We start from the raw sequence: 438237 nt of genomic DNA on the forward strand, positions 1-438237 counted from the left end.
TGTCCGCTTGGTAAATGAAGTTGTAATAAGTTTAAAGTGCTACTCATAGCTAGATTGCATACATAGCAATCATGCTTTGTGTCACATTCTCCTTGTTATTAATTTCTCTTTGTCCTCTAAAACCTTTTCTGTCTATTTGCATTTTCTTAATAAACAACCACAAAGGGAGTACTGTATTCCAAACCCTCATGTGGCTAGCTCTCGTAATTTCCTTTAAGATATTCTCTCATCCCTAGACAATAAATGTCTTATTTGGATCTTTAATCCATGTTGTTTTCATACTTGCTTCATCTGTGATCTCACTTTACAGTAATTGAGCAGCATCTAAATCCAATAGCCCCCTGTTGGCCTTACTATTCTATAATTAATGCTCATTGGCATTTTCGCTTGTACAGATGAGGCTGCCACCGGGTGCAATTCTCAGCACCGTGCGAAAGGACGCAATGAAACCTTCTGTGTATTATACTAGAAGGGAGAGAATAGACAGGTTTCTGTGATTCAATATTAGCCACTGTATGCAGTGTTTTTAAAACATATCTGCGCTAACATGGGATGTACGTAATTCAATGATGAGTGTCCAAATTGCACCGAGGTGATACTGAATTAATTGAGTTCTTAATTCCATTGACATACTTTCCTCCTAAATGGAGTTAAGGTCCACTAAAATGCAACAAGACTTTATTGAATTTGTATCAGTAAGCCAGATACACGCCGCTGATTTCCCTACTGAACTGTGTGATGTGAAGTGCTGCTTTGTTTTTGCTAATTATGCCATTGTTATGTGATGTTACACACACCCAGAGAGAGTGCAGAGAATAAATGAAAATGCATATTTCTTCCTAGGTTCTCACAGTAGTACTTAGTGTTGCCCACCAAGCAAGAGCCATTTCATAAATGCATGGATACTATTTAGAGAATGTGATTAAAAAAAAAAAAGGTTCACTGTGGTGAGATGTTGTGCCCTGAGGAGTGCAATAAATTGTACTGTTCATTAAACATAACAGGCTAATGATTATGATTTTTTGTGAATTAGTGTAAATTGCAACCTGGGGGACACAAATGAATTAGTACAGAGACTTACAATGAGCCCTCGTTTTTCGCGGTTGATGGGGACCAGACCAGAACCCGCCGCGATAAGTGAAAAACCGCGAAGTAGCACCGCCCCCCCAAAATTTTTTTTTGTGTGTGTTCAATATATTAATTCAGATTTATCATTGGAAAGAGATAAATATATAAGACATGTTTTTTCACTTATTTCCCCCAAAGTATAATAAAAAAAAAACAAAAAAAAACTTATGGTTTTTAAGCAACCATCTATCCATCCATCCATCATCACCGCTTAATTCGCGGTCAGGTCGCAGGGGCAGCAGCTAACAAATATGCTTGGCTTTATTAAATGCTTCATTGAGTGAGTCCACTCAAATCCGCTCAAGCTGCTCACTTACACACAATGAGTTGCCACAGCAACTGTTTCACAAGTTAAACGATGATTGACGCATGCGGCGCTTTGAAGTTCGATTCTCTGGCAAGATCAAACATTAACCGTCTGTCAGTCATCGTTAACTTTAAAAAGAAACTTAAGTGCACCATCAAAGAGCAGGGAGTTTGAGGGAGGCAAGGAGAGTGGGACTACACGATTGGTTCGGGACAGCTCATCTGTATTTATTCCCTATTTATCTTTTAATTGAAAAATAAATCCGCGATGGACTGAGGGTGTGAATTTTGAAGCACGAAGTAGTGAGGGATCACTATATACTGATACTGATAAATAAATATTTGGTATAGGAATCTTTTTGCAAGCAATTAAATTCCTAGAATAGTCTGTTTGACTAGCCTGACCTGATTATTCCTTTTATCGACCTGCTTGAAAAATATTTTAGTTCTGAGATTTTCCAACTTGGCCTCAATGTTTTAGTGCGATATGAAAATCTACAGTGTGATACAGCACAATATCGCTTATATTGCTATCTTAATATAAAGTTTGCTGCATTTGTGTACCTTCCAAAACGGTTGAACGTTGTACGTTGAACTTTGAGGCAAATGGGCTACAGCAGCAGAAGACCACGCCGGGTGCCACTCCTTTCAGCTAAGAACAGGAAACTGAAGCTACAATTTGCACAAGCTCATCGAAATTTGACAATAGAAGATTGGAAAACGTTGCCTGGTCTGATGAGTCTCGATTTCTGCTGCGACATTCGGATGGTAGGGTCAGAATTTGGCGTCAACAACATGAAAGCATGGATCCATCCTGCCTTGTATCAACGGTTCAGGCTAGTGGTGGTGTAATGGTGTGGGGAATATTTTCTTGGCACTCTTTGGGCCCCTTGGTACCAATTGAACATCGCTGGAACGCCACAGCCTACCTGAGTATTGTTGCTGACCATGTCCATCCCTTTATGACCACGATGTACCCAACGTCTGATGGCTACTTTCAGCAGGATAATGCGCCATGTCATAAAGCTGGAATCATCTCAGGCTGGTTTATTGAACATGACAATGAGTTCACTGTACTCAAATGGCCTCCGCAGTCATCAGATCTCAATCCAATAGAGCATCTTTGGGATGTTGTGGAACGGGAGATTCGCATCATGGATGTGCAGCCGACAAATCTGCACCAACTGTGTGATGCTATCATGTCAATATGGACCAAACTCTCTGAGGAATGCTTCCAGCACCTTGTTGAATCTATGCCACGAAGAATTGAGGCAGTTCTGAAGGCAAAAGGGGTTCCAACCCGTTACTAGCATGGTGTACCTAATAAAGTGGCCGGTGGGTGTATATATGTCAAGTGAAATTTTGATTACAGCATCATCCAGTGGTGAAAGTGTCCACTGCACCCTTTCGCTGTTTCTCGCAGTAGAATTGTGTTATGCGTACTAGGTTATCAAAAAGCATGCTTATACAAGGCAAAAAAAAACATTCTTGGATAGTTAATTTGGCACATATAAGATTTATTTTGGCTCTTCTTGAATTTTTTCCGCCAGAAACAATACCCTGCACGCGGATCCAAAAATGCCACTTCCCACCGCAGATCAAAAATGCATGCAAACCAAGCGCGTAGGTTTGGTCTCAACATTGGTTAACCTGCATGTACACTTTTAGTTGGGGACTGAACATTTATAAGACTAAACAGACTGGGTGAATGGGGGTCAGGGCTACATTTATCACCAATATGAACATAATTAATTGATCGGCTAAATGATCAATGCAAAATAAATATGTATTAACTTATACTAACTTTCATATGTATTGGTTCATGTGATACACTGTTCGATTCAAACCCTTGTTTTCAAAAACTACTAAAGAAACAGTTTGAAAACTTTTTAGATTTTATTAGCAAATTTAAATTGCAATATTTCAACACAAATTATGTTAACATGCATTACCCCCTTAGTTCACCACATTTCATACAGTTTAATTAACGTTAACAGTAGAAAACATAAACGAGGATATTTCTCTCAACGCAGCTTCCTCCTGGAGTTCGAGAAATTCACACGGACTTTCAATAGCAAAATTTGTGGTGTGTTCCCCACTTCCACAACATTGACATCTTCGTACATTACTTACTGTGGCTGCTACTGGTGGAAAAAGACTTCTAATATCCCTTGTCTTTGAAAGGAGGCGGAGGAGGTGGCATGCTGTATTTCTGTCGGGCTGTGAATATGTGTGTGTGTGTGTGGGGGGGGGGGGTCAAGTCATCAGCCAATCAAACGTGCTTTTGAGGGGAAAAAATGGACTGGCACATCAGCAAGTGAAAAGGGGTCAATTTAAGTTTGAACATAATGAAAGTACTGTAATTCACTTAATAATGGTAGGGTCAATTTAATTATATCCAGGGGCGCACATAAGTGGTCCGCATGCGCGCATGCGTACTGGACGTAGACAAATGCGCTGGCCCTCAACGGCTTCCATACGCTTTTGCGTACCGATGGCTGACCACTGTATTTGCGGCGGACACGAGAAAATAACTTCTCAAAATTTTGAAGAGGCAGGCCACGCTGAGTTACTTCCGTGTTCCTCCACCCCCGTCAAAAGACAGACAGACGACAGAGACGTCACCGGAGCTACCGAAAAAAAAGGACTTTTGCTGAAAAGTGGCTACAGGAGGTACCGTGGCTAGAAGCAAATGATGCTCGCACGGAAATGCGGTACAAAATGTGCCGTGAGAATCCCAATGTCGCTGATAAGAGCAGCGCTTTTTATGTAGGGTCAAAGAATTTCAGCCATCCAAACTTTGAAAAGCACGAAAAAAACAGAGAGCATGTGGCAATTAAGCAAACTATCGATGTCAAACAGGACCCCACTCGCCCTATGGACAAGTGGAGGAATAAAGGTAATGAACAGCGACATGACATGACAAACGTGTTTTTGCTCGCATTTTACAAAGCTAAACATGCACGTTCAATGAGGTCTTATGAGGAGGACATCCCACTTTTAAAAAGGCTTGGAGTTAATGTGGGAGCCGCATAATGCCCTTTATTTTGAATTGGTGCTTCTTATTTCTTTACATTTCACTTCAAAGTAATGGCAATTTTGTTGTGACAGTTGATGTTAATCAAGCATTAATTGTTAATATAATTAATTAAAGTTAATTGGCTCTAAGTAAAGCTTGTCATAAATTTATCGCATCAGGCGGGTCGGCTCTCAAGCTCAATGAGGACCAAGTCACATCTCCAGGTCCTCCTCTGAGAACCTGGGCAAAAAAATTATGTGCACCCCTGATTATATCCTTACAACATACTAGTATATGGGAAGACAATCTAAATGACCTATATAACTGAAGTCTTTATATAATGCAAATAACGTTGCTTTAAAGTTGGTGGGTACAATTTCAGCATCCTGAAAATTTGATAGTGTTGTGTCCCTACCGTCCCTATGCAAACCTACGCCCTTGATGCAAACATAAATAAATTTAAAAAACAATATATTTTTCGGTCCCTTCCTATTAATTTTTGGGCATTTTAGGTTCACTGCCTGGTTAATTTATAACTGCCATTGACGATGCCAGACGTCCAATTTGCAATGGGATGGGCGAATGAACGTTCGTTTATCCGCTTCTCGTCTTTGTAAATTGTAATTACCCAATCTGTCCACTAAATCGTCAAAGCGCTGTCCCAGAAAGTCTCCTGATTCCTTCCTCGTCAACCAGCTGCAGACAAAGAAATGGCGTTTCGAACAGCTTGGAGAAATAAGTATGCTTTATCGGGTAAGTCACGCGTATTGTGTCTTATTGCAGCGGATCTGTGATATCAAATGCCTGAACCTCAATCGGTTGTTGACTGACTGTAAATCAAATAGCTGCTAGTAGTGTTATCTGTTGCAGAAAAAGTGGGGCAAAGGTCACAGAGGGTTCTGTCCTGTTTTCCATTCAAACGACAGTTGCAATGTTATTGTCGGTAATTTTCTTCTAGACATTAATTCATTCATTCATTTTGGTAGTTTAAAAAATTTAGACACCCTTATTAGAGCAAGTAACTATTTTTTGTAATTTAACAAACCTCACTTCAATGTCATTACCTAAATACATGAATACATTCATAAATCTTTGAAATGCTTTGCTCCGCTGGTTGGTAAAGTTCTGCGGTTCACTTCCATTTCAATTTTGGTGCATTTACGGTCATTCCCTGTTAATTTTGGGGCATCCCCAGGTCGCGTCTTGTTGATTTTTGTACATTTCTGTGTCGTTTACTTGTTGGCATGGCATTTCTGTTAGAAATAAACTTGTTTTGGCCCCTATTAACACTAAAGTTGGTTTATAAAATATATAGTATGTGTCCTATTGACAAGTTTCCGCGAAACATGGGCGGCACCATCTTTGACAATTTCTGCTCCGAACCTCCGGTTTAGACAGAAAAACATGAAGTGCGGTGGAAGTAAGCGGTGTGTTGACAAAGTTAAAACTGCTAAATCAAACCAGACAAACACACATAATCTCCAAAAATGGATTCAGCACGACGTAGATGAGACTCCAAGACTTTCTGTCCTCTGCGTGAACTTCTGGAAGCGCATATATATATATATCAGAGGTTGCGCTAGACATTTTCGTTGTCTGTCATTTTGACTGACAGGGTCATAAAAATCCGGTCATAGTCTATTTTTACCGGTCACTTAAATTTTTAAAATGATAATGACATATTCAATAGTATTTAGTTTTCATTCATTTTTAATTAATATTGTAACGCTTGCTTGGCGGCGAAAAATTAGACACGGGAGTCGTGGTATTTTTCTCCCTTTTTACTCTGCTTACCGCCAACAACTCCGCCCCCAAAGAAAAAGAGGCAACGATATAGACCCCAATCACCAACGTCACACAATGATCTTAATTGTGGTTGTCAGCTCAAAATCTTCTAAATATATATTAAATGCATCTTACCAGATATAAAATGACTACTACATAGTCTGTGGTGATCGTTTGGTGCCCAGATTTCTTGTCGAATTACAGCAGTCCATCTCGCTCTCATCCTCCCGGGTCTCTCAGAATACGGTAGAACTTCAAGTCTCTCCGTCTATCTTTTCTGTTACAGCAACCAACCGCCACACACGCCTTCACCATTTTGATTATTAATATTAACGAGCAGAAAAACACGCCGTAATAGGAGGCATGTACGTAGCGGTAAACATGAACAGCTGACACACAATATGGCGGCTCCAGTCAGGGGGGCGGAGTTGTGGCATCATGTGATTGGGCGGCAATCTTGTCCATCAATTGGATGACGCGCTGGCACACCGGGTGCACCAATAAGAACCTCGCGTTGATGTGTCAATCACGGTGCCGCCGCCAGACCCCGGTGACGCTACAATATTCTGACAGAAGAGCCAACGACGTCATGCATTAAGAGAGACAATAGTTAATTAATATCGCCACCCTGTGGTCTGGGGTGTGAATTGCAACCTGTCAAAATGACGGACGGACGTCAGTTTTTTCCGTCACCGTTTTAAAAAACCGGTCAACGACGGAAAATATCCGGTTAACGCGACCCCTGATATATATATATATATATATATATATATGGTTGGTAGTGGAATGTTTTGATCAGCGACTAGCTAGTAGCTACAATGCGTAGGTGTATATCTCCACTGTTATTTTGGATGGACAAAGTGTAAAACGGAAGTTGCGGGCAGAAATGCGGAAGTACCTCGGAAACTTGTCTAGAAAGGGTTAAAGATGTACAGACTGGCAGTGAATGCTTTCATCTTTCAGTGCTATTGACGGTGCTGGATAGAGGCTTGCGAAATTTCCGATTCTTAGATTATTCGAGATTCGGTCGTGGAAGATTCGAGAATGGTTCACAAACATCCAAATTCCGAGTATTGAAATTTGCCAAATAAAGCGGAACTAAAACACAGTCAGCGCGGTCTTCGCGGCGCAATGAGGAACGGACCGACAACTTATGCCGCTAGATAAAAAAAACAAAAAAACAATAATACCTGACTGCGGTCGACAGCCGCTTCAAACAACGCCCACGTTGCTACAAACTACATCCACATAATGCTACGGTAGATATCGAATGTATGTAGAACTAGATGCGAAATGACGGACTCGGCGACGTGAGCACATGTATATAGAACTACATGCGAAATGATGGACTTTCCGGCGTTGGTAAACAGCCGCCATCTTAAAGCTGTAGACTTCTCTGAAAGGCTGTTGTAGCAAGCCTTATGAGCGAACCTAATTAACTTTTTATATAAAATACTCCTAAATCAGAAAAATCTTGACTTGAATCTATCTTTAAGGATGAAACAGTTTTAAAACTTTAACATGTCGAAAGTAGACATAGGGAAATTGTGGAATAACGGGAGCAATTTTAACAACCTTAACAGTTGATTCACAACATTAAATTGATTGAATGTAGTTTAAAGCTGCTGTTACAGAATGGGGACTTGAGTATTTTATTTACTGTTTTGAACAGTTAACTTCATAGTAAAATAGTAGTTTATTTAAGCCTGAGAGAATTTTTGTACAGTATCTGTAATTATTGTACCAAACATTTAAAAGCAGCTAATTGGGGGGGTGGGGTGCATAAATAATTGATTCATAATCGAATTAGAGCTGTCCCGACTAGTCGACAGCACAACATCCCGTCGACGGTTAATGAAGGGTTAAAAAAAATACATGCGTGGAAAGTTCAGAATGTCGGATGCTCTGTATGCAAGCGGGGAAAGCGGCACAAAGACAAAAAAAAAGCGCACCAGTGTCCAAAACATTGATTTATTACAAAGAAACAACGGAGGGTACACTCTTCTGTCCTGTCTCTTCAATGCCAAGCTTGGCTGCACGTCGGCCGTGAATAAACACCTCAAGCGCCGTCACCGTTTGTAATTGTTTTTTTGTTTTTTTTTGTCTCATTTTTTTGTACACCAGAGGGTGCCGTCGCCTTACTGAATAATAATGTTTCATTGACAATGGGCCTATAAATGCTATTAGAATTGTCCTTAATTCTAACTGAAAGGTTTATTTCATGTTATGGTTTATTTTATGGTATAGAAAATTATATAAGGTTAAAAGGTCATAAATATACACAATATATACAGTGATTGCACTCAAGGGAGAGATTGTCAATGATAAGGTAATAAATTAAGGTAAAGGCAATTCATTGATATATAAATAAGGTTTAAAAGGAAAAAGGTGAAAAGTTTTTGTTAATTTCTAATTGTGTTGTTTTATTTGTGTGCACCATAGCTCTTAGTGTGATTACATCAAGGATGGAATAAAAGTTGTAAACCATCAGTTTAAGAGACCACCTTTTCAATCGGGATGCTACACTAGTTAATTCTATCAGCATTTGAACTCATTGTTTATTTGTGAGTTATTATTATTTATGTGTTTATTTGTACTTTAATAAATAATTTAAGTGTTCCAATATGTTTTTTTGTGAATTGATAAGCGTCAACAAAAATTTCATTGCTAAATTGGTAAACAAAAACAAAAAATATTTTTTAAAAATGATTAGATTAGTCGACTAATCGTAAAAATAGTCGGCTGACTAATCGGGAAAAAATTAGTCGTTTGGGACAGCCCTAAATCGAATAGTAGCCTCTAAATTGTAATGGAATTGCTAGGTAACCCAAGATTCCCACCTTTAGTGCTGGATGTCCAATCCATTTTGACTGGTTGAAGTGAATGAGAGAATGTTCCGTAAAATGGATTGGACGTCTTGTGCCGTCAATGGAAGCCAATGAGTGCCTTATATAGCCTTATAATACTCAGACTTCCTGCAGCGAAACTTGTTTTTTCTTCAATTACACATTTTGGCCGAATGTATAATTAGATCGAAATGTCCTCCTATTGGTGGGTTTGACTTGTGGTGATGGCAAACTGAGGGGAAAGTGATTTAAGTGTTTCAGTGTCATGCTGCGTTGTCCCTTATGAAGTAAGAAAGGGGCGAGGGTTCCTGTTCAGTCTACATATTGATTTGAGTTTAATAGATTTTATGTTTCATGTTGTTTTTGATTGTATGTGCAGGCATTTTTTCCCAGCTGTCCTCAAGCAGCCGCCATGGTCATGGGCAAGTCAGATTGTGTGCATCGACCGTGCTTTCTTCTCAGCAGAGGAGCAACTCTACATCGTCAAGAATTACAGTAGATTTTGACCAGAAATCAGGTGATCTTTGATAGCCCTAAAGCGTGGCCATGATCAGGTTTAACTTTAATTTGTGGTCTTTGTAATGTCTTGATTCAGGGTTGGGCGACTTTTAAAATCAAGATCGTAGATCGAAAAAAAAAATTGAGTTCAGTCATTGATCAATTGAGATCAGCCGTTTCATATTTTCTGGTATTTGAACATTACATGGTGCTAATGAATATTTTTGGAACATTTTGAACAGTCCCTCAAAAGGACTCCCATGTTGATAGTTTTTAAGATGTTTTTTTTACACTCTGAGGTAAACTGTAACACTAAACGACACTAAATTACAGATACTGAGCATTAAAAGGCAAAATATATTTTGTTTTCTGAATGCGCCGGGAATCTTCATGTTATCATACAATGGAATACACTATTCAATGGCTAATGAAATTTAGCATTAAATTAATATGATTACACACAAATATCCCATGTGTCAATCTCCCCCTTATTGATGTGAATTTAAATGAGTTTGTCACTTGTGGACATCCAATTCATTTGAACTGGACGCGTGGCAGCGAATGAACATATATTCATTGGTTGCTGTCCCTCCAACTTTAAATGGATTGAACATCTGCTATTTAACGGTCTGTGCTGTCACTATATAGCCGCGGGGTCTTAAAAAGTAAAAAAAAAAAAAAAAAAAAGTCTTAAATCCAATTATATGAATTTATGTAAGATGTGCTTTAATGCTTTTGCACACTAACAGTATTTACAATAATTAATGCAATTATGTGTGTTTAAAACTAGGTGTTATGATTATGTTTTCTCATATAACAGTCTATTCACTTGTGCTTTAGTGCTTACACAATGAAAAGAGTAAGGTTTCTGTTTTCAGTAAACGTCACCATAATGTTTCATTCTGGTTTCTGTTCTCAGTAAATGATACAATAACAGCTATTTTTCGATAAAACAAAACTTACGCATGTGCAATGAATGCTCTCCCACTTTTCAATAAAAGGCTGCGTTCCTCAGGGGGAGGTTAGAGAAGCTTGTTGTGAGCCACCCGCTCCGCATCAACCTTCCTCCTGACGGCCGTCAGCGTAAAAACGTATCTCTCCGTTCTGATTCTCTCTCCGTCCTCCCTCAGGTCTTTTCTTATTTTCTTAGTTCAAGTATTAAGTTTAGACCCAACAATTTAATATCTAAAATTCTTTTAAAATAGCATAAAAGGTCTTATACACAATTTTGAAAGATCTTAAAAATCTGTGGACGTTAATTTACTACTACTACTATTACTAGTAGTACTTCGTGCTCAATTATATCACAGTGTGAAAGAGCCAGGAATAAATTCATATACAGGTAGTCCCTAGGTTACGACGCACTTGACTTATATGATTTTTGACTTTACGACACCAGAGTCTCGTCCGCCATTTTGTCTTTTTTTTTTTTTTCTTAGTCATGTAAACAGTACCGTATTTCACCTCACTGTATCTTTTTTTTTTACTTTATCAATATGACATATTCTGTCCTCACCAAATGTGAAGAAGTTCAGCTTGACAGACAGCAAAAAAGGCAATTGTGGTTTTTGAAGCTGTTTAATTCCTTCACTTTTGACAATTTGTAAAGCTGTAACACACATACAGTGCCTTGCAAAAGTTTTCGGCCCCCTTGAACCTTGCAACCTTTCGCCACATTTCAGGCTTCAAACATAAAGATATAAAATTTTAATTTTTTGTCAAGAATCAACAACAAGTGGGACACAATCGTGAAGTGGAACAAAATTTATTGGATAATTTAAACTTTTTTAACAAATAAAAAACTGAAAAGTGGGGCGTGTAATATTATTCGGCCCCCTTGCGTTAATACTTTGTAGCGCCACCTTTTGCTCCAATTACAGCTGCAAGTCGCTTGGGGTATGTTTCTATCAGTTTTGCACATCGAGAGACTGACATTCTTGCCTATTCTTCCTTGCAAAACAGCTCGAGCTCAGTGAGGTTGGATGGAGAGTGTTTGTGAACAGCAGTCTTCAGCTCTTTCCACAGATTCTCGATTGGATTCAGGTCTGGACTTTGACTTGGCCATTCTAACACCTGAATACGTTTATTTTTTAACCATTCCATTGTAGATTTGGCTTTATGTTTTGGATCATTGTCCTGTTGGAAGATAAATCTCCATCCCAGTCTCAGGTCTTGTGCAGATACCAACAGGTTTTCTTCCAGAATGTTCCTGTATTTGGCTGCATCCATCTTCCCGTCAATTTTAACCATCTTCCCTGTCCCTGCTGAAGAAAAGCAGGCCCAAACCATGATGCTGCCACCACCATGTTTGACAGTGGGGATGGTGTGTTCAGGGTGATGAGCTGTGTTGCTTTTACGCCAAACATATCGTTTTGCATTGTGGCCAAAAAGTTCAGTTTTGGTTTCATCTGACCAGAGCACCTTCTTCCACATGTTTGGTGTGTCTCCCAGGTGGCTTGTGGCAAACTTTAAACGAGACTTTTTATGGATATCTTTGAGAAATGGCTTTCTTCTTGCCACTCTTCCACAAAGGCCAGGTTTGTGCAGTGTACGACTGATTGTTGTCCTATGGACAGACTCTCCCACCTCAGCTGTAGATCTCTGCAGTTCATCCAGAGTGATCATGGGCCTCTTGGCTGCATCTCTGATCAGTTTTCTCATTGTTTGAGAAGAAAGTTTGGAAGGACGGCCGGGTCTTGGTAGATTTGCAGTGGTCTGATGCTCTTTCTATTTCAATATGATGGCTTGCACAGTGCTCCTTGAGATCTTTAAAGCTTGGGAAATCTTTATGTATCCAAATCCGGCTTTAAACTTCTCCACAACAGTATCTCGGACCTGCCTGGTGTGTTCCTTGGTTTTCATAATGCTCTCTGCACTTTAAACAGAACCCTGAGACTATCACAGAGCAGGTGCATTTATACGGAGACTTGATTACACACAGTTGGATTCTATTTATCATCATCGGTCATCTAGGACAACATTGGATCATTCAGAGATCCTCACTGAACTTCTGGAGTGAGTTGGCTGCACTGAAAGTAAAGGTGCCGAATAATATTGCATGCCCCACTTTTCAGTTTTTTATTTGTTAAAAAAGTTTAAATTATCCACTAAATGTTGTTCCACTTCACGATTGTGTCCCACTTGTTGTTGATTCTTGACAAAAAAAATTAAATTTCATATCTTTATGTTTGAAGCCTGAAATGTGAAAGATTCAAGGGGGGCCGAATACTTTTGCAAGGCACTGTATGTACACTTATGTTCAAAAAGACTTGTTTTAACAATAAAAAACTCGACACAAAACAATTGGTCTTCAAACGTCCATCTTGTCTGATCAATATGTAAATTTAGTAGATTAAATTCACCTAATTTGCCTAAAAAAAAGTCTACTAGCTTAAATGCTACGAATGCTAACATATTTACAATTCTCATAGCAAATCGCTCACACATAACTCCACAAGTTGTAGCTCTAAAATTTATTACAAATGCAAAGGATACACAAACATATATTAGCTGAAACAACATACAGCCTTATGTGGGCCAAACCAGAGCGCAGCTGTCCTTTATCCACGAGTCTGCTCCTCGGTCATACAAGGCAGACAGTCCAGCCAGACCCAACGCTACCACCATAGGACAGTGTATCCTCCATCATTAAACAAAATACAATACCTTTGGATAGTTATTTTGAGGTGTTCCGGGCATGCCCCACCGGCGGGAGGCCCCGGGGTCGACCCAGGACACGCTGGAGAGACTATGTCGCTCGGCTGGCCTGGGAACGCCTTGGAATCCCGCCGGAGGAGCTGGCTGAAGTGGCTGGGGAGAGGGAAGTCTGGGCTTCCCTGCTGAAGCTGCTGCCCCCGCGACCCGACCCCGGAATAAGCGGAAGATAATGGATGGATGGATGGATGGATAGTTATTTTAGATTTAGGGGTAGTTAAAGGGTTAATTCTGACTTGCGCGGAAATTTGGGTTACGTCGCCAGCATAGGGACGGAACTCGTCCATAACCTGAGGACTACCTGTACTTTCCGGGCCTCAAATTTTCCTTCAAATCTATTGTACGTATTTTGACGGTATCTCTGTGAAATGGGTCTTAGATTTTATTCATTATGGTCTTAAAAAAGTCTTTTAAAGTCTAAAATTCGGCTTGTTGAACCCTGCAGAGACCCTGTATAGTTTAGCTTTGCATAGTTATGTTTATCCTTTTTTTTTTTTTTGTAGGCGTAGCCGTTATGCAGCTGAAGAATCCTCCTGTCAACAGCCTCAGTTTGGACTTCCTCACTGAGATTTGCATCAACTTGGAGAAACTAGAGATGGACAAGAGTTGCAGAGGCCTCATCATCACCTCTGTACAATACACAATTCCTCTGAAAATTAAATTAATCATTCATAAAACACGCATTTTACCCAAATGTGTTTTTTTGTTATCCAGAGTCTACCTAAAGTTTTCTCAGCTGGACTGGACATTTTGGAGATGTATGGTAAAAGTCCTGAAAGCTGTGGGGCATTCTGGAAAGCTGTTCAGGAAATGTGGCTGAAATTATACAGCTCTAACATGGTCACAATAGCTGCAATCAATGTATGTGTACTATGATGCAAAACTCCCATTTTCACTCATTTCGGCCAATGCAAAGATATTGACTCTCAGTTTGCCCTCATTCTACAGGGTTCCAGTCCCGCAGGCGGCTGTCTAATGTCAATGACATGTGACCATAGGATAATGGCTGACAACCCGCGGTACAGCATCGGCCTTAATGAGACTCAGCTTGGCATAGTGGCGCCTTTTTGGTAAGGATTTAATACAATGCAACAGTATGACCAATGTCTAAGTAATTAGTGAAGCACCGATGCAATTTTTTGGTTCACTATTTCAAAACCCGTCTGTGTGTTAATGGCCGATGCATCGGCGCGTTATTTCTTAGTACTCCCAGATACTAATGTCATTTTAGTGCTCTATCTGTACCGATACTTGTATTGGTATTGGTGTCATGTTTGTACCATTGTAATGGTGATGAAAGTCACTCTTCACTATATTTGCTTTACTGCTCACAGGTTTAAGGACACCATGGTTAATACAGTAGGCCATCGGACCACTGAGATGGCCTTGGGTCTCGGGTTACTCTACAGCCCAACAGAGGCTCTGAAGATAGGACTGGTGGACCAGATAGTACCAGAAGATAAGCTCATGACCACATCGGAGCAAGTAATGGCCAAGTGGCTGGCCATTCCAGGTGTGTCATAGACATTCTAATAGCACATGCCGGTATATTTGGCTTGTGAAAGGCTTGAAATAAGTGTCTTTGTATCACCATTTCCCAGTAAAAATTCGTATTTTGTGCCTCATACAGTGCTGCTCGAAAGTTTGTGAACCCCACAGCGATGGTCAGATTTTTTGTAAAAAAAACTAAAATAACCTTATTAAATGTTAAGTTATACCCAAATCCACAATACTGACATTCCAAATAATGGACTGAAACAAAAGAAATAGTTATATTGTCATTCTTTATTTAACAAAAGTGGTTGATTTAAGAAAAACTCAGATATCATGTGTGCAAAAGTATGTGAACCCCTTCAGTTAATAGGATATTGCGCCTCCTTTTGCAGAGATTACCTCAACCAAACGGTTTCTGTAGTGACTAATCAGCCTCTCACATCTACTTTGGGGGATTTTTGCCCATTCTTCCTTGCAGAACGCAGTCAGTTGAGAGAGGTTTGATGGGCGTCTGGCATGAACTGCTCGCTTCAGGTCCCGCCACAGCATTTCAATGGGATTTAGGTCAGGACTTTGACTGGGCCAGTCCAGAACACGAATCTTCTTCTTTTTCAGCCATTCCTTGGTTGTATTGCTGGAATGCTTTGGATCATTATCATGTTGCATGATCCACCTTCTGCCAAGCTTTAACTTCAAAACAGATGGCGTCAGGTTATGTTCTAGGATTTGACAATATTCCTCAGAATTCATGATTCCCTGGACTATGTGGAGTTGTCCAGGTCCTGAGGATGAAAAGCAAGCCCAGATCTTGACATTCCCACCTCCATGCTTCACTGTTGGGAGAAGGTTCTTTTGGTGGTATGCAGTGTTGACTTTTCGCCAGACATGGCGGTTTTGGTTGTGACCAAACAGTTCAATTTTGCACCTACATCAGTTGATGAAAACTCTTTTTAATTTAGTCTCGACAACACAACTGTTAAAAAAACAAAAAAAAAAACTACTGAATTGATTGATTAGGAAATCAGGTTGAAATAATAGAAAATTCCAAAATGTTGAGGGGGTTCACAAACTTTTGAGCAGCACTGTACGAATGCTTTGACTTACAAAACTGCAAACGGGCATCAATTCATCACAACTTGCTATGTCTAACTTGAAAGCGTGTTGTGTGAATACTCCATTTGACCTTTAAAAGCCTTTCCCTGGTCAAATTACTTTCTCGTTTTACAGACCATGCCAGACAAATCACCAAGTCCATGATGAGGAAGCCAACAGTCGACAAGTTGACATCCAAAAGAGAGGCCGACATTCAAAACTTTGTGAGCTTCATCACAAAAGACGCAATCCAGAAGTCACTCCAAATGTATCTTGAGATGCTCAAAAAAAGAAAGGCATAATGAGACTTTGTAAGTAACTAAAGGCTGCATCATCTTAGATTTATCACGAGCTGAGATTATAATGTCAGTGTCTAGTCCTGCTACTTGAGTGTGGACGATCAGTATCAGCAAAAGAATGTACATATCCATATATTGAAGGTCTGCTTGTATGCTATATAATATCCCGGTCTAATTAAACTTGCTTAAGGGTATGTGCCCTGAGCACAAATCTAGCTCATCAGAGGTCAGGTAACCTAAACCTCATCATGGAAGTGCCTGACCCACCTGTATTATGGTGCATTCTGTCTTTTTACCCTGGACTCAGTTTAAACCTTTTATTGGTATCTAGTTTCTGAAAAATATTAGGCATTCATACATGCACTTGTTGTTTAGGGTGTGTGTACAATGATAAAAGTCGACTTTTTGTTCGGCCCTGCATACCTGAAGTGTATTTACTTTAATGCCACTGTTGATTAATTGACAAAAAAATCAGTGTGTAACTGTAACATACTAAAAGAAACTGGGGTTTGACATGTCAATAAATAAAACAATCGCTCTACAAACTGCTCTTTTGAGTTGTCCTGGCTTTTGCCTATAGATTTTCAACATGGAATACTGCAAAAGAGTTAAAGAACATTGTTTGACCATTATTATATTGAAAAATGTATTGTACACTTTGGCTACGTTCACAACGCTGTAACAGGCCATCACGTGTCGCGGTGTTTACAGAAGTACAGCAAAGGCTCCGCCCTCATGCTTTTGTGGCAAATTTGAGGATTTTATGCTGCCGGAGCTAGCATATTTTTTAACCTGATGGCTTCTGATAAACATTAGACTTTCATATATTTTAGATTCATTACACACAACTGAAGTACTTCAAGCCTTTTATTGTTTTAATATTGACGATTTTGGCAAAAAAGTCAAGAAAAAACAAAAATCCCTATCTCAAAAAATTAGCATATCATGAAAAGGTACCCTCAAGAAGCTACTAAACTAATCATCTGAATCAAAGAATTAACTCAAAACCCCTGCGAAAGATTCCTGAGGCTTTTGAAAACTCCCAGCCTGGTTCATTACTCAAAACCGCAATCAAGGGCAAGACTGCCGACCTGACTGCTGTCCAGAAGGCCATTATTGACACCCTCAAGCAAGAGGCTAAGACACAGAAAGACATTTCTGAGCGAATAGGCTGTTCCCAGGGTGCTGTATAAAGGCACCTCAGTGGGAAGGAAAAAGTGTGGCAGGAAACGCTGCACAACCAGAAGCGGTGACTGCACCCTGAGATAGATTTTGGAGAAGGGCCGATTCCAGACCTTGGGGGACCTGCAGAAACAGTGGACTGAGTCTGCAGTAGAAACATCCAGACCCACCGTGCACAGGCGTGTGGTGGAAATGGACTACAGGTGCCGCATTCCCCAGGTCAAGCCACTTTTGAACCTGAAACGGCAGCAGAAGCGCCTGACCTGGGCTACAGAGAAGCAGCACTGGACTGTTGCTCAGTGGTCCAGAGTAAGCAAATTTTGCATGTCATTCGGAAATTAAGATGCCAGAGTTTGGAGGAAGACTGGGGAGAAGGAAATGTCCATTGTCAAGTGCCCTCAGTCAGTGATGGTCTGGGGTGCCATGTCAGCTGCTGGTGTTGGTCTACTGTGTTTTATCAAGGGCAGGGTCAATGCAGCTAGCTATCAGGAGATTTTGGAGGACTTCATGCTTCCATCTGCTGAAAAGCTTTATGGAGGTGAAGATTTCATTTTTCAGCACGACCTGGCACCTGCTCAGAGTGCCAAAACCACTGGTAAATGGCTGACTGACCATGGCATTACTGTGCTCAATTGGCCTGCCAACTCTCCTGAACTGAACCCCATAGAGAATCTGTGGGATATTGTGAAGATTAAGTTGAGAGACACCAGACGCAACACTGTGGATGAGCTTAAGGCCGCTATCAGGCATCCTGGGCTTCCATAACACCTCAGCAGTGCCACAGGCTGATTGCCTCCATGCCACGCCACATTGAAGCAGTCATTTCTGCAAAAGGATTTCCGACCAAGTATGGAGTGCATTGCTGATAAGTGAAGGTTCACTTTTTTTTGTATTAAAAAACACTTTTTTTATTGGTCAGATGAAATATGCTAATTTTTGAGATAGGGATTTTTGTTTTTTCTTGACTTTTTTGCCAAAATCATCAATATTAAAACAATTAAAGGCTTGGACTACTTCAGTTGTGTGTTATGAATCTAAAATATATGTAAGTCTAATGTTTATCAGTACATTACAGAAAATGAACCTTATCACAATATGCTTTTTTTTTTTTTTTTTTTTTTTTTTTTTGTAAGGACTAGTATCTCACTTGTTGATGAGGAACAGGACACATTCATGCGCCTTCTGTTCACACTGCAAAGGTGTCTGATAGATATCCAATTCTTAAAGGCAAAGCAAAGGCAAATTTATTTGTATAGCACAATTCAACAGAAGGCAATTAAAAGTGCTTTACATCACATGAAGCTCCACCAGCAGAGATGAAACGATTCATAAAAATCACATTAACTCAAGAAAGACATGAAATGAAATGTACACATAAATTACATTAGATCATCAATAGAATTAAAAATAAAATAATTGATATCGGAAATGGAAATAAAACTAATAAAAAGCAAATAGCGTGAAATATTGAAAACTATTTAGACAATTATGAATATGCTGTGGTGAACAAAAGCGTTTGTAGCCCTGATTTAAAGGAGCTAACAGTTTGAGCATACTTCAGACCTTCAGTTAACTTGTTCCAAATGTGAGGAGCATAGTAACCAAATTCTGCCTCACCCTGCTTTGGTCTATTTCTTGGAACACACAGCAGACCGGCTCCAGACGATCTTAGGGGTCTAGATGCTTCACAGGGATCCAACAAATCAAGCATGTATTTTGATCCAAGCCCATAAAGTTTTGTAGACGAGCAGTAGTATTTTATAGTCTAAACATACTGTATATGAATGAGCTTAGGTCAAATTTGAAACATTGAAATTGTTCTGTTTATTTATTCTTTCAATTTCTGAGCCGCTTATCCTAACAAAGGTCATTCGATACATGTCTCATATGGACTGGGCATGTGCCGGTATCAGATTTTGACGGTATGATAACCTTAAGCAAAAATACCACAGTTTCATGGTATTACAGTATTGCAATTATAGCTTTAAAATTATTTTGAGATTTATGGGTTAAAAAAACAACTTTGTTTCCAGTGAACAGGATTTTTTTTACACAACATATTTGCAAATTGGAACATTAACATGAAAATAATGTTAAATAAAATAACAAAACATGAATAGCGGAAATATTTGAAATTAAATTGAAATAAATAGAACTTGTACACAAAACCCACAGCCACAGCTCAAGTTGCTCGACATCAGAACAAGAACTCTTGGTAATATTGAACTGGACTTAAAAAGTATTTGATCAAATTGATTTGATGTAAAACACATACTACTAATATTAATTAGTTGAATATTAATGGAGAGTTAGAGTAAGAGACAGAGTGCGTGTGTATGACTCGTATCATCATTTACACATTATACACACCCACCCACCCTCCCTTAACACAGAAAGTCGCCAGAGAGAAAAAAAACCCCACAGGCTGTATTATGAAAATGTAATTTTAACAGATGTTTACAATGGCGAAAGACTTTACAAAAGTAGGCTTATGGTAGAGAGGAAACTAGTTAGCTGTCTTGGCATGCTAACTAGCCACGTTATCTGCCTTGTTAACAAGCTTAAGTTAGAGGATTTGTTTTACCATCGCTAGACACACTAACCACACTGGAATGAACTCTCGTAACTGGTGGGAAACGTTCATGACGACGTTTACTTACTTTAAATTTTGTGTTAAATGATGGTTGATGGTCACGTAAATGTGAAAGCATGTTGGAGGGCTTGCTTCCCCTGGCAACCACCCTCCGCAAGCATGTTGGCTCTCCTTCCTCCTCTAAGCCGCGGCCGTCTGTTTCTTTTCGGTAGCCGAAGTACTCCCATACTAGCGACTTAGTCTTTTTTGAGGGGGGAAAAAGCTCAGGTGTAGTGTCAACGACAGACACAGGACAGAGCAACAACAGAAGGAGTGAGCGCTGTCGCTCCAAGCCATGGATTTCTCGCTGCAGTATTGGGAAATTAAAAAAAATAGCTAATACCGTACTACGGTATGACGAAAAACTTAAGTAGTATGAAACCGTGAGGTTTTCATACCACGGTAAACCTTGAAACCGGTAACCGGCACATGTCTAATACGGACAAAGAAATTAGAATTGACCTGGAGTGTAAACGTTCCCTTAGTTGTTAAGGGTGTAACGGTACATGTATTTGTATTGAACCGTTTCGGTATGTGGTGCTCGGTTCGGAACTGAGGTGTACCGAACGAGTTTCTGACGTAATGTAACCCTTACTTTTCGAGGCTGTGAGTTGATCGGGTTACAGTTTCTTTGTGTAGATTATATTTACTCTGTCTTCTCTACTAAAATGAGGACCAACACGGTAGGACAGTATACAACCCAGAAACGTCAAAGGCGCGACAACATGGCCGCCGCAAGAACGCAGTGAAATGCGGGCGTTAAAGTCAATCAGCCAATGCACACCAGTCGCAGTGCGGCCGCGTGTTAGACGCGTCCCAGAAGCAGCTCAACGCGACGCACTCGAAAAGTACGGCAGAGTTTATTATTTGACGCCAGACGCGGCCCTCCTGCGTCAATACTACTAGCAAGGATCGGGCAGACCGGAAGTCACTCGTGTAAAAATACGGTGGATCCGGTCGATTTTCAAACTAATATGCAATCGTAACCCACTTTTTGAGTCCATCAGATCTCTTGAGTAGTAGATCGGGGCAGAGTTGACTTGTCTTTGTTGATTTACTGCTGTCTTCTCTGCTATAGTAATAACCAACACGGCCCCGTGTTCAATACAAAACCCTCCTACCACAACAAAACAAGTAGGAACTAATATTCACATAGGAACTAAAGTTATACACCATAAAATATACAATACAAATAAATACTACATCACATTTGTAAAATATAAACACATAATAAAATAAATAATAGCCCATTTAAATAAATTGAAATGAGCTAAAACACCTGTAATTAAATAATAATAATACACAGATCCTGCTTACACAATTTATTAATTTCTGTGTGGCGCTTTAACTTGAGAAAATCCACCAATAAAGCTTTTGAAAACCGTTCATAAGAAGAAAAAAAAAACGATTCATTGAGGCATTTCGTTTGTAAAATACATGTTAAAATCTTTGTCATTGGGATTGCTTTTCTCTTTAGCACAGGACTTCTTTTTTCTTCTTTCTTTCAAAAAGAAAGCTGACCAATACGTGGGGTCTGAAAGGCAAATTGTTGTTGAATTATCTTTAAATAACCGCTAATTTTTGAGCAGAATTCTAGCTTTGTATAGGCTAATGTTCCTATTGTTGAAAGCACAAAGGTGTGTAATAAACAACTTGCACATTTATATTTTGCATTTTGTTTTCTTACTGTACCAAAAATGAACCGAACAGTGACCTCAAAACCGAGGTACGTACCGAACCGAGATTTTTGTGTACTTTTACACCCCTATTGGTAGTCATTTAAAATGTTTACAAATAGCTCGAGTAAATCCTGTTTGGATCTTCACCTAGTGTTTGTGTAAAACGTCTGAGATATGCATTAAGTTAAGAAGACAGTTACTGCTACTGTTCAATAAACAGCAGTATTGTTGTTGTTTTTTTTTTTTTAATTCTTGTGTCCCAGGAAAATCATAGATTGGGAATAAGAGAATTCCATTGTCCATTGCCTTGATGCTTTTGGTTCAGGCGGTAACAGGCTCAAACAATAAGCTTCACCTCGACAGGAAAATGGTCACTGACAGCCATTGCCTAAGGAAGAAAAATAAATGATAAATTTTCAACTATCCCAAACAGCTTTCAGGTATATTTTATTCTTGCCAACTACTTGCTTGTTCAGTGTGCCCTGCACCAAATTATTTGTTATTGTATTGCAATATATCAACAAATGTTCATCATCCAATATTTACCAAACTGAAGCTGAGATTCAGATCCACCATGAAGTCATAAACCTTAGCACTCTGGTCTGAGACCCCCTTTATCATGTCATCAGTCACCACAATCCTAAAATACATAAAGATTAATACTCTTAAGTGGCCATTTGAGACAGCTGACATCCTATAAAACTATCTGTGATAGTTCAGATGGATTGGACGTCTAGCGCCGTCAATGGAATAATCCATACATACTGTAGGATCACCCATCAAGCATGAAGTTGCACATCCAAGCTATACAATATATGTGACACTAATTTCATGTATTCTTGATATGTCTGGGTTATACTCTATAAAGTTGGGTGGCAAGATGGAACTCTATTTTACAAAACAACATCTAAGAATGGTTACATTTTGTAAACATGTAATATTGTGTGCAGTGCCTGTGCAAACACCTTATTTATGTGTATGTACCTGTCATAAGCACAGTCAGTGTGTGACACTGTGGTGTCGGCCTCATTTCGGATCAACCAATGGAAACTCTTGTCTGTAAAGAGGCGGATCTGCATCCACTCTGAGCCTGTGACATAACTGCAATCGGTATTGAAGTCCCCCAGAAGAATGATGTCCTGCAGGACAAGTGTGTGGGATTTATTCAGTTTCATACAGAATGTTGAATGTCCCTTTCTGACTTGATAAAAGAATACTGACGTTAGTGTTCCATCTTGCCCGGACATCAATCACCACGTCATACAGTTCGTCTACTTCATGCAAGGCATAGTCTGGCGAAGTGTGTTGTGGGATCAGAACAAAGTTCCTAACAACTAGTTACAAAAGAGAATAATAAAACATAACATTATTGTTTACAATTGTTTTGTGTATAATCCACATTTAATAATACAGTATATACTAGGGATGTCCCAATAGCATATATTGAGTTCTGATCCGATGCTGAGTTTGTTTGTTTTTTTTTAAACAAAATTTCCAAACATTACAGAACTTTACGGTTTACAGTACTTCCTCTTTCAATTTTTCCGGGACTGTTAAGGAGTATAAATCGTAGATATAAATATGTATTTTTTGGCAATGCCATTGTATTTCTGGATTATTTTGTTACCTTTTAGTCCTTAAAAAATAAATATATATATACGGCGGAAAACACAGACAAGACTGAAAAAGCAGTTTCTGCTTTTGCACCCCTCTTTAAAAGAAACTGCTGTATCTTAAACCAAAAGAACTGTTGTGTTTGATAGAACAATATGTCTATATGCTGCCATAGCAGATTCATGGCGCATTAAGCCCCCGAACTATTTTTAATTTGTCCGTTTTACCCTGGAAACCCCCGTTTACAGACGTCGCGCAACCGCATTTGTTTCAACCCAGCCATAAAACGAAGCTAATTCATTATATTTACAGTGGGGCAAATAAGTATTTAGTCAACTACCAATTGTGCAAGTCCTCCTACTTGAAAAGATTAGAGAGGCCTGTAATTGTCAACATGGGTAAACCTCAACCATGAGAGACAGAATGTGGAAAAAAAAAACTGAAAATCACATTGTTTGATCTTTAAAGAATTTATTTCCAAATTAGAGTGGAAAATAAGTATTTGGTCACCTACAAACAAGCAAGATTTCTGGCTGTCAAAGAGGTCTAACTTCTTCTAACGAGGCTCCACTCGTTACCTGTAATAATGGCACCTGTTTTAACTCATTATCGGTATAAAAGACACCTGTCCACAAGTCAGTCAGTCACACTCCAAACTCCACTATGGCCACAACCAAGGAGCTGTCGAAGGACACCAGAGACAAAATTGTAGACCTGCACCAGGCTGGGAAGACTGAATCTGCAATAGGTAAAACGCTTGGTCTAAAGAAATCATCTGTGGGAGCAATTATTAGAAAATGGAAGACATACAAGACGACTGATAATCTCCCTTGATCTGGGGCTTCATGCAAGATCTCACCCCGTGGCGTCAAAATGATAACAAAAACGGTGAGCAAAAATCCCAGAACCACACGGGGGGACCTAGTGAATGACCTACAGAGAGCTAGGACCACAGTAACAAAGGCTACTATCAGTAACACAATGCGCCGCCAGGGACTCAAATCCTACACTGCCAGACGTGTCCCCCTGCTGAAGAAAGTACCAGTCCAGGCCCGTCTGCGGTTCGCTGGAGAGCATTTGGATGATCCAGAAGAGGACAGGGAGAATATGTTATGGTCAGATGAAACCAAAATAGAACTTTTTGGTAGAAACACAGGTTCTCGTGTTTGGAGGAGAGAGAATACTGAATTGCATCCGAACAACACCATACCCACTGTGAAGCACGGGGGTGGAAACATCATGCTTTTTCTGCAAAGGGACCAGGATGACTGATCTGTGTAAAGGAAAGAATGAATGGGGCCATGTATCTAGAGCTTTTGAGTGAAAATCTCCTTCCATCAGCAAGGGCATTGAAGATGAGACGTGGCTGAGTCTTTCAGCATGACAGTGATCCCAAACACACAGCCAGGGCAACAAAGGAGTGGTTTTGTAAGAAGCATTCAAGGTCCTAGAGTGGCCTAGCCAGTCTCCAGATTTCAACCCCATAGAAAATCTGTGGATGAAGTTGAAAGTCCGTGTTGCCCAACGACAGCCCCAAAACATCACTGCTCTAGAGGAGATCTGCATGGAGGAATGGGCCAAAATACCAGCAACAGTGTGTGAAAAGTTTGTGAAGAGTTACAGAAAACGTTTGGCCTCCGTTATTGCCAACAAAGGGTACATAACAAAGTATTGAGATGAACTTTTGGTATTGACCAAATACTTATTTTCCACCATGATTTGCAAATAAATTCTTTAAAAATCAAACAATGTGATTTTCAGTTTTTTTTCCCCCACATTCTGTCTCTCATGGTTGAGGTTTAACCATGTTGACAATTACAGGCCTCTCTAATATTTTCAAGTGGGAGAACTTGCACAATTAGTGGTTGACTAAACACTTATTTGCCCCACTGTATCACATGTGCATATCGGACAATTTTTCAATATGGACAAATTGGGGGTCTCAGAGCAGAACTTCAAGTCACCTAAGTGTTTTCCGCCATACATATTTTTAATTAAAACCTGTTCCCGATTCCGATCTCCTCTGAAAAATTGCATGATAGGCCCAATTTCCGATCACATGATCAGACCGTGGACATCCCTTGTATATACTATAGTCCAATGTCCTTAAGGTCTTGAGGAATGGACCACTGGACAACAGTGCTTCTCTCCCATAAACTTTATTATTATTTATTATTATTTTACCATGGATCACTAATTCTTAACATGCGGGGGGGGGGGGGGGGGGGGGGGGGGACTGCAAGGCATCCACTGTCCATCCTGGAGCACTGGCTGTTCTGGGGTTTTGTAGAACCCACAGATGGCCAGTCTGCCTCTATTTTTGAAGCACAGTAATTTATATACAGTATATAGCCTACCAGTGCCATTGGAGGAGAACATGACAACAAAGGGCTCTCTCATGAAAGTATCTGTCCCACAGGGCTCACAACCGTCATCATAAGTATAGCTTTTGGCCACTGAAACTGTCTCCTCCCTGGAAAAAAATTGCAATGCTTGAATTTCTTGACGTATTTAACACATTCACTGCTATCAAATAAATTTCACCTGGGATGACTGGCATTGAGTGATGTTTCGCAGCTATTAATGGCAGACAGTGAGCTAATGTATACTGATATACTATGCTATTTAACTAATTTTGGTGTGGTGTACTATATACTTTTAATTATTTTAAATTTAATAATTGGTGAATATCATATTTTTTAAAAATCCATAATTAAATGCTTATATTCAGGTCAGTTAACATTCAAAACACATTACAGTACATACATTAAGTACATGTACTATGTAAGAATTCTGCATTACAGTATTTTTGATTGTTTGATTGAATTGAGTTTTGATTGACAAAGTCAGAAATAGGGCTGTGACAAAATATCGAAATGGTGATATATCGTGATACTTTGTATCCCAAAAGGTTATCGATATGCTCTTGCAAGAATCGAGATATCGTTTTAAAGAGGTGTCAATGTCTTTAAAAAAAAAAAAAAAAAGGGAACCAATAAGTTGCAAGCAAAATCTTCCACCATAATAGTGTCTCAGTTAACTCTAAGGCTGCCTTGACGGTGCTCGACACCCAATTCATTTAGAACGGGAACGTTCGTTCATTCGAAACCAGAGCATTCACAGTCATTCTGTCAGATTTTCAGGGCATTTATAGGCAGTGGCGCCACCAGGGGGTGGCCACGGCCCCCCCTATAAATTTGTTGGCTACCCCACTAGCCACTCCGCTTGCCAGTATATCGTTAGATTGTTGTAGCATCAATTATGCATTTCATCCCAAATGCACAGCCAGGACTATGGACTATGGATCATGGACTATGCACATTAAATCATTAGTAACATCAAATATTACACAATACACCAAAGTATATCAGTAGCTGTGTCCTTAAGTCTTTCTGATAGCTTTCCCCTGACCTTTTTATTGCAATAATATAATGAAAACCTGAAATTATGGCTTTTAGTTTTGGTGTGCCACCCCAAGATTTTAAGTGGCCCCATCTGGCCACCCCTATGCAAAATTTCTGGAGGCGCCATTGTTAATAGGTCACTTGCTGTTCATTTAAGGGCATTTCCAAGTCATTTCCTGTTGAGTTTGAGTCGCTGCCTATTCATTTGGGTGATTCCCAAGTCTGTAACACAAAATGAACAGGAAATGACCTATAAAATACCCCAAAATCAACAGGAAGTAACTGAAAATCAACAGGTAAATGACCTTAAATGGCCTAAAATTACCTCATTGCCTGGCATTGGCTGCTACTGACGGCCATAGATGTTCAATCCATTTGAAGTGGGAAGGATGGCAGCGAATGAACGAATGTTCATTCGCTGCCACCCTCCCAGTTCAAATGGATTGGACGTCTTCTAGTGATAAACTCATTCCAATTCATAGCAGAAACTTGTTTTTCTGTTTATCAGTTGTTTTTAGAATATTCTAGAATGATTTTCTGACCAATATATCGATAATCGTTATATCGCCATATCGTCAGATCATCGTTATCGTGAGCTTTGTATCGCACACCGTATCGTATCGTGAGGTACCAAGAGGTTCCCACTCCTAGTCAGAAAGTTATTATTTTCACATTGTTTTTCTTCTAGTACAGTTATAATGAATCATACAAAAGGAGAGAAGACTGAAATGCATCTATTGTCCCTGCAATAGCTTCGAATAGCTTAGTCTGTGTATGTGTGCAGGGGAATGTACCTGTATAGGAAAAGATATCGTTCCTTGTAGGAACTACGACCCAAGGGTTCACTGACGATATGCTTGTACCTAAATTGTGGAGTACCTCTGAGAAAAGAAAAAATATGAATGAGTGTATTTATAACTTTTGTTGTTATTGTTTTGTTGCCATGATTGTACTATAAACAACACACTATGTTTAAATTTATTCTGACTTGTTGACATGCTGCATGAGTTTCTTGGTGGCTGAGAGGTCCTTGTCTCGGACCTCCTGGATCAAAATGATGTCATAGCGGTGGACAATCTGCGAACAAAAAGCTTCAGTTTTTTTCTGTTGCATTGCAAATTAATTGAGAACGCAAATCCACTTATTAGTAATAAACTAATGCCAGTTTACTGTACTGATTCTTAATTATTTTCGGTTATGCCATCTATAGGTCAGAATAAAATATTTTTCACCATCGTGTGATGTGTGTGTGTCATGTGATGACTACCGTAAGATTTTTGGCAGTATTCGGAATGTTTTCTCTGGTTCATGAGCACGATTGGTGTGTGATGGCTTGATTTATTTGCCTTCATATTGTCTGCTGGCAGCATTTTTAGACACAGTAAACATACCTTCCTCACCTTCCACCGTCGTCACAGTGAAGTTAAACTGTACTTATGCTTTGTTATAACTGTATTTCTGGGTATTAGCTTTCGAGCTTTCAGGAGCCTTGTTTTTTATGTCATTAAGCTGCACACCCTTTCTTGTAATAAGAGGTGGAGAGTAACTATGTAATTACATTTCCTCTCGTTACTGTAATTATGTAGTTTTTTTTAGTCTAACTTTAATTTTTTTTTTCATTTTACTTTTACTTAAGTAGATTTAAACTACATTTTAAAACACTTTGTTTTACAAAAGAAATGAGAGAGGCAGAGAGAGAGAGAGAGAGAGAGCAAGAGAGGATGGATTGAACATTTATCATCGTCAATGGCAGCCAATGACTATAACCTCGAAACTAATGAAGGACTAGTTAATGGGTGTTTTTTCGAGATGTGTGATAAGGAGTCATTGAATCATACCTTACTGATGAGCTCCATCAAGGTTGTGTTGGAGGCTTTCTTGTCACCAAAAGACTTTATGTTGAAGGCTCCCAACAGCAAAGATGACGATAGATGTGCCAGGGTCAAAATGAGGACCAAATTGTACACCTGGTTCATTCTGGATATCGGTTAGTTATTGGTTAAAAGTGCTTTACTTTAATGACTTATGGCATGCATGCTCTGCACGTCTTGCTTCTTTTTGACTTCACTTTGATGGAAAGTGTTATGCTTGTTTGCTTTGCATGGTAAAATATTCTACTTATAGGAGAATCCATTACTCAGTTAACCAGTTTAAACAAACTAACCCAAAAAGTGGGGGCAAAGGTTTTCAACATGTCAACATCTCAACAATTAAAAGCAACACACAGAATTTAAGGACTTGTAGTACTGACAAGGCAGACATTCTTTATCACTGAGTTGTGTGTTTTCTAACCTTCTCATATTTTAGATTTTTAAAATTTTTTTAAAGCACAACACATACAGCATAAATGTCATAAAAAGTGGATACACAGTTATGTATTTTGTGCCATCATGGAGGGTGCTATGAGTAACTAGCATAGGTACATAAAATTATGAATTAATAAAATATTAAACAAAATTAAAAGGAATAGAACTGTTTGTTTTTAATTTAAAATTAAATTAAAATGAAACATTTGAAATAAAGTGTTTCCCCCTTTTTCTTTCTTTTTCTTTTTTTTTTTTTTTTTTTAAATATAACAGTTAAAAACTTTTTAAAAAATAAATGAGAAAAAATTTATAGTACTTTTAACTCATTGACTGCCATTGACAAAGATAGGCGTCCAATTTAAACTGTGAGGAGTGCCTGTGAATGCTCATGTTTCCGTGCCGTTGTCGGCACTACTCATCCAATCCATTCGTTCATTCGCCCCTCTCAATCAAAACGGCAGCCAATGAGTAATTTTGACACATAATTTGAGAGAAAGTGAGGTTAATATGCGAGCTGAGGAACCTATCAAGCAACCTAATGTATACCCCAAAGAACTAGAACAATTTTGTTCAAGTATAAATATTCTTTCAATGCAATCCTCATAAGAAACAAAAGTGATTTTCAATCACCGCTGTATCCTGTTAAGAATGATGAAATAAAATGTTTTCTTCAACCAACAAAAGTACAAAGTAGCTACCTGAGCTTCATCGCCAGTGTGAGGTGCAGAAGACTTCTTGTCAGCGTAAATCTCCAAAGGTTTGATTGGAACTTCTGGACAGAATTGCTGTGTTCCTTTTTATTTGACTGCAAGTTCATGTGACTGCCAGGTGCAAAGATAGGGAGGTGTGTTCCGGATGCAGTACAATAGGTGGCAACCATTTTGGTGTTCTTCAGAAGGGAAGTGAATGTGATTATGAAGTTGGTTTTCAATAAATGACTGTATACACAGAGAAATGTGTATTTTCGATTCATTTTATGTATTTGATATGTGTTTTTTGAACAAACACTATCTACATAATATACAGTACATTGACTTAATCAAAAGAAAATAAGTGCAGTCAAATCCCTTATTAACGCTCCAACTATGACAACTTTAAGAGTACAACTTACAGTATGTCCTGATGACTATTTTGAATCCCAGGGTTAAAATAAATAGATGCAATTTTAAATGTCTGACCTGGGACAAAGCACTGGGAAGGTAACAGATGCTATTTAAAAAAACTAGATAAGGAAGTTTATTATCTTGTTATGGGTCAAGAACCTGGCCTCTGGAATCAAAGAGCTAAGGTTCAAGTCCCTTTGTGGACATGGTGGGGTTGAAAATAGTTGTTGGAGGGATGCCAACCACTATTAAGTGCTTCATTTATATTTTTCAGTTAGCTTATTGTTTTGCACTCTCCTTGGGAGCTGTTGTATCAATTCTGTTGCACTTAAAAAATACATGCAGTCTTATTCCGAGATGCCCTTGAGTAAGGCACCAAACCCCCAACGAGGCCCGCTGGGAGATAAGATGAGAAAAATAAGATGGTTTCTCCATCCCGATTATTATTATCACAAAATCACAAAACAAATATTTTTCAACCATGTTTTCATTCATCACTGATGCAGAAAACACCTCTGTAGTATTGCTTTAAATAAAAACAAAATGTTTAACAAATAACTCTTTCAGTGACATGGACGATGCTAGATGTACAATCATGTCTCTTTTAATTCTTCAGCCGTCAATTTAATACTCGTAGACGTCAGATCCATTTGGATACAGTGAATGAACAAATGTTTATTCGCTCTCAGCCCTCCTACTTCAAATGGATCCAAATCCCTGTCTCCGCTGGCGTGCTCCAGGGTTCCGTCCTGGGGCCGCTGCTCTTCATTATTTATATTCTTCCCCTCGGTTCCATCTTCCGCAAAAATAACATTCACTTCCACTGCTACGCGGATGACATCCAGCTCTACATTTCCTCAAGACCAACCTCTTCCCTTCCACCTTCCTCCCTCCACTCAGGTTAAGGATCTGGATGTCATCCTCGACAGCACGCTCTCCTTCCGCTCCCATATTAACAACATCACCAGATCGGCCTACTTCCACCTTCGTAAGATTATTCGCCTCCTCCCTTGTCTCACCCGCTATACCGCTTCCACTCATCTGTAGTCTAGTCACTTCTCGGCTCTTCGCTGCTCTTTGATCTCCCAAATAAGTTCCTCCAGAAACTGCAGCTCCTCCAAAACTCAGCAGCATGCCTCATCACTCGGACCCCCACCACAAACCACATCACCCCCATCCTCCATCAACTTCACTGGCTCCCAGTAAAACTAAGAATCAATTACAAGATCCTTGTTATTACCTTTAAAGAAAGGGTGTCCAAACTTTTTGCAAAGGGGGCCAGATTTGGTGTCGTAAAAATTTGGGGGGCCGACCTTGGCTGACGTCCTTTACGTAGAACAATATATTTAAGCAAATTTTAGCAAGCCATTCTGTGCGTCACATTTGCTTTATTATTATTTTTTAAGTAATAATTTCAACAATCTCACAACTAGCCTTTGTGGCGTTCTCTTTCGACTCTCGGAGTCTTGCGAAATACTACTGTGAGATAAACTAGCTTCAAGTTGCTTCAATTTCTCACAACGTATCCTCCCTGTAATCTTGTCGTACATGTCAGCGTGTCTTGTTTGGCAATATCGCCTCACATTGAAGTCTTTAAAAACAGTGACTGCCTCTTTGCAAATGAGGCTGACACAGTAGTTGTGTATTTTAGTGAAGAAATAGTCCAATTTCCACCTATCCTTGAAGCGTCGGCCGTCACAGTCAACTTTCTTTTTTTTTTTTTTTTGATTGTCGTCATTTTAGAAAATTGGGAGTAAAGGGTTTACATGGGGTAATGTTGCGTAGAGTGCTGCTGCCTTTTAGTGGGTAAATGAGGAGCAGCATTTAGTGTGTAAGCTACTTCATTTGCTGGTAGCAGTACTGCTGACCAATTTATTAAGTCTGTGTGCGGGCCAGACGTTATTGATTTTAGGACAGAGGCTGGGGGCCGGATGAAATTTGACCACGGGCCGCATTTGGCCCCCGGGCCGGACTTTGGACATGTCTGCTTTAAAGCATTCCATGGCCTGGCACTTCCCAACCTACGCAATATCCTCTGTATTAACAGTCCCCCCCCGTTCACTTCGCTCTTCCTCTATCTTCCACCTTTCGGTCCCCTGTGTCCGTCTCGTCAACTTCGGTTCCAGAGCTTTTAGTCACTGTGCCCCCCAGCTCTGGAACTCCCTAAACCTCGATCTTCGCAAAATATCTATATCCAGACTAGAAACCCACCTGTTAACTCTTTCTTACCCACCATGATCCTTATCTCGGTTTTATCCTGACCTCTTAAACTTTTTATTTACTCTTATCCTGCTTTTAATCTAATTTTATGATTGTTTTTTTTATTCATGTTGAGTTGTTGTGTTCCCATCATTCTTGTATAACGTCTTTGTGTGTCTTGAAAAGCACTTTAGAAATAAAATGTGTTATTATTATTATTATAATTATTATTATTATTAACATACAACAAGCATATCTATTAAAAGTGTGTGTGTATGCTCGGAGCACAAGTCTGTAATACAGATTAAAATTCAAGAACAGTGGTTCTGTAATTTGTATAAAAATAGACATATGCCTGTGGTTTATTTCCGTTTTTTTATTTTTACACTGTTTTCAACATCAGAGAATGCACACATACACTCCTTCCAAAAATTATTTTTGGCATACAGGTGGCCTTAACTCTTTGTTGTTACATAACATCTGCCTACCTAGCTGTTCTCTAACAATAAGAGAAATGGAAAATTCTAAACAGGTTTTTTCAGTTCCCCCCAAAGATTTTTATTCCTTTTCCACTCTGTGACTTCAAGTCTCTTTGTATCACTCTGCTGATGAGAATTTGTGACGATCTGAGCTCATAGTGTGACCACCTCCCTCTGCTAACGTTCTGTTTGAAGTCTCACGAATGGTTACTGTTGGGCAATTGTTAGATGTCGTCTTGCTGTCGTGATGTCAAATTGTGAACAGCAAAATGTTTTTTTTTTCATTTTGTTTTCTAAACCAATTCTGCAATGTACATTATGTTGTATAAAAATCAGCTGTAATTATAGGGCAGTTTTATATTCCAACATTTTGTAAATTTTGTGCTTCATGGGGGAAAATTCGACAACTAGAGGAGTACTCTGAAAGAGCAGATCACCTAAGTCAAATTCATATCATCTCTATTTTTCTGACCTGTGTGACCTTTGATCCTTTCTTATTCATCTTACCACTTCCCTGCTAATTTGAGTTAAATAGGCTAAGCCATTAGCAAGTTATCATGAAATTCTTTTTCTGACCTCTGTGACTATTGACCTCATTATCCCAAATCTCAATTTATTTGCTGCCATTGACAGTGACAAATGTAGTGGAATTGCTAAAAAAAAAAAAAAAAAAAAACAACAACAACAACAACTGTTTTTACATGCACTACACAGTAACTTTGGCATTCTAATACTTACAACATTTAAACCGTCTTGAAGCAATGGCATTTTTCTTTTGTGCAAAAAGGCACAAAAATGGAAACGTTCAACATATTTAATTTAAAAATATTATTAAAACAGTCAATTAAAGCCGACATTCCGCCATATTTGCTGTTTTTAATGTTTAGTAGCAACGCTGCGCACGCCCAATGTGACGTGTACGAGTGCTGACGTTATTGGTGCGATCTCACGCCGTGGGAGCCTTTGATATGCATGCCGAGGAAGTCCCCCTCAATCCCCCGCAATCAGATTCTTCCACTTTGGAGGCAGGATTCAGAATTTTTCATCTTTGCCTTCCGTCTTCGCCGACACCATATGCACGCGAGGCCACTCCGCAACACAGTCATTGCGTCTTCATGTCGCATAGTCGCCATGTAAACTGACCCTTAGGAAACATATCAACAACCTTCCAATTGTTCTAATGACTTGAAAGTTCTCCCATAAATTTACTCAGATGGTGTCATTGCTGGTGATAGACGTCCATTTTAACTGGGAGGGCCAGAAGACTGAATGTCATAGCACGGAACCATGAGTATTCACAGCCATCGTTTGATCCCTGTCAGCCCTCCCATTCCAAATTATTTGGACATCTATCTTTGTCAGTGGCACAGAAACATGATGATTTAATGACAGGCATCCTCGCTAAAATGGATTTGTGTATTGCTGAAAAAGACATTTAATTAGTTAATCACCTCTTCCGTTTGTTATTACAAGGACATCTTGCTAGTTTGATAATCATCCCTTTATTCATTCTTGGGTTATTTTGAACACAAACACACAGACAGACATATGGGCCTGAATACATACTGTAACCTCCACCTTCCGTGCGTGATTACCGTTAAATTACTGTAAGTATGAGGATAATTGTGGGTGGAGGGGGGTATTTTCCTTTTTTCCTTTTTAAAAAACTCGTTCACTGCCATAGACAGCGATAGATGTCAAATCAATTTGAACTAGCGCAGATTTTTTTCCAATTAAAAAAAAAAAAAAATACAAATGAGCTGTCCCGAGCAGATCGCGTCGTCTCGCTCTCACTCCCTCCCTCACTCCCTCCCTGCTCTTTGATGGTCAGGCAATGCACTGGAGTTGCTTAATAAAGTTAACACTGACTGACATACGGTTAATGTTTGATCTTGCCAGAGACTCGAACTTCAAAGCACTGCATGCGTCACTCATCGTTTAACTTGTTAAACAGTTGCTGTGGCAACTCATTGTGTGTTAGTGAGCAGCTTGAGCGGATTTGAGTGGACTCACACAATGAACGATTTGATAAAGCCAAGCATTTTTATACTTTATTCTTGTTTAAAAATAATTCGTTTGGACAGTAACATGTTTAAAACTTATCAGTCATTACATTTTAAGTGCTTGAAAGCCATTTATTAAAATATATAAATGGCGGAAAATACAGACAAGACTGAAAAAGCAGCTTCTGCTCTTGCACCCCTCTTTAAAATAAACAGCTGTATTTTAAGCCAAAAGAACTGTTGTATTTGATAGAACAATATGTCTATATGCTGCAATAGCAGATTCATAGTGCATTAAACCCCAGAACTATTTTTAATTTGTCTGTTTTACCCTGGACACTCCAGTGTACAGACGTTGTGCAACCGCTTTTGTTTCAACAAACCTGTAAAAAGAAGGTAGTTAATTATATTTATAATTCAAAATGTCTGCCATTTTTAGCTTAGAATCATTAATTGATGTGTAATATTTAGTTACAAAAACGACTTTAAAAAATTATTCACTCGCATATTTTAAACTTTTAAACATATTACGTCACAATGAAAAAACTGGTATCTGTAAACAAGTCACGAATATCTACCTCATAACTATCGCATAATTGTATTTTCTTTTTGTTACTGTCACATTTTCTCCGATATGTTGGATGATAAATAATTGATCCAAACAAAGAAAAATTGAGAAGAAAATAAACGTTAAAAAGGGTAAGTATATGAAATAGAAAATCTCCACCGCTCCTTGATGTCTGCGATTTCTGCATCGCGACCCTTGTTATCCCTTACATATCTGCAACATGAAGCAATTATCAGAGAATCCCAAAATTTGAAAAATAAGGTTCTAATGAAACCTTTTTTTCAAATTTGTAAAAAGAAAAGTCAAAATGAATATGTGTAATAAGCAGTGTTGGGAGTAACGCCATTATAAATAACGCCGTTACGTAATGGCGTTATTTTTCCAGTAACGGGGTAATCTAACTAATTACTTTTTCCGCTATTAAAACGCCGTTACCGTTACTGAAGGTCAAAAGCGGTGCGTTACTTACTCTGAATAAATTGAAGAAACTACCAGCCGTGTCGAGTCGACTCTCTGCTCTGTTGATTTGTCATCCAAGACTTGGGGTGCGTTCAGGTTCGAGAATAGCGCACGTACTTCTGACTCCAAGCTGTTTGTCCCTGCTCATTCAATTACACAATGCTTTCCAAAGTTTGGTAACGTTTCTGTGTTTGCTACACCTGATGCCAGCCTCGTTCCCATCTCCCACTGTCAGCCAGCAATAATTCTGCTTCCATCTTGAGGACAGCAGGCAGACGCTTTGAAGGCGACGTGAATTGTCGGGAAACGAGCCTACCTGAATGCGGCCCCTCGAGAGATGCGATGGAAGTGATTGTGACTGGCTGAGGGTTAGAGTCATGTGTCGTGGTACGCCAATCAGAGCCGGTGATTTCACAAGCAAACCGGAACAGCACGTGCGGCAAACACACACACGCAAAACAGATGCACAGGGTCGGGATGGCAGAGCATTCAGAAGAAAAATTGCATGTAATGTGTAATTTATGTCCCGGGGCAAAGCTTTTGTCGACATCTGTGGTAAGCAATTCAAATCTGCTGAAGCACCTAACAAGTTAACCACCTGTCTGTTCTTCTCTATTCCACTGACTCGAATACTGCTCAGAAAATTTCAAATTCTTTGACATGCAACAAGTTCTTTTTAAAGTAACGGAAATAGTTACTTTCCCTGGTAACTAGTTACTTTTACTATAGAGTAATTTAGTTACCAACTCAGTTACTTTTTGGAAGAAGTAGTGAGTAATGTAACTAATTACTTTTTTAAAGTAACGTGCCCAACACTGGTAATAAGTGCTCTAATATCTATAACCCATGCTAAATCGTGTTTAATTTTCTCATGGAACCTGCAGATGCATGTGTTGAATCATTAAATTTTAGGTGTATCAAATGTGATAAATTTGGCAAAAAAGGGTTAAATTACCATGTTTCACCCATAAAATCCCTAAAAAAATCTGTCTGTGGTCATTCACAGCTGTGCCTTGACACTCAGTGATACATGCTACATGGAGTTTTTGGATCCAAACAAGGTAAGTACGCGATAATATCTCGTTAAAAACATGGCGTCATTAATTATGCTCTTTCATGCTCTCACCTCCAGTTAGGGTTTCGCTGATTATTATTATTATTTTTAAATGCCCTCCTGTTTAAAGTTTTTCTTCCCCCAGATTGCTGTTTTTTTTTTTTTTTTTTTTTTAAATGCCCTCCTATTCAAAGTTTTTCTTCCCCCAGAAAATTGAGATTTTAAGCTTTCCAATGATGTATCACAAATGCATATCAGCCAATTTAGAAATTCGGCTAAATTGGGGGTCTCAGAGTGGAACTTCAAGTCACCTAAGTGTTTTCCGCCATATACATGTTTAATTATACTTTGGGGAAAAAAGTGAAAAAGCATGTCTTATATGTATCTCTTTCCAATGATAAATCTGAATAAATACATTGGTCCCAGTAACCGCGAAAAACGAGAGAACACTGTAGTTGTACAAATCAGACGACAGGAACATGCTAGCAATATATTAAAGGGCCAGTAGGTGGAAGTACCAAAAAGGTTGCCCACACGAATAGAGCGAAATAAAGACGTTTTAGAGTGACGTCATTTGCGTAGCTTCAGAAAACCGGAAGAAAACATCCGGTCGCCAGCTTTGGTCAGATTAGCTTAGTTTAAGCGTCGTGCATTGATAACAGTAATGAGAATCAAGAGTGGACATGAGTTCTGTCATGTTGTGCTCACTGTAGGGATCCGCTCGGTTTACTACCAAGGAATATAAAGCTCATTGACGTTCCTTCGGTGCGAGGGTTGAAATAAGGTAGGAACATTGCTGCATATTAGCCTAGCCACAAGGTGAGCTTAGCTGCCTTTAGCTGACGTTTGTAGCAACGTATGTTGTAGCAACATATGATTTATCAATCGCATTATAGATAAGACTGTTTTTCTCCTTGTATAACCTAAATTGTTTTGTCGTTTTTACTGGAATCATGAGGTCTGTGTTAATACATGTATTGACATTGTGTGGTCCGTGGAAAAACAAGTTGTGGCAATGTCTGCAGTAAAGTGAAATAAGTTTGTGATTTTGCAAACCTTTATGACGAAAATTGCAATGAGAAGTTCGAGGTTCTGACATTTGACACGCTATTCTTTTTATAAAAAGTTGTGTTTGACTCTCTATTTCTAATTTCTACAACCCTCCGTGCGTGCTTCAAAAATTCCAGACTTCCTTACACTGTTCTTGCACTGAACTGCACTTGATGAACGGTCTACAGCAGGATAACTTGAGGAGCACGCTGTTTTGACTTCATCTTATGTAATTATAGTTTCCATACTCATCTTTAAAAAATCTTAATTTTCCTAGGAACAGGTAAGAACTTAAGTGCAATTGACGATGATAGACGTCCAATTTAGAAGTCTGATCCATTTATACTGAGAGGATGGCAAGAATAATAAACATTTTGTGCAGTTCAAATAGAATGGACATTTATCACTGTCACTGGCAGCCAATGAGTTACTTTTTTGTCAGGGTATCATTCATTGATATTGGCATATGTTGTATTATCATGCATCTCTCAAGATAACAAAGCAACTTTTGGCTAAAACGTGTGAACCCAGTTTGCAAAACATGACTGGTGTACCTTAAAGCAATTTATTCCCTCACTTAAATGAGAATCATCCAATTTGTGTTAAAATTTAGCTGGCCTCCCTGAGCTTAGCCTTTGTCCCCCTCCAGGTGTGAATGAGTGACGTGGTGCCTCCCACAGCTCTCAGTGAAGTCCAGCTACGATTCCTGTGCCACGATGACATAAACAGTGTCAAACTGCTCTGTGGTGATTGGTTCCCAATCGAGTAAGAGGCTTTTTATGTTTAGCGCCGTCATATTTAATGAACTCACTCAAACGGTTTGTGTTTGCATGCGTTAGATTTTTGGGTAACGGTACACAAAAATCTTGGTTCGGTACGTACCTCGGTTTTGAGGTCACGGTTCGGTTCATTGGTACAGTAAGAAAACAAAATGCAAAATATAAATGTGTTAGTTTTTTTATTACACACTTTTGTGCTTTCAACAATAGGAACATTAGCCTATACAAAGCTAGAATTCTGCCCAAAATGTAGCGGGTATTTAAAGATAGTTTTTTTATTGCACACTTTTGTGCTTTCAACAATAGGAACATTAGCCTATACAAAGCTAGAATTCTGCCCAAAATGTAGCGGGTATTTAAAGATAATTCAACAAGTATTTGCCTTTCAGACCTCGCGTATTGGTCAGCTTTCTTTCTGAAAGAAAGATGAAAAAAGAAGTCCTGTGCTAAAGAGAAAAGCAATCCCAATGACAAAGATTTTAACATATATTTTACAAATGAATTTTTTTTTGTTATGAACGGTTTTCAAAAGCTTTATTGGTGGATTTTCTCAAGTTAAGGCGCCACACAGAAATTAATAAATTTAATTGTGTAAGCAGGATTTGTGTATTATTCTTATTATTTAATTACAGGTGTTTTAGCTCATTTCAATTTATTTTATTTAAATGGGCTTTTATTTTTTTTATTATGTGTTCATATTTTACAAATGTGATGTAGCATTCATTTATATTGTATATTTTATGTTGTATAACTTTAGTTCCTATGAGAATATTAGTTCCTACTTGTTTTGTTGTGGTAGGAGGGTTTTTTATAGAGCACGGGGCCATGTTGGTTATTATTATAGCAGAGAAGACAGTCGTAAATCAACAAAGACAAGTCAACTGCCCCGATCTACCACTCAAGAGATCTGATGGACTCAAAAAGTAGGTTCCGATTGCATATTAGTTTGAAAATCGACCGAATCCACCGTATTTTTACACGAGTGACTTCAGGCCCGATCCTAGCTACCGGTAGTAGTATTGACGCAGGAGGGCCGCGTCTCGCGTCAAATAATAAAGTCTGCCGTTCTTTTCGCGTGCGTCGTGTTGAGCCGCTTCTGGGACGCATCTAACACGCGACCGCACTGCGACTGGTGTGCATTGGCTGATTGACTCTAACGCCCGAGTTTCACTGCGTTCTCGTGGCGGCCACGTTGTTGCGCCGTTGACGTTTCTGGGTTATATCCTACTGTCCTACCGTGTTGGTCCTCATTATAGTAGAGAAGACGGAGTAAATATAATCTACACAAAGAAACTGTAACCCGATCGACTCACAGCCTCAAAAAGTAAGGGTTATATAACGTCAGAAACTCGTTCGGTACGCGTCGGTTCCGAACCGAGCACCACGAACCGAAACTGTTCAATACTATTACATGTAACGTTACACCCTTACTAAATACCAACCTTTTTTGCCTTGTTGATCCCAGGTACCCAGACTCATGGTACCAGGACATCACCTCGAACAAAAAGTTCTTCTCCCTTGCTGCCACCTTCAGAGGAGGCATTGTGGGAATGATAGTGGCCGAGATCAAAAGTCGGACCAAAGTGCATAAAGAGGTAAGACAGGGATGGTGATAGTTGCCTCACTTGCTTTTGTGACATTACGCAATAACGCCCAAAAACAGTTTTGACAAAGAAAAACCCCATTCATTTCGAATTGCAAAAATATTTCAAATTTAATTTTCAAAATGCCACTTGTCCAACAGCTTTTATGTAATTCTCATAATTTACAGATTAAAAAATAAATCACAAAATCCAGGCACACAAAATATCAGTTGTCAGGAAAATTATATGATTCCACCAAAATATGACAAAAACCTCCTCAACCATTTCCAATAATACCATTCATTTCTAGAGGTGTGCGAAATTTCCGATTCTTAGATTATTTGCGATCCGGCCGTGGAAGATTCGAGAACATCCAAATTCCGATTACTGAAGTATGCCAAGTAAAGCGGAACTAAAACACAGCGCGGTCTTCCGGACGCAATGAAGAACGGACCGAGAGTAAACATGCTCAACTCGCGGCTCTGGCTCAACTCATGCCACTAGATAAAAAAAACAATAATACCTGACTGCGGCCGACAGCCGCTACAAACTACGCCCATATTATGCTACGGTAGATATCACATGCATAAAGAACTAGATACGAAATGACAGACTCGTCGGCATTAGCACGTGTATAGAAAACTAGATTTGAAATGACAGACTTGCTGGCTTTAGTAAACAGCCGGCATCTTAAAGCAGTAGACTTCTATGGAAGGCTGTTACAGCAAACTTTCTGAGCGAACCTAATTAACTTTTTATCTAAAAACTCCTAAATCAGCAAAATCTTGACTTGAATCTATCTTTAAATGGTGAAACAGTTTTAAACTTTCACTCGTCAAAAGTAAACAGAAGGGAAATTAACGAAAACTGGAGCAATTTTAACGACTTTAATGGTTGATTCACAACGTTAAATGAATTCCAAACATAGCAAAGGTTACTGATATGATATCTATTATCTACAGTAAAACGATGTTGACGTAGTTTGTAGCGGTTGTCAGCAGCAGTCAGGTATTCTTGTGTTTTTTACCTAGCGGCATGAGTTGAGCTAAAGCCGTGAGTTGAGCATTGGCATTACCCAGGTCTATGACAAGCATGATGTTTGCTCTCGGGATGCAATGCGGTCCGTTTCTCATTGCGTCCCGAAGACCGCGCTGTGTATTAGATCCGCTTTACTTGACATATTTCAATAATCGGAATTTGGATGTTTGTGAATCGTTCTCGAATCTTCCACGGCTGATTTGCTCAAGGATGTAATGACGGCTGGGCATGTTGTACCGTGGTTCTAAGTGTTGGATGGTGCGTCTTTACTCATGAGAGATAATGGCTCGTCATCCAGAATGAATTCTTCGGCAATGACTCTTGTTATTCCCTGGGCTTTGGGACTGTCGAGTGCCAGTTTGTCACGCATAGCAAAAGTTTCTGCCAGTGTTAGTTGCGAAGGACCTCTCTTTTTGTCTTCGGTTTTCTTAATATACTTATATTGTTTGTGGTAGTATTTCGCTAAATGCTTGATTAGGTTGGTTGTGTTAAAACTTCTTACAGCTTTACCACCACACTTGACTTTATTGTGGCATATGTTGCACTCTGCCTCTTTGTCTTTGTCGTCCTTTAAGGTGAAATGATCCCACACAGCTGACATTTTTACCGATAAAGTCTCTCGGTAAATTTGGAGACGGTAATGTAAATGTAGTGTGTTGAAGGTGTGCCGTACAATGCGGACCGGCGATACCGATGCGCATTTTTTTGCCCATATCGGCGTCCGATCCGATCCAAATATCGGATCAGGACATCTCTAGTTACTAGGGTTTTTTAAAAAAAAAATTAAAATAAAAAAAAAAAGAAAAGAAAGTTAACACCAGTTACTTTGTCAAATAACTAACAACAGTTGATTAACAACATGAAATTAATTGAATGTAGTTTAAAGCTGCTGATACAGAGTGGGGACTTTTATTTTATTTTATTATTCTATTATTATTAGTATTTTATTTACTGTTCTGAACTGTTAACTTGATACTGAAATAGTATTTTATTTAAGCCTTCAGTTATATTTGTAACTATTGTACAAAACATTAAAAGCCGCTAATAGCTCGGGGGGCTGCATCAATAGTGGTTTTTTAATCGAATCATAGCCTCTGAATTAGGCCTGAACGATATTGGAAAAAACTATTGCTGCGATTTTTGGGGGGGTTTGCGATATTATATTGCGATATTAAAAAAATATGTTTATATATATTTTTTAAAGAAATTTTTACTAGATGACTTGAATAGCTGTTTGGAAAGACTATGGATGATTCACCATGACCACTGTGTACAGTGATCCCTCGTTTTTCGCGGTTAATGGGGACCAGAACCCGCCGCGATAAGTGAAAAAAGTGAAAGTCGTGCACCCCGCCCCCCCAAATTTTATTTTTTTTGTGTGTGTGCTCAATGTACTTCTTCAGATTTAGCATTGGAAAGAGATACATATAAGACATGTTTTTTCTCACTTTTTCCCCAAAGTATGATTTTTTAAAATGTGTGTATATTACAGTATATATATTGATAAATGGTTTTAAGCACTTCAGATGTAATAATTATGATCAGTTTTAAACATAACTGTCTAACCAAATCATTTTTGAACAAGAATGAAGTACTGTAGTAGAAAAATGCTTGGCTTTATTAAATACTTCTGTTTATCTACCTGTTTATCTACCTTAGCTGTGACATGTAGAAATTACAAACTCATCATGATCACTTCTGGCATTTATTTTATATGTCTCGGACGTCTCCACACACATGCATTCATTCCAAAGCGGCTTCCTTGCAGAAACTGTTCAACAAGTTAAACGATGATTGACACTTGCTGCGCTGTGATGTCTGCTTCTTTGGCAAGATCAAAGACAACCAGCATCATTAACTTTAATAAACAAGTGCTTCAGTGACTGTGAGGTTCAAAGAGCTGGGAGAGGGAGGATGTGAGGCTGTGCTCAGAGTAGAAAGCAAGGTGTATGTGGATTAAAAAAAATTTTAAACTATCACACGTCATTGTGATGGGACTATCGCGCACGCGCACATCGCGATGGCGATGTTTAAATGATATATCGTTCAGGCTTACTCTAAATCGTAATCGAATCGTTAGGTGCCCCAAGATTCCCACCTCTATTCATTTCCAATGGCAGATACTACAACACCCACAAAACCTTTTTTTTTTTTTTTTAAAACAAAACTTGCTCGAATTGCCCCAAAAACAACAGAAAGTGACCCAAAATCAACAGGAAGTAACCCGGGATTCCCCCAAAAGCAACAGGAAATACCTCAAAAACAGTACAAGACCAGAAAATGCCCAAGTTCAATGCCCAAGTTATTACCCATAAATGCCTCAAAATCAACAGAAAACTAGAAACTGCAATTTCAGGAGAAATTACACCTGGTCTTTCCTGTGTGGCTATACAGATCGTAGCCCCGCCCAAGGCTATCACTAGAATGGACAAACATGCCAATCAATGGCATTAAACAAATTAAATGCCATTAGAAATGAATGGGAAATTTGGACGTCCATGGCCGTCAATGGCAGCACCCTTCATCGGCGTCAATGCAATCGGGGACATTTGGGGTACACGTCCTATTGATATCTGGTCATTTCCTGTTGATTTAGGGGAAAAAAAAATTTTCCCATTGAAAATGAATTGGAAAAATTTTGGACGTCCATGGACGTCAATTGTATCAACTTACTTAAGCGTCAATGGAATACAAGTACATTGGCATCAATAGAATGAACAATCATGAAGAAATGCCATTGGAAATGAATGGGAAGTTTGGACGTCCATGGACGTCAATCGCATCACCCTCCATAAGCGGCAATGCAATCGGGGACATTTGGGAGACACGTCCTATTGATATTTAGTCATTTTCTGTTGATTTGGGGGGAAAAAAATTCCCATAGAAAATGAATGGGAAAAATTTTGGACGTCCAAGGACGTCAATGGTATCAACTTACATAAGCGTTAATGGAATCCAAGTACATTGACATCAATAGAATGAACAAACATGAAGAAATGCCATTGGAAATGAATGGGAAGTTTGGACGTCCATGAACGTCAATGGCATCACCCTCCATAAGCGGCAATGCAATCGGGGACATTTGGGGTACACGTCCTTTTGATATCTAGTCATTTTCTGTTGATTTGGGGGGGGGAATTCCCATTGAAAATGAATGGGAAAAATTTTGGACGTCCATGGACGTCAATGGTATCAACTTACATAAGCGCCAATGGAATCCAAGTACATTGGCATCAATAGAATGAACAAACATGAAGAAATGCCATTGGAAATGAATGGGAAGTTTGGACGTCCATGGCCGTCAATGGCATCACCCTCCATAAGCTGCAATGCAATCGGGGACATTTGGGGTACACGTCCTATTGATATCTGGTCATTTTCTGTTGATTGTGGGAAAAAAAACATTTCCCATTGAAAATGAATGGGAAAAAATTTGGACGTCCATGGACATCAATGGCAGCACCCCCTATAAGCGTCAATGGAGTCAGGGATGTTTGGGGGACAGGTCCTATTGATATCTGGTCATTATCTGTTGATTTGGGGAAATTTAGTTTTTTCCCCATTGAAAATGAATGGGAAAAATTTTGGACGTCCATGGACGTCAATGGCATCGACATCCATAAAGTCAATTGAATCCAAGTACATTGGCATCAATAGATTCGACATGCATGGCCGTCAATGGCATCAATGCAATGTCAAAAATTCAATTGGAAATCCCATTGTAAGTGAAAGGGAAATGTTCTCATTAGAAATGAATGGTAAAGTTTTTGGCAAGTTTCTGGGAAACCGTAAATTTTTTACAAATGCTGTATACAACTTTTATGCCCCTCGCCGTCACAGAATTTTTGATGCCCAAATTGTGTGATTTGGTCAAAAATTGAAGGACTAGATACATTTTGAAACTTTTCTTCGTTTCCCATTAAAAATGAATGGGCCAGTTTTTGGCAATTTGCCGGGAAACCGTACATTTTATCAAAAAATTTACCGCTGTCATTTTTATGCCCCTCGCCATCCCGGAATTTTTGACGCCCATCTTGTGTGTTTTCGTCAAAAATTGACGGACTAGTAACAGTTTGAAAGTTGTCTTTTTTTCCCATTAAAAATGAATGGGCAGGTTTTTGGCAAATTTCCGGGGAACCGTATATTTTTTCCAAATTGTGTTAATAACCTTTATTCCCCTCCCCGTCCTGGAATTTTTGATGCCCAAATTGTGTGATTTGGTGAAAAATTGTAGGACTAGATACATTTTGAAACTTTTTTTTTCTCATTAAAAATGAATGGGCAAGTTTTTGTCAAATTTCTGGGGAACCGTAAATTTTTTCCAAATTCTGTATACAACTTTTATGCCCCTCACCGTCCCGGAATTTTTGATACCTAAATTATGTAATTTGGTAAAAAATTGTAGGACTAGATACATTTTGAAAATTGCTTTTTTTTTCAGAAATTTGCCGTTTACGGGCAAACGGAAAATTTTTCGGGGTCGTTTGAAAAATTCCCACCGTCGCGCAAAAATTCCGGACGTGTCGGTACTTGAATGGTGCCGATCGGTCAAGCGGTTCGGGCTGCGCAGCGCGCCGAAGGATTCCCATTAAAAAAAAAAAAACACAATAACATATAGGGGGGAGGCCGTACAATCTCACTACCTGATCTTTCCAGAGGAAAGACCAGGTAATGATCTGTAAGTGCCCCACAATCAACAGACAGTAACCCATAAATGCCTCAAAATCAACAGAAAGTGATCTGTAAATGCCCCAAAACCAACAGGAAATGACCCGTGAGAGTTTACAGACTACAATAGAAAATGTACCCAGGCAATTTCTCCAAACATAGCATTTTCTATCATACGGTAGTGCTCTTTTTTGCAATGAAAAGCTCCACAAAATATTGTGGTTTCACAGCAATGTTTCTATTTGTTGTGTTTGCTGTCCTGTTACAGGATGGAGATGTCCTTGCTTCTAGTTTTCCTGTGGACACACAGGTAGCCTACATCCTCAGCCTGGGAGTGGTCAAAGAGTTCAGGAAACATGGCATAGGTACTGTTTATGAAACTGACAGTACTTAATAATTTTCCTCCCTATCACCACAGGACCCATGATGTACATTTTGAATTGAAAGCAGAAATGTTCTTTATCTTGACGTTGATAGAACTCTCTTTGCTTCATTCAGGCTCCTTACTGCTGGACAGTCTGAAGGAGCACATTTCTACAACAGCCCAGGACCACTGCAAAGCAATCTACCTGCATGTTCTCACCACCAATAACACTGCCATCCATTTCTATGAGAACAGGGACTTCAAGCAACACCACTACCTGCCCTACTACTACTCCATACGTGGCGTCCTGAAAGATGGATTCACATACGTCCTCTATATCAACGGGGGTCATCCCCCTTGGACAATATTATATCCTTTTGTCCAAAGATGAATTTAAAATTTTATTGTTGTTGTTGTATTTTTTTTTTGGCCCAAGTTTTATTTACCGTTTTTTTTAGGGATGTCCCGATCGGCCCGATTTCTGATCACGTGATCAGATCGGGACATCCCTAGTACCCCCCGGGCCCCCCCTTTTTTTTTAATTTTTTTTTTTAAGCTAAAATAAGAATGGAAGACACAGAAAGCAGAAAAAAATATTTTTAACCCTTTATAGGGCACTCAGCTGTCGACAGTTCAAGATGTCCAATCCATTCTGACTGGGAGGGGAAGATAAACATTCATTCGCCACTTATGGTCAAAATGGATTGGTTGTCTTGCACAGTCAATGGCATTGAAATATGAGCATTCACAGACAGACAGACTGGCAGGCAATGAGTTAAATACTAACAAATTTACAACTCCCATGTGTCACATTAAAACTCAGTTTATTAAGACACTCATATTAGCATTCTCTGTGTTTATGTAGCCGAACAGGTCAGGTTTAAAGATAAATAAATATTTTAGAGTGTTTGTGGCCATAACTAGAGTATATTTCTGTTTTTATTCATTAAAGTTTCAATTAACATTTTAATATAGTTTGATTAAAAGTATTTATAAAAACTGATTAATAATTAGGAAGAAAAAAAAATGTATATATAATTAAGATCAGGCTTCCACATATACAGTACAGTATGTATTTGGATGCCAGGCCAGGTTATTTTATATATATATTTTTTTATGAATCAAAAATAGTCACTTACCCTCTAAAGGGTTTAAAATGTAATGTAAATAAAGCACAAGACATCAGTCTTAAATACAATAAATAACTCAGTAAAACAGTATTTGACAGTGGCATCATAAGACTGTCATAATTATGACATTACATAAGTGTCATCCTGCAAATTTTTTCACTCACTCCATTTATGTCCAGTCTGCTTGCCTGGCACGGTCAGACTGTTCTCCCTGTATTTTTCAAACACTGTGAGAATAGTCTGGGACCCAGCCCATTAACGGCCTCTCGAGCCAATGCGAAATAATCCGTCCTATCAGATTTGTATATTTGCGTGACGTGTTCTTAACGAGCAACGTCACTCTTCCGCGTCGGAAGTCGTCTCCACAACAACACAGATGACGAACAGGAGAAATGAGAATATGTTCCAATCCATGGTAAAATAAGTTTAAAATTAACAAAAACACATAGACACAAGTCATTGACAACAGGCTGTCTTGCGCTAGACATGTTAAATAAACTTCTCTGTTCTCCGCTCGCGCCGCGCGAGTTGTCGCTTTACCTACGTCACGTCTGCCCGTCGCTGATTGGTCCACTCCGCTGTCTGTTTGCTGTGGCTTGTTTCGCCCTGGAAATTTGATCTGCTCATTGGTCGCCAGACTATAGCTGGAACAGCGGTGAGTCTGGTGTACCAGGCTACCAGTCTGCATCTTTTACATCAATTCAAAAGTGACATAATTTGCCGGATGACACGTAATGACATCCGTCATAATCATTCATTAATGTTCATGACAGCTATGTCATACTTATGACGGTTTTATGGCAGTCTTATAATGCCACTGTCAAAAAAAGTGTTACCAAAAACGAATTATTTCCTAAAAGATTAATCACCCAGGCCTTATTTATTGATTACGTGTTGCTTGTTCGTGTTTGTTCATATACTTTTCCTTAACCTAATGTTCCACTGATTATATCCAGCACATTGGTTCAGCCCTAGCCAACCTGAGTCCCTGCTCTATCCCACAGAGATTGTATCGACAGGCCCAGTCTCTGCTGCGATCTCTGCTACCGTGGTCCAACATCGCCTCCAAGACTGGCATACAGTACAGCCGAACAATGTGACGCGTCGCAGGTTTTGATCTCCTTCCGCATCACCGCTAAACTTATTTTTTCTCAACTTCTTGTGCTTTCTCCCCAAGTGATCTGTACTCTTCAGTCTTTCCCAATACAGATATACATTCACATCCTCAGCATGTTGCGTATGACATAGATTCTGGGTTCGTTTATTTAAGCCCTCACCTGATTCAGTGCATGTTTGACACGGCACGGAATCTGTCTCTTTGCGTGCGCTGCTAAAGATGGTGGTGGTTACAGTGCAGCGATATCAAAAGTGCAATGTTGAGTTACAAAGACTGGGCAAATGCAGAGAAAACCTTTGTCGTCAGTTATTCTTTCCCGTCACTACTACCTATACCATTCCCTGCGTGCGATATTAGATTGTGTTTAGCCCAATGTATCAAAACAGAGCAGAGGCTGAGCAGAAGTCATTTTTCTTGTGTGGAAGGGATTTTAAACTCGCTGTACACTGGAGTTGACTACAGTGGTTCAAAACGTACTTATATTTCTGACTCACTTCATCCATTTCTTTCACTTGTGTGTCTACGTTTGGTATATTATATATACTAAGGTAATAGATTTATTATACTGCATAATGTACTGAGTGTATTATATTATTATACATTTTTAAATAAGTACACTTTGCCTGCGTGACTGGATATAATATGAGTCCATGACAAATTGTGACATAGGGACCCAGGAACAAATCGCATTTGACTGTGAATCTAGCAGCGCTCTTAGGGCTTGTAGTGTAGAATATAGACTTTTTGTATAATTTATTGGGAACAATGAAACAATGCAGATTGGCGAATATTTTAGTATCACTGATGTGTCAAATGCTGTTCCCTTTTTCATCATGAATGAGATTTATTTTCTTTGTGCAATAATTAAATGTACTGTATTTGTCACGTCAGCGCCGAACACAGACGAACACATTTTAGCTTGGCACTAGAGTTGGAATAGGCCGCAACACAATGTTTACAGGCGTTTTGCGTTGCACAGTGCAGTTTTAAAGTCTTATCTGGCGATTCATTCTTTCAAAACTAGCAATTTAATCCATACAAGAAGGGCACAGTTGCTCAAGTCCTATTTTAAACGTTTGGAAAATAACGATGCAGTTGGTCACTCCCTTGTCTGTTAAGTTGCTGCTAAGGTAAATGAATGACCACTTTGTTTGTCAATATTTAACCATGATTTTTGTTTGATTTAAACATATGTTTGATAAAGAGATCATGTATAAACAATGCTCCTAAAATAGAAATATGTGACCTGGCACGGCAAAATGAGTTTGGTGGTTTGTGCGAAGATAAGAACAAGCTAATGCTTTTTATTACGGAAAATCTTTATATCCTCCCTTCCTAATTTCAGCTCATCATAATGTAGAATTGTTAACTAATTGTCCGCCATTGTTGGCGCTAGACGCCTAATCCATTCTGACGTCTTGGTTAAGTACCATTAACAAAATGCAATTTTTTAACATTTTGTGACATTCATTTTATGACAATGGGACTTTTAATGAATAAAGAAGATGTTACCAATGCAAAAGAATTTCATCTATTGAAACATCATTTTGACTAATCTCCGCCAACTCATTTTGCTAAACCTGGTCAGATATTTGTTACATTTGTGTGTGTGAAAGGTTAGGAATTAGCACGTATAAGTGCCAAATGTTGGCTCTAATTCAGCCAACCCGTTGGATCCCTCCACTCTGATTGTGGCTTGTCACACATCATGGAACAGTGACTGTGAAACGTGTTGTTCAAAAGTGTGAATTTCAAAAGAACATTTCAAACAATTTGTATGCAATACAATTTTCCTTGGATTGTAACAACTTTATGACTTTTTTTTTTGTTTGTTTTGTCTTTGATAACATTGGTTCGGACATTCATTCAATTCATTTTAATCTTAAATACTGTTTTGAAAAGACTGAATCACAAACAAAAAGATTATATTCAAACACCTATTTTACATTTTGCTTGTCTTCATAATGGTAACAGGTGAGCAGGCATCTCTCCCAGCTGACTTTGGGAGAGAGGTGGGATACAACCTGGATTAGCCATCAGTAGAGCTGTGCAAAATATTAACGATTTATCGGTAAATTGCTATATGAAGTGACATGGTACACATTGCAATACAATGTTTGGTTTCCAATATATTGTGTAAATATCTTTTTGAGAAATGCATAATTGTTAGAGCTGTACAATGGTTAGAAATTTTAATCGTGATTAATCACAGATTTATGATGATAAATCGCATTCGGTACAATGAATGCAAAAGTAATAATTAGGAGACTTATTTTAAATGTACTGCCATACTAATGAAATAATCAATTTTAACTCATTGGCTGCCATTGACGGTGATAGGCAGTAAAAGAACAGATGTTCATTTGCTGACACCCCTACCAATTCAAATGGATTGGATGTCTTCTAATGACAAACCTATTTAAAAAAAAAAAAAAAAAAAAAACAATCGGATTTGTGTCACGGTCAATGGCACTTAAAGAATGTATTCTTAACCTGCCGTTTTCGTACACTGATTAAATCTAGGCTAAGTGGCTTTTCAGACCAGGTTTAGGACTAGTTTGCTCTTAATTTACAGGTGTATTCCTTTCTGCTAGCCCTCAATCTGATGGGAGGAGGAACTGGTTTGCTCAGTGGAAGGTTGACCCGCACTTGGTATGCGGGAATACAACAGACCAGTGGGCAGCGTGGTCTCAAATTTTGACCCGTTTATAAAACAGGCTGTCAAAATGCGAAGAATTTCGAACGGGAATTTGCTAAATTATTAGTTTGATAGCTTGGATTTATCAGTTTTGAATTAATTTTGAGAAAAAAAAAACAAGATTTATTATTGAATTCCTAAGGGTTCGGTGAATCCACATGAGAAACTTGTGGTGTTCGGGACCTTTAGCAAGGTTATTAACAACTGGTCTAGATGGGAACATTTTCCCTACCACTAGGGATCAGTGCTGCATTCCAAATGGCACAATACGGCCTCGTCGTGTACTACCAATGCTAACACTGTAAAATCAGCAAATAGTTGCACTTAAAATAAAAAAATGGCAGTATTTGACTTAAGAACACTATTAACCAGTGTCTCCAGACTTCACCTTTTTTGCCTTTCATACTACAGAATCAAGCAACTTCCCCCTACTAGCTCATAAAATCATAACCAAGTTCCACTTTAAATAACGTCTATTTATTAGACATAGTAAATTGTGGTGAGAACATGACTAATCCCCCCCTCCAAATGTGTGGTTGTTTCACTGGCTCAATTAAGGTTGAAAAACAATTATTTAGTGGACATATTGTACTTTTATTATTTTGTGGTTTGGACATAATGTCACAAAATACCACAAATTGCATGTACAGACAAAATCAGTATATTTTGTAGGGTTATGAATTATAATGAAATTTCCCAGCTGTAGTGGGAAAAAAATGTAAGTATATATATATATATATATATATATATATATATAAAATGTTTGAATGGGTGTGTGTATTAATTCGGCATGTACGTTGTTGAGTGTTTTTTAAGACTTTTAAAATTTCAATTATTTTGTCAAAACAGACCTCAAAACCACAAGAGGTAGTATAAATGACCTTCATGTCAAAGATGGCCGCTGAAAGAATCAAAATAGGCAAATCATGAATTTCTTAGAACAGTGATAACAGACAAAATAATATCTGCAGGCTACGTAAAGGGGGCGTCACGTGATGCAGTTGACATTTCCCTCCTTTTTCTGAAGGCCAGCTTGTAGCCATTATTACGGTAACGTATTATTGACTGACGTCAGTGTCTGGATAACCCCGCCCATTCTGTAAATCGGCGAGCGAGCCCAACCGTCAGTGGCTGATTGGAAGTTCCTGGATGAATTCAACCTCCCAACCTGAGCTACACGGGAACTATCAGAACCTTCTCGACACAACTTGACCAAAACACAGCACAATATCTACTTTACTTCGCCTTGAGAACGTTCCTCATTAACACGGAGAAGGAGACGGTGAGTGACAAAGTGGTCGGGCTGTTTACTTCTGAAACACGGGAATTTAAAAAAAAAAAACAAAACTATAGTTCTCTTCGACGTATTGCATTTCTTGCTGCGTTCATTGTGTGTGATATAGTGGGATTTTTTTTGGTGTTGTAATGGGCATTTCTGTCTCGAAAACACCACTCCCTCTGAGTACGTGAATTACTGCAAGGTGAGTCTCTGTAGATGTTGGTAATTTCCACCAGTAGTTTATCGTCTGCTTCGTGTGTGTTCACGTGTCATTTTACATTATATTGTAGTTATTCAGCTGTTCGAATTTGCCTCTGTCAAAGTTCAGGGAACCGTTTTTCCCCTACTATGATTTTAAGATATACACTAAGCAGCAACTACATTAGGTATACTTGAATTGGCTGACAGCGATAGACTTCTAACTCAGAACTCTCCCAGTTCAGATTGATTGGACGTCAACAAGTGACAAACTCATTTTAATTCGGAGCAGAAAGAGACATGATTGGACGTTTATCATCGTCAACGACTAATATTAGCGTTTACAAAGGGGGGGGGGGGCACATTCTTATTGGTTTGGCCTGCAATCACCAACAACCCTTTGTAGGGTAAATGACTTTTTTTTTTTTTTTTTTTTTAACGCCATAAAGATCTGGCGTCTACATACGTGGACATGACATTTGGGTCATGTAGATCACTGGTCCACAAACTTTTTGTCATCGGGGACCCGGTAATGCTATTTCGGACCAGGTGGATGGTGCACGACTGCCAAAGACAGACCTAGATGCGGTTTAAGTTTTTTTCTTTTTATTTCTTTATTTTTTATTTCATATCATTTAAGTTATTGCCTCCCATTAACAACGATAGGCGTCCAATTTTGAACTGGGAGGACTGGCTGTGAATGCTCATGTTACATGTTTTTTTCTTTTTAAATATCAATGTTATGAATAATTAAAATATATTTTTTAAATATCATATTTACTTTTTTCTTTTTGTTTTTACTATTACTTATTTTAATTAAACATTCCAAAAAAATAGAAGATATTTGCTGTTTTTTCCTTTTTAGTTTATTATAAATGCTTTAAAGTTTTTTTTTTTTTTTTAAGAAAATCATATTTACAGTTTTTTTCTTTTCCTATTTTTTTTTTTTTTTTGTAATTTAGAAATGTTAACAATAAAATAAACATTTAAAAAATTAAATGGGAGTATATTTACTGTTAACTTTGGATTAGAAAGACCAAACGTCCTTTTTTGCCCGGACATGTCCACTTTTTACATCCTGTCCTGGGCGTTTGGTGGGGTTTTATAAATTCATGAAAATCAGTTTTTTTGACTGACGATTTGCACAGAATACTACGGTACTGTTGGGCCTGTGACGTGTTCCCAAAGAGCTTGCCCAGTTGTTAATACTTGTGTTCAATATGTGTATAATCAAATGCTTATGTACCTAAAAGTGTAATCAAGACAAAAATACCTTTATTCTACTTTAGATAAAAATTTGTGCATGCGTGTGCAGTCACAGACCTGCTTTATCATGGCGTCCGTCAACTGTCAGTTCTCATTCACAAACAAACCTTTGTGAGTCGTGACGACAGAAGCTCACAGGCTATCGGTATGTACAATTGCTAAATTTACCTTTTGGGAACTGTTGACTTCTGTCGGCACTTTGTACAGGTGTGATCTGTGAAATCCGGTTTGGTGTCGCATCGTTACGCTGCCGATGATTGTAAACTTATATAGCAATGTTTGATTTTTGCCTCGTCTACCGGTGCTAGCTGTCACTGAGGTAAGCCGCGCTAGGCATTATGGGATATGTAGTTTTGAAATGCTGAGAGGCATTTTTTAAAAAATCACTATTTGATGCCAGTGTTTTTTTTTTAGTATTCTTTTAGGAATAACAAAGCCTCTTGGCTAACCTCTGCGAATTTGAATTTGTGTCTTTGTTTATATAGCCATTATTTTTTTATAAAACTGAATTTTTCTATCCAGATGGAGGACGCACACTTAAAATATATTAAAGTGATTAGGCATCTTTGAGTGAACTTCAAGTAACATTAAAGTATCTCAAGGCCGGGCCGAGTGTCCCCTTTTTTGTAAATTAAGATATGGTCACCGTACTTTATATACCATTCATGGTGCTAGAGTAGCTGCATCAATGGCAGCCATTAAGTTAAATGAGTGCCCTATAAAAGGGTTAATTCAACAGTAGAATTTGTACATTCAATGTGTTTTAGAGAGAGAGAAAAAAAACAGCTTAAATCTGCAAAGCAATAGGGGTTCAAACCATAACTTTTTCACTACAGAAAGGGCCTGCAAGTTTAAATGCCCTTGCTGCACAGGTTTTCTTGTGTTCAGTTTACATGGAACAGTAGGCGTGTTCAAAACAATTCACAATTGACACTTGTTTTGCTGGTGCGACCTTTATCAAGTCACTCAACTGACTCTTTTAGTTTATATGGGTTTACCAAAGACCATGCCATGCCTGTAACTGTTATTGTGCTGCTTTATCTGGATTTGGCCCAGGGTGTCGAAATTCAATCTCAAGACTATTAAGGTATACTAGAGTAAAATATGCTTTCTACTGTCAGAAACCTGAAACAGAATAATGAATGAATGACAGCCAAAATAACTTTTCGAGTGGCCTTCTATGAGCCCAGATCTAAATCCAATTGAGCCTCTGTAGAACAAACTAAATAAAGCATGCTGTCTGAAAAAGCACCCATCAAATCTTAAATTGGAGCAGACTGCTCATGGAAATGATGACGCCAAGATACATTATGAAAGGTGCAGAAGTCTCATTTAAATAAAATTAAAAAATCTGATTGTAGTATAGTGTAGTTTTATGTTATTTTTGTAAACTAATTCTGTTAAACCGATGTCAAAAAGAAATGTCTGTTGTTAGTTGGTTAGCTTTCATGAACATTTATTTTGCATATTTAAAATGTCTGTTACCACGATGAAGTGTTCTTTGATTATTAAATTGTAGCAATACTTTAGCGTTTATGTGTGCAAAATTTATCTTTTAACCCATCTTGTAGTCTTTTGGCCCGCCTGGTGTCATTTCCTGCTAAAAACATACTCATTTGTAAAATTAAATTGATTTCACCTTAAATCTGGTCAGAGTTATGGACTGAAATGCAATCGAGTGTTCACGAACGCAGACTTGAAAATGCAGTGTTTATTGTTTTTTAGTTCGGTGATCAACATGAGTGTAGATACAAAGTACATCTTGAGTAAATGCATTGCTACCAGGATTGTGGAGATTTCAAAGTGATGAGCAGAACTGCAGGGGGAACCTAGTTGAAGCCTGTTGTTGTTTGAAACATAAAACATCAGATGATAGGGTGGGCATTGACTGTGTGAGAGCTGTTGGGTTTTTTATGACAGTGGAAGTCACATGGCTATGGACAACAGGTTGAAAGAACCTTTTTTCGTTTGTTTTTTTTAACAGACCAAATAGCTGGAGGTTGTAATCAAACACCTGCATGTTGAACATGCAACGTTCCTTTGTGTTTCACTGTACACACACATACACACTGTTGTACAAAAGAGGGGTTTTGTTGCATGACAGTTCAAGCAGCGTTGTTATTCTTACATCAGCAAAATTTTGTTTAGTGTAAGTTAATACTTTTATAAAACACCATGTGGCAATGTCTCTTGCGTTTACAGGGCATCTATTACGTTGCAATGCTCAGCATTGAGCTACGAGTCAGAGACATGTTATTTACTGACCAACCTGCTATGATAGTTCTATGCTCAATTCAATAGGATGCAGAATGGCTGCCAGATAAAATACACCAACATTTGTGATCTATTGTGTATGATTCCATACATAGCGTTTGACTTGCGGCTATGCTGCAATGCTGCTCCGGCAGTTGGATCAGATGCGTAAGAGTGAAATACTGTATCAATTTGATTTTAAAATGGCATTGATGCATTGAATTGTTCTGCTTATAATAAGAGTTGGCGTGTACAGTCATAGCTGTTTGGAACAAATGATTTAAAACTTTCCTTCATATAGCTTCAATATTTGAGTTTAAAAGTGCCATCACATACTGTATCTACAGTGTTTTTGGTGTGTTTTGTAGCGGTAACACTTTGGCATGTTGCAGAAAAATGGTCTCATTAGGTCACGCAAATCTAATAAATTGTGATGAATACAGTAGGAATCTATACATCAGTTTATGAAGGTGCTAATGATCAAATCATGTGATATTAGTTATTAGATGGAATATGAAGCTAGGGATGCAGCTTTCGAATATTTTAGTAGTATTCTACCGAAAATTCCATCGATTAATTGAGTAATTGGATAAAACATATTTTCTTTTAGGTAAAGAGCAATTATAACTAGCCCTGCAAGCAGGACTGAACGGGCCCTCGCGGTATGGTGCAACTCGGAGCTCAGGCAAAGTGGGATGGCACGCAGGTCGGGGCGGTGGCAGTCGACATCAGACAGATATCCACCTGAAAACATTTCTTAAGGCTCCCCTGATTCAGGTTTGAGGTCAATTGATTTTTGTCCCCGAGAAGCAGGAGCCTTTCTCGTTAATTAAAAGGGTGTTTCCTGGTCCCACTAGGGGGCGCAAGGCGTAATGCGTAATATTTCAATAAGGTCATGTGCAGGCTGAAATACCTCACATTCATGCCAGATATGAAAAGGACTGCACCTTCAATCAGGAAGTTATTAGTCATTTACTGAATTGGCGTGTTGTCAAAAATACGCCACATTTGCTCCCCTGCCCAGGTCAGGCCCGTGAATGAAATGTCACCATTTTGATAACCTAACATCTCATATGTGTCATGAACAGTCTGACCAATTTTGAGGAGCATTCGACTTACTGCTTCGGCGTAATGGTCTCAAACGTGCATGCTGGTTTTTGACTTAAATACCATGTTCTTCAAGATTCAATCAGCAATACCCGATTTCCTGTTGGGTTTGGAATATGGGTGCAAGAGACTTTTTGGAGCAGTTTTGCACAACGTATCCACTCCCCAAATTTCATCACTCTATGTCGAGAAAACTAATAGGAAAGGCCTTTTTTAAAAATTGAAGGGGGCGCCACTGAGCCATTTTATTACATCTTTTCGCAATGTTGCTAAATTAATGAAATTTACGTGAAGCCGCATGTATGTGCAAATTTTGGTGAGTTTTCGAGCATGTTCAGACCTTGAAATTGGCCATTTTGAGACAAAATGCCGAGGGTCTTTTCACTTTCCTGTTTGGGTACTGCTACATCAACGAAAACACAATATTTTTCATCAGATACCTAAAGATATGTCTTAAGGCTCCCCAGATGCAGGTTTGAGGTCAATTAATTTTTTTCCCAAGGAGGAGGAGCCTTTCTCCTAAAAAAGGCAGTTTCCTCGTCCCACAAGTGGGCGCCAGGCCTAATGGAAAATATTTCAATGCAGTCGTGTTCAGGTTAAGAAACCTTACACGCATGCCAAATATGAAAATGATTACACCTTGTATCAGGAAGTTATTAGTCATTTACTGAAATTGGCACGTTGCCAAAAAAACACCCGACTTTGGTACCCCGCCCAGGTCAGGCCCGTGGATGAAAACTCACCATTTTCACAACTTAGTATCTCATATGTCTCATGAAGACTTACACCAATTTTGAGGAAGATCCAACGTACTGGCTCGGCGCAATGGTCTGAAACGTGCATGCTGGTTTTCCACGAAAATGCCATGTTTTTCAACATTCAATCCAAAATATCCGATTTCCTGTTGGGTTTGGAATATGGGTGCTGCAGACTTTTTGAAGCGTTTCTGGACAACGTATCCACTCCCCAAATTTTATTGCTCTACGTTGAAAAACATCAAAGCAAAGGGCATTTTTAAAATTGCAAGGGTGATTTTTTTTTGTTTGTTTGAAACGTTGCTAAATTAGCAAAATTTTCGCGAAGCCGCATTTATGTGCAAATTTTGGTGAGTTTTTGAGCATGTTCAGGCCTTCAAATTGGCCATTTTCATTTGCCATGAAAAAAATAATAATAATCCTTCGAAGAACAATAGGGCCTTCGCATGCGAAGTGCTCGGGCCCTAAATATACTTTAGAAAACAAGACATTTTACCTAATATTGAAACATTTTTAGACAATCAATGTCTTTATTTTAGATGTACATTGTTGAAAGCAGCTAAGCATTGCATCTCAGATGTGACAAATTCACTACTTTCGCTCAAAAAACTTATTTCTTACTCATTACGCTTAATAACACACATCACTTTTAAAGTTAAGTGTTTTCCCCACGTGTTTCAACTGAATTTCCATTTGTGTCAAGGTATTTTTAAGTTAAGTTTTAAGTTAGCCTAAATTGTAAGTCCTCAAAGGATTTTGAGTTTTTGCAGTGTTCAAATAAATGTATGATACTTGCTGTGATGCACATAAGGCACCAGTGCTACTTGTTTTTTTATCAGTCAATGACTACTGAGCTAAAATTGACAGTTAGCTTTATTATGTTTTTATTTTACACCCTCAGCACTGCACAGCGCTGTTTTTACAGATTAAATAAAGCCTGTAATAAAGACACGTTAGCCACGCATTGACAGTTGTCATAATTATTGGAAACCTAGCCCTCCGCAGGGATAATGTTACATTATCAAGGTACAGTAACGTTAATCCTTAGGCTTCATAATATATTGACATGACATGGGGTGCAGGGTAGATCCGTAGGGGGCCTATTTCAAAAAACAACAACTTATAATTCAAATTTTTTCAAAACTAAAGCTGCTGCCGACCTAAAACTAAAACAGGCATCTACCTTAGGCATATATGAGTCTCCATGAGCAGCAGTATCAAAAAATTCAAAGATTTTTCCTAATAAAATCCCGATTATTTTTTTTATAAGTATAACAAAACTTAAAATGGCTATAAAATTCTCAGATTTTACACTAGATGCACAAAAATCACCAAATGCAGAGACAATCACCTATATTTTCAGGATCAATAGCAATATTTAACATAGCATTAAGTTTTTGCCCAAAAAAGCAACTTTTTTTTTTTTTTATCTAGCGCAAATTTGTCATGTTTTCAAGAGCTAATAAATTACTCAATTTTCACATCAGAAATGTAATACTTGAGGAAAGCATGCAGAATCAATTATAAATATTATTCAAATAGATTATAAAATCTATATACAATCACAACTTATTATTTATTGAATTCCGATGTCATTATGGGTCATGGGGAGAGATGGCCGCTTGAGGACAGCCCAGCTCTCCCCTGTCCACCAGCCCGACCAGGACGACATCACAGAGGGCGGGTCACTCATTTCGAGCTCCACGGCAATCTCCATGTTCTCCTGTTGGGCAAGCTCCAGCTTGGCCAGGACCTTCCTGGCCAGGTAGCCGTTCTTCATCATCCTCTCTCTCCTCTAACTTGGCGCGGTCCAAGTCGGCCTGCACGTCCCCGGGGAAGAACCCGACGGGCTTTAGCAAGTGCAGGCGCTGGGCCGGCCTATTGCTGACCATGAAGTTCCTTACGCTGGTCCAGTATTTGGTGCCGCACATGTGGCGGCGCTTGCCAAAAGAATGCTCTGTCGGCTCAGCGTTGGCCTTCCCCATGCACGAGGATGATGTCCCTACAGGAGGCGGGCAGGGCATTGCCACTTCCAGGATTTATTTTTGGTTTACTTAAGAGAGTGATGAGGATGGGTGTGTGTGTGGTTTTCTGCAATACAGTATAACCATATGCAACATGTCAGTTGTATAATACACATGGGCATATGCTGTATAAACCAAAGGCATAGGTTTGGTCTCAACATTGGTAGGGATGATATAACAGCCTAACCTGCATATACATTTTTTGCTGGGGACGGGACATTAGTAAGACCAAACAGATTGGGTGAACGGGGCAGAGGGCCACATTTCTCATGAATATGAACCTAATTAATTGATAGGCTAAATGATCAATGCTAAATAAATCCGTATCGACTGTCTGATACTTTTACGTGCATTGGTTCAGGTGATACACTGTTCAATTCAAACCTTTGTTTTCAAAAACTACTAAAGAAACATTTTGAAAACTTCCAGAATAAATGTCTGTTTTTTATTAGCAAACATAAACATAATGAAAATAATTCACTTAATAATGGTAGGGTCACTTCTATCCTTACAACATATGGGAAGACAATCTAAATTTCCAGTGTAACTGAACTCATTATATAACACAAATAAGGTTGCTTAAAAGTTGGTGGGGGCAATTTTAGCATCCTGAAAAGTTGATGGTGTTATTTCCCTACCGTACCGATGCAAACCTACGCCCTTGGTATAAACATATCTTCCTAAATGAGCATGATCAACATGAATATAAATGAAATATACCGCTCATATAATGCATGTAATTGGTCATCATGAACAATAATCAGCAAACACATCAGGAAATTAGAATAACAACCTAGATTGACAAGTGAATTAGAAACATAACAAACTTTTAGCCTAAACATTCTAGTCAAAGGGGCCAACAATTAGCATTAGCAATTGACTTTGGGCGGCTAGTGGTTAGCTCGCGGCGGCTAGCAAATGCAAGGGATTGTTAGCTGAGGAACAGTCATTAACCAAACGTGTTTATACATTGTTAAGGCACACTTCAACACTATACTTCAGGGGTCAGCAACCCTGGTCCTCGAGTGCCACTATCCAGCTTGTTTTACATGTCTCCCTCCTTTGACACACCTGAATCAAATGATCAGCTCATTAGCAAGCTCTGCAGGAGCCTGATAACGATCCTGATTATTTGATTCAGGTGTGTTAAAGGAGGGAGACATGGAAAACAAGCTGGATAGTGGCACTCGAGGACCAGGGTTGCCGACCCCTGCTATTCTTACTTCTCCCAAACTACACTTCGCACTTCTTAAAGGGCCAGCATCGCAATAATTAAACCAAAGCACACACACACAATTCTTGGTTAGATGTTAAAAAAAAAAAAAAGGCAGTTACCATTCATGTTACTTAAATATATCAAAGTATAACGCTAGTGAGCAATCCAATATGGCGGCCGTGACAGCTAGTTTCTCCCATTCATGTTTCTAAATGCATTTATGGTGCGAAAAATATAATAATTACCTTGAATCCTCGACCAAATCACTCTTGAGACACTCGTGCTTGCTTGTAGGCCTAAGTTTCGTCCTGTTTCAACCTAAGTCCGGCGTTAAAGGGCAGAGCATGTTTGAGAATTGCTCTCCCTGCCAGGGGCCCGGGCTGGTGTGGGATGAGCCAGCCCCCTACCTGAAGGCGTTGCACAGGGTATTGGGGATGTGACATGTCAATATAATAATGAAGTCTATGGGTAATCGTATTTATTAGCTCCATGTTAACTTAATTTTACCTTGTCCCGAGTGTCGCTCCTTCGTTCTCGGAGTAAATGGGGTGCCTTTGTTGAAGCTGCAGCAATGAACACGTGCTGTAGTGTTATGCAAGCGCTGTCTTACAGTGAATAGATGAAATGCCTTGGTGTGTTTGCAGTCTTGATGTCCAGCTTGAAATGATCACACACTTTTGACATTTTCTGCTTTTTTTTTTTTTTTTGGTGCTTTTTCTTTGCTTTTGTCGGCATCTTCGTCGTTACCTCTATATTCATTTATGGTTGAAATCAAATATATCCGCCGCCTCTGTCTTCTTCCTGTACGCACGTGGCGTCAGCGCGTTGTGCCGCATTAAAAGTAGTCCGGGCAAAATGTCATGCTTAGAGCTGACGAAATTAAACGATTCCTCAAGGTGGAGAAAATTCGTCGATCAATTTTTAAAATTGAGTTACTCGAATTATTCGAGTTTCAGCTCTATATGAATCTTTTACTTAGTATATGTTGATCAATACACAGCTCTGCTAACGTATGGTACATGTACTGTATCCTTAGATGTTTGCAAGAGACACACTCCACTCTTCAAAATATGACAGGAATGTGTCCTGGAGGCATCGTATATCTTTATTGAACTTAGGGAAGTCTGACATTTTATCACCCAAATCATACTTCAGCAGTGAGAGAATTTATGTTCTCCTATAATTTTAACAAAAAATTGCAGCCTCCTTCTTGATACTGAAAAAGCTTTTAAAGGTTTTCAACATATTAGTAAATCACTTCTTTTCGAACATATATACTGTCTACATTTCTTACATTGTTCTGGGCAATTGACTCAACAATTTCCTCCCACTGAAGGGATATGATGAGAATTTTTACTGTTTCTTCACAGTTTTCAAAGTGACCAGTCACATTTTGTACTCTAAATGAAAGAAGGTTGTATAACCAGAGCTAAGGCAATTTAACCTTTAAAAGCCGTGGTAAAATCAAGTTAAAAAATGAAAACAAATTTATTATCATCAAAAAAAAACAAAAAAAGATTTTTCGCCACTTTATATAGTAGAGGTGTGCGAAATTTCTGATTCTTAGATTATTCACGATTCGGCCTTGGAAGATTCGAGAACGATTCAAAAACATCCAAATTCCGATTACTGAAATATGCCAAATAAAGCGGTACTAAAACACAGTCAGCGCGGTGTTACTGGGGGCCGCTGTCCTTTTCAACATGATCTGCATTGCCAATTTAGCGTAGCGGAAGAAGTGGAGGAACGAGGGCCGAGGGGGAGAGCGAGGCACGCATTGAGAGAGTTGTGCGCCACGGGAGCCCTGTGTTAAGTGGCTGTGTCCCCCGCTGGTTTGTTGTGTTTGTTAATTAAGTCTCCACTGCAAAAGCCATCCGAAGCGTTCGGGGGTTTTTATACACTACGCCACCTCCCTAAAGTAAGAGCGACAAACGAGCCACGGAAATCGCCGTTCCACTCCCTGCCACGGTTCGTAATTGAGAGCACCGCAATTGCCAAAAAGTTCAGATTGGTAACAGCGGTCTTCGAGATGCAATAAGGAACGGACCGGGAGTAAACATCATGCTCAACTTATGCCGCTGGATAAAAAAAACAATAAACCCTGACTACCGCCGACAGCCGCTACAAACTACGCCCACATAATGCTACGATAGATATACATGTATATAATAGTTGCGAATTTACAGACTCGGCGGCGTTAGCACATGTGTAGAAAACTAGATGCGAAATGACAGACTCGGCGGCGTTAGTACACAGCCGCCATCTTACAGCAGTAGAATTCTCTGCAAGGCTGTTGTAGCAAACCTTCCCAGCAATTCATTAACTTTTTATCGCAAATACTCCTAAATCGGCAAAATGTTGACTTGAATCTATCTTTAAATGATGAAACAGTTTTAAAAATTTCATATGTTGAAAGTGGACAGAAGGGAAATTATGGAATAACGGGAGCAATTTTAACAACTTTACCGGTTGATTCACAACATTAAATTAATTGAATGTAGTTTAAAGCTGCTGATACAGAATGGGGACTTCGGTATTTTATTTACTGTTTTGAACTGTTAACTTGATACTGAAATAGTAGTTTACTTAAGCCTGAGAGGATTTTTGTCCAATTTTTAACTAATGTACGAACTATTAAAAGCAGCTAATAGCTGCGGGGGGCATCAGTAATCAATTTATAATTGAATCGTAGCCTCTGAATCGTAATCGAATCGTTAGGTGCCCCAAGATTCCAACCTCTGATATATAGTTTGTCATCTTCTTTAGCTGCTGCTGATTGTAGTCAAGTGTTACACTAAAATGTCACCCGACTGGTTCAAAATGTATTATTAGTAGCCTCTTGCCATTTAACCCGAAAGATACATGCAAACAAAAAGACATCAGAATCTCTTGAATGAAACTGGAACTGTCTTTTCTGCATTAGCCGTGTCATGATTGGGTTTGTGCCAAATGATTGGACGTCTGTCCTCATTAATGGCCATAAAATTTTGTGATACGGTATTTTATTTTTAAATCGAAGTACGTGGCAAGGTATTTGGCTATTTGTAGAAAAGTAGATCACAACACACAGCCTCTTTGCGACACTACATTCGTTCATTCTCCCTTCCCAGTCAATATTAATTGGATGTCTAGCGACGTCTGTACTCGGTAGCACTTAAAAAGGACTATTCTCAACCATTCCTCCCTGTTTAAATTAATTGGCTGTCTAGCGTTATCAATTGCAGGTAATGAGTTACTTTACTCTCTCAGGTAACGTGATGATATACGTAACTTTGGTTATGTGGATATCCAAAAGACACATAAAGGTATGAATTGGTTAGACTGATTGAGGGGCTGTGGTGCTGACGCATGTTGAGGATGAATCATCCTGTTGCAGGATCAAGACCCTCTTCTCCAGTTGCGTCAACACATCCCATTTGGCCTTCTACATGCATATGCACACCCACACATGCTTTCAAGCCCACAAAAGAGCACAACATAATAGGCTGCTTGTGTTTGAGGTTCATGCTTTCTGCTTTGACGGGTCAGTGCTGGCTGTATAGTGGATGTGAATTACATTAACTTCTGTCAAATGCCACTGCATTCATGTTATCAAATACCTGCCTGAAGCTCATATTTGTCCAATTCTTATGTAACAAGAGCTGGCAGTGAGTGTTTTCTTTTCACCCAAAATGACACCCCAAGTAAGTGGTGTTTTACGTGCGAGTTCCTTTGTGATCAAGCAGATCAACAAATATAGCAGTATTGTTCTGGGGGGAAAAAAGTTTCATTTTTAAAATAGATTGTCACGGTCATGGTCTCATCTCTGTCGTCTGGATTCACAAAGGTCCTGGGCAAGTCTTGGTCAGTTTCAGGTGTCTTAACTCTTTCAGTGCCATTGATGATGATAGACGTCCAAACATGTGGCTCTTTTCGTCCTGCTCTGAATTTAAATTAGTATGTCAGTGCACTGAATGAACATTCATTTTTTTTCTCTACGACCCCTCCTAGTTCAATGGATTGGATGTGTATCGCCGTCAATGGCAGCCAATGAGCTATGTGCATTGCTTTTAATGTCTCAGGCTGAAGGCCTGTCAAGGCTCCACTCAAGTGGTTGTTCTTCTTGTTTTATTTGTAGAATCCAATTTCGAAGTCATACTCCCCATCATTCATGAGGTGATCGTTTTGAAACTTGTCAGCTATGTAGCATGGGCCAGAATCTATCGGTTCTCAGAGCCTGATTTTTTTGTATCAGGGCTGATTAATTAATTGCCGAATTATAGTTAGAAGGTAGCCAGTAGAGGACACCCTTCCCTATGTTAGGAATTTACCTGTAGAGAGCAGCCTTTAGCCCAGGGGTGTCCAAATCGGTGTTCGGCCATTCCTTACTACGCCGCGAAACATCCTATACAATGCTCAGCGCGCTTGCGCAAGCATCCGCCCACATGCGCACATCGGTTAGAAGCGGCGAGTATTCACTATTTTTGTTTTTATTTAGTTTTTAGAACCTTTTCATTGCCTCAAAGATACTTTTTGCATATATTTCCCTCTAATAATTTTAACGGTTGTGTAAATTTTTTATGTTAGCTTTGAATCAGTTGACCACATTAGTCACGTAGCGTATTTAACCTGTCCTTATTTGATATAACTACATTTAAGTATTTTCTTAAGGCATTTTTTTAGTAGGTTCTGCCTGTATGCATCTAAACAAAACAAGTTTAGAGCGCACGGTAGTACTTTGGGTGTCAAAACTGACTCATGTAGGACGTTTCGCCGATGTTGGAGATTTTGACAGAACACCGGCCGGCAAGGGCCGCAATGAGTCATGGTTTTTGTTCCTACCAATTTAGCACAGAGTTTAGCCATTTAAGTTTATTCTAAAATAAGCAGCACCTGACTGCAATCAACTGATTACATTTATAAGACACCTGATTGGTGAAAAGGTGTCGTTTTGTTTTGTTGGAATGAAATCCAGCACCCACTGCAGCCCTATGTGGAAAAGTTTGGACACCCCTGCATTAGCCTGTATAGAACATTGGTGCGCTTTTTTTGGTAGTGTGTTAAATAGGTGGCAGTGTTTGTAAGATTAGGTAGATTAGTTTGAACGTGATTTCATGTGAGTCTGCAAAAACAAAGAGAGCCAATTTTGTCACATACTGTCATTTAGGCTTGAAAATAAATGCAGAATCGTATATCAACCTGAAGAATTTGAATGAAATTGTATTGCAACCTCACGAATCGTGATTAAATTTCCCCAGTTAATTGGATGTGCACACTTGTGCAATTACATCGGTTGTTCTGCAATGACATCATCAGCTGTTTTTTTTTCTTCAGTTAATTTGTAATAATGGGAAGAGTTTTATTATTTATCTGAATTTCATGTTTCACTCAAACCTGGCATTAGAAAAGGGGCGTGTACTTTTTTTTTTTTTTTAATGTATCTCACTAGAGTTGTTGAAAGTGATAAGAAATTGCCTTAGTTATTTGTGTGTTACTATTTCTATGGCTTGTATTTGGGGAGTACTTGGACTGTATTTACATTTGTTTTTTCAGAAACATTTACTGTATTTTTTGGACGAATGAATTACATGGGCGAATGAATTACATGTGCTTCCCACAACACCTGATACAATTAATCAGAAATGTGTACATAGACAGAGAGGTGGTCATCAGATGGAACAACAGCCATACAAAACCATTCAAAATTGGGAAAGGGGTGAGACAAGGCTGCATTCTATCACCAAACCTTTTCTCTCTATACACAGAGCAAATAGTGAGAGACGCTGAAATGGACAGGAAAAATTGGAGGAAGACAAATATCAAACTTGAGATATGCTGATGAAACCACACTATTTGCAACAAACCACTAAGATGCAACAGACATTATTGACACTCTAAACAAAAAAGGACAAGACAAACACCTGCAGCTAAATGCTAAGAAAACAAAACACATGCACATTGGACAACAACAGACCCAACATCTGACGGTCAACGGAGAACAACTAGAGACAGTCGTAGACTTTAAATACTTGGGTTCAATTAAAAGTAACACAGCAGACTGCACGAAAGACATCAACAGACGAATTGGAATAGCAAAAAGGAAAATGATCGAACTAAACAACATTTGGAAAGACAGAACATTACGCTATGCCCTGAAACTCAAGATACTGAGGAGCCTCATTTTTACAGTGATAACATACGGAGCAGAAGGATGGACCATCAAACAGAAAGAGGAAAAGAAAATACAGGCAGCAGGAATGTGGTTTTACCGAAGATTACTCAGAATCAGCTGGAAAGAAAGAAAAACAAATTTAAGACTTCTCAAGGAACTAAACATCAAGCAGCAACTTCTACCAGCAAGAACTGAAAAGAAAATGTCTTACTTTGGACATATAAGTAGGAACAGAAAGTGCAGCATGACAAGAGACATAATTCAAGGAAAGGTGGAAGGTTGACATAAAAGGGGAAGACCAAGAACGGCATACATGGACAACATCAAGAAATGGAGTAACAGCACAATACAGGAAGCCTTTAGAAAGGCAGAGGACAGAAAAACCTGGAGACAGTTAACAAAGGAGGCAGCACGGTCAGCAAGCGACAACGTCGACGCTGGATAGTGAGTGAGTGAGTGAGTGAGTGAGTGAGTGAGTTTGGACTTATAAGTCAAAAGTCGCACCTGCCCAAAAATGTACAATGAAGTCGAAAATATAAGTCACATATTTTTGAGGTAATTGGTAATTTGGGGGTAAAACAACATACTATATATTAATAAAAATTAAACTGAGAGCAACAAGCTAGATAAGCGTCTGTTATCTTAGCATATAAATGTGTAATTTTTTTTTTTTTTTTAACAATTTAATTGCACCTTAGTAGATGTGGCAGACCTTGCCAAGCTATGAAGAGAGAGAGAAAAAAAGTAGAATTTACAGATGATTTAAGTGTGATAATTTTACAGCACAAACATAAAATCAGGGAGGAGTGAAATCATTTTTTTCTTGACACTGTGTATATTTCATTGCTATTAGCATTAGAGTGCTCTCAAAGTTGTGTGCATGATAGGCTCCTACAACAATCTAACCATATTGGATTAATATTATGTGCTTTTGGTGATACCCCCATTTGCAGTTTTATTGCTTATCCTGATGAGATGCAACCACACTGCTTTTGTGGTCGGCTAGTGAGGCCCAGGCAGGATGGAAGGCAACAGGACTTCCTGCCGCACAAAGATGGTCGCATTCAAACAATTCAAGGATCTCACCTTGGACTTGCAAAGTGGCAAAACAAGGATTCCTGTTGTCTCTGTGGACTAAGAAATTTCATAGAAGTTTAGTTTTAGAAGCGCAACTTCTTTTTTTAAGATATGAACAAAGAAACATTGAGGTCATTTAAAGTAGTCAGATCCAGTTAATGCGTGTCTACTTGTAACGTGATGCAGGTATTAAGGAATCCTAATTTAAAGTAGCACGAAAGATTGTTTTTTAATATATTTTTTATATTAACTTGGATGCCATTTTACTAGCTTTCGGTGGGAAGCTCATGGGCATTGGAAATGCGTGTGGTGACTTTGACACATCGCGGACTACAGTACAATCGTCCTTCAATGACACCAAGCGTTGCTATTTCACAATTATACATGAATAAAAGATTCACTTATTTGTTTATTTACTTATTTTCGGTTGTGCAGAGAGAAGTTTTTCAGTCAGGAGGCAAGGTATCGCTAGAACTTTCTGGTTCCATAATGCTTAGATATTTCTATTTCTACTCAAATAAAGCATTCACTATATGTCGACAACACACTCACACGTTGCATAAATAGTAGGGGTCATCATCATCTTGCAGGCATCCGAAGGAGACAAACAGGAGAGAAATTAAACAAAAGTCAATCGAGGACCAGGTGAGGAGGCAAACATTTGCACACGACCGTAACTCATTCAATGCAAACTGCAGACATTGTTTAACATAACTGTTTAACATTTGAACACATAATGTTCAATTTTTTTATACATTTGCACAGCTATGTCTAGCAAATATCTTCATTTAACCGCTAATCAATGAATGCAGTCTTGCTGGCAGCCTGTGTTAGGGTGCTCATATTTGCTACAAATAGTCAAATGCTATATAAACTATAAACTCCAGAAGGGGTTACTTGAAAGTTGAAATCGTTGTACTTTGTAGTTTGGATTTGAAATACATTCTATATCTTTAGTCACACCAGTACACCAGCTTTACTGATGCATCACACCTATGTATTTACTGTACTTTCACAGTGATGGTGTTATCTGTCTATTTTCCATTGAACCTTTGCATACAGTTCACACTTTAAAATAGTTAAAGAAAAAAGGTTTCCTGTGAACACAATTTCTGGTCAATTCAATCATTTTTCTTTTCAGAAGTCATGCAGGAGATGAGAAGATTGTTGCAATTTTTCATTGTTTCAGTGTGCGTGTGTCTATTTCATTAGACTCAGGGGGGGGGGGGGGGGGGGTTATTTGCTGCATCAGCATGGTCTCTGGTTAGTATTATCAGTGAATTGTTATGGAAAATTCCACAAGACTGTGTGTGTGCACGCCTGGACCTGCGTGCACATGCGTCTGTGGAAATTGTGTTGTAGTTTGCCATTGATTTAATTGTGTTGGGATTAGTGCTGCAACGATTAATCGATTAACTCGAGTATTCGATTAGAAAAAAATATTCGAATTAAATTTTATTGCCTCGAGTATTCGTTTAATTAAAGTGGCATTGTAATGGTTTATTTTGAAAGTGTTTGCATTTAGTTTTATTAATTAGGGTGGATACACTGCCCTCTGGTCTGCCTCTTTTCACATGGCTGAATCCAACTGCTCCCTGTTAAGACCAACGTAAGTTAAGTTTTTGTTTGAACTAAGGTTTTTTTAATGCATTCATAATTTAGTTTATAGGTATATTTAGCCCTATTTTTAGGAATATGTGTCTGAACCATTTGTTTGTTTAAAATTTAGCATTTTGTAGCATTTAAGATAGCGGACTTTTTTTATATAAGTTAGCCAATTGTTTTTATGTTTTACATAGATCCTCATTTTTAAAAATAAATTTATACCTTTTCAGGCTCAGCTCAGGTATTTTATTTTTTCATGTTCCTTATCCGATTACTCGATTATTCGAACTAACTAGTCCATCGATTAATCGACTACTAAAATATTCGATAGCTGCAGCCCTAGTTGCGATATTCATCAGCAACCTGTTTTTTCATGTTGTGTATATTGAAACTGTGTAAAAAAAAAAAAAAAAAAAAAAAATCCCCCCCCAACTTAACTAATTTACTTGATTTATTTACATGATCCAGTGTTTCCCACAGGATTTTAGGAGACTGTGGTGGGAGGGTCTCTGACCATAGGATTTTTTGAAACTGTGGTGGTGGGCTGCATCGGAGTCGGACAGCCACACCATGTCGTGCCACGGCGAATTTTTTTTTTTTTTCATTATTTTTTTCCCCCAAGAAGAACCATAACAAAGATATATTTGAAATATTTCATTAGCTAGGCTAATGTTATAGCTCTCAGCTACGGTACATGTATGTAAAATGCGTTGCTGATTACAGCTACGTTACCCTATGTAATAATGCGACTTTTTTTCTCGTAGCAATAGTACGACTTACATCTCGTAGTGACTCAGGGTTGGACACCCAAACTGTTGAAAGAGCCATATTTGACCCCCCCCCCCCCAAAAAACCTGATACAGTATGTCTGGAGCAGCAAAAAATTAAAAGCCTTCTACAAGCCTTATAATTATCAATACTAGCTATAATAGCCTACTATAAAAATGAATAAGTTGGCTAGAAATACATAATTAGCCTTCATGATTAAATGTTTATTTTCCCTGTAGTGGATCCTATAGCGCAAAAAAAAAAAAAAAAAAAAACCCGAAGCAGCACTAAAGAGCCGCATGCGGCCCAAGAGCCGCGGGTTTCAGACCGCCGTCGTAGCCCTCCTTTTTCCTTTTTATTTGACCCTCATAAGTACTACATTACCACAACAATAACAGTCCTTCTGTCAACTGACCAATTAACAGGACTGGGGGAATTCTAATGGCCGTGTAAAGTTTTTCTTGATTCGGTGAGAAGGTGAATAGTTTTTTCCCCGTTGTTCGTGAACTAAATTTCCACACAAACGCACATCGAGGTACCATTAACTTAGCAAGGAGAGGTATGAGAGTCATTTTTCGAGTGTCCCAGAGCTCGCGAAATTGGGGGGGCGGGGGGGCGCATTTATCCAACTTTCGTCAGCCGTAATTGTCTGAAGTTGGCGCGTCGGTGTTGTGCCGAAAAATAGCCACTCCACGCGAAATGTCCCCCCGACGGGAGCGCCCACACGTCACTCGTACAAACAGCCTTTTCTTACCAATCGATGGACACGGAAACGACGTTCTTGTACCGTGAATATGTATCATTTTACTCTGCTTGAACTAATAAATACTTTACTGTGACCAACGCTCTGAAAATAGAGCAAGGCTTTATTTTGGGCCCCGCCTCTCTGCGCAAGTTCAATCAAAGTTTGCTTTCCGTCCAAGACGGCCGTCCACCGCTCACTTTCGCCGAAAAGTCCGATCCAAACTATTGTAATGCCCCGGATATGGGGAAGAAGGAGAGAAGTCTGTATTTGCTTACCCACTTGATTGTGGTAACAATAATAAAGAAAAACAATAACAAAATAACAGCGGGCTGCTACGACATGCGACCGCTATCTCTCGCTATCTCGCTCGTTCTCCCATTCTTCCTACTCGTTCCCCTTGCGTCTCTTAAATGAATAAATAAATAAATAAATAAAATACTACTCTAAAATGCTGCTCTCACTCGCGCGGGTAGTAGAGTGGAGTGGGCTACAGCTGTGTAATCGGCTGACTGACGCATCTGATTAGTATCTTTTTTTTTTTTTTTCGGCGGGGGGGGGGGCGCAAACGAGACTGTGGCGGGCCCAAACGAGACTGTGGCGGGCCGCCACAGTCTCTTTCATTGGTGGGAAACACTGATGATCTATACAAATGAATAATAACATAAAATGATAAAATAATATTTCTAATATTATTTGTTGTCAGCAACAAAGTCATGGTGAGAGGGCTACAAGTTTCCATTTTCACTCCGCAAAACTCCCTGGCGAAATGTAATATGCTCAGTTGTCAGATGTATAGATACTGAAATGTCGTATCCGGATATGATATTTGATTACAATAGTACTTACAGTATACTCAGCACATCTTATTTTGTCACGTAGTTTCTACACAGAGAAAAAAAAAAGGAAATGTGTTCATTTTATGATTTTTTTTTTTTTTTTTTTTAATCCAGCTAACATGAGTCTGTAGCACAGTATTACCAATAAGTACTGTTCTAATTGGTGACAATTGTTTTATTCATATATATTATATTTTTCTCAGGTCACCAGAAATGTGTTGCCATGGGGGAAATTTGATTTCTTACAAAGATGTTTATTTTTCAAAAGCTGACGGAGAAAACATTTACACGTATTCTTTTGCCTATGTTTTAGAGTGTCTTATGCTGCAGGCATTTTTACATGCTATTGAGCTCCCACTAATGGGCTAACCTGGTGCAGAATATCAAACAAACAAACAAAGAACTTGTAAAACCCAGTCCAGATTAGCAGCGGGTACAGTATAAAATCAGAAATCGTTTTTGTTGAGGAAAGTGATCATATCTGCCTTCTCAGGCAGTAAGCGTGAGCATTCGGGACAGATAGTGTCTCCTGCAGTGGAGAACATGCGTTTACTGGGTGTAGATGAAGCTTGAATGCATAACAGCAGGTGGCTGGTGCTGACAGCAGAGTAGATAAATAAATGTCACGTATCACTAGTGAAACACGTGAAAAAACGATAACGATAATGAATAACGCATTTTGATACAACAGAGTATTAGGGCCCAATTAATAAATTTTAAAAAAGGATTACGAGATTAGTCGTACTATTGCTACGAGAAAGTCGCAATTATTACGTAGGGGTAAGGTAGCTGTGAGCCGCCATGTACTTTACATACAGTGCTGGCCAAAAGTATTGGCATCCCTACAATTCTGTCAGATAATGCTCAATTTCTCCCAGAAAATGATTGCAATTACAAATGCTTTTGTAGTAATATCTTCATTTATTTTACTTGCAATAAAAAAACACAAAAGAGAATGAAAAAAAAAATTAAATCATTATCATTTTACACAAAACTCCAAAAATGGGCCGAACAATGGTATTGGCACCTTCACTCTAATACTTAGTAGCACAACCTTTAGACACAATAACTGCGAACAACCGCTTCCGGGATCCATCAGTGAGATTCGTATGATGCTGTGCTGGAATTTTACACCATTCTTCTTTTACCAACTGCTTCAGGTCTCTGAGATTTGAAGGGTGCCTTCTCCAAACTGACATTTTCAGATCTCTCCACAGGTGTTCTATGGGATTCAGGTCTGGACTCATTGCTGGCCACTTTAGAAGTCTCCATTGCTTTCTCTCAAATCATTTTCTAGTGCTTTTTGAAGGGTTTTTGGGTCATTTTCCTGCTGGAAGAACCATGACCTCAAAGGGAGGCCCAGCTTTCTCACACTGGGCCCTACATGATGCTGCAAAATTTGTTGGTAGTCTTCAGACTTCATAATGCCGTGCACACGGTCAAGCAGTCCAGTGCTAGAGGTAGCAAAGCAACACCAAAACACCAGGGAACCTAAGCCATGTTTGACTGTGGGGACCGTGTTCTTTTCTTTGAAGGCCTCATTTTTGTTTCCCGTAAACTCTATGTTGATGCCTTTTCCTAAAAAGCTCTACTTTTGTCTCAAATGACGAGAGAACATTCTTCCAAAACGTTTTTGGCTTTCTTAGGTAAGTTTTGATAAACTCCATTCTGGATTTTTTATGTCTCTGGATCAGAAGTGGGGTCTTCCTGGGAATCCTACCATAGAGTCCCTTTTCATTCATACGCTGACGGATAGTACGGGTTGACACTGTTGTACCTTCGGACTGCAGAACAGCTTGAACTTGTTTGGCTGTTTTCGAGGTTCTTTATCCACAATCACAATTTTGCTTCTGAAGTCCTCAGACAGTTCTTTGGTCTTCTTTCTTTTCTCCATGCTCAATGTGGTACACACAAGGACACAGGACAGAGGTTGAGTTAACTTTAATCCATTTTAACTGGCTGCAAGTGTGATTTAGTTATTGCCACCACCTGTTATGTGCCACGGGTAAATAACAGGTGCTGTTACTTACACAAATTAGAGAAGCATCCCATGATTTTTCAAAGGGGGCCAATACTTTTGTCGGGCCTATTTTTGAAGTTTTGTGTAAAATGCTAATGATTTTATTTTTTCTTTCCATTCGCGTTTGTGTTTTTTCATTGGAAAAAAAAAATAAAAAATTAAGATATTACTACCAAAGCATTTGTAATTGCAATCATTTTCTGGGAGAAATTGAGCATTATCTGACAGAATTGCAGGGGTACCAATACTTTTGGCCAGCACTGCATGTCATTCTCATTGTGTCTTTAAAAAATTCCTTGCTCTGCTACTATCATGAAGCATTTGAGATCTTTCATCTTTCATCCATTTATATTAGGTGTCATCAGTCATAAATCGATAACACTGTCACTGTGTGGTCCAGAGAAGCTGTAATCTCATTAATGCTGTGTCTATTGAGTTATGAAGGCCACTGGCTTCTGTGGTAGCTCTTTTCTTTTCTTCCAAACTGTTATGTTGCCAACCTGTACTTACTGTAAATGTAAGTACAAGTCGTGGTGTGATGTTAAATGTCATAAGGCAGATGACCTGACAAGTTAGGTACTGCGTTTATCTTCATTTGTCTCTTCTTTGTAGGGATTCTCCCTACCTTTAATGCTCTCTTTTCTGGGTATTTCAAAACCACATAATGAGTCTACATCATTCATTTCGCATGTATATTTTAAAAATGTATTGACATTCTCAAAGACTTTTACTGAATTTGTATGCATTGGTAAAGTCTTCCTTCGCTACTTTTTTGCTCCATTTTTATTTCAAGTGTTCCGGTGGTCTGCTCTTGTACTGTCATTCCCAGATGGTCTGTCAGGGTTTGTTCTTTCTAATCTTCAACCTTCCTCTTGTAGCCTCATTGAGACAATATTTTGTGGGTCCAAACTGAGCAGTAGTCTGAGCAGTGACTGTTGTGACACTGAGGACATGTGAATGCAATATGAAGTCTTATAATGTCCTCTCTGAACTGCTTACACTAGTACTAGGCCGATATGAGATTCTGATGGTATGATAACCTGAAGCCAAAATATCACATTTTCACGGTATCATAATTACAGCTTTAAAATGTGTTATTTTGCGATATCCGGGTTTAAAAAACAAAACAAAACAAAAAACTTGTGTTCTAATATGCTTATATGCTTTGAAAAATAAGGAAAGTGTTAAGTTAAATTTAAAAAGAAAATAACTCAAATATTCTAAAAATTAAAATAAATGCAGTCCTTTAAGTGAGCCTAAACCCACAGCCACAGCTCAGCATTATTACCATCAGAAAATAATTATTTTCCATAAAAAGCATGTGTGTATGACTCGTATCATGTTTACATTATACACACACTCTCTCAACACAGACAGTTGCCAGAGAGGAAAAAAAAAATAATCACGTTTTCCCACCGCTAGACACACTAAACACGCTGGAGGTAACTCTCGTAGTTGGTGAGAAACATTCTTGAGTGTTTACTAACCTTTAATTTTGTATAAATGCGAAATCATATTGGAGGTATTGCCCCCTCGGCAGCCCCCTTCGCAAACATGTTTTACATGATGGTTGGCCCTCGTCCTCTAAGCTGCGGCCTACTGTAACTTTTCTGTTACAGTATTGTTTAAGTATTCCCACACCAGCGATTTTGTTTTCTTCGATGGGGTTCAGGAGTTTCACCTCCTCCAGCCATCGTGTAGCACAGCTGACTTGCTGACACTGAGCAACAACCGGTGGGGGAGTGTTTAGCCTTGCAGCTGCAAGCAAGGGATTTCTCTCCGCATTTTTGGGACATAACAAATAGTTAATACCAGAGGGACGATATGACGGAAAATTTTTGCGGTTTTGAAACCGTAACATTTTCATACTTCTGTATACCTTGAAACCAGTAATCGGCGCATGTCTAACTCGTACAAGTGTGATGTGGAACCAACGGGATGAGTTGTCACAGCTAATAGTTGCTTGTTCTAAAAATGTCTGTTTTAAAAATGTATTTGATGGTCTGCCTGATTTTGGGAACTGTTCAATGCAAATTGACTTTGGAGTATATAAATTTAAGTTGTTGTCATAAATAAACCTTTATTTTATCTACTGGCTTTTTATTATGGAAAAACATTTTCAACTGCAATTAGACGTTAAGTGCTGCATAATAAAATGAAAAAAAAACCCTCAAAAGGTAAAAGTTCAATCTCTGATGTGATGTGACATTTTTAACCGCTATTTAAGTATAAAAAGTCACCGTAATTTAATTTTTTTTTGCTCTCTGCCCAATTGTAATCATGCAGTTCTGACAAAAGGGGCGAAAATAGACCAGCATACTGGTGTATTGTTTTTATAATTACTGATGAACTTTTGCAATTTTAGCCACAGATTAAGTCAGAGGAGACATATTCAATAACTATACTACTACCTCACAAAAGGTTTTATTTCTTGTTGTCTGGTTATCACATTTAATCTCTGCCATCACGTTTTATGATGTGGAATCATAAAAGAAAATGAAGAAAAATGCCCACTTAATGAGTTAATCAGTCAATCGGAAGTCTCACAGAATTTGATAAAAAGGTTTTATGCAATATTAGGGGTGTTGAATTACAAATCTACAATTTAAGAGTCTATGACTTCAGAGGTTTTAGTTTTTACTAGGGATGCACCAAAATAAATTCTTGGCCAAAACGGAAAATCGTATTTGAGAAAACAACTAAAACCAATTATTAAGCAAATATTTGGAAATAAATCGATTAATAATTGTATGTTTTTTTTTTTTTTTAATTAAAAAAAAACACACACAAAAAAACAATTATTAATCTGGATTTTTGTTTTGTTTTGTTATTTTATTTAAACAACAAAAAAAAGCTTTGACTCCTGCTCCACTGTAAGAGCGAACAGCTGCGCTGAGCAGATTCACCCTTATTCATTGCACATGTTGCCCCGAGTAGCAAGAGAAGAGCATGCCAGTTCAAATGACCTTGCATATTTTTCATTCTTTTTTGTGGTTGATTGGATCAAATTTGAATATTAAATGTTTGAATTTAAACTCCTCACTCTGTTTGGCTGTTGATGAGTTGTTGAGTCGATGGGTTTAGATTGTTATATAAATTGTGTTTTATATTAAGATGCCTTGCCCCTAGCCAGTATGTTCGGAGGAAGCACAAAGTGGGAAGGTACTTACATAACACACTGTCAACTGTTTTAAATCTGCTCATTTGAACAGTAATTTGACTTTTAAAAAGTCGTTGCAATTAAATCACGAACCACATAGATGACAAAGTTCAACCAGGTCACAGTCTCAACTGGTGAGGAAACAGTGGGGGTAGGGATTGAATTCCATGCAAGGTCAACATTGAATTCCTGGACATGATATTAAAATTTGACCTTCAGGTGAAGTAGCATCTGGGAGGCAAAACACAAATTTGACATGCATGAAGTACTAAAGGTAAATATTGAGTGTTTGTACTCTGATATTGAAATATATTTCCGTGTTCTCCTCTACTTAGGTCATTTAGATCCTGTTAAAGTGCCGAGCCATTTTCGTCGACTGCCATGTCGTCTGAGGCACAATCAACAACCCCATCCTTGAACCCTGAAGGAACAACAACTACTGTGCCAAAAGGTATTAATGTGCAGCAATGTGAAAAAGGTGCACATGGTTTGTTTAATAATGAATGAAAAAGATAGCCTTCTTTTATTTTTTAATTGGTTTTGAATTGGAGGAATAATAGTAATTATAATGGGGTAATGAAATTTGTTTGTTTTGTTTTTTTCTCTCCAGAGTCTCTATGCCCTCCTGAATGCAGACACCGTGAGCGCTCACCTTCCCCCATACGGGGCTTAAATATCCCCAGTCCCATGCCCACACGAAGGAACAGAACCTGTTCAGCGTGAGAACACACATGCATGCACATAATGTTTGTAGCTGTATTTAACAAATTTAATAAGCGTCATACCAAATGCAAAATGTTTCCTTTAGCCAAAAGACGAAACCATGAGACATTAGAAAAAAACTAATTTATTGGACTGACGGTCCAATTTTTTCATGAGTGATAAAGTTATAGCGGAAAGCAACCAAATATGAACAGCAAATAAAATGGTTGTATAGTGCTGAGCAGGAATGTCCCAATGCAGATTTTTTTTTTTGAAGCTATGCTTTTTGCCTGGTACTCCAGACTCACCGCTGTTCCAGCTATTCTCGGTGTTTGAAAAACACAGGGAGAACAGTCTGGCCGTGCCAGGCAAATGTTTTGCTGATATTGAACTGATGCCGAGCCGATACCAGTAAAAATAATGCAAATAATATATATATTTTTTTGTATTAAACAGAGTTCTGTTGGTACCTCCTCAAGTATATTATACAATGTTCTGTTCCTATCTTTAGTTTCTAAAGAGCAGTAGTCTCACCGAGCCAACATATTTGCTTAGTGGTTTGATTTGCAGCAGCCAAAAAGCATGATGGTACTGAACACACGCGACTACTGAATCGGATCTGATCTTGCGACCAAATCTGATACTGTCCAATACAGTTTTTGTTTTTGTTGTTGTTGAGTTTTTAGTTTGAGGTCTACACAATTAGATCACTAAACGTTTTTTAAAATCATGCTTTGCTAGGGAATGATACGATGTATATACAGTGCCTTGTTAAAGTATTAAGCTCCCTTGAACTTTTAAACCTTTAGCCACATTTTAGGCTTCAAACTTCAAAGTGGAATGAAATTTATTGGATATTTTATTCTTATTTAACGAATAAAAACCTGAAAAGTTGGGCGTGCAATATTATTCAGCCCCCTTGCATTAATACTTTGTACCGCCACCTTTTGTTGCAATTACAGCTGAAAGTTGCTTGGGGTATGATTCTATCAGTTTTGCACATTGGGAGACTGATATTCTTGCCCGTTCTTCCTTACAAAACAGCTCCAGCTCAGTGAGGTCTGATGGAGAGCGTTTGTGAACAGCAGTCTTCAGCTCTGCCCAGAGATTCTCGATTGGATTCAGGTCTGGACTTTGACTTGGCCATTCCAACACCTGGACACGTTTATTTGTGTACCATTCCATTGTAGATTTGGCTTTTTGTTTTGGATCGTTGTCCTGTTGGAAGATAAATCTCAGTCCCATTCTCAGGCCTTGTGCTGACTCCAACAGGTTTTCTGCCAGAATTGTCCTGTATTTGGCTCCATTCATCTTCCCATCAATTTTAACCATCTTCCCTGTCTCTGCTGAAAAAAAGCAGGCCCAAACCATGAGGCTGCCACTAAGCCTGTCGCAATATGCAATAATTCCATTTATCGTGCGATAAATAAAAATGAAGGCGGTAATTTTTCCGCTGCAATTTATCACCTCGCATGCACGTGCGTGCACGCGTGCGGCAGACGTGCTGTTAAAAGTTCGGATTCCTCGTTACCAACTGCGCAAAATGCATCTTCGTTCCAGGTCCGGCAAAAACTAGCGCCGGAGCCAATCGCTCCCATTATATCCTATTGTTCAACGTATACCGGCCGTGTCAGTGCTCCGGAGTGACTGTGGACCATCTATGGCGCGCCGGTGTTGTTGACGTGTGGGCGCTCCCGTCAGGAGTGACATTTCACGCGGGGCGGCTATTTTTCGGCACAACGCCGGATACTTACAACGAAGTCCGCCAAAACATTGTTACCGACTTGGCTGCTATGAACAACCTTGCTTTGACAATGAACAGCTGCTTCAAACTCATCCTGTTTATGAAAGTCGATTGTCATATGCTGGTGTGTAGTAATGAGCAGACGTGACTTCAGCAGCGCTTGCTAACTTTTTGCACACACTAGATATCACGAAATGGCAAACTAGATGTGCTACGTCCCATGCCATTGGCTACGTGAGCCCAGAGTGATTATGGGACATGTAGTCCATATACTACATCGATGAATTCTAAACTGTCATGACTGAATGGAAATTAAGAAGGCCAAATTAATCCATACCAGTGACCATAGATAATGTTGCAAATATTGTTAATTCAGTACGAGACAGAGATGGATTGGCAATTTAATTTTTGCTCATTAGCAAAAAAAAAAAAACGAAACAAAAAATATAATAGTTTTTTTTTTGTTTTTTTTTTTACACAGCAATAAATGTATTGAATCGTTTTGAAAATCGTGTCCCCCTGTATCAAAATCGTACCGAACCATGACAGGAAAAGTTTTCATTTGTCTAAATGCTTAAGTTATTAAGTGCATTTTTTTTTTTTTTTTTTTTTTTAAACACATTTGATTTATTCTGTGTTTCTTTGCGGTATCAATATTTATTTTATTTTATTTTTTTTAAACACATTTTATTTATTCTGTGTTTCTGTGCAGTATTAATATTGTTGTTTTTTACTTAAGAGGCATGGTCTATTGTTTTTAGTTGTGATTTCTTAAAAAGTATTTTTGAATTTAAGAGTAAATATTTATCGCGTTTAAATGGGTGTACTTGATCTATTAATATATACTGTATTCTCACTGTGTTATTGTATATTGGTTTTTAAAAAAAAATGGGGGGGGGGGGGCGCAATAATATCGCATGTAGCAATAATTTATGAGAATAATTATCGCACACTAAAATTTGTTATCGCGACAGGCCTAGCTGCCACCACCATGTTTGACAGAGGGGATGGTGTCTTCAGGGTGATGATCTGTCTTGCTTTTACGCCAAGCATATTGTTTTGCATTGTGGCCCAAAAGTTCAAATTTTGTTTCATCTGACCAGAGCACCTTCTTCCACATATTTTGCGTGTCTCCCAGGTGGCTTGTTGCAAACTTTTTAAGGATATCTTAGAGAAATGGCTTTCTTCTAGCCACTCTTCCATAAAGGCCGATTTGTGCAGTGTACGACTGATTGTTGTCCTATGGAAAGACTCTCCCCCCTCAGCTGTAGACCTCTGCAGTTAATCCAGAGTGAGCATGGGCCTCTTGGCTGCATCTCTGATAGGGCTGGGCGATATGGCCTCAAACATGTATCACGATAAATTGAGCAGATTTATCTCGATAACGATAAATGACGATAAATTCGCCCAAGCGGACTGTTATATAATTTGAAAATCTGAATCAATGCATGAAATACAGATTAACTATTTCTTGTTGATTTATTTACCAGCATTCAATTTGATATACTGTATTTAACAATTGTACATGCAGTCTAAACATTAAGTTTATAAAAATGTATTGTAAGCAATAAGAATTCAAGTATGAACATTTATAACAGCGTGAATGACTTGAACAATGTACATTGTCAAAATCAATATGCCTGTGCAAACATGTCATTGTAACACAAATGACTTGCAGTTTGAACAGTACACTTCAAAAAGACAACTTATTGTTAATGGCTGCTGTGACATAATTATTAAATACAAGTGTTTACTTTATGGTTTAAGGGTTTTTTCCCCCCCAGTGCATTTTTTAATAAATGCACGCACAATAAAAATAGCTGGGGCCATTTCTCGGTCATTATAAGTTTCGCTGTTGGATTGTACTTTATGCTGAATGCTTTACCATCACAAAAGCTATCAGAGGAATCACACACAGACAGATACAAAATAACGCCACATAGTAATTGCTAGATGCAGTCCGTGCCCAATCCACTCATTAAGTTCAGCCGTTTCGACAAGGTTAGAGCCGCTATCCGACTCCATAACGTTCGTTTGTAGCGTTAGCCGCTAGCTAGCGTTAGCCTGGCTAACAGTAGAAAGCACTGAAAGCACCATCTCCGGAAATCGTGAAAACAAAGGAGGACAGCGAGTGAAAGCCCGTCTGGATGCCACCAAGAGTCTACTAAATGTCGGTTGAAAATTTGGTGAACCTCCCTTAAGCCACACTCCATCACGTTTTGCTTGTAGCGTTAGCTGCTAGCGTTAGCTTACCGAGCTTTTGTTTGATTGGCTTCCTGATGATCACGTGACTCCCTACGTAAGCACATTCACTGCTTTCTTAAAGGGGAATGAACATAGACGAACAACGCAGAATCAAAGCGGGATGAAAAGACTATATTTTCTTGTTTTATTCATTCACCGAATTTACCGACATGGTCAAAATTACGTCGGTCATCGTTAAGAATTTCGGTGACGGTAAATTTTCGGTTAACCGCCCTGCTCTAATCTCTGATCAGTCTTCTGCTTGTTCGAAGTGAAAGTTTAGAGGGATGACTGGGTCTTGGTAGATTTCCAGTGGTCTGATACTCCTTCCATTTCAATATGATTACTTGCTCAGCGCTCTTTGAGGTGTTTAAAGCTTGGGAAATCTTTTTGTTTCCAAATCCGGCTTTAAACATCTCCACAACAGTATCTCAGACCTTCCTGGTATGTTCCTTGGTGTTAATGATGCTCTCTGCACTTTCAACAGAACCCTGAGACTATCACAGAGCAGGTGCATTTATACGGAGACTTGATTATACACCCAGATGGATTCTATTATCATCAGTCATTTAGGAGATCATTGGTCATTCAGAGATCCTCACTGAACTTCTGGAGTGAAATTGCTGCACTGAAAGTAAAGGGGCCAAATAATATTGCTCACCTTGTGGGTTTTTATTTGTTAAAAAGGTATAAAATATCCAATAAATTTCATTCCACTTCACGATTGTGTCCTAATTGTTGTTGATTCTTGACAAAAAATCAATACATTTTATATCTTTATGTTTGAAAACTGAAATGTGGCAAAAGGTTGAAAGGTTCAAGGGGGCAGAATACTTTCGCAAGGCACTGTATATGTGTGTGTGTCACACACAGTGGGGCAAATGAGTATTTAGTCAACCACTAATTGTGCAATTTATCCCACTTGAAAATATTAGCGAGGCCTGTAATTGTCAACATGGGTAAACCTCAACCATGGGAGACGTGTTGCCCAACGACAGCCCCCAAACACCACTGCTCTAGAGGAGATCTGCATGGAGGAATGGGCCAAAATACCAGCAACAGTGTGTGAAAAGCTTGTGAAGAGTTACAGAAAACGTTTGGCCTCTGTTATTGCCAACAAAGGGTGCATAACAAAGTATAGAGATGAACTTTTGGTATTGACCAAATACTTATTTTCCACCATGATTTGCAAATAAATTCTTTAAAAATCAAACAATGTGATTTTCTTTTTTTTTTTTTTTTTTTTCCACATTCTGTCTCTCATGGTTGAGGTTTACCCATGTTGACAATTACAGGCCTCTCTAATATTTTCAAGTGGGAGAACTTGCACAATTAGCGGTTGACTAAATACTTATTTGCCCCACTGTATATATATATATATATATATATTAGGCCTGAACGATATTGGAAAAAACTATTGTTGCGATTTTTTATAGGTGTGCAATATATTGCGATATTATATTGCGATAGTAAAAAAAAAAAAATAATAATAATAATTTTAAAGAAATATTCACTAGATGACTTGAATAGCTGTTTGGAAATACTTTGCATGACACACCGTGACCACAGTGTATTCATATAATACGGTTTCATTTGTGAATGATTAAGATTGCTGTATTATTATGAAGGGATCCAGGAAGCCATGTCTGCACAAAATAGATAATTTCTTGAACACAATATTTGACACTTCAACAGCAGCAAATACATTAAATGACAAATAAAAGAGCAGGTGCATTCGTCCCCTGAGTTTTTGACAAAATATAACAATAAATAACAACTTCGGTAAAATAACAACAAAGTTGTAAACATATTTGAACAAAAATATTAAATATGACAAATAAGAGTTGTTCACAAACTATAACAATAAATAAGAACCTCAGTAAAACAATAAAGTTGTCAACATATTTGAACTTAAATATTAAATCTGTCAAATAAAAGTGCAAGTGCATTAGTCCCCTGAGTTGTTTACACAAAATATAACAATATAGAACTGCAAAACTGCAACAAAGTTGTAAAAATATTTAAAAAATATTAAGTATCAAAACTTTATGTGCAGCTGTACTATAGTTATTTGAAAAATACGATTTACAGTTAATTTAAATATAAAAGAAACAGAAACTCAATTGAACTTGTAAATAATTGAACTGAATAACAGCAAATAACTGATGAATAACAGAACCATTTTAACTCCCAAATTTATGTATTTGTCTGCATATCGTCCACCTTCCTTGCTCAGCAATTCTCAACTGGGTCTCATAGGTTTTTGGCCAAGACTACTAGTTTATCCACCATTGCAGGCTTGAGACAACAACGTTGGCACGTAACAATGTTCCCACCTGTACTAAAAAGCCTCTGATGGGAAGCTCGTAGCAGGAATGCATAGATACCTGCGTTTTAAATGGTCCCGCATGTTCGACGGATTACTTCTTGTTGAGGCAACCATGGCGAGGCACTGTCAACAGGGCTGTTTTTTGTTCCTTATATTCTTGTCGATAGCCAAAATACTTCCAAAACTCCTTTTGGAGACAGTCTTCCCTATTCAACGTGCTGCTTGATTGCTTGCTTTCACTTTGAAAACGGCCCCTCCTCCCTCCGCTCTGCTGTTCGGCCCCTCCTCCCTCCACTCCGCTCTAGCAGGGGAGGGGGAGGAGCCGATGACTGCGAGCTGGAGAGAATGAGTGACTGCACTCTCTTTCTCGCTCCTTGCTCAAAACAAACGTTTGTGGATTTAAAAAAATGAAATGAAAAAACTATCGCACGTCCTTGCGATGGGACTATTGCGCATGCGCACATCGCGATGGCGATGTTTAAACGATATATCGTTCAGGCCTAATATATATATATATATATAATTAGGGCTGCAGCTATCGAATATTTTAGTAGTCAATTAATTGATAGACTGGTTCGAATAATCGAGTAATCGGATAAGGAACATGAAAAATTAAAATACCTGAGCTGAGCCTCAAACTTTTTTTTTTTTTTTTTTTAAATGAGCATCTATGTACAACAAAAGAACAATTGACTAACTTGCATAGAAAATGTCCGCTAGCTTAAATTCTATAAAATGCTAAAAAAATTTTTTTACAATGCTATTAACAAATGGTTCAGACACATATTCCCATAAAAAACGGCTAAATATACCTATAAACTAAATTATGAATGCATTAAAAACGTTAGCTCAAACAAAAACTTGGCTTATGTTGGTCTTAACAGGGAGCAGTTGGATTCTGCCATGTGAAAAGAGGCAGACCAGAGGGCAGTGTATCCTCCCTAATCAATAAAACTAAATGCAAACACTTTCAAAATAAACCATTACAACGCCGCTTTAATTAAACGAATTCTCGAAGCAACAGAATTCGAAACTTTTTTTCTAATCGAATACTCGAGTTAATCGATTAATCGTGGCAGCTCTAATATATATTGTTAAAAATGTATTGCATATGTACTGTATATGTTTTATTGTAGTAATAATAAATCTGCCACTTCTGCTCCCTTTAACAGGTACTAGTTACATTTCAAGTCTGAATAACTCATCCAGAAATACTTCCATTATAATTTTTTCACTTCTGTATCACGACCAATAATTACTGTGAAGGAATGCAATTGATACCATGATGTTATTTCATTGACTGCCATTGGCAGCAATAGACGTCCTAGTGCAAATGGATTGGACGTCTGGTAGTAATGTGAGAAACTCATTTAAATTCACAGCAGAAGAATGAAAAGCACCCAGTGCGAGTAACTTTGCCACCTCTGGTGACCAGCCCATCTATGTATTGTGTTGACAGACATAATTGGATGTTCTTCATCGTTTCCCTCCTTTATATACAGGACAGCTAAAGCATCAGAGGGTCCGGTATTTGCTGGCGTGTGCAAATGTTTTTCCCGCGCCAAAGGCCATGGCTTCATCACACCTGCCGATGGTGGCAGCGACATCTTTGTCCATATCTCAGAGTAAGCAGACTGTACTGAATGTGTGTGCTTCCATTTCCATACACTCTGGAGAGGTCTGTCTGATCTCCTTTATGTATAGTTTTTTCAACTTGATTTTTTTAACTAAGTTTAAAAAATATATATATACATTTACTGAAAACTAAAACTATAGAGTAGTTCAGTTTGTGATTAACATATGAAGTACATTCACCCTCTGATGATTTGTTGCCAATTGTTGTGAAATACTCCAGATTAAAGCAGTATCAATGCTTTATTTTACCATGTCATACACAAAATTTTATGTACCGTATTGGCCCGAATATAAGACAGCCCTGATTATAAGACGACCCTCTCTATTTCAAGACTCGTATTTGAAAAAAGACTATTTGAACACCAAATTAATTTTCATACAGAAAATAATTACAGTACACTCGAAACAAATGATTATAACAATATATTTGAGACAAAAAGCATGTTATTTTGCCTCATTCAAATCTTAATATCTGAACATTTAAATAAGTAAACTAAAGTGCAATCACATTCATAAATGAATGGGTTCTGGTTTTTGAAATGTAAATAAAACAACAAAATTGCAATAACTGCATTAACCATCAAAGTGAAGTCTTACTGTAACTGTAGCCTTGAAACAAATCTGAATAAGGAAAAACATTGCAATAAAATAATGCAAACTGGTTAAACTAAAAAGAGTAGCTGAGATCTGTCATGACAGAACATCACTTTAATGATATCTGGCGCCCTCTAGCGTCGTGAATGGGGAGAGAAGCTGAGCCGGAGATCTGTGATGACAGAACATCGCTTCAATGATATCTGGCGCCATCTAGCGTCGTGAATGGGTGTAATGTCTAGACCGCGAATATAAGACGACACCCTCTTTTTCAGTGTTATTTCAAAGCAAAAAACACCGTCTTATATTCGGGCTAATACGGTATTTTGCTATCATTATAAATTTTTATTCATAATTATGTATTTTAATAAACTTTATGAACTTCTTTTAACATCTACCTAAAAGGAAAAACACAAATCAGATTTTTAAACCTTTAATTATTTTTATATTTTGGTGCCAAAGGGTTAAAAGTAGAGATGTCCCCGATCGGGTTCGATCACGTCATTTTCAAAGTATCGGAATCGGCAAAAAAATATCGGCCATGCATTTTTTTAAATATATATATATATATATTTTTTTTTAATTAAATCGTTTTCTAATTGTATTTAACGTTACAAACATAATATGTTACATAAAGTTAGAGTCTTTAGTTTAGGCTTAAGATAGGGTTATCAAATTTATCCCGATAACGGCGGTAATTAATTTTTTAAAAAAATGTATCACGTTAAAATATTTAACGCAATTAATGCATACACTGCACGACCCACTCACACATTGTCGCGCTCAATCTGTAATGGCACCGTTTTACCTATATAGAGAGATAAAAGGCAGCGTAAAATGAGTAGAGTGAATTTTGGCAGTCTTTGGAGCCTTTTTTTAATTGGCTAAAGCCTTACAATCCCTCTCCCTACAATTAGAAATATCAAGGGAAGCAATGTGGGGAAGCAAGGTAGCAATTGATCTTTTTCTTAACACCTTATGTTATTTACCAACGCAGAGAAGATATATCAATTGGTAGGACTACGCACAGTCATGGTTCCACTTCCCATCATGCATTTGGGCATGGCTACAGTATCATTTACTGAAAGCTCAACCAATATACTAGATGGCAATATTTAGTCACAATATACAAAGTCACAAGTCTTTCTATCCGTGGATCCCTCTCACAGAAAGAATGTTAATAATGTAAATGCCATCTTGAGGATTGATTGTCATAATAAACAAATACAGTACTTATGTACTGTATGTTGAATGTATATATTCGTCCGGGTTTTATTCATTTTTTTCTTAATGCATTGCCAAAATGTATATGATCCGGAAAAATTATCGGGAATGATTGGAATTGAATCGGGAGCCAAAAAAAAGCAATCGGATCGGGAAATATCGGGATCGGCAGATACTCAAACTAAAACGATCGGGATCGGATCAGGAGCAAAAAAACATGATCGGAACAACCCTAGTTAAAAGAAACAAATGGCATCAGTCTCTCACAAACAATGCTCATGGTCAATATTACAGCATAATAACACATCAAGTACATAAAATGAAATAGGATAAGATAACAAATTTACTGAACAATGGCTCACAAGTTCAGCCTTTCTTGGGTATACATGATTTAAAAAAACATAAAAGTCAACTGAATACACCCTGGATTACACATTTTTCATTTCCTCGTTAATTTATTGGCTGCCACTGATGGTGATAGACGTCCAATCTAGGGCTGTAGCTATCGATTATTTTAGTAGTCGATTGATCAATAAACTAGTCAGTTCGAATAATCGAGTAATCGGATAAGGAACATGAAAATTTAAAATACCTGAGCTGAGCCTCAAACGGTATAATTTTTTCTTTTTTTTAAATGAGGATCTATGTACAACAAAAGAACAATTGGCTAACTTACACAGCAAAAGTCCGCTATCTTAAATGCTATAAAATGCTACCGTTTTTATTTATTTATTTATTTTTATATATATAAATAATGCCCTTAACAAATGGTTCTGACACTTATTCCAACAAAAAAATGGCTAAATATACCTATAAACTAAATTATGAATGCATTAAAAAAAAAAAAAACTTAGCTCAAACAAAAACTTGGTTTACGTTGGTCTAACAGGGAGCAGTTGGATTCAGCCATGTAAAATGAGGCAGACCAGAGGGCAGTGTATCCACACTGACCAATAAAACTAAATGCAAACTCTTTCAAAATAAACCATTACGCCACTTAAACGAATACTCGAAGCAACAAAATTTCATTCGAATATTTTTTTCTAATCGAATACTCGAGTTAATCGATTAATCGTTGCAGCACTAGTCCAATCCATTTAAAGTGGGAGGTCTGACAGCGACCAAACTAATGATCAATAGCTGCCAGACCTCCCAACTTCATTACTTCATTTAAATCCACAGCAGAATGAGGAAGAGCCGCATAGTTGGATGTCTGTTATTGTCAATGGCACTGAAAGAGTTAATGTACTTTTACTTCATAATGTAATCTGCAAAGATTTTGAGCAAAGTGCATGACACAGACCACTTGATAACTTGTGTGTAAACTGTGGTGTTTCAGCATTGACGGCGAGTACGTGCCAGTGGAAGGTGACGAGGTGAGCTACAAGTTATGCTCCATCCCACCAAAATTCGAGAAGGTCCAGGCGGTCGAGGTGACCATCACTCACCTTAAGCCAGGAAGCAAACACGAGACCTGGACCGGAAATGTCGTCAACAGCTGAATTCATGACACCACACTGAGTTATAAAACAAGGAATAGAGGAATGGGGTTTATAGCCTAAAGCACATAACTAGAAGGGAATTGTTGCTGTCTTTTTTTTTTTTTTTTAAGGTGTTTTCCTTCTAGCAAATTTATGTCCATACTTTGAGATAAAAACAGACTGTTCATTTGCCAAGTGTAATAATAGGATTTTTGTGGACATGCTTATCACAGGAAAGGCTTTAAATATTTTGTGTCACATTTACATTTTTGACACATTTTTATTTGACCTTTATTGTGCATTATTATTTGGCAATATGTACTGATGTTCAGTTGCAGTTTACCAACCTAAGTTTTATAAAGGTCAGCTGAAATTTTATGGCTATTGTTAATTCATGTAACACTTTTGGGGCAATTACGACAGTTTTTTTGTTGTTGTTTTGAACCAGGTCAACACTGTGCCTACTTCTGTCATCAGACCCAAGACGTCTTCTTGTGCCTTTAATACATTGCCTGTATTTATCATATGTGGGTAAATATATTGTCTATTAAAGAGTTGTGAGCATCTATGTGAATTTTGCTCATTTGATACTCTAGAGGTGAGACACTGTTTTACTTGAACATGAGCAATGTAAGCAATTATATCAATTTCATTCACCAATTAAATCTCCCAAGCACATAATACACAAATAGCAAAGCTCTGAAAACGTCATGCCCAATGACTATTGACTGCAATAAACATGACACAAAAAACAGTGCCGATAAACAGCATGTTGAACAATTCAAAGCTTAAGATGCTGAAATACACCGATTTAGAATTTCAAATTGATATTTGAAGTAAAATCTCATGAGTGAGAAGTAGTTATCAAAGCACCTACAGTGTGTCATGGTATTGAAATAGTTTATTCCTCCATTTTGCGGAATTATGAGGAAATCCCAATATGATGTAATTCTATCTTTTATATTGCCTGCCAATGACACCGACAGACATTGAAACCACAAATGGTTTCAGCCCTCAAAGTTCAAATAGATTAGATGTTTACGAGTGACACACATTTAACTTCACAGCATAAGAATGGAAAGATATGGTTTGGTGTCTGTCATATCTAAAACATGTCTAAAATTCATTAAGGGTTCAAACTTACGACATGATAAAATTCTTCATTGTCAACCCAAAAGATGCGAGTACATGTCGTGTATACGCGTGAAAGCTATTTTACCTTATCTACTTTTATCCACCAGATGTCGCCAAATCACCCAACCAAGAAAATTAACTGGACATGCAGGGATTTTCTAGTTTCTAATCCTCCATTGGGTGACTACTTTTCCTAATTTAAACCATTTAACTTTTATTATTTATTGATGTATAATTACATTCTTTTTTTATTATTATTATTTATGATGGATATATTTTTAGGCATGGTGGATGAGTGGTTAGTATGTCCATGTCACAGTTCTGAGATCAAGGGTGCACTCGAGGCTCCGGCCTTCTTGTGTGGAGCATGTTGTCACCGTACCTGCGTGGGATTTTTTAAAAATTACTTCTTAAATGAAAACAGATTAATACTAATAAAATTTTGAAAAACCTAGAAAGTGACTTTTCTGAAGAAATTTTATGGGGATGCTTTCCTCTGGTTGGTAAACTCCTGTAGTTCCCTTCCCGCTGATTTTGACATATGTAAAGATCAAGTTTTGTGTTATGGAGGCCACAGCCAAAAATGTGTTGTCATGGCGCGGGAAATGGGGTGCTGCAGCACCTGGTGTTGGGGAGAAAAAGGTTTTGGTAGATTATTTTTCTAAAAAATATACACATTGAAGCAAAAGTGTATTTAACTTTATAGATTAAATATCTATGTTGAAAAAGTGTTTGTTTTTTTGTTAATAACATGGTCACCACCTGACACCTTGCTTGCTACAGGGTCACGTTGAATAAGGTGTTATTGGAACGGAAAAGTTAACTGTTGACAGAGACATAACATGGCACAAAAACGATTTTTTTCCTTTACCAAAACAGTGAAATTTTCAAAAATTCAATTCAAGGTCCAAAATGATAATCATGATGATAGTTCTATATTAGTGCACAGCGAGGAAAAGTTAGCAGATTTAGACTGTGGAGTCCAGAAAGGAAATATCTTTGGTGTCTTCAAATAGGTAAGACATGCTTGCATTGTAGTCATATTATTGTTTGCTGTTGCCATTGAGCTTCCATCGTGCAGAGCACTGTTGGTTATTCGTGTGCAATTGACCTGTGACCTCTAAGTTTTCAAATGCGTTTGTGTGTCATTGCGCCGTCTAGGTGCCGGATTTGCATTATAATACACGGGCGCTTTTATTTCCAATACAAAAACTCCAGCAGACACTGTAGGTGAAATAGAATGCTGTCTTTGTGGCAGCCTAGGAGTAGTACGTAAGCTATCCAGCATGCCTGTTTACTGCCAATGTGCATGCCTTGTATGGAGTAAACGCGCGAGCAAAGTTGGACAGAAATGGCAGTTTTTGGAAGGGGAAAAAAAAAAAAAAAAAAGATCCTCATCACGCCTTTCTGTGAATGACTTCCAGCGCCCCTGTGTGTTGTGCACGTACTGTATGTGGATGCCAGGTCTTTATAGGGTTAAGCTTTTTGCAATTACCAAAAAATAGTCACTTACCCTTTAATGGGTTTATTAATGTTATTGTTATTATTATTTAATGACCAAAAGTAACTCAAGTGCAAAACTTCTGCCTTAAAATCTTTTTCATTTACCCTATTTGTGCTGTTAGCCCTTAATTACAAAGTAATAACTTCATAAAAAGTAAACACTTTGTCATGGAATAATTAGTTGCTATTACTTTATGGCAAGAAAACAAAATAAAAAACAACAGAATATACAGTGAGGAGCAGAAGTATTTGCACCCCTTGTGATTTTGCAAGTTTACCCACTTAGAAATTAAGTAGAGGTCAGTAAATTCAATCACAGATGAATTTTCACTCAGAGACATCACCTAAAAAAAATCACATTGTATGATTAAAAAATATATATATATATTTGTAATTTACTGGGATTTATAAGTATTTGTACACTGAGAATCAGCAATAATTATGACAAAGAGTTATCAGTCTACCTTAAAAAAAGTCCACCTTTACCCCGTGAGTAACCACCCACCCAGCACCCGTTTTAGCTCAATATTGACACCCGTGCACCCCACAGTCGTTCATAATCCAACTGCTACCATGGGCAAGACCATGCAGCGAGCTTTTGAAAGACACCAGAGAAAAAATTGTTGAGCTCCACAAAGCTGGAAAAGGCTATGGGAAATGGAAATATGCTTGGTGAGAATAAATCAAAAGTTGCAGCAATTGTTAGAAAATGGAAAAGGCTAAACATGACTGATAATCTACCTCAGAATGGGGCTTCAAGTAAAATCGCTCCTCGTGGGGTATCACTCGTGATGAGAAAAGTGAGGGCTCAGCCTAGAACTACACGGCAGGAGCTGGTCGATGACCTGAAGAGAGCTGGATGCACAGTTTCAAAGGCTACTGTCAGTAGAACACTACAGTGCAATGCTTTAAAATCATGCATTGTTCATGCAGAAGGTTCCCCTGTTGAAGCCAGTACATTTGAAGGCCTGTCTGAAGTTTACCAGGGATCATCTGTATAATGCAGAGGGGTCATGAGAGAAAGTCATGTGGTCAGATGAGACCAAATTAGAACTTTTTAGTGCAATCTTTACTCCTCGTGTGTTGATGAAAGAGAAGGATGAGTACAATCCTAAGAACACCATCCCCACTGTGAAGTATGGAGGTGGAAACCTCACGCTTTGGGGCTGCTTTTCAGCAAAGGGGACAGGATGACTGTAAAGCAGTGGATGAATGGTGAAATGTATCGCCAGATTTTGATCCACAACCTCCTTCCCTCAGTCAGAGACCTGAAGATGAGTCTTCCAACATGACAATAATACGAAGCACACAGCCAAGCTGACCAAGGCGTGGCGGCGCACAAAGCATATCAAGGTTCTGGAGAGGCCTAGCCAGTCTCCAGACCTTGATCCAATAGAAAATCTTCGGATGGAGGCATGGAGCTGATACTTGGTGTTTCCCAATGACAGCCCCGAAACCTGACCTACGTCTGATCTAGAGAAGATTTGTGTGGAGGAATGGGGAAAAATCCCTGTTTCCATATGGGAAACCCTGGTGAAGAACTACAGAAATCGTCTGAACTCTGTAATTGCAAAAAGGCTGCTGCACTAAATATTAGCACTGATTTTCTCAGGATACAAATACTTATGAACCCCAGAAAATTACAAATAAATTTTTGAAAAATCATACAGTCATGAGTTCCGGATTTTATTAATATTTCTTTTTAAATTTTGTCTGATAAGTGGAAATGCATCTACAGTGCTGGCCCATAGTATTGGCACCCCTGCAATTCTGTCAGATAATGCTCAATTTCTCCCAGAAAATTATTGCAATTACAAATGTTTTGGTTTGTGTTGGTTGGTGTTATACTTATATAGCGCTTTTCCACCTTTCAAGGTGCTCAAAGCGCTTTACACTATCTCGCCATCCACCTACTGGTGACGCAGCACCAGGTAGTAATATCTTCATTTATTTTGCTTGCAATGAAAAAATACAAAAGAGAATGGGGAAAAATATTAAATCTGTATCATTTTACACAAAACTCCAAAAATGGGCCGGACAAAAGTTTTGGCACCCTTTGAAAAATCATGTGATGCTTCTCTAATTTGTGTAATTAACAGCACCTGTTACTTACCTGTGGCACATAACAGGTGTTGACAATAACGAAATCACACTTGCAGCCAGTTAAAATGGATTAAAGTTGACTCAACCTCTGTCCTTGTGTGTACCACATTGTGCATGGAGAAAAGAAAGAAGACCAAAGAACTGTCTGAGGACTTCAGAAGCAAAATTGGGAGGAAGCACGGGCAATCTCAAGGCTACAAGTCCATCTCAAAGACCTGAATGTTTCTGTGTCGACCGTGCACATTGTCAGCAATAAGTGTAAAGCCCATGGCACTGTGGCTAACCTCCCTAGATGTGGACGGAAAAGTAAAATTGATGAGAGATTTCAACGAAAGATTGTGCGGATGGTGGATAAAGAGCCCCGACTAACATCCAAACACGTTCAAGCTGTCCTGCAGTCCGAGGGTACAACAGTGTCAACCAGTACTATCCGTCGCTGTCTGAATGAAAAGGGACTCTATAGCAGGATACCTAGGAAGACCCAACTTCTGACCCAGAAACATAAAAAAGCCAGGCTGGAGTTTGCCAAAACTTACCTGAGAAAGCCAAAAACGTTTTTGGAAGAATGTTCTCTGGTCAGACAAAAGTAGAGCTTTTTGGGAAAAGGCATCACCATAGATTATACACACAAAAAAAAAACCTGAGGCCTTCAAAGAAAAGAACATGGTCCCCGTAGTGAAACATGGCGGAGGTTCCTTGATGTTTTGGGGTTGCTTTGCTGCCTCTGGCACTGGACTGCTCGACTGTGTGCATGGCATTATGAAGTCTGAAGACTTCCATCAAATTTTGCAGGATAATGTAGGGCCCAGTGTGAGAAAGCAAAGCTGGGTCTCCCTCAGAGGTCATGGGACTTCCAGCAGGACAATGACCCAAAACACACTTCAAAAAGCACTAGAAAATTGTCTTGAGAGAAAGCACTGAAGACTTCTAAAGTGGCCAGCAATGAGTCTAGACCTGAATCCCATCGAACACCTGTGGAGAGAAATGAAAATGGCAGTTTGTAGAAGGCACCCTTCAAATCTCAGAGACCTGGAGCAGTTGACCAAAGAAGAATGGTCTAAAATTCCCGCATAGCATTGTAAGAAACTCATTGATGGATACCGGAAGCGGTTGTTTGCAGTTATTTTGTCTCAAGGTTGTGAAACCAAGTATTAGGCTGAGGGTGCCAATGTGTGTAAAGCGCTTTGAGCGCCTTGAAAGGTGGAAAAGCGCTATATAAGTATAACACCATTTACCATTTACCATTTTTGTCCGGCCCATTTTTGGAGTTTTGTGTATGATTTAGGGCTGTCAAATGATTAAAAATTTGAAGCGAGTTAATCACAGCTTAAAAATTAATTAATCGTAATTAATCGCAATTCAAACCATCTATAAAATATGCCATATTTTTCTGTAAATTATTGTTGGAATGGAAAGATAAAACACAAGACGGATATATACATTCAACATACCGTACATAAGTAATATATTTGTTTATTATAACAATAAATCAACAAGATGGCATTAACATTATTAACATTTTGTTAAAGCGATCCATGGATAGAAAGACTTGTAGTTCTTAAAAGATAAATTTTAGTACAAGTTATAGAAATTTTATATTAAAACCCCTCTTAATGTTTTCGTTTTGATTAGTCAAACAATTAAAATTTTAATCGAGTTAATCACAGCTTAAAAATTAAATAATCGTAATTAATCACAATTCAAACCCTCTCTAAAATATGCCATATTTTTCTGTAAATTATTGTTGGAACGCAAAGATAAGACACAAGATGGATATATACATACAACATAATGTACATAAGTAATGTATTTGTTTATTATAACAATAAATCCACAAATGGCATTATTAACATTATTTCTGTTAAAGTGATCCACGTGAGAAAGACTTGTAGTTCTTAAAAGATAAATGTTATAGTTACAAGTTATAGTAATTTTATATTAAAACCCCTCTTCATGTTTTCGTTTTAATAAAATTTGTAAAAATTTCAATCCAAAGTAGAGTTAATATAATAATAATAAGAATAAAAATAACAATAATAAGAACAGAGTGACCAAAGTCTGAGTAAGTTGCCGGTTCAAGCCAGTTCACTTTGCATTGTTGTTTAACTGTGTGAGAATAGGGCCTCATTACTACAGACTGAAGTGCTTTTCTTTTTGGGAACATTATATATATTTTTTTGAGAGATAGGAATATTATTTTTGTTGTGCTTTCACTAAATAATACTTATGTTTGTTGTGAAGGAGTTGCCGAAGCTTTTGCCAATAAACGGCGCGGTCCAAAGAACGCCTGTGTCGACTCGCCTTTATAACATATATATCTCTGTACATATCTTACCCAAAATACAACAAGAGACACACAATTGCCACTCAAAGAAAGACAACTTACAGAAATATGCGTGGAGCACAAATAGCACAATGTAACAGCATAAACGTCTCACAACTACTAATTCTCCCACTAGTAGAAGGAATAACATTAGTATGGAACGGTGCTGCCCCCAAGCGGCCGGTGGCATTCTCTTCACTCCTAATGTCCATAAACGGCGTCATTGTAATCTGTTTGAGGCAATGCGTGAGCGGGTCATTCAGTGCATGCGTTAATTGCGTCAAATATTTCAACGTGATTAATTTAAAAAAATATTTAACGCCTGTTAACGCGATAATTTTGACAGACCTAGTTTTAATAACATTTGAAAAATTTTCAATCAAAAAATAAACTAGTAGCTGGCCATTGTTGATGTCAATAATTACACAATGCTCATGGTGCTGAAACCCATAAAATCAGTTGCACCCAAGCGCCACCAGAGGGTGACAAAACACCAAAAAACACAAGTAACAAGTGGACATGACACTGTGCTGTCATTTTAATCTGTTTGAGCGGGGCATGTGCGTTAAATGCGTCAAATATTTTAAAATGATTAACTAAAAAAATTAATTACCGCCCGTTAATGCGGTAATTTTGACAGTCCTAGTATGATTTAATTTTTTTTTTTCATTCTCATTTGTGTTTTTTCATTGCAAGCAAAATAAATGAAGATGAATATACTACTACCACAGCACTTGTAATTGCAATCATTTTCTGGGAGAAATTGAGCATTATCTGACAGAATTGCAGGGGTGCCAATACTTTTGGCCAGCACTTTATGATTGAAATTTTAGAACTCGGAACTATTTTCTCAGTGGGTGAACTTGCAAAATCACAAGGGGAGCAAATATTTCTGCTCCTCACTGTAAAACTCAAATTATTATTAGTTTTTTGATCATCTGCAACAAAAAAAAGTCGAATTAATTCATAAACATCGATTTATCGTCCAAGTCTAGATGGAGGTAAACAGATGGGAGGGGGAAGAGGAGGAGCGGCAGAAAGCAGGCACTCGGTCTGTTTAGCCACCAGGAGGACTCTGCGCCGCCGCCGCAGCCGCAGCAGCAGCAGCAGCAACGGTAACAGCAGCACAAGACAGACAATGAACTGATAACTACCGAACAGAACCGGATAATAAGGTAAGGCTGATTTAGCGGGGCATGTCAGATGTATTCCCTCATGATTTGGTTCGTAGTTGTGTTGGTTGGTCCCCTCGGCGAGGTAGGAAGGAAGGAACTGTATCTGTAGCTGCTCCGCAGACAGACAGATACCCAGCGGGGCCTGGCTCTCCTAAATCCGCCTCCGGGTCCTAAACCGGTGCCGGTGACACGTTATTACACGGCCACTGTTTATGACAGTGCGTGGATGTGTAAAACAGACTTCTCCACACCGTGCTCTTTTGTCTCTCTTTAGGTCTTATTTTAGGAAGATAAATCCGTTATTTACTCCCCTACTGTGTAAAGCGGGATTAAACAATAAATATTGCTGCAGATGCGCTATTTCTCGGACCAAAACCACAATGAAAACGTGTTTTGGCGTAATTTGAAACGCCGAATTATACGTCGTCACATCTCTCAGTAGCTCATTGGTAGCTACCATATTTTCAGCGGAAAGCAAAGCCTAGAATATTGTCTTTTTCAGAGGAAGTTCGCAGTCAGCGGCGTCCATGCCAACACGGCCAGACGTTCGCTGTGTGTACACCAGAGTGAAGCGTTTTTTTTTTTTTTTTTTTTACACAGGGCCATCGGGCCTGTGAGTTTCCTCCACTTATGCAGAGATTGTGAATAGATGGAGGCATTGTCTTGCCATAATGTGCTCTCTGTTCCATGCTGGAAGTCATGATCATGCCTGCACAGGCAGCATATTAAAATAGAGCAGAAAGGAGCGTCTGCTGCACCAGAGGCTGCCTCACATTGTTGTTGTTCAACGCGTTGGCTTTCGTCACTGTACAGTGTCTTGCGTATGCTGTGCCGCCACACCACATAAGCAAATGACGCATCGTGCGTTGGGTCCCCTATTGGTCAAAGAGCATCACAACATTTCAGGGATTCCCCTACAATGCCAAATGAAGCCTCATGAAGCAATGAAGCTTTGCAGCCAATTGGTTTGCACATGTAGCAAAGCTTCATGGTGCTTCATTTATTCTATGGCGCCATCAAGTGGTCTAGAAGCCCAAGAGGTCAACATTGTTAAGAATTCAATGGCTATTTGCTTAAGACAAAGATATGAATGTGCTTGTGTTAATAATTTAGTATGTGAACAAAATACAACAAGTGCTAAGGATAATTTGTTATTCATTTTTATTTAGAAATAATAGCTTTCACATAGTGGCTGGCTTTAAACGGTTTCTTTTTTTTGGACAATATTTCACCAGCTTTTAAAAATATTTTTTCACAAGCCACAGATGAAGCTAGGGTGCAGAGAAATGTGAGTGCCAGTTTATATAAATTTGGGTAGGTATTCTTTTGTGCCTCCCAGTACACTAATGGATTTGTTCATTCTGTTGATGTTTGGTTCAGATAGGTACACACACACTCACATTTATATTAAAGTAGTTTTTCTCCCTTACCTTATTGAAAGCAATCAAATCAAAATGTTCCCATTCAGGGGAGGATCGCTTTTTTCGCGCAGGTTCCATCGCAAGCAAAGGACAAGGCTCAAAAAAAGATTGCACTGGTTGCACTGTTGCGAACAGATGTAACAAGTACAGGAGCCCGAAATCCACAAAATGTGAGATAACAGGCGATCGCCATTGCGTTTTGCAACCAATTTATACCGTAGTCTGTACTGTTTTTGCAATGCGCGCCAAACGTCGGATCACTTTCGAAGCGCTCTAGAGATTCAGCCGGCCGGCAAGGCTTCCCACGACATCACTTCCGGGTTTTGCCGAAATGACGCTCGCCTCGCTACAAGCTTCGTGGAAACGCCCCTCCCATTACTCGACACAAGCTTCGGAACCTCGGCCCATTTTGTCCCATCACTACCCTACATACAAGAGATTGTGGCGCACCGCCACACCAAAATAAAAGCCGCCACGCCTTGCAAATGAGATTTTTAAAAAAATTATTATTATTTTAAATTTTTTTAAGGCCGTTTCAAACTAGCGGCAGCAGAGTGTGAAGAGTTCAGTGGCAACATATTCATTGTATATTGTAATGTCCGTAACTATCGCGGCCCCCTTAAGACACGATCGGACTGAGGAGCTGTGACGCAGTGAGATGCGAGTAGGAAGAATGGGAGAACAGGCGAGATCGCGAGAGATAGCGGTCGCATGTCAAGGCAGCCCGCCGTTATTTTGTTATTGTTTTTCTTTATTATTGTTACCACAATAATGTGGGTAAGCCAATACAGACTCCTCTCCTTCTTCCCCGTATCCAGTGGCGGACTTGGAAAAATACCATTGTTTAGAAAAACAAACAAAAATAAGCATTTACTCACAATGCTATTCATTACTTGAGTATTCTTGTCACTGGATAATTTTTTTACTTGTACTTGGGTACATTTTTTGGATGACTACTTTAACTTTTACTTGAGTAATATTATTTTGAAGTAACGCTACTCTGGAGTACAATTTTTGGCTACTCTACCCACCTCTGGGTGACACTTATCTACGCATGAACTTTCGGTAAAAAAAAAAAAAAAGCGACATCTTGATGAATCATTAGTGCTTATTTTTATCCTGATGAAAGCAACTTTGTTCACCAAATTTATGAACTATTGACTATGATGTTGATGCAGCTTCTCTGGTGAAAAAATGCCAGAAAAGGACCCCAAACCACCAAGAAGCATGTGTAGCTTAGCAGTGGATATACAGTAGTTGTTCTTGGACTGATGAATGACGCAGAAAATGTGGTCTTGGCTGATGTCAGCTCTTTTCTGTGCTTGTGCGCATGTGTGTACATCTGTTCACATTGGCCTACTAAAGATCACATGATATCTGTATGAGAAGCTACTGGTTTTTTAATACTGGATCACAAGATGTGCTTTGATTGCAACGTGTGACTATCTTTTGCCTTTAGGTTGTAAGTGTTGCCACTGACGACCTGTCCTGCTGCATGAGCACATTCAAAGCGAACCATTCTATTCATTTTTTAGGCGATTGAAGTAAAATTTCCATTTGATCTGGAAGGGTTGGCAGTGAATGCACAAATAATGACAGTAAAATTTTTGCAGTCAACAAGGCCAAACATTTCTTCACTTCGGCCTTTCATCATTCCCTTTAGTCACATTTTAAACAATCCCCAAGTTGAATTAGATTTATTCAAATAAAATAGGAAGTCTGGAGTTTCGCGATAAGATTTTTGATTGAACATTTTTCATGGTCCTTGATGAATAACTAATTGAGGCAATGGTGTATATCTTATCTGACTGAAGCAATTGGAGTGTGGGTGCTTTTGATTCACGTTCAGTCGGTTAATCTGAAGTACAACAACTATGGAGAGCAATTCCATATTCTACAAATATCAATAAAATTACTTTGCATTAATTTCCTCATGTTGATGACTGAAATTAAGTCAATCAATCATCCTTACTTTTAACGCTTTCGATTACCGTATTTTTCGGACTATAAGTCGCACCTGAGTATATGTCGCACCAGCCATAAAATGCCCAACGAAGAGAAAAAAAACATATATAAGTCGCACCGGAGTATAAGTCTTTATAAGCATTTTTGGGGGGGAAATTTACTTGATGAAATCCAACACATAGAACAGATATGTCAACTTGAAAGGCAATTTAATAAAAAAACTACAATAGAGAACAACATGCTGAATAAGTGTACCGTAGGATAATGTTACATGATGCATGAACAACGAAATGCGAATATACTGTCCTCACCAGGATGCTACGGTTTGGTCCTGGCTATACAGCGAGCTAAACTCCCAAATGACGATGCTGGACGTCAGAATAATTTGCTGACTTTATTTTGGCCGTCTTTATGACACCATCATTTGAAGAGTGAAACTAAAAATAGAAATAATACAAATCAATTTCGTCCTCGATACCAAACAGGTTCGCATCAACGTGAATAAATGATAATTAGCTGCTATTACAGCAATGACACAAACGGTTAGCATGCGTCCGCTAGCATTAGCACATCGTTCAAACAACCACACAACTGGCTCTAAGTGTGCGATCGCGGGTGGAAAACACACAACAACAACAGAAAAGATGATATACAAAGGCATTGCCTCTGTAAAGATATTTTAAAAGCATAAACAATGAACGTGGGTTCGCAGGCGTGTTTCTCTCACTCTCTCTCTCTCTCTCTCTCTCACTCTCTCTCTCTCTCGCCCACTCGCTCAGAGACGCTGCGTGGCTGTCCGTCTTCTTCTGGCGTGTGAGAGCTCTTCTTCGCGTAAACAAGTGCGAGTGCGCCCCCACTTGGGCGTGAAAGCGCCACAAACTAAAAGCCTGCATTTCAATATAAGAAAGTCAATAATACAATTCAACACACGTTGCCAAAGGCAGAACGTGAACGTGGCCATAGGCTATTAAGAGTTATTCAGATAACTATAGCATAAAGAACATTCTAACAAGTTTACCAAACCATCAGTATCACTCCAAAACACCAAAATAACATGTGAAATGACATCATAATGTGTTAATAATTTCACACATAAGTCGCTCCTGAGTATAAGTCGCACCCCCGGCCAAACTATGAAAAAAACTGCGACTTATAGTCTGAAAAATACAGTACTTAAAAGGGTTTTACAGTATTACCGTTTGTAAAATGAACCTTTTATTTGCTTGTTTGAAAATACTTGGGTCTTTGGAGCGCCTGCCATGCTATCAAAGTGAGAAATGAAAACGCTAAATGTTTTATTATATTAGTATTAAAAAATACAGCTTAGTTTACAGTACATAGAGCCTTTCTGATAAGAATTGGGTTAAAAGCCTAAACCGAATGAAAATGCTGCATATAAACTAGTGATGCACGATAATACATTTTTCAACCGATACCAATAACCAATAATTTCCTCCTCATTCCAACCGATAACCGATAATGTCAAGCCGATAATTCTATTAAAAGATTTATGTAAATTTTTTAAGTATACACAAAAGAAAATATTACTGTGCAAAAATATAATTTATTGCTCTTTTTTTCAACATAAAATATGAACAAGTCGTCAATTCAAACATCTAAATAATGACAGATTGTCTGACATTGTGTAATGGTAAACCTTTGGCAACAATTACTTACAGAGTAAATACCTAAATTGCACAAAAATGCCTTTAAAAGTAAGCCATTCCTAACATATATAACATTAATACACTGCAAAACACACCTCCTTAAAACTAGTCAGTTTTAAGTGTAAATCTATTGGCAATAAGTGAAATGATCTGCCATCGCTTCAAGTGTATTTCTCTCCGATTTCTTGGAAGAAAAATAGCTAGCTGAAAATAATCTTAACAGCCTTGTTTTAAGCAATACATTATTATACTTAATCCTAAAAAAAAAAAACTTGGAAGAAGGAAAGATTTTGAATAATATTTGTGGCTACAGAATATTGATTTAAGAATTTGATTATCTACTGTGACTGTAATTGAGCAGAGAAATAAGTTAAATAATTTGAAAAGTGATTGCTAATGTTATATGCTTTGTTGCATATTGTGAAAACGATTAACTCAAAAGAGCGAGATGTCATGTACCCATTCTGCAGCGCTTTGTTTACATTTGCGGCACTTACTGTTATGAACGGCAAGCCGTTAATGTGGATCCAAAACACAGACCAGGAGATCAGTAGAGTAAATGTTTGTATTTAATAAGTACAACAAAGGGAGCACGCTAACAAACGCGAGTTTAACACGTACAACAAAGGGAGCACGCTAACAAACGCGAGTTTAACAAGAACAACTAAGAGAGCACGCTATCAAACGCGAGTTTAACAAGAACAACTAAGAGAGCACGCTAACAAACGCGAGTTTAACAAGAACAACTAAGAGAGCACGCTAACAAACGCGAGTTTAACAAGTGCAACCAAGAGAGCACGCTAGAATGCATGAATATAACAGAGTACAAGAATCTAACTACAAAGCCCAAAAGAGCACTAACGTAAAGATGACCAAACCAAAATACAACCGTGGAACGTCGGGAAACTCGAAGGCTGACGATGAACACACAGGCGGTAAGCAAGGCAAGTAGCAAGTAATAATCCGACACTTGCAGATGGTGACAGGCTTCCTTAAATATTGAGCCTTCCTAATGCAGCACAGGTGTGTCACGTTACCCCGCCCAGCTGGCTCAATCAGGTGCTGAATACAGGAAAATGAACTGAGAATACAAACAATCATGACACTTACGACATTTGCTTTATAGCAGCTAAACTGCTACACGGCAGTACTATTTGGACGGAGTTGGAGCTCGCATCTGCGTGCGTGTTGTTTTGTGCGCGAGTTATGTTAAGCCGAAAATAAAGGCAGCGTTACAAAGTCATCTGACAGCTCGTCATTTAACATACTGAATGCATTATTGACTGGCTGACTTCGTTTTCTCCATGTTTAAATTATCATCTAACCACTGTGCCGTCATAATAAGCTTGCTTACTTGACATCACTTTTTCATGAAGAATGGTGGTCGTATAAACTGCATTATTTTTTTATCCAGGGCTTTGGTTCTCGGGTCATTTAGGTTAAAAAAAAAAAAAAAAGTGGCTTGTTTCGGCGGCGGCGGCAGCTACGTTCGTACCAGATAATCCGCCCGCCCCGGCCGGTCCGCCGCGGCGTATTCGAGTCCTGGCTCTGCTCGTATGCCGTGGGGGAACACTCGAGAAACCGGGGTGTTTGCCAGAGGTCCCGAAGCCGGGGAACCGGGCTCGGCCCGCCTCGCCGTAGCGGCGGCCTGCCAGACCGGCCAGAGTGGCGGGCTCCGGAAGACGGCTACTTGCCGACTATTGGTCTCCAGTCGTGCAGGTGTTTAGCGTTAGATGCGAATTTACCACCCGCCTTGGGCTGCATTCCCAAACAGCCCGACTCTGTATCGTCGCAAGCCCCGTAGTTTACCTTAGTTAGTGTTTACAATAGCTTTAGCATTCCCGCTAGCAGCAGCCTCGTATTCGTTCCAAAAATCTTTGTGATGCAGTTTTAAATGGCTGCTGGGTTAGTGGTTTTGAATGAGGACGCTTTCTTTCTGCCTCGTGGAACTTCTACGGTACATGTTTCGCAGACGTCGTTTTTTTAGTAACAGCCGCCACAATATTCAACTACATCTTGTCGTGTAACTCCGCCTCCTCAACCCCTCCTCCCTCAGGGGCTTCAGAGAGGGGAGGGGTAGAGGAGGCGGCGTGCTGAATTCTTCGGTTGCGCACATTTGGAGGCTAAATCAAGTATATAATTATCGGATTGCATTATCGGTTGAATTTTTTTATTATCTGGATTATCTGTGTGACGTCATAAATGCCATTATCGGCCGATAATTATCGGTGACCGATATTATCGTGTATCTTTAATATAAACCCTTCTGTCGGATTACACAGGCTGAATCTGAATGGAATTTCATTTAGTTTCACATGGGTAATATTTTTCTTTTGTCAATCTGATCAGATGGATTGTATACTGTTTGATCGTGCTGTCCTAACATACGGTTTTAGCATAATGCAGATGTATATTGTTATATCCGTTATGCACTTGAACATTAGGCATCTTCAAACCAGAGATCTTTTTAACTTCTTGTGTAGTGCTAATTTCAAAGCATTCCATTTCAAAGCAACTTAATGTTATTAGTTATTTGTTATATAAAAGTGTAAAAATCAACAAACCATCTTATGAATGACCAGTCTGTATAACGGGTGTTTTTATTAAAAGTAGTGACACATGTAGTCATTCACCAGGTCAGGATAGTTGACGTCACAAAACAACTAGCGAGAGATCTTTGAAGAAATGACCAGGCGATGTGTGTATGTGAGTGAGCTGTTCTGAATTTTGCAAGTGTTTGTTGTGACATTGAATCCAACTTACATAATAGCCACACCACACTGAGCTTCTCCGCCCATGGTTTGGTTGCGAATACTGCAGGTATTTTCAAGCCACGACTGGAGCTGCATTAAAGGGGAGGTTCAGAATATTTTGAATTAGGCTTAATCTTTGGGTTAGCGGGGGTTTAATGAGTCGGTGGAGTTGATTTCAACAAAATCCGTGCAGTTTTTTAGTTATTTATTAGTTTCGGGGCTCCGGAGTGGCTAAGCTAGTGGGAGTCAATGGTGTCTCCTTAGCATGCCAATAAAAAACGATATTACCAGATGTAACATAGTCAAATAGGGCTGCAGCTATAGATTATTTTAGTAGTCGATTAATCGATGAACTAGTTTGTTTGAATAATCGGGTAATTGGATAAGGCACATAAAAAATTAAAATACCTGAGCTCAGCCTCAAACGGTATAAAAAAATAAAATAAACGATGATCTAATTACAACAGAAGAACAATTGGCTAACTTACATAGCAAAAGTCTGCTAGCTTAAGTGCTATAAAATGCTAACTTTTTTTTCAATGCTCCATATTCCCACAAAAAATGGCTATATACTTATAAACTAAATTACGAATGCATTAAAAAAATATTAGCTCAAACAAAAACATAGCTTATGTTGGTCTTAACAGGAAGCAGCTGGATTGAGCCATGTGAACTGAGTTATGTCATATTCACTGTTGCCACTACAGGGCAGTGTATCCACCCAAATCGATAAAACTAAATGCAAACATTTTCAAAACAAACCACTACAATGTCGCTTTAATTAAACGAATACTCGAAGCACCAAAATTTAATTCTAATCTTTTTTTCTAATCGAATTACTCAAGTTAATCGATTAATCGTTGCAACACTATAGACCCTACCCACCGACGTCACAAAATCACGTGATCGATGTATTGTTCCGCCCCCTTGTCCGTCATTTTGTGTCTGTATTATCAATGGTCTCAATTGATCGAGCAATTTATAATGCATTTCATGGAAGACCCGGTGCTTTCGGATGCCGTAAACTCAGTTGATGCGTTGCATAAAAGGCGTTATGTGGAAAAGCTTCAGTTTATCCATTCGCCAGATCCATATTTGATGCCTAAATCGATGTTTTTCGACCCGCTGTCTCCGCCGTATTTGCCTGACATCTGCTAGCTACCCTGATATGTACAACTATCTTGTCCACACAAAATCAGCCTATTCTCACGAAAGTTTGAAAAACTTTAAGAGCTTGGAGGCTTATAAATACTTCGTTGCTGGTTGGGTGAAACAGGTCCTCGTCCACGAAAATTCGGCAGGAATCTATCTTGTGCTTGGAAAGGTGAGTTACGAAATTTTCAATTCAAAATCTTTTGTTCTTGCTAACATCCACTGTCAAGTCTAATGTATTTCATGTCATTTGTCAATGGAGCTAGGGCTTTTAATGTTTATATGGTTTAGCGATAGCACTCTCACTACATACATACGTGTATGTTGTCGGCGATTAGCCTAGCAATGATCTCAATTGTGGTTGTCAGCCCAAAACCCTCTAAATATATATTAAATGCATCTTACCAGATATAAAATGACTACTACATAATCTGTGGTAATCGTTTGGAGCCCAGTTTTCTCGTCGAATTGCAGCAGCCCATCTCGCTCTCTCCTCTCCGGGTCTCTCGGAATCCGGTAGAACTTCAAGTCTCTCCGTCTATCTTCAGTTATTGCAACCGACCGCCACACACGCCTTTACCATTTTGATTATTAATGTTAATGAGCAGAAAAACACGTCGTAAATAGGAGGAATGTACGTAGCCGTAACAGGCAAACACGATGTGTTGACGGACAATTGGGCGGCACCAGTCAGGAGGGCGGAGTTGTGACGTCACGTGGGTAGGGTCTATAGTCAAATAAATTCAAAATGCAAACCTTTGTTTGAAATACTCATGCGGCCAAAACAATGTCACACCAAACTGCTGTAATTCATTTAATTGTAAAGCAGGACTATTGTTTCTTTTAGATGCGTAACGCGACCACAATAAAGAGTGCTCCGTCTGCGGTGGATAAAAAAACGATGTGATATCTCTCAATTGTTGCCTTTCAAACTTCATTTATTGACATGCAATGGTAAATTATAATGACATTATACTGACAACAGAGCCAACACTATTGATTGCATGGATCATTGGTGACATGCGTGCATATTAGCATTGCAACGGTTTGCGGTTCAAAGCCGAACCATACGGTTCGCCCTGTATGGTTCAATACAACTTTATGAATCGCGCCTTTTCGGCTTTGCAATTAATTTATTCCGAACGCTTGTGGAATGAATTGGTCGAGCTCTGTGTGCCTGTGTTTGACATGAAGCACAGCTGTGGAGAAATTCCTGCCCCGCAAGTAAATGTCCGATCGCTGTCAAGCACCTGTGTAATAGAAGCAGAGAAATGCCCTCTCTTGCTTACGAGCGAAGTAAAAGTGAAACAAGAAAGAAAACAAAACGCTATGGCGAGCGGAGGAGTGGGGAGACCGAATTTTGAGGAAGCACCGGCTTCTTTCAAATCTGCGGTGTGGCAACATTTCGGTTTCCCTGTGGACTACAATGCGGAGGGAGAGAAAATATTGATAAAAAAAATAAAACAATTTGCAAGCATTGCTCAGCGCTTGTTTCCTATGCTAATAGCGAGACCTATAACATGACTCTGGCATCTCAGCCGGCATATAGATAGATATCACAGACAGATATCACTTTCTCAGAGCAGGACTACCCCGAAGATGACACCAGTGAAAACACACGGCGGACTTCGTTAATTTATTTGCAACGCTTGAATGACGCCAGAAAAGTCAGAGACACAGACAGGGAAAAGTGTTTGTTGTGACGCTGTAGTAAACGCGATGCTAGGCTAGGTGGCTCCAATATTTCCTGACTGTAGCCGACAGCCTACAATCTACGCATAGATATCTCATGCATATAGAACTACATGCGAAATGACAGACTCTGTAGCGTTAGTAAACAGCCGCCATTTTAGAGCGGTAAACTTCTCTGAAAGGCTCTGTTGTAGTGAACCTTCCTAGCGAACCTAAGTAACTTTTTATCTAAAATACACCTAAATCGGCAAAATCTTGACTTGAGTCTATCTTTAAAGGATGAAACAGTTTTAAAATTTTTACATGTCGAAAGCAGACAGTAGGGAACTAATGCAAAAACGGGAGCAATTTTATCAACTTTAACGGTTGATTCACAACATTAAATGACCTCCAAACATAGCAAAGGTTACTATGTTTTTTAAATTTATTTTTATTTTTTTGAAAAATTTGAAAAAAAAAAAAAAAACATGAAAGGTAACACCAGTCACTTTGCCAAGTAACTTTTTTACTACTGTGTGTGTATTTCAGTAGTTAGTCACTACACTAGCCAAAGAGCTAAGAGGCATTTTAACGGTCGAAAATGTTTACATTTTAAGTGTTTATTTCATTTTTTATAAAGCAAAATAAAGGCAGTTAAAAAAAAAAAAAAAAAAAAACGCAAACCGAAAACGAACCGAAACCGTGATCCCAAAACCGAGGTTCAAACCGAACCGTGGGCTAACTGAACTGTTGCACCCCTAGTGCATATGTTGTGCATATGTTTTTTTTTATTGGTATGCTAAGCTGGCACCATTGACACATGCTAGTTTAACCACTCCGGAGCCCTGAAACTAACAAACTGACGAACTGCACAGAATTTGTTGAAACAACTCCACCGACTAATTAAACCCCCACTAACTCAAAGATTAAGCCTCATGTAAAAATTCTGAACTTCCCCTTTAAATGTTTGGGATGTAAAGATAACTGTTAGCTTATATTAGGTGGCACATAATTGCTTCAGAAAGTAGTTAATTCGGCGGATGTTGGGGGGTATTTACATTTAGTGCTGTCCGCTGAACGCTACCTGACAAGTGTACGAAGTTTAGTGTAGTGGCCTATGATTGGCAGGAAGTTAGCCTGGATCCACTCCAGCTCACCTGTGACCCTAATGAGCACAAGCGGTACATAAAAGGACGAATGAATGAGAGAATGAAGTGCACTACTTAGATGTCCTTACTGGTGCAGTGCTCACTTTCTTCCCCTTGAGGTCATGTACCAAAAGCAGTGATTGCCATTGGATTTGGGGTTCGCACTTGTTAAAGTTCACAACATTGGATCACCCTCACAAATCATGCTAAGTCAGTGTGGCTTAACAATTGTATGTAAAGTGTACTTTTATCCAGTTATCCTTATGTTATTTTGACATAAGCCTGTAGCAGGCATTCTAAAGACACCTGGGAACTGGCGAATCACAATGTGTCCTTCAAAAGGAATGTCCTCTAGAGGTAGAAAATGACTCAGTTCGGATAAAAATAAAGATAATTTCTACCGTGGGGAGAAATTATGATGCAATGTTTTCATCTAGTTTGTGACCTAAGTATTTTTCATTTTGTGTGTTAAATCATCTGAGGCTTTTGTTATGACATTGCCTACCAGTCTTATTGCAAAGTATCCTTTCAAGGTGTTTAGAAACATTAAAGGATCATTTTAGGATGAGTTTGTCTCCATATGGATTTTGAGTTCTCAACCAGTGAAAACTCAACTCCAGAAGTGATTTTTCAATGGCAATGGAGCATAACCAGAAGGTATCAACTAGAAGAATAAGTACTTATTTGACATTTTGTGAGGGTTTTCACCAACAATTTAATTTATGAAAACTAAAACTTTAATTTTTTTAGTTAAAAAAAAATCTCCCACCTACTTTTTTAAGGAGACAGTAACAACAATAGATAGAGGGAACTCAAAAATAGTTTAACCATTTTAAAGCACTCATTGAACTCATTGGCTACCATTGACGGCAGCAGATGTCCAATACATTTGGACTGGGAGGAGGGATGAACAAATTTGTTCGATTCATATGACAAAGTGTAATTTTAAATATAAGCTTATTTTTTCCCCCACCGGAAGCAGACGGATCTGCAAAGTTAACTCAAGTTTATATAGTCATTTTACAACAGTCACAGTTTTACCAAAGCACCTTACAGACTGACGTGAAAAAAAAAAAAAAATCTAGGTGTGCACCACTTGAGACCAGTGTTGTTTTTGGAAGCGCTTTTGATTTAGTTAGTCATATTTTAGTCATTTCAAAATGTGTTCGTCTTCGTCTAGTTATAGTCAACAAAAACTCTAGTTTTAGTCCAGTTACTCAAAATGTTTTTATCTGTAAACTTAAAAAGTATTAGTCTATAAATAATATAAAATAAATGAATACATAAATACATAAATAAAAGGTTTCCAACAATTTTGAATGGACATTGACAGACGAGCACACAATTGTAGAGTCTATAATGACATCACCATCTTCGTGATGATAATGCACACATCAGGTGCGGCAAACGCGGGAACAAAGTTGGACCTCAAAACACAACAAACAACCAAGGAATGCGTTCAAGGGTTTGTTAAAGACAAAACAAAACGCGATGGTGGAAAAAACGGGAAATAACAAAATGTGTCCGTGACAGAGGGTCGACGGGAATCAATACTATAAACCTGAGGGTAAACCAAGGTGGTAGGACAAAAACGAATAAAACAACTGAAAATACGCTCAAATACCTGTACAAGGTAGAGGAATACAAAACGAAAGTGGCAGACGACTAAAACCCAAGGCAGGGGTGAAATTACACAATGCAAGGCGACTCGAATTTTCAAGGTGTCGAGCGGCGACCAGCAAGGTAATATCTCGGCACCCTTCTGTTGGATCTTTTGCGTTTTTAGACAACTGTTGATGAAGAATTCGCTGAAGGTGCAATGCCGGGAACTCCCCCACAGTCGGCTCTGTAACAAAACAAAATCTGACCAGCAGCAGAAGGTCACAACACACTCATCAGGAAAATAGTACATGATGTTCAATTAATTAAACTGACCTGGATGCCACGAATTATATGTATAATTTAGTTTTTCCAAGAGTTTAGAACAACTCACGATGCTAAATGCTAATGCTAACGGTACAAGTTACATTTAGTGTGTGATGATCACTCAGCACAGACTTTTAAAGCCTAAATCAACATGGCATATCTAGCCAAGATATGAAAACAAAACTAACCAAGCAGAACCTGACATGTGTTTCACAAAAGGCAAGCCTGGGGACTGAAGACACCAGTGAGTGAGCGTGCGTGAGGCGGGGGGGCGCAGCACATCACATGAGTGACACGACCAAACAATGCTACGATGCATGCTAACTACACATACGATTAGAAAATGTCACACATTGTCATTAATTTGCAGTGACATTAGTCTCCCAAGACACATATTTAGCTCGTCACGTCATCGTCCTGAAAAAAAACTGTTCGTCGACTAAATATTTTTGTCGTCGTTAACAAAAACAACACTGCTTGAGACATGTATCAGACAATCATATAACTCATTAAAAATGCTGTATGAAATGTAAGCGAGGCATTTCGTTAACTACAGTATACCAGGCAGTTCAATCTATTTCAGAATGAAACGCAAATACTGTATAACATTTATCATAAACATACCCTGGTCTTATCAGATTAAGAAACAAAATATGCGGTAGATGTCTACCTTCACCTAATGTTATGTTTTTTCACTTGCTCCAATTTTAAGCAGTACTTTTATTCAAAGATTTTTTTAGGTTTGATGTTTTTATGACATCATCAGGTTGTCAGTATAGAGAGAGGTATTTTTAATATGTTTTGTTGACATCATCTCTGTTTAGTCACAAAAAATTGATGGTGAATTGTAGTTTATATGCAATTATGAAGAATTGAAACTTTATTTTAAATCTTTTTGTCTAGGTTTGTTACAAAAATGTAATGGGACATTCCTTGGAAGAAATGCTTGTCATAATAACCAAGACCAATTGAATATATAACCTATCAGTGGTGGTGACAACACTTCAAATGCATTGAAATCATAAATTTTGAAATGAAGGTAACACACATTCATGGAAAAAAATAGACTTTTATTATTTCAAGGTTCTCTTCTCATCTCACAGCTCATGTTCACCAGACATGCTGCCACCCCCATCTCCATTAACCTGCTGTTCACCTGGGGACATTTGAATTATCAAACATGATGAAGCCAGAACCTGCGTCAGCCACGGCGGACAATGGGTCCTCTGCCGGTAACAGTGGGGGAAGTGGAAGCTCAAGCATACGTAGCGCCTCGCCACATCGGAACGCATATGAAGCAGGTCTGGCTGCACTAAAGAAGGCCACTGATCACCTCAACGGAGGCTATGACGCCACCTCGAAGCCAGCACCGCTACCTCGGCCAAATGGAAGAGGTCGTAGATATGGATCCAATGTTCATCGCATCAAGAATATGTTCATGCAGATGCAATCACCAGGAGATGAGGAAGATGTTGCCAAAGTAATCGGTAAATACTTGACTATTCGCCTCATGCTAACCGAACAAGCTCCTTTATTAACCATTCTCTCATTGTCAGGAAACGAGCAGGCCGTCAAACTGTCCCTGCCGAGGGCATCGAGCCTCAACGAGAACGTCGACCACAGCGCCCTACTCAAACTCGGGGGCACCGTTTCAGAGAGGGTCAATCGTTTTGACACCAAAACAGATGGAGAAGGTCCGAGTTCTTCATCAGGCTTGTCCAAACTACAGGAAACCAGGAGGATGTTTGAGCAACGGACACTACAGGTCAGAAATGGCATTTACTGTTTTTCTTTTATTTAATACCACTCGCGTGACTATAAATTGCTGGTAAAATCAGCTTTTTGGATACAATGTTTTTGTACAGTTAGGACAGACCCATAAATTGATTAAAATTCTGTTATACGTTTTTGTTGTTGTCGTTTTTTTTTTTTTTTGCCTAAAAAGAAATCTAGTAACCAGTTATTAGGTAGATTACGCTATGAAGAAGAGGTTTTTTTTCTTTGGGAAGGTGGGGGCTGTTAGCACAAATAGGAGGAGAAAATAAGATGTTTAGGACTGATGTTTTGTGCTATTTCCATTACTTTGTTGACTTTTTTTCCCCATCCCTGAAGGGGAAATTTTTGGAATGAATGATTAAAATTTTGAATAATAAAATGTTCATAAAAAATATTTAAAGTGAATACAAACCCATATACACTCTAGTTATGGCTCTTAGGCTACGTTCATAGTACAGGTCTTAATGCACGAATCCGATTTTTTGTCATAGCTGTTTTTTTGGCGTGCCCGTTCAGACTGCCTTTGTCCATTGAGACCATTCAAGTATTACGCATGCGCACTAATTCGCAGTCCGACAAGCGCTGAGCAAGACGACCCGCATGCGCAGAAGCATCAAAACAAATGACCACACATGCTGGCTGTCATCCGTCATTCCAGGGATATCATATTTTGCTTTTTAAAAAGAGGACACAAATAACAGACATAAATAATCCCAGTTTAGGTTTATATTCAAAGTATATGGATCGATAGCATGCACGCACTGTCCGTGCATGTCACACACGCGCAGTTCGCCCCGACTCTCGGACGTGTAAGCAATATTGAAATATTGCTTATATGGAGCAGACAGAAAACCGATCATTCTCAGGCTTATCCTCAACCCATTTTTATTTTTTTATGACTGTTGTCAAGTCCGACCCTTCCTAAAAAGCCGTGTTCAAGGCAAGCTAGGCGCTAATAACGCACAGCTGCACCGCTACCATGGCGTCTCTCTCGCTTTTTGATGACGTAATTGCTGCATGACCCAGATCGGATTTGAAATTGTCCAGTTCTATGCGACTTGTCACGTTCAGACCGTCAAGTTAATGCCTCACTCCAGTCGGAAAAACACGAAAAAATCGGATTCGTGCATTAAGACCTGTAGTATGAACGTAGCCTTAGTAACCTCAAAAGTTGTTTCTTTCCCCATACTATTTAACTCATTGCTTGCCTTTGACACAGATCGATGTCCAATTCTTTTAAAACACCCCTCCTATTTAAAACAATTTGGACGTCCAGCCCAGTCAATGGCAGCCAATGAGTTCAATGTTCATCTGCTTATATTCTTTGCCCTTTGGTTGACTGGTCGAAGGTGATCCCTGCCTCTACCACAGTTCAGCCTACCTGACCTTGAGCAGGATAAAATTAACATTAAATACTGCGGTTTCCTCCAGGAGAAACAAGCTGCTACCAACAGGATTTTGCTGAAGAAGGAGCGAGCTTCTGGCTTTCAGGACAGCCGCCTGGATGTTGTGGCACGCTTTAATGGTTCTACGGAGGCTTTGGACTGCTTGGATGACACTCCTATTCCTGCTCCTGCTCCTGTTCCTGTCGCTGCAGCTGATTTTGGCCCTGCTGAGGCTGTCAGCCCCACTGTGAGCCAGCTCAGCGCAGTGTTTGAGAAGGCTGATCTACAAAACAATCTCTACCTCCCCAACCGTCGGTCAAGACCTGCCCCAGGGCCAAAGCCAAAACTTCCCGCCAAAGCAGGGCCTGCTAGGAGTCAGGTAAGAAGATTTGTTTGTCTTTAAGGGATCATTTGTAAGGGGATTATTTAAGGCTAAATAAGCTAGCTTCTCGTCTTGTCTCACTGCACCGCTTTTTCCCCAAGTGGTGACTTAAAAGCCAAGTGCCAAGAGCTAAGATTATGGATTTACAGATAATTACTTTCACTTGTCTTTCTCTGACTGTTACACACTTCCTTCATATTGGGTTAGCTCCCTATTTGTCTTTAGAACCTAATTAGTTAGTTAGTAGGAGTGATGCTCAGACTAAGGCTAGGTTCTGACTGGAGGTCTTAATGCACAAATCTGATTTTTTCATTTTTTTCCGACTGAAGAGAGGCAATAACTTGACGGTCTGAACGGGAGAAGTTGCATAAGAGTGGACCATTTTGAATCTGATCTGAGTCACTTTCGTATGTGGTTTAAATCCGACCTGGGCCACATTTTTCCAGAATGTGGCGGCGGTCTGAACTGTCAAATCTCCCAAATTGGAATTCATGCAGCAATGACGTCAGCAAAGAGCGAGAGCGGCAGACAAGGCGTCAGCGATGTAGCTGTACATTAGCGTTAGCACCTAGCTTGAAGTCTGGTTTTACACAGGACGCAGGCTTGACCACAGTCATAAAAAAAAAAAGAATGAAGAAAAAGATGAGCCTGATAATGCTCAATTTTCTTTCTGTACGCCATATGAGCAATATTTCAGTATTGCTTACATGGCCGAGTCGGGGCAATCTGACGCACACACATAAGGCTTATCAATCCATATAAACTTTGAATATCATACTAAACGGGGATTATTGATGTCTGTTATTTGTATCCTATTTTTGGAAATCAAAATATGATCACCCTGGAAGAACATACAGCCAGCGTGTGTAATTATTTGTTGTGATGCATTTGCGCATACGGATCAGTTTGCTCAGCGCTTGTCAGACTGCGAATTAGTGCGCATGCGTATTACTTGAACGGGCTCAATGGACAAAGGCAGTTTGAACGGGCACGACAAAAAAAACATACGACAAAATATCGGAATTGTGCATTAAGACCGGCAATATGAACCTGGCCTTAGTTCACACAACTTAGCAGCAAGTTAAAATCTCAAGTTAGCACAACTTAACATTTCAAGTGAGCACAAGTTACATTTCAAGTTAGCACAAATTACCATTTCAAGTTAACATAACTTATCTTCAAGTTCTGATTTCTCAGAAATAGTAATCCCCCCAAATTTAATAATTCAAGTCAGCACAACTTTACACGTTAAAGGTATTAACTTGATAAGATGATTCACAAATACTCAACAAGTTACTTGAGTAAACATTCGAATTGTGCTTACTTCAAATAATAAGATGGAAGTTTTGTTTTTTACAGTGTATGTAAGAAGCCATTTGATTAGAGTGCAGAACATTCATGAAACTGGTTTAAATTTAAATAGTTTCTATAACAAAATTGTACTATGCTACCTCTGTGAGGTAGAGAAGAGTGCAATCTAGGCAAAATGGATACAGTATGCTGTACTTAGTCTGTGGGAATACTAATATGGTGTGAAAATAGGGCAATTTGGAGGCATATGTTGATGCTGTTTTAGCCAAATTCAAAACTTCTGATTGTTAAAAAAGAATTGGAGGTCCACCATCTTAACAACTGTGAATCAATCCGTTGTTGTTTTAAAGTGCGTATGACAGGATAAAAAAAGTCTTAAATACCATTATTATGTGAATTAGAATCATATTTTGAGACGATTCGACTATGTACAACAATTTGGCAAAGCGCAGATGACGAGAAATTAGTCTTTTAATCAATATTTTTACAGGATATTCTTTTTATCCAAGTATTTTCCCCAATTGCTAAATAAATGGTATGGTCATGACAAATAACAGTCTTGCGCTAAATGGAATATGAAATATTAAAAATGCATTTATTCAGTACGATATGGCAAAAATACTCCATAATGGTCAAAACTGTCGACTTCAACTTTACTGTTGCACCTCCCGAACGATATTTTATGCCACCATCGTTAGTCCGGCTTTTGTCATTTCCCTGCCCTGCCTTCGGAGAATGTAAACAAACCAATAGGCGTGACAGGTAGCCGACATGCTAACCCGAACTGAGTGAAATCCTGAAGTCTCATTTGTGCTTTTCGAAGCGAAAAATCACACAAAACTAGCCCGGATAATGTCACACGGCGGCGGGGTTGCCAATTGTCATCGCTGATCGGTAACCCGCGTGGCCGCGGGCAAGTTACAGCCAATCGTTCCCCTGCTCCAGGAGAGCACATTTGTGGGGAAGCAGTTGGACAGTGACCGCCGGACAAACCGGCCGACGTCGGAGGAACACGTAGTTGCCACATGGTCAACACGAATATGGCATAAATTAATTCTTAACTACACGGCGAAGACATAAACAGTGAGAGAGTGGCGTGCAGTTGTTGTTCGGAGCTAACAAGGCAGGATGTGTCTGTGGAGAACTTTTTTACATGTCTGTCCATGATCAAACGTAAGTAAATATTCCTTTATTTAAAGAAAGTTTGTAGTGTTTACTTTGTAATATCTGTATTCGCGGTGTGTGCGGCAAGCCGCTGATCGTCGGCCGAGTGGCATTCTTGGTGGACAAGGAGCATGAATTGTCAGCCACAAAATGCAAGCCACCTCCTTATTAAAACGTGTGCCATGATCCCAGTATTTGACATAATACAAAATACGATGTTTACTCAAGTCCTCGTAAGTCCAATGGTTCCACAGTTGTCACACACTTGTCTTGGCCGATCTCTGGGTGAACAGGTACTTTCTGAAACCCAAAAAGGCTCACACGCATCTCCCTGGTGCAGTTACAAAAGCCTGCAGCCGTTTGGCTGGCGTGATGCGAAAAATAAACGGCTGAATAAATTAGCTGAATCCGCAGTCCATCTGCATGCTATAAAGCAATGCACTATTGTCAGATGCTAACACGGGTGATGTCACATTCGCATTCGTCCTAAACCCGAGACCGGAGCCGGAAGTTACTCATTTTCATCGCGCGGGATTCAAAATTGAATATATAAAACGATCGCTTCCACACACATCCAAGCGGTCCATTTCATTCAGGAGCATAAAACCGCGTGAAATATGAAATAAACATGCTTTTTGGTGTCATACGCACTTTAAATCTAATAAACTTGTTATTCCAATTATTTTTGGGGTGAGTGACAGTGTTGCTTTGGGCAACTGTAGTCCACCTTTGCCATAAAGATTGCAGAAGTTTCCAATATGTGGTTTAACAACTATAAAATAACTATGAAGTGCGTTTATTCTTGTTGGATGTAGCCTTTCTTCTGTGACCGGGAGTCTCTCACTACATTTTTGTTTTGTCACCATTCTCTCTACAGTTAGAAAATGTAGTACAAGGCTACTGTTTGAGGTGAGCTTGGTAATGCTGGTAAATATTGATACGAGTTGTCTCATTCGCAGAAAACATCTTGTCCAACTGAGGCAGACTTAGAGGATGTGACTTCGGGGACGGTGAACAGCCTGGCGGCAGAGGCAGAGGTGACGGATCCAGTCCCACTGTGTGACATTGGTGAAGAGGGTGTAAGCGAGGAGGATAGACTTAGACATTCAGGAGATCAGCACGCCAACACAGAAGCTGCTTCAACCTCTTCCCATACAGAGGACAAACCAGTTTCAGAATCCCAGGTTGGCTTGACGGAAGACAGGGGCTCTAGTACCTCGGCTATATCTGGTCAGGAGCCACTACCTGTGGAGCAGGATTGTAGTAGGGGGGATATTGAGGCTGGAGCCAGGTTGGTTCAAGCTGATGTACACGTTTCACTTGAAAATGGGCAAAAAGAGCCACCGGCTTTTAAAGTTACTGACTCTGAAAGGCCGGGCGATGAAGTGGAAGATGATGACGATGGCTCGAGAAAGGAGGATTACTCCGAGGGTGATCTTGTGGACGTGAGTGCATACAGCGGCATTGGTGAGGACGACTCCGGAGGAAGCCAGCTGGATGATGATGACGATGAGGAAGACGAGGAAGCATATCAGCCTGAAAGCAGTTGCACAGAAATTGAGGGTCTTCCCGCAGAGGAGGAGCCTGTGCCCAGCAATAGGAAGATTCGATTTAGCACTGAGCCCATCAAGGTGAGTTTTCAACTGCTTATTCAGTCACTTTCAAGAAACTAAAACATTAAGTGTATATTGAGTTAACAGATTACTTTGTGTTTATTGTTTGGATAGAAAAAGCAGGAATAATGAACTAATTTGCTCCCCACGTTTTTACCATATCATAGGTTATAAATAGATGCAGTATTATGAATTTATTATTATTTTTTTGTTATTGTGTATTATTCAAAAAAACAATTTGATAATTTCTTTTTCTTGTTGTTATGTGTGTGCGCTTGCATGTGTAAATTCATGCACTTATGTACTTTGTCACGCATACAATGAAATGCACGCGTAGTTATGAGCGCTGCAAGTCAGCAGTCAGCTGATTCAGTATGCTTCAAGATTATACTTCCTCATTGACAGTGACTGCATAGACTTGGGGAGGTGCAATTCAGAAGAAGGATAAATTAAGCGTTGTATTTTTTTGTGTTACTGGTGGGCATGGTTTAATAAATTACTTTTGCTGCACTCATACATCTGATTCCAGGAGGTTGATGAGCACATGGAAAGAGAAATAGTGACGCATGTGTTTTTAAGTAATGTCAAGAAGGATTTTTTTTTTTTTAACTTACTGGACCTACAAACCTCTAACTTCTGACCACACACTTATCTGGTCAAAGTAGTTGTAAGGCCTTTTACACAGTCACGAAGCTGCAGGGGTGTACAGTATGTAAAAGTGACAGACAATATGGCTGGTATAGTTTAATGACAGACTGCAAGACATGTTATTAAGTGGTTGTGTTTCCAACTACTCGTTTTACTTGACTTAACCGCACATCCTTATGTACTTTTCTCACAGTCTCCTCTCTTTAGACACTGCTTTACCATAGACCGTGTGTCATTGTTTAGCTCATTGGGCCATGTGTAACTACTGTCAGATTGAACTAAATGAGAATGTGAATCCTGTTTTATTAAGGAGAGTATCTTCAAAACAGGTGAAAATCTGCAATACTCTCACTTTCAGTTCTCCAAATAAGGATCGTGCTTGCTCCAAGCTGTTGGTTTGTCACTCTCAATTGATATTAACTCTAAAATCACATATATCAAAATAGTTCAACATAGAATATTCATAAAGGAAAATGGCCATAAGTTATAAGAAAACAAAGGTCTGCTAGCTTTACGTGAAAATCCAATATGAGATGCCACAGATGGGCTAATGGAAATTAGACTTGATGTTAAATTAGTAAAAAACTTTTAAAAAATGGCTGCTATAACACATGGCGCGTATTAACACATACAAAAATAGCGTACATTACTTACAGGCTTATGCTGTAAGGCAGGCGTCCCCAAACTACGGCCCGGGCCAGCCTCCACATTTGGTCCGGCCTCCTGAACAATACCAGAGAGCATTTTGATTTTTTTTTTTTTTTTTCCTCAATAGTGTTATTTATTTCCTGGCCTTTTTCTGTGAAGAACTCAAAGAGGGTTATTTGGTTAATATCTATATAATTAATAGTGTTATTATTAATTTTTTATTACTATATCATATTATTATTTTTATTTTATTTACTTTTGTTCCCTGAAGAATCCAGAAAGGGTTATTTGATTGTGGCTTTCTGAAAAACAATACATTTTTACATTTAGACACTCCTGCAATCGTCGCACTTTTTCTGTTACAAACTGACCCCGGCCCCTCATCAGAGAAAGGAAAAGTTATGTGGCCCTCACAGGAAAAAGTTTGGGGACCCCTGTTGTAAGGGCTTAACGATATTGGAAAAAATACTTACATTGCGACTTTTTGGGGGTTTGCGATATCAATATGCAATACATATTGCATTATTAAAAATAGATAATTTTCACCCGATGACTTGAATAGCTTTGTTTGGAAAGACTTTGGTTGACTCACCATGACAACATTGTATTACATTTTACCCCCGGGACATAGACGTCATAATTTACTTTAATTTAATTTGATAATTTATTTATATTATGAAGTCTATGCCCAGGCTAAGGGGATTCATCTGTGAATTATGAAGATTGATGTATATGAAAGGGATCCAGGAGGCCATGTCTTAGCACACTTGCTGCTTTTCTGAAGCAAAACAAGTTTATATGTTCAAAAAAAAAAAACAATTGCACATCCTGCGATAGGACTATTGCGCAAGCACATATTGCGATGGCGATGTTCAAACATTATATTGTGCAGGCCTATTATCCTGTCTCTTCTGCGAAATCTTTCATTAGACTTGAGTCCTAGTTGGCTAGGTATAGGCTAGCACAGGGGTGGGCAAACTATTCCACAAAGGGCCGCATTGGGTGCGGGGTTTTGTTGCAACCCATTTAGAGGACACTTTTTCACCAATCTGCTGTTTTACAAGTGCAATCAGTCGTTTGCAGTCAGGTGCTTCTCATTTCTGCTGAAACCTCATTGGTTAAACTATCGGTGTTGGCTCAGTTGGAACAAAGACCAGGACCCACTTCGGCCCTCGAGGACTGGTTTGCCCACCCCTGGGCTAGCATAAGGTGGTATAAACCCGAAGGAACAAACAATGTTTAATTCTTTATATAGGGGAAGTGACTATTTTTGGTAATTGAAAATAAACAAAACAAATAAAACCTAAACCTCCATCATCAGTGTAGGCAACAATATAAACATAATGGCTTACATTGACTGTGCTAGATGTCCAATCTACTTAAACTGAGTTAAATGTTAAATACTTAATTAAAATGAATTAAATTAGGAATACACTCCAGTTATAGTCCCAAATAATACTCTAAAGTTGTTGTTTTAATTTAATAGTATTTCACTCATTGATTGCCAATGATAGTGATACAGATCCAAATCATTTAAATTGGGAGTAAATGTTGATGTTTCAGTGCTCAGTTCTGTTTTGACTTATTGCACCGTCACTGGCAACCAATCCGTTCTTCTGAATGTATGTACTGTTAATGTGTAATGTGTTCTGAAAACCCCTGACTAAAACGTGGTTCTAATAAGTTTTGGCCTTGAGGCATTTGTTGACTTGGCAGTGTTATTAAAGAAAGCGTTTGTGTTAACTTTGATTTACATTATATACCATATCTGCACCCTCTTTTATTTATCCATTATGTCACCTCATATATATTGTCTCCCTGCTTTAAAAAAAAAAAAATTACTTGCATTTATGTGATTAGCACAGACTCAAATTACAATAGACACAAATAGGAATTGTGCGATTCACCCTGGAGCTCTAAATGCTTTCCTCCACATCGCCTCAACTCTTTCATGCTTGTGTTTACGTGTGCTGAATAGTGAACAAGGTTACCCCTGTGAGTTTGAGAAAAGCAGTTGGAATGTGACTGGGTGTGTTATTTTTAATCAAACCACACAAACACGCAGTACACATGAGGTAGGGCTAAAAACTTAAAATAATGAGCGGCCATCTAATCAAGTCAAATAAATTGTATTGATGTGTTGTGAAAATAATATATGTATTTTAACAATTTGAAGACAATGGAAAAGTGTTGGCCAGAGCAAAGTAGTCTTTTGTTTTTTAAAGTTGCGGTCTTTTTGTGGGGCTGGAAGATATGGCCTGAAAATTTAAAAAAATGATTTATGATAGGACATCACTTTTGGGTCAAGTAGGCCACATATTTATACCAAATGTTAATATTTGTGACCTATATGACCCAAAATATGATATCCATGTATGTGGACGTCAGGTATTTATCGCATTTTTTTTTTCTTTTTTTTTTTTTTTTCCTTCAAATTACCAAAATTTTTCTTCAAATTACCAAAAATAAGTCACTTGCTATAAAAGACTTAAATATTTTGGATATTGAACAAATATATATGCAAACCAATGTTTTAAATATCATTTTTTTCGCCCTCTATTTGTGCTGTCAGCATCCAAATACAATAAGTACTATACAGTATTCGCAAAAAAAAAAAAAAAAAAAAAACCCTAACTCTTTTCTCAAGGAACAGTCTATGACAGGTACGATAGGTCTTAACAATAGGTTTGGCAAATAACAACAACATAAAAACACTCCAAATGAATTTGTTTTAATCATCCGCAATTTAAAAAAAAACAAAAAAAAACTGAATTTATTCATAAAATCAATTTATCACCCAGGCATACCTTTTTAACTGAGAGCTACTTTCTGGTTATTATTTATGTTAAAGGCTACCAGTTAGTGAATCATTTCTCAAAGTATGAAGAATGATTTTACGAGACTGCGAACAGATAAGTATCAGTATTTCAAATGATGACTTCTACATTTCTTAGAAATCACAATGTCCATTCACTGGTGTGGTGAGCTAATTTTAAATTGTGATGCCACACTTTTTTAAAACTGGTAGCAGACAGTAGTATACTGTATTTGCCACCATAATCTTTAACAAATGCAACAGTGACCTGCTGTGCTGACTAAGCTGTCAAATTCTGGATCAATTGGATGATTGTTGACGATCCATTCATTGTCATGTTCCACATTATGACACATAAATAGCGATTAGATAATTGAATGACCATACTGCGCTTGTGTGTGCATATGTTCTTGAGTTACAGTGGTATGAAAAAGTATTTGAACCTTTAGAAATTTCTCACATTTCGGCATAAAATCACCATCAAATGTGATCTGATCTTTGTCAAAATCACACAGATGTAAAAACTGTCTGCTTTAACCCAAACCACAAAACATTTATCGGTTTTCATATTTTAATGAGGATAGCATGCAAACAATGACAGAATGGCGAGAAATAAGTAAGTGAACCCTCTGCCGAAGGAGACTTAAAGAGCATTTGAAACCAATTTTTACCAAACAATTTAAGTCAAGTGTGTGCCCAATCACTGATGAGTGGTTTAAAGCTACCTCGCCCATGATAAAACACACACCTGGTAAGAATTGTCTTGATGAGAACCATTGTCTGATGTGCATTATGGCTCGGTCAAAAGAGCTGTCTGAAGACCTGTGATCAAGGATTGTTGATGATATAAAGCTGGGAAAGGATACAAAACCATCTCTAAAAGTCTGGATGCTCATCAATCGACAGTCAGAGAAGTCTACAAATGGAGAGAGTTTGGCACTGTTGCTTCTCTCCCAAGGAGTGGCCGTCCACCAAAGATGATGCCAAGAGTTCAGCGCAGATTACTCAGAGGGGTAAAAAAAGAACCCTAGAGTTTCTGCTAAAGACTTACATAAATAACTGGCACAGTCCAATATCTCTGTGCACACATCAACTATATGTCAAACTATGGCCAAGAATAGTGTTCATGGGAGGACTCTACAGAAGAAGCCACTGCTGTCTAAAATAACATTGCTGCTCGTTTAATGTTCGCAAAAGGAACTTGGACACTCCACAGAAGTCTTGGCAAAATATTTTGTGGACTGATGAAACCAAAGTTTAATCGTTTGGGATTAACACACAACATCATGTGTGCAGGAAAAATGGAACAACTCACCAACATCGACACCTCATCCCCACCATGAAGCATGATGGAGGGAGCATTATGATTTGAGGCTGTTTTGCTGCCTCAGGGCCTGGACAACTTGCAATCATTAATGGAAGAATGAATTCAAAAGTTTATCAGGATGTTTTGCAGGAAAACCTAGCTAACAGCTGAAAAGAGGATAGATGCTGCAACAAGACAATGAACCAAAACACAGAAGTAAATCAACTTCAGAATGGTTTCAGAAGAACAAAATACACTGTGGCCAAAGTCCAGATTTGAACCCAATTGAGATGCCGTCGCATGATCTAAACACAGCGAATCATGCCAGACATTTTAGGAATCTGGCTGAACTACAGCAGTTTTGTGAGAAGAATGGGCCAAGATTAGTCCTGATCGATATGCCTGACTTATCTGCAGCTACAGGATATAATAAATGTGGTTGTTCGCTTACTTATTTTTACCCCTTCTGTCATTGTTTGCATACTATCCTCATTAAAATATGAAAACTTGTATAAATGTTTGGATGATTTTAGTTAAAGCAGACATTTTTTTCATCTGTGTGATTCTGACAAACATCACATCACATTTGATGGTGATTTTATGCAGAAATGTGAGATATTCCAAAAGGTTCGGATACTTTTTCATGCCACTGTACATTCTTTTGGAGGTTTTTTTAGGGGGGTGTTGTATAGTTTAGTATAGTTTTACATTTTTCATTTACACCACCCCGCCCCGCCCCCCAAGTTGTTTTACATGTTTGTTGATGTTTCTATGTCACTATGGAAAGTTTGTGACTTCATGAGTGTATTTCTTTGGGAGGGCTTTTAAGCCTCATACGCATGCACATACACGCACCCACACATCAGCTCGCATTCACTCAGCTCTAAAGTTACTCAACAGGAAGGAAATGTGACAACAGGAAGCAGTTCAATAACCCTGCACTCAAACCTTCTTTTGTGTAAGTATGGGGGTATAGCACTGTATCGGAAGCAATGTAAATAATTATGGAGCCCACAAGCTTTGGCTGTGTCTGTCTTTCGACTCACAACCAAACCTATTAGCATATCAGATAGAAAGAGAGCGAGTCAGTGGTATTGCCAAAATCACAACAGGCAAGGCTGGGGTTGCCACAGAAACGGAGCCATGTGATCATAGAGATGGTCATCAGGGAGGGAGATGCTGCTGGCCTTTTAGAGGGAATGGGGAGGGGCATAATTAACTCAATGGTTGCCATTTATAGTAGAGATCAACCGATATGGGTTTTTCAGAACCGATATGGATTATTAGTAGTTAGAGTAGCCGATAACTGATTTTTGGAGCCGATATTCATTTACATGAATTCACATGACACATGAATTTACATGACATTCTTAGAGTAGCCGATAACTGATTTTTGGAGCCGATATTCATTTACATGAATTCACATGACACATGAATTTACACGACATTCATTACAGTAAAAGTGTAAAAATTTGCGTACAAAAATTTAATAATGCAAACACTAAACTTCATTGAAATGCCTAAAGCATGTTTATTGAATCACACATACGCCATATAAAATGATAGCTCTAGAAGTGCCTGAATTTGAGTTTCTGTCCGTAGCTTCTCACACTAGAAAACCTTTCCTCTCACACTCCAGTGTGTGTGAGGACAGCTTCTTCTTCGGAGCCTCTTCCTCTGCCGCTTGGGGAATGGCGTGATTCGTTGGTAGAGTAGTCGTTCCCCAACGTAGAGGTTGTGGGTTTGATTCTCTGCCCTGTTGACCTTGTCAAAGTATCCGTGAGCAAGATACTAAACCCCACCTTGCTCCTTGGTGCTGCGTCACCAGAAGGTACAGTGGGGAGAACAAGTATTTGATACACTGCCGATTTTGCTGGTTTTCCCATTTGCAAAGCATGTAGAGGTGTGTAATTTGTTATCATAAGTTCTTTTCAACTGTGAGGGACAGAATCTAATACAAAAAAAACAGAAAATCACGTATGATTTTTAAATAATAAATTTGCATTTAATTGCATGAAATAAGTATTTGAAACATCACAAAAATCGAACTTAATATTCGGTACAGAAACTTTTATTTGCTATTACAGATACCAAACGTTTCCTGTAGTCCTTGACAAGGTTTGCACACACTGCAGCAGGGATTTTGGCCCACTCCTCCATGCAGATCTTCTCCAGAGCCTTCAGGTTTCGGGGCTGCTGCCGGGCAACATGGACTTTCAGCTCCCTCCATAGATTTTCTATCGGGTTCAGATCTGGTGACTGGCCAGGCCACTCCAGGACCTTAAGATGCTTCTTACGGAGCCACTCTTTAGTTGCCTTGGCTGTGTGGTTTGGGTCGTGTACCCTTGGCAGAGAAGCAGCCCCAAAAAATGATGTTTCCTCCTCCATGTTTCACGGTTGGGATGGTGTTCTTGGGGTTGTACTCACCCTTCTTTTTCCTCCAAACACGACGAGCCGAGTTTAGACAAAAAGTTTTGGTCTCATCCGACCACATGACCTCCTCCCATTGCTCCTCTGGATCATTCAGATGGTCAGTGGCAAACTTCAGACGTGTCTGGACATGCACTGGCTTCAGCAGCGGGACCTTGGGTGCGCTGTAGGATTTTAATCCATGACGGTGTAATGTGTTTCCAATGGTTTTCTTCGAGACTGGTTCCAGCTCTCTTCAGGTCATTGACCAGGTCCTGCCGTGTAGTTCTGGGCTGATCCCTCACCTTCCTCATGATCAGTGATGCCCCACGAGGTGAGATCTTGCATGGAGCCCCAGAACGAGGCAGATTGACCGTCAACTTGAACTTCTTCCATTTTCTAATAATCGCTACAACAGTTGTTACCTTCTCACCAAGCTGCTTGCTTATTTTCCTGTAGCCCATCCCAGCCTTGTGCAGGTCTATTGTTTTATCCCTGATGTCCTTACACAGCTCTTTGGTTTTGGCCATTGTGGAGAGGTTGGAGTTTGTTTGTTTGAGCATGAACAGGTGTCTTTTATACAGGTAACAAGTTCAAACCGGTGCAGTTACTTCCGGTAATGAGTGGAGAACAGGAGGGGTTCTTAAAAAAGGGTATCAAATCAAATACTATATCAAATCATCATCATATCAAATACTTATTTCATGCAGTTAAATACAAATTTATCATTTAAAAATTATACAATGTGATTTTCTGGATTTTTGTATTAGATTCCTTCCCTCATAGTTGAAGAGAATTTATGATACAAATTACAGACCTCTACATGGCTTGCAAGTGGGAAAACCAGCAAAATCGGCAGTGTATCAAATACTTGTTCTCCCCAATGTAGATGAGAATATAGTGTGAAGCGCTTTGAGGGCCTTAAAAAGGTGGAAACGTGCAATACAAGTGTAACTCAATTAGAGCTGAAACGAGTACTCGAGCAACTCGAGTAACTCGAGTTTAAAAACTGATCCGAGTAATTTTATTCACCTCGAGTAATCGTTTATTTTGACAGCTCTAAGCATCACGTTTTGCTCGGACCACTTTTAATGCGGGACAACGCGCTGTCACGTGCGGAGAGGAAGAAGGGGGAAAAAAAAAAACTTACTGCAGCCGACAGCCGCCACAAACGACGCCGACGTTGCTAAATACTAGCCCGCACGATGCTACGTTGGTACAGGTAGCGTCTCATGCGTCTCATAGAGATCACATGTATGTTGAACTAGATGCTAAATGACAGACTCGGCCGCGTCTGGGCAGCTTTAGTGAACAGCCGCCATCTTAAAGCAGTACAGCGCTAAGCGCTAATAAAGAGCGCTAAGCGCTAATAAATAAGATTAACGTTACTGTTCTGAAGTAACGTTAGCCCTGCGGAGGGCTAGGTTTCTATTAATTATGACCACTGTCGATGCTTGGCTAACGTGTCTTACATACAGGCTTTAACATAACATAGCATTGTGGAGTGATGAGGGTGTAAAAAAAAACTTAATCATGCTAACTATCAATTTTAGCTCAGTAGTCATTGCTGGATAAAACACCAAGTAGCACTGGTGCTAATGTGCTCCAATACAGCCTGTATCACACATTTATTTTGAACACTGCAAAAACTCAAAATCCTATCAGGACTTGCAGTTTAGACTAACTTAAAACTTAACTAGAACTTAAAAATGGCTTGACACAAAGAGAAATTCAATTGAAAGACGTGGGAAAAAATCCAAACTTTTAAGTGATGTGTGTTATCAAGCATAACGGCATTTTTAGGTAAGATATATATAATTTTTTTTGTAATAAGATCTAAAGTTTTTTGAGTGAAAGCAGTGAATAGTCTTTTTTTCTTTTCTTTTTTTTTTAGTTCTAGTTCCATCTGAGATGCAATTGTTGGCTGTTTTCAACAATATACATCAAAAATAAAGACATTGATTGACTGAAAATGGTTCAAAATTAGATGAAATATCTTGTTTTCTCATGTATATTTATAATTGCTCTTCACCTAAAAATATATTTGTTTTATCCGATTACTCGATTAATCGATAGAATTTTCAGTCGATTACTCGATTACTAAAATATTCGATAGCTGCAGCCCTAAACTCAATTTAATATTATCATCAGAGGATGGGGTGAATACTAGTGCAGGAGACAGTAGGCAGGAGAGAGTTGCGCGTCTGTTTCTTGGCCGAAAATACCTCAGTTTTAAATTGATTTTTTCATATCAGCCGGTCGGATTAAAAAAAAAAAAAAAAAAAAAAAAAAAAGGCAGATACTAAATAACATCAAATTTGCAAAGATCAGCGCTGATAATCGGTCTATAGCTAAATGATATCGACAGACGTCCACTCCATTTAGGCTGGGAGCGAATGAATGAATGTGCCTGCTCAGTTAAAACTGATTGGATGTCTACTAGTGATAAACTAATTTAAATTCACAGCACAAGAATAAAAAGAGCTCATATGATTGGATGTCCATCATTGGTAATGGCACTGAAAGATTTAGTAATGGGATGAGTTCATGAGTAATGAATAATGAGTTTAATGAAGGAAAATGTTAGCGCATGCTAAGTAAGCATAAAAAAATCATATATTTGTTTGTTTTGACTTCCTTGCTACAATTAGCAAGTGTAATTTGTTCAACTTATTTTCAATTTCTGTCTCAAATACACAACGCATACTGTATGAAAAGAAACACTACTTTGGTCTTGAGGCTTTAAACTGGTGCCAGTACTTACACAACACTGGTGATCTTATTACAAGACAGTGAGCCAAAGTATTTTGAAAGTAGTAATTTTATTATTTATTGCTGCTTTTATTCCAAAGTTTCAAGTCATTTACCCACAAGTGTAGGTTTTTGCTAGGCTTGGGTGATAAATCGATATAATGAATAAATTGGAGGTTTTTTTGTTTAATTGCGGATGATTCAAAAAATTAATTTCGAGGTTTTTTTTATGTTGTTGTTTGTTTTCGTACAAATAAAGAAAGTCTAGCAACCAATTTATTCAATGGACTATTCGGTGAAAAAGTTTGTTTTTATGTGAAGTTATTACTTACTTACATTTGGGGGCTGACAGCACAAATAGGAGGAGAGAAATGATATTTCAGACAGAATTTTTGCACTTCATTAAAGTTTTGTTGTTTATTTGTTGTTACTTTCGCCCCCCAGTCAAAATTAATTGGATGTCTGGCGCTGTCAATGGCAGCCAGTTCAATGAGTGCCCTATAAGGGCTTAAACATTTTTAGCTTTCTCTGTCTGTTCATATTATCTCCTTTAAAAAGTAGCGGAGGGAGAAGAAAAAAAACGTAAATCTAAATTTTTTTGTGAAAAATCCTGAAATTTTATTCTCGACCCTGCACCCCAGCCCTAGTTTTTCTAGTAATAATGTACTATATTTAAATGTATATAGTGAAAGAGGCATGTACTTTCAGATTTAAGGCTGTCTACATTATTCTAATTGTAGTCAATAATATATTGGCCATACTGTATTTTAAAATGAAGGTTCTGTCGCAAGTCCCTCTTTTGCCTCTGCCCACTCTTCATCTACCCACATATCTGTTTTGTTCTTTCTGTTATTCATTGTTCAAACTGAATTCCTGTCATGTCTGGTCATGTGAACGTTCACTTGGGCTCTACGTTGTGATCTTGTGACAGTTTACGTCAAAATTCCCACAAGTGGGAGGATTTCATATCCCTCTTTTACTTGCTGCAACCTGCCATGATGATATTAAAATTCTGTTTTGAGACTTTGGCTTTCAGGACAATTTAAGTCACACGTGTACAGATAATGATCATTTTACTCATGAAACACAACAAAAAGCTACCCTTTATCAGCTTTTTAAGATTTTGCTACTTTTATTTTCCTTTCAACTTTCTTTTGGTAGAATTCAGTAATCCAGTCCAGGCATCCCCCAAAAATTTACTCAGGTTCTATTTCACACGAGCTATAATCTCACAGCACATGGCAATTTCAACTGCATCATCCACAGAGACTCCAGTTTGAAATTGTCTGTCAATTTGCCCATCACAATAGTAACCCTGTATATTGTATATGTAAATGTATATTGTGTGCCTGTTCTCATACATGTTCTGCACTAATCTAACATATTTTGTTGCTACTTGAAGCTGGGCAATATGCCCCCCGCCCCCAAAAAACTCAGATTTATTTCACAAAATTGTATATAAATGTTTTTACTTTAACATTTTTATTTATTTAGTTAGTTATTTACTTCCTTAAAGGAGACATAAGAAAGAAAGACAGAAAGCTAAAAACAAGTTTAACCCATTTCGGGCACTCATTGAACTAGGCCTACACAAATTATTGTTTGAACATCGCCATCACAATGTGCGCATACGCAATAGTCCCTGCGCAGGACGTGCTGTTTTCTGTATTTTTTTAAACTCATTTGCTCCCAAAAACGTATGAATACGTTCTAATTTTAATTGCTTCAGTGTCTCAAAAACGTATTTAAACGTCTTTTGCGTTTTTTTTTTTTTCACAAGAGACATCTCTAGGTTCTGATGCAAGTTCGCTCCAAAGCACAAGGCTCAAAATCCATTTTAAAGCAATAAAACTGGCCACTGGAGGGCAGTAGTGCATTTAGTAATAACTCATATTGGACCTTGAAAGGAAATGAATGAAAAGAAACAGTCAGGAAACGGAAGTTGGAAGAAGTAGGAAGCGTGAGAAAAATGTGGAGAATGATGTAAACACAAAGCACATGCCCCACACAAGTTCCCTAGGTGAATTCTGTTATGAGGTAGTGGTCACTACAAAAGAAAGAGTCAAAAAAATCTATCTTGATGAGACAGACAGGCAGTGATGAGGGAAAAATTTACCCCGTCTGCCGATACAGCCGCGGCCACAACTGCGTCATCTCTCAGTTAAATAGCTTAGTTATGTCTAAATAAATTGTTACTTTGCTATCAAAAGCTCTATTTGTCTTGTTGTTCATGTTATTTTATAGACGGAAAACATTATTCAGATGTTTGGGATGTCACTGAATCAAAAAATAGCTGTGTTAAAGTCAAAGTTATGTTTGAAATGTATGCTTTTAAGAAAAAGCTCGATTTCTGTTTTTTCATCAGAAATTGGAAAACTGCTCAAACTAAGCTATTTTCCAATGCTGATATGTAAAGAATGGAAAACTACTTTTTTTCCTGCTGAAAGAAGAGAGTCTAATCTTTCTTTTGGCGGGTTCCATGTTTATATAGCAATAGAACAGAATTTCTGCGGGCCTTGCAAAATCTGTCAAAATCCAGTAAAACGGCCAGGAGCGAAGGGGGTTGCTCCGGTGAAAATGGCTGGGAGTGAATGAGTTAATGTCAACTTTTGTTTTTCTTCATAAAAGCAGTAATTGTGCAGAGACGTGGCTTCCTAGATCCCTTTTTATTATACACCAATCTTCATCATTCACATATAAATCCCCTTAGCTTGGACTAAATGGTATTATATGAATACTAGGGATGTCCTGAACGCATGTTTTTGCACCCGAGTCCAATTCACCTGATTCTGAGAATCTGCCGAGACCGAGTCCCGATGCGATACTGAAAAACCTTTTTTTTTGGCTTTGACGCTCATGCTACCGAGAACAGCCTCTCACTTACACAATGAATGAGTTGCCACAGCACACTTCAGACTGAGTACCAAGCTTAACGATGATTAACACATTTGTGCTTTTGATCGTAGAGCTACCGAGGCGATCAAGGCTACAAACCTGTCAATCAACATTAACTTAAAGTACCAAACGCTAGCTGCATTGGCGACTAAGAGAAACAGTTTGGTTGCACTGCTTTTCAGGAATGAGCGTGAGAGGCTGTACGAGCATGAAGTACAAAAGCATAAATCCATTTTTTAAATTAAAAACCCGATTCTGATCCTCTGAAAAATGGCGCAATCGGCCCAATTTCCGATCATGTGATTGGATTGGGACATTTCTACTGAATACAATGTGGTCGTAGTGAGTCAAACAAAGTCTTCCCAAGCAGAGCTATTCAATTCAAGGTGAAAATTCTTTTAGTTTTACTATCGCAATATATATCACAATATACCGCAACCCCCCCCCCCCCGCCCCCCCCCCCCCCCCCCCCCCCAAAATCGCAATGTCATTTTTTTCCAATATCGTTCAGCCCTACATTGAACTCATTGACTCCCATTGACGGCGCTAGATGTCCAATTCATTTTGACGAAGAGGGGGCGAATGAACTTGAATGTATGAATGAAGAACCACATCATTCATCCCAGGCAAAGTGCAATGGAGTCTCATGCCGTTAATGGCACTGAGATAATGAGCACTCACTGCCAGTCCTCAAAGTTTAAATTAATTGGACGTCTGTCCTTGTCAATGGCAGGCAATGAGTTAGAAGCTATGAAATTTAACGACAACAAAAAAAAATTTCTGAGTGTTATTGTCGTCCATAATCAGAACATATTTTTGATTTTACTCCGTTTTTAATGTTAGTTTTGTGAAGTTTTGATTAATTCATAATTTTGTTTAGTAGAAAATGATATAAAAATGAATAACAGGAAAATATATAATAATAATTGAGATCTGGCATTACATACCGTAACGTCTAGACCGCGAATATAAGACGACCCCTACTTTTTTAGTCTTATTTTAATGCCAAAAACACCGTCTTATATTCGGGCCAATACGGTATATGGACATATGTCCACCTGTAGGCCACACTTGTATACCAAATGTTAATATTGTGACTTACATTACTCAAAATGTGATGTCCACATACTGTATGTCAACGCGTAGTTAAGTTTTGTAGGTTAGGTTAGGTTTTAGATTAAATTGTTTATTACCAAAAGCTAACAATATAAAACTGGAACAACACAATGTTTTTTTTTTAAATGATCCGTGATAAAAACTCAAATGAAATAATAAAATAGAATGAAATAATTTATAGCCCAGGCCTACTGCTACTACAAATTTCCTCTTACTGTACCTCAGCTCCTTACTTGGCACTCCTTACTTGATGTTTTTTTCTAAATCCACAAAGACACAATGCGGCTCTGCCTGACCTTCCCTGTACTGCTCCATTGCTATTCACAGGGCAAAATGGCCTTTGTGGTGTTATTTCTTGGCATGAAACAATAGTGTTGCTCAATGTTTTGTTTCAACCTGGCCTTCACTACAGTTTCTCAAGTTTTCATTAGATGGCTCAAGAACTTAATTCCTCTGTAATAGCTACACTTTGCCCATAAGCCTTGGGGCTAAATGAGTAAAAAAAAAAAAAAAAAAAAAAAAAATTAACAGATTTTTCTGGCTGATGTTGCAATTTTGATTCGATGTACCATTTTCTTCAAATCAAGCTTCAGTACAAAATTTACAATATAGTCATTTTTACAAACATGACATAAAATGACAAAATACCAATAGATTATTAGTGTGTGAGGCAGCCCATTGAATATGCAACAAGTGATCCTGAAATGCTTCAACCTACTGTATGTGCACATGACTGCGTTTATGTCACCTCTGACTATAACGAATAATAGTGTTGGCCACAGCCATTTTCTTCCACTTTGAAAAGTTCATCCGTCCTGTTAAATCTGCTCTAATCGCCACTCTGGAGTCATCCAACTCAGTCTAGTTGGATGACACAACATTTCAACTCTCATTTCGTGAACAACCACTGACAACTTCCATCATCGCTCTTTTCGCTTCAGAATCATTGTAGGCCTCACATCCCATTGAACAGGATCAACGGTGGATGTAAATTGATGGATGGGTGTATTTTCATACGTTTGACTCTGTGTAGGTATTCGCCACCTACTGTAATGAAGACTACGATCGGCGTAATGATGACGTGGACCCCATGGCAGCGTCGGCTGAGTATGAGCTGGAGAAGAGAGTTGAGAAGCTGGATCTGTTTCCTGTTGAGCTACAGAAGGGTGAATACATATACACACTTCCCTACACTTACTCACACACTACAGTGACTGAGTCACTCAGACAGGCCTCTTGTGTAACCACACACACACATACAGTGAAGAAAATACGTACAGTATTTGAACCCCGTGCTGTTTTGCAAATTCTCCCACTTAGAAATCATGGAGGAGTCTGAAATGTTCATTGTAGATGCATGTCCACTTTGAGGGAGATAATCTAAAAACAAAAATCCAGAAATCACAATGCATTTTTTTTAACAATTCATTTGTGTGATACAGCTGCAAATAAGCATTTGAACACCTGTCTATCAACTTGAATTCTGACCTTGATAGACCTGTTGGTCCGCGTAATAAAAGTCCAACTCTATCTTGAATCGGATGTGCTTGTTTGAAGTCGATAGCAGCATAAAGTGACCTGTCCACCCCATTCAATCAGTAAGACTCAAACTTGTAACATGGTCAAGACTGCCGGGCTGTCCAAAGACACCAGAGACAAAATTGTTAACCTCCAAAAGGCTGGAAAGGCCTCCGGGGCAACTGCCAAGCAGCTTGGTGAAATAAGGTCCACTGTTGGAGCAATCATTAAAAAATGGAAGATGATAATCATGACGGTCAATCTCAATTGGAGTGGAGCCCCCAATGCCCCGTGGGTTCTCAATGATCCTAAGAAAGGTAAGGAATCAGCCCAGAACTACACGACAGGAGTTGGTCAATAACCTGAAATGAGCTCGTAGCACCATTTCCAAGGTTACTGTTGGTAATACACTAAGACATCATGGTTTGAAATCATGCATGGCACGGAAGGTTCCCCTGCATAAATCAGCACATGTCAGGGCCCGTCTTAAGTTTGCCTATGACCATTTGGATGATTCAGAGGAGTCATGGGAGCAAGTTTTGCGGACAGATGAGAGTAAAATAGAACTTTTGGTCATAATTCCACTAACCGTGTTTGGAGGAAAAGAATGATGAGTACCATTTAAAAAACACCATCTCTACTGTAAAGCATGGGGGTGGTAGCATCATGCTGTGGCGGTGTTTTTCTGCGCATGGGACAGGAGGAGTGCACTCTATTAAAGAGAGGATGACTGGGGCCCTGTATTGTCAGAGCATTAAAGATAGGTCGTGCCTGGGTCTTCCAACATGACAATGACCCGAAGCACACTGCAAAGAAGTCAAGGAGTGGCTCTGTAAGAAGCATAACAAGGTTTTAGCATGGCCCAGCCGCCGATCTCCAGACCTAAACCCAATAGAAAACCTTTGGTAGCTCAAATTCCGTGTTACTCAGTGACAGCTCAGAAACGTGACTGATGGGTCGGCCGAGATCCCTCCTGCAAAGTGTGCAAACCTGGTGAAAAACTATAGGAAACGTTTGACTTCTGTAATTACAAACCAAGACTACTGTTCTAAATATTAACATTTGTTTTCTCAGATGTTCAAATACGTATTTGCAGCTGTATCACAAAAATAAATTGTGAAAAAAATCATACATTGTGATTTCTGGATTTTTCTTTTTTGATTATCTCTCACAGTGGACATGCACCTACGATGAAAATTTCAGACCCCACCATAATTTCTAAGTGGGAAAACTTATTTACTTAAACTTATTTTCTTCATTGTACAGACACAAAATTATGACCACATGCACAATAAGATGTTAGGAAAAGCTTTCATTGTGATGCGGTGCAATACTATACCAGTACAACTACAAAATACAGTATTTGTAATCATTTCTTTTCTGACAGTGTCAACAATAATGTGTTACTAAAGTAATGTATCCTTAATGTTGAATATTTCATCCATTTGGTCAATGTATGTCCACTGTATCTGACAAGGCGCTGCTGTTAGTGAACATACATGGATATATCTATTGGCTAACAACTCTGTCATCCCATTATAGGATTAAAATCAATGGGGATTAGCCTAATTAGGAGTGTAAATCTGGAGGTGATGGAATTGAACTAGCGACCATCCCTCGATGACTACACTTCACTTGAAATCAAAACAGTTTCACACCAATAGCTCAAAATGTTTTTTTATGTAACTGTCTGAGATTAAATCCACCAATTTCCCTTTGGAATCACTAAAATATCAAGCTATACAGTTACATATGATACTGACACTGTCTGTGTCTCTTTCAGATAACGACGGCCTGGGAATAAGTATCATAGGAATGGGTGCAGGAGCTGATATGGGTCTGGAGAAACTGGGCATCTTTGTCAAAACAGTTACTGAGGGTGGAGCTGCGCAGCGAGATGGCAGGTAAAGGGTTGGTTCAATTAAGCCTTCTCTAGGAGGATATAAAGCCCTTTTGGTTGTAGTTCAACTAGGTGTCATTGTGTCTCAAATAAGGATGATTTAAAAAATTATATTCGTTTTTTTTTTTTTTTTGTTCTTTGTCTTTTGCCAAAAAAGGTAATCAGCCAATCAGCTATTCAAGCGATTAATCAATGAGAAATAAAGTGTTTCTTTGTGAAGTTATTACTTTGTATTTGGAGGCTGACAGCACAAATAGGGGAAGAGAAAAAGATATTTAAGACAAGAAGATTTGCACATTTATTTTTGTTTACATTTAAAATTTTTAAACACGTGACTATTTTTGGTAATATACAAAATAAATAAATAAATAAATAAAAAAAACACTACTTAACAGCGTCTACAAATGTGGATATCACATTTTAGGTCATATAGGCTACAATATTCACATATCGCCAACATGACCCATAAAGTGATATCCACAGATTTATATTTTACTATTCATAAATACAATTTTAATAAAATGTTATTAAAATCAGTATCAAGTTAACAGTTCAAAACAGTAAATAAAATACTCAAGTACCCATTTTGTATCAGCATCTTTAAACTACATTCAATTCATTTAATGTTGTGAATCAACCTTTAAAGTTGTTAAAATTGCTCCCTTTATTCCATAATTTCCCTTCTGTCTACTTTCGACATGTGAAAGTTTGAAAACTGTTTCACCATTTAAAGATAGATTCAAGTCAAGATTTTGCCGATTTAGGAGTATTTTAGATAAAAAGTTAATTAGGTTCGTTTGGAAGGTTCGCTACAACAGCCTTCCAGGGAAGTCTACTGATTTAAGATGGCGGCTGTTTACTAACGCCAGCAAGTCTGTCATTTCGCATCTAGTTTTCTATACGTGTGCTGCTAACGCCGTTGAGTCTGACATTTCCCATCTCGTTCTTTGTACATGTGATATTTACCGTAGCATTATGTCGGCGTAGTTTGTAGCAACATGGCCGTTTGTTTGAAGCGGCTGTTGCCCACAGTCATAAGTTGTCAGTCCATTCCTCATTGCGTCCCGAAGGCGCTTACTGTGTTTTAGTTCCGCTTTACTTGGCATATTTCAATAATCGGAATTTGGATGTTTGTGAATCGTTCTCGAATCTTCCACGACCGAATCACGAATAATCTAAGATTCAGAAATTTCGCACACCTGCCTAGCACTTTAAATGGTAGCCAATGAGTTCGATGAGTTCCATAGAAAGGGTTAAATTTGTTTGGGGCTTTCCCTGTCTGTTGTTCTTACTGTCTCTTGGAAAAAGTGGTTAGGAGAGAAAAAAAAAATCTGAAAAAAATCACGAATCAAATTTTTGGTGAAAAAAAAAATTGAGGATTTTATTTTTAGGCCATATTGCCCAGCCCTAGGTTAAACATTTGAGCTAGGACTGCCAGTTTCTGCTGCTGAAAGCCAAATGGATTTAGAAGGTTAAAAGAAAGGACATGCTTTTTGGTTTTGTTTTGTTTTGCTTTGTTTTTGTTTTTTTATTTGTTTCTCCTGCCTCGCCTGAGGCTAAAAGCTTAATTGTGTTCCCTCTAGAACGTTTCTTTGATCCTTTTGAATTTATAGTTCCTCTAAATGTCATACAATATTTGCTGCAGGGCTGTTTCTACAACTGCAAAAACACTAGGTTTTGTCACTTACAGATATCTGTGCGAGTATTATGTTTAACCAATTTTTCAGGATTGCTGGTTGATGTCAACTAATTTTACTCCGAACATTCAGTTAGATTGTTCCTATTAATTTTTAAATCACTTAGAGGCTGCTTACATGGTGACGCACAGACAAAAATGATTGAACACGACCCATTTCATGTTTGCATTAAATGGTCAAGTCTTGGTTACGTCTCCGTTCGAACAATGTCGCAATTCCGCGTGAAGACGATGTAGTATTCATGACAGGCCCTACAGGGCAGTGCAGTTTTACTAGGCGACAGCCAATGATGCATTTCCTTGACAGCAACCTCCTCAGACATCATTCCTGCCCACTAGGCCTGCACAATACCGTATTGGCCCGAATATAAGACGGCCCTGATTAAAAGACGACCCCCTCTTTTTCAAGACTCAAGTTTGAAAAAACTTTTTTAACACCAAATTCATTTTTATACAGAAAATAATTACAGTACATCTGAAACAAATGATTATAACAATATATTTGAGAGAAAAAGCTTATTTTTCCTCATTCAAATCTTAATAGCTGAACATTTAAATATGTAAACTAAAGTGCAATCACATTCGTAAATGAATGGCTTCTGGTTTTTGAAATGTAAATAAACCTATCTATTGTGATAAAACAACAAAATTGCAATAACTGCATTAACCATCAAAGTGAGGTCCAACTGTTACTGTAGTCTTGAAACAAATCTGAACAAGAAAATACATTGCAATAAAATAATGCAAACTGGTTAAACTTGAGAGTAGCTAAGATCTGTCATGAAAGAACATCACTCCTCAAGTTCAGCATTCGCTTCAATGATATCCGGCGCCATCTAGCGTCGTGAATGGGTATAATGTCTAGACCCCGAATATAAGACGACTCTCACTTTTTTAGTCTTATTTCAATGCAAAAACACCGTCTTATACTCGGGCCAATACGGTATATCGTTTGAACATCGCCATTGCAATGTGCGCATGCGCAATCGTCACATCGCAGGACGTGCAATTGTTTTTTAATTTTTTTCACATGTAAAGTTGTGTTTTACTTCATAAAAGCGGCAAGTGTGCAGATCCTGGATCTCTTTTGTATACAGCAAAACTGGATTAAATGGCATTATATAAATTAGAGATGTCTCCGATGTCTCGTGCCATTTTTCAGAGGATCGGAATAAGGTGAAAAGGATCGGGTTTTTAATGATAAAAAAAAAATCATGTTTTTCTGCTTCATGCTCGTGCAGCGCTACAGCCTCTCACCCTCCCTCCTGCTAAGGGAGTGCGACCAAACTGTTTTTCTTGGTCACCAGTGCAGCTGGCGTTTGGTACTTAACCTAAACGATGATTGACAGGTTTGTAGCTTTGATCTGGCCTGAGAAGCCTCGGTAGCTCTACGATCAAAGGCACAAATGTTTTAATCATCATCAAACTTTCAGCCCTGTCTGAAGTGTGCTGTGCCAACTCATTCAAAGTGTAAGTGAGAGGCTGTTGTTGGCAGCGTGAACGTCAAAATGTGGGTGTATTTGTGTGGACTCCCTCAAATGAATATTCTAAAGTGATTAAGAGTCTGATTAAAAGTATGGCGTTAAAGGTGAGGCGATGAAAAATGTGGCTCCGCCTACATTGTGTGCTGGTGCACCTTAAGCAAATAAGTTAGGTGCAACCGCAACCAATGCAAAAAGTAAGTGTGGAGCCTTGGCAATATATATTCCAATGTTTTTTTTTCCTAATATCGTTCAGGCCTATCCCAGACAGAGCTATTCAAGTTATCTGGTCAAAATTCTTCTAGTTTTAATAGCGCAATATAATATCGCAATATATCGCAAACCCCCCAAAAATAGCAATGGTAGTTTTTCCAATCTTGTTCAGGCCCACTGCCCACTCGAAGCAATGACGTCCACGTTTTTTTCTTTGGCTTCAAAAGGCACAAAAACACAAACATAAAATATCTATGAATTAAAAATATTATTAAAACAGGTAATTAAAGCCGACGTTCCGCCATGTTAGCTGTTTTGAATGTTTAGTAGCAGCGACTGCGCATGGCAAAAGTGACTGTGCGAGCGCTGATGCCATTGCCGTGAGACCGTCCCATTCATATGGTTACGGGACACAATCGTTGCATCTTGGTGTCGCAGCGCCACCATGTAAACGGTCCTTTAACCTTTCTGTTGCGTTGCTCACCACGTGCATTTTTCTCATTATCAGACACATTTACTTCCATTTGGCAAATTCGATCTTATGCGGCCTGTATTTGAATTTTAATATTTTGAAAACGGCCATTAATTGGTATTTTATTCACTTGCAGTCTATAATTTTTCACAAATTGTTCAGTTAATATATGCACATGCATCCAAATGTTAGTTTTTAAATTTATTATACATACATTGTGTTCTATCTTGCTCTTATAGGATACAAGTGAACGATCTAATCGTTGAAGTTGATGGGACCAGCTTGGTTGGTGTGACTCAAAGCTTTGCTGCTTCCGTCCTACGTAACACTTCAGGCACTGTCAAGTATGCAAAGCAATTACTTTTATATTGCCTGTACACGTCTGTCACATTTACAGTTTCATGTACGTTCATGTCTGTTTTTGTTGTTTTATATCTTTTTTATTCAGTCATTTTAACTACCAATAGGGTAGTTTTTTTCCCCTTATTTAATGTATTTGTGTGCTCTGTACCTTGTGAGTCAACCAAAATGTTTTTTGAAAAGATCATCTTTCAGACATCGATAATCTGTGACTTCATTTCCAGGTTTGTGATTGGTCGGGAAAAGCCGGGGGAGCAGAGTGAAGTAGCTCAGCTGATTCAGCAAACTCTGGAACAGGAGAAGTGGCAGCGAGAGATGATGGAGCAACGATACAAGCAGTACATGGATGATGATGAGGAGGTAGACAGCATTCTGTTCTTCATCAACGTTGGAAATGAAGGGAAATGCGGAATCGAATCAATTGAAAAAGCTTCCAATCGTATCTCTGTGGGAGATTTCATCCATAACTTATAAAAATATTTGTGAGGTATGAAGTCACAAATGTCAAAAATTAGGCGATTCTGACAGTTTGTGGTTATGGCTTTGAGCCTTGGTTTGCAGGATTCCCATTCCATCTACCCCATCTTGTGGTCAAAGAGGGGATAATCATCTTCACGTACTCAAATGTTTATGTCAAAATTACCTCGTAGTCCCCGTTGTTTTTTTAAAAATAATTATCGGTGCATTTTATTAAATTCAAGACTTCTCAAATCTACATTTTTGAAAACAATCTTTCCAAATATTAAATATTCACACATAAACAATTACTGAAGATTAAAAAAAAAAAGCTTTTTGTTGCAATTGCTGTATCTCTACACCCACCAAAATATGATTTCCACAGCAATTTTAAATCCTTTTAGACCCCACTCACCAACGTCACACAACGACGTGTCGCTGTATTGTGCCGCCGTATTGTCCGTCATTGTGTGTCCGTATTCTCGATGGTCTCAATTTATAGTGCAATTCATGGAAGCCCCGGTGCTTTCAGACGCTGTAAACTCATTGGATATGTTGCATAAAAGGCGTTATGTGGAAATGCTTTGGTCGATCCATTCGCCAGATCCATATTTGATGCCTAAATGGATATTTTTCGACCCGCTGTCTTCGCCATCTCTGCCTGACATCTGCTACCCCGATATCTACAACTATCTTGTCCACAGAAACTCAGCCTATTCTCATGAAACTTTGAAAAACTAAGAGCAGCACTCTAAGCAACATTACCTTTACTTCCAATTTTCTAAAATGGCGACAATTAGTTAAAAAAAAAAGTTGACTGCGATGGCCGACGCTTCAAGGATAGGTGGATATTGGACTATTTCTTCAATAAAATACTTAACAACTGTGACCGCCTCATTTGTAAAGAGACAGTCGCAGTTTTCAAAGAGTTCGATGTGACGCGATATTACCAAACAAGACACGCTGACATGTTCGACAAGATTACAGGGAAAATACACAGCGAGAAATTAAAGCAACTTGAAGCTAGTTTCATTTCACAGCAGCAGTATTTCGCAAGAGCCTGAGTGTCGAAAGAGAACACCACAAAGGCGAGATTGTTGAAATTATGAATTAAAATAATAATAAAGCAAATGAGACACACAGAAGGGCTTGCTAAAATTTGTTTAAATATATTGTTCTACGTAAATCAGCCAAGGTAGCCCCCCACATTTTTACCGCACCAAATCTGGCCCCCTTTGCAAAAAGTTTGGACACCCCTGTTTAACTGATGATCCGTAGACGAGGCCAGCTTCTTTCACTTGTTACCAGCTACAGTGGGGAGAACAAGTATTTGATACACTCACAATGGGAAAACCCACTGTAAATATTATTCAAAAAATAATGATGGTGGAAGAAATAAGCATCTTGAATTTGAAACTGTATGTTGTTGGCGATTAGCCTCCCAATGATCTTAATTGTGGTTGTCAGCCCAAAACCCTCTAAATATATATTAATTGCATCTTACCAGATATAAAATGACTACTACATAATCTGTGGTGATCGTTTAGTGCCCAGTTTTCTCGTCGAATTGCAGCAGTCCATCTCGCTCTCCTCTCCGGGTCTCTCGGAATACGGTAGAACTTCAAGTCTCTCCGTCTATCTTCTCTGTTACTGCAACCAACCGCCACACACGCCTTCACCATTTTGATTATTAATGTTAACGAGCAGAAAAACATTCCATAGTAGGAGGAATTTACGTAGCGGTAATGCGTAAACACGACGAGCTGACGGACAATATGGCGCGGAGGCGTGGTTATGACGTCATGTGAGTGGGGTCTATACTGTATCAAGTGTTGCAATGACTTGTCAAGTGTTGAATGATGTAAGACTTCTCTTCTGAAATTAATTTCAATACTAAAACTGCGAAAAATAGCACCTGGGTGGTCTGGCAATTAGATGTCAACTAGTTACAAACTAATTTAATTTGGGCGTTTAGTGCAGAAAATTGCATTAAATGGAACTTCAGTGTTTAAAAAAAGCGGTGCTCCGGAGGACGCAATGCCCTTTCTGTTTCCATAACGTGCGGGGACAGTGGTGGGTGCTATTATACCGTGAAGTCTGGCGGTCCCGATGAAAACTATAGGTAAAATGTAATGGTCTGTACCTCGCATTGTATTCTGCAGAAGGTGTTGAAATCTATGGAAAATTCCTTAACCCAGGAATCGCAAATTCTTGGGAAAATAACAACATGTACGAAGTGATGTGACAAACCCAATAACGTTAGTATATAATATTTCTTGTTGATATTTTCCAGACAGGTGAATATGCGACTGATGAGGATGAGGAGGTGAGCCCCATGTTTCCGAACTCTATTGAGGTTTTTGACCTGGCTGAGCACCAGGACACGTTGTCGCCTGTGGAGCTGGACCCGGAGAAGTTGACCCACAAATTCAAAGAGGTACATTTGACTTTATTCCTTTCGATCCTTTGAGTCATTTATTACAGAATGGTATTACTGTGATACCCCATTTTCAACCATCCTCAATGGGTGAGAAAATCCGTGATATAAGTTATTTTATGTTTTTTACTTTTCCCATTTACATCACACATCATCAGCAACAACCATAGACTTCATAATATATTAACGGGTCATGGGGCGCGGGGCCGATTAATAGGGGGCCTGCATTGTTGGCGTGGCCGTCAGAGCTGACCGAGTGGAATCACAGACAAACAACTTTTTTCGTTGCTTGTGAATAAATGCTTAAATCCCCTAATTCTTTATAGATATGGACGCAAAATAAATTTTTAAATCCCTGAATTCTTTATAGATATGGATGTAAAACAGTCTCAATTCTTGGTTAAAGGCAAAAAAAAAACAACAACATGCACTTGGCAATTTTTTTACGTTAATATTGTGAACTATAATGCTAGTCAGTAAGCAAATGTAGCGGCCGCCTTATGTAAACAGAGCTTTTCCGGTGAAAATTCTTGTGAATAAATGCTTAAATCCCTGAATTCTTTATAGATATGGACGTAAAACAGTCTCGATTCTTGGTTAAAGGCAAAAAAATGTGCAGTTAGCATTTATTTTACATGAATATTGCGAACAATGATGCTAGTCAGTAAGCAAATGTAGCAGACGCTTTATGTAAACAGACCTTTTCTGGTGAAAATTCTTGTGAATAAATGCTTAAATCCCTGAATTTTTTATAGATATAGACGTAAAACAGTCTCGAGTTTTGGTTAAAGGCAAAAAAGCTGTGCAGTTAGCATTTATTATACATGAATATTGTGAACTATGATGCTAGTCAGTAAGCTGATGTAGCGGCCGCATTACAACAAAGAGCTTTTTCTGTTGAAAATTCTTGTGAATAAATGCTTAAATCCCTGAATTTGTTATAGATATAGACGTAAAACAGTCTCGATTTTTGGTTAAAGGCAAAAAAACTGCAGTTAGCATTTATTATACATGAATATTGTAAACTATGATGCTAGTCAGTAAGCTGATGTAGCGGCCGCCTTACAACAAAAAGCTTTTTCTGTTGAAAATTCTTGTGAATAAATGCTTAAATCTCCGAATTCTTTATAGATCTGAACGCAAAACAGTCTTGATTCTTTGTTAAAGGAGCAAAAAAAAAACGCGCAGTCAGCATTTGTTTTATGTAAATATGTCAGAAAATGATGTTAGTCTGTTAGAAAATGTTGCGGCAGACTTACAACAGCTTTTTACGTTGAAAATTCTTGTGAATAAATGCTTAAATCCCTGAATTCTTTATAGATCTGAAAGTAAAACAGTTTCAATTCTTTGTTAAAAGAGCAAAAAACCGAGCAGTTAGCCTTTATTTTACGTAAATATGCCAAAGAATGATGCTAGTCTATTAGACAATGTGGCGGCAGTCGTACAACAAAGAGCTTTTTATGTTGAAAATTCTGGTGAAAAAAAAATATATATACAATAATTACCTTGAATCCTCAAATAAATCACTCCTGAGACAATCCATCCTGTTTGTATGTGGTACAGCTTTTGTACTTTTTCAACCTAAACCCGGCGTTGTATTGCTGCATGTGTCGCTGCGACCGACTGCGAATAACTTCAGCGGATTATGGGATGGCCCCCTACTTCAAGGCGAGGAGCAGTGAAGGTGGAATCTGACCCGTCAATATCATTAGGAAGTCTATGCAATAAAAAAAACACATCAATTTATAATTTTTATAACTAATGCCGTCTTTGCCTCCTGTTTTGACTATTAGCAGCACAGGTCTTCAAATATGAGGCAAATCACTTTCTCTTTAAAGGGGCGCTCACCAAGAACATTAATAATGACAACGTCAATTTAATTTAAATTTTTAATGAAAAATTGAAGTAAAACACCATATGTGAGTGCCAAATTTCCTGCATTTAATTTAAACTTCTATGCGCAAGTAAACAGGTATCAACAGGGCTTCAACTATTCTTTTTCAGCTTCAGTTAGCTCACCATTGATGTCTTCTAGAACTGCCCATATAGTTGATGGTTTGAGGTTTTAATAAACTGTTCGTGATTTTTTTTTAAAGGTGATATTGTTGTCAATATCAATGTTCTTGGCGTAGTGCCAAGATGTTTATCCGTCACTCCCTGTTAAAATTCCCTCTAAAACTTGAAGCTAAGGAAAATAAATAAAATGTCATGGAAGTGCAATCGGAAATTAGCGTAGAGTTTGAGACATACAACAATAGTATTCACAAGCAGGTGTTTTTCTGCTCTTTGGGAACAAATATTACTGAAGCTTTGCTGGGGACTTTTTCTGCCTCTTTTTGCTCATGATTACACTGCATCTCTTTTAATAGACCTCAGTGCTGCCAGGCATGTCACGACAAAACCAGGGATGTGCAATCAGGAGAGGCAGAGCCTCACCTTCATCTTGAAGAGTAAATAACAAACAAACAAAAAAAGAATAAAACACTGCTCAATTTTGTTATTTGGTTTGTGATTTATATATATTTATTTTTAATTTAGTTTTTAAAACTGTTGAATGGTCAAATACTTGGACGAGGCATTGGTGTAAGCGAGCAGCAAGCCTCACCTGAGATTGCGCAATTCCTCGCAAAGCCCAAATAAAGCTGAGCAGTACCACTACCTACTGGTAAATTACAGTGCTGCAACAGCAGAAGCTATTGGCAACACACAACATACTGTATGTATGTATTGTAATGTCTGGCGTTATTTTTGTGCCACTATTCTGAGCGAACAACGATAGATTTTGAGCACAAAAAAATGTGTTGAGCATGCAATTAACTCATTCACTCCCAGTAGGGCTGGGCGATATGGCCTTAAGTACGTATCACGGTAAATTGAGCAGATTTACCCCGATAACGATAAATGACGATAAATTGTAAACTGCAAACTGTTTCTCGTTGATTTATTTACCAGCTTTCAATTTAACATATTTAACAATTGTACATGCACTCTAAACATTAAATATATATTTAAAAAAAAATATTGTAAACAATAAAAATTCAAGTATGAACATTTATAACAGCTTGTCTGACTTGAACAATGTACATTATAAAAATTAATACGACGACTGTGCAAACATGTCATTATAACAAAAATGACTTACAGTTTGAACAGTACATTTCAAACAGACAACTTATTGTTAATGGCTGCTGTGATATAATTACTCAACACAAGTGTTTACGTCAAGGTTTCAGTTTTTTTTTTTTTTTTTTCTTCCCCAAAGCATTTTTTAATACATGCACGTACATATGCACCCCCACACAGACACATACACACATTAAAGTTATATTGCTCATATTGCTCTTTTGCCAATGAATAAAGCAAGCACATACAAAAGAATAGCTGTGGCCATTAAATGTTATAGGTTTCACTGTTGGATTACTATTTATGATGAATGCTTTACCATCATAAAAGGGATATCAAAGAAATCACACACACAGATACAAAATAACGTGTAACACTAATTGCTAGATGCAGCCCGTGTCCAATCCACTCATTAAGTTCAGCCGTTTTGACAGGTTTAGAGCCGCTATCTGACTCCATCACGTTCATTTGTTGCTAGCGTTAGCCTGTGGCCTGGCTTCCAGTAGAAAGCACCCTCTCCTGAAATCATGAGACCAGGGAGGAAAGCGGGCGAAAGCCCGTTTGGAGGCCGCCAAGAGTCTACTTAATGTCGGGTGAAAGTTTGGCGAAGCTCCCTTAAGCCCGACTCCATCACGTATGCTTGTAGTTATAGCCGCTAGCGTTAGCCTGCCGGGCTTCTGTTTGTTTGAATTCCTGATAACCATGTGACTTCATACGTAAGCACACTGACTGCTTTCTTAAAGGGGAATGAACATAACCGAACAACAGAGTCAAAGCAGGATAAAAAGACTATATTTTCTTGTTTTATTAAAATTATCAAATTTATCGATATGGTCAAAATTACGTCGGTTATCATGAAGAATTTCGGTAACGGTAAATTTTCGGTATATCGCCCAGCTCTAACTCCCAGCCATTTTCACCGGAGCAAGGCCCTTTGCTCCCGGCAGTTTTATTGGATTTTGACTGATTTTGCAAGGCCCACAGAAAATTCTGTTCTATTGCTATGTAAACATTGAACCCACCAAAAGAAAGATTAGACTCTCTTCTTTCAGCAGAAAAAAAAAAATAGTTCATGTGTTTTTTCCATTCTTTAGAAATCAGCATTAGAAAATTGCTTAGTTTGAGCAATTTTGCAATTTCTGATGAAAAAACAAATTGAGCTTTTTGTAAAAGCATACATTTCAAACATAACTTTGACTTTAACACATCTATGTTTTGCTTTTGTGACATCCCAAACATCTGAATAATGTTTTCCTTTTACAAAATAACATAAACAACAAGACAAATAGAACTTTTGATCGCAAAGTAACAATTTATTTACACATAACTAAATTATTGAACTGTTGAACTATTTGCGCACATAATAACGGGGAAGGCTCTTGGCTGCTCCCGGTTGGATGAGGTGGCTTCCAGTAATCTGATGAGTCCGGATCAAGATCGGTCTCACTTTTTTCATCATCTTCATCATCTTCATTGTTGGTTTCAACCTCGGGCTCAGGAGTAATGCAATGTGAGCTCCGCAGAATGCATGTGGAACCTGACGCTGTTGTGGCAGTCACGGTCTGCCTCATCAAGATAGATTTTTTTGAATCCTTCTTTGACAATGGTTTCGTTTTCGTTTGCCTTTTTTTTTTCCGATCGTTCTCCACATTTTTCTCAAATTCCCACGCGTCTTCACAAGATCCCTCCAACTTCCATTTCCTGACTATTTTTCTTCACTTCCTTTCTTGGCCCGAGATGAGTTCTTACAAAATGCTCTACTGCCCTCCAGTGGCCAGTTTTATTGCTTTAAAATGAGTTATGAGCATAGTGCATTGCAGTTTAGGTGCAACAAAACCTAGAGATGCCTCTTGTCAAAAAAAAAGATCAAAATATATTAAAAAATGGAGCCTTCCTTCAGGTAAAATACTATTGCTTTTGTCCACAACACAGCCAAACTCAACAAAAATGACTTTTAAACTCGATTATGATTAATGTACGATTATATGAAAAAAAATATGGAAAAAAGCAGAAGTACTGTAAAAAGTACAGTACTGTAACATGTTTGGAACTTTTGTTAAAATAAAAACAACAGTTTTTTTTTTTTTCGGTATCGGATCGGGACTCTGTATTGGCAGATTCTAAAAATCAGGTACTCGGGTGCAAAAATATGCGAACGGGACATCCCTAGCAAATACTGTATGCCATTGCAATAATCCCGCCTATTTTCAGATGGAAGAGACTCCAGCACCATGTGACCCTTGTGAGGACAAGCGGTTAAATTAGAGAATAGCTCAAAACAATGAATTGATTATCAAAATAGTTGTTAATTAATTTTATGATTGTTTAGTTATTGATCAATCAATTAATTTTAGTTGTGAGGAAATCAAAGCCACCCGTGTAGGTCTAAATTAGCTTCAAATAAATGCTTAACATGGAAGATTGAGCTGAAATATGTAGAAACTGGAATACCAGTCGAAAGGGGAAAAGGAAGACAAAAGCTGGAGATAAACCTGAGCCTGCTTGGATGAGAGGCGAAACATCTTCTGAGGCAACCAGAACAGTCCAGTTGAAAAGTATGACGTGCTCTAAGATTACGTTCAGATGGACAATATTCAGAGGCTGGAGAATTTAAGAACAACTTCAAACATCTATCAGGTCAGAAAAATAGCAGCTTTTAATGTCAGTCTGCTAATTTAATTCTGTCACAACCATTGCTGATGATAAACGTCCAGTCATGTTTCTCTTTTTATCCTGCTGTCAATTTAAATGAGTTTGTCACTCGGAGACATCCAATACATTTGAATTGGGAGCGTCCAGTTTAAATGGATTGGATGTCTAGTGCCGTCAAAGGGAGCTTGTGAGTCTACCTTTATATTGGTGGAAGGGATTTTTTTTTTTTAGGAAAAATGTTTTTTTGGGGTGTATTTTTTTTCATTTGTAGTCCATCTTGCCCAGTCCTAGAACAAACTCATCCTTTAGAAATAGAATTCAAAATCAGTGACGACCCATAAAATAGTGCCGAAACACTGTATGACAATTAGATCCGGTACTATTTTTCTTCTGAATATTTTTAGGAAAATCTGAATCATTGCACTTATTGCTACCCTCTTTATCTACTTGCAGCTTCAAATCAAACACGCAGTAACTCAAGCGGAGATTCAGCTCCTGAAGAGGAAGGTGAGAGCCTATATAAAGTCTTAATTTAATGAAAAAAATGTCAATATCAAAGTTTCACTGCAGACATTGAGACCAATATAGGTGGAGCTTCATTTTCTGGTGCAACTAAAATAATCTTTCCCCCGCAGTTGGCTCACGCAGAGCAGGATAAATTACGTTGGCGAATGGAGCGTGCTCAGCTGGAACAAAGCATCCGAGACAGTAAAGAAAGGATGGAGAAACTGGAGAGTTACTGGATGGAGGCCCAGTCGCTGTGTAAGGTAATTGATAAAGCAATCCACAAGATTAAAACAACAGAATGCTCAAACTGTTACGCAGGTATTTACAGTGGGGCAAATAAGTATTTAGTCAACCACCAATTGTGGAAGTTCTCCTACTTGAAAAGATTAGAGAGGCCTATAATTGTCAACATGGGTAAACCTCAACCATGAGAGACAGAATGTGGGGAAAAAAAATAGAAAATCACATTGTTTGATTTTTAAAGAATCTAATATCCATATTAGATTGGAAAATAAGTATTTGGTCACCTACAAACAAGCAAGATTTCTGGCTGTCAAAGAGGTCAAACTTCTTCTAACAAGGTCTAACGAGGTCTAACAAGGCTCCACTAGTTACCTGTAGTAATGGCACCTGTTTTAACTCATTATTGGTATAAAAGACACCTGTCCACAACCTCAGTCAGTCACACTCCAAACTCCACTATGGCCAAGACCAAAGAGCTGTCGAAGGACACCAGAGACAAAATTGTAGACCTGCACCAGGCTGGGAAGACTGAATCTGCAATAGGTAAAAACACTAGGTGTAAAGAAATTAACTGCGGGAACAATTATTAGAAAATGGAAGACATACAAGACCACTGATAATGGCGTCAAAATGATAACAAGAACGGTGAGCAAAAGTCCCAGAACCACACGGGGGGACCTAGTGAATGACCTACAGAGAGCTGGGACCACAATAACAAAGGCTACTATCAGTAACACAATGCGCCGCGAGGGACTCAAATCCTGCACTGTTAGACGTGTCCCCCTGCTAGGATCGGTTTGAAGACACTGCTGATGAGCTGGAATTGGATACAGTTACGAAGTTGGGAACTCATCCCACATCTCTGTAACACAACAATCTGAGCAGCAGCAGAACGTGATAAAATCATGCCATTCTTAATACTAGCTTCGCTTGCTAGCTAGCACAGCTATTCTCCCAGTCCAGCCCAACTGCGTCATCACCTCCAGCGTGCATTGCGCGCGTTAAACATGGTGCCCTCCGTAGGTCAAAACATGTTCTAAATATTATAGATTTTTAAATCAATGGCAATATTATAGGTGTTGCTAATAACATATTTTAGTAAAAGAGAACAATTGTGTCTTATTAGACTTTATTAGTCTGTAATCAGAGGTTCCCATTAACATTTGGTATACATAAACCCCCCCAAAATTAAATTAATAACAAATTAATTTATCATGCAGTAATGTCTTTTAAACCTCAACTCTCCAGCGACTTCCTCGGTCAGGAGAAAGAGGCAGGAGCTGCAGATTTGATCACAAAGCAAATATTTGGTTGAATACAATGTGTGAGTGCAAAGCGGTTCTTGCAGATAAAAAAAATATTTTAGAGAAGTTTACTGTTTTCTTCTTTTTTAGTTTTATAAAAAATGTAAAAACTATAAATATATATGGTGGAAAACACAGACAAGGCTGAAAAAGCAGTTTCTGCTCTTGCACCCCTCTTTAAAATAAACTGCTGTATCTTAAGCCAAAAGAAGTGTTGTGTTTGATAGAACAATATGTCTATTTGCTGCCATAGCAGACTCATGACGCATTATAGAGCATACGACAGGAGAAGAAAAGTCTTAAATAGCATTATTATGCGAATTAGAATCATATTTTGAGACGATTTGACTATATACAACAATTTAGCAAAGCGCAGATGACGAGAAATTAGTCTTTTAATCTGCCGGCTAGCCACGCCTACCATTATAGGGTTCTAGCGTCCCCAACAGGTGGATGACGTCAGCGGGTGCCTGGGCTCATCGGTTTTACTATTCAGCCCATTGAGGGGGAATTATTCAGAACGAGGAAAACGCGACGAAGAGAGCCGCAAAATGTCATTGTTTCAGTCTCTCTACTCCAATATTTTTACAGGATATTCTTTTTATCCAAGTATTTTTTCCCAATAGCTAAATAAATGGCTTGAGAAGGACCAGTCAGCCCATCGAGGGTGAACTATTCACAACGAGGAAAACGCGACGAAGAGAGCTGCAAAATGTCATTGTTTCTGTCTCTTTACTTCAATATTTTTACAGGATATTCTTTTTATCCTAGTATTTTCCCCAATTAGGCTCGAGCGTTTACGTCACAGCAGCACGGGATCGTGCGAGATTTGCGACAACACAGCCATTGCGGAAGCACGTCTGCATCACGGGACATTTAAACTTAACGGCAAATACAATTCAACTACGAGTGCCAAAGATGGAAAAATGTAGGTGAAAACTTGCCAGTTCGAAACAGAGACAAACTTGTTACCACGGCGAAGGACAGATATGTGAGCAATTTTAAGGATGTGAACAATGTTGACCCTCACGAGCAAGCCGAACACAAATGGAATAAAGATGTCGACAAGCTTCCACCACTACGCGAAATGGACATCATGCTGTATTTAGTGGTTGGTATATGTTACAACACTCATCAGCAATTCCGAAACTACAAATCGCTACAAAGCTACGAACAGTTTTGCTGCGGATGGGTGCAGGATCTTCACTTTATGACCATAGCAAACGGCAACACCATTTTTCTAGCAAAGGTAGGCAATGTGTGTTTACATTAGTCTGTGACCACGGATGTACAAATCTTTTGCTGCATAAAATGTAGCCTGTGTACAAATTCTTTGCCCCTCTCTCACGTCAAAATATTACAGCTTTTTCATTTAGCAACGACAGGAATTATGTCTTATGAAGACAATGCACATGTATGTATGCTAGTTGTTTAGCTGTAGCAATAGCTAACAACAGGCCGACTTAGGGCGTAAAGTTACTGAAATTTGCGTAAACACCACGAAATTAACTTACCGGAGTGGAAGTGCATAGAGCAAACTCAGTGTGTAACTGGAGAATCAAACGTTATGCCCTTCCTTCTGATCGAGGCCACCCATGCCATTCTTCGACGTTTGGTAAGTTCAGATATGAGCTTTCCCTCGCCTTTTCTCCATGTAGGGATCCGGAAGAAACTCAATGGTGTTCCGTCAAGCTGTACATTCTCCTTTCTATTCGATCGGTTGTTGCAATTCTTTACCGCACAATAATTTCCAACCATTTTTAAAGAGCGACCTGTGTTGAAATGCCTCAGTATATGTTTCTCGCTTCCACAATGGCGAGAGCAGCGGAAACCTCGCGAGTGCCACGTCATACGCTCGAGCCTAATTGCTAAATAAATGGCATGGTCATGACAAATAACAGTCTTGTGCTAAATGGAATATGAAATAATAAAAATGCACTTATTCAGGACGACATGGCAAAATTACTTCATAATAGTCAAAACTGTCCACTTCACCTTTACTGTCGCACCTCCCGAACGATATTTTATGACACCTAAATGGGACATATGTCATTTCCCTTCCCCGGCGTCGGAGAATGTAAACAAACCAAGAGGCGTGACAGCTAGCCGACATGCTAACCCGAACCGAGTGATGTTACAAAGTTTTCGAAGCGGAAAATCACACATAACTAGCCCGGATTATTTGACATGACGACTGGGTTGTCGATTGTCTTTGTGGATCGGCAAACCGCCCGGCGGAGAGCAATTTACAGTTTGTTCCCCGGAGGAGGGCGGCTGCAGCTGTTGTACAGCTAACATGCAGCTAATGTGCACGAGGAGAGCTTTTCACATGCCTATCAATGATCAAACGTAAGTAATCCTTTATTTAAAGAAAGTTTGTAGTGTTTACTTTGTAATTGCTGTATTAATATTTGACATAATACAAAACAAGATGTTTACTCACTTCCTCGTAAGTCCAATGGTCCCACAGTAAATATCCACGGTGAATGGGAACCTTTTGAAACTCCAAAAAGGCGCACACGCCTCTCCCTCATAAAGTAAGATTTTTCTGCAGCCGTTTGGCTGGCGTGATGCGAAAAATAAAAGTATTAATCCGCAAAATCAGCTGAATCCTTAGTCCTCATACACAACAGTACGGCTGTTTAGTGAAGAGGACGCCTTCACCCGTACACGTCACAGCGCCCTCCTCCTCAATGCAAGACCGAAGCCGGAAGTCACTCATTTTCACTGCGCGGGATTAAAAAAACTAAATAAATATAGCAATCGCTTCCACACACATCCAAGCGGTCCATATCATTCAGGAGCATAAAATACCGCGTGTATTATGAAATAAACATGCTTTTTCGTGTCACATGTACTTTAAGCCCCGGAACTATTTTTAATTTGTCAGTTTTACCCTGGAAACCCCGGTTTACAGACGTCGCGCAACCGCTTATGTTTCAACCCAGCCATAAAACGAAGGTAAGTACCGTAATCGTATTTATTATTCGAAGTGTCTGTCATTTTTACCTTACAATCATTAATTGATGTCTAATATTTAGTTTAAAAAAAAAAAACGGCTTTAAAAATTATTCACTCGCATATTTTAAACTTTTAAACAAATTACATCACAATGAAAAAATTTGCGTCTTTAAGTAAGTCACAGATATCTACCTTATAACTATCGCTTAATTATATTTTTTTCGTTACTGTCTCATTTTCCCCAATATTTAAGATGATAAATAATTGATCCAAACAAAGAAGAATTGGAAAAAAAAAAAAAAACGTTTAAAAGGGTAAATATATGAAAATGAAAATCTCAACCACTCCTTTGATGTCTGCGATTTCTGCATCGCGACCCTTGTTATATCGCCATGTTTCACCCATAAAATTGCCCCAAAATCCAGCTGTGGCCATTCACAGCTGTGTCTTGACACTCGGGGATAAATGCTACATGGGGTTTTTGGATCGAAAAGAGGTAAGTACGCGATAATATCTCGTTAAAATCATAGGGTTTTTAATTATGCTTTCGCGTGCTCTCACCTCCAGTTAGGGTTTTGCTGTTTTAAAAAAATGTGTTTTTTTAAAAATGCCCTCTAGTTCAAAATTTTCCTTTCCCCAGAAAATTGAGATTTTAAGCTTTCCAATGATGTATCAAACGTACATATCGGACAATTTTGAAATTTGGTCAAATTGGGGGTCTCAGAGCAGAACTTTAAGTCACTTGAGTGTTTTCCGCTATCTCTCTATCTCTCTCTCTCTCTCTCTCTCTCTCTCTCTCTCTCTCTCTCTCTCTCTCTCTCTCTCTATATATATATATATATATATATATATATATATATATATATATTACATTTACTCTCAACTCATCATCCAAATCATTGAAACTGAAATGACTGACTGTGAAAGCTAATGTTCTTTCATTCGCCCCTCTCAGTCAAAAGGATTGAATGTCTAACGCGTGTGTGTGTTTCTGTGATTATTTTGCAGGCAGTGGATGAACACTTGAAGGAAACCCAGGCTCAATACCAAACCTTGGAGCGGAAGTACAGCAAAGCCAAGAGGATGATCAAGGAATATCAGCAGAAGTAAGGGTGCAAAATAAAGCAAAAACTTATTATCAAGACGTTTGTGATCATGTGTGTTTGTTTCTGCCATGTAGGGAACTTGAGTACCTGAAGAAGGAGGCAGCTCACCGTCAAGCAGGGGAGGACAGCGAGGCCTCACACAAAGAAGAGGCCGACAACTTGCAAGAAAAGGTGAATAAAGTGGATTCATTGATTATTATTTTTTAAATATATTATATATACAGTGGTACTAACTTCTACATACGAAGTTAATTCGTTCCAGGACCTTGTTTGTTAATTGAAATGGTCGTATGTCGAGCAGGACTCCCATAATAACCGTAACTTCCAAAACCCGAAAACCTACTTTAAATACTTAATAAATACTGCTGTTACTATTACAAATGGCAAGTACACATAGCAAAACAAATCATTTATAAATACAAATCGGAATAATAACATAATAATAATAGTAATTCCTTTTATAATGGAACGAATAAGGTTCTAATGTGGCGGACGTGTTTTGCGTGGTGTACCTGAACGCATTGCGTCGCTGACTTGACAGAGTGAGAAAGGTGCGGTAGAGATTTTACTTTCTCTTTTAATGTTTTGTTGTTGGCTTCAACTGCGGCGGACAGTTGGTTGTGTTGCACAAGTTCTGAAATAAATAATTGAAAAGCTGACTAAGCTGGCGATTTCTATGGCGATAATAACTGTCACCTTAACTTCTAAAGACTGGTGAACGGAGGTCCCAGGAGGACTGTCGAGATCATAGACATTCTACCGCCGTATTGTCGAGCCAGTTTACTGGCTACCACGCTCATATTTTTCTATCATTTCCATGTTCATTTCAATGGTAAGCTTCCCTTTTTTCCTTTTTACACCACCTGCACTAACCTTCTTGGAACCCATGTTGATTTCTCTCACAAGAAAATCCGCCGCGTCCGTCTGGCAGCAAAACAGAACAAAACATAGCGCTGTTATAAATTGTCGAATTTCGAGCGTGTGGTCGAGGTACCAATGTAATTGGTTCTGGAAACACACTGAAAAATTGGCTAGGACCTCTGACTCTCATTGAGCTCATTAGCCACCATTGAAGTCGCTAGACATTAAATCCATGTTGACTGGGAAGAGCGGATGAAAAAATGTTGGCTAGTAGCAGCTGAGATGTCTAACAATCCATCGTTCAACTTAAACGTTTTTCTCTGTTGTGGCCGCAAAGGTCTTCTTCTGACAACAATTCTGTATTTACATGAAAAAAGATCGCCTCATGAAGTTTTTCAAACACTAACACAAAGCTAAGGATGCCTTTGCTTTGGAGAACCCAAGAGCGTTGTCCTAATGGAACACTCGCACTAGATGTTAGAAACTATGAATGCACTCCAAGTGACAACATCATCATGAAAATTACATGAAAATAAAACGTTTGAAAAAAAATCCATGAATAAGCCGCTTTTGTGAAGAGAAAAAAGTTGCGGTTTATAGTCTGAAAATTTCGGAATATTTTAGCTATTACGGGGTAGACAATAAAAGAAATAAGCAGGCGTCAGTATTTACCCATTTTGAACTTTACGGGATTTAACAACCCCGAACAACAACAGAAGTTTCTTTCTACAGGAAGAGTGCACTTTCACAAAGATGTTTATTTTTCAAAAGCTCACGGAGAAAACATTTACACATATTCTTTTGCCATACATGTACCTTAGCTGGGAGCTACGTCGAAGCATTCGCATAAATTCTTCTACTCTTTATAATTTGATGGTCTTTTAATACTGTTGATTTTAACAGCAGCTGTTTGCTAACGTGAGCGAGTGTCATTTCGCATTTAGTCCTCTATATATGTGCTAACGCTGCCGACTCTGTCATTTTGCATCTAGTTCTATATGCATGATATTGACCATAGCCCGACGTAATAATAAGACTTATTCTCGTACTATTTTCCATCCATCCATTCGCGGCAACAGCAGAAGACAGATGTAATTTATTGTTTTACTTACCTTTCTGACTGGTTAGAGGACCGGAGTGGCACTCAGCTATGCTACTAGGCACTTGTATTCCATTAAGCCAGAGGCGTTTAATCATACTGGTCGTGCAGCCACCTTTGCATGATCTAGTTTTGTTGCAAATGTTGCACAGAGCTGACTGGTCTTTTTGTTGTATTTTTTTTTTGTAAAGTTGAGCCAAACGTTTGAGCGCCGCAGCACCGTGTCCATGGTTGTAATCAAGTTGCAGTGCACAAACACGCGCTTCTTGTGGCTTCTTCGTGGTTTGCGGCAGCAATTTTTTTGCGCTGGGAGGTCAGGGCATCGAAACATGGAACCGAAATTAGAGCTGAAACGAATACTCGAGTAACTCGAGTTTAAAAACTGATCCGAGTAATTTTATCCACCTCGAGGAATCGTTTAATTTTGCCAGCTCTAAGCATCACGTTTTGCCCAGACTACTTATAATGCGGGACAATGCACTGACGTCACGTGCGTAGAGGAAGAAGCGATAAAAAAATAAAAAATTTTTTAAAAACTTACCGCAGCCGACAGCCGCTACAAAATACGCCGACGTTGCTAAAAGCTACTCCCGCAGGATGCTAGTGTGGTAGCAAGTAGTGTCCGATGCGTCTCATAGATATCGCATGCATTTAGGACTAGATGCACAATGACAGACTCGGCCGCGTCTGGGCAGCGTTAGCAAACAGCCGCCATCTTTAAGCAGTAGACTTCTCATGGCTAATAAATATAACGGTACTGTCACTCGCTCACGTAACGTTAGCCCTTCGGAGTGCTAGGTTTCTATTGATTATGACCACTGTCGATGCGTGGCTAACGTGTCTTACATACAGGCTTTATTTAATCTGTTAAAACACTGCGCTGTAGAGTGATGAGGGTGTAAAATTAAAACATAATAAAGCTAACTGTCAGTTTTAGCTCAGTAGTCATTGCTGAATAAAACACCAAGTAGCACTGGTCCCTAATGTGCGCCGATATAGCAGGTATCATACATTTATTTTGAACACTGCAAAAACTCAAAATCCTATCAGTACTTACAGTTTAGACTAATTTAAAACTTAACTAGAGCTTAAAAATAGCTTGACATAAATGGAAATTAAATTGAAACACATGGGAAAAACACGTAGCTTTCAAGTGATGTGTGTTATCAAGCGTAATTACATTTTTAGGTAAGAAATATGTTGTTTTGTTTTTTTATAAGATCTAAAAGTTTTTTAAATGAAAGCAGTGAATTTTTTTTTTCTAGTCACATCTTAGATGCAATTGTTGGCTGTTTTCAACAATGTTCATCGAAAATAAGACATTGATTGACTGAAAATGGTTCATTGTTGGATTAAATGTCTTTTTTTCTCAAGTATATTTATAATTCCTCTTTACCTAAAAAAAAGCTTTATCCGATTAATCGATAGCATTTTCACTTGTTTACTCAATTACTAAAATATTCCATAGCTGCAGCCCTAATTGAAATATAAAAATTCGAATGGTTCCGGGACCATCGGAGTGTTAGAACCGGGTCTTATTGATGCTCGATGCCCAACCCTAGTCAAAATGGATTAGACGTCTAGCACCATCAATGGCAGCCAATTAGTAAAATATTTCCATGCGTTAGCATTTTATGATGGCACTTCGAAGGAAAATCAAGTGAATACAAGTAGGAGTGGGAACCTCAGGGCACTTCACGATATGATACTATTCGCGATACAAGGCTCACGATAACGATTATCTCACGATATCACGATACAGTGATTATCGATATATTGGTCAGGAATTTGATACGATATTCTACGATACAGCTGTTGAAATGAAAAAAAAAAAGATATTTAAAAATAGAAAAAATACTGTTTAAGTCATTTATTAAACAGTGACACCTTTTCTGTGCAACATTGCTGTAAAATATATAAATCTACTGCAAATTGTGTAGCTATACATATAGAGGAAACAAACCACAACCACTGATATCTCTTGGAGAGATCCTGATGAATGGCACCCTTAATTTCTTTAAAGTTTTACATCTTTTAGAAAAAAAAATTAACAGTGCTGTACGTGTCAGTCAGCAGTTGAGCTTCGAGTGGGGCAATGATAAAATTGGTGGGTCCTTTCTTCGTATGTGACCTTGTCAAAAGCATTGGTTTGAGCACTTGCACCATCTGCTACGGCATTTGAGATGTCGGACTCAGTCAGTCACATTCTTCCTCGCCTTAAAAACAACAAAATAAAACAATAATATTAGCTAGTTAATAGCTTTTCAGTTGAAATCCTGATTTTTTTTGGGGGGGGGGGGGGGTATTGAGTGAATTAAAAAAATTGAATTGAAAGTATAGAAATTAAAAATGCAATAATTACTTATTTTTAATATGTAGGCTACATTAATTATCATGCACATCACCTTATATATCTTGGAAGCTATTCAAACCATTTTTATAGCTTATTGTATCAAAATGGCAGTAATAACGGTTTGTGTAGCAAAGTAAATGGAAAGTGGTTCTTAAATAATATCAAATAAATCAGTAAATTCATGTAGGCTTGTTCAATATTCATTTTCATCCAGTTTAGGGTCCTGGTTTATTTTATATCATTCAACACTAAATGTCATCAAAATAATACATGTGAATTAAAAAATCAATTCCACTGCAAAACTATCTTACCTCAAGTGATGAAAGCGAAGCAGTGAAGAAATCCGGTGTCCACTTCGTCACCAGCTGCCAGTAAACCTTATTTTTGTTAGACAAACTCCTTGTTCACCTTACTTCCTTTCTTGTTGGTGTAAAATCTAAAGTGTGTCCACGTGTGATTTATAGCAATATTTTTCTCACTTTTTCCTCCACCGTTCTCACGAAGCTTGTTTTTATTTTTTTCAACCCACTTGGAGCTTCCTCTCTTCTAGACGACTTGTGCGCAGTTTAACTTCACCGCCACTCTAGTGGACCGCCAAGGAATTGCTCAACAAACATTGAGCAGTTTACAGCATCCATACTCCACTGTATGGCCAATATGTCAAATAAAAGTATCGATACTTGGCGGGAACATATTGGTAACCGATCGGGTTGCAAAATATCGCGATATATCGCTGTATCGAGATATTGTCACACTCTTAAAAACAAGTGACTTGAGAGGCATTAATATAAGGTTGTTTCTCCAGATTACGGACCTAGAGACCCAAGTGGATGCTCTGAAGCCCTCCAACCCCTCCTAGACTGCTGTCAGCTCCGCTTCCTGTGGGTTCCAAAAGTGAGGGACCACAGTTCAGTTGATGACAAACGTGGTAAAGGGGAACGTAGAAGAACAATGAGGATAACATTCGGAGGAGAGCTTTGGAATTGATGGCCTATTCAAAGACCCAGAACGCACTCCTAATTTTCCTTGGTGAGTCTTCCTGGCAATCAACAAGGAAACCGTCCTCAGCTTCCTTGTAATTGGATTTGTAGATGATTTATTTTGTTCCTGTCTCGGAACGCGTCCTTTTGGGAGGATGTTAAGAAGCAGGCTCGTCACAAAGTGCTTTCCAGAGTGACAGAGGACATCTCGTGGATGATTGTTGCCGTCTTACTTCTCAACTACATTGCTGGTTACGAAACTACCCGCACTGGAACAACGCTTCATACTGTATACACGAAGAACAAAAGAGATGAGAAGTACCCACAATGTAAACATGAAAGCATCCCAAAAGTAGTTCTAACTTCAGATTTTAATAGGGGCAACTCAAATTTTCATGTTTTCGGCAGTAACTTGTTAATATGAGTATTCGTAAATCATCCAAAAACTTGATTTCTGAGTAAGCAGAACTTGAAATGTCAAGTTATACTAACGTGAAATGTCAAGTTGTGTAAACTTAGCCCTGGTCTCCTGATGCCTTCAAAAGCGTTCGCTGGCGATAGCTCAGTAAGTCAGACTGTGTAAAAAGCTGTGTTCAGACCGAACGCGTTTTGTTGCGCGATACCGCGTCGCTCGTCTTACGCCCGTTGCCAAATGTTGTTTTGTGTTCACAGCAACCGTTGAAATCCGCGTACCCGCGTACAACTTCTGGTTCACGCAAGTTCCATATGAATTATATAACGAATAATTTGACAATTTTTTTTCCTCCTAATTTTACTTCAATCATAGACTTCACTATCAGTTGACGGGACATGGGGCTCGAGGCCGATCCGTAGGGGGGGCTATTTCCAAAAACTTAAAATTCAAATATTTTAAAATTCAAATATTTTATAAACCAATTTTACTCAACAAAAGCAAAACCTTTTCTATTTACAATCACAACTTATTTAGGTTTCATTTTTTATTTCCGATGTTACTATTGCCTCACCACGTCTTGCAGGCTATCTGGCCCTCGTCGTTTTTAGATTGAAATGTTACATAAAATAAAACACGTAAAATCCGGGGGGAAAAAAAAAAAATTGTATGGACGCAGAAATTTCTAAATTACTCATTTTTTGCTAAAAAAAAAAAAGGCAGTTGGCCGAAAATTACTTGATCATTTGAGTGTAAAGTTATGCTATTGTGTATAGGTACACCATGGCGGCCATCACAAAGAAAGAGCTTTTTAAGTTGATAATTTTTGTAAATAAATGCGTACATCCCTGAATTTCTGTAGATATTAACATAAAACAGTCTAGATTCTTGGTTAAAAGCAAAAATAAAAGGGGAATTATCATTCATTTCACATAAATATGTCAAGCTAAAGTTACGCTATTGTGTATAGATACAACATGGCGCCCATCCCAATACAAAGAGCTTTTTAAGTTGAGAGTTGGTGTAAATAAATAAATTTCTATAGATATGAATGTAAAACAGTCTAGATTCTTGGTTAAAAGCAGGGGGAAAAAAATACGGAAGTTATCATTCATTTTACGTAAATATTTCGAGCGAAAGTTACACAAATTTTTTTCCTATTCATTTTTTTTCGCGTTTTGAGGTACATGCATGGTGCTATTTTATATAATAATTACCTTTAATCCTCGGCCAAATCACTCTTGAGACACTCCTGCCTTCTTGTATGCAGTAAAACTTTCGTCCTTTTCCACCTAAATCCTGCATTTGAATGCAGCGTGTGTTTGAGTTTATAGCAGTGAAAGCTGTACGACGTTCTACCTGGCCCGGCCCCCTACGGGAAACCGTGGTGCAATGTCTGTAGGAGCTGTCTGGTCAACTGATCGTGAAGTCTATGCTTCAATTTCCTAATATTAGCCCAACGGAATTTTGTGTTGATAAAAACCTTACGTTGGTAAAGTCTCAGCCCGTGAAACCAAACAATGGTTCACATAACATTGAAATAAGCAAGAAAACGACTTTAATCCATTAATATTACGATTTTAAACATTTAAATTTCACAATATGTGACTTAATCTTTGTAATATTACGAGTTTTCTCTCATAATATTACAATGTATGACTTCATTCTCGTAGTATTGTGACTTTTATCTCCTAATAGTTGGACTATTCTCGTAATCTTATTTTTTTTTTTCTTTTCCTTCTTTCTTTGGACTTTTATTGACTGGATGTTGAGGAAGCTTCCAGACCTGCTCCGGCAACTAAGGTCACGTGAATGAGAAGTCATATTTGATAGGCTGCTTCTTCTTTGTCGCTGAAATCTGTCAAAGAAAGATCAAATCAGCCATTTTCTCTGCGGCGCCAAATTTGAAAGCGCGACAAGCGGGGCACGCTTATTTGGTTGAACTCGCAGTTGCGAGGCTGTCTGACGCGCAGCAACTCGTGATTACATTGACTTTGGGAAACCATTGTGAGACGAGGAAAAATGCATCCGGTCTGAAAGCACCTTAAGACCACTTGTCTACGCGTTGCGCTGTCATTGAGAAGACCCAGATTCCATTCATGCTTGGGTTAACTTCATATATATGTACTTGAACATAATTCCAATTGACTTAAAATTTTGACTTCTGATTACTAAACAAATTCTGCTTACTTAAAATTTTGAGTTTTTGGCACTAATTTGCATTTACAAGTTTACCATCAAAACTTGCAAATGCAAGTGAAATAGGTTGACTTGAAATTTTATGTTCTGCTATTTTTTTTTTTACAGTGAATTTATACCCAGATTTCTCATGGATGTGAATTTGGTGCAAAAGTAACTTAGTGGGGAAAAAATGGTAGTTGTAAAAAAATAAAAAATAAATAAATCTAACTAGTTGTAGAAGTAAATTTGGGGCAAAAGTAGCTTGTAGTTGTAGCAGAATCAACATGTAGTTGTTCAAAATTTCTGTTTGTTTTGTTGCAACTACATTTTCGTTCTATAACCAAAAGTTATGTTAGCACCAAATTTACATTCATAAATCACTGGCTGCCATTGATGGCGATAGCCGTCCATTCCATTAGAACTGGGAGGGTTGTCAGCGAACAAAATTGGACTGGATGTCTACAAGGGACAAACTCATTTAAATTCACAGCAGAAGAATGAAAAGAGCCACAGGATTGGACGTATATCATCGTCAATGGCGCTGAAAGAAGCTTACAAGCCCAGTGTTACTGCTAAACTAAATATTGAGTGCATTTGGAAGGAATTAGGTAAAGATTAGCATTCCGGGTATCAAAGCGTGGTGACATCCTGTTTTGTATATATGATCTATTTAAAAGTGTTAACTTAAGCAATGACCTTATGGCCAATACTAGAATCAAAATGTCAATTTTCCTCTGTTTAGTTGATTTTCAAAGTCTGTCTCTCCATTTGCCATGTATGACACATTTGGTGATTGGACTCTTTCTTTAGGTTTTCACAATCTGGAGAAGGAAATATTTATCCGAACCTAACAAAAGTCTGCCCTTAATCAGAGGTATGCGGACTTCCTATCTACTGCAGGTCAGGTTTGTGATGAGGAAAGCAGGTGCAAAGCTGACATATAGCTGTATTCCCACGTGCAGTTTGAAGTCTTCTCAATTCTCTCATTTTTCTGGGTCAATATTCGACAGGCAAACAGGGTGCGAATAGTCGAATGTGTGCTTAGATATATATTTGAACTGTGTGTATGTGTTGGTCTTTCCACGCATATCTGTAGCCTCTTGGTATTGCATATATTTTATATTTTCCATCACGCAAGTTGGACCTAGAAACGCATGCAGGGTTAAATCATTTGACACACGTAAATGTCACTTTTTTAAAAGTTTTTAATTTCATGGTTTAACTCAGTCTGCCATTGACAAGTATATACTAGAGTTCGACCGATATGGGTTTTTCAGGACCGATACCGATTATTAGCAGTTAGAGGGGCCGATTACAGATTTTTGGAGCCGATATTCATTTGCTGTAAAAGTGTAAAAATTGGTGTGAAAAAATGGAATAATGCAAACACTGAACTTCATTGGAATTCCTAAAGCATGTTTATTAAATTACACGAATAGAAAATAATAGCTAAATAGGGGGTGGCGTGGTTCAGTGGTTGTCGTTCCTCAAGCCAGAGGTTGTGGGTTCAATTTTCTGTCCTGATGACCTCGTCTAAGTATCCTTCAGCAAGTTACTAAACCCAACGTTGTTCTTGGTACTGCGTCACCAGTAGCAAGATGAGGATATAGTGTGAAGCGCTTTGAGGGCTGTGGAAAGGTGCACTAAAGGTGTGACTCCATTTACCATTACCATTTGACCAATCAGAGGACGGGGTGAATACTAGTGCAGGAGAAAAAGGCGTGGCCGCATCTGTGCTGAAATAACCCAGTTTTAAATGGATTTTTTTTCGTATCGGCCGGTCAGATTAAATAACATAGGCCGATACCAATATACCAGGAGTCGGGAACCTTTTTGGCTGAGAGAGACAGTAAAGCTACGTTCATACTACAGGTCTTAATGCACGAATACGATTTTTTCGTCTTTTTCCGACTCGAGTGAGGCATTAACTTGACGGTCTGAACGTGACAAGTTGCATAGAACTGGACCATTTCAAATCCGATCTGGGTCACTTTCGTATGTGTTTCAAATCCAATCTGGGCCACATTTTCCAGAGTCGCGGCGGTCTGTACTGTCCAGTCTCTCAATCGGAATTCATACAGAAATTAAGTCATCAAAAAGCGAGAGAGACGCTACGGTAGCGGTGCAGCTGTGCGTCATTAGCGCCTAGCTTGCCTTGAACACGGCTTTTAAGGAAGGGTCGGACTTGACAACAGTCATAAAAAAAATAAAAATGGGTTGAGGATAAGGCTGAGAATGATCAGTTTTCTGTCTGCTCCATATAAGCAATATTTCAACATTGCTTACACGGCCGAGAGTCGTGGCAAACTGCCCGTATGTGCGTGTGACATGCACGGACAGTGTGTGCATGCTATCGATCCATATACTTTGAATATAAGCCTAAACTGGGATTATTTATGTCTGTTATTTGTGTCCTATTTTTAAAAAGCAAAATATGATATCCCTGGAATGACGGATGACAGCCAGCATGTGTGGTCATTTGTTTTGATGCTCCTCCGCATGCGGGTCGTCTTGCTCAGCGCGTGTAGGACTGCGAATTAGTGCGCATGCGAAATACTTGAATGGTCTCAATGGACAAAGGCAGTCTGAACGGGCACGCCAAAAAAACAGATATGACAAAAAATCGGATTTGTGCATTAAGACCTGTAGTATGAACCTAGCCTAAGTCTCTGAATTCTTTTTAATATCATTGTTATGCTGTTGCTAATCAATGATGAGTATTTCTTACTATTAATGCGACTTCTGGTGCTGCATGGTTTTGCTGATGGCTTTGTAGTCTGGTTGATACTTGGTGGGGTTAAGCTTCATGCAGGCATTGAGAAACTTAGGATGCGTCTCTTTTCATGTTCGCGACGCACCACGAATCCTGCTTTTCCCCACCATGCACGGAGCACCATCAGTGCACACCGAAACAAGTTTATCCATCGGTAGATTTTTTTTTCTTTAGCGAATTCAGTGAAGGACTTGAATAAATCCTCCCCTCTTGTTGTCCCTTTCATAGTCAAAACCTTGCAATCACGCTAAACTGGGATAAATTGCTTACGTCTGTTGTCTCATTCAAAGCGAGAGGAAAAAAAACACATTTATGTCCTTCACTTGCGTTGCCTCAATTTGATTTGACATCATTTGTTCATCAGATAGTGAACAGTTCTTGCCGGCAGAGGCATGTCTTTTATCCGTTTAATTATATTGTCTTTATCCGAAAAGTCGTCAAAAACTCTCCACTAAAGCAAATTCCTCTGTCCGTTCCTGCTGAAAAGTACGATACTCCTCGCCTTTTTTTCTTTTAGCCATCTTCTCAAAAGGCTTTCTAAAATTAGCTGACAAACCCGGAAAACAAAACTAAAAACCAGCGAAGTTTACTTGACGTACATGTGCACATCGGCCACTATCTTCGACAGCAAAATACGGCGACCCCACTTGAACGGTGTCTCTGCCTCATCTGCATTGCCAATGCGATTGATAGATAAATAAAAATATAGATAGACACAATGATATGTATATTTGCCACTTTCCCACGAAAATTACTGCGGACCGGCTTTCAAGTTGCCGGTTGTAGTATACGGACTACGTGTCCCATGATCACCCTGGGCTCACGCAGCCAATGGCATGGGACTTGGGGGATCTAACGTTGCACATCTAGGTCGCTCTTTGATGATATCTAGTGCAAAATGCACGAGTGTTGTAAGAGCATTAAAAAAGTTAACATACACTGCAAAAGTCCCGTCTGCTATAAGAAAACTTAAAAAAAAAAAAAAAAAAAATTTTTTTTAAATTAATAATTAAAGATTTGTCTGCGAGCCAGATGCAGCCATCAAAAGAGCCAGATCTGACTCGCGAACTATCGGTTCCTGACCCCTGCTATATACAGTGGTACCTCTACTTATGAAATTAATTGGTTCTGGAAGCAGTTTCTTAACTTGAAAATTCTTTAAATTGAGATTAGTTTTTCATGTAAATGCCCTAATCTGTTCCGAACCCCTCAAAATTCAGACATACGTAAATCTTTTATAATGCATAAAATGCATCAAAACATGCAACAAATATATGTTACAATTAGGTTATTGCACAGTAAAGATAAAATTAGGCTTGTTCAAAATGTAAAAAACCAAGAATAAAGTGAGGGATAAAAGTGAATACACTCATGTAAAACTGTCGGAACACGAGGGGCGAATGAAAAGGACACTGGGATACACACATACACATACAGTAGAGGTCCCTCTTAGCCAATTGGATGCCAATAATGCTAGGCAATAGCCAATGGCAGAGCAGCTATAAGTATATTACGTTCAGTAAACTCTGCGAGCTGTGAGTACCAGCCATTCTGTATTTTTGCCTTTCGTATCCTGAAATTTGTTTCGTGACAAGAGGCAATATTTTCCTGTTGAGGCATGTCTTAACCTGAAAATTCTGTATGTAGAGACGTTCGTAAGTAATGCTACAACTGTACGTCAAATTTCCAAATATCGGCACCAATAAATGGCCCAGCCGATAATCGGTCTATCTCTAGTATATACATCCGTTATCTTTTGGTGTCATTGACAATGTTAGATGTCCAATTATGAGTATTCATAAATAATATCCATCCAGTATTCAGCTCACATCTCAATTTCAAACTGGACATTCTTTCCTGAAATTTTAAATGTAGCATTCTGACTTGATATTGACACACATAAGTAAGTCACTTAAGTATGTATTAACAGTTGTAGTAATATTACGTGAGATCGTACTTTGAGTAGTAGAATTAGGGCTGGGCAATAAACTGATTTTATGAATTTGATTTATTTATTGCGGATGATTCAAAAGACAACTATTTTTTTGTTATGTTTTTATTTTTTATTTATTTATTTTTTTGCCTAAAGGAAATCTAGCAACCCATTATTAAATTTGAATATTTTGTGAGAAAGAGTTTGTTTCTTTGTGAAGTTATTACTTTGCATTTGAGGGCTGACAGCACAAATAGTGGGAGAGAAAATGTATTAAAAAAGTTTAAGGTTGGCAATTTTAAACTTCATTTTAGTTTTTTTTTTAAGCCTTTAAATAGGACAAGTGATTTTAATTTTTTAAAATTAAACCCACAAAGACCTGGAATTTACATCAAATTTTGGATCATGTAGGCCACACTATGTCACAGTATATAACTCATTGCCTTACCATTGACAAGGATTGATATCCAATTCCAATGCCCAAAAGTTTTTGCCCGAAATAGCGACCTAATTTTTGCCTTTTTTATTTTATGCAATTTTGACATGTTTTCAACAGGTAATAAACCACTCAATTTTCACATCAGAAAATACTTGGGGAAAGCATGCAGAATCATCTTAATTCTACTAAACAAAAGCAAATATAGCATTTTTCTATATACAATCACAACTTATTTAGGTTGAATTCCGATGTTACTATTGCCTCAGCACGTCTTGCCGGCTATCTGGCCCTTGTTGTTTTTCAATTGGAATGTTACATAAAATAAAACTTTTTTTTTGTATGGACGCAGAAATGTCTAAATTACTAGTTTTATTCCCAAAAATCGGGCAGTTGGCTGAAAATTACCTGACTATTTGAATGTAAAGTTACGCTATTGTGTATGGATACAACATCCAACATGGCGACCATCACAAAACAAAGAGCTTTGTGAATAAAATTTTTTTTGTAAATAAATGTGTAAATCCCGGAATTTCTATAGATATGAATGTAAAACAGTCTAGATTCTTGGTTAAAAGCAAAAAAAAAAAAAAAAAAAAAAAAAAAAACGTTATCATTCATTTTACGTAAATATTTCAAGCTAAAGTTATTTCTATTCATTTATTTTTTTTACGTTTCAAAGTGCAGGCATGGTGCTATTTAATTGCCTTGAATCTTCAACCAAATCACTCGTGAGAAACTCCTGCCTGCTTGTATGCACTAAAACTTTAGTCCCGTTTCCACCTAAATCTGGCGTTAGAACGCAGCGTGTGTTTGAGTTTATCACAGTGAAATCTGCCACGACGTTCTGCCTGGGAAACCGTGGCGCAATGTCGGTAAGAGCTGTCTCGTCAATTGATAGTGAAGTCCATGCCACCGCAAATGGACGTATATGCATTTAAATACTACTTGTACACTGTTCGCGTGATTAAATTCTAATTCTCACACACGGCCTCAATTGCACTGTACTCGATGTGGCGCGGGACATCATTGGAAAGCAACTTCAGAACACGCGTGTACCAGCAATGAAGCAAATTTATCATATTTTTTCCTGCATTTAATAATTTAGATATTTCTTTCATCCCTCAAAATACTTCCAAACCGCGGAATGTTGTCTGTGAGCCAGTTGTTTTGCCTCTCGTTTTGAGGACGTCATCACACAAGGACAAGGTTCTTCAGAGTATTTGGTGGTAAATTTTCGGTCTTTTAACTGAAAACCGAAAATATAATTTTAGCTATTTTCGGACGAAAGTTTTCGGCGCGGAATTTTCGGTCACATCTGTACTATAAAGTCTTAAACTTTTTTTTTTGCATCCTCTCTGTTTTTTTGTTCTTGTTGTCCTCCTTTGTGTGGGGTGTATAAATCAAATTTAGTGAAAAAATCAGAGATTTTATTTTGAGGCATTATCGCCCAGCCCTAAGTAGAGTATTTAGGGAATGAGCTTCAGATTAAAGACATTATTTAAAAAAGTATTACACAAAATTTTCAAATTCATTTGTATACTGCTCACAAAAATTAAAGGAACGTATGTTAACGAATCAATAACAATTCTTAGATGCTCTTTTAGATTACCCTGATAACAAGCTTTAATTGTACATCGCTTTTGTACCTTTAAGGAATTTAACACCGTCTCCTCATTTACTTACTAGGCAACTGTGTACATTTCTTGCCCGGTGTAGTATTTTGGTCAAAACAGGTCATCGCAGTCTCGTAGTGTATTTCTGAAAGGGGCATTTTAACAAAAAATGTGAACGTTTAAACCCTCGTATGAACGTTTGTAGCACTTTTGACATTCTCCTTCATAGGTTTTGTATTATCAAGTTGTACTACGACAAAATGTGATTTTTAAGACTAAGCGTTCTGTTAGTGCTTGGACCAGCTGTGTATTTGGGAATGTTGTAGCTAAAGTGTTTGCTTCAGATGACTTCCTGTCCTTTCGTTTTGGGATTCATTTTGTATTTGTAAAGTACAGCTGTTGGGGGGTTCAAACAAAAGTATTTCCTGGAGGGATGCTCATATCCTGCACTGGTGACATTTATCTGTTCAGTGTATGTTTTGTTTCATTTAAAAAAAAAAGTTTTTAAATGTGATCTATTTCTGCACTCACATTTTAGGTTGCAATTGATTTGCCTTGCTTGCGCCTTTTGCCTTGAAAGTCTTTGCTTAGCTTTAATGCATGGAAAGCTTTAACCTCTCAATGCACGAATTTACATTTAACAAAAATTCTTAAAGCATTAGAGCAGTGTTGTTTTCGTCCACGACGACTATAATGAAAATATTTCGCCGACGAACAATTTTTTCATGACGTGACAAGACGATGACGAGTTAAAAACGTGTTTCGGGTGACTAAAACGACACAAACGCCACTTTTCGTCTGACGAACGAGACGAAAATGCGCCATAGTTTCCGTCACGTGTGACATTTATTTGTAGTTAGCCTGCATCGTAGCAGTGTCTAGTTGTGCCACTCATGTGACGTGCAGCGGGCCCCCAACTCACCTACTAGTGTTCTCGCCAGTCTACCCATTGCTTGTTTTGAGACTCATACAGGATGACTTGTCTTCTTATCTTGGCAAGAGAGAATATGCAAGGTTGCTTAAGCCTTTAAAGGTCTGTGCTGAGTGATCATCACACACTCAATGTAACTCGTAGCGTTAGCATAGCATTCACGTTTGCGTTAGAATTAGGCTATTGCTAACAGCCAGCGTCCTCTTAATACTCTTGGACGTTTATTTTTTTACTTACAGTTCTTGGCAGCCAGGTGGGAATAATTAATTGAAAATAATTGACTGTTTTCCTGCTGAATGTGTATCATCACGTGATAGATTTGTAGATGCTTGTAGATGATACATTATGTGCTCGTCTGTCAATGTTCATTCGAAATAATCGGAAATCTTTTTATTTATTTATTTATTTTTGGAGTGCAACTTTCAAATTTTATAGACAATGCGTAAACGTGGACTAAAACTAGATTAAATTAGTCTTGAGTTTTCGTCAACAAAAACTAGACGATGACAAACACAGTCATTTTGAAATGACTAAAATAGGACTAAGACTATTAAGTATTATCGTCCAAAAGACTAAGACGAAAATTGAAAGGGCTGCCAAAAACAACACTGCATTAGAGGAATACAAACATACATTAATAATAATAATAATTTATAAAAAAAAAAAAAAAAAAAATGTAGAAAATTGAATTGAAAATTTCAGCAAAATAATTGTAAATAATTCTAAAATTAAAAGAAACTTATTATTATAAATAAATATGTAAGGAGCAATTTATTAATGAATTCTTTGTTCTTTTTTCTATATTTAAAAAATATTTAAAATGTTTTAAAAATAGTTTTCCATATTTTCTTCTATTTATTTTTGTTTTTAATTAATTTTTTAAATTAAAGATTTTCTCATTTTTATTTATATTTTTTAAATATAATTTTTTTAGATTTAGTTTTTATTATTATTACTATTTTGATGTACTTTTGTATTCCCTCAATGCTTTTAAATGTAAATTCAGGACATTTTTTTTTTTTTTTTTTTATATATCTTTGACATCCAGCTTGAGGTCCATGTACTACTACGCTCTTTGTAAGAATGTACTAGCTAATGGACGTTAAACTGCATTTCAAGAATATTAAAAAAAAAAAAATTCAAAGGGCTTTCCATATTAACTCTTTTAGTGTCATTTACGATGATAGCCGTCCAATCACGTGGCTATTTTCGTCCTCCTGCTGTGAATTTACATGAGTTTGTCACTGGTAGACATCAAACTGATTGGCCGTCTATCGTCGTCAATGGCGCTGAAAGCGTTAATGCACTTTCAGACCAATCCCACATCTGCTGCGTGTTCATAAAATGCAGAACGAGGCCTGTTTACAGCTAAAAAAATATTTCATTTGATTGTAGTAAAATACCAAATGTATTTTATGTTCATCCATCTCGTAAAGTGGACCACAGTACAGTATTTCACGCACTGAATAGATCAGTAAGAGCAGGTGAATGTGTGAAGTGCCTTGCATAAGGGTTCAGGATGATAATAGTATCGGGAGTTTATTACCACAGTCCAAAATGTATTTGGTTTATATTATATGTCAATACTCAGGGTGGAAATAGAACTGGAAAACATGTCCTGGAATCATTATTGACATCCACAGTCACATTGGTCCAAGAGAGTAGGTTGGTGGGTAAGACTAGTATCGATGTCATTTAAACGAAAGAGTGTTCAAAACCTGGGAACGTGTTGTGTAATAATGCGTCTCTAAGCAATTCCCCATGTATTTTTCTAAAATAGTAATGATTCCTGTGCTTGACTTAGAACAAAGTGATGGAATAAAAGATGTGCCATGTAGTTTGCAGAATGAATGGTAGTTACGAGCTGGTGCCAAACAGTGTGAGTGGGACAATCTTTACCTCTGCCTGGGTCTGTTCTTCAATGGGTGTCACCATGTTTGTCTGAACCAACACCTGTTTATCAGCATTTCAATAAACATGTTGAACTAGAACAACGTAGGCACGTTGACTCTTTTTTTATTTGAGTTACAAAAAGATGGATGCTTACGGTGTAATTAGGAATGAGAATGCTATATTTGAACTATTCAGTGAAATAAACAAGTATTTGAACACCCTGCTATTTTGCAAGTTCTCCCACTTAGAAATCATGGAGGAGTCTGATTTTTTTTCACTGTGAGAGAGATAATCTAAAAAGACAAATCCAGAAATCACAATGTATGATTTTTTTAACGTTTGTGTGAAACGGCAACACCATCGTTCTTGCAAAGGTAGGCAATGTGTGTTTACATTTTCATTGTCATGAACATCTGAAGTTGTGCTGTGCTGAGCTGTGATAGTTAAGTGACAAATCAATGCTATGTTTTAGAAAACAGATGTGTTGCAGACAATGCAGCCTATGTACAAATTCTTTGCCACTATCTCACGGCAACATGTTACAGTTTTTTCATTTAGAAACGATAGGAATTATGTCTTATGAAGACAAAACACATGTATGCATGCTAGATGTTTAGCTGTAGCTATAGACCCCACTCACCAACGTCACACAATGACGTGTCGCTGTATCCGGCCACCATATTGTCCGTCATTGTTTATCCGTATTCTCAATGGTTTCAGTTTGTCGTGCAATTTATAGTGCAATTCATGGAAGTCCCGGTGCTTTCAGACACTGTAAACTCATTGGATGTGTTGCATAAAAGGCGTTATGTGGAAAAGCTTCGGTTGATCCATTCGCCAGATCCATATTTGATGCCTAAATCGATATTTTTCGACCCGCTGTCTTCGCCGTCTCTGCCTGACATCTGCTACCCTGATATTTACAACTATCTTGTCCACAGAAACTCAGTGTATTCTCACGAAAGTTTGAAAAACTTTAACAGCAGCACTCTAAGCAACATTACCCCCGTGTGACCCTTTACTTCCAATTTTCTAAAATGGCGACAATCAATAAAAAAAAAAAAAAAAGTTGACTGCGATGGCCGACGCTTCAAGGATAGGTGGATAATGGACTATTTCTTCGATAAAATACGCAACAACTGTGTCTGCCTCATTTGCAAAGAGACAGTCGCTGTTTTTAAAGAGTTCGATGTGACGCGATATTACCAACCAAGACACGCTAACATGTACAACATTACAGGGAAGATAGGCAGCGAGAAATTAAAGCAACTTGAAGCTAGTTTAATTTCACAGCAGCAGTATTTCGCAAGAGCCCGAGTGTCGAAGGAGAACGCCACAAAGACGAGATTGTTGAAATTATGAATTTAAAAAAATAATAATAATAAAGCAAATGTGACACACAGAAGGGCTTGCTAAAATGTGTTTAAATATATTGTTGTATGTAAATCAGCCAAGATAGCCCCCCGCATTTTTACCACGCCAAATCTGGCCCCCTTTGCAAAAGGTTTGGACACACCTGTTTAACTGATGATCCGTAGATGAGGCCAGCTTCTTTCACTTGGTACTAGCTAAATATTATTTGAAAAATAATGATGGTGGAAGAAATAAGCATCTTGAATTTGAAACTGTATGTTGTCGCCGATTAGCCTCGCAATGATCTTAATTGTGGTTGTCAGCCCAAAACCCTCTAAATATATATTAAATGCATCTTACCAGATATAAAATGACTACCTACATAATCTGTGGTGATCGTTTGGTGCCCAGTTTTCTCGTCGAATTGCAGCAGTCCATCTAGCTCTCCTCTCCGGGTCTCTCTCGGGTAGAACTTCAAGTCTCTCCGTCTATCTTCTCTGTTACAGCAACCAACCGCCGCACGCGCCTTCACCATTTTGATTATTAAAGTTAACGAGCAGAAAAACACGCCATAATAGGAGGAATTTACGTAGTGGTAATGCGTAAACACGACGAGTTGACGGACAATATGGCGCGGAGGCGTTGTTATGACGTCATGTGAGTGGGGTCTATAGATAACAACAGGCCGACTTAGGGCATAAAGTTACTGAAATTTGCGTAGACAAACGAAATTAACTTACCGGAGTGGAAGTGCTTAGAGCAAACTCTGTGTGTAACTGGAGAATCAAATGTTATGCCCTTCCTTCTGATCGAGGCCACCCATGCCATTCTTTGACGTTTGGCAAGTTCAGATATGAGCTCTCCCTCGCCTTTTCTCCATGTAGGGATCCAGAAGAAACTCAATGGTGTTCCGTCGAGCTGTACATTCTCCTTTCAATTCGATCGGTTGTTGCAATTCTTCACCGAACAATAATTTCCAATCATTTTTAAAGAGCGACCTGAGTCGAAATGCCTCACTGTATATGTTTCCCGGAGTTCTGACATCGAACTTCCTGCTTCCAACATGGCGATAGGGGCGGAAACCTCGCGAGTGCCACGTCATACGCTCGAGCCTTTAAACTTTAACACATGCTCAGATAGGCCGGTGTCGGTATTAGCCAGTATCGGTATCGGATCGGAAGTGCAAAACAATATCGGTATCGGATCGGAAGTGCAAAAAGCTGGATCGTGACATCCCTATTTAAAACCATGACGTCTTAGTGTATCACCAACAGAAACCTTGGAAACGGTGGTCCAAGCGCTTTTCAGGTCATTGACCTCCTGTCGTGGAGTTCTGGGCTGATTCATCACCTTTTTTAGGATCATTGAGACCCCAAGAGGGGATATCTTACATGGGTCTCCACTCCGATTGAGATTGACCATTGAAGGAGAAACGATATCGTCATCGCACACACCATATAATTGTCTGCATTAGTCTAACACATACATAGTCTAACACATACATATGACACCGTCTAAGTGTTTGCATTACTCTAACACACGTAATATAATTAATCAGGAAATAGTATCATTTTCATATTTACGGTAGGACTACGCTACTAATATAAAATAAATAGAACACCATAGTTTAATGAGAAGAAATAGAAGAGATACACAATGCCGTCTTATCACAAGAGTGACGCACCAACTCTGGCAAATCTGCTCTCCCAGCAAACTCCAAGGACAAAGCGCTTTGTCCTAAAACAAGCACAACCAGCCCGGACAGCAAAGTTGATAGCGGGCGTCCCAATCCGCGCACGAACCTAAGCCGCCTCAAACCGGCCAACAAGGGGAAGATCAAAAAGCAACGCCCAGAAACGCCTTCGACAAGACCCGCGTCAGCAAAGACTTCAAAAAGACTGGACACTGAGATAAGACAGATTTCTTCTGCTCGGAAACATGTAGCCTTGTTTTGGATCCAGAATTGTCCCTCCGTCGTCTGTTTTTGCCTTGTTTTTGACCATTGTCGATGAATAAATTGTCAACCTGTTTTCGGCGAGTGTTCTTCAAGCTTTTGAAACATGGAGTCAGTGTGCAAAGGGTTAACACAGGAACGCGCAGAGTTTAGCTTCCTCCTGGCCTGGCTCTTCGGGGGCGTCGAGCGGCGGAGCACATTTCCGTTCTGTTGCCGGCATCCCCGTGGGGTTTGGGCTGGGAGGACTAAATTCCTTCACCATCATGTTTAGTTTCTTCCATTCTCTAATGATTGCTCTAACAGTGGACCTTTTTTCCAAAAAGCTGTTTGGTAATTGGTTCTTAACCCTTTCCAGCCTTGTGGAGGTGTACCATTTTTTCTCCGACGTTTTCTGGTCGTGGCCATGTTACAAGTTTGAGTCTTACTGATTGTATGGGGTGGACAGGTGTCTTTATGCAGCTATCGACCTTAAACAAGTGCATTTGATCCAGGATAGTGAGTGAGTGAGTGAGTGAGTGAGTGAGTGAGTGAGTGAGTGAGTGAGTGAGTGAGTGAGTGAGTGAGTGAGTGAGTGAGTGAGTGAGTGAGTGAGTGAGTGAGTGAGTGAGTGAGTGAGTGAGTGAGTGAGTGGAGGTGGACTTTTAATAGGTGGTCTAACAGGTTTTTCTGGGTCGGAATTCTAGCTGATAGACAGGTGTTCAAATACATATTTGCAGCTGCACTTACGATGAAAATTTCAGACTCCTCCATGATTTCTAAGTGGGAGAACTTATAATATATAATAATAATATACTATAATAGTAATACTTTTCTTCACTGTAACCACTCAACTGCACAAACACCTGAGCAACTGTCACCCCTTATGCATGTTCATGTTTGAATTTATAAGCACAGTCTGTTGAGAATCAGTTGCTGACAATGTATTGTGGCTGTGGGCCTTCACTATGGCAACTTCGCTTCCACACTAATTATCCTTTTTTTTTTTGGTTGATGGAGTGGAATGCAGTCATGCAGGCTTGAAGACTTTTTCCGGTGAAAATGGATGAGTTAATAGTGAATGCTATAAAGAAAAAGATGCTTCATGAATTGAAAAAGTCTATTTCAGAGCATTTTCATGTCGAACTGGCACAGGCAGCTGTATCTCCGTTGTGTCTGCTTTTTAAAGGACTCGTGGAGTTCTCAGATTAGCTTGTCTCAAGCATTTGACCATTTAACCTCCAAAAAACGTAGTCTTTGTAGTGTCAATCATTAAAGGGTGCTGTCCTCCTGAGCACTTAAAACATTGTGCTACAAGGATGCCGAGTCGTAAAAAGGCCATAAAGTAATAAATTCAAGAATTTGCTCATCCTATAGCCCTTCGGCTGTGTCCCAAAATGAGATGTGTATGTAAGAGCATACACATACTGAAAGAAAGGCAATCTGAGAACGTCAGGTCATGAAACAGCGCAGTTAGAATCTTGCTGAGTGTAAATTCAAGACATACAGTGGGGAGAACAAGTATTTGATACACTGCCAATGGGAAAACCCATTGGCAGTGTATCAAATACTTGTTCTCCCCACTGTATGAATAGTGTTAATGGACAATCCAAATATACTTATCCTGTTATTAGCGGTGCACGCATTAACTCATTGGCTGCTACGGAGGGTGCTAGACATTTAAACCGGGAGGGATAAACTAGCTTTAAAAAGTTTGAATAGCCTTTAATAACCTTTAAACAACACAATTTCTAGATACACCGATTAAGCTGACGCACACCTTAGCTTGGCTAAACAAGCACTTTTCCAAAAAAAAAAAAAAAAAAAAAAAAAAAAAAAAAAAAAAAAAAAAAAAAGATACTTTGATTAAATATTATGTATCAGTGCTTCTCAATTATTTTATGGTACGCCCCCCCAAGGAAGACGTAAATATTTTGCGCCGCCCCCAAGCTCTCTGCCGCCACTGTAAATAGTATCAATTGTCTATAAAATTATTATTATATTACGCATTTGCCTAACATTGTGTCCTTTTTTTCTACTTAAGAAAAAACAGTAATATAAATGAACTTAGAATAAAGTATAACTTTATTAACATTGTTTTGTTTGTAACAGAAAAGACTTAACGGGCATCAATTTGCCTGAATTAAAAAAAAAGTCACATCCAAATTGTAAAAATACACTCAAGGTACATTTTTGACCATTTGATACTGAAAAATAAAATGTAATAAAATCAGTAAATAATAAAAAAAAATCAAATTGATTAGAAGCATTAACTCATGAGGACAATATGCCCAAAAAATTGACCGAAAAAAACCCAAAACTGAATAGAAGGGGGGGGGGGGAAAGTGTCTTTGGACAAGAGTGTCTTTGGACAGAAGTAGTTTTTATTTTCGCTGCTCACAGTATCACCTCATTTGCAATGGTGTAGGGTTATTTAGCAATGAGCATGCTAACAGTGCTAACAGTGGTTTATTGATATAACACGGACAAAGCGGGACAATTGTTGGCAATATTCGCCACGTTATCGCTGAAAAACAATCAAGCGGCTTATCAATGAGATTGGGGTCTAATGTCTTTCAGTGGCGTCTTAATTGATCTGGCTTCCGGCTGTCCGCTATAATCATTTTTAGAGAGTAAACAGTGGTTTTTCCTCTTCTCCCACTGTATTAAAAGTCAAAGCCAAAAGGCCCGAAAAAAGCGCATCCTCGGCGGCGTGACGATCCCAAGTCGAAAATGGCACTTCTCGGGCGGATACGTGAGAACCGGAGAAGACAGTGGGTGGCTGTGTGAGTCCGGTCGGAAAACGGCTTTCAAAAACGGCGCACAGCTCTTCTTCATGTCTCTTTTCTGTGTGCTCTTGCTTAATTCAAAAATACTGAGCGCACTCTGAAAATGAGAGCACTTCCACCCACTGAGGGGATGTGCAAGTACGCTTTATTCTAGTACGCCAAAAAAAAAACATGTTCCCAGAGCTCACATGCGCCACCCCTGGCATCGCTCTGCGCCCCACTATTTGAGAAGTACTGGTATATATATATACAGTATATACAGTATCTTGTAGTAGCCTTAATCACCCACAATTCTAGCCTGTTAAAAAGGTATGTCAAAATATGTCTTCAAATAAAATCAGACCGTGGTGATGAAAAGGTCGGGGTCACCTACAGTGCTGGCAAAAAATATTGGCACCCCTGCAATTGTGTCAGATAATGCTCAATTTGTCCCAGAAAATGATTGCTATTACAAATGCTAGTAATATCTTTATTTATTTTGATGCAATTAAAAAACGCAAAAGAGAATGGGAAAAAAATTAAATCCTTTTACACAAAACTCCAAAAATGGGCCGGACAAAAGTATTGGCAACCTCAGCCTAATACTTGGTAGCACAACCTTTCAACAAAATAACTGCGAACAACCGCTTCCGGTATCCATCAATGAGATTCGTACAATGCTCTGCTGGAATTTTAGACCATTCTTCTTTTGCCAACTGATCCAGGTCTCTGAGATTTTAAGGGTGACGTCTCCTAACTGCCATTTTCAGATCTCTGCACAGGTGTTCTATGGGATTCAGGTCTGGATTCATTGCTGGCCACTTTAGAAGTCTCCAGTGCTTTCTCTCAAACCATTTTCCAGTGCTTTTTTTGAAGTGTGTTTTGGGTCATTGTCCTGCTGAGGGAGACCCAGCTTTCTCACACCTGGCCTTAAATTATGCTGCAAAATTTGATGGTAGTCTTCAGACTTATAATGCGATGCACACGGTCAAGCAGTCCAGTGCCAGAGGTAGCAAAGCAACCCCAAAACAGCAGAGAACCTTTGAGAGCCTCGTTTTTTTCCCTGTAAACTCTATGTTGATGCCTTTTCCTAAAAAGCTCTACTTTTGTCTCATCTGACCAAAGAACATTCTTCCAAAACGTTTTTGGCAAACTCCAGCCTGGCTTTTTTATGTCTCTTGGTCAGAAGTGGGGTCTTCCTGGGTATCCTACCCTAGAGTCCCTTTTCATTCAGACGCCGACGAGTAGTACGGGTTGACACTGTTGTACCCTCGGACTGCAGGACAGCTTGAACTTGTTTGGATGTTAGTCGAGTTTCTTTAGCCACCCTCCCCTCATTCTTTTGTTGAAATTCATTGAAATAAAAAAAGACCCGCCACTGCTGTCAAATTACTATTTGTAGAAGAAATACATGCCATTTATGAATTTTTTAATGGATTTTTCCCCCTCCTTTTTAACCATTTCAATATCTTTAAAAGGTTTTTGGCAGGTTTGCTTTGGTGCAAATAACTGCGTACTAATACTTTCTGGGAAAAAAAGTTTATTTTTCTTTAAATTCAGTTAGTGCTGAAAATAAATACAAAACATTTTTTAGACCGCATCTGGCCAAGTGACAAAGACCTGCTTCAGTCAATTTGTGTGCTTGAATGAGCTTCCCATTTCTTGGATGGATGTGTGTTACGGACGAACTCTGTGTGCCTTATGACGTATGATGACTGACTAAAAAGTTTACAAATATTTACTGAAGTGGGGGGAGGACAAATTGACATCCACGTCATCCCAGAACTTTGGACAGTTTTGTAGCATTGCAGATAATTAAACAGAACAAAGTATTGATTAGGTAATGGCACATAGTTATATTGAATGGACATACCAACATCAGAAAAATTCCAGTTAAACTTCAGCAAGATTTGACCCCAGTTTAACCCTTTATAGGCCACTCATTGACGGCGCTAGATTTCCAATTCATTTTGACTATGGATGAGCAAATGAACTAATTTGAAAACTTAAGCATTCAAAGCCAGTCCAGCCAATTTAAATGAATTGGACATCATTTATTGTCAATGAAAGGCAATGAGTTAAATAATATGAATATAAATAATGAGCAACTTAGTGTTATTGGGGTCAAAAACCAGTGTTTCATATTAATTTTATTGATTTATAATTTAATCAGAAATATATATATTAAAAAAAAAATTATATGATGTCATAAGCACACGTGTGTAGCAAATATTAATAGTGTGGCCTAAATGACCCAAAATGAAATTTTCCATGTAAGTGGATGCCAGTTCTTTATATTTTTTTAATTACCAAAACTGCTATAAAGGGTTCAAACTATGGCAACAACACACATCTACTTTTATCAAATTGGACAGACACCTAAATAGTAGCATACCCCCCCCCCCCCCCCCAAAAAATGACATAAGCCTTAAAATAAAAAAAGCAGCAGGACGCTTGACAATCTGCCAACCTGTAATACAACAGCCCCAATTGTCTTGACTGTGTGGTGAAGGTGTGTGCGTGTTCCGAGTGTCCGCCCAAAAGCTCAGGCAATCGTGAGGTACAATCTTTCATGGAGGACATTCATCACTGATAATTATCCTGAAGATGGCTAACTCATTTACTAACAACTTTAGCTCGAAATGTAAGAATGCCCACTTTGACACCAATGAACTTAATCATCTGTGAGCGGCGACTAAAAAAACAAGGGGTTCTTGCGATAATCCCTGAAACATGAAAATCCTTTGACAAAAAAAAACTAACTCTAAAATACAACACCATGGAGAAATAAGTCAATGCTAACAATTGGCACAGCAGGCAAACTAATGCGTAACGGGGGGAAAAACGGGCATCTACTTAGAGAACATACAAGTTACTTAAATATGAGAAAATTGTATAAGGGTGTGTCCTGACACACAATAGCAATACTTTGTGAAAGTGTGCATCAGTGTATCAGACTATTCATTAAAATAAAGAATGTTGAACTTCAAAAATCACAGGATGAACCTAAAATGCACTATTCCATGTTTCCGTATATTTCGCACAACAGAGCAAAATTAACACTTTTTTTTTTCTTTTAAACACCCCCCAACGTGTTCCTTTCTGTCCCTCAAGTCTCTCTTGTCGCAACCTGCTGATGACACCAAGTGTGGCAAAGCACCGTTTACGCTAGGGCGATAAATTGATGAGATGCTTTTTAAAAAATTTTTTTTATTGTGGATGATTAAAACTTTTTTTTTTGTCAATTACCTTGTATTTGTGATCTAACAGCACAAATTGGAGGGAAGGTGGAAAAATATATTTTAGTTTTGCCCATCATTTTTTGTTCATTGTTCATTTTTTTATCGAGCAAGTGAGCAAGTGTTTGGTTAAAAAAAAAAAAAAAAAAAAAAAAAAAGTACCCTATAAATTCCTGTTGTTCACATATGTGGATGATACACTTTGGGTCATGTAGGCCAGGATATCACCGTTTGGTCTATACAAGTACAGCCAAGATGACCCCAAAAAGTGATGTCCACATATGTAACGACCTCAACTTAAATTATATACATTTCTTTATGAATAATTATATATTGATTAAAAAGTTAAAAAAAAAAATTTTTTTTTTAAAATCACATATTGCCTGCCATTGACAAGGACACAGAGGTCCAATTCTATTAAAGGGGACCTCAGACTTAAAGACTTGTAGTCTCTAATAAGCCACAATTGTTCTCTTTTATTAAAATATGTTATTAGAAACGCATAATATATTGCCATTGATTTTAAAATCTATCATATTTAGTACATGTTTTGACCTACGTAGGGCGCCACGTTTTAAGCGTGCAATGGATGCTCGGGGTGATGACGTAGATTGTCACTGGTACTCGACGAATACTACAGGGTTACAGCAGCAGCGTACCGTACGAATGCTATTTTTAGACCGCTAGGCTGCGTGACATAACCGTTGTAAACTGGAAGGGGTTCAACATAGAAGCGCACTCGCATACAATGATACAACCCATGTTATTTCTGCTTGTTTTCTGCAGGTAATCTTTCAAAAACAGAACATGCCGAATAAACACTGCTGCTATGCAACTCATAGAAATGACTCTAGACATTACCACAGTCTACATATGAAGGATGTTTTCTTTTCCGAAGCCAAAAACTCGGAAGGAAAAAAATGTGAACAATGGATCAACTCATGTGGACGTCCAAAAGACCAGTTTAACACCAGCAAGGTGAAGCCATTCACCTTTATACGCAGTAAACATTTTGTTGGGGGCCATGGTCCAACAGATGACAATCCTGATCCATTGCCTGCCACAGCCTGTCCCAAAGAGGTAGGCAATTTTGATATTTTTACTTATTTTTTCAGTGTAGGGTTTTGCCGTGCTGCTTCTGTCTGACAATGAATGACCTGAAGATTAAAAAAAATATATATATATATACATCACAACAGTCATGTAGGCCAATCTTTCTAAAATACGGATATTTGAATAAATTAGCTATGTTTGGCCTTGGTCTTTTTGTAGTAAGCCTGTTGATGCCTACAGGCTCAGATTTAACAGCTTTACCTGTTCTGTTGGAAATAAACCTCCTTATTAAGGAGGAAGTGTAAATAAACAGAATTAAGATTTCTTATTGGTGAAAAAAATGAAAATTGTTCGTTTGTTGACACAGAGTTGCATTTGCGATCGCTACACAAAAATAGCAATATAAATTACCCCCATGAACGGTCATAGACAAAAGACAACCAGAGGATATAATATATAAGAAAGACAGTGCATATGCTGGTAAAGAATAGCTTGTTGAAACAATGTCATTGTCAGTGGCGTAAGGCAATGCACACAAGATAAACGCGTCGATAAGAAAAGCTACCTCGGGATCAGGTCGGGTCTTTTTTTAGCCCTCCACACTCAAGCAATCTCTTTAACTGAACATTTGTATGTTCTACCACATCCTTACCGGTGAATTTGGCACCAGGGACATCGTTTTCGGACAGAATTGGTAGGTTTAGCTCAGTAAACATCTCGTTCGTACAATATTTACATGCATATAGCATGAGGGACAAACGCCAGGTTGACCCTGCCTCTAGCAACAGTTGCTAACGTCATGAATATTAATAAGCAAAGGTGACGTGTTACGTGCAGTACGCCATTCCTTCTACGCGGTGAGACGTCCAACACATACTCATCAGTTAAAAGCGGCGAGTACTTACTATTTGTGTTTTTACTGAATATTTTATTACCTTTTCATTGCATCAAAATACTTTTTGCATGCATTTCCCTCTCATACTTTTAAGTATTGTTTTGTGGTAGCTTTAAAGCAGATTGTTGATCTGCTGACCATATTGATCAAGTAGCATATTCAAACCACCCTTATTTGATATTACTATGCTTAAGTATTTTCTTAGGGCATCTTTAGTATGTTCTGTCTGTATGCATCTAAACAAAACAAGCTTAAAGCGCACAGTAGTACTTTGGGTATCAAATTCGCCACTTGTAGCACGTTTCGCTGGTGTAGCACATTTTGGCAGAACAGAGTTATTTTTTTCCCCCTACTCTCATCTCGTCTCATCCCGTCTTTCCTGTTCATTTTGCTTTTGCTGCTTGTTTCGTGAAATAGTGCTGTCATGCCCATTAATGTTCCTCTCGGGTTCAAATTTAAAGGGTTGAACAGGCGACATGTTTATGTCACTAGAGTCATACTCTAGAAGCGCGTAAACATGTAACGTCACCGCCCTGTGACGTCGACCTAATAGTTAAACTAATTTTACAAATTGTATAAAAACAAAAACATCAAGAGGGGTTTCAATATCAAATTATTTTAACTCATAATAACGTTTATCTTTTAAGAACTACATGTCTTTCTATCCGTGGATCCCTTTAAACTAGGAGGACTCACCGTGTATGTAATCTTTCAGTGCCATTGACATTCATTCATTTGCCCCTCCCAGTCAAAATAAATTGGACATCAGGCGCCGTCAATGGCCGCCAATGAGTGGTAGGGTTACACTTTGTTTTTGAGCTTTCTCCAGGGGGAAAACTGATTTGGGGTGAAGTCTGATTTTATTTTAAGATCATAATGCTCAGGTCTAGTACCGCTGCTCAATTGCCAAGTGTCATCCGGGCCTCATGATGTCAAACCGAATAACATGATAAAAAGGATTGTTTAAATACTTAGTTCTAGCAGTCTATTTGTAAATTAAGATCATATTAGCAATTTTGCCGCTTTTCAAACATTTTGAGAAGGGAAAATTTACTGGGAGCCTATCATAGTGCATTTCAGGTTCTAACATTGTGATTAGTATAAACAGCAAGGACAAGGTTTCTTCTACATGACTAAAAATACATGGAGGTCGTCACTGTATGTGCGTACGGGTATACAGCGCACGCTTTGAGGTGTGGCAAGGCAAATCGCACAGAAGCGTGTTCAATCATCCACTCCTATGTTGCGAAAAAGATAGGACATGGACTCTCCGTTGTGGATACGTCTGATGGCCTCCGACAGGATCATGCTGATGTCCACAGTCTTGATCTTCGGACATTGGAGCTTCTGCAGTTCGTGAGGGATCGTGTTGGTCACTACCACCTTCGGGCAAAAGGACGGGAGCGATTTAAAAAGATGAGGCATGACATTGTTGGGCCGACCGAGTTGGAAATGCACCTCATCGATGGACGACTCCTCGATAAATCTGGGGGCGTCGCAGGAGAGGATGCCGTGGGTGGCCATGATGAATATCTTGTAAGCCCCTCGTTCCTTCAATGTTTCAGCCGCCGCCACAAAACTGTCAACATCGTCGATGATGTCATCCTGTGCACAGCCGACACAAAGTTAACAAGGCTTTTAAACCAACCTGCTTTGTCAAGGCGATATCCTGCAAAATACTAGTATGTGTTTTTGTCTTACCACTATGATGGCAATGCGGCCTCCTACATCTCCTACCACAGTGATGGGGGGTTTCTCCTTGGGAATCAACACTGGTAGTAACAAAAAAATGAGATAAACCATTGGCACCGTTCAGTAACCGCAGAACATAACTCTAGTTTGTCTGGTCAATATTTAGATGCAGATGTTTTTTTTGTTTGTTTTTTTTGGTAAAAAACAAAAAAACAAACAAACAAAAAAAACACAGAAAAATTGGCACTAGGGTTGGGTACACAAACACTACCCTTACATTTACAGGACCAAATTAAATCCAATTTAATATTAAGTCTTTCAAAATTATTAAAATTATTGAGTGAGCTTTACAGTACATCGTATCTGTGCTATGAAATAATATCACAGAGATGTCTACAAAGTTCAAATTTGAAGAGCAAAGCAAAATTTGCAATGTAAAAATGTAGATAAGTCTTACTGTAACATTACTTGAATATTCATACTACAAATGTGCTAACTAAACACTCATGTTACATGGATCAAAGGCAGTAAATCTCACAGGCGGATCTTGTCCACAGGAACTGCAGTTATACGATAGCTGTTGAATTTAGCAATGGCTGTAGAACAAATACAGAACAAGTACTCTGAATACAAGCAAGCAATCACAGGAAATGGATGCTCAGGTGCTGAAATGAAGCCCTGGACTGTCCATTTACCACCATTTGGTTTAGAAGCGGTACCAAGTTGATACTGGTTTTCGGTACCCAACCCTAATCAGGAACTTGGAAAGATGGTAAAATAATAATTGAGTATTTGGGGTTATTACGTGGTATTTCCATGCTTGGATGAATGGCTCCCGTGGTTTTGACAGTAGGCGGCGAGTGTCGCCCGTCCACCTGGTCAGATTCGGCATCCTGAGCTTCACCGTGGATCACCGCAATACCAAGACGCAGGCGCTCTGCAAACGACTGGGCTCTAGAACAGAAAACAAAAAAACAAGCTTCAGTGTCATTTAACTCTTTCAGGCCCAACGACGATGCTAGATGGCAAATTATGTCATATATGTTATAGACCTCAAATTTATAGAAAAATTATGTCATTCCTTTGTGCTGCTATTGTTTTTGAGGTATTAATTTCGAGTGATTACGTCACACAGCCTCTCCCATTTATTGCAAAATGGACCCAAAATGGTGCCATTCGTTTATGCTATCATTTTTGAGGTTTTGAAATATTCCGAGTGATGATGTCACTCGCAGCTTTTCCATATCCAACTCCCGCGGCTGACTGAGTGTACCAACTCTCTCAATAACAGAGGGGTGTCCCAACAACTAACACAAACGTAGCATAAACAAATGGCACCCCTTTGTATCCATTTTGCAGTAAATGCGGGGCTGCGAGGCCACGTCACCGCTCGAAATTAATATCTCAAGACCCCCCATAAAATAAAGACAAAGACAAGACTGATATACAGTGGGGAGAACAAGTATTTGATACACTGCCAATGGGTTTTCCCATTGTGAGTGTATCAAATACTTGTTCTCCCCACTGTATACATTCAACATACTGTACATAAGTGATGTATTTATTTATTATAACAATAAATCCATAAGATGGCATTAACATTATTAACATTCTTTCTGCTAAAGGGATCCACGGATAGAAAGACTTTAGTTCTTATAAGATAAATGTTAGTACAAGTTATCGTAATTTTATATTAAAACCCCTCTTAATGTTTTCGTTTTAATATTTTTAACATTTTCAATCAAAAAATCCCTGCCGTTCTTTCACAGTGTCTTCAACTACGTAGGGTAGTGATTGAAATACACCACAAGGTGTCAATGTCAAGTTTTAAATTACGTAGAAATCAAGCTAATGAGTGTTTTGTCCCTCAAATGACGCCATAGTTCCCCGTTTCCATTGTACTTCACGCTCATTTGAGTGCTGGCTTCACAACGTACAAGACCTCTGATAGTTTTTATATTGTGACTAAATATTGCCATCCAGTGTATTTGTTGAGCTAAACAAAATGTTTGAATTGAGTTTGACCAAAGTCTGAGTAAGTTTTATGTGTATTTTGCATAGCCATTTTGATTGGGAATGAACTTTTTTTTTTTGAGAGAAACATATTTTTGTTGTGCTTTCACTAAATGATACCCATGTTTGTTGTGAATGAGTTGCCGAAGTTTATGCCAATAAACGGCGCGGTCCATTGAACGCCTGTGTCCACTCGCCTTTCTCTGCCTCTTAGCTCTCAATGTGCAAAAAACGGCGTCATCGTAATCTGTTTAGGGCAATGCATGAGCGGGTCATTCCGTGCATGCGTTAAATGCGTCAAATATTTTAACGTGATTCATTTAAAAAATTACCGCCCGTTAACGCGATAAATTTGACAACACTATAATATATATAAAATGATAACAGTAAGAATGAAATTTTTACAGCACAAACATAGCATAAACGAATGGCACCATTAAAGGTCCATTTTGCAATAAATGGGGGGCTGTGTGACATCACTCGAAATTAATTTCTCAAGATCTCAAAAACAAGAGCACAACCGAAACTTACAGCACAAATGAAGCATAAACGATTAACACAATTTTTAATCAAAATGGGGGGACTGGTTGACCTCAGATTGACCAATAAAAGATATGTAAATATCTTAAAAAAGATGGCAGCACAAACGTAACTTCTTGCAGCACAAACGATTGTCATTTTAAATAAATTCGCTTCTGATGGGGTCCAACTTCAAGGAGGTCTTTTGAACTTGAAGGGTTGCAGCGAATGTTAATTCGCCTCTCCCAGTCAAAATGGATTGAATGTTTAGCACAGACAACGGCAGTCAATGAGTGCTCTACAAAAGAGTTAAAGGGATCCAAGGATAGAAAGACTTGTGGATCTTAAAATATAAACGTTATTAAGTAGTTGAAGTTGGTGACGTCACATGGTTACGCTGCCGGGCTTCCAGGGTGACTCTACAGATAAACATGTCATCTTTTCAACCCTTTCAATTTGAACCCGAGAGGAACATTAATGAGCATGACAGCACTGTCAATATTTCACAAAACAAGCAGAAAAATCAAAATGAACAGGAAAGACGGGATGAGACAAGAGTAGGAAAAAAAACAAGAGGCAAATTTGACACTTAAAGTACTACCGTGCGCTTTTTGCTTGTTTTGTTTAGATGCATCCAGACAGAACGTACTAAAGATGCCTTAGGAAAATACTTAAACGTAGTAATATCAAATAAGAGTGGTTTAAATATGCTACGTGACTAATGTGGTCAACAGATCAAAAATCTGCTTTACAGCTACCAGGAGAAAACAATGCTTAAAAGTACCAGGGAAACATATGCAAAAAGTATTTTGAGGCAATGAAAATTAAAAGGACTCAATAAAAACAAATAGTAAGTAGTTGCCGCTTTTAACCGATGAGCGCATGTGTTGGACGTCTCGCCGCATAGAAGGAATTGCAGTACCCCGGTAGTATTCGTCAAGTGACAGTGATAATTACGTCATGACCCTGAGCGTCCATTACAGGTATAAAACCAGGTCAACTAGGTCAAAACATGTACTAAATATCATAGATTTTTAAATCAATGGCAATATTTTATGAGTTTCTAATCACATACTTTCGTAAAAGAGAACAATTGTGGCTTATTAGGGCCTACAAGTCTAAGTCCAAGGTTCCCTTTAAATAAAAATGAGGGAGCAGCATGCCTCCAAATCAGTGACACCACGTGCATACAATTAGCCTTTTGAGTAGCCTTCAGTGTCGAAGTCCTCATTCACAATTTGAAGACTATGTAAGTACTCAGTCTAGCCTGAACACCATTGGGAGTGCATTCAGCATATACTTAACTGGAAAAGCATTTTAGTAGACTTTGACAACAAAAGCCCATAGATTTACGTTGTCTGTGTGCAATAAAAAAAAGAGGAACACACCTTTTAGCAGAAGCTGGTGATTTGGCCACAATCACTGCATTCCTATAGTCAGGGATCTGAAGGGTCAAAGAAGGAGAAAAAACAAAAAAGTTACACGTGCAGACTAGATAGGACAAAGGCCGCTCATCATTGACGGTACTCAACGTTATTGAGCTTTAAACAAATCTTGGGGACTTGATTCATTAAACATTTACATGAGGCTTGTAAAACTAATATCCATGGCACCCATCTCCTTTACCATTGATACTGTTAAGGTTGTGGGTAAACTGCTGCCTATCAATTCAATTAACTATCAAAAGATCAGATTTGTTAACAATCATTGTACCTCTTCTTGGATGTACTGCAACAAGAACGGTGACGCTCTCAGGTTATCCACCGGGATGTTGAAAAAGCCTTGTATCTCCTTCTGGTGAAGGTCCATGGTGATCAGGTGTGTGAGACCTACACAGCACGATGAGTAACTCATTCAGTGCCATTGACGATGACAGACGTCCAATTATGTGGCTCTTTTCATCCTTCTGCTGTGAGTTTGTCACTAGTAGATGTCCAATCCATTTGAACGGGGTTCCTACAGCTCAAGGCAAGTTAAATTCAAGATTCCTTAATGCTGTTTGAGATTAAATTCAAATCAACTCGACAACACACAAAAACCGAAATAAAAAAACAAACAAAACAAAAACAAACAAACCCCACGGGGCTCCAAGTAACGTGATCAAGTCCTTGCTAAAAGCCATGCCAGTAACGCAAAGGCTCAGGAAGTGACATTATTTAATCGTATGTTTTTTGTCCTAACCACAAAAGACTTTTTTTTTTTTTTTTTTCAAAAAATTTTCGCCATATTTCATCGTTTTGACGAGTGCCGTTATTTAAGCTTACGTGAAATCTGGCGAGAGCCAACATTAACGGCGCACTGTTCCCAGAAATGACAGAAGATAGGACGAGTTTTAAAGGGTGATGATTTGATTAAATAACTAGCTGACACTGTACAGGAGTAAAAAAAACAATTTTGTCATAAGTGACTAAAATTGTGGATTTTTCCATTTTGTTGACAGTGAATCAGTAAATTCTGAAACATAAAAAACGTTACCAAATCATTTTTTAAAAATTTCTAACATAAAATCATACTTTTGAAAACTGAATTTATGATGCTTTAATTAAGGATGTTCCGATCACCTATTTTTGCACCTGAGTCCGAGTCACCTGATTTTGAGAATCTGCCGATACAGTCCCGATACAGGGGGGGGAGAAGAGGTTTTAAACATTTTACTGTCCCACCTTACCACCTTCAAAATGTGGATCATTTTAAAACAATAACAATGCAGAAAAATGCTTGTCTTTATTAAATGCTTCATTGAGTAAGTCCACACAAATCCACTCATACTTTAACGCTCACACTGCTGAGAACAGCCTCTCACTTACAAAATGAGCTGCCAAAGCACACTACCGCTATTGTTTAACAATCTAAACGATGATTGACAAATCTGCGCCTTTGAAGGTAGCGCTACCGAAATTCTCTGGCAAGATCAAAGCTTCAAACCTGTCAATCATCGTTAACTTTAACAAACTCCAGTGCACTGCTGACCAAGAAAAGCAGCAGGCAGGAGGGAGAGTGAGGGGCTGTATGAGCACGAAGCAGAAAAACAACAATATTTTTAAAATTAAAAAACAATCCTTTTCACCCGATTCCGATCCTCTGAAAAATGGTGCGATCAGCCTGATTTCCGATCGGAACATCCCTAGTTTTAATACCAAATAAAACATTGGCTGCCATTGACGGCGCTTCATTTCGCCCCTCCCTGTTAAAATGGATTGGACCTCTTGTGCAGTCAATGGCAGCCATTTGGTGCTCTGAACTCTGACAAAAAGAACTGCAAACTACAACGTGAAGCAGCCTTCAATGAACAACCTGAATGAATGACACAGTACAATACAATATTTTAGTCACTGCCACTTCTCTCAGGAAAGGTTGCTATAATCATGATCAATATTCCATTACTGTTAGATTTGCCTGTTTAGTAATACAAAAGACATACTACTCACCAGCTTTACACATCATCGAGGCAATAAGCTTGGAGACAATAGAGCCCCTTTTTCTCATCTTACACTGTTTACTGTAAGGGAAGTAGGGGAGGACACCCGTGATGCTTTTTGCACAAGATGTCCTGCACGCATACACTAAGATAAGCATCTCCATTATGGTTGTGTTCACATCTCTGGTAAGACACAAAAGTAGAAAGATAATAAAAATTATAAGTTGGGTTTAGAAGGACAATGCTGAAATGAATCAGGAAGTTCATTCCTACTTGGACACGGTCTGAATCACAAAGACATCCTTCCCTCGCACAGATTCTTGGATTTGTACACGCGTTTCTACAGAAACAAAAGAACATGGGAAAGAGATAACAGGTCTGAATTGCAGTACACGAGTAGGCGGTGTCTCCCACACAACCCTCTGTGTGAAAATGCAGATGTTTGTTTTCTAAAAGTGTGCCATCGACAAAGTTTAGAGCAGGGGTCTCAAACTCATATTTGTCATGGGTAGACATGTGCCGGTTACCGGTTTCACGGTTTACCGTGGTGTGAAAACGTCGCGGTTTCAAAACCACTAAAATTTTCCGTCATACCTTAGTACGGTATTCGGTATTTTTCATGTGCCAAAATGCAGCCGAAGTGGCTTGGTGCGGCACCGCTCACCCCTTCCCGTTTGTTGCCGTGAGTGTCACTAAACAGCCACCAAACCCAAAAACAAATCCTCCAAACACAAGGCGTACTTTTCTTCAATTTATTGAGCTCTCAAATTGTGGTGAAATATACAAATAAATGCATTTAAAACGCTGTACAATTTTATTTTTCCACGTGTGATTAGGTTCAACAGGATAGCAGTAGCTCCATTAAAAAGTTCGCCAAAAACAAAACACACATTTTCATTTCAAATTCAATATACAAACTAACTAAAACTTACAAAGACGAATGTTAGCCTAGGCTAAACTGGGAGAGCAGCTTCTTTTATGTCTCACAGCCGCTGAGTGAGAGAAAAGCTTAAATGCAGGGGGAAAGAAAAAGAATTGCGTCAAAGATCGCTAATTGAGAGAGGAGGTCTCACTCCTCACTTTTTTTTTTTTTTGATGAAACCTTTCCTCAACAATATTTACATTTTAACTAATTTATAAAACTAACTTATACATTCTTAACTAACTTATTAACTTATGAATTCTTTGTTCTTTTTAACACAAAGGCATGGCATCATGTAGACTAGAGTTGACACAGTGGCTGAAAATGGCGAAACTTCACTTGAGCTTCCCCCCTCAAAAAAAGTCATACAGTAGATATTTTTAATTTTATTTAGAAGTGTTTTTACTTTTTATAGCAATTATTTTGTTCTTACGCTAATATTGAGCAACTTGAGCTGTGGCTGTGGGTATAGTCTAGGTTCTATTTATTTTAATTTTATATAATATTTGTTATTTTTTGTTAATTTATTTATTTTCACATTATATTCATGTTCCAATTTGCAAATATGTTTTGAAAAAATCCTGTTCAATGGATTTTTTATTTTATTTTTTTTAAACCCATACATCTAAAAATTTTGGAGCTATAATTGCAATACCGTGATACCGTGAAACTGCGGTATTTTTGCTCACGGTTATCGTACCGTGAAAATCTCATACCGGCACATGCCTAGTCATGGGCCACAGTGTAGTTATGGTTTCATTATATTGGCCAAACACTTATTAATATTGGACTCATTTGGCTACCACTGACGTCACGAGACGTCGAATCCATTTTGATTGGATGGGGCTGCCAGCAATCGAACAATTGTGCTCAGTCAAAACGGATCGGCCGGTAAAGTAGGGATGCCACAATTGACAAATTGATTAGCAAATTAATCGATCATAAAGACTATTCTAGCTATCTAAAAATTGAAATACTACATTGTATATTTAGTATGTATAAATACATCGATACATTTTAAAATAGATAAATGTATAAATATTGAAATATTAACATTTTAATGACATTTAATTATTTAGTTTTCACATTGTTATTCCTTTTTTGTTTTTGAAGGGTGAGAAACTATATTTACTTTCCATTTTTTTTTTTTTTTTTTTAAATGTTTGGGCTTTCATATGTTTATTAACTCATTTATTTTTCGTTTTAATCATAAATGTGTTTGCAGTTGTTAAAAAACAAAGGGGTCGGGTACAAATTAACTTTTTTTCCCCCTCCATTTTTTGGATTTAATTAAATACCACAGGGAAAAAAAAAACAAATTTCCCCTCCCTGTTAATTGGGGGTGGGGGGGGGGGGGGGGGGGTCAGAAACTTTAATTGGCAAAAACAAAAAAAAACAAAAAAGTCGATGCAGGCTATTTACTTTCGCGGGCACACAAAATTATGTGGCCAGATCTGGCCCATGGCTTAATCCATGACTTAAACATAACATGGAGAAGAGTATTTGCACAAGGTCTTTGTCGAAGTGTTTTGTAGCTTACAAGTTCTGACCATTTCTTTTAAAACAACTTTAATAAAACAGGATTTAGTCTTATGTCAGCTTATGCAAAAACAAACAAAAAAAAAAAAAATCAGGCATTTATTAGTCTGGAAATGTGACGAAGAAGGATTTTCCTGACACAGGCAGATCAGAACGAGTGAGTGAGTATGAGAATTTACCTCTGTTGGCTTCCTGGTATACCTGCACCTTGCCAAGTTCCACCCCTAAACGCCTAAGAGAGAATCAAGAGTCAAGAGTGCAACATTAAAACAAAGAAAAAATATATATTTTATCCTATATTATGTTGGAAGTGTGATTTCTAAACCCATGTTCTCCTTGTCCAGTGACACTAAAGACAGCCAGAAACAGACTTCCATATGTGAACCGGCACAAAGAATACAGTCTCAGGTAAAGATGTCCCCGATCCAGTCATGTGATCGGAAATCAGGCCCGATCAGACAATTGAAATTTGGTGATCAAGATCTGATTTTTAAAACAGAATATTAGATGTACACTTTGATTTTACACTGTGTCAAGTTGATTTATTAACCTTTTAACTAGGGCTGTCAAAATTATCGCGTTAACGCACGGTAATTAATTTTTTAAATTAATCACGTTAAAATATTTGACGCAATTAACGCACATGTCCCTCTCAGTATTCTGCCTTTTGATAAGTTTTACAGCAAGGCTTTTTGTGCAGGTCTAACAGCGAACTCTTGTGGTCGCGTTGCGACATGGTTTATTGTTGTCTTGCCAGTTCAATATGGCTGCACGAAGTCTCGGGCTGACGCCTACGTTGTAATGTTGTGCTTATATGATCCTTGGACAAGATTTGTCCGTAAGTATGGTTGTTGTAAATAATGTACATATTATGTTAGTAAGCGAAATGTTATATTTTTTGTATGAGACGCTTTTTGTTTATGTTTAGTGAACCTGTATAGCGTGCTAAGCTAACGTTGTTGCTAATGCAATGCTTGTGTACTTTTTTTTTTGGTAGTTTTACGACGGTCTAAAGAGGACAATGGTTTGAGGCCATTTTATTAATAAATCAGATGAAAAAGGAAGAAGTCTGATTATTATGGCGTCGTTCACTAGCTGTCTAGCTTTGGAAAAAGTAGACGCTTCGGAGTGAGGACAGCACAGATTTAAATGACAGTAGAGTGAAATGCCCACTAGTCCTTATGTACCGTATGTTAAATGTATATATCCATCTTGTGTCTTATATTTCCATTCCAAAAATTTATTTTAAAGAAAATATCTATAATTTACAGAAAAATATGGCATATTTTATAGATGGTTTGAATTGCGATTAATTGCGATTAATTACGATTAATTAATTTTTAAGCTGTAATTAACTCGATTAAAATTTTTAATCGTTTGACAGCCCTACTTTTAACTCATTGCTTGCCATTGACAACTACAGGCATCCGATTCATTTTGACTGGGAAGACTGGCTTTTAATGCTCATGTGGCAGCCAATGACAAAGTCATTTGTTTTTCCCGGTAACAAGTGCAATTTCCAATATCTTAATATTTATTTATGTAAGAAAAGTCGATTTGTTTGCAACCTTATTTTGTTTTGCTCACCTGATGTGCAGAAAAAAAAAAAAACTGCATATTTTTTTCTTAAGTAGTTTAAGTACCTGCTACCTTAAGCCTGATACATTGCTATAATGTTGGGATATTTTCATATAAATTGCACATACAACAAATACAAATTCATCTTAACTCAAAATTTGGCTTGGGAATGGCTATGAAAGAATAAGTAGTTTGCTTTGGTGAACCTCGTCTGTACCTTTTTTGTTAATAGTCAACACAAAATGAGAACTGCACATAATGGCAATGCCTCAAGAGCCAGGTTAAACAAGTATTTTACTATAAACATTCACATGGTACTAAAAGGACCTTGAGAGGAGTATTTTGCAGAGGGTGTTCGTAAAGTGGCAGCATTTACAACATTTTCATAAGAAAGCTAATTTGCTCTAAAACTTTTTCAATTGAGTCCAGTTCATGTGCTTTTCTGCACATAAGCAGTACTAATAATTGAGGTGGAAAAAGCGCATTCAAGCATTGTTTACAGGCGGCATCACGCATCGGTAACAGATCTACTCCCAAAGTATATACTAGGAAATTATTCACCCAGAAAATGACATTTTGTTTCATTAACTTGCTGCAATTGCGAGTGTGAAATACATTGTCATGTACTTACTCTGCAATCCTCTTGCCTAACTCACGGCTGGACGGGTGTGAGTTGGCGGTGAAGATAACCAGGCCGCCCTTGGTGTGGTTCATGTCGCTGGGGTTTTGGCCGTTACTCTCCACACACTCAGGCAGAGGATCCCTAGGCACCCACGCTGCGCTGAGCCCTTCCTGCATGTTAAATAGAGGGCGGAGCAAATATTTAGTTACTGTTAAACAAACGAGAGGAGTCAACTCTGTCTTATCAGCTGCAACACAGAGGAACTAACAGTTTGTGTTACGAATTTTCTACTACAATGTGTGCAGACTCCTTATCCTACCGAAAGGTAGTGTCTCAAAACTTTTGACCGTGGGTGTCATTATATATACAGTGGGGCAAATAAGTATTTAGTCAACCACCAATTGTGCAAGTTCTCGTACTTATTAACGTGATTAATTTAAAAAAATATATATTAAAAAATATATAATTATATATTAAAATATTTGAGAGGCCTGTAATTGTCAACATGGGTAAACCTCAACCACGAGAGACAGAATGTGGGAAAAAAAAAAATCACATTGTTTAATTTTTAAAGAATTTATTACCCAATTAGAGTGGAAAATAAAAATTTGATCACCTACAAACACACAAGATTTCTAGCTGTCAAAGAGGTCTAACTTCTTCTAACGAGGTCTAACGAGGGTCCACTTGTTACCGGTATTAATGGCACCTGTTTTAACTCATTATCGGTATAAAAGATACCTGTCCACAAATCAGTCAGTCACACTCCAAACTCCACTATGGCCAAGACCAAAGAGCTGTCGAAGGACACCAGAGACAAAATTGTAGACCTGCACCAGATTGGGAAGACTGAATCTGCAATAGATAAAACGCTTGATGTTAAGAAATCAACTGTGGGAGCAATTATTATTAGAAAATGGAAGACACACAAGACCACTGATAATCGCCCTCGATCTGGGGCCCCATGCAAGGTCTCCCCCCGTGGCGTCAAAATGATAAGAAGAATGGTGAGCAAAAATCCCAGAACCACACGGGGGGACCTAGTGAATGACCTACAGAGAGCTGGGACCACAGTAACAAAGACTACTATCAGTAACACAATGCGCCACCAGGGACTCAAATCCTGCACTGCCAGACGTGTCCCCCTGCTGAAGAAAGTACACGTCCAGGCCCGTCTGCTGTTCGCTAGAGAGCATTTGGATGATCCAGAAGAGGACTGGGAGAATTTGTTATGGTCAGATGAAACCAAAATAGAACTTTTTGGTAGAAACACAGGTTCTCGTGTTTGGAGGAGAAAGAATACTGAATTGCAACCGAAGAACACCATACCCACTGTGAAGCATGGGGGTGGAAACATCATGCTTTGGGGGTGTTTATCTGCAAAGGGACCAGGACGACTGATCCGTGTAAAGGAAAGAATGAATGAGGCCATGTATCAAGAGATTTTGAGTGAAAATCTCCTTCCATCAGCAAAGGCATTGAAGATGAGACGTGGCTGGTGGGTCTTTCAGCATGACAATGATCCCAAACACACAGCCAGGGCAACAAAGGAGTGGCTTTGTAAGAAGCATTTCACGGTCCTGGAGTGGCCTAGTCAGTCAGTCAGTTGAAAGTCCGTGTTGCCCAACGACAGCCCCAAAACATCACTGCTCTAGAGGAGATCTGCCTGGAGGAATGGACCAAAATACCAGCAACACTGTGTGAAAAGCTTGTGAAGAGTTATAGAAAATGTTTGGCCTCCGTTTAATGCCAACATAGGGTACATAACAAAGTGTTGAGAGCAATTTTTGGTATTGACCAAATACTTATTTTCCACCATGATTTGCAAATAAATTCTTTAAAAATCAAACAATGTTATTTTCTTTTTTTCCACATTCTGTCTCTCATGGTTGAGGTTTACCCATGTTGACAATTACAGGCTTCTCTAATATTTTCAAGTGGGAGAACTTGCACAATTAGTGGTTGACTAAATACTTATTTGCCCCACTGTATCTATTGACAACAGATTAGCATTTATCTCTAAATACTACGCCTTCTGACAAATGTATACTCGGCAATGCTATTGCTAAAGGTTCATTGAACAACGCACTTTTTTTTAGCAAGGATTTTTTTTTTTATTGCGGATAATAAAAAAATGTTTTTTGTTGTTGTTGATTTTTGCCAAAAAAGAAATCTAGCAAACAACTATATAACAGATGATTCTATGAGAAAGACTTTGTTTCCTTGTAAAGTTATTTATATTTAGGGTCTGACCAGACAAATAGGGGAGGGAAAAACATATTTAAGACAGAAATTTAAGCTAGTTTTGTTCAATGTTTTTAAATCCTTTATAGGGCAAATGACATTTTGGTAATGAATGAAAAAATAAAAACACAAACTCCTAAAAACCTGGCATCACCATACAGGACATTACAGTTTGGATCATTTGCCCACAATATCAATATTTGGTATACACTGTGGCCTAAATGACCCCAAAAAGGTCGTACACATACCTCAGTTATAGTTGTTATTTTAAAATTCATTCATTTTCCATGCCGCTTTGTCCTCACGAATTTTGAAATTAAATTATTATAACAGTTTTCTTTCAGTTCAACTGACAGTGCAAGACGTCCAATTTATTTTGGAAAAATGGATTGAAGGTCTAGGGGCGTCTATGGCAGTCAACAAGTTCAATGAGTGCCCTATAAAAGGTTAAACTTGTTTTCCTTTTTCTCATCGTCTCTTTATAATGAAAAAAAAAAAGGTAGAATTAATGAATTAAATGCTTGCCTTTCATCAAGAAACCATGAAGCTAGTTTGCCATGAATTAGCAGCTTCATTATTACAACCACAGGGTTTAAAGGGTGAGAGAAGTAGCGGCTTCTAGTCCAAAAACAGTACTTTGCATCTTGCACGAACTGTACTTACTCAAAACAGAGTGGGGGAAAATCATGCACTACAACTGGAAAATTTCAATGTTGAGCCTTACTTAATTAGATTTAAGTAAATTTGGAAAGGGACCATTCAACTCTTTCAGTGCCATTGACGATTACAGGCGTGCAATCATGTGGCTCTTTTAATCCTTCCATTGTAATTTGTTCAATAAATTTGTCACTAATCAGAGGTGGGTAGTACAACAAAGGAACAACTGGCTAACTTACATAGCATAATTCCTAACTTTTTTATTTATTTAACAATGCTCTTAACAAATAGTTCAGACATATATTTCCACAAAAAAAAGGCTAACTATAAACTAAATTATGAATGCATTAAAATACATTAGCTCAAACAAAAACTTGGCTTATGTTGGTCTTAACAGGGAGCAGCTGGATTCAACCATGTGAAATGAGGCAGAGTAGAGGGCATTGTATACACTCAAATCAATAAAACTAAATGCAAGCACTTTCAAAATAAACCATTACAACGCCACTTTAATTATACGAATACTCGAAGCAGAAAAATTGAATTAGAATATTTTTTTTCTAATCGAATATTAAAGTTAATCGATTAATTCAAACTCGGAACTATTTTCTCCACCAGAGGGCAGTCATGCTCTTTGGATGAAAAATGCTTAATTTATGTAATTTTTTCCTCTCTCGTCAGATTTCAATGATTTTATTTTTTTTTTGTATTTAATGTTGTTATGTCATGGGTTATAGTAGTTTCATTGTAACAACAGTCTGTATAGATAACTTTGTGTTCAGGGAAAAAAAAAAAAAAAATCAACAACAATATAAGCAGTTACTCACAATGTTACTCATTACTTGAGTATTCTTTTTACCAAATACTTTTTTATTTGTACTTGAGTACATTTTTTTGGACGACTACTTTTGAGTAGTATTTTTTTGAAGTAACGCTACTCTTACTTAAGGAAAGTTTTTGGCTACTCTACCCATCTCTATCACTAATAGACATCCAAACCACTTGAAATGCGACGGATGGCAGCAAATGGCCATTCTTTCTTTCATTCGCTGTCAACCGTCACAATTCAATTGAATTGGACGTCTATCGCCGACAGTGGCATCTAACTAGTTAACAACTCGATGAGGTAAGATAATGGCAATGAGTTTGCATTTTTTTCATGAATTCTGTTTTCAAACAGTCTCAATAAATGAGCAATGGCTTTGCAGCAGTCACAAATGTAGAAAATGTAAATGTAAACCATTTAACTCATTCGCTGCCCGAACAAATTCACAGAGCATATGTTTTTAAATTTAGTAAAAGAAATTGATATTAAAAATCAGAGGCAGGTAGTAACGCGTTACATTTACTCAGTTACATTTACTTGAGTAACATTTTGAGAAAAACGTACTTCTTAGAGTAGTTTTACTAAACCATACTTTTTAATTTTACTTGAGTAGATTTGTGAAGAAGAAATGCTACTCTTACTCCGGTACTTTGAGCTACACTACCAATTAAAATTTTCCTCTTTATTTTATCGATTATATTTTACTTTTTTTTTTTTTTTTTTTAACCGTGGTGCTCCCAGTTGCTTTGGACGAATGATGCTTCATTGCTACAATTTTTCTCTCTCACCGGAATAGCGTACCACACGAATGCTATTTTTAGACCATGATGTCTCCATCGTAACGCGGAAGTGGGTCATTATAGACACGCCCTCGCATACAATCCATGTTATTTCTGCTCGTTTTCTCCGGTAATCTTTCAAAAAACAACATGCCGATCAAACACTGCTGCTATGGAACTTGTAGAAACGACTAGATATTACGACATATGAAGGGTGTTTTCATCATACGTTTCCCGAAACCAAAAAGTCGGAGGAAAAAAATTTGACGAATGGATCAACTTGCGCAGACTTCCAAAAGACCAAATTAACGCCAACAAGGTGAAGCCATTCACATTTCATATGCAGTAAACATTTTGTTGGGGGCCATGGTCCTACAAAGGACGAAGAGGTTAGCCATTTTAATATTTTTACTTATTTTCTAACGTGGCGTTTTGCCGTGCTGCTTCTGTCTGACAATGAATGACCTGAAAAAATTAAAATGGTATTCGACTGCCGCCGTTACCTTTTCTGTTGTTTAAAAAAAAAAAAAAGTTTAGTAAGGGGGAAGTGTAATTATAGAATTAAGATTTGTTATTAATGAAAAAATTAAAAGTGTTTGTTGGCTGTCACTGAGTAGCATTTGCGATCGCTACACAAAAATAGCAGTATAAATTATCCCCAAGAACGGTCAGAGACGCAAGACAACAAGAGGATATAATATATAAGAAAGACAGGGCATATGGTGGTAAAAGATTGTTGAAACAGGAGAATGTCATTGTCAGTGGCGTAAGGCAATGCACACAAGAAAACGGTGTCGATAAAAAAGCTAACTCTGGATCTGGTCAGCTCGTGTTTTTCAGCCCTCGACACTCAAGCCATCTCTAACTGAACATTTGTATGTTCTTCCAAATCTTTACCAGTGAATTTGGCACCAGGGACATCATTTTTGGACAGAATTGGTAGGTTTAGCTCAGTTAACATCTCGTTCGTACACCATTCCGATGAATTTACCATTAGGGACAAACGGGAAGTTGACCCGCCAAGCAACAATTGCTAACGTCATGAATATTAATGAGCAAAAGTCACGTGTTGGTTGCGGTTTGCCATTCAATGGTTTATTTATTTATTTTTATTTATTTGGCTTAATGCAGTTATATAGTAGGTTATAGTCTTCTTCAAAGTATAATAATGTCAGTTAATATTGATAACTTTGTGCTGAGAAAAAAAAAACATTGTTGATCGTAAGCAGTTACTCATAATGTTACTCTGAGTATTCTTTTCACCAAATACTTTTTTACTAGCACTTGAGTACATTTTTTGGTTGACTATTTTTACTTAAGTGGCATTATTTTGAAGTAACGTTACTCTCACTTGAGTAAAACTTTTGGCTACTCTGCCCACCTCTGTTGAAAACACACATCAACGGCAACAGACGTCCAACTCATTTCAACTGGATGGTCGCTTCCAGCCAAAGAGGTGAATGTGGTGCTGGAGCGAACACAGCTATTTTTGTACGTATTTCGAACGACGACGAGCTAAGCATGACACCAAGGGATTTACAAGTGGAATGATAATACAGAACTAAAAGCCATATCGCTTGACTGTTCAATTACAGGTCGCAATTTGAGACAGTATATCTTTTGAAAATGGAGGCAACCTATTTGACATTCAGTACATAGAACTAATTTAAGAATTACTGTCATTTTCCTGTACACGAGAGTTCCTCTAGTTTACACACAACAATAACAATATTAATGATAAAATAAGAGACTTTGGAAGACCAAGACCAATAAAACGTGAGGCTAATAAGCTGACTTGTAGGCCTAGTGATGTCTTGTGCTTGTCTCGAATCAATTTGTCACTCCTCTAATTCATTATTCGCAGGCACGACAGCAGCTTCTCAGTGACGCTAAGCTAGCTGCATAGCAACCACGTATTACCGTTAGCGTTCTGCGTTATTTACTTCAGAAACACCAGTGAGGATATTAAGCTATGTAGGGCAACGACGTTTTCAATACCTTTGTAAAATCTTAAATCAAAACTACAGTGACGCGACAACGCTGGCTAACACCAAACACGCGCCGCAAACAATAAAGCCGTCAGACCCCAAAGGTCTTTAAGGCATCATCCACTTTCCATGAGCCTTCTTTTGCAAACAACTGTGAAAATGAAATAAAACACAATTAAACTCCTGACCAGTTTGCGTCGGCTTCGATTACAGTCTTCTGCGTCCAACAGGGTTTGATTGTTCAAGTCTACTGCCCTTTTCAACCTGGCCCCTTACTCCATCTGCTTGGATTGAACATAGATATCGCATACATAGAACTAGATGCGAAACGTCCAAGTCTGCGGCGTTTGGCAATTGGCGGCCATTTTAAAGCAGTGTCTTTTTTTTAATTAAAAAAAAAAAAAAATATTATTATTATTTTTTGAATATTTAAATTTTTAATTATTTTAACTAATTGGCTGTCAGTTACGGCGACAGCCGTCCAATCAAATTCAGCTGGAAAATTATAGATTACTGCAAGCCCCTCCCAGGTTCAAGGAGTTTAAATTTGCCAATGATCAAAACAAGCAACTAAAAAAAAAAAAAAAAACTTTGTGACGTTTTGGAAGCCCTAAACTGAAGCAATTTTTACGCCTTAGTACTGGACTTGTGTAAACCAAATAAGAAAAAACTGGACTGTATGCCGCTTAAGTAACCACTTGAGGGCAGTGTGTTGCAATGAATACCTCTCACGCGGTCAATTCTGATATTTTTTTGTTATGTTTGACATTGAATCGGAAATAAATGTGATATAACGTCGTCTGTTGTAAAGGAGCTGTCACATTTTGTTGCGTCTTCCTTCCTTTAATTCCGTTCTGTATACTATGTCAAACCTGCATGACACTAACAGCAGTAGATCTAATTTCTTTGAATTGAATACAATCCATCTTCAATCACTTGTCTCAGTGGTTCTTAACCTGGGTTCGACCCAACCCCGGGCCCCGGGGTTCGGTAAGTCAGTCTAAGGGGTTCGGTTTAGACACGCAAGGCCCTAGTTTTGGAACCTGACTAAATCTAGGCAAAGTGGTATTTTAAACCAGGTTTTTGACTGGTTAGTCCCCAATTTACAGCCTTTATTCCAATTCTTTCAACTGCTAGTCTTTTATCTGGTGGGCGGAGAAACTGGTTTGCTCAGTGGAAGGTTGATTCTTACTTGGTATGAGAAAGTACAACAGACCTACAGGTGACATGCGCTGCGTTGACAAAACAACAACAACAACATTTGTGTCAGATTTTACAGAATGAAAATAGTATGTGACACAAGGATGCGATACAATGAGAATGTCGACATGAAAACGAAAATAATCGAGTTTAATTTAATTTGATATTAATTTCATATTAATCAAATATGAAAAGCAAATCAAAAGGCAAAATTATTTATTGTAAATTAACACTGTTTATTGGATTTGTGAGAAGAAGACACTTTGCAAATCATGCACTGCAAAATAATCTATAGAATGAATTCATGATTAGTGGAAATTGATAGTTCTTAATACAGGCAATGGTTAAAGCACCATAAGTCATAGTAACTGAAATAATACTGCCTTCCAATTGTACGAAATGGTACTTTTCCTCCCTTGCATAACTTGCTGGATGCGTGGGCGGCAGAGAACAGTTTCAATGTACTGTGTAATGCCCATTGTTTCGCGCACACACACAAACACACAGGAATGGTCATTGCAGTTTAAAATCGTGGGAGGTTACACCACACAGAAAAAAGTTTGTTTAATTCTAGTATAGGCTGCAGAGGGCTGCATGACAATTAGAAATTAATTGCATTTTATTTTTAGTGTTATTGTGACATGAGTGGGTGCCCAATTACATCCACTGATTGTTATGTTTTCTGTCTCACCAATGTTCACTAGTCATGACCACCATCCTCATTAAGGATAAAGTGTGAGCTGGAGCCTATCAGTTAATTTTGAGCAAAAAGCAGGTTACGCCAAGGATTGCTGAGTTTATTTTTTGTTTGTGCCATTCATTACCTTGGAAGTCGAGTATGCTGACTGCTGAGCCAAAAGCCCGGACTGGCAGCTCACCCACCAGCATGCTCTTCTGAAGGCATCGGTAGTGAAGTTTCCTGATATGCATAGCACCCAATTGTGTCCGTTACACTAGCACAACTTATTGAAGATGGATTCCTGCCTAGAGTCTATAAATTGCACACACTCTAAATAAAAAACAAACAAACAAACAAACAAACAAACAAACAAAAATAGTTGGAAGTCATAGTAAAATACTGGCAGCTGTGATTGCCAGAACTATTCCGTTCGAAAAAAGTGAAAACCCATAAAACGTTCATTGTCAAATTAACAACTAACTACTGTAAAAACATATACATTTTATATGATATATAACTGTAGTTTTACGTCAAACAACTGAAAAAGTACTTGTGTGTAGCAGGTGTAGTTGTGGTGGTGACATCACAGTGCTCACTTTCTTGTTCCTCTATCATTTCCAACTGGAGTTTGAACCCAAAGTGCCTCTATGGCAATCAGATATACTGATTACTGAGCCAACAGCACAGTCTAGCTTCTGCTGCCAAAGTGCCTCTGTGGCAGTCAGATGTGCTGACTACTGAGCCAAAAGCACAGTTTACCTTCTGCTGCCAGTACACTCTTTTGATTCGTAGGCCGCCATTGGTGGCAAGAAGCGTCCAATCCATTTCGACTGGGCGGGGCTGGAAACGATTGAATGATCAATTTCCTTCTTTTACTTTATTATCCAGCTTGGATGGTAAAGAAAAGAGGTCGATTTTTTCTTTTTACAGGTTTTTTAATTCTCTTAACGAATGGGATATGACGACGCACAATTCGGGGAAAAAAAAAGAAAGTAATAATCACCTAAGATATACAGTATACATTTATGAAGGAAAGAGTAATTTAAAGCTGGTTGACGAGGAGACATCTCCCCGGAGCACCACTAGGTGCTCCCCAGAAAAAAATCTTTCGACCTTCAACTTCAAACTGTTCTTATTTGCCGTCCACAAAAACAGTGGAAATAACAAGCAGCCTAGTGCCAGCCCCTACCTAGATAAGACAATGGAAGAAGTCCTTGTCCGCAAGCAGGACTGTAGATGAACACACAGTTATGAGAACAAAGAATGATTATGTGCAACACTATGAAATGAGCAGATATATGTTCAAGTGAATAAATGAATATATACAGTGGGGCAAATAAGTATTTAGTCAACCACTAATTGTGCAAGTTTTCCCACTTGAAAATATTAGAGAGGCCTGTAATTGTCAACATGGGTAAACCTCAACCATGAGAGACAGAATATGGAGAAAAAAACCCAGAAAATCACATTGTTTTATTTTTAAAGAATTTATTTGCAAATCATGGTGGAAAATAAGTATTTGGTCAATACCAAAAGTTCATCTCAACACTTTGTTATGTACCCTTTGTTGGCAATAAACGGAGGCCAAACGTTTTCTATAACTCTTCACAAGCTTTTCACACAGTGTTGCTGGTATTTTGGCCCATTCCTCCAGGCAGATCTCGTCTAGAGCAGTGATGTTTTGGGGCTGTCGTTGGGCAACACGGACTTTCAACTGACTGACTGACTAGGCCACTCCAGGACCGTGAAATGCTTCTTACAAAGCCACTCCTTTGTTGCCCAGCTTATGGAAGAAGATTTTCACTCAAAATCTCTTGATACATGGCCTCATTCATTCTTTCCTTTACACGGATCATTTACACGTCCTGGTCCCTTTGCAGATAAACAGCCTCAAACCATGATGTTTCCACCCCCATGCTTCACAGTGGGTATAGTGTTCTTCGGATGCAATTCAGTATTCTTTCTCCTCCAAACACGAGAACCTGTGTTTCTACTGAAAAGTTCTATTTTGGTTTCATCTGACCATAACACATTCTCCCAGTCCTCTTCTGGATCATCCAAATGCTCTCTAGCAAACCACAGACGGGCATGGACGTAGGGTTGCCACCTTTCAGAAATAAGAAATATGTGACGCCCCCCTCGCGCCCAAAGCTGTACAGGCAGGGAAAAAACAGGACGTCCCCAAAACTCCTCAAATGCATAGAAATGTGTCTATTCATTTATATTCTGTATTAGTTCAATACGAAACGCAAAATTTAATTCCCAATTACGGATCGTTCCTTATTTCAAGGGGCAGGTGGCAACCCTACATGGACGTGTACTTTCTTCAGCAGGGGGACACGTCTGGCAGTGCAGGATTTGAGGCCCTGGTGGCGCATTGTGTTACTGATAGTAGTCTTTGTTACTGTGGTCCCAGCTCTCTGTAGGTCATTCATTAGGTCCCCCCGTGTTGTTCTGGGACTATTGCTCACCGTTCTTGTTATCATTTTGACGCCACAGGGTGAGATCTTGCATGGAGCCCCAGATCGAGGGAGATTATCAGTGGTCTTGTATGTCTTCCATTTTCTAATAATTGCTCCCACAGTTGATTTCTTTACATCAAGCATTTTACCTATTGCAGATTCAGTCTTCCCAGCCTGGTGCAGGTCTACAATTTTGTCTCTGGTGTCCTTCGACAGCTCTTTGGTCTTGGCCATAGTGGAGTTTGGAGTGTGACTGACTGAGATTGTGGACAGATGTCTTTTAAACCGATAATGAGTTAAAACAGGTGCCATTGATACAGGTAACGAGTAGAGCCGTGTTAGACCTCGTTAGAAGAAGTTAGACCTCTTTGACAGCCAGAAATCTTGCTTGTTTGTAGGTGACCAAATACTTACTTTCCACTCTAATTTGGAAATAAAATCTTTAAAAATCAAACAATGTGATTTTCTGTTTTTTTTTCCACATTCTGTCTCTCATGGTTGAGGTCTACCCATGTTGACAATTACAGGCCTCTCTAATCTTTTCAGGTAGGAGAACTTGCACAATTGGTGGTTGACTAAATACTTATTTGCCCCACTGTATCTATATATATATATATCTACAATGGAATGACAAATAAGCCTTTAGGAATATTTCCAATTACCTTCTTTTACTAACTACCACAGAACATACTCTGTAAACTGGACTGGCAGTGAATGAGTTAAGCTCTCAGGGAGTCATGTTATGCGAACCTTCTAAACCAGTAGCTAAGCACTTAGCATGCTTGACAAAACTGACTCCCAAGATGTGGCTTCAAATCCCAAGGCAGGGGACAATGAGGAAAGGTTTGACATGATGTCACCACCATCAAGACTGGTTACATATAAATTATAGAATAAAATTTAACTGGCTAGCCATTGAGAGCCTTCTGACCTCTGCTGTGTCAGGGTGGCACTCAAGCTGCACAGAAACAGACAAGAAAAGACTGCAGAAGGTGATCAAAACAGCACAAAAGGTCATCGGCTGCCCCCTTCCTCCCTTAGAGCATCATAAAAGACTACAAACCCCGCTTCCATCTCTTCTGCTCTCTGGCAAATGCTACAGGGCCATAACAGCCAAAACAAAAAAACTGAGAGACAGTTTCTTTCCAAGAGCTGTCACCATACTCAACTCAAGTTTGCACTGAAATATCACTGTCATTGCATTGTTAATGCCACAACATTGTCACATGCATCTCACTAAGTAATATATTCTCAATCTGGGTTTATTCGCACATTCTAGCATTTTGCTCTGTAACATCAATAGCTATGCAGAAACTGTCATTTGCACTGTCATATCAGGTCAGCCATGTGCCTCCTAGTGTGAGTACTGCAAATTAGAGATGGGATGCTCGAGCCTTCCTGCTCGAATCCGATTCGAGCAAATGAAGTAGAGGCGTGTCAAAGCAGTGTTCCGAAAACGGCGTCGAGTAAGCCAAAAATCACGTGACCACTGCCGACGAGGCCTCGAACGTCACGGATGTGTCAGCGAGTCACACTGTTTCCACATGAAAATGAAAACTCGATGGGAGCCCGCCCGCTCAATCGGTAGGAACGCAATAAAAAGTGGCAGAATAACGCAGTTATTGACGTTTTTTTGAGAGGAGGAATTTTCGCGAGTGCTACAAACATTTGCTCATTTTCAAGTGAGGAGTGAGAATATCATTATCACTTTAATTTCATTAAATTCAGTCACATTGTTATACACTAGATACTGGCACACGTTTAGATATTTAGTATACAAATATGACACATCCACCCCCCCAGAAATTATACCTAATTAAAAAATAAAATATTTCACAAACCTTTCCTTTTTATTCGGCTCAATTATTTCTATCTTATGATTTTGGAATACTTATAGTATGCAATAAATAATATACCTGTTCCCAAGCACTGTGCTTACTGTTCTGTAATATTTACAAAAAAATAACAATACAGTTACTCCCCGACGTCTAGAACAAGCCACTTACAAGACTGGCACTGTCGTGTATTACAAATACTGCTTTGAGCACATCTTCACAGACAAAGCAATGACACAGGCTTAAAAAGGTCAACTTTAATTGACGACACGATCCCACGGTTGAAATATACGACATCCACTTAATTCTATTGAAGATATCCAATGCTGAGGCAATTTGAGAAGTTAACTTTTTAAAAGAAACTTGCACTGTTTATCCAGTAGATGGAGCTCTTGCAGTGTGTCAAACACCTCGAAACAGTAATTCAATTTAGGGCTATTGTCTCAAAAGTGGTTCATTGTTTCGGAAAGCCTCGGTTTTTCCATTCCTACTGTGAATTGATATATACGTATTACTACTACATCACCACTTGCTGCTAGTCAATTATTTACTTTATTCCCAGTCCTACATCCGCACTCTACATCAAATTGGTGTGCATGGCTGTCACCCCAGGAGGAAGCTCTTCTGAAGATGGTACACAAGAGAGCCCGCTCGTCTCATCAGACCATAGGACATGGTTCCAGTAATCCATGTGCTTGGTTGACATGTCTTCAGCAAACTGTTTGCGGGCTTTCTTGTGTACCGTCTTCAGAAGAGGCTTCCTCCTGGGGTGACAGCAATGCACACCAATTTGATGTAGAGAGCGGCGTATAGTCTGAGCACTAACAGGCTGACCCCCCACCTCTTCAATCTCTGCAGCAATGCTGACAGCATTCCTGTAACTAGTCACATGACATTTTGGAGGGAAAATGACAAGTAGTACTCGGTTTGGACATTTAGGGATGTACGTATTTACTAAGGGGTGTACTCACTTTTGTTGCCAGGGGTTTGGATATTAATGGCTATATTTTCAGTTATTTTGATGGGGAAATAAATTAACTCTATTATATAAGCTGCACACAGACTACTTTTCATTGTGTCAAAGTGTCATTTTGTCAGTGTTATCCCATGAAAATATATATTTAAATATCTGCAGAAATGTGAGGGGTGCACTCACTTTTGTGATACACTGTATATATATTAGGGCTTTGATGGTACACACAAGTCACGGTTCAGTACAACAGGAAAAAGGCTTTTTTCTCACAGCATTTGAAAGTCAATGTTTGTATGCCATCACCCTCTTATATAGGTGAAATTAAAAAAAATGTAAAAAGGGAGGGAAGTTTTTTTGGTATGAAAAAGAGTTCAATTTAATTAGTTAACATATTTGATGTGAAAGACTTTATGAATGGATCATGTAATACACATGTAAAACATGACTTAACATCAGTTCAGTTTTACTTTGCAAAGTAACTAATTACTCTTACTTTGAGGTAACTGAGTTCAGTTACTTTTTGGGAGAAGTAATTTGCAACTGTAATTAATTACTTTGTTTTAAAGTAAGATTAGCAGCGCTGCTTGTATTGTACTTTTCCTTTTGTTTTATGTGGTTCACATTATGCTGTAAGTTTTAATTCTCGTTGTAGGCTTACTCTGTACAATGACAAAGGCTGTCTATCAGTGGTGTTTTCAGGATGCCAGGTGTGGGTGTGCATTAGTCTTACCTGGGGGGGCAAAAAAAAAAAACCTCCAATGCTCAAGTAGGTCGAAATCCAGCGTAGGGCTTCTGCACCTTAAAACATGTTTTGTTTTCTCCTTGAGAAAACTGTTGTTGTGATTTATTTGACTTAGATTAGAACACATCCATAACTGAACAGTATGGACATGCAGGTGCCAATGTATTTTTTAGGTAACCTATAGTGGTTATAGTTGTTCCGCAGCCCCTTTGAGCTCAATTTGACCCTTTTAGAATGCTTCAAAATGCACCAAAATCGACAGGCAGGTCAAGACAGGTGCAATCTTTGATACCGTGTAAAGACAAATTCCAAATACTATGTAGCGACAAGCGCCCCCTAGCAGTCATTCTTTGTCCCGCCAACGCTTTGAGCCCTACTTTGACCCCCTCAGAATGCTTCAAAACTCACCAAACTCAACAGCCAGGTGAACACTGGTGAACACTTAGATAAAATGTAAAAAAAAAAAAAAATATATATATATATATATATTTGTATAGACATACAGTATATATACAGTATATATACATATATATATATCAGGGCTGTCAAAATGACGCGTTAACGGGCGTTAATTAATTTTTTAAATTAATCACGTTAAAATATTTGACGCAATTAACGCAGATGCCCCGCTCAGACACATTTAAATGACGGTACAGTGAAACGCTCACTTGTTAATTGTGTTTTATGGAATTTTGCCGCCATCTGCTGGCGCTTGGGTGCGACTGATTTTATAGGCTTCAGCACCCATGAGCATTGTGTAAGTAATTATTGACATCAACAATGGCGGGCTACTAGTTTATTTTTTGATTGAAAATTTTACAAATTTTATTAAAACAAAAACATTAAGAGGGGTTTTAATATAAAATTTCTATAACTTGTACTAACATTTTTCTTTTAAGAAATACAAGTCTTTCTATCCATGGATCGCTTTAACAGAATGTTAATAATGTTAATGCCATCTTGTTGATTTATTGTTATAATAAACAAATACAGTCCTTATGTACCGTATGTTGAATGTATATATCCATTTTGTGCCTTATCCTTCCATTCCAACAATAATTTACAGAAAAATATGCATATTTTATAGATGGTTTGAATTGCGATTAATTGTGATTAATTACATATATATATTAGGGCTGTCAAACGATTAAAATTTTTAATCGAGTTAATTACAGCTTAAAAATTAATTAATCGTACTTAATCGCAATTAATCGCAATTCAATCCATCTATAAAATATGCCATATTTTTCTGTAAATTATATATATATATTCTGTTAAATAATTTGTTGGAATGGAAAGATAAGACAAGATGGATATATACATTCAACATACAGTACATAAGGACTGTAGTGGGCATTTCACTCTACTGTCATTTAAATCTGTCTGTGCTGTCCTCACTCAGAAGGGTCTACTTTTTCCAAAGCTAGACAGCTAGTGAACGACGCCTTAATAATCAGACTTCTTCCTTTTTCATCTGATTTATTGATAAAATGGCCTCAAACCACTGTCCTCTTTAGACCCTAGTGAAACTACAAAAAAAAAGTACACAAGCATTGCATTAGCAACAACGTTAGCTTAGCACGCTATACAGGTTCACTAAACATAAACAAAAAGCGTCTCATACAAAAAATGTAACATTTCGCTTACTAACATAATATATACATTCTTTACAACAACCATACTTACAGACAAATCTTGTCCAAGGATCATATGAGCACAACATTACAACGTAGGCGTCAGCTCGAGACGTCGTGCAGCCATATTGAACTGGCAAGAAAGCAATAAACCATGTCGCAAAGCGAGCACAAGAGTTCGCTGTTAGACAGCAATAAAAACCTTGCTGTAAAACTTACCAAAAGGCAGAATACTGTCTGAGCGGGACATGTGCGTTAATTGCGTCAAATATTTTAACGTGATTAATAAAAAAAATTAATTACCGCGTGTTAACGCGATAATTTTGACAGCCCTAATATATATGTATGTATATATATATATATATATATATATATATATATATATATATATATATATATATATATATATATATATATGCGTAAATGTGTGTAGCGCCCCCTAGGTACAAAACCAACATTTCGTTTAATTTTTTTTCTTTAATTTTCTTTAAAAAAATTTTAAGATGAAAGAGGAGGTAACAACGCAAAGTTTAAAACTTAGACCACATCAGTACTATATGAATGGGATACCATACGCGGTGCCCAGACTGGCATTAGTACTTCATCCAGTTTTCTTTGGGTGGGCAGAGCGTGTCTGTGGGTGGGCACTGCCCATAGACAATGTCTATTCTATTCTATTCTATTCTATTCTATTCTATTCTATTCTATTAGGCTCGAGCGTTTACGTCACAGCAGCACGGGATCATGCGAGATTTGCGACAACGCAACCATTGCGGAAGCATCACGGGACATTTAAACCAACCAAAGATGGAAAAAAGTAAGGAATACTTGCCAGTTCGATACAGAGACAAACTTGTTACCACGGCGAAGGACAGATATGTGAGCAATTTTAAGGATGTGAACAATGTTGACCCTCACGAGCAAGCCGAACACAAATGGAATAAAGATGTCGACAAGCTTCCACCACTACGCGAAATGGACATCATGCTGTATTTAGTGTTTGGTATATGTTACTACACTCATCAGCAATTCCGAAACTACAAATCGCTACAAAGCTACGAACAGTTTTGCTGCGGATGGGTGCAGGATCTTCACTTTATGACCATAGCAAACGGCAACACCATCTTTCTAGCAAAGGTAGGCAATGTGTGTTTACATTAGTCTGTGACCACGGATGTACAAAACTTTTGCTGCATAAAATGTAGCCTGTGTACAAATTCTTTGCCACTCTCTCACGTCAAAATATTACAGCTTTTTCATTTAGCAACGACATGAATTATGTCTTATGAAGACAATGCACATGTATGCATGCTAGTTGTTTAGCTGTAGCAATAGCTAACAATAGGCCGACTTAGGGCGTAAAGTTACTGAAATTTGCGTAAACAAACGAAATTAACTTACCGGAGTGGAAGTGCATAGAGCAAACTCAGTGTGTAACTGGAGAATCAAACGTTATGCCCTTCCTTCTGATCGAGGCCACCCATGCCATTCTTCGACGTTTGGTAAGTTCAGATATGAGCTTTCCCTCGCCTTTTCTCCATGTAGGGATCCGGAAGAAACTCAATGGTGTTCCGTCGAGCTGTACATTCTCCTTTTTCTATTCGATCGGTTGTTGCAATTCTTTACCGCACAATAATTTCCAACCATTTTTAAAGAGCGACCTGTGTTGAAATGCCTCAGTTTATCTTCCACAATGGCGATAGCGGCGGAAACCTCGCGAGTGCCACGTCATACGCTCGAGCCTAATTCTATTCTAATATAAAAAATTTAGTACTATGATTTTTAGTTAGAAAAATCTCCAAAAATCTACCGTAAAATTAAGTACTGTATATTACTGTTTCTTGGAAAAGAGACGCGGCAACATAGCATATTTCAGCAAACTGCTGCGATGCTGCTCCGCCCCCGAGTGGCAACACGCGCACGTTAGCGCCACGAGCTGGCCCAGCTGTAGGGTGTGCAGTCCCCCCCCCCATACACACACCCACACCTCTTACACACACACGCGCTCTCTTTCTCTCTCACAACTCCTGCCCCCACGCGGGGGGAAATTCACGACCAAATCGAAAGCGGGAGCGCAAGCGCAAGCGCAAGCGGAACGATGGCTGCTGCAGCCCTGGACCCTGTTTACCCCGCAGAGCACGGGAGCGCCGCTTGACACGGACGGACCCAGTTGACCGCCGCTTTGATACAGTATACACAGCGTTTCACTCCCTCGCTGCTGTTTTTGCTGTTGGATAATCTTGTTGAGGGGAGCCTTCCTTCCGCCTCCTTCTCTCGTGGACCACCACCTCGCGACGGCTCAAGAGCGGCCCAGCCAGCTCCCAGTACCGCCCGCATCTCTCAGTGCAGCGTCTAGCAAGAAGGGGGTGGAAGTACGGTAGCATCCCTCCATCCGAGGGCACCCCACCCTCCCCCCCTCCCTCCCTTATTCTGTCCTTTCATACCATCATACACCAAAGCTCCAGGGGTCTCGTCTAGCCGGGGACCAAGAAAAGGGGAGGTGGAGGAGGAGGAGGGAGAGAGGGAGGCTAGCAGTGGCGCACTCTCCGCGTGGGAAGGCCGGCCTGAAGCGCCCCTCTGTCGGAGGATGTTGCGGGAGTAGTACGTCTCTCAGCGGAAGATGGGGAAGGACCAGGAGCTGCTGCAGGCGGTGAAAACCGAGGACCTGCTTACAGTGCAGAAGCTACTGCAAAGGCCCCGGCCAGGGAAAGCAAGTGAGCAGTTGCATTCTAATCTAGTCTCAAGTGTGTTAAGAATGTTATAAAATGCTCCGTGTGATGCAAGTGTGTTTACTATGTAAACGCATCAATGGGCTCTGGGGGTGCATGCATCATCACAGTGGTGAGCATGGAGATCTTGAGTGTGAATGTAATGCAGCAGAACTGGGGTGGGTGGGGGTGTCTGATTGGTTTGACCCTGGTCTTGCAGATGACAGCAATTTAGATTTTAGTATGGGCTTGGGCAATACATCGATGTTATGAATTTATTGGATTTTTTTTGTTTTGTTTGCAGATTAAATTTGTTTTGGGATTTTTTTTTTTTTGGAAAGGATATCTACCATTATTTAATAGATTATTCAATGAGAAAGAGGTTGTTTCTTTGTCAAGTTATTAGTCTGTATTTTAGGGCTGACAGCACAAATTGGGGGACAGAAAAATATATTTAACACAAAGGTTTGGCTTAATTTTTTTTGATCGGCATTGACCGCATTACTATTTTTGGTACTTAAAACAAAAAATAACCCTATAAAGCCCTGGCGTCCACTTAGATGGACATCACATTTTGGGTCATGTACCAGATTCAACTCCATATGACCTAAAAAATGATGTCCACCTATATAACACCAGACCTCAATTATAAATATATATTTATATTTACCATTATGTTTTGTTACCAATAAAATATTGCAAATGAATAAAAATCTTGATAAAATAAAAGAAAAAAATTAAATTTATAATAAAATAAAAAAATATACTCTATGGCTCCCAATAATGAGCAATTTTTTTTTTTTTAATGTGTTCAATTCTGTCGTATTTAACTCATTGCCTGCCATTGACAAGGGTAGACATCCCATTAATTCAATCAGGGAGGCCTGAATGTGAATGCTCATGTTGGATTGGACGTCTGGCACCGTCAATGACAACCAATGAGTTCCATGAGTGCCCTAGAAAGCATTAAACTATTTTTGTGCTTACTCAGTCTTTTTTTAATTTTTAGGCCAGATCGCCTAGCCATTGCGTTAGTATTTTCTGTCTAGGTTTGCTGTATATCAAAAAATGTTTATACACATGCAAAAGCGTATGTTGCTTTCTGTATGTGATTGTTCCATGCTGATTATTTTCTGTTGGCACTAAAGCACCTAAGCATTCAGCATTAGTCCACATCCCACTACATCCCACTCTAATGTGTGGGCCATTCCGTCATACTGGAAATCACTTACCACTAGGGCTGAACGATATTGGAAGAAACTGACATTGCGACTTTTTGGGGATTTGCAAAACACAGCGAGGAAAATAAGTATTTGAACACCCTGCAATTTAGCAAGTTCTCCAACTTAGAAATGATGGGCGGGTTTGAAATTTTCATGGTAGGTGATTTTCCACTGTGAGAGACAATCTAAAAAAAATCCAGAAATCACAGTGTAGGATTTTTTTTTTACCATTTGTTTGTATTATACTTCTGCAAATAAGTATTTGAACACTTGTCTTTTAGCTAGAATTGTGAGCCTCAAAGACCTGTTTGTCGCCTTTAAAAAGCCCACCTCCACTCCACTTATTTTCCTAAATAAGTGGAACGGAGGTGGACTTTTTGAGTCTGGCTTTTTGACCGGTTAGAGGCAGTTAGCTGCATATAAACACCTGTCCACACCATACACCCAAAGAGCTGTCCAAAGACACAAGAGATACAATTGTAGACCTCTACAACGCTGGTAAGAGTTACGGGGCAACTGTTGGAGCAATTATTGGAAAATGGAAGAAGCTAAACATGACTGTCAATTTCCCCCGGACTGGGGCTACACAAGATCTACATTGTAGGGTATCCTAAAAACTGTGCAGAATCAGGCAAGAACTACACAGGAGGAGCTGGTCAATGACCTGAAAGGAGCTGGGGCCACCATTTCCAAGGTTACTGTTGGTAATACACTAAGACATCATGGTTTAAAAACATGCATTGCACGGAAGGTTCCCCTGCTTAAACCAGCACATATCCAGGCCATTTTAAGTCTGCCAATGACCATTTGGATGATCCAGAGGAGTCATGGAGAAAGTCGTGTGGTCAAAATGGAAGTTTTTGATCTTAATTCCACTCATAGTGTTTGGAGGAAGAAGAATGGTAAGTACCATCCCATGAACACCATCCCTACTGTGAAGCATGGGGGTGGCAGCAATAGCATCATGTTTTGGGGGTGTTTTTCTGCACACGGTACTGGACGACTGCACTGTATTTAGGAGAGGATGACCAGGGCCATGTATTGTGAGATTTAGAGGAATAACCTCCTTCCCTCAGTTGGAGCATTGAAAATGGCAGAAGGCCAGAATAACCAAGGAGTGGCTTTGTAAAAAGCATATCAAGGTTCTGGAGGTATCTAGAAAGTTTTTAGACCTAAAACCAAAGAAAATCTTTGGAGAAAGCTCAAACTCCGTGTTTCTCATTGACAGTCCAGAAACCTGGCTGATCTAGAGAAGATCTGTGTGGAGCAGTGGTGAAAAATCCCTGCTGCAGTGTTTGCCAACCTGGTGAAAAGTTACAGGAAACGTTTGACCTCTGTAATTGTAAACAAAGGCTACTCTACCAAATATTGACATTGATTTTCCCAGGTGTTCAAATACTTATTTGCAGCAGTCGAGTACAAATGTTTAAAAATCATACAGTTTGATTTCTGGATTTGTTTTTTCACAGGGTTTTCAAATACTTATTTTCCTCACCATTTATTACGATTTTGAAACTAGAAGAATTTTCACCAGATGACTATAATAGCTCTGTTTGGGAAGACTTTGGTTGAATCACCATGGCCACAATGTATTTATATAATACCATTTAATCTAGGCCGTGGGGGTTCCTCTGTGAATGATGAAGCTTGCTGTAAATGAAATGGATCCAGGAGGCCATGTCTCTTACACTTACTGCTTTTATGAGGGAATAATGAAGCTTGTTGCTTGAAATGGAAAACATAGTTCAGAATATTTAGAAAATGGTTCTTTAATTCCTAAATTGTAACACTATGCTTAAATGGAGTAGTAAGTACACGTTCAACAAACAACAGTTATGTCTTGTTTGTAATGAGGGACATCCGCTCTGAAGTACAACGTAAAAAGATCAACAACTTGATGACCAATGGACAGAATTGCGGTGACGTCAGCAGAATATCATGGCATTATTACTTATTTCTAGGATGACGCCTGTCACATTCCCTCGGGGGCTCACATTGTCATGAGAGCCGGGGATTTTAAGGATGTATTAACTGTAACTGATGCGATAGGCCTCTTTTCTTTGACATTTCAGATTGTTGTATCAACAACAGCGTTCTTCCTAAACAAAATATAGCCAGAGGAATAGCCACCCTGAGTCACTCATTCTTAACAAACAGATGATGTTTTTCATTATTCTGGCTAATTGGGCTTTTGCATAATAGATGCAAGCTCTCAGAGAACTGTGTAAGTAAGGAATCTCACTCTAAGACATTATAAAGTATAAACCAGCTTCTTATGCCGTTTTCTGTGTCCAGTCTGCCTAGCGTCACTAAGGTCACTGTGAACAGAGGCTATAACTGTGTAATTTACCAAAAATGTCCCAAACATTGATGTGTCTCGAAGCTCCCAACCAGATTGATTGAGGTCTGCTAAACTTTTAAGAAGGCTAGATAAAAGCTACCATGCAGATTTCAAACTGGAAATACTTTGTAAATGATGTTTAGGGGTGCAGCTATCGAATATTTTAGTAATGGAGTAGTCTACTGACAGTACCATCGATTAATCGGATGAAACATTTTTTTAGCTAAGGAGTAATTATGAAAATACATGAGAAAACAAGACAATTCATCTAATGTTGAACCATTTTTAGGCAATCAATGTGTTTATTTTAGATGTACATTGTTGAAAACAGCCAACAATTGCATCTTAGATGTGACTAGAAAAATAAAACAACAAATTCACTGCTTTCACTTGAAAAACTTAAGATCTTAGTAAAATCTTAGATCTTCTTTCTTACCTAAAAATGTCATTACGCTTGATAACACACATCACCGAAAAGTTTTAATTGAATTTCCATTAGTGTCAAGCTATTTTTAAGTTCTAATTAAGTTTTAAGTTAGTGTAAATTGTAAGTCCTGATAGGATGTTAAGTTGTTGCCAGTGTTGTTAATAACAGTGATACAGTATAATGGCGTTACTAATGGCGTTACTTTTTTCAGTAGTGAGTAATCTAATTAATTACTTTTCTCATCTTTGCAACGCCGTTACTGTTACCGTTACTGAGGATGTAAAGGTGTGCATTACTATGCATTACTACGTTGGTTGAATGACGCAAGAAAATTGAGAGATACGGGCTCACAGAGAAGGCAGAACGGGAGGCCGGAGGAGGAAAGGGAGTTGTGATGCCGTTGCAAACGCAATGCTAGGTGGCTCCATACCTGACTGTAGCCGATAGCCTACAAACTACACCCACATGATGCTACGATAGATATAACATGTATAGAGGACTAGATGCGAAATGTCTGTCATTTCACATCTAGTTCTCTATACATGTGATATTTATGAGACGCATCAGACACTACCACCATAGCATCATGTGGGCGTAGTTTGTAGCGGCTGTCGGCTCTAGTCAGGTGTTATTGCTTCTTCCATGCGTCAGCGCGTTGTGCTGCATCAAAAGTAGTCCAGGCAAAACGTCATGCTTAGAGCTGGCAAAATTAAACGATTCCTCGTGACGGAGAAAATGTCTCAATCAATTTTTAAAATCGAGTTACTCGAATTATTCGAGTAATCGTTTCAGCCCTTTGGTGTTTAACCTGTACTGAAATTTCACTCGCCCTAAGATGGAAGCATACATGCAATCTTATGCAAAACACCCACCCCTATTTTGTTGCATGTTAATTTAAGACAATGTGTAAGGTTGTAGACTACTGTAGGTTTCAGTAGAGCCTCTGGTATAGGAACTGTGTTAATTAAAGATACACGATAATATCGGTCGCCGATAATGGCAATTATGACGTCACACAGATAATCCAGATAATACAAAAATTCAACCGATAATGCAATCCGATAATTATATACTTGATTTAGCCTCCAACTGTGCACAACCGAAGAATTCAGCACGCCGCCTCCTCAACCCCTCCCCTCTCTGAAGCCCCTGATGGAGGACGGGTTGAGGAGGCGGAGTTACACGACAAGAAATAGTTGAATATTATGGCGGCTGTTACTAAAAAAACGACGCTCTCGCCATCTGCGAAACATGTACCGCAGAAGTTCCACGAGGCCGAAAGAAAGCTTCCTCATTTAAAACCACTAACCCAGCATCCATTTAAAACTGCATCACAAAGATTTTTGGAACGAATACGAGGCTGCTGCTGGCGGGAATGCTAAAGCCATTGTAAACACTAAGTTAAACTACGGGGCTTGTGACGATACAGAGTCGGGTTGTTTGGGAAAGCAGCCCAAGGCCGGTGGTAAACTCGAGCGGTCAGATGACTTTGTAACGCTGCCTTTATTTTTGGCTTAACAAAACCCGGCACAAAACAACACGCACAAAGATGCGAGGTCCAACTCCATCCAAATAGTACTGCCGTGCATCAGTTTAGCTGCTGTAAAGCAAATGTCGTGAGTGCCGCAAATGTAAACAAAGCGCTGCAGAATGGGTACATGACATCTCGCTCTTTTGAGTTAATCATTTTCACAGTGTGCAACAAAGCATATAACATTAGCAATCACTTTTCAAATCAATTTAACTTATTTGTCTGCTCAACTACATACACAGTAGACAATCAAAACTTATTGGCACTTACTAACACTTATCAATTTAAATATGAACATTCCTGTTGTAATGAAATAACAATAATATTCTGTAGCCACAAATATTATTCAAAATCTTTTCTTCTTCCAAGTTTTTTTTTAGGATTAAGTATGATAATGTATTGCTTAAAATAAGGCTGTTAAGATTATTTTCAGCTAGCTATTTTTCTTCCAAGAAATCTGAGAGAAATAGACTTGAAGCGCTGGCAGATAATTTCACTTATTTCCAATAGATTTACACTTAAAACTGACTAGTTTTAAGGAGGTGTGTTTTGCAGTGTATTAATGTTATATATGTTAGGAATGGTTTACTTTTAAAGGCATTTTTGTGCAACTTAGGTATTTACTCTGTAAGTAGTTGTTGCCAAAAGTTTACCATTACACAATGTCAGACAATCTGTCATTATTTAGATGTTTGAATTGACGACGTGTTCATATTTTATGTTGAAAAAAAGAGCAATAAATTATATTTTTGCACAGTAATATTTTCTTTTGTGTATACTTTAAAATTTACATAAATCTTTTCATAAAATTATCGGCTTGACATTATCGGTCATCGGTTGGAATGAGGAGGAAATTATCGGTTATCGGTATCGGTTGAAAAATGTATTATCGTGCATCACTAGTGTTAATGCCAATGTTTTTAATTTATTAATGGCAAAATACAAGTGAAGTCATTCCTCAAACCAAAGATTGACTGACATCCTAATTTTACAATATAATCTTTAAGATTTTGGGTGCTTCAAGAAAACAACAACTGTATGTTCTAAATGCATTCTCATTAATAGATACCAGTTAAATACATACATATACTACATATATAAAATATACTGTAGATTTCTTACAAGATTGTTGCTCCATCCCTTCTGGTGATACCATGAGTGCAGAAAGGTATCTTACCATGATTCAAGAAAAAAATCAAGGCAGAAGAATAGAGGAAATTCGATTTTCAAGACAGAGGGCCCTCCTACATTTGAATATTTTTGTTCAGGAATGGCTAATGCCAGGAGTCCTGACTCAACATTTATTTCTTTTGGGTTGGTTTTACCCAAGCCAAATGAGGACAAGCGCTATCGATCAGGATAGATTTTTTTTAGTTTAGCAACACCTTGCCCCCGCTGTTATACAGTATTTGCATTTTAGTATTTGAACAAATAACCATTTTTTTCCCAATGAACCAGGTGATTTTTTTTTTTTTTATTATCCATTATTAATTTGATTATCCATTATTATCCATTATTAATTTGATTGAAAAATTCTTCTTAGTTTGCAAGAAAAATATTGGGATATTCAGTGTATCATATATCATTATTCATCTTAAATATATTGGGAAATGACTTTTGGTTCATATCGATCTGGCCTAATTAAAAATATTAGGGATGTACCGAAAACAAAATTCTTGGGCGAAACCGAAAACTGAATATTGGAAGCACTTGGCCCAAAAACCAAAACCCGAAAAAGCGAATAATACAAATTAATAAAATTCATTAAAAAAAAAAAAAAAAAAAAAAAAAAAAAGGATTACGTTATGATTAATGCCTTTTGCCTTGACCTTTTTTTTTACAAACAGGTTGAAACAATATATAGTCCCTTCTCACGCAAGTACGCAAACATTTTTTTCAATTTTCGGTCACATCTCTAGGAAATATACTTATTTGTTGAATATGCCTTTAAGATAGAGCTAGGCAATATTACCGGTAAATCGTATATTTTGATATGAAGTGATATAATGCACATATCGCTATATGACGTTCAGTTTCCAATATATTGCGTGAATATCTTTTTGAGAAATACTTTATAATTGTCCATTTACTGTCCATCAATTCTACTCACGAACGGCATTTTACCGTGTGACTCTCATGTGTGATGCTCGTTTGATGAAGCGAGCCGGAACCATAGACAATGGATGTCTCATTAAAATTGGGTGTGCCAGATGCAATGAAAATCATAATAATTTTTTCAATTAGCTGATTATCACATGGTTGTTATAAACGTCAAATATGTTGGCCAACTATATGGCTATAGCTAGCTCGCTATAATGCATGTAACTGGTTTGCAGTAGCTTGAAATAAAATGCATTAAACCTGTTTTTCATTTATCTGTAAACATATTAAAAAAAAAACAACAAAAAAACACGCAATGCCAAATCTACTGCAATGTGAACTGGAATAGGCCTTTGCCAAATTGGATTAGGCTATATCACAATACGCTTCAAGCCGAAATACCTAGCACTATTTCTATTCAAATGGTTTGGTCACAGAAGTGCCTGCCAACCTATCGAGTATGTAATTAAATAACTGGTAAATATTTTTAGAACAGGTAACTGTTCTGCCATCGGATAGTGACGTTGCTTGTACAGTAGGGTCACCAAACGTCCTCTTTTACCCGGACAAGTCCTACTTTCACGCAGTATCCTCGTTGTCCGGGCAGGTTTTATAAATTCATTAAAATGTCTGGTTTTTATGTTTTTTTTTTACGGGACCAACTTGAAGAGAATTCCTCCGGCCGCTAGGGGGCAGCGCTTGCCTGCATTGACGTTGCTCCTACTAGTAGGGGCGGGAGAAGGAGTAGCTCTTCTTCTTCTTTTTTTGTTGACAGTTCGCCCTTTGTTTCATGGGGAATTACCACCATCTACTGACGGTTTGGCGAGAGCTCAGACTACAGTAAGGATTTCAATAAGAAGTTCTAAAAGACGTGGCTCCATACACCTTTCTGAAAGTTTCTCCTGTTAATGTTGATCATGTGTCTTCTGTTGTACATAGGGTTATATGTGTACACAGAGATGCAGTATATTGTATGAGTCTTGTAATTGTTCTGCGTTAGTTAGTGGTTGAATGCTAGTATAGCTAAATAACTGTATTGCTTATGAGTTTTTTTTAACGATAAATACGTATATAATGGCAACTGTTGACTTCTGTCGGAGATTTGTACTGGTGTAATCTGTAAAATCCCGTTTGTTGTCGCATCTTTGTGCTGCCGATGGTAGTAAACTCTTATAGCAAAGTCTGATTTTGCCTCGGCTCCCGTAGTCGCTAATAGGGTAGCAATCAGTGAGCTCAGCTGCGCTAGGCATTATGGGCAATGTAGTTTTGAATTTGAACTTTTGGAAACGTTTGGAAACATGCTGGTTGAATCGCTTGTCAGTTTATTTCAGTTATTGTTTGCGTACAATTTAGAACATTATATGAGAATAAAAATTGAGTGGGAATAACATTTTGTCAACGACAACTGTCGTGATCGTAATTTTAAAAAATGTTGAGTTGGCACATAGCCAACTATATGTGTGTATTAACTGGACTACATTTCCATGAGTGCATTATATTATTTTTTAAATAATTATTCTTTTATTTTTTTAAATTTTTTATTGTTTGATTATTTTTGTTTGGAAGAATAAAGCCTGTTGAGTAAAAAAAAAAAAGTGGGAGATATACGCATCTTTGAGTGATCTTCGAGTAAAATTCAAGTATCTCGAGGCCGGGCCGAGTGTCCTCTTTTTTGGAAATCAAAATATGGTCACCCTATTGTACAGTTAATAAAGATTTGATGAGCCACCCTAGAACATGTAGTCTTTTACTTCCCCTCATAGTTCCAGTTTCATCAACTCGCTGCGCTTTTGTTCTCCTTGAACTTGCTAGTGACCCATTAAACTAGGATGTTATTTTTGGTACAACGCATTGTACAGATGAGTAAGTGTTTGCAAAAGAGACATAGAAGCTTGAACAGTGTGCAGAGCAGTCGGGTAATGGAAGAACAGAGCGGTGGCAAGGATGCCGTTTAGCTATGCCATCTGTTACATCAGCATGTTCCCCCTTCATCCATTTAAGATTTTACTTGCTTGTCTTCCCATCAGGCACTGTGCCTTCTTTAAAACATCTATTTAGACATTAACATATGTATGTCACTCATTATTGTTCATTTTTTCTTTTGTGTGGCTGCTCTTGCCATTCTTTATTTTCATCAAAGCAAATTTATAAACTACCTCTACTGCTCTTCTCCACATCTGTTGTGTAATTCAATCATGGAGGTGGTCAGCAGAAGAAGGAGTGACTAATGGTGTTTTGGAGCAAAATGCAAGTACCTCAGTTACCCACCACCCCCTAACATTTTCAATATTCAAGTTTTAATATAGACTCTATGCTCAACAACACTGCCACAGCTTACAAAAAACATACCAAAACACAGTCTTATGCTTTGATTAGACATCATTTAAAAAGGAAATATATTGGATAACCAATGCATCCATTTTTTGGGGCTGTATAAAAGCACTGCTACAGAGAATTAGTCTAAACACAAGATTCCCTTTGTGCACGGGTGCATATGTGTGTGTGTGTGACATGACATCCACGGTCGAGGTATCGGATCGGAACTAGATATTTGTTGATACCGGTACTCAAAACCTGGTGGATCTGATTCACACTCCAAATGCGGAATAACTGCTCGGGATATTCCTAGTTTCTAGCAGTATTATTTCACTGCCATGACAACTAAAGGATAAAGCATAGATATACATGGCACCCACAAAGCTGCAATTCTATCATATTTCTCTCCCCAAGGCGTCCAGCAGCCGCCAGAGCACAGTTAACACTGCTTTGACTCTGGCTGACAGCATGTGAATCCTTCCACTCTGCCTGCTTGCTCCTTTGTGAATGTGCAGTGGTGTGGATGCAATCATCTGCTCCCCTCCTTTGCAAGCCTTGCATATCAACACACAAAGATGGGTGAGAGAAAAAGGAAAGACATGCTATCAAGGGGGTTTGATGTGCATTAGCGTTACTCCTTTTCTATCACTTTGCACTTCAGAAACGAACAAAGGCAGAGAGCAGAGGTTGAATTATAAACATTTCCCCCATGCGTGGACCAGTCTTACCCCGTTAGGCACACGTTAATGGGAAGAAAGCGCCATTAGCTCACTGGCTGCCATTGACCGCAATAGACGCACAATCCATTTGAACTGAGAGGCCTGGCATTGAATGAAACGGTAAGACCGGAACGAATGTTCTTTAACTGCCAACCCTGCTAGTTCAAATGGATTGGACGTCTACTGGTGATAAACTAAATTAAAATTCATAGCAGAAGGATGAAAAAAGTCACATGATTGGACGTCTATCATTGTCAATGGCAACCAATGAGATAGGGAAGATTGAGCCATCACCCATGATGCACTAACATTGAAACAGACCATCAACAAACACTGACCTCACGTCACACTTAAACACACGGCCACGACCTCATGTGGTGCAAAGGGCAGGCTGAGTGGCGGCAAACTGATGACGGCTCTCCAGATGGTGCCAGGTGTGTGCGTGTGCGTAGACAGGATATGTCGTCTAAGTAGGAGCAAATGGCTTGCAGCGTGTCACAGCCATGGCCAGACTGTCTGCTCACACACACGTATACACACATGCGCACACAGAACAAACTAAAATTTACATATTTGCCAACATAGATACTTCTCTGCACAAACTCATCCACTTACTACCACTGCAAACCAGACTTGTATCTCTTTTTTTCCACAAACCACTCAACACCCAAGCACAGCTGTCCTACGAGCTTCATGTTTAATGGTTGATGACAAACAGGTCTGTGTTAGTGTTGCACAGGCGTTAAACGTCCTCGCTTGTTGGTCTCTGAGACCTCAGCTCTATGCTGTCATTATTACCTAGCTGCTTTTTCCCAGATTGTACATGAGTTTTTATTTTCCCTAAATCATAAGACCCTCATACTGGTAGATCAACGTATGGGTGCACCGCCAACACCAAGACATAGACTTCATAATGTATTGATGGGACATGGAGCGTGGGGCCGATAAACAGGGGGCCTGCATTGTTGGCGAAGCCGTCAAACCTGACCAAGTGGAATCACAGACAAAGAGCTTTTTTTGTTGAAAATTCTTGTGAATAAATGCTTAAATCCCTGAATTCTCAATAGATATGGACGTAAAACAGTCTCGTTTCTTGGTTAGAAGCAAAAAAAAAAAAAAGTGCAGTTAGCATTTATTTTACATAAATTTGTCGAAGTAGAATGCTAGTCTGTTAGTACTACTCAGCAGATTGGAACAGTGGGTAGGGCTTACTGACACTATACTTCAGTGGTTCACATCCTATTTACATGATAGGGATTTCTTTGTGTCAATCGGAAACCATCAGTCAGAACGAACCAAATTTACGTGTGGAGTCCTTCAAAGGTAAATTCTTGGACCACTCTTATTTAACATCTATATGCTTCCCTTAGCTCAGATAATGGAACAGTATGACATCTCCTATCACGCCTCTGCAGATGACACACAACTGTACATTTCTGTGTCCCCACATGATTATAGTCCCTAAGTCTCCCTGAGTAAATGCATTCATCAAATCAATGAATGGATGTGCCAGAATTTTCTCCAGTTAAATGTGGAGAAGACAGAGGTGATCATTTTTGGGCCAAAAAAGGAAAGGTCAAAGATAAGCAGGCAACTTAGCTCAATGTCTCTTACAGCTACAAATCAAGTCAGAAACCTTGGCGTAATTATTGACTCAAACCTAAAATTTGATAGCCTTCTTAAGTCCGTCACTAAATCCGCTTATTACCATCTAAAAAATATAACCAGAATTAAGGGGCTTCTGACTCAACAAAACATGGAAAACTTATGCATGCATTCATTTTCAGCAGATTGGACTATTGCAACGGTATATTTACAGGTCTTGATAAAAAATCAGTCAGGAAGCTGCAGCTAGTACAGAATGCTGCAGCCAGAGTCTTCACAAATACAAGGAAGCTGGACCACACTACACCGGTTTTGAAATCGCTACACTGGCTTCAAGTGAGTCAAAGGATAGACTATAAAATACTACTGCTCGTCTACAAAACACTTAATGGCCTTGGACCAAAATACATGCTTGATTTGTTAGATTCCTATGAGACATCTAGACCCCTAAGGTCGTCTGGAACCGGTCTTCTGCATGTTCCAAGAACAAGAACCAAGCAGGGTGAGGCAGCATTTAGTTATTATGCTCCTCACCTCTGGAACAAGTTACCTGAACGTCTGAAGTATGCTCAAACTGTTAGCTCTTTTAAATCAGGGCTAAAAACGCTTTTGTTTAGCACTGCATATCCATAACTGTCTATATATTTCAATCTACTTGCTTTCTATTCCTCTTGTGCTTATCTCCATTGCTGATTTCAATTATTATTATTAGTAGTAGTTTTTGTTTTATTTTTATTTATTTATTTTTGTTCTATTTGTTATTAAATGCGATTTTTATGTATAATTTTATTTCCGATTTTGATTGTCTTAAATGTGATTTTTATGATCTTCATGTGATGTAAAGCACTTTGAATTGCCTTGTGTTGAATTTTGCTATATAAATAAATTTGCCTTGCCTTGCCTAGTAAATGTAGCTAGTGGCCGCCTGATGTAAACAGCTTTTCCGGTGAAAATTCTTGTGAATAAATTCTTAAATCCCCGAATTCTTTATAGATATGGACGTAAAACAGTCTCGATTCTTGGTTAAAAGCACAAAAAAAAAAAAAAAAAAACGCGCGGTTAGCATTTATTTTACGTAAATATGTCGAAGTACAATGCTAGTCTGTTAGTGAATGTAGCTAGCGGCTGCCTGATGTAAACAGAACTTTTCCGGTGAAAATTCTTGTGAATAAATGCTTAAATCCATGAATTCTTCATAGATATGGACGTAAAACAGTTTCGATTCTGGGTTAAAAGCAGAAAAAAAAAACGTGCTGTTAGTATTTATTTTACATAAATATGTCAAAGCACAATGCTAGTCTGTTAGTGAATGTAGCTAGCGGCCGCCTGATGTAAACAGCTTTTCCGGTGAAAATTCTTGTGAATAAATGCTTAAATCCGCGAATTCTTTGTAGAGATGGACGTAAAACAGTCTCGATTCTTGGTTAAAAACAAAAACAATGTGCAGTTAGCATTTATTTTACGTAAATAATGCGAACTACGATGCCAATGCAGTAGCGGCTAATTTCACCTACTGATTTTTTTCATGTTTCAAACTGCGTGTATGGTACGACAAATATAATAATTACCTTGAAACCTCGAACAAATCACACCTGAGACAATCCTTCCTGTTTGTATGCGGTACAGCTTCCGTACTTTTTCAGCAGAAATCCGGTGTTAGATCGCTTTGTGCGTGTGTTTGTGAATAGCTCATCTTGATGGGGGCGGCCCCCTACTTGAATGCGAGGCGCAGTGCATGACCGATCTGACCCGTCAATATATTATGAAGTCTATGACCAAGAGTACCTTATTTGAAGTTAAAGGTTCGTAAGGTAAATATATCGAGATGTACAGTAGCCTACAGTCTAATTCCATATCCCATTAATAAATGCATCAATAAAATTTTTATACCCCTATATTGCTCAGACCTATTTTCAATATTATGTCCTCTTTAATGAATAATGACAATGGAGCTGTGACCTTTGAATAGCTGGAAACCAGTGTGTACTCCAGCTCTCACATTAAGTCAGCTGGGACTATCTCCAGCTCACCTGCGAGTCTAATGAGAATAAGCAGAATAGAAAATGGATGGCTGGACAAGGGAGTTATGTTGTGGGCAAAACTACTGAGATATTCTACTAATAACGGTGCCCAATGTATATTCTACTTTCTTGTTATGTTTATTGTCTGTTGCTGTATGTTTATTGTTGTATTGTATTCTATCACATCCCAATTGTGTGGCTAGATAAATTGGAAGGGCAGTGCAATGAATGTTTTTGTCTGGACATAAAGACCACCCACATGGGATAGTATGAGCGAGGTTTCACTTCTTTTGCTTAATCAGAACCGATTAGGTGGCATTAATCACTGACTGTGCTGGCTTATGTTCACACGCACACACAGACACGCAAACATGCATACACTACCCCTCCCTCTAATAGACTTATCACAGAGGTTTTGGAAATTCACGTTACCGTTTTGGAACGGTAGTGCTCAGACAGGCATTTCAACAAGAGACCAAGTTGTCACTCACACAGCTTAAAATGCCAACAAAATCCTCTGTAGACTCAGAAAATGAATCACAGATGGATGAGAGGGGTAAAAAAGGAAACAACAGGCAGATGAGCCATATCATTTTTGACTTTTCATATAACTAACTAGCAGTGTGTAGGTGTGTGTTAGATTGAGAAGCCCTGTGTCTTTAGAGTCACTGTGTAGGAAGTTTCCAAGCCTGTTGATATTCATGATATCTGATTGGAGTGTACAGTATTTTACTTCAGTCTAAAATTTCAGTCGCGGTAAAAATAATGTATTTTTTTGTTTCTGGGGGTTCTGAAAATACAATAAGCAGTACATAATACACTGGAATGTCTCTCCCCAAAATCACATCTCATGGTTAATATTTAAGACAGCAAGCCCAGCAGTCTATGAACATACAACATAGATGACAATATAAAAAACAGAAAAAAAAAGAGGTTCACTGAACAATGCAAATAAGTCCAACGGAAATAAATTGCCCTCTCAAGGGAAATGACCTTTTTAATTTTACCATAATTGTCACCCCCACTCTGAATATGCAGCATTATCAATAACAAATCTTGCCATGTTATAAACAACTAAACTACCAAAAAACTGACACATTTCCGCCACGTTTGATCAATTAATAACAGGGCTGATCACCAAAATCAACCTTTTTTTGTTGTCGATCAATCATCACGATGGCTTAATCACCCAGTCATAAGATATAATTATTAAAATTAAATTTAAATATGGAAATCTGATTTCTGGTTAGAAAAAAAAATAACGTGTTTAGTTTTTAGGCTAAATCACTCTACTAAATGTTGGTTCAGATTGCTTTTCATTGTTGTTTTTAAATTCCTCATACTTAAGGGAGTGTTCAGAATCAGTACAACTGGCCCTCAGGATATACGTCCAGTCTTGTGTGAATGTAGTGTGAATATACTGCGTAGTGCAGTACATCTGTGATGCACTGCTGAAGCAGATGAACTGCTGCCTACCAAATAGTTATGTCCTTGACCTGCAACAAATAAAGTTGAAGGTGTATGTCAACGTAAAGTATGTGATTTGATACTTGATTTCTAATGCCATGTTTTCAGTACACCATTAAATATAGTTTTTCCTTCAATTGGATTATTTTCACACACGAATCTGCCATTTTCTTTCATTGCTCTCTTGAGGAACATTTTACCCTCATAAAATTTTGTGCTGTCAAGAGCTGCTTTTTTAGAGCATTGTCATCAGAAGCGTGCATGCAAACATTTTATTATAAAAATGTTTGAACTTGGTTTGCCCAAAATAACAGGAAAACAAAGAGAATAATTAAATAAATGTCATACACAGGAATTGGACACACAAGTTCACACCAGTGGCTCTTAACCTTGCTAAAGGTACCAAACCCCACAAGTTTCACAGATGCATTCTCCGAACCCGTCGGAATTTTATAATAAAGCCATTTTTTCCTTTTGTTTTTATGTTTACAATCTCATTTTATTGTCACATCCTTGCATCACATACTATTTTCATGATGTAAAATTACAAAAATATTTCTTTTTTTCATTTTATTTTTTAATTATCTTCGCAGTTCACGCTGCCCGTAGTTCTGTTATACTTCCTCATACCGAGTGTGAGTCAACCTTCCACTGAGCAAACCGATTACTCCTGCCATTAGATCAGGGGTGTCCAAACTTTTTGCAAAAGGGGGCAGATTTGGTGTGGTAAAAATGTGGGGGGCCGACCTTGGTTGACGTCCTTTATGTAGAACAATATATTTCAGCAAATTTTAGCAATGTTATGACCCTGTGGTTATTCTATGTGTCACATTTGCTTTATTATTTTTATAAATTAATAATATCAACAATCTCGCAACTAGCCTTTGTGGCGTTCTCTTTCGATTCTCGGGTTCTTGTGAAATACTGCTGCTGTGAAATTAAACTAGCTTCAAGTTGCTTTAATTTCTCGCTACGTATCTTCCCTGTAATCTTGTTGTACATATCAGCGTCTCTTGTTTGGTAGTATCGCCTCACGTTGAACTCTTTAAAAACAGCGACTGTCTCTTTGCAAATAAGACACAGTTGCTGCGTATTTTAGTGAAGAAATAGTCCAATTTCCACCTATCCCTGAAGTGTTGGCCTTTGCAATCAACTTTCTTTTTTGTGTTGATTGTCACCATTTTAGAAAATTGGGAGTTAAGGGTCACATGGGGTAATGTTGCTTAGAGTGCTGCTGCCTTTTAGTGGGTAAATGAGGAGCAGCATTTAGTGTGTACGCTACTTCATATGATGGTAGCAGTACTGCTGACAAATTTATTAAGTCTGTGTGCGGGCCAGACAGTATTGATTTTAAGACAGAGGCTGGGGGCCGGATGAAATTTGACCAGGGGCCGCATTTGGCCCCCGGGCCGGAATTTGGACATGTCTGCATTAGATAATGGGCTAGTAATTTAAAGAAACGGAATAAAGCCTGTAAATTGAGGGAAAAGCAGTCCAAAACCTGGTCTAAAAACGCCACTTGGCCTAGATTTAGTCAGCGTAAAAAGGGATCTGCATTTCTTAACCTTCATCTGAAGCTTACTCACCGAACCTCTGTGGTTTAGACATTAACAATTTTGGGAGCACAAATTCTTAACTCATTCGCTGCCTCCCCTCCCCCCAGTGCTAATAGATTGGATGTCTAAAAATGAAAAACTCATTTGAATAGCGTACTACACGTAACACGTCACCTTTGCTCATTTATATTCATAACGTTAGCAACTGTTGCTAGGGGGTCAAACTCACGTTTGTCCCTCATGCTAGATGCATGTAAATAGTGTACGAACGAGATGTTTACTGAGCTAAACCTACCAATTATGTCCGTAAATGATGTCCCTGGTGCCAAGTTCACTGGTAAAGATGTGGAAGAACATACAAATGTTCAGTTAAAGAGATGGCTTGAGTGTCGAGGGCTGAAAAAGAGCCGACCTGATCCAGAAGTAGCTTTTTTAATAGACACCTTTTTCTTGTGTGCATTGTCCTTACGACATTGATGATGACACTCTCCTGTTTCAACAAGCTATCCTTTACCACCATATGCCCAGTCTTTTTTATATATTATATCCTCTGGTTGCTTTACGTCTCTGACCATTCTTGGGGGTAATTTATATAGCTATTTTAGTGTAGCGATCGCAAATGCTGCTCAGTAACAGTCAATGAACACTTTAAAAAAAAATTCCATTAATAACAATCTATCTATCTAATCTATTAATTTATTTACACATCTTTCTTACTAAGGTTGTTTCTTTACAACAGAAAAGGTAAAGCTTTTAAATCTAGAGCCTATCTGTAGGCATGAGCAGGCTTACTACAAAAAGACCAAGGCCAAACATGGCTAATTTATTTAAATATTTATATTTTAGAAAATAGGCCTACATGACTGTTGTGATATGTAAATACAATTTTAATTTTTTTCAGGTCATTCATTATCAGACAGAAGCAGCACGGCAAAACTCCACGCTAAAAAATATGTAAAAATATCAAAATGGCTTATCTCTTCGGGACAGGCAATGGATCAGCATTGTCGATCTGTAGGACCATGGCCCCCAACAAAATGTTTACTGCATATGAAGATGAATGGCTTTACCTTGCTGGTGTTAAACTGGTCTTTTGGACGTCCGCACAAGTTGATCCATTGTTCACATTATTTCCCTCTGAGTTTTTTGCTTCAGGAAACGTATGAAGAAAACATCCTTCATATGTGGACGGTTGTAATGTCTAGAGTCGTTTCTACAAGCTCCATAGCAGCAGTGTTTATGCTGCATGTTCTTTTTTGAAAGATTACCGGCAGAAAACAAGCAGTACTAGCATTGGTTGTATTTCTATGCTTCTATGTTGACCCCCTTCCAGTTTACGTTGGCGACGTCATGTAGCCTTGCGTTTTCAAACTAGCATTCGTGCGGTGCGCTATTCACAGCAGAAGGATGAAGAGCCATACGATTGGACATCTATCATGGTCAATGACACTAAAAGAGTTAAAAGGCATTGTCGCTGTCTTCTGAAATCTCTTTCAAATGACATCTGTGTTTTTTTTTTCGCTTGGTTACTCCATTGATGATAAATGATAAATATTTGAAGTATTTAGTGCAGGAGTTAAATGGTCGTAAATGTCCCTGCCTTCACCTAAGTCATAAATAATTAATCCTAACTGGTCTGTGGCTGTGAAGATGCCTCACATGCTGATTTGGATAAAAATATGTAGGTCAGATTTATTTTCCAGGAAACCTGTTCTCTTACTAAATTTGTGTTGACTCCTGCTTAAAGATTATCAATGAACCTGTGATTATTAGACCATCTGTATGTAGTCTTCAAAACAGCTGGGAGAGTTTGGCAGTAGTTTTGTGGACGCCTTTACCGTCCTTAAAAAGAGAAATGGAGAAGAAATGACGAAGAACAGACATTATTATTCAGCGAGTGTTGCCCAAGGCATTTTTAAGCATCACCATTCTGTCTCTCTGAACTGAAACCTCTCTGTCTGCTTGGACAGCACTGGTCTCATGCTAGCACATGTGACTCAGGGCTCTTCATTAGCTTTTCCACTGTTCACACTGGTGTGACAAAGTTTGCACTGTGATGCCTTTGTAGTATATTTAATTCTTTAGATAAGCGTTACTATCTGTGTTTATGTGTTTTCAAAGATATGCAAATGAAAGGTTTAACTAATGAATGGATAGCCCAGAGAGCAGAACATCCGCTTGTAATTTGGCTTAATAACAGCTAGCATATTCACACAACCATTTACGCAACCATTCACACACATACACAGGCTGGACATTTGATCCATTTTTATAAATTACTGTACTACATAGAGAGAATAAATGTGTTCATAAATTGCGATTTGAATTCATTCATTCATTCATTCATTCATCTTGCATTCCGCTTACCCTCACGATGGTTGCAGAGGTGCTGAAGGCTATACCAGCTAACTATTGGCAGTAGGTGGGTGGGTGGTAGGTGAATTGGTTGCCAGCCATTTGAAGCGCAATTTGGATATCTGTCAAAACAATTATGAATTTTCCTATATGATTTTATAGTGAGATTTATTCATTTTTTAATTAAAAAAAATCCGCAATGGACTGAGGGCGCAAAGTTTGTAGTGCGAAGTAGCAAGTGATCACTGTAGTTTGATTACCTAATGCATACATACTCTGTAATTCAACCTGAATATATTAGCTTGATATAAGTTGTCTCAGGTGAAATGATAAGTTGTCATGCTTTAAAATTTATGAATGAAAGTTTATGAATTTAATTTTAATTTTTCATACATTCCTCTTCCATAATACCAATTATACTCACGAGGGTTGGAGGAGCTGCTAACTATGGTCAGGAAGCATGGTTTCACACCCAAGTGTCCAACCAGTCGACCATGCATGTTGTTAGCAGAAAACTGAGTACCTGGTGAGAACATTCAAATTTGTAGACGAGCATGCCTTAAGATGACTGAACTTGATGAGACACTTGACGAGAGACAAGTATGCTAAGGGTTATAGTTTTAAGGTATTGGACCCCATTGGCAGGCTGATAATTTGATTGTTTTTATCAATAACATTCCGTCAATCATAAAAATAAAAGCTCCAAGGTTAAATTGATTTTGGTTTTGTGTTTTTAAGTATTTTTTCTGAGACAAATTAACGGTTTTGCACTTTCCCCCTCAAATTTCAATTATACCTTTTAAGATAATCATCCTGCTTCCTTTCCATTTGCTTCTGTTATCCAAATGAGCTAGACAAATCATGAAAATGTGTTTTTTTTGTCTTGAGCCCCAGAAAAGAGAGTGTCGTCTGTGAATAATTTGCCTTACCGCGTAAACGTGGCTTACTGTACGGACAGTTTGCGTGCGTGTGTAACCGAATGTGTAAATTTTCATTTCTTTGAGGATTTCATAGTTGGTACTTAAAGCTGACATTTAGCAAGATAACAGAGCATTAGCTTGTTGCAAGTGTGTACAGTATATTGCATATGAGGTCCCAACAGCCGCCTTCCTCCTTTGATCACGGCAGTAGGTGTGTGTTATTTAAACCACATTGCCGTTTGAAGCCAGTCAGCCAATGCAGATGAAGAACGGGGTTTCCTAAGCCAATGAGTATCGTTGTTTATATTCAGTCTGATGGGCAACTTGTGTACAGCTGTGCAACACATGCGGAACATGTAATTTTGTTCAGATTGTTTGTGCAGGCTTTGGTGCATATGTTACAAATTGATGCCAAACCTTCACATTTTTCCTCTTACCTTTCCTCCCTCTCCTGCGCTCGTTTTTGCTGAATTCTATTTTCGGGTTTGCTCTCAAAATATCAAATGGTGTTAATTTACTCAGTTGCAGTGAGTACCAGGTGTTGTGTAAAGGTGTCTATTGGGAGACTGCTGGTTTTCAGCAAAAAATAACATGCTGAAAAATAGCAAGAATCTAGAAAGGGTAGAGTGGGTGGAACTAATTGAAGGCCAAATACAGTGGATTTCCTTCATAAAGTTTAAAGTGAAACTCGTTATGATGCTCAGGAATACTTCTCTGCACGCTAATAAAACCGCATGTATTTATGAGCACAAATAGGAAAACTCACAACACTGTTGGCAATTTAAAGTAAGTGTGCTAAATATTACTTTTGAATTCATTATTGCAATCAACTGTGTTTGAAATGTGTAATCATTGCCCGCTCCTAGTTCTTAACATCTAAACCACAGATTGTGTTAACTCCTTGGCTGCCATTGACAGCGATAAATGTCCAATCCATTTGAACTAGGAGGGCTGGCAGTGTTCATTCCCTGCCAGCGTCCGAGTTCATATGGAAGGATGAAAAGAGCCACATGATTGGACGCCTATCATTGTCAGTAGCACTGAAAGAGTTCTGACATGTGTTGTGTGTCTGTGTTGGACATTGTTAGAGCAGGTCATCTAACTCATTCTGTGGGATTCAGCAACATACTTTAGACTTTAGAGTGTGTTTCAGTATGGGATTACAGATAATCTGACAATACGGATTATGACATCAGATCAAGCGGTTCACTATCTTTAGTATCTTAGAATACTTTAACGTATTCTTCGTCTTGTATCTTGTCCTGAATTCCCCCCCCTCGTTTTCATGGTCTCTGTCTCTAACACCCCATCCTTACAGTATTTGACCACTTCTCATGTCATCGTTTCTGGGCCCAATCTTTCTGACTTCTTGCTATCTTTCCCCATCCTTTTATTGGTCAGCCATCGTCTTCATCCTTCCATCTTGATCCCTTTGCACATTGCTCCCATCCTCTCCTCACTTGTGTGCTCACATTCATTCGCCCCCTCTGGTTTGACTCATGATTATTATATTATTATGCCATGAATTATTCTGGTCAGGTATTCAAGGAACTTCTAGGGAATTGTAAGGCTTATGCCATTTTAAATAACACATAGAGAGAGCAAAGAATTTGCCACCTACCCACTCAGTTCAATAAAAACAGCCCGAATTACTACTTTCTGTCCAAGATGATGACATTTTCACAAAAGTAGAATTTGATCAACCCACCCAATGCATTTCTCTCCTGCTCGGGCGGAAATCTGCGCAATCTGGCAACCCAGTCTGTCTACAATACTCCAGAACAAGAGCAGAAAGGTTACACACAGGACTTAAGTTTTGGTGGTGCGGCCACATGCACACTGCGCATGCATACTGCACGTTTTATGCACTTTTGCACTTCCGTGTGCACGCAGATTTCCCCACACAAAAATACTAACAACAAAACGCCACTCTGACTGTTGCTTCAGATCATTGTTGTGGAAACATGTTCTTAAAGTCATGCTGACACTTTTGTAAGATATTAAACAATTAGCTTCTGTTTACAATTTGAAGAAGTAAAAAGAAACAAATTTTGGTCATTTTTGGACTTTACACCAGACCCGCTTATAAACTGCACACAGCTAATGCCACAAGAAAAATACTATTTTTACGCATACAAACTGTATGAGACTATAAACCGGATGCATCCACATTACTATTATGGGATAGTTATTTACATTTAGGGTAAGATAGCTGCAGCTATTGATTATTTTAGTAGTCGATTAATCTGTCAACTACTTAGTTCGAATAATCGAGTAATCGGATTAGGAACATTTAATGCGTTGCAGAATATATTTTAGGAGGTGTAAAATATTTCTTCAAACTATACAGAATTGCACTTTCATTTAAAAATACATTAAAATTAGGGCTGTCAAAATTATTGCGTTAACGGGCGGTAATTAATTTTTAAAATTAATCACGTTAAAATATTTTACCAATATAACGCACATGCCCCGCTCAAACAGATTAAAATGACAGCACAGTGTAATGTCCACTTGTTACTTGTGTTTTTTGGTGTTTTGGTGCCCTCTGCTTGGGTGCGACTGATTCTATTAGTCTCAGCACCATGAGCGTTGTGTAATTATTGACATCAACAATGGCGAGCTACTAGTTTATTTTTTGAATGAAAATTTTACAAATTTCATTAAAACGAAAACATTAAGAGGGGTTTTAATATAAAATTTCTATAACGTACTAACATTAACTCTTAAGAACTACAAGTCTTTCTATCCATGGATCGCTTTAACAGAATGTCAATAATGTTAATGCCATCTTGTTGATTTATTGTTATAATAAACAAATACAGTACTTCTGTACCATATGTTGAATGTATATATCCGTCTTGTGTCTTATCTTTCCATTCCAACAATAATTTACAGAAAAATATGGCATATTTTATAGATGGTTTGAATTGCGATTAATTACGATTAATTAATTTTTAAGCTATGACTAACTCGATTAAAAATGTTAATCATTTGACAGCCCTAATTAAAATGCCTGAGCTTAGCCTCAAATGGTTTAAAAAAAAAAAAGATAAAAAATAAATGAGAATCTGAGTACAAAAAATAACAATTGGCTAACTTGCGTAGCAAAAATCCGCTATCTTAAATGCTGTAAAATGCTAAGGTTTTCTTTACAATGCTCTTAACAACTTGTTCAAACTCATATTCCCACAAAAACGGCTAAATATACCTCTAAATTAAAGTATTAATGCATAAAAAATATTAGCTCAAACAAAAACTTACAACCTTATGTTGATCTTAACAGGGAGCAGCTGGATTCAGCCATGTTACATGAGTTATGCCATATTCACTGTTGCCACTAGAGGGCAGTATATCCGCCCAAATCAATAAAACTAAATGCAAACACTTTCGAAACAAACCACTACAATGTCACTTTAATTAAACAAATACTCGAAGCAGCAAATTCTGATTCAAAGCTTTTTTCTAATCGAGTTACTTGAGTTAATCGATTAATCGTCGCAGCGCAATTTACACCAAAAGACAAATCGCTAATTAGTCTGTAAAATAAGTCATAAATTGGCCACAAGGTTAAAAGTGAACGAAAAAAGTGGCAGTTTACATTCCGAAAATTGCGGTATTTGTTATCATAATTCAGCTAGGGGAAGTAATTTATAAACATAAAGCTATAGTATGCCTCATATTCTAGTTTGACATTTGGGTAGAGGTCTGTCTTGATTTTATATTTGTTTCTAAAGAAAATGTCTGGTGTGAATTACTGAATTTGATCTGTTACACAGAAATAAACAGTAAAAAGGCTGAAAGCAGGGGTGGATTACGATCAAGAAAGATGGTGTAGACAGTCGCTACAGACAAAGTACAATCAGGCTGTTGTTCTCAATGTAACTCTACCACACACACCCACATACACAAATCCAAACACACACCCACACACACACCACTTCTGAGTAACAGCCCAAAGCTTTCCAGTGCTTAGAGTGTGTGAATAGGCAACATACAAAGGGGCTTTTAGCAGGTTGACAAATCAGAGTGAGCAAAAGAAAGTTGGGTTCTTAGCTTCAAGGACTTCTGTGTGTTATTTTAAATCAACTTAAGCATGGGGACAGCCCACTTCCTTAACGCTACTTTAAATTGTATAGAGAATGTGTTTCAGTACACCACTACTTTAGGCAAGGCAAGGCAAGGCAAATTTATTTATATAGCACAATTCAACACAAGGCAATTCAAAGTGCTTTACATTACATGAAGATCATAAAAATCACATTTAAATCAATACAAAGTAAAAACCAAGACAAAAGATCGCATTTAATCACAAATAGAATAAAAATAAATAAATAAAAATAAAACAGAAATAAAAAATAAAACAAAAACTACTACTACTAATAATAATTGAAATCAGCAATGGAGATAAGCACAAGAGGAATAGAAAGCAGGTAGATTGAAATATATAGCCAGTTATGGATATGCAGTGCTAAACAAAAGCGTTTTTAGCCCTGATTTAAAAGAGCTAACAGTTTGAGCATACTTCAGACGTTCAGGTAACTTGTTCCAGAGGTGAGGCGCATAATAACTAAATGCTGCCTCACCCTGCTTGGTTCTTGTTCTTGGAACATGCAGAAGACCGGTTCCAGACGACCTTAGGGGTCTAGATGTCTCATAGGAATCTAACAAGTCAAGCATGTATTTTGGTCCAAGGCCATTAAGTGTTTTGTAGACGAGCAGTAGTATTTTATAGTCTATCCATTGACTCACTGGAAGCCAGTGTAGGGATTTCAAAACTGGTGTAATGTGGCCCAGCTTCCTTGTATTTGTGAGGACTCTGGCTGCAGCATTCTGTATTAGCTGCAGCTTCCTGACTGATTTTTTATCAAGACCCGTAAATATACCGTTGCAATAGTCCAATCTGCCGAAAATGAATGCATGCATAAGTTTTTCCATGTCTTGTTGAGTCAGAAGCCCCTTAATTCTGGTTATATTTTTTAGGTGGTAATAAGCGGATTTAGTGACGGACTTCAGATGGCTATCAAATTTTAGGTCTGAATCAATAATTACGCCAAGGTTTCTGACTTGATTTGTAGCTGTAAGAGACATTGTGCTAAGTTGCCTGCTTATCTTTGACCTTTCCTTTTTTGGCCCAAAAATGATCACCTCTGTCTTCTCCACATTTAACTGCAGAAAATTCTGGCACATCCATTCATTGATTTGATGAATGCATTTACTCAGGGAGACTAAGGGACTATAATCATGTGGGGACACAGAAATGTACAGTTGTGTGTCATCTGCATAGGTGTGATAGGAGATGTCATACTGTTCCATTATCCGAGCTAAGGGAAGCATATAGATGTTAAATAAGAGTGGTCCAAGAATTGACCCTTGAGGGACTCCACACGTGAATTTGGTTCGTTCTAACTGATAGTTTCCGATTGACACAAAGAAATCCCTATCATGTAAATAGGATGTGAACCACTGATGAATAGTGTCAGTAAGCCCTACCCACTGTTCCCACCAACTACTACCCACTGCTGAGTAGTATGTTGTGATCAACCGTGTCGAATGCGGCGCTGAGATCCAATAGTAACAGAACAGATGATTTGCCTGCATCGGTATTCCGACGAATATCATTTAGGACTTTGATAAGCACGGTCTCGGTGCTGTGTTGTGGCCGAAATCCAGACTGAAATGAGTTAAAAAGATTGTTTTGCATCATAAAAGTCTGGATCTGTTCGAACACAACCCTTTCGATAATTTTCCCCAGGAATGTCAGATTTGATATTGGCCTGTAATTGCTAATGGTTGAGGCATCCAGATTAGGTTTTTTTAGGAGAGGTTTTATTACTGCAGTTTTTAAAGTCTGTGGAAACTCTCCTGTTTGGAGAGAAGTATTTATAATCTGAAGTATGTCTGGGGCTATGCAATGAAAAACAGTTTTGAAAAAGTTTGAAGGAAGGATGTCAAGGCAGCATGTTGTGGGCTTTAATTTTGACAAAATTTCTGTTAAAGTGGCATAGTCCAAGAGGCTAAACTGTCTAAGATTGACGTGGGGGACATTTTGGGAGGCATTTAGTGTACCAATTGTTAATTTGGAGTTGCACACAGTCTGTCTAATCTTTAGTACTTTGTGTGTAAAGAATGCTGCGAAATCATTACAGGACACTTCAGATGCCAATTCCTGAGGTATTGATGCTTGTGGGTTTGTCAGTTTGTCAACAACAGAAAATAGTGTTCGAGTATTGTTGGTGTTTCTACTAATGATCTCTGAAAAATATGACTGTCTAGCATTTTTCAGTTCCTGGTTGTATTTGCGAAGACTCTCTTTGTAGATATCATAACAAACTAGGAGTTTGTTTTTTCACCATCTGCGTTCTGCTCGTCTACAATTTTGCTTTTGTTTTAAAGCTCGTATGGCATTTCTCCAGGGTGACCTCTTCTTTCTTGACAAAGTTTTTGTCTTAATCGGGGCAATAGTGTCAATTACAGTCATCACACTGGAACTGAAACTATTTACAAGTTCTTCCACTGGAGCTGTTGCTGTTTAAAAGAGTTATACATGAATGAACAATGGTAAGAATTTAGGAATGCAAAAAGATAGGTAATTATGTTAGTCAGTTCAACAGCCAAATTCTCTCAACCAGTCCTTGATACCCTAGTGCAAATCAATGTTTTAAAGTAACAGTTTTCAACATTTTTACTGAGCTTAATGAATTCTACTTTTGTTCCAACTTATTTTCAGCGTTGTTACAGATTACTTGAAAAAGTAATTTAATGACTGATTTCTGATTACGCCTCAAAATAGTAATCTAGTTACTTTAGTGACTACTTTATTATCGAAGTAACTAAGTTACTACTTTATTATCGAAGTAACTAAGTTACTTTTAAAAGTAAGTAAGTTACTTTTTACTAATTTTTCTCCCTTTTCCACCTCAACATAAGAATGACGACAGAAAAATGTAATTGCATGTAAATGACTTTCCGATAATCAACCACCATTGACTCGCGCTAGCTTCGCCACTCTGGAGCCCTGAAACTAACAAATAACTGAAAAACTGCATAGAATTTGTTAAAATCAACTCCACCGACTAATCAAACCCCCTCTAACTCGAAGATTAAACCTAATGTCAAAAATTCTGAACTTTGGGTTAGGGTTTAAGGTTAACAGCATATCAGTGCCAATATGAAACAATGCAAATTGACTGCACAATAATCAACAACACACAAAAGAATTGCACATTGGAATATACACAAAGGTCGGGGCGGCCGTGGATGCGCGGGCACAACCCGGAAGTACGCCGTACACACACGCAGTCAATTTGGCCACAAAAAGTGGCGGCAACTAAGCACTTTACACTCAATCGGACTTCCAATACATCCCAATGATGCTAAACGAACACTTCACCTGACGGCATAAATGTGCAACACGAATATGATGTAAAAAATGGTTGTCGACTTCGCGAGGACGAGCGTAGGCGACAATGACCCGCCATTGCAACGGCAAAGCTACAAAGTGGCCGCGCATGTACCAGCTCTAAACTATCGCTGGAACCCTCCAGAATGAAGGAAAAATACGTTCATGCATGGACGCACAGAGATCAATATTCTCTTGCACATCTCAACAAGTGGCTGAGCTCGAATGTGCACCCGCTCTGGCACACGTCAGTCCCAAAACACTCAGCGCGTGTGACCCGAGACCAAAACAGGAAGAGCATTGAGCGCTTTCCATAGAAACGAACATGTAGCGAGAACCTTTCTAACATTTTCTATTCAAAATGCTCTTCGTACATGACTACAATATTCTTCATTCTACATACATTATTAGGCAATAACAAAATAGTAACGCACAGACACTAAGGAAACTAACTTTAATCAAGATTACTGGTTTGTAAAAATGAACGCGTTAGATTATTCGTTACTGAGGAAAGTAATCAGATTACAATAACACATTATTGACAACACTGCTTACTTCATAGTAATGCTCATAAATTGATCACAAAAAATTTTCACTTGCCGTGTTAATTTTCTTTCAAGGATAAAAAAAAAAAGCTAAAAAAAAGCCATTTTAATGACACTACTTACTTTCTTAAGAAGTAAATGAGTGCTCATTGAACGCTAGGAGAAAATGTTGATAACAATTTCTGAAAGATGTAAAAAATGCACTATGACCTCCCGACTGGTTTTACTGGTTAACTCATTAAATCTACTGTATGCCACAATTCAATGTACATAATGGGAAATACCATGTAAGTAATATTACATACCGAGCACAAAAATGTGCCTTAACCGCGCAAGTATGCGTTCAAATAAACAAGAATGTGTTTTGTGTGCGTGCAAGCATATTTTTGGTATACATTTAATTTTGTTCACTCCCACATTTTGATTGTAGCATTCTACACTTTTTAAAAAAAAATACATTGTTATAAGCTAGACGTCTTCTGTAATCAGGAAAGTAGTTATTTTAGTATCACCGTACTGTGCTATATGTCCTGCACACTAATTCTTTTGTCCTCTTGCTTCCTTTTTGTACATTTACTGGCATTGCAAAATCACGTAAAAATAAGTAGCGTATTGGCCCGAATATGAGACGGGGTTTTTTGCATTGAAATAAGACTGAAAAAGAGGGGGTCGTCTTATATTCGCGGTCTAGACATTATACCCATTCGTGACGCTAGATGGCCCCAGATATCATTGAAGCGATGTTGTCATGACATATCTCAGCTACTCTCCCCATTTACGACGCTAGATGGCGCCAGTTATCATTGAAACGATGTTCTGTCATGACAGATCTCAGCTACTTTCAAGTTTAACCCATCTGCATTATTTTATTGCAATGTTTTTCCTTATTCAGATTTGTTTCAAGACTACAATTACAGTTAGACTTCACTTTGATGGTTAATGCGGTTATTGCAATGTTGTTGTTTTATCACAATAGATTAGTTTATTTATTTTGATGAGCTTGTGGAACAGTGGAGCTCGTACAGGGAGCGGTTTGGCTATTTCGCGGAAGCTAACGAAGTAGCGGAAGAGAAAGTGGTGCCCACGTTTTTGAGCGTTATTGGACCAAAGACTTTCAATTTACTGAGAAGCACACTGAATAAAGAAGTGTTGTTCCATTCAAGTCTCGGCCTTACACGTACTTAGATCAAGGAAGTACATAACAAAAGTACATTTCAAAAACCAGAAGCCATTCATTTATGAATGTGATTGCACTTTAGTTTACATATTTAAATGTTCAGATATTAAGATTTGAATGAGGCAAAATAACATGCTTTTTCTCTCAAATACGAGGGGTATTCAAAAAGTAATGCACCCAACTTTATTATGTACAAATTATAATAGCAACATGTATTATACATCAAAAGAAAGGTACAAGTGTGAGGATTACATTTTTACTTCTTCACATAATCTCCACCTCTCTCAAGAGCTACAGTCCACCTATGAACGAGGGCATGTATACCAGTGTTGTAGAACTCAGCCGGTTGATCTCTAAGCCAATTCTTGACAGCATTTTTCACTTCATTGTCATTGCCATATCGGTTGCCCCGGAACCAAAGAGGTGGTAGTCTGACGGTGCCAAATCAGGAGAAAATGGTGGATGTGGTATCGTAGTCCATCCAAATGAAGTGATGACCTCTATGGTCCTGATGCTTGTGTGAGGATGTGCATTGTCATGCTGGAGGAACACATTTGCCAGGTCGAAAATGGGCCGAACACGTCAAATTCTTGCTTTGAGCTTAAGAGTCTCAATGTATACCTCAGAGTTAATGGTTTCCACCTTCGGCAAAAAAATCCTCAAGGATTACACCTTGAGAATCCCAAAAAACGGTGGCCATAATTTTGCCAGCTGACTTTGGGCCTTCCCATGGCAAATCCTCATGATCCAGAATGCACTGGGACTTCTAGTGTTAAAAATCTGAAAATAAGAAAAACACATATAACAATCGCAAAAAGGTGTGTACTATCATGTTTGTGCCAAATACAAAAAAGATTGGTAAAATCATGTTCGAGCAATGTACTTGAGTGCATTACTTTTTGAATGCCCCTCGTATATTGTTATAATCATTTGTTTCGAATGTAGTGTAATTGTTTTCTGTATAAAAATTAATTTGGTGTTCAAAAAGTCTTTTTTCAGACTTGAGTCTTGAAAAAGATGGGGTTGTCTTATAATCAGGGCTGTCTTATTTTCGGGCCAATACGGTATTAGCATTACCTTAATATTCAATGAATTACCCACTTATGCTCCAGAATTTTTGTAAAATATTGTCACATTGCACTTGTTGGATAATTTAACCACAAAACCATACGTACTACTCAACAATTTCGTTTTTTTTTTGTTTTTTTTTTCTCCATAAGCCTCACATGTTCACACATGCTGCGCAGGCAGCCTGGTTCATGAGCTATATCTGGAGTCAGATGTGAGCGTCCCTCTGCTGGATTCAACTCTCTGACACTTCAGGGACCGTTGATGTCATTGTCACGTGTACCTGAATGTGCAGCGAAAAAACGCCACCCAGTTCAAATGGATTGGATATCTATCACCGGCAATGGCAGCCAATGAGTTCAAAAAATGGAAATGTGACACAGTTGTCACTGAGAGAGACAATATGTCTCTGCTGATCGGCATATCAACACAGTTAATTGTTCATCATAACAAAAGCACTGCTAACTACCCTCCAGACCAAAATGTCATGAGAAATTATTGTTATCACAGATAGTGAGGTACTGCTGATAAATGCTGTGTGATTCCTCACTTTATTTTTGTGTATGTGAAGACAAGGACAAAGAGGGTGAAGAGAGCCACTATAAGGGAAGAAAATAAATGGAAGTATACTTGCCAGCAGGGAGGAAATAAGAGGATGATGGCAATAAGCAATGAAATGAGAGTTAGCATGGGAAATAAAGGCAAAGTAAAGCAACAGGAAGATGGAGGAAAGGAGTAGCAAATGATAAAAGAGTGGATTGAAAAGGAGAAGGACTGGGATAAAAGGAAAGAAAAATGTATAGGCAGTTACAGCTTGAAATGGATTGACCCTGGAGTGGAAGGTGCTTTGGTGGTTCTGTAAGCTAGGGATAATCACGATGAGTCATACCCACAGACAGAGTGGGCCACTGGAGAAAATCATTACTGACAGTCCCAGGCATCAAAAGGCCTTCTGGAGCTTCTCATAATCTGTTTGGAGTCACTTGGGAGACAAAGACCCTACAGACAGTTAGAGGTCAATGTAAAGATGTAAAGTGCACTCGCAATACTGTGATTGTGGTTTGGTACAGTTTATATTCATTGTTCATTTAGCTCACTGGCTGCCATTGACAATGATAGATGTCCAATTCATTTTAAACTGGGAGGATTGGGTGTGAATGCTCATCTTTCAGTGCCATTGACAGTGCTAGATGTCCAATCCATTTGGATGTCTAGAGTGTCAATCGTAAACAATGGGTTAACGGACACTATTCTAGTGGAAAATTTTGGTTTAGTGGAAAATCTTGAGCGCAACGAGTTGGTTCTTTTATTAAATAGTGACATCTTTCGAAAAAGATATATCAGTTCTTAATGGGAGCCAACATTTGTTCATTCGCCTGTAAATGGTCGCCAATGAGATAAATACAGAAGTTGGATAAATACATATGTTTTTAAACACAAGAATGTACTTTTATGTGAATATAGCGTGATAGCAGTGATAGTCCATTTATTGGGGGATTGCAGTGGTGGGCTGGTAGTCTGGGTGGGTGGTTGGTGGCACGTCCCCCCATCCCTTTCCTGATAGCCGTGTAAAGGGGTATGGCCCCTATGCCTGAGCTGTGGGAGGAGGGATGGGCCGTGCTCCCCCGATTGGCTAGGGCGGTACCGGGGCCCTGGGGCGGCCCCCTCGCAGTGTTTTCACTTTTCTGCAGGACTATAACATGTCTCAGGTGGTTTATGCATGACTGGGTGCAATTAGACACACTCAAGTAGAGAGATTGTTAGTGCCAGGATTAGCAATCAGGCAGCATAGAATATGATGTCAGCATATTCACAGTTACATGTGATTCACATAATACTGGGTTCTACACCTCACATTGCTGATATCTGTATGCTCAACTACGCCTAATCACGTCTCCTGTTGACTCCCCTCTCGTCTTCTTTCTCCTCGGTTATCAGGCCCTCCAAATGGTGTCCATGTGTAAATATAATTAGCTATTGATAGTAATACTATGTTCATAGGTAGCAAAGGCATGTAATGTATTTCCTGTTGTTGTTTGTTCTTTTCCTCGTCTGTCTGCTTCCTTTCTTTCTGTCCTCCCATAACCCCGTCCTGCTCGCTATGGAAAAAAACAAAACAAAAACAAACAAACAAACAAAAAAGAATTGGGCATTTAGCACAGTCAATGGCTGCCAATTAGTTAACAAATGCGTGCTCCACCTGTAATTATTATACATTATTCATGCCACGTCGTTTCCTGTTTTATTTTGAAGGCTTCACTCGCTTCATTGTCGCGTACTTGCCCTTCCTCTTGTCATCTAATCACCTATCGTTTCCACCTGTTCCCCATTACCTTGTGTGTATATAATGCCCTAGTTCCCCTTGTCTTGTGCAGAAGTGTCTTTCTTCAATGGTCAGTCACGTCAGCCTCTCGCCATAGCCTGTCATAGTGATACTGAATATTGTCCTCCACTTGGAGCGCTTTGTGTTTGAACCTTTTTGATCTTAGCAATCTTGACTTTTTCCTCCATTTGGAGCGTTTTGTGTTTTTGCCTTTCCTCCCTTTTGGAGTGCATTTTTGTTTGAACTTTGATTGTGGTTGCCCTGACTTATTCCTCCATTGGAGAGCTTTTTGTTTGTACATTTTTCTCATCCCCGCATGTCAGCAGAAGAACCTGTGTTTTCAAAATAAAAGTTTTTGCCTGAACCTCCGTAACTGAGTCCGCCTCGTCATCTCGGCCTGACAACATTATTATACTTTATGTAGGAAAGGTCTTTTTTATTCCACTTTCTAAAATGTGGGCAAAGTAAAATCCCAATTGAAAATGAAAATAAAACATGAGGATAGATATATTTTAACATGACATCAAATTAAATACAAAGAAAAATCTTTACATGTCTGAATAAATAATACAGGAATAAATCAAATTATCGATTCAAATTGAAATGATTCAAATTGCAACTTAAAGAATCACACTCGATTCTTGGTTCTTTTCAATCCCCACTACTAAAATCAGGAGAAAATGGATGGATGAAAAAACACATATGTATTGAAAAAACACTTATGTATTGCATTTACTCTCTTGGCTCGTCTTTAGATCTTGTCAGTGTCCCGAAATGGCAGATTCAGTTATTGAGAATTTCCACCATGATTTTGTGCAACCGTTGAGATGTGTTTTGCATAATTTTTGGTTGAACACTTAATTATTAGTCTTTTGGAGGATTCGATCATTCAATTTTGGAGGTTTCAGTGTGATTACTTGGGCTGTAGCTTGTTCTCAATTCAGTGCTCAATTTTGTTGCACATTTGAATTAAATTTAATTGATCACGATAATACATGGGTTTACAAATTGTAATCTTTTTTTTTTGTTTGTTTCCTGTCCACCTTTCCTTGTCCTACTCTATTAGTCAGGATGAATGAAAGGCAGAGAAAGCTATAACACCCCGTGAATAAGGGCGCTTTCACGCTAGCACTGTTTGATCCATTTTATACATACCAGAGTTCTTTTTCTCAGACTGTCCGTTTCGTTTTGTAAATGTGAACGCGCATTCGAGCTTTAGTTTGGACCAAACAAACGAACTCTGGTCGGCTCAAAATTTGTGGGTCTCGGTCCGCTTCACTTATGAATGCAAGCGGACCAGGGTGCGCTTATGCTACATTACGTGCAGCTGCTGTGATGCTCCACGCGCCCTCTTGTTTTTCCTCTTCTAAATTTGTCCAATCAATGAGTGCGCTTTTCTTCCACTTTCATTTGCAAGTGTTGTTGCAAGGTAGCTCTCCAACCGGACCCCGGTCCTCTTGGTCAAACAATAAATTGCCCTTAAAATAATCTCCATGCCATGTAGTACCTCTATTATCTTGTACTGTATGTGTGTGTTTTTCGACAAATGCAAATTACTACGCAGCCATGTCTGCATCGATATTTGTGCATGTCTTAGTACATGCTCAGAAATCTTGCGTAAAACTACGACCCCAACAATTAGTGGGTGTGAGTGTGGGTGTGGGGGTGTGTGTGTATATGGGTGTGCGCATGGGGGGTGCTTGCGTGTGTGTGCGATGATGATGTAATTGCTCAGCAGTAATCACAGGGTTCTCCTGAGGTCCGCCCACTTAAGTCTGGTCACACTCACCATAATAAATGTTCATTCTGCTGTAACGATGAACAAAACAATGTTACATGAAGAATAAAAAAAAAATAAAAAAAAATCATGAAGTAAGCAAAAAAAAAAAAAAAAAAAACTAAAAAAAAATGTTTTTGCTTTTACATGGCTTCTGATATATACAGTAACATACGGTACATCCATTTCCTACAATGCTTGCACTGCATGCTCAGGGTCACAGGTAAACTGAACCATATCCAGTCAATGTGCCAGTCAATCACAGGGCAAATACAGAGACAACCATTCACGTAGGCATGAATAACAATTTCATGTTTATTTTTTTTTAATTTGAAATAATACATTCTCCTTAATTTTACTATCTAATGGAGGCTTTCAGGAGAATTTTCATCCCACTGACACTGGCACAGTCTGCACTACTCCACAGAGCTTAATCTGACCATAGTGAGATCCTCTCATAGCAATGCATATCAGCTTAGCTGTACTCAACATCAATGGATTTTTTGGGGGTACAGTATATAAGGATATATTTACTAACCAGTAAATATACCTATAATTCATCTTGCCACCCAAAGCCTAAAGTTAAAATTGCCATTTTGACATTTACGGCACATAACTGTGAAGGCCTACACAGCGTAACATTTCCATTAACAAGTATATAATAAATATTCTCCCTACTGGCATGTATCACATATGCGATCCAGCACAGCAAAATTAATCATAATCACACATTGGTAAAAATTGAGGACTTGGCATAATTAATAATAGAACAGTCTTCCAAAAATTTTCAAAGATATATCAATAATGATTGATTGATTGATGTCCAATTATGTCCATTAATTTCCAGTTTCATTTTCAAGTTGACCAGAGTGATCGTCATTGTTTAGTTTTTTTCGTAGCACCATACAAATAACAACCTGGTACCTGATTCGGACTGTCAGTATTCTTAACTCATTGGCTGCCACTGATGACGAGAGAACATTTGAACTGGGAGGCCTGACTGCAAATGCACGAATGGCAATTTCGAACAATTTTACCTTGCGAAATGTTTTGTCATTTAATATCAGAATCTCTATGAGACTTCTGATTGGCAGTGGTAATGGGTCTACTGTAATTGCTAATACTCTTACAGTACTATGTCTTATGTGTGCTTAGATGCTGAATTGGTCCCTTCTCTCAGGGTTAACCAAAAGGCCTGCTTTGACCCCTTGTTCTCTTTTTAAGGGCAGGTCACTGGTGGCATTATGGATGATAGTAAGCAGCAAAGACAGTAAAGATGAGGTAGGGTGTCACATACTATTTCATGCAGAAATGTCCCATATCCAGTCACAGTTGCATTGATGGCGTTCCAGCAATTTGTGAATGCAATCACATCATGATTAAAGGTCAGAGAGTCAACCTAATATACTCTCACAGTATTTTGCATTCCGTTTCTATTTCTCTCATCAGGAAATTGATTTGTTGTAATTAATTAGCTACAATTTTTGCAGATTATTTATAAATTGTAGTTAATTCAGTACAATTCGATAAATTTTATTGTTACTTTTATCATGGACAAATTTACAGATTTTTACATTCACTTTTTGAGTATCCTTTCCTCCCTCTCCTGCGAACGGCCGGGCCTATCTCTCCCTTTTAACTCCTTCAGTGCCATTGACAAAGATAGATGTCCAATAATGTGGCTCTTTTCTTCTTTCTGCAGTGGATTGAAATAAATTTGTCACAAGCCGACGTCCAATCCAATTGAACTGGGAGGATTCACAGTATGATCAAGGTCCATTTGAAGGCATTTAAACAAAGTTAAAAGGTTTTGAACCCAATATTTTCCCTTTTACTGCAAATTACCAGTTGCAGCAATACCGCATGGAAGAAATCTAATTTCTCAATCGGATGAACTCAGTGTCATTGTTATGAAATTATTGCATGCCATGCATTATGAAATAATTAACTATAGAAAGAAAATGGCAATTGAATAAAATCCTAATTGCAGTACACCAACAGACGCACACACACACACACACAATTTTTAATCCACACAAATGTGGACTAAAAAGCAGCGGGTGAGCAAATGCTTACTGGCTCTGAACAATGTGCATGGCATTCAAATCCGTGTGTGTCCATGTACGTGCGTGTGTAATGTTTCTTTGACAAATGTTAGCCACCAGCAAGATAACCTTGACAGCGGGTGAGAAAGCTGTTGCTAGGTAACTATGGAATGCCAACTCTTGCAACTGTAATACTCTCAGTCCGGGGTCTTAGGTAATGATGTTCAATATGAAAAAAAAACAAAAACACTTTTCATTCTCAACTGAAAATGTCCATTAAATGTAAAATGTACTTTTATGTATTAAGTTATTTTAAAGGAACTGTACGGGATTTTTTTAGTTAATTTGAAATGCTTTTCTACTCCATGCATGCTCGATCAATGCCCTGATGAGTGAGTACACAAAGCCCTGACATTTTCTTACCTTCAATAAAGAGGGTTCGGATTGACCTCTCTGGCCGAACACCCGCCTTTCCGAATCCACGCGCGGCAGCAACAGTGTTTCACCGAGCCTATGCCAAGTCTCCACTTGGTAAAAACACTTTTACAACCCGCTTAGGACTTGCTACACACTGTTTTTACGTTTATGGTGCTGATTTGATGGGCCAAATGCTCGTTGCTTGATGTTAGTGCGCGTACAAGCATGCGTAACATGCACAAGCTTCACACAGGCTGCAGTTACGCTTTAGGCCGGAGGTGGCAGTCTCATGTAAAAAAGTGACAAACTTCATATAATCCCATTAATAACACTCTAATCTCATTGTATCTAACTCATTTTCAACCATTGGCAATGAAGGAGATAGTACCTTTCTTGTAGGCACCATCTAACTGTTTGCATTATTCTAACACACTTAATATAATCAATCAGGAAATAGTCTCTTTTCTCCCATTTACTGATCGACTGTTTGTATCACTCTAACACACCTAATGTAATCAATCAGGGAATAGTATTGTAAGGAAAACAAGCAGAATATACAGTTGTGGTCAAAAGTTTACATACACTTGTGAAGAACATAATGTCATGGCTCTCTTGAGTTTCCAGTTATTTCTACAACTCTGATTTTTCTCCGATAGAGTGATTGGAACAGATACTTCTTTGTCACAAAAAACATTCATGAAGTTTGGTTCTTTTATGACTTTATTATGGGTGAACAGAAAAAAATGATCAAATCTGCTGGGTCAAAAATATACATACAGCAGTGCTAATATTTGGTAACATGTCCCTTGGCCATTTTCACTTCAATTAGGCGCTTTTGGTAGCCATCCACAAGCTTCTGGCAAGCTTCTGGTTAAATCTTTGACCACTCCGCTTGACAGAATTGGTGCAGTTCAGTTAAATTTGATGGCTTTCTGACATGGACTTGTTTCTTCAGCATTGTCCACAAGTTCTCAATGGGGTTTAAGTCAGGACTTTGGGAAGGCCATTCGAAAACCTTAATTCTAGCCTGATTTAGCCATTCCATTACCACTTTTGATGTGTGTTTGGGGTCATTGTCCTGTTGGAACACCCAACTGCGCCCAAGACCCAATCTTCGGGCTGATGACGTTAGGTTATCTTGAAGAATTTGAAGATAATCCTCCTTCTTCATTATCCCATTTACTCTCTGTAAAGCACCAGTTCCATTGGCAGCAAAACAGCCCCACAGCATAATACTACCACCACCGTGCTTGACGGTAGGCATGGTGTACTTGGGGTTAAAGGCCTCACCTTTTCTCCTCCAAACATATTGCTGGGCATTGTGGCCAAACAGCTCGATTTTTGTTTCGTCTGACCACAGAACTTTCCTCCAGAAGGTCTTATCTTTGTCCATGTGATCAGCAGCAAACTTCAGTCGAGCCTTAAGGTGCTTCTTGCACGGCAGCCTCTCAGTCCATGGAGATGCAAAACACACTTGACTGTGGACACTGACACCTGTGTTCCAGCAGCTTCTAATTCTTGACAGATCTGCTTTTTGGTGATTCTCGGTTGAATCTTCACCCTCCTGACCAATTTTCTCTCAGCAGCAGGTGATAGCTTGTGTTTTCTTCCTGATCGTGGCAGTGACAAAACAATGCCATGCACTCTATACTTACAAACAATTGTTTGCACTGTTGCTCTTGGGACCTGCAGCTGCTTTGAAATGGCTCCAAGTGACTTTCCTGACTTGTTCAAGTCAATGATTCACTTTTTCAGATCCATGTATGTATATTTTTGACCCAGCAGATTTGATCACTTTTTCTGTTAACCCATAATAAAGTCATAAAAGAACCAAACTTCATGAATGTTTTTTGTGACAAAGAAGTATCTGTTCCAATCACTCTATCGGAGAAAAATAGAAATAACTGGAAACTCAAGAGAGCCATGACATTATGTTCTTCACAAGTGTATGTAAACTTCTGACCACAATTGTAGGGCATAAAAGATACATAACGCCTTCTTATCATGGAAGCCCAATGTGTGCATCATGGAACTGACTAAGCAAGATTGACGCTGACAAGCCCACGTCTGCACCATAAACTCTCGGAATTAGTTCTCCAGGACAGTCCAGAACAAATGGCGGGACGCCCTGTCCCAACACAAGGAACACCGGAGAATGCCCGATATCCAACTGATAACACGACTGATAAGACTCCAAGAGCCCCTTTGACGCTGAGGTGGCAAAATCCACAACCCTCATTGCCCTGGCAACAGTAACTCCCGAATCCTCCTGTCCAATCCACAAACAGACAATAATCTCAAACACACCCTTCTTCCTGCCCACGGCCCGCCCCGCGAGAGCCTTCAAAAGACTGAATGTTCAACTCAGTGTTGTCATTTTTCTCGGGAACCTTTTGTTGACGTGTGATATGGTGACCTTGATCACTGTCGACTTGAATAAATTGTCAACTTGTTTTCGGCGAGCCTTCTTTAAACCTTTCAAAATGGTGTCAGTAAAAAGGGTTAAGAATAAGGTGAACGTGCGAAGTTTGGACTTTTGGCCGGGATGTCGGGGTCCCGCTGACCCGGGTCGTTGGAGCTGCACCAGCGCGGGTCCGACGGTTCGGCTGGCGCGATTTCGGCAGACCGGCTAAAAGGTCAGATTCCTTCAACAAGGATAGATGTCCAATTCATTTAATCTGATGACGACTTGCTCATGTTTCAGTGCCATTGACAGCGCTAGATGTCCAATTCATGTCAAAATGAATTAGAAATCTAATTTCGTCAATGGCAACCAATTAGTTCACCGAGTTTCATATAAAGGCTTAAACATGTTTTGAACTTTTGCTTTCTTTTCTTCTTACTGTCTCCTTTAAAAAGTATCGGGGAATCAAAACATTTTTTATGATCATTTTCCAGCCCTAGTTCAGAGTAGAAATGAAAAACACAATTTCTTGATATTTGAACTTGAGCGGACAAGACAGGATGGCCGCTCTGATGAGTCTGGGTAATGGATAACCACATTTGCTCAGCTGCACACATACTTCCATAAATGTGACTTCAGAGGCAGGTAAACAGGAAGTGTGCTGATTAAATTTGAAAGCAGAGACAGCAGCGTCTGATGGGCAAAGAGGGAGAGCAGAGGCGGAAGGTGGGACAGGAAGAGCCCATGCAGAGCGATCAATGTAGACTAACAGTAATAGACAACAAAACTGTTGTTTAACAATATGATGTATTTGGCACCAATATGCTCCTACAGTAAATGGACTAAGACCACTTGACATATGGATGTTGTCATCATCATCCATTAGTGACAATTTCTCTTTGGCTATGCACTGCTAGAAAATTGGGAATCTATTTAACAACGGGTTGCAACACAGCCTTAGATGAGAGAACATAACTGGAAAAGCTTGTCATTTTTAATATTAACTTAAAGTATCTCTTTGTTGTCGTTGCATCATTTCATCATCATATTTGCGTATGTTAGGGCCTTGTGAGCTGGCAGGACAACAGCTGAAGTGACTTTTCAATGTTAAAAAGAAAAACAAAAAACGGCTGAATTCTCTGAGCAGGTTGTCCAGTGATTTGCTCTATTTTTGGGGGGTTCTGTTTACAAAGTCAATTGTCACAAAATGGGTCTGAACACAGTAAAATCCTCCCGAGATTAGTTGAAACCATTTCTTAAACTGACATTAACAGCGTAAAGTCTTAAGCCCCTTTCAGACATTCGGTGAACTCAGTTCAAATCATTTATTTTATTTTATTAATCATTAATTTATTTAAACGATTTAAACGGGTAGCCCTTATGTTTGAAGGCAATTTCCCGGGTGAACTGACACGGACATTAACCGGGTAGAGTCTAGGGTTGGGCATCGTTTGAAATTGAACGATTCCGATTCCACGTTTCGATTCCGGTTCCGAATGATTCTTGATTCCGATTCTTTTAAAAGGCAGGGTCCCAAAAAGAAAGAGGCAGGGTCAAAAAAATTACATAGTTTATATTAATGTCTTAACTTCTCGATAATTTTTTACATTATATTCTCTTATACTTTTCACTTGTATATACAAATATCAGTCTTTGAACTTGAATGTGATGAAATTTCTGTCCACAGGAGTGATCTTTTACATAGATGTCTATTTTTCAAAACCTCACAAAGAAAACGTTTACACATATTCTTTTGCCATACCTTAGCTGGGAGCTGCGATTAAGCATCGGTATAAATTCTTCTATTGATTATAATTTGATGATCTTTAATACTGTTGATTTTAACAGAGGCGGCAAAGCGCTACATAAATTACGTACCTGCTTATATAGGCTATATAGACTGAGAATTCTACTGCTTTAAAATGGCGGCTGTTTATTAACGCCGGCATGTCTGTCATTTCGCATCTATTTCTATATACATGTGATATCTACCGTAGCCCAACGTAATTATATGATTTATTTTCGTACTATTTCATCCATCCATCCATCCATCCATCCATCCATCCATCCATCCATCCATCCATCCATCCATCCATCCATCCATCCATCCATCCATCCATCCATCCATCCATCCATCCATCCATCCATCCATCCATCCATCCATCCATCCATCCATCCATCCATCCATCCATCCATCCATCCATCCATCCATCCAATCATCTACTGCTTAGGTATAGGGTAGGGTCGCGGGGACATTACATGACAGACATAATTTATTGTTTTACTTATCTGGTTCTGGCGCCGCAGCGCGTCAAATACGTGGCACTCAGCTTTGCACTTGGCGCTCGGCACTTTTATTTCATGAAGCCGGAGGTGTTTAATCATAATGGTCGTGCAGCCACCTTTGCATGATATAGTTGTGTTGCAAATGTTGCACTGAGCTGACTGGTCTTTTTTTTTTTTTTTTGTAAAGTTGAGCCAAACGTTTGAGCGCCGCCGCACCGTGTCCATGGTTGTAATCAAGTTGCAATGCACAAACGCACGCTTCTTGTGGCTTATTCTTCGTGGTTTTCATGGAAGGATGTAAGGAGGAGGGAAACTAGCGTAAAAATTTGAGATTTTTCAGGTGATGAGACTTAGATGTTTGGCTGCATGTGGGAGTATGTTTGTCACACGTGTTTCCTCCTCCGCTCTTGTTAGAGTTTTAGAAGCAGATGTCAGGCAAATACTCATGTCAGAGAGTATGCAGCAGAGTACGTACCGGTAGTTCTGTGTGGAGTGCCTTAAAGAGGTTACAATGTGTTTATTTATAGCACATGAATTCGCCTGACTGCAACTCTGACTTCCAGCGCCACACTCTGAACTATAAAGATTTATGATTTGACAATGTGTGTAGTACTAGACAGGATTCTGATGGTATTTTCAGCACTGCATATCTGTTTACTTACGATGTGTTCCAAATTATTTTTGTATGCTATACATGTTAAATTAATCTTTATTTAGCCTTTGTGTTTGTACAATATATTTAGATTGTTAATATAAATCTTAACTCATTGGCTGCCATTGACAGTGATAGCCGTCCAATCCATTTGAACTGGGAGGGCACTTACGGATGTCCCGATCGCGTATTTTTTCACCCGAGTCTGAATCACCTGCTTTTGAGAATCTGCCGAAGCTGAGTCCCGATCTGATACTGGAAAAATTTTTGTTTTGTTTTTATTTGAACAAGAGTTCCAAACAGGTTACAGTACTGTACTTTTTACAGTACTTCCTCCGCCACTTTTTCCGGGAGTGTTGCAGAGTATAAAACATATATATCTTTAGGCTTTGCCATTGTATTTCTGTTCATTGTATTTTGTTACTTTTTAGCCCTTAAAAAAAAATATATATATATATATATATATATATATTTATACGTAAATTATGACTGAATTATATAGGAAAAAAACTATCATCACGATTTTTTGAGGTGTAATGATATATTGTGATATTATATTACAATATTAAAATTAGAACAATTTTAACCAGATAACTTGAATGGCTCTGTTTCGAATAGGCCTGAACGATAATGGAAAAATTAACATTGTGATATCATTCTGAAGCTGAACACATACTTTTTATTTTAAAAGTGCAGCAGCACAAAATGTAGGCACAACCACATTTTTCATTGCATCACCTTTAATGCCATACTTTTAGTCACTCTCCATAACTTTCATATAGTTCATATGAGTGAGTTTACTCATATTCACTCACATGTTGATGCTCACGCTGTCGAGAACAGCCTCTCACTTATGCAATGAATGAGCTGACACAGCACACCTTAGACTGTATACCAAGTTTAATGATAATTAACACAATTGTGCCTTTGATCGTAGAGCTACCGAGGCTTCGCTGGCCAGATCAAAGTTACAAACCTGTCAATCATCGTTAACTTTAAGTATTAAACGCCAGCTGCACTGGTGACCAAGAAAAAAAAATTGGTTGCACTGCATAGCAGGAGGGAGGGTGAGAGGCTGTACGAGGATGACGCATAAAAACATAAATATGTTGCCTGTATTTTTTTACATTAAAAACATGATTCTTTTCACCTGATTCCGATCCTCTGAAAAATGGCCCGATTCCGATCACGTGATCAGATCGGGACATCCCTAGGAGGGCGTACCTGAAATGGGACATTTCAAATGGATTGGATTCTACTAGTGACACACCCATTTGAATTTGCAGCAGAACGATGAAAAAAGCCACATGATTTTACATCTATCACTATCAATGGCAGTGTTTAAAGATCGAAGAAGTGAGTAAAAGATGTCTGATAACAGGTTTCTCATATCATTAAGCATCATTCAATGCAAATTGCATAAAATTGCATGGTTGGAAAGTGTGTACTAAAAATCAATAAATCCATATATTAGAGCTTGACAAATAGGCTGTGCAAAGACTTCATACCATTGTCCTCCATTATACTGTATATAACCTAATCTGTTGAAGAGGCACCAAAATCACGTACCTGTCAAGTTGTACGGTTTCGGCATAATTAATAAGTAATAAGTGAGCACTGATTTTTGAATGTGTACGCCGTATGTTCAAAATCTGTACATTTTTCTTGCATTACATTTTTTTTTCTCCGTTTGGATTTTGTCACCGTTTCGTCAACGAGGCAATGCACCAAAAAGTTGTGCGTTACTATGCATTACTATGATGGTTGAATGACGTGAGAAAAGTGACACGGAGAGAGAAGAGCGGGAGTTGGAAGGAGGGAAGAGTGTTGTGACGCTATTGCAAACGCGATGCAAGGCTAGGTGGCTCCAATATTTCTTGACTGTAGCTGACAGCCTACAATCTACGCCCACTTGATGCTACGCTAGATATCACATGCCTAAAGAACTAGATGTGAAATGACAGACTCGGCGGCATTAGTAAGCAACTGCCATCTTAAAGCAGTAGACTTCTCAGAAAGGCTCTGTTGTCGTGAACCTTCCTAGCGAACCTAAGTAACTTTTTTTTTAAAATCTAAAATGCTCCTAAATCGGCAAAATCTTGACTTGAATCTATCTTTAAATGATGAAATAGTTTTCACACTAATGCAAAAACGGGACCAATTTTAACAACTTTAACGGTTGATTCACAACATTAAATGACTTCCAAACATAGCAAAGGTTACTGTGTTTTTCTTTTCTTTTTTTTTTTTTTTTTTGGAATGAAAAAAAAAAACATGAAGGGTAACAGCAGTTATTTTGCCAAGTAACTAATTACTCTTACATTCAGAGTTACTAACTCAATCACTTTTTGGGAGAAATAATTTGTAACTGTAATTAATTACTTTTTTTTTTTTAAGTAAGATTAACAACAGTCTTCAGAATGAAAAGCTATGCTGTGACGAAAGCAGAGATTTTATTCTGCCAGTTTGTTGCCGAAAACAATTTGCCTGCAACTATTGCTGATCACTTCTCAGAATTACCAAAAGAAATGTTCCTTGACTCAAAGATTGCAGATTACAGTTAATTTACAGTTAATCGATTGACCTTTTTGGTTCATAATTGGACACACTAATGAACTACCTTCAAGTCAAACTGAGTTGCGAGTGGAAGTGCCGTGAAGTGCAGCCATCAAAAGACATGATAGAAATTGCCAAAAGTGCTACACACAATTATAACAAAAGTCACTGTTAAATTTTAGTAATCATGATGTAGCTGAAGATATTGATTGTTCTTCGATTGCACCAGGTTATATGTGACAATATTACCGATAAATTCATATTATTTCAAAAATTGAGTTTTATTTTTGTTTCATATTGCACGCTATATAAAAGGTTGTAAGATTAGTCACCAATTTTTAAGGGCATACGTCACTATATGTAAGATTGCCAACGGCCTCGGGTTGACAGATATGAAATAAATTTTCCAATATTTTAAACTGTTTCATGCATAAGATGGGATAAGATTATGTGTGTGTGCCCTGGTTGAAATGTGTAGTTCTGTCGTAGTTCTTTATTAGATTGCCATCGCGTTTAAAACAATGTAAAAAAAAATTGTGCCACTTAAATACATGTACATGTTTTGCCACACATCAGCATGCTCTTCTGAAACTTGCCTCTCTCAGCTGTTGCTGACTGAATTATTTGTGATAGAAACCTACATTTTAGTCATTTTACTCATATTTGTGACATGAATGCTGATAAAGGGCTCTTGTTTATATTGCAAATGCTATGTCTCCTATTTTAATAGTTGGTACTTCTTGTGCTTTGCTTTAAACTACAAGCTGTTCAAGTGCCTCAAGGGGGTCTGTTTAATGTATGCAATTAGTACATTTACGACCACCAAACCGAATGGGTGGAAACGATCTCATCTAGTGATAACCAGCGTTTTATTAATAGAGTTAGTGAGAAATGATTGGTTGCTCCTGGTTCAGGGGGCAACAAAATAGCAGCATTATGGACAAATAGAGTTTCTCCAATGGGAGCAGATTAATGATTTAGGATGATCTTCTGGAAATAAAAATGCCAACACGCTCACGCTATTATCACTCTGTTCACAGCAGTGTTACTGCGTGTGTGCGTGTATGTGGGTGCATGATTGTGAGTGTGCGGTTTGAGTGCAAACACACTTGTATGTGTAGGATGATAGAGAGGATGCTTGTTGCCTTAGCAACTCCCCACTAAGCAACCCTAGGCTCTGCAGTTGTGTGCGTGCATGTACATGGTTGTGTGTGTGTGTGTGCTTGTGTGAGTTTGTAGAGCTCAGACTAGAGTTGAGCTGCAACATCAGGAAATCTGTATTTTCCTTGAGTTCTGCTGCGGCAGGTAAATTTAGCATATTTACTGTGGACTGAGATTTAATGGAGACCATTCTAGGGTATACCCTGCGTTTCGAAAGATGTTTTTATAATATTGCTTATCCAGTTGACAGTGTTGTGCATGAACGCGTTCAATGAACGATTGTTCATGAACACGTTCATATTTCGTCGAACGTGAATTGAACGCATCATTTTCCGTTTCATGAACGTTACTGTGAACGCCTTCATTCTAGCGGTTGTTAGCGGCGTTCATAACCTCATTCATGAGTTCAGAATTAGAGCCTTTCCGTCACTGCAGATAAAGCCATCGGCTAAAAACCCATTATAGGCAAGTTTCCTAGCGAAACATGGGCAGCGCCATCTTTGAAAATTTCTGCTCCGAACTCCGGTTTAGACAAAACATCATGACTTGCGGAGAAGTTAGCAGTGTGTTGACGAAGTCAAAATCAAATCAAAGGAACCCACTGATTCTCCAAAAATGGATTTAGCACAACGTAAACGAGGGTCCGGGACTTTCTGTGCTGTGCGTGGCTGTGGGAACTCCTGGAAGCGCCTAAATACGTTATTGGCCCGAATATAAGACGGCCCTGATTGTAAGACGAGCCCCTCTTTTTTAAGACTCAAGTTTGAAAAAAGACTTTTTGAACATCAAATTAATTTTTATGCAGAACATAATTACAGTTAATCTGAAACAAATGATTATAACAATATATTTGAGAGTAAAAGCATGTTATTTTGCCTCATTCGAATCTTAATATCTGAACATTTAAATATGTAAATTAAAGTGCAATCACATTCATAAATGAATGGCTTCTGGTTTTTGAAATGCAAATAAACCAATCTAATGTGATAAAACAACAAAATTGCAATAACTGCATTAACCATCAAATTGAAGTCTTAACTGTAACTGTAGTCTTGAAACAAATCTGAAAAAGGAAAAACATTGCAATAAAACAATGCAAACTGGTTAAACTAAAAAGAGTAGCTGAGATCTGTCATGACAGATCATCGCTTCAATGATATCTGGGGCCATCTAGCATTGTGAATTGGTATAACATCTAGACCGCAAATATAAAACGACCCTCACTTTTTCAGTCTTATTTCAATGCAAAAAACACCGTCCTATATTCGGGCCAATATGGTATATGGTTTGAAAGGGAATGTTTTTATCACCGACTAGCTACAAATCGCCACTGTGGATGTACCCAGCCATACGCCTTACATCCGAAACAAGCAGACAATATTTCAAGAATGTGGATCGCTTCTTAAAACTTAAAGGCTCCATCTAAAAGATTATATGTTTGTCCTTATCACTTTGTTGATGAGAAACCACCGAAGAACATCCTTTCCCGGAACTTTGGTTGTGTTGTTTTAATAGCAGCTACAGCAGCAGCAGTAGTTGTAGTAAAAAATCGTAAGATCAATAGCAAAGGCAACAAGTTCCATGCTTTGTGGTACGGAGCATTGAGGCACTGGCTTGGTTCCACATCCGCCTTCGTGATGATAACATTCCCGTGTTCGTGCATGAGGACACATCCAACTTTGTGGCTGTGCAGGTACTGGAATATCTCGGAGCTTTTTAGGTTCCTGATGGCGTTTCCATCCACTGCCATAGAGTCAATAATATATGATAATATTTTACTTGTGGTCAATCTCGGCCATTTCTTTATGTTGTCTTCCATGTGGAGATGGCAGAAGGATGCGATATTTCCAAATAGTATTTTTTTTAGTATTAGTATTTATTTAGTATTTTAGGCAATCAGCCTGTGGCACTGCTGAGGTGTTATGGAGGCCCAGGATGCTTCAATAGCGGCCTTAAGCTCATCCACAGTGTTGGGTCTGGTGTCTCTCATCTCAACTTCCTCTTCACAATATCCTACAGATTCTCTATGGGGTCAGGTCAGGAGAGTTGGCAGGCCAACTGAGCAAAGTAATGCCATGGTCAGTAAACCATTTACCAGTGGTTTTGGCACTGTGAGCAGGTGCCAGGTTGTGCTGAAAAATGAAATCCTCATCTCCATAAAGCTTTTCGCCAGATAGAAGCATGAAGTGCTCTATAATCTTCTGTTAGCTAGCTGCATTGACCCTGCCCTTGATAAAACACAGTAGACCAACACCAGCAGCTGACACGGCACCCCAGACCATCATGGGTACTTGACACTGGACTTAGGGCATTTTGGCATTTCCTTCTCCCCAGTCTTCCTTCAAACTCTGGCACCTTGATTTCCGAATGACATGCAAAATTTGCTTTCATCTGAAAAAAGTACTTTGGACCACTGAGCAACAGTCCAGTGCTGCTTCTCTGTAGCCCAGGTCAGGCGCTTCTGCCGCTGTTTCAGGTTCAAAAGTGACTTGACCTGGGGGATGCGGCACCTGTAGCCTATTTCCAGCACATGCCTGTGCACTGTGGCTCTGGATGTTTCCACTCCAGACTCAGTCCACTGTTTCTGCAGGTCCTCCAAAGTCTGGAATAGGCCCTTCTCCACAATCTTTCTCAAGGTGTGGTCACCACTTCTGGTTGTGCAGCTTTTTCTGCCACACTTCCTTCCCACAGACTTCCCACTGAGGTGCCTTGATACAGCACTCTGGTAACAGCCTATTCACTCGCTTGAAGGTGTCAATGATGGCCTTCTGGACAGCAGTCAGGTCGGCAGTCTTGCCCATGATTGCGGTTTTGAACCAGGTTTTTAAAAGTCTCAGGAATCTTTCGCAGGTGTTTTGAGTTAATTCGTTGATTCAGATGATTAGGTAGGTAGCTTCTTTAGAGTACTTTTTTATGATATGCAAATTTTTTTGAGATAGGGATTTTTGTTTTTCTTTACTTTTTTGCCAAAATCATCAATATTAAAACAATAAAAGGCTTGAACTACTTCAGTTGTGTGTAATTAATCTAAAATATATGAAAGTCCAATCTTATCAGTACATTACAGAAAATAATAAACTATCAAAATATGCAAATTTTTTTAGAAGGACCTGTACATGTGCAACGTGAATACGGTGTAACCAAGTGCTTAACAAAATAAATTGTGAAACGTCTGTCTTAACTACACAGCTGTTAAGAATATCATAAGAATAATGGTGGATGTAACCATGTCTTGTGAACCCACACAATGTACTGTAGTCAAGTGGTGTAAATATTATTTTTCTCCTTCTTGGTATCTTGACCTGGTTTCACTTGTACTGGGATAGAAACTGATCCCCAAATCCCCACTCAACTCCATATCTGGCTGGTCTCACTACTTGGCGGGACACTGAGTCTCTGTCATGTTGTTTCATCTATCAAACCGTTTGAACTTTATTTTTTTTAGTCCTGCTTCTACGTACACACTGGTTGATCTAAATAGTCCTGCTTCTTCGTACACACTGGTTGATTTAAATTTTGTGTCTAAGGGGTTATTTGTGTATCGTGACACACTAATCCCAATTATAAAGAAACATTTAATGAAGGCGTAGCTAGTTAAATGGGTATGTAATGGAATATAAAAACATCTAAACGTCATTATAGGTGTGTCACCAAATACTGATGAATTGTGTTTGCAATCTGTTCATGATGTTCTTGCTAAAAAGTATGAAGTTGATCTAATAAAATTAGGCACGTGTCCAAACAAATGATTTATCCAAAGCTTTTTAGTGAAATACTGTTGAAACATGTTTATAAATCACTGAAACCTATTATGGTGTTAGATTTGGATATGGATATGTTTGTGCATGTGCCTGCATTAAACATAACATTGTATATATTATTGTAGTCTGTGTATATCATTCTCAGAACCGGATAATTATTGGCCAAGGACTCATCCTCTCTGACACTGTCCTTATATGATGCTTCGTACGCAGCCTCTTCCCTTATTCGATGACATGAGTCATGTAGGGCAGTCAGGTCCTTTTATGAGGGCAGACATGGAAAGGGCGCAGGCATGGATAAACAAATTTTGCACTACACACAGAGGCTAGCACGCAGGTGGAGAAACTTACCTCATTCTCACCGTTACTACTGTAATTTTTGGACTAAAAGTCTTTACTTTTTTCCCTCATTTTGAATCCTGCGGCTTATAGTCCAATGAGGCTTATTTGCTGATTTATTTGGGTTAGTAGGTAACACTTTATTTGACAGCAGCACCATAAGACTGCCATAAGACTGTCCTAAATATGACTTGTCCTTATGATGGCCATTAATGAATGCTTATGACAGATGTCATTAAGTATCATCCGGCAAATTATGTCACTAACTCCATTTATGTCCAGTTTGGATCTTTTACATCAATTCAAAAGTGAGATAATTTGCCGGATGACACAAAATGATATGACGGACAATATAATGGTCTTATGACAGTCTTTTAGCGCCCCTGTCAAATAAAGTGTTACCAAATACCATAACTAGCAATTAATAAAACAACTGAAACAGTAACTGAATAAATAATTAGCAAAGAACATGAATTTTGATTGTTATTTACACCTGTAGCGCAGCAATGCATACTAGGAGGCCTGTTGGACATCAACAGTGTTGACAGCAGGTAGCAGAAGAGGTTGACTGTTTCTCCCAAGGGAGCAGCGATGGCCAAATGAAGCTTATTGAAACAATAAAGCTTTGCAGCCAATTGGTTCATTTGGTCTTAAGACAGTCGGATGATGCCGCTGTCAAATAAAGTGTTACCATTTAATATCTTTTGGTGTAAATATCCCATAGTACAGTGAGGACAGCTGAAGTTTATAGTCCAGTGCGGTTTATCTATGAACAAATGCTGTTATCATGTCAAATTTGGTAGGTGGCGGCTTGTAGTCAGGTGCGCCTTATAGTACGATAGCAATAGACCAATCTATTTGAACTTGTAGGGATGGCAGTGAATTAACGAATTAGTGGTGTTTCATATTCACATCACTGTAAATTTAAATGAGTTTGTCACTAGTAGACATCTAATCCCTCCCTAAGCCCTTCCAATTCAAATGGATTGGACATTTATTTATGTCAGTGGCAGCCAATGAGCTAGCTACACACTGTACCTTACATACTTATTTTTTACACTTGGTACAGATAACATCAGTGAGTCTTCAAAAATGCTTTCATCTATGTATTGCGATGGCAGTAAAACTGAGTCAGCTAAAGGGAGAGAAAAATAAAGGATATTAACTTTCAAGTTTGCAAACCTTGAGGGGGAAAATGGAAAATAAAGGTGGCGGAAAGATGAATGAATAGTCAGAGGAAAGGGACAGACTTGATCATGGCTAACACAACATGTCTACTTTCAGCTTTCCAGAGTGCAGCACACTATTTTCCATTCACCCTGCCAGAGAGAGAGGACAAGGGCAGAAACTTAGAGGGAACGGATGAAGTAACAGGCTGTAGGTTTTGTAGCTAGAGTACAGAGCATACAGTATGTGTAAAATTATTCAAATGGGCTTGTACCCATTGAACAAAACTAAAACGTAGTGTTGTCTTCAAAAGTTGACTTCGGCTTTTGTGTAATTATGAAAAACAAGTCTTTCAACCTTGCACTCTAATATTTTGTATGACTAACTTCCACATCAATATTCCTCCCCCCGTTTCTTCAAAATTCAACATCCCTACTCTGCGAGGGTAATTTTTTTTCAATATCGAGTAGGCCTGTGATGCTCCACTGCAACCAGTGAATTTGGTCTTTATTTGGAAAGATCTTATCTACCAAATTGCTTTAACAATCAACTTGAACAACATTTAGGAGGATAATTTATATTTTGTCGCAGTGTAACAATTAACAACAATCCTTGCTTCCATAGCGATAATTTGAGTTAGGCTGGTTATCAGGAGCTTTGCTGTAGTTGTAGATGTGACTTGGAAAAGGTTAGGAATACCTCAATCGCTGACATATTTCAGATTTAGGCAACAAAACCACAATGTACTTGGTTTACTTTGTTGTTTTTGATATATTTCAAGGTTGGCTAGACGCTCAAAACCATAGACCCAACTACACTCACCGGCCACTTTATTAGGTACATCACGCTAGTAACGGGTTGGACCCCCTTTTGCCTTCAGAACTGCCTCAATTCTTCATGGCATAGATTGAACAAGGTGCTGGAAGCATTGCTCACAGAGTTTGGTCCATATTGACATGATGGCATCACACAGTTGGTGCAGATTTGTCGGCTGCACATCCATGATGCAAATCTCCCGTTCCACCACATTCCAAAGATGCTCTATTGGATTGAGATCTGGTGACTGTGGAGGCCATTTGAGTACAGTGAACTCATTGTCATGTTCAAAAAACCAGTCTGAGATGATTCCAGCTTTATGACATGGCACATTATCCTGCTGAAAGTAGCCATCAGAAGTTGGGTACATTGTGGTCATAAAGGGATGGACATGGTCAGCAACAATACTCAGGTAGGCTGTGGCGTTCCAACGATCCTCAATTGGTACCAAGGGGCCCAAAGAGTGCCAAGAAAATATTCCCCACACCATTACACCACCACCACTAGCCTGAACCGTTGATACAAGGCATGATGGATCCATGCTTTCATGTTGTTGATGCCAAATTTTGACCCTACCATCCGAATGTCGCAGCAGAAATCGAGGCTCATCAGACCAGGCAGCATTTTTCCAATCTTCTATTGTCCAATTTCGATGAGCTTGTGCTGAAAGGAGTGGCACCCGGCGTGGTCTTCTGCTGCTGTAGCCCATCTGCCTCAAAGTTCGACGTACAGTGCGTTCAGAGATGCTCTTCTGCCTACCTTGGTTGTAACGGGTGGTTATTTGAGTCACTGTTTCCTTTCTATCAGCTCGAACCAGTCTGGCCATTCTCCTCTGACCTCTGGCATCAACAAGGCATTTCCGCCCCCCACAGGACTGCCGCTCACTGGATATTTTTTCTTTTTCGGACCATTCTCTGTAAACCCTAGAGATGGTTGTGCATGGAAATCCCAGTAGAGCAGCAGTTTCTGAAATACTCAGAGCAGCCCTTCTGGCACCAACAACCATGCCACGTTCAAAGTCACTGAAATCACCTTTCTTCCCCATACTGATGCTCGGTTTGAACTGCAGGAGATTGTCTTAAACCATGTCTACATGCCTAAATGCACCGAGTTGCCGCCATGTGATTGGCTGATTAGAAATTAAGGGTTAACGAGCAGTTGGACAGGTGTACCTAATAAAGTGGCCGGTGAGTGTATATTTTATACAAGCAATTAAAAAGTCAAAGGACTTGCTTGTGGAATTAATTCATATTTACAAAAATTGAACGTGAACTTGGAGACCTCAAAACATGGGATGTTTTTAGCAGTTTAATAATAGAATTTAAATTTATGCATTTATGTCCATTTGCTGTGGTTTAGTACAATACTTTAGTTGCACGACCAGTTCATGCCATGTTCATGTCTTTGTCACTGTCCTTTTCGGATCACCACAATTTATCTTGTTTGGTTGTTGACTCTCATTTATGCATAACATGTTGTCTGTATGGCTTACGGAAACCTGTTTAAAACTCTTTCAGTGCTATTTACGACGATAAACGTGAATTGAAATGAGTTTGTCACTGCTGGCAACCCTCCCAGTTCAAATGGATTGGACGTTTATTGTCGTCAGCTGCACCCAATGAGTTAATATATGGCGGAAAACACTCAGGTGACTTGAAGTTCCGCTCTGACACCCCAAATTTGACCAAATTCCAAAATTCTCAATCTCAATTTTCTGGGGGAAGAAAAAGTTTGGACAGGAGGGCTTTTTTTTTTTTTTTTTTAAATAAATGTTTTTAAACAGCAAAACCCTATCTGAAGGTGAGAGCACGCGAGAACAGAATTACACACGCCATGACTTTAACGAGATATTATCGCGTACTTACCTTGTTTCAATCCAAAAACTCCATGTCACATGTATCACTGAGTGTCAAGACAGAGCTGTGAATGGCCACAGCTGGATTTTTGGGGGATTTTATGGGTGAAACATGGTCATATAACAAGGGTCGCGATGCAGAAATCGCAGATATCAAGGAGTGGTCGAGATTTTCTTTTTCATATATTTACCCTAACTTTTTTTCCCCCAATTTTTCTTTGTTTGGATCGATTATTTATCATCTAACATAGTGGGGAAAATGCGACAGTAACAAAAGAAAAACCCATACAATTTAGTGATAATTATGAGGTAGATATCCGTGACTTTTTTACGGACGCCATTTTTTTCAATGTGACGTAATTTGTTCAAAAGTTTATAATATGCGAGTGAATAATTTTATAAAGTCGTTTTTTTTTTAATGAAAAATTAGACATCAATTAATGATTCTAAGCTAAAAATGACAGACATTTTGAATAATAAACATAATTAATTACCTTCGTTTTATGGCTGGGTTGAAACAAAAGCGGTTGCGCGACGTCTGTAAACGGGGGTTTCCAGGGTAAAACGGACAAATTAAAAATAGTTCGTGGGCTTCATGCGCCAAGAATCTGCTTTGGCAGCATATAGACATATTGTTCTGTCAAACACAACAGTTGTTTTGGCTTAAAATACAGCAATTTCTTTTAAAGAGGTGTGCAAGAGCAGAAACTGCTTTTTCAGTCTTGTCTGTGTTTTCCGCCGTATATATTTAGTTTTATAAATTTATGATTGTCCCTTAATCCTCTGATGGAAATACTGTTCTTGTCAACAGCTGCTTTCATGTTACCAGTGATTCACTTGTCTAATTTCCTTGTAAAATTTCCTTTCACGGTGCACAATTAACTCACGGCTAGTTGCTATGCCCTTAGAGATGAAAAGGTTGTGGTTGCTGGCTGCTTAACAGATGCCACATGCATTTTTATTTTTATTTTTATAAAGACGGCATTATTGCGTAGATGTTGTAATAGTCCCCATAGTAAAATAACCTCAATATAGCTGATGCTGTGGTTGTTTATTAGCTTGACTTTAGTACTTGTCACGTTTCAGAGGCGGGTGGCCCCAAATGCAGGGAAAACAAAAGGCAAGGCAGGTTGTCGGGGAACTCAAAAATGCTTTAATAATAGTTAACAAAAATAGAGGTTCAAACAAAAGACCAAGGGATAAAAAAAAAAAAGTATGAAAAAAATGCTTTAATAATAGTTAACAAAAATAGAGGTTCAAACAAAAGACCAAGGGATAAAAAAAAAAAAAAGTATGAAAACTTACTTGGTAACTGAGGAACATAAACACGAGGGGTTTGACGCAGGAATAGACAACAAATCAACAATGACACAACAAGGACTGAAAAGAACCTGGGAGCTTATATACACAGACAAGGGGTAATGAGACAATGCGGCACAGGTGGGTGACACAAGAGACAGTGGATTGGTCAACACACAAGTTGGGTGTTGGATTTCGGGGTGAGGGTGTATTTAAACTCTTCATAACTCTGCCTAATTATCGTGCATTTCTCGTTTGTGAAATAAGGTGCACGTGCCTTTGGCAAAAGTTGTGTTTCACTCTGCTATCCGCCCCCTTTTATGTGAACGCGCAGTAACTCTGATTGGGTTAACACAAGCTCAACAAATCAACCTCATAATCAGCGTTGGAGCACCGATTGACCCTCAAACTAGGTAACCAAGTTTTGTCAACCCCGGTTTCCTGCTGGTATCCTGGGTTACTTCTGGGGAGGTTGAACGCCGTTCGTAGTACATGCCACAGGGTCTGTAGTGTTTGTTTGTGCTCAAGTGCAAAATGTATTCGAATATGCAAGATTAAATGCAAATGCAGATTTGTTAATAGTAATAATGCAACACCATCTGTATACTGAGTGTAGTGTTATTGAAAGTTGAGTCAAGTTAATTTGACCAAAGAGCATTATAAAAAATAGGTCAGTTTTTAGATCATCAACAGTGCCAGTTAGCTGGGGGGAATAATACATAAGGCCAAAATGGGTGTTTCATGCAGCTTTGTTTGCATGTATTTAGTCTTAATGTTGTTTCTTTTTCTGAAAGTGCTTACTATAGTTTGATTGTTTTGACAGCAAATTTGTATGCGTCGTCTTAATATTATGAACTGGATGTTTATACCCGAGGAAATAACAGCGACTTATGACTCAGGAATTGAAGTATGGCCCACAAACTTGATCATGCAAGGTAATTCTCCTCATTTAATCAAGTTCACAATATTAACTTGATAAAAATGAGTTAAGAACACTCAAGCTGACAAGTTACTTGACCATAATACTAGACATCCAATCATGTGGCTCTTTCCTTCTGCTCTTAATTTAAATGAGTTTATGTTACGTTCGTGGGCAGAAAACCCCAAAGTAAGCATGTAATATGGCAAGGATAGAATGTCAATAATTAATACAGGACAGGGGGGCTCTTGGCGTGGAGAGCCTGGCCGAAGGTATCAATTGACGAGAGGCGACATCAATGGACTGAAAGAGACGTGGTGCACTGGCTGGCTTATGTAGGCTGTTGATGATGATTGTTTACACCTGCCGTTGCTCCATCCGTCAGGTGCTGGTCCTGTAATGGGATGACAGACACACCCACACACTTGCCGAGCCCGGGGTCTGACAGTTTATTACTAGTAGACAGTGTTGGAACTAGCGCTCTTACATTTACTAATTTTTACTTTAACTTCTAACATAACGCTTTACATTTTCTCATTCTATAATGGCCCTGTAGTTATTGTACGAGCGTTACCCATGTGTTACGTGATCCAAATGTCGCCCCCTGCAGCGTCGAGGCACGTGAGTCTATCAGCTATCTGTGCTGTTGACAGCTTTGTGCTCTCATACTAGCCTTGGAGTCTGCATGGTTCTTCTCACTCTAGCATGACCAGAGACCATCTGACAGAGTAAGGTGGCTCTTACTAGTATGTCTGTACTAAACACAGACACACAAACCCAGTTTACGCACAAACATTAAAACTCCGGTTGAACGAACACTAACACACGCTTCAATGGCAAGTGTGTATGACACTGAGAGTTGTGAATTTTCAGGGTGAAAATACAAAAATTTTAAAATCATTTAAATCGTAGATATACAGTAGTAATGTATCTTTTTTTAAAGTAAAGGAACTTTTAGTAGTTACTTTCATAATTGAATAACTGCTAATTCGTAACTTTTTAAGAGAAGTAACTACTGTAATTTTCACACTATAAGGAGCAACTGACTATAAGCCACCACCCACCAAATGTGACAAGAAAACGGCATTTGTTCATAGATAAGCCGCAATGGACAATAAGCCAGAGCTGTCCTCACTGTATTATGAGATATCTACACCAAAGATATGAATCGGTAACACTTTATTTGACAGCAGCATCATCCAACTCTTATGAGACCAAGTGAACCACCATGAAGCTTTGAACCAATTGGCTGCAAAGCTTTATTGCTTCAAGAAGCTTCATTTGGCCATCACTGCTCCCTTGGGAGAGACAGTCAACCCCTTCTGCTACCTGCTGTCAACACTGTTGTTGTCCAACATGCCTCCTAGCATGCATTGCTGCGCTACAGGTGTAAATAACAATCAAAATTCATGTTCTTTGCTAATTATTTATTCAGTTACTGTTTCAGTTGTTTTATTAATTGCTAGTTATGGGATTTGGTAACACTTTATTTGACAGGGGCGCTAAAAGACTTTTTTGATTGTTATTTACATCTGTAACGCTGCAATGCATGCCAGGAGGCATATGTTGCCTATTAACCCAAATAAATCAACAAATAAGCCGCACTGGACTATAAGCCACAGGATTCAAAATGAATGAAAAAAGTTGCAGCTTTTAGTCCAAAAATGACGGCATATCTCTTTACTTTTCAAAAGTAATTTATGCAACACTGCTAGAAGAAATCCAATTTATTTGCCCTGAGAGTGCTGGGAGCAAATGAGCAGTCATTCACTTGCTGCCACATCCACAGTTCAAATCAATTCGACGAGCTAACAAAACTAAAGAATTTGACTTATGTCTACGTGAGATCTGCGATGAGCATATCTAATAGGAAGTTTATTTATTTATTTTTTTTTTTTAGTGTGGATGTGACATTTAGCTTCTTAATGAAAATTTCTTAAAATAAACAATGTTACCTTTTTGAACCTGGCTTTAAGTACACTTATTGTAAAATAAACAGTGGCTAAGACATCCGTCATCAATTTATTATGCATTAAATGCTACAAAGAGTAATTGATTTTCCCCGTGTTTTTCAGAGTTGCTTGGGTCTGCAAAGAAAGTGAATGTCAACTTCCAGGATACAGATGGGTGAGTTCCATCATTTTCTTCTCCCTATATATGCCCTCCCCCCACCCCCTTCCACAAACATACACAGATCTCATCCTTGCCCTCACTGCTACTCTTGCTTGTCAGAAGTCATTCTCAGATCACCTCTTTCTTCCCCTCCTCCCCCTGTATTTCCTCTGGTCCCAGTCAAGTAAAAGCTTTATTGTTTGAGTAGTTTTGCCTCTGTGGTTGGAGGATAAGCCCAAATCCCACTTAACTAAAGTTCAAACTCCCATTTAATGTACAATTTGTGCGTGACCTTAAGGGCTAATGCTCTACTATCATGATTTTAGTGGCACTATACATCTGTCCATATATTTCCTTTTGAGAGGTTTCATGTGAGCAGCTTGTGGCTGTGATGACGTAAAGATAGCAGTTGTTTGGACATGTTCATCTCAATTTTCCATTTAATTTCATTCCAATATACTGTAATTATAGTAACATAACAATCTAGCATTTCGCACCCTGGTATGAAGACAAAAAAAGATCTTCTGTAATGATTTTTATTCAGGTGGTTTGTGTCAAAAGTCCATTACAAACGATCTTAAGGTTATTTATAAAATTGAAAAAAAAAAAAAAATAATAAAATAAAATATATTGATATACACATTATATTTATTATATATTAGGGGTGTGTATTGCCTCATATTTAGCCATACAATTCGTGTCACAATTCAAAGGTGACGATTCATTTTGATCCGATTAATCCCGATACTACACTCCACGAATATTACGATATTTGTATATTACTGTAGAAAAAAACAAAACGAAATTCACATAAAAGTTTATTTTTATTTATATCAATTTATTCCTAAAACCTCATCCAGCACTTAAGTAACATGTTTTTGCTTTATGTTTGAACAACATATGGCTTTGGTTATAACATATTCTCTTTTTTAGTGCAAACCTGCTTTAGTGCAAACCATTTTCAATCCAAACCTGCTTGCTTAACTTATTCACTCCCAGCCATTTTCACCGGTGCAATCCCCATCGCTCCTGGCCGTTTTACTGGATTTTGACTGATTTTGCAAGGCCCACAGAAAATTCTGTCCTATTTCTATATAAACATGGAACCCACCAAAGGAAAGATTAGACTCTCTTCTTTCAGCAGGAAAAGAAGTTAGTTCATATCTTTTTCCATTCTTTAGAAATCAGCATTAGAAAATAGCTTAGTTTAAGCAATTTTCCAATTTCTGATGAGAAAACTGAGAAAATGAGCTTTTTGTAAACGCATACATTTCAAACATAACTTTGACTTTAACACAGCTAATTTTTGCTTTAGTTACATCCCAAACATCTGAAGAATGTTTTCCTTTTACAAAATAACATAAACAACAAGACAAATAGAGCTTTTGATAGCAAAGTAACAATTTATTTACACATGACTAAACTATTGAACTGAGATATGACGCTGTTGTGGCTGCGACAGCCAGGGTAAACTTTTCCCTCATTACTGCCTGTCTCCTAAAGATGGATTTTTTTTTGTCTTTCTTTTGTGGTGACCACTGCCTCGTGGCGGAGTTCCCCGCGTTTCTGGCTGAGTCGCGGGACACTGTAGGGTGTGGGGGACGCGAGTGGCTAAGCACGGTGGCGCGGGCTCTGCTTGGCAAGCAGCACGGACTCAACGGCATCGTCCGCTGCACTGATAGTCCCGGTCGTTCTGCTCGGTTGTCCAGTGCCTGGCATCCCGGGCATCCTCCTGGTTGTTCTGCTTGGTCGTCCGCCGCCTGGCATCTTGGACGTCCATTCGGTCGTCTTCCGCCGGCGCCCCGGCCATGCGGCCAGGCCGTTCGTTCCGTTGAATCGGGTTGGGGGGTCTTACCAAATGCGCGACTGCCCTCCAGTGGCCAGTTTTAGTGCTTTTAAATGGATTTTCAGCATTGTGCTTTGGAGCTAGGTTGAATCAGAACCTAGAGATGTCTCTTGTGAAAAAAAAAAAAACGTAAAAGATGTATCAATATGTCTTTGGGACACTGAAACAATTAAAAATAGAATGTATTTATACGTTTTTGGGAGCAAATGAGTTCAATGCAGGATTCTAAATATGAAAAAAAAAAATACTTAAAGGATGTATAGCATGTCAATAATGAACAGTGCAGCCACTGTATTGTTTATTTCCCCCCAAAACACGAGTAAGGATAGATACAGATGGATTTTGAACCGATTAGAGAATTGCGTCACATAATATCGTGATATATCTCAGAAACTTTTTTTTTTTTTTTTTAAACACCGTTTAAAAAAAATAAAAAATAAAAAAAAAAAAATATATATATATATATATATATATATATATATTAATAGGCATATAAATCCCCATTTTAATGACACACAATACAATGTAGAGTACATAGATTTTTTGGGACAACGATACAAAATATGCCTATATTACAAAGTCTGCCATGATATGATTTGATTCATGGGCTTTCAATCGTTTTAATACAAAATTATGTACGCATTTGACAGAATCAGTTGTATTTTTCCTAAAACAAGGGAAAAATGACAAGTTATATTGAAAATATTCATTGACATATTGAAAATACATCACCAATACGTTTAAAACATTGTTCATTCACCCCTCTCAATCAAAATGGATTAGTGCAATCCTTAAATTCATTGGCTGCCATTGACAGCTCGAGACGTCCAATCCATTTGGACTGGCAAAAGGCGAAAATATAAATTAAATAAATAAAAAAAGATAAAACTGCAATTATTCCTTTTATGTATTTAAAATGTTTAATTTAGATTTTTAAAATTTATTTTGATTCATGTAGACAACACTACTAAGCAACATAAGAGTATATTACATAAAAAAGGCAGAGAAAAGATAAACATAAAAGTCATATTGCACAGCTCTTCTGTGATTAATGCTATTTTACTCCTTATTCATCAACTTCAGAGTGTTATTGGGACCCATAACCAGTGTGTATTTCTCTTTTTATTCATTTTAATTATGCGATGTACACAGATGTGAACGGCAGCTCTGTATGAGGTAAAGTTTTTTTTTTTTTTTTAAATTGCCCAAAATAGTCACTTGCCCTATAAAGGTTTAACAGAGCTACTAGAAAACAAAATCAAAGAATATGAAACTGTGGAGGGAAATAGCTTAGGGCTAATATTCACTGCAGGCTAAGAGAATGTAGAGATGGATATCAAGACAGAGGGCTGTAAATATTGCACGACATGTTTTACTACTTGGCAAAGGAAAGTGCTTTCTCTTTTCCCTCATATATATGACTACTGAGACTACACGGAGTCACACATCACACAAACAGCGTGTTGTTCAGCTTAGTAAAGCATTGTGTAATATATCCCTGCTCAACCCTGTTAGGGAAAAACTGAGGGTAGAATTGGGTTATGGCACGTGCTTTTTGCTCATTGTTCAGTGGGCCGTCACACCTGCAGCATTTGAATGGAGGGCGACTGGAAGGTCAAAAGATGCCGATGCGCTGCTTTGATATTCACTGAATTTTTGCAGCCAAATGGATAGTATTCATGCATACAGCACAATTAGCACCAACTGAACAATCCCGTGCATGTCACCTACATTTGATTTGTTCTCAGCAGTGGGAAACCTGATATAATCATGTAGCATGTTCATTATTTTCATGTTATTTCGTTGTCAGTGCTCTGGTGAAAATATGATTCCACATTTGATAAGCAATCCTGTGAATTTTAACAATAAGGTTGCCTATGAAGTAACAGCATAGTCAATAGTCATCGCAATGGAAATTGGAGTTGTGTTTTGCATTATGGCTCAAAGCTTTAATGGGCTGTTTACAAAACGGAAGGCGAAGACACAAATTTTTGATTCCGACCTCCAAAGAGGAATAATTCGATTGCAAGAATTGCTATGCATGGAACGCTCTTGCTCCGATGACATCAGCACCCCTCACACGTCACTGTGGGCGTGCGCAGTCGATGCTAGTAAGCATTCAAAACAGCAAACATGGCTGATCAGTGGCTTTAATTTACTGTTTTTATAATATTTTCAATATAAATATATTTTATTTTCATGTTTTTGTGCCTTTTCAAACAAAAGAAAAAAACGCATGGACGCCATTGCTTTGAGTTTTTAATTTTTATTTTATTATTGACAAGCAGTGTCATACAATCAGTTAAACATGTAAAAAACAGCAAACGTACAAGAAATACAAGAGAAAAAAAATAAATATACAAGAAAAACCGTGAATAAAACTGCAAAATAAAATGTACAGGGAACAAAAAAACGACATTGCTTCGAGTGGAAGGGTGTGTTGTCTTCCGGTGTACGTGCACTATCCGTACTGGGTGCACAACCCGCTCAGGGTGCCTGCGCTTGACAGTGACGTTCGATTATTCTCACTATATGATTGGCTGATGAGTCAAAATGCACGCCCAGAGCCATGCGCTCCTGTAAAATGCCTGTTTAAAAGTGTGACAGTTGTTCTTGAGATTCGTAGTAATGCATAGCTTAAAAGTGCCGTTTTGAAAATGCGTATGTAAAGCCGATTGATGATCTCACACACAGAGATGATTATTGACAATTAAATGGGAAAGTTAAAAAAAGAGCAAACTTGTACGCACACCTGTCACTCAGACATCAAATATCAGGGCCCATCACTGTTCATTTCCAAAACTTTACAAAAAAAAAATCATTTATTTTTGCTTGCTTGCTTGCTTTTGACATCAGTACTGATGTTGTAAGTTCCTTTCTCTAAATCATGAAACTGTTCTTCATATAAATCGTCAATTATTGACACAATAGAAAAACCAACCCGAACACTTTTGCTGCATTCGAGGAAGGTGGGAAGTCGCACTTATCCCACTCGGATGGTTCCAGTTACGACCTCAAAGCGTTCCAAGCAATGTAAACAACAAAGATGGTTGATAGCAACAATCAGTTGTTTTTTATTTTGGCCTTTTAAAGACATTTTGACCTCCAGCAAACCTGCCTTTTCATAATGACGATTGAGATAAATTGCACGCACTGTAACTGCCTTCTTTAGTTACATCCTTGCTAAAAGGATGTAAATACTATATACTAATATACTAATAATAAATACCAATTCATTAAGCTAATTTATTGTATGAGGAAAAAAACACTTGGCGCATCGAAAAAACTTAATTTAACCTCATTATTGTGTCATCACTACGTTGTCTTGAGCGCCATTTTGTCGAATGACGTCAGATTAAAGCAACTTGTGAAGTGGTACTTTCACCCCCCGACTTTGCGACTAGGATGTACGAGTTCGAGTGGCGTTCCAATTATATTTTTCCTGGTCGGAGGCTGGAAAAGTCCGACTTCCCACATTTCCCAAATGCTACACGAGTGTTGTTGCGACGTTATCAGCAGGCCCCCCGAGCAGATTGTGCACCCTGTGCGGAAAGTGCTCCTACACTGGGCTGAAGAGGTTGTTATCAAGGAAGTGCATCATTAGCTGTCGCCTCTAAGACCCGACAAAAACACTAGCCTGGTACTCCAGACTCACCGCTGTTCCAGCTATTGAATCTGGCCACCATTAAACGGATAAAATTTCCAGGGCGGAGCAAGCCACAGCAAACACAGCGGAGTGGACCAATCAGCGACGGGTGGGACGAGGGACTTGCGCGTGGAAGTAAACATTCGAGGAGAGCGGCGTTTATTCAACATGGCTAGCGCGAGACAGACTGTTGTCAATGACTTGAGTCGATGTGTTTTTGGTCATTTAAAACTGATTTTACCGTGGATTGGAACATATTCTCGGCTCTCCTGTTCGCCATCTGTGTTGTTGTGGACGTGGAGACGACTTCCGACGCGGAAGAGTGACGTTGCTCGTTAAGAACACGTCACGCAAATAAACGAATCTGATTTGTCGATTGATTTTGTACTTGCTCAAGAGGCCGTTAACGGGCTGGGTCCCAGACTATTCTCTCAGTGTTTGAAAAACACAGGGAGAACAGTCTGGCCGTGCCAGGCAACAAAAACACTACATCGTTTTCACGCGGAACTGCAACATAGTTGGAATGGAGACGGAACCAAGACAGGACCTTGTAAATGCAAACAGAAAATTTGTCGTTTTCTTTGAGCATCACCAAGTAAATGGCCCCTAAGATAAATGATAGTGTAGTTGTTCTACTTCTGTACTTTAATGCAGAAATAAATAAAACTATTGATTGACTGCCATTGTTAGCGATAGACATCAATCCATTTGAATTGGGAGGGCTGCCAATGAATGAACAAATGTTCAATTCTTTTAAACTTGGAGTACTGGCTGTGAATGTTGTCAATGGCGGGCATGAGTTCAACGTGTGCCTTATATGAGTTAAACTTGTTTTGTGCTTTCTTGGTCTTTTGTTCAATTTGTTATCTTAAAAAACGTAGAGGGAGAAAAAAATATGAGAAACATTGTTAATGTTAAAAGATTTTAGTCTTTGGTCTTATCGCCCAGCCCTACGTATATTACAGTATTCAGGTTCTGTGTGCATATATCTATTTGTGTTCAAACAGTATTTAAACATAAGTGTGCATTTTTTTACACTGTTAGATTAATGAAGGATCTTTTGCACAAGAAGGTGCAAATTACCCATTTAACCCTGATGCTGGTCCTGTTTATACATGTGTGTGTCCTCTGTAGATTTTCTCCTCTGCATCATGCGGCCCTCAATGGGAATCTGGAGCTCATCACTTTGTTGCTGGAGTCACAAGCAGCTGTTGACATCAGAGACCAGAAAGGTAAGAAGGAAACATCGAATTAATCAAAACACAAACCTGTGCAGGTTTACTGTAGTGTGACAGTTTTTTTGTGTTGCTTGTACAGGCATGCGACCATTGCACTATGCGGCCTGGCAAGGGAAGGCCGAACCCATGAAGATGCTCTTAAAATCTGGATCATCTGTTAATATCCAGTCAGATGAAGGACAAATTCCTCTCCACCTGGCAGCGCAGCACGGACATTATGATGTGGTGAGTGGCATGTTCTCGTAAAGAATGCTTGTTCAAAATGGTAAATCTTTATTTGCCCCTCTCAATCAAGTCTAGTGGCGTCAATGGTTTCCGCCCATTTGAGCTATTTTCAAAGACTCGATGTGAGAGAGAAATGCATTGAACGGGTTTAAAAAATTTGGGCTACTGTTGAGGAAATCCAGCAGTTTCGGAGTTTAAGTACAGTTAAACTTGAATGCCTACACTTTGAACTTCAGCTACGTTGCTTGCTATCAGCAGCATCTGATAAGCTCCACTTATAAAGTAACTGGCATTGTAGCGCCTCACAATGCGTGAGCTGTGAACTGCATGTAATTTCCGATTTGTACGAACAGTGGTACCTTACTTTTACATTCGAATTTAATTTGTTTCAGGACCTGGTTTGTAAGTCGAAATGGTCGTATGACGAGTGGCATTTTCCTGTAAGAATGCATTATAATTCGATTGATTCGTTCCACAGCACCAAAAACCTACACTAAATCCTTAATAAATATTGCTGGTACAACTCCAAATAGCAATTACACATAGCAAACCAAATAAATCATTAAAACAAATCAGAATATAATACTAATATTATTAATGATTCAATCGGGCTCTAATGTGGCAGTTGTGTTTTCATGCTGTTCCTTAACACACCGTGTGACCACCGAGAGAGAGAAAGAGGTGTGGTAGAGTGGGAAGGTTTTACTTCTTTTCATTACGTTGTTGGCGTCAGCTACGGCGCACAGTAGCCGTGTTGTGTTACACAAGTTCTGAAATAAATGATTAAAAACCTGACAAAGCTGGTGACTTCTTTGCCGAATACTAATAGTAAATAGAAAAGCGTTTTTATTGTCACCTTAACTTATAGAGACTGGCAAATGGAGGTCAGGGGGGACCGGCCATTGAGCCAGTTCACTTACTCGCAAACTATTCTCATATTTTTCAATTATTTCCTTCTTCCTTTTCTTTTTTTCACCGCCTGCACTAACCTTCATTGGACCCATGTTAATTTCTCTCACAAGAAAATACGCCATTCATCCGTATTGTGTGACAACAATGAAATTATGACACCGTCATAAGACATCATATCTCGACACCGTCATAAAACATCATATCTCGAGCATGTCGTCATATGTCGAGACAAATGACTGGTCAAATTTTACGTCAGACGTCGAAAGGATCATATGATTATGCGATCGTATGTCGAAGTACGACTGTACATTAAGATGCCTTAGATGCACTGTACAGTGGTACCTCGACATACGATTGCTTCAACACACGATCTTTTCGACATCTGACGTAAAATTTGACTCGCCATTTGTTTCTATATCCGACGACATGCTTGAAATACGACGACATGACAGCACCGCAGACGGCTGCATGGCTGACTTTCATTTGAGAGAAATCAACACAGGTTTCAAAAAGGTTGGTACAGGTGGTGAAACAAGGAAAAAGGTGACACTTACCTTCTAATCGATGATGCAAATGATAGCGAAATATGAGCGAGGGGTGCGCATCTGTGAACTGGCTCAACAATACATGTCCACGGTTCTCCTCGACCACCGTTCGCCAGTCTTTATAAGTTAAGTTGACAATTATTATTGTGGTTACATCGCCAAAGAAATCGCCAGCTTTGTCAGGTTTTTATCATTTATTTCAGAACTTATCCAACACAAAACGCCTGCTGTCCGCCGCACATGACTGTGTACTCTGGAAAACGGAAAGTAAACTCAACCGCACCGCTCCTCTCTCTTGTCACGTCAGTCACGCCACGCACTGCGTTCAGGTACAGATAAAAACATCCACCACATTAGAACCCGGTTCGTTTTATCATCATTTTTATAGGAGTTATTATTATTATTATATTATTGCGATTTGTATTTATAATTAATGTGTTTTGCTATTTGTAATTGCCATTTGTAATAGTACTAGCAGTATTTATTAAGGATTTAGTGTAGGTTTTTGGGCTGTGGAACGAATTAATGGAATTATAATGTATTCCTATGGGAAAATCCTGCTCGACATACGACCATTTTGACTTACAAACATGGTCCTTGAACGAATTAACTTCGTATGTAGAGGTAACACTGTATATTTCTTTTTTAATTGTTGTGCATTATGGTATGTTTTCAATTGTTTCTTCGTGACAGTTGGATTTGTTTCTGCTTTTGACACCAATCGGGATGGAAATACTTTTCCAAGAATGCACATCGGAATCGGCTCTGGAAAATATTGTCAAAGTTGTATTTCAACAGTGATTTCTATTGACAAACATGTTTTTATTAATGTTTAATAATGAATCAATTAATGGTTAATTGGTAATTATTGTGGTTATTGAAAAAAATAATACAATGCTTTTTAGGTTTTCTGAGAAGCACTACTGTACACACGTCTCCAATGATGGCAAAACACCAATGACACCACCACAATATTGCTGACTATTCATATATTATAAATATGGATTGTTTACATTTACAGTCTGAAATGCTGCTGCAGCACCAGTCCAACCCATGCATTGTGGATAACGCAGGCAAAACACCTCTGGACCTCGCCTGTGAGTTCGGCAGAGTCGGGGTATGGAATGTTGGTTTTTTTGTTTTGTTTTAGGAGCTACGTACAATTAATAGCAGCTGGAGATAATCAGAACTATTCAGGAAACCTGTTGTTTTTCCTGTGTGTGTTTATGTGAGTACAGGTTGTCCAATTATTGCTGTCAAGTAACATGTGTGCTGCTCTACTGGAACCCAAGAAAGGAGATACCACCGATCCCAATGGGACATCTCCTCTACACTTGGCTGCCAAGAATGGACACATTGACATTATCAGGTACGCGCACACACGTACACCATCGTACTCAGATACGTGTATTGTTGTTAGCGTAGATACAGACCTACAGATATTTTCCACATGACATTTTTGTTTGACTGGTAAATGTTACACAATTTATAATATTTTACACTTGCTGGCCAGTAGCAGTGTAACATGGTTGCACATTTTACACTGCTAACTAGTAGCAGTGTAACATGGTTGCACAATAAACTAAGTCTGGAAACTTTATCACCACAATTAACTCTTTATAAGGCACTATTTGGCTGCTATTGACAAACAAATGTTCATGCGCCCCACCCAGTAAAAATGGATTAAAAATCTGGCATCGTCAATGGTGATGAAATATTGTCAATTGGACTGGAAGATGAGGATTCACAGCCAGTTCTCCCAGTTTAAATGAATGTGACATCCAAGGGTGTAGGTTTGCATAGGGACGGTAGGGACATAACAAGTTGTCACCACCAACTTTTAAGCAACCTTATTTCAGTATATAAAGAGTTCAAATATACAGGTAATTTAAATTGTTTTACCATATGTTTTAATGATATAATAGACCCTACCATTATTAAGTGAATTATTTTCAATATGTTCAGACTTACATCTTTAGCCCTTTTCACTTGCTGAATGTCCCGGTCCATTTTTTCCCCCTCAAACGAACGTTTGGTTGGCTGATGACTTGAATCCCCCCCGTCCCGCCACAAAGACACACACACACACATACTCAAACAACCCCGACAGATTCATGTCGACAACATGCCACCCCCTTTGGAGAGGAGGGATATTAGAATTTTTTTGGGCCAGCAGCTGCCACTGTAAGTCATGTAAAAAAACGTCAATGTTGTGGAGGTGGGAGAAACACCACTAATTTTGCTACTGAAAGTCCGACCTGCAACCGTCAAAACTACTGAGGTCAGGCCAGCCTCCACAAAGAACAACAAGTCAAGGTAGTCGTCCCTTATTTGGATCGTTTGCATTATGTGCATTACAGTAATATCGTCCCTACCAATGCTGACACCAAACCAACACCCCTGGTGACATCTATCACTGCCAATGGCGGGCAACGACTTAAATACTATGAAAAAACAAAACAACCAAACTTAAGAGTGTGATTTGGGCCATAATTTGAGGGCATTTCTGTTTATATCCATTTTCTGTTGTTAATTAACGTTTGAAATGTGAAAAATAAATAAATAAATTAATTAATTAATAAAATAGGTTTAAAAAACAGATTAAACTAAATGTCTTTTGTGACAGCTTCCATTTCAGCCTCCTTTGGTCACAGTGAGACTTACGATGTTATCCCAATCATATGTACTCAATTTATTGCTCACAAATCAAAGACACAGAATGACACATTACAGTATTGCACTTTAAACAAATACAGTGTGTCGTAAAAAAAAAAATTCAAACTAAAAATTAACAATGGTTATGGATTAGCAGATAAGACTGCTATAATGCGAACAATAGCAATTAGGTCTTATGCAAAATGAATGTAATACAAATACAGTATTTAGATGTCAACTGATATTATACAGTGTGGTCATTACTAGAGCATGCATCAAATATACATGTTGCCTCGTTTTTGGTGATAATGACAATAAGATGTAGCATCTATTAGACAAAATAGCTCAGTAAATGAATTGCAGCCATTTCAGTCAAGATATTTTGCATGGGTTTATTGTGATTGCAGGAACATTTTGAGTAATTGTCAATCTACTGTAATCTGATAACCCCGAAATGCAGTGTCAGCAATAAAATTAATTTACAAGAATATTTATGATAATAAGTTGAAAATGAGCATTTTTTTTGTTTGTTTCCCATCATTCTTGAGGGTAATTCTAAATCAGGCTGCTTAGGACAGCTATACTTTTTGCCAAGATCATCATCCATTGAATATGGTATGCCTGCCGGTGTCATGCCAATGTAGTTACCCCCGTCAAAAATTGTATCCCATTTCATGGTCCACATTTTCAACCCTTGGTTCTTGCTCGGTAGTTGTTTTCGCTTCTGCAAGCTTAGGTTTGAAAGAATTACGTATATCCTTCTTGCCTCTTTGGTCCTCGGGCGGTTTTGGATAAGCTAAGCAAATGACCGTCTAAGGTGCTAGTCAAATGATCTGTTTGAAAAATAATTTTGTGAGGATGTGCGCCCAGTGCAGTTGAGGAAGCGAAGCATACACAGCAAGTCCATTTCTCTTACCCATTAGTTTATTTTGGAGGTGTCTAGTAACTTAACTCAAAAGCTCTTTATCCAAATAAAAGTAACAAACCAAAAGACTCAAAAACGTATTCACAACGGAACAAAAAAAGATGAGTACAATCCTTTCGAGCACAAAGCATTAAGCCACAGTCAAAAACTGTTTTGCCCTCCTAACTACCAACCCGTGTCATGATTAGCTGTCATTTTAAGTGTACCGGAGCTGACTCCAAGTCAGTGGAAAGAAACGTTTGACAGCCCCTAGTGGCAAGGAGTAAAATTACAATAATAACACAAATCAAGAATATGGATCATACAAATTTCTACCCATTATAAAAGTATCTTTTTTTTGTTCATTTCATTCATTTTGGTTGGTTGTTTTATTGCTTTATACTTTTATAGACAATATTTTACCGGAAAACTCTTGATTTTAAAATTATATATAGAAAAGACAGTTTTCGGCCACCGGTGGGGGGTGGCTAGCCTCCCCGGCCCAACCTTAAACTCTGCGTATGGTCATGAATTTATAAAATGTTATGCATGCTTCTGATGGTTTATGTACATATTCAACTGGGAATTTGTCAACAACAGCTTAGTTGTACAGTGGTTATGACAAGAAGTATAAAATAAAATAAAAATTGTTCAGCAGATAGCAAAGTTTATCCTTTTACATGTTCTGTTTGAACAAACATAATAAAATACAAATGGGTAGCAGATTACAACTGATTAATTACATTTTTGGTTTTGTTCTCTTCATCAGTGCTATTCACACAAAGCTTGCTTAGTGTGGTTCATCGGTCTGCATTTGTGATGCCTCTCAAGTGCTTGTCACACTCTCTAATCATCATATCCACATGTTTTTCCTTGCTCTACCCACTCCTGTTGGCTCGGTCTCTTCTCCGTGGGCAGACTGTTGATCCAGTCGGGAATAGACATCAACCGACAAACCAAGGCGGGTACTGCCCTGCATGAGGCTGCCCTCTGCGGCAAGACCGACGCGGTGAGACTCCTGCTGGAAGTAAGTGGAACTTAATTGAACTCTTTTTTTTTTTAGAACTTTTATCTAAGTGGGAGCGCCTATCTTCATGAGGATCCCGGGTGAGATGTGAGATGTCTCTCTAACTTTGAGTAAGAGGTGGGTTAGGATACAATTAAGATTGTCCAAAAAGAGAGGGGTGTGACTAAAAATGACGCCAACAATCCAAACACAAATATCGTGCATAAAAAGCGCCCAACCTACTGTCGGTATGTGCAAATGTTAGATTTATCTTATCTAATTTTTCATGATGGATTTCACAAAATTCAGTTATGAAATGTTCTGCTCGCTTGACAAGAGGAGAAATTTTCAAATTGTAGAGAAAGCAATTTACAACCACAATTCAGACAAAACAGAATACAATGATTTGCAAATCAAGTTCAACTAATATTTAATTGAATACAATACAAATACAAGGTATTTAATTTTCAAACTGTTTTTAACTTTCTTGTTTTAAGCAAATAATCATTAATTTGGAATTTAATGGCTGTAACTCGTTCTAAAAAAGCTGGGACGGATGGAAAGAAAGAGAACGATAAAGAATGCTCATCAAAGACCTTTTTGGGACATCCTATAGGTGAGCACTCTAATTGGGAACGGGTGCGTGCAATGATTGGGTACAAAAAGGGCTTCCCTGAATTTGTCACTCATTCGCTAACAAAGATGGGGTTGAGTACATCTTTTTGTGAACAAGTGCATGATAAAGTGGTGAAACAGTTTCAGGACAAAGTTCCTTAATGTACCATTTCAAGGAATTTGGGAATTTCATCCTGTACGGTCTGTAATGTCATCAAAAGTTTTGAGAAATCATAGTATGTAGGCAGCAATGCCGAAAACCAACAGTGAATTGCTGTAACCTTTGATCCCTCAGGCAGCATTGCATCAACAATCGACATCATTATGTAAAAGGTATCGCTGCATCGTCTCAGGAACAATTCAGAAACCCAATGTCAGTAAATACAGTTCAGCACTACATCCGTAAGTGCAACTTCAAACGCCACTATACAAAGCAAAAGCCATTTATCGACAACACCTGGAAACGCTGCTGTCTTCTATGGCCCGAGCTCATCTAAGATGGACTGATGCAAAGTGGAAAAGTGATCTGTGGTCTGTTTTCTCCATGTACTCCGGTTTCACCCCTCATCTCAAAAACATGCATGCTTGATTGAACTCTGCAAATTCTCCTTAGTTGTGATTTTGATAGGTTGTTGTCTATATGCGTTCTGCAATTGGCTGGCAACAAGGTCAACCCATAGTTAGAGCTGGCATAGGCTCCAATACCTCCACTCTGCAACCCTTGTGAGAATAAGCAGTACAGAAGTTGAATGATCTTTACCATACTATCGGCAGAACTTTTATTCTCTAAACGTGTTGTGTATTTCTAGTCCATTTCTAACTATGAAGGTCTAAAGGTTTTAACAAGGGCACTTTAGAAAATATGGAATTGTCATTAAAGGGTCTTATAAAATCCCATCAAATCAGTGTAATAGAATTATTCCGACTAAAAGTGCTTGGCAGCAAAGCGCAAGATTTAGAGAAATAGAGAAAAAGGGTGAGATTATGCAAGTAATGCATTTTTACTAGTAACATTTTGATGCGACTCAGCTTTTGGAGAAAAGCATGCATGAAAACAAACTTTTCTATTTGCATTCCCTAAGGCGGGGGTCTGCAACCCGCAGCTCCGCTCTTTAGCGCTGCCTGGAGCTTTTTCAAACATTTTTGAAAGTGGAAAAAGATGGGGGAGGGAAATATATTTTTTGTTTTAAGATGGTTTCTGTAGGACAAACATGACATAAACATTCTTTCAATTCAATAATACTGTAATGAAGTTAAACTTGAGGTGGCATCGTACAACTGAGTAGTCACGTGGTGCGTCATTCTCTATAGGATCCACTGCAGGGAAAATAAACATTTAATCATGAAGGCTAATAATGTATCTGTAGCCTTAGTGTAGCCTTTTTGCCTTACTTAGTCTTTTTGATAGTAGGCTAATACAGCTAATACATAAAGCCAATGTTGCTTTCATTATAAGGCTTATACAAGGCTTTTAATTTTTTGCGGCTCCAGACATACTGTATCAGTTTTTTTTTGTTTGTTTTTTTTTGGGGGGGGTCAAATATGGCTCTTTCAACATTTTGGGTTGCTGACCAATGCCCTAAGGAGAAATGCAGAGGTGGGTCGAGTAGCCAAAAATTTTACTCAAGTAAGGGTAGTGTTACTTCAAAAATAATATTAATCAAGTGAAAATAGTAAAAAAAAAGTATCCAGTAAAAAGAATACCCAAGTAATGAGTAACATTGTTAGTAACTGCTTTTTTTTTTTTTTTTTTTATCAATGGTAGTTTTGTTTTCCCTCAACACACACTTAGCTATATAAACTGTTGTTATAATGATGCCATACAATAACCCATTACATTACCACATTAAGCCAAAGAAATACAAAAAAAATCACTGAATTCCAGCAAGAGAGAAAAAAAAAAAAATGAAGCATTATTCATCCAAAGAGCGTGAGTGCCCTCTAGTGGAGAAAATAGTTGCTAGTTTGAAATAGTGAATACTTTAGTTCCTTCATAGTTACTATTATGAAATTAAAAGGGTCATATCTCCGGTTTTCCGTGGTTAATCGCTGCTAAATAAAAACTGGGAGAGAGGTTTGAATCCACGCTTTTGAGTCATGTTGAGGGCAGCGCTCTATGTCAAATACTTCAATTTTTACGTTGCTTCAAAGACGGCACGTGATTGAACAGGCTGGCGTGATCATAGAGCACAAGCTTGTGTCTGATTGGTGTCATGGAGTCATGTGATTATTGTTGCGACGTCTCATTGGTGAAATTAGTAGCGTTACTATTGGGATTTGCTGCAAAAAAAAAAATCTAATATGTAGAATAAAGAGGACAAATGTAACGACTCTTGTGTAGCCCAAAGTAGCGGCGTAAGAGTAGCGTTTTTTTTTTTTTTCACAAATCTACTCAAGTAAAAGTAAAAACTGTGGCTTAGTAAAACTACCCTTAGAAGTACATTTTTCTCAAAAAGATACTCAAGTACCTGTAACGTGCTACTACCCAGCTCTGGTGAGAAGTTATTATTCTTTTTACTGAGTTTCTTTGAAAATATAATCATCGTTGTTCATCTGACCTAAAGTGTTATGTGTATGTGGTTTTGGTCTTGTTTAGTCATCATAGTTAAGATCACAGCTCACTGAGTTTAATTATGTCGAGGCGCCTTATGGTTCTGAAATAACTGCTTGTGTTTTTCTCCTGTAGAAATGTAATTAACCCTAAGTGATGCAGTAAAACTGATCATGTGTTTCAAACATCATTGAGTGACAATTGTTTTCATTGTCTTATTTCCCTTTCTGTGCGTAGAGCGGTATAAACGCTACAGTGCGTAACACCTACAGCCAGACTGCGCTGGACATCGTGTATCAGTTCACTGCAACCCAAGCAAGCAGAGAGATCAAGCAGCTACTCCGGGGTAGGATGGATGGATGTTGGCTTCTCTTGAAGTAGAGTTGTAACGAACAACCAATTCTACTGGATAGTGGATATCCATTCGTAAATGCGGACAGATCGATAGTACAGTAGGCTCAGAAAGAGAAAACATACATCAGTTATGAAGCTGTGCACTATCTGTCGCAAGGCTAGGAAACGGTTGCCATAGGGGCCGTTTACATAGGTATGCTGCGACACCAAGCCATAACGATTGTGTCCCGGAATGTCCTCGTCTTTACACGGAGATAGCAAAAACTTTCGAATCAGGCCTCCAAAGCGGAACAATTCGATTGGGGGGATTATGCCTCAACCATATAAATGGAACGCTCTCGCTCCGATGTCATCAGCCCTCGCACAAGTCACTTTGGGCTTGCAGAGTTGCTGCTACTAAACATTCAAAACAGCAAACATGGTGGAACGTCATCTTTAATATAGTTTTTGTAATATTTTCAATTTAAATATATATCTCTGTGTTTTTGTGCCTTTTGAAGCAAATGAAAAAACTGTGGACGCTTTTGCTTCGATTGGCTGTTGCCTTGTAAACTGCAGTGACCCCTAGGGCCTGGCATGAATATTACATCGTTTGCAAGCAGAATTGCGACATTGTTCAAATGGAGACGGAACCAAGACGGAACCATGTAAATGCAAACATGAAATGTGTCGTAATCTCACCATGTAAACGAACCCTGAGAGTTCACATTATTCTCATTTTCAAAACAACGCGAGCACTCGCATAACTCTGGACCGGTAGTAGTAGCATGGTTGTGGAAACCTCCTGATGTCAAAGAAATTAATTGAATTGAATAAGACTTTTTTTTGTGTCCAAAAAAATGTTTTTGGCACATCCGTCAATGTTAGGGTCGAAATCCAAAGAGAGCCTGCATCACACGAATTTTTGGAAGGTTTAATTTAAGTGTGAACAGTGTGAATTGGTCAAAGCGTTTGTGCTTTGTGGCGTGCCGAAAAAGTGGACGCTGGACGGGCAAAAAAATTTACAAATTTTATATGAGGGGAACTTTGCTTTGCAAAGCATTCCTACAACTACAATACAGCAATTGAGAGCTTGAAGGATTTTTAGCCTTGTCTGCCGTCGTAGTTTGAATATACGAAATGTGAGAGTCGCACCAGCCATTTAGGGGCCAGATACTCAATCTGCTTTTCTGTTGCTTGCTCTGCTTAACAAAATTTTTTTTTTACAGTAAAGTATATCAATATATCTATCAATTATAGTCCATACCAAGCGTTCTGCTCACGTACTTTAAGAACATGTCTATTGAACAATGGTAAATGTCCTATTCTTATGCCTACTTAATGTACTTTAGCCCGATAAGAATCATGGGCTAATATCAAGCAGCAGGTTGCTGCTTAAATTAAAAAATATTTTAGATTACTAAGAAGAATTTAAAGAAAAAAAAAAAAGTCTTGTTTTTCTGTTCAACAGATGCATCAGCTGCTCTTCAGGTTCGAGCATTGAAAGATTACTGCAACAATTATGACTTAACCAGCCTCAACATCAAAGCAGGGGATGTCATTACGGTACAATGCATGCACACAAACATACACACGCTTACATTTTTTACCTACTCAATAACCGCCGGCACTTGTTTATAATTTTGACTCATTCATGTGGCTCTGTTCATCCTCCGGCTGTGAATTTAAGTTTGTCGATAGTAGATGTCCAATCCATTTGACCTGGGAGGGTTGACAGCGAATCAACATTTCAAATGGATTGGATGTCTATCGCCGTTAATGGCAGCTAATGAGTTAAGAATAAAAAAATAAAAACTCCAGCATTGGAAATAAATGTAAGTTTTATTTAATTTTGGGATGCCCGGTCCTCTATACTGCTGGTGCATTCAGTCAATGAATAAAAAAGACATAAAACTTATATTGTATTTATTAGACAGCCTTTTAATTTCCAAAAGAAATTTATAGTAACGGACAGACAGATCTACTTTGTATTATTAGATTTCTTCAATTTTGCTGTCAGTTAGAGCTTATGTTGGGCTTGCTGATTGAATAGAATACGAACACATTTCGATTACCTAATTTGATCCATTCAATGAGCAAAATGTGTTCCTTGTATAGAGGGTGTACAGTACAGTATATTCAACTTATAAAATCCCATTAATGTGTCGAGACGCTTAAGTCACTGAGAGAGCAGTTTGTTTGAGAATGAGCACGCTGTTTTTTGTTGATTAATATGCTACAATGAGCTAATTCAGCATTTCTGTTTTACTACGAATACTGAGAGAAACATATTTACTGCCTACATCATAGTCTGCACGCTATTCATGAATATTTATGACTTTCAGGAAATCTTCGCAGTGCCTGTTTTCCTCCCTTAGGGTCTTAAAAAAACACTGGCTGCTGTACCAAAACATAATCTTAAAACATTCTCATTCATTCATTTAAATTTGATTTATAGTGTTATAATGTTTTGCAACAAAAAGTCAGGAATATAATATACATTTATATTTGGCGGAAAACACAGACCAGACTGAAAAGCAGTTTCTGCTCTTGCACCCTTCTGTAAAAGAAACTGCTGTATTTTAAGCCAAAACAACTGTTGCGTTTGAAAGAACATTATGTTTATATGCTGCAATAGCAGATTCATGGCGTATTAAGTCCCCGAACTATTTTTAATTTGTCCGTTTTACCCTGAAAACCCCCGTTTACAGACGTCGCGCAACCGCTTTTGTTTCAACAAGCCATAAAACCAAGGGAATTAATTATATTTATTTTTCAAAATGTCATTTTTAGCTTAGAATCATTAATTGGTGTCTTATATTTCGTTTGAAAAAAAAAAACAACTTAAAAAAAAATATTCACTTGCATATTTTAAACTTTTAAACAAATTACGTCACAATGAAAAAAATGGCGTCTGTAAAAAAGTCACGGATATCTTCCTCATAACTATCGCTTAATTGTATTTTTTTTGTTACTGACGCATTTTCTCCGATATGTTAGATGATAAATAATCGATCCGAACAAAAAAAAAATGGGGAAAAAAAAGTTTAAATGGGTAAATATATCGACCACTCCTTGATGTCTGCGATTTCTGCATCCCGACCCCTGTTATATTGCCATGTTTCACCCATAAAATCCCCCAAAAATCCAACTGTGGCCATTCACAGCTGTGTCTTGACACTCGGTGATACATGCTACATGGAGTTTTTAGATCGAAACACGGTAAGTACGCGATAATATCTCATTAAAGTCATAGCGCCTGTAAATCTGCTCTCACGTGCTCTCACCTCCAGATAGGGTTTTGCTGTTAGAACAAAAAAAAAAAAAAAAAAACATTTAATGCCCTCCTGTTCAAAAATTTTCTTCCCCCAGAAAATTGAGATTTTAAGCTTTCCAATGATGTATCACACATGCATATCGGACAATTTTGAAATGTGGCCAAATTGAGGGTCTCAGAGCAGAACTTCAAGTCACCTGAGTGTTTTCCAGCATATACAGGGTGATTGAAAAATAACTCCCTGTTTACTGTAAAATACTTGCACATTATTTATTGTATTTTTTCTAAATGTTTGTGTTTTTCGTTAATTTATGAAGTGTTTAGTATGATTTTTTTTCTCGGGGTGGGAACAGTGTAAATTTCATGTTGAGCACCATAATTTACTATGATTCTTTACACATACTTATACAATAAATTATACATAGAATGTAATCTTGTGTGTAAAAATTACTATCTGGCAGGTGCTGGAGCAGCACCCCGATGGACGCTGGAAAGGCTGTATCCATGACAACCGAACAGGAAACGATAGGGTGGGCTACTTCCCTTCTACAATGGTGGAGGTCATCAGCAAAAGAACAGGTGTGAGCTTGTGGGATTGTATGTTGGTGTTTTATGATGACCAAAGGTAACAGGCGGAATGAAAGAAGGACAAGAGTTTTAATGTCTAGCATGATTTTCAAGTCAATTCATACAAATGAGGATTTCACGTCTTCTCTTACACACACGCATTCATCATGACGCTCAACCAGCTGGTTCTACTTTACAGCGGGAGAAAATAAATCACTGCTGAGAAACAAAGACAACCGCAAATGAACCGCTTCCTCATTTCATTCACTGCTGATTGCTGACACTTCACTCCAATTAAGAATGTTCAAATTAAAGGAAAAATCGCCAGTGCATTGTTTCAAAATGATGTTGAATCTTTTATTATGAATAAATTATAATTACAAATTTCCGTAATAGCACTTATGATGATGTGGAGGAAAAGGTAGTTTGATTAAACTATAATTACTAACTTCCGTAATAGCACTTATGATGATGTGCAGGAAAAAGGTAGTTTATAAAAAAAAAAAAACAACAACTGCATTTTAACAAAATAAAAAAATTAAAAAAAAATTTAATTGTGGATTATTAAAATAATAATTCCAGTATATTTTGGGGGGCTGAGGGGGGCAAAAACTAACCTGTATTCATGAGTTTGCATTTTGGTAAAGTTTTGCTTTGTATTTGGGGGCTGAAACCATAAATAGAGGGAGAAAAAAAAAAGATACGCAAGACTATAAGTTCAACATTAACGTTTTTCAACCCTTTGTGGGGCGAATGACAATTTTTGGTACCGGAAATTGAAAAAAAAAAAAAAAAAAAAAACATTAAACCTATACCTTACATGTACATAAACTTCTTGGTCATAATATTAACATTTTTGGTATACAAGTGTGTCCTACATCACCCCAAAAGATCTCAATCATAAATATATTAAAATCATTATTGCAATACAATGCTGGCCAAAAGTATTGGCACCCCTGCAATTATATAATGCTCAATTTCTCCCAGAAAATGTTTGTAATTACAAATGCTTTGGTAGTAATACATTTATTTTGCTTGCAATGAAAAAACACAGAAGAGGATGAAAAAAAAGATCATTATCATTTTACACAAAACTCCAAAAATGGGCCGGACAAAAGTATTGGCACCCTCAGCTTAATACTTGCTATCACAACCATTAGACAAAATTACTGCAAACAACCGCTTCGGTATCCATCAATCAGTGTTGTCACAGATTACTTGAAAAAGTAATTTAATTACTGATTACACCTTAAAAAAAGTAATCTAGTTACTTTACTGATTACTTCATTATCAAAGTAACTAAGTTACTTTAAAAGTAATCTGTCAGTTACTTTTGACCCATTTTTCTACCTTTGTCGCCTCAACATAAGAATGACAAACGGAAAAATGTCATCACATGTAATTGACTTTCAGATGATTGAATTTTAAGGGGAATATCAGAATTTCGCGCTAGCTTAGCCACTCCGGAGCCCTGAAACTAACAAATATCTGACAAACTGCTTGGAATTTGTTGAAATCAACTCCACTGACCAATTAAATCCCGCTAACTCTAAGATTAAGCCTAATGTCAAAACTTCTGAATTTCGGCTTATGCTTAACAGCATATCAGTGCCAATGTAAAACAATGCAAAATGACTGCACAAAACTGCAAAGGTGGTGGGCGCGGATGCGCGTCCACAACCCGGAAGTAGTCCTCTCAACACACACGCGGTCAATTTGGCCACAAAACGTGGCGGCAGCTAAGCACTTTACACTCAATCAGACTTACAACACATCCCACAGATGCTAAACGAACACATCACCTCACGGCATAAATGTGCAACACGCATACAATATAAACAAAGCTTGCCAACTTGGAGCGATGACTGCCCGTCGTTGCTACAGCAAAGCTACGAAGCGGCCGCGCATGTAGGAAGTCCAACCTTTTCCTGATACCCTCCAGAATGAAGGAAAAATACTCACCTTCATTCATGGATATCCACAGATCAACATTCCCTCGCAACGTGTCAACACTCGGCTCCAATGTCCACCCGCCTGGCCCACGCCTTCAGTCCCACAACACATGTGACACAAGACCAAAACAGGAAATAGCTAAGAGGTTGTCATGGAAACACGTACCGGGAAGCTTTTATTTTAGCATTTTTCATTCAAAATGCTCTTTGTACATGACTACAATAATCTTCATTTTACATACGTTATGAGGCAATGAAAAAATAGTAACGCAGAGACACTAAGGAAACTAACTTTAATCAGATTACTGGTGAAGAAAAATGAACGCGTTAGATTACTCGTTACTGAAAAAAGTAATCAGATTACAGTAACGCGTTACTAACTAACGCGTTACTGACAAAACTGCCATAAATAAGTTTCTTACAATGCTTTGCTGGAATTTTAGACCATTCTTCTTTGGCCCACTGCTCCAGGTCCCTGAGATTTGAATGGTGCCTTCTCCAAACTGCCATTTTCAAATCTCTCCACGGGTGTTCTGTGGGATTCAGGTCTGGACTCATTGCTAGCCACCTTAGAATCTCCAGTTCTTTCTCTCAAACTATTTTCTATTGCTTTTTGAAGTGTGTTTTGGGTCATTGTCCTGCTGGAAGACCGATAACCTTTGAGAGAGACCCAGCTTTCTCACACTGGGCCCTACATTATGCTGCAAAATTTGTTGGTAGTCTTCAGGCTTCATAATGTCATGCACACGGTCAAGCAGTCCAGTACCAGAGGCAGCAAAGCAACCCCAAAACATCAGGGAACCTCCACCATGTTTGACTGTGGGACCGTGTTCTTTTCTTTGACGGCCACGTCTTTTTTTTCTGTAAACTCTATGTTGATGCCTTTTCCCAAAAAGCTCTACTTTTGTCTCATCTGACCTGAGAACATTCTTCCAAAACGTTTTTGACTTTCTCTGGTAAGTTTTGGCAAACTCCAACCTTGCTTTTTAATTTCTTTGGGTCAGAAGCGGGGTGTTCCTGGGTATCCTACCAAAGAGTCCCTTTTCATTCAGATGCCGACGGATAGGGCGGGTTGAGACTGTTGTACCCTTGGACTGCAAGACAGCTTGAACTTCTTTGGATGTTAGTCGAGGTTCCACCATCCGCACAATCTTTCGTTGAAATCCCTCGTCAATTTTTCTTTTCCGTCCACATCTAGCGAGGTTGGCCACAAGGCCATGGGCTTTACACTTATTGATGAAACTGCGCATGGTAGACACAGGAACATTCAGGTCTTTGGAGATGGACTTGTAGCCTTGAGATTGCCCATGCTTACTCACAATTTTGCTTCTCAAGTCCTCATACAGTTCTTTGGTCTTCTTTCTTTTCTCCGTGCTCAATGTGGTACACACAAGGACACAGGACAGACATTGAGTCAATTTTAATCAATTTTAACTGGCTGCAAGTGCGATTAAGTTATTACCACCACCTGTTATGTGCTACAGGTAAGTAACAGATTCTGTTAATTACACAAATTAGAGAAGCAAATCACATGATTTTTCAAAGGGCGCCAATACTTTTGTCCGGCCCATTTTTGGACTTGTCTAAAATTATAATGATTTTTTTTTTTCATTCTCTTTTTTGTTTTTTCATTGCAAGCAAAACAAATGAAGATATTACTACCAAGGCATTTGAAATTGCAATCATTTTCTGGGAGAAATCGAGCAGTATCCGACAGAATTGCAGGGGTGCCAATACTTTTGGCAAACACTGTATATACTTTTAATTTTTTTTTTTTTATTTTTTTAAATGTAATAATTAACTCATTGCCTGCCATTGAAAAGTACATGTGGGTAGGACTGGCTGTGAATGCCCATGTTTCCGTGGATTGGACATTTAGCAGCATCAATGGCAGCTAATCAGTTCAATGAATGCCCTAGAAAGGGTCGAACTTTTTTTTTTAAAATTTTTGTTATTTTTCTATCTTGTTCCTTTTGTCTCCTTTAAATAGTAGGTGGGAGAAAAAGAATAGGAAAAAATTGTAAATCAAATTTCTGGTGAGAAAATGAGAGATTTTATTTTTAGGTCATATTGCCCAGTCCCAATACACAGTCTAATCACTCTAATGCAAAAAAAAAAAAAAAAAAAATCCTTTTGGTGCACCAACTCAAAGAGAAATAAAAGCCATCAATGGAAAAATATTTCCTTTCAGCAGGTTCGACACTGCATGTTTCAAGTGACACTTAAGTAATGCCAGTGTTAGAACAATATAGAAATAATGGATTTTCATCCCCATCTAGAACATCATAAGTATCAAATATCTTCCAATACCGGCCAATGCAAGCATTACCTATATAAATGGAGTGAAAACATTGATCATTAAAAAGGACATGCAAAATGAGGTGTATTGAACACAACGACGGCCAGTGCTGTATCTGGAGGTCACCATTTGGAGTCAACCTTGGCTAAGTATGGTATGCCATATTTATGATTTACAGTATGCGCTTGTATTATTGTTTGCTGTGTTGTTTTTATGACCCAGTGTTTGTGGAGTTATTTTTAGAGTTTCGTTGCGCACACCTGGGTTCTTTCATGCTCTATCAGATATATGTCACTTGAACTGTACATTTAAAGAGTGTGAAAAAGAATGAATAAAGCCAAAGTGGAAGCACATAATCAATCTTTATAACCCAGGGATAAATTTTCTAAAATTTCTTGTATGAATATCACTTAATTACATAACAGGTAGGTTGACCAGGTGAGACATACACATCAACACATTCTTGCTCACACCCATCCCATCATTTCACTGCACAGACACAAGCTGGTGTCAGTTTTTTTTTAAATGTGTATTGATGTTTATCCGTCAATATGGAAGTTGTGTTTGTCCACTTTTGTCTTCACTTGTCACTTCATATGCAAGTGTGACTGTCTTCTACATCTTGGATGTCTCACAATTTGTCTGTGACGTCTTAGTGTTGCCCCTCATCAGCATCTTTCTCATCTTTGATACCTTCTTGTGAACTGCTCACTTCACATGACAGAATTTTGTGCAGTATTCACTATTAAAACATTTGCTAAGGGAGTGTCACTGTTCTAACAAAGGTCTTACATATTTACTCATGTTTACCATCAATTTTGTACTAATTTATCCTTCCATCTGTCCCCACTCATTCCTTAACAAGTCTCAGTAATCATCTAGTAGAATGCTCTATGGCACTTTTTTCATCCTCGGGAGTCGAAATCAATTGGATATTGCAAAATGATATTATTGGAAAAGTGTTGTAGTTCTAAACATATGCTACGGTCACAGGTAAAATTAAATGGTCTTTTGCAAGATTCCAAAGGTTCTGTGTGTGAGGGAGAGAGATTACATTCAGTGTTCTAGTTATTTTTAACATTTTCGATGGGGTTGAGATTAGGGTTCTTATGTTTCAGCATTTTTATCTTTTCATGTGCCCACGGGCAGAGTATAGCTAGAACGGAAAAGGGTTGTTGTGGCAGAAAGTCGTTCTGAAGCAGTTTTTGGCAACCTTTACGAGTGCAACAGCCATTTGGCCACATTTTCCACAGCAACCAACTGAAACCCATACCAAAAAAAACCCCAAAAAAAACCCCAAAAAAACAAAGATTTAAAATCAAATAACGCTGTATTGTTTTGTTTTTTTGGGGCCTTTATCTCTGAATTCAAGCCTTTAAGTAAACAACAGCATTTCGTCTTTATGAAATCAATGAGCTGAGAATGGGAAAATGAAATTACACTCTTCCATACAACAAAAGCATTAAAATGGAATTCAATGTTTGATAGCACACAACTTTGGTCTGACAAAAATTAAATCGTTTGAGAAATGCAATGTACAGATGGATGGATGTTTTTTTTTGTCTATTTTTTTAATTGACTGCCAACCAGTTAAGGTGGTCTGATTTGTGTTGGCAGTAGCAAATAAAAAATGAATGGATTTCACATTTGCAACAACAACAATATATATACAGTGATACCTCGACATACGATCGCTTTGACTCACGATCTTTTCGACATCCAACGTAAAATTTGACTCGCCATTTGTTTCTATATCCGACGACATGCTCGAAACACGCCAATTTACGACAGCGCTGCAGTTTCTCTGTTTACCGCAATTATTATTGTGGTAACATCGCCACAGAAATCGGCAGCTTTGTCAGGTTTCTAATCATTTATTCCATCAACGTGTGCAACACAGCATACCTACTGTCCGCTGCAATTGACGCCAGCAACAAAATCTTTACCACACTCGCGTTTAGGTACAGCATGCAAAAAAGGCCAATTAGAACCCGATTCATTAAATTATTACAGCAATTATTATTATAATATTATTCTGATTTGTATTTATAATTTATTTGTTTTGCTATGTGTAATTTGCCAGTTGTAATATCACCAGCAGTATTTATTAAGGATTTAGTGTAGGTTTTCGTGCTGTGGAACATTTGACCACTTCGACTTACAAACAAGGTCTTGGGATGAATTAACTTCATATATAGAGGTACCACTGTATATCAAATCCAGGATTCCAGGTGAAAAGTCCAATGTCATAAAATGGTAATTAGTAAATTAAGTGCACTTCTTCATTCCTTTATCTTCAGCTTACAAAGGCTCGCATTCACTTATTTGAAAATCATTGTCTAATTGACTGCACGTTTGGCCAGACGCTTTTACCCTACAAGTTTATTTTGTTTAGTTGAGTTGAAAGTGGCTTATTTTAACCAGGATTTCTTGTGGTACCATAGCCAATGTAGAAGCCACGTTTCGTATATAGAGCCATCTTCTTAATTGGTCTGAGACGGATAAAACTCGCTTCATTATTAATAACCTTTGGTTGCAACTCAACGTTGCTATGGCGGACTTGGTGATGATATAGATGAAGATTTGTACTGGCTTGGCACAGTTATGCTCACCTAGAGTGGAACAGCACCCACAACAATTCACTTCCCAACAGAAGATCTTCTCTCTTCTTGCCCCATTTGAGCAGCTAAAAAAGAGGCTACTAGGTTGTCTTGCCGACTTAGGAGACATTTATTTTTGCTCTTGTTCCCGCATGAGGGCAAGCTCGCTTTTCTTACTATGTCTCAACTGTCACTGCACACACAACTACAGTTCAAGGGCCACTCCGAGAAAAAGGTTTCAAAATGATCCGTTCAAATACAGTGGTGCCTCAAGATACGAAATTAATTCGTTCTGGAGTGGCTTTTGTATCATGATTTTTTTTTGCGTGTATATACACTCATGTGAAAAATTAGGACACCCATTAAATATTCAGTTCTTTATTAAGAAATATTCACATATCAATGTCTGATTTTGTTTTTCTTTATCTCTGGAAAAGACAATGATTTAATTGCAGGTAAACAAGAATTAACATCGTTTTACTCAATAAACCAAATACATCAACAAAAATGCATATTTTAACGAGGAAACAGTCAGCACACCCTACCACCTAATAGCTAGTCTTACCCCCTTTGTTGAAATAACTTCAGTGAGACGCTTTTTGTAGCCATCCACCAGTCTTTGACATCCGTCTAAAGAAAGTTTGCCCCAATCCTCAACGCAGAATACTTTCAACAGGTTCTGACTGTTGAAGTGAGAGAGAACAACATAGTGAGATCAAAGGAGCTGTCTGAGGCCTTCAGAAAGATTGTAGATGATTATGAGACTGGTAAGGAATTTCAAAAGATACCCAGGTCTGGCCGTCCAAGCAAGTTCACCCCGAGAGCAGACCGCAAGATGCTAAAAGAAGTCTCCAAAAACCCTAAAATGTCACCACGGGACCTACAGGCTCTTACTACTGTTGATGTGAAAGTGCATGCCTCGACAATCAGAAACAGACTTCACAAGTTTAACCTTCATGGGAGGTGTGCAAGGAGAAAACCTTTGCTCTCCAAGAAGAACATGAAGGCCAGACTGAAGTTTGTCAGAGTGAATGTAGACAAAAACCGGGACTTCTGGAATAATGTTCTTTAGAGAGATGAATCTAAAATTTAATTATTTGGACACCAGAACAGAGGACATGTTTGGTGTAAACCCAATACAGCATTCCCGGAAAAGAACCTCATACCAACTGTGAAGCATGGAGGTGGAAGTGTCATGGTTTGGGGACGCTTTGCTACAGCAGGACCTGGCCAACTCACCATCCTAGAATCCACCATGAATACTATCATGTATCAGAGGGTGCTTGAGGAACATCTATGAAAAAAATAAAGCTGAAGCGAAACTGAACCCAGCAACGTGACAATGACCCAAAAATATACCAGTAAATCCACCAAGGACTAGCTGAAAAGAAATGGAGAGTCCTGAAATGGCCAAGTCAAAGCCCAGATCTTAACCCGACTGAGATGCTTTGGGGTGACTTGAAACGGGCTGTACATGCAAGAAACCCCCAAAAAATCTCACAGCTGAAAGTATTCTGCGTTGATAAGTGGGGCAAACTTTCTTCAGACCGATATCAAAGACTGGTAGATGGCTACAAAAAGCGTCTCACTGAAGTTATTTCAGTCAAAGGAAGTAACACTAGCTATTTGGTGGTAGGTGTATTCTAACTTTTTCCTCAGTTAGAATATGCATTTTTGTTGATGAATTCGGTTTAATGAGTAAAATGATGTTAATTTTTGTTGTTTACCTGCAATTAAATCACTTTCTTTTCCAGAGATAAAGAAAAACAAGATCAGACATTTATAACTGAACGTTTCTCAATAAAGAACTGAACATTTAATGGGGTGTCCTAATTTTTTTCACATGACTGTATGTGTATTAGGGGTGTAACTGTACACAAAAGTCAGGGTACAGGGTTCACGGTTCAGTACAACAGGAAAAACAAAAAGGCATTTTTTTTTATGGCAGCATTTGAAAGTTAAAAAGCATCACTTTTTGAAGTGAAAAATAAATACAAGAACATCAAATTTGTAGATGCGTGTTTTTATATTGTTCTAACATTCTTTAATTTAGTTTATGTGCAAAACGGACGACACATCCTTTTAAGGTAACAGTTAAACTCTGGTAGCACTCGCCAGCTGGCAACCTTGGGAACTTGATACTCCCTCGTCGTCTTCCAAGCTAATAAGTTTGGAGGCCAAAAAAATAAATAACATAAAGAAAATACAAATCTGAATAATAATTGTGCTTTTTTTAATGAATTAAAACACTTTTTAATTATTAGTTTCGGGTTCCGGCCTGGGTTTTTACGTATTGGGTTTCAGCCAAGAAATTTCATTACAGTGAACCCCTAATACATATTGACTATTAGGACATTATAGGCTCAGAAGTCATAAAATGGTCAATCAATTATTGTGTAACTGTTATTAGTATCATGGTTATCATACAGCTGCCTCGTCGTAGTATACTCCCCAACTAGAAGGAAATATAAGGCTTGTTTTGCACAAGACAGGACGATAATGTCAAAGTGCTACATATTCTTGGGTAATTTTATGCAAAAGAACATGGTCTGATGAGTCAACAAAGTGCAATAGGTCACATTGTCTGTTTTGCTTAGTTAGGCCAAATGATTCACAAATGTGCTAAGAGCACAAATTATAATCTTGATCTAGATTATTGTTATCTGCAAATCATTGTCCATCCATTTCACTACTTTATTTGTTCCTCCACTTCTCAAGCGTCATGTGGCTTCATGACTTCCTTCCTCATCGTTTTAGTTAACTTTAGCCTTCCTTGTTTTTAATTTGTTCTTTTCCCCCTTTTTCTTATGTTTCTTATGTCTCTTTTTTTGTCGTTTGTTTCGTGGCTGTGGTTCACTGTTGGCTGGTTGTGTGTGTGTGTGTCGTCACGGTGCGTGTATCTAGGTTTGGCCAGCACAGTCATTTGCACTCAACAGTTTCAAAAGATACCGCTGGTTGCCCCGGCGACGGTTGCCCCTGCCAACGTGGTAGTCAACGGCAACGACACCACGTTCCATCAGATCCATATCCTGCCTCCACCGCCTCCTCCTCCACCACATTCCCATCAGCCACTGCTTCCACTTTTCACTTCCTTTGGCTATAACAGGTCGCCCGTGACAACCCCACAGGGAGACACCCCCACTGCCCCAGGTACATGCCCCCTTTTCACTCTCTTTACTATAATTCTTATTATTAAAACTTCAAGGGATGTTTTCTACTTCTCTTTTTATTTACTTTTCATGGGCTCAAAATGATAATTGGCTATGAAAGATTTTAATTGGCACTTTAATCATCTCTCAGAAAGCACCCTTTAAAGTTTTCTCTTATGGTTCATTATTTGTGTAAGTTTGTTATTCATACTGACTTGCTTTGGTTTTTCTGTTAATGCTGTTTTCATTTTCCATTACTGAGACCTACATCATTACTTGAAAAGACTAATATATACACTATTTCCCTGGTCTTCATATAGCAAAACAAATATCCATTATTATCATCAATGCAGGAAATACAATTTCAGTTAGTGTACACAAATGCACTACAATCATAATGCACCAAAATTAAAAATTTCAGAATAAAAATGCTTCATGTTTTAATGTTATTTGTAAATGAATGAATCAACTCGTTGAACCATTGGCAACGGTAGACATCCAATTCAGTTCAATGGGGAGGACAGCCAGCAAGTCAGAATGTCCACCTTTCAGTGCCATTGACAGCGCTGAACGTCCAACCCATTTAGACTAGGAGGGGTGAATGAAAAACCGTTCACCATTTGCCCCTCCCCAGAGGTGGTTAGTCGTAACGCGTTACATGTACTCTGTTACATTCACTTGAGTAACTTTTTGAGAAAAATGTACTTCTCAGAGTAGTTTTACTATGCGATACTTTTTACTTCTACTTATGTAGATTTGTGAAAAAAAAAAAACAAACGCTACTCTTACTCCGCTACTTTGGGCTACACAAGAGTCGTTACATTTTTCCTCTTTATTCTACATGTTAGATGTATTTATTTATTTATTTATTTATTTTTGCTAGCGATGCTATTGCCAAGTAGCGCTACTAATTTTACCAATGGAGACGTCGCAACAATAATCACATGACTCTATTACACCAATCAGACGCAAGTTTACCGTTCAATGATCACGCTCACCTGTTGTTTAAAGCACCGTAAAAAATGAAGTATTTGACATAGAGCGCTGCCCTCAACGTGAATCGAATGCATTGATTTAAAACTCTTTACCAGTTTTTATTTGGCACCGATTGACCACGGCGAACCGGAGATATGATCCTATTAATTTCAAAATAGTAATTATGAAGTAACTACAGTATTCACGATTCAAACTAGGAACTATTTTCTCCACTAGAGGGCAGGGCACCAATACTCTTTGGATGATTAATGATTCATTACTGTTTTTCCTCCTCTCTTTAATGTTTTTTTTCTTTGGCATAATGTGGTTATGTAGTGGGTTATTGTACAGTAGTGGTGTACAAACGAAAATAAGCATTTACTCAAAATGCCACTCATTGTGTATTCTTTTCACTGGATACTTTTTTACTTGTACTTGAGTACATTTTTGGATGACTACTTTTGCTCTTACTTGAGTCATATTATTTTGAAGTAATGCTACTCTTACTTGAGTAAAATTTTTGGATACTCTACCCACCTCTGTCCCACCCATCCAAAATGGATTGGACGTCCAGCGCCATTAATGGCAACCAATAAGTTCATACAGCCTTGGCACACAATTTACAACACGTTTACCTAAGTTACTTTTTGTATTTGTTTTCTTATGTCTATTTATATGGTTTATTTATTTATTTTTTTACTTTGTAAGTATTGGTAATTTAAGTTTCAACAACCACTATGCCATCCCTAGCACACACACGCACGCACACCCTTTTTGAACAACTGGTTTTTAGAATGTAAACTTTAGTACTGTAAACTATTGACCTATTGTTGTCAGCATCCTATTATCCATTTGGTTGAAGACACCTGTCGTGCTTAAAGGGATCCACGGATAGAAAGACTTGTAGTTCTTAAAAAATAAACGTTATTATGAGTTAAAATAATTTCATATTGAAACCCCTCTTGATGTTTTCATTTTTATACAATTTATAAAATTAGGTTGACTAGTAGGTCGCCATTGTTGTGACGTCGCAGGGCGGTGGCGTCACATGGTTACGCTGCCAGGCTTCCAAAATATGACTCTAGCAACATAAAGATGTCATCTGTTCAACCCTTTCAATTTGAACCCGAGAGGAACATAATGAGCATGACAGCACTGTTGGTATTTCACAAAACGAGCAGCAAAAGCAAAATGAGCAGGAAAGACTGTATGAGACGAGACGAGACTGTTCTGCCAAAATATGCTACACCGGCGAAACGTCCTACAAGAGGCAAATTTGACACCCAAAGTGCGCTTTCAGCTTATTTTGTTTAGATGCATACAGATAGAGCACTCTAAAGATGCCTTAATACTTAAATGTAGCAATATCAAATAAGGGTGGTTTAAATATTCTACGCGACTATTTTGGTCAACAGATCAACAATCTGCTTTAATGCTACCATAAGAAAAAAACAATGCAAAGTATGAGAGGGAAACACATGCAAAAAGTATTTTAAGTCAACAAAAAGGTAATAAAAGACTCAATAAAAACACAAATCGTAAGTAGTCGCTGCTTTTAACCGATGAGCAAATGTGTTGGATGTCTTGCCACGTAGAAGAAAGTGTGACAGTGACAGTGACAATCTACGTCATCACCCCGCGCGTCCATTGCACGCTTAGAACAAGGTGCTATGTACTAACATGTACTAAATATTATATATTTTTAAATCAATGGCAATATTTTGTGTGATTCTAATAACATATTTTAGTAAAATAGAACAATTCTGCCTTATTAGAGCCTACAAGTCTTTAAGTCCGAGGTTCTTTTTAAAAAAAAAAAAAAAAAAAAAGAATGAATGTGAATGAATTTAAGTTACTGGATTCTTAATTTCCTCTCCACCAGCGTAGTTTGATTTCTAGAATGTTTAGTAATATTATATTTCTCACTGTAATTGAGATGTGATGCATTCAGCAAACAGCGATAATGGTCTTTTTCTGATCATATGAATGATATGCAGTGTTAAGCTTTTTAAAGTTATTGGAAAGACTCTGTTGATATGTGGCATAACTTTGTGACTCAAATACTTTGGTTACTTACTAACAACTCTTTGTTTTTAAAATGGGAGACTAACAATTTATTTTGCTGTAAGTTGTTATCAAGATTTTATTACAATTGCACAGAAAGTCAACCTTGTTCTGAGGCACATAAAGTATAAGCATCTGCACCTTTTGTGGGGGGTGAGGCGCAAACACAGAAGCAATGTGAGTAAAAATGTAAAAAGGAAGCAAGCACACTGGTCGTGCCTGTACACACAAAGGTATTTGCAAGTGAGACATTTTGTGAAAATGTCAAGTATTACGCAAGAATGAGTATAAGGTTCACAAATGGCAAACAAAAGGTTTTGTGAATCAGGTGGTCACTGCTTAAAGGGTTTTTATGCTTTAGGAGAACATCATTTTGATTCCTCCAGTACGCACATTCATGTAGAAAGGCTAAGTCAACTTGCCAAACAAGGTGATTTGTATTTTCAATTGCACCCAGTTTTAATCATCGAGGTCCTTTGTTAGACATTGCTTGCGGGAAATGACCACAAGAAGGAGCGGTGTCATTTCATGAAGGAAAACGAACTTCTGCAACTTTTGTGTTTCTCTGGAGCACTGTTGGTCACGCATTTAAACCATTTATAAACTCCTTAGATGGTTATAATGGTTTATGACACTCTCCAAATGCACTTACAGCAGCTTCATTCTGAAAAAGCCTACATATATAATCACAAATCGGTGGCTGCATTATATATGTATGTGTATGTACATGATGACACGTGTATATACACAGAAAATCATGTTATGAATTTTTTATGTACAATGGTTTTATACATGTTTTCATATATCTATATTCTGTATTTTTTTCTGTGTGTGTGAGCGCGAGCGTGAGTGGAAGTATGTGTGTGAGAGCATCTTATTGGACATATTAAGATGAGAAGTGCGCAGGCATTCAATTCAACGTCACAAAAGACCCTGGAGGGCTTGGTTTTGATTTAGTTGACAGGCAGTTGTGGAATATGAAATCATATATTTTCAGGAGTTAAATAAAACCGTCTGCGTTAAATGCTCTGCATGAACAATTGTCAATTTAAACTTTTTCATTCGAGTTATCATCATAACCTTTTGCTAATTGGCCTAACTTCATGTTTCTTTTGGATGAAGTTCGGATTGCGAAATACTGTATGCTTCTGTGTCCTAAAAGGTGATGCCCACTATTTCAACTAAAGCTTTCTTCATTTATTTATCTTTTTTTTCACTGTTATTGAAGCAAAACAACAATTTCTTAAAAAGGAACAGATTAGCTGCCATTGACGGCGCTAATAATTTAAAATATGCCTTCTATTCTTGCCTAATTTGCAACAGCTAGCAATTACCTATGTTTCAATTAACCTTCAATCTATTTTTCTTAATTATAGCCCTTTATATACTAGTATATATGTGGACGCCATGCAGATCTCGATAATTTTATATGAATAGTTTTCAGTGTATTTTAAGTTTATTATTTATATATATATATATATATATATATATATATATATATATATGAATAAATAAAATTATACATAAGTGATAATAAAAGCAAAATTAAAATAAAAACAGAAATTCACTCTGGTTATGGCCCTCAATAACATTCTAAATTTAATAAATAATAGCTAAAATTGCATTAATAGCATATAACACTTTAAAAGTTTTTTTTTCTTTTTTCAAATAAAATATATATTAAAAACAGAGAAAAACATTCTTTTTACTCATTTTTTATATAAAAGGAAATACAACAATATTTACTGTCCCCCCATTAAAAAAGTAAAAACAAATCAAGCTAAAATACATATATATGTATATGATATATATACCGTGTATATACAGTGGGGCAAATAAGTATTTAGTTAACCACTAACTGTGCAAGTTCTCCCACTTGAAAATATTAGAGAGGCCTGTAATTGTCAACGTGGGTAAACCTCAACCATAAAAAACAGAAAATCACATTGTTTCATTTTTAAAGAATTTATTTGCAAATCATGGTGGAAAATAAGTATTTGGTCAATACCAAAAGTTCATCTCCATAGTTTGTTATGTACCCTTTGTTGGCAATAACGGAGGCCAAACCTCTTCACAAGCTTATCACACACTGTTGCTGGTATTTTGGCCCATTCCTCCATGCAGATCTCCTATAGAGCAATGATGTTTTGGGGCTGTCGTTGGGCAACACGGACTTTCAACTCCCTCCACAGATTTTCTATGGGGTTGAGAGTGGAGACTGGCTAGGCCACTCCAGGACCTTGAAATGCTTCTTAGGAAGCCACTCCTTTGTTGCCCTGGCTGTGTGTTTGGGATCATTGTCATGCTGAAAGACCCATCCACGTCTTATATTCAATGCCCTTGCTGATGGAAGGAGATTTTCACTCAAAATCTCTCATTACATGGCCCCATTTATTCTTTCCTTTAGACAGATCAGTCGTGCTGCTCACTTTGCAGAAAAACAGCCGCAAAGCATGATGTTTCCACCTCCATGCTTCACAGTGGGTATGGTGCAATTAAGTATTCTTTTTCCTCCAAACACGAAAACCTGTGTTTCTACCAAAAAGTTATATTTTGGTTTCATCTGACCATAACACATTCTCCCAGTCCTCTTCTGGATCATCCAAATGCTCTCTAGCGAACCGCAGACGGGCCTGGACGTGTACTTTCTTCAGCAGGGGAACACGTCTGGCAGTGCAGGAATTGAGTCGCTGGCGGCGCATTGTGTTATTGATAGTAGCCTTTGTTACTGTGGTCCCAGCTCTCTGTAGGTCATTCACTAGGTCCCCCCGTATGGTTTTTGGGATTTTTTGCTCACCGTTCTTGTTATCATTTTGACGCCACGGGGTAAGGAGGGAGTTGAAAGTCCGTGTTGCCCAATGACAGCCCCAAAACATCACTGCTCTAGAGGAGATCTGCATGGAGGAATGGGCCAAAATACCAGCTACAGTGTGTGAAAAGCTTGTGAAGAGTTACAGAAAATGCTTGGCCTCCGTTCTTGCCAACAAAGGGTACATAACAAAGTATGGAGATGAACTTTTGGTATTGACCAAATACTTATTTTCCACCATGATTTGCAAATAAATTCTTTAAAAATTAAACAACGTGATTTTCTGTTTTTCTTTTTTTTTTTCCAAATTCTGTTTATTATGGTTGAGGTTTACCCATGTTGACAATTACAGGCCTCTCTAATATTTTCAAGTGGGAGAACATGCACAATTAGTGGTTGACTAAATACTTGTTTGCCCCACTGTATATGTATGTATGTATTACTCCATTATCTAACTAATTTCCTGCCAATGATATTTAAACTGGCAGCACACTCTGTGAATACCTATTTTTCAGTGTGAATTAATTCATTCGCCCTTCCCAGTCAAAATGAATTGGACGTCTAGTGCCGTCAATGACAGCCGATCCGTTTAATGAGTTCCCTATGAAGGATTCAGAAGAGCACTTACCAGACCTGAGAAAATGTATATATTTGTTTTTTGGGAAAATATTCCACAAGTGTTCCACATGGAGCATTATAGAATAAATGGACATCTAAATGACATGTTCACCAAAAGGTGAAAAATCAAAGGTTTACCCAAAAGTCACAGAAGAAGATGGTTAACTAGGCTGATAAACAAGGTGTCCATAAAGTCTCTTCACCATTTTATTTATTTTTACAAATACAATTCATAGGATACTTTATTCAAATTTGTTTGAACCTCATTTAATACACTTCAACACGGGCACCATTAGTTGCACGAAGCAGATCAAGACTGTACTCGATTTCCTGCCATGTTCGCTGTACCTGTAATGAATGGCAAGCCGTATATGTGGATCTCATTCACAGACTCAGAGACCACAAATAGCGAATAAGTTTGTATTTAATGAAAAGTACAACCAAAGACGCAGGCTAAAAACTACCCGAGTATAACTAAGGGAGCGCGCCAGTAAATCACTCGAGAATTAAAGTACAATTAAGTGATCACAAAGTCCAACAGAAAATAGAGCACAAAAAAATCTAAATGATCAAACTAGGATACAACCGATGAGGGCGCACACAGCGGTAAGCAAGGCAATCGTCTAACATTGCTGCTAGACGCAGGCGTTTTTAAATACAGCGTGCTCCTAATGCACAGGGGTGAAAGTGGTTAGAATTTCTTGGCGGAACTCCCCAACGTGAAGGTCGCCACGGAGCCAGAAATTTTATTTATTTGTTTTTGTGTGTGTGTGTGTGTGTGGGTGGGTGGGGGGGGGGGGGGGTCAAATCTCCTGAAATGCAAAGAAAGCTGTTTTGGTCAGTAATTCCTATAACACATAAAAAACTGATTTTCATTCAAAAAAAATTTTTTTTCAATGATTTGCAAAACAAAAGTGAACAAAAACAGCTATAACCACAACCTCCATCTCCTAATTTTTATTTTCCTTCATTTCCTCACATACTAAATGCCAAATCTCAATTTTAACTACTTAAGAACATAAGATGTAGGATATTAAAATTGAAGATAATGTAAACATTTACTTTTTGTTGTGTTTCTTTAATAATAAAGATATAAGTAACATACATTCAGAAAAATAAGTACAAATGACTTATATTATGCAGAGTGCAATGGAATATACTGTATTATGAAGATCGCGCAAACATTGACTTTTTGAAATCATAAGCATATGAATAAGTAGCCTAACATAAATGAATAAAGTCCAAAGTGCACATTGACTTCTCAGATGTTCTGAACCTCCTCATCAGAGCAAATAAAACTAAATATGATAAATAAGCCACCTTAATTCTTTCCTTGCGCTTAAAGATTTGATCCATTTTCTGTTGCATTGCTCCCCCCTTTTTTAAATGTTTTTTTTAATGCTGTTTCAGAAAACATGCACATTTGAACCAATCAGAGCTAACTCTGGTGATCACATGTCAGTATGTCAGCCAATTTAATTGGCTAAATGAGTCCAGGCGTTTTGCTTTGATGCGTGCATTCGCACATTGACGTGACTCGTCATCGTCAGACTCAGATAACTGCAGCAGCTGGGGAAACCTCCATGCCGTCCGTGGAATAAAATAAATAATAAATATCGGTGGAAACGGATTACGATAAACAAGCACTTTATTATGCTTGTTGTTAACACTTGAGTATGTAAATCTGATGTTGGTAGATTGTTTTCTTCTCTGAGATGAAATGCATGTGTGGCAGCTTTGTATTTTTTTTGGTGTGGTGTATTTTCGGAATCAAAGCACCGTATACCGGAACAGCATTCCGGCCCTGAAACTTATACCGTAACTGCGTTCCAGCCCTAAATCTTATACCGGAACTGCGTTCCTGACCGTTCCCGCCCACTTTCACCCCTGCTAATGCACCACAGTTGTCGCGTGACCCCGCCCACCAGCTCAATTAGATGCTGGAATAAAAACAAAAAAAAACAACAACAACAACTGAGAACACAAGACAGTAGCATAGCCTCATCAAGTGTGGCAATGGTATTAATAATCCTTTCCCTTAGGTCAGTAATCTTTTTTCGATACACGATATCTTTAACATAGCCCCACAGAAATAAGTCCAGTGGAGTGATATCTGGTGAACATCGTGGCCAAGCACTTTGTGAGAGCTCGAGAAAAGGATTGTCTTACACAATCGATGTTTTCATTAGATGTTCTTGGTCGCCCATTCCTCCCTTTATCTAATACTGTCCCTGTCACCATAAATTCCGTGCTATGCAGGAATTGACGGACCTGATGGTGGATCTCTTCCATACTTTGTTTTGTAGCTTTGCTAAATCTGTTTCAATAAACCATGAGACACATTATGCCTTCTCTTGAGAAACACTCAAATGTAATGTGTTTAAAAACTTTAATAATTATAAAATAAAATATAGTAAAGGGACTTTAAGGACACCCTGAATTTCAAAATATATAGTTAATATGGCCTCTTGGACCTTCGCCTCAATCCTTTTTCTCCAAGCGGAGCATTTTAAAATTTAGTTTAGTACTTCTGCAATACAGTATTACAGTCACCTGACTGCAAAGTACTTAAAAGGCTTCTTATGATAGTCGCAAATGGAGCAGTTCTCTATGGGCTAATTCGGGCCCAGTTAGCAGCTAACGGTGGTGTCCTTTGTTAAAGGTTGTCGTGGCTCAGAGGCAAGTCCTCACAGCTCCCCCACCACGTCCTGTGGGCCCCACGGAGGCTCCAACGAAGAGATCTGGGTACTGCGCAAGCCTGTGGCAGGTAACTGAGCCGCACTGCGCTGAGCCCTCAAATCCTTCGAAACTCTAAACCAGGCATCAAACAGTATCTGGCGTCCATTCAAAAATGATGTGTTCTCGGTAATATTCCGTTCAGTCGTGGTCAAAAAAGGATTCAGCTATTGAAAGGTCATCAGATACTCTTTGACCTGAGGGAAGTCATGACCCACAGTCCTGCCATCTTGAACTTAGCCAAAACCTTTGATTTTAGACTGTGCATTGGTCTGTGGTTTGTGTGTGTGTATGGAGGCCTACAGAGTGAGTAGACAATCAGCAAACAAAAATGAGAGCGTGCAGTGTAATGTGTGTCTGGTTGTGTTTACATACACAGAGAACTGTATATCATTTACTCCACTGTCTTCCAGTCCATCCCACCTCAAGCTGCCTAGTGCATTTCAAAGGAGAGTCACCAATTATCACTTTGTCTCAGAAATCAGTTCAACCACTCAATTTGTATGCGTGTGCGCGAATGCATCCATTTTCGTGTCGCATGAATGCATTTGCGTGCAAATTGTTTTGACCGGTTGCATGCATATGAACGCATATCCGTCCCTGTGTGTGTATGTGTGGGTGTTTGTTGTGTATGTGGATGTTTTGCAGGCGGAGACCGCAGCAGTTTAGGGAGTTCTAGCAGCGTGACCAGCGTGAGGTCATCAGGCAGTGGTCAGAGTGCTGGAAGTGCTGCACATATCCTCCATGCGCAGGCTGAAGGGGTTAAGGTATGACGAGTATTTTTGGCTGTACCATTATGATTTTTTTCTTTTTTTAACCCAAAAATTGGGATTTCAGATTTTTTTTATGTTCTTTGTCCCCACCTACCTACTTTTTATTGAGACAATAGGAAAAAAGACAAACATCAAACTGGCTACCACTGACAGGCGTCAATGTGGTCAATAAGCGCCCTAGAAAGGGTTACTTTTTTTTAAGCTTTCTCTGTCATTTGTTGTTAATGTCACCTTTAAAATAAAAACATTAAAAAAAAACATTAAAAAAACACTTTTTGTTGGAAAAAAATCTTGACTTTAATTTGATGCAATAACGCCAGCCCAACTGTAAAACACAAATGTATAAATCTTTCTTATTGTACATACCACTCGAAAAAATATAGGGACAGATGTTGTCAAGCGTTCCCCTGATTTTATATGATACAAGTAGGGTTGTTCCGATCATGTTTTTTTGCTCCCGATCCGATCCCGATCGTTTTAGTTTGAGTATCTGCCGATCCCGATATTTCCTGATCCGATTGCTTTTTTTTTTTTTTGCTCCCGATTCAATTCCAATCATTCCCGATAATTTTTCCCGATCGTATACATTTTGGCAATGCTTTAAGAAAAAAATGAATAAAACTCGGACGAATATATACATTCAACATACAGTACATACAGTAAGTACTGTATTTGTTTATTATGACAATGAATCCTCAAGATGGCATTTACATTATTAACATTCTTTCTGTGAGAGGGATCTACGGATAGAAAGACTTGTAATTCTTAAAAGATAAATGTGACTTTGTGTATTGTGACTAAATATTGCCATCTAGTGTATTTGTTGAGCTTCCAGTGAATGATACTGTAGCCATTTAACTGTTCTGCCCAAATGCATGATGGGAAGTGCAACCATGACTGTGCGTAGTGTTACCAATTCATGTATCTTCTCTGCGTTGGGAAGTAACATAGGGTGGTAAGGTAAAGAACAACTACTACCTTTCTTCCCCACATTGCTTCCCGCGATATTTCTAATTGTTGAGAGAGGGATTTTAAGGCATTAGCCAATTTAAAAAAAAGCTTCAAAGACTGCCAAAATTCTCTCTACTCATTTTACGCTGCCTTTTAGCTCTATACATAGGTAAAACGGCGCCATTATAGATTGAACGCGACAATGCGTGAGTGGGTCATGCAGCGCATGCGCTAATTGCATTAAATATTTCAACGTGATTAATTAAAAAAATAATAATTACCGCCCTTAACGCGATATATTTGATAGCACTACTTTAAGCCAAAACTAAAGACTCTGGATGAATGTAAGACATTTTGTCTGTAACGTTAAATACAATTAGAAAACGATTTAATTAAAAATTAAATATATATATTAAAAAAAGGCATGTCCGATATTTTTTTGCCAATTCCGATACTTTGAAAATGACATGATCTGACTCAATCGATCGGGACATCTTTAGATACAAGCTAAGTCAAACTAAAACAGCCCTCCCATTTCAAATGGATTAGACAACTACTAGTGACAAACTAATTTAAGATACACAGCAAAAGAATGAAAAAAGCCACATGATCGTCATTGGCTCTGAAAGAGTTAAATGACACTCCAGTATGCACATGACTCAAACTAAGAAATTTCAGTTGACTGTATTAAATGTTTTAGACTTGTTCTCGGGGCTGAAATAAGTGATATCTGGGTGTTGCTATTTTCAGTAATTAATAAATCATTTAAATATCATTATACTGTATATGGCAGAAAACACTTAGGTGACTTGAAGTTCCACTCTGAGACCCCCAATTTGGCCAAATTTCAAAATTGTCTGATTGAGTGATACATCATTGGAAAGCTTAAAATGTAAATTTTCTGGGGGAAGAAAAATTTTGAACAGGAGGGCATTTTATAAAAATCTTTTTTTTTTAAACAGCAAAACCCTAACTATAGGTGAGAGCAAGCAAGAGCAGAATTTAAGACGCCATGATTTTAACGAGATATTACCGTGTACTTACCTTGTTTCGAGCCAAAAACTCCATATAGCATGTATCATCGAGTGTTAAGACAGAGATATGAATGGCCACAGCTGGATTTTTTCGGGATTTTATGGGTGAAACATGGTAATATAACAAGGGTCGCGATGCAGAAATCGCAGACGTCAAGGAGTAATAGAGATTTTCATTTTCATATATTTACCCTTTTAAACTTTTTTTTTTTCAATTTTTCTTTGTTTGGACCGATTATTTATCATCTAAAATATTGGGTAAAATGCGACAGTAAGGAAAAAAATACAATTAAGTGATAGTTATGAGGTAAATATCCTTGACTTTTTTTTTTACAGACGCCAATGTTTTCATTGTGAAGTAATTTGTTTAAAACTTTAAAATATGCAAGTAAATATTTTTTTAAATTAGTTTTTTTAAATGAAATCTTAGACATCAATTAATGACTCTAAGCTAAAAACAACAGACATTTTGAATAATAAATATAGTTACATGCCTTCGTTTTATGGCTGGGTTGAAACAAAAGTGGTTGCACGACATCTGTAAACGGGGGTTTTTAGGGTAAAACGGACCAATTAAAAATAGTTCGGGAACTTAATGCGCCATGAATCTGCTATGGCAGCATACAGACATATTGTTCTATCAGACACAAATGTTCTTTTGGCTTAAAATACAGCAGTTTATTTTATAAAGGGGTGCGAGAGCAGAAACTGCTTTTTCAGCCTTGTCTGTGTTTTCCGGCATATATAAAAATCATGATGACCTTCGTTTCTACTGTCATGAGCGATCGAGTCATGACAGAAAGAAATAGATCACGGGTACAAGTGGCCGAAATGGGTTTTCTCAGGCGGATAGCTGGCGTCTCCCTTAGAGACAGGGTGAGAAATGCTGCTATTTGCTAGAGGCTCAGAGTCGAGTCGCTGATCCTTAACGTAGAAAGTGAAGTGGTCCGGGCATCTGGTGCGGATGCCACCAGGGCACCTCCCTAGAGAGGTGTTCTTGACACGTCCAGCTGGGAGGAATCCTTGGAGCAGGTCCAGGACCAGGTGGAGTGATTATATCTCGACACTGGCATTAGAGTGCCTCGGGATGGCCCGGTCAGAGCTAGTTAATGTGGCCAGGGAAAGGGAAGTTTGGGGCTCCCTGCTGAAACTGCCGAAACCCGACTTCGGATAAGCGGTTGAAGATGGATGGATGGATGAATGACATCTTGAAACCCTATATGTAATATCATCTGTAACATTTGAAGCTTTAGACTAATAGCTTCATCTTCTTGTTTCTAAATATTTGAGCCTGCTGAAACAAGAATAACAAAATAACACTGATAAGAGTGAGTCCAAATTAATGCTAATGAGGCTCCAGGCTTGTACAATGCTGCATTAATTAACAGTAGAGGGAATGCAAACTGGTTTGTTCTCAATTCAGAGCGACACAAATGAGGTAATTACAAATTGGAATGTGGAATACCGTCATGGACAGATAAAGAATAAAGACTTGGAACATCTGGCTACACGTGCAAGTCGAACATTATTTTCTATGCAATGCAAGAAAAAAGTCATGGGCAACTTGACTTGAGCAATTACACATTTGATATAAAATGAGCATTATAATGGGAAAAATAGGGCTGGGAAGGAACTGAATTGTCTGATTAATATACTAGTATTGATTAGGTTATGTACTGTGTTGATTATGTACATACAGTGGGGCAAATAAGTATTTAGTCAACCACTAATTGTGCAGGTTCTCCCACTTGAAAATATTAGAGAGGCCTGTAATTGTCAACATGGGTAAACCTCAACCATGACAGACAGAATGTGGAAAAAAAAAGAATATCACATTGTTTGATTTTTAAAGAATTTATTTGCAAATCATGGTAGAAAAAAAGTATTTGGTTAATACCAAGTTCATCTCAATACTTTGTTATATACCCTTTGTTGGCAATAACGGAGGCCAAACGTTTTCTGTAACTCTTCAGAAGCTTTTCTCACACTGTTGCTGGTATTTTGGCCCATTCCTCCATGTAGATCTCCTCTAGAGCAGTGATGTTTTGTGGCTGTCGTTGGGCAACATGGACTTTCAACTCCCTCCTCACCCCGTGGCGTAAAAATGATAACAAGAACGGTGAGCAAAATTCCCCGAACCACACGAGGAGGCCTAGTGAATGACCTACAGAGAGCTGGGACCACAGTAACAAAGGCTACTATCAGTAACACAATGCATCGCCAGGGACTCAGATCCTGCATTGCCAGACGTGTCCCCCTGCAGAAGAAAGTACACGTCCCGCCCATAACACATTCTCCCAGTCCTCTTCTGGATCATCCAAATGCTCTCTAGCGAACCGCAGATGGGCCTGGACGTGTACTTTCTTCAGCAGGGGGACATGTCTGGCAGTGCAGGATTTGAGTCCCTGGCGGCGCATTGTGTTACTGATAGTAGCCTTTGTTACTGTGGTCCCAGCTCTCTGTAGGGATTTTTGCTCACCGTTCTTGTTATCATTTTGACGCCACGGGGTGAGGAGGGAGTTGAAAGTCCGTGTTGCCCAACGACAGCCCCAAAACATCACTGCTCTAGAGGAGATCTGCAAGGAGGAATGGGCCAAAATACCAGCAACAGTGTGTGAAAAGCTTGCGAAGAGTTACAGAAAACGTTTGGCCTCCGTTATTGCCAACAAAGGTTACATAACAAAGTATTGAGATGAACTTTTGGTATTGACCAAATACATATTTTCCACCGTGATTTGCAAATAAATTCTTTAAAAATCAAACAATGTGATTTTCTGTTTTTTTTTTCCACACATTCTGTCTGTCATGTTTGAGGTTTACCCATTTTGACAATTACAGGCCTCTCTAATATTTTCAAGTGGTAGAACTTGCACAATTAGTGGTTGACTAAATACTTATTTTCCCCACTGTACATCAAGCATATAATGTAATAGGAGTAAATAATAAAAGGAGTAAAATAATAGTATAAGTAGTCAACAATGACATGTGTTCCTAATTTTTTTCTTTACATATTTACAGCTTCTAGCCACAGTTTTGTCTCAATCGACCAAAGCCAAGGAACATCTGCTGGAGCAGTCCAAGTCAGTAGACCAGCCTTCAGGTGAATTCATAGTGCACTTTTTGGTGTATCACATTCACGTTGTATAAAGACTTCAGGCTATAGGTGCTGCCGAGATTGCAGCAATTAAATGTTTATAACACCCATGTGGTTTTTTAGTTAAAAAAAAAAAATTGTAATGAATGGATGTCATTTAAAATGAACTTTTTTTTAAGGTTTCAATTGGTTGATTTGAGAAAAAAGGGCTGTATTATGGAAAAAATAAAGTTCTGTTGTTACTTTGCAAAATGTGCATGAATCTCCCCAAGATGAACAAAATTTGTCACCATTACTTAGTGCAAACAAAATTTGTAATTCGTGTATAATGCGCCCGCCCCCGAAATCACTATTTTTTTTCCTGCAGCCTTGTATTATACAATCCTTCAAATTTTATCCATGCTTAGAAAATGAAGCACAGTATTTTTTTCCACAGAAAATCTTATTATTGTTTTTATTATTAATTTGTATATATATTTTAATCAAGAAAAATAGCATTCCATGCGTACCCTGTTCGCACGCCAAATACTCGGATGACCATCATGCAATTTAATCAGGAAAAATTGCATTCCATGTGTACTCTGTTCGCACGCCAAATACTCAGATGACCATCATGCAATTTTTTTTTCAAGTGAGGATGAGAACTGTATATACAACAAGGGTGCTCATTACATACGTCACAATCTACCAGACGAACCCAACACTACAGAGGATAGATTGCGGCATCAAAAGAAAAAAAAAAAGGCCAAAATAAGGCTTAATTATGTTTTGTTGTGCAATATTGCTGCTGTGCTTTGTAGGTAGCACAATAAACAAAACAAAAATTAAACGAGAAAAGAGGCTCGAGACCCTATGCGTTAATCGTGTTGCTGGTGACCTTTGTAGGTGCCACACGACGCTATACAAATAAAGTTGACTTGTATTAACAGACGAGCACATAACTGTAGAGGACATCACCATTTTCATGATGATAATACACACTCAGCAGGTAAGCAGCACATTATTTACAATTAATTAAGCAAACCTGGACGCCACGAACTGTATGTAAAATGTTTTCCAAGAGTATAAGAAGACACCGCGCTAAATAGTAATGCTAACGCGAACGCTATGCCAACGCTACAAGTTAGTTTAGTTTGTGATGATCACCCAGCACAGACATTTAAAGGCTAAAGCAACATGCCATATCCAGCCAAGATAAGAAAGAAAACTTACCAAGCAGCACCTGCCAAATACTAGTATGTTTCACAAAATTAGCCTGGAATGGGCACAGGGTTACTCACCTGATGGTGACTAAGCTTTTGTGTGGGGCGCAGAGGTTGCACTAGACTTTTTCGTTGTCTGTCATTTTGACTGACAGGGTCATAAAAATCCGGTCATAATCTATTTTTACCCGTCACTTAAATTTTTTTAAATGATGATAATGACATTGTGGTGACCCTTTGTTTGGCATAATTCACCTTCCGTACTTGTGTGTCCATTTGGCCGAGCGTGTTACCCGCCTACACCGGCTACGACAGTCACGTGACAGAGACACTTAAGAGCCGCGCGCGGTCCCCTCACTATCCACTCGCTCTCGCTATATGATTGGCCGAAGAGTCGAAATGCTCTCCCGTGAAATGCCTGTTTAAAAATGTTCCCGTTGTTACTTCTTGCGTTCGCTTATAAGTGCCCATTTAAAAAGGAAAAGTGATGGATGATACTACACACCGAACGTATTATTAACAAATGTTAAAGTTGTATAATCATATAGCGAGAATAAGAAACGTCACTGAGGCCCCAGTAGGTAGGTAGCCTACCATATGTAGCATATGGAACAATGAAAATAACAGTTCACCTGCTGTGGCCTGAACGTAGTCTCACACTTTCCTCCTGGTGCGCATGGACTTGAATTGCGTGCCCACTTGTGCAGTCCCTGTTTTTTCACCTCTTTTATCAACATCATCGTCGTTTTGGGGCTTTTTGAAGAAACTTCAGACACTCAGTTGCCTTGACATTTTTTCAGAGTAAGGCCAACGACGTCATGCATCAAGAGAGACAATAGCTAATTAATATGCTCACTCGCCACCCTGTGGTCTGGGGTGTGAATTGCCACCGGTCAAAATGACGGCTGGACTTCAGTTTTTTCCGTCACCGTTTTAAAAAATCGGTCAACGACGGAAAATATTCGGTTAACGCGACCCCTGGTGGGGCGGGAAGGTTAGGGAGAGGCGCAGCACGTCACATGACCAAACTACACATACAATAAGAAAATATCAAACATTGTGAATTTATGTCGGAAACTATGGCGAATTTTCATCTTGTTCACGTGTCGTCAGACGAGAACTGGCATCCATCTCGTTATGTTTATGTCTCCCAAGACACGTTTTCAGCGGATCATCGTGACGTCATCGTCATGAAAAAAATTATTCGTTGACGAAATATTTTCATTTTGTCATTGATGATGAAAACAGAACTGATATATACTGTATATGTGTGTATAGAATGTATTTTACGAAAGTGAGTACACACCTCACATTTCTGCAGATATTTAAGTATATCTTTTGATGGGACAACACTGACAAAATGACACTTTGACACAATGAAAAGTAGTCTGTGTGCAGCTTATATAATAGAGTTGATTTATTTTATATAGCCATTAATAACTAAACCCCTGGCAACAAAAGTGAGTACACCCCTTAGTGAAAGTTGTCAATATTAACACACAACATGTCAACTGTCAATATTATCCAGGACTGCCTTTACTCTCCTGGGCATGGAGTTGACCAGAGTTTCACAGGTTGCCACTGGAATGCTATTCCATTCCTCCATGACGACGTTGCGAAGCTGCCTGATATTTGAGACTTTGCGCACCTCCACCTTCTGCTTGTTCTATTGGGTTCAAGTCTCGAGACATGCTTGGCCAGTCCATCACCTTTACCCTCAGCCTCTTCAGTAAAACTGTGGTCATCTTGGAGGTGTGTTTGGGATCATTGTCATGCTGGAACACTACCCTGCGACCCAGTTTCTGGAGGGAGGGGATCATGCTCTGCTGCAGTATTTCACAGTACATGCTGGAGTTCATATTTCCCTCAATGGAATTTAACTCTCCAACACCTGCAGCACTCATGCAGCCCCAGACCTTGACATTCCCACCACCATGCTTGACTATAGGCATGACACACTTATCTTTGTACTCCTCACCTGGTCGCCGCCACACATGCTTGAGACCATCGGAACTAAACAAATTAATCTTCGTCTCATCAGACCATAGGACATGGTTCCAGTAATCCATGTGCTTTGTTGACATGTCTTTAGCAAACTGTTTGCGGGCTTTCTTTTGTACTGTCTTCAGAAGAGGCTTCCTCCTGGGGTGACAGCCATGCACACCAATTTCATGTAGAGTGCGGCGTATGGTCTGAGCACTAACAGGCTGACCCCACCCACACTTCTTCAATCTCTGCAGCAATGCTGACAGCACTCCTGCGACGATCTTTCAAAGAAAGCATTTAGATGTGATGCTTAGCACGTGTGCGCAGCTTCTTTGGATGACCAACCCGAGGCCTGTTCTGAGTGGACCATGCTCTTTTAAAACGCTGGATGATCTTAGCCACTGTGCTGCAGCTCAGTTTCAGGGTGTTGGTAATCTTCTTGTAGCCTTGACCATCTTCATGTAGCACAACAATCCTCGCAACGATCCTCAGAGAGTTCTTTGCCTTGTGGTGCCATGTTAGAACTTTCAGTGACCAGTATGAGAGAGTGTGAGAGCTGCACTACAAATTTGAACACACCTGCTCCCTATGCACATCTGATCTGGACCTAGTAACACTAACGAGTCACATGACATTTAGGAAGGAAAATGACAAGCAGTACTCAATTTGGACATTTAGGGATGTAGTTTCTAAGGGGTGTACTCACTTTTGTTCCCAGGGGTTTAGATATTAATGGCTACATTTTTGAGTTATTTTGTGGGGAAAATAAATTAACTCTATTCTATAAGCTGCACACAGACTACTTGTCATTGTGTCAAAGTGTCATTTTGTCAGTGTTGTCCCATGAAAACATATACTTAAATATCTGCAGGAATGCAAGGGGTGTACTCATACATATATATAAACGTGTGTGTGTATAAAATAAATAAATAAAATAAATAAACATCAGCCTATCATCCATCTTATAACTTGATTGATATACATGGCAACCAGTCATACATATACAGTGGTACCTCTACATACGAAGTTAGTTTGTTCCAGGACCTTGTTTGTAAGTCAAAATGGTCGTATGTCGAGCAGGATTTTCCCACAAGAATACATTATAATTCCATTAATTCGTTCCACAGCCCAAAAACCTACATTAAATCCTTAATAAATATTGCTGGTACTATTGCAAATGGCAATTACACATAGCAAAACATATAAATTATTTTAAAAAGAAAATCGGAATAATAATATATTAATAATAATTCCTGTAATAATGTAACGACTTGTAACTTTTGCGGCAGACAGTAGGCGTTTTGTGTTGGATAAGTTCTGAAATAATTGCTAAAAACCTGACGAATCTGGCGATTTGTTTGACGTTACCACAATAATAATTGTCACCTTAACTTATAAAGACTGGTGAACGGTGGTCAGAGGAGGACCGTGGAGATGTATTGTTGAGCCAGTTCACGGATGAGCACCCACGCCCATATTTTTTCCATAATTTGCATCATCATTTCAATGGTAAGCGTCACCTTTTTCCTTGTTTCACCACCTGTACCAACCTTTTTGAAACCTGTGTTGATTTTTCTCACAAGAAAATCTGCCATGCGTTCGTCTGCAGTGCTGTCATGTCGTCGTATTTCGAGCATGTCGTCAGATGTAGAAACAAATGGCGAGTCAAATTTCACGTCGGATGTTGATAAGATCGTTTGTCGAAACGATCGTATGTCGAGGTACCACTGCATTATACTGTATACAGTATAAATTTCGCAGTAAATAGGTGGATCATTTTGACTATAATATAATAATAGTAATAATAAATAGATGTATAAAAACAACACTTCTATTTCATCTGTATAACACCTGTATTCCTCAAAGGTGGATACACAGTACACTTAAAAAAAATTCTTCAATATTAACGAGATGACGGTGATAAGATGAATAGATACATTTTATGGCTATTTCAAACTTGGAAAATAAAATGCAAAACAAAAAATGGGTTGCTAGTGTTATGTAACTAGTGAGAACAACAAGAAGGGAGGTGTGTTAAACTGAGACCAAACAAGAGACTTACCAAAAAGCTAAAGGAATGATATTCTGCTCTTTTAAGACGTCACTGTGTCTTCTGTACACACAGAAATACAAACATACCCACATCTTGGCGTGTTTTACAGACAGATGGCCAAGGCAGGGGACGTAGGCGGGACGAGTAATGGTGATACTGGTTGACAAGGCTGAAATCTGACTGGTTACTTATCAAACACTGAATTTTGATTGGCAATTATCTCATTTAGAGAGTCAAGTAAAATCATCTGTTGCTTGATGCTTGTTTTCAATGGTATGTTGATAATTTGAACCCAGCCAATGATATCTCTCTCAGTAGGTTCTGCCAGTTCCTCTCGGACATCGAGCCTATCAGGCTGCCCTCTCCATGAAGCGCCACCTTACGATGCCACAATGAACAGGAAGGGGGAGGCGCCAGGAGATGGGAAGGTAGGGCAATTCCAAAATACAGATGAATTCCTCTCTCTCTTTCTCTCTCTCTTTCGCTCTCTGTCTCATACAAACACGCACAAAAAAATAAACACACCACAATTAGCAACATGAGGACAATTTAGCTTCTCCGTCCAATTGACCACATTGGGACACAGCCACACACATCAAGATGTCCCAGCGGTTTCTTTCACAATTGGCATCATCTGTGCTGCGGGTGTTCGGATGTGGCCATGACACGGTGAGTGGGTCTGTAACAAGTGAATCTGTGATGTACTGTATGCTAGTGAGTAATCCTGTCCGACTCTTTGTTATACCCTTTATTTTTTATTTTTCTTCCACTCCTTTTAGTTGAAGCTTCTGATTTTCCTTTGCAGCAATGTCCATATTTTGTATTGATCACTAAAAGGAGCCCAAGTCCTTAGTTCAGTGTGTGTATGTGTATGCTGGCACGCAGTGTGGGCACATTCGCTCTCTACGTGAGGTGTGTAAGAGTTTACAACAAGCTGTCATTTACTGAAGTGGACTGGCATTGAAGGTCACTTAGTGTTTTGTAATTACAGTATTTGAAGGTGGTGTTCGAGTGAGTTTTTGCAGCAGAGATATGTGATAGTCATAAAATGCTGGTTAATTTGTGTGTGAATATGTGTGCGATCATGTCATATTTTTAGGACCATCTGTCTCCTAGAGGCAGGCCCTAATAATATAGTGTACCGGTAATCATTCAACGTTTGATCAGTTGCCAGGTTTATCATAGGTGTAAATGATCTATTTCGTTTAATTTGTTGGCTGCCATTGACTGCAATAGACAGCCCTTTTTAACTGGGAAGGACCAACAAACAAACAAAATATACATACAAACTGGGAAGGACCAACAAACAAACAAAATATATATACCGTATTTTTCGGACTACAAGTCGCACCCGAGTATAGGTCGCACCAGCCATAAAATGCCCAACAAAGAGGAAAAAAACATATATAAGTCGCACCGGAGTATTGGGGGGAAATTTAGTTGATAAAATCCAACACATACAATAGATTCATATGTCATCTTGAAAGGCAATTTAAAATAAAAATACAATGAGAACAACATGCTGAATAGGTGTACAGTATGATAATGTTACATGATACATGGACAACAAAATGGGAACGTGGCTGGTATGTTAACGTAACATAGATATTAAGAGTTATTCAGATAACTATGGCATAAAGAACATGCTAACAAGTTTACCAAGTTTACCATCAGTGTCACTCCAAAACACCAAAATAGCAGGTGAAATTATATAATAATGGGTTAATAATTTTACACATAAGCACGCCCAGCCAAACTATGAAAAAAACTGCGACTTATAGTCCCAAAAATACGGTGTATATATAATATATATTGAGTAACAACGTTGGATGCTTTTCACTGGGGAGGGGAACCTCTTGGTACCTCTGCGATACAAAGCTCACGATGAAGATTATCTCACGATATATTGGTCAGGAAATCATTCTAGGATATTCTACAAAACAACTAATAAACAGATAAACAAGCTCTTCATCCTTCTGCTGTAAATTTATTATGAGTAGACATCCAACCCATTTGAACTGGGAGCATGGCCGCAAATAAACCCCTCCCACTTCAAATGGGCCCCTCCCACTTCTATGGCTATCAGTGGCAGTCAATGCCAGGCAACGAGGTAATTTTGGCCAATTTCAGGTCATTAACTGTTGATTTTTAGTCACTTCCTGTTAATTTTGGCATTTTATGGGTCACTTCATGTTGATTTGGGGTTACAGAACAGGGAGTGACCTGGGATTATAGAGAATGACTCAAACGCAACAGGAAGTGACCTGTAAAATAAATGCCCTAAAATGAACAGAAATTCACCTGTAAACGCCCTGAAAATCGGAAAGAGTGATTGTGAATGCTCTGGTTTTGAACAAATGAACGTTCATTCGCCCTTCCCAGTCAAGCGCCGTTAATGGCAGCCATAGAGTTTATTGACACCTTTTTAAAACGATATCTCGATTCTTGGCATGACTATATTGATAACCTTTTTGGGATGCAAAGTGTCTCGATATATCACCATTGCAGATATTTTGCCACACCCCTACCTTACCAAACCAAAACTACATGTTTTGCTGATAAAAATACTGTATGTCATAAATGATCTCATTTGAAAGCAGGGAAAGTATCGAACGTGGAACAGGCTGTAAGTATGGTGAAAGCAAGTTAGTATAACTGAATTACAGTATTTTCAGTAGTGGTCATTATTTTTACCACCAAAAATCTACCAGAATTGAATCAACAGGAAGTGACCCAAAATCAACAGGAAGTGACCAGTAAATGCCCCAAAGTGAAGAGGCAGTGAGTGACCTGAACTCAACAAGAAGTGAACCAGAATTTCACTACAATCAACAGGAAGTGACCCGGAATTAACTGAAAATCAGTAGGAAGTGACCCAATATCAACAAGAAGTGACCAGGGGTATTCACAGGTGTTTCACGACCACCATTAAAATGTTCTTTTTTGTCTTTTTTACCATTTTCACAATTAAAACTTTCACTTCCTGCCATTTCTCCAGAAGTTCTTTCGTATAGTTTTTATATACTATATATTTTTTTTATGTATTAAGAACTAAGGTGGCACAGTGGAGGAGTGGTTACCACGTCTGCCTCACAGTTCTGAGATCAAGGGTTCAATCCCATGCTAATGGTCTTCCTGTGTGGAATTTGCTTGTTCTCTCTGTGCCTGTGTGGGTTTTCTCTGGGTAATCTGGTTTCCTCCAACATCCTATAAACATGCATGGTAGGCTAATTGAACACTCCAAGTTGTTGTATGTTGGAAGGTCTGTGTGAATGGTTGTATGTTCATGTGAAAAATATAAAATTAATATAAACATGGCCCCCAAAAGCTATTTAAGTTTATTTTAGGCGGGGGGTGTAATAAATGTAATAGTACTTAACTCATTGCGTGCCATTGACAGCCATAGATGTCCAATTTATTCAAAGTGGGAGGAATGGTTGTGAATGCTCATCAGCCAATGAGAGCCCTGTAAAGAGTGAAGAAGATAATGTTGTTGTTGTTGTTGTTGTTTTTGGCCTGTGTTTAGTCATTCTCATTTTAATTGGAACAGAAAAGTTTATTCAATCAATAAGCATTCAGCGGGACAGGTTATGAAATTATGTTAACCATCCATAGATTTTGGCAATCTTAAAATGGCATATGGGCAGTTCTTTGTAGTCATTTGTGGCCCGTGTGCCACGAGGCCCTGCAGAGAGAACGTTGCTGACATGGAACCAGTGACAGTGCCCTCCTATCTTTTCTCCTGTAGAGTTCAGAGGCAGTTTTCCAATGGCTGAGCGACTTTCAGCTGCAGGTCTACGCTCCCAACTTCCTGGGTGCTGGTTATGATTTGCCCACAATTAGCCAAATGACCCCCGAGGTAAGGCAATTTATTTTAATGGCAGTCCCAGGCTCCTCCCAGGATCACAATGATAAAAGAGTTTGCCCGTATTTAATTTGTGCTGTTCTCCTGGTTTCGATGATGCATGCAAAAATCCCTCCCTTGTAACAAAAACGCACATTTTATTGACTTAAATGTGCCTCTTGCCAAGACAGCCCTCGTGGAATCCTTGTCATGTTGACCCTAGTGTTGACCTGCATCTTTCTCTGACCCTTGGTTGTCATTTTCATGTTCATGTCCAAATACAGTCTGTTTCTTCTTATGATGTACAACACACTTGGCCTCCCACCAAATTCTGCATGCTAAACAGAACAAAACCACTGTAAATTCTACAAATGAATTTATGGCATCTGGTTAGTTGTGAGTATTTGAAGTTTTTTTTCCACATAATATTCGTATTTTTTTTCTCTGCACGTTTTGGCAACCGAGACGGTTTGACCAATTCACATTGTTCAAGCCTACAAAAATTCACACAATTTAGACACTTTCGATTTCGCTCCCAATCGTCACGGTTGCGCCAAAAACATTTAATTTGTTGAAGTACCTGGTTTGTAAGTCGAAATGTTCGTATGTCGAACGGGATATTACCATAAGAATATATCACAATTTGATTAACCCCTCCAGACCTGCAATTTTTTCTGCTGGGCAAAAAAAAAAAAAAAAAAAATCTTCGCTGATTTTTACTCTACTCAAATACCAGAACAAAGTGCAATTTTTTTGGTCGGGGATATTTCATGTTTTTATTGGTAATTTTTAATGTTAAAGTTACATTGCTTTTGACGAGAAATGAGCACTTACGTTTGCCTTTTTGAAGTTGCATTTTGCCTCAGCCATTTTCAAAGGGCCAAAAATATAAAGAGGGTGTATTAAACCTCATGATTCGATTTTAATGGGTAAAGTGTCTCCTAAAATGATCTCCCAGAAGTGGCAATAGCAACTGAATTCAGTATATTTATTCATTTAGAGACGTGAATGTGTCATGTCCTTCAGCAGCATGTTCAGGTCTAAAGGGGTTAAATTGTTCCACAGCCCAAAAACCTAGGCTTAATAAACACTAAGGATACAATTACACGTAGCAATTATACAAAGAAAAACAAAAAAAATTATGAATACAAATCATAATAATAATAATAACACAATAATAATGTACCGAATGGGTTCTAATGTGTCTGTTGTGTTTTGCATGCTGTTGCTGAACGCACCCTGTGACTGACGAGAGTGATAGAGGTGCAAATAAGTGGGGAATTTTTAATTTTTCTTTTCATGTTCTGTTGTTGTTGGCGTCGGCTACAGCGGACAGTAGCCGTGTTGTGTTGCATAAGGTCTGAAATAAATGATTAAAAACCTGACAAACCTGGCGACTTCCTTGCCGATGTTACAAAACAATGAGAGTTGTCCTCGAGATTGTAGACATATTCCGGCCGTCTGTCGATTCAGTTCACTGACGCACACACCACGCTCATATTTTTCTATCATTTCCATAATTTCAATAGTTAGTGTCACCCTTTTCCTTTTTTCACCACCTGCACTAACCTTCTTGGGACTCATGTTGATTTCTTTCACTAGAAAATCTGCCGTCTTGCGGGAAAACGATAAAAGTGCGACGTTGTCATAAATCGTCATATTTCGAGCATGTCGTCACATGTCAAGACAAATGACGAGTCAAATTTTACGTCGGATGTCGAAAGGTTCGTTTGTCTGTATGCTGTTGCCAAACTTTTAATGGCACACATGACAATAATAACCAGTGTTGTTAATCTTACTTTTAAAAAAGTAATTAATTACAGTTACACATTACTTCTACCAAAAAGTAATTGAGTTAGTAACTCACTTACCTCAATGTAAGAGTAATTAGTTACTTGGCAAAGTAACTGGTGTTACTTTTTATGGTTCACACGTTGTTACAAGATCCATTCTATAACATCTTTCACATCAAATACGTTTATTTAACTAATTGAATGGAACTGCCCCCCCCACCCCCCCAAAAAAAAAAAAAAACATACGTGAAGTTCAAAGGCTTTTTGGGACAACAGGTCCCAGCCCAAGTCTTTACCATAAACTTGACTAGACACAGGAGTATTGCGGATATTGCGATAACTAGATTGTAACCTTTGCTGTGTTTGGAAGTCATTTATTGTTGTGAATCAACCGTTAGAGTTGTCAAAATTGCTCATGTTAATTACATTAGTTCCCCTCTGTCAACTTTCGACTTGTGAAAGTTTTAAAATTGTTTCATCGTGTAAAGATGAATTCAAGTCAAGATTTTGCTGATTTAGGAGTATTTTAGGTAAAAAAAAAAAAAAAAAACTTAGGTTCGCTTGGAAGGTTCGCTACGACATAGCCTTCCTGAGAGGTCTACTGCTTTAAGATAGCGGCTGTTTACTAATGCCGGCGAGTCTATCATTTTCGCGTCCAGTTCTGGATACATGTGCTAACGCCCCCCCAAAAACTTACTTAAATTGCCCCAAAATCAACAGCAAGTGACCTGTAAATGCCCCAAAATCAACAGGAAGTGACTTAAAATCCACCGGAAGTTACCACAAAATCAACAGGAAGTGACCATGGAATGCCTCGAAATTAATAGGAAGTGACCCAGGAATGCCCCAAAATTAACAGGAAGTGACACAAATTTAACAAGAAGTGTTGCCTAGCCTATTCACGATCAATCAATATGCAGGATTGAACTCATCAATTGACTTTCTTGCTGAATGTTTTTTGACGCTTGTTTCAATGCCATTTTTGTATTGATTGTGTTAATGGTGAGTAGGGACGTTGTTGTATATTGGAGGTGTGTCAGTATGTTCTGTATATGCTTCAGCTGACATATTGTTGCGACTGAATGAAAGACAATGCTGTTCGCAGTTCTAGAATCTGCTACTGTATACAGAACGTCACGTAATGAAACCTGGAGAACAGGTTGGAAAACAGAGCATTTACTGGTTATGCTTTGCTAACGAGCTGTAGGTTGAAAGCGTGATGGTTTTGAAGACGAACTTGCTAAAATGTTTTCTCATTGGTTCTGTCTTTGTGCAAAGGTTATATACTGTACATGTTCAGTATGTATATTATTTTATACATATATGATATAGTACACTTAAAATTCACTGTTTAGGCTTTGTACGTGATTGTCATCTTTTCGGCTAACTTGGGCTCCATTTTTGTCGATGCCACGGGTGGAAATACATGCCCTTATTTTTGTGCAAGAGCAGGCCGCACTGTACCAAGGTGGGCATAGTTAGGGTGTTTCCCTAGAACAGGGGTAGGGAACCTATGGCTCGCAAGCCAGATCTGGCTCTTTTGATGGGTGCATCTGGCTCGCAGACAAATCTTTAATTATTTAAAAAAAAAAAAAAAAAAAGTTTTGTTCTCCTCCTTTGTGCAATGCGCGAAATGGCGACGGTCACTGGTCATACGCTGGTTTTGTGCCGTAATGAGTAAACAGGACTTTTGCGGCGTATGTTAACTTTTGTAATGCATCGACAACACTCCAGGACTTCGCACTCGATATCATCAAATAGCAACCTAGATGTGCTACGATAGATCCCCCCAAGTCCCATGCCAGTGGCTGCGTGAACCCAGGGTGATCATGGGACACGTAGTCCATATACTAAAACCGGCGACTAAAAATCTGGTTCGCAGTAATTTTAGTGGAAAAGTGGCAAACATACATGTCGTTGTGTTTATCTATTTATCAATCGCATAGGCAACGCGGATGAGGCAGAGACACTGTTCAAGTGGGGTTGCCGTATTTTGCTGTCGAAAATAGCAGCCTACAGTATGTGCGCGTGCGAGCGAGATTTTTCAGTTTCGTTGTCCACGTTGTCATTTAATTTTAGAAAACCTTTTGAGAAGGTGGCAAAAAGAAAAAAGGACGAGGAGTATCGTACTTTTCAGCAGGACATAAGGACATAAATGCGACATCTTTTTTTTCTCTCGCTTTGAATGAGTCAACAGACGTAAGCTATTTATCGCAGTTCAGCGTGATTGCAAGGTTTTGACTATGAAAGGGACAACAAAAGGGGAGGATTTATTCAAGTCCTTCACTGAATTTGGTAAAGAAAAAAATTACAGATGGATAAACTTGTTTCGGTGTGCACTGAGGGTGCTCCGTGCATAAGTTTCTCAACTCCTGCAAGTATGAACCAGACTACAAAGCCATCAGTAAAACCACGTAGAACCACAAGTCGCATTAACAGTAAGAAATACTCATCATTGATTAGCAACAATATAACTGTTATTTAAAAGAATTCAGAGACTGATTGAGACGTATACTTTCAAAGTGTTGAAATGACACAAAATGCACACATTACTTGTATTTTTAGTTCTAAACATATTATATGACTCTTACTGAATTACATTTAAAAATATGTGGTGTTTATGGCTCTCTCAGCCAAAAAGTTTCCCGACCCCTGCCCTAGAAGTTACAACAATTTGATGGCGGATATAGTGGAAACGATGTTTGAATGCAATTTTGTGAATTTAATGAATTTGATTTTATTAATATTATTTTAGTAGTATTATAGTTTTTGATTGATGTCATATGTTAGCAACAAATAGATTATGGGTAGGCCACATGATTGATCAGGACTCAGGCAGATACATGAGGTCTGTGAATAGTCAGTCAGATCCATCTAATCACAAAGCATGCATCAAGTATAAAATATTGGGCGATCTGATATAGTAGATCAGATATGATCGTCCATTAACTATTTCCTGGTCATTTAACGCTTATGTTTTCTGTTACCAAATTGGCTGAGCATAGTGAGAATGCTCTTATCATGCATTGATTGCTGTGTCCTTTCCTGTATTGTCTTCATGCAAAATGTGAGTGCGCAGTTATTTAAAGGGAATGACAGGAGCCGCTTTGATTGGTGGCATAATGAATATGTGTATGTGTGTTCGTGCGTGCAGCATTCGTGTCGGTGTTAATATACCTACTTGTTGTGGTTTTGTTTGCTTTTGCCCAACACAAAGGTCTTTTTTTAATGATTATAGTGCCAACACATTATTTTGAGCCTAACTGTTTGAATGTGAGGGAAATGTCATTTTTGTTTCAATGCATTTTGCAGACTTTAGCTCCTGCTTTTAATTTTTTTTCTTCTTCCTCTCTTGCTTTCTCTCTTACTTTTCAAGCTATTTTTTCTTTGTCTGATGCTTGGGTGATAAATTAATGTGAGAGAAAAAACATAACTCATATTTTGGGTGAAAAAATCGGATATGTTAATTTTTAGGCTTATCCCAGTCCTAGTGTGTGTGGAAGTGTGCGTGCACAAATATGTGTGGATTTAATGACTGCTTGCAGATGACACTGGAGTATGTCTTACTTGAACATATTGTGTGTTTGTAGGATCTGACAGCCATTGGAATAACTAAACCAGGTCACAGAAAGAAGATGACAACAGAGATTAATAAACTGAGCAGCACAGAATGGGTGCCTGAACAAAAACCTGTGGGTGTACACGCACACACACGCACATGCACACAATACTGAATCTAAATTAAAAGAATTTAACGCTAATATATCACATAGTGACTGCTATGTGCTAAATCAGGCTTTTGATTTCCTAATAGTGATTCAGCATTTTTTCCTTCTGTTCCTGTAGGCCAGTCTAGGAGAATGGTTGTGTGCTATTGGTCTAAGTCAGTACCACCAGGTATTAGTACAGAATGGTTATGAAAACATCGATTTCATCACAGACATCACTTGGGAGGACCTACAGGAAATTGGCATTACCAAACTGGGTAAGATATACATTTTTATCCACTGCTGATGTGGTCATTTGAAAAATGAAATTCCATGTGAATGTAACACAATGGTGATATATTGTATACCTAAACCATGGGTTGGCAGTTTTGTTACTCAAGAGCCATTTGGGCCATGTTACCGGTGTTTATAGAAAAGAAAAGTACAGGTACAACTCCTGTTCAAAAAAATCATATACTGTAAAAATGCTCAATAATTTTTGTCATACATTTCAGAAAGAAAAGCTGCCATTTTATTTACACTCTTAATAAGAAATAAACCTTTTAAAATAAACTTTGAGTCAAACCTACAGTATTTGACTTTTATTTGCAGGTTTGATGGAAAATTTGTTATCGTTAAAAACTCAAAATGCTAAGTAATCAAAACTTAAGTTTAAATGCATATACTGTATATATGTACAGTATATACATATATGAAGGTAACCCGTACAGAATTTGAAGCTCGGTCGATGAGTTCCATAGCCTGGCTGACTGAATTGTTGCCAGCGCAGTCTTTTGATTCAATTAAGCATAACTTATTTTAGCTATGATAAATGAATGAATGAAAAAAATACTGACAAAACTTAAGCTGTGCTTCCTTAAAATCTTAAATTAGCACAACTGGATGTTTTATTTTATTACATTGAAGCGTAATTACTCAAACAGTAAAAAAAAAAATGCTTTTAGTTGTTGTTTTTTTTAATAATTACATGCATTACATTATATAACAGTAATTTAATAATTATGACTAATATATAAGAATATATATATGAAAACATGAAATGAAGTGTCTTGTTAAATTAGAATGTCACATAAGCCAAATAAAAACATTTAAAAAATGATGTTTTGAGCACAAATGTCAGGCTTCTGAAACATACAGTTTATGTGTAATTCTATTCCCTCAAAATTTGGTGAAGTTTGTTTGAAATCTGCATTTTGGATTCAAGCCATGAGTGGGAAATGAAGTTGCAGATTAATACACAAAAATGTGAAATTTGTTTAACTGCATGTAGCATTATTTGGAAATAACAGATGGTGATAAAAGATTGTTAAAAATTAAAATTAGTTGTAAAGGTTGGTCAGTGCATCTGAGTTTAGGCCAGCTCAGAAGGACTGAAGACGCAAAAACAAGTACAAAAACATGTAATTACAACGTCTCCATTTATAGGCCATCAGAAGAAACTAATGCTGGCAGTGAAGCGACTGGCTGAAATGCAACGCAATTCAGATGGGCGGGGCTCCCTCAGAAAGAAGCCCCCACCAATCACGCAGCAGCAGGAAGTAATGTCAATGGAAGGCCCGCCACCAGATGGTGAGTTAACAAGTTATTGGCTGTCGTTGATGGTGATAGACATCCAAACCCTTGGAACTGAGTGGGCTCACTCTGCCGAGTTCCAATGGACTGAACTTCCACTAGTGACAAACTAATTAAAATTCACAACAGAATGATGAAAAGTGCCACATGATTCAATGTCATTGTCAATGGTACTGAAATAGTACCATAATTTTAGCATTTGGTATCGAGAACTGAGAAATGAGATCTATTATTAAAAGTGTTATGTCTTCCCAACAATGGACCCCTGCCACTCAAAAACAATCCCTTTTCTCCATCTAGATCTGATGTCTCCTAAAATGAGCACCTTCCAGGACAGTGAGTTGAGTAGTGAGCTGCAGAATGCCATGACCCACTCAGCTCAGGAGGTCAAAGCTCAGCCAGTGCGTCGTCTTAACAAGGAACCTGATGAAATGAACTCTGGAGGTGGAGGAGGACCACCCAAAAAGGAGGCAAGGACAATGAGGCAGCAGAGCAGCCAAGGAAGCACCTCCTCTCACAGAAGCAGTGTGTCATCTCAAGGCAAACACCGTCACTCCCACTCACAGCCCGCACCCCCCTACACACCTCCACACACTCCAACCAAGACCAGGAACTCGTCATCTTCTTCCACCTCCTCAATCCAGAGCACATCATCTCCCCAGTCCAAACACAGGGTGTCACCCCAGTTCATCCAAGGTGAAGGACCTCTGTCGCCACGTTCACACGGCTCTCAGTCTCCAAACCATCATAGTGCTCCTGTCCTATCTCCACAGCAGAATCAAATCCCCTATCAGAACCACCCACAGGGGACTGGTGATTGTACCCAAGCACAGGTCCCATACCTCTGTCTCCCACCAGAAGCTGGGCTTGCAGATGGGGATGAAGCTGATCCCTCTGCACACCAGAAAAAGCGTGCCAACAGTCTCAATCGTCATACTGCTTCGGATGGCGAGTGTGACGAGAGGACTGTGTCTGGAAGAGGACGTGGTGGGGAAGGAACGATCACCACAGGTCAAGGCTCCAACATTAGATCAGAAGATGGTAAATATGCCACTGTCACCCACCGTGTCAGCCGCAGTCACTCTGTACGCAACCAGGATAAAGCTCTTACTCGTAACCAGCCCCAGTCTATTACTTTGCGCCAGAAGAAAAAAGGGCCACCCCCTCCACCTCCCAAACGCTCCAGCTCTGCGATATCGACCTCGAACTCTAACCTGACAGAAGGGAACACACCACTGCAAGTCGTGACTACCACTGATGGAATGTTGGATGTGCCTTACCACCAACAACGACGGGCAAGCGACTTGGGAGTATCCGTTGAAACGGGAACTGTGGAGACAAACAGCATGGGAAGCGTGAGGAGCATTGCTGCTATGCTGGAAATGTCTTCTATTGGCGGTGGAGCCAAGGGGATGGCACTACAGAAGAACTTCCTGCAGGTATCAAAATTAAGGTCATATATTTTACAAAGTGCATTAATTCTATAACTAACATTATTTTTCTATTCATTTTTCAGGCAGGGAAAACACGCGAAACCATTGGTCTGGATGGAGAAGTTGTGAACCGAAGACGGACCATTAGCGGGCCCGTCACTGACCTAGTGGCAGCTGCAAAGCGCGACCAGCCGACACTATCCGTCGTCTCCCAGCCTGAATCCTCCTCACCCCCTGTAACATCATCGTCCCCAAATCCCAGCCCCGGTGGAAGTGGTAGCTCTTCTGAAAACCTGCCGTTTGCAGAGGAGGGAAGCCTGACTATTCGCCGACAAGGTCGCGAAGGACAGGTAGCTATCTATCTATGTGTTTTTAGTATGTACAACATGTTTGTTATCTATCTATCTATCTATCTATCTATCTATCTATCTATCTATCTATCTATCTATCTATCTATCTATCTATCTATCTATCTATCTATCTATCTATCTATCTATCTATCTATCTATCTATCTATCTATCTATCTATATCACTGAACATATTGCTTTATCGCTAAATATATAAGTATATCGCTCTATTGCTTCGTCTATGGCTAAATACTAGTATATTGCTCTATCGCTCTAAGGTTTGCTAAATATATTATTCTATCTATCGCTGTCTAAATCTTTTGCTAGCTAAATCTATCGCTATCTAATCTGTTGCTAGCTAAAGCTTGTGCTAGGGAAAGCTATCTATCTACAGTGAACCCCTGCTATTTGCACTTTGGCACGTAAGCCAACTAAAAATCTTGAAATAATTGACCCCCACAAAGGAGTTTGTAATTGCGTATCGATACACAAAGATGGCGGCAAAGCACGTTAAACATTAACTACTGGGATATGTGCAATCATTAACTTCTGTTACATAAACATATATTGCATTATACTGTATATATCCAAACGTTAAGTTGTTGAATAAAAACCGTCATATTATTTTCATCTGTCACATGAACTAAAATTAGAGGTCACATAACAGCCTATCATTTTACGCAAATGGCGTATTAAACTCCCATTTTGACGTTTGCATACACAATAATAAATGTTAGGGTTAAAGTGAAAAGAAAAGTAGAACACACCAGCTATTAGAGAAGCAAATACATGCTTTCACTTTTGACAGTGCTTACGGTTCCTTCAAGGAGAACAGGACAAATGAAAAGCGGAATAAAAAAAAACATTACCATTTACCAATTAATTAAATTTAACATTAGCTGGGATAGGCTCCAGCACCTCCGCGACCCTCGTGAGGAATAAGCGGCATGGAAAATGAATGAATGAATTTACACCAGGTTTCGGGCAGATAGTGCCAAAATAATAATCCTTTTGCTTTGATGTGATCAGAAAAAAATGCAAACTTAGCTTTTCAGTTAGCTTTTTGAAGGTTCAAAGAAAAACGGCAACTATGCAGGGGTTCACTGCATTGTATTGTTGAAATCAGCACCATTTCTATGTTGTAATGTTTATTTAGCAGGCTTTACCAATGTTGTCATGAAAAGCTTTTTGTATGTTTATCAATTTCAATGTTTTGATTGTGCAAAAATGAACCCTTGCCATGAATGTATGAATTTTCCGTTAGTGTGTATTTTGTGTCTGTCTGCAGGGCGACGGCGAGGGATCCCAGGGGGATGGAGGTTACACTGAAGAAGACATCTCCCGGGTGGAAGCCACTGCAACCTTAAAGCGACGGCCGCGCAGCTCAAAGACCCACCCGAATGGCTCTGGCTTCACCCTCCAGGAGTCATCCACCGTCAAACGGAGGCCCAAAAGTCGCGACAAGGAGCCAGAGGGCTACGCAGACGGAGATGCCCCTGGTAGCGGAGTGCCAAACACCACACAGCCAGTACCTTATCAAAATGGCACAGCCACAGTGAAACGTCGCCCGGTGTCTGATGTCGAAGTGACAGAGCAGCCACAGCCTCAACCCCAACCACTAACTCAACCAGAAGCTCAACCCCAATCCCAAGTAAGTGCTGCTCCGAGAAGGGAAAGTTTGGACCAAGGAGTTCCAGTGGGCAATGAAGAAGCTCCAGTGAAAAAACCTAAGCCTCCGGTTTCCCCGAAACCATCCGTGGCACAGATCAAAAGACAAGGGGGCCCACAGAACAGTCCGCAGACGGCCTCAAACAAAAGAGTGCCACTGCCGGGACCAGGGACACCTGGCAGTCCAGGTACGAGTGTGTGTGTGTCACATAGAAAGTGTGTAAAATATACAAAGAACTCTCTTGATAGAAGGCTTAGTTTGTACCTAGTACTGTATATGCTCAATCCATTCGAACTGGGAGCGCTGGCAACGAATGAACGAGACTTGATTCGCTGCTAACTCTCCCAGTGCCAACCCATGAACTAGTTCATACAGTGAACTTTGGCCTTTAATTAAAGCCCTTGGGGACTGAACAGATTTCCCTCCTAACCTCCTGTTCTTTCACTCTCTTCCCTATCTAGTGGAAGGAAAAAAGATTCCTCCTCCAGTCTCTCCAAAACCTGCCCCCCCACCCACGGCGCCAAAGCCAGCCAAACTGATCCACTCCATGACCAGCCCCTGTTCCCCGACCTCGGCCACGCCTCCGGCAAAGCTGCACCACGCAGTAGCCAGGCAGACCAGCTCGCCACCCTCACTTCCGAATTCCAACACCCCCAGCCCACCAAACGTGAAGTTACCAAGCCCGTCCGCGCAAAGTCCTCATACCCCGCAGACCCCCACCACGCCGCAGACTCCTCAGACACCTGCCACTCCCAGCCCGCCAGTCAAGCCTCCTCGCTCCTCCATAGGAGGTGTATCTGTTGACAGTGGGATGACGGCGGTAGGAATGAATGCGCCGCTATCGGCGACGACAGACTTTGGGGTAGATTCTTTGGTGCATCAGAAGCTGGAGGAGACGAGTGCATCGCTAGCTGCTGCCCTGCAGGCTGTTGAGGACAAAATACTGCGGCAGGAGGAGTGAGTAGCACACATATCACAAAAAACAAATGCAGTGGACCCAGCATATTTGCTGTTTGGGGAACTTGCAGATTCAACCTTTAGTGGATTTGGTTTTTTTTTCAATATTTCCTTCCAATATTTTATAATTTATGTTTTTTTCTTTTTCGGGGGGGGGGGGGGGGGGGGGGATGTCATTAGAAAAAACTTGGGGTTTTTAATCTTTTTGTTATTTTTTTCCTATTGCAGTGTTTTTCAACCAGTGTGCCGTAGTGTTTGGTGTCCAGTGGAGAATCATCCACTTTCACCGTTACGCTTTTATTTTGGTATATTTCCTGTTTCAATTCATTTCTCGCGGCCTCTCTAGAAGAGGAAAAGCTCTTACGATGATCGTTTTTATTTTGTTACACTGCTGGCCAAAAGAATTTGTACCCCTGCAATTCTGTCAGATAATCCTCTATGATCATCATTCTCATTATCAAATCATCAAATCATTATCATTTTACGCAAAACTCCAAAAATGGGCCAGACAAAAGTATTGGCACCCTCAGCCTCATACTTGGTAGCACAAGCTTTAGACAAAATAACTGCGAACAACCGCTTCTGTTATCTCTTTATGAGTTTCTTACAATGGTCTGCTGGAGTTTTAGACCATTCTTCTTTGGCCATCTGCTCCAGGTCTCTGAGATTTGAAGGGTGCCTTCTCCAAACTGCCATTTTCAGAATTCTCCGCAGGTGTTCTATGGGATTCAGTTCTGGACTCATTGCTGACCACTTTAGAAGTCTCCAGTGCTTTCTCTCAAACCATTTTCTAGTGCTTTTTGAAGTGTGTTTTGGGTCATTGTCCTGCTGGAAGACCCATGACCTCTGAAGGAGACCCAGCTTTCTCACACTGGGCCCTACATTATGCTGCAAAATTTATTGGTAGTCTTCAGACTTCATAATGCCATGTACAAGGTCAAGCAGTCCAGTGCCAGAGGCAGCAAAGCAACCCCAAAACATTAGGGAACCTCCACCATTTTTGACTGTGGGGACCGTGTTCTTTTCTTCGAAGGCCTGTTTTTTTTCCCTGTAAACTCTATGTTGATGCCTTTTCCCAAAAAGCTCTACTTTTGTCTCATCTGGCCAGAGAACATTCTTCCAAAACGTTTTTTGGCTTTCTCGGGTAAGTTTTGGCAAACTCCAACCTGGAGTCAGAAGTGGGGTCTTCCCGGGTATCCTACCATCCTGTCCCTTTTCATTCAGATGCCAAAGGATAGTATGGGTTGACACTGTTGTACCCTCGGACTGCAGGACAGCTTGAACTTGTTTGGATGTTAGTTGAGGTTCTTTATCCACCATCCGGATGCACAATCTTTAGTTGAAATCTCTCGTCAAATTTTCCTTTCCGTCCACATCTAGGGATGTTAGCCACACATATGACACTGCGCACGGTTTACACAGGAACATTCAGGTCTTTGAAATTGGACTTGTAGCCTTGAGATTGCCCCTGCTTCCTCACAAGTTTGCTTCTCAAGTCCTCAGACAGTTCTTTGGTCTTCTTTCTTTTCTCCATGCTCAATGCAGTACACACAAGGACACAGGACAGAGGTTGTGTCAACTTTAATCCATTTTAACTGGCTGCAAGTGTGATTTTGTGCCACAGGTAAGTAGCAGGTGCTGTTAATTACACAAATTAATAAAGCATCACATGATTTTTCAAAGGGCGGCAATACTTTTGTAAGGCCCATTTTTGAAGTTTTGTGTAAAATGATAATGATTCCCCCCCCCATTCTTTGTTTTTTCGTTGCAAGCGAAATAAATGAAGATATTACTACCAAAGCATTTGTAATTGCAATCATTTTCTGGGGGAAATTGAGCATTATCTGAAAGAATTGCAGGGGTTCCAATACTTTTGGTCAGCAGTGTAGGTGATAAAAAGTGGAGGATTTTCCACGGTATACTAGACAATACAATAGGCACAGTAGTAGTGTGCCGCAGCACAGTGGTTGAAAAACACTGACCTATTGCATTTTAAAAAGGAGTCCATTTTGGATATTTTTTTGATAATAACCGCAAATAATGGGAGTCCTCTGTACACAAACCTACCTAATTTCAGTAAAAGTATAGCACAGTCAGCGCTTTACCCTTTATGGAAAATGCAATTTCTGGAGGAATTACGTGCAGACATTTTGTTTTTCTGGTCAGGTAGACTAAAATAAAACTCACTTCCCATTGATTTGGGAGCATTTACCTGTAACTTATCTGTTCATTTGGAGCAATTCAAGGACATTTTTTTTTGTGGGTGTTGTATGTGCCTTTGGAAAATACCGTAATTTCTGGACTATAAAGCGCACCTGATTATAAGCTGCACTAGCCGAATTTCACAAACTTTTAGAAATAAATCCACATATATCCCATACCTGACTACAAGCCGCAGGTGTCCATATCTTAACTCTGAATATTTACATAGATGTCTTACACAGAAATATTTCATTGATAAATAATATATTGATTAACCAGATAAACACGCATCAATAGCACCAACTCATGTTCTCTGAATGCTTCAAAACAAACTTTAAAAACAGGTCACTATATCTGCAAAGATATATGATCCACTTTACCTTGCCTTTTAAACTTGAAGTGGATGAAATCCTCTTAAAAACTTCAACAGCTAGCGCTAGCCCTTATATAGCCACTTGGTTGTAGCATACTGTGGTAATAATTTATAAAGTCTTCCGATTGCCAGTTGAAAACAGCTAATCAACGCTAGCATCGCATATTCTAGTCGTAGCAAATAGTGGATGCCCATCCATTTAAGATTGTTCTTTTGTAGCAGCATATATTATCAGATGGAGCCATATTAATCTATAAAATCCTGAATTTTTGAGTAATTCTGACAAGCTTCTGGCAAGCTTTATTGGTGCTAGTGTAGCGGCTTAGAGTTATGTCATGGCAAAATTTGGAAAACCATTCTTTTAGAATATGTCTGATTATCCATTTTTTGGTTATTTTTAACAAGAAAATAAGAGGCGCCTTTGTTAAAAAAAATTTTTTTTAAAGCATAAATAAGCCAGTTCCTTATAAAAGCCGCAGGGTTAAAATGCAGAGAAAAAAGTAGTGGCTTATAGTCCGAAAAATACAGGTAAATGGAGGCTTTGAAAATGTATGTGGACAAAAATTTGACTCATTCCATATACGCTACCTAACCTTTGCCTGGCACGGCCAGACTGTTCTCCCTGTATTTTTCAAACACTGAGAGAAAAGTCTGGGAACCAGCCCATTAACGGCCTCTCGAGCAGGTACAAAATCAATCGAAAAAATCAGATTTGTTTATTTGCGTGACATGTTCTTAATGAGCAACGTCACTCTTGCGCGTCGAAAGTCGTCTCCACAACAACACAGATGGTGAACAGGAGAGCCGAGAATATGTTCCAATCCACGGTAAAATCAGTTTTAAATTACCAAAAACACATCGACACGAGTCATTGACAACAGTCTGTCTCGCGCTAGCCATGTTGAATAAACTCCGCTCTCCTCGTATGTTTACTTCCGCGCGCAAGTCCCTCGTCCTGCCCTCGTCGTTTTACTAACGTCACGTCTGCCCGTCGCTGATTGGTTCACTCCGCTGTCTGTTTGCTGTGGCTTGCTCCGCCCTGGAAACTGTGTCCGCTGAATGGTGGCCAGACTCAATAGCTGGAACAGCGGTGAGTCTGGTGTACCAGGCAAACCTAACCTAGCCATTAATACCTGTAATGAAGTACATAATAGAACAAAATGCAAACAAAAAAAGAAAAGAGACATCTTACCTTTCGAGTGAGTCAATGTCCTCTGTCTCTCTCTTCGTAACACAAAAACGCGAGGAGACCTGTGCTCTAATGTGCTACTAATATAATCAACCGTCTGTGGGCTTTAAAAAAACTCTTCGTGAGACATAAACACGAGGTGCCTTGTGCTAATTTGGCTCAGACATCGACCTATTATATCAACAATAACGCCAACGCGCCTGTGCACGTCATTATACTGAGACACCCAAATTGAAACGTCATCAACAATAGGCCAATAGGAGAGCGTAATTCCTTTACGGGAGCATGATGGAAAAGATTTTGACCAATAGGGCAGCAGGATCTTATGGCGCGACATTGAAAAGCAGTATCTTTTACAGTTTGGTATCGTTTTTGCCTCTCGTAACTAGGGATGGGCGATACCAGTGATTTTGGATTCGATCCAATACCAAGTAATACCAAGTCCAAATATTGCGATCCCGATCCGATATCGATACCAGAAGTTCATATTTTATATATATTATATATACACACAACCCTGCAGAGTTCTCAGCCATTCTGATGATATCTAATGTACAACTACAGCAAGCACTCAAAAACTATTAAAAGTCTCTTTGTGTCAAATATGCATTGCAATGAAAAAACTGCTGCTTTTAATAACTAGCAAAGCAGTTTCCCTACAAACTCACAAACCAATCCATTATCAACAAAATCTGATTAGTCAGTCTCACTCATTAACCATGACCCTTGAATTCATATGCACAGAACATTTCCCTGCTACACGTTGTATTTGATCAAATTTTAATCTACCGAAGTTAAATATTTTTTATCTAATTAAAGAACGAATTAATAGTAGCATGTTACCGCCCTCTAATGGTTGATCATTAAAAACAAATCCGATAAACAAGTCACTTGCCGTTTTTGAATTTTATTCTACTAACACAATTTTCAAACAGATTTTGAAATATTTGAAACAGACCTTTAACAAAATAAAAATAAATAGCAACAAAACATAAGAAATCAAGCATTTAATTGTTTGAAACAAAACAATATGGAAAAATATATTTCACAGAAAAATAAATAAAATATTAAACAAAATAAATACTAAACATAAATTAACAAGAAATAATAATAAATGAATAAGAAACAATAATAAGGTCGAGTAAAGCATTAGGTCAGTAAGTTTCCTTGAGAATCTTGAAGTCTGCAGCAGGATAGTTTAAATCTCTAAATATTTAAAAAAAAAAAAAAAAAAAAAAAAAACATTCACTTAACACTTTTATTAAAGTCCCTATACCTGATTTTTTTTGTGGAATAAGATAAAATATGTATTTTTGTTTGGACAGGAAAATAATTCCCAATTTGTGTGAGCCTGAGGGAAAAGTAGTACAAAAAGTGTGCACAAAAATATACCCAAAAAATAGACAAAGAAAATATAATATATTAATTCCAAATATCGATACTTTTGCTTGGGGATCGATACCTAAAACTCAACGCGCTGAATCGAAATATCGATATTTTGGTATCGATCCGCCCATCCCTACTCGTAACCTGAAAATTACGTTTGTCGAGACATTCTTAAGTAAAGGTACCACTGTATGTGAGTTTTGTTGACTGACATCGATTGACTCTTCTGCAGATGAGATAACTCTGCTTTTGTGCACGTGCAGTTCCGTGACAGAGCAGAAGACCACCGTGAGCATCCTCGACGACATCGGCAGCATGTTCGACGACCTGGCCGACCAGTTGGACGCCATGTTGGAGTAACCAGACGGCGCATCACCATGGCGACGCCGCACCCGAAGTGACTCAGATGGCACGATGGGCAATTCTGCTCTCCATTCCTCATCTTTCTTTCTAATCATTCTTCGCTCATGGACTTGGCACTCTTCATGTCTTAGGGGCCATCTGTCCGTCCTGCACTGCTCTGGGAAACCTCTTATCCTCCTCAGCAGACAGCGCATTGACAATAAAGAAAACAATAGGAAGAGAATGAGGAGGAAGAAGAACATCAACAAAGGGAGGGCTCCTACAATCAAAATAGGCGCCATCCTTTCAGACCTACAAACAAATGAACTAAACAAAATAGTGATTGAAAAAGCAACAGTGTGATGAACCATTGTATGGTATGTGTACATTCTAAGCATGGAGAGTTTATATCTACTGAAAAAGTCCTGCATTAGCACAGTAATATATAATCATCTACAAATTATTATGAATCTCTCGCTCCTTGGATTGATGTCTGTGTGGAATTCGGACCTCTGGTATTTTGACGAAATGACGTAATCTACAACCAAAACCTGAACATTTAGCCCCCAAAGTGTGCATCCGTGTGTGTTTGAATGAGATGGTCATAAAAAGACGAGTTTAAAGTGTGCATGTGTACACACATGTAAACAGGGAGAAGCACAATGGCCCATCCGAGTAGCTCACACACAAATGCACACAGGAGCCTGCACAATATATGGATGGATGTGAGCAAAGGGGATTGAGGGCTACAGGTTGTTCATGACAAATGTGGGGTTTTACAAGTGTTTGGTTCTAGGATGAATTCAAAATACCAAATGTTTTTTTTTTTTAAAGAGGTCAAAAGCAGCACAGCAAAAGTTTCACCTAATCACCGATCCCTGCTGTTATTTTGAAACACAGAGAGGATGATATTAAGAGTATACCATGAAACTCAGTACATTTTTATACCTGGTTCAATGGTATGATTTTTTTTATGTGGTGGGTGGGATAGCCTAACAATTAAGTATCTGATTTTTTCAGTAAATATTTGATTTCCGATTATTTTTCTCCCATCTACTTTTTTAAGGAGACCGTAAGGACAAGGGCCTAGGTTTGGTCTCAACATTGGTAGGTTCGGTATAAAAGCATAACCTACATGTACACTTTTTGCTGGGTAGGGGACATTAAAAAGACCAAACAGTTTGGTTGAACGGAGGTCAGGACCACAATTCTCACAAATATGAACCCAATTAATTAATAGGCTAAATGATCAATGCAAAATAAATCTGCATTGACTTATAACTTTCATGTGTATTGGTCAGGTGATACACCGTTTGATTCAAACCTTTATTATCAAAAACTACATTTTGAAAACTTACAGAATAAATGTCTGGTTTTTATTAGCAAATTTAAATCGCAATATTTGAACTAGGGCTGTCAAACGATTAAAATTTTTAATCGAGTTAATTACAGCTTAAAAATTAATCGTAATTAATCGCAATTAATCGCAATTCAAACCATCTATAAAATATGCCATATTTTTCTGTAAATTATTGTTGGAATGGAAAGATAAGACACAAGATGGATATATACATTCAACATACGGTACATAAGGACTGTATTTGTTTATTATAACAATAAATGAACAAGATGGCATTAACATTATTAACATTCTGTTAAAGCGATCCATGGATAGAAAGACTTGTAGTTCTTAAAAGAAAAATTTTAGTACAAGTTATAGAAATTTTATATTAAAACCCCTCTTAATGTTTTCGTTTAATAAAATTTGTAAAATTTTCAATCAAAAAATAAACTAGTAGCCCGCCATTGTTGATGTCAATAATTACTTACACAGTGCTCATGGGTGCTAAAGCCTATAAAATAAGTCGCACCCAAGCACCAGCAGAGGGCGGCAAAACTCCATAAAACACAACAAATGATTGAATGTACTGTCATTTAAATCTGTCTGAGCGGGGCATCTGCGTTAATTGCGTCAAATATTTTAACGTGATTAATTTAAAAAATTAATTAACGCCTGTTAACGCGATAATTTTGACAGCCCTAATTTGAACATAAATTATATTAACATACAAACAGTACGTACTTTTTACCTCGACTATGATTAATGTATGATTACCTGAAAAAATGTTTGCATAAGCTGCAAATAAAAATATTTTTTAAAATGTAGAAAATAAATAAGTACATCAGCTAATCAAATGTGCATTTGAGGGGAAAAAATGGGCCGGCACATTCTGCAAGTGAAAAGAGGTAAATGTAAGTCATAACATAATGAAAATAATTCACTTTATAACGATAGGCTCTATTCTATCCTTACAGCATTTGGGAAGACAAAATTACCTATATAATTGGACTCATTATTATATGTAAATAAGGTTGCTTAAAAGTTGGTGGGGACAATTTGAGCATCCTGAAAAGTTGGTAGTGTTTTGTCCCAATGAATAAGGACAAGAGACAGAGAAAGCTGAAAAAGTTTAGGCCACTTACTGAACTCATTGGCTGCCATTGATGGTTCAAGCAGTCAATGGCACTGTAACATGAGCATTCACAGCCAATCATCCCAGTCTAAATGAATTGGATGTATATCATCATTTACAGGCAGTGAGTAAAATGCTATGAAATTTAACACACACAAAAACAAAAAAAAACTAATGGGGGCCATAACCAGAGTATATTTTTGTTTTTACATTTTTTTAAAGTCTTATTTTCATTTAAAATTTCTGTTTTTTATTAATTTGCAATTTTATTTATTCATTAGAAATTAATGTAAAAATAATGATGAATACATTTTCAAAATTGTATCATTTGAATGTGGTGTTACATATGTGGACATCAGACCAAACATGTATAAATGTTAAAATTTATATATTTACTTGCTCTTTAAAGTGTTATACGCAATATTAAATGTTGATCAAAATTAGTGATACATTTTTGTCATAAACATTTCTCTCCCTCTTTTTCCTGTCAGCCCCCCACCCCCCCAAAATGATTAAATTAAAAAAAATTTTTTTTTTTTTTTTTTTAATAATAATCCGCAGTAAAAATCTCTAATTTATAACATCGATTTATCGCCTAAACTGAGGTGGATGGAATGTGGCTGTAGTAATGCTGAGGGAAAAATTGATTTTACTCCCACCTTTTTCATAACACTGAAGCAAACTGACTATGAAATGCAGCATTTGCTGTAATTGCAAACCTTGACAAGTCCTAGCTTTTTTTCAGACTGGAAAGAATCACTACGTGCACAGACTCATCTTTGTGAACAAATTGACTGAGTGCACTACTAAGACGAAGTCGTGGAATCAATATAATGAGCATACTCGTGAAATCGTAGTTGTTTGGAAGATACGTCCTTCATTCACATCTATCATTTTAGAATAAATCAAGACATCTAATCTATGTCAACATCAATAAAATAAAAGAAAGGGGAAATTACAAAAACTTGGTATGCATTAAAATGCTTACTATTGAATTGATCAAACTAAAGACATCTGGTAACATTTGTCCTCTTCATTTATGACAAAAACTGGTAGAAAAGTTGTTGCAGGTTCGCTCCCCTACCTGGTGACCATGACAGAGTTCCAGAGGTGGGTAGTAATGCGTTACATTAATGCTGTTACATTTACTTGAGTAACTTTTTGGGAAAAATGTACTTCTAAGAGTAGTTTTATTTTGCCATACTTTTTACTTGATTAGATTTGTGAAGAAGAAATACTACTCTTACTCCGCTACTTTGGGCCACAGTAGTACGTTACATTTTTCCTCTTTATTCTACATATTAGAGATTACTTTTTTGGGGGGTGAGGCCAACAGTGGTTCTAACAGTTTCACCAATGAGACATCGCAACAGTCATCACATGACTTCATTATACCAATCAGGCTAAAACTTGCCGTTCTTTGATCACGCTGGCCTGTTCAATCACGTGACGTCTTTGAAGCACCGTAAAAAAATTAAATATTTGACTTAGAGCGCTGCCACTAACATGACTCGAAAGCACGGATTTTATTTAACCTCTCTCCCAGTTTTTATTTGGCACCGATTGACTAAGGAAACCTGGAGAGATGATCCTTTTAGTTTCATAATAGGAAATATGTTTCTCCACTAGAGGGCACTCATGCTTTTTGGATGAATAATGCTTCATTTCTGTAGATTTTTCTCTCTCGCCAGAATTCAATGGGTTTTTTTTTTGTATTTTTTAGGGCATACTGTGGTTATGTAATAGATTATAGTATAGTATAATATTAAAAGTTCATATACTGTACATAACTGTGCTGAGAAAAAAAATACCATTGCTAAAAAAAAAAAAATCAAACATCCTGAGCAGTTACTCACAATGTTACTCATTACTTGAGTATTCTTTTCATCAAATACTTTTTTACTTGTACTTTAGTACATTTTTTGGGATGACTACTTTTACTTGAGTAATATTATTCTGAAGTAACACACTTGAGTACAATTTTTGGCTACACTACCCACCAGTGCAAAGTTCCTTTCACAGTATTATTAACCCCACGGTACTAATGATGCTGTGCTGTCAGGAGGTAAATGAGGTGGTAATGTCAAAGCACTTTGAGCGCCTTGAAGGTGGAAAAGTGCTATGTAAGCCCATTTACCATTTAAAACAATCCCACATTAGACGATTTTTTTTTCTCAAGCCCCCACCCCACCCACACACACGTACACTTGCAGGCACCCACCCTGCGTTGCCATGACAATCCAATTCATCATCATCCCCACCATTCCAAATGGAGTTGCTATGGTTACTGCACAATGTGTCACAACAACAGTGTTAGAAAAGTGTTAGAAGGAGAGGCATGCAGCAGAGATCGGTGAAGATGGATGGTTTGCTTAAGCAACATTAAAGACGGGCTCCCTGATGTAACTGACTATTGATTGATACCCTATTTAAGCGCATGCGGTGCTAGGCAAAACAACTGAATTGCTGTGTAGAACTGATGGAGTACCCTTTTAAATTGCTTAATCCAACCCGAAACGGCATCCAGGACAAAGGGACCCAAAGCAGCCACTCTCCTTATTCAGAGAATAATTGTGCTATTTAAATCATATAGAGATTATAATATATATATATATATGGATATTTGCAACAACAAAAAAATAGTATTTATGATGTATGTGTCAATCTGAAGACTATTTTTCAAAGTTAGCAGATCTAATCTGAGTGTTGAACCAAGTTGCTTCTCCATGCTTCAGTGGTGTGAGCTGATGAGTCGTTTTATGGTTCCTTGTTGGGATGTTGTTCTTGCCTACATGTGTTCAATTGTCCCACTGTAGCTATGTGTGTATAATACAAGCAACACGTCTTGAACCCTTATCATTTGGATTCCATTGATGGCAGTTGTTTTCCATTGAAACATGTGCCTTGCTTTGTGATTTTGCTCTGACTTCTAGTACACTTGATGGGAATGAACCACCCCCCCGTCCCATTAAATTAACTTGTCAGCCTCTTACCTTTCCCGACAATAGTTTTTTTTCTCCCCCATTGTTTGTCAGTCTTGCACTTTTACACTTTTAGGAATTGATTTAATAAACGTTTATGAACACTTATAAATTTAATCATACAAAACATGTACTAGTACCGTATTGGCCCGAATATTAGACAGTGTTTTTTGCATTGAAATAAGACTGAAAAAGTGGGGGTCGTTTTATATTCACGGTCTAGACGTTATACCTATTCACAACGCTAGGTGGCGCCAGATATCATTGAAGCGATGTTCTGTCATGACAGATCTCAGCTACTCTCAAGTTTAACCAGTTTGCATTATTTAATTGCAATGTTTTTCCTTATTCAGACTTGTTTCAAGACTACAGTTACAGTTAGACTTCACTTTGATGGTTAATGCAGTTATTGCAATTTTGTTGTTTTATGACAATAGATTGGTTTATTTACATTTCAAAAACCAGAAGTCATTCATTTACGAATGTGATTGCACTTTAGTTTACATATTTAAATGTTCAGATATTAAGATTTAAATGAGGCAAAATAACATGCTTTTTCTCTCAAATATATTGTTATAATCATTTTGTTTCAGATGTACTGTAATTATTTTCTGTATAAAAATTAATTTGGTGTTCAAAAAGTCTTTTTTCAAACTTCAGTCTTGAAAAAGAGGGGGTCGTCTTATAATCAGGGCCGTCTTATATTCGGGCCAATGCGGTATATAGGGCTGGGCGATATGGTCTAAAAATTCAAAATTTTTTACCCAAAATTTGATATATGATTTTTTAAAGATAAAAAATATTTGAACTCTTTCTAGGGCAGTCACGGAGCTCATTGACTGCCATTGGCGAGACTGGATGTCCATTCCTTTTTTATTGGGAGGGGTTCATTTGCCCCTCCTAGTCAAAAGGGATTTGACCTATAGTGCTGTTAATGGCACTCAAACATAAGCATTAATAGTCAGTCCTCCCAGTTCAAATGAATTGGACGTCTGTCCTTGTCAATACCAAGCTATTAGACAAATACTACGAACTATAACAAAAATGTATATAGAACTTTATTGAAGGTAATAACCAGAGTAAATGTCTGTTTTTAATTTATTTTTTATTTTATTTATTCATTAAAAATATATTTAAAAAACCTTAAAACACTCTTAAATATCTTCTCTCTTCCCTTATTTGTACTGTCAGCCCCCAAATACACAGTAATAACTTCACAAAGAACCCTCATGGAATAATCTATTGAATAACTCGTTGCTAAATTTCCTTTTTAGCTAAAAAAAATAACCACAAAAAACTTTTGTTTTTAAATCATCCGTGATAAAAACAAAACAAAAACATTTTTCATAACATTGATTATCACCTAAGCCTATATGTTTAAAAAAAAAAAAAAAATGTACAGTGTACATTAACAAGGAAAATTATCATTATGGTGATTCCTACAATTGACCTCACTTTGAGACCTCCCTAAATGGACTTTTCCTGTATGTATGTTTGTCGTGCTTATTTTACAAAATGCAGGGTAAAATAAAGGTACTGTACACCTCACCTATGTGTAGAAAGGTAATGATGTCAGGGAAACACACTCTTCCACCTGACAGCTGCATCTCTTCATCAGATGGTGTTGGTTTCAAAAATAATGTTTGCTCCTGCTTGGTCTCATCGTGGTCATCTGTTCGGGGGGTTTATGTCCTTGGCATGTTGGGGTGAAATTGTAGGTCAAAAGACAAAAGTGGTCAGTTTGCAAGCCAAGCTGTTTAAAATAGATTTGCTGCCTGTGTTTATATAAACAGATATGAGACTGGTGTCTCTTCTTCTCCTCTGCAGTGACTGGTGTGACAGACGGAGGCCGAATGTGTGCGCGTTTTGTGTCGCTCTGCTTTTGATTGCGTGAAACGCACGTGAGACTTGCGTGTGTGTATGTTGCAGTGAGTGGATAGTGGTTGGTGTGCTTGCAGTGACTGCATCTTATGGCCATCTGCTCTAAATAAACGTTCTCTACAAACAGAACCATCCTCTGAGTGAGCCCTATTATTGTTCCGTGTGTGTCCATTTTGGGGTGTCGCAGGTCCATTTTGGTCATTCAAGGGCAACACGTAGCACTTGAATGAAAAAAAAAAACATGTAGGGAGAGCGGGGTTGGTTGCCACGAAGGCTGGAGCGGGACTCATTTTCAGCCCTGAAGTTTGATGCCACAGACCAGCCCACGTTGGATCATGAAACAATGTAATTGTGCTGTCGAGCGATTAAAATTTTTAATCGCATGCTGTCCATCATTAACTCGCGATTAATCGCATGCTCTCCATAGTTAACTTGCAATTAATGGGAATTTTTTTTAATGAAAAAATGATATGGTGGAAAACACAAACAAGACTAAAAAAGCAGTTCCTGCTCTTTCACTCCTCTTTAAAAGAAACTGCTGTATTTTAAGCCAAAACAACGGTTGTGTTTGATAGAACAATATGTCTTATATGCTGCCAAAGCAGATTCATGGTGCATTAAGCCCCCAAACTATTTTTAATTTGCCCGTTTTACCCTGAAAACCCCAGTTTACAGACGTCGCGCAGCCGCTTTTGTTTCAACTCAGCAATAAAACGAAGGTAATTAATTAAATTTATTATTCAAAATGTCTGTCGTTTTTAGCTTAGAATCATTAATTGATGTCTCATATTTCATTAAAAAAAACTTTAAAAAATTATTTACTCACATATTCTAAACTTTTAAACAAATTATGTCACAATGGAAAAAAAATGGCGTCTGTAAAAAAGTCATGGATATCTACCTCATAACTATTGTTTAATTGTATTATTATTATTTTTTTTTTTTATATTGTTGCATTTTCTCTGATATGTCAGATGATAAAGATTCGATCCAAACAAAAAAAAATTGAAAAAAATGTTTTAAAGGGTGAATATATGAAAAAGAAAATCTCGACTACTCCATAATGTCTGCAATTTCTGCATCGCGACCCTTGTTATATTACCATGTTTCACCCATAAAATCCCCAAAAAATCCAGCTGTGCCCATTCACAGCTGTGTCCTGACACTCAGTGATAAATGCTACATGGAGTTTTTGGATCGAAACAAGGTAAGTACGCGATAATATCTCGTTAAAGTCATGGCATCTATAATTCTGCTCTCGCGTGCTTTCACCTCCAGACAGGGTTTTGCTGTTTAAAAGACATTTAAAAAAAAAAAAAAAAAAGCCCTCCTGTTTAAAATGTTTCTTCCCCCGGAAAATTTAGATTTTAAGCTTTCCAATGTTGTATCACACATGCATATCGGACAATTTTGAAATTGGGGGTCTCAGAGCGGAACTTCAAGTCACCTGAGTGTTTTCCGCCATATATATTTCACTTATTAAATACACCTATTAGCATAGGAGTTGACGAATGTGCTTACCATACATAATAATTCAAATTTAAGCCAATTAAAAACAAGAGTTGGGAAACTTAACACTTGTAAAGATGAATTAAATGTGAATTCTTTCAAATACAAACATTTGAAAGATGAAATGATTGAACTCACCAAAACGGCTGTCTCCCAAATCACTTATACAGTCTATCTGTGCATTTCAGCGGGGTTCGCCCCTGCCAATTCACCACAGAGGGCCATATTTTGGGTTAAAACGCCAAATTTATGTTTTGCCTGAGAATGTGGATTCCACCCCAATACTCAGTGTCTTTGTGCCCAAAAATAGTGAACTTCAGTCCACACGTTCATTCAGTTTATTTGTGCATTGCAGCTCAATAAATGACAATAAATGCCACAAGCCACCTCAAGAGTGCCACATTTCGGGCTAAAAAAGATAAAAATTAAGTTTTGCCTGACAAGTGGATTTCACCAGGGGTGAAAGTGGGCCGGAATGGTTCAGAACACCGTTCCTGTAAGATATTTGACGTCGGAACGGGGCGGAATGGTGCTTTGATCCCGAAAATATGACGGCAACTGTCAAAACCCCATGCTAAAACAACCTTCTTGGCTGCCTGTATGGCAGCCAAGAAGGAAAACAACCCACTAACATCAGATATACAGTATATATACAAGTGTTAACAACAAGCATAATAAAGTGCTTGTGTAGCGTCAGCCGTTTCCTCTGATATTTATTATCTATTTAATCCACAGATGGTACAGAGCTCTCCACAGCTGCAGCAGTTATCGGAGTCTGACGAGACCAGGTACGAGCAGTAGTGTCGATATGTGCATGGACTCAGTTGTCCGTTCAATTGGCTGACATACTGACATGTGATTAGCAAAGATAGTTTTGCCCCTATCCTCCCGATTAGCCACTCTGAGCCTGGTTGTCAAGGTGCTTGGTTGTCATGCTCACTATAACTCGACCACCAGAGGGCGGTAATGTGCAGCATCGCTATTTAAACAATAAGTTCTGTAAAGTGTCACTTTAAGGTAAGGGATATTTTAAACTATTTTCAGCTTTTATGCAATTGATAGTTAGTAACTTAATAACCTAAGTTATCAATATAAAGAATGAGGATATGAATAGTTTTGAGGCACATTACTTAGCTTATCAGTTGCTAAACACGAGTCACAGTCACAACGTGGACGTGTTGTGACACTAGAGTTCAAAGGATTTTTATTGTCACTGTACCAGTGAAATTGCTTTCCATCACCTCTCAGTTGTGTACATGTTATAAATAGAATTTCAAAAATAAAAATGGTAAATGGAGAGTCAATGGGCACACCAAAGTTGCATATTTGGAGAGAGCAGACGCGAAGTGTGTTATCGCTATGTTTCAGACAGTGAATAGACAGTTCTGGGCTCAGTATAAATGGGTGCTGAAAACCTTTAAATGTCTTCTGCCTTGAGTACAATGATTTTTTTTTTAAACACAATAACCTGAAAATTGGATGTATTATATTCTGTTGAAGCAACATTGTAAACCTGTTCTGATTTAATGATAACTTTATTCTTGTTAATGTTCCTTATTTATTAGGTTCAATACTTAAAAAAATGTTTTAAAAGGGTTGAAAATAAAGATGTTAAATCTAACTGAACTATTAAGCTCTCCTGTAATAAGTGACTATTTTAACACTTGATGGGAAGATATTAATGAAAGAGTAAAAATTGTGACAACCAACCTACTGCAATTTGATTGCTCCATGAACTCACTCGGTGGTCAAAGTGTACAACAGTTTTATGAAGTTTACATGATTAAACATACATTATCCAAGAAATCTCTAAGTAGTGGCCAGATGTGCAATAACATGACAACAAAATACTTTGGAACATCTGTGAAATTCTCACATTTTAAGTATATATTCGGTGGGTGCACCCGACAGTACTTATAAATGTGATGTGGGTCAACATGTTGCTATGACTACAGGCTTATATACATGTATAACCCAATATGGGCACTTGCACATCACATTCGCCCAGTGGCACTTCTGGGAGTTTAAGAGCCCCCCGCCCATCTCTCCTTCTGTTAAAACACACATACAAACAAAGCTCACACTTCTGTGTTAACGCGTGTGACACTAAATGTAGTTGAAACAATCAGTGCTTTGTCCTCAAACCCCTTATATGGCACTCATAAAAACATATGTTTAATACACATATAAATATGCATTTGCTATTCAGCACAAGTTATGGACTCAAGTCGCCGAGTGATATAATGTTCATCTTATTAAATGTTACTAATATAAAGGCTGGTTTTACAAAGCTGAGTTGTGTAGGAGAAATAATGATCAGGTTTCCCCCCCCAGTCTCACTGAAGTATAATCTCATTTTACAAAATACTGTAAACAGGAAACCTTTATATTTACATGAACACTACGTAAAAAGCATGTTTGTGAAACCAGCCCTGATGAGTTCTTTCTATAAGTGAGCTGCGATGTAGGAGGACAGTCTGCAGGAAACGGTGTGGTCACTAAAATCCTGCTTTTACAGGCACAAAGCATTCAGTCATTCAACCGTTTGACAGTTTGCCATAATGCACAATGTGATGAGATCGGTAAGGACCTTGAGTTTGATCACTCGGGTTTGATGACCATAAAAGGTCAAAATGTTGAAACTCTCTGAGCAAATACTTATTGGACCGTAGCTGTGAAGTTGAACAACAAGAAGAAATGTTGGCGTTTGGATTGTTTGTCGTGGAGATGTCTGGATTGTTGGATCTATTCAGCATGTCCACACCTGGTAAGAAAGACAGGAAAGTTTAAATTAACCCTTGATTGGCTGCCAGAGAATGCGCTAGACATCCAATCCATTTTGACAGTGAGGGTTCATTTACTCCTCCCAGTCCTAGATGTCCAGTCCTTTTTGGTAGGGAGTGTTCATTTGCCCTCTCCCACTAGGGCGTAGTTTTGGTCTCAAAATTGGTAGGGCCGATATTACCATAATGCACATAATGCAAAAAAATGATCCAAATAAGGGGACGGCGAGCTTGACTTCGTTGTTCCTTGTGGAGGCTAGCCTGACCGCAGTGGTTTTGCAAGTTAGCAAGTTTAATGTTATGCTAACTCTGATGCAGGTTGGACTTTCAGTAACAAAATTAGTGGTGTTTCCCCACACTTCCACAATATTAACATCTTTTTACTAGGGCTGTCAAAATTATCGCGTTAACGCGCGCTAATTAATTTTTTAAATTAATCACGTTAAAATATTTGACGCAATTAACGCACATGTCCCGCTCAGAAAGTATTCTCCCTTTTGGTAAGTTTTACAGCAAGGCTTTTTGTGCTGTCCAACAGCGAACTCTTGTGGTCGCTTTGCGACATGGTTTATTGTTTTCAGTCCAGTTCAATATGGCTGCACGACGTCTCGGGCTGATAATGTTGTGCTTATATGATCCTTGGACAAGATTTGTCCATAAGTATGGTTGTTGTAAAGAATGTACATATTATGTTAGTAAGCGAAATGTTATATTTTTTGTATGAGACGCTTTTTGTTTATGTTTAGTGAACCTGTATAGCATGCTAAGCTAACGTTGTTGCTAATGCAATGCTTGTGTACTTTTTTTTTTGTAGTTTTACGACGGTCTAAAGAGGACAATGGTTTGAGGCCATTTTATTAATAAATCAGATGAAAAAGGAAAAAGTTCTAATTATTAAGGCGTCGTTCACTAGCTGTCTAGCTTTGGAAAAAGTAGACGCTTCGGAGTGAGGACAGCATAGACAGATTTAAATGACAGTAGAGTGAAATGCCCACTACAGTCCTTATGTACCGTATGTTGAATGTATATATCCATCTTGTGTCTTATCTTTCCATTCCAACAATTTATTTTACAGTATATATATATAATTTACAGAAAAATATGGCATATGTTATAGATGGTTTGAATTGCGATTAATTGCGATTAATCGCGATTAATTAATTTTTAAGCTGTAATTAACTCGATTAAAAATTTTAATCGTTTGACAGCCCTACTTTTTACATGACTTAGAGTGGCTGCTGCTGCCCCTCCCCCAAAAAATCTAATATCCCTCCTCTCCGAAGGGGGCCGGAGTAGGCGGCATGTTGTCGACATGAGTCTGTTGGTGCCGTGTGAGTATGTGTCTCTTTGTGGCGTGATGGGGGGGGGTTCTTCAACTCATCAGCCAACCAAACGTTCGTTTGAGGGGGGGACGGGGGGGGGTGGACCAGCACATTCAGGAAGTGAAAAGGGATAAATGTGAGTCTGAATATAATGGAAACAATTCACTTAATAATGGTAGGGTCTATTCTACCATTACAGCATATGGGAAGACAATCTAAATTACCTGTATAACTGAATTCTTTATATAATGCAAATCAGGTTACTTAAAAGATGGTGGGGACAATTTGAGCATCCTGCAAAGTTGGTAGTGTTATGTGACTTTTGTCCCTACCGTCCCTACGCAAACCTACGCCCTTTCTCTCCCAATCAAAATGAATTGAACGCCTAGCACTGTCAAAGGCACTGAAAGATGAGCATTCACAGCCGGTCCTCTCAGATGATATGGACTGGACAGCTACAACTGACAAAGGCAGGCTTGAGTTAATAGCAAGATTCTCAGTAAATATACTACTTGTTTTTATGAACATTTAATTTTTTAAAATTTATTTATTTAAAAAGAATTTATGTGAAAAAAAAAAATGCATGGGGCTTTGCTGTGCTGTTCAGTAAAACACCTGCTGGTCAATTCCCGTTGATATGGGATTACTTCCTGTTGATCTGGGGGCATTTTCAGGTTACTTCTTGTTGATATCGGGTCACTTGCTACCGATTTTAAGGCATTTCCAAGTCACTTCCTTTTGATATCGGGTCACTTACAATTTATTTGTACTTATAGAAAATAGCAAATGTTATATATTGTGGCCTACGAGTCACAAAAGTTGATCTGATTTGGATGAGGCTTTTTTATTATTATTTTTTTAATGAAAAAAAAATAGTCACTATCACTTTAAGGAGTAAAAATGGGTGTTTTGGGTGTGAATTTTTTAATTAGTTTAATTAATAATCGCTCTTGTTACTAATCTTATTTTAACAAAGGAGAACAACACCATCGTCCTTGACTCAAGCGCTACGCTACCTTCACTGTGCTGTCCACCGCTCCAGAGAATAGGCGACCTCGGGACACAGCCAGAGCTGTGACGCTGCCCTGATGTCTGAGCAGGGTCTGGGTGCAGATCATGTTGTCCATGCTCCACACCTGAAAACAGACAAGCCCTAAGTTAATCACCGGGTCTCACCACCACACATAATCATCTTTACATACCCTGAGAGAACGGTCATAGGAGGCACTGAACACTTTGGTCTGGTCAGGTGTGGAGATGACGGCAAGAGCATAAACGGTCCCCACGTGACCGGTCAGTGTGCGCACTTGCTCTTTGGACTCAATGTCCCAAACCTGGACGAAAAACATAACATCTCACTCTCAAACGCAATATCACAACACACGTCACAGCGATTTTGGCAGTACAAGAAAAGACGATTCAGTGTTTTTGTGTGTGAGGAGGGTCTTACATGAATGAGATTTTCATAGGTGCCACAAACAATGTGATGATTGGTGACGGCGATAGAGTAGACACTACCCCCGCTTGTCTGCAACACGTGAACGCATTCTAAGGAACGGATGTCCCAAATCTGCCAAGTGTAGAAAGAAGAGGTCAGGAGAAGAGCAGCACGAATCTCCCGTTTGTTTTGATCCTTCATCAGTCATATGGAGACAATGTTATGTGAGGTGGCAGATGTTCTGCTTGAAGGTCTGCATTGCAACTCCTGTTCTTGTGCCAGGATGTTAACTGTCTCTGAAGCCATATGGGATCTATTTAATGATTTACACTGCTGCCCAAAAGTATTGGCACCCCTGCAATTCTGTCAGATAATGTTCAATTTCTCTCGGAAAATGACTGCAATGGCGTACCGCACGCAGGCCATTTTTAGACCGTGACGTCGCATCGCAAAGCGGAAGTAAAGCCGAAGTGGGACATTATAGACCCGCCCTCGCATAGACACGACGTAATTTGTGCTACTTTTCTCCGGTAATCTTTTTCGAAAAAGAACATGCTGATCACGCATTGCTTTTTTGGAACTTGTAGAAACGACTCGAGACATTACGACACATGAAGGATGTTTTCTTCATACGTTTCCGGAAACCAAAAACTCGGGAGGAAAAAATGTGAAGACCGAATCAACTTGCGCGGACTTTTAACACCACCTCGGTGAATCCATTCACATTTCATATGCAGTAAACATTATGTTGGGTTGGCATGGTCTTTCAGAGGACAAAGAGGTAAGCCATTTTTATATTTTTAACTTATTTTTTTAGCGTAACGTTGTGCTGTACTGCTTCTGTCTGACAATGAATGACCTGAAAAGAATTACAATGGTATCTGACTGCCACTGTTACCGTTTCTTTAGCTACACAGAGCTAACTAAATTACCCCCAAGAACGGTAAGACGTAGGACAACCAGAGGATATATAAGAAAGACGGGGCTGATGGTAAAGGATAGCTTGTTGAAACAGGAGAATGTCATTGTCAGTCACGTCGATAAAAAAGCTAAAGCTATGCTTAGGTCAGCTCGTTTTTTTCGTCTTTTTCACCCTTTGACACTAAAGCAATCTCTTTAACTGAACATTTTTATGTTCTTCCACATCTTTGCCAGTCAATTTGGCACCAGGCACATCATTTTCGGAGAGAATTGGTAGGTTTAGCTCTGTAAACATCTCCTTGGTACACGATTTCCATTCATTTCCTATTAGGGACAAAGGGTGGCTAGTCCCTACTTAGCAACAGTAGCTAATGCCATGAATATTAATGAACGGAAGTGACGTGTTGCTTGCAGTACGCCATTACAAATGCTTTGGTAGTAGTATCTTCATTTATTTTGCTTGCAATGAATAATTATCATTGTACACAAAACTCCAAAAATGGGCTGGACAAAAGTATTGACACCCTTTAAAAAAATTATGTGATGCTTCTCTAATTTGTGTAATTAACAGCACCTATTACTTCCCTACTTTCTCAAGGCAATCTCAAGGCTATAAGTCTATCTCCAATGACCTGAATATTCTTTTGTCTACCGTGCTCAGTGTCATCAATAAGTGTAAAGCCCATGGCACTGTGGCTAACCTCCCTAAATGTGGATGGAAAAGAAAAATTGCCGAGAGATTTCAACGGGATAAAAAAAAAAAAAAAAAAAAACGTCAAAAGCCAGGCTGGATTTTGCCAAAACTTAACTGAGAAAGCCAAAAACGTTTTGGAAGAATATTCTCTGGTCAGATGAAACAAAAGTAGTTTTTGGGGAAAATGCATCAACATAAGAGTTTACAGGAAAATAAACAAGGCCTTCAAAGAAAAGAACTCTGTCCGCACAGTCAGACATGGCGGAGGTTCCCTGATGTTTTGGCCTGCTCTGCTTCCTCTGGCACCGGCTGCTTGACCGTGTGCATGGCATAATGAAGTTTGAAGACTACCGACAAATTTTGCAGCATAATGTAGGGCCAAGTTTGAGAAAGCTGGGTCTCCCAGCAGGACAATTACCCGAAACACACTTCAAAAAGACCTAGAACATGGTTTGAGAGAAAGCACTGGAAACTTCTAAAGTGGCCAGCAGTGAGTCCAGACCTGAATCGCATAGAACACCTGTGGAGAGATCTGAAAATTGCAGTTTGGAGAAGGCATCCTTTAAATCTCAGAGACCTGGAGCAGTTGGCCAATGAAGAATGGTCTAAAATTCCAGCAGAGCATTGTAAGAAACTTATTGATGGATACCGCAAGCTGTTGTTTGCAGTTATGAATATGGTCTTCTGTTGTTTCTTACTTTTATGTTGGAGTGTGTGCGAACAGCTGAGCTCCCGAGTGACGAGTGGTCAAGATGGATTTATTATTATTTTGTGAATAAATGTGCATAAGTGGAAGCTTCTCCCATTTTTGTTACTTTTATGCACGCATCCTACTTACCACGCGTTACAAGTTGCAGTAGGAAAGGAGGAGTAGGTAGAAGCTTGCGGTCGTGTGCAAATGAGCAAGGTACTGCTCGTGTCGCGTTCACGAATATCTCAGATTTTTAGCCATCAGCCATCTTCCTGTCCGCGAAAATGTGGACCCTAGCACGTCTACTGTATATCATTTGAAAAGAGTCGTCAAGTGTCAATATACACGGAAGTGTCCTTTCCATTTCATCCATATGTGAGACTGTCAATCCTCCCCCTGTGTTTTATTCCAAGTCATTGTTGAGGACAGCAAGGATGGCTAAAAATCCGAGCAGTTCTTGAAACTTGACGCGAGCAGTTGCATTTCCTCTCGTTTCAATACAAGTCGATTGACTATTTGGTTCGCCTCCATGAAAACACGGAAAGAAAAAAGGCAACTTTTTTTAGAAACACTACAAAGGTAAATGAGAAAGTCCTCAAAGCCAGTTACCTTGTTGCTAAACTCCTGCTAAACTGTTGCTGAATACAAAAAGAGACAAAACTACATGCCTGCAAAGCCATTGTCAGAGAGATGCTTGCCCCTGATGCGATTAAAGACATTTCTAAAGTCCCCCGTCTGACAATTCTGAGCTTTTCAAGCCTAATTGCTATAAAAAAAATAAAAACACAAAGACTAAGCGCTGTTGACGAAGATTCCTGCCAGGATATTGGCTTTGTGTTCATCCATACAGACTCAAGTGTCACACTGGTAAGTATAAATATTAAGAAATTATTGTATAATTAAATATACTGTGCATAAAGTAATTTTGGACCATTTTTGGTTTGTGGTGTGTCGCGAGATTTTTTCCAATGTAAAAATGTGCCTTGACACAGAAAAGGTTGAAAAACACTGGTCTAAAGGTTCTGCTACCAGGTATTAGGCTGAGTGTGCCATTACATTTGTCCGGAGTTTCATGTAAAATGATCATGATTTAATTTTTTTTCCATTCTCTCGTGTTTTTTTATTGCAAGCAAAATAAAGATATTACTACCAAAGCATTGGCAATTGGAATCATTTTCTGGGAGAAATTGAGCATGATCTGACAGAATTGCATGGGGTGCCAATACGTTTGGCCAGCAGTGTAAGGCTATACTGTAATAAAATTGACTTGGCTTTGACTTAAAGAACAATATTTGTCCAGTCTTGGTGTAATCTTATCCCCTCTTTACCTTGATGGTCTGATATGATCCGCTGTACAGGTGGTTCTGGGACGCCACCAGTGCTCTGACCCAGTGATTCAGCCCGGTTAACTCTTTCTTCAGCTTCAACTCAGTCCCCACAATATCCCAGACCTACAGAAAAACGTAACACAACATTAGGTACCGTAGATCACTATAAATTACATCCATTACTGTAGCACTTCGACTTATAAGTGCCCCCAATTATTATTTTCTAGTTACAAGCTGCCAGTTGCTCAAAACCTCTCCCCCTACCTGTGCTGTCAGCGCTCAAATACAAAGTAACAACTTCACAAAGGAACAAACTCTTTTCGTGGACTAATCCATCCACTACCGTAATTTTCGGACTATAAGCCGCTACTTTTTCCTTCACTTTGAATCCTGTGGCTTGTAGTCCAATGCGGCTTATTTGTTGATTTATTTGGGTTAATAGGTTACACTTTATTTGACAGCGGCATCATAAGACAGTCATAATTGTGACATGACACTATCATGGGCATTAATGAATGCTTATGACAGATGTCATTAGGTGTCATCTGGCAAATTATGTATCTAACTCCGTTTATGTCCACGTCGGATCTTTTACATCCGTTCAAAAGTGAGCCAATTTGCCCAATAACACTAAATGACATCTGTTATAAGCACTCTTTAATGCTCATGACAGTGTCATGTCATAATTATGATTGTCTAATGAGTCTTATGGCGCCACTGTCAAATAAAGTGTTACCAAACACCATAACCAGCAATTAATGAAACAAATGGAACAGTAACTGAAGAAATAATTAGCACATAACATGAATTTTGATTTTTATTTACATCTGTAGTGCTGCAATGCATGCTAGGAGGCATGTTGGAAGACAACTGTTGACAGCAGGTGGCAGCAGAGGTTGATTGTCTACCCCAAGGAAGCAGTTATGGCCAAATGAAGCTTCTTGAAGCAATGAAGCTTTGCTTCATGGTGGTTCATTTGGTCTTATGACAGTCGTATGATGCCACAGTCAAATAAAGTGTTACCGGTTAATATGTTTTGGCGTAAATATCCCATAATACAGTGAGGACCGCTGCGGCTTATAGTTCAGTGCGGCTTATTTATGAACAAATGTCGTTTTCATGTCAAATTTGGTGGGTGGCGGCTTATAGTCAGGTGCACCTTAAAGAGCGAAAATTACAGTAATTGGTTTCTAGCTATTTTGGAAAAAAAACATAAAAAAAAACTTTTTTCAATCATCCTCAATACAAAACTTTAATTCATAAAATTCTTTTATCGCCTCAGGCCTATGTGTAGTTCTTTGAATATAATGTATGCAGTCTACTGAACCAGTACAGTTGATAAAGGCAATAAGTCAACGGAAAAAAGTTTAAAATAATTTCTAAGCTGTCCACAAAAACACAGAAGCAGCTAAATGTGAGAAAAAGTAGAGAAAAATGCAAAGAATAAAACGACTATGGACAGTTATAGGCAAGTAAAAAAAAAGGAAAAGAAAATAAAGCATTGGGGCAATGCACACCTCTGCTTCCTTCCCTGTAACCATGGAAACAGATTTTGCAACATCCATGTATTTATAGTCATTGCAGCTTTCAGACTCACCCAATACCTTTATCTCCTCTCTCGCATTGCTTGCATTTTTTTCGAGCAAAACAACACTTACACATCGCAGAAGTCAGTTAAGTGGATGAAATTAAAATTAAAAACGCAACAGATTATATAAATGCTGGTGGACCAATTGATGTACCTTAATTGCCTTGAGAGAGCCACTGAATAACATGTTGTGGGATGAAACCAGTGTACAAACGGGGTTGTCATGGGCACGAATGGTGTTGACTTTTTGAAGAGTCTGGATGTCCCACACCTACAAAGAGCACACAACACAAGCACATTTTTAGGACAGCGGACATGTACAACTTAATGTTATATAAGCGCAAACAATTGAGACAAATGCGCCTTACGATGATGGTGCAGTCTGCAGAGCCGCTGTAGAGACGGTTTCTATGGAAACAGATATTTACTGTCAATTTTTGGTGAAAAAAAGCAGATTTTATATTTACGCCGTATCGCCGGCATTGGCAATCACAGCTTGTATTTCTTCACACTATATTACCCCTGGATGCAGAGCGCCAGCACGATGCCGTCGTGTCCTTCCAGGGTTTTTTGACATTTGTAGGTAGTGCACGTGTCCCATACCTGAGGGGATGCAGGTCAAAAACAAAACCTGGTGTGTGCTACTTCACCACAGCAGTAAAAGTCTCACAAATGATTTAATAATTGACTTTAAGGTTCAAATTCATCATTGCAAGTTTTAATATAAGATACTGAGGAGTACTAGAAGAGTTGCAACCCAAATGAACCAGTGAAGGGCATATTCACATTTTCAGTCATGAAAAACATTGACAATGACTAATGAAGCCATGAACAGTACATAAGTTGTTGGTCAACTTTCAAAACGCCACAAAACTCTTAATTGTAACCATTATTTTGATTCTTTAAATAGCTTTTCTAGAAAAACAAAGGCTCATGATGTTTTTAGGAACATAGCAACTTGTTACTAGTTAATTGGTAAAAACTGTATGTGTGTATGTATGTACCATTTAACCTTGTATTAAATGTATCAAATTTGACAAGCATTTCTGGACCTCATTGCAGTAAAGCAGTTTGTTTAAAACCTTATCATGTTCCATCTCACTTTAGTTATTTTTGCTTTACAAGCTTAATGTATCATTGATTATACAAATTAGAGAACGTGTATGCATATTATTATTTTTTAAAATTATGTTTCAGAACCACATAAAGCTTTCAAATTGGCATGTGCCGGTATGAGATTCTGACGGTATGATAACCTTAAGCCAAAATATCACGATTTCAAGGTATTGCAATTACAGCTCTAAAATGTGTTACTTAAAAATTGATTTAAAAAAAGACTTTTTTCCCCCATTGAACATGTTTTTGATTTTGCAAAACATTAGCAAATTGGAACATGCGTAAAGCCACAGGTTAACATTATTATCATCAGAACTTAAATAATAATTTTCCATAAGAAGCACATGTGTGTGACTCGTATAATGTTTACATTATATACACACTGTCTTTTAACACAAACAGTCGCCAGAGAGAAAAAAAACACCATGGTTTTACCACCGCTAGACACACTAAAGACTAGGGGAGTTAAAAAAAAAAAAAAAAAAAAAAAAAAACGATTATTACATGCATCGCGATTCGACACGTGACGATTCGATTACGATTCATAAAGGTTGAAAAACTATGTTTTTCCCTCATAAATTTACGGCAGCAGCTCGTAGCAGAACAAAATTCAAGACACGTCTGCCGCGAGGCACCGTTAACAGGCGCACGCACGTTATGATGGATGCCGCTGCTTACTGAGAGAGAGATTTACTCCTTTTTAAAAGACTGGAAAATAAATTTGTGTATGAGGCAGGACCAGAAGCGCAACCTGGTGGTCGCCCTTTTGTGTGCAAGTTATTTTTTTAGAGCAAGAGGGGAAGAGAGATAGTTCGTTTCTCCTTGTCATTTAGATGTCCAGCAGGCATTTCAATTGAAAAATGTCCTGAGTGTGTCGCTAAGACCCATGTGCATCTAAAAGAGGTGAGTACACGAACCCTCTTGTACTGTTTAGCCTTTTTTGCTGTTGTTTTCTGAACTGTTAATAGTTAGCGCCGAGCGCTAAGCTAATTAGCTAATTCGCTAACGTGTTTTACATATGCAGAACGTGTAAAACCACGATTAAGTACAGCAGTAACACTACAAACATGCGAAATAGTACAGAATTCCATGAAAGTATATCGGTTAAAAGAAGTCCTATTTCTAAAGACACTTCGTTTCCAGAAAATGTGGAATTCATATGGTTGAGAGAAATAAGTACTCTATAGACCCTACTCACGTGACGTCACAGCCACGCCCCCGCGCCATGATGTCCGCATACTCGCCATAGAAATGCATTAGCGCTTCGTAAATTCTTCCTATTATTGCACGTTTTACTGCTCGTCAACATTAATACTCAAAATGGTGAAGTCGTGTGTGGCGGTCGGTTGCAAAAACAGAGAAGATAGACGGAGAGACTTGAATTTTTACCGTATTCCGAGAGACACGAAGAGGAGGCCGCGATTGACTGCTGCAATTCGACGAGACAACTGGGCTCCAAACGACTACCACAGATTATGTAGTAGTCATTTTATATCTGGTAAGATGCATTTAATATATATTTAGAGGGTTTCGGGCTGACAACCACAATTAAGATCATTGCTAGGCTAATCGCCGACAACATACACGTATGTATGTAGTTAGTGCTATCGCTAAACCATATAAACATTAAAAGCCCTAGCTCCATTGACAAATGACATGAAATACATTAGACTTGACAGTGGATGTTAGCAAGAACAAAAGATTTTCAATTGAAAATTTCGTAACTCACCTTCCGAGCACAAGATTCCTGCCGAATTTTCGTGTACGAGGACGTGTTTCACCTAACCAGCAACGTAGCATTTATAAGCCTCCAAGCTCTTAAAGTTTTTCAAACTTTCGTGAGAATAGGCTGATTTTGTGTGGGTATCAGATGTCAGGCGAAGCCAGCGGGTCGAAAAACATCGATTTAGGCATCAAATACGGATCTGGCGAATGGATAAACTGAAGCTTTTCCACGTAACGCCTTTTATGCAACGGATCCAATGAGTTTACAGCGTCAGATAACACCGGGGCTTCCATGAATTGCTCTATAACTTGCTCGACTAATAGAAAACAATGGGAATAGGTCTGAAAAAGAGGTACAATATGGCGGCCGGAAACAGCGACACGCCCATTTTGTGACGTAGGTGAGTAGGGTCTATTGAAAATGGTTAATGTTTTTGCACTTTCTTGTAAAAAATAAATAAAAAATTAGCTTAAGGGCAGCTTTTTGTTTTATGGGCAAGTTTCCATCGTTCCTGTTGAATCATTACGATATTTTAAATTAATAATGGACATAAATTTGCTTGGCTACTGTATTAAGTAGCAATGTACAATGCATCGATAATCGTGATAATCGCAATCATCATCAAGACCGCGATCATCGTTTAATAATCGGATCGCAACACCCTGAATCGTAATCGAATCGAATCGTGTTTACTAACCATTAATTTTGTATAAATGCGAAATCCTATTGGAGGTATTGCCTCCTCAGCAGCCACCTTTCGCAAACATGTTTTAAATGTCGGTCGCCCCTCCTCCTCTAAGCCGCGGCCGTCTATAACTTTTCTGTAGCCGAAGTATTCCCATACCAGCGATTTCGTTTTTCTTCGATGGGGGAGGGGGTTCAGGAGTTTCACCTCCTCCAGCCATCGTGTAGCACAGCTGACTCACTGACACTGAGCAACAACTGGTGGGGGAAGGTTGACCCTTGCAGCTGCAAGGATTTCTCCCTGCATTTATGGTACATAAAAAATAGCTAATACCTTTGGGACGGTATGACGTAAAGTTTTTGCGGTTTTGAAACCGTGACGTTTTCAAACTACGGTATACCTTGAAACCGGTTATCGACACATGCCTACTTTCAAATTTTAAAAACTCTGAATTTTCTGTTCATTATTTCTGGGGTGAGGCCTTATATTAAATATTTACTGTTGGCCAATGACATAAACTGCACAGCCATGGAAAAAGTGGCTAACTGTTTGTGTGCATGTATGTTACCTTGATAGTCTTGTCTGATGAGCCAGAAAAGAGCAGGTCTCCAGTGGAGTAGACACACAGACACCAAACAGGTCCCTGATGACCAACGAATGTCCCTTTACACTTGAAAATCTGCTGAGGATCGTATGCTACAAAAAAGCAAAAATGAATTGATAAATGTTAAAGCAGTTAGAGTGACAATTTTTTAAATTAAAAAAATTAAAGGTACGTAGGCAAAGATTAAAGAACATGATACAAGGAAACAGAAAACTATTTAAGTTGTGAATAGAAAACGAAAGAAACAAAGATTCTTACAGCCCAGGATGCCCATGTTGAGTCTAGCATTTATGTGGGACAGTTCATCCTGTAGAAACACATAGTAGATATTTAAATCAGATGTGATGTTAAGCACTAATTGTGGTGTACTCTTAACAATTTATCATTTGTACTTACATTGAGCATAGAGGCGTCCCTGCGAAATTCCATAAGGTCCTCACCCAGTTTACTCTGATTCTCATCTAGCATGTCTGTAACAGCCAGGGTTTCTGAATTACAACACAAAAGCCAAAAAAAGACCAACAATTTAAAAAAAAACTCTTCTTACCGAATTTGAGCTCCAGGTTTTTTTCTAGCTGATCTAATTTCTCAGAGAGTTTGCCCAACATTGAGCGGAGGAAAGCAATGTCTTGGTCCTTCTGAGCTAAAGTCAGCTGCATTTCATGGAATCTGATGAGGTCAAAAAGTAAGACATCCAGTGAGAAGCGATGGAATTGCCAGCTTAACCACTTAAAGTACAGTTAATGTATAAAATATGACTTTTTGATAGATGTATCAAGCTGCTGCTTTGCGGGTGTTAACCTGTCATCAGTCTGCTGCAGAAACTCCTTCAGCCCTTCAAATTTACACATTTCCAGGTGTGTTTCATATGTATCCTGGTTACCAATAAAAGTACACCTGTTGATAACACGTAGTAAGTTAGATACAATGAAGAGTCCCCAAATACAGTCAGAATAAGATATTTTGTGCAGAACTGACCCATATTTTGAGTGAGGACATTTGATGTGTTCGCATTCTTTGAGGTGCGCCTCCAGGTTCATTGTGAGCAGCGGGGGGCAGGAGGGGTTGTTAGGGCACCGGACAGGCCTGTAGTCACAACTGGTTTCGTGTTCTCTGCACAGTTAAATTATGCGTGACAGAAAGGTGGAGAACTGAAAACAGAGCCTCTTCAAAATTGCATGTTGTACTACTTCAGTTTCATGTATTTCGTACTTGCGTGCAGATAGTTTGATAGTGAACGGGCAACCCACTGGGTCCACCTCATGTGCCCCGGGCTTCCCCGCCGCAGTGGCGTTGGAGGCCCCGCCAGCACCTGCACCAGTGACAGTGGCCCTGCAGCCGTATTTACAGTGTATGAAAAGCTCTCCAATCTGCTCAGCAACCGCAATGTTGTTCACTACAACTGTCAGCTTCGCTGCATCCACTGGACACTTGTCTGTTAGGGGTCCAAAACATTAAGATTTGAACTGAAATGTACAATTGCAAGAATAAGTACTATACATGAACGTTTTGGAATAATGTGAAATTGTACATCAACTCATTGGCTACCATTGACGGTGATAGACATCCAATCCAAATGAGGTGGGAGGGCTGACAGCGAATGAACAGAAGTTCATTCTCCCTTCCAGTTCACATGGATTGGACGTCTAGTGACAAACAAAAAAGGATGAAGAGCCTCACGATTGGAAGTTTATCACACAGCACATTGCTGTTCCAATAAAAGCATGCGTCATAATTGTTTGTGTGGCAAGCAGAAAGGGTTTATCTATTGTTGTATCAGATAAAGATTCTATCATCATTCATATACTGCATGTCATATACACACAATGGTACCTCAAGATACAAAATTAATTTGTTCCACAGTGGCTTTCATTTCATGATTTCTTCGTATAATGAACCATGCATTACATGTAAAGTGCCGAAATCATTCCAAGCACTACTAAAATACCACATTAAATTTTATGATAATGGAACCCAACCAGATTGAAATAAGAGCAAAATAAATTAGAATCATTACTGTTATTTTGGTGCAAGCAACTTAAAAGTACATAGTGCTTTAGACTTTCGCAAATGAGGAACGCATTTACGCACGTGAAGAAGATACTTAGCCGAATGAATGTGAGCCTACATGTGCCTTCTGATGCTTGTAGTACATCTACAGAGGCAACAACTGTATATGGTGGAAAACACTCAGGTGACTTGAAGTTCCGCTCTGAGACCGCCTATTCGGCCAAATTTCAAAATTGTCCTATATGCATGTGTGATACATCATTGGAAAGCTTAAAATCTCAATTTTCTGGGGGTAGAACCTTTTTGAACAGGAGGGCATTTTGAAAAAAAAAAAAAAAAAACTGTAAACAGCAAAACCCTAACTGGAGGTGAGAGCACGCAAGAGCAGAATCAAAGACGCCACGATTTTAACGAGATATTATAACCTACTTACCTCTTTTCAATCCAAAAACTCCATGTAGCATGTGTCACCGAGTGTCAAGAGGCCGTATTTTTGGGGGATTTCATGAGTGAAACATGGTAATATAACAAGGGTCGCGATGCAGAAATCACAGACATCAAGGAGTGGTCGAAATTTTCTTTTTTATATATTTACCCTTTTAAACGTTTCCCCCCCCCCCCCACCCCCCCAATTTTTCTTTGTTTGGATTGATTATTTATCATCTAACATATCGGGGAAAATGCAACAGTAACAAAAAAAAAAAATACAATTAAGCGATACTTATAAGTTAGATATCCGTGACTTTTTTACAGACACCATTTTTTTCATTATGATGTAATCTGTTTAAAAGTTTAACATATGCGAGTGAATAATTTTTTAATTTCGTTTTTTTTTTTTTTTTTTAAACGAAATATTGGACATCGATTAATTATCCTAAGCTAAAAATTACAGAAAATTTGAATAATAAATATAATTATTTACCTTCTTTTTATGGCTGGGTTGAAACAAAAACGGTTGCGCGACCTGTGTAAACGGGGGTTTACAGGGTAAAAGGGACAAATTAAAAATAGTTTGGGGGCTTAATGCGGCATGAATCTGCTGTGGCAGCATGTAGACGTATTGTTCTACCAAACACAACAGTGGTTTTGGCTTAAAATACAGCAGTTTATTTTAAAGCTGGTTGCAAGAGCATAAATTGCTTTTTCAGTCTTGTCTGTGTTTTTCGCCATATGTACAATGTGTTCTATTGTTTGTTGTGTGTTTTCAGATGTAATTGGACACTTAAAGAGAGTTATGTAGTTGTTTTGGACGATGTGCAGACATTAGATGATGCGTGCTAACCGTTTGTATAGTTGTTATTGCTGTATTAGCAGCCAATTATACTCGCTAATTTACTGTGCTCTGAATATGTCTGTCATTGAGGACGACACTGATTTATTTCATTTTTAGTTTCACTCTGAAAAGTGTTTAAGTCGGTCAAAGTTCAATAAAGGCAGCAAAACACAAGGACTTCTGACATCATCCTTTCAAAGTTTAGCTCACTGTTTTAGACTTAGCACCAATGGCTTAGCAAGCACCGTACAAGCGCGTTTATGGCGTGACCTTTTAGAATTTTCTGTGAGTGGGAATTTCATATCCTTTAAAGTATGTATCATCTTTAGTAAGCTGCATATTCTTTTTTTAAATATGACGCGAGAAAGCTAAGGAAAACTTTTCGTAAAATGATTTTTTCGTGTACAGAAGCTTTTGCATCTCAAGGTACCACTGTATCACCACCAATTTATGCAGAAATCCTGGTTATCCCAAAAGGGCGACATACTTTTGCTTCCAGCTGCATGTACAGTATAAAAAAAATTGCTATCTTACTAACACTCTATTCAAGCTCACCTGAGGTCAAGGCACATCGTCTGCAGAAAGTGTGCTGGAAGAAGTAAGCACAATTTGTGAGTATTATTTTATTGAAAACGAGGTGTGCTAAAAATGTTACATACAAAAAAATACAAAAAACCCCACACAAAAATAGCATATGCTTGAGTTTACTACATATGATAATTTTAGGGTTATAAAATGCTACTTTAATAATGAAGCGGCTTATTTATGGATTTTTACGGGCTAACGAATGTCATGTTTCTTTTTTACAGTTAGCGGATATACCATTAATTTTGCTTAGTGGTCGTTAGCCTCATGGTGACATCGATATTTTTAATGATGGATGCTACAAGTATGCTACAACAAGGATGCTATGCTAGCGCCAACAGAGTTAGCAGTCTTCATTGAGAACTCAGGATTTTATTTACTTACAAGGCTCCATCGAATGGTTGGTGCCATTACAGAAGTTATTAAGGATAGCCATGAGTGGTTTTGTCAGATTAAAATGAGCGGACATCCACAGTGTGCTACAATGAATCTGATCTGCTTTCGGGATGGAGTTGAGAGCTGTTCGCCCCGAGTTACAATGGAAATTTTAAGTTGACTCCATCTGCTGAAGCTAAGAAATCAAGGTGAAATCGATATTTTTTGTTCTTTGTATTTGTAGTGACCTGTTTTTTCTTCTGTGATTTCAGACTGACTGTAAACACTACAGCAGGACTGTTACAATGTCGTACCGCAAACAACACGTCACTTCCGCTCATTAATATTCATGACATTAGCTACTGTTGCTAAGTAGGGACAAGCCACCGTTTGTCCCTAATAGGAAATGAATGGAAATCGTGTACGAAGGAGATGTTCACAGAGCTAAACCTAACCAATTCTCTCTGAAAATGATGTGCCTGGTGCCAAATTGACTGGCAAAGATGTGGAAGAACATAAAAATGTTCAGTTAAAGAGATGGCTTTAGTGTCGAAGGCTGAAAAAGACGAAAAAAAACGAGCCGACCAAAGCATAGCTTTAGCTTTTTTATCGACGCGACTGACAATGACATTCTCCTGTTTCAACAAGCTATCCTTTACCATCAGCCCTGTCTTTCTTATACATCCTCTAGTTGTCCTACGTCTCTTACCGTTCTTGTGGGTAATTTAGTTAGCTTTTTGTAGCGATCGCAAATGCTACTCAGTGACAGCCAACGAACACTTCTAATTTTTTCATTGATAACACATCTTAATCCTATAATTTATTTACACTTCCCCCTTACTAAAGTTGTTTTTTTTATATATATAACAGAAACGGTAACAGTGGCAGTCAGCTACCATTGTAATTCTTTTCAGGTCATTCATTGTCAGACAGAGGCAGTGCGGCACAACGTTACGCTAAAAAAATAAAATATAAAAATGGCTTACCTCTTTGTCCTATGAAAGACCATGCCAACCCAACATAATGTTTACTGCATATGAAACGTGAATGGATTCGCGGAGCTGGTGTTAAAGTCCACGCAAGTTGATTCGGTCTTCACATTTTTTACCTCCCGAGTTTTTGGTTTCCGGAAACGTATGAAGAAAACATCCTTCATGTGTCGTAATGTCTAGAGTCGTTTCTACAAGTTCCAAAAAAGCAATGCGTGACCGGCATGTTCGTTTTTGAAAGATTAACGGAGAAAAGTAGCACTAATTACGTTGGGTCTATGCGAGGGCGGGTATATAATGTCCCACTTTGGCTTTACTTCCGCTTTACGATGCGACGTCACGGTCTAAAAATAGCCTGCGTGCGGTACGCCATTTGGTTGGCATGACAAGGCGTGTTGATGATGATAACTTGGTCATTTTTTTTAATCAAGTAAACCTTTGTGTGCAACATCATTCTATTTAAATATCAAATGGTACAGATAGACAAATAGTTAAAAAGGTAAAGAAATGAATGCTTACTCCACAAGTGGTGATAACCGGGTCCTTGAAAACATTGCAGCACAACTGGCAGCACAGTTTTACTGACGGCTGTTCTGCAAATACCTGGGGCTCCTGAACAAACACACGAAGTTTCAGTTGTATTATAATATGTTTAAAAACTGTATTTACATCTACATATGTACGAAAGGCCTGTGTGTTGGACCCACCATGTCGTCCTCCTCTTCGTGCAGCGAGAAAGTGGAACGAAGGGACATGTTGGACTCCGAATGGAGAGATCGCACTGAGATGGCTGAATCTGACCTTCGTGGAGTTCCAATAGGTGGCTAAAGCAAATGGGCAATTGGAAACGGTCAGATGTTGAGGATTCAGATTTCCTTTGGTTTGACCTTAAAAACCTTTAAAATGGGCATTATTACAAAAATAATATATAAATAAGAGAAGATGACTGAATGAGCACCATTCCATCGTCGTCGTCCCGAGGGGAGTAGGTCAAGGTGCTAGAGGATGAGGGGGTTCTCCTATGTTGTTTGTAAGTGCTGGATGTTTCTGCTGAAAACACAGAAATAACAATTACTAGAGGTGGGAATCTTTGGGCACCTAACGATTCAATTACGATTACGATTCAGAGGCTCCGATTTGATTATAAATCGATTATTGATGCACCACAAACCCCCCCACCCCACTTTTAATTTTTTGTAAACTAGTTCCAAAATTGTTCAAAAATCCTCTCAGGCTAAACAAACTACTATTTCACTATCAAGTTAACCGTTAAAAACAGTAAATAAAATACTCAAGTCCCCATTCTGTATCGACAGCTTTAAACTACATTCAATTAATTTAATGCTGTGAATCAACCGTTAAAGTTGTTAAAATTGCTCTCCTTATTCCATAATTTCCCTTCTGTCTACTTTCGACGTGAAAGTTTTAAAACTGCTTCATCATTTAAAGATAGATTCAAGTCAAGATTTTGCCTTTTTTTTTTTTTAAAAGATAAAAAGTAATTAGGTTGCCTACAACACAGCCTTCCAGAGAAGTCTACTGCTTTAAGATGGCGCCTGTTTAATAGGCTGGGGAAAGTCTGTCATTTCGCATCTAGTTCTATGTATATGATCTAACACGGCCGTCGTCTGTCATTTCATATCTAGTTCTAGAAATATGTGATAGCTACCATAGCCGTATATTGCCGTACGTTTGTAGCAACTAGCAACTGGCCGCTAATTGTAGCGGCTGATGGCCGCAGTCAGGTATTAGTTTTTGGGTTTTTTTTATCTAGCGGCATGTGTTGAACATGATATTTACTCTCGGTCCGTTCCGCATTGCGTCCTGAAGACCGCGCTGACTGTGTTTTATTTCCGGTTTCCCTGTTATAATTCAATAATCAGAATTTGGATGTTTGTGAATCGTTCTCCAATCTTCCACGGCCGAATCGCGAATAATCTAAGAATCGGAAATTTCACATGCCTCTAATAATTACCATGAATTAGGTCAGTCAAATAAATTAAAATTTATAAATAATCTCACCTTTAGCTCCAGCAGCCACAGCTGCGAAGGTTGGCCCGAATGAAGCCTCCATACTAAACTGCAGCCAGTCAATTTCCTGAGTGGTTTCATGTTTCAAAAATATTTGTACCATTAGTCTATTTTGCATTAATGTAATTTAGCACTACACACATCTATTTGAAAATGTCAACAATCAAAACTGCATTATTACATTTGTAAATGTATTATTATTGAATACTTCCTCACTGAACTTGTAGTTTCTTACCCCAAAAACAGATTCAGCTGTCTGAGTGAAGGAGCTGAATTGTATGGTGGCTGTTTCTGTTTTACTGGATTATCTATTGTAGTGGCACGTCTGCGTCCTGTTTATTACTTGAAGCACACAAGTGTGGAAAGGACACGGCAGCAGCCGGTGGGTTGTCTAGGCCTGGGAAGTCACAAGAGAGAAAATGAAGTACAAATGTTTGCCAACTTTACCAAAATAGCAAACTGTGTATCATTTTTTGCTCATCATATTTAAATATATATATAGTACAGCATTATCTTTGTAAAAGCTTTAGGATTGAATTTGAATGTATTTTGCAGTTATACTTAACCGATTTATAGGTTTTAAATTCCAAATCATAAATTCTGTTTCAACCAATAAGCAAAAGTATTACAGGGATGGTTATTTGGGCTCATTGTTTTTTATGGCAAAGGAGGTTTTAAGGCTCAACATGTGTAGTATTTTAAACTCTTTCGGTGCCAATGACGAAGATATGACGTCCAAAAATGTGGCTCTTTCAACTTCTGCTGTGAATGAAAATGAGTTTATCACGACTTAGTTATTTGAACTGGGATTGGGCTTGTTGAACCGTCAATGACAGCCGATTAGAGAAAGAAATGAACCAGATTCTAATGCCCTATTGTAACAGAGACAGGCTGCAGGGCATAGACAAAAAGAGAAAGAAGCAAGCGAAATCCAAAATCCAGCGAGCTGAGCAACAACTAGACTAGGCTTGGCTGAAGGTATGCAAACTGTCAGCTAAAATGACAAAGGTTTCTGCAGAATCTGTCAGCAAAATCTGACCAAGGCATGGCAATAATCGCTCCGCACACGCGTCACGGGTTGTTTGCGCAACCAGGAAATTGCCGTAAAAGGGAACTCAAACCAAAAAAGGGAACCAAAAAGGTGGGCAGACACGCATAACAGAGCAAAGTTGAACACTAAGACCTTACCAATTGTCAGTAATTTTCCACAAGTTTTACCATGCTAAATCAGATGAATTCTTACAGCATACGCTCTACCACCTTATCAGCTGTCATCCTGGCAGGCAACGATTTGGAACTGCGAAATGATGTCGCGAAGGCTAGCTGACAGGCTTATTGGCTAGCTTAAGTTAGCTAATGTTTTCTACGAGCAATCACAACTATAATCAATCTCTTCACGTGCAGTAGATAGTTGACACCAGTCCGTAGCTCTCTAGAACCAATTTTGAAATGATGTCGGACCTAACATGAACATACCATTGTTATAGCAAACTGCGTCGCTCCAAGTTTGCAGGCGAAATCGTAAATTCCTTCTTTTTCCACCTCTCGCCCCTCGCTGAGCTCAGTCACACGCGCACATCCACAAGCAGCGAAGCATTATGGGATATGTAGTTGAACGCTCTACTCTTAGTTGGAGCAAAATGTCATTTTCTCTGTTTTTGGACTACACGACCCATGTCGACTTTGCGAAAACCCCATTGGACTCGGACCTGTCAGTAAAACCGATGAGGCGGCAATACTGACACGTTTTACGGGAAACCACCAGTATGGACTGAATACAAATGAATATAATAAAACACCCATGTAGCACCTTAACATTTTACTAGTCCTTCTCAAAAAATTAACATATTGTGAATTTCATTATTTTCTGTAATGTACTGATAAACATGACACTTTCATATATTTTAGATTCATTACACACAACTGAAGTAGTTCAATATTATTATTAATATTATTTAGTAGTTTAGAAGTTCAATATTATATATCAATATTATTTAATATTGAATATTTTGGCAAAAAAAAAAAAAAAAAGACAAGAAAAAACAAAAACCCCTATCTCAAAAAATGTGCATATTTCATCCGACCAATATAAAAAAGTGTTTTTTTTAATACAAAAAAAAGTCAACCTTCAATTAATTATATCAGCTATGCACTCAATACTTGGTCGGGAATCCTTTTGCAGAAATGACTACTTCAATGCGGCGTGGCATGGAGGCAATCAGCCTCTGTGGCACTGCTCAGGTGTTATGGAGGCCCAGGATGCATCGATAGCGGCCTTAAGCTCATCCACAGTGTTGGGTCTGGTGTCTCTCAACTTCCTCTTCACAATATCCAACAGATTATCTATGAGGTTCAGGTCAGGAGAGTTGGCGGCCAATTGAGCACAGTAAGGCCATGGTCAGTAACCCATTTACCAGTGGTTTTGGCACTGTGAGCAGGTGCCAGGTCGTGCTGAAAAAATGAAATCTTCATCTCCATAAAGCTTTTCAGCAGATGGAAGCATGAAGTGCTCCAAAATCTCCTGATAGCTAACTCCATTGACCCTGCCCTTGAAAAAACACAGTGCACCAACACCAGCAGCTGACATGGCACCCCAGACCATCACTGACTGTGGTCACTTGACACTGGACTTCAGGCATTTTGGCATTTCCTTCTCCCCCAGTCTTCCTCCAAACTCTGGCACCTTGATTTCCGAATGACATACAAAATTTGCTTTCATCTGAAAAAAGTACTTTGGACCACTGAGCAACAGTCCAGTGCTACTTCTCTGTAGCCCAGGTCAGGCGCTTCTGCCGCTGTTTCAGGTTCAAAAGTGGCTTGACCTGGGGAATGCGGCACCTGTAGCCCATTTCCAGCACATGCCTGTGTACGGTGGCTCTGGTTGTTTCTACTTCAGACTCAGTCCACTGTTTCTGCAGGTCCCCCAGGGTCTGGAATCGGCCCTTCTCCACACTCTTTCTCAGGGTGCGGTCACATCTCCTGGTTGTGCAGCGTTTCCTGCCACACTTTTTCCTTCCCACAGACTTCCCACTGAGGTGCCTTGATACAGCACTCTGGGAGCAGCCTATTCGCTCAGAAATTTCTTTCTGTGTCTTAGCCTCTTGCTTGAGGGTGTCACCGATGGCCTTCTGGACAGCAGTCAGGTCGGCAGTCTCGCCCATGATTGCGGTTTTGAGTAATGAATCAGGCTGGGAGTTTTTAAAAGGGGTTTTGAGTTAATTCGTTGATTCAGATGATTACGTTAGTAGCATCTTTAGAGTACCTTTTCATGATATGCAAATTTTTTGAGAGAGGGATTTTTTTTTTTTTTCCCAAAATCATCAATATTAAAACAACAAAAGGCTTGAACTACTTCAGTTGTGTGTAATTAATCCAAAATATATGAAAGTCTAATGTTTATCAGTACATTACAGAAAATAATAAACTTTATCGTAATATGCAAATTTTTTTAGAAGGACTAGATACAGAGGTTGGGCAAAATACTGCAAACACCTTAAAAAAATGTACAAAAATTAATTTAATTTAGTGTAGGTCCACCTTTTGCGGAAATTACAGCCTCAATTCTCCGATGTATTGATTCAAACAACTTGTGAATTGTTTCCAAAGGAATTTTAAGCCATTCTTCACTTAGAATCAAGGGCGTAGGTTTGCATAGGGACAGTAGGGACAAACAGTGCCCTCCATAATTATTGGCATCCCTGAAAAAGATGTGTTTTTTAGCTCCTAATATATTTTTTTAATTCAAATAATATGGGACCTTAATGGAAAAAAAAAGAAAAATCGAACCTTCAATATAAGTGCATTCATTCAGTGGGGAAAAAATACCACATAAAGAAAAAAATTATTTGACATCAAATAATGTGTGTCACCATTATTAGCACCCTTGGTGTTAATACTTTGTACAACCCCCTTTTCCCAACAAAACAAGGTCTGGGGACTGAGATGGCCATGGGAGGAGCTTGATTTTGTGTCTGGCGAACCATTTCTGTGTAGATTTGGCCATATGTTTTGGGTCATTTTCATGCTGAAAGACCCAGTGACGACCCATCTTCAGCTTTCGGGCAGAGGGCAACAGATTTTGATTTAAAATGTCCTAGTATTTCAAAGCATTCATGATATCATGCACCCTAACAAGGTTCCCAGGGCCTTTGGAAGCGAAGCAGCCCCACAGCATCACTGACCCACCCCCATACTTCACAGTGGGTATGAGATGCTTTTCAGCATGCGCATCTTTCGTGGCACGCCAGACCCACTTAGAGTGTTTGTTGCCAAAAAGCTCAATCTAGGTCTCACACAAAAATACACACGGTCCCAGGTTTCAACTGGTCAGATGAGACCAAGATTGAGCTTGGATAATTAATGGATAAAAGACATTCCTCTGTCGGGAGAACTTAAAACTGTTCATGATCTTACCATCATGATGTCAAATCGAATTGAGTCAACGCAAGTGAAGGACATAAATGCGGCAGTTTTTTTCTCTCGCTTTGGATGAGCCAACACACATAAGCGATTCATCCCAATTGAGCGTGATTGCAAGGTTTTGACTATGAAAGGGACAACAAAAGTGGAGGGTTTATTCAAGTCCTTCACTAAGTTCGCTAAAGAAAAAAAATTACCGATGGATAAACTTCTTTCAGTGTGCACTGACGGTGCTCCGTGCATGGTGGGGGAAACAGGATTCGTGGCGCTTCGTGAACATGAAAAGAGACGCATTCTAAGTTTCTCAACGCCTGCGTGAAGTTTAACCCCACCAAGTATCAACCAGACTACAAAGCCATCATCAAAACCATGCAGCACCGGAACTCGCATTAATGGTAAGAAATACTCATCATTGATTAGCAATAGCATAACAATGTTATTAAAAAGAAGTCAGAGACTAACCCAAACCCTTGTACTTTAAAAGTGTTGAAATTACATAAAATACACACATTACTTGCATTTTTAGTTGTAAACATATTGTATGGCTGTCACGGAATTACATTAAAAAAAGATAAGGTGTTCATGGCTTTCTCAGCCAAAAAGGTTCCCGACCCCTGGTTTATTGTATCGTTACTGTATGTATCCAGGATATATACAGTGTACATTTTTTTACCACAAGAGGGTGCTGTTTAACTTATTCTACAATTTACAGAAGTAAGTGCTTTAAATGTCCTCTCTATGTGACACATTTTTCTTTTAAAATGAATGAAGAAAATAAGATACCAAGCTTTCACAAATGCACACACTATCAAGATAATGTATCATGGTGTAATGACATTAACATGTTAAAATAGTACTGTGTAATTAATGAAAGAAGGGATGTCACATATACACCAACAGTTTTTCTGTACCATGACTAGTACTAGTTTTGATTTATACATAGCTGCATCAATAATAGCCTACCAAACACAGTAATCAACAGAGAGCAAAAAAGTTATGACATCAAATTTTGGTGTGTGGGGAGTTTGCATATTCTCAGTGTTGGTTGAGAAACAAAAAAACAAACAAACAAAACAAAAAAACAGCCCCCGCCCCTCCAAACAACATGTCAGTCAGCTAAATTGGCAATAAAGTTTAACGTTAACTGAGGGTGAAACGTTTGTCTACGCTTCATGTTCCATGTATGATGTATCATGTGTTCAAATACGTGAAAACTGGCCTTTTTTGCGGGTTCTCTAGAATGATTTGTTATTTTCAAAACTGTTTTCAAGAAAAAAAAAATCTATCAGCATTTTGTTAGATTTGAATGGGGACAAGTAAATTTACTCAGAAACGGTATATTTTAATATTTTTTCTAGAGGTGCACGATATTTATCGGTCCGATAATTATCGGTCCGATAATAGGAATTAATACGTCATCCCAATAAATCCGATACCAATATGTTATCGGGCCTATTAATAATATTTTTGGCACTGTGTCGGATTGGGATGTATGCATTTGTTTCCACTCCTGTTTTGCCAGTATGCAAAGTTTTGTTACTGTTCTAGAGTCCATATTTTTCCTTCACTGAGTTATAAACCTTACAATGGCAATTAGCAAATGTTTGCATTTTACAGTGTTATGTTTACAAGTTCTTAAGAGGCCTTTTCGGTTTTTGATAGGCTTGCTGTTCTATAATTGCCAAGTTAAGAAAGTTGTTTCATGGACCAAGACGACAAAAGTCTCCTGTCCTTTTGCACCAAATGTTTTATCTGCTGACAAAGCACATTACCTGTTGGATTTATGTTTATTTTAGATCAGTGCTCATTGTTCAGGGGAACACATCGTCAATGATATTGACTGATTGATTGTGATTGACTCAATTTATATATATTTGAAAAAACTAATACGGGCACTTTATTTGAAGTCAAAACTGTTCTTGTCTTTTTGTTGTTCATCATTATAATGTTCATGTCGTCATGAAAATTTTGGTTCGGTCAAAGGCAAATGCTATGCTGAATCAACCGCTAGTATTTTTGACCTAAAGGTGTTCAAAAACTCAGGTGAATATACATTGAAAAATCATATATATATTATCGGTTATCGTATCGGTATCGGCCTTGAGGAGCAGGAAGTTATCGATATTGGTATCGGTTTCAAAAAATGGTTATCGTGCACCCCTAATTTTTTCACAAGATTTTCACGAGCTAATATGCTGCATGTCTTTTGGTGTAAATATCCCATAATAGAATGTGGACACTTTCGGGTTATAGTCCAATGCAGTTTAAATATGAACAAATGCAGTTATTTGTAAAAAAAAAAATTTGGTTCCGGCTTATAGTAAGGTGTGTCTTATAGTCTGAAAAGTATTTTTTTCACATTTTGGATCTTTTTAAATATGTGTGGAATACATCTGCTAAATACGATAATCAGTAGAAAATGGATAACTGCCTTGTGCCTTTAAGATTTAACATACTGTCAGTTATAACTTTGAAAAATGGCTCAATCGCAACCTGCATCTTGGAAGAAGATCAAAACCTTTAGAGAACCTCGTTGCACATAAAATGTTTGTCTTCATTTGCTTTCACTGCAGTGTTGTATAAAGGGGAGCGATGACAGCAGTGACTTTTATCATCTCATTTGAGCAGCTCTGCAGTTTGGAGAAAGAGTAGGTGTGTGTGTGTGTGTATGTGATGAGATTTCTGCATGTCCAGACGGAGCGAGGCAGCCATAAATAGAAAAGCAAACCAGTGAGGGCTGAATGCTGTAATGCATCCATGAATAAGAGATGTATTGAATGCAGCAGCTTTGTTGACATGTGTGCATGCACACACATTTTTATACACACACAGTGTTCCATTAGAGGAAGCTCTAGCCATTAGTAGTTTTATCTTCTTGTGTGAGACATCACTGAAAAGACTCACCTCCTTTCACAAGGCCTCCTCAAAGACAAGCCATGAGGCCCAACACACACACACACATAATCTTTTTGTCTACAATGTTTTCACCTTGTATTTTAATGGACATCAACAGCAGACAGCTTCCCTACCACAGTAATAGATTAATGTTTCATTTTTTGAAAAAAGCAATCACTGCTTTCACACTGATTACACATTCAAAACAAATATCTGTTTGGACAATAAGTCTAAACCCAGCTCCCTGCAATGTGCATTTGTGGACTGATAAACTCATTGGCTGCCATTGACGGCGATAAACGTCTAATTTTAAGTGGGAGGGCTGGCAACAAATGAACAAATGTGTATAAAGGGCACTAACCAATGCAGTGTCTGATGGGAAAATTGTTGTGATATCGTTTTTAAAAGATCTCAAAGTTGCGCACGTTAAATTAATTGATCTGTTGCAATGACAATGTATTTTTTCACGGTGATGGCTCAGTTGTAGTGCCCACGGTTCGCCACTCTCTTTTTATATGCAGAATCAATGTTAAAAAAGCCTGATTGAGAACAAGACTTCACCAGATTTTAATCTTACTATGAAGTTGTTTTTTTCTTATGAACTGAAGATATAACATGGATTTACAAACTCATACTTAATGTACGTATTTGTAGGTTAGTTAACAGTACAAAGTGACCCAGGCTTGAGTAGCACATTTTCGGATGTCATGTGTCACCTGTATGGTAGAAAATAATATGTGTCATGCAGCCTCAGAACGCAAGCATAAACGTATGCATGCAGACACATGTTTACAACACTGGCAGACACCAATGCAGAAACTTGACCTGAATTATGACAACAGAATGGAAGCGCTTCACCATGAATGACATCCATTAAAGGCTAAAGTGCAGCTGAAGCACATATAGACACACAGGATTAGAAAGACACAAAAGTGGAACGGGCCAATGTCAGTGGGGCTTGGAGGGGATGAAATTGAGGAAACAATGGATGACAGCAAAACCAGTGACAGTTAACGTTTTTATATTTGTGTCAAGGTGTTTTAAAAAAAAAAAAAATTTTTTTTAATTCTACCAGTGAATAATTAACAGCTGGCTAGTGAACTAAATTGTCATGCACTATGATTGATTGTTCTATTTTCCACTCACAGGATCAATTTGTACAGTGCACAACAACATCAACTCTGACTTTGCTTTTTGTTAGTTTGTAACTTGCGTAATTTATAGCTGAGGTTTCTGATCTCATAATCCATTAAGCTGTGCATCATGAATTAATGATCAGTGCTGAGTAAGACAAGTCTCAGCGCTGATGGCACTCCCATCACCACTGCTGCCCCATCTGTGAGAGTGACTCCCAGTTTTAGACATTTTCCTCCCTGCACAGATGCAGTGCTGGGTGAGCTCTCAGATATACAATGCAGATTTTTTGCTAAATTGTTATCGGGAAAGAAAGACAGTAAATTGATATTGAACCATAGTCATATCTGTGAAAAAGGTCAGATGAGCATTAGCAATGTGAGAACAATTTCATTGTCTTTTAAATCACCCAAAAACAGCCATTAAAATACCGTATAACACATAATCACCCCACTGTGATAAAGAAAGTGTTTTTTTGTTGTTGTTTTTTTTTTCGAGCAGTCATCCGAAGTCCTTCGACTATAGCAATCATTCATGTGCATAATTCCTTCATAAAATGCAGCCTGACATTAAGATAATTTTTTTGGTGAAATAAATGGACTACCATGAAAGCCATGCTGAAAGAGGAAAAAATGTCCACCCAAAAACCCAGCTTTGTAAAAAAAGATGTTAGCATTTTATTACGTTAACCTAGTGGACTTTTGCTTTGCAAGTTAGCCAATTATTCTTTTGTTGTACTTAGATCCTCAGCTATCACTAAATCTGATAATTACCACCTAAAAAATATAGCCAGAATTAAGGGGCTTCTGACTCAACAAGACATGGAAAAACGTATGCATGCGTTCATTTTCAGTAGATTGGACTATTGCAATGGTATATTTACAGGCCTTGATAAAAAAATCAATCATGAAGCTGTAGCTAGTACAGAATGCTGCAGCCAGAGTCCTCTCAAATACAAGGAAACTGGACCACATTACACCGGCTTTGAAAACACTTAATGGCCTTGCACCAAAATACATGCTTGATTTATTAGATTCCTATGAAACATCTAAACCCCTAAGGTCACCTGGAACCGGTCTACTGTATGTTCCAAGAACAAGAACCAGCACGGTGAGGGAGCATTTAGTTATTATGCTCCTCACCTCCGGAAGAAGTTACCTGAAAGTCTGAAGTATGCTCAAACTGTTAGCTCCTTTAAATTTGGGCTAAAAATGCTTTTATTTAGCACAGCATATCCATAACTGTCTAATTATTTTAAGCTATTTGCTTTGTACTCCTCTTGTGCTTTATCTCCCTTGCTGATTTAAATTATTATTATTTTTATTTTTAGTAGTGGTAGTATTTTTTTTTTATTCTTTTCGTGATTAAATGCAATTTTTATGTATAATTTTATTTCCTGTGTCGATTGTCTTTGTTTTTACGTTCTATTGATTTAATGTGATTTGTATAATCTTCATGTGATATAAAGCACTTTGAAATACCTTGTGTTGAATTGTGTTATATAAATAAATCTGCCTTTGCCTTTGCCTCATCTATGTATTTATTTTTTTATCCTTTGAGGCTAAGCTCAGGTATTTTGTTATAGTTTGAAATGCATTTAATGCTCATTTGAAAGCGCAATCTTAGCAAGCTAAAATAAGTAAATATTGCAAGCCTAGTTTTACATTTCCTAAAATGTATTTTGCAAGGCATTTAATGTTTGTAATCCAATTGCTCGATTATTCGAACTAACCTATCGATAGATTAATCATTTAAATAATCAATAGCTGCAGCCCTAAAGTATACATAACTTGTTTGCACTTTTCACTGAGGTAGTATTGGTTATTGCCCAGCTGCAAATATACATTGTGCAAAAACAAATGTGATTTATTCGTAATTAATTAAAATGACCTCCAGTAGGTGTGCTTTTTTAAAAAAAAATTCATAAATTGTAACTGTAATATTGATGCAATGCAAGCCTACTTAAACATGAAGTGGGCACAGCACTTTACAACAATTCACATTTTAAATGTCCTGATTAGTACTTTAGCGTCATGTAGTGCATTGTATGGGTCTTTCTACTTCACAAAACAAACAGAAGTCTGTCTAACGGGTTTTGATGTCAACAAAAGAGAAATGGCCATTAGCAAACCCATCATGCAATGGCAAGATGTGAATAATGGGAGTCCCAGCGCAATTTTCAACTCAGCTTGGTCAAACAGTTGGAGATGATTTCCTCCTCACAGAAGTCTCCAGCTTCTCCTGAGAATCAAAAGTGTCGCACAAAATATATCCCATGATTGTTGAAAAGCCATATAATCTACCTAAAGTATACATGTATCAGAATAGAAAATAGATAGATGGATAAATAAATAAATAATTAGATAAATGAATTGTCACTCTTTATAGGCACTCAATTAAATACAGAACTATGGATTATAAAAAAGGTCCTAAAACAAAAACAGTCACCCAGAAATGTATAAAAATCATCAGGAAGTCAGAAATGACCCAATAATGCCCCAAAATAAACAGGGAGAGCGCAAAACAGGAAGTGACCCAAAATTAGAAGAAAGTGGCTCATAAATTCCCCAAAATAAATTGGAAGTGACTTGAGTTTGAACCTAAATCAACAGAAGTGATCTGAAACGAATAAGTGACCCCCTCTCTTTTTCGCCTGGGTATCCTCCCTGCGCTCTGGCGCGGGTCACTGGCTTTGTGCTGGTGGGTTGGCTGGGTATCGCCTGCTCCGGATGTGGATCCTGCCCTGCCCTGGGCTTGGTGGACCGTTGGCGGTCCCGGGCTGTGCCGTGCCGGTTAGGGGGCTGGGGCGGTGGCTTGTGGGCCGGATGGGTGGGCGGGGGTGATGGTGGGTGTGGGGGGTAAGGGGTTGCGAACTTGCGACCACCCTGGATCCCAGGGGGATGATGGCGGCCTCCTTGTTGGGCTGCGGGAGGAGGGATGGGCTGCGCAACTTCCCCCATGACTAGGTGCAATTAGAAACACACAAGTAGTAAAACTTGGTGTCGGGATTAGTGATCGGATAGCATAGAATAGGAAGCAGTATACTCACACTCACAAGGGATTCACACAAATACTGGATTCTACACCTCACATGGCTGATTTGTGTACACTCCAACCCTCCCAATAACGTATCTTTCTTACTCACCCCCTCTTCTTTTTTCCTTGGTCATCAGGCTTCCCACATGGTGTCAATTTGAAATACATCTGGCTAACAATAGCACCAACATAAATCATAGTTAGTGTAGGCCAGGGTTCACTAAATCTGGACCTCGATGCCATCAATCCTGTCTTGTTTTCTACGTCTCTCTCCCCTAACACACCTAATCAAATGATTATGTCATCAGCAACCTCTCCAGAAGCCTGATAATGATCCTGATTATTTGATTCAGGTGTGTTGGAGGAGGGAGACGTGGAAAACACGACAGGAAAAGTGGCTCCGAGGTCCGGATTGAGTAAACCCTAGTGTAGGCGTTCAGTGTATTTCTTGTTGTTGTTTGTACTTCTTCTGTCTCTCTCTCCTTCCTTTCTTCTGTCCCCCATAACTCCTTCCTGTTCGCTGCTTTATACTAATAAACGAGGCATATTGAATGATCACAATGGCAGTATGTCATACTCCCATGTGATACATTAAAACTAGAGATGTGACGTGATCGGACCCGATCGATCAGGATGCCGATCGATCGGGTCCGATCACGTCATTTTCAAAGTATCGGAATCGGCAAAAAAATATCTGCAATGTATTTTTTTTATATATATATTTTAATGAAATCGTTTTCTAATGATATTTAACGTTACAGACATAATATGTTACACTCATCCAGAGTCTTTAGTTTAGGCTTAAGGTAGGGTTATCAGATTTATCCCGTTGCAATTAATGCATGCGCTGCACGACCCACTCACGCATTGTCACGCTTAATCTGTAATGGCACCGTTTTATCTACAGTATATAGAGAGATAAAAGGCAGTGTAAAATGAGTAGAGTGAATTTTGGCAGCCTTTGGACACTTTTTGTAATTGGCTAAAGCCTTACAATTCCTCTTCCTACGATTAGAAATATCATGGGAAGCAATGTGGGGAAGCAAGGTGTCAGGCCCAGGGCCAGGCAAGTGTCTGTCATTCAATTAGGATCAGCACCTGACGGGTGGAGTGACGGCAGCTGCTTGCAATCATCATCAACAGCCTACATAAGTCAGCCAGAGCTCCACCACATCGCTGGATCGTCTCTATCAGTTCACTGTTAGTGCCCTCTCGCGTTTTGAATATTTCTGTGTGGACTCAACTTATCATCGACTTATTTGCTTTGTTCCAGGATCTCGCCTACGCCTCTCGTTATTGGTATCTTTGCCCGGAATCCTCACGCCACAGACTCCACAGCCCTGTGAACAATAAACTGCTTGAACTCAGATCCTCATTATCTCTCGTGCCTGTTTTGAGGGTTCTCAGCCCACGATCATAACAGCACGATCCAGCCACAATATGGACCCCGCAGGCACAGAGGACACACTCCAGCACCTACCAGCTCCGTTGGTGGACCAGCACAACCAGGCAATCCAATACCTCCTCACCTAGGTGACAAATATCTCACAATCACTGCTTTCACTTCAAGCCAAGCTCACGTCCTTGCCACATGCACACCGACCTCCGTCACCTCAACGAGCACCTTCCCCGTTTGCAACACTGCTTCTGCAGCCCCTGCATGAACCCATGGTGCCGACGCCCGCTCCCTATGATGGCAACCTGGGTGCTTGCAGGGTGTTTCTGGTCCAATTCAGCCTCGTGTTTGAGCAGCAAAGCCTCACATATAGCAACGACCGAGCCAAGATCGCCTACCTTATTGGCTGTCTTCGTGGCAACGCCTTGTCGTAGGCGAGCGCCGAATGGGAAAGGGGCTCGGCGGCATGTTCCTCCTATGCCTGCTTCACGGAGGAGATGCGAAAGGTATTTGACCACCCTGTGCGCGGTAGGGAGGCCGCTAAGCGTTTGATGTCGCTTCACCAAGGCACTGGCAGCGTGGCAGAATATTCCGCGGAATTCTGTACCCTCGCCGCCGAGAGCAGATTCAACGAGGAAGCCCTCCAAGAAGTGTTCGTCGGCGGCCTTAGTGAGTCTCTGAAGGATGAACTGGCCTCCCGTGACGAACCCAACTCTCTCGACGCGGTCGTTAGTCTGGCGATCAGGATAGATTGTCGACTCAGGGAACGTAGACGGCAGCGGCAGGACCCCCCGCCTGCCATCCCCACGCGTCCTTTGGAGAGGCCCGTCCCGTTGTCACCTCCTGCAGCGGTGGCCTTGGCCCCAGTAAGGGGGTCAGAGCCCATTCAACAGGGCCGTACTAGGCTCTCGGCAGTGGAACGCTCTCACCGGCTCCGCTCGAGTTTATGTTTTTATTGTGGTGGTAGTGATCATCTCCTACAGACCTGCCCAGTCCGCCCATGCTCGCCGATAGGAAGGGAGGCGTTGGTGAGCCATACTACGAACGCTTCCTCCCGTCGTCTTCTGCTACCAGCTTCCCTCTCTAGCGAGGTTACTGCGTTGGTCGATTGCGGGGCAGACGAGAGCTTCATAGACCGCTCCATCGTGTCGCGATTGGGCATCAAGACCCGCCAGCTGGACGCTCCTTTGAGAACCACCGCACTCAATAGACAGCTTTTGTGCCGGGTGGAACGTCAGACAGAGCCAATTAACCTCTGCCTATCCGGGAACCATCGTGAGGTAACCACTTTTTATGTCTTTTATTGCCCACTTACACCATTAGTGCTGGGCCTCCCTTGGCTCCGAGAGCACAACCCCAGTATAGACTGGTCTCACCCCAAGCTGACAGCCTGGAGTCCTGCATGCCACACAAAGTGCCTCCAGTCCGCTCTTATTCCCAATAGACCGGCTCCAGTACCACCCACACCTGACCTCTCTGCCATTCCAGACTGTTACCATGACCTTGCGCACGTTTTCAGCAAGGATCGCGCCTTGGCCCTTCCTCCTCATCGCCCTTATGATTGCGCCATCGAGCTCTTGCCTGGTGCCGCTCTGCCAAAGGCACGCCTTTACAACATCTCGTGGCCCGAGCAGGAGGCCATGGAGAGGTACATTGCAGACTCGTTGGCCGCAGACATAATCCGCTCCTCCTCTTCCCCAGTTGGCGTGGGGTTCTTTTTCGTTGGGAAGAAGGATGGCTCGCTGCGGCCCTGCATTGACTAGCGGGGTCTGAACGACATCACGATCAAGAACAGGTACCCTCTGCCACTCATTGACTCTGCCTTTACACCACTCCATGGCGCACGCATTTTCACAAAGCTGGACCTCCGCAACGCTTACCACCTTATTCGCATCCGAGAAGGAGATGAATGGAAGACCGCCTTCACCACCTCCCTGGGCCATTTCGAATATTTAGTCATGCCATTTGGCCTCTGCAACGCGCCCGCTGTGTTCCAGGCCCTCGTCAACGACGTCCTTCGGGACATGCTAAACAGGTTCGTGTTCGTCTATCTGGATGACATACTGATTTTTTCTCGTACCCCCGCAGAACACGAGCAGCATGTGAGGCAAGTGCTACAGAGACTCCTGGAGAATCGCCTTTATGTTAAGGCAGAAAAATGTGCCTTCCATGTGTCCGAGACTGCCTTCCTTGGCTTCATAGTGGCCGACGGGGAACTCCGGATGGATCCCGCGAAGGTGTCCGCAGTCTCACAGTGGCCCAGGCCGGGCGATCGCAAACAGCTACAGCGCTTCCTGGGGTTTGCAAACTTTTATCGGCGATTCATCCGCAATTATAGCCAGATTGTAGCCCCCCTCACGGCCCTCACGTCCCCGAACACCCTGTTCCGGTGGTCGGATACCGCGGAGGCCGCCTTCTGCAACCTCAAGGCCCGCTTCACGTCAGCTCCTGTGCTCGCTCATCCAGACCTTGCATTGCCGTTCATTGTGGAGGTGGACGCTTCGGAGTTGGGGGTGGACGCTGTTCTCTCACAGCGTAGGCTGGGGGATGGGAGGGTACACCCCTGTGCCTTCTTCTCCCATAGGCTCACTCCTGCGGAGCGCAACTATGGCATTGGGGATCGGGAGCTGCTAGCGGTGAAGTTGGCCCTGTAGGAGTGGCGGCACATACTGGAAGGAGCACGCCATCCATTCGTGGTTTGGACAGACCACAAAAACTTGGAGTATATCAAGTCAGCCCGCAGACTGAACCCCCGTCAAGCCAGGTGGGCTTTGTTTTTTACTAGACTCAATTTCACCTTGTCCTATGTCCCAGGTTCAAAGAACGGGAAGGCCGATGCCCTGTCTCGCTTGTATCAGCCCATCGACTCCGAAGAGGAGCCCGCGCCAATCCTCCCACCTTCCTGTGTGGTGGCTGCAACCATGACTGACCTAGAGGCCGAGGTTTTGAGGGCTCAGGGTGGGCAACCGGACCCCCGACAGGGTACGCAGAGGGATCTGTTCGTCCCTGAATCAGTCCGTCCCAAGGTGCTGGAGTGGGCACACACATCACGCCTGACTTGCCATCCTGGTATAACCGGCACCTTGGCAGTATTACGCCAGCGTTTCTGGTGGCCAACTATGAGAGAGGATTGCCGTTCCTTCGTGCCTGCCTGCCACGTGTGTGCCCGTAGCAAGTCGTCCACCAAGCCAAGTTCAGGCCTCCTCCTCCCGCTGCCTATTCCGAGTCATCCGTGGTCTCACATCGCCATGGATTTTGTCACCGGTCTCCCGCCTTCCCGTGGTAATACCGTCATACTAACCATAGTCGACCGTTTCTCCAAGGCTGCTCACTTCGTTGCCCTCCACAAACTCCCCACTGCCAAGGAAACCGCCGACATACTGGTCCAGCACGTGTTCCGCCTGCATGGAATTCCGGCCGACATCGTCTCAGACCGCGGCCCCCAGTTCACCTCCCACGTCTGGTCAGCCTTCTGTTCCGCCCTCGGTATTACTGTGAGCCTCTCCTCCGGGTATCACCCCCAGACCAATGGACAGTGCGAACGTGCAAACCAGCAGTTGGAGGCGGCGCTCCATTGCACCACGCAGGCCCGTCCCACCACCTGGAGTGATCACCTGCCCTGGGTTGAGTATGCTCACAATTCACTCCCTACTGCATCTACCAATTTATCCCCCTTTCAGTGCTCGCTTGGCTATCAGCCTCCCTTATTTCCATCTTTAGAGGCAGAGATAGCAGACCCCTCAGTACAGGCGCACCTTGCCGAATGTGCCAAGGTCTGGGACCGAACCCGAGCTGCGCTGAGTCGTTCTTCTGCGCGTACCCAGAAGCAGGCCAACCGCCGCCGTGCGCCAGCGCCTGCCTACAAGGTCGGCCAGAAGGTCTGGTTATCCTCCAAGGATCTTCCCCTGAAGACTGAGTCCAGAAAGCTGTCACCGCGCTTCATCGGCCCCTACGAAATTGTGAGTGTGATCAATCCATGTGCCGTACGTCTTAGGCTCCCGGCAGCCCTCCGCATCCACCCAACGTTTCACGTGTCCCAAATTAAGCCTGTCGGGTCGAGTCCGTTGTCTACCCCTATTCCGCCTCCTCCACCGCCGATCGGCGGGCATCCGGCCTTCAGGGTAGAGCGGCTTCTGGATGTGCGCCGCCGTGGCCGCGGCCTGCAATATTTGGTGGATTGGGAGGGTTATGGCCCGGAGGAGCGTAGTTGGGTCCCGGCACGCCAGATCCTTTGTCGTTCCCTTATCCGGGATTTCCATCGGGCCCGCCTGGGTTCTCTGCGTCACGTGCCTGGAGGCGCACGTAGAGGGGGGGATACTGTTAGGCCCAGGGCCAGGCAAGTGTCTGTCATTCAATTAGGATCAGCACCTGACGGGTGGAGCGACGGCAACTGCCTGCAATCATCATCAACAGCCTACATAAGCCAGCCAAAGCTCCACCACATCGCTGGATCGTCTCTATCAGTTCACTGTTAGTGCTCTCTCGTGTTTTGAATATTTCTGTGTGGACTCAACTGATCATCGACTTATTTGCTTTGTTCCAGGATCTCGCCTACGCCTGTCGTTATTGGTACCTTTACCCGGAATCCTCATGCCACAGACTTCACAGCCCTGTGAACAATAAACTGCTTGAACTCAGATCCTCATTATCTCTTGTGCCTGTTTTGAGGGTTCTCAGCCCACGATCATAACACAAGGTAGCAATTGATCTTTTTCTTAACACCTTATGTTAGTTCCCAACGCAGAGAAGATATATCAATTGGTAGCACTACGCACAGTCATGGTTCCACTTCCAATCATGCATTTGGGCATGGCTACAGTATCATTTACTGAAAGCTCAACAAATACACTAGATGCCAATATTTAGTCACAATATACAAAGTCACAATTCTTTCTATCCGTGGATCCCTCTCACAGAAAGAATGTTAATAATGTAAACGCCATCTTGAGGATTTATTGTCATAATAAACAAATACAGTACTTATGTACTGTATGTTGAATGTACATATTCGTCCGAGTTTTATTCATTTTTTTCTTAATGCATTGCCAAAATGTATATGATCGGGAAAAATTATCGAGAATGATTGGAATTGAATCGGGAGCAAAAAAAAAAGAAATCGGATCGGGAAATATCGGGATCGGCAGATACTCAAACTAAAACGATTGGATCGGGAGCAAAAAAACATGATCGGAACAACCCTAATTAAAACTGTTCTGACCAATCGGACACTCAGATTTCCATTCTGCATGTCAAGCAGCTGAACAGGACAGGTTAAAAAATGAAAATAAATGAATAAATAAGTGACCCAGCAATGCCACAAAATCAACAGGAAATGACCCATAAATGCCTTAAAATTCAAAGTAAGTGACCCAAGGGAGCTCAACGACCAGTCGAGTAAACAATCCCCACACAATTTGTCCTGACATTGCATTTTTCAAATAAATTTTGTTTTTATTCAAATGTTATTAAAATAGAAACTTTTTTATCGGCGGGCTCCGTCGCGGGTCGCTGGCCAGACACCGGCGTGTCGGCTGGATGTCGCCTGCTACGGCGAGGGACCCTGCCCTGGGCTTGGCGGGCCGTTGGGAGTGCCATGGTGTGCCGGTTGGGGGGTTGCGTCTGTGGCTCGTGGCGGGCGGGGGTAGGGGTGGTCGTGGGGTTGGTGGTGCGTCCCCTCTTCCCATCCATGTAGGCCGATTAATGGGGGCGCCGGTGGCCCAGGGGACCACCCTGGATAACGGGGGGGGGGGGGGTGACAATGGACCCTTTGCTGGGCTGCGGGAGGAGGGATGGGCTGAGCTGGCTCCCGCCCCCCCGCCAGTCCTCCCTCCGCGGACTGGCTGGTTAGGGGCCGTGGCCCTGGGGTGGCGCGTGTTTGGTGGGGCTCTCGTACGGCTGGATGTGATTGGGTGCACTCGGGTGGGTGGCCCCGGGATTGACGATGGGGCAGCGTAGGGTTGGTTGCCGACGGGCTTACACTAAAAAGGGATTCACATGATTACTGGTTTCTAGATCACAGAACTGATTTGTGTACTCTCCACCCCTCCCAATCACTTATCTTATAGACCCCCCCCCCCTCTTTCCCTGGTCAACAGGCCCCCCACATGGTGTCGAATGGGAATACAACTTGCTAATGATAGCACCAACATATTCATAGTTAGTGTAGGCGTTCAATGTATTTCTTGTTGTTTTTTGTGGTTTTCTTTTCTTCTTTTCTTTTCTTCTGTTCCTCCATAACCCCTTCCTGTTCGTTGCTTTGTCATAATAAACGAGGTATGTTGAATGATCACAATGGGAGTATGTCATACTATCAATATGAAACATTAAAACTGTTCAGACCAACCGGACACTTAGACTTCGATTCTCCGTGTCAAATAGCTGAACCAGGACAGATTTAAAAAGATGCTATTAAAAAAAAAAGTTTTTATCCAAATACAAATACACACATACAAATGCCCCTTCCAATGAAAATGGATTGAACATCCACGCGGTCAATTGCAAACAATTATCAAAAGGATTGCCCTAAAAAAATAAAAATTTAAATAAAAAAAAAAAAACGGGGGGGCAAAACAAAACTAATCAAATCACAGAATGCACTGTAAATTCTATTACCATGTACCATGTTGTATGAACATTTTCTGACAGTATTGATTATGAAACTGGCCAATATTGTGTTTGTAAAGGTTTTGATGTATTTTGATTGGATTGCGCCAAGTGTGTATAGGAGTTTAAGATCAAGCTTTGAGTGTCCATATTTGGGCAGAACTCTAGTGTGTGTCACTCAACACGCGCATTGACGAAAGGCTGCTCAACCACTGTATCTCCAGACACTGTCTCTCTCTGTCTCTTGCTCTCCATCTCTCGGTGTGACACGCTCACACGCAGACGCACAACGCATCCAGCAGAGTGAAGCGAGCGCACACCTCACACCAGCTGGTTAAGTTGTCCTCTTCCTGTCCTTCTCCTTTATTCTCGAGCAGCTCAGCGACTCTTCCACACTCATCAACCCACCCACCCACCTACTTCCACTCCAGACTACCTCACACAGCTCGTGTCCGTCTGTTTACGCCGGTGACTGCGGATTTATCTCCCCTTTCTCCTTTCGAGTGGGCATGATTGTCTGACATTCAACAGAGGAAATACAAGCGATTTTTTTTGTCCTCCGAGGCCTCCCTTTCTTTTACCTGCACCCCCCGAGTTGAGAAGAGCAACAGCCTCCGGTGAAGCATCTGTGAGGTAACTATACGTCTGTGTCTCCTTCCGTGACTAAAGGTGGTGGGGTCGGGGATGATTATTTAGTACATAATAAGGAGGGAAAGACCATTCATCATGACATCATTCATTACTAAAAGAAACAATTCTGGAAAAATTGCGTGGGGATGCTTGCCCTTCTGGTCTGTCACTTCTTAATGATTTTGGGACATTTACAGGTCACTTCCTGTTAATTTTGGGGCGTTCATTATTCCCATACTGTTGATTTTCTGTCACTTTCTGTTGACTTAGGAGCATTCCTGCATCAATTTTTATTGGTTTTGAACAGTTGTGGATGAAATACCGTATTGGCCCGAATATAAGACGGCCCTGATTATAAGACGACCCCCTCTTTTTCAAGACTCAAGTTTGAAAAAAGACTTTTTGAACACTAAATTATTTTTTATACAGAAAATAAATACAGTACATCTGAAACAAATGATTATAACAGTATATTCGAGAGAAAAAGCATGTTATTTTGCCTCATTCAAATTTTAGTATCTGAACATTTAAATATGTACACTAAAGTACAATCACATTCGTAAATGAATGGCTTCTGGTTTTTGAAATGTAAATAAACCAATCTATTGTGATAAAACAACAAAATTGCAAATTAACTGCATTAACCATCAAAGTGAAGTCTAACTGTAACTGTAGTCTTGAAACAAATCTGAATAAGGAAAAACATTGCAATAAAATAATGCAAACTGGTTAAACTTGAGAGTAGCTGAGATCTGTCATGACAGAACATCGCTTTAATGATATCTAGCGCCATCTAGCGTCGTGAATGGGTATAACGTCTAGCCCGCGAATATAAGACGACCCCCACTTTTTCAGTCTTATTTCAATACAAAAAACACCGTCTTACATTTGGGCCAATGTGGTACTCACTTTTTACTGAAGTAAAAGTACAGATACAAGGGCTCTAAAATACTTAAGTAAAAGTACAAGAGTCTAAGAAAAGAATTACTCAAGTAAAAATATAAAAGTACTTGCTTTAAAATTTACGAGTAAAAAATAAAAGTATTTTCTCCCGACGCATAATTGCATTTCAGTTATAGGAGAATATGTACACAGTACTTTTGCACCAAAAATATTACCATTTTCATTTCCACTTTTTAAAACTGCGAATGGGAAAACAAGCAATAAAACTGACTGCACTGTAAACAGAAGCTTAACAAGCTCTCCAAACTCCAAAACTTAGTTAATGGCGGATTGCAAGCAACTATCACGTGGATACCCCCACCTACTGTTTAAGAGTGTCCAGCACCCATATGAAGGCGAGCTGCTCTCACTGTTTTTTTTTTTTTGTAAATACTGTATCTTGTCCACCTACCTAATCTTGATTGTACTCGTGTCGCTGCCTCCAGTGCTCCATCACGATGTAGTTTCACGGGGATTGTTTGCTCCGGAGGTATGAAAACGAAACTATCAATTCACAATGAGAAAACAAACAAACAAACAAACAAACAAACAAACAAACAAACAAACAAACAAACAAAAGTAGCTTGGAACACAGGCAACTATTTGAAAAGTACTGGAGTAAAAAGTACTGAGATGTACTATAAAATGTAGTGAAGTAAAAAGTAAAAACTACCACTTCAGATTTGTACTTGAGTAAAGTACTGATACAAAATAATTGTACTTGAGTACAGTAACAAAGTACTTTTTGCTTCATTATATTCCACCACTGGTTTTGGATCACTTCTCACAGATTTTGGGGCATTTTAAGGTCAGTTCTTATTGATTTTTGTTCACTTCTTGTTATATTAGTTTTTTGTAAAAAATAATGACACTTTTGTGGGTGTTTTATGTTCTAGTGGAAATTAATGGAAGTATTGGAAATGTATGGAGAAGTTTTTGTTTTTAAATTTTGACATGACTGTACATTTTTTTTTTTTTTTTTTTTTGCCAGATAACTGGCAATAAAATTTTGTGCGCCTTGATTTTGTGAATTTTTTGAATGCATGAATTAGCTAAACTGGACTAATGCTAAAGGCCAAGTAGCGTTTTGATATTTTATATTTTTACTATTAGAAATGAATTATGTTTTTGGCCACAAATTGCGAAAGTGAAATCGAAAGAGAGCATATGTCACATGATTTTTTGGAATATTAAGTTTTATTTAATGTTTCTTGTGCTTACCGTATTTTCGGACTACAAGTAGCAGTTTTTTTCATAGTTTGGCTGGGGGTGCGACTTATACTCTGGAGCAATTTATATGTGAAATTATTAACACATTATATCATTTCACATGTTATTTTGGTGTTTTGGAGTGACACTGATGGTTTGGTAAACTTGTTAGCATGTTCTTTATGCTATAGTTACAGTATCTGAATAACTCTTAATAGCTATGCTACGTTAACATACCGGCCACGTCCGCATTTCGTTGTTCATGCATCATGTAACATTATCATTTTGTACACTTATTCAGCATGTTGTTCTCTATTGTATTTTTTTATTTTAACTACATTTCAAGATGACATATCTGTTCTATGTGTTGGATTTTATCAAGTAAATTCCCCCCCAAAATGCGACTCATACTCCGGTGTGACTTATGTTTTTTTTCCCCTCTTCATTGGACATTTTTGGGCTGGTGCGACTTATACTCAGGTGCGACTTATAGTCTGGAAAAACATGATACTTAAAAAAAGGACTCTTAAATTATTAAAATTGGCACAACTTTTTGGAAGTTTGAGTTTTTACAGTGTGGGATTTTATGATCCCATTAATAACCAATTTATAAACCTTTCTAAAAGATTTATTAACCCCAGTTTTCAGAATCTGGACTTCCTTACGTCTGATTCATTGAGTATCAAAACACTTTTGACAATCTTAAGCTTTCAACTTTTTGAAAACTGTTTGGAAAAGAGCCATAAAGTCAATGATAAAGATGCTGATGGGTTAACAATGGTTAACTCATTTGCTCACATTCTCTAAAGCCCTGATCAATTGGATCTTTTTTCCATGTGGGGATTACCCATGGTGGTGAAAAGTTGCGTAATGTAACTGTAGTTGTACACAGTGAATTTGGTGCACCATGAGTATGATTTATATCTGTTTAACAGCAAGAAGCCTCTTCATTTTCAATCTCCACTCTCAGCTGGTCAGAGCGCTGCCTGTTCCTTTCTATTTTTAGTCTGTATTTACAACGCAGTAGCTATAGAGGCAAGACGAGTCTTTTTCACTGTTTCTTTCCCTTTAGTCACTCTTCTACTTCATTTTGTTTTTTTTTTGCCTTTAACCCTTTTATCCACTCTCACCTGTTCACATTCTATTAACCAGTGGTTCACTGCTTTCAAAATTTAAAGCCTCTTTATTTTCTAACGCCATTAAACTTATTAGGTCACACAATGAACTCATTGGCTGCCACTGACGGCAGTAGACGTCCAATCCATTTTGACGGGGAGGGGCGAATAAACATTCTTCCCAGTCAAAACTGATTAGACCTCTAGCGCCATCAATGGCACACTGAAACTTAAGAATGTACTGCCAGTAGTTTCACTTTAGATTAACTGGATGTCTGTTTTTGTCAATGGCATGGAATGGCACGGCATGAATGAGTAAAATAATATATTTAAAAATAATTTAAAAAAAAAAATAATAATAATAATAATGGACCTATTGTGGTCTACATGTACACATTAAAGTCCGGCCGATATATCAGGTCAATATATGGACTTTTCTCCAACATTGGCCATCGGCCAATTAACAACAACAACAACAAAATAATAAGGTGATAAAAAAGGATTTTGATCAGGCATTTGTGTGGGCAACTGTGGCTACTGCTGACTGTGGGTTGGACCCCGGAAGGACCCTGCAGCATCTTGAAGGCAGGCTGCTACAGCTTGAGGCTTGCCTGTTTTGTAAATATTGTAAGATTTTTTAAAAATCTTGGATGAGAGAATATGCAATGATGCTTTAGCCTTTTAAGGTGTTTACTGAATGATCCTTACACTTTAAATGTAACGCGTAGCGTTAGGGTAGTAATCGCGTTAGCATTAACTTTAGCATGGCGAGCAGTCTTTTAAACTCTCACTTGTTTAAATCTTGTTGCGACATCCTGGTGGGTTTAATTATTTGAAAGTAATGTATTGTTCTTGCTTCAAATATCAGCTTACAAAATCAGCTTTGGATATTGGCAATCGGCTGAATTGTTTCAGTTGTTGTTATCAGTGTCGGCATCAGCATTTGAAAATCCCATATCCGTTGACCTCCAGTCCACATATATGGAAATTGGGTCTTTATTGGGTTATTTCTTTTTTTTAATGACCAAAAATAATCACTTGCTTTATATCGGGTTCAAGTATTGTATTTGACACATTAAGTGCTCCATGATAGCTATATAGATGCACGTGTCGTGCATGTGTACTGTATAATAGTGTGTTGTGTTGTGGCTGGGAGGACAGCAGAATAGAAAGGGGGTAGAGGTTAATCTTTGGATGCTTTTAACCTAAATCACTGAGTGACCTACATACCCTCAATAAAACCCCACCCGATATTCCCCTTGCCACCCCCATACAATATCTATAGACATTTCAGGCTCTATTTTCATAGACAGCCCAGCTGTAAATAATGTCGGCGCATCAAACCTGTTGTGCAGGCGCAAGCCTCGCTTTAGCTGTTTGTTTTATTAATGAATATGGCAACAGTGAGCATTAAGCTCTGTGAATCAAAGTATAAATTAATGTATTGAATGCATTATTATCGTATTCATAGTTTTTAAATCATCACATTACATTGCTGGCCATCATGCAATTATAGAAGGTTGCAATACACGAAAGATTGGAAACAGGGATATTCAAGTGTTATTTTTAAATGAATGAATGAGGTAACCTGTCTTGTCTGAACATTGACACTGACTAAGTGCCGTGACATAGAGTTCTCTGTGCAACATGAGTGAGGCAAATTGAGTCAATTGTGGCCACGCCCACATTGATATAAACTAGGGGTTGATACTACAGCACTCATTGGAGTCATTGGCTTCCAATGACTGTGCTAGATGTCCAATCCATTTTTCATTCATTCATTCACCTACTCCTGACAATTTTCCAGAATACCTGGAGAAAATCCACATTGGCACAGATTGAATATGCAAACACCAAACAGGAAGGCCTGCATGAGATTGAACCCTTGATCTCCGAACTATGAGGCAACATGCTAACCATTGACCCTATGTGTTCCTTATGTCTAAAATAATTGTCTCAAATCACATCAAGACAGTTCTTTGACACGAAGATGCCACAAGATGGTGTTAAAAATATCTTTTTTGCTTTAGCGTGGACATAGCCCCCCCAACTCACAAACACAAGAAAATCTTTAAAAAAAATAAAAATAAATAAATATTAAAAAAAAGCAAATTAGTGGATATCAAAGTGCGAAAATTCAGGGGTTTTATTGTAGCACAACCACATGCATTGCTTCTTGGGAGCTATATCCAAAACCAAACCAAAATAATGTACAGTATATGAAATATGGGATGCTATGGAAAAGAAGCTTATGAAAGTTTTACTGTTTTTTTATTAGAGATCGACCGATATGGGTTTTTCAGGACCGATACCAATTATTAGTAGTTAGAGGGGCCGATAAGTTAATTTTGGAGCCAATATTAATTTGCACTAAAAGTGTCAAAAATGCGGTTAAAAAATGAATAATGCAAACACTGAACTTAATTGAAATGCCTAAAGCATGTTTATTGAATGCTTTAGCAATTCTCTACATGTTTCTCCTAGACTCAGAAACATCTCTTATTAAGTTGAATAAAAAAATTCAATAAATAGCTCTCTGAAAAATTTCCACAGAAAATCCAATACAACAAAAATTCTCAGCCTCAGCAGCACCTCTTTTAAAGTTAAATAAAAACTTAGATAATAGCTCCCTGACTTTTTCCCTGAATTCTCCGCCCGGATGACCTCATCTACGTATCCTCGGGCAAGATACTAAACCCGACGTTGCGCCTGGTGCTGCGTCACCAGTAGGTAGATAAGGATATAGGGTGGAGTGCTTTGAGGGCCTTAAGAAGGTGGAAAGGCGCAATACTTCATTTACCATTTAACCAATCAAAGGATGGGGGGAAAAATAGTGCAGGAGACAGCAGGCAGGAGAGAGAAGCGCAGCTGCATCTGAACCGAAATAACCCCGTTTTGAATTGATTCTTTCATATCGGCCTGTCGGATTTAAAAAAAAAAAAAAAAAAAAAGGCAGCTACCGATATACGTCAAATTTCCAAATATTGAGCGGATTATCGGTCTATCTCTATTCTTTAGCTTCGCAACTGATGGTATGGCAGGCCCAATGAAGACCAAACTAATGCTGGACCTGCCTCGCATTTTGATAATACTAACGCGAGTGTTGCAAATATTGTGCTGAGTAAACAGCATCCATGTTATGTACCTATGAACTTTCTTACTGATTGCTTTTTGCTGTTGTGCCCTCCTGTATGTTTGAAGCAAAAATAAGATTTTCAGTTTTGACACAAACAGACCTTGAGGCAGGAGTAAGATTGCTATTACTGCATAGTTCTCTCTAAATTTCTGAAAGTTTGTTGGCAGTGCACCACTAAAGATCCAAACTAACCAATATGTGTTCCAAAATTTGCTTTCCTCTGTGATGACTTAAAGTCATCTATATGTTAATATATTTGACAATGCCCCAATTCATACGATAGAAACACCATTGTGGGATTTTTTTCTCTCTCCAAGGTCTAGAAATATAATGAGTATTAATTGCATCTGATTTCAAATTGCTGGTCAAATGCATTTACTTATTCAATATGAAGTTAAGTAAAGCAAACATGGAACATTGTCACATTCAATAATAATTTTAATACTGAGCCTACCACTCTAATACTTCTTTCAGCTTAATATCACACAGGATGTGGGTTTGAAGTCATTAAAAGAAGTGGGTAGCATTCAATTCCTGGAAATTTGGCAGCAACATAACAGTAACTTGTGTAAATGTACAACAATGCAGACAGAGTTAATGATTTTGACAGGAATCCCCAAGCAACCACTTCTCACCTGATTGTAGGAAAGGTAGGGTTCAGGATAAATGGATGTTATGTATTTATTAGGGCTGTCAAACGAATTTTTTAATCGAGTTAATAACAGCTTAAAAATTAATTAATCGTAATTAATTGAAATTCAAACCATCTCTAAAATATGCCATATTTTTCTGTAAATTGTTGTTGGAATGGAAAGATAACACAATAAGTATATATATATATATATATATATATATATATATATATATATATATATATATATATATATATATATATATATATATATATATATATATATATATATATATATATATATGTGTGTGTGTGTGTGTGTGTGTGTGTGTATACATATATACATTCAACATACTGTACATAAGTACTGTATTTGTGTATTATAACAATAAATCCACAAGATGGCATTAACATTATTAACATTCTTTCTGTTAAAGGGATCCACGGATAGAAAGACTTGTGGTTCTTAAAAGATAAATGTGAGTACAAGTTATAGTAATTTTATATTAAAACCCCTCTTAATGTTTTCGTTTTAATAAGATTTGTAAAATTTTCAATCAAAAAAATAAACTAATAGCTCACCATTGTTGACGTCGCCGAGCGGGACGTCACATGGGCTACTGCCGTTCGTCCACATTGTATTTAACTACGTAAGATAGAGGTTGAAATACACCACAAGGTGTCAATGGCGAGTTTTAAATTAATTAGAGATCTAGCCAATGCAAAGTCTGTGTAGGTTTTATGTGTATTTTACATAGCTATTTTATTGGGGAATGCCAGTTTTATTTTGCATTGAGCGCTTTTCTTTCTGTAAACATTATTTTTTGGAGAGATAGGAATATTTTTGTTGTGCTTTCACTAAATGATACTGTAGTGACTTAACTGTTCAGCCCAAATGCATGATGGGAAGTTGGGCAACCATGACTGTCAGTGGTGGCTGCAAATGGTATATCTTCTGCGTTGTGTTCAATAAAGCATGTTAAGAAAAAGATCATCTCCTGTTATTCGACCCACGTCGCTTGCCACAATAGTTATGTTTATTGTACGTTGCCAAAGCTTATGCCAATGAACGGCACGGTCCAATGAACACCTGGGTCCACTCGCATTTCTCTGCCTCTTAGCATTCAATGGACAAAAATGGCGTCATTGTGATATGTTTGTGGCTATGTGTGAGCGGGTTAATCCGCGCATGCGTTAAATGCGTCAAATATTTTAACGTGATTAATTAAAAAAATTAATTACCGCCAGTTAACACGATAAATATGACAGCACTCGTATTTATTTGAGTTTTTTTTTTTTAATTGCAGATGGTTAATAATAATTAGAAAATTAAAATGAATACAAACAGAAATATACTCTGGTTACGGCCCTCATAAACACTCTGAATGTTATTTCTTTGTTTGATGAATTTCATAGTATTAAATTCATTGCCTGGGAATGCTCTAGTTTTAGTCCTATTGAAGGTGCTTGACGTCCAATTCATTTTGACTAGTAGGGGCGAATAAAAATGTGTTAATTTTCCCCTCCCAATTAAAATTGATTGGGTGTTTTGTGCTGTCAGATGGCAGCGTTTAGTTCAATGTGTGCCCTAGAAAACTTTAAACTTACTTTAGAGCTTTTCTTCTTATTGTCTCTTGAAACAATTTAGGTGTTAGAGAAAAATCTGAAAAAATCTTCCATCAAATTTTTTGCTTTTGGTGAAAATTTTAATTATATGTACATGCAGGCTTACAGGTTATGTTGACATTATTACACGTGTTAACCTCTTTAGTTGAATGAGCTAGAACTAAAAAACTGATAATAATAATTAAAAAAACAAAAACAAAACATTTTTGTTGGCAATATCACTGGTGTAACAGGAATGTGTTACTTCCAGAAAATATAACAGTAAAAAGTTGCCTGAGCAACAAAAAAGAATTGGTATTTCAATAAATACTCCTGTGGATTAATATTTTCACAGTTTGAAAGGACTAAAAATAGACAAGGAGTCTTGAGTGAGTAGGCGAGTGTGGAGGACAGCAGGAGGCAGAAAGCGCTATAATGAAGCAGTAAACATGGAAGGAAGTGAGAATGCTACTAATGGGAACCCTTCCCAACTAAAGAAATTGTTATGTTTTAGTTTCATAATACACAGCGAAACATCATATTGCACACATTGTAAACACAGTAATACAGTATATATGTATAATATAATAAGTATACCGGTATATTCACATGTCAGAGTATGTAAGCATATTCAGATGTGAATCAACCTGAAAGAGTGATGTGCTCTGATGACCATAAAAATGGATTGGATGGCCGTATTGATGGGATTTTACTCCCAATTAACTTGATCTCTACAAGGCTATAAGGTTTTATTTCAGTTAGTAAGGGTTCTCATTAAAATGTGTTTCCATCATAAAGCCTTGAAAAATATCGATGTTCTTTTTACGCCACTTTTGTCGGGGTGTAGTAAGAAGTCGTATGATTTGACTCCATTGCATTTAAGACACTTGAGACATCCATTACTTTTTCAGTGCCATTGACGATCATAGATGTCCATTCAAGTGGCTCTTTTAATCCTGCTGTGAATTTAAATTAGTTTGTCTCTGATAGACGTCCAATCCATTTGAAGTGGGAGGAATGGCAGCGAATGTGAGTTAAAATAGTGGCTTGAGAACAATTTCCAGATTGCCTTCAGTATTTTAACGAGCAAGGAGTGAGGAATGTTGCAATTAGGAAAAAAAAACAACTATACCCATGAATATTCAGATATCTATTAGTTCACCCTTCACAACAGTGCACACAACATAGTAGCAATTTGTCCTTCCTCTAAAGAAATTGTAAATGTTTTTTTTCCATCCAACTCTGATGTTTTATAACATCATTTGTTATGTCATATCAGTCAAAATGAACTAGAGTACGCTGAATTTCATTTCATTGCCTGAGTCAATACGTACAGAATTGCTGAAGTAGAGAAGTCACTTAATTAAGACTGATTGGAAAGCACAACAGCCTTACAGTTAAGAAATCAAGGGTTCAATCAGTGATTCAATCCTGGGTTCTGTGTGGAGTTTGCATGCTCTCTCAGTCCCTCCGTGGGTTTTCTCCAGGTACTCCGGTTTCCTCCCGGCCCCGCAACCCAAAAACATGCTGTCATGTTTCTGTTCTCAGTTGTTCTTTATGACATGTTTGCATTCTCAGTTCTTTAAGACGCACTGAGGAGTACACCATCTGTATTTAAGGACTCTTGTGCGTCTCAGCTTTGTCGGACGATTGTCTTGCTTACCGCTGTGTGTGCATTCTCAGTTCTTTAAGACGCACTGAGGAGTACACCATCTGTATTTAAGGACTCTTGTGCGTCTCAGCTTTGTCGGACGATTGTCTTGCTTACCGCTGTGTGTGCCCTCATCTTCATGCTTCTCTGGTTGTATCTTATTTTGATCAGTTGGGTTTTGTGCTCTGTTTTCTATTAGACTTTGTTAAATTCGCGTACTGTTTGGCATGCTTCTTTTATTGTACTTTTTATTAAATACAAACTTATTCGCTATTTCTGATCTCTGAGTCTGTGATTGAGATCCACCTAAACGGCTTGCCGTTCACAGAATCACCCGACCACATGGATCCCTCAGACTCAGAAGACATTCGCCATGCACTTGCTGGTCAGGGTCACATGATCGGTAAACATGAACAGTCTTTGCGCGAACTAGTGGATATGATTGGTACGTTATCTGCTAGAGTTGAGCAACTGACCTCACCTAAACATTCGGTCGATATGACTGAGGCTGCTGCTACTGCTGCACCCGATCAGTCCGCTCTTTCACCGATGAGCATGCCAGTGTCTTTTCGAGAGCCATATTTGCCGCACCCCCACCGTTATGAAGGCGAGCCTGCCACTTGCTGGCAATTTCTGCATCAGTGCTACCTGATTTTTGACCAACAACCACTTACATATATGCCAATGAGATATCCCAAGTGGCGTATTTGATGAGTCTCCTCGACGGTAAAGCGGCTACATGGGCCATGGCGGTAAGCAATAGTTAATCCGAAATACGTCATTCGTTTGAGGCTTTTCGGACAGAGTTCTTCGGGATTTTGATCATCCAGTCAGTGGCAAGGAGGCAGGCAGCAGCCTGCTGGAGTTTTTTCAGGGCGATCAGACTGTGGTGGATTAGTCAATTCAGTTTCGTATTTTGGCTGCGGAATATGGCTTTGTTGATGCGGAGCTGCGTGGGATTTCCGGCGGAGGCTGTCTACTGCGGTCAAGGACGAGCTGGCTGCCAGGGATGATTCGTCTAGTCTAGAGGAGCTAGTCGCTTTGGCGATTCGTCTTGATCATCGTCTACGAGAACGTGAGATTGAGCGTGCTGGGTAGAGCTGGGGATGGAGGCTGTCTGCGAGGGCCGACCCGAGCACTTCCTGGGTGAAGCCTGTCGACAAGTCACTGTCGCCTTAATGGAGGAGGAGCCCATGCAACTCAGTGGCAGCCTTTTGGCTGGTGGACGCCTTTCGGCTGCGGAGCGAAAAAGTAGGCTGAGAGCAGAAGTGGGTCTATATTGTGGATCGCTGGGGCATTATGTCGCGACCTGTCATGCAGCACGCCTGCGTGTATTGAAACCCACAGCTCCTCTCTTCAAAGGAAGCAGCAAGCAGTCATGTGAGACTACTCGAGATGAGGTAAAAACACTTTGGAAGCCTCATAATGGTATAAGACTGCAGTTGCCAGGGAAAGTGTTGTTTGGTGGGGTTAATCTTAAAATTACTGCTCCGGTCGACTCTGGGGCGAATGACTGTTTTATGGATGATTGCGTGGTTGAAGCACTTAAATGCCCATTAAAAAGCTGGTTAGACCAAGACCATTATTTGATCTCGACGGGCTACCTCTGGCAGATGTAAGGTTTATTACAGCTCCACTTCAGATAAGACTGTCCGGGAATCATTTCGAAGTCCGCAGTTTTCTAGTTATGCCCAGCAAATTGGCCCCTGTCGTACTGTGTCTTCCCTGATTAAAGATAAACAACACTAATATAGACTGGGCTATGGCCCAAGTGACAACTTGGAGTACATTTTGCTATGCACACTGTTTGCAGTCCGCGTCCATACCTTCCAGTCAAGTGCAGACAGTTGATAAACCCGTCGATTTGGTAAATGTCTCCACTGGATATCATTATCTCCAGCAAGTATTTAGTGCAGAGCGCGCTAAAACCCTTCCGGCACATCGGCCTTATGACTGCGCCATTGAATTGCTGTCGAAAGTCCAATTGCCCAGTTTGAGACTATATCCAATCTCCAAACCTGAGCAGGAGGCGATGAAGGAATACATTCACTGGCTGCTGGCCTTATACGTCCATCATCGTCACCTTTGGGGGTGGGGTTTTTCTTTGTAGGGAGGAAGGATGGGGGTCTAAGAACATGCATTGATTACTGGGGTCTAAATGAAATTACTGTTAAAAATAAATACCCACTTCCGTTACTATATTCAGCTTTCGCTCCATTGACTTCAGCCACTATCTTTACCAAGTTGGTCAGGATGTGGAGGAAGATTTGTGGAAAAATGCTTTTTGGACCCTTCGAATGTATGGTCATGCCTTTTGGCCTCACTAATGCGCCTGCAGTGTTCCAGAACCTTATGAACCTTATGATATGTTATGAGTAGGGGTGTAACAGTACACAAAAATCTCGGTTCGATACGTACCTCGGTTTTGAGGTCACGGTTCGGTTCATTTTCGGTACAGTAAGAAAACAAAATGCAAAATATAAATGTGCTAGTTGTTTATTACACACCTTTGTGCTTTCAATAATAGGGACATTAGGCTATACATAGCTAGAATTCTGCTCGAAAAGTAGCGGGCATTTAAAGATAATCCAACAACAATTTGCCTTTCAGACCCCGCGTATTGGTGAGCTTTCTTTCTGAAAGAAAGAAGAAAAAAGAAGTCCTGTACTAAAGAGAAAAGCAATCCCAATGACAAAGATTTTAACATGTATTTTACAAATCAAATGCCTCAATGAATCATTTTCTTTTATGAACGGTTTTCAAACGCTTTATTGGTGGATTTTCTCATGTTTAAGCGCCACACAGAAATTAATCAATTTAATTGTGTAAGCAGGATCTGTGGTATTATTCTTATTATTTAATTACAGGTGTTTTAGCTCATTTCAATTTAATTTATTTAAATGGGCTATTATTCATTTTATTATGTGTTTATATTTTACAAATGTGATGTGGTATTCATTTATATTGTATATTTTATGTTGTACAACTTTAGTTCCTATGTGAATATTAGTTCCTACTTGTTTTGTTGTGGTAGGAGGGTTTTATATTGAACACGGGGCTGTGTTGGTTATTATTATAGCGGAGAAGACAGCAGTAAATCAACAAAGACAAGTCAACTGTACCCAATCTACCACTCAAGAGATCTGATGGACTCAAAAAGTGGGTTACGATTGCATATTAGTTTGAAAATCGACCGGATCCACCGTATTTTTACACAAGTGACTTCCGGTCTGCCCGATCCTAGCTACCGGTAGTAGTATTGAAGCAGGAGGGTCGCGTCTCGCGTCAAATAATAAACTCTGCCGTTCTTTTCGCGTGCGTCATGTTGAGCCGCTTCTTGGACGAGTCTAACACGCGGCCGCACTGCGACTGGTGTGCATTGGCTGATTGACTTTAACGCCCGCGTTTCACTGCGTTCTCGCGGCGGCCACGTTGTCGCGTCGTTGACGTTTCTGGGTTATACTGTCGTACCGTGTTGGTCCTCATTATAGTAGAGAAGACGGAGTAAATATAATCTACACAAAGAAACTGTTACCCGATCGACTCACAGCCTCAAAAAGTAAGGGTTACATTACGTCAGAAACTCGTTCGATACGCCTCCGTTCCGAACCGAGCACCATGTACCGAAACGGTTCAATACAAATACATGTACCGTTACACCCTTAGTTATGAGTCCTGTTAAATGTTTTCTGTTTTGTATACTTGGACGATATCCTAATTTATTCAAAAAACCTGCTGGAGCACCGCCAGCATGTTCGCATGGTTCTACAACACCTTCTTGAAAACAAATTGTTTGTGAAAGCCGAGAAATGTGGATTTCACGGTGATTCTATGCAATTCCTGGGGTTTATTGTCGAAAAGGGGCAGCTCCGTCCAGATCCTGCTAAGATCCAGGCTGTAGTGGAGTGTCCGACTCCCACTTCGCGTAAGCAATTGCAAAGGTTAATGAAATGAAACCAAATGCAAAAGCAATGAAACCAGATGAACCACCATGAAGCTTTGCAGCCAAATGGTTCAAAGCTTCATGGTGGTTCATTTGGTTTCATTGCTTTTTCATTTGGTCTGTTGACAGTCGTATGAGCCGCTGTCAGATAAAGTGTTACCCGTTAATATCTTTTGGTGTAAATATCCCATAATACAGTGAGGACATATGTGGCCTGTAGTCCAGTGCAGCTTATTTATGAACGAATTTCGTTTTTGTGTCAAATTTGGGTGGTCATGGCTTATAGTCAGGTGCCCCTTTGAGTGCGAAAATTTTGGTACTGTATTTTATTTTGCACTGCTTTTTTGAAATATAATGATAATGTTAAGAATGAATTGTTTAGTTTTTTTGTCCAAACTGGCTTTAGACCTTCTTGGTATAAACAGTAGTTTTAAGTGGGCTATTCACTTCTGACTGAGCTTATGTGTGTTCAAAAATTTGAAATCCTCTTCCTCCTTTAGGTAAACAATACCAAGCACTTTGGTACACTCGCTGCATTTTGAAGTGGTTGTCTCTGCCTCAATCTTTACTCTTGTGTTCACAGATAGAGAGGTTCTAAAGAAGTCTGCAGTCATGGATGAGATGGACCTGCCCCAGATGAAGAAGGAGGTAGAGAGCCTTAAGTACCAGTTGGCTTTCAAAAGAGAGAAGTCCTCCAAAACAGTGACAGAGTGAGTTCATTTGATCAAGCTTGAAAATAAATAGGAAATAATACTCTAATAGACGGCAGTGGCACTCAATAATAGACACAGAGTCTGTTCTGTCAGAATAAATGGATATATGAGTAAAAAGTGGTAATGCAAGCCAGTTACGTTCAGCACGTAACAAGCAAGTAAAAACTGTCACGTCACCACTTACATAAGATTTTAAAAATATTATCATTTTGATGATAAAAAAATGTAGAATAGCGTAAATATATACTTTACAAAAGCATTTTAAATTGCATTTGTGCTGGACAGTTCAAATGAATTGGACGTCTATCACCGTCAATGGCAGCCATTCAGTAAAAAGATTGAAACAGGAAGCAGTTGTAAAAGGTGTCCAACAATAGTTGGGAAAAACAAAAGCTGGTTGCAGAGAAAATGACATCCGCTCCAGTTGTGTGGTAAACATGCTTTGATACCATAAATGGAAAAGATGGAAAGACTGAAGAAGATTTATTGTGGTTATAAAGTTACTGTGGAATTTAAAACATGTGTCTGTCTCTCTCTAAAGTTTGGTGAAGTGGATAGAAGATGGCGTCCCTGAGGATCCCTTTCTGAACCCTGAGCTGATGAAGAACAACCCATGGGTGGAGAAAGGAAAGTGCATCCTTCTGTAGGAGAACGCACCTACCCTTTTGCTCCCTTTCAACTTGACCCGCAACACACCTACGGATGGCCGCAGACCCCCAGGACTTTGCCTCACAACCTCTCACCATGAATGTATAACAGACCCGAGCACGCGCACCCCGACAAGGTCACTCTTAAAACTCACTTTTGCCTGACATCTTCACTTTTTTGCTGCAGGATCTCTCTTGCCACGAAATCTGACAATTATCAGTAGTCCTACTAGACATCCCTATATCCGACAACATACTTATGCAGCCGCAAGGCAAAATGTTTCATTCTGAGTTTTGCAATTAATATTTACAGTACATGTGGTTTCATTTACTCATGAGCTCCTGTAATACAGTCTACTAAACTTTTATGCTTTCAGGCATGTTGAAGATCTGATGGCTTGATTTTCAATCAGAGATACATTTTAAGATATACAGTGCTCACTAATGTTTTATACTCAAAAGGAAACACATCCTCTAATTTGATAACCGACATAGTACTTTAAATTTGCAATTGCTAATTATTATGATTATCTTGGTTCACATAAGCACTTTATATTTTTAGTAGCTCCTTAACCCTTTATAGGACAAGTGATTATTTTTGATAATTGCTTTTTTTTCCTGTTTTTTTTTTTTTTTTAATTTTAAGGTATGGTCTCAATTGTATATATACAATATATACGTATATTGTTTATAATTAATCATTATTGTATTTTAGAGGAGGCCGGGCAATGATTAAAAATCTTAAATGTGATTACCGTATTGGCCCGAATATAAGACTGCCCTGATTATAAGACGAGCCCCTCTTTTTCAAGACTCAAGTTTGAAAAAAATACTTTTTGAACACCAAATTAATTTTTATACAGAAAATAATTACAGTACATCCAAAACAAATGATTATAACAATATATTTGAGAGAAAAAGCATGTTATTTTGCCTCATTCAAATCTTAATATCTGAACATTTAAATATGTAAACTAAAGTGCAATCACATTCGGAAATGAATGGCTTCTGGTTTTTGAAATATAAATAAACCAATCTATTGTGATAAAACAACAAAATTTCAATAACTGCATTAACCATCAAAGTGAAGTCTAACTGTGACTGTAGTCTTGAAACAAATCTGAATAAGGAAAAACATTGCAATAAAATAATGCAAACTGGTTAAACTAAAAAGAGTAGCTGAAATCTGTCATGGCAGAACATCGCTTGCTTCAATGATATCTGGCGCCATCTAGCGTCGTGAATGGGGAGAGTAGCTGAGAGCTGTCATGACAGAACATCGCTTCAATGATATCTGGTGCCATCTACCGTCGTGAATGGGTATAATGTCTAGACGGTGAATATAAGACGACCCCATCTTTTTCAGAGTTATTTCAATTAAAAAAACACCGTCTTATATTCGGGCCAGTACGGTAATATCATGAGATTCTTTGGCATGCGATTAATCGCAATGCCATGCAAACCAATAATAAATTCAAAATCCTATCAGCTATGAGGTGTAGCCCCTCCCTACATGGTGTCCCTTTGTTAAAGGTAGCTTTAACGACTACGTATAGCCAGTAGCTAATATAGTACCATATATAGTCGTAGTATATGCAAGTAGCACACTTTGAGTGAGCCTAAAAAGACTAAAATAATTAACTATGTTAATTAATTTGTTAGTTAACAAGTTACCTTGGCCAGACATTTTTTATGTATTTTTTATGAATACATGACATTTTAAATGAATAAAATGTAGATCAAAAAAAGAAATTAAAATGAATTGTTACAGCCTCCAATTACACCTTAAAGTTGATTTTTTAAATTTCATAGTATTTAACTCATTGCCTGCCATCGACAGTGATAGATGTCCAATTAATTTAAACAAGGAGAAAGGCTGTGAATGCTCATCTTTCAGTACCATTGACATCACTAGACGTCAAATCCATTTGATTTGAAGGGGCGATTGATCGTTCATGTACCCCCCCGAGTCAAAATTTGATGTCTAAAGTCGTCAGTGGCAGTCAATGTGTGGTCAATGAGTGCCCTTTAAAGAGTATAAAGATAGTCATTTTTTTGCATTCATTGCATTTTGTTCTCATGCAAAAAAAAATAATCAGAAATAAAAGTCAGAAATCTGTCAATGGCAGCCAATCAGTTTAAAGAGTGGCCTATAAAGGGTTAAGTTGCTTAAGATAATAAACCATTTAAAAACCTAAGGAAGATTGTAGTGTAGACTTTCAACTTCATTCTAAATCTTTTTTAAGGGTTAAATTCTAACTTTTTCCCATCAACTTTAGGGCACCTCTATATACGTAAAAGCCTATTTCTACAAACATGAACCAGTTCAGGGTGTCCCCTGCCTACTGCCCGTTGTTAGCTGGGATAGGCTCCAGCACCTCCGCGACCCTCGTGAGGAAGAAGCGGCATGGAATGAATATAACACATAACTAACATTATGTAATCTAAACGTGTTGCTTGTTATTAAGCAATAATAAAACAATGTTAACAGGAACATTAACGTGAATTGACTGTTCCATATTAATATGGCATGATTTGTACTACGGAAGACAGTACGGTAAAGTACGGTTCCTACAATAAAGTAAAACATTTGTTGTAAATGTGACCCTCGATTGCTGTTGCAACTAAAAATTTGTGTTCAGTTTAGTTTGCAGCTTCACTCCTTGTTGCCAATAGATTCAACATACACAAAAGGCTTTTAGAAGGAACAACAAATAAGTGCTAAAAGTCTACTTTCATTAGTTGTGTGCATACACGCCATACTTAAAAATAGCATGTATAAAGTGTTGTTTTCAGGCAATGATATATTTAAGCACCCAAGAATACACAAAATATCCCATCACAATACTAAATTCACTGCCTGGACTAGTGACCAAAAGAGAGAGAGAGAGAAAAAAGCCTTTTCTCATAGAATGAATGAACAAATGTTTACGATGACCATAGAAGTAGACACGTTTACAGCTTCGCCAGTTATCATACCACTGTAGTTTGGAGTTCATACAACTTTTAAAGCATGGTTTTCCTATTTAACATTATAACGCATGTTGTTCTTTAGACAGTGTGTGTTTATTGTTGCTCGGAGTTTCTCTAGGGGTTAAATTCTCCATTTGCTCCTCACCTATCGCCCCATTGGACAACACCAACACTAGTCAATATGCAAACACTCTCTTCACAGCCATGTACAGTCAAACCCCTTTAACTTATTCATCTACGTAGTTGCAGTTTTACTCTATTTATTTATTTTATTTATTTATTTATTTATGATAACTTTTTTTTTTTTTTCCCTGTGGTGAGCGCTGTCGCTCCACTGACATTTTGGTGTCTATGTCCCTCCTATTGACAACTTGAAAAGAAAACTGAAATGCCACATCTACTGCCTTTGACACATTTCCTTATAAGAATGTAAAAATTTGTCATGAGGTTTGAACAACACAACTGACCTCAACCCTGACCCAACACTTTAATTTTTGGTTTTGTGTGCATAAAGAATAAATGTGGTTGTATTAAAACATACAACACACACCAACACTGCTTAGTAAAATGAAAGAGGAGGACTAGACTTTCATTATAATCACTTTTTTTAATGACCCAGTTCCCCAAAGGCTGTTCTGTAATTGGGTGAATTTTGTACAGCGAATTAATTGCAAGTGTTTAATTGAAAGTAGTCTATAAAGTGCTAATTACCTGATTGGCTGTTATTGAGGGTGATTGACGTCCGATCCATTTGAACTGGGAGGGTTGACAGCGAATGAACATTCAAAAAACAGATCAAAAACATTCTTACTGTTCGAACGGCTTTTATGTTATTTCTTAAATTGACAATGACAGCCGCTGACTGTGATAGACTGATGTGACTGTGCAGCTGCACGAAGAGAGTCCCAGTTCATTTGGTCGAGATGAAGACAAAAATCTTAAGTGTCTCTTGACATTTATTGTCATGCTTGGCTATTGTGATATTAAAACTTTGCCGGCATCTTACTAACTTATTGGGTCCCATTAACGATGCTAGAATGAACCAATGTTCATTCGCAGCCAGCCCTCCCACTTCTAATGGATTGGACATCTAATATTGACACATTGTCACAGCGGGAGAAAACAGTCACGTAATTGGACATCTATCATCGTCAATGGAATTGAAAGAGTTCATTTGTATTTGCCAAATAACACGCAAACAAGTAACACTTTACATAAAAATTACTGGTCATGTTTATTCAATTGTCTAGCTTTAGCAAATAAGAGGGAAATGCTGTTCCTACCTATTTATTACTCTGTGTGACGACAAAAAAAACAAAACAAATAAGAGGGTTAAGTCCTGTACCTCCGACAGTTGATTCACGAAGTGGTGATATTTCTTTTTGAATTACATCTTTTTTGTTAGTTTAGCTGCTGTGTAGCCTAGCCTGTACGATTTGACGTAACATTGAAATGACCCCACCCCCCACCCCCTCACTGCATGCGGAGGGAATCAAAGTGGCTTCCACTGTAACTTCTGAGCTTCACATGTGTAGCTTTCCCAGGTGCTCTCAATTGTAATCTTGAAATTCTATGTTTGGTTTCTTTTCCAGCTTCTGAATTGAACAAACTTGTACACCACTAATGGAAAAACAAATGTAGTTTACTTGAGATGCACAGCACTTAGCTGCCCCTCATTTGAAGTTTCTTCTTTATGATTTCTGTAACTTTTTTTTTCATATATTCAGAATGTCCGTGTGTGTGTATGTCAGTTCTATTATAATGTCAGCATAAACGTGTGGCTAACTAGCTAGCTGCATATTCCTTGTGAGAGTGCTTTGGAATTCCTGTTATGCATCAGACGAAGCCCAAGTGTAATGATGACAAGCAATAAATTCAAAACATTTTTTATTGAATTTTTTTTTTGCAAAACATTTATCTTATTAAATAAAGTAGAAGATTTTGAGAGAGGTTTGTTTTTTTTTTTGCGTGATGTGTTTTTACGAACAAATACCGATGTTTGCAATTCCTTCTTATGTGGTGAGACGTGCTACATAATGCTCATTGCGCCTGCGCAAGCATCCGCGCGCATGCGCACATAGGTTAAAAGCGGCGACGCTGGCTAGTACTAAATATATATATATATATATATATATTTAAAATGTATTATTACCTTTTTATTGCTTAAAAAAAATACTTCTTGCATGTATTTCCCTCTCATACTTTTAACAATTATGTTTTCTTGTGGTAGCTTTAAAGCAGTGTTGATCTGTTGACCACATTAGTCACGTAGCGTAATTAAACTGTCCTTATTTGATAAAACTACATTTAAGTATTTTCTTAAGGCATTTTTTAGTACGTTCTGCCTGTATGCATCTAAACAAAACAAGTTGAAAGCGCACGGTAGCACTTTGGGTGTGAAATTTACCTCAGGTAGCACGTTTTGCCGAAGTACCACATTTTTGCAGAATACCAAAACATGTTTTATTCATTCATATATATATAGAACTAGATGTGAAAAGTTGGAGTCAAGGCTACAGTAACTGGCAGCTATCTTAAAGCAGTGGACTTCTCTGGTGGGCTGTAGTGCAGTGAATGAAAGGTGAGTGACTTTTTTTTTACTAAAATATTCTTAACTCAGCGATATCTTAAAGGATTTTTTTAACGGTTTGATTCTTAACAATTAACGTGGCTATGATTCAATCTGGATAATCTGGTGAAGCTCAATCTTGGTCTTACACAAAAATACACACGGTCCCAGGCTTTAACTGGGAGTGGGTCTGGCGTGCCACGAAAGATGCGCATGCTGAAAAGCACCTCATACCCACTGTGAAGTATGGCGGTAGGTCAGTGATGCTGTGGGGCTGTTTCGCTTCCAAAGGCCCTGGGAACCTTGTTAGGGTGCATGGCATCATGAATGCTTTGAAATACCAGGACATTTTAAATCAAAATATGTTGCCCTCTGCCCAAAAGCTGAAGATGGGTCATCACTGGGTCTTTCAGCAAGACAATGACCCTAAACATATGGCCAAATCTACACAGAAATGGTTCTCCAGACACAAAATCAAGCTCCTCCCATGGCCATCTCAGTCCCCAGACCTTGTTTTGTTGGCAAAAGGGGGTTGTACAAAGTGTTAACACCAGGGTTGCTAATAATTGTGACACACATTATTTGATGTCAATAATAATTTTTGTGGGATTTTTACCCCACTGAATGAATGCACTTGTATTGAAGGTTGGATTTTTCTCTTTTTTTTCCATTAAGGTCCCGTATTATTTGAATAAAAAAGAATTATTAGAAGCTAAAAACACATCTTTTTCAGGGGGTCCCAATAATTATGGATGGCACTGTATATACAGTATATATATGGTATCTATGGTATATATGGCATATATGGTATCCAGAAGGCAAGGCAAGGCAAATTTATTTATATAGCACAATTCAACACAAGGCAATTCAAAGTGCTTTACATCACATGAAGATCATAAAAATCACATTTAAATCAATACAACATAAAAACCAAGACAAAAGATCACATTTAATCACAAATAAAATAACAATAAATAAATAAAAATAAAACAGAAATAAAAATAAAACAAAAACTACTACTACTAATAATAATTGAAATCAGCAATGGAGATAAGCACAAGAGGAATAGAAAGCAGGTAGATTGAAATATATAGCCAGTTATGGATCCTTGTATTTGTGAGGACTCTGGCTGCAGCATTCTGTACTAGCTGCAGCTTCCTGACTGATTTTTTATCAACACCTGTAAATATACCGTTGCAATAGTCCAATCTGCTGAAAATTAATGCTTGCATAAGTTTTTCCATGTCTTGTTGAGTCAGAAGCCCCTTAATTCTGGTTATATTTTTTAGGTGGTAATAAGCGGATTTAGTGACGGACTTTAGATGGCTATCAAATTTTAGGTCTGAATCAGTAATTACGATAAGGTTTCTGACTTGATTTGTAGCTGTAAGTGACATTGTGCTAAGTTGCCTGCTTATCTTTGACCTTTCCTTTTTTGGCCCAAAAATGATCACCTCTGTCTTCTCCACATTTAACTGGAGAAAATTCTGGCACATCCATTCATTAATTTGATAAATGCATTTACTCAGGGAGACTAAGGGATTATAATCATGTGGGGACACAGAAATGTACAGTTGTGTGTCATCTGCATAGGCGTGATAGGAGATGTCATACTGAAGAGGGAAGGTGATCTCAACTGAAGGGGTTGAACTACCTGAAGGCAACATAACAGATGTGCAGGACAGCTACAAGTACCTGGGGATCCCACAGGCAAATGGAAACCATGAGGAAGCAACTAGAAGGTCTGCCACAACCAAATACCTACAGAGGGTGAGGCTGGTCCTCAAGAGTCAGCTGAATGGCAAGAATAAGATCCAGGCCATTAACAGCTATGCGCTACCAGTAATCAGATACCCTGCTGGCATTGTATCCTGGCCACTGGAAGAGATGCAGGCTACCGAAATCAAGACAAGGAAGCTCCTTACCATGCACGGAGGGTTTCACCCCAAGTCCAGCATCCTGAGGCTCTACACAAAGCGAAAAGAGGAAGGCCGAGGACTAGTGAGCATCAGAGCCACGATCCAGGGGGAAACCACATCCCTCCAAGAGTACATCATGAAACTGGCTCCCAGTGATGACCTGCTCGGTGAATGCCTCAGGCAACAGAAGCCCAATAAGGAGGAGGACCCTGAGAAGTTATCATGGATGGACAAGCCCCTGTATGGTGTGTACCACTGACAAATTGAGGAGGTACCTGACATGGGAAAAACATACCAGTGGCTGGAAAAGGCCGGACTGAAAGACAACACGGAGGCACTGATCATAGCAGCACAAGAACAGGCCCTTAACACAAGAGCAATAGAGGCTGGGGTCTATCACACCAGACAGGACCCCAGGTGCAGGCTATGCAAAGAGGCCCCTGAGACAGTCCAGCACATCACAGCAGGGTGTAAAGCCTGAGTTATACTCCCGCGTTGCGGTGACGGCGTAGCAACTACGGCGTCATTCGACATTCGATAGTTCTGCGGTGAGGGAATGCGTTGCTCTGTAATTCACCGCCAAGCCACTAGAGGGATGTGGCGTTATGTTTGTACGGTTTTGGGGCATGCTTGTTTACTTCCGCTAGTCGGAGAAAAAATAAACAATGCAAGATGGAACTCTTGAAAGTAAATATTCTGCTCATCAAGACTGAATAAATATGGAACATACAAATGTTGAAGGGCAGGCGACACAGAAGACGGTTTCGAGGCGGTCTGGCCGACTTTTGATGCCGCACAGAGAGTTTTAGACTCAGGTGGAGAGAGCTAGCTGTGGCGGCTAGCTTCAAACTGGTATCGAGCACTGCGTTCAAGGTCTGCAAAGCCCTCCAGCCTGATTTGTTTGCCGTGTCCTACAACCAGCCAGTGGGAAGCCATAGCAGATTTCTGGCGTCTAGGGAACTTCCCAAACTGCGTTGGGAGGCTTGATTTTAAGGTTATCATAAAAAGCGCCGAGGCACTCTCAATCAGTGATGATGTATTGTGTGTGTGAACTGTCTGTTATTGAAAATTAAAGATCAAAACAACTCTTTTGACACCAAATCTGTGCTTTATTCTTCATATACTTGAAACATATGTACACAGTAAATGATGAATTGCACCAACCAAAAATACGACATAAAGTGATAAAAAGTTGGCAGTTTTTGGCCGACTGTGTCACCGCTTCGTGTGGCCACTCGATTCCGAACACCCACGTCTCGGTGGTTCTTCCATTTTTTTTTTTTTCCCGATCGCCGACCTTGCCATTTGGCAATCACAATAATAATGTCTTGACGAGACTTGCTCTTCGATGATACTCCCGTCGGCTTGGTGCATTTTTGCGTGTAGAAAATAATGTTTGATTCTATTCTACAATGGCGGTGTTTTCGCGGTAAACCGGAAACAACAGTCTGAGCGGACCAATCACAGTCCGTTTTCGTCACGTCATACACGTCTAGGTGACGCGAAGGTTAGAAAATTCGAGAGGCGCGCGTAAGCCTACGGCGTAGGGTCGTAACTCGATTCATCCTTGACGGCGTAGGTCTGACGCGGAAGTATAACTCGGCCTTTAGATGCTAGCAGGCAAGGCATACATGGAACAACATAACCAGGTAGCAGGCATAGTGTACAGGAACATCTGTGCCGAGTACGGACTGGAGACCCCAGAGTCAAGGTGGGCGACACCTCCGAAGGTGGTCGAGAACAACCGAGCCAAGACCCTGTGGAACTTCCAGATCCAGACAGACAAACTGGTGATGGCCAACCAGCCTGACATAGTAGTGGTGGATAAACATCAGAAGACAGCAGTAGTAATAGATGTAGCAATCCCGAGCGATAGCAACATCAGGAAAAAAGGAAATGAAAAGCTGGAAAAATATCAAGGGTTGAAGGAAGAGTTGGAGAAAATGTGGGGAGTGAAGGCAAGAGTGGTGCCAATAGTGATCGGGAAACTAGGGGCACTAACCCCCAACTGGGTGTATGGCTCCAACAGATACCAGGAACAACGTCCGACGTCTCCATTCAGAAGAGCGCAATCCTAGGGACAGCTAAGATCCTGCGCAGGACCCTCAAGCTCCTAGGTCTTTGGTAGAGGACCCAAGCTTGAAAGGAGAGACCATACCACCCGGGTGGGCGAGACGACGATTAAAAAAAAAAAAATTATATACGTATATATTTCTGTCTCCATCCCCGTACCCGTGTATAATGCGCACCATGATTTTACATGTTGATTTTGGGGGGAAAAAGTGCGCGTTATATTCGGGAAATTACGGTATATTGATATTTAATTATCCTGTTAATTTACTGAGTTTTTACGGTTATTTAAAACCAAGCCGTTTATAAAATTGTTTGAAAACTGAGCAATTTATAGCTATTACTGTTAGGATGTGCGTGAGCAGGAAGGGATCCCAATGCAGACAAACAGGACTTGTGATGAGCAATGGTTTATTAGCGACACCAAGGAAAAGTGTTGTTGTAGCTTGCTCTGTTCGGGGTGGCTGAGCCGGCGTGAAGGCGAGGGAGCTCGGAAGGAGGCAGGCGTGGAATCCGACAAGGGGCGCGCAGAGAACAGGTCCTGGGGCGAGAGAAAAAACAAGTCGTGAGCCGGTGATCAGAGAGCGTATGAAAGTAATGCGAGAAACAACTGACGGTGGAACCAGACGAGTTGATCGGGCGACGTGGTGGTGCGTCTGCTGGGCTTTTAAAGCTGGCTGATGTTAACCGCTCTCAGCTGTGGCCGCTCCACCCGTCTGACCTGTAATCAGCCCAACTCCCCTCACCTGAGGCAGGGCTCAGGAAGGAGGGACGGAGGCCCTAACAGGACCCCCCCTCCCACGGGCGCCACCTGGCGTCCGACGGAGAGCATCGGGATGGGCGCGGTGGAAATCCCGGATGAGAGCCTGAGACAGCACCCACCGGGACGGAACCCAGGAGCGCTCCTCGGGACCATAGCCCTCCCAGTCCACAAGGTACTGAAGCCCCCTGCCTCGGCGTCGGACGTCCAACAGGCGACGCACCCTGTACGCAGGGCCTCCATCGACAGACAGAGGTGGAGGAGGGGGCGGAACAGGGGGGGACAAGGGACACGAGGAAACCGGTTTGACCTGGGAGACATGGAACGTGGGATGGACACGGAAATGCTGAGGAAGCCTGAGACGGACGGCTACGGGGTTGACCACCTTGATGACCTCGTAAGGGCCCACAAACCGGGGGGTAAGTTTAGCTGAACCGTTCTTCACCGGCAGAAACCTGGACGACAGCCAAACCTTCTGGCCCACAGCGTAAACAGGCGCCGGCGTGCGACGACGGTTGGACTGGGCAGACGATGATTGCGAGGCCCGTTGGAGTGCCGTGCGAGCCTGGTTCCAGACCCGAGAGCACCGGTTGACATGGGCCTGGACCGAGGGGACAGCGATGTCCTGTTCCTGCGAGGGGAATAACGGCGGCTGGTAACCAAGGGAGCATAGGAACGGGGACATACCGGAAGAGGCGTTGGGGAGGGAGTTGTGAGCGTATTCAATCCACATTAGATAGTCGCTCCAGGAGGCAGGATGGGCCTGCGTGGTGCATCGAAGGGCGGCTTCCATCTGTTGGTTAGTACGCTCGCATTGCCCGTTTGTCTGCGGATGATAGCCGGAGGAGAGACTCACCGAGATGCCCAAGGTTGTGCAGAAAGCCTTCCACACCTGAGAGGTGAATTGTGGCCCCCGGTCTGAGACGATATCTGCTGGGATACCATGCAGGCGGAAAACGTGCTGTGTGAGCAGATCAGCTGTCTCCGAGGCGGTGGGAAGCTTACGGAGAGGAACGAAGTGGGCTGCCTTGGAAAACCTATCAACTATCGTGAGGATTGCTGTGTTGCCTTTAGACGGCGGGAGACCGGTGACGAAGTCCAGGGCGATATGTGACCATGGTCTGCTCGGAATTGGTAGTGGGTGTAGTAGTCCAGCACTGGGCCTGGTGGTCGTCTTGCTGCGTGCGCAGACAGTGCATGCAAGGACGAATGAGCGGGTGTCCGTCACAAGGGTCGGCCACCAAAAACGCTGTCTCAGCACCGCCAACGTCCTCCTAATGCCGGGGTGGCAAAACAAACGAGAAGAATGGGCCCACTCCAGTACCTGGGCTCGAAGGTCTGGAGGAACAAAGAGGGTTGGTTGTGGCCCCACACGAGGGTCGGGGTGGTCCTTGAGTGACTTTTTCACCTTCCCCTCAATCTCCCACTCCATGGCGGCAAGGAAGCAGGTTGGCGGGAGGATGGTCGAGGGTTCCTCCTGGGACTGGCTTTTCTGGAACTGCCGGGACAGGGCGTCTGGTTTTGCATTCTTGGAGCCTGGAATGTAGGACAGATTAAAATTGAACCGGCAAAAGTACATGGCCCACCGTGCTTGACGTGGATTGAGACGTTTGGCGGACTTGAGGTATTCAAGGTTTTTGTGATCGGTGAGCACAAGGAATGGTACGGATGCTCCCTCCAGGTGGTGGCGTCACTCCTCCAGGGCCAGCTTCACAGCGAGGAGCTCTCTATCACCGATGCTGTAGTTACGTTCGGCTGGGGACAACCTGCGGGAAAAATAGGCGCAGGGGTGCACTTTGTCGTCGGCCCCGCGTTGGGACAACACAGCACCCACCCCAACCTCGGAGGCGTCGACTTCAACAATGAATTGACGTGCCGGGTCGGGATTGAGTAACACAGGAGCAGTGGTGAAACGGGCTTTGAGGTCGCGGAAGGCTACGCTGGCAGCATCAGACCAGCGAAAGGGCGTGGCTGTGGAGGTGAGGGCCGTGAGAGGAGCAGCAATCCGACTGTAGTTGCGGATGAACCGGCGGTAGTAATTCGCAAAGCCCAAGAAGCGCTGGAGCTGTTTTCGATCTGTGGGAAGAGGCCAATCCAGGACCGCTGAGAGCTTAGCTGGGTCCATTCGTAAGTGGCCTTTGCCGATGATGTAGCCAAGAAAGGTAGTCTCGGGGACGTGGAACTCGCATTTTTCTGCCTTCACAAAGAGCTTGTTCTCCAGTAACCGCTGGAGCACTTGGCGGACATGTTCCTTGTGTTCGGCGAGGGTGCGGGAGTAGACCAGGATGTCGTCAAGGTAGACCACCACGAACCGGTTGATCAGGTTCCCGAGGACATCGTTAACGAGGTTTTGGAAGACGGCAGGGGCGTTTGTGAGACCGAATGGCATAACGAGGTACTCATAGTGACCCAGGGGCGTGTTGAATGCAGTCTTCCACTCATCTCCCTCACGGATACGGACGAGATGGTAGGCGTTGCGGAGATCAAGTTTGGAGAAAATGGTGGCATCCTGGATGGGGGTGAATGCAGACTCGAGGAGCGGGAGCGGATACTTGTTCTTTACGGTGATATCATTCAGGGATCGATAATCAATGCACGGGCGTAAGCCGCCATCTTTTTTCGGCACGAAGAAGAACCCCGCGCCCACCGGGGAAGAGGACGGCCGTATAATGCCCGTTGCCAAGGATTCTCTAACATACTGTTCCATCGCCTCCCTCTCAGGTTGAGAGATGGAAAACAGGCGCCCCCTGGGGAGGGCTGCTCCTGGTAGGAGGTCGATAGCACAGTCATACGGGCGATGTGGAGGGAGCGAAGCCGCGCGTTCCTTACTGAACACTTGCCCAAGATCACGATAGCACTCCGGGACCTTGGAGAGGTCGGGTGGCTCCGCTTCTGGGACAGGGCAGGACGGCATCAATGAAGACTGAAGACAGTGTGCATGGCAATATGAGCTCCAGGCGGTTATCTTGGGGTGGGACCAGTCAATGGTGGGATTATGTTTCTTCAACCAAGGCAGCCCAAGGACAAGGGGGGAGCGAGGGCTCCTGAAAACGAGGAAGGGGCTCACCTCTCTATGATTACCTGATACGAGGATGTCAAGGGCTTCGGTCTGATGGGTCACCCGGAACAAGATTTGGCCGTCCAACGCCGTGGTCTGCATAGGTGTCGAGAGAACATGCATGGCGAGCCCCAACTGATTAGCCAGTTCTCGGTCAATGAAATTTTCATCAGAGCCACAGTCCACCAAAGCAGTGACGGCGCGCGACTGGCCCTTCCTGGAGAGGGTAACTGGGAGTTGGAGGCGGCAAGAGGGGATGTTGCTCATATGGCTCACAAGCAGTCCCTCTTTTACTGGCGAGCCAGAACTTCCCGGGCGTACGGGGCAGTCACAAAGGAAATGTCCCCCTGTCCCGCAGTAAATGCACAATTTGCTTCTGAATCTTCGCTCCCGTTCTCCTGGCGTTAATCGTGCCCGACCCAGTTGCATGGGCTCCGGGTCGTCGACAGGGGGCGCGCCCGTGGGCACACACGCAGCGCTTGGTGCCGGGAAGGGAGGCGGAAGCGGCCGGGGGAGAGAGACACGGGCGGGTGGAGCGGCCTGCTGCTCTCGGCGCTGTCTCCTTCGTTCCCGCAGCCGATTGTCCAGCTGGATCGAAAGGGCGATCACGTGATCCAGCGAAGAAGCTTCCCTTGTGGCCAGTTCATCCTTGAGGGATTCGTTTAGCGCACGGGTGAATACTTCCTGTAGCGCCTCGTCGTTAAATCGGCTCTCCGTCGCCAGTGTTCGGAATTCTATGGCGAATTCTGCAACGCTGCGGGCTCCCTGGCGCACTGACATGAGCCGTTTAGCGGCTTCCTTTCCCCGAACGGGGTGATCGAAGATCTTCTTCATTTCTTCGGTGAACCTGGCGTACGAATAGCACAAGGGGGAATCTTGCTGCCACACTGAAGAAGCCCACTCCAATGCGGTGCCGCGAAGACAGCTAATCAAATATGCTATCCTCGCTCTGTCATTCCGGTAAGTGGATGGCTGTTGTTCGAATACCAGGCTACACTGCACTAGAAATGTCCGGCATGCTCCGAGGTCGCCACCATACGGAGCCGGTGCGGGAACGTGGGGCTCTCGGCCCGAAGCCGATGACGCCGGGTTAGCAGTGGGCGCGAGGCTCGAAACGGCAGCGGGGTGGCCGGGGGGTAACGGGGCCGTATGCGAGTGAGAAAGCGATGTGAGCCGTGCCTGGATGGCCTGGATTGTCTGGGAGACGTCAGTTACCTTATGGAAGAGCACTTCTATGGCCTGGTGATGATCGAGGAGTGACGTAGGCAAGCGGGCGAGGTTGTCTGCGGGATCCATGTTTTGGCCCGATCAAACTGTTAGGATGTGCGTGAGCAGGAAGGGATCCCAATGCAGACAAACAGGACTTGTGATGAGCAATGGTTTATTAGCGACACCAAGGAAAAGTGTTGTTGTAGCTTGCTCTGTTCGGGGTGGCTGAGCCGGCGTGAAGGCGAGGGAGCTCGGAAGGAGGCAGGCGTGGAATCCGACAAGGGGCGCGCAGAGAACAGGTCCTGGGGCGAGAGAAAAAACAAGTCGTGAGCCGGTGATCAGAGAGCGTATGAAAGTAATGCGAGAAACAACTGACGGTGGAACCAGACGAGTTGATCGGGCGACGTGGTGGTGCGTCTGCTGGGCTTTTAAAGCTGGCTGATGTTAACCGCTCTCAGCTGTGGCCGCTCCACCCGTCTGACCTGTAATCAGCCCAACTCCCCTCACCTGAGGCAGGGCTCAGGAAGGAGGGACGGAGGCCCTAACAATTACAAAGTACACACTCCATTGACTGTAATGGTATGTTTATCGAATGGAACTGGCACAAAATGGCCAAGAAATTATAACGACCAACCCGATTGGCTCACAGCATACAGTACATTTCGCATCTATTTTCGTATTCATGTGATATCGATTTTCATTCATTCATTTTCCGCACTGCTTATCCTCACGTGGGGGTCACGGGAATGCTGGAGCCAATCCCAGCACATTATGGGCAGTAGACGGGGTACACCCTGAATTAGTTGCCAGCCAATCGCAAGGCACAAGGAGACTAACAACCATTCGCGCACACACTCATACCTGAGGACAACTGAGAGTGTTCGAGCAGCCTCCCATGCATGTTTTTGGGATGTGGGGGAAAACCGTAGTACCCGGAGAAAACCCACGAGGCACGGGTAGAAAATGCAAACTCCACACAGGAAGGCCAGGTCTCAGAACTGTGAGGCAGACGTGCTTACCACTCTGCCACCATGTTACATCTATTGGTTTAAAAACTATTACAATTAGAAACTGTTGGCAGGCAAAACTAAGAGCCGAATTAGAGGAGAGCACAGTGAAGCATCCTGCTTAACTCTTTGGATTCTATTCCTGCCATTGATGATGACAGCCGTCCAATCATGTAGCTGTTTTCATACTTCTGCTGTGAATTTACTGTAAATGAGTTTCTCGCGAGTTGACATCCAATCCATCTGAACTGGAAGGGTTAAAAATCGTTCATTCACTGCTAATCCTCACACTAAAATGTATTGGACGTCTATCCCCGTCCTTGGCAGCAAATGATTTATAAGCCATTTTGAATTAAATAAATAAATAAATAAAAGTTACCATCGGTCAAAGTGGCAGTCGAACACAACTGTGGGGTTCAAAGGGTAGTTTTTCAAAATAGGTTAATGTGAGGTTTTATAAAGTGCCTTTGGCACCAAATGATATAGTCCACGTCGTTCAGTACTTTAAGCACGAAGAGTAGTTTTCATATTGTTCACCATGTTTCTTAGACTTTCTTGATTTACCATTCAGATGACTTTCATCTCACCATACTTTTTATGGGTCAGCTCCCCTCAATCCCCTTTCCTCTTTGCTGCTCTACTCCTACTAATGCCCCCAATCCCTCTTCACCCTCATGCTGCTAAATCCACACCCCCATTGTCCCTTTCCCCTGAAATCCTCTAACCTCATGCAAACACACCACCCGTCTCCTCACTGTCTGCCTTCAGTTGGATCTAATGCCCTGGTTAATGGTACTTTAACTCCCATTTTACTCTCAGATTACACTCTTGCACTCACAAACCCACATACCAGTGCATCTGTTCATGCATGTGCACGTTCAAAATCACTTAAATCATCCTGGAGTGTTTGTGCACTTACATTCGAACACATCCGACACACAAAACGGCTGCTAATGTCCTTAACTTGACCATTTCTGCTTGGATTAAGATTAGCATAACATCAGTAGAAATCGTTGCACACTTTGATTCACACACATAGGAAGCAATCACTAATGCATATTGCTGGTAGTGCTAATCTCTTGTTCTTCTTCTATCACCAACACATGCATGAAACCATACACACACAATTTCACACGGGCCAACCAACAGCTCTTTAATCATCATTAGTGCTGATCAGATGGGCCTCCACTGCCTCATAGATACAACTATGGATAAAGTAAAAGTAAACATAACCAGAAAATGTGATTTCTGGAGGAATTGCATAGGGATGTGTTACTCTATGTCACTCCCTGTAGGTTTTTGGTCACTTCCTATTAATTTTCAGGTCAATCGTTAACTCATTGGCTGCCATTGACCGCGCTAGACATCCAATCCATTTGGACAGGGTGGGATAGCTGAACGAATGTTTATTCTATCCTTCTAGTCAAAATGGATTGGATGTCTAGTGCCATCAATTTCATTTAAAGATGAGCTTTAACAGAATCCACCCAATTTAAATGAATTTGATAGCTATCGTTTTCAATGGCAGGCAAAAATTTGATTGTGGGTCACTTTCTTTTTAATTTTAGGGCACTGACGGGTCAATTTGTGTAAATTTTGTAGCATTCCTGTGTTACTTCCTACACATTCTTGATCATTTTCTGTTGGTTTTGGGGCTTTCGTATTTATTGGTCACTTCATTTTGATTTCGGGTCACTTCTTGTTGATTTTGGGGCACTTACGGGGCACTTTCTTTTGGTTTTTGCCCAGTTTATGATTATTTTGTGGCGTTCCCAGGTGATGTTTAGCAACTATCATTTAAATGTGACAGTCGTGAAGCTGGGCAGTACAGAAAATAAATGAATAAAATCGTTTTGCTCTCTAAATATATTCTTACATTTTCATTATATCCTTTCCATCTGAAAATAATTTGGAGTACTCAAGAACTTTTAGTTTTGTCAAACCAAAGCCCCTTCCCTCCAGAGGCATTTTCAAACAGTAACCTACCGAAAATAAAACCGTGCTAGAAATTAGCAGTGTTGGGCACGTTACTTTAAAAAAAAGTAATTAGTTATAGTTACTCACTACTTCTTCAAAAAGTAACTGAGTTAGTAATTGAATTACTCTATAGTAAAAGTAAATAGTTACCAGGGAAAGTTACTATTTCCGTTACTTTGAAAAGAAGTTGTTGTATGTCAAAGAATTTGAAATTTTCTGAGCAGTATTCGAGTCAGTTGAATAGAGAAGAACAGACAGGTAGTTGTGTTATAGAACCTTGTAATATTTATTGCACCTCACCAGCAACAGATTTATCCTACTCTTGTGTGTAGAAGTGCAACAAAAATAAACATTAAACAATATAATAAAATAACAATCAGCAGTAAACAATCACAACCTGAGACAAGTGGTCAAGTAGACATAGCCTACTGTACTTCAAGTATTTTGACTTGAAGTAGTGTTTATATATCCACCTCCTAAAGGACAAATTTTACTCTGAATGCTATGCCATCATATCCCTCTGCATCTGTTTTGCGTGTGTGTGTTTGCTGCACGCGCTGTTCCGGTTTGTGTGTGAAAACACCGGCTCTGATTGGCTTACCATAACTCATGACTCTAACCCTCTGCCAATCACAATCACTTCCATCGCATCTATCCAGGGGGTGCATTCAGGTAGCCTCGTCCCCCTACTCCTCCCTTCACCCTCAAAGTGTTTGCCGTCCTCAAGATGGAAGCAGCATTCTTGCTGGCTGACAGTGGGGGATGGGAACGAGGCTAGCATTCAGGTGTAGCAAACACAGAAACGTTAGCAAGCTTTGGAAAGCATTGTCTAATTGAATGAGCCGGGACAAACAGCCTGGAGTCATAAGAAGTACATGCTGTAATATTCTGATACAGAATTATCCAAGGCACCCTAAAGTGCACACGGCGCCATTATTGTTTTGCTCACATGATGCGGGAGTGAGTTAGAGACACGGCCTGCCGAGAGCCGTACGTTTGTGTTAATGTTGAAGTTATATGTGGTACTAAAGAAACAGAGTGCCAGCACGTCCTGTGTGGTATATCTTTGCTAAGAAAAAGCACAAAACAAAACACGTGCGCTATTCTCGAACCTGAACGCACCCCAAGTCTTGGATGACAAATAAACAGAGCAGAGTAGACTCACTACGGCTGGTAGTTTTTTCAATTTATTCAGAGCACGTAACGCACCGCTTTTGACCGTCAGTAACGGTAATGGCGTTGTAACGGTGGAAAAAATAATTAGATTACCCCGTTACTGAAAAAAATAATGCCGTTATCTAACGGCTATATTTATAATGGCGTTATTCCCAACACTGGAAATTAGAAAGTGGATTTCTTATTCCTTAAAGTCACCATCGACTCTCATTGTTGCACCAAAGGTTAATCTTGCAGAACTACAGTACTACTTCTAAGCGACTCTGTTGCAGAAAGATGGAACTCAAATTTCTGTGCCAGTGCTGGACAGCCATCAAAGTCTGTGGAATATGAGTATGGTGGAACAGTAAATCTGCGATGAAGTATGAGTTATAGGGCAACTGTTTTTTTTAGTCCTTGAAAGGAATTTAGTTTTTTTTCTCTCATCTCAGTTGCCATGAAGTGACACACTCATAAAAGATAATTTATTAAATGTTTAGTCTCACAAGAGGCAGAGGCAATTTCGTAAGTGGGAAGAACGACAAGTTAGGAGACCTTGATATTTGTGTGACCTCTAATTTATTCATCAACAAAACATTTTTAAGAGTGTTTTCTGTTTGACTTCGCTTGTATCAGTCTTCCCAATATTTTCGGAGCAGTATGTATAATAGGATACATATACACTAGGGGTGTAATGGTGCACAAAAATCTCGGTTCGGTACGTACCTCGGTTTTGAGGTCATGGTTTGGTTCATTTTCGGTATAGTAAGAAAACAAAATGCAAAATATAAATGTGCTAGTTGTTTATTACACACCTTTGTGCTTTCAACAATAGGAACAGTAGCCTATACAAAGCTAGAATTCCGCTCAAAAAGTAGCGAGTATTTAAAAATAATCGAACAACAATTTGCCTTTCAGACCCCGCGTATTGGTCAGCTTTCTTTCTGAAAGAAAGAAGAAAAAAGAAGTCCTGTGCTAAAGAGAAAAGCAATCCCAATGACAAAGATTTTAACGTGTATTTTTCAAATGAAATGCCTCAATGAATCTTTTTTTTCCCTTATGAACAGTTTTCAAAAGCTTTATTGGTGGATTTTGTCAAGTTAAAGCACCACACAGAAATTAATAAATTTAATTGTGTAAGCAAGGATCTGTGGTATTATTATTTAATTACAGGTGTTTTAGCTCATTTAAATTTATTTTATTTAAATGGGCTATTATTTATTTTGTGTTTATATTTTACAAATGTGATGTAGTATTCATTTATGTTGTATAACTTTAGTTCCTATGTGAATATTAGTTCCTACTTGTTTTGTTGTGGTAGGAGGGTTTTGTATTGAACACGGGACCGTGTGGTTATTATTATAGCAGAGAAGACAGCAGTAAATCAACAAAGACAAGTCAACTGTGCCCTGATCTACCACTCAAGAGATCTGATGGACTCAAAAAGTGGGTTACGATTGCATATTAGTTTGAAAATCGACCGGATCCACCGTATTTTTACACGAGTGACTTCCGGTCTGCCCGATCCTAGCTACCGGTAGGAGTATTGACGCAGGAGGGTCACATCTCGCGTCAAATAATAAACTCTGCCGTTCTTTTCACATGCGTCGTGTTGAGCCGCTTCTGGGACGCGTCTAACACATGGCCGCACTGCGACTAGTGTACATTGGCTGATTGACTTTAACGCCCGCGTTTCACTGCGTTCTCCAGAAATTTTATTTATTTATTAATTTTTTTCTTTCTTTTTTTTTGTGTGTGTGGGGGGGTGTCAAACCTCTTAAACTACTTACAGTTATTTCTATAACACATACAAAAACTGATTTTCATTCAAAATTGTATTTTTTTTTCAATGATTTGCAAAATAAAAGTTAAAACAACAATAACCCCAACCTCCATCTCCTAATTTTTATTTTCTCTCATTTCCTCACATACTAAATGCCATATCTCAATTTTAACTACTTAAGAACATAGGATGTATATTAAAATTGAAGTTAATGTAAACATTTACTTTATTTTTTATTTTTTAAATAACAAAGATATAAGTAACATACATTCAGAAAAATAAGTACAAATGACTTATATAGTGCAGAGTGAAATGGAATATATTTTCAAGATTGCGCAAACATTGACTTGTTTTAAATCATAAGGAAATGAATAAGTAGCCTAACATAAATGAACAAATACAAGTCCAAAGTGCACATTGACAGCTAAGATGATCTGGACCTCTCCATCAGAGCAAATAAAACTACATATTGTTAGGTTTTGTGTTGGTTTTTCCTAGTGTGACTTGTCCCTGTGATTGCCCATTGCTCTCACCTGTGTGTGTTCTCCCAGTGTATCCTGCAATCTGCATCCACCTGTGTTACCCAGCTGTTCCTCGTCTCGTTACCCCTTGTCTGCGTGTGTGTATATAATGACCCAGTTTCTTGTCACTCCTTGTTGCGTCATTGTCTATGTCTATGTCTTTGCCAAAGTCAAGACCCGTCCAAGCCCTCGCGTACCTGTCCATCCGTTTAAGTAAGTTTTGTTGATCCATAGTCCTTTTGTTTGTACTTTGTGATTTTTGTTAGTTATTATTAAAACGTTTTTTGAGTTTACTGCCTCCTGCCTTGCATTTTTGTTTCACTGCTTTTGGGTCCACACAACCTGCCTGCCCGCGCATTCCCTGACACATATGATAAATAAGCCTCCTCAACTCTTTCGTTGCTCTTAAGGATTTGATCCATTTTATGTTGCATTGCCCTTTTTTTGTCACATCAATTACACAACCTTTTTTTTTTCTTTTTTTTCTCATGTCTTTTTTTGACTCATCGTCAGACTCAGATAACTTCAGCCGCTGGGGAAACCTCCAATGCGTCTGTGGAATAGAATAAATAATAAATATTGGTGGAAAGGGATTACGCTACACAAGCACTTTATTATGCTTGTTGTTAACACTTGTGTATGTAAATCTGATGTTGATAGATTGTTTTTATTCTTGGAGATGAAATGCATGTGTGGCAGCTTAGCATTTAAAAAAAATTTTTTTACATAGCGTTTTGACAGTTTGACAGTTTTGGAATCAAAGCACCGTGTACCGGAACAGCATTCCGGCCCTGAATCTTATACCGGAACAGCCCTCCGGCCCTGAATCTTATACCGGAACATCGCTCCGGCCCTGAATCTTATATCGGAACTGCGTTCCGGCCCTGAATCTTATACCGGAACTGCGTTCCTGACCGTTCTGGCCCACCTTCACCCCTGGTCCTTGTTGGTCCTCATTATTGTAGAGAAGACGGAGTAAATATAATCTACACAAAGAAACTGTAACCCGATCGACTCACAGCCTCGAAAAGTAAGGGTTACATTACGTCAGAAACTCGTTCGGTACGCCTCCGTTCCGAATCAAGCACCACATACCAAAACGGTTCAATACAAATACATGTACCGTTACACCCTTAATATACAGTGGGGAGAACAAGTATTTGATACACTGCTAATGGGTTTTGGCAGTGTATCAAATATTTGTTCTCCCCACTGTACACATTTGTTTTACAGTCGGGCTGGATAATAAGGCCTAAAAATGAAATCACGGATTTTTTCAACTACTTTTTAAAGGAGACAATAAGGATTAATGACAGAGAAAGCGAATAAAAAGTTTTCTTCTTAGAGGGCCAATCCAGGTAAGTTACTCTGGTGGAAATGGAGAATTGTATGACAAAACACACACCAAAACAAATCCATGACATGTGATTGTGAGGCCGCTTCTATGGAAGCTGGATAGATAAGAAGCCTCAGCTGAGCAGTGCAGATGTGCGTGGTTGGCTAACAAGATGAGATATGGATAGCAGCAGAACGGAAAATTCCACCACTGCAGAAGAACAAGCAGGAAGGCTTGTGATGAAAAGGATTCCATGACCTGATATAAAATCACCTCGCGGTGTAAAATAAGTATTTATTGTCCAAAAACACTGTGAAGTCATTCTGTAATTTACTGCTTTTCTTTGATTTCCACATTGCTGTAATATGCTACTATGCTCAGGCAAGCGAAAACAGCAGCTATAAAATCCTGATTCTTCACGTATGTATATGGCGGAAAACAATCAGGTGGCTTGAAGTTCTGCTCTGAGACCCCCTATTTGGCCAAATTTCAAAATTGTCCTACATGCATGTGTAATACATCATTGGAAAGCTTAAAATCTCTATTTTCTGGTGGAAGAAAACATTTGAGCAGGAGGGCATTTAAAAAAAATATTAAACCCCTAAACCCTAACTCGAGGTGAGAGCATAAGAGAGCACAATTAAAGACACCATGATTTTAACGAGAACTAATCGCGTACTTACCTTGTTTTGATCAAAAAACTCCGTGTAGCATGTCACACCGAATGGCAAGACACAGCTGTGAATGGCCACCACAGCCGGACTTTTGGGGGATTTTATGGGTGAAACACGGTAATATAACAAAGGTTGCAATGCAGAAATCAGACATTAAGGAGTGTTCGAGATTTTCTTTTTTTAATATTTACCCCTTTTAACGATTTTTTTTTTCAATTTTTCTTTGTTCAGATCGATTATTTATCATCTAAAATATCAGGGAAAATGCGACAGTAAAAAAAAAAAAAAGAATTAAGCAAAAGTTATAAGGTAGCTATCCGTGACCTATTTATAGACAGTATTTTTTTCATTGCGACATAATTTGTTAAAAGTTTAAAATATGCGCGTAAATAATTTTTTTAAGTAGTTTTTTTTTTTTTTTTAACAAAATATTGGACATCAATTAATGATTCTAAGCTAAAAATGATAGACATTTCAAATAACAAATATAATTACTTACCTTATTTTTATGGCTGGGTTGAAACAAAAGCGGTTGCGCCTTGTCTGTAAACGGGGGTCTCCAGGTGAAAACGGACAAATTAAAAATAGTTCGGGGGCTAAATGCGCCATGAAACTGCTATGACAGCATATAGGCATAATGTCCTATCGGACACAACAGTTCTTTTGGCTTAAAATACAAGTTTATTTTAAAAAGGGGTGCAAGAGCAGAAATTCCTTTTCGTGTGTTTTCTGCCACATAATGTATTTATTTATGTAGATTTGAATTAATAAAAAGTGTTATATTTTAATGAATTCATCACGCAAGCACAGTTGAATATATATCAAATGTATGTACCTACATTTAGATTTGCCAGAGAAATTTCTAAAACATTCCAAACTGCTTTGGCAGGGTCCCAGCATTAATGGAAGGTCAGGCATACCAAGATCAATAATTGCCAGGCTTCAATCAATCCACATTATCCAATTAGAAAATCAGGCTACTGGAAGGAGAAATACATCACAATGCGTGATTAAACAGAAGAGGTTGAGGCACTTTATGAATCAATCAATTTATAATTTAATTCGAAGTTGTTTGTAAATGTGGATGGTTAAAAGTTTTTGTTGTCGTTGTTTTTTTGTTTTGTTTTTTTGCCAAAAAGGAAATTTAGCAACCAATTGTTCAACAGGGTTTACCATGATAAAGATTTTTTTTCCTTTTTTTGTTTATTTATTTTTTTGTGTAAAATTTTTACTTTGAATTTGTGGTAAGGAAAGAGACCTTTAAAACAGAAGTTTTGCACTTGTTTTTGTTCAAAATTTTTAACATTAGTAAATGTTTATTCCACCGCAATCCTGGGCTCCGACCTTCTTGTGGAGTTCTCCCTGTGCCTGAATGTGTTTTCTCCGGTCAGAAATGTGCATCTCTTTAAAAGATTAAGTGCTTTTCCTAAAATAGATGGTTGCTGCAGTTTTTCTAGCCTAATTTGACCATATGAGTACCACAAACTCAAAGCCTGTGTATACAATCCATTACTGTATATGGAGAGGGGCTTAAAAGATGTGGTTCATTGAGACTTGGATTAGGCCATGGACTGTGACTCCTGCTAGAGGTTTTATGTGGGGTTATCCAGTTTCCTTAAAAGGAAATATACTGTGCTTTTTAATATTTGATTTATTTGACATTTAATTCCCAATCCCGGCTAGTGAGTATATGTGCGTAAATCCTTCCTAAAATGACTACTTCAACTCACCTGTTCTACCTTTTCTACTGCCTTATCCACCTCTCTTGACTCGTGGTGTCAGGAGACTCAGGTCACTTGTGGGTCAAACTTCATTTCCGTAGATGAGGACAGAATAAGAAATCCTGCCACTCATCAGTTACCGGCACTCCTGGCTCACCTTAACCCTTTTTAGGACAAAGGCTATTTTCGGTCATTTAAGAAATGTTAATATACCCTCAGAAAGACCTTGTGTGGACATCACATTTTGGTTCGTGTAGGCTACAGTTGTGTACCAAATGTTGATTCTTTCAGCATCAAAATAAATATGCAAAATTGGGGCTTTTTTCATCCTTCTGCTATCAATTTATATGAGTTTGTCACAAGTTGGCATCCAATCCAATTGAATGTTTATTCAACCCTCCCAGTCAAACTGGATTGAATGTCTAGCCCTGTCAATGGCCTCCAATGACTGCCCTATAAAGGGTTAAGACACAAGCAGAGCAAGCTCAGACCTGTTTGTTGAGCTAATTTGCATGGTCTCTCTCGTGCTTATGTGTGCATGGCTGTGCATGGGTCGGTTATGGTGTATGGCCCAGTTCTGACTGAATATGGGAGAATACTGTGGACCTGATGAAGAGACAGGGGTTAGAGAGGACAGTTATAGATAGAAGTGAGA

The 438237-nt window shown here is 39.0% G+C and overlaps 9 protein-coding genes across 22 annotated transcripts; 6 read left to right on the top strand and 3 right to left on the bottom strand.

The window, feature by feature from the left end:
• Positions 1 to 5113: 5113 nt before the first annotated feature.
• On the top strand, positions 5114 to 17045 carry eci1 (enoyl-CoA delta isomerase 1). Its single transcript, XM_057817838.1, has 7 exons — positions 5114 to 5206; positions 9464 to 9601; positions 13800 to 13927; positions 14011 to 14157; positions 14245 to 14366; positions 14631 to 14809; positions 16018 to 17045. The coding sequence occupies exons 1-7, from the start codon at positions 5164 to 5166 to the stop codon at positions 16182 to 16184; spliced, it is 924 nt and encodes a 307-aa protein (XP_057673821.1). The 5' UTR covers positions 5114 to 5163; the 3' UTR covers positions 16185 to 17045.
• A 4257-nt stretch (positions 17046 to 21302) lies between these two features.
• On the bottom strand, positions 21303 to 28668 carry dnase1 (deoxyribonuclease I). Its single transcript, XM_057817839.1, has 8 exons — positions 28531 to 28668; positions 27681 to 27769; positions 27487 to 27573; positions 25646 to 25761; positions 22896 to 23008; positions 22659 to 22813; positions 22221 to 22314; positions 21303 to 22062 (listed from the first exon to the last, which is right to left on the bottom strand). The coding sequence occupies exons 1-8, from the start codon at positions 28666 to 28668 to the stop codon at positions 22012 to 22014; spliced, it is 843 nt and encodes a 280-aa protein (XP_057673822.1). The 3' UTR covers positions 21303 to 22011.
• An 8783-nt stretch (positions 28669 to 37451) lies between these two features.
• On the top strand, positions 37452 to 51952 carry naa60 (N-alpha-acetyltransferase 60, NatF catalytic subunit). Its single transcript, XM_057860524.1, has 6 exons — positions 37452 to 37647; positions 38563 to 38678; positions 40158 to 40287; positions 46250 to 46346; positions 46480 to 46714; positions 48419 to 51952. Exons 2-6 carry the CDS (start codon positions 38569 to 38571, stop codon positions 48573 to 48575), a joined length of 729 nt encoding a protein of 242 aa, XP_057716507.1. The 5' UTR covers positions 37452 to 37647; positions 38563 to 38568; the 3' UTR covers positions 48576 to 51952.
• Positions 51953 to 52348: 396 nt separating this feature from the next.
• On the top strand, positions 52349 to 90269 carry carhsp1 (calcium regulated heat stable protein 1). The gene is made up of 5 exons (XM_057817185.1): positions 52349 to 52572; positions 78086 to 78201; positions 78361 to 78469; positions 86272 to 86394; positions 89562 to 90269. The coding sequence occupies exons 2-5, from the start codon at positions 78132 to 78134 to the stop codon at positions 89722 to 89724; spliced, it is 465 nt and encodes a 154-aa protein (XP_057673168.1). The 5' UTR covers positions 52349 to 52572; positions 78086 to 78131; the 3' UTR covers positions 89725 to 90269.
• Positions 90270 to 97817: 7548 nt separating this feature from the next.
• LOC130931887 (neurabin-2-like) lies at positions 97818 to 173983 on the top strand. Of its 4 annotated transcripts, none has more exons than XM_057861072.1 (15): positions 97818 to 97941; positions 112748 to 113131; positions 113201 to 113409; positions 114852 to 115184; positions 118622 to 119293; positions 134897 to 135029; positions 137165 to 137285; positions 141383 to 141487; positions 141728 to 141863; positions 144253 to 144396; positions 150625 to 150678; positions 150807 to 150938; positions 156195 to 156292; positions 156367 to 156463; positions 161411 to 173983. In XM_057861072.1, the coding sequence occupies exons 2-15, from the start codon at positions 112825 to 112827 to the stop codon at positions 161462 to 161464; spliced, it is 2595 nt and encodes an 864-aa protein (XP_057717055.1). In that variant the 5' UTR covers positions 97818 to 97941; positions 112748 to 112824; the 3' UTR covers positions 161465 to 173983. The 4 variants fall into 4 exon arrangements, with proteins under 4 accessions (XP_057717055.1, XP_057717058.1, XP_057717056.1 ...); XM_057861075.1 differs by lacking the exon at positions 97818 to 97941 and adding an exon at positions 104750 to 105313; XM_057861073.1 differs by lacking the exon at positions 97818 to 97941 and adding an exon at positions 105431 to 107071.
• A 9198-nt stretch (positions 173984 to 183181) lies between these two features.
• Positions 183182 to 215195, bottom strand: LOC130931983 (phosphoribosyl pyrophosphate synthase-associated protein 2). Of its 4 annotated transcripts, none has more exons than XM_057861303.1 (11): positions 214722 to 215195; positions 197311 to 197471; positions 195281 to 195333; positions 192914 to 192980; positions 192651 to 192823; positions 190936 to 191051; positions 190611 to 190666; positions 187496 to 187644; positions 186700 to 186770; positions 186457 to 186603; positions 183182 to 186381 (listed from the first exon to the last, which is right to left on the bottom strand). In XM_057861303.1, exons 2-11 carry the CDS (start codon positions 197391 to 197393, stop codon positions 186223 to 186225), a joined length of 1074 nt encoding a protein of 357 aa, XP_057717286.1. In that variant the 5' UTR covers positions 197394 to 197471; positions 214722 to 215195; the 3' UTR covers positions 183182 to 186222. The 4 variants fall into 4 exon arrangements, with proteins under 4 accessions (XP_057717286.1, XP_057717287.1, XP_057717285.1 ...); XM_057861304.1 differs by lacking the exon at positions 214722 to 215195 and adding an exon at positions 205820 to 206353; XM_057861302.1 differs by lacking the exon at positions 214722 to 215195 and adding an exon at positions 203984 to 204125.
• Positions 215196 to 215288: 93 nt separating this feature from the next.
• On the top strand, positions 215289 to 351896 carry caskin1 (CASK interacting protein 1). Of its 6 annotated transcripts, none has more exons than XM_057861268.1 (23): positions 215289 to 216034; positions 274654 to 274705; positions 281317 to 281414; positions 281500 to 281645; positions 284124 to 284219; positions 284341 to 284471; positions 287580 to 287688; positions 291071 to 291179; positions 292638 to 292732; positions 294905 to 295022; positions 304766 to 305011; positions 314139 to 314243; positions 314861 to 314979; positions 319989 to 320070; positions 325621 to 325733; positions 334533 to 334634; positions 334789 to 334927; positions 336096 to 336239; positions 336543 to 337681; positions 337759 to 338025; positions 339288 to 339879; positions 340154 to 340649; positions 346063 to 351896. In XM_057861268.1, the coding sequence occupies exons 1-23, from the start codon at positions 215941 to 215943 to the stop codon at positions 346157 to 346159; spliced, it is 4689 nt and encodes a 1562-aa protein (XP_057717251.1). In that variant the 5' UTR covers positions 215289 to 215940; the 3' UTR covers positions 346160 to 351896. The 6 variants fall into 6 exon arrangements, with proteins under 6 accessions (XP_057717251.1, XP_057717253.1, XP_057717252.1 ...); XM_057861270.1 differs by having other exon boundaries at positions 339312 to 339879; XM_057861269.1 differs by having other exon boundaries at positions 325624 to 325733.
• Positions 351897 to 356148: 4252 nt separating this feature from the next.
• Positions 356149 to 378784, bottom strand: traf7 (TNF receptor-associated factor 7). Of its 3 annotated transcripts, none has more exons than XM_057861277.1 (22): positions 378622 to 378784; positions 377381 to 377542; positions 377137 to 377212; positions 376073 to 376161; positions 375822 to 375938; positions 375634 to 375726; positions 373721 to 373754; positions 371095 to 371317; positions 370861 to 370995; positions 370684 to 370779; positions 370430 to 370551; positions 370279 to 370352; positions 370141 to 370189; positions 369847 to 369974; positions 366272 to 366354; positions 366120 to 366159; positions 365906 to 366022; positions 364164 to 364286; positions 360542 to 360661; positions 360294 to 360425; positions 360108 to 360227; positions 356149 to 357750 (listed from the first exon to the last, which is right to left on the bottom strand). In XM_057861277.1, the coding sequence occupies exons 3-22, from the start codon at positions 377186 to 377188 to the stop codon at positions 357736 to 357738; spliced, it is 1962 nt and encodes a 653-aa protein (XP_057717260.1). In that variant the 5' UTR covers positions 377189 to 377212; positions 377381 to 377542; positions 378622 to 378784; the 3' UTR covers positions 356149 to 357735. The 3 variants fall into 3 exon arrangements, with proteins under 3 accessions (XP_057717260.1, XP_057717258.1, XP_057717259.1); XM_057861275.1 differs by having other exon boundaries at positions 356151 to 357750; positions 376073 to 376164; XM_057861276.1 differs by lacking the exon at positions 378622 to 378784 and adding an exon at positions 378406 to 378548 and having other exon boundaries at positions 356151 to 357750; positions 376073 to 376164.
• Positions 378785 to 396860: 18076 nt separating this feature from the next.
• Positions 396861 to 417792, top strand: gng13b (guanine nucleotide binding protein (G protein), gamma 13b). Its single transcript, XM_057861305.1, has 3 exons — positions 396861 to 397261; positions 412074 to 412200; positions 412745 to 417792. Exons 2-3 carry the CDS (start codon positions 412103 to 412105, stop codon positions 412848 to 412850), a joined length of 204 nt encoding a protein of 67 aa, XP_057717288.1. The 5' UTR covers positions 396861 to 397261; positions 412074 to 412102; the 3' UTR covers positions 412851 to 417792.
• Positions 417793 to 438237: the final 20445 nt, after the last annotated feature.

Source organism: Corythoichthys intestinalis, chromosome 16 (assembly GCF_030265065.1).
Source record: "Corythoichthys intestinalis isolate RoL2023-P3 chromosome 16, ASM3026506v1, whole genome shotgun sequence".
Lineage (NCBI taxonomy): Eukaryota > Metazoa > Chordata > Actinopteri > Syngnathiformes > Syngnathidae > Corythoichthys > Corythoichthys intestinalis.

What these genes read in the sequence shown, in the direction of transcription:
- eci1 (XM_057817838.1), top strand. Translation starts at nt 5,164, where the DNA reads ATGGCGTTTCGAACAGCTTGGAGAAATAAGTATGCTTTATCGG. An exon ending in AAATAAGTATGCTTTATCGG is followed by an intron (nt 5,207 to 9,463) that starts GTAAGTCACGCG and finishes TTGTATGTGCAG; the next exon opens with GCATTTTTTCCCAGCTGTCC. An exon ending in CAAGTGGCTGGCCATTCCAG is followed by an intron (nt 14,810 to 16,017) that starts GTGTGTCATAGA and finishes CTCGTTTTACAG; the next exon opens with ACCATGCCAGACAAATCACC.
- dnase1 (XM_057817839.1), bottom strand. Translation starts at nt 28,668, where the DNA reads ATGAACCAGGTGTACAATTTGGTCCTCATTTTGACCCTGGCACATCTA. An exon ending in CTCATGCAGCATGTCAACAA is followed by an intron (nt 27,574 to 27,680) that starts GTCAGAATAAAT and finishes TTCTTTTCTCAG; the next exon opens with AGGTACTCCACAATTTAGGT. An exon ending in CGATATCTTTTCCTATACAG is followed by an intron (nt 25,762 to 27,486) that starts GTACATTCCCCT and finishes ATTTTTTTCCAG; the next exon opens with GGAGGAGACAGTTTCAGTGG.
- LOC130931983 (XM_057861303.1), bottom strand. Translation starts at nt 197,393, where the DNA reads ATGAACCACACCAAGGGCGGCCTGGTTATCTTCACCGCCAACTCACAC. An exon ending in ATACCAGGAAGCCAACAGAG is followed by an intron (nt 192,981 to 195,280) that starts GTAAATTCTCAT and finishes TTGTTTCTGTAG; the next exon opens with AAACGCGTGTACAAATCCAA. An exon ending in GCCGCATTGCCATCATAGTG is followed by an intron (nt 186,604 to 186,699) that starts GTAAGACAAAAA and finishes GGCTGTGCACAG; the next exon opens with GATGACATCATCGACGATGT.
- caskin1 (XM_057861268.1), top strand. Translation starts at nt 215,941, where the DNA reads ATGGGGAAGGACCAGGAGCTGCTGCAGGCGGTGAAAACCGAGGACCTG. An exon ending in GATCAAGCAGCTACTCCGGG is followed by an intron (nt 291,180 to 292,637) that starts GTAGGATGGATG and finishes TCTGTTCAACAG; the next exon opens with ATGCATCAGCTGCTCTTCAG. An exon ending in AGGGACACCTGGCAGTCCAG is followed by an intron (nt 339,880 to 340,153) that starts GTACGAGTGTGT and finishes TTCCCTATCTAG; the next exon opens with TGGAAGGAAAAAAGATTCCT.
- naa60 (XM_057860524.1), top strand. Translation starts at nt 38,569, where the DNA reads ATGAGTGACGTGGTGCCTCCCACAGCTCTCAGTGAAGTCCAGCTACGA. An exon ending in GGACCAAAGTGCATAAAGAG is followed by an intron (nt 40,288 to 46,249) that starts GTAAGACAGGGA and finishes GTCCTGTTACAG; the next exon opens with GATGGAGATGTCCTTGCTTC. An exon ending in CATCCCCCTTGGACAATATT is followed by an intron (nt 46,715 to 48,418) that starts ATATCCTTTTGT and finishes CTAATGTTCCAC; the next exon opens with TGATTATATCCAGCACATTG.
- traf7 (XM_057861275.1), bottom strand. Translation starts at nt 377,188, where the DNA reads ATGGAGGCTTCATTCGGGCCAACCTTCGCAGCTGTGGCTGCTGGAGCT. An exon ending in AAACCTGGAGCTCAAATTCG is followed by an intron (nt 370,353 to 370,429) that starts GTAAGAAGAGTT and finishes TGGCTGTTACAG; the next exon opens with ACATGCTAGATGAGAATCAG. An exon ending in GATCATATCAGACCATCAAG is followed by an intron (nt 360,662 to 364,163) that starts GTAAAGAGGGGA and finishes TACACTTGGCAG; the next exon opens with ATTTGGGACATCCGTTCCTT.
- carhsp1 (XM_057817185.1), top strand. Translation starts at nt 78,132, where the DNA reads ATGTCGTCTGAGGCACAATCAACAACCCCATCCTTGAACCCTGAAGGA. An exon ending in AGGAACAGAACCTGTTCAGC is followed by an intron (nt 78,470 to 86,271) that starts GTGAGAACACAC and finishes CTTTATATACAG; the next exon opens with GACAGCTAAAGCATCAGAGG. An exon ending in ATCTTTGTCCATATCTCAGA is followed by an intron (nt 86,395 to 89,561) that starts GTAAGCAGACTG and finishes GTGGTGTTTCAG; the next exon opens with CATTGACGGCGAGTACGTGC.
- LOC130931887 (XM_057861072.1), top strand. Translation starts at nt 112,825, where the DNA reads ATGATGAAGCCAGAACCTGCGTCAGCCACGGCGGACAATGGGTCCTCT. An exon ending in ATCAAGGAATATCAGCAGAA is followed by an intron (nt 156,293 to 156,366) that starts GTAAGGGTGCAA and finishes TCTGCCATGTAG; the next exon opens with GGAACTTGAGTACCTGAAGA. An exon ending in CCGACAACTTGCAAGAAAAG is followed by an intron (nt 156,464 to 161,410) that starts GTGAATAAAGTG and finishes TTGTTTCTCCAG; the next exon opens with ATTACGGACCTAGAGACCCA.
- gng13b (XM_057861305.1), top strand. Translation starts at nt 412,103, where the DNA reads ATGGATGAGATGGACCTGCCCCAGATGAAGAAGGAGGTAGAGAGCCTT. An exon ending in TCCTCCAAAACAGTGACAGA is followed by an intron (nt 412,201 to 412,744) that starts GTGAGTTCATTT and finishes CTCTCTCTAAAG; the next exon opens with TTTGGTGAAGTGGATAGAAG.